Source organism: Scyliorhinus torazame, chromosome 1, assembly GCF_047496885.1.
Source record: "Scyliorhinus torazame isolate Kashiwa2021f chromosome 1, sScyTor2.1, whole genome shotgun sequence".
NCBI classification, from domain to species: Eukaryota; Metazoa; Chordata; class Chondrichthyes; order Carcharhiniformes; family Scyliorhinidae; genus Scyliorhinus; species Scyliorhinus torazame.
Window position 1 is genome coordinate 119,256,841 of NC_092707.1, and position 576,716 is coordinate 119,833,556.

The 576,716-nt window shown below is 48.6% G+C and overlaps 1 protein-coding gene across 8 annotated transcripts; it reads left to right on the forward strand.

Annotated features, from left to right (window-relative positions):
- Positions 1-3,934: 3,934 nt before the first annotated feature.
- Positions 3,935-465,316, forward strand: LOC140411434 (tyrosine-protein kinase Fyn-like). 8 transcript variants are annotated; one of them, XM_072500549.1, is made up of 14 exons: positions 3,935-4,314; positions 111,210-111,285; positions 200,150-200,208; positions 371,823-372,083; positions 384,081-384,180; positions 398,450-398,548; positions 398,820-398,923; positions 403,592-403,741; positions 407,337-407,501; positions 412,607-412,786; positions 433,711-433,787; positions 442,484-442,637; positions 460,641-460,772; positions 463,336-465,316. In XM_072500549.1, exons 4-14 carry the CDS (start codon positions 371,834-371,836, stop codon positions 463,542-463,544), a joined length of 1,620 nt encoding a protein of 539 aa, XP_072356650.1. In that variant the 5' UTR covers positions 3,935-4,314; positions 111,210-111,285; positions 200,150-200,208; positions 371,823-371,833; the 3' UTR covers positions 463,545-465,316. The 8 variants fall into 8 exon arrangements, with proteins under 8 accessions (XP_072356650.1, XP_072356659.1, XP_072356653.1 ...); XM_072500558.1 differs by lacking the exon at positions 111,210-111,285; XM_072500552.1 differs by lacking the exons at positions 3,935-4,314; positions 111,210-111,285 and adding an exon at positions 168,814-168,832.
- Positions 465,317-576,716: the final 111,400 nt, after the last annotated feature.

Sequence of the window (576,716 nt, forward strand, 5' to 3'; positions counted from 1 at the left end):
GTCCAGGATCCTCTGCTCAGCCACGGTCAGAGGCTGCCGGTCCGGCGGTCCCCCTCCAGTTTTCTCCCACTCCCAGCGGTTATTGGTGGCCTACTCCTGGAGGAGGGGCGGGGCGGGGAAGGACAATGCCAGTATTAGACAATCTGACACATGTTGCCCAGTGGTTGGGTAGTTGGTGGCCTCAATGGCCATCGCGCCCAGCCAAGGCAGTCGGTATGGGTACCGGCATGCGGTGCAGGGTGGGAGTCCGGCCGCTACCTGGGTTGTTGGGGGGGGGGGCAGATAGGTTTGTGTGGGACGAGGGGTGGTGCCAGGGGCACAGTGCTGCCTACTCACCCTGGCCGCCCTGAGGAGGGTGTGCCGTTGTTTACGACACTGCTGGCCGGAATGGACAGTGTTGCTGGTGGCGATGACCGTATCTGCCACCTGCGCCCAGGCACGACGAATGGCAATGGCTGGCAGCCTCCTTCCCAGGTCGGGTTACAGGGTCAATTGCCTCTCCTCCACCGTGTTCAGGAGGGTCTCCAGCTCGGTGTCTGTGAATCGGGATGCCACTCTCCTCACTGCCATCTAGTTGGCTGGGATGGTGCGTGTGGGGAATGCAGTGTGTATATGCAGCTGCAGCTTGCAGCCTCCTGAGTGTAAATTGCGAATCTGGCGAACCTGGCACCGTTTCCCATTAGAATCGATTGTGGTCCACGTGGCAGCGATGCTAGCCCATTAACAGTAGCGGAATCAGTCCAGGTGTGGCTCCAGTTTTGCTGTCATGGAACTCCACGATTCCTGCACTGGCGTTGATACTTAGTCTCTAAGTGGAGAAACCCACCACTTGTCTTTCAGTTCTTCCAGGGTCTTAATCTCTCTATTTCTGCAATGTTCTCCAATGTGATAACATCTCTGGAACTATATTTCTGATTCCTGTCTCTTGTACACATACCTTCTCTTCATTCAATCCACCATTAATGGCTGTGACTTCAGCAACTTAGGTCACATGTTCATTCTCCTCCGAATCTACTCTCGATTTTCCTCTCATCGTATATGGTCCTTCTTAAAACCTACCCCGTTGACCTGACTTCTTACCTCATGTATTTGTCTCACTATTCGGCTCAGCATTTATGTTTTTCAATGTCTTTTGAGATTAATCTGGACCTTTTCTACACGAAAGGAGTGTTATACATAAATACAAGTGGCCATTGCACTGAACATTTACATCTCGGCCTAAGGCTCTAAATTGTTTGCTATGTTGAACAAATATTTCTGGGATTTTTTTCAATTAAGAAAGGATTGTCATGCAGTGCAAGCTAATAACATCTCAGAAATACCTTAAAATACTTCACATATCTTGAATTGCCTGGAAGTGCATTGACTGCAATAACGTAGGCAGTAATTCAGGGAAATAAAATGAATGACTAATTCATCAGTTATTTTGGTAGTATTGAATGGAGGAAGAAGATTGGCCAGAATAGCTCACTGCTTTATTTCAGATCAATTTCAAATTGTGTCACAGGATCTTCAATCTCCATCCAAATAGTGCCTCAGTTTAAGATTTAATTTGAAGGATTGTTCCTCTCACAATGCAGCATTGGGCCCTTAATTTGCTGTCGCAGAGCAAATAACAGCATCCACCATGAATTAGTCTGATCCGTGCATGTTCTGGTTTTAAATACTTTTACATGGCAAGTTTCTGAAAGTCGGAGCTAATAGCATCATAGAAAGGGAAGCAGGGCACCTGAGGCCTGAGTGAAAGAGACAAGAGATTGTGTATTTCCTTTAAAAAAAATGGATAAACCAGAATCATATATTATTAGACTTGGCCTAGTCATTACTTTTTGATTTTTAATTCAGAAGTTTATGAGTTAGAATCATAGAATCTTACAGAACAGAAAGTGTTCTTTTGTAACACTATGGTTAAAATATTTGTGTCATAGTGGCTCAGTTGGTAGAACACATGTCTGCACATCAGATTTTGGATTCAAAACCAATTCCAGAACACAGCACCTCGACTGATAATCCAAAGCAATGTTGTGATAATGGCCATTAGTTGTTGTCAAAATAACAAGGCAGGAAGCTCTTGTCATTATGTGTACACAAATACCACAGCAACTTCCAGCAAGATCCCAAAGTTGCTAATGCAATGAATCACATAATCTTATAATAATAAATCTTATTATTATTATTGTCACAAGTAGGCTTACGTTAACACTGCAATGAAGTTACTGTGAAAAGCCCCTAGTCGCCACATTCCGGCACCTGTTCGGGTACACTGAGGAAGAATTCAAAATGTCCAATTCACCTAACAGCACGTTTTTCGGGGCTTGTGGGAGGAAACCGGAGCACTCGGAGGAAACCCACGTAGACACAGGGAAAACGTGCAGACTCCGCACAGACAGTGACCCAAGCCGGGAATCGAACTGGGACCCTGGCGCTGTGAAGCAACAGTGCTAACGGTTTGCCTCACTGTTGAACACACTGAATGGCACAAAGTTGCCCTATTTATTCAGTAGATACCAACTAAACTCATCACGTAAAATGAAAATTTCAGGTCTGTTTCCTAGCATATACTTGATTAGCTGATTGGTCTCCCTCTTTCCAAATCATGATTCTGTGCTTTTGTATGTACTGTTAATTATGTAATAATTGTTAATCACTGCCAAACAACTACTTTTGTATTAAAATTAACATTTGTGAAGTTTCATTCCTCCAGGCAATAATTGGTGGATTTTTAAAAAATGTCATTTTTTAAACTGTTAAGTCTTATCGTTTTCTCTCTCTGTCTCTCATAATCACTTCATCCCTCTTTAGTTTGTGGGCAGCACAGTAGCATAGTGGTTAGCACAATTTCTTCACAGCTCCAGGGTCCCAGGTTCGATTCCGGCTTGGGTCACTGTCTGTGTGGAGTCTGCACGTTCTCCCCGTGTCTACGTGGGTTTCCTCCGGGTGCTCCGGTTTCCTCCCACAGTCCAAAGATGCGCAGGGTTAGGCGGATTGGCCATGATAAAGTGCCCTTAGGTTAAGTGGGGTTACTGGATAGGGTGGAGGTGCGGGCTCTTTCCAAGAGCCAGTGCAGACTCAATGGGCCGAGTGGCCTCCTTCTGCACTGTAAATTCTATGATCTAGGAATTTCTCTTTCAGTGTTCTATTTGAGATTGAATTTGCACACTCTAATTCGGCCTCCTTATCTAGCCCTTGCATCATTTCACAATGATTCAATCTGATTATTTAAGGAGATGCTGTTTCTTCCACTGTCCATTCAGATCCCAGATTTCAATGTGACTTTACCGCTCACTTTGTTCTTTGTTCACTTTCAGGAACCCCTACTTGAAAATGTAAATGGCCTAAATGTTAATGCAGGTCAATGCTATCAGCAGATGCAATTAGATGCCCTCCTACTGCGAACGATGGCCCATTACTTTCTTCTGGTCCATGCAAGTGTTTCTTGGGTGTTTTTGATACATGTATTTTAAGGCTACGGAGTGCTGGAAAATTGGATTAGAAGAGATTGTTTGATGTCCAGCACAGACTCGATGGGCCGAAGGACCTCTTTGTGTAGTAAAAATCTACGAGTCTATGTCATCCAGATGCCTTCTCTATTGAAGCTGAAATGTGTGTGTGTAACATGTTGTTCCTCTATCCGTATCAAAATATTACATTTCTAACAAATAGGACATGAAAAAGAATTGAAACAAACCATCCCCATTTAATTCTGTCATTCATTTGTAGGAACTAAATCATATGATTATTAATTTCGCCAAAACATGTTTCGTCACTATCAGGATTTCCTCCCGATACTTTCCTTATCAGCCCAGGTCAATAAGATATTGTTGTTCCTAATACTTTTCAAAGTGCCCAGAGAAATCTCACTCTTCTTTCACACCGAGCGAATGACACTCAAAAAGCATCGACAAAAAAAAATTAACGTCTATTGCATTTCATTGAGAAGTGAAACTTCACCATATTGCCAATTTATTCCAATCTGACCGCAGGATGCTTTTGGTATTGTTGCCCCGGAATGCCTTCTTTAAAAAGAACAAAACAAAAGCACTGTGTATTATTTGGAAATAAATTGCCTCTGTGTCTTCAGCGAGCGAGTGCAGAAGAGTCGATGGTGTGAGCGTGGCGGGGGTGGTGTGATTACAGTTTCCCCTGTGTTGTGGAGTGAGTCAGAGCAATTCACTGAGAGCTGCTGCTTCAGGGCGCCGTGAGCGGGGGCTTCTCCGGAAGATTAATCAGCAGAGAGAGGAAAGAGGGGAACAAGCTGAACCCCAGCAAACCATCGGGATCTCTTGCTGGCCCGGCCAGAGGCGCTGGTCTAAGGTAAGCGAGCTGTTGGTGTGCAAACCTAGGTTTCAGGGATTTGCTGAGATCACAGACAGGAGTTCACATCCAGAGAGACATCGAGTACTTGCGTGAACTGCCTCTGGTCCAAAGCAGCGATCCGGGCACGATTTGTATCTGGCTGTGTGAGTACTGAACCCGGCTCTTGTTTAAGGACAGACCAACCTCCCTCAAACTTGACTGGCTCTCGCCAAGCTAGTAAAACTGACTGTCCATCCCTGACTGCTGCTTTGAGGGACGTTTGAAAAAAAAAATACCGTAAGAGTTTAAATGTAAAACATGAAGTTGTGCACACATTTTGCAGCAACGAAGTGCGTTTTCCTATAACGGGGAGGATGGGTCTTGGTGATGTCTAAATGGTAAAATGACGGTTCCAGACCGTGTTTAACAATCCCCAGTAAGATTGATTCTCTGACGCCGATGCAGATTTGCACGGATTATGGCCGCGAGTCACTACGTTTCCGTACAGAGAGAGAGAGAGAAGGCTGTTTTCCCATTCCTCCCCTCTCTCCCGGTGCCCGGACACCAGGATGTCAGTGTTGTGATGTAGAAGGAGGTATATCCCCTTCACTCAGCCAGTGCTGGTGCTGTTTGAATTAAACATTGTTAATTTCCGCTGTCTGTCAAAGCCTATATTTTGAGTGTACAGAGCAGATTGGATTGGAATGATTACAATACAGAGAATATCTTTCTGGAAGTGTGTATAGCCCAGTCTGCCTCACCAGTCATCTCTGATTGTTTGCTCACCATTGGCAGTATCCAGATACACTAACATGCCAGCAGCTTTTTGGGGGCGCCAAACCGCATTTCGTTGAGCAACCTAGCACCGAACCACAGCAGTTCTGACCCAGCCAGAAAGGCAGCAAAAAGACCGGTTATTGGATGCAGACAGTTTCATGTTACAATGTGCATTGTTACAGTAAAACTGTAACGCTGGCTCTTTCTGTCACATGGTCTACCGAAGCAGAAGATTGTTATGCTCACGCGTGCGGAATAAACCCTGCCACACTTCAAAAAGTCGAGTGTTGGGGCCCCATACCCCTCCTCTCACCCCTTGTGGGTGTATGTTCCATACTGAGGGTTAGTTGGACTGGCGCATTTATTTGGTTCTAATGACTTACAGGAAATGCAAACGCATCCTGTTAAATGTGAGGCAATACATATTTGTTGAAGGCTGTTACACCAAAGGACTGAAGTGAAGGAAAGCTGGACATGGTGTCAATACATTCTGGAATGTGTACAGGTGACAGTCTATTATTTTACAGCTCACACTTACATACACTTATTTGCACACAAGTCAGGGGGAATTGTTTCAACCCATTCTGTCAAGTTTGTTTTTGTTTGCTAGAATTTGTCAATCATAGTAAACAGTGCTAAATGCCAGACACCCTGATATGAAACAAGATTTAAATGGCAGTAAAGTGGGTTTATTTCCCCAGACTTACAGGGGAATAATATATGGGGGAATTGATCATGCTCAGGACTCCTAATACACCAACGCCAAACTCCCCAGAGCAGTGGAAGCAGCTGTGGTAATTTGTGGTGTTTGCCCCTTTAAGGGCAACACAGGGGTCACCTGGACCAATTGGAACTGAGAGTGGGTGATGCCCCAGAGGGTAGCGTCCTTTCTTCAGAAGAAGATAGCTAGAAGTCATATGGGGGCTGGGGCAGCCGGGTGGGCTGCTCTGGGGCAACCGGCTCGGCTGCTAGTCTCTTTTTTATTAATAAATACCTTTCGTGTTTCTAAATCTGTGAAGCCTGCACCACCATTCAATACGATCATGGCTGATTATGCAAATTCAATGTCGCACTCCTGTCTTTTCTCCATACCTCTTGATCCCTTTAGCTGCAAGGGGCACGTTCTCCCTTGTCTGCTCCCTCTTGAATATACCTAACGAACTGGCCCCAACAGCTTTCTGTGGTCAATAATTCCACAAGAGCACAACTCTCTGAGAGAAGAAGTTCTTCCTCATCTCAATCCTTATCCCTTACTCTTGGGCTGTGACCCCTAGCCTGGATATTCCCAATATCGGGAACATTCTTCCTGCATCTAACCTGTCCAGTCCCAACAGGATTTTATACGTTTCTATGAGAGCCCCTCTCATTCTTCTAAATTCCAATAAGTACAAGCCCAATCGATCCAGTCTTTCTTCATATGTCTGTCCTGCCATCCCTGGAATTAATCTGGTGAACCTTTGCTGGACACCCTCAATCGCAAGAATGTCCTTCCTCAAACTAGGGGACCAAAACTGTACAAAATACTCACGGTGGGGCCTCACCAAGGCCCTGTATAACTGCAGCAAGACATCCCTACTCCTATACTCAAATCCTCTCGCTATGAAAGCCAGCATGTCATTAGCTTTCCTCGCCACCTGCTGTGCCTGCATGTCAACCTTCAGCGGCTGTTCCACCATGACATTCCAGTATGACACCCAGGTCTTGTTGCACTTCCCCTTTTCCTGAACTGCCACCATTCGGATAATAATTTGCCTTCCTGTTTTTGCCACCAAAGTGGATAACCTCACACTTACCCACATTATATTGTATTTGCCAAGTATTTGCCCACTCAGCCAGCCTGTCCAACTCATCCTGCAGCCTCTTTGCATCCTCCTCACAGCACACACTGCGACCAAGTTTAGTGTCGTCTGCAAATCTGGAGATATTGCATGCAATTCCTTCGTCCAAATCATTAATTTATATTGTGAACAGCTGGGGTCCCAGCACTGAACCCTATGGTACCGCACTAGTCACTGCCTGTCACTTTGAAAAGGACCCAATATTCCCACTCTCTGCTTCCTGTCTGCCAACCAGTTCTCTATCCAGGTCAATACATTACCCCCAGTATCATGAGGTTTAATTTTGTTTACTAATCTCTTGTGTGGGATCTTCTCAAAAGCCTTTGGAAGTCCAGATACACAACATCCACTGGTTCACCCTTGTTCACTCTACTGGTCACATCCTCACAAAATTCCAGAAGATTTGTCAAGCATGATTTCCCTTTAGTGAATCCATGCTGACTTGGACCGATCCTGTCCCCACATTCCAAATGCCCAGTTATTTCATCCTCAATAATTGACTCCAGCATTTTCCACACCACCGATGTCAGGTAACCGGTGTACAATTCCCGGCCTACATCTCTGGCAGTCCAATCGGTACTTGCTCAGTAGTGCTGCCTTTGACTTTTGGGTTTTTGTCTTAAACCAACAGCCTTCCAACTCATAGTGCTGTCAACTGTGCCAGAGCTAATACTGCAGACTATCGAGAAGGAGAGGGTACGGATTTAAAGTAATTGGCAAAAGAAAGTAAAAGTGACATGAGAAAAAATCTTTATCGCACGCAAGTGGTTAGGGTCTGGAATGCACTCGCTGAGAGTGTGGTGGAGGCAGATTCAAATGAAGCATTCAAAAGAGAATTGGATAATTATTTGAAAAGAAACAATTGGGGAGAAGACAAGAAAATGGCATTAGATGAAATGCTCATTTGGAGAGCTGGTGCAGAGCCGATTGGCTGAATGGACTGCTTCTGCACTGTAATAATTCTGTCATTCTGTAAGTTGCTAACTGTCAATTGGCCAAGAACATAATTTCATAAAAACAGCCTGAAATTTAATATATTAGCATAAAACTAGACTGTGAAATTATCTTTAACATCAAGTTATTTGAAGTTGAATTTTAGGCTTAGGTTGTTCCTGATTCAGAAACAAGATTGCCCTTTAAGGCTTTAAGTGTGTTGTTTTTTTGTGGGGGGACTATTATGTAGCATCAGGGAGCATTTAGATGATTTTAGATTTTGTGTTTGCATTCTTTCAGAGTAAACCAATGGCCCTGTTTGAACGAGATTGTCCAACACTTGTATATTCATTCTTGTACATTTAAAAAACTCCAGCTTAATGCCTCAAATTTAATAACTACTCAGTCAATATCATAAAAAAATCTCTAAAACAGGCACACTGAACTTGAACAAAATTACACATTGACCCCTGTGCACACAACCTGCAATATATAATGTCAGGTTTCAAATTGATTTGTAATTCATTCCAACCACATGTAGTTTACAACTTGATTTTTAAATTTAAATTATCAACATGACTCATCAATATTGGTTAGTCTGTTGCAGGAAACGCAGTAAACAAAATTATTTATTCTGAAGAATTGTAGGTATACAAGTTACGAAGTTGAGTTTTCCTTTTTGAGGAATTTTAGTGGTCTATGATGGTATTGTTTGTTATGTGTTAATACATCCTTTTAGCCTGTTCCCCACTTTATTGGTCTTACACAGCTGTCTGTGTTAGCTCAATAGCAATTAGTAACTGTGGAGCATGATAAAACAGGAAAACAAGTATCAAGGAATCCCTACAGTGTAGAAGGAGACCATTCAGCCTCAAGTCTACACCGAACCTCTGAAAGAGCACCCTGCCTCGGCCCACACCCCCGCCCTATCCCCGTAACCTCACCTAACTTACACATCCCTGGACACTAAGGGGCAATTTAGCGTGGCCAATCCACCTAACAAAGGACAAAGATCAATACAGCACAGGAACAGGCCTTTCGGCCCTCCAAGCCTGTATGGTCATAATACTGCCCTTGGTCAAAACTCTAAAGAACAAAGAACATCTTTGGACTGTGGGAGGAAACTGGAACACCGGGAGGAAACCCACGCATACAAAGTGCAAGCTTCACAAAGACAGTCACCCAAGGCCGGAATTGAATCCTGTTGTGGGGCAGCAGTGCAAACCACTGTGCCACACTGAAGGCTCAAGTTGGCCATACTACTTGTGCCATTCAACTAGGTCATGGCTGATCTGCACCATGACTCCATTTAGCCACCTATACTCCATCGGCTGGGCTCTCCGCTAGCGGGATTCTTCGTTGCGCGACAGCACACCACGCCGGGGATTATCGACGTCATAGGGCTGCCCACAATGGGAAGCCCCATTGGCCGGCTGGCGGGCGGAGAATCCCGTCCCATATTTTTTGCTATCCTTAACCAATAAATTAATCTCAGTCTTGAAAATTTCAATTGACCCCACGTCCTCAGCTTTTAGGGGGACAGGTTTCTAGATTTTCATCAAACAAGAAGAGCGCTTCTCGATTACATTTTTGATATACAGAGAGGTTGGGCGCGATTCTCCGCTCCCATGCCGGTTGGGAGAATCGCCTGGGCCGCCAAAATTTCCGGGGACGCCGGTCCGATGCCCTCCCGCGATTCTCCCAAGTGGCGGGAACGGCCCGGTCGAGTTTCGCGGGCCGCAGGCCGGAGAATCGCCAGAGACACCCAAAATGGCGATTCTCCGGCACCCCCGCTATTCTGAGGCCTGGATGGGCCGAGCAGCCAAGCCAAAACGGCGGATTCCCCTCAGCGCCGTCCACACCTGGTCGCTGCAGTCGTGGGCGGTGCGTGAACGCTGGGGGGGGCGGCCTGTGGGGGGGGCGAGGGGAGATCCTGCACCGGGCTTCACCTTGAATGTGGGGTGGCCCGCGATCGGTGCCCACCGATCGTCGGGCCGTCCTCTCTGAAGGAGGACTTCCTTCCGCGGCCCTGCAAGATCCGTCCCCCATCTTCTTGCGGGGCGGATTTGGACAGGACAGCAACCACGCATGCGCGGTTTGGCGCCGGCCAACCTGCGCATGCGCAGATGACGTCCGTTATGCGGCGCCGGCCGCATCATCTATGTGGCGCCGAATTTACGCGGACGACAAGGCCTGGTGCGGGTAGATGACGCGGCCCTGATCCTGGCCCATTGTCAGGGTCTGAATCGGTCGGGACCGGGGCCGTTCCGCGCCGTCGTGAACCTCGACGGCGTTCACAACGGCGCGGCCACTTCGGCGTGGGAGTGGAGAATCGCGCCCGTTATTTCCTTTTGTGGTGAAGAGCATAACTGGAGGTCATGTCACAATGTAGTTACCAAAAATCCAATAGGGAATTCAGAAGAAATGTCTTTACCCAATGAGTGGTGAGATTGTGGAACTCGCAGGGAGTGGCTGAAGCAAATGGTAAAGATGCATTTAAGGAGAAACTAGACAAGCAGATGGAGAGAAGATAGAAGGTCAGGGTGATAAACATGAAAGAGGAAAGGTGGGAGGAGACTCAAGTGGTGTAAAAACAGCTGTATGATCTGTTTGAACCAAATAGCCTGTTCCATGCCATGTTTCATATGTGAAAACATGTCCATTCCTTTTTTTTCAATGAATTTAAAAAAAAATTACAGTGCCCAATTATTTTTGTCTCCAATTAAGGGGCAATTTAGTGTGGCCAATCCACCTAACCTACACATCTTTGGGCTGTGGGGGTAAAACCCACGCAGACATGGGGAGAATGTGCAAACTCCACACGGACAGTGTGGAGTGTCTGCAGGGATTCGAACCCAGGTCCTCACCATGTACATTCCTAAAGCCTAGTTCTAATTTTAGAATTGTTTCCCTTTTCAAGATTTCCCCAGCAGCCAGAGGGAAATAGGATGAGAACTGGAACTATTTTCATTAGCGTTAAAATAGAACTGAAAAATCTGGGGGTCAATTTTAAGACAAGTCACCAGGTGGGAAACCCATTGGATCACATGGATTGTTTATTATACCACACCCAACGTTAGTTGATAAGAATAAAATCAGCTGGGATATAAGACCAATATTTCACTGAATCCTGTCAGCTCCCCAACTGGCGACATATAGTTAAACTTTCACCCCTTGGTGGCTGTTTGCAGTCAGTCTTGCGAACAGTAAGAATAAGTTTCAGAGAAAGTATTTTGCATTGTTGACTGTGCAATGTATGTGAGACGGTGATAATGAAGTGATGACAGCAGTGTTAGGAGTCAATATCACATTTTTTTCTATGTTCTTGACAAGGTTGCTGTGAGGGCACTGCTGGAAAATATTTGTACAAACTGCTAACTATTTGCAAAGTTGGAGTTAAAAGGCATCCCAAAACAAAGTTTGATAGGGGCTGGTTTAGCACAGTGGGCTAAACAGCTGGCTTGTAATGCAGAACAAGACCAGTAGCACGGGTTCAATTCCCGTACCGGCCTCCCCAAACAGGCGCCGGAATGTGGCGACTAGGGGCTTTTCACAGTAACTTCATTGAAACCTACTTGTGACAATAAGCAATTATTAATTTGAAACAAAAGATTTTGACAAAGGTTATTCGGTGGGATTCTCTGTTTCTGAGACTAAGTGTTGACGCCGGGGCAGGATTTGTGGAGTTCCATGACAGCAAAACTGGCGCTACACCTGGACCGATTCAACGACTGTTAAGGGTCTAACACCGTCCCCACATGGAACACAATAGATTCCAATGAGAAACGGTGCCTCACCTATTTGTGATTGATAATCAGGGTACACTCCTCATTGCCCACACATACTCAACCCATCCAACAAGATGGCACTTGTTACGTTGAAGCGCACCCATCCCGCTGATGGGTCGGCTGGGGCCAGAAGGTATTTGGTGGGGTGGCCTGGGAGGACACCCATTCGACCTGTAGCACTGAGTTCACAGTGGGCAGCTAGCGGCATGCGCAGTTGCAAGGCTGCCTTACAGGCCTCAGCAATGGTGTTCCATGCCTGTCCACCTCGACCCCACGGCCCACCTCCAGCCAGCCCCCCGCTACTCCTTCCGGCTCTGGTAGAAGCCCTCCGGAAGAGGCAAGACTGCCAAAAAACTATGGTCATTTTGGACACTTTCCATACCCCCTTCCTCCCTCAGCAGCCACGGTGCCTGTTCCACGATTTTAAAAAGCACAAGTGAACCTCGCCGCCGGGAATTCGCCTCGGTGGAGGTGGAGAATCGCGGAGGCCCTGGAGAATACTGGGTCAGGCTTGTCAATGATATGCCATGGGTGTTTACTGTACGTGCGGAGTGGAACGCATTGACACCACCGTCGGGGCACCGTAAAATTGCAATTTTGCGTGAAACCGCGCCTGCCACGATTTCGGCATCAAAACCGATTTTCCACCCAATCGCATTTCCCATTCCGGCGTCAGCCAAAGGAGAACCCCGCCCATTATTTTTAGCGAAGAAAACATAACCTTAAAATATTAATACCTCTTTAATGTCAATGGACAATTAAGGTTTGGTGAGTGTGAGAGGAGAGGGAGGCGTTCTGACATCACAAAGGATCAGTAGTAGTGGAAAGCAATGACAAATTAGAGACTGAGTAAAAAATGTCCTGCTATTAGTGCTCAAAAATTTCAAGTATCTGTGCTCCTCAGATAATGAACAGTGAAGAAAAATGCTTCTGGGGGTTGCAAGTGGAAGTTTAAAACCCGGAGCAGATGATGGGGTGAATGGAGCATTGACGCAGAGAGAAAATTGAAGGCGATAAATAAATAAAATGAATAAGGAATCAATCTCAACCAATAAGACTATGTCATCATCTAGTTTTAAGTAATTCAGTTTGCATTTAATTGTGTCTTTCTCAGATGAGAATGCAATTTTACATTAATGGTCTCTGACCAGCTCATGGCTTCAGTTCCATTGAGGCAAATCTAGAAATCTCCTTTGGAACATATATTTTAATCTATTGATTGTCAATTCAACACTAGAGTTAAAAGCTTTGCTGAGAACTAGGTTTTGAAACCACCTCAGCTTTAAAACTTTTATCTCTGTTGTCAAAAACCTCACTATATCTCTATAATCGCCTCCTGCCCTACAACCCTCCTCTCTATGTACCTCTAATCCTAACATCTTCACTGCACCTTTGGCAGCCTACGGCTGCCTTGGTCCTAAGCCCTGGAATTCGCTCCTTAAATCTCATTGTCGTCTCTTCTCTTTTAAAATATTTCTTAAAACCTGCCTCTAGCCCAATATCTTTTTATGAGGCTCAAGGGCAGCACGGTAGCACAGTGGTTATCACAGTTGCTTCACAGCTCCAGAGTCCCAGGTTCGATTCCTGCTCGGGTCACTGTCTGTGCCGAGTTCTGCACGTTCTCCCCGTGTCTGCGGGGTTTCCTCCGGGTGCTCCTGTTTCCTCCCACACTCCAAAGATGTACAGGTTAGGTGGATTGGCCATGCTAAATTGCCCTTAGTGTCAAAAGAAGGTTAAGTGGGGTTACTAGGTTATGGGGATAGAGTGGAGACGTGGGCTTGGGTAGGGTGCTCTTTCCAAGGGCCGGTGCAGACTTGATGGGCCAAATGGCCCCCTTCTGCACTAAATTGTATGATTCAAAGATTGTCAAATTTTGTTTGATAAATACTCCAGTAAAGAACCTTGGAATGTTGTACAAGCTTAAAGGTACTATACAAATGCAATTTGTTGTTGGGAAAAAAATCACACAAAGTGTACCCAGTGGGCACCAGTAAAAGTCTGTTATCATAGACTATGATGAGAAGGAAAACAATTTCGCCAAATTGTCTTGTTCGTGTGCCATATGTTTGAGACCGATTTCCTGAGATACTTCCAATTTGAATCTGTCTTTCACTAGCATCTTCCAAGTATATTTCTATTGGCACTGGACATTTGATTTTGCATTGGAATACCACTAGGCATCTAATCCTGTGACTGAGGACTGGGTAGAAGCAGTTCAGACACGGTTTACTAGACTAATACCAGGAACGGCAGGTTGTCTTATGAGGAAAGGCTGGAGAGGTTAGGTTTGTATCCACCACAGTTTAGAAGAGTAAGAGGCAACTTGATCGAAACCTTTAAGATCCTGAGGGGTATTGACAGGGTGGATGTGGAGAGGATGTTTCCTCTTGTTGGATAATCTAGAACAATGGGCCATTGTTTAAAAATAAGGGGTCATGAATTAAGACAGAGATGAGGAGAATTATTTTTCTCAGAGGGTGGTGAGGTTCCAGAACTCTCTTCCTCAAAAGGCAGTGGAAGCAAAATCTTTGAATATTTTTAAGGCTGAGCTAGTTAGATTCTTGATTAACAAGGTATTTATCAGGCATAGGTGGGAGGTTACAATCAGATCACCCATGATCATATTGAATGTCCGAGCAGGCTCGAGGGACCGAGTGGCCTACTCCTGCTCCTAATTCACATGTTTGTTCAATGTAATCTTCCGTCTCAGTCTGATACATAACCTCTGCACTTCTGTCACACAAATGAGAAAATAAACCCACACAGTTTGTTATAGGATTTGGGTTTCATTCTATAGCCCACATCAAATTCAATAACTGGGGCTGTGTTCCCATGTAGCTTTCCACCGTTTGCTAATGATCATTTGTTATACTTCATTTTCTGAAAATATATTCAAGTAGCAATCCTAACCTGATTAACTTTTTTTAATAAACATTTTATTGAGGTATTGTTTTGGTATTATAACAACAACACGATAAACAATGTACATGAAACTGTAAACATAGTGCAAAAACCATCTCCCTCCCTTACAGGTCCCACCTATTATTAACCCCCTACTCAAAGCTAAACTTGCACCCACCCCCTTCTGCTGACGATTAATTTTCCGCGAAGAAGTCGACGAACGGTTGCCACCTCTGGGCGAACCCTAACAGATGCCCTCTCAAGGCGAACTTGATTTTCTCCAAACAGAGAAAGCTAGCCATGTCCGATAGCCAGGTCTCCAACTTCGGGGCTTTGAGTCCCTCCAAGCTAATAGTATTTGTCTGGGCTACCAGGGAAGCAAAGGCCAGAAACGTCTGCCTCTTTCTCCTCCTGGATTCCCGGGTCTTCCGACACCCTGAAAATCGCCACCTCTGGACTCAGCGCCACCCTTGTTTTGAACACCGTGAACATGACATCTGCAAACCCCTGCCAAAATCCCCTAAGATTCGGACATACCCAGAACATGTGGACATGGTACGCTGGTCCTCCTGCACATTTTGCACACCTGTCTTCCACCCCAAAGAATCTGCTCATCCGGGCCACTGTCATGTGAGCCCGGTGAACGACCTTAAATTGTATCAGGCTGATGGATTTGCACAGAAAAGGTTCTTCCGGATGGAACTTATAAGGCAAAGGCCAGGCTTGTGGCAAGGGGATTTGAAGAAAACTTAGAAGATCAGGATTTAAGGGTAGATTCACCTGCAGCAGGAAAGGTTATTTCAAAGATCTTCTTGGCTCTATTAGCCACGAAGGCATGGGAATGCAAATCTATAGATATAAAAGCTGCCTTTTTGCAGGAGCATCAGCTCCAGAGAGACATTTTTCTCTGTCCTCCTAAAGAAGCAGCTAACACAGAAGGGGTACTCTGGAAGTTGAACAAATGTGTATATGGATTAAATGATGCATCTAGAGTCTGGTATTTTTTGGTAAGATCAGTTTTTTGTTAAAGTTAGGCCGTTGCCAGTTGAAAGCAGATCCTGCAATGTTTTCCTGGCACTATAAAGGAAATCTTTCTGGCATTTTCATGATGCATGTCGATGATTTTTTGTGGGGTGGGACTAGTGATTTTGAAGCTATTGTAATCTCTGGTTTGAGGAAAGAATTCAGGGTTGGAAGTCAGGCTTCCGGTGCATTTAAATATATTGGACTGGAAATTGGACAGACTAAGTTAGGGGCAACTTTACGTCAGCAATCTTATTTGGAAAGCATCAGCCCAATAGCAATTAGTCGTGGCCGAGTTTCACAAAAAGCTGCAATGGTTTCAAAGATAGAAAAAGAGCAACTGCGAAGTTTAATTGGGCAACTGAACTGGTTAGGTAGACAGACTAGACCAGACGTGAGTTTCGATGTCTTAGAGTTGAGTACAAAAATGAATGATCCCAAAGTGGAAGACATAATAAGAGCAAATAAAACGTTGCCAAACTAAACATGCAGGAGTGTGCTTTGAAGTTCCCGGATTTAGGTGATCTTAGGCACTTGAAACTCAAAGTTTATAGCGATGCGTCCTACACAAATTTATGTAATGGGGTTTCAAGCGCAGGAGGTTTTATAATTTTCCTTTTGGGGAACAATGGTAAATGTTGCCCGCTTGTGTGGGAAACAAAGAAAATAAGAAGAATGGTAAAAAGCACGTTGGCTGCTGAGACATTAAGCCTTGTAGAGGCGGTGGATATGGCCTTTTATATAAGTATGATATTGACAGAAATTTGGGGATTTGGGTAATATACCTATTGACTGTCACATTGACAATAAATCCCTGTGGGAAAATGTGCACTCTACAAAACGTGTCAATGAAAAGAGGTTACGGATAGACATCGCAAGTTTGAAGCAGATGTTGGACAGAGGGGAAATAACAAAAATTAAATGGGTCGACAGGAGCTATCAACTGTCAGACTGTTTTACGAAAAGAGGGGCGAGCTCACAGAAACTTTTGGATATTGTTCATGAAGGGCACTTGTTTCTGTGACTTTTTCTTTCTTTCTCGTCCAAACAAAAAAAAAGGGAGGGAAATCATGTGTGTGTTTTTGAGTTTCTTGAAATTTTGTTTCCACCTAATTATTTTTTTTCTCCAAGGGGAAACTGTTGAGTAATGGGTTAAGAGACATTGCAATTAGTTGTCTCATTTATGTTAAGTATCCATTAGTTGATACTGATATGTAAAGGGGCTTCAGGTGGCCTCTGTCAGGCGATGTATAGTTAGAGTTTTGTGCAAAGGCTGTTGGAATGAAATAAATGTGTGTTTGTGAAAAAGGAACAGAACTTTAGACTCTTCATATCACAGCAACTAAAACGTCTAACAATGCCCGCCCAAACAAAGCCAGAGATCACTTTGTTGACCCGTTTAAAAAAAGACCGCAGAATAAAGATGGGGAGACATTGAAACACAAACAGGAATCTCGGGAGGACCGTCATCTTCACCGTCTGCACCCTCCCAGCTAATGGCAATGGGAGCGTGTCCCATCTCCGAAAGTCGTCCTTCATTTGGTCTACTAGCCGGGCCAGATTTAATTTATGCAGCCGGTCCCATTCCCGCGCCACTTGAATGCCTAGGTACCTAAAGCTTCCCCCTCCTAATCTCAACGGCAGCTCCCCCAATCGCCTCTCCTGTCCCCTCGCCTGGATCGCAAACATCTCACTTTTCCCCATATTTAGCTTGTACCCTGAAAACCGGCCAAATTCCCCTAGAATCCTCATAATTTCTTCCATCCCCTCTAATGGGTCCCGATACATACAGAAGCAGGTCGTCTGCATAGAGCAAGACTCTGTGCTCCACCCCCCCCCCCCCCCCCCCCCCCCCCCCCCCCTCTCCGGACCAGCCTCTTCAGCCCCTTGAGGCTCTCAGAGCAATTGCCAATGGCTCTATAGCCAGCGCGAACAACAGTGGGGAGAGGGTGCATCCCTGTCTCGTCCCCCGGTGCAGTCTAAAATAGTTTGATGTTCTATTTGTCCGTACACTTGCCACAGGAGCCTGATACAGCAACCTGACCCAGTCAATAAAGCCTGGTCCAAATCCGAACTGTCCCAGTACCTCCCACAGATAATCCCATTCTACCCGATCAAAAGCCTTTTCTGCATTAATTGTGATTACTACCTGCACCTCCCTACCTTCCGGGGGCATCATGACCCTAACCCTAATTTAACAACCTTCTTACATTGACCACCAACTGCCTACCCTTAACAAACCCCGTCTGGTCCGCCCCAATAATGTCCGGAACACAATCCTCAATCATAGATTATCATAGAATTTACAGTGCAGAAGGAGGCCATTCGGCCCATCGAGTCTGCACCGGCTCTTGGAAAGAGCACCCTACCCAAGGTCAACACCTCTACCCTATCCCCATAACCCAGTAACCCCACCCAACACTAAGGGCAATTTTGGACACTATGGGCAATTTATCATGGCCAATCCACCTAACCTGCACATCTTTGGACCGTGGCAGGAAACCGGAGCACCCGGAGGAAACCCACGCACACACGGGGAGGATGTGCAGACTCCGCACAGACAGTGACCCAAGCCGGAATCGAACCTGCGACCCTGGAGCTGTGAAGCAATTGTGCTATCCACAATGCTACCGTGCTGCCCCTGGAGGACAACATTTTGGCCAGCAGTTTGGCGTCCACATTCAACAGGGATATCGGCCTGTAGGACCTACACACCTCTGGGTTCTTGTCCCACTTCAGAATCAGCGAAGTAGCACTCCTCTTTCCCTTGCCTCATTGAACATCCTCATCAACACCGGCCCCAATATCCCAGAGAACGTTTTATAAAACTCCACTGGGTTCCCGTCCGGCCCCGGGGCTTTACCCACCTGCATGGCCTTCAAGCCCTCCACTATCTCTTCCAACCTGATCGGGGCCCCCATCCCTTCTACCAGCTCCCCGTCCACCTTTGGGAAATTCAGCCCCCCCAAGAAGTGCCTCATCCCTTCCGACCTATACAGCCTACTGTTGAAATCCCTAAACGCCTTATTCACCCCTGCTGAATCTCCAACCAGGTTCCCATCTCCGTCATTTACTTTCCCTATCTCCCTGGCTGCCTCCCTCTTTCTAAGCTGCTGTGCAAGCATTCTGCTGGTCTTCTCTCCGTACTCATAGATCACCCCCCTCGCCTTTCTCAGCTGTTCCACCGCCCTCCCTGTGGTTAACAAGCCAAACTCCAACTGTAGCCTCCGTCGTTCCCTTAAAAACCCTGCCTCTGGGGTCTCCGCATACCTCCTATCGATCTGTAGTATCTCCTTAACCAGTCGGTCCATCTCTGCCCTGTCCACCTTCTCCCTATGGGCCTGTATCGAGATCAGCTCCCCTCTGACCGCCGCCTTCAGTGCTTCCCACACCAACACTGCTGAAATTTCCCCCATGTCGTTGACCTGCAGGTAGTTCATAATACATTTCCTCAGCTGCTCGCACACCCCTTCGTCAACCAAAAGTCCCACATCTAACCTCCACTGCGGGCGCTGGTTACTGTCTTTACTAACCTGCAGGTCAATCCAGTGCGGAGCATGGTCTGAGATTGTGATCGCCGAGTACCCCGTGTCCACCACCCCTGCCAGTAAGGCCCTGCTCAAAATAAAGTAATCGATCCGAGAGTACACTGTATGCACGTGTAAGTAGAAGGAGAACAGCTTCACTCTCAGCTGCCCAAATCTCCATGGATCCACCCTCCCCCCATCTGCTCCATGAACCCTTTCAGTTCCTTTGCCATTGCTGGCACCCTGCCCGTTTTCTAGCTTGACCGGTCCAAGCCAGGGTCAATAACTGTGTTGAAGTCCCCTCCCATGACCAACCTGTGCGAGTCCAGGTCCGGTATCTTCCCCAGCATCCTCTTTATAAACTCCACATCATACACATTTACTAATACCACCTGTACCCCCTCCAGTTTCCCACTGACTATAATGTACCGACCTCCCACATCCGAAACTATTCTACCCGCCTCAAACACCACCCGCTTATTGATCAGGATCGCGACCCCGCTAGTCTTTGAATCCAGTCCCGAGTGAAGGATCTGACTGACCCAGCCTTTCCTCAATCTAATCTGATAAGTTACTCTAAGGTGCGACTCCTGCAATATTACCACGTCCAGCTTCAGTCCCCTCAGATGCGCGAACACACGTGCCCTCTTGACCGGCCGATTTAACCCTCGAACATTCCAGGTGATCGGCCTATTTGGGGGGCTCATTGCTCCCCCACTTCGCCGATCAGCCATCCCCTTTTTTGGGCACGCCTCCAGCCCATGCTCCGCACCTCCACCGGCCCGCCCCCAGGCAGCCTCCGCCCCCAACCTCCCCTCTGTCCCTTGGCCCAATTCTCTCCCTCGTCAGCAGAACATTTCCCCCCCTCCCCCCCCTAGTAACAACACTCTGTAACCCAACCCCTTTGATAAGCCGAACACATGCACCCCCCCCCACTGTGCTTCCGTGAACTAGCCCGCCCAGCTAGCTTGGTGGCCCCCATCCCTGGCGCCAGATAGTCTCCCACCTATTGTTCCCTCCCCACCCTCCGCCCCGCTCATACAAACATACTCCAACATCAAACAATCCCCACACAATTGCCCGACAGAAAAACACCAAAATCTAAACAAGCTCAACTCCATCCCCCAAGAGTGCAAATGAAAACCTTAACTCACTCAGCTCTGCCACTGGTCCCAAATCAATACAGAAGGCATTATAAACAGCTTCCACAAAACAAAGAACAAGAAACTTTTTTTTAAAAGTACAGAGAAACAAAAAGAAAAAAAAACATGAACGTTACAGCAAAGTTTAAAAGTTCTCAGTCCACCACCAGTCGTTCCCTTTTCACGAAGTCCAGCGCGTCCTCAGGCGACTCAAAATAAAGTGCTGTTCCTCGTACGTGACCCAGAGACGGGCCAGATACAACAGTCCGAACTTCACCTTTTTCTTAAAAAGGATCGACCTAATCTGGTTGATGCCTGCTCTTCCCCTGGCCACCTCCACACTCGGGTCTTGGTAGACCCGCAGGATAGTATTGTCCCACCTACAGCTCTGTGTCTGCTTGGCCAACTGTTAAATGCGCTCCTTATCCATGTACCTGTGGAATCTCACCACCATTGCCCTCGGGGGGGGCCTCCCGTTCGCGGCTTCCTCGTGAGTGCTCTGTGAGCCCTGTCCAGCTCCAAGGGTTGGGAGAATTCCCCATCCCCCAACAGCTTCTCAAACATATCTGCGATGTATGCCCCAGCGTCCGCTCCTTCGGACCCCTCCGGGAGCCGACGATTCTCAAGTTCTGCCGGCGGGACCTATTCTCTAGGTCCTCCACCTTCTCCAGGAGCTATTTCTGCTGGTTCCTCAGCATCCCCACCTCCAGCTCCACCGCAGTCTGATGTTCCTCCTGCTCAGCCAGCGCCTTCTCCACCTTCTGGATCGCCCGATCTTGGGCGTCCAATCTAAGCTCCAACCGCTCAATCGACTCTTTTATCGGGTCCAAGCAGTCCCGTTTCTGCTTAGCAAAGCCTTCCTGAATAACTTGCATCAGCTGCTCCGTTGACCGCTGGGTCGACAAGCCAGAGCTCCGGTCGTCCGCCATGCTGTCTCCCAGTGCAGCTTCAGCCCAAGCCTTCTCTGTCTTTCTGCTTCTGCCTTTACGAGCACTTCTAATCCTTCTCTCCATGCACCAATGTGGGAATTCAGTACTCAGTTGCCTCTGTCTTCAGTTTTACAGTTCAAGTCCGGTAGAAAATCGGGGGAAAAGGTCCAAAAGTCCAACCCGAGCGGGAGCCACCAAATGTGTGACTTACTCCTTCATAGCCGCCAACGGAAGTCAACCTGATTAACTTTTACACTGTTGTTGCACATTGCTTTAATGCGCAGTAGCTTTATTTATTCCCTTTATATCATGTTGTTGCAATTTCAATTTTTTGCCTGCTTTCTGAAGCTGGGATCAGTGTTGACATTCAAAAAGTGTTTCGTCATTACCATTTAAATTGTATCTACTAACAAATTTCAAAGAGGACATTTTGGGCTGAATAGTAATATCATTGTAGCCCAGATCCATTGGAGGAGTGATTGAAATGTCCATGCTGATGTGTTATGTACTCTGGGATAACACAGGCTGCAACTGGATGCAGCTTTAACCAAAAGATACTCCAGACCTTGAAGTTAGTTCAATCTGAATTATTGAACCAGTCGCACAGTTAGCACAGTTCTCTATGAGTTCGACTCTCTGCTAACCTAAGTGTGGTTACTCTGTCTGACTGAACCAGACTAGCTCTTAGCCATGTGCTGGAGGTGTGATACTGTACATACACCCTGACTCACTCTGTAGATGTTCATCAGTGGAAAGAGGCGGAGTGTGAGTGCCTCGTGCCTTTTATAGTAAGATACCACCCCTGAGTGTCCTGCCTGCTCATTGGTCATGTCCTCCTGGTTGTTGATTCTTGCATCTTTCACTGACTGCAGTATTTCAATTGCAAGAGTAAATCTGTTAGGCTGAGAAAGTGTGTTACGTGAAAAAATGTGTCTGCCAATGCACATGCTGGCTTTTTTCATAGCTGACTGATTTGGTGTTTGAGGAATATCTGTATACCGCACACAACTGTTCAATATAAAAAGACATCTACAGACGTTGAAAGATGCCCTCGTACGAACGGGATATGGCGCTCGACTCATCGATCGACAGTTCCAACGCGCCACAGCAAAAAACCGCACCAACCTCCTCAGAAGACAAACATGGGACACAACCGACAGAATACCCTTCGTCGTCCAGTACTTTCCCGGAGCGGAGAAACTACGACATCTTCTTCACAGCCTTCAACACGTCATCGATGAAGATGAACATCTTGCCAAGGTCATCCCCACACTCCCACTACTTGCCTTCAAACAACCGCGCAACCTCAAACAAACCATTGTTTGCAGCAAACTACCCAGCCTTCAGAACAGTGACCACGACACCACACAACCCTGCCATGGCAATCTCTGCAAGACGTGCCAGATCATCAACATGGATACCACCATTACACTTGAGAACACCACCCACCAGGTACGCGGTACATACTTGTGCAACTCGGCCAACGTTGTCTACCTCATACGCTGCAGGAAAGGATGTCCCGAAGCGGGGTACATTGGCGAGACCATGCAGACGCTGCGACAACGAATGAACGGACATCGCGCGACAATCACCAGGCAGGAATGTTCCCTTCCAGTCGGGGAACACTTCAGCAGTCAAGGGCATTCAGCCTCTGATCTCCGGGTAAGCGTTCTCCAAGGCGGCCTTCAGGACGCGCGACAACGCAGAATCGCCGAGCAGAAGCTTATAGCCAAGTTCCGCACACATGAGTGCGCCCTCAACCGGGACCTGGGATTCATGTCGCATTACATTCATCCCCCACCATCTGGCCTGCGAAATCCTACCAACTGTCCTGGCTTGACACAATTCACACCTCTTTAACCTGGGGTTACCCCATCTCTGGATCTGTAAGGATTTAATCACCTGCTAATGCTCGCATTCCAAGCATTGTCTGGCATCTTTGAATCTGTCTATATATATGTTTCTGGAACATACCTCTTCATTCACCTGAGGAAGGAGCAGCGCTCTGAAAGCTAGTGACATCGAAACAAACCTGTTGGACTTTAACCTGGTGTTGTAAGACTTCTTACAATATAAAAAGAATTGACAAGGTTAGTGCAAGTCGCTTGTGTGAATCACACTTTCGGTAACATTTCCAAATGTCTATGCAAGTGGATACATACGCAAATTAACAGTAAGGTTTATGAGGGAAATTATGATTACTTTGATGCTCATTTGACTTTGTTAAGTCTTTCTGTGCTGATAGGTGACTTTTCAAGAGCAATTAATTTATAATCGTTAATTTACAAAAGTTTATTTGATATTTGGCCAGTTTCTGCTTTGTTCAACTGCACACAATCCATTCAAGTTAAGGGTAGAATATAGATTTAAAGCAGGAATGGCCATTCAGCCCTTCGAGCCTGCTCCACCATTCAATAAGATCATGGCTGAGTTAGTTGTGGTCACAAGTCCACTTTGCTGTCTGACCCCCCATAACCCTCGACTTCTTTGTCTATCATGGTGTATGAGGATTGATTTCTACACACTTCCCCCACTCAACAGATGCTCCTCTTGGAAATGCCCAAATTTTAAAATTTGACTCATACTGCGGAAAGCCATCCAATTCGGAGAGACTGTCTGCAATAAAGCTGGCAAGAGTTCACTCATTTCTAAACATTTAGGCCAACATTTATTGTCATCCCTAATTGCCCTTGAGAAAGTGGTAGTGAGCTTCCTCATTGAACCGCAGCAGTCCGTGTGGTGTAGATACACCGACTGTGCTGTTAGGGTGGGAGTTCCAGGATTTTGATCCATCAACAGAAACAGCAATATGTTTCCAAGGATGAGTGGCTTGGAGAGGAACTTCCAGTTGGTGGTGTTCCCAGGTATCTGCTACCCTTGTTCTTCTAGATGATAGTGGTCATGAACTTGGAAGATGCTGTCTAAGGAGCCTTGGTGAGTTGCTGCAGTGCATCTTGTAAATCGTGCACACTTATGCCATTCTGCGATTGTAGTGGAGTGAGCAAATGTTTGAGGATGGGGTGCCAATCAAGATGATGTCAGATTTCTTGAGTGTTGTTGGAGCTGCACACATCCAGGCAAGTGGTGAGTATTTCATCACACTTGTGGCTTGTGTCTTGTAATGTTGGACAGGCTTTGCAGAGTCAGGAGGTGAGTTACTCCCCGCAGGATACCTAGTCTTTGACCTGCTCTTGTAGCCACTGTATTTATATGGCTGGTTCAGTTCACTTTCTGGTCAATGGAAACCTCCAGGATGTTGATAGTGGGAGTTCCCATGTTGCGAATGCCATTGAATCTAACCATGGTGAGTTGGTTAGATTCTCTCTTGTTGGAGATGGTCATTGCTTCGCACTTGGGTGACACAAATGTTACTTGCCACTTGTCAGCACAAGCCTAGATATTGTCCAGGTCTTGTTGCATTTGGACATGGACTTCTTCAGTATCCAAGGAGTCACGAATGGTGCTGAACATTGTGCAGTCATCAGCGAACATCCCCAATTCTGACCTTATGTTGGAAGGAAGGTCATTGATGAGGCAGCTGAAGATGGTTTGGTCTAGGACACTACCTTGAGGAACTCCTGAAGTGATGTCCTGGGATTGAGATAATTAACCTCCAATAATCACAATAATCTACCCGGTATGACTCCAACCAGCAGAGAATTTTTCCCCTAATTGCCATTGACTAAAGTTTTGCTGGGGTTCCTTGGTGCCATACTTGACCAAATGCTTCCTTCATGACAAGGGCAGTCACTCTCACCTCACAGTATAACCTCTTATTGAATAAAATAGAATAATATGATAGGTGGCACAGCATAAGGAAATTCAAGGTTCCATCAATATTAATTTACAAAGTTCCAAGTCGGTATGCATTGAGCCCACTTATCTGTGCGGACATTGCACCCACTACGAACATCATGGGGTCTTTATTTGGGTGCCAAGCAATGTAAATATGCAAATTAGGGACCCAGCATCTGTTCGAAGCGACTGCTGAATAACATGTAGCGGTGGTGAGCAAGGATACTGGGCCTTGCTCCACTCCCGGTTCTCCTGTGGGTGCTAATGGAAGTTATGCTTTTGTTAAATGCTCACCTGGAATCTCTAAACCTGGCGATTGCCCTCACCCCAGGAATGTATCTGAGCGTCTGTAATTGTGAGGAAGAACAAACACTAGCAGCTTGGACAAACATTTACCCTTTAGTCTGTCCTTTTTTATGGGGTTGTTAGTAGTTATTGCTGCATATTTCCTCTGGAAAATCATAAGGTGGAATCTTCCCAGATGCTGGGAGGCTGTTTTGAAGGTGTGTGAGTGTGGAGTGGGGGGAGATTTGGGTAGGTACATAAAGGGTTGGTTCCATAACCTTGTGCACTTTTGCTGAGGTGGTCTCCCAGCGACAGTCTCTGCCTGACTATGTTGTCTTGGTTACAAGGGCAATTAGCCATTGCAACAGGTTCATATGAACAGCATAATCCACCCCCGCCTCCAGCTTTGTTCCCCCCTCCCCAACCGGCTCTGTGGTCCAGATCTCTGACCCAAGCTGGAGATGGGACCTAGAAATGGCCCTGATCCTCAATTATTTCTATTTCTGGAGGATTCTGACTATAGTCTGGATGATGTGGTTTTAAAAAAATAGTGATCATACAAGGGAGCAAAATTTCAGATCTCTCAATTTCAGTTTAGTCATTTGCCTTCAGCACAGTAAGTATTTGACATGGTCGAGTTTTGTACTATTGCATCTTCAGAACCTTTCAAAAAGAAGGCAGAGGGGAGTCCGGTGGCAGCCATGCGCTAGACGGCCGTGTATCTGGTGGCTCCCACACGGGGAAACTTCTTTAACTTCTTTTCACCCCATAAATTTGGGGCAGCACGGTAGCACAGTGGTTAGCACTGTAGCTTCACGGCGCCAGGGTCCCAGGTTCGATTCCCCGCTGGGTCACTGTCTGTGCGGAGTCTGCATGTTCCCCCTGTGTCTGCGTGGGTTTCCTCCGGGTGCTCCGATTTCCTCTCACAGTCCAAAGACGTGCAGGTTAGGTGGATTGGACACGCTAAATTGCCCTTATTGTCCGAAAAGGTTAGGAGGGGTTATTGGGTTACGGGGATAGGGTGGAAGTGAGGGCTTAAAGTGGGTCGGTGTAGACTCGATGGTCCGAATGGCCACCTTCTGCACTGTATGTTCTAAGTCCCGTTCGGATCTATAAACGCGGTCCCGAGGTCGCGATTCTTGCAGTTGATGGTGACGACAATATTTCGAGTGAGTTCCGGAATGCAAGTGGCCAAGAGTAATAGTAAAAAAAAGCGGCTGCAGGCAGACCGTGAGGCACTGAAAATTAAAATCGCTTATTGTCACAAGTAGGCTTCAAATGAAGTTACTGTGAAAAGCCCCTAGTCGCCACATTCCGGAGCCTGTTCGGGGAGGCTGGTACAGGAATTGAACCCGCGCTGCTGGCCTGCCTTGGTCTGCTTTAAAAGCCAGCTATTTAGCCCAGTGTGCTAAACCAGCCCCAGCTTTCCACTGGAAAGTGCGGTTGAAAGCGCGATGGCGGCAGGCCCGGAGTTGGTATTCCGGCCCATTGGTCCACAGCTCAGCTCAATTGGTGGACTTTTTAACTGCTCAGTTCCAAAATTAGAGGGTGGAAACCTCTGGAGGTCTGGTAAAGGCCACTGATCCGATTAAGGCGGCAGTGGAGAGAGTTGCACAGCGACAAGAGGCTCAGGGTGCATCGCAACAGAAAATGGAGGAGTCCATCACTGACCATGAGGACCGGCTGGCTTCGATGGAAGCAGAGCTTTCCTTGATGGCTGACGGCTTCAAAAATGCACGTGAGAAGGTTGACGAGGGAGAATTGCGAGTGTCAGCAAAATATCTGAATAGGCGATGTGCGATGGTGGTGCGATTGCACCGTTTCCTGGACAAGGAAAAAAGTCTGAGGTGGGCCAGGCAGGCGAAGAAGAGCTCGCGGGAGGGAAGAGTAATCAGACTACACCCCAATTGGGGTACGGAACTGGCTAATCGGCAACCCGGATTCAACAACGTCAAGGCGATCCTGCACAAGGAAGGTGTGAAATTTGGAATGTTGTATCCGGCCTGATTGTGGATCACCTTTCATAACCAGAAGTACTTTTTAGACACCCCGGAGGAGGCGGACAAGTTTCTTCGGGACCAGGGGATTGGGAATCTGTAATTATGCTGAAATGTGGTTGCTTTCTGCTGTTGATGATATTGTTGATAGTTTGGTTGCTGTGCATTTCCATGTCTTTGTTATGTTCTTCTCGCTATCATTCTTCCTGTTTTCGTTTTATTGAGGTATGTATGATGTTCTGGGTTTGGGGAGTTGTGGATGGTGGGATAGTGGTTATTTTTGATCGGGTTTGGGTGATATGCCGGGTTCAGGATAGTTGTAGGCCTCTTGCTGGGGCCACCATCCTGGTGTGAGAACCAGCAAATGGAAGGGATGTGGTGGTGTGGGGATGGCAGGGTTTTGGATATTTCTACCTTTTGGTTCAGTTTGAGTGGGGGTAGGGCGGGGATAGGATGGGTGTGAGTAATGTTAGGGCACTGAGATGTAGAAGTTGGCGGCAGTGGATGCCTCACGGGGACCCCAAGGGGCACGACTTGACGACCTGGGATGATTGGCTCAAACAAGAATATGGCTGATTATCAGGGGGAAGAGGGTAGATGCCCCCTCACTCGATTGGTAACTTGGAATGTCCTGGGCCTAAATGGACCTGTTAAAAGTTTGCGCCACAATCGGGGGAGGGCCGATCAGCGGGCAGGGGGGACTTTAGCAGGGGCTGGGCGCACTGTGGTGGGGTGGTCCGGGGCGAGCCGACCAAAGCGGGGGCACTATTTCGCGGGCCGGGTCCACGAGCGGCCTCTACCATGTAGCACAGCACAGCCGCTGCAGGCTGCCACCGTGCGCATGCGCGGCCACGGATCCGGCAATGCTCCGGGCCGTATCGCCAGCTAGAGCCGGGTGCTCTATGCTGCCCGCCTGCTAGCCCCCCAGCACAACGGGGAATCGCTGGCCGTTTTACGCCATTTTATCTGTCGCCACCGTTCCCACCCTGGCATGGGGACATAGCCCCAGAATCGGAGAATCTAGCCCTATAGCTTTGCATGATTTAGTAAGTATTGGAATTGTTTCCTCCATTACATCAGCAATAGCTGTAATAAATTTGGAATGTTTTATGTTTGTTCTACTTAAATACAACTTCATCTTGTTTTCATTTTTGTCATTTCTAAAGCACTTCAACTACAGAAATTGAAATGAATTCAGGTTTCAATATCACTAAGGTGGCCTGGAAACGTAACTTTCCACACAGTTCAAACTGTAGAAAGCAGAGACAGAGGGTGCGATTCTCCAGCCTCGTTGCGATCTTGCTCGAGCGAAACGAAGTCGGTGAATAGTGGGAGAGTCCGAAAACGAGAACCGCGCCAGGCGCCAAACAGTTTGCTATGCAACCAGCCCACTCCTGTAGGGGAAATCAGGATCCCACCGTAGCATGGCAAGAAAACAATTATCACTACTTAAGCTCTATTTCCATACGATTAACGGGTGTCACCCCACATCGAATGGCCTCCCATGATTCAACAGCCTCCCCACAAGTGGCCATGCTGGCACCGATTAGTACTCCTTTTTAAAAACATCCACCTGGCAGAAGGGCTGCGGGGAGCCGAGGAGGTGGGTGGCCATCTTTGCTCACAGGCAAAGAGCCTGGGAGCGCTGGGCGGCGGCATGAGGGACCCTCGGCTGTGGCAGGGGGAGACACCTCCACAGGGGTGGGCTGCCATGGGGAGGCGGTAGGGGGGGTCACTGGGGGAGCAACAGTGCGCAACTACACCATGCCAACCCCTGGATCGTGTGTACCCATTTCGGGGGCAACCCCAGCCTCTGCTTGTATGTCCCACCGACCACCCATAACCCCCACCGACTGCCGAGGCCTCTGGCCGTGCGGCCAAAGGCTATTGATAATAGGGAATTGGCAATCGTTTTTTAAATATAAATTTAGAGTACCCAATTCATTTTTTCCAATTAAGGGCAATTTAGCCTGGCCAATCCACCTAGCCTGAACATCTTTGGGTTGTGGGGGAAACCCACCAAATACGGGGAGAATGTGCAAACTCCACACGGACAGTGACTCAGAGCCGGGATCGGGCAATCATAGTTAAGTGAGCACTTCACACTACCCTAGTGGATTCCCGTGGGTGGACGAGCCATGTAGCATGTAGGAGTCATTGCCTGGCATCCCAATCAGAACGTGATGCCTGGACACTGTTCCTGAACACTGTGGGAGGCAACACCACATACACAGCAGCCAACCTTGAATACCCAGGGGATGGGACACAGCTCCGGAGACATGTCAAAGGCTGGGGGGTGGGTGAGTGAAATGAGGAGGGGATCAGCTCCCGGTCCAGGTGAATTTATGTCTGGGTGTCTGGGGTACAGGGTCTGGGGTCCAGTGAGGGGTCCCGTTGTAGCTGGGAGTGTGTGGGCAGGACGTTCCGGCTTGGGGAGAGAAGGGGTGGATCAATGGGGGAATGGAGGGACCCGGGGTGGGAGCCACTGCAGTTTGTCAGTCTAACACCCTCTCCCAATGTCTTACAAATATGGATGGTATTTTGGACCCTGCAGAACAGGCTTTAGTGGTGCTGCTGGTAGGCCAGGCGGCCAGATGCCGGAGACAGCAGCAGCAGGTGCTCGAGGAGGCAGCCCACATGCAGGGACCCGTCTCACATCCTGAGGACTCAGCCGCCCATCAGGCCAGGGAGGTACCCAGAAGGGGAGGCCTGCTACAGCCCAGGGTGTACAGACGTCGCTGGTCATTTGACGGACAGTGTGTGCTGCAGGAGGCACAGCCTCAACAAGGAGATGGTGTGGCACCAGTGCTATGTCCTTGCGAACTCCACATGGAGGAGGATGACACCCGCTCCCAGAGGCCGCCACGGTCACCGCAGCTCTGAACGTTTGCAACTCAGGATCCTTCCAGGGCTCGAGGGGGGAACCTTGTGGCATACTGCAGGCCACAGCCCACAGGTGCATTCGACAGGTCACGGATGCCCTGTTTGCCCGGGCAGAAAACTACATCAGGTTGGACATGGACCAAGCCCAACAGGATGTTTGGGTAGCAGGATTCTCTGCCATCACCGGGATGCCCCAGGTCCAGGGGTGATAGACTGCACGCATGTCACCTTTCGCTCACCGGGCCTTTTGGGAGTGCCCTAAATTAACAAGAGGGATTTCACTCCTTGAACATCCAGCTTGTGTGTGACCACCACATGAGCATCATGCACGTGTGTCACGCTTCCCCGGGACTGTGCACGACAGCTACATCCTGGAACAGTCAGACATCCCCGGCCACTTCGAGGACAATCCCAGGAAGGGTAGCTGGCTCTTGGGGAAAAGGGGTACTCGCTGGTGACCTGGCTAATGACGTCAGTGTGGAGGTTGGGGGCTGAGGGGAAGACCTGATACAACACGGGCCATGTGGCCACCTGGGCTGTCATTGAGCGGTGCATCGGACTGCTTAAAATGTGGTTCCGATGCCTTGACCGCTCCGGTGGTGCCCGCTTCGTGGTGGTTTGCTGTGTCCACCACAACCTGGCTCAGCAGCGGGGCAACGAGCTGGATGTGGAGAATGAGGAACATGTGGCCATCTTTGAGGAGGACGAGGATGATGAAGAGGCACCAGGTCTTCAGCGGGATTTCCCCAAGAGCCAGCTACCCATCCTGGTGTTGTCCTTGAAGTTGCCGGGGATGTCTGACTGTTCCAGGATGTAGCTGTCGTGCACAGTCCCCGGGAAGCGTGACACACGTGCATGATCTTCATGTGGTTGTCACACACAAGCTGGATGTTCAAGAAGTGAAATCCCTCCTGTTAATGTAGGGCACGCCCAGATGGCCCGGCGAGCGAAAGACCGAGAGACAGGGGCAGAGGACAATCCTGGGAATGAGCCGGGCGGCATCCAGAAGCTGCAGAAAAGGCAGCGGTGGTGAGGGTCCGGCAAACCTAGAGGACCAGGGAGGCCCTCATACTCGTCCGCTTCACTCAGGACGTGGCCTGGTCCAACATCGCTACCTTCCCCACCACCGGCCCCACCATTTCCCACCCTCCCAGGGTCTATGTAACTTCATTCCAGGGGGCTGGGACTCTGCCGGCACCGTCAGCGGGTCACTATCGAGGGCAGAGGGTTAATGATAACCTGCAAAGAGCTGACTGCTGGCGCTCCTCATTCTATGTCATAGCCTGACCCTTGCCTGTCTGCTGAGTGCTCGCTCACACCCATCACCTACACGCAGTGTGCTCGGGAAGGGGGGATGCCTGGAGAGATGGGCTAAGGGTTCAGAGGTCGGCCGCAATGCGGAAGAAAGTGACAGCGGCGTCATACTGGTTGTGGCAAAGGGTTTTTAATGTCCAACAATGTGCCACTTCCTGATGGTGCCGCCCCACTTTCCTCACATCCCCTTCACCCCCTTCCTATCACCCTCCACGCTCTCACTGCCCCCCACCCCCCTCCCCCGGTGCCTTCAGTGATCCTCAAAGTGCTTAGCCTTCCTTGCTCTACCACTACATCTCGGTGTGCACATTGGAGGTGGAGGCAGCCAGCTGCTTACCACATCCTGTGGCCTTCGATGCCCCTGGCGGGCATCCTCTGGTGCCAGAGGGCCCTGACGCATGTGCCGGTGGCACAGGCACAGCCGTGCTGCCCTGTACCGTGTGCTGACTTCGAGGCTCGGCCTCATCAGAGGGATGGAACCCGGGGGTGCTCCATCTGATGGGTCTTAGCTCACTGGGCTAAATCGCTGGCTTTTAAAGCAGACCAAGGCAGGCCAGCAGCACGGTTCAATTCCTGTACCAGCCTCCCCGAACAGGCGCCTAGGGGCATTTCACAGTAACTTCATTGAAGCCTACTCGTGACAATAAGCGATTTTCATTTTCATTTTTTTCCAGGTTGGTGCCCATAGGACCCCGGGGTTCACCTAGGGACAGAGGGGCAGCTGGATTGAGCCCCATGTGCCCTGCATCATTTGACTCTGCCAGCCCTGGTGGCTCCCCAATGTCTGCACCATGGCGTTGATGCCCTTGGCGATGCTCCTCAGTGATTGGGACATGCTCTGTCGCACCTCAGCAATGTCCATCTGCGACTGGGGCAAGTTCCTGAGCGCCTTGGCCATTCCCATCTGAGAGTGGGACATGTCCCGCAGAACCTCATCAGGGTCAGCCTGGTACTGGGTCATGTCCCCCACTGCGTCAGATATTCTGCCGAGACCCTCAGCTATGGCCGCCACCGACTGTGTGACGCCTTGGACACGTCCACTAATGCTACTGACGTCATGCACCAGGCTCGCCATTTCGGTCACCACTCCAGCAGTGTTGGCCTCAGCGCCATGTATTGCCAGTGACATGTCCTGAGCCTGTAGCCTCTGGGACTCCTCCAATTGGCTATGGACCTGCTGGAGTGTCGCTGACACCTCTCTCTGCATGATCCGGTTGCCCCCTAACATCTCCATCAGCTCCGGGTAAACCTGTTCAATCAGCTCAGCATCTGACTGGGATCCAGCTGGGTCCTGGGATCCAGCTGGGTCCTGGGATCCAGCAGCCCTCCGACTGCTGTCTTGCCTGGGTGTTCCTGCCTCCACCGGATGTACATTAGCAACTGTGTGGTGCTCACCAGATTGTGCCCCAGAAGCCTGTCCACTGATGTATCCCAAGGTGAATGTATCTGCGTTGGTGGAGTGTGGGGATGACAGCTGTGACACCTCGATCGTGGCATCCTTGGAGCTCCCCTCCGAGGTGGTCCCATGGGAGGCAGGGGAAGGTGCCACCCCAGATGGGCCGGCTGGAGGACCTGCAAGAGAATGGACATGTGGTCAGTGGGAGGAATGGGTCAGTCTGTGGGGCAATAAAAACTCACGTTGGACAGGTCCTCCGAGTGGAACCCGGTGGATACTCAACTTTGCGGCGTATACCAACCTCCACATTGGTGGCCGCTTTGTCCTCGGTCACCTCAGTCACCTCCAGGGCCCATTCCTCGAAGGTCATGAGGATTCTTGGCCGGAATTCTCTGGTAATTGGCGGTGCGGGCTGTACCGGCGCCGAGGAGCGGCGTGAACCACTCCGGCGCCGGGCCGCCTGGAAAGTGCGGAATCCTCCGCATCTTCGGTGCGAGTCAGCGCATGCGCGGGAGCGCCAGCGTGTTCTGGCGCATGCACAGAACCGCTGGCGTGATCCCAGCGCATGCGCAGGTGGTTTCTTCTCTGCGCCGGCCATGGCGGAGCTTTACAGTGGCTGGCGCGGAGGGAAAGTGTGCCGCCACGGCACAGGCCCCCCCGCAGATCGGTGGGCCCTGATCGCATGCCAGGCCACCGTGGGGCCCCCCCTGGGGCCAGATCCCCCCCCCCCTCCCCGAGGTCTCCGCAGGCCGCCCGCAGAGCCAGGTCCCGCCGGCAAGAACCTTGTGTAATTTACACCGGCGGGACTGGTCAAAAACAGACGGCCACTCGGCCCATCGCGGAGTGGCGAATCAGCAGAGGGGGCCGCTGCCAACAGCCCCCGACCGGCGCGTTTCCCGCCCCCGCCAAACTACCGGTGCCGGGGAATTCGGCAGCCGGCATCGGGGCGGGATTCACGTCGCCCCCCCCCCCCCCCGGCGATTCTCCGGCCCGGTGGGGGGCTGGAGAATCCCGCCCCTTATATCTGGCACCCCTCTGCCAGTCTGGGCCCTCTCCTGGCATTTGTGGCGAGCTTCTCCTGCGGAGACACAGAGAGAGCATCATTAGCCACATGTGTAGTTCACAGTGGTGGGAGGGCAGGTGTGAAGGAAGGGAGGGTTTGAGGGCACATGGAGGGTTGGGGGGGTGGATACATGCATGGAGGCGGAAAATTCTAGGGGAGAGGGTGCTTTGGCGTTAACTCACCCGTGCGGTCCTTATGTAGGCCGTTGACCTGGCGATACTGGAGGCTCATGCTTCAAGAGCTGACGGCCGCTGCCACTTAGCCAGCACTGGGTTCATCATCCGGGACCCAATGGGGAACAGGACATCTCTCCTGGTTTCCACCTCATCTGCGCACCACCCCAGGTCCTTGTCACCAAATCGTGGGGCAGGTCTTCTCGGCGCCATTGCTGTGAGCTGAGTGGGGTTGGCTGTTTAAGTGCTGCTCAACCTTGTTAGCAGGGGGCTGGCGAGCGTGGTCCGTTGAATCTGCTAGTGATCATTATTTGTGGCGTGAAGCCTGTGGGGCCTCTCTAAGTGGACCAATCAATGTGAATAGTGTTCCTAGGCTCACTGTGCCGAGCACAGCAGTTCCCGCTCACTACCACACCCATAAATCTTTCCAGAGAATCACGGAAAGAGTCACAATCTGGCAAACATTTGCAATTAGCTTACACTGGCATTTTGAAGGACAACAGAAAAGTTTGAGTGTGGAAATAGGGGATGCAGTTCCCCATTGTGTGGCTGCTGTTTCTGGGAGTTTGTACTGCAGCTCAATTGCTTTCTTAACAAACCTTGCCCTGCTTCATTCAAATACAGTTTGCGCCATTGGAGAATGATGAATGCAAAAAGCAATCTGCCTTGGAAAATGGCTGTGGGAAATAATAGATGAAAACAAATGCCTCGGGAGAGAAAGCATCCAAACGCATATTTATGACTGCAGTACGACAACTCAAATGAAGTCTTTAGGTCACTCAACTCCATTACGTTTGCATTACAGCTGCAGTACTGTGGTATGATTAATCAACCGCAACTCTTATCAGTCCTTTTAGTTTTACAGAATTAAATTAATAATTTATTTCCGAGGCAATTTCTTACTAGACAAAGAGTAATGAAGGATAGATGGGCATCAAGCACAGCTGAAGTAACTTTGCTGGAAAAGATGAGCCCAGGAGGAAATGGTCTCACTCTCTGCGATTATATTTTGATTGCTGATTTTATTTTACCTGTTGAAAGTTGAAATACAGTAAAATAAGAAACATAAGAACTAGGAGCAGGAGTAGGCCATCTGGCCCCTCGAGCCTGCTCCACCATTCAATGAGATCATGGCTGATCTTTTGTGGACTCAGCTCCACTTTACGGCCCGAACACCATGACCCTTAATCCCTTTATTCTTCAAAAAACTGTCTATCTTCATCTTAAAAACATTTAATGAAGGAGCTTCTACTGCTTCACTGGGCAAGGAATTCCATAGATTCACAACCCTTTGGGTGAAGAAGTTCCTCCTAAACTCAGTCCTAAATCTACTTCCCCTTATTTTGAGGCTATGCCCCCTAGTTCTGCTTTCACCCACCAGTGGAAACAACCTGCCTGCATCTATCCTATCTATTCCCTTCATAATCTGATATGTTTCTATAAGATTCCCCCTCATCCTTCTAAATTCCAACGAGTACAGTCCCAGTCTACTCAACCTCTCCTCGTAATCCAACCCCTTCAGTTCTGGGATTAACCAAGTGAATCTCCTCTGCACACCCTCCAGTGCCAGTACGTCCTTTCTCAAGTAAGGAGACCAAAACTGAACGCAATAAACCAAAACTGAACAAAATAAAAGACAAGAATATATTAATGCTACTTGACCATTCCGGTGTCCCATGTGACACTTGTTTTACCTCTTTTCAATGTTTGGTGGTAAGCAGCATTGCTGCTATATAGTCGGTGTTGAACATCTCACACATTTCGAATTACTCCAATCTGACAGTTCAGTACTTGACACAAATGCCATTCTTCAGAATGGCGGCATGGTGACACAGTGGTTAGCACTGCTGTATCATAGCGCCAGGCACCCGGGTTCGATTCCGACCTTGGGTGACTGTCTGTGTGGAGTTTGCACGTTCTCCCCGTGTCTACGTGGGTTTCCTCTGGGTTCCCTGGTTTCCTCCCACAGTCCAAAGATGTGCAGGCTAGGTGGATTGTCCATGCTAAAATTGTCCCCAAGTGACCAAAGGTAAGGTGGGGTTATGGGGATACGGCAGGAGATTGGGCCTAGGTAGGTAACAACTTGATGGGCTGAATGGCCTCCTTCTGCACTGTAGAGATTCTAAGAGCAGGCTGGAATGAGGAAGTTACCATGGGATCCCCCGTTGAAGGTTTAACCCCTGATATTAATTGCCCTCACCTATTGGAAACCAGGCAGAAGCAGTTAAAATAGCTTCAGTCACTTTCCCCCTCTGCCTTCCCAGCCTGTACCCATCTCAACTTGCTCATCCAATACTTGCCTGTGCACATGAGACATGTTGCTAAATATTGATCAGGAGTGTTTATAAAGGAAAAAAATATAGATGGTAGAAGTCTGAAATGTAAACAGAACACTCATGAAATACTCAGAGAAAGGGCAGCACGGTGGCACATTGGGTAGCACTGCAGCTTCACAGCGCTGTGGTCCCAGGTTCGATCCCGGCTCTGGGTCACTGGCCGTGTGGAGTTTGCACATTCTCCCCGTGTTTGCGTGGGTTTCCCCCCCACAACCCAAAGATGTGCAGGGTAAGTGGATTGGCCACGCTAAATTGCCCCTTAATTAGAAAAATGAATTGGGTACTGTAAAATTATTATTTTTTAAATGAAATATTCAGAGAAGTCAGACAGCATCGGTGAAATTTTATCAGGTATTTTGGCCAATTGGACACACTGCCTAGGCAGAAACCAGCTAACTCAGCACTGACTGTGCATTTTTCTATGGAAATGTTAAAGGACCATAATTCTAACTTTCCTTTGATTCAAATCTTTTGCCTTTGAAAAAAAGTAAATAAATTTCTCCTAACTTTTATATCTGTTCCCTTAATAACAATTTTAAATTAGGGACCCTCAGACTGACTCTACAACTAGAGAGGTAGTTTTTTGTTCAGGCTTTTAATATTAATATTAAATGTTAGGCTATTCCAAAACACAGAAGGGAACTTTAGAGTGCCTGCTCTCAACTGTACTTTGCAATTTGGTATATTGTGAGGAAAGGTGTGAAGATCAGTGATGGATGTCCCAGACTTGTTTGTGATGATTTTAAACAAAACAAATGTTTATTAAACAGTAAAACACACAAGAAAGTTAAGTAAAAATACAATTTACTGGGTTAATGGCTATCTGGAATATATTTCCATTTACCCAGTTGCAACCCCTTCTATTTTCCTAACCTCAACGCTAAACCTCCTTAAACAACATCCCAGAGATTTTAAAACTATAAGCAAAATCTGGCAATAGTTACCACAACAGGCACAAGTATATTTTGGGGTCACTTCTAATTTAGAATAGAGGCAACTGGTTTCTCAAAACAGGCACAGCTTGTTTGGAGTGAAGATAGCTTCCTGCTGTGTGGGCTGTGCTCTCAAAACAGCTTCCTTGCATTGGGTGAATTTGCCTCTGATATACTGGGCTGGATTTTCCATTCTGGAGACTAAGTGCTGCTGTTGGTGTAAGTTGCAGCTAGAAGGTGGGTTTCAATGATTTTATGCAGCAATGCAGTCTCAGCCAGGGCACCCCAATCCCATGAGGGCACCCTGAGTCCACGCGCTTGTCACCAAGTCATTGCCCACTACTTCCTGAGGCCCCGGCTCACCCCCCTCCCCCCATAAGGTCTCAAAGGTTTGCTTACCTCCTTGATTCCCCTCAGTGGTCATGGCACTTGAGCCTTGCTTGTAAACACTGCACCAATACACGCCCATATGACTCACGGCTGAGAGGGATGGAGCATCACTGAGAGGGGGTCGGGGGGGGGGGGGGGGGACAGGTAGAGATTTGGGCCGCCAGCCTGTTAATGATATTAAAATGCACGTAATTTGTGGTTTTGCATGGTGCCTCTCATGTGGGGGGTGTAGCTCAGTGCTGCCATCGTTGAGGGGACTGGAGCATTAGAGCAGGATTGGCCTCTGTTGACGATCCTGTTTGTCAGCCAATACTTCATTCTCTGCTGGATCGGGAAACCCGCTACCGGCCTCAGGCACCCCACTATCTTTCCATTTGTTCTCCCTTTTCTGAACTAACCCTCTCATTTATTACATGGGCACACTTTATCGAATATAAGTGTGAAATTCACCCATGTCTTCACTTTTGAACTTTTGACACTCCCTGTCCCATCATTACCGACTTGACTTCAGTAAACATTTGTTCACACTGTTGCGGGGTTGACCAGCATATCAAAGTTCTTATTCCATCAACCCTGCCAATCTGTCTTTTTTTACAATTTTCATTTTAAATCAGTTTGTTTTCCTTTAAACATACAACCATCAGAACACATTCCCATTTCATCACAATGTCCTAACACTTTGTTTATTCTGCCGATTAAAAACTCTATGGGCGGGATTTTCCGCATCCCCCATGGCGTGTTTTGCAGCGGTGGAGGTGAGCCATCATTGGCCGTCGGTTTCAACGTGGTTTCCTGTTCTTTCCCCTCTCCCGCCATCGCTGTCGGCAGGAAGATCCCGCCGGCGAGAATGGCTGGAAAATTGCTGCCTTCATAATTTTGAATTGAATAGTAAATCTCCTCATGGTCTTCATTGTCCCAGCGGAACTAGTGTCAGAGGTTTAATTGTTTCATCCTTGGTATCAGAAAAACTGGTGATTCCTCTTTTTAAAATAAATTTAGAGTACCCAATTCAATTTTTTCCAAATGAGGGGCGATTTAGCATGGCCAATCCATCTAACCTGCACATCTTTGGGTTGTGGGGGTGAGACCCATGCAGACACGGGGAGAATGTGCAAACTGCACACAGACAGTAACCCGGGGTGGGGATTGAACCTGGGACCTTGGCACAATGAGGGCCGTGCTGCCCCAAAACTGATGAATCCATCCTTGAAAGGAGGTAATAGATATATGTCAGGTCATGAACTGTGTTACTGTGGAATACTTTGAACATCACTTTCACCTAAATTACATGATTGGGTGACGGGGAATGCAGATTTAAACTAGGTAAAGGCAAATTTAATACTGGCATAAAATAGAGTGACCCACACTAGGCATAACTTTATGGATAGAGTGGTGGAAGTAGCATTTTATCGAAGGAACAGTTGAAACCTGCAATGATGGGGTAGGGAGGAACCGTAAATTCTTTCTGAATAAATTAAATTGAGCCAAACCATTTTCCTGATCTGCATTTATCTTCTGATGAAACATTGAACAGTATAACAGTAATCTGTTGTCAGACCCAAACAGTAGCAAACCAGTGACACACTGCACAATGGCTTTCTTTGCCACAAAATATATTTTCTGAGACCGTCTTTGGCCAGCTGCCTAAAATTCCAAGAGTGGCAAAGAAGTGATGACTAAGAGGTACCAACAGAATATTTCTTCCTTTACAGAATATAGATATGGTCATATGTGGTTGGATGGAAATTATGATGAATACAACTTATAACAAAGACATGCCTTTCTAATACTTACACTAGCTAACCACAGCTCAAAGGCAGGATTATCTGAAAATAATTCACATTGGCCTGCTTCTGTTGCCGGCATTGCTGGTTCTTGGTCTTAGTTTTCCACTGTTGCTGTATATTTGAATCACTCTGCACTCCAACACAAAACCAATTGCAATGCACTTTTTCCTCAAATTGGATTTTTGTGTTTCCTGATACTTTGAAATGAGCTGAGAATGCAGACGAGCAAAGTTTTTCAGGAGGGTAACATTAATACAAATGAGACAGGCTACTGAAGGGAATTCCCATTGGACCTTTGATCGACTGCATTCCAGTAATTAAGTATTATGCAAATTGTGTCTTTTGCATACATTTTCAGCTTTCTGAGGAAGAATTTGCAACTTGTGGGAACGATGTAATACTTCTGTTTTTTATGAATAGGGTAGCTTTTCAGACCATGTGATAGCGTGCCCGTTGCAAAAGATTTTTTTCGCAAAAAATCACCTTGGGACTTGCTGCTGCAGCAAAACAAATAGCAATAAATACTGACTAATGACTATTATGCAAATAGTACTGAGAGATTGGCGCCTTTACTCTTCTCCCCATTATAGTTCATGTCACTCAATCTTTTACAACAGGAGACTGGGTATTTACCTGTTCAGTTCATGCGCTACATGTGATTGCAAAATATGCCCTCCACTCCATCGCTAAACACAATGGTGTACGAGGGGTCAAGTTGGACGCAGGCGGAATGCAAAATTGTTGGAATTGCATTTGCCAGCCATTATAGAACACACCTGATAGTCGGTATTATTGAAATCAATGGAATTGAATATCAAAGAGATTATAATAGGTGGCTGATACGATATCATCTTCCTCAGCCATGTTCAATTTCACCCTCTCGTCTGTACATTCCAAATACATACAAGATGTGAGACTAAGGACTAGCTGCGATGACAGATTTATTTTTTTAAGCATTCCTATTCATTTACATCCAGAGATATAAGCTGCAAAACATTGCTTCAAGCATTTAATTCTAAACTGAATTTATGTTCAAACCAGTTGAATAACAGATCTTCATTCTATTTTTTTTGCAAAAGCAGAGGCTAAACTATCTTTCATGTGCAGTGTGAATGCCACATGTATTTTCTTTTGATGAAGAAGTTCAATATATTCAGCAGATAGAAAAATAAATTATCTTCAGTCTAATCCCACTCAGCAATGAACTCTGGTGTTATACACTCAATATTAGGATACATTTACTTTGGGAAGTCTCCAGGTTTTTAAATACAAGGTAAATTTGAGGACATGTCAGATTTGATTGTGAGTCTTTAATATGAAGAAGCATTATGCAAGTTTGATCACAGATTGCTTGATCTTTGTAGTCAATACATTCAGCAGATTCATTTATTGTACTGCTGACAATATTATCTCAAAAACATTCAGATGCTGATCTGATGATGTATCAGGAGGCAGTCTGTAAAAACCCATTAAAATCATTTGACCATTCCTGTTGTATAACTATTAAACTGCATAGAATTCAAATGAACCTTTTGGTCTTGACCCTTACCAAAATACTCACTCTGATCTTTGTGGCTAAGAGTGTGCAGTTAATAGAAACCTGGACAGTAATTTCATTAATTTGAATTTCTGTCCATGGTTCATTGTGCTGTTTATTTTCTGTTTGTGATGTCCTGAATGCATTAAACATGGTGACACAATTCCTAGATTGAGCCTCAGCTTTATAGAATTAAGTTGTAACAACAAAAAATAACAACTGTTTTAAGGCCCAGGAATCAATCCATTAGACCGTCATCTTCAACATTCGCAAATCAGCATTGGGCTTGAAGATATTCAGGGTGCAGTAATGATCTTCTGTTTCTGTCTTTCACACAGTTCTTAAATGTTTAGGATGTACTCGGGCAGCATGGTGGTGCAGTGGTTAGCAGTGCTGCCTCACGGTGCCGAGATTCCAGGCTCGATCTCGGCTCTGGGTCACTGTCCGTGTGGAGTTTGCACATTCTCCCCGTATTTGCATGGGTTTCGCTCCACAACCCAAAGATGTGCAGGCTAGGTGAATTGGCCATGCTAAATTGCCCCTTAATTGGAAAAAAATGAATTGGGTACTCTAAACGTATGAAAAAAAGGACGTACTGTTTAAACATAGCAACAACTAGTGGCAGGACCTTTAATTCTGCATATGTGGCCAAGTTGGAATCTTTCTATGGTGTCACAGTGCAGGCCAGTTGCTAGTTAATACTCAGTCCAAAACAGATCATTTCTTCACTTTCAAAATATCACGGGAGATTCATGACCAGATGCAAATCTTCGACACGTCACTCATGCTGTTGAGATGTGGGACATTTTTGCTCCAAATTATGACTGAGTAAATAACAATGCTATTTTAGGCATTTACTCTTTTACTCTAAGTCCACTGAAAATGCATAACAAATGAGCACTTCATCTGTGATTTAAAGAGGTTTTAAAATGCAATGGCAGATTATTGAAATGAGTGTGCCAGTAAATCAGGAGACGTATATAAGTTTGAGAATTGGCAGGGTAGGAATAACTCGGGCCGCCTTGCTGTCAGTTGATGAAGGACAACTGCCTGACAGCAGGTTTGTTTTATGTTTCACAGACACAGCTGCAGGGTAGGAGTAGTTCTCTATGGAGTGTCACAGTCAATGGTTGACTCACCATCCATTGCTTAAAGGCAGAGCATTAGCCAAAGTGGGACTGCTTTCAATGTGTGACAAGCAGTGGATTGTTACTTAGGACGAGTTCCTTCATTTTTTTTTATGTCTTCAGCTTGCCTGCCAATCACCAAATAATTTATTCCATGATATTTAACAATGTTCTCAGTGTCTCAGCAAAAGAGGGGGTTGATCAATGAATTCAATTCAATAAATATGTTAAATTATTTACCATTTACCTGTCGTATACTTTACTAATACTGTATATTCCAATTAGTTTTATTGCCCTTAAATATTTTTGCAGGAATACACACTGAAAAAGAATACATTGAAAGTGCTTTTCAATAAAATAAAGAATTTAGGTTGCAAGATATTTCATATTTACAATAATATGGGTATTTCAAACTATTTTGAAAATTAAGAATGTGACATCCTTATTGCTAAAATTCGGAGGCGAGATGGACAATGGAGAGATAAAGTCATAGGCTGTAAAACTGGACATTTAATGTAATCTCATTTCTATGGAACCAAATCAAAGCCCGACTGTCGGGTTTCAGTGGAACTTCTTGATTTGACTGTGCGGAAGCAGGTTAGAGCTGCCTGGGTTTCGTCTTGTTCCTGCTTTTCAATTCTTTTAGACTCTTGACCTTTCTGGCTGTGTTGAGCTTTGTCTTGATGACATGACAAAAATCAGGAACTTGTGGCAAATCATAGCCTCAAATCCATTCTCTACCACTGATTTGGCATGGCAGAGATTAATACATGTTGCACATTTATCAAAAGTGTGGATTTATGTATTGGTCACAAAGCTTCCAGTGAAATGGTCAAGTGCAATGCTGACCTTCAATAAATCATAGAGATAGCTAGAAAGTTGAATACAATAGATAGCGTTTTGTTCTCCATTTTCACATATTTTTGACTTTTAATACTTTAAAGAGGAACATTTGCGGCAAAGGAAATGGCGAACATCTTTATACATAACATTCCTCAGTTAATTCTCGTAACCACTTCAGGGCGTGAATTTAAAAGTAGCTGATAAATCTACTGCAGCAATTTTCTTTTGCTTTATATTTTTGCCTGTCAGCTTTTTTTCAACACTCGCACCAGTACTCTGAACGATCCATCTTATCCATATCACACTTTTCAGTTATTTTGATGAAGAAACCAAAGACGACAAATGTGTAAATGTTAAAAAGCGCCCTGTGGCTTAATTTGAAATCTTGTTTTAATTTAAAGGGGTGTTTAAAATACTCATTTCGGTCAGTGGCAAAAAAAATAACAGGGTACAGTTGAAGAAAAGACCTAGACAATGTGATACAGAATTAACTTGAATATTTAAAATAATGAATTTAAGTATCTGCAGCACAGGGAAGAGTCCCAGGTGATTGTGCCATGTATAGTATTTCAAAGCAGGAGAAATGATGTGTGAAATTTCATTACTGGTGTTCTATCACGCGTTGTTTTCAAGCAGATTGCGGAAATGTAGCAACTCCAGCATTTGTGTTTGTGGCAAGTAATTGATACCTGGTTTAAACACCAGCAAGCCTTTGCTGTGTAACCTTGATCCTCATAGAGAGGACCAATAACGTGTTCCATATTTCTTTAAACCATCATAGGATGGTAGAACACAGGCCATTCATTTCCATCATGCTTGTGCTGGCTGCCTGAAAGAGTAAGCCAACTAGTCCTACTCCATGCTCTTTCCACATGCTCCTGTAATTTCTTTCCTTTTCAATAAATATCAGTTCCCATTTGTAAGTTACTATTGAATCAGATGCCACCATCCTTTCAGGTAGTGTACTGAAATCATCATAATTTACTGCATGATAAAAATAAACCTTTCTCCTCATCTGCCCCCAACCTTCATTTGCATATTATCTTAAATCTGTACCCACTGGTCTCTGACCCTTCTCCCTTATAAAAGGAACAGTTTAATGTCCATGAATTGTACTACTCTGTGTGACTTTGCATTGTACTGTTAAGGGGTGGGATGACCTGCCCAATTATTTCCACATCCATAACTAAATGAGGCAGATCTATTTTGTGTTGCCGTAATCTCCAGTGCTGGAAAATGTAATTAATTTTCATAGAATTTACAGTGCAGAAGGAGGCCATTCGGCCCATCGAGTCTGCACTGGCTCTTGGAAAGAGCACCCTACCCAAGGTCAACACCTCCACCCCATCCCCATAACCCAGTAACCCCACCCAACACTAAGGGCAATTTTGGACACTAAGGGCAATTTATCATGGCCAATCCACCTAACCTGCACATCTTTGGACTGTGGGAGGAAACCGGAGCACCCGGAGGAAACCCACGCACACACAGGGAGGATGTGCAGACTCTGCACAGACAGTGACCCAAACCAGAATCGAACCTGGGACCCTGGAGCTGTGAAGCAATTGTGCTATCCACAATGCTACCGTGCTGCCCATTTAGTCAGATCTTTGTTGACCAGCATGGACACAATGGACCGAATGGCCTCTTTCTGTGTTGTAAATGTCTCAATCAATGGTTTTGAGAGTAAGATGAGCTTAATGTCAGTTTCATCATGATGCCATCACTTGCCAGAGGATGGTAGTGGGTTTCAACAAAATTACCTGATCCTCCTATGTGCTTGTAAATAAATACTAATACGTAGATTTTGCGGCAGTAGTGACAGAAAACTGTTAGTGTTCGCGATCATTACTCTCCTCAAACAGACAGCGGTTTCGGGAGTTAACTTTATACATAGTTAAATGCAGAAATCCAGAATTTGCTGTCAGTGATTCAACACATCTCCATAGGGTGAACTGTTGAGGAATCCCAGGATTGCAATCGATTAGAAATCACTGAATTGACTGGAATTTCCACTTTCGCACTATTAATCTCACTGTAAAAACTTTGAAAATGTTACATCTTGTTGAATGCAGTGTAGCTGAGTTTTTAATGATGTATTAAGTTTGTAATTATTGCTGAACAATTTTTCTGATCTGATCCTGAAAATCTAGTTTTATAATTGTGAAATATCCAGTTCCTCCATTATGTTAAAAAAATCCATATTTTTTAAAAATTGGAAGTTTGTTTACGTATTTCAGCTTCCATTTTAATCCTGCGTGTATTACTCAATCTTTATTTTACTCTATATAAATAAAATGATGTTAAAAAGCACACAATAATTAGTGTTTTCAATTTCCTGGCTTGCTGTTTGTGAGAATTTGTCAATGTGATTTGCTACTTACCCTGCTCAATGACATTACTGTCGATAGATACCTGGATATCTCCTGCACTTGGCACCAGATTGAGCCTAATGGCAGAAAGTTTGTAGCATAGAGATTGCTAAATTATTATGGACAGATTCCTTCAAGGTCAGCAACAACATCCGCTTCACCAGTGACTATGAAATCAGGGCAATAATCAGAAATTCCCTATCTGATTTCTATCCTTGGGCTCCACCTAGGTGAAACTCAATATCCAGTTTATAAAGAGGAAACCCTACCCGTTTTTAATAACTACTGTTCCTATGAGGTTTTAATATTCCCCTATTCTAATGTGATGTTAACGTACCCCACAGTTCCTATGTGGTGTTAATATACCCCACTGTTCTAATGTGATGTTAATGTACCCCACAGTTCCTATGTGGTGTTAATGTATTCCAGTGTTCCTATGTGGTGTTAATATACCCCACTGTTTCTATATGGTGTTAATGTACCCTACTGTTCCTATGTGGTAATATACCCCACTGTTCCTATATGGTGTTAATGTACCCTACTGTTCCTATGTGGTGTTAATATACCCCACTGTTTCTATATGGTGTTAATGTACCCTACTGTTCCTATGTGGTAATATACCCCACTGTTTCTATGTGGTGTTAATGTACCCCACTGTTTCTATGTGGTGTTAATATACCCCACTGTTCCTATGTGGTGTTAATGTACCCCACTGTTCCGATATGGTGTTAATGTACCCCACTGTTCCTATGTGGTGTTAATGTACTCCAGTGTTCCTATGTGGTGTTAATGTACCCCACTGTTCCTATATGGTGTTAATGTACTCCAGTGTTCCTATGTGGTGTTAATGTACCCCACTGTTTCTATATGGTGTTAATGTACCCTACTGTTCCTATGTGGTAATATACCCCACTGTTTCTATGTGGTGTTAATGTACCCCACTGTTTCTATGTGGTGTTAATGTACCCCATTGTTCCTATGTGGTGTTAATGTACCCTACTGTTCCACTGTGGTGTTAATGTACCCCACTGTACCTATGTGGTGTTAATATACCCCACTGTTCCTATGTGGTGTTAATGTACCCCACTGTTCCTATATGGTGTTAATGTACCCCACTGTTTCTATGTGGTGTTAATGTACCCCACTGTTCCTATGTGGTGTTAATGTACTCCAGTGTTCCTATGTGGTGTTAATGTACCCCACTGTTCCTATATGGTGTTAATGTACTCCAGTGTTCCTATGTGGTGTTAATGTACCCCACTGTTCCTATATGGTGTTAATGTACTCCAGTGTTCCTATGTGGTGTTAATGGGTGGGATGCCCCCAAAGTGGCCTCGCCCGCGATCGGGGCCCACCGATCCGCGGGCGGGCCTGTGCTGTGGGGGCACTCTATTCCACGTCGGCGTCTGTGGACCTCCGCCATGGCCGACGCAGAGATGAACCCCCCCTGTGCATGCGCTGGGATGACGCCAGCTCTGCTGGCGTTCCCGCGCATGCGCCAACTCATGACGGCTGGCGGAGGCTCTGCGGCGCCGGTTGGCATGGCGCCAAGCCCTTTCCCCGCCGGCCGGCATGGTGCAAACCACACCGGCACCGGCCTAGCCCCTGAAGTTGCGGAGGATTCCGCCCCTTTGGGGCGGCCCGACGTCGGAGTGGTCCACGCCACTCCTCGGCGCTGGAGTTGCCCGCCCCTCCGATTCCCGCAGAATCCCGTCCCACATACCCCACTGTTCCTATGTGGTGTTAATGTACCCCACTGTTCCTATGTGGTGTTAATGTATCGCACTTGTTCCTATGTGGTGTTAATGTACCCCACTGTTCCTATGTGGTGTTAATGTACCCCACTGTTCCTATGTGGTGTTAATATATCGCACTTGTTCCTATGTGGTGTTAATGTACCCCACTGTTCCTATGTGGTGTTAATGTATCGCACTTGTTCCTATGTGGTGTTAATGTACCCCACTGTTTCTATGTGGTGTTAATGTACCCCACTGTTCCTATGTGGTGTTAATGTACCCCACTGTTCCTATGTGGTGTTAATGTACCCCACTGTTTCTATGTCGTGTTAATGTACCCCACTGTTCCTATGTGGTGTTAATGTACCCCACTGTTCCTATGTGGTGTTAATGTATTGCACTTGTTCCTATGTGGTGTTAATGTACCCCACTGTTCCTATGTGGTGTTAATGTACCCCACTGTTTCTATGTGGTGTTAATGTACCCCACTGTTCCTATGTGGTGTTAATGTATCGCACTGTTCCTATGTGGTGTTAATGTACCCCACTGTTCCTATGTGGTGTTAATGTACCCCACTGTTTCTATGTGGTGTTAATGTACCCCACTGTTCCTATGTGGTGTTAATGTACCCCACTGTTTCTATGTGGTGTTAATGTACCCCACTGTTCCTATGTGGTGTTAATGTACCCCACTGTTCCTATGTGGTGTTAATGTATCACATTTGTTCCTATGTGGCGTTAATGTACCCCACTGTTCCTATGTGGTGTGAATGTATCGCACTTGTTCCTATGTGGTGTTAATGTACCCTACTGTTCCTATGTGGTGTTAATGTACCCCACTATTCCTATGTGGTGTTAATGAACCCCACTGTTTCTATGTGGTGTAAATGTATCGCACTGTTCCTATGTGGTGTTAATGTACTCCACTGTTCCTATGTGGTGTTAATGTACCCCACTGTTCCTATGTGGTGTTAATGTACCCCACTGTTTCTATGTGGTGTTAATGTACCCCACTGTTCACATGTGGTGTTAATGTATCGCACTGTTCCTATGTGGTGTTAATGTATCGCACTTGTTCCTATGTGGTGTTAATGTACCCCACTGTTCCTATGTGGTGTTAATGTATCGCACTTGTTCCTATGTGGTGTTAATGTACCCCACTGTTCCTATGTGGTGTTAATGTATCGCACTTGTTCCTATGTGGTGTTAATGTACCCCACTGTTCCTATGTGGTGTTAATGTATCGCACTGTTCCTATGTGGTGTTAATGTACCCCACTGTTCCTATGTGGTGTTAATGTACCCCACTGTTTCTATGTGGTGTTAATGTACCCCACTGTTCCTATGTGGTGTTAATGTACCCCACTGTTCCTATGTGGTGTTAATGTATCGCACTTGTTCCTATGTGGTGTTAATGTACCCCACTGTTCCTATGTGGTGTTAATGTATCGCACTGTTCCTATGTGGTGTTAATGTACCCCACTGTTCCTATGTGGTGTTAATGTACCCCACTGTTCCTATGTGGTGTTAATGTACCCCACTGTTTCTATGTGGTGTTAATGTACCCCACTGTTCCTATGTGGTGTTAATGTACCCCACTGTTTCTATGTGGTGTTAATGTACCCCACTGTTCCTATGTGGTGTTAATGTACCCCACTGTTCCTATGTGCTGTTAATGTATCGCACTTGTTCCTATGTGGTGTTAATGTACCCCACTGTTCCTATGTGGTGTTAATGTACCCCACTGTTCGTATGTGGTGTTACTGTACCCCAATTTTCCTATGTGGTGTTTATGTATCGCACTGTTCCAATGTGGTGTTAATGTACTCCACTGTTCCTTTGTGGTGTTAATGTACCCCACTGTTCCTATGTGGTGTTAATGTATCGCACTGTTCCTATGTGGTGTTAATGTACCCCACTGTTCCTATGTGGTGTTAATGTACTCCACTGTTCCTATGTGGTGTCAATGTACCCCACTGTTCCTATGTTGTGTTAATGTACCCCACTAATGTACATTAACACCACATGTGAACAGTGGGGTACATTAACACCACATGTGAACAGTGGAGTACATTGACACCACATGTGAACAGTGGGGTACATTAACACCACATAGGAACAGTGGGGTACATTAACACCACATAGGAACAGTGGGGTACATTAACACCACATAGGAACAGTGGGGTACATTAACAACGCATAGGAACAGTGGGGTACATTAACACCACATGTGAACAGTGGGGTACATTAACACCACATAGGAACAGTGGGGTACATTAACACCACATAGGAACAGTGGGGTACATTAACACCACATAGGAACAGTGGGGTACATTAACAACGCATAGGAACAGTGGGGTACATTGACACCACATGTGAACAGTGGGGTACATTGACACCACAAGTGAACAGTGGAGTACACACATCACATGTGAACAGTGGGGTACATTGACACCACATGTGAACAGTGGGGTCCATTAACACCACATGTGAACAGTGGGGTACATTGACACCACATGTGAACAGTGGGGTCCATTAACACCACATGTGAACAGTGGAGTACATTGACACCACATGTGAACAGTGGGGTACATTAACACAACATAGTAACAGTGGGGTACATTAACACCACATGTGAACAGTGGAGTACATTGACACCACATGTGAACAGTGGGGTACATTAACACCACATGTGAACAGTGGAGTACATTGACACCACATGTGAACAGTGGAGTACATTAACACCACTGTGAACAGTGGGGTACATTAACACCACATAGGAACAGTGGGGTACATTAACACCACATGTGAACAGTGGAGTACATTGACGCCACATGTGAACAGTGGGGTACATTAACACCACATGTGAACAGTGGAGTACATTGACACCACATGTGAACAGTGGAGTACATTAACACCACTGTGAACAGTGGGGTACATTAACACCACATAGGAACAGTGGGGTACATTAACACCACATGTGAACAGTGGAGTACATTGACGCCACATGTGAACAGTGGGGTACATTAACACAACATAGGAACAGTGGGGTACATTAACACCACATGTGAACAGTGGAGTACATTGACACCACATGTGAACAGTGGGGTACATTAACACCACATGTGAACAGTGGAGTACATTGACACCACATGTGAACAGTGGAGTACATTGACACCACATGTAAACAGTGGGGTACATTAACACAACATAGGAACAGTGGGGTACATTAACACCACATGTGAACAGTGGAGTACATTGACACCACATGTGAACAGTGGGGTACATTAACACAACATAGGAACAGTGGGGTACATTGACACCACATAGGAACAGTGGAGTACACTAACACCACATAGGAACAGTGGGGTACATTGACACCACATAGGAACAGTGGAGTACACTAACACCACATAGGAACAGTGGGGTACATTGACACCACATAGGAACAGTGGAGTACATTAACACCACATGTGAACATGTGGTGTCAATGTACTCCACTGTTCACATGTGGTGTTAATGTACCCCACTGTTCACATGTGGTGTCAATGTACCCCACTGTTCCTGTGTGGTGTTAATGTACCCCACTGTTCACATGTGGTGTCAATGTACCCCACTGTTCCTATGTGGTATCAATGTACCTCACTGTTCCTATGTGGTGTCAATGTACCCCACTGTTCCTATGTAGTATCAATGTACCTCACTGTTCCTATGTGGCGTTAATGTAACCCACTGTTCCTATGTGTTGTTAATGTACCCCACTGTTCCTATGTAGACGGTTATTAGGAAACCTGCAATTTCGGCACGTCTGATGTTTCTGTCAGTGACCAATTAAAATCTTGTGGTATTTCTTTCACAAGGTGTGAGTTAAAACCAAGATAACATGGTTAATTATCAGGAATTCTGGGGATTGAGGTACAGGCAGGTAAAGAGATGGGGGGAGGGGCACGTGGTGATCGTCTATTTTCCAAGTAGCCAGGAATCTTAGTTCCTGTTATGGTTTCAGAAAGTTTCACATTTTAAAAGCAAAGAGCATGTAAGTTAAGTCAGCCACACTCCCTCATGTAGATTATGTATGGTTTCAGTGACACAGATTAGTTTAGCCTGTATTATTATCTCATTTGTATGTGGTGTTTGCTTGTGTCAAACGTTTTGTATCCTGGTTGCGTCCTGGTCAAATCTAGTGGTGGGACCTTACTAGGTGTCAAAGTAAGTGGTCGTATCTTATTGGATCTCTACATTTTCCTCACTTCTTGGCCCTGATTCCACAGCACTTCAAGTATTGCCTTTGTTTCTGTGGTTCTTGTGATCCGTGAACACAGTTGTGGCTGAGAGGTCTGAACTTTTTGCATTTCAGTGTGGTAAAAATCGACTTACAGGGGGGTCCACATCCCTGAATTAAAAAAATTAAAACATCTTTTAATAAACATCATTCTCTGAATAAATTGAAACGATTGTAATTCAGTTACATCTGTATTTTGGCTCAGGCGTGTTATAGTTGGCATTCACAGAGCTGATTCCATGAGTTTAAGGTGTCCCAAAGTGCTTTGCAACCCAGTGAAATATTTCAACTGAAGAAAATAGAAATTAAAAACAGAAAATCTGCTTCATCAGTTTTTCTATTTTTTATTAAGAATGGTAAAATTGTGTGGGACAAGCATTTAGTGCTTTATTGTTTCACTGCTAATTGGGCCGTTTCAGTGTCATTTCACGAATGGAATGAAAGTGTTGTCATAGTTGCTGTTGAGGTTTGAGAAAGCATTGTCAGCAATGTATTGTACAACAAAGTAGGTGTACCTGGAAAAAAGGCTGCTGGAGGTTTTTGCTGATGCCATTTTGTTACTTTTACATCTTCAAGAGAAATGCGAGGAGCAACATCAACCACTCATTGATCTGACCAAGGCTTTTGACTCAATCAGGAAGTGCTATGGAAGACCCTGTCAAAGGCCGGCTGTCCAGAGAAATTCGCCAACATCCTCCAACCCCTCCATGACAAGATGTCGCCAACAGTCCGCACAGACGGAAATAAGACAGAAACCTTTGAGGCCAAGACTGGAGGCAAGCAGGGATGTGTCATCGCTCTCACCCTTTTCTCCATCTTCATTGCCACCATCCTTCACCTTTTCTTTTTTTTAAATATATTTTATTAAAGTTTTCAAACACAATTTTTTCCCTTACAAATCAAAAAAAAGGCAACATGATAACTACAAAATAACATTGTTTAACTAACATGGTAAACTAACCAAATAACACGAAGTAATACTCCCCCCCGCCCCCTCTCCCCCTCCAAAAACCCAAACAATTTGCCCCCCCCCCCGGGTTGCTGCTGCTGGCCATCTATCTTCCCCCTAACGTTCCGCTAGGTAGTCGAGGAACGGTTGCCACCGTCTGGTGAACCCTTGAGCCGATCTTCTCAGCGCAAACTTCATCTGCTCTAGTTTTATGAACCCCGCCATATCGTTTATCCAGGCCTCCAGTCCGGGGGGTTTCGCTTCCTTCCACATGAGTAAAATCCTACGCCGGGCTACTAGGGACGCAAAGGCCACGACATCGGCCTCTTTCGCCTCCTGCACTCCCGGCTCATCCGCTACTCCAAATATAGCTAACCTCCAGCCTGGCTTGACCCGGACCTTCACCACCTTCGAGATCACTCCTGTCACTCCCCTCCAATACCCCTCCAGTGCCGGACACACCCAAAACATTTGTGTGTGGTTCGCCGGGCTTCCCCCGCACCTCCCACACTTGTCCTCCACTCCGAAGAACCTGCTCAACCTTTCTCCCGTTATGTGTGCTCTATGCAGCACCTTAAATTGAATCAGGCTAAGCCTGGCACACGAGGAAGAGGAATTTACCCTGCTTAGGGCATCAGCCCACAAACCCTCCTCAATCTCCTCCCCGAGCTCTTCCCATTTTCCCTTCAGTTCGCCCACCAGCTCCTCCCCCTCTTCTCTCATCTCCCGGTATATCTCTGACACTTTGCCCTCTCCGACCCACACGCCCGAAAGCACCCTGTCCTGGATCCCTTGTGTTGGGAGCAGCAGAAATTCCCTCACCAGTTGTTTCGTAAACGCTCTCACCTGCATATATCTAAAGACATTTCCCCGGGGTAGCTCATACTTTTCCTCAAGTGCTCCCAAGCTCGCAAACGTCCCGTCTATAAATAAATCCCCCACTCTCCTGATTCCTACCCGGTGCCAGCTCTGGAATCCTCCGTCCAGCCTCCCTGGGGCAAACCTGTGGTTGTTCCTGATCGGGGACCACACCGAGGCTCCCAGCACACCCCTCTGTCGCCTCCATTGCCCCCAGATACTTAATGTTGCCGCCACCACTGGGTTCGTGGTAAATTTTTTTGGGGAGAGTGGTAGTGGCGCCATCTCCAGCGCTTTTAAACTCGTCCCTTTGCAGGACTTCATCTCCAACCTTTTCAATGCCGCTCCCTCTCCCTCTATCATCCATTTACGAATCATCGCCACGTTGGTGGCCCAGTAGTAGTCGCCCAAATTCAGCAACGCCAGTCCCCCTCTCTCTGCTACGTTGTAGGAACCCCCTCCTTACCCTTGGGGCCTTCCCTGCCCACACGAAGCTCGTGATGCTCCTTTCTATTTTTTTAAAGAAGGCCTTAGTGATCAGTATAGGGAGACATTGGAACACAAATAGGAACCTCGGGAGGACCATCATCTTAATTGCCTGCACTCTGCCCGCCAGTGACAGCGGCTGCATGTCCCACCTTTTAAAATCCTCTTCCATTTGTTCCACCAGCCGTGTCAGATTGAGTCTGTGTAAGGTTCCCCAGCTCCTGGCTATCTGAATCCCCAGGTATCGGAAGTTTCTTTCCATTCTCCTTAGCGGTAGGCCATCTATCCCTCTACTCTGGTCCCCAGGGTGTATCACAAAAAGCTCACTCTTTCCCATGTTAAGCCTATATCCCGAGAAATCTCCAAACTCCCTCAATATCTGCATGACCTCTGTCATCCCCCCCACTGGGTCCGTCACATACAGCAGTAGGTCATCCGCGTAGAGTGACACTCGGTGTTCCTCTCCCCCTCTAATCACCCCTCTCCATTTTCTGGAGTCTCTCAGCGCTATGGCCAGTGGTTCAATTGCCAGCGCGAACAGTAATGGGGACAACGGGCATCCCTGTCTCGTTCCCCTGTGTAGTCGAAAATACTCCGACCTTTGCCGACCTGTGACCACACTTGCCGTTGGGGCCCCATAAAGGAGTTTAACCCAGCTGACAAACCCGTCCCCGAACCCGAACCTCCTCAGCACCTCCCATAGATACTCCCACTCCACCCTATCAAATGCCTTCTCTGCATCCATTGCCGCCACTATCTCTGCCTCCCCCTCTGCTGGGGGCATCATTATCACCCCTAATAGCCGTCGCACGTTGACATTTAGTTGTCTCCCCTTTACGAACCCTGTCTGGTCTTCGTGCACCACCCCCGGGACACAATCCTCTATCCTCGTTGCCAGCACCTTTGCTAGCAACTTGGCGTCCACATTTAGCAGTGAGATAGGCCTATAGGACCCGCACTGCAGCGGATCTTTATCCCGCTTCAAGATTAGCGATATCGTCGCCTCCTACATTGTCGAGGGTAGGGTCCCCCCTTCTCTGGCCTCGTTAAAGGTCCTTACCAGCAGCGGGGCCAACAATCCACATATTTTCTATAGAATTCCACCTGGAACCCATCTGGTCCCGGGGCCTTCCCTGCCTGCATGTTCCCCAGCCCCTTGGTGACCTCGTCCACCCCAATCGGCGCCCCCAGGCCTTCCACCTCCTGCTCCTCCACCCTCGGGAACCTTAATTGGTCCAAAAACTGCCGTATCCCCTCTTTTCCCTCCGGGGGTTGGGACCTGTATAGTCTCTCGTAGATGGTCTTAAACACCTCGTTTATCTTCCCTGCTCTCCGCACCGTGGCTCCCATTTCATCCCTAATTCCCCCTATCTCCCTCGCCGCTGTCCTCTTTCGCAGCTGATGGGCCAACAGGCGACTCGCCTTTTCGCCATATTCATATCTCATCCCCTGTGCCTTCCTCCACTGTGCCTCCGCCCTCCTTGTGGTCAACAGGTCGAACTCCGTCTGGAGTCATCGCCTCTCCCTGTATAGTCCTTCATCCGGGGCCTCCGCATATTTTTTATCTACCCTCAAGATCTCCCCCAGTAGTCTTTCCCTTTCCTTGGCCTCTATTTTTCCCTTGTGGGCCCTGATGGAGATCAGCTCTTCTCTGACCACCGCCTTTAGTGCTTCCCATACTACTCGCACTCGGACCTCCCCGTCGTCATTGGCCTCCAGGTACCTTTCGATACATCCCCGCACCCTTCCGCAGACTCACTCATCCGCCAGTAATCCCACATCCAGTCGCCAGAATGAACGCTGCTCCCTCGCCTCTCCTAATTCCAGGTCCACCCAGTGTGGGGCATGATCTGAAACAGCTATAGCTGAGTACTCAGTTCCTTCCACCCTCGAGATCAGTGACCTTCCCAAAACAAAGAAACCTATCCGGGAGTACACCTTGGGAACATGGGAGAAGAAGGAGAACTCTTTGGCCATTGGCCTAACAAATCGCCACGGATCCACTCCCCCCATTTGGTCCATAAACCCCCGAAGCACCTTGGCCGCTGCCGGCCTTCTTCCGGTCCTAGATCTAGATCTATCTAACCCTGGGTCCAGCACGGTGTTGAAGTCCCCCCCCATTATCAGGTTTCCTACCTCCAGGTCCGGGATACGTCCCAGCAGCCGCATAATAAATCCCGCATCATCCCAATTCGGGGCATATACGTTAACCAACACGACCTCCATTCCCTGCAGTCTGCCACTCACCATCACATATCTGCCTCCGCTGTCTGCTACAATGTTCCTAGCCTCGAATGACACCCGTTTCCTCATCAGTATGGCCACCCCTCTGTTCTTTGCATCCAGCCCTGAGTGGAACACCTGTCCCACCCATCCTTTCCTTAACCTAACTTGGTCCGCCACCTTCAGGTGCGTCGCCTGAAGCATGGCCACGTCTGCCCTCAGTCCTTTCAAGTGCGCGAACACTCGGGCCCTCTTAATCGGCCCATTTAGGCCTCTCACGTGATCAGCCGAACTGGGGGGCTGCCTGCCCCCCTCCCCTGTCGACTAGCCATCACCCTCTCTGGGCCAGTCCCACGTCCCGGTTCCGCGCACCCACCCGTTCCCCAGGCGGCGCACTCCCGCCCCGACCACCTTTTCCATTACCAGTTCCTCTTCGATCTCTGCAGCAGCAACCCAGTTATCCCCCCCCCCGCCCCCGCTAGATCCCCATCTAGCATGATTACTCCCCCCATATTGCTTCCGAACGTCAGCTGACTTCAACTGACCCCGGCTTCTCCCACTCTCTCCTTGACCCCCCCGTGTGGGGAACTCCCATCTACCTTGCGCCTATCTTCCCGCCATCATCTTTCTGGCGCGGGAACAAGAACAATAAGCCCCGTGTTCTCTAGAGCCGTCCCGCCCCTCGTGGCGCAGCTCCCTCTGCCGCCCCACTCCCATTCCCCATTCCCCGCCTATGTCTCTTCTTCCCCCCCCACCGGCGCCCACATTTCTCAGTGTCCCCCCCTCCCCAATTTACATCTCGATATACATAAGCATTGTCGTTTCCCCTCCAACATCAGTCCCTCAGTTCCGATCCAGTTTCTTGTTTTTAATGAAGGTCCATGCTTCTTCCGCCGTTTCGAAGTAGTGATGCCTCTCCTGGTGCGTGACCCACAGCCACGCCGGCTGCAACATCCCGAACTTCACCTTCTTGTGTAGCACCTCCTTGGCTCGATTAAAACTCGCCCTCTTTCTCGCCACCTCCGCACTCCAATCCTGGTACACCCGTACCACCGCATTTTCCCATCTACTACTTTGTACCTTTTTGGCCCATCTCAGAACCACTTCTCTATCATTAAAGCGGTGAAATCGCACGATCGTCGCCCTAGGTGGTTCTCCCGCCTTTGGTCTCCTCACAGGGGCCCGATGGGCCCCTTCCACTTCCAAGGGGCCCGAGGGGGCCTCAGCTCCCATTAGCGAGCGTAGCATCGTGCTCACGTAAGCCCCACCGTCCGCTCCTTCCACTCCCTCGGGGAGACCCAGGATCCGAAGGTTCTTTCTCCGTGATCTGTTTTCTAGGACTTCAATCCTTTCAATGCACTTTTTGTGGAGCGCCTCGTGCGTCTGCGTTTTGACCGCCAGGCCCAGGATCTCGTCCTCGTTGTCCGTCACCTTCTGCTCCACCACGCGGAGCTCCATCTCCTGGGTCTTTTGTGTCTCCTTAAGCCCCTCAATTGCTTGTAGCATCGGGGCCAGCACCTCCTTCTTAAGCAGCTCCACACACCATCTCAAAAATTCGTCTTGGTCCGGCCCCCATGTCGCCTGGGCTCCCTCCGCCGCCATCTTGCTCCTTTTTCCTTCTGCCCCTGTCCTCGAGGATTCTTCGCGATCTGGTCGCCGCCGCCGATATTTTTCTTTTTCGTTGGGGGGGGACTCCCTGTTGTCTCACCCCACACCGGGTTTCGTCCCGGAAAAATTCCCCGTTGGGGCTCTTAAAAGAGCCCGAAGGTCTGTTCGAGCTGGAGCCGCCGAAACGTGCGGCTTAGCTGGGCATCGCCGCAACCGGAAGTCCATCCTTCACCTTTTCAAGAACAAGCTTCCCAGTGGAGTGAACATTGTCTACAGGATGGACAGAAAGCTTTTTGACCTCAACCGGTTGAAATCCAAGAAGAAAACGATACTGACGTCACTCGTTAATCTTCAGGATGCGGATGACATCACAATCTCCAATCCCTCAGAAAGACATTTCCAAGCCATTCTTGACACCTTCGCGGAAGCATAGCAAAGAATCGGCCTCAACCTCAACCTCAAGAAGGCTCAGGTACTTTACCAACCTGTCCCAGGGCAAGATCTGATCTATCTCTCTATCAAGATGAACGGAGAAATACTCCCACAGATGGAACGTTTCCCCTATCTCAGGAACCACTTCTCATCTAAGACTGACATCAGTGCAGAGACCCAACATTGTATCCAATCTGCATGCATTGCCCTCAGATGCCTAAAGATGAGAGTCTTTGACGATGGCGCCATCCGTGCTGATACTAAGATCCTTGTGTACAAGGCAGTCATCCTCCCAACACTTCTATACGGCTCAGAAACTTTGACTAGGTACAGATGCCACCTCAATGTCCTGGAGAGGTACGATCAATGCTGTTTGAGCCGGATTCTCCGCATCAGCTTGGAGAAGAGGCAGACTCACAGCAATGTCCCTGAAGCAACCAAGAGCACCAGCCTCGAGGCTACAATCATCCGAAACCAACTCCATTGGGCTAGCCATGTACTTAGGGTGTCAGAGTCCTTTCTGCCAAAGCAAATCTTCTTCGTCCAGCTCAAGGAAGAATCTTGAACACGAGGAGGACAAAGGAAGCGTTTCAAAGGCAGCTTGAAGACTTATCTCAAGAAATGCAACATAGACGTCAATGCCTGGGAGACCCTTGCTCAGAAGCGACCTACTTGGAGGAACATCCTGATTGAAGGGATACAATTGTTCAAGGGCTTCCAATGCCAAGAGGCGGCCCAGAAAAGGAGCCTGAGAAAGGAATACCAACGATTTTGAGTCTAAGGACAAGTCTCACATTCTGGAAACACCTGCCAAGTGTGCGGCTGAAGATGAGGCTCTAGGATCGGACTCATCAGCCATGCAAGGGCCCACAGAACTCATGGTCAGTAACATGGAATTTCGGACAACCATACTCGTTAGCGAGTGATCGCCGAATAAGAAAACTTTTACCTAGAAAATAAGAGCAGAAGGAGATCATTTGGTCCTTCAAGCCTACTCTGCCATTTAATATGATCATGGCTGATCCTTTATCTCAACACCATACTCACGCATACTCCACATATCTCTTGACACCTTTAAAGTCTAGAAACCTATCTATTTCCTTCTTAAATATATTCAGTGACTTGGCCTCCATAGCCTTCTGTGGTGGAGATTTCAACATACTCATCACCCTCTGAGTGAAGAGGTTTCTCATCTCAGTCCGAAATATCCTGAGAATGTGACCCTTTGTTCTAGACCCCCCCCCCCCCCCCCGTCTGTCCGTCCCCCGCCAGAGGACACAACATGCCTACACCCTGTCTGTCCAGCCCTGTTGCCCAGTACTGGCGGCGGCCACCTCCATGGCTGGTAACGAGGCTTGCTCAAGGGGGTGCACTCCCTGCTCTTGAGGTGGTCCAGGTGTTTCTTGATGACCTTACCCTGAACCTTTACTGTGTTCAACACTGGTCCCGCTTTTTCCATTAAAAAAAATAAATTTAGAGGTACCCGGGGGCGATTCTCCGATATGGAGGCCAAGTGTTTGCGCCGTCGTGAACGCCGTCGCGCTTCACGACGGCGCGAACATGGCCTGGGCACGACCTATTCTGGCCCCCACAGGGTAGGTGGAGGTAGGCCCGGGGGGGAGAGGCCAGCCCACCGATCGGTGGGCCCCGATCGCGGGCCAGATCCCATCGGAGGCCACCCCGGTGAAGGAGCCCCCCTCCCTCCCCCACAGGCCACTCCCCCCCCCCCCCAGCGTTCCCGCAGAATTCCCGCTGGCAGCGACCTGGGGTGGACGGCGGGGGCAGGAACCTGTTGTGTCGTAGCGGCCGCTCGGCCCATCCAGGCCGGAGAATCGCCAGTCGCCGGTTCTCCGAGTGGCCCGGTGCGAATCGCGCGCCGCTGGTTTCCGGGGGGTGGGTGAATTGCGTGCGGGGGTCGGCGCGATCCGCGCGATGCCCCGGCGATTCTCCCACCCGGCGTGGGCGGGGGGAGAATAGCGCCCTGTATTTCTTTTCCAATTAAGGGGCAATTTAACGTGGCCGATCCACCTACCCTGCACATCTTTGGGTTGTGGGGGTGAGACCCACGGGGAGAATTTGCAAACTTCACATGGACAGTGACCCGGGGCCAGGACCGAACCCGGGATCAGTGCTAATCACTGCACCACCGTGCCGCTCTCCACCTTTTCCATTATGGGGCGAAATTCTCCCCCAACGGCGGGATGTCCGCCGACTGGCGCCAAAGCCGGCGCCAATCAGACGGGCATCGCGCCGGCCCAAAGGTGCGGAAGGCTCCGCATCTTTGGCGGCCTAGCCCCAACATTGAGGGGCTAGGCCGACGGCGGAGGGATTGTTTCCCCGCCAGCTGGCGCGGAAATGCGGCGCATGCGCGGGAGCGTCAGCGGCCGCTGTCAGTTTCCCAGCGCATGCGCGGGAGCGTCAGCGGCCGCTGTCAGTTTCCCGCGCATGCGCAGTGGGGAGAGTCTCTTCCGCCTCCGCTATGGTGGAGGCCGTGGCGGAGGCGGAAGGGAAAGAGTGCCCCCACGGCACAGCCCCGCCCGCGGATCGGTGGGCCCCGATCGCGGGCCAGGCCACCGTGGGGGCACCCCCCGGGGTCAGATCGCCCCGCGCCCCCCCCCAGGACCCCAGAGCCCGCCCACGCCGCCTGGTCCCGCCGGTAAATACCAGGTTTGATTTACGTCGGCGGGACAGGCAATTCCTGGGCGGGACTTTGGCCCATCTGGGCCGGAGAATTGAGCGGGGGGTCCCGCCAACCGGCGCGGCCGGATTCCCGCCCAATCTCCGGGAGCGGAGACTTCGGCGGGGGCGGGGGCGGGATTCACGGCGGCCAACGGCCATTCTCCGACTCGGCGGGGGGTCGGAGAATGACGCCCCTGATCTCAGAGATCCAGCTGGGACCATCTCCGAAGTTTCACAGGTAAACCTGATCGAATGATCCTCCTGTTCTTGCAGATTCGTAATTTATTGTCCGAGTCTCCTGTTGAGACTCCACCCTCGTACAAAAGGGCAGCACGGTAGCACAGTGGTTAGCACCGTTGCTTCTCAGCTCCAGGGTCCCAGGTTCGATTCCCGGCTTGGGTCACTGTCTGTGCGGAGTCTGCGCATTCTCCGTGTCTGCGTGGGTTTCCTCCGGGTGCTCCGGTTTCCTCCCACAGTCCAAAGATGTGCAGGTTAAGTGGATTGGCCATTCTAAATTGTCCTTAGTGTCCATAAAAAGGGTGGGTGGGGTTACGGGGATAAAGGGGATAGGGTGAAGGCATGGGGCTTAAGTGGGGTGCTGTTTCCAAGGGCCAGTGCAGACTCGATGGGCCGAATGGCCTCCTTCTACACTGTAAATTCTATGATTCTATGAAAACCGCTGTCCCATTAACAGTTCCGATGGGGCAATTCCTGTTGTTTTGTGAAGAGTGCTCCTATAGGCGAATAAAATCCGTGACAATTTGGTTTCTGTGGATGCTGCAGATTGTTTCTTCGTGCCAGTTTTAAAATTCTGCACCGCCTGATCTGCCAGCCCATTTGATGATGGGTGATAAGGTGCTGTTCTGATGTCTCTGATGTCATTGGATGGCATAGGATAGTCCAAGTAGGTCACTTCATTTGCTTGTAAACCAAAGTGTTCCCTCTTCAGCTGTACCCCACTTCCTGAAAATCTCCGCAAGTCCTCTTCTCGGTGTGCCAGGTGCTATTGTTCTGAAGTACCCATGATCATGACATCACCCAAGAACACCACCACTTTGGGTAACCCTTGGAGTATGTTCTTTATGATCCGTTGGAATATGGTTGATGCATGATCATTAACTACTAAAACGAAGTTGTAGCACAACTGAAGGCTTTCATAGACTAGAACTGTTCCCCAGCAGCTCAGGTACAGAATGAGGGCTGCTGGGACGGCACTGACTCTTATACCCCACCTATCAGTGCGGAGCTACATACTATACAGCCAATGGTAAACCCCCAGGTTTAACCAATGGAACTTCAGCCTCTCGGGTACTGCAATACCTGATAATACCACAATGATGAGACCCCGACGGACAAGCAAGTGTACTCATGTAGGCTCGAGTGCGTGTTGATTGTAATGTGTTTCTGGGAAGGCTCGTCCAATTCAAGTTGAAGATAGGCGTGGCCCATATCCAACTTAACGAACCTCTGGCCATCTGCTAATTTGGTGTTCGAGTCTTTGATTTAAAGCATAGGGTAGCTATCTAGCTTGGAAACCCAACTGACCATTAGCTTATGATCTCCACAGTGGTGGGTTTAAGGACAGGGGCGACAAGCAAGCTGTACAGGCTTTATTATGCCTAGATTTTTCTGGTGCCCAAGTGTGGTCACCTCCTTTTTCAATAGGGAATATGGAATCGCTCTTGCACTAAAATACTTAGGCATTGCATCAGGGCGGACATAAATCTTGGCTTTGGCTCCTCTTAGTTTCTCAAGTCCTTCCTGGAAAACATTAGGGTATTTGCTGATAACTTCATACAGTCCACCCACATCCAACCTAAAGCTCTCAAACCAATTCAGCCTTACCCGCTGGAGTCAATCTCTCCCCATTAGGCTTTGTCGTAGCCCCCGCACAGTGATAAGTGGGATTCTGGCTGATTAATGCCTGTAAGTCTCTGGGATCATTGTGGTGCCCTTTAACCGTAACATTTCCCCCATGTAGGTGGCCAGTCTGGCCTTTGCGGCTTCTAAGCTCAAGAGTTGAATACCAGTTTTGAAGTGATCATATGTCTGCGCCCTGATAACAGAGGGCGCAGCTCCCTTGTCCACCTCCATTTTCAATGGATGATCAGTTACCAGCATTTCCACCATTATTGGGGTGACCTTGGTTGTAATGATGCGGTTTAGTTGCACTGTCCCTGTTTCAGGTAGTGGTTATACCAGCATGGTGTGGGCCAGTACTGGCCTTGGCTTCTTTCCTGAATAGCACGCATTCTGCCTATTCCTATCACTCTGTCTTGGTTGTGCCCTTTGGCAGTGCTTGCAATAGTCCATCATCTGGCATCTGCAACCTTCCAGAACATGTTCCCTCGCATTCGTGGGACTGCCATTGTATTTCCTTGACTGGTGGGTGATGCGAGTTTCGTTCCGATACTATAACGGACTATCTGATATCTTACTTACACAAGTGCCCTCAGTTGAGAAATGGTCAACTGGTTTAATAATCATCTTTATTGGTGTCACAAGTAGGCTTACATTAACACTGCAATGATGTTACTGCGAAAATCCCCTAATCGCCACATTCTGGGGCCTGTTCAGGTACACAGAGGGAGAATTCAGAATGTTCAATTCGCCTAACAACACGTCTTTTGAGACTTGTTGGAGGAAAACGTGCAAACTCCACACAGACAGTGAGCCAAGCCAGGGATCGAACCTGGAACACTGATGCTGTGAAGCAACATTGGTAACCACTATTCTACTATGCATGAGGCTCCCCATCCTAACCGGAGGATATTGCTGTCTGACACCCTTGTAGCGCCTAAGCTACTTTTTCTGCATTTTCTGCTGGTGGAGCTATTTTTACAATTCAGGTTGAGTTCTACCAATAATAATTTTTGGGTTGTCAAGTTGTTTATTCCGCACACCAATCTGTCTTGCAACATTTCATTCAGGGACAGCCTGAATTTACAGTGTTCTGCCAATTTTTGTAACCAAACATTTTATGATAGGTTCCCCTGGGATCCTCTCCGCTGTGTTAAAGCAGTATCTGGAGTATAACAGAGGGCTTTGTATAATAGTGGTGTTTTCTAAAGTCTACTAATTTGTTAAAAGTCTTTGGGCGCGATTCTCCGATGCCGCGCCGTTTGGGAGAATCGCCTGGGGCGCCATTTTCTTCACGCGACGCCAGTCCCCGACGCCCTCCCGCTCAGTCCGGTGAATCGCCCGAGACACCCAAAATGGCGATTCTCCGCCACCCCCGCTATTCTCCGGCCCGGATGGGCTGAAGTCCCGACGCCGTGACCCCAGTTCACGCCGTCGACGTTCACATCTGCTATTTAAAGTCGTCAACCAGTCGTGCTGGCTGACGCTGAGCAGTGAGGAGGTGAGCGGACTGTTCCGCGGGTCCTAGAGATCGGGTCGGTTTCCCCGAGAAGGCTGTGCCCAACGGGGGGGGGGGGGTGAGGGAGCGGAGTGCAGGTGGGAGGTTGGGTGAGGGAGAGTATGCAGGTGGGAGGGGAGGTGAAGGAGCGGAGTGCAGGCGGCAGGGGGAGTGAGGGAGAGTGTGCAGGTGGGAGGGGGGTGAGGGAGAGTGTGCAGGTGGGAGGGGGGTGAGGGAGAGTGTCGATGGTATCGACCACATATCAGCCGCCCTGATATGGTAGGACGGTGACGAGGACACGTGCGTATGTTGTCGTGTGGCTGATTGGCACAGGCGACTGGCGCACTGGTGAGCAGTAAGGTGCGAACTGACCGTTGGACGCAGACAGTGACCATGTGTTAGGCTGGCTGCGTATCTGCAGCACGACCATCCCACCGGGGCACACAGGTATCGCATGCAACCCGGCTGGCGAGGTGTGGGAGAACCTCCGTGTAACATGTCGTTTCTCTGCCCCCCCCACCCTCCTGCAGGTCACCATGTATGCCAACCAGACAGCGATGTTTACTGCCGTGGTTGGAGCCGCAGCTCTGGAGTTTGCCATCCGGCAGCGTAGAGTCGGACGGCCCACAGTGGCTGCAGATGCAGCGGTTGCCGGTGCAGCAGAGGGGATGGCCGCGGAGTGGCCCGTCATCACCGCGCAGGCCGCAGGCGCTCAGGACCCGAATGTACAGGGGGATGCCGAGGGGAACATTGACTCCCTGACGGCGAGGAATGCAGAGGAAGTGCTTGGGGGGAGCAGGAGGAGGAGGAGGAGCAGGTGGAGCAGGAGGATCCACTGATGGTGGTGCCAGGGTGTCACAGCAAGGCCGAGGGTGTACCGCGACAGAATGTCGTTCGAGGCCCTACTGGACATCACATGCAGGAGGAGACTACGGTTCAGCAGGGAGACGGTCGCACATATATACCACCTCGTGGCGCACCTCGCACCACTTGGAACTGGTGGAGGACACACGATACCAGTCTCCGTCAAGGTGACGGTGGCTCTAAACTTTTATGCAACCGGTTCCTTCCAGGCGCCGAGCGGGGACCTATCCGGGATATCACAGGCTTCAGTCCACAGGTGCATCAGGGCCATCACCGACGCCCTGTACGCCATCGCGGACAGGTACATAAAATTCCCCGATGACCGAAGACATCAGGAAGCACGGGCCACGTGGATTCGCCAAGGTGGCCGGGATACCGATGGTCCAGGGTGTCATCGATGATGTGCACGTCCCCATGCGCCCACCTGCAGACAACAGGGAAGTGTTCATGAACAGAAAGGGCGCATACACCATGAACATTCAGGTGGTGTGCGACCCCCACATGAAGATCATGCACGTGTGTGCAAAGTACCCCGGCAGTGTGCATGACACCTACATTCTGGCACAGTCGTTCATCCCCGCAATGTTCGATGGATGCCCCCCCCGGCTGAGGGGCTGGTTGCTGGGCGACAAGGGCTATCCGTTGAGATCATGGCTGATGATGCCAATACGGAGGCCTCACACCAACACAGAGAGCCTATACAACGAGGCCCATGCAGCAACCAGGGGTGTGGTGGAGCGGTGCTTCGGCCTGCTGAAGATGCGATTCAGATGCCTGGACCGCTCCGGAGGGGCCCTGCAGTATCGGCCCGACAGGGTCGGTCGCATAGTTGTGGTCTGCTGTGCGATGCACAACATAGCCATGCAGAGGGGAGATGACCTGGTGGAGGAGTCGGAGGGAGGACCCGACGGCACCGACGCTCACGCAAACGAGGGGGAGGGGGAAGAGGAAGATGCAGAGGAGGAGGATGATGGCGCGCATCAGGGTGGGGGGAGGGGCGCAGGACACAGACACTGCCCGGGTGCTGGTTACGTCCAGGAGGCTGCGCGACTGCACCGCCGCGGACAGTGGGCACGCGACGCGTGGTGGCCGCACGGTTCACGCACCGTGGGGGTGGGATTCACTGAACATTGCCACTTGCACCGTCACTCCTGCACACGGGCACCACACAGCACCCACCACCATCACGCCCCCCCCCCTCACCCCCGCACCGCGTTCACGGCACCAATTCCACATCACCTTACCATTGCGGCACGACGGGATTGCACAACAGTGATGATTGGGTAAGCGGGTGTGATCAGTGCCATGTTGAATGATGACGGCCCGCTCTGCAATGAGCAGTGTGTTCAGATTCGCCAGCCGAGGTCTGACTCATGGCTGTAGCTGAACCATACACTCCAGTGGTCAGAGTCTTCGTGACGGATACTTCACCACATGCCCGTGTGGGGTGGCTGGCGTCGGTGTGCCGAGGACAACGGTGTCCGATTTTGGGAGGCAGGGGGGAAAGGGACAGCACATCCGAAACCGACCTTGAACCGCTCGTATACCACGTTGCCAATCGGGCACCCTCACGAGCCCCCTGGCACCGGACATAGCACACAGTCTTACAAGTCAAATTCAACAGTGAGTTTATTTGTGAGGTTAACATACAGATGCCCTACCCCCTACACCTAAACTGTGCCCTGCACCCGTGCCAACTTCTTATGTGCCTAACTTCTTTGCCTTACGGGCCCTACCACTACGTCTAGGTGTGTTCCCAGATGGTACAGCAGGAGTGGAGGCAGACTGCTGAGAATCATGCCCTTCGACATGGCTCCCCATCGGCACGCGTTTCTTGGGGTGGCCCAGCTTCGATGGGCCAGGCTGCTCGGCAGGCGTACTGGATGGCGTTGTGCCACCCTGCTCTGCCCGCTGCCCACCAGATGCGCCAGGGACGGAACGGGGGGAGGCTGAGTGTTCCGAGACGTCCCTTGCTGGAGCTACCGGGACGGGCCCCAGAACCTCCTCCTCCCTCAGGGAGCCCGGTGGCCCCCGGGTCTCACTGTGGGACGGAGATGCGATCGGAGACGTGCCCCGTTGCACCACCGACACCTGGCGCTGCCAGTCCTGGAGGCTTGCAGCGGTATCGACCACGGTCCCAATGTTCACAGAGACGGAGCCCAGGGAGTGCGACATTCCTGCCAAGGACTGTGCTATCTCAACCTGTGAGTGTGCGATGCCATCCATCACGTGCGCCAGGCGATCAATGCTCTCCGCGACTGACTGCTGGTACTGTGCCATCGCTTGCTGGGACCAGGTCATGGCATGGTGAGACTCGGCCAGGGCCCGGAGAGCGGCGGCAATGGCGTGATGACTCTGGCGCATGGCTACCTGTGAGAGGGGAGCCCTCTCCTGGGCCATGGATGACGCGTGCACGTGAAGCCCAACGACTTGCAGAATCTGACCCATGGCCAAAACCCTTTCACCCATTGCCTCCACCGCGGACACCACCCGTGCGGTGTCGGCCTGGGTGGCTGCGATGAGCGGCACCACTCCCTGCTCCTGAACGCGGATGAACTCCTCCAACTGCGTGTGCAGGTCCTGGAAGATGGCCCTCATCCCGTTATTCAGTCCCTCGGTGTCCTCATGCATTGGTTGTCCGGGTGGATCAAGCTCATCCAGGAACCCGGGAACCGTCTGGGTGGCAGCTGTTTGCTGGGCCTGGGCTGCCCTCCGTCCATCCAGCCCCTCGGCTGCTCCAAACTCCACCTGCTGTACCTGCTCGGCTGTGTGGTGCGCACCAGACCGTGAACCGGGAGCCTCATCACTTATATGCCCAACTGAAGTGAGTGTCTCTGCGATGGGGGATAGTGTGGGAGACAGCAGTGCCGCTAGCTCGAGGTCATCGTCCGTTAGGAAGTCTTGTGTGTACTGCTCCCTTTCATGGCCCGGTGCAAGCTGCATGCGGCCCATGTCATGTTGACCTCCAGGTGAATCCACGGAGTGTGTGGCCGTGATGTGTGCGTCTTCATCACTGTCCGCCCTGTGCCCCTCAGTATTGTCTCTGTCTGTGGTCTGAGCGTCCCCGTCCTGTGTCCCATTCTGAGAGGAAGGCCCTCCTGTCCGACCGACTGCCATCCTCTGGCGTGCGTCCCTGGGTGCAGTTGTGGTTGGCGATGTTCTGCTGTCTCTTGGCCGAGACGTCCCTGGACGTTCGGCGGCTGGCCCTGGGGAACATAAAGATACGGGGTTCGTTAGACATGGTGGGCAGGGTGTATGGTGGTGGTGGGGGCACAATGTGAGGGGGGAGGGGAGCGAGGGTGCAGTAGGCAAAGTGTGAGGGGGGCGATGACGGGTTGGGGGGTGATGAGGACATGCAGGGTTGTCTCACTTGCTTCTGCGCCTCCAACCTGGCATGTCGCGACCTCCCGGGTGGCGGAGGCCCAGCGAGGTCCAGGGCCCTCTGCTCGTGGACATGTAGGGGGTGCAGCACAGGGGAACCCCCTCCGGTTCTCAAGCGTTCGCGTTGGTTGTGAGCTGTCTTGTCCTTGGGGGGGGGGGTTGGATAAAGCATCACAATTAGGCGGGTATCATCAGGGCGTGCAGATATAAACTACATTTATGCTGGTTCAGGAGACAGTTGGAGCCACGCCATGGCATCGCTCCAGGGGGGGGTCCCGGGGCTCATGTGGGTCGAGTAAATCGTTGTGCACCCTGACCCCCCTCCCCCCACCCCCCCAGCCCATCCCACTTCCCCCCCTCGTGCCCGGGGGAGGGGGGGGGGGCACCCTCATGGCACTTACCCTGGCAGCCCGAGTGAGGTCGTGCAGCTTCTGTCGACACTGCTCCCCGGTCCGGGGGGTCTGCCCCAAAGCGGTGCCAACATCACGCCAACCGCGCCTCACCGCGCTGGGTGGCTGGCATTGCCCACGTCTTGGGCAGAGGGTGGCCCTTCTGTTCTCCACCTCATCTAGCAGGGTGTCCAGGTCCGTGTCCCGGAACCTCAGTGCGGCTCGTCGGGGCTCAGCCATCTCTACTCCTTCTCCTACTCTGGGTCCTTCCGTGCGCGGATCGTGCCATTTATGGCGCAGCGCAACATCATTCGGGCGTTGCGCGGTGACGACGCTGCTTTCGCGACACATCCCCCTGAGTTTCTCGCGGCCCCGATCCTAGCCCATTTTCGGGCCCTGAATCGGTCGAGATTGGGGCCGTTTCGCGCCGTCGTGAACCTCAATGGCGTTCACGACGGCGTGGGCACTTAGTCGCGGGAGCGGAGAATCGTGCCCTTTGAGTCAGGGGCACCTGGATAGATCAGACCTTTTATCACTTTTTATCGGGGCCCCACATGTTTCAGTAAGATCACTGTCTGTTTCTCATCTCCCTCAATATTATTAGTCTGGATGAAGTAACGCATACTCCCTGTGTATTGGGCCTAGTTTTCTCCACTTATATCTTGGTTTCAAGTTTACCGAAGAAGGCTATTTTTCTTACCGAAGAATTTGGTGTTCTTGACATTGAAGATTGCTCGGAGGAAAAGCCTTGTTTATTCCTCATTGCCAATGTGATAACCTGCCAAGGCCAGTCTTCCGATACCATTCCCTTTTACATGACAGAAAAGGCCGCAGTCGTGGTTTACAGCACACAAGACCAAGCCCGGGGAACTACTGCTTTTCACAGTAACTACGTTGCAGTGTTAATGTAAGCCAACCTGTGACAATAAAGGTTACTAAAATTAAATTACAGAATACCAGCCCGAGTAGAAGCAGCGGGTTTTTAGCGCTTGCTGCTAGTTTCCCAATGGGCGAGCTCCCGCCCGCTCAATAGGAAGTTCATATTCCACAAAACCCACAGAGAGATCTAATGATAATCCTCTGCGCCCGTCGTGGCCACGATAACATCTTCCTAACTGCATGCCTGCTTTCAGTGACTGGTGCATTAGGACACCCAGGATCCTTCCTATGTCAACATTTCCCAATCTAACACCATTTAAATAATACTCTGCTATGCTGCTTCTTCATCCTAAGTGGATAACTTCACATTTATCCACATAATATTGGACCTGCCAAGTATTTTCCCACACGCTCAACTTGTCTAAATCACCTTGAAGCCTCTTAACATCCTCCTCACCACTCACATTCCCACCAGGTTTTGTGTCAGCAAACTTGGAAATGTTACATTTGGTTCCCTCATCCAAATGATTGATGTATATTGTGAATAGCTCAGGCCCAAGCACTGATCCCCGCGGGACCCCAATAGTCACCACCTACCACTTTGAAAAAGACCCATTTATTTGTTTTCGATTTGCTGTCTGCTAACTGATTTTCAATCCTTGCCAATATACCCCCAATCCCATATGTTTAATTCTGCACACGAACCTCTTATATGGGACTTTATCAAAAGCTTTCAGAAAATCTGAATACATCACATCCACTGGTTCAGCCGTCTATTCTACTAGTTATGTCCTCAGAAAACTCCATTGGGTTTGTCAAGCATAATTTCCGTTTCATAAAGCCATGTTGACTTTAATCCTGTTGATTTTAATGTTTTTTCAGAGTTAAATATTTCACAGAGGCAGAGTCACTGGGTTTTATTGGAAAGCCTGGAAATCCTAAGCATTCTGTTCAAATTCAATATTGTCTTGTCCATAAAACCAAAAGACCATAAGACCCAGGAGCAGAATTAGGCCACTCGGCCCATCGAGTCAGCTCCGCCATTCAATCATGGCTGATAGTTTTCTCATCCCCATTCTCCTGCCTTCTCCCATAACCCCTAATCCTCTGGTTAGGACAGGCATAGGTCTTTAGTTTAATCTAACATCGTGTTAACCCACAGTGAAAGTATGTTCAACAGTTTCTAACTTAATAAAATAGTGTTGTACTATTTTAAGTGTTGGTGGCCTGTATGTGTTCCACGGATCCAGAGCACCCAACACAACACCCTTGTCATGTGAATCTCTTCTACTTGTGCTAGTCACAGTAAACCTGGCACAAAACAATTGCCACATATCCTGGGCTGGATTCTCCACCAGTGGGATGCTCCATTTTGCCGGCAGCCCGTGGGTTTCCCGACGGCATGGGGCTGCCCCACAATGGGAAACCCCATTGACCAGACGGCGTAACGGAGATTCCCTCCACCGTGCTGAAACAGAAATGTGGCGCGGCGGGGCGGACAATCCAGCCCCCTGTACTTTTGGATTGACACCCGTCATTCAGTGCAGCACTTCAGGAGTTAAACAGAAAAGCTTATAATTCTGGTTTGGGTTTAGTTGTGCAGATTGCTGAGGTCCATCCCCAGCCATTGATCATTCGCTTCTGGGTGGACTCTCAGCTTGGCTGACATTACCTGCGGGTTGCATGATTCGACCAGGAAATGGTTAACTGGACCAGAGAACCAGGACCATCCACTCAGGCTTTGGTTAATGTCACGTCACGGTTTCCAGTTGGTTTATGCAGCTGTGCTGTTTCTTGTGAACTTAGCGGAAAGCTTCCAAAGGTATCCAAAACCTTGACCCTGAAAAGATAAAATAAATTTTACTTTCCCCTTCCCCCTCCCAGCTGAGCAGAATAAATCTTACACAGTGAACAACATCAACTGCCATTTCCACTTTAAAGTACTCTTATTAGAAGCGGTTTAAAAAAAAACGAACAGTGGTACATTTTCTGTTTATACAAAAAGCGTTTGTTATTCTAACCTTTTGCCATCCAGCAGTTTTGCCATTATTGGGAAGGTATTCCTTTATGTGCTTTGTCTGAGGAAATGTTTACAAGGAACGGATTTATGATTTCATTGTACTCTGTGTGCAGAGAGAATTGTTTCCCAATCTTGTATGCCGCACATGCATTAGGTATGACGAGGATCTTCATGAATCCTTTGAAAAATTCATTGCAAATTTTGAGTGAGATTTGAAAGAATTCTCCGTTCAGAATTTTTTTAATTAAAAAAAAATCCAATGAAGGGGCAATTTAGTGTGGCCAATCCACCTACCCTTAAAGTTGTGGACATTTTTAAAATTTCAGGTGCAGTTGTCAATCCTAATGAGAGGGGCGATATTGTTGGAGAGGACAGTGTGAAACAGATTGGTAAGCTCGAGGAAATACTTGTTAGGAAGGAAGATGTGTTGGGCATTTTGAAAAACTTGAGGATAGACAAGTCCCCCGGGCCTGACGGGATATATCCAAGGACTCTATGGGAAGCAAGAGATGAAATTGCAGAGCCGTTGGCAATGATCTTTTCGTCCTCACTGTCAACAGGGGTGGTACCAGGGGATTGGAGAGTGGCGAATGTCGTGCCCCTGTTCAAAAAAGGGACTAGGGATAACCCTGGGAATTACAGGCCAGTTGGTCTTACTTCGGTGGTAGGCAAAGTAATGGAAAGGGTACTGAAGGATAGGATTTCTGAGCATCTGGAAAGACACTGCTTGATTAGGGATAGTCAGCACGGATTTGTGAGGGGTAGGCCTTGCCTTACAAATCTTATTGAATTCTTTGAGGAGGTGACCAAGCATGTGGATGAAGGTAAAGCAGTGGATGTAGTGTACATGGATTTTAGTAAGGCATTTGATAAAGTTCCCCATGGTAGGCTTATACAGAAAGTAAGGAGGCATGGGATAGTGGGAAATTTGGCCAGTTGGATAACGAACTGGCTAACCGATAGAAGTCAGAGAGTGGTGGTGGATGGCAAATATTCAGCCTGGATCCCAGTTACCAGTGGCGTACCGCAGGGATCAGTTCTGGGTCCTCTGCTGTTTGTGATTTTCATTAATGACTTGGATGAGGGAGTTGAAGGGTGGGTCAGTAAATTTGCAGACGATACGAAGATTGGTGGAGTTGTGGATAGTAAGGAGGGCTGTTGTCGGCTGCAAAGAGACATAGATAGGATGCAGAGCTGGGCTGAGAAGTGGCAGATGGAGTTTAACCCTGAAAAGTGTGAGGTTGTCCATTTTGGAAGGACAAATATGAATGCGGAATATAGGGTTAACGGTAGAGTTCTTGGCAATGTGGAGGAGCAGAGAGATCTTGGGGTCTATGTTCATACATCTTTGAAAGTTGCCACTCAAGTGGATAGAGCTGTGAAGAAGGCCTATGGTGTGCTCGCGTTCATTAACAGAGGGATTGAATTTAAGAGCCGTGAGGTGATGATGCAGCTGTACAAAACTTTGGTAAGGCCACATTTGGAGTACTGTGTACAGTTTTGGTCGCCTCATTTTAGGAAGGATGTGGAAGCTTTGGAAAAGGTGCAAAGAAGATTTACCAGGATGTTGCCTGGAATGGAGAGTAGGTCTTACGAGGAAAGGTTGAGGGTGCTAGGCCTTTTCTCATTAGAACGGAGAAGGATGAGGGGCGACTTGATAGAGGTTTATAAGATGATCAGGGGAATAGATAGAGTAGACAGTCAGAGACTTTTTCCCCAGGTGGAACAAACCATTACAAGGGGACATAAATTTAAGGTGAAAGGTGGAAGATATAGGAGGGATATCAGAGGTAGGTTCTTTACCCAGAGAGTAGTGGGGGCATGGAATGCACTGCCTGTGGAAGTAGTTGAGTCGGAAACATTAGGGACCTTCAAGCAGCTATTGGATAGGTACATGGATTACGGTAAAATGATATAGTGTAGATTTATTTGTTCTCAAGGGCAGCACGGTAGCATTGTGGATAGCACAATTGCTTCACAGCTCCAGGGTCCCAGGTTCGATTCCGGTTTGGATCACTGTCTGTGCGGAGTCTGCACGTCCTCCCCGTGTCTGCGTGGGTTTCCTCCGGGTGCTCCGGTTTCCTCCCACAGTCCAAAGATGTACGGGTTAGGTGAATTGGCCAATGATAAATTGCCCTTAATGTCCAAATTGCCCTTGGTGTTGGGTGGAGGTGTTGAGTTTGGGTAGGGTGCTCTTTCCAAGAGCCGGTGCAGACTCAAAGGGCCGAATGGCCTCCTTCTGCACTGTAAATTCAATGATAATCTATGATTAATCTAGGACAAAGATTCGGCACAACATCGTGGGCCGAAGGGCCTGTTCTGTGCTGTATTTTCTATGTTCTATGTTCTCATGGTCTCATCCCAAACATCAGCATCCAAAGCACTCTGATACTTGCTCAATTCTCCTCCAATCTGATTGCATTGTTAAGGAACTGCCCCATTTCCTTGTGAGGTCGTACAGAAAGGGAGAAGAATTAATGAACTATCGCTCCCTCCAATGCAGGAAACCCTGAAGGACTCAAAAGCATTTTCCAGCTTAAGACACTTGATAAACAAAATGCACAGTCTGCAGGGATGGATGGATGTTCCAGCTCATCTCACTGATTAAGTATACAAATAAGACATATTCAAATTCATATGCGACTCCATATAACTTACTTTATCCAATAGAATGCAATTACTTCATGGAATAGTGAACTAGAAATATAAAAACAGATGGTAAGAGTTTCTATAGATAATTCAAAAAGAAAATTATCAACAAAGTGAGCGTGAGTCTATAGAAAGTGAGTCTGGGGAATTAATAAGAGAAAGTAAGGAGATAGCAGATAAATTGTACAGGTATTTTGCATCGGTCTTCACTACAGAGGATACATCCTGGAAATAGCTGTAAATCAGGAAATGGAAGAGAGGGAGGACCTCGAGCAAATTCCAATCACCAGGGTAGAGGTATTGAGTAAATTGTTGCAGCTGTGGGTTGCCAAATCCCCAGATCCAGGTAGATTTAATCCCAGGGTCTTAGAAGAAGTGGCTGGTGTGATAATTGATGTATTGGTTTTAATTTTGCAAAATAGCAAATGTAACTGCTTTATTCGTAAAGGGAGGCAGTTAGAAAACAGGAAACTACAGATAAGTTAGCTTAACATTTGTCATAGAGAAAATGCTGGAAACCATTATTAAGGGTGTTATAGCAGGACACTTAGATAAGTTCAAGGTAATCAGACAGAGTCAACATGCTTTTGTGAAAGGGAAATAATGTTTAGCCAGCTTATTGGAGTTCTTTGAGGAAGTCACATGTGCTGTGGATAAAGGAGAACCAGTACATGTAGTGTAACTGGATTTCCAGAAGAAATTAGATAAGGTGCCACATCAAAGGTTATTATGGAAAATAAAAGTTCAAAGTGTTGGGAAGTGAGATATTGGGCATGATTTAACCACCACATTGCGCCCGGCGAGGATCTGGGTGCCGGGTAAATTGCAGGAAAGGCCAAAATCGAGATTTGCGCCGAGTGCAAACCAGTTTGCAATTCATCCGGTCTGCACCCAATTGCATGTTCCAGATCCCACCCAAAAACGGTGAGCATATCAATAAGCCTCATTTGCATTCATTTGAATCTCGTTAGCGGGATTGAAGAATGCAGCAGCCTCCCCGGAATTACCCGACTCCTCAGCTGGAAGTCACGCCAGTGTCGTTTAGTACTCCTTTTCAAAAACGTGAAACTGGTGCAGTGGCTGCTGAGGGGAAGTGAGGAGGTGAGTGACCATTTCCATTTACCGGCATGCAGCGCAAGGGCAGTGGAGCTGCTGCCCCAGTTCCCGTGCAGTTGTCCTTCTCTTTATGCTACCCGCACTGACAGCCGCTACCACTGCGTCCCAGGAGCCACTGCTGACCCTCGCGGACTTCAGTTTCTCAATGTGGCACGTCACAAATCAGTCTGATGATATCGGGCCAAGTCAGCTATGGCTCAGTTTGGAGCACATTTGCCTCAGTATCACTAAGACTCGAGATGCAAGTCTCACTCCAAGACATGAATGGAAATATCCAGTGCATGACTGAGCAAGTGCTGAATGTTGGAAGTGCTGCCTTTTGGATGAGATGCTAAATTTGCCCTCTCGGGTGCATGTAAAAGATCTCATGGTACTATTTTGAAGAAAAACAGGGGCGTTCACTCCAGTGTCCTTGTCAAAAGTTTTCCCTTAATCAGTATCACAAAAAAAATTCCCTAGTCAAGATCCCATTGCTGTTTGTGAGATTACAAGACGTCTTTCGGGACTTGTGGGAGGAAACCGGAGCACCCAGAGGAAATCCACGCAGACACAGGGAGAACGTGTAGACTCCGCACAGACAGTGACCCAAGCCAGGAATCGAACCTGGGACCCTGGAGCTGTGAAGCAGCAGTGCTACCCACTGTGCTACCATGCAGCCGCCAGCATGGTAGTCAGCATTAAGTTTTTTTTAATGGGATTTATGCATCACCAGCTCAGCCAGCATTTATTGCCCATCCCTTATTGACCTTGAGGGGAATTTAAGAGTCAATCAACCACATTGCTGTGAGTCTAGAGTCACATGTAGGCCAGATCCGGTAAGGATGGGAGTTTTCCCAAAGGACATGAATGAATCAGCTGGGATTGTTTTAACAACAACCGACAATGGTTTCACGGTCACCATTAGACTTTTAATTCCAGATTTCACCATGGGGGGGATACGAACCCGGGTTCCCAGAGTGTTACCCTGGGTCTCTGATCCAGTGAAAATATCACTTGGCCACTGCCTCCCCAATATGGAAATCGTGATGTTGTGATCTCACTAGAATTAGCCATTCTCCGGTTAACATGAATGACATCTCACTCTGAACAAAAAAGGCAAAATTATGGGGCAGGCACATATTTTGAACATTCTGCGATTGAAACTGACAGAGAGGATTAATGAACTAGCGCCTGTCAATCAACTTTGCATCATTACTGTAGCGGTTCCCACTATGTAAATATATAGGCTAAAAGCCACTTTATTGTTCATGTGAGAAAAGGGTTAGTTCAAGCTGAGATGAAGATGAGTAGGAAGCATTAAAAATCAAAGCCTTACATTTTTATCATGGACTTACATGGCTGATTGCGTTGCCATGTGTATGCATTACTTTGACTAATGCCTGACTAAAGATTGATATTAAGCCCAGGTGGCTGTTTATTAATAAAAAACGACTTATAATGGTTTTAGCTGATGTGATGTGGCCATCTCCTGCCTTGTTACATATTGATGAGATTGGTTGGAACAGAAGTGTCCTGCTGGTGAAACTCATTATTCTGAAAGGAAGAGCAATTGGTTGATATTAAGTTGCTTTTGGATAATGAGCCCAAAGCTAATCTTTTTAGCCTTGTGGACTCTTGCACTGTGTTGTAATTTTACAGTTAGGATTAGAGTAACACAGTACTTCAAAGACATCATACATCTTATCTGGAGCCTTATCCTAGTACATTAACTGGTGCAAAAACTGTATATCCTTCGTTTGATATTTATTAATGTACAGCTTGTCAAATTACTTCTCCTGGAATTTCACATAACTTACTTATTAAACAAGTAGCAACACACTTCAACAATGAAAAAGGATAGAATGGAAAGAAATTAATGGAAAATATTGTCGTTGTGAACAACCCAGATCTTACAAAGGTGGTAACAGTCCATTTATTTTTGATTTCAATTTTTTTTTAGGATACCTAAACTGTACAGTGGCTGTTTTTTTGAATTGAAAACATTTAATTTTCTTCAGTGATAATGGTGGCAAACACACTTTGTGCAGAGGTTACAGTGCACCATTATGTACTCTTGCTGCTCTTCAGTATTTAACTGAATGCTTCTTTATTGTGAACCAGTTATTGGTAAGTGGAGTTCTATAAAAGTGTAGTTACATAGCAATTCAGTGCAACAAATTGTGACACATTCATTGTACTCTTTAATATTGCTTCATTTCACATGCAATATTCTTTCTTTGTCAGCCAAAAACAAAGCATGGATATTAAGCAGCTGTCAGTTTAGAAAACTTGAGCAATATTTAAATTACTGTTTAATACTGCCATTGAAAGGGAGGAGTTAATCTCACTCCTTGGTTGTAGAACATGGCAGGCCATTCAGCATTTTATTCTGTGTTGATATATTTGTTGAAGTCTGCTGACATCCATCAAATAGATTTTTCACATTGGATTGAGATCAGTCAGTTCAAATACTATTTTCCAAAGAGTCAGGAATACTCAACATTTTTATGCTGCCTCTCTAGCCAGCTGCTGCATTTCAAAGTAGGGATTGAACCTAAACTATCTTGAGGTGTATCCTGCAAGAGACATAGAATATATAAATTGAAATGGAGTTATGAAAAATCTATCTAAAACCTGAGCAAGGCTACATCATCAGTGCTGCTTACAATTTTGGGCTCCTGAATCGCAGCATTGTTACATTACAGGAGGCCTTTTAGTCTATTGTGTCGGCACCATTCCCTCAAATGAACATTTCACATGGTGCCATTCTCCCGCCTTCTCCCTGTAACCCTGCACTTTCTCCCTTTTAAAATAACAGTTCAATTTCCTTTTGAATACCTCGATGAAACCTGCCTCCACCACACTCTCAGACAGTACATTCCAGACACCCTGCGAGAAAAGGCTTTTCCTCGTACCACTTTTGCTTCTTTTGCCAATTACTTCAAAACTTTTGCGACCCTTTCACAAGTGGGAACAGTTTCTCCCTATCTGCTCTGTCCAGATCCCTCATGATCTTGAATAATTCTATCAAATCTTCTCTGCACACTTGCAGATAAGACATTCAGGCAACAGAGAGGATACAACACCGAGGTTTCATGAAGTTTCTGGCTGCGATGAGGAAATACAAATACAAAGAAAGAACAAAAAATTGGGATGAGGAAAAGGAGTAAAAGGATGAGAACAAGATGGTCAAATGGAATTAATAAACGCGTTTGTGTTCAGGATGAACACCAGAATGAACAAGTCAGATGAAATGTTTTGTTTTTGATCTGCGAGGCTATTGTATATTGTAGGTAGGAGACTCTGGGCGGGATTCTCCCATTCGGCGGCAGAGCGTCCACGCTATCGGAACACGACGGCATGAACGGGCCGCTGAGAGTACCGAATCTGGCCCCTACAGGGGGCCAGCACGGTGCTGGAGCAGTTCACGCCGCTCCAGCCTCCTATTCCGGTGCGAACTGTGCGCCGCGCCAACCCACGCATTTGTTGTGGCCTCCCTCAACGTGCCGGCCCTGACGCAACATGGCGTGAGAGTTCAGGGGCCGCCACGTAAGAAAATAGGCCCGGGAGCGAGAGGCCGGCCTGCCGTTTGGTGGGCCCTGATCGCGGGCCAGGCCCCATCGGAGGCACACCCCAGGGTCGGAGACCCCCACTGGCTGCCCCCCGACCCTGCGCGCAAAGTTCCCTTTTTAGATCGGCAGCTCGGCCCATCCGGGCTGGAGAATCGGTGGCCCGGCCGCATAGAGCGGCCCGCGACTGGCGCCGCGCCAAACGCGCCGGCTCGCCACTCCGCGGAGAATCGCATGCCGGCGCCGGGGCGCTGTGGCGCGGTTGCGGGGTTTCTCCGGCACGGCGCGAAGCTGGGAGAATCCCGCCCTCTGTTCTTGGATGTGCAGGTTAGGTGGATTGGCCATTCTAAATTGCCCTTAGTGTCCAAAGAGATTAGGTGAGGTTACAGGGATAAAGGGGATAAAGGGGGTAGGGTGGAGGCATGGGGCTTAAGTAGGGTGCACTTTCCAAGGGCTGGTGTGGTCTCGATGGGCTGAATGGCCTCCTTCTGCACTGTAAATTCTATGAAATCTATGGAGAATTCCTGACTATTGGTATATAGTGGCCTAAATCGATTCTGTGGAGAGCTGATTCTGTCAGAGCGGCACTGAAGTGAGAAAACCTGTTTTGTGCTGCTTGTTTGTTAAAGGCTAGCACACAACCTGGGCTCCCTAAACACCAGGACTCAGCATGTGTGCTGATCATGAAGGTTTGATGATCAGGGCCAGGACACAGAACATGCAAAAAGTTTCAGTAATCTAAATGACATCTCCCTATCCCCCTCATAGTTGCTATCATTTATATCTGGTTCAATCCCAACAGGTCGACAGTATACTCCAGCGATTCGGGTAGTTCTCCTGTAGAACTGCTGCTTAGACTTGTGCAAGAGAACCTGTATATTCGTTAATATTTTCCTTCTTCTTTCTCGATATTAGGAAGTACTTTTGTGATATGAAGCAACAGATACAATAATGTAATCAACAGCTGTCCTACTTAATTTATTTCGTAATTATAATAATATTTTATTTTGCAGTTATACTATGATGCAAGTCTGAGATGGCAAGTGCAAAATGCAATTCAATATCTTGAAGACCTCTGTGACATGGCATGAGTATAAATTGCACTGCCCTGGTCAGCGGGAGCTTATGTTGACATGCACCTGCAAAGCAATGTTGTTTGAGAGTCTGTGTAGGGGAGCTTTGTAATTGTCAAAGCTATGAAATTTATAAAGTAAGGGGTTCCAAATATCCAAGTGTCCAGTTCAAGTGGGATGACATAGCTTCTCCATGGTGAGGGGGGGGGGGGGGGGGGGGGCGGGTCTCACATTTGTGTGACGATATCAGAATTTTGTTTTATCTTTCATTCCCCAGATGTGAACATTGCTGGCAAAGCCCCAAGCCTATTGCAATCCCGTGTTGACCTTGAAAAGCTGGTGATGAGCTATCTTCGTAAATATAATTGAATAGTTTGCTGGGTCATTTCAGAGGACAGTTTAGTACCAGTCAACACATATACTTATTCTCAGTGCTTCAGGAACATATAATGTAAGTTTTTAACAGACCAGGTTTGTCCCCGCTCAGTGTGACTCATACTGGAGTCAGCTGTCTGATGTGTTGGGTGTTCTGGATCACAAACAGGTCACCAACACTTGAAGTGGTGCAACTCTATTTTATTATAAGTTTAACTATATTAACACACTTGAACTGTGGGTAAATGCAATACCAGCTTTAACTGTTGACCCTTGCCTAGTCCTAACCAGGTGATGCACTCAGCACATGGTGAATGTCTGTGTTGCAGGCTATGAGCTCTGTGCGGTCCGAGCTGGCTGCCACTAGATTGAGCGGGAACTCTCCTGTCCCCTGTCTTTATAGTGCGTGTGCTCTCACAGGTGATTGGCTGCGGTGTTGTGTATGCTGATTGGTCCCACTGCATTTCCATCAGTGTGTGTGTGTGTCTGCACCATAATATACTGGTGTATATTATGACACTGTCCACAGAAGTAATTCTGGCCACTGCATGCGGACTTGAGGAGCTGATGTGGGTCCCACCAGGTAATGACAGCTTGGTATGGATCCTGCTCTGCCCAATATCATAGGAAACTACAAAAGGTCGTGAATGTAGCCCAATCCATCACGCAAACCTTCCTCCCATCCATTGACTTTTTGACTTTGTCTACAATTCCCGCTGCCTCGGAATGGCAGCCAGCATAATTAAGGGCCCCATGCACCTGGACATACTCTCTTCCACCTTCTTCCGTCAGGAAAAAGATATAAAAGTTTGAGGTCACGTACCAACCAACTCAAGAACAGCTTCTTTCCTACTGCCATCAGACTTTTATATGAATCTATCTCGTATGAAGTTGATCTTTTCTCTACACCCTAGCTCTGACTAACATTACATTCTGCAGTCTCTCCTTCCTTCCCTATGTACGGTATGCGTTGTCTGTACAGCATGCAAGAAACAATACTTTTCACTGTATGCTAATACATGTGACAATAATAAATCAAATCAAATCAGCAGACTCCCTTTATAAAGCATCTTTATGATAATCTGGTAGCTTTGTGCTCCACAATTATTGATGCTAACTTATTGTTGCAGATTTATTTAATTAATTAAATTTAATTCCACAGCTACTGTGGTGGGATTTGAACTCATGTCTCCAGAGTAGGGATCAAGGCTTCTGGATGCAGATGCTCACTATGAAATCATATCCCTTAGCAGGGGATTGGGAGTTTGTCCTGTAGTTATATGTCAGCTTGGTGACACCAATTTGTAGACAGCTGTAGTGTAAATACATCCTGGTAATATTGTCGTATTGATCACATGAATTCATTTCTACAACAGACAATTAAAAGACTACTAGCAGAAATAACTGATTTGTGTAATCATTGAAAACCAGTCAATCTGTATATTTGTGAAGTGGTTATGATTTGTGATACAGCTGTACTCTCTGTGTTACGAATAACAGCTTGTTAACTGGTACAAGGACTTTCTATTTAATTTGTAGCTGTTCCACACAGGAAGCTTTAATAATCCATTTGAAATTATCCAGAGACTATGAGACACAATTCAAGTCAATTACTCTGAAATCTACCCTGTTGATTTTTCGTATTTGTGTGGGTTTTGACGTTTTTGCATGCATGGACTTATTTTGATGAACAGCCTCTTCTCCTGAAGGAACATATGTGTCACATTGAAGTCCAACATGTTTACATTCCCTTGACAGGAGACCCCACCATAAACTCGACATTACCAGAATTATTTGATTTGATTTATTGTCACATGTGCCGAAGTACAGTGAAAAGTATTTTTCCGCGGCCGAGGGAACGTACACAGTGCGTACATAGTAGACAAAAGAATAATCAACAGAGAACATTGACAAATGGTACATCGACAAACAGTGATTGGTTACAGTGCGGAACAAGGGGCCAAACAAAGCAAATGTATGAGCAAGAGCAGCATAGGGCGTCGTGGATAGTGTTCTTACAGGGAACAGATCAGTCCGAGGGGGAGTCGTTGAGGAGTCTTGTAGCTGTGGGGAACAAGCTATGTCTGGATGTGCGGGTCTTCAGACTTCTGTACCTTCTGCCTGATGGAAGGGTCTGGAAGAAGGCAATGCCTGGGTGGGAGGGGTCTCTGATAATGCTGTTTGCCTTCCTGAGGCAGCAGAAGGTGTATACCGAATCAATGTGGGGGTGGCAAGCTTGTGTGATGCGTTGGGCTGAGTTCACCACACTCTTGCGATCTTGGAACGAGCAGTTGCTATCCCAGGCTGTGATGCAGCCGGATAGGATTCTCTCTATCTTATTTTCCTCAGAGTGGTAGCTCTGGCATCCTCCATCGGTTTGATGCTTCATTTTGCTTTCCCAGCCTTCACCCGCCCTGTACAAGCATACGAATTAGGAGCAGGAATAGGCCATTCGGCCCCTCAAGCCTGTTCTGCCATTCAATAAGATCATGGTCTGTTTGTGGCTTCAACTCCACACTCCCACCTTCCCTCGATAACCTTTGACTTCTTTGTTAATTAAGAGTCTATCTACCTCTGCCTTAAAAATATTCACTGACCCTGGGTGGGATTCTCCCAGCCCCGCGCCAGGCCGGAGAATCCACGGAGCGGAGAATCGCCGCCATTGGCGCCGGCACGTTTGGCATGGCGCCGGTCGTGGGCCGCTCTACGCGGCCAGGCCGCCGATTCTTCGGCCCGGATGGGCCGACGAGCCACTCTAAAAAGGCAGAGTCCCACCGGCGCCACCCACACCTGGGCGCAGCCGGCGGGAACTCTGAACGCAGGGTCGGGGGGGGCGACCTGTGGGAGGGGGAGGGGAGCTCCAACCCCAGGGGGGGGGGGGGTCTCCGATGGGGCCTGGTCCGCGATCGGGGCCCACCGATTGGCGGGTGGGCCTCTCGCTCCCCGGGCCTATTTTCTTACACGCCGGCCCCTGAACTCCTGCGCCATGTTGTGTCGGGGCCGGCGCATTGAGGGAGGTCACTGCACATGCACGTGTTGGCGCCGGCGCCACTGCGCATGTCCTCATTGACGCCGGCGTCATTGCGCATGCGCGGATCCCGTGGTGCACAGTTCGCGCCGGCATGGGAGGTTGGAGTGGAGTGAACCGCTGCTCCAGCGCCATGTAGGGGCCAGAGTCAGTACTCCCAGCGGCCCATTCACGCCGTCGTGAAATGTGACTGCGTTTCCGACGGCATGGACACTCTGCCGCCAAATGGGAGAATCCCGCCCACTGCCTCCACCACTCTCTGGGGGAGAGAGTTCCAAAGATTCATGACGCTCTGAGTGAAACTATTTCTTCTCACCATCAATTCCATTGTGGGATCCTTATTCTTAAACTGTGCCCCCTCGTTCTCGCCTCTCCCACACAGGGAAACATCCCTTCAGCATCCACCTTATTAATCATTTCACTTTATTTTTGTGTTTTTTTTCGATAAAAATTAAAAAAATAATTTTGCAGCAAAAATGCCGAGTGACTGCATATTTAGTTTTCTGACCTTTGAGCTGTAAAGTTAACGTCAATCACAGTGCAAAGAATTTATTTTTTAAAAAAATATAAATTTAGAGTACCCAATTCATTTTTTTCTAATTAAGGGGCAATATAGCGTGGCCAATCCACCTACCCTGCACATCTTTGGGTTGCGGGGGCGAAACCCACACAAACACGGGGAGAATGTGCCTCGGTGCCGTGAGGCTGCAGTGCTACCCACTGCACCACCGTGCTGCCCCACAGTGCAAAGAAGGCCATATGGTACCTATCTATTTCATATCATTGACACTGCAGTTAAAACAGTCTTACACTCCAACATCCAGAATAGATAGGACTGTTTGACAAAGGATTTGTGATCTATGGCACATTATTTCTGTTTGTTTCCTCTTAAAACTATCACCATCAGAACGGGTCCGCCTGCACCATAACCTGTAAGGCCTGGAGAATTGTATTTTCCTGTTGTAAGGCATGAAATTCTGGAGCATGATGCTTGTCAGCATGTCCAGAATAATGGAATTGAAGCATAACATTTGTTCATGTGTTTGAATGATATTGATTTTATTGGAAGATTTACTCCTGTTCCTACAAACTGAAAAGTAAAGCCTATTTGTCTATGTTTAACAAAGGATTATCCAGTAAAGCCTAAAACAAGGGGCCTTCTTTACAGAAGTTGAAGGACAAAACATCTCCTTTCATTGGGCGTAGTGGAAATCTTGTTTAAAATAAAATTGGAAAGGAGAATGTAAAAATCCTAAAAGCTCCGTATCATGTGATAAATTGGGGCAATCTGCTCCTGAGAGTAGAGGTTGCCTTAAAGGTCACACGATTCAAAATGAAAAAGAATCATTGATCTAATCCATTCAGGTTTTTAGACAGACTCAACAAGGGCATTGATGTACTGAAGCACAAGCATAATCCAGCAACCCTATTCATCTATAATGTTATGCAGGAATTCAGGCAATATTCTGAACAGGCAATGTGCAAAGTCTGCAACAAAAAAGGAGAGGTGTTTTAAAGTATTGTGGCATTGTGTTGGTAGAAGTTAAAAGAATAACAATGTGGAAAGTAAAATGTTTGCAAGGTCTTGTGGTGCAGTGGATAGCATCCCTGCCTCTGAGCCAGGAGCTCTGGGTTTGAGCCCCACCCTAGGACTTGAAGGCCAAGGAAGGTGCATTCATAACGTGGCCCCTGTTGACAGGCTAGCGACCTGTGAATTACTAGCTATGAAAACAGGTGAAAGTCTGCCTTAGTGCACCACTACGTGAAGGAAGAGAATTGGAATGGAAAATAAAATGTTTACATTTGTCGAACAAATACATCACATGGAACTAATTTATGGAACCATTCTTGGACATCAGTGAGGATGATCGTCCAGTTCAGTGGATTATTTTTACAAATCTCTAACCAAAATTAAGCAATCCCAGGATGGATAGAACGAAAGACTTTGAAACACCTTTCACAACTTTGGGACATTTCAAAGTGCTTTACAGCGACTGAAGTAATACCTCTGTTGTAATTAAGGAAACAGAGGAGTCAACTTGTGCACAGTAAACTCCTACAAAGAGTAATGTAATACTGATCAGATAAATGATTTTGGTGATATTGACTGAGAGATAAATATTGAGCAGGACACCAGGGAACGCTCCTTCACTCTTATTTGAATTAAATGCCATAGAATCTTTTGCATTCATCTGAGAGGGCAGCACGCCACTGGAGTGTAAAGTCATGGTGTGCGACCAATTTATTTGAGTGCACAGACTTTTTAAATTCCTTGGTGCATCCACATACAAGCAAACAGGACAGACTTATACATGGCCTGAATGGGAGCTCTCATGTTGTTGCGTGGCTTTGAGGGAATCACAGAACCATAGAATTTACACTGCAGAAGCCTGCCATTCGGCCCATCGAGTCTGCACCGGCCCTTACGAAGAGCACCCTACTCAAGCCCACGTATCCACCCTATCCCCGTAACCCAGTAACCCCACTTAACCTTTTTTGCACACTAAGGTCATTATGGCTACCCTACGAAATACAAATTGAAGGTTTTATTTTTAAATTTTTAAAAAATTGCACAATTGGAACTGCCGATGAATGGACTGTCTGAAGTTTTATAGGATTTTTGTGTCGCCCAAGGGAGTAATTAATCCATTTTTAAAAAAATATTTTAATTATAATTTTAAACAATTTTTATACAAATCATAAATACAGAATAACAGCTGAACAGTAAGAACCCCACCACCCACTTCACCCTCCAACAATATAACCTCAACACTAATCCCCCCCCCCCCCCCCCCCCCGTCTCAACAGCTAACAGTGACCAACTATTTAAAGTACATTATAAACGGCCGCCATCTACGGTAAAACCTTCCACCGACGCTCACGGTAAACCTGGCTTCTCGAGGTGCAAAACCTCCATCAAGTCACCCAGCCACGCGTTTGGGGGTGTAGTCGACCTCCAGCCCAAGAGGATCCGCCTCTTGCCACAAGCAAGGCTAGGGCCAGAATGTCTACTCCGCCCCCATCCGGAGCTCCGGCACATTCAATCCCCAAAAATTGCCACCAGGGAGCATGGCTCAAACCCAATGCCCAGGATTGCCGACATATCAAAAAAGGACCCCCAGAGGCCCATACGCTTTGAGCACGACCAGAACATGTGCACGTGGTGTGTCAGCCTCTTCGAACACCGATCGCATCTATCCTCCACCCCATCGAAAAACCAGCTCATTCTGACCTTCGTGAGGTGTGCTCGACACACTACTTTTAGCTGAATGAGACTCAGCCTCGCACCCTCCTCAGTGCGTCGCTCCAAACCTCCTCCACCAAGACCGATCCCAGCTCTTCTGTCCATTTTGCCTTCAAACCCTCAACCAAGCCTGTCTCCTCCCCCACTATCTGCTGGTATATACCTGACGTACTGGCCTCCTCCGACTCCGAGTCGGATAAAATCCACTCGAGCAAGGTAGAAGGCTGCTTCATCGGGAAGGCTGGAAAGTACTTTTTGACCCAGCTACGCAGCTGGAGATACCTGAACCCATCAGCGTCTGTAAGCCCATATTTCTCCTTCAGCTCCCCCAGTCTAGCGAACTGACCATCCAAAAATAAATCTCCCACCTTCTCCAACCCCTTCTCCTTTCACTCCCTAACCCCCGCATCGAGCCCAGCAAGCTCGAAAAACTGGTTTGCACAGAGGGGAGCTAGCCTCGAGGCCACCTTCAAATTGAAATGTTGATGGAGTTGCCTCCAAATTATTTACGTGGCTATACCCTGGTCTGGGCAGCATGGTAGCACAGTGGTTAGCACTGTTGCTTCACAGCGCCAGGGACTCAGGTTCGATTCCCGGCTTGGGTCACTGTCTGTGCGGAGTCTGTTGTTCTCCCCGTGTCTGCGTGGGTTTCCTCCCGGTGCTCTGGTTACCTCCCACAGTCCAAAGATGTGCAGGTTAGGTGGATTTGGTTAGGGGCTGGTTTAGCCCAGGGCTAAATAGCTGGCTTTTAAAGCAGACCAAGGCAGACCAGCAGCATGGTTCAATTCCCGTACCAGCCTCCCCAGACAGGTGCCTGAATGTGGCGACTAGGGGCTTTTCAAAGTAACTTCATTTGAAGCCTACTTGTGACAATAAGCGATTTTCATTTCATTTCATTTTTGATTGGCCATTATAAATTGCCCTTAGTGTTCAAAAATGGTTAGGTGGGGTTACTTGGTTACGGGGATAGGGTGGAGGGTGCTCTTTCCAAGGGCTGGTACAGGCTCAATGGGCCAAATGGCCTCCTTCTGCAATGTAAATTCTACGTTTCTATGAAAATACATGCAGGAAGTCAGTCTCATTGTTCGCATTCAATTACCTGGGAGACATTTGTGGGGCTAAATGGCCTACTTTTGTGCTGTAATTTCTATATCAGTGAATGGCGTCACAACTCACAAAGCCCAGCGAGACTAATATTTGAAAATGAAAATGACTTATTGTCACAAGTAGGCTTCAAATGAAGTTACTGTGAAAAGCCCTTAGTCTCCACATTCCGGCGCCTGTTCGGGGAGGCTGGTACGGGAATTGAATCGTGTTGCTGGTCTGCGTTGGTCTGCTTTAAAAGCCAGCGATTTAGCCCAGTGTTCTAAACCAGCCCCTGATTCAAAGGAGTGCAGTAAACGCAGATCACCTCTCCTGGACTGTAGCTGCAGGAAAAGACAATGCAAAAGCACCCAAAGAATAATAGTGGGTGAATGCTGCACTATTTTCACTTAACATTTTGGCAGCCCTTCACTGGTCACCCCCTCACCTTGCAGTATTCAGTCAGCAAGTTATTGTGGGACACAGGAGAGCTCTAGATCCTGATTTTGAGTAAAACATTCAGAAAATCAGGTTTATATCACATCTCTGTATACTTATGCAGAATGTGATGTGATGTACGGAACTGGCTACCACATGGAATCGGCTGGCATTGACACATTTATGGGAAAGCTAGATATGCACACGATGGAGAAAGGACGTGCAGATTACCCAGGTAGGATTAGGGGAAATAGAGTGGGAGGAGGTTCATGTGGAGCACAATTGGGCTGAATTACTTGTTTCTGCTTTGTACGTTCTGTGTAATTTGTGGACTGAATATCAATGATTTATTATGGAATATTTCTGAAATTTGATAACTATTGTAATATGCATCTGATGATCAGTACCCCTCACTCAATGTTTTATTCAAGTTATTTGAGTTTAATTTAGCCATGAATTTAGTGAAGGCAACAGGTAATATAACTGAATTTCATAAAGTCTAGTACCTGCATGCTGTCACTTTGAATTCCATTTGATCAGCACTCTGTCACATTAAATGCAGCAGCCTCCTTCTGCAATAAAGTTTTTATATTTTTAATTATACGTGATAGGACTTGAGCAGTTTACAGGGAAGAAGAAGTTACCGGTATATAAAGCATGCAAACTGAGCCTGTGTGTTTTTAGAGTGAGGAATGTTCTTGACATTGCTTTTGCATTTTCATTTCATTGAGTATTGTCAGAGACAAAAAGCCCAACACCAGTGTGTTTCCCAATGTACATCAGTGTGTGCAGTCAAGCTTTGATCGGCAATGGAAAGCTGCGGAGGGGGCAATAGCAGATAGACAATTAATTTGCAGATCACTGGATCACATCAAGAGGCTCCATAGGATCCCAGGAGGCCGGCGGCCCATCGAGTCTGCACCAACCCTCTGAAAAACCACCCTGCCTTGGTCCTCTCCCCCCCCCTGCTATCCCCGTAACCCCACCTAACCTGGACATCATTGGACACTAAGGCACAATTTACCATGGCCAATCCACCTAACCTGCACATCTTTGGACTGTGGGAGGAAACTGGAGTACCCGGAGGAAACCCACGCAGACACAAGGGGGAACGTGCAGACTCCACGCAGTGACCCGAGACAGTATCGATCCCAGGTCCCTGAAACTGTGAGGCCGCAGTGCTAACCACTGTGCCACCAATTGTAGAGTAATTGTTGATAAAAACAAAAGAGTTGAATTTGTAGAACCTGTTTGATATTGCTACCCAGACGGATTAGAAAGTAATTAAAAGTTTGAAATAAAAACGGAAATGCAGGAAGTAAAACAGCAGATCTCACAGCATCTGGGGAAAGAGAATCATTTAATGCTTCCAGTCATATTCAATATGAAATATTGAGTGGAATCTTATGAGTGTTGGCTTCAGTGGGAAAACAGGGGCGGGTTTCACCAATAATGGGGCAGTATCCCCACGCCAGCGTAAAAAGGCTGGCGAATCACTCAGGACTTTCTCCTACTTGCAGGGGCTAGAAGGACCCCAGAGTGCTTCTCACAACTCCGGCTGCGGATACGGGCCCTGCACTTCCAGTTGGGAGTCCACGCATGCGCACATGGCGGACTCAGCCCACGGAGCGGCGCCAGGACTGTCGGCCTGCCCGAGGTCGCGCGCGCGAATCGCGGGAGCGGCGTCGAAACGGATTTTGGCGCGGAGGCTCGGAAAATCCAGCCCCAGGTGTGTAGCTGTCCAGCTGCACTGCCGAGTTTTCCAGCTGCACTGCCGAGTTTTCCAGCTGCACTGCCGAGTTTTTTCTCCAGATTCTCTGGCATTCTGAGCACAGAGAATATGGGTGCGTGGTACACGACATCACTCTGACATGGCGGGGTCTGACAAAGAGATTGGGGCGCCACCTTTAAGGCCGCGTTGATCTGTGTTGGAAAGAAATTTCTGTCCACCCCCCTCCACAGACATAGGAAACCCCCCCCCCCCACAACCATTGGGCAACACTGTCCCTCCCCTTCCCAACAAGCATCAGGGCAACCCACCCGCACACAAGCTCTGGGGCAACCTCCCGCAAACATGCCCCCAATGGGGCCCTGCGTTCCCAGAGCCAGAGAGGGAATGTTATAGATTGACAAAAGCCATTTGGGGCCAGAATGTGAGAAGCACTGAGTTTACATGGTTGAGCTGGCAAAGCCTGTCCTTGTGCCAGTTCAGGGAGGGGGAGGGGCATATCAGGTCAGCCTCAGTTGTGCCCAGCATGTTGTCCGCAGGGCATGGTCATTACATCAGATGCCGCAGAACGATAATGGGCTTCAGCTGGAATAACCAGTCAGGGGAGGAATCCGCAGCTTACAGATGGGGACATGTACATTGTGGGGTATTCAAGGGTGTTGAGGATATTTATTTAACTGTGTGAATGACCTCAAGTTGGGGAGGGGTGAGGCCCTCATTGCTGTAAGATTCCACCATGAGGAGGATGGTTTCAGTGAACACCCTCTTTGACATGTGCTTTCCGTCATGGACCAGCATGAAGACTAGCATTGCTATTCCTTGCCTTTCACCTATGCCCTTCCATATGACAGTGAATAATTACACATCAAGCTCACATTGTCCTGATCCTTTGAAGAATGATGAACCTTCAGCAGCATGTGGCCTTGCTGAGGTGAAGTGTTAACTAGAGGAGGGTGTTCCAGAATCTGAAATCAGAAGGTGCTGCCCCTTCAAACATCTCTCCAGCATCCCAGTCACAATGGCACCATGCAAGAGGCAGGAACTGCTGCACGATCCTCATTGTGCTTGTGGCTGTCTGCCTTCAAACTGACAAGGTTCCTCAAGGAGATCCATCTCAATCAGTGGAACGACGCGCCCTGTGTAACATCGATGGAGAATCTGATAATTCACATTTGGGACAAGGCAGCCGATGACATTCCGCTGTTGTGAATCCAGTTCGAGATGACTCAGTCGTCTGGTGCATTCTTCCAAATCATACTAATATCCGGCACACTCAGTTAAGGATCCTCAGCTTAGTATGGATATGGACCAGCAGAGCATGACAATGCCGAACACTTGCCTGTCAGATATTAAAATGCCTCCTCTTTAACACAGACATTGTGCCCTCATGGCCAACCCTGGCTCTTGTAAAGTCCAAAATGCTCAGGCACCCTGAAGCCCTCACGGGCACGGTTACTGCTAATAAAGAGCACACTTCAACTTCAGGACATTCTCACTCCTATCCCATTGATCCCCTCAACATTGTCTAAAGTAATGTTGTGGACTTCCAGAGCATGCTCAATACCTCTATTGCAGCCAGACATCACCATTTGGAATTAGTATAAGTAACCTCGGCGAGTGCTTAACCCTAACCCTAACTTTACCACCATATCTCGTGTTTCCCCAATACCCACAGCGAAGGTGGAACAGCTTGCTGATTGTTACTTCCTCTTGCCTGTAATGACCTTTTCGGCGGTACTGTTCAGAGCACAGCTGAAGGTAAATGCCAGAAGGAAAACTTGAAGCAGCTGCTCTCAACTGTATTTTGCAGTTTGGTAGAATCATAGAATTTACAGTGCAGAAGGAGGCCATTCGGCCCATCAGGTCTGCACCAGCTCTTGAAAAGAGCACCCTATTTAAGCCCATGCCTCCACCCTATCCCCCTAACCAGTAACCCCACCTAACCTTTTGGACCCTAAGGGGCAATTTAACATGACCAATCCACCTAACCTGCACATCTTTAAACTGTGGGAGGAAACTGGAGCACCCAAAGGAAATTCACGCAGTCACGGGAAGGAAGTGTAAACTCCACACAGACAGTCACTGGAGCCAGAATTGAACCCAGGACCCTGGAGCTGTGAGGCAGAAGTGCTAACCACTGTGCCACCATGCTGCCCATAATGTGAGGAAAGATGTGAAAACCAGAGAAGGATTTCCCAGAAGTCTTTGTGATAATTTCAAATAAAATAAACGTTTCCTTAAACACTAAAGTGCACAATAAGAAAGCCAATTAGATCATAGATCATAGGGCAGCACGGTGGCACAGTAGGTTAGCACTGCGGCCTCACGGCGCTGAGGTCCCAGATTTGATCCCGGCTCTGGGTCACTGTCCGTGTGAAGTTTGCACGTTCTCCCCGTGTCTGTGTGCGTTTCGCCCTCACAACCCAAAAGTGTGCAAGCTCGGTGGTTTGGCCATGCTAAATTGCCCCTTAATTGGAAAAAATGAATTGGGTACACCTAATTCATTTTTAATCATAGATCATAGAACTTAACAGTGCCGAAGGTGGCCATTTGGCCCATTTTGGCTCTGGGTCTGTACTCGTTGGAGTTTAGAAGGATGAGGGGGGGATCTTATTGAAACTTACAGGATACTGAGAGGCCTGGATAGAGTGGACATGGAGAGGATGTTTCCACTTGTAGGAAAAACTAGAACTTGAGGCCACAGCCTCAAATTGGAGGGATGATCCTTTAAAACAGATATGAGGAGGAATTTCTTCAGCCAGAGGGTAGTGAATCTGTGGAACTCTTTGCCGCAGAAAGGTGTGGAGGCCAAATCACTGAGTGTCTTTAAGACAGAGATAGATAGATTCTTGATTAATAAGGGGATCAGGGGTTATGGGGAGGAGGGAGAAAAATGGGGATGAGAAAATATCAGCCATGATTGATTGGCGGAGCAGACTCGATGGGCCGAGTGGCATAATTCTGCTCCTATGTCTTACGGTCGAACTCAATGGCCATTCACAGTGTATTTAAATTTACCCAGTTCCAAACCCTGTTATTTCTCTAACTTCAGAGGTAATCCACTGACAATGTAATCCTATAGGTTTAAAAGCTGGAAAAATCCAGCAATATCCTTTCTCTCTCTCAGGTTGCTTCTGACGCAGGGCACAACAACTGATTGTTCAAACAGTCTTCTGCAGACACAGCTGTTGGGAGTTCAAACAGCTTTTCCTGTTGCAGACTCAGCTTTCAACAGCTAACATGGATATGTTGAAATTGCTCCCTTTTGGTCTTCCCTTACCTGAACTAGCCTCCTTAGAACACGCTCTTAATTAACTTCACTTAATGAGTCCACCTTTGAGAATGTACTTGTGACGTTCATACCTCATCTCAGTTCAGCTGCTGGTCCCATTCCTTATCGAGGGCCGGTTAGTTCAGTTGGCTGGTTTGTGTTGCGGAGCAGCGGCAACAACAAGGGTTCCATTCCCGTACCGGCTGCGGTTATTCATGAACCTTTTAAACCTTCTCCCTCGCCTGAGGTGTGGTGACCCTCATGTTAAATCACCACCAGTCAGCTCTCAAAAGGGAGAGCAGCCTATGGTCCTCTGGGACTGTGGCGACATTTACATTCACCTCCTTATGTACCCAAGGGCTCCCAGCTGACTCCTTAAGGAGAAGGGTCAGTTTGAGGAGATCGAGGTGTCCCCCACCCTCTCTCATATGACAACTGATGGATGCCACGAAGGGCTACAGTGATGGAGTGCAGCTTCTGCACTGCTGCAGGAACAATGTCCTGGATCAAGGTCACCATGGCGACTGCCAGCCTATTACTGTAGACATTGGTGCATTCGCATGTCGACACTATCGCCTCAGACCGAAAGTGGACTGACTCCTCCATCGCAATCTGAGGAATGCAGCTAACATTCCCTTTCTGATATTTCCGTGATTGTCGCTGCAGCTTCTGCAACTGATCTAGGATTGGGTCCAGAGGCTCATCCTCAGACCATACTCAGCAGAATTCTGTCCTCCAGCAGTCCCCCAGATGCTAGTGGCCTTGGCTGTCCCAGCCTCTGCCTGTTGTTGACCAGATCATAACCACAAAGCTGTCTAGAACTAGGCCCACTGAGGTTTTACTGCACTGGTGGAGGGTGTGGGTAGGTGTTATGACGGGTTTTCTGCTGTGGCGCCCACTGGTCCTGATCCGGGATGTCGCCCTGGCAGTGCTACTCTGGTGCCAGGCTGGCAGTGTCAAGGTGCACAGGTGCCAGAGGGAGTGCCAGGGTACCACCCTTCCCTGCCCATGACCACCCTCGGGTCTCTAATGACCTGGGAAACCCCCAGGTGCCATTATGACTGTTTCACGTTTTGGAAGCCAGTGCTAAACTGCCCTGGCGAAGTCTCCCACGCACATCCTTTAGGCCCCGGGCACCAGAAGAGTCCCATAAGTGCATATTTAAATTAGCCTAATGGATCATTGAAATATGCATATCTGGACCACGCCCAGATCGCGATGTCTCGCGAGATTTCATTAAATTTCGCAAGGCATTTTGAGTGTCATAAATGGACAGATGTCTCGCGAGATTCAACTGCCTGGTCCCGACACCAAGTCGGGCGCAGCAAGGCCACTGAATTACACCCCAAAGTTTGGTATCATGCTCCCTGTTGACATTGCCATTTCCCACAAGCAAAGCACGTAGTGAGAATTTCCAACGTCACTAATTTCAACAAGTAATTGTTTGTGTGAAGAGGAGTACTTGTAATATTCAAAGAAGAAATTGTACGTTTGTAGCATTTTTCACAAACTTAGGATGGCCCAAAGCACTTCACAGGCAATGAAGTAGTTCTGAAATGTAATTATTGTTTGTAGGCATTCGGCAGGAAGGTTCTTTTGGGTTGAAAAGAGAAAAGGATATAATGGAATGTGAAGGCTGTGGGGAGTTCAATGCACTTTAATGTCACAGGCAATTCGTGGAAATGTTTGAAAGTACTTGGAAGACAGTGTGAAGAGAGGTAATTGTAAATGTCAACTATGATTAGTTGACTGTACTAATTGAAGTCTGTGATGGTTTTTCTGTATTAACTGACCTGGTAAGTTCATCAGGTATTTCTCCATGTGCATGGTGCGGTGGGGGTAACATTAACATAGGTGGCCACCTCCTCCTGTTCACCCTGGTCTGCATCACCAAATCCTGTGGAAGAATCTGCTGTCCTCTCTCTCCTGGCCTCTGGAGGAGTATCCACGGCCTGATCTAAGAGAGGCTTCATCTGTCTCCCTGCAGCCTTTACAGACATACCGAGATTTGTTGTGAGCTTGAAAGAATTCAAAATTCCACATCACAATGTTTGACGCCTTGTGCTGTTTGTGGATTTTAAATCCTGCAGCAATGTTAGATTTCCTCCCAGATAAGCCCAAAATTATAGATGCTTTCCACACCTGCTGCTTACTTAAAAACTATGAGGCCAATGCACCCGTAAATTGGGTTCTCTCACCAAACCACTTTTATATTTGCTTTTGGGCCCAATCAGAAAGCTTGTGAGTCTGTGAGAAAACTGTAGTGTTATTAATCCTGGGGTAACACGGACTGCAACTGGATGCAGTTAGACTGTAAAGCAGACACCAAACTTAGACGTTGGTTCAATAAGATTTATTGAACTTCTGTAACAAGGCACACAGCTTGCTGTGGATTGACACTCTACTACTCTAAGTATACTAACTCTAACTAACTAGACCAGGCTAGCCCTGAGCCACGTGTAGAAGGTGCTAACTAATATATACACCCTGACTGTCACTATAGTTGTAACCAGTAGAAAGGCGGAGTGCTGATGCCTCGTGTGTTTTATAGTGGGAAGCCCCCCTTTAGTGTTCTGTCTAGTGATTGGTTGTGTTCTGTCCTGTGTGTTGATTGGCTAACCTGGGTGTCTATCACTGCCTGTCTTTACCTCATGATCTGTATGAGTGCATATTTTGACAAAAACTGCAATCACCTTTCTCTGAGTTGGTCTCAGGCTGTTTGCAACCCAACACTATCACTCTGCTTTTTTGTGTATCGCGCAAAGACACCGTGAATGTAATGGGATGTGACAGTGTATTGCAACTCCAGAACAATTGCAATTAAGAGATAGTTATGGCTGACAGCTGGAACAGTACACAGACTCCCACAGGACAGCGCTTTGTGTCTCAGCTTTTACTAACATCCACATTTATTTTATTTAATGGTTCAGCTGCGCACAATCTTTTGTGTGATGGGATCATGCCTGCATGGAGTAAAATTCTCAGAAGAGCGGTCTTTGCAGAACGTTTCCTCTTGGTCATGTGCAGAGCAACATTAACTAAGACATTAACTAGGCAACTGTGTCTCGGACTGTCCAACTGTGGGAAGGGAAGTGAAGAGACCCATGTTATCCCCCACACTTGGTATGAATGATGGAGCTGCTAGAGTTTTCACATCAATAAACAAACCATATTGTAGCTTTCAAGAGTAAAGCTGGAAGAGCTCATTCTGGCACACGTATGTAAGATTACCTCAAAAAATTAAGCTCTAGTTGCATCTGCTTCACACTCATTGTACCACAATGTTAGCTTGACAAAATGAACATCTAAAACCATTCTGGTTACACAACCTTGTTTTCAGATCTCTCCAAGGCCTTGCCGCTCACAGCCTGATTCAATTTCACTTTTAGATTTTTAGCGTAAAGGCCGAATGCTCTGTCTACTGTCCACTATCATGACAAAAGTAACTGGGATTTGGATTCACTATATAGAGGTCAGGGAAAGACATTATAATAACCCACAGCAATGTGGTTGAATCTTAAATGCCCTCTAAAATGGCCTAGCAAGCCACTCAGTTGTATTCAACCACTACAAAGAAACAAAAAGGAATGAAACCAGACGGACCACCCAGCTTTGGCCTAGGCACCGGAATCAACAACGACAAACTGAGCCCTGTCAACACTACAAAGTCCTCCTTACTAACATCTGGAGCTTGTGTCAAAATTGGGAGATCTGTCTCACAGAATAGTCAAGTAACAGACTGACATAGTCATACTCACGGAATTATACCTTACAGATAACGGGCGGAATTCTCCGGTATTCGGCGGGTGGGCCGTACCGGCGTCAAAGAGTGGCATGAACCACTCCGGCATCGGGCAGCCCGGAAGGTGCGGAATCCTCTGCACCTTCGGGGGCTAGGCCAGTGCTGGAGTGATTGGCGCTGCGCCAACTGGCGCCGAAGGGCCTCCGCCGGCCGGCGCGAATTGGCACATGCGCAGGAGCGCCAGCGTGTTCCCAGGGAAAGAGAAAAACATACTTGACCTCATCCTCACCAACCTACCTGCTGCAGATGCATCTGTCCATGCATCGTCTCCGTGCCAGCTATGGCAGAGCTTTACAGCGGCCGGCGCAGAGGGAAAGAGTACCCCCACAGCACAGGCCCACCCGCAGATCGGTCCATCGTGGAGCGGAGAATCGTCGGGGGGGGGGGGCGCTGCCAACGACCTGCAACCGGCGCAATGCGATTTCCGCCCCCGCCGACAAACCGGCGCCGGGGAATTCGGCAGCCAGTGTCGGGGCGGGATTCACGCCACCCCCCCGGCGATTCTCCGGCCCAACAGGGGGTCTGAGAATCCTGCCCAACGTCCCAGACACCACTATCACCATCCCTTGGTATGTCTTGTCCCACGGCAGGACAGACCCAGCAGAGGTGGCGACACAGTGGTATACAGTTGGGAGGATGTTGCCCTGGGCGTCCTCAGCATCAATTCTAGACCCCCTGAAGTCTCAAGGCTTCAGGTCAAACATGGGCAAGGAAATCTCCTGCTGATTACCACGTACCGACCATGGTTAGCTGATGAATCCATACTGCTCGATGTTGAACACCACTTGGAGGAAGCACTGAGGATGGTAAGGGTGCAGAATGTACTCTGGGTGGGGAACTTCAATGCTCATCACCAGGAGTGGCTCAGTCATGCCACCACAAACCGAGCTGGCTGGGTCCTAAAGGATATAACTGCCAGACTGGCACTGCAGTAAGTGACGGGGAATCAACAAAAGGGAAAAACATACTTGACCTCATCCTCACCAACCTACCTGCTGCAGATGCATCTGTCCATGACAATGACAATATCAGTAGGAGTGATCACTGCACAGTCCTTGTGGAGACCCATCTTCACATTGAGGATATCCTCCATCGTGTGTGTGGCACTACCAGAGTTAAGTGGGATGGATTTTGAAAAGATCTAGCAACTCAAGACTGGACATCCACGAGGCCCTGTGGACCATCAGCAGCAGTAAAGTTGTACTCAACCACAATCTGCAACCTCATGGCCCAGGATATCCTCCACTGTACCATTGCCACCAAGCCAGGGGATCGACGGTGGTTCAATGAAGAGTTCAGGAGAGCATGCCAGCAGTAAGACCAGGCATACCTAAAAATAAGGTGTCAACCTGATGAAGCTCCAACACAGGACTACTTGCATGCCAAACAGCGTAAGCAGCAAGTAATAGACAGAGATAATAATGATAATCTTTATTAGAGTCACAAGTAGGCTTACATTAACACTGCAATGGTTTATTAAGTGGCTCTTACTCAGCAATAACCTGCTCAAAGATCTTATGAGGAAAGGCTGAGGGACATGAGGCTGTTTTCGTTAGAGAGAAGACGGTTAAGAGGTGACTTAATTGAAGCATACAAGATGATCACAGGATTGGATAGGATGGACAGTGAGAACCTTTTTCCTCGGATGGTGATGTTCTTTACGCAAAGAGTAGTGAGGCCGTGGAATGCCCTACCTGCTACAGTAGTGAACTCGCCAACATTGAGGGCATTTAAAAGTTTATTGGATAAACATATGGATGATAATGGTATAGTGTAGGTTAGATGGCTTTTGTTTCGGTGCAACATCGTGGGCCGAAGGGCCTGTACTGCGCTGTATTGTTCTATGTTCTATGTAAGGGGACATAGCTTTAAATTGAGGGGAGATAGATATAAGACAGATGTCAGAGGTAGGTTCTTTACTCAGAGAGTAGTAAGGGCGTGGAATGCCCTGCCTGCAACAGTAGTGGACTTGCCAACACTAAGGGCATTCAAATGGTCATTGGATAGACATATGGACGATAAGGGAATAGTGTAGATGGGCTTTAGAGTGGTTTCACAGGTCGGCGCAACATCGAGGGCCGAAGGGCCCGTACTGCGCTGTAATGTTCTATGTTCACTGATGCTCAGTTTAGGTTCTGCCAGGGTCACTCAGCTCCTGACCTCATTACAGTCTTGCTTCAAACATGGACAAAAGAGTTGAACAGCAGAGGTGAGGTGAGAGTGACTGCCCTTGACATCAAGGCAGCATTTGACCGAGTATGGCATCAAGGAGCCCAAGCAAAACTGGAGTCAATGGAAATCGGGGAAAACCTGGTTGGAGTCATACCTGGCACAAAGGAAGATGGTTGTGTGGTTGGAGGTTAGTCATCCAGTTCCAGGACATCATTGCAGGAGTTCCTCAGGATAGTGTCCTAGGTCCAACCATCTACAGCTGCTTCATCAATAACCTTTGTTCCATCCTATGTGGGGCTGTTTACTGATTAATTCACAATGTTCAGCGCCATTCATGACTCCTCAGATAATGAAGTAGCCCATGTCCAAATGCAGTGAAACATGAACAATATCCAAGCTCGGGCTGACAAGTGACAAGTAACATTCAACCACATAAGTGCCCATCAATGACCATCTCCAACAAGAGGGGATTTAACCATTACCCCATGACATTCAATGGAATTGACCATCGCTGAATCCCCCAGTATGAACATCCTGGGGGTTACCATTCTACAGCCACTGAACTGGACTAGCCATATTAAGACTGTGGCTACCAGAGCAGGTCAATAACTAATAAATAACTTACCTCCCGACTCCCCAAAGCCTGGCCACCATCTATAAGACACAAGTCAGGAGTGCAATGGAAAACTCTCCACTATCCTGGATGCTTGTGGCTCCAACAACACTGTTGTTGTTTCCTGCGAAGGACAGGACCTCTGACAATGTGGCACTAACTCAATACTGTACTGAAATATCAACCTAAACTTTGAGCACAGACTGTGGTGTAGGGACTGAATTCTCAACCTCATAGTTTGAATAATTAATGTACATGACAAAGTATAATTCCTGCAGACACTGTCATTGTTTATTACCATCTGCAAAACAGATAATGGATCAGTCACCTGGACACAATCAGACAAAGTGTACAACCAGCACCAATCTGCTGCAGCCTGTTTCTCACTCTCTGGGCGCGATCGAATTGTCTCATTGCGGGGGGTGGGGTTCATCTCAGTGAGCTAGTCAGTTGGTTTTGGATGCAGAACAAGGCCAGCAGCGCGGGTTCAATTCCCAACAGGTTATTCATGAAGGCCCGTCTTCTCAACCTTGATCCTCAGGTTAAAGCATCACCAGTCAGCCCTCCCCCTCAGCTCATCTGGGGCTATGGCGGCTTTACCATTAATATCTTTGCTCGTGAGACTGAGGTGCAATTTAATGGTCGCATTGCACTTAAGTGACAAGGTCATTAAATTGCAGAAGAGGTCAAAATCGAGAACTGCAGACTTCCGGGTGTGGCGATGACCAGCTAAGTCGCACGCTTCGGCAGCTCCGGTGGAACGGACTTTTGGGCTCTTAATAGGAGCCCCAACGGCAATTTTAACGACAAAAAACACTGCGGTAATCCAGAAGGGAATCCCCCCTGGACACGGATGGAAAAAAGAGAGGAAAGTGGCCGGATTGCGGTGGATCCTCTAGAGCAGCGGCCAGGAAGGCAGGCACAAAGCAAGTTGGCGTCGGAAGGAGGCAGTTTAATATGGGGCCCTGACCAACAAGAGTTCCTGCGGCGTTGCGTGGAAGAACTCAAAAAGGAGATGAAGAAGGAGCTGTTGGCCCCGATATTACAAGCGATTGAGGGGCTAAAGGAGGAGCAAAAGACCCAGGAACAGGAGCTTCGGGTCGTGAAGGCAAAGGCTGCTGAGAATGAGGACGACATACAGGGCCTGGTGGTGAAAACGGAGATGCACGAGGCACAACACAAAAGGTGTGTGGAAAGGCTGGAGGTGCTGGAGAATAATGCAAGGAGGAAGAATTTAAGAATTCTTGGTCTTCCCGAAGGTGTAGAAGGGGCGGACGTCGGGGCATATGTGAGCACGATGCTGCACTCGTTAATGGGATCGGAGGCCCCGACGGGTCCGCTGGAGGTGGAGGGAGCCTATCGAGTTATGGCGCGAAGACCGAGGGCTGGAGAAATTCCTCGAGCCATAGTGGTGAGATTTCTGCGATATAAGGACAGAGAGATGGTCCTCAGATGGGCAAAAAAAACTCGGAGCAGTAGGTGGGAGAACGCGGTGATCCGCGTATATCAAGATTGGAGTGCGGAGGTGGCGAGAAGGAGGGCAAGCTTTAATCGGGCCAAAGGCGATGCTGCACAAAAGGAAGATTAAATTTGGAATGCTGCAACCGGCAAGACTGTGGGTCACACATCAAGGGAAACACCACTACTTCGAAACGGCAGATGAGGCGTGGACATTTATTGTCGAGGAGAAACTGGAGTGAGCGGGCCAGAAAAAGAATGTTTGGGACAAAGTGGGGGGGGGGGTGAATATGTGGGATGAAGGAGGGGAAAAGAGGGAAGAGATGACTTCCCAAGTTGTTAATCCTGCGACCCTGTAACTTTTCTCTCTTCCCCATGTCGTGGGGGAGGAGGGGTGGGAGGATGAGGAGCTGAGGGCGCCGGCCAATGGGGGCGGGGCCAAAAAGGAAGCGCGGGAACAAAGCCCGCGCTATGGTAATCACGGCGGGAACAGGGAAGCAGGAAGGAGGGGGCCTCGCACAGTGTAAGCCGAGGTCACGGGGGGAAGCTGAGGTCGGCCAGAGTTTGCTGACTTCTGGGAGCAACATGGGGGGTGCAATTACGCTAGTTTGTGATCTAGCGGGGGGGGTGGGGTGGGGGGGGGGTTAACTGGGTTGCTGCTGCTGGGGAGAAGGGGGAGCTGGTATGGGGGGGGGTGGTCGGGGCGGGGGGGGCGCCGCTTGGGGGAGATACGGCTACATGGGAACCGGGTGAGGAGCTGGACTGAAAAAGGAGATGGCTAGTCGTCAAGGGGGGGGGGGGGGGGGGGGGGGGGGTGGTAAAGAGCCCCCCAACCCGGTTGATCACGTGGAATGTGAGAGGGCTGAACGGGCCGATTAAGAGGGCACGGGTACTCGCACACCTAAAGAAACTTAAGGCAGATGTGGTTATGCTTCAGGAGACGCATCTGAAGCTGATAGACCAGGTCAGACTACGCAAAGGATGGGTGGGGCAGGTGTTTCATTCGGGGCTAGACGCAAAAAACAGTGGGGTGGCCATACTAGTGGGGAAGCGGGTAATGTTTGAGGCAAAGACTATAGTGGCGGATAGTGGGGGCAGATACGTGATGGTGAGTGGCAAATTGCAAGGGGAGGCGGTGGTATTAGTGAACGTGTATGCCCCGAACTGGGATGGTGCCAACTTTATGAGGCGTATGTTAGGACGAATCCCGGACCTAGAAGTGGGGAAGTTGGTAATGGGTGGAGATTTTAATATGGTGCTGGACCCAGGGCTGGACAGATCGAGGTCCAGGACCGGAAGGAGGCCGGCTGCAGCTAGGGTGCTTAAGGACTTTATGGAGCAGATGGGAGGAGTAGACCCCTGGAGATTTAGTAGACCTAGGAGTAAGGAGTTTTCGTTTTTCTCCTATGTCCACAAAGTTTATTCACGAATAGATGTTATTGTTTTCGGAAGGGCACTGATCCCAAAGGTGACGGGGACGGAGTACACGGCTATAGCCATTCTGGATCATGCTCCACATTGGGTGGACCTGGAGATAGGGGAAGAAAAACAACAGCGTCCACCCTGGAGAATGGACATGGGATTATTGGCAGATGAGGGGGTGTGTTTAAGGGTGATGGGGTGTATTGAAAGGTACTTGGAACTCAATGATAATGGGGAGGTACAGCTGGGAGTGGTCTGGGAGGCGCTGAAGGCAGTGGTTAGAGGGGAGCTGATATCTATTAGGGCACATAAAGGAAAGCAGGAGGGTAGGGAAAGGGAGCGGTTGTTGAAAGAACTTCTGAGGGTGGACAGACAATATGCGGAGGCACCGGAGGAGGGACTGTACAGGGAAAGGCAAAGGCTACATGTAGAATTTGACTTGTTGACTACGGGTAATGCAGAGGCACAATGGAGGAAGGCACAGGGTGTACAGTACGAATATGGGGAGAAGGCGAGCAGGTTGCTGGCCCACCAACTGAGGAAGAGGGGAGCAGCGAGGGAGATAGGGGGGGGTGAGAGACGAGGAGGGAGAGATGGAGCGGGGAGCGGAGAGAGTGAATGGAGTGTTCAAGACATTTTACGAAAGATTATATGAAGCTCAGCCCCCGGATGGGAAGGAGAGAATGATGTGCTTTCTGGATCAGCTGGAATTTCCTAAGGTGGAGGAGCAGGAGAGGGCAGGACTGGGAGCCCAGATTGAGACGGAGGAAGTAGTGAAAGGGATTGGGAGCATGCAGGCGGGGAAGGTCCCGGGACCAGACGGATTCCCAGTTGAATTCTATAGGAAATATATGGACTTGCTGGCCCCGCTACTGATGAGAACCTTTAATGAGGCTAGGGAAAGGGGGCAGCTGCCCCCGACTATGTCAGAGGCAACGATATCGCTCCTCCTAAAGAAGGAAAAAGACCCGCTGCAATGCGGGTCCTACAGGCCCATTTCCCTCCTGAATGTGGACGCTAAGATTCTGGCCAAGGTAATGGCAATGAGGAGAGAGGATTGTGTCCCGGGGGTGGTTCATGAGGACCAAACTGGGTTTGTGAAGGGGAGACTGCTGAATACAAATATACGGAGGCTGCTAGGGGTAATGATGATGCCCCCACCAGAGGGGGAAGCGGAGATAGTGGTGGCGATGGATGCCGAGAAAGCATTTGATAGAGTGGAGTGGGATTATTTGTGGGAGGTGCTGAGGAGATTTGGCTTTGGGGATGGGTATATCAGGTGGGTACAGTTGCTGTATAGGGCCCCGATGGCGAGCGTGGTCACGAATGGACGGGGGTCTGACTATTTTCAGCTCCATAGAGGGACGAGGCAGAGATGTCCTCTGTCCCCGTTATTGTTTGCACTGGCGATAGAACCCCTGGCCATAGCATTGAGGGGTTCCAGGAAGTGGAGGGGAGTATTCAGGGGGGAGAAGAACACCGGGTATCTCTGTATGCGGATGATTTGTTGCTATATGTGGCGGACCCGGCGGAGGGGATGCCAGAGATAATGCGGATACTTGGGGAGTTTGGGGATTTTTCAGGGTATAAACTGAACATGGGGAAAAGTGAGTTGTTTGTGGTGCATCCAGGGGAGCAGAGCAGAGAGATAGAGGATTTACCGTTGAGGAAGGAAACAAGGGACTTCCGGTACTTGGGGATCCAGATAGCCAAGAATTGGGGTACATTACACAGGCTTAATTTAACGCGGTTGGTGGAACAGATGGAGGAGGACTTGAAGAGATGGGACATGGTGTCCCTGTCATTGGCAGGTAGGGTGCAGACGGTTAAAATGGTGGTCCTCCCGAGATTCCTCTTTGTGTTTCAGTGCCTCCCGGTGGTGATCACGAAGGCTTTTTTCAAAAGAATCGAGAAGAGTATTATGAGTTTTGTATGGGCTGGGAAGACCCTGAGAGTGAGGAGGGGATTCTTGCAGCGTAGTAGGGACAGGGGGGGGCTGGCACTACCGAGCCTAAGTGAGTACTACTGGGCCGCCAATGTTTCAATGGTGTGTAAGTGGATGGGAGAAGGGGAGGGAGCGGCGTGGATGAGATTGGAGAGGGCGTCCTGCAGGGGGACTAGCCTACAAGCAATGGTGACGGCACCATTGCCGTTCTCACCAAAGAAATACACCACAAGCCCGGTGGTGGTGGCTACATTGAAAATTTGGGGGCAGTGGAGACGGCATAGGGGAAGGACGGGAGTTTCGGTGCGGTCCCCGATAAGAAACAATCATAGGTTCGTTCCGGGGAGAATGGATGGGGGATTTGGAGCATGGCAAAGAGCTGGGGTAGTACAACTGAGAGATCTGCTTGTAGATGGGACGCTTGCGAGTCTGGGAGCGCTGACAGAAAAATATGGGTTGCCCCAAGGGAATGCATTTCGGTACATGCAATTGAGGGCTTTTGCGAGGCAACAGGTGATGGAATTCCCGCAGCTCCCGACGCAGGAGGTGCAGGATAGAGTGATCTCAGAGACATGGGTGGGAATTGTAAGGTGTCGGACATATACAGGGAAATGAGGGACGAGGGGGAGATTATGGTAAATGAGCTGAAAGGGAAATGGGAAGAAGAACTGGGGGAGGAGATTGAGGAGGAGCTGTGGGCTGATGCCCTACGTAGGGTAAACCCATCGTCCTCGTGTGCCAGGCTAAGCCTGATACAATTTAAGGTGTTACACAGGGCGCATATGACTGGAGCACGGCTTAGTAAATTTTTGGGGGTAGAGGATAGGTGTGCGAGATGCTCGAGAGGCCCAGCGAATCACACCCACATGTTCTGGTCATGCCCGGCACTACAGGGGTTCTGGGTGTGGGTGGCAAAGGTGCTTTCGAAGGTGGTGGGGGTCCGGGTCGAACCAAGCTGGGGGTTGGCTATATTTGGGGTTGCAGAAGAGCCGGGAGTGCAGGAGGCGAGAGAAGCTGACGTGTTGGCCTTTGCGTCCCTAGTAGCCCGGCGCAGGATATTGTTAATGTGGAAGGAAGCCAAACCCCCGGGTGTGGAGACCTGGATAAACGACATGGCAGGGTTTATAAAGTTAGAGCGGATTAAGTTCGTGTTAAGGGGTTCGGCTCAGGGGTTCACCAGGTGGTGGCAACCGCTCGTCGATTACCTCACAGAAAGATAGAGCGAATGGAAAAGAAGTAGACAACAGCAGCAACCCGGGGGGAGGGGGGGGGGGGGGGGAGTAATCGGACGGACTCTCAGGGATGTTATTGTATATGTATAGGTATTTGGTATAGGTCGGGGTGGACCACCATCGGTCGGTGGGGATGGCCACCCATGGCCTCGGCTTGTGGGGGATGATGGGTGTCTCAGCGCTGCGGCTCCGCCATGCCAACCTCTGGACTGTTACATAACATAAGAACCTAAGAACTAGGAACAGGAGTAGGCCATATGGCCCCTCGAGCCTGCATCGCCATTCAAAGAGATCATGGCTGGTCTTTTGTGGACTCAGCTCCACTTACCCGCCCGCTCTCCGTAACCTTTTATTCCTTTATACCCAAGCTGCGAATCAAATCCGGGTCCCTGGTGCTGTGAAGCAACAGTGCTAACCACTGCTACCGTGCCGGGTATAGATAGTTTAAGTGAGTGGGCAAGGGTCTGGCAGATAGAGTGTAATGTTGGTAAATGTGAGGTCATCCGTTTTGGTCGGAATTACAGCAAAATGGACTATTATTTAAATCGTAAAAAATTGCAGCATGTTGCTGTGCAGAGGTACCTGGGTATCTGTGCGTAAATCGAAAAAAGTTGGTTTTCAGGCACAGCAAGTAACTTAAAAGGCAAATGGAATTTGGTCCTTCATTGCAAGAAGGATGGAGTCTGGTAGCACAATGGTTAGTCACTTTGCGGAGTCTGCACGTTCTCCCCATGTCTGCGTGAGTTTCCTCCGGGTGCTCCAGTTTCCTCCCACAAGTCCCGAAAGACGTGTTGTTAGGTGAATTGGATATTCTGAACTCTCCCTCTGTGTACCCGAACAGGCACCGGAATGTGGCGACTAAGGGCTTTTCACAGTAACTTAATTGCAGTGTTAATGTAAGCCTACTTGTGACAATAAAGATTATTATTATTATCCTTCTGCAGACTTTCAGTGTCCTCCACATACTTGGCTCTGCCACTCAACTTAGTGCCATAAGCGAACTTTGACACGTTACACTTGGCCCCCAACTCCAGATCATATTGTGTAAATTGTAAACAATTACGGACCCAATACTGATCCCTGAGGCACACCACTAGCCACTGAACGCCAGCCAGAAAAACACCCATTTATCCATTTATACCCACTCTTTGCTTTCTGTCAGAGCATCGTAGAATTCACAGTGCAGAAGCAGGCCATTCGGCCCATCGAGTCTGCACTGGCCCCTGAAAGAGCACACTACCTAAGCCCCCACCACCACCCTAACCCGTGACCCAGCAACCCCACCTAATGTTTGGACACTGCTTTGCAATTTAGCGAGACCAATCCACCTAACCCGTGTCATGATATGCAGACATGCAGATAATGATATACAGAAAGGCACAGACAGGGCTAATGAACACAGAGAACAGGACATGATCAATGAGCAGGCAGGACACTCAGGGGTGGTATCTCAGTATAAAAGGCACGAGGCACTCACACTCCGCCTCTTTCCACTGATGAACATCTACAGAGTGAGTCAGGGTGTATTTATAGTATCACACCTCCAGCACGCCGCTAAGAGCTAGTCTGGTTCAGTCAGACAGAGTAACCACACTTAGGTTAGCAGAGAGTCTAACTCATAGAGAACTGTGCTAACTGTGCTATTGGTTCAATAAATCAGATTGAACTAACTTCAAGGTCTGGAGTATCTTTTGGTTAAAGCTTAGTTTATTCAATCCCTCCTCCTAGCTAATGCCCTCCATACCAGGCAACATTCTGGTAAATCTCTTCTTCGCCCTCTCTAAAGCCTCCACATCCTTCTGGTAGTGTGGCGACCAGAATTGAACACTATACTCCAAGTGTGGCCTAACTAAGGTTCTATACAGCTGCAACATGACTTGCCAATTCTTATACTCAATGCCCCGGCCAATGAAGGCAAGCATGCCGTATGCCTTCTTGACTACCTTCTCCACCTGTGTTGCCCCTTTCAGTGACCTGTGGACCTGTACACCTAGATCTCTAGATGTTATGTCCGGCAGACACTGTCAGGATCAAGATACCGTATCATGGATGGTCTGCTCCCGCTGTCGTTGTTCGACAGGCTGCGCCCCGCTCGTATGTTGTACGTATGGCTGATGGTTTTGTTGTGCGACGAAACAGACGAGCACTGCGCAAATTTGCCTGCCCGCAACCGCTTTCTTCTCCGTTTCCGTCCATTGTTTTGCCACCTCCTGACACCTCGAACTACGAGGCTCCCAGTCAGGCTTCCATCCCGCCTGTCAAGGCGCTGTCGTCCCCACCACCACCTCTCCGGCGGTCGACAAGGATCAGACGCAAGCCCCAGAGACTGGACTTATGAACATTTGTTTTGTTTGCTATGTTCTGTTTTCTCACATTAGACAGCTATCTTCACATGTAAATACGTTCACATATGCCACTGCGTGTAAATATGTTAATATATGCCACCACATGTAAGTATTTTCCCATGTGCCAACAAAACATTTTTTAAAAAGGGAGATGTCATGATATGCAGACATGCAGATAATGATATACAGACAGGCAGCTAATGAACACAGAGAACAGGACATGACCAATGAGCAGGCAGGATACTTAGGGGTGGTATCTCACTATAAAAGGCACGAGGCACTCACACTCCGCCTCTTTCCACTGATGAACATCTACAGAGTGAGTCAGGGTGAATGTACAGTATCACACCTCCAGCACGCGGCTAAGAGCTAGTCTGGTTCAGTCAGACAGAGTAACCACACTTAGGTTAGCAGAGAGTCAAACTCATAGAGAACTGTGCTAACTGTGCTACTGGTTCAATAAATCAGACTGAACTAACTTCAAAGTCTGGAGTATTTTTTGATTAAAGCTGCATCCAGTTGCAGCCTGTGTTATCCCAGAGTACATAACACAACAACCCACACTTCTTTGAACTGTGGGAGGAAACCGGAGCAACCGAAGGAATTCCACGCAGACACGGGGAGAAAGTGCAGACCGCGCCCCAAGCCGGGAATTGAACCCGGGTCCCAGGCACTATGAAGCAACAGTGCTAACCACTGTGCTACCATGCCGACCAATCGTCTATCCATACTAATAGATTATCCGTAACGCCGTGCGCCTTTATCTTATACAGCAGCCTTTAGTGCGGCACAGAATTGCACAGAATTTATACCACAGAAGTCTGCCATTCAGCCCACTTGCTCCTGTCAGTGTTTATGCTTCACACAAACCTCCTGCCACCCTGCTTCATCTCACCCGATCAGCAGATCATTCTGATTTCTCCATCAAGCATTTATCTAGATTCCCTTTAAATTCAGCTATTTATTCACCCCAATACAGAAACAAACACTACTTGTACCTTCAACACACAGAACAGTGTGCTGTCCACTTGACAGTTTGCTGCCTAATTGGATTGTTGTTGACAATACAAGAGTGGTCTGTCATCAAAATGACAGCACCCCTGAGCTTCAGGAGGTTTTACTGCTATACCGATGGGCTTATTCTGTAAACTTGATGTTGGTATTCTCAGTTGGACTCAGTTCTCTAAATGTCCAGTGTAAATGAGACTATCGGGTTACTGCATAACACCCAGCCACCACATGGGAACCAATTGGTGGGAAGTAATGGATAAAGTTGTTGAGTGACTCTTTGTTACAGAAATATAAATGTCTGCTGAATGCATATTCACGCCGGCTGTACAAAATTAGCACAGCAACTGGAAGATCCAGAGATCAGGGGAACTGCATCTAACATTTTTGCATTTGAGAATTGTGTGTGGGAGAATCAATACAGCCATTCTTCATTAGAAAGGAATTTGGAAAATTATTTTGGAGTTATTGTATAGGCTTGGAGTTGGTGGAGAGGGATGTAGCAGGATCTGAATGAATAAAAAGATCTTTAAACTTCAGTGGTGGGAAATACAATGAATGCGCCACTGTTTTCTCATTGAGAATGGCTTTGTAATTGAGTTAATTTGTTCACTGTTTGCTCTACTGCAAATTGGTGCCCCGTTCTTATCTGTGTAAATGTATTTTGATATTTAAGGGCGGATTTTAGTCAGAACTTCCCGTTACAAATCCACATTGATTTAGATGTGTCTCCATGGGCGGGTTGCTCTTCTGAACAGGCGGGGGGTGGTGTTGATGGACACCGGCTCACTATAACTTGACTCACAGCAATATGGTTAACACTTAACAGTCTTCTGAAGTGATCCAGCAATGACTCAGTTGTGTTCAGTAGATGACAAACCACCACCTTCTCAAGGACAATTAGGGATGGATGGGCAATGAATGTTGGCTTTGCCAGTGATACTCACATCCATGAATAAATTAACAAATGGTTTTGATTAGGGTATCAGGGTCAGACCTCAGATTTTACTGGAGATTGTGGTTTCTTCAATGGCCAATCAGGTGGCAAGAAGAGCTGGTTTCTGTGGGGAGGCAGTAACGTAGTGGTATTGTTACTCGATTAGTAATCCTGAGATCCAGGGAAAGATCCAGGATCTGGGTTCAAATCCCACCAAGGCGGATGATGAAATTTGAATTCAATTAAAAGTCACGCGATGAGGGCAGCACGGTGGCTCAGTGGGAAGCACTGCTGCCTCACGGCGCTGAGGTCCCAGGTTCGATCCCGGCTCTGGGTCACTGTCCGTGTGGAGTTTGCACATTCTCCCCGTGTTTGCGTGGGTTTCGACCCCACAACCCAAAGATGTGCTGGGAGGATTGGCCTCGCTAAATTGCCCCTTAATTGTAAAAAAAAAAAATTGGGTACTCTAAATTTTAAAAAAATAAAGTCGCGTGATGAAACCATTGCCGATTGTTATAAAAACCCATCTGGTTCATTAATGTCCTTTAGTGAAGGAATTCTGCCATCCTTACCTGGTCTGGCCTACATGTGAATCCAGATACACAGCAATGTGGTTACTCTCAAATGCCCTCTGGAGGGGCAGTTAAGGATGGACAATAAATGCAGGTTCAGCCAATGGCGTCCACATCCTGTAAATTAATTTTAAAAAGAGCCAGAAAAGAGTACTGCTCCCTGAGTGATGGGGTCCATTCATTTCAGTCTCCAAATGGCCTAATTGCCATCCAGATCCCTCTTAGGCCGGTTAGTCAGCAGCTGGGTTGGGGGCGGTGGCCTATGCAGATGTGGCCCAGAAGTTTAAATCTCCCAAGGGCTTCCACTCATTTCTCTCCTGGTCTGGTGTGAAAATCAGGCCTCTGCAATTAATTTTGTAACCACAGTAGTAGAGCCAGGAAACATAAGTTAACAAAAAACAAATATAGGAACCATTACACAGAGTTCGGATTATTTTGTCCATTGGTTGAAAAAGTGTAGGACAGTTCACAGGAATTTGGAAGGGCTTTTAAATGAGAAGTTTACCGCTCCAACCACTGCTTGAACTCACAGAGAATCTTCAACTGGTTTAATTATGAAGTAAAGATTGAAATTGAAAGATTGAAGCATTGAGTGATGGGGTCTTGGGTTAATGTCTTTTCAGCTTGCTCCTTAACTGCATCAGCCCAAAAGTGCTGGAAAGGTTCAGAAGGCCAGTCAGCAGCTGCAGAGAGAACCAGGTGAGTTAACCTTTCAGGTGTAAACCTATTAACAGTTCATGATGATGCTATGATCTATTAATGCTGAGAGAATAAATGGATGCAACCATAAGGAGATGTTCTCCTGAATATCTATCGCAAGCATCAGTAGGAGTGGTGAATGAAATAGATGTTGAAATAGTGCATCTTATTGCATTTAGTTCTTTGTGAAATCAGGAAATGTCCTGGAAAAATAGACGTCTTTGGGATCATTAAAGAAAACGTTTGTTATGAAAAAATAAAATCATCTACTCACCAACCCTTGCAAAATTTTGCCCCTGGTATTTTTAAAAGACCAAAGTTTTGAAGTCTCCTGCATGTGAAACAGATTTGGATGTTCTGATTTTTTAACAGAGAAATCTTTTGTGTGAATTGCTGGTCTTCAGTCTGAAGCGATCTTTACTGTTTAATATCGGCAGTGACATTGCAGTGAAGTCACTCTTACAATGAGAAATAAATACCTGAAGCATTTATTTTCACCTAATTAAAACACAAAACTTCATACTTTAACACCCTTTGTTTCATATTTGTCACTGGGAAGGTTTTGCTGTTGGACCATCAGCTGCTTAAACTGTGGATCTGTGGAAATGTCTCAAAATGGAGGAAATCTCTAGAATGACTGACACAGTGGACTGAAAGGAAGATGGATGGCTAATGTCTTGAGATAAATGAATGTGACATTAAGAGCTTCTTTTGGATATTGGCACTGCCATAGCTTCTCAGCACTGGTTCAGTATTTAAACTCGGAATTCAATCTTAGCTGTGTTTCAGTTTCTGAAATTGATGTTTGAAACCCTCATGGTGATTGTCTCATTCAAAATACAAGTTCATCAGGAGGCCTCAGTATAAAAGCTCAGGAGATTCAAGAAGGTGATTCAAACGGAGGTTTACTTATATTCAAGAGAAGAGGCCGCAATGCGACGTATGGCACACAGGTCGCAACCAGCACTGCCGATCATGCCGGTCCCAATCCGGATCATGCCGGTCCTAATCCAGGCCAGCTTTTAAAGGGTTGATTCTATGAATGCAATTCTATGAATGAAGGGCTGATAGGCCTCCACCCATCAGTGGGGGAGCTTGCATTCCGCGAGCCCCACAGGGAGATAAATCAGGTCATCCCTATGGGTCTTGTGAGGATTATTACACTCAGAAGGTTTGTTTTTCCAAAAGACTTGTGTATAATTGAGCAGTAAAACATAAAAAAAGGTTTGACGGAAAATATTTTCAATTCCTGTGGACTGATTACTGGTATTTTAAAAAAATATTTATACCAATGACATCTTGAAAATATTGCCCCCAATTAATTTACTTATAAATAAAGCAATCTTTTAACTTGGATGTTATGATCTGGTAATTATAATTAGTTGCTGTGTTTGGAAATGAAAAGGAGAATGAGCTGGGCAATGCATGTGACTTCTGAGCAGTGAAAAGGCATTTTATTAGTGATTGGCAGTGTTATCCCATTCATGACACACACAATGGGCAGCTTTCAGTTGCTGTGTTTCTATGTCTGCCAATTAACTGTCTTCTTTGCTGCCACATTTTGTCAAGTGAATTGCGAATCATAACAGGAAGAGAAGTTGATCAGTGCCCGTATTAGCTGGAAGAAGGCATGGTGAGCAGCCCGCTGGCTTGCCCAGCTTTCAGACATGAATCCCAAGGCCATTTTGACACCTGGGCCACATTTCAATAAAACAGACCCGAATCCAGCACTATTCTGCTCCTTCTAACCCTTAAGAAAACCTAAACACAATTTAACTGACGTTAGCAACCCACTTCCACCTCTGTTCCTGCATCCGGTTTTTCCACCATTTATTTTCTATTCATTGGGCATCGGCGTCACAGGCTGTGCCAGCATTTTCTGCCCATCCCTAATTGTCCTTGAGGGGCAATTAAGAGTCAACCACATTACTGTGGGTCTGGAGCCACATGTAGGCCAGACCAGGTAAGGACAGCAGATTTCTTTCACCAAAGGACATTAGTGAACCAGATGAGTTTTTACGACAATTGATAATGGTTTCATGGTCATCATTAGACATTTAATTCCAGATATTTTATTGAGTTTAAATTCTATCACCTATCGATGTGGGATTCGAACCCAGGTCCCTAAATCATTATACTGGGTCACTGGTTTACTAGTCCAGCGACAATACCACTATCCCACCACTACCTCTCCATGACTTGTACAGATGTAAAACATGTGGCAGCATGTCAAAAACTAGCTGGTGAGATTGAGCCACCAGTCGCTCAGTCTTCTGCCACAATATGTTACCCACCACATTCTCATTGGGCCTACGGATGCTAAATTGACCATGATGTTTTCACATCCGTGCACCAATTTATTCTTAAAATGAAGTAGAATTGTATTTCTTTATTGGACTTGTTTGGCTCTTCAGAAGCAACTTTGTAACTTTTGACTGTATTGTTGGGATTTTTTTTCCTGTTGTTCTTATCCAACCATTTCTTTCTTTTTAACTCTTATTATTGGCATTTTCAATATTTATAAACAGTTATATACATTGTTAGCCATGTTTATTTACTGTATTATACAGAAAGGTTTGTCTTGTCCTTCGCTTCATTTGTCCTATTCACATTCTGCCGTCCTCTGGCGCAGCTTGTGGTCCCTTCCTGCCCCCCTCACCTGCCCTTGTGTCCCAACTCCTTTTTCTGCCCTTCCTCTCCCCCCCCTTTCTTTTCTTCCCCCGTCAACTTCGGCTGTGTTTCCCCGATGATTGGTGGGGAGGTTTGCCCCCATTCTCCCATGTTGTCCCTTTTGTGTCTTTCCAGTCTTTTCTCCTCTCCCTCCCTCCCCCACCCCCCGGTTGCACATTCCTATGGTTCCCCCTGTCTTTATTTCCCCTTTTCTTTTCTCTTTTCTTTCTGTCTTTCCCATTTCCCCATCTTACTTGTTGTTGTTGGCCTCGAACAAGTTTTGGAACAGGCCGACGACCTGTGTTTAGGAAACCTTCCTCCGACCCTCGGATGGTGTACTTAATCTTCTCCAGGTGGAGAAATTCTGAAAGGTCAGCGAGCCAGTCTGCAGCTGTGGGTGGTGCTGCCGATCGCCAGCCGAGCAGGATTCTCCGGTGTGCGATTAGGAAAGCGAAAGCAAGGGCGTTGGCTCCCTTCCCCATGTGTAACTCTGGCTGCTCTGATACCCCGAAGATTGCCACTATTGGGCATGGCTTCACCCTCACCCCCACAATCTTGGACATTGCCTCGGAGAAGGCTGTCCAGAACCCAGCAAGTTTGGGACAAGCCCAGAACATGTGGATGTGGTTGGCCGGGCCCCTCTGGCACCGCTCACATTTGTCCTCCACCTCCGGGAAGAACATGGTTATTCAGGTTCTGGCCAGGTGTGCTCTGTGCACCATTTAGAACGGCATGAGGCTAAACCTTGCGCAGGAGGAGGTGGAGTTGGCCCTGCTCAGTGCTTCGTTCCAGAATCCACACGCCTCTTCTGTCCCCAGTTTGTCCTCCCATTTCCGTCTGGTCTCATCCAATGGTGTTCGGGCTCTGTCCAGTAGCTATCCATACATTTTCCCACATAGTCCCCCTTCTTTACTATCTGTGTTTATCAGGTCCTCTAATAGTGTAGTTTCTGGGTCCCCTGGGCAACCTACTGTCTCTTTGCGGAGGAAGTGCTTTATTTGCAGGTGTCTCATTTCCTGTCCTGTCAGCAGTTCCCACTCCTCCGTCAGTTCATCCAGTGTCGCCAGTCTGTGCCCTACGTAGAAGTCCCTAACTGTCAGTGTGCCCCCGTCCCGTCTCCATTTCCTAAAGGTAGTGTCTAGCATGGCTGGGGGGAATTTGTGATTGCCGCAGATGGGAGCCATGTGGGACATCTTAGTTAGCCCGAAGTGTTGTCTCAGTCGGGCCCACGTTTTCATTGTGGCCTTTCCAACCATTTCAAGGCGGTTGCAAGTTACTAAGATACTAAGTGCTGGGCAGAAAATATTCCAGTGTCAGGATGTTTGTCCAAATAATCCCTGCAGTGCAGAAGGAGGCCATCAAGTCATGGGGCTGGATTCTCCATTTTTGGGACTAAGTCCCCATGCCATCAGGAAAACTGGCGTCAAAAGGCCACAGATTTCCCGTTTTGCTGGGGGCTAGCAGGCAGCCATCATAGTGTTCGCAGCTCTAGCTGCTAAAACGGCCCTCAGCACTTCCGGGTCAGAGACCACACATGCGGACAGTGTCGACCTGCAGCGGCCGCGCCATGCTCCATGGTGGACTCAGCCCAAGGACCTGGACCGGCAAAATAGTGCCCCGCATCGACTGCTCGCGCACCCGGGGCCGTCCACACACATTGCTCCCAGCGCGAATGAAGCCCCCCTGCCCGCCAATCGGCCCCTGCTGAGTCCACAGCTGCCACGCAAGGATCCCGGACGGTGGGACCGTGAGAGGTCCACGCTTTCAGGAATTCGGCCAGTCGGGGACGGAGCATCGCGGGGCAGGCCTTGGCAGCAAAATGGATTCTCTGATCGGGGGGGGGGGGGGGGGGGGGGAGAGAATTTAAAAACCGCCGCCACTCCCGATTTCGCCGCAAAAACAGATTCTCCATCCCATCGTCGAACGCGATTTCAGCGTCGGGGAGCAGAGAATCCAGCCCATGTTTCTTGGTTTGAAATGTTGAACCTGGATTAAGTATGGCCAAGTTATTTTATTGCAGGAGAGTATATGTTTTATAAATGTTGACATCACGTTTTAAACAAGTGGATTGACTTTAGTTGAACCTTGTGTGGATTACCATCACAACATTTCCAATTGTGGTTTTTGCCTTTTGTGAGTTTCATTTCTTCACCTACAACACGTATACAATTGGTATCTGTGAAGATAGAATACGTCACACGCAACACTCAAAGAGTCAGTAAAAACTCTTGTGCATTGTGTCTTTAACCATATTTCACACTTCCCAAACCTCAGCGTTTTGGAGCAGCAGATTAAATGAGCTGATTTTCTGAGCACAAATGTTTCAATGTCCGTTTTGGTCTCAAAGTTGATAGGTGTGATGTTTTGATATAATTGTACATTTAGGGGATTTTAATCTCCAATTGGCTGGGAAAGAGTTGGTTAGATTTTAATAAATGGGAACCCCAACCCCAATCTGTGTGAACACACATCCTTCCTGTATAACTGCAGCAGATTTGCTGAGCAACACACTCTCCAGAGGTGAATTAATGTCTATAATATTGAGACGAGGTTGTCTACCTCATTTAATCATCAACTTGATTTTAATGGCTGTGGGCCAAGTTTCCAGCCTCGGGAAATACCCACCACAAGGTGGCAGTAGCTGCCAGATCCAGCAGGTTAGTACTTTTCCAGCACAGCGTATAGACCGGGTGGAGCATGAACCCCTCCCCCACTTCACCCCAGTACCTTCCCCCCACCAAACTAACCTGTTGTGATCACTTTTCTCTCCCAGTCAGCTCCATTTTCCAATGCCGTGTGATCTACTTTCGCCTATCCATGATCTTCTCACTTCCCTTCAGTGAAATTTCTTCTCTTGCCCATCCACCATGAAAACTCTTGTTGTCCTCCAGCCCCCTCTGACCTCAAATCTTCTTTGCTGCCAAGGATCATCCCCAGTGATCCCTAGTTGCGGCATACCACTGGCTTTCCAGCCCAACACTCAAGCCCTAAATCTGAATGCCAGTTCATTCTAAACCTATCATTCCATGGCCACTGATTCTTGGTGCTCCACAGCTTCCATTTTCTTTACATATGGTAATTTATGAATATTAGTTCAAGATGAAGAACCATTGTTCCTCTTGTGGTTTCACCTACACACTGAGTCATTAATTAGTCTTGCATTATATTTATCCACACTGACGCTAAACTTCTTGGGGTTGTCCAATTTGTATTTGGTTCATTTGATATCTCCTTTTAAAATAATTGTTGTGTTCTTACATTCATGTTATCTCTTCATATATGTCAAAACATTTTCCCTTCTATATCGATTTGATGACCTCTCCAGCATTTATGTGTGAGCACCTCATTGTAGATTTGCCTGCTTTCCTTTCCTTCAGTGTCTGCTTTTTCCTGGTCTCTGGTTTATCTAAGTGTTTCTGTAGACACACGCCTTCTATCCTGCCAGATGTTTCTCTGGGATCAGTTTCCCCCATGGTCTTTGCATCACTTGTCTTGTATAAATATCTTGTGATTGCTGTCTCAATATTCCGTGCAAGCCTCTTTGTTCCTTTTCAATTTTGGTGCAATCTGTCTCACCAATTTTTTTTATTCAGAAAAATTCTGAATATTATTATTATTATTGAGAATTTTTCGGAATACAAAATTGGTGATACAGATTGCTTATAATATAATACCTCGTCATTTTCACAACAGGTTGTCACTTAGTTACATCTTTAATTTTATTGATAAACCCCTGCACTTTCCAAACACTGGAGTTAAAACAGAAAACCCGACTTTATACCTCTTTCATTGTCATGTTGTTTCAGGCACCTATATTATTTTTCCGCATGATCTCTATCAAAACTTTGTTTTTGTTTCTTATTTATATCCAAGATTTACCCTTATTACCCAAGTGTTGAGCTAAATCAATAACCCTTCAGGTGAAATTTGTCAAATGCCTTCTGGACATTTAGATTTGGGAGAAGGCCCAACTGGTTACATGCAGTCAGATGCATCAAGAAAGCAAAGACATGAATCTGAGTTAATGGCGATGAAGGAACTGCACTGCTAACTGCGGGGAGAATTTAATGTTCTCTTCAGGAGTGCATTCATTGCCAGGTGGGCATTTAATCTGGTGGGGACCCTGGGACCCCACTGCCTTTCCGTCTCCACCCTGATTAAGTCGGTGGTGGGAATGTTCATGGACAGCCTCCCCACCACATCACCAATTGAGGCAGTTTGTAGTGCAATTCCTTCATGGCCATGATGCACCGGACTGCTTGTAGCCTGTTGAGCAATGAATGCTTAATAAAGGATCTCATGGCAGCACGGTGGCGGAGTGCTGCCTCACGTCACCGGGGTCCCAGGTTCGACCCCGGCCCTGGGTCATTGCCCATGTGGAGTTTGCACATTCTCCCCGTGTTTGCATGAGTTTCAACCCCACAACCCAAAAATGTGCAGCATAGGTGGATTGTGCCTAGACAGCCTCGGGAAATACCCACCACAAGGTGGCAGTAGCTGTCAGATCCAGCAGGTTAGTGCTTTTCCAGCACAGCGTATAGACCGGGTGGAGCATGAACCCCTCCCCCACTTCACCCCAGTACCTTCCCCCCACCAAACTTGGCCCACAGCCATTAAAATTAAGTGAGTTTCCCCCTCACTTAACTACGCTAAGTTGCCCCTTAATTGGAAAAAATGAATTGGGTACTCTAAATTTATTTTAAAAAAATTAAAGGATCTCGTCTTGCAACCGCTGGTATTCACCAATCAAACTCTTTTGGGGGAGTCTCTCGTTGGAAGGCCTTGGATGGATGTCATACCGGCAGCAACCAGTTTTCCTGGTGGCATTACTGAGCACAGAAGAGATGCCAGTCTTAGATTGACCAGCAGTTCTCAGTGGGATAGGCTTATGCCCCCAGGGCCAATAATCCTGCGACTGCCCTCTGAAGTGCCTGATTGACACTTAATACACCGTAATTTAATATGGCAGGAACATAGGTGGTGGGGGCATCACAACAGCTCCAAGCCTTCAGCAGAGATCCCTGTCGCCTCCACCAAATTCTGCCTGCTGGTTGCTATAGTGCTTTGTTCATCAGCTCGCTAGGCCCCAATAGTAACTTGCCCTTTGCCTTCTGGTAAATGGAATTTTCCAGCCCTGTGTAAATGAAGTAAAGGCATAACTCACTGAACATTCAAAGCAGTGGAACACCCTTCCTTTTGTTTGTTCTAAGCCTTCCATAGTCCTGGTAGAGCATTCATTTTCCGATTCCTAATTAACCTCCCTTACGATAAAACCAGCAGTTTAAAAGTGGTGACCAGCGCCTTTAATACATTATGGCATCTTAGGCTAACAATTTTTTCAAAAGTACTTGCTGTGAAGCTCTTTGAATTTTCTGAAGTTATCAAAGGCATTGTTACCAATGCATGATGTAGCAAGCCAATCTAAATGTAGCTGCCTTGAAGGATGAAAATTGACATGTGCTGGCCATGTATATAGTGTACATTCTTAGTGCAACTTGAGATGGTGATCGGGTCAACTAGCAGAATTCTGGTTAGGTCAAACCAGAATAGGACAGTGCATCATTATGAAAAGGCTTAACTCTATTTCTAACCGTAATAAGAGTGAAACCTATATCTTGTTGCCTCTGGATTTGACTATTCCAATGCTCCGGTTAGCCTCCCATTTCCGACCATCTGTAAACTTGAGGTCACCCAGAAGTCTGTAGTCCATATCTTAACTTGCATCAAATCCCATTCAGTCAGTATTCCTCTGTTCGCTGGATTATATTGAGTATTGCCTTGATTTTAAAAATCTCACACTTGTTTTCAAATGCCTCTGTGACCATGCACGCTCCCTATCTCTATAACCTCCTCCAGCCCCTACATCCCTCCATATCTCTGTAACTTCCTCCAGCCCCTACATCCAGTGACCTGGGGCCGGAATTGAACCCAGGTCCTCGGCTGCGTGAGGCAGCAGTGCTAACCACTGCACCACTGTGCTGCCCCCTTCCTGAACATTTTGGTCTGCTCTAAGACTCTGTGGTTTATCCAGCAGGTGAGACTTCGGGGATGGCCACATGTTTTCTGGATGCTTATTTGGTGCAGTTAAATAATACCCGACCCAAACAATGAGGGGGGTGGAGACTGGAAATTTCCCCCTCATTTACTTGCTTCTGTCTAGGCACAAGCCTACTGTGGATGGAGACCACCTGAAGGACAGCCCTTCAGGACCAATTGTAAAGGAGTGATAATTTTGTGAGCTCGGCAGCATGCTTCTCCTGTCCTGTGCACCTTGGAAACCAGGTGCTCCCAGCAACATAATAATAAAAGCAAATACTGTGAATGCTGGAACCGGAAATAAAAATAGAAAATGCTGAAAAATCTCAGCAGGTCTGGCAGTGCTTGTGGGAGTTCAAATGCTTTGAGTCCATATGACTCACCTTCAGAGCCAAGGAGAGAATCAAGGATTTCTCCCTTTCTTCAGCTCTGAAAAAGAGTCTTTCGGATTCAAAGCATTAACTCAGCTTCTCTCATCGCCGACGCTACCAAGCCTGCTGAGCTTTTCCCGCATTTACTGCTTTTACTCCCAGCAACAAATGGAAGAAAAAAAATCAACCCTCTTGTTTGCGCTAAATGAGCTTTATTTGCCTATAAGTAAATTATAACTGAATGCTTTTGCAGTGTCTTAAGGGGTTGCAGTTTTTTTCCCCCCAAATGTTTTCCAAGTTTGTTTTCTTAATTTGCTTGGATGCATTGATCTAATCTATGTTAAAATGAGTCATTGAGTGACAAGAACATTAGGTTCCTTGACATGTGATATTTTCCGACGACAGACGGTGCCTGTTTAACTGATTTCACTACCATAGGTAGCAGCGCATTAATTGTATCCTCGATAAAGAATGTGGAGGAAATTTCTGAATGCAGATTGGCATGACAGATCCTAACTTTTGTTTTAAAGAAACCATGGAGGCAAGTTACTGAACACATGCACATGAGTCTGCTGATGAACTTTTAATACAAAAAATAATATATTTATTTCAACACGAAATGTGAACTATATTACACCAGACAAGATGTTGGGAAGATCTAAATATAAACCCAAGAAGACAATTAAAATTCCCACTATTCCTTTACCCCAGCAGTATATTTACAGACACATAAACCAGTGAAGAGTTACCATTGGCTTGACATGAAGGGTTTTTGCTTGGGACTGGCACAGTTGCAGTTTCCTTCCAGCAAATTCCTGAGCATTCACTTGATGCTTCTCACTTAACTTGTATCTCTTCCCATGATACCTCTAAACTTACAGTTTCTTCTGTTACGATCCCAGTTGATGGATGGGAAGATCCAGTTTGGAACGCTGGCTCAAAAGACCATAAAATTTACTTTTTAAAAAGATGGAGGAACAGAGTCACGGGACTGCTAGTTAGTTTTAATAACATTTATTAAACATGAACAAATTGTATTCTAATGTAATATTGCTTTACCCCCCCCCCCTTAGCTTAACAAATACTCACAGAATTAAAGGTTAACATGAATCACAAAATAATGGTGTCATTAGCACAAAAAGTCTCTTTTAAGCACACAAGGTGACTGTGGTCAAGTACACACTCCCTTCTGATCCAAAGTTAGTGTATGCGGTTTTCTCCACAGGACAGTATGATGGCACAATGGTTAATGCTGTCTCATAGTGCATTGGATCCAGGTTAAATTCTGATCTTGGGTGATTGTCTGTGTGGAGTTTTCACATTCTCCCCATGCCTTCGTGGGTTGTCTCCGGGTGCTCCAGTTTCCTCCCACTGTCCAAATGTGTGCAGGTTAGGTGGATTGGCCATGCTAAAGGTTAGGTGTCGTTACAGGGCTAGGGCAGGGGATTGAGCCTAGGTAGGATGCTCTTTTGGAGGAATGGTGCAGACTCGATGGGACAAATAGTCTGTAGAGATTCTATGATTCTATGAATCCCCCAGGTAATTGTCACATGAGAGTTTCAAAACTCCACTCCCAACAAACACGCTTTAAAATCTTCTCTAATAATATTGCTTCCCCTTTGAGGCTTGCGTTCCGAAATCCAGTCCAGGTTTTACATATGAATCACTCAAACAAAGCTTCTGCTCCACTTTAACAACGAATCCAGTCTAGGATTGCATACCAACCCCATTAGGATTTCCTGGTCTTGACTGCTGTGCAAACTGTTCACAATTACTTTAACTCTCGATTCCCAAACTGTATGGGGCTGGTTTAGCACAGGGCTAAAGAGCTGGCTTTTAAAGCAGACCAAGGCAGGCCAGCAGCATGGTTTAATTCCCGTACCAGCCTCCCCGAACAGGCACTGGAATGTGGCGACTAGGGGCTTTTCACAGTAACTTCATTTCAAGCCTACTTGTGACAATAAGCGATTTTCATTTCATTTCAAATGACATCCAACGTTTTATCTGCCTCTGAAGTATGCTGTCCCACTTTAAACCTAGTTACTACAATTGTTTCTTTAATTCAAAACACTTTGTTTACTCCTCCTTGAATTATTGTGAACAATACCTTTGTCTCTGTTTGCTTAACTCCAGACTTTTTTAGACAGTCATTGTATTCCAATTCCACGGTTATCTGGATTGTATCTTGTTCCTCAGAAAGCCTGCATCTTTGCAACTCTCTTGTCCTGTCCAGCTTTTCCTGGCAGAGTTAAGAGCTGTTAACCCCTCACTGACCTCGCCCCAACTGCTCTGGCTTCCAGTTAAAACTAAGAACAAAGGAAGGTAGACTCCTATTGCCAAGCACTGGCCCTGCTACTACTATTTATTCTTCACGCCAATCAGCCCAATAAAAACACAGTTGGAATTTGACCATCCCTACACAAACATCTTTGTCCAGCATGAATCTAACTACAAGTTTTACCCTTCCAGGCATAGAAACATGAAATTAAACCCACGTAAAACTATACCTTATGTCGTGTTGCAGATGGTACAACTCTGTTTTATTACTATCAATAACAACATCTGTAAACTTATGACTGTGGTTCGTTCTTTACCCTTTAACCTGTGGACCCAGCCCTTACACTATCTTAGAGAGTCACTCAGCACATGGTGTATGTCTGAGTGGCTTGCTGTGAGCTCTGTGCCCTGAGCTGTCTCCTGCTGGAATGAGCAGGAACTCTGGTGTTCCCCGTTTTATAGTGTGTGTGCTCTTGCTTGTGATTGACTGTGATGTTGCGTGTGTGTTGATTGGTCCGTTGATCTGTCCATCAGTGTGTATGTGTGTTTGCACCATGATGTTTATCTGAATATCATGACACCTTATTTCTAACGTTTACCAATACAAATATGAATCCTTTGAAACTACCTGTATCTTCCTAAAACCTTAACTGTAGAGCAAACAAATATATTCCCTAAACTCAGTCTTCCAGCAGCACCTTTGCAAAACTGTTCACTTTGCCGAGTCCTATAACTGATTATTCAGTTAACTATTGTTCCACTAGTCTTGCAGTTTTACTTCTTAGATGGCTTCAAATCCCTGTCTTCTTTCTCTGACACACACTGAACTCCTTCTGTCTCAACTCCTGTCTTTTCTTTCCTTGTGTCCCTGGATCACTGTCACGAGGCAACAGTAAAGCTTTTCTACTTGGTTTTGTTTCCAAAATCACCAAATGTACAATCCTTTTTAACCCATCTCTTTCACTTCAGGGGCGAAATTCTCCCCAAACGGCGCAATGTCTGCCGACTGGCGCCCAAAACGGCGCCAATCAGACGGGCATCGAGCCGCCCCAAAGGTGCGGAATGTTCCGCATCTTTGGGGGCCGAGCCCCAACATTGAGGGGCTAGGCCGACGCCGGAGGGATTTCCACCCCGCCAGCTGGCGGAAACGGCCTTTGTTGCCCCGCCAGCTGGCGCGGAAATGACATATCGGGGCGGTGCATGCGCGGGAGCGTCAGCGGCCGCTGACAGTTTCCCACGCATGCGCAGTGGAGGGAGTCTCTTCCGCCTCTGCCATGGTGGAGACCGTGGGGGAAGCGGAAGGGAAAGAGTGCCCCCACGGCACAGGCCCGCCCGCGGATCGGTGGGCCCCGATCGCGGGCCAGGCCACCGTGGGGGCACCCCCCGGGGCCAGATCGCCCCGCGCCCCCCCCAGGACCCCGGAGCCCGCCCACGCCGCCTTGTCCCGCCGTTCAAAAGGTGGTTTAATCCACGCCGGCGGGACAGGCAATTTATCGGCGGGACTTCGGCCCATTCGGGCCGGAGAATTGAGCGGGGGGGCCCGCCAACCGGCGCGGCCTGATTCCCGCCCCCGCCGAATATCCGGTACCGGAGACTTTGGCAACCGGCGGGGGGCGGGATTCACGGCAGCCCCCCGGCGATTCTCCAACCCGGCGGGGGACGGAGAATGACGCCCAAGGTGTTGTAAGATCTCATAAAAAATGTATACATACAAAAAAGGCCAAAAGACCCAAAACCTCTTGGTGACAAGTCTATCCAGACTCCCAGGCACCAAGGTTCATAAACAAAACGCAAATGAAACCGAAACCATTTTTAACTTTCTTATCATGCAAATATATATAAATTTAACTTAAAATTATACATTGTTCATGACACTATTGATTGAGGGAGGAATGTTAGAGATCCTTGATCATGGGACCTTAATTTCAAGAGGCAGATGACGAATATGCAGCACTCTTGCAAAATAATTCCGTTTCAAGTATTTATCTAATTCACTGTTGAAGGTTAAAATTGAATCTGTTTATTTCTCTCTCTCAGGCAGCACATTCCAAACTACAACAGCTCGCTGTGTATAAAACAAAATTCTTTTTGACTCTGCATTTTTTAATTTATTCATTCAAGGGGATGAGAACATCGCTGGCTGAGCCAGCATTTATTGCCGATCCATCATTGCTCTTGAGAAGGTGGATGAGCTGCCTTCTTGAAAAGTTGCAGTTGATATGCTATAAGTGTCGTTAGGGAGGAAATTGCAGAATTTGGACCCAGTGACAGTGAAGGAACGGCGATATATTTCCAAGTCAAATGGCACGTGACTTACATAAGAACATAAGAACTAGGAGCAGGAGTAGGCCATCTGGCCCCTCGAGCCTGCTCCGCCATTCAATAAGATCATGACTGATCTTTTGTGGACTCAGCTCCACTTTCCAGCCTGAACACCATAACCCTTACTCCCTTTGTTCTTCAAAAAACTATCTAATTTTATCTTAAAAACATTTAATGAACAAAGAACAAAGAAATGTACAGCACAGGAACAGGCCCTTCGGCCCTCCAAGCCCGTGCCGACCATGCTGCCCGACTAAACTACAATCTTCTACACTTCCTGGGTCCGTATCCTTCTATTCCCATCCTATTCATATATTTGTCAAGATGCCCCTTAAATGTCCCTATCGTCCCTGCTTCCACTACCTCCTCCGGTAGCGAGTTCCAGGCACCCACTACCCTCTGCGTAAAAAACTTGCCTCGTACATCTACTCTAAACCTTGCCCCTCTCACCTTAAACCTATGCCCCCTAGTAATTGACCCCTCTACCCTGGGGAAAAGCCTCTGACTATCCACTCTGTCTATGCCCCTCATAATTTTGTATACCTCTATCAGGTCTCCCCTCAACCTCCTTCGTTCCAGTGAGAACAAACCGAGTTTATTCAATCGCTCCTCATAGCTAATGCCCTCCATACCAGGCAACATTCTGGTAAATCTCTTCTGCACCCTCTCTAAAGCCTCCACATCCTTCTGGTAGTGTGGCGACCAGAATTGAACACTATACTCCAAGTGTGGCCTAACTAAGGTTCTATACAGCTGCAACATGACTTGCCAATTCTTATACTCAATGCCCCGGCCAATGAAGGCAAGCATGCCGTATGCCTTCTTGACTACCTTCTCCACCTGTGTTGCCCCTTTCAATGACCTGTGGACCTGTACTCCTAGATCTCTTTGACTTTCAATACTCTTGAGGGTTCTACCATTCACTGTATATTCCCTACCTGCATTAGACCTTCCAAAATGCATTACCTCACATTTGTCCGGATTAAACTCCATCTGCCATCTCTCCGCCCAAGTCTCCAGACAATCTAAATCCTGCTGTATCCTCCGACAGTCCTCATCGCTATCCGCAATTCCACCAACCTTTGTGTCATCTGCAAACTTACTAATCAGACCAGTTACATTTTCCTCCAAATCATTTATATATACTACAAAGAGCAAAGGTCCCAGCACTGATCCCTGTGGAACACCACTGGTCACAGCCCTCCAATTAGAAAAGCATCCCTCCATTGCTACTCTCTGCCTTCTATGGCCTAGCCAGTTCTGTATCCACCTTGCCAGCTCACTCCTGATCCCGTGTGACTTCACCTTTTGTACTAGTCTACCATGAGGGACCTTGTCAAAGGCCTTACTGAAGTCCATATAGACAACATCTACTGCCCTACCTGCATCAATCATCTTAGTGACCTCCTCGAAAAACTCTATCAAGTTAGTGAGACACGACCTCCCCTTCACAAAACCGTGCTGCCTCTCACTAATACGTCCATTTGCTTCCAAATGGGAGTAGATCCTGTCTCGAAGAATTCTCTCCAGTAATTTCCCTACCACTGAAGTAAGGCTCACCGGTCTGTAGTTCCGGGATTATCCTTGCTACCCTTCTTAAACAGAGGAACAACATTGGCTATTCTCCAGTCCTCCTGGACATCCCCTGAAGACAGTGAGGATCCAAAGATTTCTGTCAAGGCCTCAGCAATTTCCTCTCCAGCCTCCTTCAGTATTCTAGGGTAGATCCCATCAGGCCCTGGGGACTTATCTACCTTAATATTTTTTAAGACACCCAACACCTCGTCTTTTTGGATCACAATGTGACCCAGGCTATCTACACCCCCTTCTCCAGACTCAACATCTACCAATTCCTTCTCTTTGGTGAATACTGATGCAAAGTATTCATTTAGTACCTCGCCCATTTCCTCTGGCTCCACACATAGATTCCCTTGCCTATCCTTCAATGGGCCAACCCTTTCCCTGGCTACCCTCTTGCTTTTTATGTACGTGTAAAAAGCCTTGGGATTTTCCTTAACCCTATTTGCCAATGACTTTTCGTGACCCCTTCTAGCCCTCCTGACTCCTTGCTTAAGTTCCTTCCTACTTTCCTTATATTCCACGCAGGCTTTGTCTGTTCCCAGCCTTTTAGCCCTGACAAATGCCTCCTTTTTCTTTTTGACGAGGCCTACAATATCACTCGTCATCCAAGGTTCCCGAAAATTGCCGTATTTATCTTTCTTCCTCACAGGAACATGCCGGTCCTGTATTCCTTTCAACTGCCACTTGAAGGCCTCCCACATGTCAAATGTTGATTTGCCCTCAAACATCCGCCCCCAATCTATGTTCTTCAGTTCCCGCCTAATATTGTTATAATTAGCCTTCCCCCAATTTAGCACATTCATCCTCGGACCACTCTTATCCTTGTCCACCAGTACTTTAAAACTTACTGAATTGTGGTCACTGTTACCGAAATGCTCCCCTACTGAAACATCTACCACCTGGCCGGGCTCATTCCCCAATACCAGGTCCAGTACCGCCCCTTCCCTAGTTGGACTGTCTACATATTGTTTTAAGAAGCCCTCCTGGATGCTCCTTACAAACTCCGCCCCGTCTAAGCCCCTGGCACTAAGTGAGTCCCAGTCAATATTGGGGAAGTTGAAGTCTCCCATCACCACAACCCTGTTGTTTTTACTCTTTTCCAAAATCTGTCTACCTATCTGCTCCTCTATCTCCCGCTGGCTGTTGGGAGGCCTGTAGTATACCCCCAACATTGTGACTGCACCCTTCTTATTCCTGATCTCTACCCATATAGCCTCACTGCCCTCTGAGGTGTCCTCTCGCAGTACAGCTGTGATATTCTCCCGAACAAGTAGCGCAACTCCGCCTCCCCTTTTACATCCCCCTCTATCCCGCCTGAAACATCTAAATCCTGGAACGTTTAGCTGCCAATCCTGCCCTTCCCTCAACCAGGTCTCTGTAATGGCAACAACATCATAGTTCCAAGTACTAATCCAAGCTCTAAGTTCATCTGCCTTACCCGTAATGCTCCTTGCATTAAAACATATGCACTTCAGGCCACCAGACCCGCTGTGTTCAGCAACTTCTCCCTGTCTGCTCTGCCTCAGAGCCACACTGTCCCTATTCCCTAGTTCTCCCTCAATGCTCTCACCTTCTGACCTATTGCTCCCGTGCCCACCCCCCTGCCATACTAGTTTAAACCCTCCCAGGAAAATTAAATGTTGACTTGAAGGGGAACTTGCAGGTAGAGGTGTTCCTTTGCATCTGCTGCCCTTTTCCTTCTATGTGTAGAGGTTGTGGGTTTGGAAGGTGCTGTTGAAGGAGCCTTGGTGAGTTGTTGAAGTGCATCTTGTAGATGCTACACATGGCTGCCACTGTGCGTCGGTGGTGGAGGGAGTGAATGTTTGTAGAAGGGGTGCCGATCAAGCGGGCTGCTTTGTCCTGGATGGTGTTGAGCTTCTTGAATGTTGTTGGAGCTGCACTCATCCAGGCAAGTGGAGAGTATTCCATTACACTCCTGACTTGTGCCTTATAGATGATGGACAGGCCTTGGGCAGTTAAGAGTGAGATACTCGCTGCAGAATTCTCAGCCTCTGAGAGCATGATTATCATGCTGAGAGTATCACTAGATGCACACATTTGAGCATATAGTTATATATTTGCAAACGGAAGACAATTCGTCAGTTTACAGTAAGTAATATTCCGAGCAGGGGACTGGAGATAGTTCAAAGCAAGCCTCCAGTAGACAAGGGATCAAGAAGAAAGTGGGAAAGAGTGTGGAACAAAATGGAAGGGGACAAAGAACTAGTGGACAAGATAATTACACATACAGAAAAACATTTTTGTTTTTGTTAGCCCTCTCCCTCACTTGGTAAATTTACGGACGGAAGAGCGTGAATGTAATTTAGTGATGTTGGAAATAATATCAAAGATGCTTTATATTCCTGTGTATGGTTCCCTGGCACTACTCCTAATGACATGACCAGAAGACAGGCACTTCCCAACACAAATCAACAGGAAGACGAGAAAAGTTACTCTGGACTCATCTGCTGATTGAAGAATAACAATAAACTGAGATGATGCAATTAGGGGATTGTGCTTGGAGGAAAGATCCTGAACCAATGATGTGCGGAAACTGAAATCTCACAATTTGCCTGATAAAATTCCCTGAATAAATTATTATAACCTCAATTGATACTTGAACTCCTTCAAGCTCTGGCAGTGAGTAACTGCTCCTGGCTGTCTCGGTGCTAATAACATTGCTTGGTCTTTAACGAAAAATATTCATTGAAACCAAGAAGTGACTGCCAATTTTCAGCTAAGTAACCTTTAAAAGGGTTGTTCATTGAGATCGTCTTCAAACCATTCCCCCCCCCCCCTCTCCCAAATATTGTGAAGCACTAATCATCATGCATGTAAGAAAATCAAGATCTGTCAAATCAATGGACTAATTGATTTTTAGAATGAATCTGGTATTTCTATTGCTTGTGTTAAAGACTTACATAAATTGCGGACGCCCACAGTGCCTATGCGTCATGAGCCTTTGAAATGGACAAACAATCCCTGTAACTGTCTTGCAACAGTGAATTATCCAAAGAATCCAAACTCATGATAATCTTGTCGTCTGCATTTTCTTACTGTGTTTATCAGAAAACTCAACTTAAATAATTGTAACAGTCCTATCTTTGTCAACATCAAAAATAAACTGAGGCAGAGCTTTCCCTAAATTCGGCAAAGGCCAATAGTGGGTGGGAAAAGCAGCATTGCAGCTGCCGATACCAAAGGCGGCTTTCTCTGCCGCATCATTCAGGACATAGAAAAAAGCACAGCAAGGGGCGGATCCCATGACCTCAAAGCCCACCCTGCCCCGCCAACCACTTTGTTTTTCGAAAATCAGCGCACCGTTGTTAAAGGCCCGCCCCAGTGCACAAAGGTTAACTTGGAACACCACCCACCCACACAAATCCCCCAGCACTGCCTGCACTACTCTGCCCTGGCAGTGCGAGAGGCACTGCCAGGGGGTAGTGCTTGGGGCCAGGGGCAGTGCCTGCAGCAGTGCCTGGGGGCTGTGCCATGGGGCAGTGTCTCAGGCAGTGCCTGGGAGCGGTGCCTGGGGTCAGTGCCTGGGGTCAGTGCCAGGGCTGTGACATGGAATGATACCGGGGCTGTGCCATGGAGCAGTGCCTGGGATCAGTGCCAGGGCTGTGCCATGGAACGGTACCAATGCTGTGCCATGGAGCCTTGCCTGGGGACAGTGCCTGGGATCAGTGCCAGGGCTGTGCCATGGGGCTGTGCCTGGGGCAGTGCCAGGGCTCTGCCATGGGGCAGTGTCTGTGGAAGTGCCTGGGGCAGTGCCTGAAGTCAGAACCAGGGCTCTTGCCATGGGGCAGTGCCTTGGCCAGTGCCGGGGGGTCAGTTCCAGGGCTGTGCCATGGGGCAGTGTCTGGGGGAGTGCCTGGGGGCAGTGCCTGAGGTCAGAACCAGGGCTGTGCCATGGGGCTGTGCCTTGGCCAGTGCCGTGGGGTCAGAACCAGGGCTGTGCCATGGGGCAGTGTCTGGGGAAGTGCCTGGGGCAGTGCCTGAGGTCAGAACCAGGGCTGTGCCATGGGGCAGTGCCTGGGGCTGTGCATGTGGTCAGTGCCAGGGCTGTGCTCGGGGGTTGTGCCTGGGCAGAACATTTGAGAGTAGACACTTCCAGACCCTCTCACCTGGAACTGCCAGGAAATATAACCAATAAAACTAACGTCCATCATTTTCTGCAGCAACAGATGGACATCTGGTAATTTAACATGTATCACAATAGGAGATGATTGACAGCAAATATACAAACCAACAGAGCCTGGCTCTCCTCTCTGTGTCCTATATTTGATCCTGTAATAGCCGGAGTTTCATTTGTTTACATTACAGCTTATCAAGCCTTTGTGGGCTCAGGAAACTATTTCAGAATGTCTCAAGTTCTTTTATGCTCCATTTCCCATTTCCTTCATCGCAGGAATCCTCACTGACCGGTCAGCTTTTGAGGTTTTAGGATTGAGCTTCCTTTTGTTTCCTTCCCATTCATCCTGTGATATTCCTCCTCGCCCCCCCCCCCCCACTCCCCCGCCATTGAGTACAGTTACCAAATGTATTGAATTTATAAAATGCCCCTTCAATCTCAGATTGCATTTGTCTGTCTACCCAAAAAGATTCTCTGTTGCACTTCCTGTCCCCCAGTTTAATGCTCAGACTTGTTTCTGCAAAAACGTATCATCATTTCAACAAAAGCGATACTCCATGAATGGAATCATTGGAAACTAAGCCAGCTGTCTGGAATCAGCTTTTTAGCAGCAAACTCAGGAGCCAATGCTCTTAGCAGGCTTTGGTGTCCTTCCAACCTGCTTCTTGGATATTGCTGCAACCACAGGCCAACCTATAGAGGGTAGTCCCTCCATGGTGCCGGCCTGGCAGTATGGCCATTTTTTATTTTAAAAGTTCTAAAAGTTGCTGAAAGGGTATCTCCTCTTTGCAGCTCCTTCCCAGTTTGAGGGATCCAAATTGGTTCCCTAGGTTCGAGGCCTTGTCACGCCCATTCTCTGACCACTAGTTGCTAATTCATGGAGAGCCATTGCCATGTGGCTGTTTCCCTCACAATGGATGGAATCTTGTTGAGGTCTCAGGGACCTCACCTGTCGCTGGAGAGCAGACGAGAGAGCTGCATTGCTTCTTTTCGGGAAGGTCTGTTGAACCACAAGCAAATCAGGCAGTGGCAAGGCAGGCCTTCCCCTGGAATCAAGACCCCAGGGGTGGAAGTCTCGCCAAGCAAGATATGCCGCCAAATCAGAGGCCAGCAGCTCTTGTAGTCAGCAGCATCCCAGGGGAGGCCTGGCTGCTATTGGAAGGACAGGATTGGAGTGCCAAGATCTCAGAGTGACCCAGGCCACAGCTAAGTCTTATGGGCGGGAGGCCCCATTTGACCCCGACATTGGGGTCCAAACCTAAAACCCTTGTCAAGTGTGGTGCCTGTCGATTCATACCCAGAATGATTTCCTCATGTGTTCTTGAAATGTGTAGGTCACTGTGGGGAAGTCGCAAGCTTTTGCTGTTTCCCTGACGATCCTTAATTCACTCGTGCTCACTATCTCACAACCGTTATTCAACACAATTACTGGAGACCTGGACGTGCAGTCTCAGGGAGACACCGCTGAAGAAAGAAAAAAAAGTGCCAAGATAAAGCCGCTGTCATTCATTGAAAAACATCCCTAGAATGTTCAAATGAAGAGTTGAGGAAGACCTGTAACCACCCATCCAAATTTATCCCATGTTAATTCTTCATTACTCATGGACATGCACAAATGGAAATGTGGAAATGAGTAAATTGTGAGGACTATCAAGGCTAATAGTAAAAGTCTTAATAAATATATCAAGAGCAAGAGAGCATCTAAGGGGGAATGTGACCCCTTGAGAACAATTTTTAGTTGTATTGCTTTAAATTGGTTCCCTTGTCCGCAACAAGTTCTGACCCATGGCACATGAGTATAATGAAAACAGTCATTGATCTTTCTCTGAGACGAGGGATTTGAAAGCTGCTTCTATGTTGCAGGTCATGACTTCGGAGAAGGAGCTAAGTGTGCCCTTCTCTCATTTAAGTGTGCTAAGTGCGGCTGATGTTGCTGTAAATTGACTGCACAGGAACCCTTGCTGTTCTGTGACTGGGCAGTCTGGCCAGGACATTTTGACCTAAGTGAGTGTGTGATCTGCCATCATCAGGAATCCTCCTTGCTGCTGTTAGTGGCCACAAGAAGATCGGTAATCATCAGGAATAGTTAGTTAAAAAACAGTTTCCGAAGTTCCTGATTTCTAAAAATCTGGCAATTAGCTTTAGGCATTGAAACTTGTGTCAGCAACATGTCTCTCAGGGGCTGGAGGCTATTGAATGGGTCTCAATTTTTAATTATGGAAAAAACAGGTGACTTGATGGATCATATCGGTTCAGCATCGGTTGAAACTAAAATTTGGATTTGGGCATTTTACTGTTTTGCTGACTTGAGGGAGGAGACAGAAATTTCTTCCTCCAATTACTTCCTGTTTTTGAAGATTTCTAAATATAATTTAAGAGGAAATGACTGCAGTATAATTCGTAAAAATCATCTCCAGTTAAACCAGTCAAAAAAACAAAAATGGAATAAAGGGGAAGTTGCATTCCATTTTCAACAATAAATGATTTTAAAAACCCTGATGTGTTGCAGGATGTCAACTTAGCTGTAAACGGGGTGAGAAATTGTACGTTTAATGCACTGATTACAGCCCAGCCTTTAGGGGATAGAAATTTTGTGAGCTGCAATGTATTATAGTCTTCACTAAATGCAATTGCTTGACCTCCGGGATCATCTTTATCTGCATTCATATGGAAAATCCGGGGCCGGATTCTCCGGTCAGCCGGCCACAATTTCCGGCATGGCGCGCCCCGACTAAAGGTTGGACTGCTTATATGACATTAGGATAAATCTACAGATGCTCTTAACATCTTGTACTTTAATTGACAAAGAGACATGAACAACATGGCAGTGAATAATTTGGTGTTGCACTGTTTAATCCACACACAATAGAATTTTAAACAGTCACTTGGTAGTACAGGACTTGAAGATTGGGAATGAATATGGTGAAACATAGCTACTATCAACTAATTATCGCCTCATCAAATTCCTGTATATTGCAGTTTCAAAACATATGTATGGCGCGATTTAATGGAAATGTTTCTAGTGGTTGTGAGTGGCAAATGCCGTGAGCTCCCCGATGCTCCGACCCGCGAGGCCGTACCCTCTATGAAAAGTTAATTGGCCCACTTAACGAGGCCCCACGGGATTCATGTTGCTAATCATGGTTTGCCGGCTGATTCGTCTGGGATCGCACTTGCTTGGGATCCCCGCTACCAAGTGACAGCAGCACTGAAACTGCTCCTGCGCAGCCAACCCCACTCTGCCCGCAGCCATGCCGCCACGGAGACCAGCCCCACACTTTGGTGACAGCTGACCTGGGATGACTGCCAGATGCGGTGGAGGCCAGATCAGATGCCCTGTTCCCCCAGGGGTCACGGAGGGTCAGCCACAGGGCAGCCACCGCAGCCTGGGAGGAGGTGGCAGTGGCCGTCAGCTCGGGAACCGTGACCAGGAAGCCCGGCATCCAATGCCGCAAGAAGGTCAACGACCTTCAATGGGCCACCGACCACCCCCTCCCCTCCCCACAAACCTCAGGCCGCTCCTCCCCCCAACCCCCACGAGTAACTAGAGAACACCTCAAAAAAAGAGCTCCAAGGATACAACGATAATAGTCGCGGCACATCTGACAGCCCCACCCCCCAACAGCGCAGAGACAAACACCTTGGTGGGCGAAGGTAGTGGTTAGGCTTCTGGGCCAAAATCTGGTGAGTGCGCATAGCTGCTGATGCACATCAGGTGGAGGCAGGAACGCACAGGCAGACAGCAGTCGGAGGTCTGCTGGGTCCCAGGACCCAGATGGGTCCCAGTCAATTGATGAGCCTCTGGACCAGGTTTACCCAGAGCTGATGCAGCTAATAGGATGCGGCCATGAGATTCATAGGGGATGTCAGAGACCCTCCAGCAGGTCCAAAGCTGATTGGAAGAGCCCAGAGGCTACGCGTGCAGGAGATAGCGGCGGCAATGCGAGGCACCAAGGCCAATACTGCTCGGACGGCGACTGCAGTGGAGAGCCTGGTGTACGACGCCAGCAGCATGAGTGGAGATGTCCAAGGCATGGCTTAGAGGCCCCAGAGGACGCCCGCCAGTGGCATCGAAGGCCACTAGATGCAGTACGCAGCAGGCTGCCTCCACCTCTGGTCATAGAATCATAGAACTTTAGAATCCCTACAGTACAGAAGGAGACCATTCAGCCCATCAAGTCTGCACCGACGCTCCGCAAGGGGACCCTATCCATGTCTACTCCCCTGTCCAATCCGCCCTATCCGCGTAACCTAACCTGGACACTAAGGGGCAATTTAGAATGGCCAGTCCACCTAATCTGCCCATCTTTGGACTGTGCGAGGAAACCAGAGAACCCGGAGGAAACCCCCACGCAGACACGGGGAGAACGTGCAGACTCCGCACAGACAGACATCCGAGGCCGGAATTGAACCCAGGTCTCTGATGCTGTATGCAGCATTGCTAACCACTGTGCTGATGAGCCACCATGCATCTTGGGGACACACCTAGACTCTGCGGGAGAACACGGAAGACTAATCACATTGAGAATCACTGATGGGTACTGGGGGATTAGGGGGTAGGGGCAAGGGGGTAAGTGAGGGTAGGGAGCGAGTGGGGTGCATGGGAAAGGGTAGAGCTGTATGGGAGGGTTGGGGTGAGTGGGCAGCACCATCGGGAGAGTGGGGCAGTTGAGGACTCTTCCGTACAGCATTAAAGACTGTTGGCTTTGTTCAGTATGATGCCTCTGGCACTTTCTTCTGCATTGCGGGTCGAGCACCAATTCCATGCTCCATCTCCCCGGTCATGGGGGTCCTGGGCACAGCAGACAACCTCAAAGTGACCGACCCTCCAAGGGGTGTACTGCAGTGCACCACCAGAACGGTCGAGGCATCGGAACCCCATTTTGAGGAGTCAGGTGTACTGCTCAATGACAGCCGGTTGGCCGCATGGGGCTCGTTATACTGGGTCTTTGCATCGGTGACTGGCCTCCGTACTGGTATCATCAGCCAGGTCCTCAGCAGGTATCCCTTATCCCTCAAGAGCCAACCGGCCATCCTGGCGTGGGCCTTGAAGGCCAGGGATGTCCGCCTGCCCCAGGACGAGCTGTCATGCACAACCCCTGGGAAGCATGCACACACATGCATGATCCTCATGTGGTAGTCGCACATGAGCTGGATGTTCATGGAGTGGAACTCCTTCCTGTTGATGTAGGGCACCCCTAGACGGCCCGGTGAGCGCAAGGCGACATGCGTGCAGTCTATGCCCCCTGGACCTGGGGCATCCCGGCGATGGCGGAGAATCCTGCTGCCTGGCCATCTTGTTGGGCTTGGTCTGTGTCAAAGTTTATATAGTTTTCTGCCCGGGCAAACAGGGCACTTGTGGGCTGTAGCTTGCGAGATGCCACACAAATTCCCACTCGATCCCTGGAATGATCCTGAGGTGTCACGCCCACACTGGGAGCAGGCATCCTCTTCCACGTGGTGCCAAGTCCGCAAGGATATGGCACAGGTGCCCCACCATCCCCTTGTTGAGGCAGAGCCTCCTGCGGCACACGCTGTCCGTTATTTGTTTGAAAGACCAGTGATGCCTGTACACCTTGAGCTGCACTCCCCCTCTGGGTCCTTCCCTGGCCTCATGGGCGGCCGGGTCCTCAGGGAGTGGGGCGAGGCCCTCGACATGGGCCTCAGGTTTCTCTCGACGCTGCTGCCGCTGTCTTCTCCGGCGTCTGGCCACCTGTCCTGCCAGCAGCACCACAAGTGCAAGTTCTGCGGGGACCAAGAAATTGTCCATACCGTGTAATATCTATAAGGGATTAGAGAGGAGGTGAGACTGGCAACCAGCGGTGTCTTCCACCCCGGGACGCTCCATTCCCCCATCACCCCCCCCACCCCACAACCCCCATCGGCACACCCTGCTCACGCACCCTCGGCAGCAACTGATCACTGCACCCCAGACCCTGTACCCCAGACAGCCGCATGCACCATTACCTGGACCGGGCGCTGATCCTCTCCCCGGTGTACATACCCACCCTTTGGTGGGCGGAATGTCCCCAATGCTGGAGCCCAGCCTCTGGATGCTCGGATGTTGGCCGCTGTGTCCTAGATGTTGCCTCCCGCTGTGTTCAGCTACAGTGCCCAGGCCTCTTGGTCTGATTGCGATGCTGGGCAATAACTCCCACATACGACATGGCAAACCTACCCACGGGGATCCACTGTGGATGTGTGAAGTGCTCACTTAACTATGACTGCCAATTCCCAATTAGCTGTAGCCTTCAGCCGCACGGCCAGAGGCCTCTGCGGTGAGTGGGAGCCATGTGTGGTAGGGGCAGGCCGGGAGGGGCTGGAGTTGTCCCCGGAATGGACCAGGTGCTGGCATGGTGGGGCAGCAGGGGACGAATCCCCCCATCCCCCACCGCAGCCCAGCCCTGGCCATAGGTAGCCAACCCCCTGCTCCGCAACCACATTCATAATAATAAGAATATTTATTATTGTAGGCTTACATTAATACTGCAATGAAGTTACTGTGAAAAGCCCTTAGTTGCCACATTCCGGCGTCTGTACGGGACTGAGGGAGTACACACTGCTCTTTTAAATTTACTTGCAGGTCTAGAGATCCTCCGTCCTCTGAAGGAAGACCGCGATCTGGAAAGGACCCTGCGGACCCCAACACATGGACCCGGCCATCGCCTCATCCGCAACCGCGATCCCAGAGACGTCAAGCACTTACCGGCCTTCGACCCATCCATGCCGGAGCATGGTCTGGACATCCACCGACCTGTGAAGCCAAACCGCAGCCCGACAGCGACCCGGAACGCGCGACCACGCAGACCCACCTACCAACGCAGGAACCGCAAGCAAGGCAACAAATCCTAACATCCATACACCGACCAGAGTGAATAATCTCATTGGACACAACTATTCCCTTAACACTGCATACTCTCACCGTCTCCCAGGCTCAAAAAGAAGCAGTCACTTCCAGGAAGCGTGGACAACGTGCAAGCCTGCAGGTGAGAGTGAAACAACGCGGCCCCAAAGCTCCTCTGCCGAGCTTACTCCTAGCTAATGTCCAATCTCTAGAAAACAAACTAGACGAACTTAGAACCAGACTCACTTTTCAAAGACAACTAAGGGACTGCTGTATGCTCTGTTTCACAGAGACACGGCTCACTCCTGCTTCACCGGACTGTGCCCTACAACCAGAGGACTTCTCAATCCACCGAATGGACCGTACAGCTGCCTCAGGCAAGGCTAGGGGAGGTGGGGTCTGCCTCCGAATCAACACCTCCTGGTGCCAAGATGTAGCAACACTGGCGAGTTTCTGCTCGCCGGTCCTAGAATACCTGACGCTAAAATGCCGCCCGTACTACCTTCCGCGAGAGTTCAGCTCTGTTATCCTGACGGCAGTTTACATCCCACCCCATGCGAACGTGAAAATCGCACTGGACGAAATATTCACCACCACAAATAGCCTTGGAACGAAACATCCCGAGGCCTTGTTCATTGTAGCTGGGGACTTCAATCAGGCCAAGCTCAAGAGAGTACTACCAAGTTACCACCAAAACGTCACCTGTTTCACCAGAGGCCCAAACATCCTAGACCACTGCTACACAAATATCAAACATGCCTACCGCTCTATCGCCCGCCCACACTTTGGCAAATCTGACCACAAGGCTGTGCTGCTGCTCCCGGCTTATAAGCAAAAACTGAAGCGGGAGAATCCGTCAAAGAAAGTCGTGCATTGTTGGTCGGAGGAATCGGATGATCTCCTACGGACTGTTTAGAGTCAGTGGACTGGTCAGTATTTAAAAACTTGCGACCACCCTGAACGAGTACGGCACTACAGGAACTGACTTCAATAGTAAGTGTGTAGAAGACTGTGTGCCAAAGAAGCAAATCCGTGCGTTTCCCAACCGGAAACCCTGGTTGAACAGGGATATTCACTGCTTGCTGAAGTCTAGGTCTGAGGTGTTCAGATCAGTTGACCCTGATCTCTACAATAAAGCCAGATATGATCTAAAGAAATCCATCCAAGATGCCAAAAGACAGTACCGGACCAAGCTCGAGTCCCAGGCTAGCCACATGGATCCCCGCCGACTATGGCAAGGTCTGCAAGACATAACGGGCTACAAGATGAAGGCATGTAAAATCGCCGGCTCCAACGCACCCCTCCCTGATGAGCTCAATGCATTCTTTGCACACTTTGAGCAAGAGGTCAGCGAGAGCGAGCCCTCCACCCCAGAAGCCGTGGATGAACTTGTATCTCAGATCACCACTGCAGACGTCAGAGCAGCCTTCTCGAAGGTCAACCCACGGAAAGCCACTGGCCCGGATGGGATACCCGGACGAGCCCTCACATCTTGCGTGGATCAGCTGGCGGGGGTATTCGCAGACATCTTCAACTTCTCTTTACAACAATCTGAGGTCCCTATCTGCTTCAAGAAGATGACCATCATCCCTGTACCAAACAAAAGCCAAGCAGCGTGCCTGAATGACTATCGTCCAGTGGCTCTGACATCCATCATCATGAAGTGCTTCGAGAGGTTAGTCACGCCATGAATCAACTCCAGCCTCCCGGATTGCCTTGATCCACTACAGTTCACCTACCACTGCAACAGGTCCACAGCAGACGCCATCTCCATGGCCCTGCACTCTACCCTGGAACATCTAGATAACAAAGACACCTATGTCAGACTCCTATTTATCGACTACAGCTCAGCCTTCAACACCATCATTCTGACGAAACTCATCTCAAACTCCGTGGCCTTGGCCTTGGCTCCTCCCTCTGCGACTGGATCCTGAACTTTCTAACCCACCGACCACAATCAGTAAAGATAGGCAACAACACCTCCTCCACGATCATCCTCAACACCGGTGCCCCACAAGGCTGTGTCCTCAGCCCCCTACTATACTCCTTATACACCTATGGCTGCATGGCCAAATTCCCCTCCAACTCGATTCTCAAATTTGCTGGTGACACCACAGTAATGGGTCGGATTTCAAACAATGACGAGACAGAGTACAGAAATGAGACAGAGAATCTGGTGAACTGGTGCGACGACAATAATCTCTCCCTCAATGTCAACAAAACGAAGGAGATTGTCATCGACTTCAGGAAACGTAGTGGAGAACATGCTCCTGTCTACATCAATGGGAACGAAGTAGAAAGGGTCGAGAGCTTCATGTTTTTAGGTGTACAGATCACCAACAGCCTGTCCTGGTCCCCCCATGCTGACACTATAGTTAAGAAAGCCCACCCATGCTGACATTATAGTTACGAAAGCCCACCAACGACTCTACTTGCTCAGAAAACTAAGGAAATTTGGCATGTCAGCTACGACTCTCACCAACTTCTTCAGATGCACCATAGAAAGCATTCTTTCTGGTTGTAGCACAGCTTGGTAGGATCCTGCTCTGCCCAAGACCACAGGAAACTACAAACGGTCGTGAATGTAGCCCAGTCCATCACGCAAACCAGCCTCCCATCCATTGACTCTATCTATAATTGCCACTGCCTCGGAAAGGCAGTGTCAGGAAAAAGATACCAAACTTTGAAGTCACGTACCAACCGACTCAAGAACCGCTTCTTCCCTGCTGCCATCAGACTTTTGAATGGACCTACCTCGTATGAAGTTGATCTTTTCTCTACACCCTAGCTCTGACTGTAACATTATATTCTGCAGTCTCTCCTTCCTTCCCGATGTACGGTATTCATTGTTTGTACAGCATGCAAGAAACAATACTTTTCACTGCATACTAATACATGTGACAATAATAAATCAAATCAAATCAAATCAAATCAAAGAATTCAGAATGTCCAAATTACCTAACAAGCACGTCTTTTGGGACTTGTGGGAGGAAATCGGGGCACCCGGAGGAAACCCAGGTAGACACAGGGAGAACGTGCAGCCTCCGCACATTCAGTGACCCAAGCCGGGAATCGAACCTGGGACTCTGGCGCTGTGAAGCAACAGTGCTAACCACTGTGCTACTGTGCCGCCCATGTCTACCCCTCCCTTGTCTATTGCGGGCCACATACACTCAGGCTTCCTCCCCCTCCCTGCTCCCCCCCGGTGGTTCCCCCCGCCCCCTTCTGAGCACCAGTGCCCCCAGGCTCCGTGCCTGTGAGCGAAGATGGCTACTCACCTCCTCGGGTCCCCGCAGCAGCCCTTCCGCAGCTTCACGTTTTGAAAAAGGAGTACTAATCGGCATCCGCCTGACCATGTTGAGGAGGCAGTTAGATCACAGGGCGCTGTTAGATAGGGGTCAGTAAAGCGTTTGATAAGGTTCCCCACGGTAGGCTATTGCAGAAAATACGGAGGCTGGGGATTGAGGGTGATTTAGAGATGTGGATCAGAAATTGGCTAGCTGAAAGAAGACAGAGGGTGGTGGTTGATGGGAAATGTTCAGAATGGAGTTCAGTTACAAGTGGCGTACCACAAGGATCTGTTCTGGGGCCGTTGCTGTTTGTCATTTTTATCAATGACCTAGAGGAGGGCGCAGAAGGGTGGATGAGTAAATTTGCAGACAACACTAAAGTTGGTGGTGTTGTCGGCAGTGAGGAAGGATGGAGCAGGTTACAGAGGGACATAGATAAGCTGCAGAGCTGGGCTGAGAGGTGGCAAATGGTGTTTAATGTAGAGAAGTGTGAGGTGATTCACTTTGGAAGGAATAACAGGCATGCGGAATATTTGGCTAATGGTAAAGTTCTTGGAAGAGTGGATGAGCAGAGGGATCTAGGTGTCCATGTACATAGATCCCTGAAAGTTGCCACCCAGGTTGATAGGGTTGTGAAGAAGGCCTATGGAGTGTTGGCCTTTATTGGTAGAGGGATTGAGTTCCGGAGTCAGGAGGTCATGTTGCAGCTGTACAAAACTCTGGTACGGCCGCATTTGGAGTATTGCGTACAGTTCTGGTCACTGCATTATAGGAAGGACGTGGAGGCTTTGGAGTGGGTGCAGAGGAGATTTACCAGGATGTTGCCTGGTATGGAGGGAAAATCTTATGAGGAAAGGCTGATGGACTTGAGGTTGTTTTCGTTGGAGAGAAGAAGGTTAAGAGGAGACTTAATAGAGGCATACAAAATGACCAGGGGGTTAGATAGGGTGGACAGTGAGAGCCTTCTCCCGCGGATGGAAATGGCTGGCACGAGGGGACATAGCTTTAAACTGAGGGGTAATAGATATAGGACAGAGGTCAGAGGTAGGTTCTTTACGCAAAGAGTGGTGAGGCCGTGGAATGCCCTACCTGCAACAGTAGTGAACTCGCCAACATTGAGGGCATTTAAAAGTTTATTGGATAAACATATGGATGATAATGGCATAGTGTAGGTTGGATGGCTTTTGTTTCAGTGCAACATCGTGGGCCGAAGGGCCTGTACTGCGCTGTATCATTCTATGTTCTATAGGGGTCACTCCCTTTAATTGTATGGAAATTGGGCTTTAGTGGTGATTATTGGTTTCTCGCCACACCAAGACGAGATCCTGATTACGCCAACAGGAGCGGCCGGTTCGATTGCAACCAGATCGCCACCTAGCACGGTTCTCGATTCTGGCCTCTCCCACGTTTTAACGGCCTTGTCGCACTCTCGCTTAAGTGTAATGTGGCCATTAATTTGCGCCCAAAATTCTGCATCCTAAGTGAATCTCTCGCTAATGCCTTGACACACTGTTTAGCACAGGGCTAAATCGCTGGCTTTGAAAGCAGACCAAGGCAGACCAGCAGCATGGTTCAATTCCCGTAACAGCCTCCCCGAACAGGCGCCGGAATGTGGCGACTAGGGGCTTTTCACAGTAACTTCATTGAAGCCTACTTGTGACAATAAGCGATTTTCATTTCACTGCATCTTTAAAGATTGGAACAGATACCAGTATGTTCATTTTGACAACGTCCATACTCAGAGTTTCCTGTAATTTTGTATTAAATACCAACCACACGATAGAAAGATCTGGGACCGGGATTCTCCGAGCCTGCGCCGGGTAGGAGAATCGCCGGGGTGGCGCGAGAATCCCGCCACGCCGCTCCGACGACGGGCTGCCGATTCTCTGGTTGCCGGAGAATCGGCGCCAATCGCCCCTGCGTGGTTGCCACAGCGCCAGTTGGGGGTCGCTGAAATAGGCCCCCGCAGCGATTCTCCGCGGGCAACGGGCCGAACTCCCCCGGGTTCCACCGAGTCCCACCGGCGTGGTTTAAACCTGGTACCACCCGGTGGGAGCCCGGACCCGCGGCCGATGTGGACGTCCTGGTGGGGAGGCGGGGGCATCTGACTCCGGGGGGGCCTCCACGGGGTCCAGGCCCGCGATCGGAAGCTTTCGATCGGTGGGCGGCCGCGATCTGGAGGGGGACTAATTCCTTCTGCGCGAGTCCGCTGTTCAGTCGCTGACATGTTGCTCCGCGCCGGCGTGGAGACGGCAACCACGTGCATGCACGGACCTGCGCCGGCCATGCAGAGCCGGCTTTCGGCACCGGAGCAGCACACAGCACTCCGGTGCCGTTCTAGCCCTGAAGAACAGGAGAATTGCTGGGCCTGGAGGCCCATTGATACCGGCATCGCTCACGCCGGTTTTGACGCCGGCGTCAACACTTGGCCGCGATATCGGAGAATCCCGGCCCTTGTAAATCATAAATTTCCGAATATGAAGATGTCATTCAGCCCATACTGGTGTTTCATGCCAGAATCGCTCAAATGCATTTCTCTGCAATTTCTTCATACATCCCGCCCCACCCCCACTCCCACACCATCCCAAGCTCTGACCCATTCCAAAAACAGAGTTTGGTTTCCTATCAGAATTTGCATGTGAATTCACTGAACAGCTGGAATAGTTTTGACCCAATGGGGTATTTTCAGACCCTGAGTGATAAACCAGCAATTAGTTAGGCCCAACGTGCCATTAATATCACTCCAGAGACTGCAGCTGTTGAGCAGTAAATCTAAAATTTTACCTTGGTGATCAGGGCCTTGAGACGGAATTAAATTGCTGTATGGGCTGAGGAGGGGCTCTTCCTGTTAATGGTCACAAAACTGTGGGAAGTTTATTAATGGCGAGTCTAATGTGGTCTGGTCAAAGCTAAAGTCCCACCATTTCCAGTTTAAAACAAGATGGATTGAATCTTATGCATTATTTGTTATTTATCTAGTTGCTTATCGTTTTTCATTGCATATCAGAAACAGGCACTCTCAGTAATGGAAATAGCAATTCAGCAGGTTAATTGTTCCTTTCTCTCAATTTTTCCTATTTCACGAAGTATGGAGCATGTGAGGAATGAGTCATTTCCTGAATGTACTTTCAATAAATGACCTTGTCAGCATTTGTGGCCGTCAAATGTCAAATTTGGACTGACAGATATGAATAAATATTAAAAGCGTAACAGGCTAGTTTGGGGCCACTTTAATGCACCTTTTGGATAGTGGGTAGAGTTTTCTTGGCATTATAGACTGTGCATCAGAATTTAAAAAAGCTGATTTCATGGAGATTGGAAAACATGCTCACAAGGAATTGACCCAGTGACTTTGATCACATGAAAATGCCACAATTGGATCACTTGCATATGAAATGGTTACAAGTTAATTTCACACGTCTTCAATTTACTTCTTTCTAAACCACAAGAATATTTGTTAACTTTGTTTCCATGAAAGCGATACCTCATTTAACCAGTGGAAACCAGTTAGGACACATTAGTGTCATGACATATGATGGGCAGGGGGGCGGAGAATCGCCGGGGGGGGAGGTGTGAATCCCACCCCCGCCGGCTGCCAAATTCTCCGGCGCCGGGGATTTGGCGGGGGCAGAAATCGCACTGCGCTGGTTGGCGGCCGTGGCAGTGCCCCCCGACCCCCAGCGATTCTCCGGCCCGCGATGGGCCGAGTGGCTGCCTGTTTTCGGCCAGTCCCGCCGTCGTATATTACACCAGGTATTTGCCGGCGGGACCTGGCTGCGCGGGCGGCCTCGGCGGGGGGGGGGGGGGGGGGGGGGGGGCGCGGGGGGATCTGGCCCCGGGAGATGCCCCCACGGTGGCCTGGCCCATGATCAGGGCCCACCGATCCGCGGGCGGGCCTGTGCCGTGGGGGCACTCTATTCCACGTCGGCCTCTGCGGTCCTCCGCGATGGCCGATGCGGAGATGACCCCCCCCCCCCCGTGCATGCGCTAGGATGACGCCAGCACACGCTGGCGCTCCTGCGCATGCGGCAACTCGCGACGGCCGGCGGAGGCCCTTCGGCGCCAGTTGGCGTGGCACCAAGCCCCTTCCCTGGAAAGGCGCAAACCACTCTGGCGCCGGCCTAGCCCCTGAAGATGCGGAGGATTCCGCACCTTTGGAGCGGCCCTACGCCAGAGTGGTTCATGCCACTCCTCGGCGCCGGAGTTGCCCGTCCCACCGATTCCCGCAGAATCCTGCCCTTTTCCATGTGAGAGGAGAAAATGTTTACTTGCAAGTTTGCTTCACATCCATATTTTCTATTTTCTTTTCATTGAGACATTGGGTGGGATTTTCCATTCCGGGATGCCCGGATAGCATTCCCCGATGGCACGGAGATTCGGGCCGAGGGGGAAAATTGGGATTGACGCTGGGCGCCATCCCGAACGCAATGCTCTGACTCCTGGAATTGAGGTTCACGCAACATGCCAGCGGGTGTATGTAAATGAATGCAAATGGGTCATAATAACCTATTTGCATCCATTTAGCAGACCCGGCACTCCATGCTCCGGCCCTCGGTGATTCCCCAGCCCCCGTGACCGGGAATCACGGGGGCGCAGATCATTTGTGGTCTCTACCAGCGTGGCTCAGGCGTGAGGAATCTTGCGGTGGTCCAAGGGGGAAATTCCACCAAGGAGTTACCCCTTGGCCTACTGTGAGGTCTACCATGCCAGGGCCACGCTGGTAGGGACATCCAAGTTCATTTGAGGGCCACTCCCCCACAATGCACTGCCCCCCCCCCCCTCTATAGACTCACCCTCCACACACACGGTGCCCCCCTCCCAGAAAATAGAACCCTGTCTGGAAGCTTGAGCTGTCTGGAAGCATGGTAGCACAGTGGTTAGCACAGTTGCTTCACAGCTCTCGGGTCCTGGGTTCGATTTCCGGTTTGGGTCACTGTGTGGAGTCTGCATGTTCTCCCCGTGTCTGCGTGGGTTTCCTCCGGGTGCTCCGGTTTCCTCCCACAGTCCAAAGATGTGCGGGTTAGGTGGATCCACCATGCTAAATTGCCCTCAGTGTCCCAAAAAAAGGTAGGGTTACTGGGTTACGGGGATTGGGTGGGGTGCTCTTTCCAAGGGCCGGTGCAGACTCGATTGGCTGAATGGCCTCTATCTGCACTGTAAATTCTATGATTCAGTCCAGTAACACTTACCTTGCAGATGTGTCCATTCCTCCAAGGAGAACAGCTGTGACCTAAGCCTGGTGGGCACTCACCAGTGAATTCACATGCTTGAGTGATTGGAATGCACTTAGTTCTTCTAATGCACTCACCTCTCTTTGATGTTTGTAAACATTGGGGTTTCACCACTTAGGCCACTGAACCGTGAAGGGAGATGAATTAATCAAGGTTTGTAAAAGCTTTCAATCACAGACCACTACTGGAAAGCTATGAATGGTTTGCAGCTAATGGATCTGTGGGAATCAGACTCAGGTCACAGCTGTTCTCTTTGGAGGAATGGACAGCTGAGGCTGTAAGGTAAGTGTTACAGCTGTAATTCCTCTCACTGCCCTGGTCTAGGCTGCTCTCAAGCTTCCAGACAGGGGTCTATTTTATGTGTGGGAGTCTCCCTTTAGGCAGAGTGTCATGTGGGGGGTCCCCCTATTACAGGGGGGCCCTGTAGGTGGTCCATTTTGTCAGGGGATCCATATCGGGGGGGTTTCCCTATTATAGGAGTCACTGGGGCGTCCCCCTATTGCAGGGGTCCCTGGGGGGGCTGGGCTGTTTGCCTATTACAGGGTTTACTGGGAGGGATGGGTGTCCCCCTATTACAGGGGTTCCTGGTGGGGTTCTGCTTTCACAGGGTCTTGGGGGGGTTCCCTATTACAGGGGTCCTTGGGGGGAACTCCCTATTACATGGTCCCAGGGGGAGGGTCAGGTTGGGTCACCCTGTACTTTGGGGGGGGGGAGCATTCAGATATTATGGGTGTGGGGGGCTGCTGCGTGGGGGGTGGATGGGGGGCTTTGATGCTACTTTTCGGTGCGGAGGGGGGACGGCTGCGGGATCTTGCTACCCCAGGGAATCCCTCGTACTCCGCACCATGCATAAATTTGCATGGCAAGGAACACCAAACTACTAACTGGTTTGCACTTCCAGGGGGATCGTAAACTGTTTGCAATTCACCTCCGGCAGGTGAACAGTCTCCCAAACGGAGAATCCTGCCCAAGTTGATTGATAATAATAGACAATTCCTCTTCCAGTTTTTCATTCATTGCTCACCCATTTTTGAAATCCCTCCATAACCTCAACCCCTCCTTATCTCTTATCTCCTCCAGCCCTCCAGCCCTTTGATATAAAGACAGGAAAATCTGGACATTCTCAGCAGATCAGGCAGCATCTGTGGAGAGTGAAACAGAGTTAGGCCATGATCTTCCATCAGAATTCTCTGAGATACCTGTGCTCATCGCATTTTGGTCCAATTTTAATTGGTCCATCATTCGCAGCTGTGCTTTCAGCTGCTCAGGCGCTAAGAACTGAAATTCCTTCCCTATTGCATTCACACAGCCAGCCACATAGGAAGCGGTGGGAATGAAAGGTTTATTACAGAGGTACGAAACAACAATGTGCACAGGTCCCGGGTGGGATGACCGCGCCGGCTCACACTCAGGCGTGGTTTATATCCTCTGATTTCCTCTCCCGCTGGTCAGGGGGCTCTGCCCCTCAGCAGGGAAGCTGGTTCTCCACGAGACCCGTGGGTCAAGTGTGGGTTACAACACACCCTTAACCTCTCCTCCTTTCTGTCTCTTCTTCTTAAAGTCCACCTCTTTGACCAAGCTTTTGAGCCAGCCCAAATATCAACTTATGTGGCTTGGTGTCAACTTTTGTTTTCTAATGCTCCTGTGATGCAGCTTGGGACATTTTATAATGTCAAGTTAGCAGCAGACAGCATGGTTTTGTACGAGAGAGGGCGGGGGCGGGATTCTCCCATTCGGCGGCAGAGTGTCCACGCCGTCGGAAATGCCGTCGCGTTTCACGACGGCGTGAACGGGCCGCTGGGAGTACCGATTCTGGCCCTTACAGGGGGCCAGCACGCTCCAGTGGTTCACGCCGCTCCAGCCTCCCATCCCGGTGCGAACTGTGCGCCGCGCCAACCCGCGCATGCGCAGTGGCCTCCCTCAACGTGCCGGCCCCGACACAACATGGCGCGGGTGTCCAGGGGCCGGCGCGTAAGAAAATAGGCCCGGGGAGCAAGAGGCCGGCCCGCTGATCGGTAGGCCCCGATCGCGGGCCAGGCCTCATCGGAGGCCCCCCCTGGGGTCGGAGGCTCCTCCCTCCACCACAGGCCGCCCCCCCCCCCCCCCCCCCCCCCGACCCTGCGCGCAGAGTTCACGCCGGCTGCGACCAGATGTGGATGGGACTCTGCCTTTGTAGAGCGGCCGCTCGGCCCAACCAGGCCGGAGAATCAGAGGCCCGGCTGTGTGGAGTGGCCCGCGACTGCGCGGAGAATCGCGTGCCGGCGTCGGGGCGGCGTGACACGGTTGCAGGGATTCTCCAGTCCAGCGCGGGGCTGAGAGAATCCGCCCCATGTCTCAGTAATTTAATTGAGTTTTATGAGGAGCTGACAAAAATGGTTGAAGAGGGAATGGCTGTGAATGTTGTGTACATGGACTTTAGTGAAGCATTTGATAAGGTCTCTCATGGCAGGCTGGTGCAAAAGGTTAAATCACATGGGGTCAAGGGTGAACTAGCTGGATGGATTCAGAACTGTCTTGGCCTCAAAAGACAGAGGGTAGCAGTGGAAGGGTGTTTTTCAGAATGGATGTCTTTAACTAGTAATGTTCTGCAGTACTGGGACCTCTGCTGTTTGTAATATATATAAATTACTTGGAAGAAACCATAACTGGTCTGATTAGCAAGTTTGTGTATAATACTAACATTGCAGGAGTTCGGATAGTGATGAAGATTGACAGAGAATACAACAGGATATTGATAGGCTGCAAAATTTGGCGGAGAAATGGCAGATGGAATTTAACCCGGACAAATGCGAGGCGATGCATTTTGGTTGATCCTATTCAGGTGAGAGCTATAAAATAAATGGCAGACCATCAGGAACATAGAGTCACAGAGAGATCTGAGCGTGCAGGCTCACAGATCCTTAAAAGTGGCAGCACAGGTGGAAATGGTGGTAAAGAAAGCAAATGACATGCTTGCCTTCATAGGACGGGGTATCGAGTATAAAAGCTTGAAAATTATGTTGCAGTTATATAGAACATCATTTAGGCCACATTTGGAATTCTGTGTCCAATTCTGGTCACCGCACTACCAGAAGGATGTGGAGGCTTTGGAGAGAGTACAGAAAAGGTTTACCAGGATGTTGCCTGGTATGGAGGAAATTAGCTATGAGGAGAGATTGAATAAACTGGGATTGTTCTCCCTCGAGAGACGGAGGCTGAGGGGCAACCTGATAGAAGTTTATAAAATTATTAGGGGTATAGATAGGGTGAACAGTTGGAGGCTTTTTCCCAGGGCGGAATTGAAAATTACAAGGGGGCACAAGTTCAAGGTGAAAGGGGATAGGTTCAGTGGCGATGTGCGTGGGGACGTTTTTTTTACACAGAGGATGGTGGTGGCCTGGAATGCACTGCCAAGTGAGGTGGTTGCGGCAGATCGGTTCACGACCTTTAAGACTTATCTGGATAGGCACATGAACAGACTGGGCATAGAAGGATACAGGCAGTGGGTCTGGATAGGACACGTGATCGGCGCAGGCTTGGAGGGCCGAAGTGTCTGTTCATGTGCTGTATTGTTCTTTGTTCTTTGTTGGAGGTGCGATGTTGTTATGTTATTGTTGTTGTTCGTATTAATCATCTTATCCATTTTTCAAAATGCAGATTCTAATCACAAGGAAGGTGCTTGGTGCTTGCCTAATAGTTAACCAAGGTCAAATCCTAATGATACGAACAAATAACCTTTCCTCTGGGGAAATTAAATTTAGCAGGAATGGAACGTATTGTTCCTGCTACAAGGTGCTGCAAATCACGTCGCTTCTGTTTTTTCTCAGCCATGTTAATCACCCAATGTAATAACTGCGCAATAACCAGAACAATGGAAAAACCTACATTGTTCTGTAAAAGAAACAAATCAAGATCAGCAACTTAAACCCTTTAAAAAGCGAACAATACAGAATTAAAGCAGAGTTAAAACATTCATTTTATGAGCATTGACAAATTAAATACATTTCCACATACTTAGTGGATTTTTATGCCGTCCTCTGGGGTAAGATTGGAGGGAGGGTCTTTTAATCGAGCTAGAAGGTGTGGAATAAGGATGCTGGTGTGTGGGGAGGTTGGGGTTTGATGCTGCTTTGCAGTGAGGGAGGCAGGGTGGCCGTGAGACCTTGCTAACCCCCCGCCCCCCCCCTGGGAATCCCTTGTATTCCACACTGTAGTGATCTGTATATCTGCGTATATATACAAGGGGTCAATGTAGATGCAATAGAACTGAGCAAGCACTAGAGGGAGCACGGGAGAGGTATAAATAGAGACAGACAGGAAGTTAGAGGGCACTTCACAGGAACGGCAGCTGGGAGCAGAACACAGACAGGCAGCTCAGATGTAACATAGTTTAAGCGCTGGAGAGAGAACAAACTCACAATAAAGCATCTACTTCAACTTTAAGGCTACGAGCTTTATTCAGAGACAAAGAATAACACACACACTATGCATAAATTTGCATGGCAAGGAACACTGAATTACTTATCGATTTGTCTTCCCAGGGGGATCGAAAACTGGTTGTAATTCACCTCCGGCGGGAGACCAGTCTCCCAAACGGAGAATCCTGCCCAAGTTGTTTGATAATAATAGATAATTCATCTTCCAGTTTTCCATTCATTGTTCACCCTTTTTCAAATCCGTCCATAGCCTCATTCTTAGTGATTACATCTGGGGAGGGAATACATATGGACAGCTTTCCTGCCCCAATAAAAATTAGTGTCCTTAATTGGGCAAAGAATGCTCACTAAGAGCCGCATGTCAACACTGTGGTATTCACCTGCTGGCAGATAGAGCAGTTGAAATGCAGAGCGCTCGAAAAGCAAAGCCTTGTAGGGTTTACTTACGGGCTCCTTGATGGCGTCCCTGAGATACTGATCGTCCCCTGATCGAAGGACCTGACATCGGGAACGAAGGTTGGGGAGGTTCAGTGCTCTGTCCATCCTTCCCCTGCCGTCTCTTTCTTCTTACCCCTTTGCCTCATCCAGCCAGCAACTCCTCGCTGTAACTTGCATTCCACCCTTACTCATCAGTGGCCTGGGTCCCTTGGGGATCCTAGGCCTCTTGTGAATGTACTGCCGTGTTGCTTCGGGTCAGCAGCAAACTTTTAAAAAATAATAATCTTTATTGTCACAGGTAGGCTTACATTAACACTGCAATGAAGTTATTGTGAAAAGCCCCTAGTCGTCACATTCCAGTGCCTGTTCGGGTACACAGAGGGAGAATTCAGAATGTCCAAATTACCTAACAGCACGTCTTTCGGGGCTTTTGGGAGGAAACCGGAGCACCTGGAGGAAACCCACGCAGACACGGGTAGAACATACAGACTCCACACAGACAGTGTCCCAAGCTGGAATCAAACCTGGGACCCTGGAGCTCTGAAGCAACAGTGCTACCCACTGTGCTACTGTGCTGCCCTTGTTAACTCTAAAGAGGTGCTAATGCTCCTGTGACTGCAGAGATCAGATCCACAGGACTTGTACAAAGACCTTCGGGGCTGGTTTAGCACAGGGCTAAATCGCTGGCTTTGGAAGCAGACCAAGGCAGGCCAGCAGCAGGGTTCAATTCCCGTACCAGCCTCCCCGAACGGGTGCCGGAATGTGGCGACTAGGGGCTTTTCACAGTAACTTCATTTGAAGCCTACTTGTGACAATAAGCGATTTTCATTTCATTTTCATTTCATTATAAGGCAGGCCCCTGGCCAACAGAGATGATCCATCTGCGAGGACAAAAAGACTCTGGAATCTGTGGAGCACATTAATAGTTGAAAGATTAATCATCTCAAGAATCCAGAAAGGATATATTTTGTCCAAACCAAGATGGAGAAGTGGGAGTCATGTCACATGAACCCCCCCCCCCACCACCACCCCAAAACTGTTAGAACCTGTTACATTGTCTTGTGCAGATGAAAGAGGCAGCCTGTCATTTATCTCCTAGCAGTTGTAAATGGCTGTCTGGGTTTTTGAATTCCTGGCTCCCAAACCACACTGTTTTCTATTGGAACTTCTGTACCTGCGCCTGAAGACTAATTCATCTTGATCTGTCTACCCACCCTGGAAATCACCACCACTAGAAAAGTGGAATTACCCAGCATCTGTCTTAAGCTTGTTGTCTCTGTGAATGAATACACCATTGGACTTCGACTCTGGAATCACGTTAAACAATAATTCTTATTTCCTCTGTGGCTCTATACCTCCTTCTTCCCTTATCCCTTTTTTATTGTATGAATGTACCGGGGCTACAAAGCGACACCCCATCCCACACTTTGTGTGTAAAATAAACAAACCTTTTATTTTACCCGAGTTTGAGTTTGCTATGGGGTTGTTAATGGAGAATTGGATCACGGCAAAACCGAGGAGTGGGAAAATATACCACAACATATAAAGAAGGAAATCAAAAACACCTTTCTGTTTATGAATGGGTGGCGAGAGAAGAAATCAAGCCTGTTTAAATTAAACCCCCTCCTATCCGCGACAGGTCTAAGGCAAAGCTCCATATTCAAGGGTATCTTCAATCCACTTTGACAATCTCACCCCACGCCCAACCTTTTTCAATTGCTCCTGATTCTGCATGGGAGATGCCGTTGCTTTCCATTGATTTTTCCTGGAAATTGCTAGTGCATGGACACTGGGTGGGAACAGAATCAGGGGTACTCACTGTGCGTTTCTGCTCCCTTTGGCTCTCAACCTTGGCTGCTGACTGGAGAACAAACATGAGGCTGAGATATGAGGCTTGTCTGTGCACACAGTATAGACACTGTCAAGAGTCTAATCCTTTGAGTTCATAAAAAGCTCACAACTGCTCGGCCTCATATAACAGAATCAGTTAAATTGTATTCAGGATTTTGAGAGCATGCAAAATTGTTTGCTGATTATTTTTGGTTCATTCAAGGTCAGTATTTACTGCCCACTCCCAATTCTCCTTGAGAAGATGGTCCTTTTTCGTTGCAATTAAATGGCTTTTCAGAAGGGTATTACAAATTAGCCACGTGGCTGTGGATCTGGAGCCACGTATTGGATAAGAAGGAAGATTTCCCTCCCTATAGGACATTAGTAAACCAAATTGATTTTTAGAACAATCCAGTAGTTACACCGTTGCCATTACTGAATCATCCGCTCCTGCCACTAGACCTCCAGAACAGAATATTCCACCCGAGATATTTATTCCAGGTTTGAATTAATTAATTGAATTAAAATTTCACAATTGCCATGGTCGGATTTGAACTTTACCAGATTTGAATTACAGAATCAAAGAATTGTTATAGTGTAGAGGACGCCATTTGGCCCATCATGTCTGCACTAACTCTCTGAATCAGCATATTATAACTTAGTGCCATTTCCCTGCCTTTTCCCCATACCCCCTGCACATTGTTTCAATTCAAGTAATCATCTAATGCCCTCTTGTATGTCTCAATTGAACCTACCTCCACCACACTTCTAGGCCGTGCATTCCAGACTCCAACCACTTATTGTGTGAAAAAGTATTTTTTCACATCACATTTGTTTCTTTTATAAATCACTTTAAATCTGTGTCCTCTTGTTCTTGACCCTTTTACAAATGGGAACAGTTTCTCCCTATCTACTCTGTCGAGCCCTCTCATGATTTTGAACCTCACTATCAAATCTCTTAGCTTTCCTCTCTCCAAGGAGAACAATCCCAATTTCTCCAATCTATCTTCATTATTCTAAACCTCTTCGACACTCTCTTAATACATTCATCTTCCTTCTGAAAGCGTGGCACCCTGAACTGTACTCAATACAAGTTCAGTATTACCTCCTTGCTCTTGTGCTCCATGCCATTGTGAATAAAGCCTTGGATACTGTCTGCTTTCGTGACTGCTCTCTCCACCTGTTCTGCTATCTTTAATGACATGCACATATGCACCCAGGTCTCTCTGCTTCTGCACCCCCTTCGGATTTTACCCCTCATTTTATATTGTTTCTCCATGTTCTTCCAAGTCAAAATGAATCACCCCATACTTCTGTGCATTGAACTTAATCTGCCACTTATCTGCCCACACCACCAACGTGTTCATGTCCTTTTGAAGTTCTACACTGTCCTCACAGTTACAATACTTCCAAGTTTTGGATCATCCACAAACTTTGAAATTGTCTTTTGTTCGCCTCAACCTAGATCATTCATACATATCAGGAAAAGCAAGGGTCCCAATACCAACCCCTAGAGAACACCACTACAAACCTTTCTTCAGCCAAAAAAATACCTGTTAACCATTACTTGCTCTTTCCTATCACTCAGCCAATATTGTACCCATGTTGCTGCTGTCCCTTTTATTCCACGGACGATAACCTTTCCCACAAGTCTGTTACGTGGCACTGTACTGAATGTCCTTTGGAAGTCCATGTACACCACATCAACAGCATTACATCACTTACTGTGGTCTGGTAAGATAACCGTGATGCTACCGTATCCTAGAATACATGCTGTTTTTAATCTGACAGCACAACTCGTTTGAGCAGTAAGTTATCAGAGGTTGTAGTTTAGTAAAATCTGATGGGAGTAATCATTACTGCTGGCAATTGTAAAAACAACAAACATATCGGTCAAAGTAACTGACCAGTAAAAATACTTCAAATGGATGTGATGAACTGCATTACAAAGAATTGGAATTGGGGATTATGGAAAATTTTGACCTTGCAGTCAAAGTAAAAGATGGTCATCGTCAAAACATGTCACTGTATGACGGCATGGTGGTGCAGTAGTTAGCACTGCTGCTTCACGGAGCCGAGGACCCGGGTTCGATCCCTTCCTCGGGACACTATCCATGTGGAGTTTGCACATTCTCCCCGTGTCTGCGTGGGCCTCACCCCCACATCCCAAAGATGTGCACGGTAAATTGCCCCTTAATAAGAAAAAAACATTTCACTGTGCTGGGTAAAGGTTATTCTGCTGCTCTGGATTCTTATTCCCACCGTTGCAAAAGTGACTATTCATTATGCTGCAGTCAGATCCAGTTGGACTTCAAAGATACCAAAAATAACTGAAACAAATGTTTTTTTTAAAAAGTTGATAAATCTCAGACTGTCACTTATACTCTCACAACACTTAATAATGCATGGACGAGAAGCTGAGCTGTGAGTATATTTGTAAGCTCACATCTGCAGCATAGTCTCCTGCTGGTTGGAGTGTGAATTCACAGCCCATAATATAAACTTAATGTTGACAATATGAATGCTTTCACTGGTCTCAGCACTTTCCACACAGTTTTGCAGCATAGGCACAATCTTACTGTTGGGTGTTGTCATTGCAAGTGCATTGGTGTATCAGGGAGCGAGGATTCTGTGACCTGAAGTGTCATAGACAGAGAACTACTCTGTCGCGAACAAAAATGGTGGTGGAGGCCCGAATTCCGAAGGCAGGTCATTGAACATGGCACCCACCATTTTTACAGGGGAGGACAATGGGGGCAGATTCTAAGTTGCACACCTGTGGTTCTTGGAGGCACATGTTAAAATGCAGTGGCCTGAGACTAATTTGAGTTTCACTAGTAGGATATCCAAATCATGACTTGTGTACTTTAGACCTGACGGAGCAGGTCTACAGCAACTGGATGGAGTTCCTTGGAGAGGATATGGTCCCGGGACACCTTTTGGAGACCTAAGGTGCCCTTTGGTATTGTTAAAAGTAGACCCGAATGTGCATAAAAAGTACTTAAATTCATTGGAATTGTCAAGCTCACTGGAACTCATTTTCACACTTGTGTGTCTGTCATTTCAAAGTTTAATTGAAAGCCCCAAATAGTCGTAAATTCTTTGAAGAGTTACAATGGGTGGGAATTCACCGGCCTTCCAGTATGTTTACTGGCGGAGGGATTCTCTGCTCCTGCCGCTGTCAATGAGAATTCTCATTTGAAGTCATCCTTGCTGCCGGGAAACTCGGGAGTGCACTATCGCGGGAACAGAGAATCCTGCCATCAGCGAATGGACCTAGAACGGCGGCTTTGAATTCCAATGCTTGCTTTCGTAAAGGATTAAAGGAAGTTAAATGCAGCGGATGGGTTTTTATCGATGAGAGTATTTTTTTTCAAATAGTAGATTCATCAATAGACATTTTAGAACTTTTAAAAATCTTATCTCATCATGGGTCCGGAGATCTGCCCATGGTGAATACTGGTGACTTGGCATGCAAGATGTAAGGGCAAACTGAGGGGTTTACCATTTGGCACTAAGCTGGCATAGGTGCTATGAAGAGTTGTAGGAGTGCATGGGGGAAGAGGTTAGCATAGAGGATATGAGGAGCCATGGAGGTGGGTGGGGGCATGAGGTGACAAGGGCTGGCATGGATGGGGCACGGTAAGAGGGTGAAGGGTTTGGGCTGGAGTGCCATTTCATGGGGTTTTTTTTTTCAAACTTCGAAACAGTGCCGGTTCACCAAGGCCAACCCTCCTCCCAGTCCGCCTCCACGCCCGCACCCCCCAGACCGAAAACCTGGCCCCCAGGTCACTTTCTCCCCAAGGTTTGCAGAGCCGAGAATTGTCCCAACTTTGGAAGTGCGAACTCAGGCCTGTATTTTCCACCTATCAGACTCTAGATCTGAATGTCGCCCAGACTGGCAGATAACTCTGAATTTTCAAACACCTGTAAGGGCGGGACAGGTGCAGTCATGCTTAGAAAATTTTGTTCCTGGAATGTGTGTCAGTCATCCGCCTCTTGCAGAACAACTTGCAATTTTGAAAGTGGAGGTGGGGGGAATCAGCAACCTGCTCCCCTCCAACTAACTAGCCAACAAGCTGATTGAAAAGCTAGCTAATGATCTGGAGAGGGCTAGAAGGGAATTTTCAAAGTGTTGAATTGGAAGAGTGATGGGTCTGGTGCAGGTTGATGCCCAGGTCTCAGAGTACTGCAGGGAGTCAAAATGTGATCTTGCTGCCGAATAAAAATCTGGAAAAGAAAATTGTATTGAAACCGAGGAGGAGCTCAGGCAGTGACGCAAAGCCACCATTGTTTGAGGAGAGTGCACCAAGTACCTTGTGATTAACTTTTTGGCCACTTGGCTGCACATGAGGCTGCAGGCCCACTCCTGTTCGTTCCAATCTCCAAGGCCAGAGCAAACCCAGTCATGAGTGCTGCCTGTCTTTGAGCACTACCTCCATCCCCGAGGCAACACCCAGCGCCACTAATTGGGTGCTGAGTGTTGCATACAACTTGTTGACATCAATCAGCTCCTAAGCACACATCCATGACAGTAAAACAGTTATTCATATTCACTGGCTCAATGAACTTAAATATTTATCACTTGACTATCAAGTAGCAGTTAATTTATGGGAGATGGTGACGTAGTGGTAATGGCACTGAATTAATAATCCAATAGGCCAAGGCTAATGGTCTGGGGACAGGAGTTCAAATCCCATCACAGCAACTGATGGAACTTAAATTCAATTAATAAATCTGGAATATTTTAGTAGTCACCAAGAAGTCCGGAAAGGAAAGTACAAAAAAATGGTTTGTTACTAAAGTAAAGTATTTACAAGTAACAGTCCCAGTCCCAGCCAGGAATACTCTGTCGCTCTGCTCCTACCTGGACTGGCTTTTAATGTCCTGAGTTAACTGTCCCGCTGGCGGGCCTCCGCCCCTCACCGGGGGAGCTAATACTCCATGACGCTCAATTGGGTCATCCCCGTGGATCTCGCAGGGGTTATAACAAATATAAAGCTAGTCTCATAAATAGTGACCATGAAATTATCATTGATTGTCATAAAAGTCCATCTGGAGATTTTGGACCTGGTCTGGTCTGCATGTGACTCCAGATCTACTGCTCTCTGAAATTACATAGCACTTCAGCGGCAATTAGGGATGGGCAACAAGTGCCGGCCTTGCAAGCGATGCCCATATCCTATAAAAGAATAAATAAATAATTTCCTACTGTAGTGTGTCTTGGGAAAAACTAACAACTTTACTAAGAAAAAAGAAGTCAACATTTTATTCCAAGCTATTTATGGAACATTCAGTCTATTGTGTCCGTGCTGGTGCTTTCAAAAGGCAATTATTCCCACTCCTCAACCTTGTTCCCTTTAAGTATTGATCCAAATTCCCCTTTAAAAGTTAATGTTGAATCTGATTCCACAGCCCTTTCAGTCAACGCCTTCCAGCTCACAGCTCAGTGTCGATGAAAACCTCGGGCGTCATTCTCCGACCCCCCGCCGGGTCGGAGAATGGCTGTAGGCCGCTGTGAATCCCGCCCCTGCCCCCGCCGAAGTCTCCGGTACCGGAGATTGGGCAGGGGCGGGAATCGGGCCGCGCCGGTTGGCGGGACCCCCCGCTGGATTCTCCAGCCCGGATGGGCCGAAGTCCCGTCCAGAAATTGCCTGTCCCGCCGGCGTAAATCAAACCTGGTATTTACCGGCGGGACCAGGCGGCGTGGGCGTGCTCCGGGGTCCTGGGGGGGGGGCGCGGGGCGATCTGACCCCGGGGGGTGCCCCCACGGTGGCCTGGCCCGCGATCGGGGCCCACCGATCCGCGGGCGGGCCTGTGCCGTGGGGGCACTCTTTCCCTTCCGCCTCCGCTACGGCCTCCTCCATGGCGGAGGCGGAAGAGACTCTCCCCACTGCGCATGCGCGGGAAACTGTCGGCGGCCGCTGACGCACCCGTGCATGCGCCGGGAAACTGTCATCGGCCGCTGACGCTCCCGCGCATGCGCCGCATTTCCGCGCCAGCTGGCGGGGCAACAAACGCCATTTCCACCAGCTGGCGGGGCGGATATCCCTCCGGCGTCGGCCTAGCCCCTCAATGTTGGGGCTAGGCCACCAAAGATGGGGAGCATTCCGCACCTTTGGGCCGGCGCGATGTCCGTCTGATTGGCGCCGTGTTTGGCGCCAGTCGGCGGACATCGCGCCATTGGGGGAGAATTTCGCCCCTGATCTTGTCTCGATTCTTTTGCAAAATGTCTTAAAACTTCTGAAGCGAGATTCTCCGACCTCCCGCCGGGTTGGAGAATCGCCGGGGGCTGGCGTGAATTCCGCCCCCGCCGGTTGCCGAATTCTCCAGCACCGGATACTCGGCGGGGGTGGGAATCGCGCAGCGCGGGTTGGCGGGCCACCCCCCTGCGATTCTCCGGCCCGGATGGGCCGAAGTCCCGCTGCTAAAATGCCTGTCCCGCTGGCATTGATTACACCAGCTACCTTACCGGCGGGACAACGTGGCGCGGGCGGGCTCCGGGGTCCTGGGGGGGCGATTTGGCCCCGGGGGGTGCCCCCACGGTAGCCTGACCCGCAATCGGGGCCCACCGATCCGCAGGCGGGCCTGTGCTGTGGGGACACTCTTTCCTTTCCGCTTTCGCCACGGTCTCCACCATGGTGGAGGCGGAAGAGACTCCCTCCACTGTGCATGCGCGGGAATGCCGTCAGCGGCCGCTAATGCTCCCGCGCATGCGCCGCCCGGAGATGTCATTTCCACGCCAGCAGGCGGGGCAGCAAAGGCCTTTTCCACCAGCTGGCGGGGTGGAAATTGGTCCGGCACGATGCCCGACTGATTTGCGCCGTTTTGGGCGCCAGTCGGCGGACATCGCGCCGATGCCGGAGAATTTCGCCCCTGGTTTCTATCATTCTGCTACTAGAAGCGGTTTCCTCTTATTTGTTCCGCCAATACCCGGCAATGCAGTGTAAGTATTATTAAATATTTAAATTACTGGAGATGGAAAGCATAAATATCTATAGGAACACAGCGCCCAAAGGTGATGGGCGGGATTCTCCGCCCCGCCGCGCGCCGCATTTCTGCCCTGACTGACCGGCGGGAGTCTCCGTTACGCCAGCCGGTCAACAGGGTTTCCCATTGTGGGGCAGCCCTACGCCGTCGGTAATCCCCCGGGCGCCGGCATAACGGAGAATCACGCCGGCGGAGAATCCCGGCCGATGTGTATACTCTGATGCAAGAGCAAAATTTTGTTGATGCTGGGAAGCTGAATTAAAATTTAAAAATGCTGGAAATACTCAGCAGATCTGGCAACCTCTGTGGAGAGGGTCACAGTTTAAAAACAAAATTTAAAGTACCCAATTATTTTTCCAAATTAAGGGGCAATTTAGCCTGGCCAACCCACCTACCCTGCACACCTTTGGGTTGTGGGGGTGAGACCCACACAGACACTGGGAGAATGTGCAAACTCCACACAGACAGAGTCCAGGTTCCGGGATCGAGCCCAGGTCCTCAGCACCGTTAGGTAGCAGTGCTAACCACTGTGCCACCGCGCCGCCTGAAAGAGTTAACATTTCAAATTGATGACCTTTCATCAGAACATAATTTGATGTTGGGCTCTCTTGTACTCGGCTTTTACAATATTTTAATGCAATTTCTTGACTCACTGAATACTGTGAAACTTTGACATTCATTCCAACTCTTTAATTTTTCTGTATTTGAAGAATTCACATTTAGTATTCTGATTTAGTATTTGATGAGGCTGAACTAAAGTTCAAGTTGCATGCCTCGCTGTAGGACTTGAAGACCAAGAAGAATCACAGAAGTGTTATTTTTAATTCAAAGTAAATGAACAATGCAGCACTTTGTGCTGTTGTTGAAGAGATCATTTAACATATTGTGAGCTTTCATTTGTTTAAGCTTGGCTTTGATGCAGAGGATTTCTGTTTTCCCATGTGTAAATAACATTAGTGTGTACAAAAAAGGGGACAATTAATTTGAATGCTATGGCATGAGCAATGATTCAGTTGATAGTCCTTTGCCTCTGAGTCACATTCTAAGTTCAAGTCCCACTCCATGATCTGAGCATAAAAGTCCGCACCAATGCAGTACGAAGGGAGTGCTGCACTGTCAGAGGTGCCGTGTTTCAAATGAGACATCAAATCATGGTGCCATCTGCCTTTTCAGGTAGATGTAATAGATTCCAGGGCGCTATGTTGCACGAGAGTTATCCCTGGTGCCTTTAGGTCAATATTTATCCCTCAATCAACATTACTAAAACAGATTATCTTGCCATAATTACATTCCCATTGTTTATTGGGGGTTTCTGTGTACAAATTGGCTGCTATTCTTCCAACTTGTCAACTGTGAGTATAAGCCAAAAGTACTTCATTAACTATAAAGCTATGGACTGTGAAAGGTTCCACAGAAATGCGAATATATTTTTACAAACCACATAATAACATCTATGGGAGGCAGTGGCTAAAGTGTCACTGGACTAGTAATGCAGAGAACCAGGGTAATCCTCTGCGGACCCGGGTTCGAATTCCACTATGGCAGATGGTGAAATTTGAATTCAATAAAAATCTGGAATTGAATGTCTAATGATGATCATGAATCGATTGTCATAAAAACCCAACTGGTTCACTAATGTCCCTGAGGGAAGAAAGTCTGCCGTCCTTACCTGGCCTGGCCTACATGTGACCGCAGATGCACAGTAATGCAGTTGACTCTCAAATGCCTTCTGAAATGGGCGATAAATGTTGCCCCAGTCAGTGACGCCTACATTCCATATCACACAAAGTGTTTTGTTTGTTCACAGTATATTACATCAAGAATTCTTCCACTGCCACTGTCTTTAAAATCTCATCTCTCCAAAGGGAAGGAGCAATTGAATTGGAGGAAACACTTTTTTTTTAATTAAAATTTTTTTTAGAGTACCCAATTAATTTTTTCCAATTAAGGGGCAATTTAGCGTGGCCAATCCACCTACCCAGCACATCTTTGGGTTGTGGGGGCGAAACCCACGCAAACACGGGGAGAATGTGCAAACTCCACACGGACAGTGACCCAGAGCCGGGATCGAACCTGGGACCTCGGCGCCGTGAGGCAACAGGGCTAACCCACTGCGCCACCATGCTGCCACTAATTGGAGGAAACACTGAGCTACGTTTCAGCTTTGGCCTTCTTTCCATATGTGAAGAAATCTCATTAATGTTCCACAAGAACAAAGAACAAAGAAAAGTACAGCACAGGAACAGGCCCTTCGGCCCTCCAAGCCCGTGCAGACCATGCTGCCCGACTAAACTACAATCTTCTACACTTCCTGGGTCCATATCCCTCTATTCCCATCCTATTCATGTATTTGTCAAGATGCCCCTTAAATGTCACTATCGTCCCTGCTTCCACCACCTCCTCCGGCAGCGAGTTCCAGGCACCCACTACCCTCTGTGTAGAAACTTGCCTCGTACATCTCTAAATCTTGCCCCTCGCACCTTAAACCTATGCCCTCTAATAATTGACCCCTCTACCCTGGGGAAAAGCCTCTGACTATCCACTCTGTCTATGCCCCTCATAATTTTGTAGACCTCATAATAATATGAGGTAGATTAAAGAGGTCACTGTAAACACAGCTGATTGAATACTGATTATTGCTGTATCGCTGACTCAGATTGTTGTGTCCTGCTATGAATCTATTTGTGTGACATTGGGCATGATTTGACCAGAAACAAAATCTATGCCTGGCTTTGGGCACGGTTAGCGGGGCGTTTCTCGACAGCTGCAGTGCTGAGAATCATCCCGCTGTTCAATGGCAATTTGCCGATTTTGGTTTTGGCCTTGGGGAGTTTCTCTCCGCCAAGGCCGCACTTGGGTCATTTCTGCCTGGCAAGCCCAGCAGGAAAGGCAGCTCGCCATTTTGTCGGGCTTCCCTGATCTTCCCGTCGCCCCCTTTCAGCACCTACTCCCACTGTTTTCCATCCTCCTCCCCCCCCCCCCCCCCAAATATCGGGGAGGCCCCTGGGGACGCCCCTCATCCCCTCCACCTGGTAAGGCCCCCAGGCCCGATCCCAGGGTGGCACTGCCAGGATGCCCAAGTGGCACTGCCAGAGTGCCGGGCTGGTAGTGCCTGGGTACCAACCTGCCATGTCCCCGACCACCCGGAGGTCTCCATTGACCTGGGAGACCCCCTCCACGGTGCCATTATGAGTGGTCCACATTTGTGCGAGCCAGTAATAAACCGCGCCTTGGCGAGGACTCCTCGTCGCAGCCATTAGGTCCCAAGCCCCAGGGGAATCCCGCGAAAGCATATTTGGCTCATTTGAATATGCTAATCTGGATCATGCCCAGTGAGGGCGCGATCCAGATCGCCTTGTTTCGTGAGACTCCATTAAATCTTGCGAGGCGTTTTGAGTATCACATATCTCGCAAGAAGCCTCTCGCGAGATTGAATGGCCTCGTCCCGCCACCAAGTCAGACGCAACGAGGACAGCAAATCTTGCCCATGGTCTTTACTAGATGTAACTCCAGTGTTTATTTGCTACTCTATTTGTGTGCACCTATCTTTTAATTGTAAGTAGAAAGAGCATAAGCAACTCTTTCATGTTCAGTTCAGAAGCCAAAAGGAAAGGTGCGTGTGACGTAAACATTTTCAAACAGTAACAATTGATGATGCTTCAGCAATCAAAAGAGAATTTCACCTTTTGTCTCAGTTTTTAATGACTAAATTGAATGTACACTGTACATGGTGCAGGCATCCTATAAACATCAAGGGACAGTTACGTATCATTTTTCCGTTATATGCCTGGGAGATTTGTAGCTGCAATACTTCTTGGAAGCAATATATTAATGAATTATGCATCTTCTTATCAGCACAGCCTGCCCTGCTCTCTCATACTCTGCTATTGAATTTTATGCTTTACTAGTTTAACACCAGGTGCAGTAACCTCTCCCGATGTCAGATGGAGGACATGATCAAAGTTATTTTCACCGAGTCAGGTTGATTTAGGAGCCCTTGAGAAATGGCGGGCAGGTTCCGATTTTGGGACTCCCAAAGCCATTCCTGGGCTGTCTAATTTTTGGAGTGCCTTTAAAGGGTGCTGCTGGTTCCTGTCAGCAGCCCACATCTGGCATTCCTGACCTGGCCGGCTCCATTGTGGAGATTGGTTTTTCGTACTCTCGCAACTTTCATGGAGCCAAGACAGGTTTTTAAAGAGTTGTGGCTCACAGCCCCTCAGAGAAATCCTGAACCCGAGTCTACATGAGGGGATCTTTAATTGGGTAAGTTCAAAAGGTATCTCTCATGCCCCCTATGCCAAACTACAACCCCCACCGACCCCTTCAAGCCCCTCATGATTCCTATGCCACATTCTGCCCTTCTATCTGCCACTATGGCCCCTCATGCCCCGTAGTCAAGCTCTTGCACCTCCCTGCCCATTGACCCACTGTACAATTTCTGGAACCAATGAAAACCATAGCGTGAAGTATATTTGCAAACAATAGCTTTGAAAGATGTAATCCTTTGATCAATTTTTTCTATCCTTTAAAAAATGTTTGGGCCAGCTAATGAATACTCAGACATCTATTCAAGTACAAGAACATCTGTACTCCAGAGGAAACCTTGTTTGATTGAAAGTTCAGTTTCTCTGAGCTATGTGGTTAATTTCACAATGTTTATTGACACCTGTAAGTAGTTTTAAGTATTTGTAGGTTGTTTTTTTTAGAGACTTCAAATGGCCTCGATGATTGGCACTTTTTTTTAGCTTGTCCAACCTTTTCTTCGAGCACAGGGGAAAGTGATCGAAGGATTAGATTTTTCAAAGCTTTTTTTCCACTTCCCACTTTACACCTTGGTGTTTATTTGTTCTAGTGGATCATTGCGTATGGAAATGCCAGAGCTTGACATCGGAGGCACGATGGGACATAGGAGGTATCGGGACCCAGAGGGCCGCTGCCAATGGCCCCCGAGCGGCATGGTGTGAATCCCGCCCCGACGCCGGCTGCCGTATTCTCCGGCGCTGGTTTTCGGGCTTGGGTGGGGTTCACACCATGCCGCTCGGGAGCCATTGGCAGCGGCCCTCCGGGTCCCGATGGGCCGAGTGGCCGTCCGTTTTTGGCCCGCCGACTTACCTGCCAGGTCCCGCCGGTACGTGAGTTGAGTGATTCACGCCGGCGGGACCTGGCAGGTAAGTCGGCGGGGGCGGTCCTCGGGGGGGATGCGGGGGGATACGGGCTTGTTCTATGGGGGCACTTCTTCCTTCCACGCCGGCCCCTGTAGGGCTCCACCATGGCTGGCGCGGAGAATAGAACCCCCGCGCATGTGCCAAAATATGCAGGCCAGTCTGCGCATGTGCGGAACCACGGCGGCAGTTCCGCGCATGCGCGAGATTACGCAGACCCTTCGGCGCATGCGCGAATTGGGAAGCCTTTGTCAGTTGTCGCACATACAGTGGGTAGACCTTCAGTGTCTTCTTGTCGGTTAGGCGAACTGGGTAGACTGTCAGAGTCTTCTTCTGGTGGCTCAAATAATGTGGGTAGACTGTCATAGTCTTTTTGTTGTTCACGTGAGCGTGGTAGACTGTTATAGTCGTCTTTCTGTGCACTTGAGCGTGGCAGACTTGCACCGTCTGCTGCTGGTTGCTCAGATAAGGTTGCTAGACCTTCATGCTCTTGTTCATGCAAGGACTGCGTTCTGGAGTCTTGCGAGCTCGCTGTGGAGTCATGCAGTGGTCTCGCTGTGGAGTTGATCTGTGCGCTCTCAACGAAGTCGTGCAGATGTCTCGCTGTGGAGTCTGTCATCGCTTTCAGTGCAGAGTCGGGAACTCTTCGTGGTGCGTGGACCACTCTCTGTGTGGAGTCGGGGACTCTTTGTGGTGCATGGACCACTCTCTTGGCGTCAGGCCGCTCGCTGTGGGCTTGTACCGCTCTCTGTCTCTTGGCGTCAGACCGCAGCAAATTCCTGTACTCATGGGTCGGGATGTCGTCTATACTGGGCTGAGGATCCTCAAATCCGAAGAACTCGTCCATGACTGTGTCGGATGCTTCAATGTAAAACACATCGCGTTGCGGTTCGGATTTGGTGCTGAGGTCGCCACGTCCAATGATGAAATCATAGTCTGAATCATAGTCTTCAAGGACTAAATCATCTCTTAGGACGGCGCTAACTGCTTGTTGCAGGGTTCTGCGGAGGTTACTTTCAGCTACTGGGCGAAGTTCAGGCATTGTGCTGTTGTTCCAGGTGAAAGAATTGTGTTTTCTGGCTTAAAAAAATTTTTCCGCTATTTTCGGACATTTTCCCTTTAAGTGGGCATGGTCCGGGGCCTCTGACATCATTACGCTTGTGACGTAGAATGTAGGAATGGATTGCGCATGCGCAGATCGCTTTTCCTTCACTGTGCGCTCTTTTCGCAACTGCGCATGCGCGTCTTCTCGTGCATGCGCAAAACACTGTTTCGTCGGTTCGCGTCTTCTCGGGAACTGCGCATGTGCGGCCCCTTGCGCAAGATGGCTGCCAGTCAAAATTGCTGTTTGCTTCTGTTGCAAGCCTACCTTTGCCTCGTGGTGAGTATAGGCGCCAGTTTTACCGATTCCTGTTGTGTTCATCTCACAGTAGTTTTCAAACTTGTCCAGGACTATCTGGCAGTTTCTCTTGTCCTGCCCTTTGGAGTACTTGAAGGAGTTGAAGATTTCTCTTGCACTTTCACCCGCAGTGGTGAGTAGAAGATCTATCTTCTCAGCATCTAGGTCGGATGCTACCATGTAAATCTCAAATCACTGCTTGAATGCATGCCATTTGGCACTGAGATTTCTGTGGTACCTGAGCTGCTGAGGAACCGGAATCTAGATCATCTTGCCTGGGTGCTGTTGCTGGTAGTCACGGATCTTGCTGAGTTGAACTATATAGATTCAACAGGCACTTCTGGTACCATGATGTGTTATGTACTCTGGGATAACACAGGCTGCAACTTGATGCAGCTTTGACCAAAAGATACTCCAGACTTTGACGTCAGTTCAATGTGATTTATTGAACCATTAACACAGTTCTCTATGAGTTTGACTCTCCTGCTAATCTTGCTATAGTAACTCAGTATAACTAACCAGTCTGCTGTAAGCCATGTGGTGGGTGTGATGCTGCTGATCTGCCCCTGTCCTACTCTCTAAGTGTCGCCTATGGAAAGAGACAGAGGATGTGTGCCCTGTCCTTATATATGGGTGGTGTAATGCCCCCTTGTGGTAGTGTCACCTCTGGGTGTCTTGACTGCCCATTGGTCGTGTCCTATTCTATGCGTTCATTAGCTGTATGTCTGCATGTCATGACATCTCTGGTGCTCCCTCTAGTGTTTACTTAGTCGTAGTGTATTTACATTAACCCCTTGTGTATTTACAGTGATGCATATCACCACACTCCCCTTAACAAAACCATTCTGACTGTTCTTGATTAATCCCTGTCTCTCCAAATGCAGATTAATTCTGTCTCTCAGAATTGCTTCCAATAGTTTCCCCACCACTGAGTTTGGACTGACTGGCTTGTAGTTTCCTGTTTATCCCTTCCTCCCTTCTTGAATAATGGTACCACATTGGCTATCCTCCAGTCCTCCGCCACCTCTCCTGAGGCCAGAGAGGAGTTGAAAATTATTGCCAGCACCCCTGCTATTTCTTCCTTTGCCTCACTCCACTACCTGGGATACATTTCATCTGCCTCTGGATATTTGTCTACTTTTAAGCCTGCCAGACCACTCAGAACCTCCTCCCTGTCTATCTTAATCCCTTTAATTCATCATTGTCCTTCTCCCTGATTTCTATACCCACATCATCCCTCTCACTAATGAACACCGACACAAAGTATTCATTTAGAACCTTACCTACATCCTCTGGCTCCACACACAAATTACCTCTGTGGTCCTAAATGGGCCCTATTCTTTCCCTAGTTATTCTTTTACCCTTCATGCACTTGTAAAACAATTTAAGATTTTCCTTTATTTTACCTGCCAGTATCCTTTCATGTCCTCTTTTTGTTCTCCTAATTCCCTTTTAAAGTTCCCTCTTGTACATTCTATACCCCTGTCGGGCTTCTGTTGTTTTGAGCCCTTGATAGCTGCCATAAGCCTCCCTTTTTCTCCTTATCCAATGTTGTATATCCCTCGATATCCAGGGTTCACTGGATTTGTTGCCCCACCTCTTTACTCTATTTGAACATGTTGCCCTTGTACTCTCCCTGTTTCCTTCTTGAATGCGTCCCACTCTTCTGTCACAGATTTACCTGAACGTGTCTGCTCCCAGTCCACTGTGGCCAAATCACTCCAGACCTTATTAAAATTGGCCTTACCCCAGTTTAGAACCATCCTTGTTGTTTTCCACAGCAGTCTTACATCTCATGGAGTTATGATTGCTGTCTGCAAAATGCTCTCCCAAAGATATTTCAACTACTTGCCCGGCTTTGTTACCTAAAATTAAGTCCAGGACCTGGCGGATCCCGGACGAGCCCCCAGTTTTGTTAGGGTCCCGAATGAGAATTTTCAATTTATAAAACTGTAAGGAAATGTACCACAAGAGTGATAACACTGAGCAATAGGTATCTTTTATGGTAAAACAAACTTTAATTTAAACATAGAATTAACCACCTTAGTGACAAAGAAATACCTTTACGTTAACAGTTACAACAGTTCTTAATAAAATAAGAAATCTTAACTTACTTTCTAAACCTGCCACTATATTCCAATTAAGCAAACAAAATATAGTAATTACAACTCTTGAATAAAGGTAACAACCAGAAATTTATTGCTTTTCTTTGTGTAGAATGTTTGGAGAAGAACCTTTCAGGACCAAACTGAAACACCTCTGTTCAGATTAGAATTCTAGGACCCACTGACTCTCCAGACAGACATGGATTCTCCCATTAACTACATCATCCATACCCAAAGCATAAGACATTCTTTCGTCTCTCCTTACAAGATGTCCCTTGACCTGTGTAGCTAGGAGCAAACACAATACCCTTCATAAACAATCTTTTTTTTCTTTGTTCATTCATGGAATGTGGGCATCGTTGGCCGGGCCAGAATTTGTTGCCCATCCCTGAGGGCATTTAAGAGTCAACCACGTTGCTGTGGATCTGGAGTCACATATAGGCCAGACCAGGTAAGGAAGACAGATTTCCTTCCCTAATGGGCATTAGTGAACCAAGGTTTTTATAACAATCGACAATGGTTTCATGGTCATTATCAGACTTTTAATTCCAGATTTTTATGGAATTCAAATTCCACCATCTGCCCTGGCGGGATTCGAATCCATGTCTCCAGAGCATTACCCTGGGTCGCTGGATTACTAGTCCAGTGACAGTACCACTATGCCACTGCCTCCCCACAATCTATACCCCAGGTGTCCTTCAAATCTAAACAATATTCCATGAGCTAGTTATCTGTAAATAAGATCTGTTAGCAGAACACGTCCTGCAAATCAATGATTACCTAGTTTTTATGGCATATTGGTCACCGTTCTAGCAGTCAAAGTCACTGTATGTATCTTAACCCAAATTTTAAAAACGTTACTGCAAAAAAATATAAGGTATAAAATATGACAATTTCTTATATTCATTTCACACCACCCTCTCTTGTAGGACCTTCTATGTACCTACTGAAAATGTTCTCCCAGATGCAGTTTAAGAATTCCACTCCCTTTAAACCTTTAACACTGTGACTACCCCAGTTAATATTGGGAAAGTTGAAATCCCCTACCATCTCTACCCCAATACTTTTATACTTCTCTGAAATTTGCCAACAAATCTGCCAACATAATTCTCTTCCAGTATGTGTATTCAGGTCCACAATTAGAAAGCAGTAATGTTATACTGAAATAAATGATTTGCAAATATATTTTCTGACTCACATCTATAGAACACAACAGTACAAATCAGGCAAGGCTGGATCATTAATAGGCCAGGGTAGCTGTGGATGACCTTAATTAATTAGTAATGCCTGAGCAGTGAATCTGCACTCTGAGGATTGATTCAGTTTGAAGCAGTTTTAACGTTCTCTGCTTTAAAAAGCCTGTCGAACGGCCTGTCACTTCCATTGGAATTTAGATTTTGTTTGTTACTCAAATTAGATTTTTTTTCAGCCACTGCTTACTCATAATGGGGAAAGACAGATTTCTATTTAGTGCAATGATGCAGAATTGCTGGTGAAACGTGTATCATTGCTGGATGTTGAAAGTATAATTTAGACATTCCATACATAAATATTTAATATTATCATTGATTCTGTTCAGCAAAACTGAAGCAAATATTGGGAGGAAACTTTGATGCCTAATGTTAAAATCGCTTAATATATCTTCCACTAACCACGTAATACACAGAGGCAGAGACACACAAATTTCCCCATTTAAATGAATGAATGAGATGTGGGACATTTTTACTTCATTGTGTGAAAGCACAAAATTGAAATTTTTTAAAGATAGAAAAAGTTCAGTGTGCTAACAATTTGAACAGTAATATCAACAAGAGCAATAACCCATGTGAATCCATGATCAGTAGTTGGAGATAACAAACTGGCGGAATAGGAGCACTGCTAATTCACTTCATAAGATCGTCTTCCTGGTAAGAGAGCACAGCAAACATATTAAAATACTTCAGTCGCATCTTATTAATTCATTCAGACGGGGAGATTTATGTATCCTCCACCCGAATGGATGATGACTTCACCATAACACCTCGCATTGGGGACCATGGGCGTCATTCTCCGACCTTCCGCTGGGTTGGAGAATCGCCGGGGGCTGCCGTGAATCCTGCCCCCGCCGGTTGCTGAAGTCTCCGGCGGGGACCGGATATTCGGCGGGGGCGGGAATCAGGCCGCGCCGGTTGGCGGGCCCCCCCGCTGGATTCTCCGGCGTGGATTAAACCACCTTTTGGACGGCGGGACAAGGCGGCGCGGGCGGGCTCCGGGGTCCTGGGGGGGGGCGCGGGGCGATCTGACCCCGGGGGGGTGCCCCCAAGGTGGCCTGGCCCGCGATCGGGGCCCACCGATCAGCGGGCGGGCCTGTGCCGTGGGGGCACTCTTTTCCTTCCGCCTCCGCCACGGTCTCCACCATGGCGGAGGCGGAAGAGACTCCCTCCACTGCGCATGCGCGGGAAACTTTCAGCGGCCGCTGACGCTCCCGCGCATGCGCCGCCCCAAAATGTCATTTCCACGCCAGCTGGCGGGGCAACAAAGGCCGTTTCCGCCAGCTGGTGGGGCGGAAATCCCTCCGGCGTCGGCCTAGCCCCTCAATGTTGGGGCTCGGCCCCCAAAGATGCGGAGCATTCCGCACCTTTGGGGCTCCGCGATGCCCTTCTGATTGGCGCCGTTTTGGGCGCCAGTCGGCGGACATCGCGCCGTTTGGGGAGAATTTCGCCCCATATCTGTGTCACCTCTGTGTTATGGAGATGTTATTATTCTTGGAGGCTAGATTTCCCTGTTATGACCCGGTGAATTCATCTGCTCCCAACCACTTTCCAGCTGCCACTCTGGAAGGGTAATCTCTCAGCGGTGATACCACCACAAGCCCAGCAAGGAGGCCATGTGAAGCGCTGCCTGCAAACCAGCCACCCGATCCCTTTAACCTTAGTGGCTCACAACCATGAAGGGCCGCTAAGGCCTGTGAGCAGCTCCATCCCCCCAGGATGCCAAGACAGAACATTTCAACATTTTCCCATTGAAAGATGTTAAACTAACTGCCTGTAGTTTCCTAGTTTCTACAGGTATTTAAAAAGGAAAAGAGTGAGTAAAGTGAGTGTTGGTCCTCTAGTCAAGTGAATTAACAATGGAAGGTAAGGAAATGGCAGACGAATTGGACAGATATTTTGCATCTGTAGAGAATACACTTAACATCTCTGAAATAACTGTGAATCAGGAGGTGAAAGGGAGGGAGGAACTTAAAGCAATCAAAATCGCCAGGGAAAGGATACTGAGAAATTTACTGAGGCTCTTCAATGAATTTGTTGCTCAGATAGTAGATGCATTTACTTCAGCAGAATTGTTTTGTGAGCTCCTGACATCAGTTGCAGTTCTACAACCATTCAAAAAACATGCATTTTGGGCACGGTGCTCTGCTGACAGTTGAATTCTCCCAGGGACAGTAGAGACCTAATCCAATATTGTCTGGGACATTGGTTCCTGAAATCACACCAGTTATGACCACAGCAGATGTTAATTGCTGAGCAAACAACTCCCAGTGGGAAACTTATGGGCCATACCCTTTTTCTGTGTATTCTGAAAATGAGAAGAACACATACTGATCTCAGCAACAAGAAGTCCAGTAACACTTCTGGGATTTTATAAAGAAATAGTAAAAAATTTATTAACAAGAAGAAAAGAAAAAATAAGCACACAAGAATACAGTTGCACAGTTAAAAATAGTCTCACAAAATATTCCCACTTGGTCAGACCCACAAGTAACCATCTTCCAAGAAACACTCCCTTATAGATGTTTACCAATAGAAATCCAGTAATATTACCAAAGGCAAAACTGCTGTTGCTTTATTAAAGAAATGCAACACAACGTCAAACTTCTTCTACTCTGCTGTGGCAATTCAAGAAACTTCAGACCAACACTTTTCCGATTTGACTGGATGCCTGATTCAAACATCACTTCACCCAGCCCAGAGCTGTTTCCAGAAGTTCTTCCTCACACAGCCAATTATGAATCTGTTCAATATTTCTCCTCGCATATCCTTTTGCGCTTCATTTTTAATTCTGCTGTTCTCAGCACTTCTTTGAAGCTAACTTTTCCAAAATATGAAATCTTTCATGTCTCTCTTATCACCCCCAGTTTTGGGATCAAATGTGATTTAACAACTTTCCCTTGTTCACTTATGAAACCTTTACTTATGAAAGCTATAAAATCATTTTACTACCCTTTGAAATGTAACAACTGAAAAACAAGGACTCTCTCTATCTCCTAATGCAAATATCTGAACATCATTTATAAAACCACTTCATTACAAATGCTCATTTAGCACCTTTACTCATCTCATTGCTTAATGCTTCCATATAATCTATACTCGGCTTAATTAACTCTTTTTTACACACACATACACACACATAGACACACCCTGCTTTACAGACTGACACAATATTTCCCAAAAATATTTAAAAAAAACATTCATTCTCACACCTATAAAAGAGGCATGATGAGCTCTCAATTTCTACTCATTACCTGCATTGTAATATTTATTTCCTTTTGCCATTTTGTGATTAAAAGAAGTTGCAGTGTTTTTTCAAAAAGTGGGTAAAGAGAACCACATTATTACAGTTTTAAGAATAGAATCCACGGGCGGGATTCTCCGCCCCCCCCGGCCAGGTCAGAGAATCGCCGGGGGTCGGCGTGAATCCCGCCCCCGCTGTATTCCAAATTCTCCGGGCCCCCAAAAATCGGCCCGGTGTCAGTCGCGCTGCCTGCCTCGGAGAATGGCGGAGTCCGGCGCGATTCAATGGGCCCCGGGGCTGCCCGAATTCTCCGGCCCGTGATGGGCCGAAGTCCTGCCCGTCTTTTGCCGGTCCCGCCGGCGTAAATTGGAGTAGGTCACTTACTGGCGGGACCTGGCCTCCGGGGTTCTCGGGGGCGCGCGAGGGGATTTGGCCCCGGGAGGTGCCCCCACGGTGGCCTGGCCCGTGATCGGGGCCCACCGATCAGTGGGCGGGCCTGTGCCGTGAGGGCACTCTATTCTTCCGCACCGGAGGCTGTACTGGTCCACCATTCCCGGTGTGGAAGCAAAGCCATCTGCGCATGCACGGGGATGACGCCAGCACGCGCTGGCGCTCCCGCGCATGTGTCAACTCGCGCCGGCTGGCGGAGGGCCTTTGGCGCCAGTTGGGGTGGTGCCAAGCCCCTTTCCCGCCGCCTGGCGGGGCGCAAACCACTCCGGGGCGGGCCTAGCCCCTGAAACTGCGGAGGATTCCGCATCTTTGGGGCGGCCCGACGCCGGAGTGGTTCACGCCACTCCGTCCCGCCAGGACCCCCCCGCCCCGTCGGGTAGGGGTGAATCCCGCCCCACTTCCCTATATCCCACAATGAACCATGAAAGCCTACGAAGAGTTGCGTTTTTTGTAATTCTCCACCCCAGAGGATTGTGGATGCTCAGTCATTGAGCATGGTCAAGTCAGAGATCAATAGATTCTTGGTGAATAAGGGAATCTAAGCAAATGATTATCATAGAATTTACAGTGCAGAAGGAGGCCATTCAGCCCATCGAGTCTGCACCGGCTCTTTGGAAAGAGCACCCTACCCAAAGTCAACACCTCCACCCTATCCCCATAACCCAGTAACCCCACCCAACACTAAGGGCAATTTTGGACACTAAGGGCAATTTATCATGGCCAATCCACCTAACCTGCACATCTTTGGACTGTGGGAGGAAACCGGAGCACCCGGAGGAAACCCACGCACACACGGGGAGGATGTGCAGACTCCGCACAGACAGTGACCCAAGCCGGAATCGAACCTGCGACCCTGGAGCTGTGAAGCAATTATGCTATCCACAATGCTACCGTGCTGCCCCCTGGGGATAAAGAACAAAGAACAATACAGCACAGGAACAGGCCCTTCGGCCCTCCAAGTCTGCGCCGATCACGTGTCCTATCTAGACCAACCTCCTGTATCCTTCTATACCCCGTCTGTTCATGTGTCTATCCAGGTAAGTTTTAAAGGCCGCTAACATATCTGCCTCAACCACCTCACTTGGCAGTGCGTTCCAGGCTACCACCATCCTCTGTGTAAAAAACTTCCCCCACACATCTCCACTGAACCTTTCTCTCCTCACGTTGAACTTGTGCCCCCTTGTAATTGTCATTTCCGCCCTGGGAAAAAGCCTCCAATTGTTCAGCCTATCTATACCCCTACTAATTTTATAAACATCTATCAGGTCGCCTCTCAGCCTCTGTCTTTCTAGGGAGAACAATCCCAGTTTATTCAATCTCGCCACATAGCTAATACCCTCCATACCAGGCAACATCCTGATAAATCTTTTCTGTACTCTCTCAAAAGCCTCCACGTCCTTCTGGTAGTGCAGTTAGGTGGAGTTGAAGTCAAAGGTCAGTCTCGAAGAAATAGCCTCTGCCAGCTCTTATTTCTAGTGTTCCTATGTTCTCAGAATGGACTTGGAAAAGACAAATGTATTTCTCTTGACATCTTTGGCCCCCCCAGCTTCAGTTCCACCCAAGACCAAATTCCCACTTAATTTTCATGTGTGTGCTCAGGGTTTGCTGTCTTTCATATGCATTCAATTTACCTTGAAAAACCACCAGCCACATTTCAGACTGAAAGTAGATGCGGGTGAGTATTTTGTACATATAACTCAAAATAGCAGACATAAAGAAACACTCATTGGTTTTAAGCTTTTGCATGCATGTTTGGAGGGTCCTGGATGCACACATGCTGGTGGCTCGTTAATGAAATCTGTTAGGTTATTTATGATAAGAACACAGGTCCAGACTGAGTTGCACTGGGTTAAGGATTCTTTTCATGAGAACTTCAAATAAATGTTTGTACATGACCTGAACTTTTATTCAGAATTTGATTTTGTGTGTGGAATTACTTCCTGTAAATGTTGGCTGATCAGTATAGATACAGCTGCAGTCATTTGCTTTTTACCTCTCGATAAAGGGGACATTTTGTTGAATCATATTGTGAGTTTGCTCCCCCCCCCCATTAATTTCTAGTTCTGGGGAAGTGCTGCAAGATGAGTTGCCCAAATGACCTGCCTCACGGTTTAGTGGAACAATCACCAGAAGGTGACTAAACAGAGAATGCAGCACAGCCAGTGTTTGAACAGGGGCGGGCAAAACCTGTGGCGGAGTTGGGATCAGTGGGGATCTGGGGTGGGAAGGCCAGGGTGCAGCAACCTGTCCTGCTAACCGTCAACATCACCTGTACTCTATCCAGATTCCCCAAGAGGACAACTGACACCTACCTAAATGTTGCTTTACTGATGCTAGGATTAACAACACAAGCCACAGCCTGTCTACACCATTCACCTCCATGTACTGCTTTGTAAGAACTCACCCTTTTCAAAAATTGTGCTGATAACCCTCAACCCCTGCTTACTTTCCAGTGACCTTAATGTATTGTATTGCATACCATGAGGTTTTCCTGCTTTGAGAATGGATGCTGTTATATTTTGTTAGGATTTGAAAAAGTATTATTTTTCTGACACATTGGCGACCCTCTTTAAATCTTCTCACAGACCCTCGTTGAGGAACCCTGCTTTGAGTAATTGATGGTGTTTGTTGTTTCTTGCTTCAGTTATAGCAAGGCAGGAGGGCTACTGGGAGGAGGAATATGATAGCACAAATGACATGGGTAAAGTGCATTAATCTGGAAGACTGCATTAATCATAGTTGTACTTCAATATTTCCAATTTATATCAATGTGTATTTTTTGATGACTTTACAAGGAACACAAGATAACAATCAAGCAAATTTGTTTTAAAGAACTTTTATCCCAGTAAGCTCTCAGTAATTGCCTCAGGAGCTGGCAGAGGGGAGTGTGTGATTGCAAGGTCCTACCACTCCTAAATTTATTGAGTGAACATTCAGAGTGCTTATAATTTTTAATTTGGTCAAAAGTTGTGTTAGTTTGGGGAGAAAGCAGGAAAATGGGATTGTGTAAATTCAGTTGCTGAGGGGTCACTTCCTGCTAAAATGTGTATTTTTCTATGTAAAGTAACTTTTCCCTGTGTAAATTCAATTAACTGACTGGGTGTTTGGCACACAGGCCTAAATTAATAGATTAAAAGTGTGTGTTATTTGCAATCAAGGCTCTTAATCTTTCATCTCGTAATTTCTTTAACTGATCAGTTCTAACAAGTTTTACTGATTTTTGACTCAGAATTAACAGAGCTACTAATTGATCTAGTTTGTTAAAATCTTGTGGGTTCTTCCAGTTGATCACAAGATTCCTTCAGCTGCAAGCGAAGGTATCATTTGGTCTGGTTTGTAACCCTGCCTCTCTCAGTCCGTCTCGTGCTGTTCCTCTCCAGAACACCAGCCAATAATATCATGATGTTTTTATAACCTTTTCATAGAGTAAGTAAATTAAAGAAAATAACGTGTGGATAACTGCAAGCCTGAAAGTGAAGCTGTCGTTTTCCATATTCGCAACTTACATTTTATAAATGAAAACCCACTGAAAAGTTGAATCGAGATATTAAAAATTGAAAGAAGGGCAAAAAGACAAGACATACTGGGCATAGAACATAGACACATGTTAACCGAGTCAGATCGAGGAGCAAGAATTTTGAAAATTGCGGTTCCTAATTTTGAAATGCTTGTTTTGAATGCTGAGGGCTACAGGTTTCTGTAAATGTTTCTTTGTAAGAATTCACAAATGCAGCCATTTGGAACTGAACAAATTCTAATGGGTTCAATTTCTGTAGTAATTAATTTCATTTTAAATTGACTCAAACCTCACAGCTGCTCTAATCTGAAGGAAATTATTAACAAAGCATTGAAATGGTGCATAATGTATTTCAGGCTGGCTGTGATTGGGTGCTTTTTAACTAGGTCAAAAGTCGTGTTGAATAGCTGTCCTTTGATTTGACAGGGTTGAGAATTCCTTTCTGCCTCCACATCGACAGCACGCAGGGAATGCCATTGTCCCTCGACAGCTGTGAGCGGCTCTGCAGAGAGACTGGATGTGGCTTTCTGAAAACAAGGAACAAAAAGGATGATCGGTGTATTAGGACAGCATTAGAAGACTTTGCCCAGTACAATAATAAGGCAGTCAGATGAGTAGAAACCCATGCTCAGTTACTCAGTTTCGGCAGGAGTTATGGTGGAGATGGTTTCAATATGTTATGCTAGGGAGGAGCAGCAGCCAGAATTCCTTCTCCTGATCATTATCTAATGGCTTTTTCCTCAAATAAACACACATGAACATTGAGCAGGAACAAAACATTCCGGTGCTCTTCAATGTGAAACAATACATCACCTATATTTCCATGTTGTGTTTTAGGATACAGGCATGTCAGTATTTATTAATTATACCTGCTTCATTGAGGACAGAAATAGTTGACAGTGTACTGTGAAACTGTGAACTGTTGTATGCAAACCAGATCATGTACAGTGATAGTTCCCTTCCCTGTGAGCCAATTGAATCTTATACTTCTTATGATTCAGCCTTCAATTTTGTCAAATTTGAAGAATTAATTTTCATGATGGAATTTGAACTCGTGCCCCCTGGGATGCTAGTCCAGGACTATAGCCACCAGGTTTCTGTCCCATTCATATCCTTCAAACCCTGAAAAAGAACTGAAAACAGGCAAATAGCTGATTTCTTTCTAAAGCTTGAAGTAAAGACTGGACAGAACGACTCCAATTAATTGAAATAAGGTAATTAAATATCAACAAGAATTAATTTGTTAGATTATTGTCATACTGATTATCTTATCTTTGGGCAACTTAATAATCAAGTAATTATGAACAATTAATGTGTTGACCTGATCGTCTTTGATGTCTTTCTGGCAGCTTGTACCATTTAGTGCATTTCTAAGCTGATTTTATTTTGTGTCTTTTTTAACCATGAGAGTATGATTTAGATAAGTCATTTTACTCCAATTTCAAGACTAATTGCAAATGCGAGTATCCCCCCATAACATCCTGCCTGTTACCTTGAACTTGTGTTGCCACGTGACTGACCCTTCAACTAAGGGGAACAGCTGCTCCCTATCCACCCTGTCCATGCCCCTCATAATCTTGTAAACCTCGATCACATCGCCCCTCAGTCTTCTCTGCTCCAGTGAAAACAACCCAAGCCTATCCAACCTCTCTTCATGACCTCAATGTTCCATCCCAGGCAACATCCAGATGAAGCACGTCTGCACTCCCTCCAGTGCAATTACATCGTTTCTATAATTTGGCGACTAGAATTGCACACCGTACTCCAGGTGTGGCCTCACAAGAGTTCTGTACAACTCTAACATGATCTCCTTGCTTTTGTAATCTATGACTTGATTAATAAAGGCAAGTGTCTCTTATGCCTTTTTCACCCCTTATTTACCTGCCCTTCTGCATCCAGATATCTATGGACAAACACGCCACGGTCCCATTGTTCCTCAGAACTTCCCAGTGTCAGGCCATTCATGGAATACTTCCTTGTAAAATTACTCCTTCCAAAGTGTATCACCTCAGACTTTTCATGGTTAAATTCCATCTGTCTCTTTTTTGCCCATTTGACCATCTATCCATATCTTCCTGTGACCCAAGACACTCAACCTCACTGTTATCCACCCATCCAATCTTTGTGTCATCTGCAAACTTACTGATCCTACCCCTCACATCTATGTTGTTTACATAAATGGCAAATAATAGTACGGATCCCTGTGGTATGCCACTGGACAATGACTTCCAGTCACTAAAGCAGCCATCTGTCATCACCATCTCTCTCCTACAGCTGAGCCAATTTTGAATCCCCCTTATCCCATGTGCATTTACCTTCTTTATAAGTTTCCCATGTGGGGCCCTGTCAAAGGCTTTGTTGAAATCCATGTAATCTACATCAACTGCACTACTCTCATCTGCACACCTGGTCACATGCTCAAAACATTCAGTCAAATTTGTTAGGCATGACCTCCCTCTGACAAAGCCATGTTGACTATTCCTGATCAAACCTTGCCTCACAAAGTGGAGATAGATTCTCTCCTTCAGAATTTTCTCCACTAGTTTCCTACGACTGACATGAGACTCACTGGTCTGTAGTTCCGTGGCTTATCTCTACAACCTTTCTGAAATAGTGGGACCACATTAGTTGTTCTCCAGTCCTTTGGTAATTCCCCGTGGCCAGAGAGGAATTCAAAAATTGGGTCATGATCTCCTCCCTCACCTCCTACAGCATCCTGGGACTCAATTCATCCGGACCTGGGGATTTGTCCACTTTTAAGCCTGACAACACAACCAATATCTTGTCACTCCCTATGACAAATTTCTCAAGAACCTCACAGTCTCTCTTCCTGAGATCTACCTCCTCATTCTCTTGAGTTAAGACAAATGTGAAGTATTCATTCAACACCCTACCAATGTCCTCTGGCACCATCCACAGATTTCCTCCTTTGTCCCTAATAGGCCCTACTCTTTCCCTGGTTATCCTCTTCCCAGTGATATACTTATAGAATATCTTGGACTTTTCTCTACTTTCACCGGCCAGAGCTTTCTCATATCCCCCCCTTTGCTCTCTTAATTGATTTCTTAAGCTCCATCCTGCACTTTCTGTACTCCACTAATGCCTCCATTGATTTGCTCCCCTTGTACTTGCTAAAGCCTCTCTTTTTCTTCCCGTCGTTTCCTGAATATCTCTGGCCATCCGTGGTTCTCTGGGCTTGTTACTCCTTACTATTACCCTAGAGGGAACATGTTGAGCCTGTACCCTCTCCATTTCCTTTTTGAATGCCCCCCACTGCACTTCTGTAGATTTCCCCACAAGTAACTTTTTACAGTCTACCTTGGCCAAGGTAGAATTTACAGTGCAGAAGGAGGGCATTCGGCCCATCGAGTCTGCACCGGCCCTTGGAAAGAGCATCCTACTTAAGGCCACACTTTCACCCTATCCCCATAATGCAGGAACCCCACCTAACCTTTTTTTCGACACTAAGGGCAATTTAGCATGGCCAATCCACCTAACCGGCATGGCTTTGGACTGTGGGAGGAAACCGGAGCACCCGGAGGAAACCCAAGCAGACACGGGGAAAACTTGCAGACTACGCACAGACAGTGGCCCAAGTCGGTAATCGAACCTGGGACCCTGGAGCTATGAAGCAACAGTGGTAACCACCGTACTACCATGCCGTCCACGCCTTATTTTACTAAAATCCACTCTCTTCCAATCCAAAACCCTTTTTTGTAACTTGTCTATTTCTTTGTAAAATTAGAAGGTCGATAAAAGTAGTCCAGTTGACATGGTGTAAGAGGATTTGCAAAAGGCATCAAGTGCCTGACAATAGGATTGTGAACAAAATGAATGCTCATGGAATAAAAGGGACAGTAATAACATGGGTACAAAATTGGCTGATCGACAGGAAAGAGACAGTAGTGGTGAATGGTTGTTTTTTGAATTGGAGGAAGGTATACAGTAGGGTTCTCCATCAAACCGGTAGCGTAACAGGATTCCTGACATTCAATGTCGGGATGCCATTAGAATAAATTTAAATCGAACGGTCAAATCTTACGGCTGATAATTACCCCCGCCCCTATACGTTATCCATTCAAGTTGGTGTGAGGTCATGCCACCGTCAGTTATGATTGGTCTCCCATGGTGTGCATCTGGTGGGCAGACCCACTGGAAGATCTCAGGTGAGTGCATTGCTCAGAGGGGGGAGGGGGGGGGGGGGGGGGATATGTTCGGGCAGTAACCAGAGTTGTTGCGTGGGGAGGGGTTGCAGAGGCGGGAGGTGTTCCATCTTTAAAAATGGCATCCCAATCTGTAAAAAAACTAATTCAGCATGCATCGATAGACTAATGTTGTGGGAACCACCCCTTGGTTTTCATTTCTCTAAATTGCTAACGACACGGCGGGAAAGCCTCAAAACGGGAAAATTCTGTCCTTAGACTTTGGTGGGCAGGGTACAATCTCAAGATTTGTGGCTGGAACAAAAATTGGAAATATCATGAACTGCCAAGAGGATAGAGCAGAGATGTACTTCTGAGGCTGTATAAGGCTCTAGTCAGACCCCATTTGGAGTATTGAGCGCAGTTTTGGGTCCCACATCTAAGGAAGGATGTGCTGGCCTTGGAGAGGGTCCAGAGGAGGTTCACAAGAATGATCCCTGGAATGAAGAACTTGTCGTATGAGGAACGTTTGAGGACTCTGGATCTGTACTCATTGGTGTTTAGAAGAATGAGAGGGGTTCTTATTGAAACTTACAAGCTACTGCGAGGCCTGGATAGAGAGGACGTGGAGAGGATGTTTCCACTTGTAGGAAAAACTAGAACCAGAGGACACATTTTAGACTAAAGGGACGATCCTTTAAAACAGAGATGAGGAGAAAGTTCTTCAGTCAGAGGGTGGTGAATCTGTGGAACCCTTTACCGCAGAAGGCTGTGGAGGACAATTCACTGAGTGTCTTTAAGACAGAGATAGATAGGTTCTTGATTAATAAGGGAATCAAGGTTTATGGGGAGAAGGCAGAAGAATGGGGTTGAGAAAATATCAGCCATGCTTGAATGGTGGAGCAGACCCGATGGGCCGAGTGGCCTAATTCTGCTATGTCTTATGGTTTATGGTCTTATGATAGCAATAAACTTGAATCATAGAATACTTACAGAGCAGAAGGAGGCTATTCAGCCCATCGAGTCTGCACTGACCCTCTGAAAGAGTACACCACCCTAGTCTACTTCCAATAACCCCTTAGCCTAACCCACACATCCCTGGACACTAATGGGTAATTTATCATGGCCAATCCGCCTAATCACACATCTTTGGACTTGTGGGAGGAAACCGGAGCACCCGGAGGAAACCCACACAGACACAGGGAGAACGTGTTACCTCCACACAGAGAGTCACCCAAGGCCAGTATTGAACCAGGGTCCCAGGCGCTGTGAGGCAGGGCTGGTGGAATGGATGGGCCTGTGGCAGATGAAATTTAATGTAGATAAGTGAGAATTGATTAATTTTGGAAGAAAGGACACAAAGAGCCAAAATTAAATAAAGTGTGCAAATCCAAAAGAGAAACTGGAGAAGAGGGACAAATACATATGCACAAATCATTGAAGGTAGCAGGGCAGGCTACGAAAATGGTTAATAAAGTATACAGCAAACCGGGTGAGCTCGGAATATTTCAGGCTGCTCCGGGGGTCGAAGCAGGGATGTTCACTCTCCCCATTGCTCTTTGCCTTGGCTATAGAGCCATTGGCAATGGCGCTGAGAGCGTCAAGGGATTGGCAGGGGATAATATGGGGGGTGGAGCATAGGGTCTCGCAATATGCGAATGATTTGCTGCTGTATATTTCGGACACGTTTGAAGATATTGGGGGGATTATGAGGATTTTGGAGGAATTCGGCTGGTTCTCGGGGTCTAAATTGAATATGAGGAAGAGCGAGGTCTTTCGATCCAGGCGAGGCAGCAGGAGAAGAGGCTTGGGGAGATGCCGTTTAGAGTGATGGTGTGGGGGGCGGGGGGGGGGGGGGGGGGGGGGATTTTCAGTACTTGGGCATTCAGATGGCACAGGGGTGGGAGCAGCTGCACAAGCTGAATTTTGCTCAGTTGGTGGAACAGATGAAAGGGGGACTTTAGGAGGTGGGATGTGCTCCCGCTGTCATTGGTTGGACTGGTACAATCGATGAAAATAACGGTCCTTGCCAGGTTCTTGTTTGTGTTCCAGAATCTCCTGATTTTTATTTCTAAGGCTTTTTTTAAGAGGGTGAATGCGATGATTTCAGGATTTATTTGGGCGGATAAAGCCCCGCGGGGGAAGAAGGTGTTGCTGGAGCTGTGTCAAAGGCGGGGGCGGGGTTGGCTCTCCCAAACTTCATGCATTATTACTGGGCAGCGAACATAGCTATGGTTCGGTAGTGAATAGTAGGGGAGGGGTCGGTGTGGCAGCGGATGGAGGCAGCCTCTTGCAAGGATACGAGTTTGGGGGCATTGTTGACTGCGCCTCTGCCATTCCCGCCAGCCAGGCACCCCACAGGCCCTGTGGTGGAGGGCGGTCCTTACAGTGTGGGGACAGTGCCGGCAGCATCAGGAGCTGGAGGGGACCTCGGTTTGGACACTGATTTGTGGAAATAATCGGTTTGTTCCGGGGGGGTGGCTGTGTGGGGTTTTGGGGTTGCATCGGGCAGGGATTGAGCGGTTTGGGGACCTGTTCATTGATGGCAGCTTGGCGGAGTTTGAGGAAGAATTTGAGCTGCCGTCGGGAATGGGTTCCGGTATTTACAGGTGAGGGACTTTGTTCAGAGGCAGGTACCTTCCTTTCCTCACCTGCTGCCCAGGGGCTACAGGACAAGGTGGTGCGAAGAACAGGGGTAGGGAAGTGTAAAGTGTCGGAAATGTACAAGGAGCTGATGGATTGGGAGGAAACACGATAGGGGGAGTGAAGCACAAGTGGGAGGAAGAGCTGGGTAGGGAGTTGGAGGCTGGGCAGTGTGAGGAGGCCCTGAGGAAGGTGAATCCTTGTCGTGCGCTAGGCTTAGCCTGATCCAGTTTAAATTGGTCCACAGGGCGTATATGACTGGGGCCAGGATGAGTAGATTTTTTGAAGTGGTGGAGGATAGGTGTGGGCGCTGTGCAGGTGAGCCTGCGAATCATGTCCACATGTTTTGGGCATGTCCGAAGCTTGGGGGATTCTGGCTGGGGTTTGCCAATGTTATGTCGGAGGTCCTGAAGATGAAGGTGGTCCTGAGTCCAGAAGAAGCGATCTTCGGAATGTCAGAAGACCTGGAAGTCCAAGGGGCGAGAGAGGCAGATGTCTTGGCCTTTGCCTCCCTGGTAGCCCGGAGACGGATATTGTTGGACTGGAGGAACTCGGGGCCGCCAAAACCAGGGGTGTGGGTAAGCGACCTGGCAGAGTTTCTCAGGTTAGAAAATATAAAGTTCACCTTGAAGGGTTCTGTGGAGGGGTTTGTCCGGAGGTGGCAGCCGTTTATCGACTTCTTCGAGAAAAATTAAGATGTCAGCAGTGAGGAGGGGTTTAAATGGGGAGGCGGGGGATTGTGAAGTGGGGGGCGAAATGGTGGGGTATTTTGTTGAGTTTTTTAATAGCAGCTCTGTTGGTTTGTTTTGACTTTTGATTATGTTTGTTGTGTGAAAAGATAAATGCCACAATAAAATATTTTAAAAAAATATATATATACAGGATCCTGGGAATTATAAATACAGGTAGAAGGTACCAAAACAAGGAAATTACGTTAAAACTGTACAAAACAAAAATTTGGGCGGAATTCTCCGACCCCCCGACGCCGGGATGCAGTTCTCCGCAGTGCGGAGAATTGCCGCCATCGGCGGTGGCATGGTCGGCGCGGCGCCGGTCGGGGTATGCGCCGAGGGCCGGCGCGCCGATTCTCTGTGCCGGATGGGCCAAGCGGCCGTCAACAAAAAGCCGAGTCCCGCCGGTGGCGTTCTAACATCCTGTGGGCCATCGGGACCTCGGCGTTGAAGGGTCCCGGGCAGCCTGGGCGGGGGGGGGGGGGGGTCCGGCCTCCCTGGCCCGCGATCGAGGCTCATCGATCCATGGGCCGGCCTCTCTGCCCCCCAGCCTCCTTTCCTCTGCGCCGGGTTCTGTAGCCCTGTGCCATTTGGCGTTGGGGCTGCCGCGGGGAAGAATGCCACTGTGCATGCGCTTGTTGGCGGCGTCCCAACTGCGCATGCACGGACCCTGCGGCGCTGGGTTCAGGACGGGATAGGCAGCTGGAGAACCGTCCTAGCCTCCTGTGCGCCACAGAATGGGGTCCCGGAACGGGCACCGACGCCTGAGTAAAACAGTCTCGTTTTTACTCTGGCGTCGGCACTTAGCCGCCCGTTGGGAGAGTCCCGCCCAAATAGTTTGGCCTCAACTGGAGTACAGTGCCCTTTTCCGGGCACCATACTTTAGGAAGGACATGAAGCTTTTGGAGAAGTGGATAAAAGATTCACAAGAATGGTTTTAGGATTGAGGAACTTCAGTTTTTGGATAGTTTGGAGAAACCGGGTTGTTCTCATTGGATCTGAGAAGAGTAAAAGAGATTTGACAGACACGGAGGGAACCTTTCCTTTGTGTGCTTTGTAATGGAACTGTACAACCATTTCTCATACAAAACAGCAGGAATCTTTTGCAATGTTATTTCTTTATTTTAAACTGAATAAAGTTCATTTGGCAGACACACACCTCATCAAAAAAACAGTTCAGTTGACTTGGCTGAGTTCACCATTGCTTTTGTTCTTGAATATTGATCTATATATATATATATATATATATATATATATATATATAGTGTATGTATACATATCTATATCCAAATATCTGTATCTATTCATTTGCATATCCGCAGTCCGATACTGGAAAACTGAGCTACATATTTTCTTTGAATTTTGAATTGCCCGGAAAATGGCCACATGTCACGCAGCCACATGACTGTCACAAAGTTATTCGGGTGCACATGCTCCTGTGACCTCTGTGAAGCAAGCAGTTATTCACCATCAGCATTACAGAACTCAATCTTCATGGCTCGTTATCTGTGGATTCCCACCTTGAACGGTTATTGTTTTCAAGCACATCTGTTTCAACCCAATCCCAAAGTGAAATGATCCAATATTGGGTGGAATTTGGGGTGAAGGAGACTGAAGCCTGTAATAAAAACAGAAACTACTGGAAATACACAACAGTTCTGGAGGAATGTGCAGAGAGAGAGCGTTTTGAGCTGAAGGAACTGGAGGAAGGTAGAAATGTGATGGGTTTTATGCAGCTGGAAGTGGGGAGGGGGAAGGAAGGACTGAAGGGAAGGTCTGGGATAGGGTAGACAGCAGGAAGATTAAATAGCAAAGATCTCATGGAAACACAAAGGGAAGAGTTGCATAAAGGAACCGTTGTCTGCAGTGAGTGTGAATGGCAGAAGATTGAACAGCTCTGTTTCAAAGCAAATACATGAAAAACAAGATTCAACAGGCAGGCCACATGACAAAAGACATCTCAAAATGGGGGACAGTGTTCATGGATTGAAATTGTTGACCTCAATTTTGAGTCCAGAAGGTTGTAAAGCCTAGAGGGCACTGTTCTGATGGACTTGCAGTAAGTTTCACCAGAGAACACGGCAGCATGGCTAAAAACAGAAATGTGAGCCAGAGAGCAAGACTGTGAATTAAAATGGCAAGCGTCTGGAACCTCAAGGACATGCTCACGGGATAAGTGGAGGCATTCTGCAGGACCCAATCTGCTGTTTCGTCTCCCAGTGGAGAGGAGAATGCATTGCGACCAGCAAATGCAGCAGACTAAATTGGAAGGAGTACAAGTAAATGACTGATTCACCTGGCAGGAATATTTTGGGCCTTGGCCGTATAGGAGAGAGGAGATATAAGGGCAGAGTTTTTAAAATTCTTTCATGGGATGTGGGCCTCGCTGACGAGGTGGCAATTTTTGTAGAACCCAAATTGCCCTTCAATTGAATAGTTTGCTACTTTTCTCATGTAAGTCAAACCAGGGAAGACAAGCAGATTTCCTTCCTCAAGAACATTAATGAACCAGATGGGTTTTCTCATGGTCTTCATTATTGAGACTGGCGTTTGAATTCCAGATTATTAATTGAATTTAAATTCTACCAGCTGCTAATGTCCCCAGAACATTAGCCTGGACTTCTGGATTGCTAGTCCAGTGACATTACTGCTACACCACCGTCCTGTGATTGCATGGGAAGGTGCCATGGGAAAGGGATGGAGTTTTGGGGTCATTGAGGAGTGGACCATGATTTTGCAGAAGGAACAGTCTCTTTGGAATGTTGACAGCGGAGGGGAGGGGAAGATATATTTGGCAGTGGCATCATGTTGGTGGTAGCAGAAATGGTGGAGTATGATCCTTTGTATGGGGAGGTTGACAGGATGGAAAGTGAGGACAATAGAGATCCTAACATGGTTTTGGGAGGGAGGGGAAGGGGTGAGAGCAGTAATGGGTCAGACATGGTTGTGGGCCGTGTCAGCCCTGGGTGTATCCTCGGGGAATAAGGATGATACGTCAGCAGAGCTGTTGTGGAAGATGCGACGAAGTTGGAGAGCTTATCATGAATATTTGTAGGCAACATATCCCCAGAAATAGAGACAGAGAAGTCAAAGGTGGGAAGGGAAGTATCTTTTTTATTCATTTGTGGAATGTGGGTGTCGCTGAGTAGGTCGGCATTCGTTGCCCATTTCTTCTTGCCCTTGAGAAGGTAGTGGTTAGTTGATTTCTTAAACTGCTGCAGGTTTTATGGTGTAGGTACACCCACAGTGCTGTTAAGGAGGGATTTCCAGGATTTTGACCCAGCAATAGCAAAGGAACGATGATATATTTCTAAGTCAGGATGGTGAGTAGTTTGGATGGAAAACTCCAGGTGGTGGTGTTCCCATGTATCTACTGCCCTTGTTCTTCTAGATGCTAGTGATTATGTGCTTGGAAGGTGCTAGCTAATGAACCTTGGTGAGTTCTTGCATTGCATCTTGTAGATGGTACACACGGTTGCTCCTGTGCGTTGGTGGTGGAGGGAGTGAATGGTTGTGGATGGGGTGCCAATCAAATGGTCTGCTTTGTTATGGATGGTGTCAAGCTTCTTGAATGTTGTTGGAGCTGCACTCATCCAGACAAGTGGAGAGTATCCCATCACACTCCTGACTCGTGCCGTGTAGATGGTGGACAGGATTTGGGGGGTCAGGAGGTTAGTTACTCACTGCAGGATTTCTAGTCTCTGATCTGCTCTTGTAGCCACAGTATTTATATCATAGAATCATAGAACTTACAGTACAGAAGGAGGCCATTCGGCCCATCGCGTCTGCACCGGCTCTTGAAATCCCAATCATATATCCCAAGCTTGGATAAATGGCCAGTCCAGTTCAGTTTCTGGTCAATGGTAATCCCCAGGATGTTGATTATGGGGGATTCAGCATTGGTAATGCCATTGAATGTCAAGGGAAGATGTTTATATCCTCTCTTGTTGGCGATGGCCATTGCTTGGCACTTGTGTGGTGTGAATGTTATTTGTAACTTATAAGCCCAAGCCTGGATATTATCCAGGTCTTGCTGCATTTGAACATGGACTGCTTCAGTATCTGAGGAGTCGCAAATTGTGCTGGCCATTGTGCAATCATTAGCAAACATCCTCACTTCCTGGAGCTGAGATGACTGACCTCCAAAGCCCATAGTTACCTAACTTTCTGCAAGATGACTCCAACTGTTGGAAAGTTTTCCCCTAATTCCCATTGACTCCAGTTTTGCTCGGGCTCCTTCATTCCACATGTGACCAAATGAGTAGCCCTGGTGGAACCCAAACTGAGCATCAGTGAATAGGTTATCGCTATGCAGTGTGGCTTGAAAGCACTGTTGATGATCCCTTCTATCACTTTACTGGTGATTTGTCCTGATTTTGTGTAGAGGACATATCTGGGAAATTTTCCACATTGCTAGCTCGATGCCAATGTTGTAGCTGTAATGGAACAGCTTGACTAGGAGCATAGCAAGTCCTGGAGCACGAGTCTTCAGTACTATTGCTGGAATATTGTCAGGGCCCAGAGCCTTTGCAGTATCCAGAGCCTTCAGCCGTTTCTTGATATCATGTATGGTGAATCGATTTGGCTGAAGACTGACATCTGTGATGCTGGGGACCTCCGGAGGAGACTGAGATGGCCCGTCCACTCGGCACTTCTGGCTGAAGACTGTACAAAATGCTTCAGCTTTATCTATTGCACTGATGTACTGGGCTCACCCGTCTCATTGATGATGTAGATATTTATGGGACCTCCTCCTCCAGTGAGTTGATTAATTGTCAATTGTGAAGGTGAGAGAGGGCTGGAAATTTCTTTCAAGGAAGTGAGACAAGTTAAAGGAGAAATTCATAGAATTTACAGTGCGGAAGGAGGCCGTTGGGCCCATCAAGTCTGCAGCGGCCCTTGGAAAGAGCACCCTACCCAAGCCCACACCTCCACCCTATCCCCGTAACCCTGTAACCCCACTCCATCTTTTTGGAAACTAAGGGCAATTTAACATGGCCAATCCACCTAACCTGAACATCTTCCGACTGTGGGAGGAAACCGGAGCATCTGGTGGAAACCCACACAGACACGGAGAGAACGTGCAGACTCCACACAGACAGTGACCCAAGCCGGGAATCGAACCTGGGACCCTGGAGCTGTGAATCAACTGTGCTAACCACTGTGTTACCGTGCTGCCCGATTGTTCAATGAGGGAACAGGTTCTGCCAGGTGGAGGGGATGGTGGTGGACGGGAACTGTTTAGGCCTCTGGGCGTGGACGAAGCAGAGAGTCGCCAGACTGTCCTCGTTAGGGAATTGAAGATTTGTTTATTAAAAGCTTAGCGAGATAATCAGAATAAATGTTTCAGGAAAAGATCTGTTACTGATTCTTATTTTTCTCTTGGCTTGACTTCAAACAGTTAGTATGTGGTTTTGATAAACAATTTATTTTTGTAATTATGTATAATTTTATATTGCAAACCCAGATGCCAGTCATAGATCAGATTACTGTGGTACATTGCACATGGTTTCTAAATTCCCAATGGAAGAAAGACCACAGTTCGTCATAAAATATTTTAAAAACTGATTACTGAATTTTGAATTCATGACCTCTACATTTGTGAATCGGAACTGGAAATATATACAGGTCTGCAGACCTGTTCTCAAACACCAGTTAATGCTGGGAGTCTAGTCAAAGCGACTAAGCAGCATTGCGTTCTCAGTTTTCCTCACAGTTCATTTATATATTGGTGCAGAAAGTGCATTCTGGCCCTGTAATGAATACGGCATCATGGCATAAACCGCAGCCTGGCACCTAATTCCTATTCCACATTGTAGATAGGGACATTTGTTGATAGAAGAAACCTAAGGACTTTCGATGCGATCTACCGGCCACGTCCTGCCAGAATCGGAATGTACAAGACATCGGTGAGACTGCACCTGGAGTACTGTGTACAGTTTTGGTCACCTTATTTGAGAAGGGATGTCATTGCACTAGAGGCAGTTCAGAGGTTCACTAGATTGATTCCAGAGATGAAGGGTTTGTTTTATGAAGAGAGATTGTGCAGTTTAGGTCTATACTCTCTCGAGTTTAGAAGAATGAAAAAAGATCTAATTGAGGTAAGGTGATAAAAGGTTTTCACAAAGTCGACATAGAGCGGATGCGTCCTGTTATGGGACAATCTCGAACAAGAGGTCAGAGTTTTAGGATAACGGGTAGCAGATTTAAAACAGGGATGAGGAGAAATTACTTCACTCGAAGGGTATGAATCTGTGGCATTCACTACCCAGAGTGCAGTGGATGCCGGGACATTGAGTAAATCTAAGGAGGAGATAGACAGATTTTTATTTAGAAATGGGTTGAAGGGTTATAGAGAATGGGCAGGACAGTGGAGTTGAGGCCAAGAGGAGGTCAGCCATGATTGAATTGAATGGTGAAGCTGGCTCAAGGGGCTGAATTGCCGACTTCTGCTCCTCGTTCTTAATGTATAGTACCTCAACAGCTTTCAAGGAACTTCAAAGTAATATACCATTCTGTAAGCTTGAAATAAAAGTTAATATCAAATATAAGTCAATGCTAACAAGGACAATCTATCTTCCTTCACTTGAGCTCTCTTTCTGTTACACACCAAATCCACTATTAGATTTAGTAGAGGACTTTAACCCAGAAATTCGATTAGATATATTTAATCTTTCATTTCCTGTGCCCTTTCTCAACACTTTGTTTACATAGATAATGTTCATGGAAATTGAATTGAGTGGGTCCACTTTCCTATTTTTACCAAGGATGCATTTTTGGTGAAATATTGTACAAGAACAGCTATTATTTATATAATTATTTATTATATATTATTTATTTTATACATATATTTTGTGTCTATTAAATTATTTACACATGGAGTTCGCTCTTCCTGCAAGATCCTGCACATTCTATAGCACTGCTTCTTCACACTTCTAACAGACTTCTGTGTTGCACCCTCCTGGAATCCTTTTGCTAATTGAGGCTGAAATACACAACATTGCCATTTGTAAGGTGTGACCAACTGCAGTTAATTAAGATGCATTTAGGCATAACGGGGACGATAGTGACATTTAAGGGGCATCTTGACAAATACATGAATAGGATGGGAATAGAGGGATACGGACCCAGGAAGTGTAGAAGATTGTAGTTTAGTCGGGCAGCATGGTCGGCACGGGCTTGGAGGGCCGAAGGGCCTGTTCCTGCGCTGTCCATTTCTTTGTTCTTTGTTCTATAACAGTATAAGAGTCCAAACCTTGTTAAAATGGTATTGGGTTGGAATGAAGAATGTTTCTGGTTTCCCTTTGAGGTTGGAGAGCCCACACTGAATCGTGATTTCCATATCAAACTGCGCATTATCCAAAATGTATCTTCCTGTTCCATACTAAATGCTGATTACACATCACCCCTACTTTGCTGACTTTCACTGACTCCATGTCCATATTCTGGTTCCTCATCTTCCAAACCCCTATACCCATCCCTATCTCGGCAAGGTGCTTTGGCTTTACATCTCGCTCTGCAGTATTTGATCCTCTTACTCTGACATTTTGTGCACCCCCGTTCACTCTGCCCTACCAATGTTAGGAGAGCTTCCAGGTGCCTCAGAGCCACACATTCTCTCTCCCCCCCCCTCCACTAAACCCCTCGAGTCTTTACACATCGGGCTGGATTCTCTGCCATGCGCCACTAATAATGGAATTCCCGATGCTGCAGAGAATCTAGCGTCAGAGGGAGCTCCCAGCGGGAGCGCAAATCAGGTGCAATTGAGTTCCAGTGGGAGAACATAGGGCTGGATTCTCCGATTTTGAGGCTATATCCGTAGGAATTGTCTAGTTTTACGATGAATAAGTCAGTGCCGCTCCCACACTGATGCTCCGTCCGGTAGGGGGCTAGCAGCCGCGCCACATAAAATTCCTTGCATTCCTGACATAAATGGCTGGAGAATTGCCGGGTTCATGGCCGCGCACAACGACGACCTGCTGCGGTCGTGCCGTGCAACATGGCGCCAGCCGCACGCGAACCTGGCCTGCCATATTGTGCCCCCTGTACCCCCCTTGCCACCCCTGGACTACTTCCCACCAATCCCCCCAGACCTCGCCCAAGCCCCCCTTGGCCAGCAGAACAGCTCCCCCCCCCCCCCCCCCCGGCTGTGGCGGCGTTGGACACAGTCTGCAGCCGCCACGCGAGGTTGACAAAAACTCTCGGCCCATCGAGGGCAGAGCATCGGGGGAGGGCCTTCAGGTGACGTCCTGTGGCCGTCCCAACAGCGTGCGTTGTACTCCCCAATTATGCCGTTTTGAGGGGGCGGAGCATCCAAAAACAGCCGCCCCTGATTTCGGCGTCAAAAGGGATTCTCCGCCCGATCGCCGATTACGATATCGGCGTCGGGCAATGAAGAATCCGCCCAAAGTCGCCCAAAAGGAGAATCTTGCCTATCTTCTTAAAACCCATTTTTTAAACCAAACATTTGGCCATTACTCCAAATCTCCACTCTTGGTTAATTGGCAGTTATTTTCCCTATCAATCTCCATTTATGAAGCACTTTGGGACAGTTTTTATATTAATTTTACTGTAAATTGCAGCTATGGTAGTAGAACGTCGGCTGTATTCATTGAGAATGGTGTTGGAATCGTTGACAAAATTCTGTCTGCAGACCCTCAGGTACCAAATGTTTCAACTATTGATCTGACATTCAGATTAAAGTTGTATTGCATTGTAAAATGTATTGGTTTATAATCTCAAAGGAATCTGACACTATTAGTTTGTAAATCAGCTTTATTGAAATGTTTGGTTTCAGCCCAGTTTTATTAATGCCCTCAAACCATGTAAAAGGAACCAATAAATGATTTACGCACATCCCTATATTCCTGCAGTTTTAATGTTGTCTCTGCCTTAGAAATGTTTATTGTTTTTGCTTTAATCGAAATGATGTAATGGCGTCTGAGCATTACATGCAAGATAGATAAGAAAAACAATTAGAACCAAACCAGGATTCCTGCATTCTCCTATCACGTGATTGTGATAAAGTTTACGATCTATATTTACTTTCATACAGATGAACCTTGGTTAGCTCATACGTTTCTGGTATCCATATTCCAATAAGGATATAGGAGAACAAGTAAAAACACAACAAGATTCACAAACTGACAGTAGAATTGAGAGCATCAGGAAAGGCTGAGCAGACTGTACCTCCTTTCTGGAGAAAATGGACGCAATCTTACCAAAAAATTGTAAGCGTCAGGCCTGTTGAGAAAAACGGTGCAAATTCAGCAAATGGAATTTTGAACCTCTTAAACAAAAGCTTTTGTCTCCACGAGAATCATGCCACGTTCTTGGTCCCCTCAGACTGATTTGCTTGCTCTGGGGAAACATAATCACTGGAGAGCTCCATTTAAACACCTCCATCATATTTGCACCCAAGTCAAATAAGTGCTCGGTCTGATTCTAATTGTGAACTGATCAACGAAAACGTTGGAAACACTCAGCAGTTCAGGCAGAACCGATGGAGAGAACTTTTTCAGGTCAATAAATAATCTTGCCTCAGGTCATCAACCTGAAACAATGGCTGGATTCTCCAGCTGTTGCAGTTCACTTTTCCCGCTGGCAACGGGAAACCTACAGGTTTCCTGGCAGCGTGGGGTGGTTTTGATGGAAAATCCCATTGACAAGCAGCGGGAAGATAGAATCCCACCGCCAGTGAACGGCGCACGGCCGAGAAACATGTGGCTGGGGGACCGGCAAATCTAGTCCATGAACTGTTTCTGTCTCTACAAATGCCGCTTGAACAACAAAGTGTTTCCAGCATTTTCTGTCTTTATTTCAAATTTTTGAGGTGGAGGCAGTGGCATAATGGTATTGTCACTGGACTAGTAATCCGGGGACCTGGGTTAGAATCCCACTATAGCAGATGCTGAGATTGGAATTCAGTATGAATCTGTGATTAGAAGTCTAATCATGATTGCTGTAAAAGCCTATCTGGTTCATTAATATCCTTTTGGGAAGGAAATGTACATGTGACTCAATGGCTGAGAAAACCACTAAGTTCAAGGGAAATTAGGGATGGGCAATAAATGCTGGAATAAAAATAGCAGGTCTTACCACATCTGTGAAGAGATAAACAGAATTAACTTTTAAGGGTGGCATTGTGCTTAGCACTGTTGCCTCACTGTGTCAAGGACCTGGGTTCAATTCCGGCCTTGGGTCACTGTCTGTATGGAGTTTGTACATTCTCCCCGTGTTTGCATGGGTTTCGTCCCGGTGCTCAAGTTTCCTCTCACAGTCCAAAGATGTGCCGGTTAGGTGGATTGGCCGTGACAAATTGCCCCTTAGTGTCCAGGGATGTGCAGGTTAGGTTACGGGGTTCTGAGGATAGGGCAGGGTATACATGGGTAGAGAGCTCATTCGAATTGTAGGTGAATTGTCGATGGGCAGAATGGCCTTCTGCATGTAGGAATTCTATGATTTCAGATTTCTAGCATTGGCAGTATTTTGCTTTTCTGTTTGTAGATAAACTTTGATCTTTGGACAGTTTTTTGTGACATTTTCAAAACCACATATTTTTAGTGCATTTTTTAAAATGTGTTACAGATTTAAAGTCTGCTGCAGACACCTTTTTTAATTAATTGGCATCAGCCAGTCCTTCAGGCGCCTTCATTTTATGGGAGTTGATTCGCACAGTTTTGCAACAACTTGCATGGTAGAATTTGAATGTTTTAAAATTTAAATAAGTGGCTGGGATATTGCAACATTTCTAATTGTCAAACTAGTTCCGGTAACCAAGGTATTCTTAAAGATATTGTTGCAATGTAACAATTTAACAATTTAATTTGCAATTTAACTTATGATACATCAAAAGTTAAACTTTAAAAACAAAAATAAACTAATATTTGATGAACTAATATTTAATGTGTGTATTGCAGTAGTAACACATACACTAAAAAAAAGCGTCATTCTCAAATTATTTATTACAGCTATGATGAATACACAAGTAGGATTTGACAATGGGTGAAAATGTTTTAGATCATAGATCATAGAATTTACAGTGCAGAAGGAGGCCATTCGGCCCATCGAGTCTGCACCGGCTCTTGGAAAGAGCACCCTACCCAAGGTCAACACCTCCACCCTATCCCCATAACCCAGTAACCCCACCCAACACTAAGGGCAATTTATCATGGCCAATCCACCTAATCTGCACATCTTTGGGCTGTGGGAGGAAACCGGAGCACCCGGAGGAAGCCCACGCACACACGGGGAGAATGTGCAGACTCCGCACAGACAGTGACCCAAACCAGGAATCGAACCTGGGACCCTGGAGCTGTGAAGCAATTGTGCTAACCACTGTGCCACCGTGCTGCCCACAACTTTTGTTTGAAGCAAGCAGACAATAGAGTCCCAGTGAACAGATGGGTTAAAGTGGAACTGGTTGTGTAGATTTTATAAATTTGGTGAGTCATTAACTGATTCTTGAGCGTTGTAAAGTATTTCATTCCAGATGACTATTTTTCAGCAAAACAACTCAAAAGCAATGCTTCCCAAACTATTTTCCAATGTGACCCCATTTTAACACTCGAAAATTAATGTGACCCCAGATATTAACAGAACCAAACAGCCATAAATAAAACAGCCCCCCCCCCCCCCCCGGTTGTAAAGCAGTTTATGTAGACTATTAAATAAGTTTGCACATGATGAATGACCTATTGGAAAAAAATTATTGTTGTTCTAAATAGGCCTATGTACCAAGGCAATTTAGGACTTCCAAGAGAGAGGAGAAAAAAACATTGGGCTTTTTTTCACAAATGAGCATGTTCACATGAGAATTCCTGATTCCAAAAATATTTAAGGGAAAATAGTAAAAATGCTCTTAGCTCTAATGCTCTGGAGCAAATTAACAGAACTGTGATTGCAGAACCAGCATCAAGGGTAACACCATGATGAGCTCTTTGCTAACTTGTAACCAGCTTCATGCCATCCCAAAGGAATCGTATCAGAGGTAGCTTGCATTACTGATACCATTGGCTCCTTGGCTCTGTTAATTGGTTGAGTTTACATAAATCTCTCTGGTACAAGTTATATACACATTATGGGGTCAGGTGATGAATTCTCCTTTAATTTATTTGTTGTTTGACTCTAAATATGACTAAGTCTCTAACCCCGTATCCAAGGAACAGTTTTTTTCTCAGTAATGTGCTGATTAGAGTGAGACCCCAGACTGGAATCGAACCCGGGTCCTCGGCGCTGCGAGGCAGCAGTGCTAATCACTGCACCACCATGCTGCTAAGAGGTCCTTGAATTACTCAATAAAATGTAGACTTAGAACTGGTTCACATTCTGACACATATGTCAGTAGGTAGGATGTAGAATTGGGTTTTATCGACAAATTATACCAATCTACATTTTGATGAGCTTCTGGATCAAAGAAGCCATACTCAGTCGTGTGAACTCTAACATCCCTCTTACTGATCAAGACTGGCAGAAGTGAACTGGCTGCTCAATGGACTAAAAGCACTAAAAGCACTAGAGGATTTGAACAGCATTGCCTAATACTAATGTTGGGTTGCAACTCACTTTTGCAGAAGTGGACGGGAGAAGAAAATGCAATTCATTCCTGCACTGGCTTTAAATGACACTGCATCATCCACGGTAGGGAAAGTAAAAAGATAGCAGCTGGGATCACCAAGGAACAGCAATAAAAATTGCCAGATCGATGCTAGGTTAAATATTTCAGATGCAGTTACTCATGACCAAATTTATTTGTTATTTTTTTGGTAATTCAGACATTAATGGCTATTCCATTTAATTCTCAGTACTTTCTGTACCCCCAATTTTTTTTGAGTTGGTGACCATTTAAAATCTTCTAGCATTTATAAGAAAGGTATGTGTTTGACTTAATAATGACATCATAGGGCAGCACGGTGGCGCAGTGGTAGCACTGCAGTCTCACGGCGCCGAGATCCCAGGTTCGATCCCGGCTCTGGGTCACTGTCCGCGTGGAGTTTGCACATTCTCCCCGTGTTTGCGTGGGTTTCGCCCCCACAACCCAAAGATGTGCAAGGTAGGTGGATTGAACACGCTAAATTGCCCCTTAATTGGAAAAATGAATTGGGTACTCTAAATTTATTTTAAAAAAAGAAATAATGACATCCTTCCAAATGTTTTCTTCCATTCACCATTCTAAACACCAACTGATCTCCTGTGATGTTGCTCAGAGAATGCCTGGGATCATGTGAATTGCAGTGATATTTAACAATGTTTAAGTTGGCCTGTGTTAACTGCACAAGTTTTCTTTGTAGGGACACGGTCCAGATAAATACATACTGGACTTAATTTTCAGAGAACTTTCTGTAGGTTGGTGTTGTTCGTTGGAAGAGACTCAGGCCAGGATTTTTCAGCCCCCCCCCCCCCCCCCCCCCCCCATCCCCCGGGGGGGGGGCGTGTTTGCCAGAGGGCAGGCAGTTTGCCATTGAACACCGACGGATCTTCCAGTTCCACCGATGTCTGTGGCATTTTGTGTGGCTGATCCAACCCTCTGCCAGGGTACCTGCCATGGGAGGTTACCTTCGGCAGGAGCGAAAGGTCCCGCCGGTGGGAAGGGACGGGAAATCCAGCCCTGATAGCTCAGAAAAAAAATCTTCAGTGACTGTTTTCAAAAAGCCTATCTATTTGACACCTTGACATACATTGGGCTGGATTCTCTGATTTCCAGACAATCCGGCATGGGAACAGTAGCGTTTTACACCAGAAAAAACTGGGCAACAGCTGCACCGATTCCGGGACTGTTGGGGGGGCTAGCAGCTGTGCCGGGTAAAGCTCCCGGCTCCCACGCCAAAAACGGTAGAAGAATGACAGGGTTCGTGGCCGCGCATGTGCAAGACACCGGCCTGCGGCGGCAGTGCCGTGGAACATGGAGCCAGCCACGCCTGGACCCGGCCTGCCAAATAATGACCCCCAAATAATGACCCAGCCTGCCAAATAACCACCCCGATTTCGGCACCAACGGGGATTCTCCGGCCGATCGCCGAACGCGATTTCGGAGTCGGAGGTTGGGGAATCCCGCCCATTGTCTGCTAGGGTTGCCGAGATAAACACATACAAATCCACTGTCACATCTTGGACTCTGGTGATCGATTGTGATGTCTAACTGCATATTTGACCTCTTCGTTTGAAGTCAATCCTTCAATAGTTCCTGCGGAAATCCAGATAATTTTAGCTACTTGTAATTTTTTTTAAGGTCAATTAGAGGTTAGCAATTTATTTGTAATTTTTAGGCTCCAGGTCAGAATGACCTTTTAAATGAAAAAGAATCTAGGATAAAATGCCTGGATTTCTTTCTTCATTTTCCACTGTCAGCTTGTTCCAGATATAAAGCAAAGTGTGATGTTTGGGTGGATGCACGAGTCTGTCGTTAGATTATTTTAAAATTCATTTCCAGCAGATTTCCTGTGGCATTGCTCATAAGTCACATGATGTACTTTTTCACAATGACAGAAATATTCTGCCATATATAGAATAGCAGAATCCTTACAGGGCAGAAGGAAGCCATTCGGCCCAAGGAGTCTGCACTGACTCTCTGAAAGAGCAACCTGTTATATTACCATTCGTGGTAATATGTTATATTCTTTGTCCTTTCTTCCAGAATGAATCCATGTGCTGTTGACAAAGAATTCACCAATCAAAGGATTGAAACAAAACTGATTTATTATAACACTATTAATTAAATGAAGTTCGAACACTCTACTGAGCTATAGAAAATAATAAAGTAATATTGAATCTGTCTTACAGTACCCAATAATCTAAATAGTCACTAATTACACTATGATCTAACTTTGTGTTAACTCAACCTACTCTAATCTTCTTCTAATGCTATCGCCATGCTTTCTCCTTCTGCTTCTCCCAGAATTCCCTCAGGGTCTGACTTAAATACAGAGAAGTGGTGGTGCCCTCTAATGTTTGATTTACGTAGAGATGTAATTATTAACCCTTCACTAAAATGACTAAATGCATATCATTACATTACATAGGCCCAATCCCCTGCCCCATCCCCATAACCCCATCTAATGTTTGGATACTTAGGGGCAATTTAGCTTGGCCAATCCACCTAACCTGCAGATCTGTTGCTGGTAATAAAGTACAACATGCAGGCGCTCAAAATTTAGTTGCTTATAGATTATAATGTGTTTATCTGTTTCAAGCTACAACCCAGAAGAAAGCTTTACGATTGTTTTGCATCTGTAATAATGTGTGACATCTGTGCACTCATTGGCACTGTTCAGTGTCTGTGTATATTTGGACCAGAAAGGTGCCTGTGATCAACTCGAGAAAATTACATGTGAAGAAGAAAATGGCAGCAGAGTGATGCCCGGGAGTTTTCGAAACCTAGTTTGCAGAGCTACCTGGTGGCCAGAGTCTCTGATTACATTTTGACATTAACAGTGGAAAATTGAATAGAAAATACAGACATAAAAACTAGTGTTGGGAAAAGCTGATACACAAATGTGACAAAATAGTGCAAAACCAGGGAGTAAAGTATTGAGACAAGAAATGTGTATATTCTCGATCTCTTGTGACATTGCCTTGATAAATTAGAGGATACGCCACCGTTTTATAACAAGGGTTGCGGAGACAGGAAATGCATGTTATATATTTAGTGTTGGTTTTATGGTCCGCTTTTCTGAAAGGCCTTTATAGTTGTGAGACTATAAATATATATCTTTATTTTTAAGCTCTTGTGCGCATGTAGTCCAAGTATGAACTGCAGATGTTAAAGTTTTTGTTTCATTATGTTTTTGCTCCAGGTTTCCATGTCGGATGAAAAAACGTTGGAACAGATGATTTGAATGTTGGTGTATCTTTGGTAAGTTAAAGTGAAGGATTGCATCTAAATAAGTTTGTGCACCCAGAATAATGAGCAGTATTTTCTTTTTGTCCTGGAGAATTATTGTAATCAGTCCACACCTTCAACATGTCTTCTAATTTAACTGATACCGTTACTCAGACTCTACCATTTATCATTGTCAATTGAACATGAGCATTTTGTAAAGTTATACATGTATACATTTTTATGAGCTAACTGTGAAGGTGACTGCATGCTTTCAGCCAAAGGCTAGCTGGATTTTCTACTGGCACAGAATGAAAGGACATATACAATGTGCATTTTCATAAATGCTGATTTATTTTGTTCATATTCTGGGAGTCAGAAATGAAAAACAGAAAATGTTGATAAATCATTTGGAACAAACAATACTGTAGGATCTTTTATTTATCTTCCAAATAATGGTCAACAGTCCGGCTGATTGGAGGTGTCCAAAATATGACTTTATTGCTAAACATTCACTGGTACGCTTACATAAGAACTGAATCAAAACAGATCAAAATAATACATAAACATGTCAGGATATTAATTAATAAGGGGATCAGGAGTTGTGAGGAGAAAGTAGGAGAATGGGGATAAGAAAAATATCAGCCATGATTGAATGGCGGAGCAGGCTCGATGGGCCGAGTGGCCTAATTCTGCTCCTATGTCTTATGGACATAGTGAAAAGCGTTAAAACATAAACATAAGAAAAATATAAAGAAATTACCTTAAAGCAAAAATAATTTAACAGATGCTTCAAGAATTCCGGAAAGCAAGAATTAGAACAGATCATATGACCTTACTCTTAAGGAAATCCCTATCTATAGTTTAGTCCCTTGTTTATTTTTCATTGTTTCTAATTCTCAGCGGAGGCTTCCTGATTTGTTCAAAAAGGTATCAATCACTTGAAAGATGATTAGTTAATTAATCATTTTCTCAAGATTAATTAATGTCCCCCTGGCAAAATCTAATATCTTCATGCACTTTCTCACGGCTAGAGTCATTGAATCATGGCTAGCCATCAATCTTGCTATAGCTACTTGTTTGTTGCAATTTTGTTAAATGTCTTTTCAATACAATGGCTTATTCATATTATGTTTCTTTAGGTAGAATTTACATGGAACAGTCATTGAAACAATGTCTGTATCTTGCCGCCATGACCTTAAAGTTCAACAGTTCACTCATTATCTAGAACAGTGACAATATTTTTGCAGACTAGGTATTTTCTTTCAAAATCATTCTATTTCCTAGTCATATACTCAGTTAATTTCTTAAAGACACCAAACAATTAATGAATCTACCAGATACAAAAGTCTTACTTAGGATTACACCCAGCATGTTGAAGAAACCATGAATAGAAAAAGTGACAATGGCCATTCCTGCCTCAATCCTAGTTCAGGAGATTTGGGTTCATTGGGTCATTTTGAACTTGGGCGATCATGTGATACCAGCTTAGTTACCTGTTAAATACCTTCCCCTGACTTGACTTAAACAGGAACAAAGATTGGGGAAGTGCTTAATGGATGGTTAATTTTTAAGCTATTGACTCAAGACTAAACATTGCCCCATTGAGCCTCCCTTCACTGTTAAACACCTCTTGGAGTGATTGCAGAACTGCCCGATACAATCTTCCAGCTTCATGAGAGTTGAATGAAACACCTGGTTAAAAGTCTTAGAAAAGTTTATAAAAACAAAGTAAGTGACTTTTCCTGTGCCGTATGGTCTGCATCTGATATAAACTCATGACCCGCTCCTTGCATTCTTCATGAGAACACATTACACATTCAAAATGCAAGCTCCGCTCATCAAAAATGATTTCAAAGCCATTTATGACAATGATATTTCTTTAAATGAATTGTGGCACTTCTTTTTGTGGATAGTGTATTGGTTATGTTTCCTGTGTAACTTAGTCCGCTCCATCTCAAAGGATAAACTAACCAGGAAGATTTACTCTCTCTATAGGGTGCTGAGTCATTAAAAAAATAATAATAATCTTTATTATTGTGACAAGTAGGCTTACATTAACATTGCAATGAAGGTATTGTGAAAATCCCTTCGTCGCCACACTCCGGCACCTGTTCGGGTACGCAGAGGGAGAATTCAGAATGTCCAATTCACCTAACAGCATGTCTTTTGGGACTTGTGGGAGGAAACTGGAGCACCCAGAGGAAACCCACACAGACACGGGGAGAACATGCAGACTCCTCACAGACAGTAACCCAAGCGGGAATTGAACCTGTGACCCTGGAGCTGTGAAGCAACATTGCTAACTACTGTTACTCAATAAACTTTCAATAGTTCGGACTGCCCAGGCGTATGCCTTAGCAATCCATGGCTGAATTGTGGGAGGATGGTTAAAGCGAGCATAGCTCCCACTTATATGCATATATTGCTGAGCGCTATCTAGGAACATTCAGCCTAACAGCGAGCACTGATTTTGTCATAATCCCATACTTAAGGATCTGGATAAAATGATTCCCAATGTATAAGGTTAATAAATAACATGAGATTCAGACATCAACAACATCAAATGAGCTGTTGGGCGTGATTCTCCCCAAAGATTTCTAAGTTAATCTGTGGCGGGTTTTTCAGGGAGTTTCCCGTCGGCTCTGCCGGCAAGTTCCCCACCGCTATTCAATGACACTTAGTCACTTTATTGGGCCCCGGGGAGTTTCTCACCAGTCTAGCCCACACCATGGGCGCGATCTTCCCAAAAGGGAACAAAGTTCCCTAGCGAGCGCGTTTAGCCATGTGTTTCCCGGCACTCACAGTGCCGAGAAAAACATGGCTATTTAACGCTAGTCGTGTTGAATAAGTAGCCTAAATGAAAAGCGTGCAGTCAAGGCCGCACACAACCCTGTTTTTTACACCGGGGAGCTCTGCTCGCCAAAACTCCCCATTTTAACAAGCGATCGGGACGCCATTTTTAAATGGCATCCCAACCTCCGAGGCCCACAAAAAAATCCTCGACCTTCCCCGAGCTCAAACACAACATGAGAGGGTCCCCCAGCCCCTCCCTCCAGCCCTCCAACACCCACAGTGGCCAATCCCAGCCCAATCACACAAATTCCAGCTTGACACTTGGCAGTGCCCCTGCCAGCTGGTACTGCCACCTGAGCACCTTGCCCAAAGGGCATGCAGCTGTAGGCCTCCAATCCCCTTGGGCACTTTATGGTGACCAGCACCGAACAGTGCTCGCCCAAAGTCCCCAAGGCAAAGGGATTGAATCCCAAATCCTCGGGTACCTTGGAAATCTGCACATTAGAGTAAGGCTTACTGCCTCGCTCTCATATGCAAATTTGCCAAAAAGTGTTCCCGCCCATTGTGGGCGGGGTTCTTCTTGCAACGTCTTGCGAGATTGCATTGAATCTCGCGATTCGTTGTTAGCCAGGTGGATCCCAGGAGCGGGTTCTCCTGGCTTTCACCGGCCATGCTGCATCACAGCGAGATGCCTTTCCGGTGCAGCGTAGCCGGAAGGTCGCGCCCATAGAATTGTTTTTAGCAGTGCGGAGCTGAACTCAGAGATTGGGGTGCCATTTTGAACGGGTGCCCAATCTCTAAGTGAGCTGGTGGGTCCCCCACACCCCCCACCATGGGAAGTGTCACACCCCCCTCACACTTGGACACTATCCACACCCCACTATGGGGTCCTTGGGGGGGGGTCCCCCCTCTTCAGGCCACTCCAAGCCCTCTTACAGCATCCCCTCTTTCTAGTACCCCCACCCAGCACCTCCCAACCTCCCAGAGGCCCTACTTATCTGACCTGCACTCTCCAACCATTCAAACACCTCCTCCATCCTCATTTCATGGGTATGGCCCCCCTCCACCCCTGACCCTTGGCAGTGCCACCCTGGCATCCAGGCACATTTGCACTGCCATCCTGGCACCCAGGCAGTGCTCCTGACAGCTTGGCAGTTCAATCTGGGCACCTTGACAGTGCCATAGTGGCAGGGCCAAGGTGCCAGCTGGGCAGTGCCAGGATTCCCACGTTCCAGAGGAGGACCAAGGAGCCTCCCTGCACTTACCCTGACCATTCTGGGGTCTCTGGTGGCCCGGGAGACTCCCTGGGTGCCATTCCGCCTGGTCCACGTTTGTGTGGACCAGCACTGATCGGCGCCCGGCTGCAGCCTCCCTGGGGAGGCCGAAGAATTGAGGGAGGCCGCTGGATCCCTCGTGAGTATGTCATAAGTCGGTTTGCGACCTACTTCCGTGAGTGTCTTTCAGTCCCAGCCATTTGGGGCAGGGTTCCGACTCTGACGTTTTGCGGGAATAGGAGAATTCCGGGAGGCCTGGAGCCTATCGGGAAGCTCGCTACAGGTCTCTCCCGGCATTCTCTGGCCATGTTGCGCTCAAGCGAGAGCACAACGCGGCCGGAGAATTACGCCCGTTGTCTTACTTTCAATGTTGATTCATTGGTTAGCTGCTGAAGAAACTCTTAAGGTTTGGGATGCCGGAACTCTTTGCTTAAAGGCGACGGATGCTGACATGAACTAATCCCGGGTTGGCTGCTTATCTTGAGTGGTGCGCTGGTGAGCAGCAGGTCGGTGGCAATGGATTGCTGGATGTTACAGTATATTTTTTTGGTTACCAAGTCACTTGGAAGGAATTATGGTATCAACTGATCATCCTTCATGCAAGATGTTTTTGAGGATCTCCATTTTATGGCTCTGATGACCAACCAGAAATAATTTAACTTCTAACTGAAGTGTTCTGTAGATCAAACACTGCAATTTAACTTCAGATTTGCCCAAATCAGGAACTGTCCACACTTAAAATATTTTGGACGCCTGGGGGTCTGAGTGTAGATTTAACAACTGTATTGATAATACTGTGAAATGGACAATATCGGATTCCCCACTCATTATATAAATCCCCAATTCACCTATTCATTGATAACATTACGAAGAGTTTAAGTTAACCCTCGGTCTCGGCATCTTAATAAAGGGCCCATTAACTGTTTGGGCAACAGTTAACGTTTGTCTTTCCATTCCAGGACAAGGAATGACCGAAAAATAGCCAGCTGTCCCACTGTTAATACCAATGAGAGCTGTCGATTAATGCATGCACATGGAGTTGGGTTGAGGAAACATTAGATTTGACCGTAACATTACTCTTGGTCAAGTTGTCTTTTAACACACACTGTCTACATTGTAAATAAAAATGAGAAAATTTGTGAGGCAGTGGAAGCTGACTTAATGAAATTGTCAATCAACCTGAATGAATGTCGTCAAAAGAGGAGTGGAAAATTATTTTGGTCTTTGATGCTTTGTATTACTTTAGCACTGAGTGCCATGTTTCACTGTTTGATGTCACTTGTGCAGCTTTGATGGTTACCTATTACTTCATTCGAAATTAACAGGACAGCTAGTGAAGTTATTGAGCAGGATTAGATAATTTTGAAATGACAGTGTTACTTTAAAATAGATTTTGAAGTGGCAGTAAAGTACTTGAGGCAAAATGAGGTGGAATAGGATTGAAATAATTAAAATCCATTAATGGACTGTTATCTTAAAAATGCCAGAAAGTCAATTGGCTGCCTTCTTTAGGGCCACTGTGGATTTCAAATGTAGGGCAACAATTCCGAACATATGAACGTGGAGCAGGAGGAGACCATTCTGCCCATCGAGCCTGCTTTGCATTTAATGTGACCAGGGCTGATCTGATAGTAACCTGAAATCTACATCCCATCTACCCCTGGTAACCTATCACCCCCACCCCCCCCTGCTCCCATGACACTAACATCACACTGGGTAACTACACCTCAAGGACTGCAGCGATTCAAGAAGGCAACTCACCACCACCTTCTGAAGGGCAACTAGGGATGAGCAATAAATGCTGGCCTAACCAGCGATGCCCACACCCTGTAAATGAATTTTTAAAAAAGACTATCCAGCTCTGTCTTAAAAATATTCAAAGATTCTGCTTCAACCACCTTTTCAGGAAGAGTTCTGAAGGCTCATGACTCACAAAACTTTGCCTTGTTTCCATTTTAAATGGGCGATCCCTTATTCTAGATTCTCTCACAAGAGGAAATATCCTCCCCACATTCAACCTGTCAATATCTCTCAGGACATTATATATTTCAATCAAGTCGCCTTTTACTCTTCCTAATTCCAGCGGATACAAACTTGACCTGACCAACCTTTCCTCAGAAGACAACCCACCAATTCCAGATATTAGTTTGGTAAACCTTCTTTGAACTGCTTCCAATACATTTACATCCTTCCTTAAGTAAGGTGACCAATACTGGACACAACACTCCAGATATGGTCTCCTCATGCCCTGTACAACTGAAGCATAAACTCCCTACTTTGTATTCAATTCCCCTTGCAATTAATTATAACATTTTATTAGCTTTCCTAATTACTTGCTGTACCTGTAATGTAACCTTTTGTGATTCATGCAGTAGGTTACCCAGATCCCTCTGCAACTCAGAGCTCTATAATTTCTTACCATTTAGATAATAAGCTGCTTTGTTACTTCCTGCCAAAATGTACAATTTCACATTTTCCCACTTTTTATTCCTTTTGCCAGATCTTTGCCCGCCCACTTAACCTATTGTTAAGTTACCGAACCAGACCCCAACTTTTGTTAGAAAACCGGATGAAAACCTCAAACTATTTTTCAATTTGTAAATCTGTGAGGAAAGGATACTTGAAACAACCTTTAATTTATACACAAAATTAACCACATTGACATCAAAGAAATAATTATCAGTTCAATAGTTCTTAAATAAAAGGAAAAACTTGAACTTAGCTGCCACTAATTCCAATTAAGCAACCCAATACAGTTGAAATGCCACTTATAGATAATATAGATAGCATAACAGGTTACTTGCTCAGCTGTGCAGACCTTTGGAGAGAGTTCCTTTCAAGAGAAGCCCCAGTGCATTTCTGCTCAACCTAACAGCATTTGGCAAAACTGCTGTTCAACTTAAAATCCTATAACAGGCTGAAAAACTACAGGCAGACCTGGCTCCTCCTATTAATTACACCATCTGTACCACACTAAGTTCCATGATCTACTTAGCTAGGACTAAATACAATCGCTCAAAAATTATCTACACTCTGGGGAATCACCAGCAATCATAACAATATCCCATTCGCCCTTTATCAGTACCCAAGTAAGTGTTTGGAATGAATGGTTACCTCACCATTTATGACTCTTTAATTACACCTTTAGTAGACACACGATTTCTACATTCATCACACTGTTTATATATTTTTTGTAGCCTCCTTTCCTCCTCTTCACAATTTACTTTCCTACCTATCTTTATGTCATCGGTAAATTTGGCAACCATCTCTTCAATCCCTTCATCCAAGTTATTTATATAAATTGTAAACTGTTGAAGTCCCAGAACTGATCCCTGTGGCACACCACTCGTTACATCTTGCCATCCTGAAAAAGACCCATTTATGCCTACTCTCTGCTTCCTGTTTGCTAGCTAATCTTCTATCCATGCCAATATGTTACCCCCTATAACATGAGATTTTATTTTCCGCAATGACCTTTGATGTGGCACCTTATCAAATGCCTTTTGGAAACCTAAGTATAGGACTGCAGTCTATGCTCACCCGTTGCCTGTGGCTATGTATTTACATTGTGTATTTATGTATGTCCTATTTTTTTCATGTATGGAATGATATGTCTGGACTGTACACAGTACCTCGGTACACATGACAATAAAACAAATCCAAATCCAACATCCACTGGTTCCCCTTTATCTACAGCACACGTGACTTCCTCAAAGAATTGCAATATGTTGGTTAAACATGATTTCCCTTACACAAAACCATGTTGACTCTATCTGATTACCTTGAGCCTATCCAAGTGCCCTGCTATAGCTTCATTCACAATTTTTTTTTGTAGTTTGGGATCTGCACAGAAGTCATTTCAGCCAAAAATAGGACACAACATTTATGTAGATAGGAGCAGAATTAGGTCATTTGGCCCTTTGCCTACTCTGTCATTTAATATGATCATGGTTGATCCTCTATCTCAATGCCACATTCCCCCACTCTCCCCATACCCCTTGACACCTTTATAATCTAAAAATCTACCTATTTCCTTCAGTGACTTGGCCTCCACAGCCTTCTGCAGCAGAGAATTCCACAGGTTCATCATTCTCTGAGTGAAGACGTTTCTCCTAATCTCAGTCCTAAAAGACTTACCCCGTATCCTAGGATGTAACCTATTTTTCACGACTCCCCAGCCGGCGGAAACAACATCCTGCATCCAGTTTGTCCAGCCCTGTCAGAATTGTATGCATTTCAATAAGGCCCCCTCTCATTCTTCTAAACTCCAGTGAATACAGGCTAAGTTGAAGCAATCTCTCCTCATACGACAATCCTGCCAATCCAGGGCCGCACGGTAACACAGTGGTTAGCACAATTGCTTCACAGCTCCAGGGTCCCAGGTTCAATTCCCGGCTTGGGTCACTGTCTGTGCGGAGTCTGCACGTTCTCCCCGTGTCTGCGTGGATTTCCTCCGGGTGCTCCGGTTTCCTCCCACAGTCCAAAGATATGCAGGTTAGGTGGATTGGCTATGCTAAATTGCCCTTAATGTCCAAAAAAAGGTTAGATGGAGTAACGGGGATAGGGTGGAGGTGTGGGGATAGGGTGGAGGTGTGGGCCTAGGTAGAGTGCTCTTTCCAAGGGCCAGTACACACTTGATGGGCAGAATCGCCTCCTTCTGCACTGCAAATTCTATGATTTGATGCCATCCCAAGACTCACTCTTGTGAACGTTCACTGCACTCCCTCTTATGGCAACTAACAACCATCTTCAGTTGCTTCATAAAGACCTTCCCTCCACAAGGTTAGAAGTCGAGATGTTTGCTAATGATGTGCAATGTTTCGCCCCATTTGCGACTCCTCAGATACTGAAGCAGTCTGTGTCCATATACCGGAAGAACTTGATAACGTTCACACTTGGGCTGGGAAGTAGCAAGTAACATTTGTGCCACACAAGTGCAGGTGCCTGGCCATCTTCAACACTGTGAATCAGTGGTGGAGAGAATCTAATCTTCTCCTCTTGACATTCAAAGACATTACCATCGCTGAATTCCCCACTATCAGCATCCTGGCGGTTACTATTGATCAGCACAGTGGGCTAAACAGCTGGCTTGTAATGCAGAACAGGCAAGCAGCACGGTTCAATTCCCGTACCGGCCTCCCCGAACAGGCGCCGGAATGTGGCGACAAGGGGCTTTTCACAGTAACTTCATTGAAGCCTACTTGTGACAATAAGCGATTATTATTAATATTATTATAGAAACTGAACTGGACTAGTCATGTAAGTAGTCACTCAAGCACATCAGAAGCTGGAAATTCTAGGCAAGTAACTCGCCTCCTGACTTCCCAAAGCCACCTATAAGGCACAAGTCAGGAGTGTTATGGACTACTCTCCATGTGCCTGGATGAGTGCCACTCCAACAACACTCAAGAAGTTCAACATCATCCAGGACTGTACAGCCTGCTTGATTGACATCCATTCACCACCTTAAATATTCACAGTGGAAACTGTGTCTACCACCTCCAAGATGCACTGTTGGAACTCACCAAGGCTCATTCGACAGCACCTCCCAAACCCAGGGTGTCAACCGCCTAAAAGGACAAAGGGCAGCAGATGCATGGAAATACCGCCACCTGCAGTTTCCTCTCCCAAGTGGCACACCACCCTGACTTAGAATTGCAGGGAAACAGCCCCACCATGTTAATAGACTCCACATGTAAATTCTTGCTGCGTGCTCTGTGGAAAGTGTTCTCCTTGCTTCGAGGGTCTCCGAGAGAGAGAGATACCAGCATCATAGGTTTCACTGTTAATGACAGGTGCTAATAGAGTTGTCCCCATGGACGGCTCATGTCATTCAACCTCAGTTTAGATTCAAACCTTCATTGACTTTCAGGGAATGGCTTTTGGTCAGATTAGAAACCCGGTTTCAGATGAATGATGGTTTTATTCAGTTACTGCGCTGTCTGCATGTACAGTACACCATGATTACACGAAATAACTGTTTGCAGCAGTTATGTAGCCCGTTTCAAGGTAAAATAAGGTGGAAGCTTAGCAATTTATATTATAGATATGATGAAGAGAATTGTGTGGATGTTATTTTGGAAAATGCTTGAACAATAATATTACCAACGTCTCATGAACTTTTTCAATACTGCTTGAGCAAACAAAATCTTCAAGATAATCTTACTTCAATTTGCTGTTTTAATACCTCAGGCTCTAATAATTCTGTAATGACACTTTATTTTTTGATGAATGTGACATGCAGTGCTGAAATGAACAGATTAAACTCTGTTGTGCTTTTCAGTGAAGTCCTAACCACTGGTGGTTCTTATCTGTCACAGCCAACTTTAAAATCAGCGGTATGGTTTCAGCAAGTTCAGAAAATCAAGTTCTAACTCAAATATGTGATTTTGTCAGTCAATAAAGAAATCATTGCAATGAATTTAGGGTGGCATGGTGGCCCAGTTAGCACTGCTGCCTCACAACCAGGGACCCTGGTTCAATTCCAGTCTTCTGTTAGGCAGATTTGCCATGCTAAGTTGACCCTTAGTGAGCAGGTTAGGTTATGGGGTTACAGGGATAGGGTAGGGTGGACGGGGGAGTAGACATGGGTAGAGTGTTCCTTCGAAGGGTTGAATGGCCTCCCACTATGCTGTAGGGATTCTATGAAGAGAAGTAGTAAACAAGAATACTGGTGCAAATGATAAATATATACTGTATAGCTGTTCAATATTTATGTGCCCAGTGATCCAGCAACTGATTCTCCTAGTTGATACCAACAAATTCCCTTGTACATGGCAATAGATGTGACAGTTCCTTATGTTGCCTGCATACGGCCTCATTTATGACTATTCACTCATTGATTAAACTGTATTTTACTTCTGACCCACATTGAGCATCTCCAAATCCAGGACAAGTACCCCTGTATACATTTCAAGGACAGTGATATGAAGGATGGAAAGAAGCTGGTTCATCTGTGCACTCTGTGTTTACTCAGTCCCAATGAAGCTATGTTAAGGATAAACTCAATGTTCGGAGACTGTTAATAGGAGGAGAAATTGTCAAAAGGCAGTAGATTACATAGATTACACAGAGCAGAAGGAGGCCATTTCGCCCATCGAGTCTGCACCGGCTCTTGGAAAGAGCCCCCTACCCAAGTCCGCACCTCCACCCTATCCCCATAACCCAGTAACCCCACCCAGCACTAAGGGCAATTTTGGGCACTAAGGGCAATTTAGCATGGCCAATCCACCTAACCTGCACATCTTTGGACAGTGGGAGGAAATCGGAGCACCCGGAGGAAACCCACGCAGACACGGGGAGAACGTGCAAACTCTGCACAGACAGTGACCCAGCGGGGAATCGAACCTGGGACCCTGGAGCTGTGAAGCAATTGTGCTAACCACCATGCTACCGTGCTGCCCCCTACTATATTTGTTACCACAGAACAGCCATTCTGATGGATCAAAACTTAAAGTGTTTTGATATTTGTCTCTTAGCCACTTAGTATGTCCATTGTCCTTTGTGGAGTTCATGTTAATGACCCCTATTCCAACAAAACCACATACAACAGTAATTTAAACTGTCTCGGGTACAAAATGAAGAAGGCAAGATTTAACTTTTGTGCACATCACAGTGTACAAGACCATTACAAGGAATGTTTATCAGTGTTCTATCAATATTACTCAGTAAAATTTCTATTAAGTTATTTAAACATATGGATGTTTAGAGAGACAGGATAACTTAATAGTATGATATAGAGTTAATATTTCCATATTGATGAGCCTAATTGATATGGGTTTATGAAACTGTGTAAATGGCACTGGTTTTCAATTGCTTGTCATTATTACTATGCTGTTTAATCTTTTTGACATGATCAGCAGAATAATAATAACACCATAAACCTTTGAAAGATACAACTTAACTATTGCAAACATGAAACTACTGAATGGCCAATTATATCTGATTGTATGCTTTGCTGAATTAATTACCAGACACGTTTTAACCAATCAAAATGATTATATGTCTTATTCATGTAGCAGTTTTGAGAATACTTGAGATAAAAAATGGAGCGTTCAGATGACCAGAACATTTCCCACAAAGTATCTATGTTGCACATGGAATGCTTGTGGTTGAGATCCTCCAGGCATTAGTTCCAACTCCACAGCATTTACACAGCCGCCTCTGATGAGAAACCAAAAGCTGTTTCTACATCTGCCATACATAAACTTAAAATCATCCAAACTCTACTGCCCATAGCATAACATACTGAGTTCCATTCACCCATTACCCCTGTGCTCAGTGACCTACACTGGCTCGTAGTTAAGCAACACCTTAATGTTAAAGTTCTAATTTTTGTTTGCAAATCCTTCCATGGCCTCCCCCCTCTCTTTCCCTGCAACCTCGTCCAGCTGCACAACCCTTAGAGATATCTGCCCTCATCCATTTCTGGTCTATTGTGCATCCCCAGTTTTAATCATTCCACCATTAATGACCAGACCTTCAGCTGCCTGGATCCGAAACTGGGGAATTTCTTCCCTACATCTCTCATCTTTCCTCCTTTCAGATCCACTTGCTAAAACCTACCTCTATGAACAAACCTTTGGCCATTTGCCCATATATCTCCTTATGTGGCTTGGTGTCAAATTTTGATTTGTACTACTCCTGTAAAGCAACTCAAGACATCTTATTATTTTAAAGGTGCTAATAAATACAGGTTATGCTTATTATTTACATTACTGCGGTACTGATAATAACCCCACAAAGAGAGAGGTGAAACATTTGCACGGTAATGGGGACGGATTGGTGAGGAGTACACTGCTATGTTTGCTGTACCTTGAGCCATTTGCTGATGCCATAGAGGTAAAGTACCTCAAATTCGGCTACCCGAAAACTGGTGGTGTCTGAAAACCAGACATTTTTTTCCTGGGCTCATCGAACCTTGACCACCACCCGACCCAGCTTGGCAAAGTTTAGGGAATTGCCAAGTACTACTTGGCTTTGTGAGTTTGATGTTTTCCATACTCAAGTGAACCTTGACCCCATTTCACCCAGTGCAGATGTGGCAGAGACGGTTAAACTCACCCTGGAAGAACAAAATACTCTGAAAGAGTCCAATGAGGTAGAATATTCAGCTATTTATTGTAATTAGGATCACGACATATGCCCATGCTTGCTACAGCACAGGGTACCTGCATTGAGTTTTCATGACGTTAAGGCCACCTTAATAGAAGCCCACAGGCTTAAATTCATAGGGGGGGATTCTCTCACCCCGGGGCCGGGCCGGAGAATTGCTGTGAATCACACCACGCCGCCCCGATGCCGGGACGCGATTCTCTGGAGAGCAGACCCGCGCAGTCAGCACGGCGGCGGTCGAGAGCTGCTCGACAGGGCCCCCCTGACGATTCTCTGCTCGGGATGGGCTGAGCAGCCGTAGAAAAAAACTCAAGATCTGCTGGCCGCCGTTCTAACCTGGTCTTATCCGGCGGGACCTCGGCGTGGAAGGATCCGGGGGCGGTCTGTGGGGGGGGTGGGGGGGGGGGTGTAGAGAGAGGGGGGGTCCAAGGGAGACACCACGCAGGCACGGAAATCGCGCCGGTCCCACTGCGCATGCACAGACCCGCGGCGCCCATCTGACACCGGGATCGGCAGCTGGAGCGCCATGGGTTGCTCCAGTGCCATGCTGGCCCCCTGTCGGGGTCAGAATTGCTGCTCCTGAGGCCATGTTGACGCCGTGACGGCGTTTACGACGGCGACAACACTTAGCCTCAGGATCAGAGAATCCCGCCCATAGATTTCACTTGGTCCTCCCAAACCTTTAAATTCCATGAGGACTGCTTGCCTTCTTGCAGCTTCGTCCAAGTCAGTTCAGGGAGAGTTACTGTAGAATCTTACATGAATAAAAAGCGAATAATTCTCAGTTTACAAGGTATTTGAATGAATGAAATGAATATCGCTTATTGTCACAAGTAGGCTTCAAATGAAGTTACTGTGAAAAGCCCCTAGTCGCCACATTCCAGCGCCTGCTCGGGGAGACTGGTACGGGAATTGAACCGTGCTGCTGGCCTGCCTTGGTCTGCTTTCAAAGCCAGCGATTAAGCCCTGTTTCAGTTTGATTGATCTTTTCTCATTTCTCATGGAAGAGTTCTTAAAGAGTGTGTGAGAAGTGAATTACTACAGTTACGTGGCCATTAACTTGGCCATTAACTTAAAGTGCTTTGCAAATGTATCATTTGGTTTCCTCGTGAACTTACCTATTTACTGAATTAAGGCGTTCCAATTGTTTTTTCTGAAAACCAACAAGCTCCGAAATCTGGCACAGGCCGATAACCTGAGTTTGCCATTTTGATTTATTTTTAAAAAATTTGTTCCTGGGACGTGGGCGTCGCTGGCTGTGCCAGCATTTATTGCCCATCCCTAATTGCCCTTGCCCTCGAGGGGCAGTTAAGAGTCAACCACATTGCTGTGGGTCAGGAGTCACCAGACCAAGTAAAGATTTCCTTCCCTAAAGGACTTTAGTGAACCAACAATGATCAACATTAGATTTTCAATTCCCAATATTTTATTGAGTTTAAATTCCATCACATGCCGTTGTGGGATTTGAACCCGGGTCCCCAGATCATCACCTCTGGGTCTCAGGATTACTAGTCCAGCGACCATTATGTCACCACCTCCCCATCAGTTTGAGCTCCTCCATCTGTTTTACAGACTTCATAGTGAAACAAGGGTGTGGCGGAAAACTGTGGATTTCCTGCTCCTGTGATGTAATATTTAACTGCTTCCAGGCAACATGCTTTTATTCTGAGGGCAGAATTTAACAGTATCTCACTGGCGTCTTCACAGGCAGGTGGTCGGTTAAATTCCTCAGGTGGCCTTCCTGCCGCCGACCTGTCTATAATTTTATGGGAGGGGCAGTACGGTAGTCAGGAGGGGCCTATGCCCACTTAAAGGCTATTTCATTCCTGGCCACTATTTTGAGGCTGGAAGGAAGAGGTGCGGGCAGAGCAGGGAGAAGATTTGGTAGGTGAGCCTGCTTGGGATTTAGGAAGGAAAGAGGAGAGGGGTACCCCACTCACTGGCTCCCTTTCCACATTGGCTCCACCTCTCATGGTCTACCCCCGCCTCCCCAGGGTGCTCCCTCCCCCCGTTCCTTTGCATTCAGAGCTTCACCCCATTCTCACCCCACCATTTGGGTTTTCCCTTCAAAGAATCCCCAATACTTATACCTGTATTCTGACTCCAAATGATTCCAGGGACTGCTCGGAGTCCCAGCTGTAGCTACTGCTCTCAATTAGATTGGCAGTCGCTCGCTGAGGCAGGACTTTCTCCCAAGAGGCGAAAATCACACTTCTAACCAATAAATGCCCCTTGGAGTGTTAAATGATATGAGGGTCAGCTGGGGTCAGTGGGGAAAGTATCCTGCCAACCCTTCAGATGACAGGGTGGGAATCCCCACCATCATTAACTTCTGTCCTTAGAAACTGTTCAGGAATGTTTTTCTGAAGTTATTTCCAAAGACGAAGGCACGGGGGCACAGTGGTTAGCACTGCTACCTCACAGTGCCAGAGACCTGCGTTCAATTCCAGCCTTGGGTGGAAGTGGACCTGGGTGGAGTGCTCTATCAGAGGGTCGCTGTAGATGCAAATGGCCTCCTGCATTGTGATGATTCCCTGAAATGACCCCCTTTACAATCTGGGTGAATTTACTGCGTGAGAAACCTTTTTCACATGTTGCAATTGTTGCAATTTGCAACTGTATTTCTGGCATTTTTGCAAATGACTATGTGGCTACTTCCTACTTGAATCCCTTTACTATCAAGATAGTTCCCTCTTGAGGTGCCAATGGAGACTAATTCTTTTGATTTCCCTCCGAAATACCACTTACTTTGTTTTACAGCATTGCTTCTGAAGCCAAGCTACAGTGGTCAGCTGTGAAATCGGTTTGCTATCTGAATGTCAAATCTGACAATTCTCGGAAGCTGAAAATGTCAGAATGACGAGCTGTGAAGCCTCCTTGCTGCTTAAGCAGCTGAGTGTGCACTGTTTATTCTGTTGGTCTCAGTAAGTTATGATCCCTGTTGATGCGACCGTCAATTCACTCGAAGACACGTGGAGAAGTAAACCGTGGTTTCAATCAGCTTAGAACGGAGCCTGTCTGTGACCGGTACAACACTGAAGGCCAGCAGCTCTTGTAAAGGGGGTGGAGCCATGGGCCGAGCCCGTACATGCCCCGACATATCCCCTGTGGGTGAAGCCATACAATGGCCCATAGGTAGAGCCCACAGGGTTAATAACATAACACAGTGCACTGGTGAATTATCAGTAATTATACATTCACCACATTCACCCCCTGATTAAAAAATGAAGTCCGGTGGGGGCGGGCTCATAGATTCAATCGGTCCGGTGCCCGGATCGTACGTTGCGACCACCGAAGCACTGGTGTTGTAGTCGCTTCGGGTGGCTGTGGAAGTGGGTCCGGAGCAGGCACAGACGTGGACTCCGGGAGCGGCTCTTCCGGAGCTTCATTCCTGTGGACCGGTGCGGCGGGTGTGAGGGAGCGCGGAACCATATAGGGGTGGGGGCGCTGAACATGGTAGGTTGGACGGGACATAGTGTGGGGGATGCAGTAGTGGGAGTGGTGTTGGAGCCTGCGGGCGCCAGGTCCCAGAGGGAGACGGTATCTTGCCGGCCATCGGGGTGTTCGACGTACGTATAGTGTGGGTTGGAGTGCAGGAGCTGGACCCTCTCTACCAGGGGGTCGGTCTTATGGCTCCGAACATGTTTTTGGAGGAGGACTGGACCCGGTGTCATCAGCCAGGGTGGAAGCGAGGCCCCTGAGGTAGCTCCCCTAGGGAAAACAAACAAACGGTCATGAGGAGTCTGGTTTGTGGCCGTGCAAAGGAGGGATCTAATAGAGTGGAGCGCATCGGGGAGGACCTCCTGCCAGTGAGAAACTGGGAGATTCCTGGACCGCAGGGTCAGTAGGATGGTCTTCCAGACCGTCGCGTTCTCCCTCTCCACCTGCCCGTTTCCACTGGGGTTATAACTGGTAGTCCTGCTCGAGGCGATGCCCTTACTGAGCAGGTACTGACGCAGTTTGTCGCTCATGAACGACGAGCCCCTGTCGCTGTGGACATAACTGGGGAAACGAAACAGGGTGAAGACACTATGCAGGGCTTTAATGACAGTAGGGGTGGTCATATCAGGGCAGGGGATGGCAAACGGGAAGCGGGAGAACTCATCTATGATGTTAAGGAAGTACGTGTTGCGGTTATTGGAGAGGCGTTCAAAGGGCCGGGATGCCTTTACCAGGTGGGCCTTATCTGGTCGATAGAAGTGCAGTTTACACTCCGCACAGATTTGGCAGTCTCTGGTTATAGCTCTGACCTCCTCGGTGGAGTAGTGCAGGTTGCGGGCCTTGATGTATTGGGCGAGCTGGGTGGCAGAGGTCATCGTGGATAGCCCGTAGTCACTCATCTTGCGCGCTGGGGCATGTGCCGCGAGACAGGGCATCTGGGGGCTCGTTGAGCTTCCCAGGACGATATACTATATTGTAGTTATAGGTGGAGAGTTCGATTCTCCACCTCAAGATCTTATCATTCTTGATCTTGCCCCGCTGCGTATTGTCAAACATGAAGGCAACCGATCGCTGGTCGGTGATGAGGGTAAACCTCCTACCAGCGAGGTAGTGCCTCCAGTGCCGCACGGCTTCCACGATGGCTTGGGCTTCTTTTTCGACCGAGGAGTGTCGAATTTCGGAGGTGGTGAGGGTGCGTGAAAAAAACGCTACCGGTCTGCCTGCTTGGTTGAGGTTGGCGGTGAGAGCGACCTCTGAGGCGTCGCTCTCCACCTGGAGGGGGACGGACTCGTCCACCGCGTGCATTGCAGCTTTGGCGATGTCTGCCTTGGTGCAGTTGAAGGCCTGGCGGGCCTCGGCTGCCAGTGGAAAGAGGGTGGCCTTAAATAGTGGGCGGGCTTTGTCCGCATACTGGGGGACACACTGGGCATAATAGGAGAACAATCCACGGCACCTCTTCAGGGCCTTGGGACAGTGAGGGAGCGGGAGTTGTAGGAGGGGCGCATACGTTCAGGGCCGGGCCCTAGGACCCCGTTTTCCACGACGTAGCCGAGGATGGATAGCCTGGTTGTGCGGAAAACGCATTTCTCCTTGTTGTAGGTGAGGTTGAGTTTTTGGGCGGTTTGGAGAAGTCGGTGGAGGTTGGTGTCGTGGTCCTGCTGATCATGGCCGCAGATGGTGACATTGTCCAAATACGGAAATGTGGCCCGCAGCCCGTACTGGTCCACCATTCGGTCCATCGCTCGTTGGAACTCCGAAACCCCGTTTGTGATGCCAAAGGGGACCCGGAGGAAATGGAAAAGGCGACCGTCTGCCTCAAACGCCGTGTAGTGGCGGTCCTCCAGGCGGATTGGGAGCTGGTGGTATGCAGACTTCAGATCCACCGTGGAGAACACGCGGTAGTGCGCGATCTGATTTACCAAGTTTGCAATCCGGGGAAGGAAGTACGCATCGAGTTGCGTAAACCGGTTAATGGTCTGGCTGTAATCAACCACCATCTGGAACTTTTCCCCGGTCTTGACGACCACCACCTGAGCTCTCCAGGGTCTATTGCTGTCCTCTATGACCCCCTCCCGCAAGAGACGCTGGACCTCGGACCTAATGAACGTCCTGTCCTGCATGTTATACCGCCTGCTTCTGGTGGCTACTGGCTTGCAATCGGCAGTGAGGTTTGCGAAGAGGGGGGGGGGGGGGCGATTTTTAGGGTCGCGAGGCTGCATGTGGTGAACGGGGGCAGGGGCCCCCCGAACTTAAGAGTTAGGCTCCTGAGTTTGCACTGGAAGTCGAGTCCCAAAAGGAAAGGAGCGCAGAGGTCTGGGAGCACATATAGTTGAAAATTAGCATACTCAGTGCCCTGTATCGCTGGGGTTGCAGTAGTGCACCCTTGGATTTGCACCTAGTGCGACGCAGAGGCAAGGGATATGGTTTGTTGCGTCGGGAATATTGGGAGCGAGCAGCGTCTTCCCATGTCCGGGTGAATGAAGCTCTCTGTGCTCCCGGAGTCGAAAAGGCAAGGTGTCTCGTACCCGTTAACCTGGACGGCCATCATGGAGCTCCGGAGGTGCTTAGGTCGCGACTGGTCCAGGGTGACCACGCTGAGGTGTGGGTAGCCGGCGGCGTGATCGGAGGTGCTGGGGCGGCCCCGCGATGGCTGTCCGTGTAGGTCGTATGCATCGAGCGGCGTAGCAGATGGCGGCCCCCGTTGGTCGAGCGTGGCGGGCGGTGAGGAAGATGGCATCCAAGATGGCGGCCCCCATGGATCGCACGTGGCCGGCCGCGTGGCGGAGGATGGCCAAGATGGCGGCCCCCATGAGTCGCACATGTTATGCGGAGGCGGAGTCGGCAGACACGCTGCCACCTTGCGGGGTCTGCGGGCCTGTGAGTCTGTGGATCGGGTCTGTGAGTTCGAGTTCTTAGGCCTGGCCAGGCAGACCTTGGCGAAGTGTCCTTTTCACCCGCAGCTGCTGCAGTTCACGTTGCGGGCCGGGCAGTGTAGTCGGGGGTGTTGGGACTGGCCGCAAAAGTAGCAGGGAAGCCCCCCATGATGGGCCGGCGGCTGCGCGGCACAGGCCTGGGGTAGTCTTGGGTCGGAGGCCCACGAGGCAATCGCGTCATCGGCCGGGAACGCAGTAAGGCTCTGAAAAGCGGCCTCCAGAGAGGTAGCCAGTTTTACCCTGTCGTCCAGGTCCTGGGCCCCTTTTTCGAGCAGGCGTTGTCTCACATAGTTCGATCGGACCCCCGCCACGTAAACGTCTCGGACGGTGAGCTCCATGTGCTGAGTGGCCGTAATGGCCTGGTAATTACAGTTGCGCGCGAGGGCTTTGAGGTCGCGTAGGTAGTCATCTAGCGACTCCCCGGGGCGCTGGCGGCGAGTGGTGAAGACGTGTCGCGCGTAGACCTCGTTCACAGGCCACACATAGAGGCGTTCGAGTAGTGCGATGGTCTCTGTATAGGAAGAGGCTTCGTCGAGCTGGACAGAAATGCGATGGCTGACCCTTGCGTGGAGAAGGCTCAGCTTCTGTTCGTCAGTGACGGATGGCGTAGGCGATGCGGCGAGATAGGCCTTGAAGCATCGAAGCCAATGTGAAAAAATGTATTTCGCTTCCGCGGCCTGTTCATCGAGTTCCAGCCTGTCAGGTTTGAGGGCTGATTCCATAGTCGGATTTTAAGCTGATTAAATTGATGTGACCATCAATTAACTCAAAGACACGTGGAGAAGTAAACCGTGCTTTTAATCAGCTTAGAACTGAGCCTGTCTGTGACCGGTACAACACTGAAGGCGGCCCCGCAGGTCAGCAGCTCTTATACTTCCTGTAAAGGGGGTGGAGCCATGGGTGGAGCCCGTACATGCCCCAACATATCCCCTGTGGGTGAAGCCACACAATGGCCCATAGGTAGAGCCCACAGGGTTAATAACATAACACAGTGCACTGGTGAATTATCAGTAATTATACATTCACCACACCTGTCAAGCATATTTTAACTGGCCACACATAGAATTAAATATTCTTTATTGATTGGATTTTCGTTTTGATGTTATTTATCTGTGTTATCTACCCTAAGCCACTGCGGCATTTGTGGAACTCAAATTAGCATCAGAGTCAGAGTTAAGTTTCCTGTTTCTAGTTTCTAGACTAAAGGTTTCTGCTGGAAAATGCATGTGAGAGCGGTTTCAAACTTGCCAATCCCTCCAGGATTCAGCAGGCTGCTGATATACATTGGGACATATCTAAAGAATGAACATTTGACAAGTGTCCTGAGGTCCAACAGCAGCACTGGAAATGCATCCCAGCTTGAATTAACAACTTTAGGTCAGGAGCAAGGGAAATTGGAATAATTCTAATCTTAAAACTCTTGCAATATTATCTGAGCTATTTTCCCGATGCAAGGAATGGATGGACACGTGACAGATAAAACTTAATGTGGAGAAGTGTGAAGCGATGCATTTTGGTAGGAAAAATTAGGAGAGGCAATAAAGACTAAAAGGAAACAATTCTAAAGAGGACATAGGTGCAGAGGCACCTAGGGGTATATGTGCACAATCCTTGTCGGTGGTAGGATAGGTTGAAAAATTGGTTAATAAGGCACAGGGTATTAATAAATATGATGAACTTTTGTCGAAGATTGGTTCAGCCCCATGTGGAGTATTGTGTCCAGTTCTGGGTATCGCACTTTACGAAGGATGTGAGGACATTAGAGTGGATGCAGAAACGATCTTCAAGAATGGTTCCAGGCATGTAATACAACAGATTGACAAACTGGGATTGTTCGCTTCCGAGAAGAGCAGGCTGAGAGGAGATTTGATAGATTTGTTCAAAGTTTTGAAGATTTTTGGACAGATTGGATAGGAACACACTGTTCTCAATGGTGGAAGAATCGAGAACCAGAAGATGATGATTTAAGGTAATTGGCAAAAGAAGCAACAGCGATATGAGGAGAAATTTTTTTGTGCAGCAAGTGGCAAGGACCTGGAATGGGCGGCCTGAGAGTGAGGTGGGGCAGATTCACCACGGTGAGTGTTTAGGACCTGGAATGGGCTGCCTGAGAGTGAGGTGGGGGAAGATTCACACAGCAAGTGGTTTGAATCTTCACTGCCTGAGGGTGAGGTGGGGGCAGATTCAATCAAAGCTTTCAAAGGGGAATTGGATAATTATTTGATGGAAAAAAATGAAGGCTGTGAGGAAAAGGCCTGGTAGTGAGCCCGCTGTGTAGATCTTATAGAGAGACAGCATGGATATGACAGGTTGAATAGCCTTCTTTGCTGTAAACATTTATGATTCAATGGGCTGGATTCTCCGGCCCCCCAGCCATGGGTTTCACGACGATGTGCGGTGACTTCAATGAGAAATTCCCTTGACATGTGGCGGGAGTAGAGAATCCCGCCATCAGCAAATGGCGCAGCGCTGCCGAGAAACACGTGGCTGGGTCGCCGGGGAATCCAGCCCCAATACCTTCGCTCATATTTATTGCATTGTCACCAGATTATTTTCCAATGCCTAATTGCTATACAGTTGGTGTTGGTTTTCTGCAGTCCATGCTTTTTAATTTCCCTACTGAGCAATCAACTGAGGATGAGGTGCCATAAAAGGGAATTAAATCTTATCTGGGAAAATTGAGCAGGGAAGGCAAATTGGGGGGAAAATTGCAGCACTGATGTACTTTAATTAGACTCCGTGCTACTAATATCATTACAAATTTGGGTGAAATCATTTCAGTCCTGCTGTATTGAAACCAGAAAATTACACCCCCAGTCTTTCTAAAGTATTTTGTAACCAAAATGTGCACAGCGCTGCCCATCAAAATCCTGACTAATTTACCGATAGAAAGTTACATTTGCGTTTCTATGCTCTTTGCACGAGGCTCCCTGAGCTCTCTCGGGGCAACACAAAGTTCCTAAGGTATTACCTTGAAGGGGACAGAGGGGGAACATTTCCCTCAATCGATACTACAGGAACAAGTGATGCAATCATCATCATACTGCTGTTTGTGGGATTTTGGTGTGCATAAATTAGCTGGAAATTTCCCTGTATTACAACAATCACCACACATCAAAAAGTACTTCATTGGCCATAAAGCACTTGGGGATGTTTTGAGGTTGTGACTGGTGCTATATAAATGCAAGTCTTTTATTAGAAAATCAAAAGGCTGCATTCAGGCAGAATAGAATGCAAGGCATTTTCAACTCAGATGTAGAATGATTAGACTGTTGCCTGAGGCTATCTTTATCTTTCACTGATGTAGTGTGTTAATTAGAAATGTTCGATTTCTTTATCTCATTCAGTCTCGTTTGTGGTGCAATTGTAACTGAAGCCTCATTTGTGACTTGTCTAAATTCACAAGGTGCTCAGCACAGACAATCGAGTTGCTCATTTGAGATGCGTAAAATAAAAACCCACGCTAAATGCCTGTGAGATAACTATTTAACCAATATCCTGAATACTGGAATAAGTCGATTTGCACCTCTGTTGGTGTTTACAGGGGTCAGGGCAGCATGACCAAGTTACTGGATACAAAACAACAGAATACTTGAAAAACAATTACTGAACATCGCTGATTGGTTATGCACATAGTGTATCTAACTTAGCATCAGTCTTGTCGATCAGTATTGACTTAACAAGTACCAACAAGCTTGCACGTAAGTAGCACCATTAATGACCTCACAATGCCACAAAGCACTTCACAGTCAATGAGATACTTTTGAAGTGTAGTCAGTGTTGCAGTGTAGGACAAAAAGGTAACTTATATGTGCACAGGGCGGCACGGTGGTGCAGTGGTTAGCACTGCTGCCTACAGCGCAGAGGATCCAGGTTCGATCCCAGCCCCGGGTCACTGTCTGTGTGGAGTTTGCACATTTTCCCCGTGTCTGCGAGGGTTTCACCCCCACAACCCAAAGATTCTGAATTCTCCCTCAGTGAACCCGAACAGGCGCCGAAGTGTAGAGACTAGGGGATTTTCACAGTAACTTCATTGCAGTGTTAATGTAAGCCTACTTTTGACAATAAAGATTATTATTATTATGACACAGGTTAGGTGGTTTGACCACGCTAATTTGCTCCTTAATTAGAAAAAAAGTGATTGGGTACTCTAAATTTAAAAAAAAAATCTTTCATGCACAGCAGGCTCCCATTGATAGCAATGAGATAAATGACCAGATAGTCTGTTTTTGGTGAAGTTTTTGGAGGGATGTGTGTTGCCAGGATGCCAGGAGAATTCACCTTTGAAAAGTGTCATGGAGTATTTAACATCCCCCAAGACGGTTCGACAAGGGCTCAGTTTATCACTCATCTGAATAAGAACTCCATCAAAAGTACATCCATAATTGCACTTAATGTTTGGTGGGGTTACTGGGTTATGGGGTTATGGGGATAGGGTGGGGGTGTGGGCTTTGGTAGGGTGCTCTTTCCAAGAGCCGGTGCAGACTCGATGGGCCGAATAGCCTCCTTCTGCACTGTAACTTCTATGTACTTCTATGTACATCGTTCCCTCAATGCAGCACCGATGTATGAGCCTGGATTACATTCTCAAATCTCTGGAGTGGGGCTTGAAATGATGGCTATTAGACTCAGAGGCCTGGGTGCTATCATTGAACTGAGGCTGATGTAAAAAGAATTGGCAATCTGGGTTAGAACCTTAGTGATATAATTTGAAAAGAAGGACTTGTGAATAGCAAGTTTTGAAATGAAAAGATGGAGGATCGATTTGATGCTTGCGGAGTGTTTTAGACTGTTGAGTATTAAATTTGTCTGTCAGATTGCTGAATTTCTTTCCTGCCTTGGATCTTTTAAAAGAATGGGCGTTGAAATTTGGCAATGCGGGTAGTGATTCGCAAGGGGGCACCAATCTTGTCTCAGGTGTCGATGCTGGCCCTAAGGATGATGAGGGTTTAGAGTCTGGGATGAAGGAGATTGGGGGTTGGTGTGAGTTCTGGCCGGCACACAGTTTTAGTGTGAAACATGATATCAATGAAGAACACCATGTGGGCTACGCTGTTAGTTGCCAACCACTGTCATCACTCCTGCCCCAGCTCTGCCCTCTTCCCCTTCACCTCAGGGAATCCATCACATAATGTTGTTAGACAAAGAAATGCTCCTCCTACTATTTTAAATATCAGCAGATTTGTGTTAGGGTTCTGACACACGTAGCTTTGCCAAGATGTGCCTCTTACAGTTTTGGGTAGCATTGAGGATTGACGTTTGGTGCTGACTAGAAGATTGTTCCATCTTGTGAAATCGAAGCCAATGTGTTGACACAGTTGGTGACAGTTACTTGTAATGTATCCTCCGGAGGCCAGAGGTGAGTGAGGGTAGGATGGAGGTCAAGGGGTGCAGAGTAGAGTGAGGGATGGGTGGAAGGGGGTCAAAGGGAAGGGCAGGGGATGGCTTTCAGTGCACCCTTCACCCCTGACGATGCCCGGCTCCCCAATCATGCATTGTGTCTTTCATTAAGGGACATCCCCCCCGCCCCCACCACCACCACCAATCCTGCCACCCATAAATCATCAAAGGAACATAACAGAGTTTTACATTTCAGACTTCCCATGTGGCAACTCTTCTAGCGGTGCTGGTTGAATACCAGAAGAGGCAGGATGAGACCTTTATGTGGACATTAATCGTCCAATTAAGGGTACAGATGGGAAGACCCCCGGGGGCCTTCCTGCCCCAGACTTGATTGGTCAGAGGCGGGAAGGCAACATGGTCCTCACCTGCACCCTCCTGCCCAATTAACTGTTTCCCACCTCAAAACCTGCCTCGGGGAGAGGACATTAAATTCTGCCCTTTGTTCCTGTTTGGTATTTACTACTTATCTACAACTGGCTTCTTGGGAAATCCCAGTGTCAAGGTTCCCACAGTCAGTGCAAAGATTCAAAATCCTGGGAATATTGTAGCGCGGAAACTGTAGCGGAGATACGGTTCCAGTTCCAGAAGGTGAGTTAAAGAGGACAGGAAATATCCCACTGAGCATCTCAACTATGACTAGATGGTTCAACTCAATTCCGCAGGGAATGGTTGAGGCGAATAAAATAGATTTATTTAAGGGAAAGCTAGATAAGCAGATTAGAGCGAAGGGAATAGAGGGTCACAATGGTGGATTTGGGAGAGGAAAGATGTGAGGCCCGAGTGTAGCATGAATGCCAGGATGGCCTATTTTTGTGGCATAGGCACTTCCGAACAGGTAGGTGTTGAGAATGGAATGAGAAGACGCCAATCTCTATTACTGCTGCTTTCTAGGTTTTACCATTACCTTCCCCATGGAAACTTCAGAAAGCAGCAATAAAACAGTTGGAAATTTGAACAGTCCGCTGTGAAACTGGGCCTACCTATCACCAATTGCATGTGACCGACTGGAAAGGAAGAAGTGGTGAATTGGATGAGAACTGTGAAGAACTGTTCATTTATCAGGAGGTGGCAGGTCTCACATCACCACACAAAAACTGGCAGCTGTGTCCTAGCTCTGTTTTGGCGACTTATTGGGTCGTGTTTTTATTTACTACATCATAAAAATGGCCATGCTCAATATTGCACATTATAAATTACTGAGGATTTTATATTGGATCAGTACTTTTCCTAAAAAGGAATAATATTAATCTGTACTCATTGTGAACAAGAAGTTATAAGAGGATTTTTACACAAGTTGGTCAGATGTGGAATGTAATTCCAGAAACTGTGGCAGCCACAGGGTCCTTAATGGTTCTTATAAGAGAATAGAATAAATATTTGCGAAAGGCAATACTGGAAAACGTATGGCTAATGGAACTAACTCAGAGCCAGCACTGGGCAGTATGGCATATTTCCATATTCAGAATTGATGATTCTATCCATAAATTACCCATCTTGAGTATTTCTGAAAAAAGACATGTGCTGTCAAAGCTTTTTATCTTGCACTCATCAGGACAGAATTGCGAGAAAACTAAATTTCAAGGGAACAACAATTTATAGCACATGGGAAAAGGTGCTGATTGGTTGGCAAGTGGACTCAAATTGGGAAAAATGTTGCAATGGAGAATTCACCAGTGAACAATTGACCCAAAGCTTTAGCTTAAATTCAAACCCAGCAAATGAATTGTGATTGGTCAAGGCATTGCCATGGAGAATGCATTGAGGAACAGTTCTCCCCACGCTTCTGTTTAGTTGAAAAAGTTGCACTGTCTGGACATGTCATTTATATGTAGCTTCTAACACGCTAAAGTGAGCCACATTGTCAGCCCAACTGATAATCCCAAATTAGTTGTGAGTGTAATTCTTAGCTCAATCAAAGTTGTTCAGTACAATCGCAGAAACACATCTGATGTTGGGCACTGTGTTCTGGATTTTGCAGAATGGGCATATCCCTTTGGCTGTTTGCAAGAGGGAGAGTATTGATGGTACTGAACTCAATGGTGAATGTCAGATCCTCAAACCCCCACCACCACCCACCCAAAGTGTCCATCAAACCCCATCCATGGCCCTTCTTGTCTCCTCCATGCTCTCCATGCATCGTAAATACCTACTCCCTCAGTATTCACAATGTACAGAACCAACGAGACAATGGCAAGCCTGCCAATTCTTTGAAATAATCCTGAAGCTGACACAATAAGATGACACTGAAAAGATAACTTGAAGTAAATGGCTCAGGCTACAACCTCTTAAAAATGTCAATCAACCATTCATTCATAGTCATTCATAGTATCAATGTCAGAAGTTTTTTTATCTACTTCAGACTTGTTGGGAGGGATTTTCCGATGGCGAGTCAGAGTGTCCGCGCCGTCGTGAATGCCGTTGCGTTTCATGACGGCGCAACGGGCCACAGGCAGCATCGATTCAGGCCCCGAAAAGGGGACAGCAGGGGGGGCCGCAAGAAACGCGGTGGGCGTGGCGCCAGAGCAGCGCCGTCATCGAGCGATGCCCGGATGACACCGCGTCATGTCATTTAATGTGCGCAATCTGCGCACAGGCCCCGACAGAGAGAGGTGGCTGAGCTCCGGCGTGCTGCTCCCAGGTTCCCGGACAGTGACCTGGAGGCATTGCTGGACGCAGTTGAAGAGTGCAGGGCGATCCTGTGCCCAAGACATGGCCACTGGTACCGGCCAGCACAGTCAAGCGCAGCTGACGTGACGTGGGCATCGCCGTCAGCGCTATGGGACACACCCCTGCTCTGGAGACCAGTGCCGCAAGAAGCTCCACGACCTCACGAGGGCTGCCAGGGTAAGTACCCCGAGGGTGCCCAGGGTCCCCACCCAGTCATAATGTTGCCAACATCTGCGCGTCTTGCTGCTGACCGCCTAACTCTGATGCTTTCCCCCCCCCCTGCAGGACAAGACAGCCCACAACCATCGTGAATGTGCAAGAACCGGAGGGGGATCACCTGTGCTGAACCCCCTCACTGTCCATGAGCAGAGGGCTCTGGACCTCGTGGGGGGAGCCGCCACCTGGGAGGTAGCGCCATGCCAGGTCGGAGGCGCAGGACCAAGTGAGACTCCCCTGCCTGGCTACACCCCCTCAGCCCCTCACCTCCCCGCCCCCCTCACACTGCCCCATCCACCCCTTAACACCCCCCTCACACTCCACCCCCTCACACTGCCCCCTCCACCCCCTCACTCTCCACCCCCTCACACTGCCCCCTCCACCCCCTCACTCTCCACCCCCTCACACTGCCCACTCCACCCCCCTCACTCTCCACCCCCTCACACTGCCCCCTTTACCCCCTGACACCCGACTCCGCGTGTCTAACGATACATGCTTTATTGTGTATTCCAGGGCCAGCAGCCGATCGTCCAGGAACGTCTCGGAGAAGCCCCCGCCGTCCAGGTCCAAGTTCATCCGCCCATAGGGACGCATGCCAGGGAGGGGAAGGAAGGCGGACAGGGGGGTCCTCTTCCGAGGCCGGGGCACAGGAAGCAGATGCACAGAGGACCGACAGAAACGACACTGACGAACACAGGATGGACAATCAGGACACTGACGGCCATGAGACGGACGGAGAGCCAGGCAATGACGGGAAGGGGACAGGGACTCTGGACAGTGACGCACCAAACAGATGGCCAAACAGATGATGGACAGACCAGACACGGCACCTCACAAGGGCCGGGGACAACGTCCATCGATCCAAGGCTTGACCCAGGAGACCCCAGACCTGGGGTCCGATCAAGACATGGACCTTGCGCCACTGCTGTCACCCACACCCTCCACCATCGCAGATACACTCACCTCGGTTGGGCACATTAGTGATGAGGCTTCTGGGACACTGACTGGTGCGCACCACACAGCCGAACCAGGACAGCAGGTGGAGGTAGGAGCAGCCGAGGGGCTGGACGGTCGGAGGGCAGCCCGGGCCCAGCACCCAGCTGCCGCCCAGATGGTTCCCGGGTTCCTGGACTTACCAGACCCACCCACAGACCCGATGCGTTTGGAAACCCAGGGAGTGGACAACAGGATGACGGCCGCCTTCCAGCAACTGCGGGTCCATCCGCGTCCAGGAGCAGGGAGTGGTGCCGGTCATGGCTGCCACCCAGGCCGACACGCATGGGTGGCGTCTGCGGTGGAGGCAATGGGGGCAACGGTGTTGGCCATGGGTCAGGTTCTGCAAGGCATGGGGCTTGACGTGCACGCATCATCCATGGCCATGGACAGGGCTGCCTTCTCACAGGCAGCCATGTCCCAGAGCCAGCTGGACATTGCCGCCGCGCTCCGGCGTCTGGCCGAGTCTCAGCAGGCCATGGCCCAGTCCCAGCAGGCCATCGCTGAGAGCATCGGCTGCCTTGCGCATGTGCTGGTTGGCGCCGCACAAGCCCAGCGGGAGGTTGCACAGTCCCTGACAGGGATGGCGCACTCCCTGAGCTCCATCGCTGCGAACGTTCAGACCCTGGTCGATGACACAGCGGGCCTCCAGGTGTCGGTGTCGGTGGTGCCATGGCGCTTGTCTCCGCTCGCACCACCGTCCCATAGTGAGGCCCGGAGAGAGGAGGAGGTTCTGGGGCCCGTCCCGGTGACTCCAGCAAGGGAGGTCCCGGAACACTCGGACTCCCCCCGTTCCGTCCCTGGTGCATCTGGTGGGCAGCGGGCAGAACAGGGTGGCACCACGCCATCCAGCACGCCCGCCGAGCAGCCTGGCCCATTCAAGCCGGGCCGCCCCAGGAAACGCGCGCAGACAGGGAGCCAAGTCGCAGGGCAGGAGTCTCAGCAGTCCGCCTCCACTCCTGCTGTACCGTCTGGGGAAACACCAAGGCGTAGTGGTAGGCCCGTAAGGCAAAGAAGTTCGACATGTAGAAAGTTGGCACAAGTGCAGGGGCTACGGCACGTGTAAGTGAATGTCACGATTAAAGTCACTGTTACACCAAACCTAGATGCCTCTGTGCTATGTCCGGTGCCTGAGGGGTCGTGAAGAGGACCGAGTGGCGCTGGGGCCGAAGTTCGGTACAACGGTGAAGCCGGTGTGTGTTACCCCCCCTCAACACCCCGTCATCCTCGGCACACCGACGCCAGCTACCCCACATGGCCATGTGATGGCGTGTCCGTGATGCATACAGGGACCACCCAGGTGGAGGGTGCAGCTGTGGCCATGAGTCAGACATTGTCTAACGATCCAGAGCTCACAGCTCATCGCAGAGCGGGTTGTCAGCATTCAACATGGCACTGATCACACCCGCTTACACAAGCAATTGTGTGAGACCATCCCGTTGTGCCGCAGGTGTAACGTGCTGTGAAAGTGGTGGTGTGGGAGCTAGGGTTGTCGGATGGTGCGGGAGGTGGAGGGTGCTGGGTGGTGCGTTTGGGCGGAACGGTGGTGCAAGTGCCTTGCTCAGCGATGCCCTCCCTCTAGTTGGTGAAACGTGCGGCGATCACGCCTCGCGTGCTCGCTCGCCAAGCTGGTGGCATTGTGCAGCCTCCCGGCCATATCCAGCCCCCATGTCGTGTCTGTGCCCCCCCCCGCCCCCCCCCCCTCCCCATCCTCCTCCTCCTCCTCATGTGCAGATGCGTGCCCTCATCGGGCTCCCCCTGTGCCTCCTCCTCCAGGACATCTCCTCTCTGCTGAGCTATGTTGTGCAACACGCAGCAGATAACAACGATGCGGCCGACCCTCTCTGAATGGTACTGGAGGGCCCCTCCAGAGCGGTCCAGGCACCTGAAGCACATCTTCAAGAGGCCAAAGCACCTCTCCACAACACCCCTGGTTGCTATATGGGCCTCATTGTAGCGGGTCTCCGCGTTGGTCTGTGGCCTCCGTATAGGCGTCATCATCCACGACCGCAACGGGTGACCCCTGTCGCCCAGCAACCAGCCCCTCAACCTGTGGGGGGAGGGAGGTGGTGTCTCTCGAACATGGCGGGGATGTAAGATTGCACCAGGATAAAGGCATCATGCACACTGCTGGGGTATTGGGCGCACACGTGCATGATCTGCATGCGGTGGTCGCAGACCACCTGAATGTTCATGGAGTAGGTCCCTTTTCTGTTCATCAACACGTCCCTGTTCTCTGATAGGGACGCATGGCGATATGCACCCCATCAATATCCCCCTGGACCATCGGTATCCTGGCCACGGAGGCAAATCCCGCTGCCCGGGCATCCTGGTGTGCGCGGTCCTCTGGAAACTGGATGTACCGGTCGGCGATGGCGTACAGGGCATTGGTTACTGCTCAGATGCACCGGTGCACTGATGCCTGTGAGATACCGGACAGGTGCCCACTCGGCGCCTGGAACGGCCCCATCGCGTAGAAGTTGAGGGATACCGTCACCTTGACGGTCACCGGGATAGCATGTCCTCCCCCCGTTCCACGTGGTGCCAGGTGTGCCATGAGGTGGCATATGTGTGCGACGGTCTCCCTACTCATCCGGAGTCTCCTCCTGCATGCCCTCTCCGGCAGGTCCTCGAACGATCTGCGGTGACGGTGCACTCGAGGCCTCATGGGGTGCCTCCGGCACCTTGGCACCACCACCTGCTCCTCCTCCCCCCCTGCGCCGCATCAAGATCGGTATCCTTGTCCTGTGCATCCCCAACGATGTGGTGGTCATCGTCCCACTCTGCCTCCTCCTGCACCTGTCGGGCGGGCAGGCCTGCAGCCTGAGCGGGTGGCACGGTGCCCTCTGCAGCCAGTCCCTCTGCTGCAGCAGCTGTTGCTGCAGTTGCTCTGAGCCGCCTACGTCGACGCTGCCGAAGGGCCACCTGCAGGACAGCGGCCCCCGCCACGGCGGCAAACATCGCTGGCTGGTGCGCAAACATGACGATCTGCAGGACGGGGGGTGGAGGAGATACAACATGTTTAACGATGGCGCTTTGACACCTCGGCAGCCAGGCGCCATGGGATACATGTGTTCCCCGGTTGCTTGGTCTCGCTACAGATACGCAGGCACCCTGACCCCTGCCCACTGTCTCCGTCCATCACCCAGTTTACCCCGTCCCTCCTCATTGCGCCACCGTGGGCTGGACATGCCCTCAAGGGGGCTGGATGTTGCGGATTCTGTGTGTGGGGGGGCTGGGCGCACCCAAGGTCATTGCGTGTGGCCGCGCGGGATGTCGGTGCCTGTGGCCTTTGCCCATCAGCATGACCTCAAGTTGCAAGCGTGTCTTCGCCACCGTCCTGCCATGGCAGGCCGGCTGGCATGTCGCTCCCGTGGAAAACCCTCCCCACGCCCCCCCCCCCCCCCCTCCTCCCCGGAACATGGAGGACTCCTGCCTCGACCCCCCCCCCCCCTGCCCCCCCCCCCCCCGGACATGACTGCACCCTTCCCCCCCTCCTCCCCCATCTCCTCCTCCTCCCTCCTCCTTCCCCCTCCTCCCCCCTCCTCCCCCCCTCTCCTCCTGCCCCCTCCCTCCTCCCATCCAGGCCGCTGAATAGCGGGGTGCCCGAGGAATCGCCATACTTAGCAGCTCGGGCGATTCTCCGGCAGGTGCAGCGCCGACCTCGATGACACCGTTCTTGCCATTTGGGAGAATGGCGGGACGGCTTCGGACCGGCGTCGCGCAAAAAACCATCCTGAACGGCGATTCTCCCAAATGTCGTGGCGTGGGAAAATCCCGCCCATTAATTTTGTGTAAATAAACCGACCGACAGTGGAAAAATCTCTTCAAAGAAACAAACTAATAGAGATGTCTCTGAAACAATGCTTTCCGTCCCCTCTGCAGCTGGATAAACATTGCTCGGTGAGATCTAAATGCATTCGCCCCACTTCGAGCTCAGCCAGACATTCCTACTGAGACCATTCAGCAGTTGTATCAACAAAAGGCTGAATGTTACCGTTAAAGAATCTTTTCACTGCCTGTGTTTAGTTACACAAGATTAAGAGGTCTGAAGTGAATAAAAACTTCTAACATTGATACTATGAATGACTGCGATTGATTGACATCATTTTGCAAAGGTAAAAGGGAAAGTCACTGGGAAATCAAAAGGCACTTTTTATTTGGTTGATGATTTGACAGGGGGTTTCCCCATTGTTTGCATCTCCCTTGTACTATAACTATGTCTACTTATAGAAGTGGCCCAACTTAACCAAAACTGTTTGGAGTTTTAAATTCTTAAATCCAGCAATGGTGGGAGTTCTGCATGTGGGCTGACTACTCACACCCTTATTCCTTGCCAGCTAAAATTGCTTAAAATGGGAATGGATAGCAGGAATCCTGGAATCAAATCCCACCCACCAATTCTAAAGGGCACCCATGTTGTCTCAATCAGGTCAAAATCTGGGACATTGTTTTATGTAGTTCCTGTATTGGAGAAGCCTGTATCGCATGTGTCAGGTAGCACTCTCATTTCTGAGTTACACTGTTGTGGGATCAAAGTCTTACTCCAGAGACCTGAGCACAAAAACTAGGCAAACACAAATGCATTACCGAGGGAGTGCAGCATTGTTGAAGCTGCCGTGCTTCAGAGGAGATGTGAAACCAAGGCCCAGTGTGCTCTTTAAGGTGGATGTAAAAAATCTGAGGTTCGTACATTACAACAGTGAACACGTGTCAAAAGTATTTAATTGATGACAAAGGGTTTTGGAATGTCCTGATGTGGTGAAGGTGCTATATAAATGCAAGTCTTATTTTTATAAAAGGCATGCGACATGACAGTGCACACTCTTATAACTCAGCAATACTTTCTTCAGACCTACAACACTGTGTGCTGAATTCACTCCATGAATTCAATCACCAGACATCCTATGCTGTTTGCTTTGTAAGAAGCTTTAGATGAAGAGTATGTTTTGCTTGCCACAGGACTCTTCCTATTAAAAAGCTTCTGCTGCTTTAGCTTCCAGATGACATGAAAGGCATTAATCTGCGTGCATGTGAAATAAAATTGGAAAGCATTATGTCAAGATTCTGCTGTCAAAGTGTTTGAAGTATTTAATTGTGGACGACACTGCATATTTTTGCTGTACTGAGTGCTAACTGCAATGTTTGCGATTTCTGTTCCCATTAATTCCTGTTCACCCATTTCTGTGTTTACTGATTTACATTGACTGACATTGTAAAACCTTGATTTTTAAAAATTCTTATCACTGTGTTCAAATCTCTGCATGGCCCAGCTATGCCCTACTTTGTAACCACCCCAGCCATTGCAACCCTCGGAGAACTTTGAACTTTTCAAATTTGTTATCTTGAGCATCCCCTGATTTTCCTCATGTTGGTGGTTGTTCCTTCAGCAGCTGAGGCCCCATAAGCCCTGGAATTCCCTCCTAAAACTCTCTTCCTCTATACCTCTCTCATCCTTTCAGTCATTTCTTGATGCTTCCATCCTTGATCAAGCTTTTGGCCATTTGTTAAAATCTCTTTTCACGTGGCTCAGGGTAAAATCTTATTTGACAATGCTTCCGTGAAAGAACACTTGAGGGCACTTTGACTATGGCATAAGGTGCTATTGTCATGTGAATGTTACTTTGAGAAATGTTTCTCTTCTCAAGTGGCTGCAGTGATGTCATTGCGTGGGTGGAGTTGAGATCTGTCTCTGCTTTTTACTTTTGTTTTGAGCTGGAAGCTGTTTTGGGCTCTGTGTTTTAGTTTCGTTTTCAGTTGGAGAGCTGCATTCAAACCAAGCAGATGTATGTTTGGTCTCTCTCTCTGCATGATAAAGAATGTTTCCAGATCACTTGATGATTTCCAAGTATTACCTGTTTATGTAAGGAATGCAAACCTACTGTCTTTGTTAAAAAGTGCTTTAGCTTATGGATGTTGTTAGGGAAGTTACTAAGGGTTACCTATAGAGTACTGTATCTTTTTGGGGGGTTATCAGGGTTGGCCATTGATATGATGTTTACTGTGTGTTTATAAAATGTTAACTGGATTCAAAGAATAAACATTGTTTTTTGTTTTAAAATACTTTTAGTTCTCTGTTGCATCACACCTGTTAAGTGGGCCCTTGTGCTCCCAATAACCAAAATCTATTAAAAGTTGTGCGTCAGGTGAACTCCATGATATACTTTGGTGTTCTCTAAACCCCGGCCCATAATACTATGTAATACGGATTTTTGTTGTCAACATATGACCTGTGCAAAAAGTGCAGCAGTAAAACCCCAAATGTCATGTGTTTGTAGTACAGTTCCTTTGAAAAATACCTTGAAGGGAAAAGTTTTGTATGTATTGCTGCGGGGTTAAGTGGTAGGCATGTGAATCAGCCCAGATTGCTACTGGGGAGACACTTTCGGTTGGTAGTATAGAATCCCGACAGCGCAGAAGGAGGCCATTTTGCCCATAAAGTCTGCACCGACCCTCTGAAAAAACACCCTGCCGAGGCTCACTTCACCACTCTAACCCCGTAACCCCACATAACCTTTGGACACTAAGGGGCAATTTAGCATGGCCAATCCACCGAACCTGCAAATCTTTGGACTATGGGAGGAAACTGGAGGAAACCCATGCAGACACGAGGAGTGCAGCAAACTCCACACAGTCACCCAAGGTCGGAATCAAACCTGGGTCCCTGGAACTGTGAGGCAGAAGTGCTAACCACTGTGTCACTATGCTGCCCCAAAAGTAAGCATTGTAATTACTGATTTGTATGATTTCCTCAGAATAATTAGGGACAAGTTGTTTTCCCTGCTGAAAGTGTCCTTCCTCAGCTATTTCCTTCACTAATACCACAGAAAAGAGAAACCATTCTTTTTTAAAAAAATATATTTTATTCAAGTTTTTTGGCCAAACATAACAATACGTAGTATTTCTTTTACACAACAATAAAGCAATATAAATAACCATGGCCAGTTTTAAACAAATAAATAAATAATATATATAAACAAAAACAAAAAAACCAAAACTAAACTAAATGGCAACTGCCTTGTCCAAAATAAATACTCTCCAAAAATACAGTCCAACAATCCAATATACAATTACATATACCAAATACCTATACATATACAATAACATCCCTGAGAGTCCGTCCGATTCCTCCCCCCCCCCCCTCCCCTCCGCCCCCCCCCTCCCCCCTGGGTTGCTGCTGTTATCTACTTCTTTTCCATTCCCTCTATCTTTCTGTGAGGTAGTCGACGAACGGTTGCCACCGCCTGGTGAACCCCTGAGCCGAACCCCTTAACACAAACTCAATCTGTTCTAACTTTATGAACCCTGCCATATCGTTTATCCAGGTCTCCACCCCCGGGGGTTTGGCTTCCTTCCACATTAACAATATCCTGCGCCGGACTACAAGGGACGCAAAGGCCAACACGTCAGCCTCTCTCGCCTCCTGCACTCCCGGCTCTTCTGCAACCCCAAATATAGCCAACCCCCAGCTTGGTTCGACCCGGACCAACACCACCTTCGAAAGCACCCTTGCCACCCCCACCCAGAACCCCTGTAGTACCGGGCATGACCAGAACATGTGGGTGTGATTCGCTGGTCCTCTCGAGCATCTCGCACACCTATCCTCTACCCCCAAAAATTTACTAAGCCGTGCTCCAGTCATATGCGCCCTGTGTAGCACCTTAAATTGTATCAGGCTTAGCCTGGCACACGAGGACGATGAGTTTATCCTACGTAGGGCATCCGCCCACAGCCCCTCCTCAATCTCCTCCCCCAGTTCTTCTTCCCATTTCCCTTTCAGCTCATCTACTATGATCTCCCTACTCGTCCCTCATCTCCCTGTATATGTCCGCCACCTTACCGTCCCCCACCCATGTCTCTGAGATCACTCTATCCTGCACTTCCTGCGTCGGGAGCTGCGGGAATTCCCTCACCTGTTGCCTCGCAAAAGCCCTCAATTGCATGTACCGAAATGCATTCCCTTGGGGCAACCCATATTTCTCCGTCAGCGCTCCCAAACTCGCAAACGTCCCATCTACAAATAGATCTCTTAATTGTACTACCCCAGCTCTTTGCCATGCTCCAAATCCCCCATCCATTCTCCCCGGAACGAACCTATGATTGTTTCTTATCGGGGACCGCACCGAAGCTCCCGTTCCTCCCCTATGCCGTCTCCACTGCCCCCAAATTTTCAATGTAGCCACCACCACCGGGCTTGTGGTGTATTTCTTTGGTGAGAACGGCAACGGCGCCGTCACCATTGCTTGCAGGCTAGTCCCCTTGCAGGACGCCCTCTCCATTCTCTTCCACGCCGCTCCCTCCCCTTCTCCCATCCACTTACACACCATTGAAACATTGGCGGCCCAGTAGTACTCACTTAGGCTCGGTAGTGCCAGCCCCCCCCTGTCCCTACTACGCTGCAAGAATCCCCGCCTCACTCGCGGGGTCTTCCCAGCCCACACAAAACTCATAATGCTCTTCTCAATTCTTTTGAAAAAAGCCCTCGTGATCACCACCGGGAGGCACTGGAACACAAAAAGGAATCTCGGGAGGACCACCATTTTAACCGCCTGCACCCTACCTGCCAATGACAGGGACACCATGTCCCATCTCTTGAAATCCTCCTCCATCTGTTCCACCAACCGTGTTAAATTAAGCCTATGTAATGTACCCCAATTCTTGGCTATCTGGATCCCCAGGTACCGGAAGTCCCTTGTTACCTTCCTCAATGGTAAATCCTCTATCTCTCTCTGCTCTGCTCCCCCGGGTGCACCATAAATAACTCACTTTTCCCCATGTTCAGTTTATACCCTGAAAAATCCCCAAACTCCCCAAGTATCCGCATTATCTCTGGCATCCCCTCCGCCGGGTCCGCCACATATAGCAACAAATCGTCCGCATATAGAGATACCCGGTGTTCTTCTCCCCCCCCTAAGTACTCCCCTCCACTTCCTGGAACCCCTCAGTGCCATGGCCAGGGGTTCAATCGCCAGTGCAAACAATAACGGGGACAGAGGACATCCCTGCCTCGTCCCTCTATGGAGCCGAAAATAGTCAGACCCCCGTCCATTCGTGACCACGCTCGCCATCGGGGCCCTATACAGCAACTGTACCCACCTGATATACCCGTCCCCAAAGCCAAATCTCCTCAACACCTCCCACAAATAATCCCACTCCACTCTATCAAATGCTTTCTCGGCATCCATCGCCACCACTATCTCCGCTTCCCCCTCTTGTGGGGGCATCATCATTACCCCTAGCAGCCTCCGTATATTTGTATTTAGCTGTCTCCCCTTCACAAACCCAGTTTGGTCCTCATGGACCACCCCCGGGACACAATCCTCTATCCTCATTGCCATTACCTTGGCCAGGATCTTAGCATCCACATTCAGGAGGGAAATAGGCCTGTATGACCCGCATTGCAGCGGGTCTTTTTCCTTCTTTAGGAGGAACGATATCGTTGCCTCTGACATAGTCGGTGGCAGCTGCCCCCTTTCCCTCGCCTCATTAAAGGTTCTCATCAGTAGCGGGACCAGCAAGTCCAAATATTTCTTATAGAATTCAACTGGGAATCCGTCTGGTCCCGGGGCCTACCCCGCCTGCATGCTTCCAATCCCTTTCACTACTTCCTCCGTCTCAATCTGTGCTCCCAGCCCCACTCTCTCCTGTTCCTCCACCTTAGGAAATTCCAGCTGATCCAGAAAGCACATCATTCTCTCCTTCCCGTCCGGGGGCTGCGCTTCATATAATCTTTCATAAAATGCCTTGAACACTCCATTCACTCTCTCCGCTCCCCGCTCCATCTCCCCCTCCTCATCTCTCACCTCCTCTATCTCCCTCACTGCTCCCCTTTTCCTCAGTTGGTGGGCCAACAACCTACTCGCCTTCTCCCCATATTCGTACTGTACACCCTATGCCTTCCTCCACTGTGCCTCTGCTTTACTCGTAGTCAACAAGTCGAACTCTATATGTAGCCTTTGCCTTTCCCTGTATAGTCCCTCCTCCGGTGCCTCCGCGTATTGTCTGTCCACCCTCAGCAGTTCATTCGACAACCGCTCCCTTTCCCTCCCCTCCTGCTTTCCTTTATATGCCCTAATAGATATCAGCTCCCCTCTAACCACTGCCTTCAGTGCCTCCCAGACCACTCCCACCTGTACCTCCCCATTATCATTAATTTCCAAGTACCTTTCAATACACCCCCTCACCCTTAAACACACCCCCTCATCTGCCAATAATCCCATGTCCATTCTCCAGGGTGGAAGCTGTTGTTTTTCTTCCCCTATCTCCAGGTCCACCCAGTTTGGAGTATGATCCGAGATGGCTATAGCCGTGTACTCCGTCCCCGTCACCTTTGGGATCAGTGCCCTTCCCAAAACAAAAAAATCTATTCGTGAAAATACCTTATGTACATAGGAGAAAAACGAAAACTCCTTACTCCTAGGTCTACTAAATCTCCAGGGATCTACTCCCCCATCTGCACCATAAAATCCTTAAGCACCCTAGCTGCAGCCGGTCTCCTTCCGGTCCTGGACCTCGATCTGTCCAGCCCTGGGTCCAGCACCGTATTAAAGTCTCCACCCATTACCAACTTTCCCGCCTCTAGGTCCGGGATGCGTCCTAACAATACGCCTCATAAAATTGGCATCACCCCAGTTCGGGGCATACACGTTCACCAATACCACCGCCTCCCCTTGCAGTTTGCCACTCACCAGCACGTATCTGCCCCCACTATCTGCCACTATAGTCTTTGCCTCAAACATTACCCACTTCCCCACTAGTATGGCCACCCCCCTGGTTTTTGCATCTAGCCCCGAATGAAACACCTGCCCCACCTATCCTTTGCGAAGTCTAACCTGGTCTGTCAGCTTCAGATGCGTCTCCTGAAGCATAACCACATCTGCCTTAAGTTTCCTTAGGTGTGCGAGTACCCGTGCCCTATTAATTGGCCCGTTCAGCCCTCTCACATTCCACGTGATCAACCGGGTTGGGGGGCTCTTTAACCCCCCCCCCCCCCCTTGACGACTAGCCATTTCCTTTTTCAATCCAGCTCCTCACCCGGTTCCCACGTAGCTGTATCCCCCCCAGGCGGCGCCCCCCCCACCCCGACCCCCCCCCATACCAGCTCCCCCTTCTCCCCAGCAGCAGCAACCCAGTTAACCTCCCCCCCCCCGCTAGATCCCAAGCTAGCGTAATTGCACCCCCCATGTTACTCCCAGAAGTCAGCAAACCCTGGCCGACCTCGGCTTCCCCCCGTGACCTCGGCTCACACTGTGCGGGGCCCCCTCCTTCCTGCTTCCCTGTTCCCGCCGTGATTACCATAGCGCGGGAACAAAGCTTTTGGCCCCTTTTGGCCCCGCCCCCAATGGCCGGCGCCCACAGCTCATCCTCTCTCACCCCCTCCACCACGACATGGGGAAGAGAGAGAAGTTACAGGGTCGCAGGTTTAACAATCTGGGAAGTCTTCTCTTCCCCCTTTTCCCCCCTTCATCCCACAAATTCACCCCCCCACTTTTGTCCCAAACGTTCTTTTTCTTCTGGCCCGCTCACTCCAGCTTCTCCTCGACAATAAATGTCCACGCTTCGTCTGCCGTTTCGAAGTAGTGGTGTTTCCCTAGATGTGTGACCCACAGTCTCGCCGGCTGCAACATTCCGAATTTGACCTTCCTTTTATGCAACACCGCCTTGGCCCGATTAAAGCTTGCCCTCCTTCTCGCCACCTCCGCACTCCAATCCTGATACACGCGGATCACCGCATTCTCCCACCTACTGTTCTGAGTTTTCTTGGCCCATCTGAGGACCATCTCTCTGTCCTTGTATCGGAGAAATCTCAGAACTATTGCTCGAGGAATTTCTCCAGCCCTCGGTCTTCGTGCCATAACTCGATAGGCTCCCTCCACCTCCAGCAGACCGGTCGGGGCCTTCGATCCCATTAACGAATGCAGCATCGTGCTCACATATGCCCCGACGTCCGCCCCCTCTGCACCTTCGGGAAGACCAAGAATCCTTAAGTTCTTCCTCCTCGCATTGTTCTCCAGCACCTCCAGCCTTTCCACACATCTTTTGTGTTGTGCCTCGTGGATCTCCGTTTTCACCACCAGGCCCTGTATGTCGTCCTCATTCTCAGCAGCCTTTGCCTTCACGACCCGAAGCTCCTGTTCCTGGGTCTTTTGCTCCTCCTTTAGCCCCTCAATCGCTTGTAATATCGGGGCCAACAGCTCCTTCGTCATCTCCTTTTTGAGTTCATCTACGCAACGCCGCAGGAACTCTTGTTGGTCAGGGCCCCATATTAAACTGCCTTCTTCCGACGCCATCTTGCTTTGTGCCTGCCTTCCTGGCCGCTGCTCTTGAGGATCCACCGCAATCCGGCTACTTTCCTCTCTTTTTTCCATCCGTGTCCGGGGGGGATTCCCTCTGGATTACCGCACAGTGCTATTTGCCGTTAAAATTGCCGATGGGGCTCCTATTAAGAGCCCAAAAGTCCGTTCCACCGGGAGCTGCCGAAACGTGCGACTTAGCTGGTCATCGCCGCACCCGGAAGTCAAGAGAAACCATTCTAAACAGTGGTTTGCAAAAAGGGTTTGCTAGTGGGGCCATGGATTTTGCAGAGTGGTCAGCTCCCAGATCACGATATTATTGAGCTGGTTTTTGGAGATTTGTGACAAAGGATCATAATGCCTTCTTGGGGACTGTAGATCTTGAGGAACATTCACAGCATCGCTTCTACACAGAGGAGCTTGAAAATGTGCCTGTTATTTGGCTGATCCTTAACTGGTGTAAAAATGCTATCTCCTTAAAATAATAATTTCCTATTTAACCCATTGTTTTGGAGAAATGAAGCCCTTGAATAAGCTGTGCAAATACAATGCAAAAACCAAAAGTACTGGGAATACTCAAGCATCTGGCAGCATCTGTGGAGAAAGAAATGTTTTGAGTCCAGTATGATTTTCTTCAGAACTTGTGTTACACACCCCAGAAGAAGTAATCTGATTTGTTGGGTATTCATAATAAGTTTTAGCTTTAAATTTAATTTATATTCTTTATTTGCGGCCTAATGGGTCTGGAGCATTTCTAATGATATTTTGCGACTTTGAAAGAAAGTTTTAAAAAAACAGGGTTTAAAAACTAGTCTGATGCCTAACAACAGAGACAGGGCAGAGGAACAAAAAGCAGTTTGAGGTTCAGTTGGTGATTATGCTTTTTAAAAATAAATTTAGAGTACCCAATTCATTTTTTCCAATTAAGGGGCAATTTTTTAACGTGGCCAATCCACCTAACCTGTACATCTTTTGGGTTGTGGGGGCGAAACCCACACAAACATGGGGAGAATGTGCAAACTCCACACGGACAGTCACCCAGAACCGGGATTGAACCTGGGACCTTGGCGCCGTGAGGCAGCAATGCTAACCACTGCCCCACCATGCTGCCCCTCATGATTATGCTTTAAGATGAAGTGAGCAGTTTATGTCTTTCCCAAAGTAGAAGATTGCTGAGGAAAATAAGTCTGAGAATCTTAGATGAGTTTCTGTAAAGTTAAAGTAACAGCGAATGCAGAGTAAGTTCTGGATCGCAAGGGAGAAACAAAGTTGTCAGCAGTTTGCCAGGAGAGGGAACCGCAGGGAGCAGCTCCTAAAAGAAAAGGAGAAAGGTCCCAAGAAGACCTTTAAGTTAAGACAAAGGAAAAGAACAGGAATCTGGAAATTGTCCCGTTAAGTGAAACCAAGAGGAGGAGTAGAAAAAGGCTCCAAATTTAATGAGAGGATGCTGCCTAAAGCACAAAATGGGCTTGTGCGAAGCCAGGAAATTCAAGGAGACAGCCAAAGTTGGGTGACTCCTTACGATAGGTCTGTGAAACTGTGGTGTTCTGTTGGTACGTCTGAGTATCTGAGAGAGTGTGTGGAAGGTGAAGCTTGAATGCATGCAATGATCTGGGGAGAGGAATTGCAGTCCCACAGCGCCGGGTTTGATTCTGACCTCGGGTGACTGTGTGGAGTTTTCACATTCTCCCCGTATCTGCGTGGGTTTCCTCCAGGTGCTCCGGTTTCTGCCCACAGTCCCCACAGTCCAAAGATGTGCAGGTTAGGTGGATTGGCCATGCTAACTTGCCTCTAAGTGTCCAACGGTTAGGTGGGGTTACAGGGATGGGGTGGGTAGTTGAACTATCTAGGGCGGTCTTTAAAATGGTTGGTGCAGACATGATGGGCCAAATGGCCTCCTTCTGCTCTGTATGGATTCTATGATTCTATGTGAAGGAGAGACTGAAACCCTGGAGGCAGACCCTTGTCAAAGTTGTCCAAGTGAAAGCAGAGTTTGGAAGGACATTCCAAGGCGAGTTCTTCGAGCGAAGAAATTAGAACCCAAATTAAAAGACAGAGCTTCTGTGATACCATACACAGTATGACAAGCGTCTGAGGGGAGTTGATCAGAAACCTCTAGAAGTTTCTTTGCCTGGCATCTGTCACTTGGTTTCGGAGTGTGGTGTGTCTGACCACAGTTTGCCCAGTAGTTTATATAGAATATGCTTACTTTGAACAAAAGAGTATAAGGTAGATTTTGTACCTCCTTCCAAATCTGAACATATCTGTAAAGGTATCATTGGGGTGAAGGAGTGGTATATTATAGGTAATATTTTCTTGTTTAATAAATGCTTTATTTTTTTTGTTAAAATTTGATCAGCTGACTCCTGTGACTGTTGAGGAGCCACCCTCCACATTTCTATACAAAAAATAAAAGTTAGGATCTATCAAGCTATTCCACCCTGCAATCTTGCCCAGTGTTAACTTTAGCTGAGATCGCCATAATGGTTAATTATCTTGTAAGATAAATCTAGCCAATTTGTTAAATACCAGGGGCGCGATTCTCCACTCCCACGCCGGTTGGGAGAATCGCCTGGGCCGCCAAAATTTCCAGGGACGCCGGTCCGACGTCCTCCCGCGATCCTCCCAAGCGGTGGGAACGGCCCGGTCGAGTTTTGCAGGCCGGAGAATCGCCGGAGACACCGAAAATGGCGATTCTCCGGCACCCCCGCTATTCTGAGGCCTGGATGGGCCGAGCGGCCAGGCCAAAACGGCGGGTTCCCCCCGGCGCCGTCCACACCTGGTTGCTGCAGTCGTGGGCGGTGCGTGAACGCTGTGGGGGCGGCCTGTGGGGGGGGGCGAGGGGGGATCCTGCACCGGGGGGTACCTCAAATGTGGGGTGGCCCGCGATCGGTACCCACCGATTGTCGGGCCGTCCTCTCTGAAGGAGGACCTCCTTCCTTCCGCGGCCCCGCAAGATCCGTCCGCCATCTTCTTGCGGGGCGGACTTAGAGAGGACGGCAACCACGCATGCGCGGGTTGGCGCCGGCCAACCCACGCATGCGCGGATGACGTCCGTTATGCGGCGCCAGCCACGTCATCTATGCGGCGCCGCTTTTACGCGGGCGACAAGGCCTGGCGCGGGTAGATGACGCGGCCCCGATACTGGCCCATTGTCAGGGCCTGAATCGGTCGGGACCGGGGCCGTTCCGCGCCATCGTGAACCTCAACGGCGTTCACGACGGCACGGCCACTTCGGCGTGGGAGTGGAGAATCCCGCCCTAGATATAGTTTGGTTGGGAAATTATGTCACCCATACATAATCTGATTAAATGCAAACTATTGAAAGGTATGTTTAATGTAGGCTTCTGGGATATAGGACCATTTGTCCAGTTCCAGTTGCTGTCATTGGCATTTGTACAGCATACAGATGAACTTCCAGCTGTTCTCAACAGTTGGTGAATACTTAAGTTGGCGTTTGGCATTATATGAATGGCAAACTTTGTTTTAGCCCTGCCGCATGTTTTTTTTCATTTATATTACAAACTGTCTTTATTAGAGCATATTGCAGAATAGATATTATTCCGATTTCTGCTGATTTGCTTGTCCCTCATCTATACTTCTTCCTCAATAAGGCACTCCGTTTCTCAGGCTGGGTCTCAGATTTTCCATATGATATTAGGCATTCTGTCAATAGTGGACTGTAAATATATTTCTGCAAGTCTGGAGTGATGCTCTCAGTCTCTTACCCCTCCATCTCCCTTGCCAAGATGTGAGTTTATTTCAAGAGATCTTATGATAATGTGCAACCTGAAAGCTTGTTGAGGCTGGAATTCTGACTTTATTCTTCCGGACTGAGGACAAATCACTCGGTCACCGCTTTTCCAGCAGACTCCAGAGTATTTTTTTAAAATAAGTTACTATAAATTAGGCTTGATTGTACAGATAGTGGCCTGATCATTGGTGCTCACTGCTGACCCTGAAGGAATCTGCCCACAAAGATGGAGTGACTTCTGTGGTGTGGACTTCCCCTTTCCTGACAACAGTTCAAATCTGGCGCCAAGTCCAGGGGAATCTCCAGGTGGGCAGCATGCAGATAATCAGCCAATCACATTGAAGAATTCGCACACAACAAATATTGCTTCTAATTTAAATTTTCAGGAAGCAAAATAATTTATTATAATCATATTAAGATAGAAGCTAAAACAAAACTGATGAAAAATATATGACATTATGTAATGTCAAGGCTTTATCAGATCAGTGTGACCGTTTAGCAGTGATATGAAGTTAGTAACTGGTTAGAAACCAAACTTTTCAAGGGTTTTATTTTACACCAAGTCTAACAACACAAGAGTGTCTGTAAGGTGGAATTTTCCATCCCAGGACTAAGTCCTGTGGCAGGGATTGATGGGAGTGTTTGCTGTTGTGGAGGCTGGTTGGAATTAACAATCCTGGCCTCATTAGATATGCATTTTGGATTTGGCGCAGTTGGCGGATTGGATATATTATTTCAGATGTAACTAATCTACCGGTGAAAAAAGAAAAGGATCTCCCTGAAACACTCTGAAACTGGAAGATGAACCTCCTGGAAGACATTGATGGTAGAAGACCCACCTAATACATGTCTCCCCCCTGCGTGTTCCAGGGTCCAAGATTGGTGGAGACCTCCAACCCGATCTCTGAAGGCAGCCCCATGCCTTCTTAAGGTCAGTGTCCATGATGGCAAATGCTGGCAGTTTCAGACAGCTTTGAATGTAGTCACCAGACAGATCTGCAACATATAATTTACAAAGCATGTTCTCAAATTACGATGTGCGTGATTTAATGGAAACATTTCTACGTGTAATTTTGGGTGTGTTTCTCAACGGCCACACTGCAGAAATCGCAGACCGTACTTAATGGAACTTAGTGCTGGAAATGAGCCCCCATGAGCTGCTCGCCTTTAGTGGCTGTCTCGCCGTCTGATTCGCTCTTCAGCCACTAACAAGAGGGTGCTGCTTTTGAAAGCTCCATCACACTCACTCAGTCAACACACAAGAGGGGCAGCACGCAGATCTGCTCCTCGTTTTGGGGATGCCGACCTCACAAGGTTGTCGATGCGAGACGGGACATCCTGGGTGGGATTTTCCCTTACCCGGCAGGGCGGGCGGTCCCGGCGCCGAGGGGTGGCGTGAACCACTCTGGCATCGGGCCGCCCGGAAGGTGCAGAATCCTCCGCACCTTCAGGGGCTCTGCCGGCGGGGTTGGCGCTGCGCCAACTCGCGCCAAAGGGCCTCTGCCGGCCGGTGCGAGTTGGCGCATCCGCGGGAGCGCCACCGTGTGCTGGCATCATCCCAGCGCATGAGCAGGGGGGTTCGTCTCCGCACCGGCCATGGCGGAGGTCCACAGCAGCCAGTGCAGAGGGAAAGAGTGCCCCACGGCACCGGCCCGCCCACGGATCGGTGGGCCCCGATTGCGGGCCAGGCCACAGTGGGGGCACCCCCCGGGGCCAGATCCCCCACGCCCCCCCGAGGACCCTGGAGGCCGCCCGCAGAGCCAGGTCCCGCCGGTAAGTACCTGGTCTAATTTACGCCGGTCTAATTTACGTCGGTGGGACCGGCCTAAAACAGGCGGCCGCTCGGCCCATGGCGGGCCGCAGAATCGCCGGGGGGGGCCGCTGCCAGCCCCCGCCCCCACCAAATCCGCGGCGCCGGAGAATTCGGCAGCCGGCGGGGGCGGGTTTCACGCCGCCCCCCGACGATTCTCCGGCCCAGTGGGGGGTCGGAGAATCCCGCCCCCCTATCCCTAAGGGGGTTGGAGGACCAGCAGCAGGGTCACCAATACTGCCTGGGAGGCAGTGGTAGCTGCTGTCAGTGTGGACAACATAAACCAGAAGGACAACCATACAATGTCAGAAGTAGACCAACAATCTCCACCGAGCTGCAAGAGCAAGTTACCACCACTCTCCTAGCATCCGTTCTGCCTGCCATCCGTCAAATTCCCAAACTACCCACCCCCAACATATTACTTGCTGACACATTCGCACCGTCTCCTCATCCGATCATTGTGTTTGCTCCTCAGTGCCCACTGACACCCACCAGCACAACCCCTTCATGTCCAGGTGCAGTGCCCACACATGCCATCTGCTATAGAAGCCCCCGACCCATCAAGCTTGCAACTCACAACACCTTCTCTTTATTCCCGCAGGGGAAGATACCCCACAATAAGTATGAAAGGGCCAAGAAAGGGGGCAGACTGCCAGAGATTCAAGTTCTCATCCTTTATGATGGACGGTCCCTGGAAATTGCAGGGTTGACCGAGGAGAGAATAGTAACCGACAGCGAGGTTGACCTGCGCTGCAGAGCGAGGATCCACTGCCCCTTCACCCAGATGACCTGTCTCATGTCAGACAAAATGATCCTTCTCTCGCAATGACCACATGCCCATTGGCTTGCAGGATCTCCATCTGATTGGGCCAGATCATCTGGAGGTTTTTCTCTCTCTCTCTCTCTCTCTCTCTCTCTCTCTCTCTTCCCCCCCCCCCCACCCCCCCCCCCCCCCCCCCCCCACCCAAGAGACCACCATCAATGCTTCACTGATTTCACAGGCACCTCCCACCAGCGCGGAGACACACACCTCGGTGGGCAACATTTAGTGGACAGGCTCCTGGGGCACAATCTGGCAAGTACCACACAGTTGCTGATGCACATCAGGTGGAGGCAGGAACATCCCAGCGAGTCAGCGGCCTGCTGGATCCCAGGACTCCGCTGGGTGCCTTTGAATACTGAGCTTTCATTAACAGGGTGCAGGTCGCCATCGCACCCACTTTCTGTGATCAATCAGGAAGCAGAGACTGGATTGGCCCCATCAAAACTCTGCCCAATAACACGGAATTTAAACAGTGGAATTGTTTCACAGTCTGTCTGACGTGTTTTCCCACATTCCAACAGTAATAGCACGTCACAAACACTTCACTGATGGTGAAGCAGTTTGCAATGTCCAGAGGTTATAAAAGCTGCTACGTGGATGCAAATTCTTTCTTTCTGTGAAAAACACGTTGCGTATTTGCCTGAAATTCATTCCCTACTATTTTACTGCTGATATTCATTCAATAAACCAAATAGTTTAACATCTCCCCTAAAATAATAGAGGAAGGGATGGCAGGCAGATGGCAAGGTGCTTGTTAACTATAACCATGCGGCATAAATTGAGGGGCTATGCATTTTAAAAGATAGTTTCCCACAACTTCGGATAAAAGTAAATGACTAAATAATGCATGCTTAACAAAGCTGTTTCCCCACAATTTTTATGAGCGTGGGATAATTCAGAAATATGTTGTGACCCAACCCTCCGCATTTTTTTATTGATCAACGCTGGAAGCACAGAGCCAGAAAATGAACCTTGCAGGGTGGGTTTCACAGAGGCACTCACTCACTTCAATTCAGGAAAGTACTGATGCAAAACCAGCCACTGACTTTATCACACGATCAATAGGATTTCCCAGACAATATTTTTCTCTGATTCCTGGAAAAAAAATTACAGATGACTCTCCTTGTGCAAAAAGCTTTGTTGTCAATAGTGTCTGACCAAGATGCCCACTGTTTCTGACAGATTGTCCTTTACTCTTGCTCCATGTTTTTAATGTAGTCAACAAACTGGTTCGGCTGTGCACAAGTTATTTGCATGAGAGAAATCCTGTTTTGGACATTATCAAAAGTAGGACCAATTAAGATGGTTTCATTTCCAGGCATGACATTTACACTGGCAGCATTTCAGTAAGTATTGAGCTATTAAATTGGCCCAATTAAAATGGCTGTGCCCCAACGTGAACTTTGCTGAAAACATTGCATTTATTTCAGAAGATTCAAATGTAATCTCATTTGACCAGTTTTAAAGTGTCCTATTTGTAATGAGGTTATTTGTAAATTACATGCAGATGATTATTCCTGCGAGGATGGCAGTGGAGACATCACAATTGACCTTGATATAAGATCCCATTACTATTCAGTGACTCCTGTTGGGAAGTCTGAATGTGTGAAGGATGAAACAGCACGAAACTGGGCTCAGCTGTGATGCACTATTCCTTCTTCTCTCCCTTCTAGTTGTTGGACTGCCTGCCAAGACTCATTGTTTAGGCTCACACATCAAGGATGAGTTCTCAGATGATATACCTCTGCCAGCATGAGACAGCTCCGTCAGAAAGATTGGAGAGGGATTCAAATTTTACCGAATGCCACTTTAATGTTTGTTGCAAGAAAGTGCATCAAATTTTAATTTCATTTTCTTTTAAATATTTGAGAATTTGATAACATCATTAAAATGAGTGTCCTGCTATGTGGGAATGTCACAGATGGTTGACAGAGTGAGCAATGCTCAGTATTAACTGCTGAGAAATTACCCAATATCAGAGCCTATTCAGTAAGTAATTGAATCACACAGACCTTGAAGATCTACGTTTGATGCGGTACCCAGGCTTGGTGGAGCTGTACTACAATTGGCCTCAGTACCACTGGGCAAGGGAAGGGAATGCTGGCCAGAGTTTGTGCCCCTGACTATGATCCATTTTCTCCCACAGGAAATTTGGATATAGGGTGAAGACCTGTTTTGGCACTGCAATTATGTCATATGATTTACTAGCCTTATCAGCACACATGAAGCGATCTCATACCCATAGAACAACTTCACATTTAACCAAGAGGAGAAGAAAGTGGTGAAAAAAGAACATAAAGTTGGAAACAAATAAAAACAGGGTAAATATTTCCAAAACTGGAGTGATATTACCCTAGACAGCTATTGCATGGCTGTGTGCTCCTGAAGTGTTTTACTATATTGAAGAATCTTGTTGATAAAGGTGGCATGGTGACTCAGTGGTTAGCACTGCTGCCTCACAACGCCAGGAACACGGGTTTGATTCCGATTTCGGGTGATTGTCTGTATGGATTTGCAATTTCTCCCCGTGTGTGCGTGGGTTTCCTCCGGGTGCTCCGGTTTCCTCCCACAGTCCAAAGATGGGCAAGTTAGGTGGATTGGCCATGATAAATTGTGCCATAATGTCCAAAGTGTTAGGTGAGGTTACGGGGTTACAGGGATATGGTGGGAAGTGGGCCTAGGTAGGATGCTCTTTCAGAGGGTCGTTGCAGACTTGATGGGCCGAATGGCTTCTTTCTGCACTGTAGGGATTCTATGATTCTATGATTAGTGGCTGTTCAATTGCTTCTTCAGAACATCATATATCGAGGATCATGATTGAGTTCCATTCCTTTATGGAAATGCGCATGGTAGGTTGTGAAAAGAATTGAACTTCTATAGTGCCTTTCTTATTGTCAGGATGTTCCACAGCACTGCACAGCCAATCAAACACTTTTTGAAGTGGAGTCATGATTGTAATTCAAGCTGCCTTTAATCAAAAATGTGGCTTTGTTCAAGATCACAAATCTATAATAATGCAAAAGAAAAGGTTTTCTGGCAGTGCTGGTATTCTCTAAAGCTTTGGTGATAGAGAGAGAAAGCAGCGTTTCAAAGTTATCAAAGCTGGAGCAGTGAATTCACTGGTCGCGAGCTCCCATTATGCAGTTGTATTCAAATGGAGGTTAAGTCAGAAACTCCATGCAGCATCTTTTTCGCCCAGTTCCATTGAGTGGGGTCCCCGCTGAGAGTGGGTGATTTGTGAATTTACCCTGTTATACTAGATAGTAAAAATTTAAAGCAAATTTAAAAGCAAACATTTGCTTTAAAAATTTTGGAGCGGCACAGTGGTTAGCATTGCTGCCTTACAGTGCCAGGGACCTGGGTTCAATTCCGGCCTTGGGCGACTGTGTGGAGTTTGTTCGTTCTCCCCATGTCTGTGAGGGTTTCTCTCCGGTTTCCTCCCCCAGTCCAAAGATAATATAATAATCATCATCTTTATTGTCACAAGCAGGCTTACATTAACACTGCAATGAAGTTACTGGGAAAATCCCCTAGTCGCCACACTCCGGCGCCTGTTCGGAAACACGGAGGGAGAATTCAGAATGTCCAAATTACCTAACAGTACATCTTTTGGAACTTGTGGGAGGAAACCGGAGCTACCGGAGGAAACCCACGCAGACACATGGAGAACGTGCAGACTCCGCACAGATAGTGACCCAAGCCGGGAATCGAACCTGGGACCCTGGCGCTGTGAAGCAACAGTGCTAACCACTGTGCTATCGTGTCGCCCTATATACAGATTAGGTGGATTGCCATGCTCAAATTGCCCCTTAGTGTCCAATGCTATGCAGGTTAGGTGGGGTGTAGGGTCACTAGGACAGAGTAATGGGCCGAGGTAGGGAGCTCTTTCAGAGGGCCGGTGCAGACTCGATGGGCCAAATGGCCTCCTTCTGCACAGTAGGGATTCTATGGAATCAATGGGGCAGAAATATTATTTGAAATGCTCTCACTCTGGCTTTCCTTCTTTAAAGGTATCCTTCCCTTAAAGGTTAAATCTAAAGTAGCACATCCTCCATCTCCGCCAACTCTGACATCTGTCAGTGAACGATACAGGTTTACATTGAAGTAGGAACTGATTTCAGAAAGGTTTTGCACAATAAGCAACCCTCCCATAAAAACACAAAATTTCCATTTAGAGTTTGTGGTCATACAAAATGGCATAATGTGAAAAAGCTTGAGTATGATTCTAGAGAGCAGAAAATCCCCTTTGATCCTTTACTCCGTGCATTCTTTGCTGAATTTAAGATGTAAATCCGTTTGAGGAAGTTGACTGGAGTCACTGGAGGATAGTTGAAAAAAGTGTGGATTCTCAGGGAGAAGCATGATGCTTTTACCACTTTAGTCATTTTTATTATTTTCACAATGTACAACAACTTCATTGAAACATTCCTGTCCTGTAGAATGTTTGTCGAAGGGTTGAGTTAAAAGTCAGAAGCCAGAGGATGTATGCTAACGATGCAAAGAGAAACAGCTGAGTTGGAACTTATTTTCCATTTTTGATAAAATGTCTTTCGGCTTGATTAAATATTTTCCCCTCAAATCATTGAGGAAGTTGGTTTTGTTATTTTGTGTTGCTGAATCCACACTGTTGTTACAGCTTGCAGTTTCACAGCTTGAGGCTTTCCTGAAAGCTACTGTACATTAACCCTTTTGGAATATTAAATCAACAACAAAATTAAAGATTGTGAGGCTAATAGGCAGTAAAATGCGGGTGACGGGGCATTAACTGTGTGTAAGGGTCAGTCCCAGTTGCAACTGAAACCTACCTCCAATGACCAGGCTGATGCCTGCAAAATGCACCAATTAGTCAGTTTTGCCTATTGTATTGGTGGACCGCAGGAAAATGTTTGCTTTTTCCCAAAGCAGTCCCTAAATTCCACAAAAGCAATCCAGTTTATCTTTAGCTACATAACTGCACCTGAAAAGTCATGCTCTCCTCTATCATGCTCTCCTCTGCACTTTCATGCTCTCCTCTATCCCACTTGGAAACTTTTCCTGTTGTCTTTTATGTGCTGGGAGCAAAGTTACAAATCTTCAACTAACCTGATCTGGGGCACGATTCAGCGGCCTGGTCGTGCCTGACTTGGTGTTGGGACGAGGCCGTTGAACCTCACGGGATATGCAACACTCGAAACGTCTTGTGAGATTCAACGGAATCTCACAAGACATCGCGATTTGGATCTCGCCTTCATTGAGGGTGGTCCAGATCATCATATTTAAATATATGTTCGCCGGATTCACCCGCCGCATGAGACTCAATGGCCGCGCCTGGAAAACCTCACTAGGGCGCCATTTAGTACTGGTCCACGCAAATATGGACCAGGCATAACCCACCTGTGGGGTTCTCTCAAACCATTGAAGACCCCTGGGTGTCGGGGACAGGGTAGGGTGGCATCCTGGCTCTCCCTCTAGCACCTGAACATCTTGACCCTGCCAGCCTGGCACTTTGGCAGTGCCACTAGGCACACTGGCAGTGCCAACCTGGCACCTAGGCACCCTGGCAGTGCCACCTTGGCTGGCAAGGGCACTGTCAGAGTGCCAGGCTGGCAGTGCCAGGTATCATGCCTGAGGGATGACTTACCAGGTAGCCGTGGGATGAGGGGGGGGTTCCAGGGGACGTTAGGTTGGAGAGATACGGGGGCTTCAGAAATGGAGCAGGGGGGGGGGGGGGGGGGGGCTTGAAAACGTGGGAGGGGGGGGGGCGCAGAAAGATAAACACAGTTTCCAAAATGGTGCCCCGATCTGTGAGGAGACTCTCCTGTTGCCGAGCTCCATCCTAGATCTCAGTTCCCAACATTTCAAGGTTTCCAAACATATACCTGAGTATATAGAGAAGGGGGTTTGTCTTGCTGGTTCTGTTCACTTTCCCATGGCCTTTGCAATTGTTCCTCCTTTTCACATGGACTGCAGTCAGTGCTGACGTGGGCACTGTAGTTCTCTGATTAGAGACATGAAAATGTACATCACAGAAGGAGGCTATGTGGCCCATCATGTGTCTGCAAACCCAAAAAGAGCTGAATCCCACATCCGTAGCCATGTTGTGATTCTGGTAGATTTTAGGTTTAATCTGGAGATGACAAAGTCAGCAAATCTGGAAGGGAAAATAAAATCACAAGAAAACTGAAGATAATTAAATATTCCACAGGCATCGAGGATTCTTTGTTGCTTGATCTGATGGAGGATTAAATGGTACAGATGTGCAGAAGAAGCTCCCGTTTGAGCCTTTGTTCAGAATCAAATTTAAGGAGGTGAAACAAGCTGAGTAGAGTCCTTTCATTCTGCTAGTGTCAGTTGGTAGAATTTAAATTTAGTGAATGAAAAATCTAGAATTGCAAGCTAGTCTCAGTAATGGCGATCGTGAAATTATCATTGATTTGTCATAAAAACTGGTTCACTGATGCCTTTTGGGGAAGGCAATCAGCCATCTTTAACTGGTCTGGCCTACATGTGACATCAGACCGGACTACCATGTGGCAATAAGTCCACAAGACTTAGGAGCAGAAGTAGGGCACTCGGTCCATTGAGTCTTCTCCGCCATTCCATCACATCATGGCTAATCCACTTTCCCCCGATTTCTTTACTGACTAAAAATGTATTTATCTCAGCCTTAAACATACTTAACGGCCCAGACTTTACAGCCCTCAGTGGTAAAGAATTCAGTAGATTCCCCACCCTCTGAGAGAAGAAACGTTTCCTCATCTCTGACACTCGGCTAAATCACTGGCTTTGAAAGCAGACCAAGGCAGGCCAGCAGCACGGTTCAATTCCCGTACCAGCCTCCCTGAACAGGCGCCGGAATGTGGCGACTAGGGGCTTTTCACAGTAACTTCATTTGAAGCCTACTTGTGACAATAAGCGATTTCATTCATTTCTTTAATGTGCAATTATGTCCTCTGGCTCTAGACTCTCCCACAAGAGGACGGGCTGGATTCTCCGCCCCACTGCACCATTTTTCTGCCTCAACCCGCCGGTGGGATTCTCCGTTACGCCGGCCGATCAATGTGGTTTCCCATTGTGGGGCAGCCTCACGCCATCGGGAAACCCCCTGGGCGCTGGCAAAATGGAGAATCCCGCCCTCTCTTCTCAGCATCTATCCAGACAAACACCCTGAGAATCTTACATGTCTCAATAAGATCATCTCTCATTCTCCTAAACTCCAGTGAGTAATTGTCCAATCTACTCAACCTCTCCTCATAAGAAAATCTTCCAATCCCGGTATCAACCTAGTGAACCTTCTCTGGACTGCTTCCAATGCCAGTATATCTTTCCTTAGATAAGGGAAGAAAGCCCACCGACAGGTGTGGTCTAACTAGTGCCTTATAGAATTTTAGCAAGACTTCCCTATTTTTATACTCCATTCCTTTTGAATTAAAGGCCAACATTCCATTTATCTTCCCTATTACCTGCTGAATTGCATGCCTGCTTTTTGTGATTTATGCATGAGGACCCCCAAATCCCTCTGTGCCGCAGTTTTCTGCAGTCTGTCTCCATTTAAATATATCTGTGACACCAGACTCTTAACTGCCGTCTGAAATGACCGAGCAATCCTTTGGCCGGTGTTTTACCGCCGCTGTTGTACGCAGGACGGGAACATTTGGAAAGCTGCTGACTTTTCCCATCCCACTCATGACGATGCCTGTGGATATCAGGGCAAGAAAATCTTGGCCATTCAGTTCAAGGGCTATTCGGGATGCACAACAAATGCTGGCCTTGTCCTCAATGGCCACATCCTGTGGAAGAATAAAACACACTGTCACAAGTGATTCATGGTTTTTAAAGTTCATTTAATCATTTCAAGGATATATATAAATTCAAGAATTTTACAGAGCAGGTCTGTGAGAGAAGATTACTTGTGTCAAATTACCTTTTCCAATATTTGTATTTTTCCTGTTACCATCACTCAATGAGGAAAGAATTGTTGGAAGCAATAGGCCAACCGTAGCTGATTAAATATAAAAACAGCAGTAACAGAGGCCGCGGGTTCATCAGGTGTGGGTTTGGATTTTGGGACGGACCAACACCGTGGGTGCAATTCAGCACCCCCATTGCAGCCAGTATGGATCCGGGCGCAACGCGCGAGATCCACAAATCGGGATGCACGCAGGGCCGATCGCGAGTCACCTGACTCACTCGTCCAGCAGGATCTGGATTTCACCCTCGCTGGGTGATATCCAGATCTGCATATTTAAATGAGCCTAATGGCTCATTTAAATAACTGGACGCTAGATTCACCCGACACCCGGGACTCAACGGCCGGGAGACCTCGCCAGGGAGCTGTTCAGTACTGGCCCGCACAAACGTGGGCCAGGCATAAAGACACTTTGGGGTGTCTCCCAGGTGGTTGGAGACTCCCAGGTGGTCGGCGACAGGCAGTGTGGTACCCTCGTTCTCCCCCTAGCACCTGGACACTTTGACAGTGCCACCCACCGCTGCACGGGTGCGGTGGCACTGCCAGGGTGCCATGCTGGCATTGTCTGGGTGCACAGATGTCAGGTTGGCATTGCCAGGGGTCTGGTCGTGGGGGGGGGGGGTGCATACCAACTGGAGGGGGGCGGTGGGGGGTTCCCAGAGGCCTCAACAATATTGGAGGGTGAGGGGTGTCCTTTGGCGGGCAGAAACTCCCTGAGGCCAAAACAACCAGTAAAGTGCGGTTAACTAGCAGGGTTATTCTCGCCGGTACAGCACCGAGAAACACCCCGCCAAACAAACTCGAAAGTGGACTTACTTTTAATTCCGCCAAACACACCCTGTGTTTTATTGAAACTAATTGATCCAAGATTACTATAATTCAACTGCAGGATCCATACTCGGTCAGGTATGACTCAACTGAGAGCAGTGTTAGAAAATATTGTAAGACAAGAGAAACGAAGGCTCACCCAATGGTGTTAGAGCTGTATACTGGTTGATTTAATGGTGCTTTAACGTGATTTATCAGAAGATGATGGGAGTAGCATTGAGATCCAGGCTGAGTTCATAATCACTCGCAAGCTTCCTCTAGGTAACAAGTTGCCGATCTCAGTTCAATCATTGCAAACAGCGCCAGGAAAATGGAAGGATTCCCACTAGCGGGAGGAAGGAGTGAATATTGCCTCTCGATTTGTACACACTACTGACTGGGCAAATTCAACATGAGCAACCCAAAAGGTTAGAATAGTGACACAAGTGAGATGGACATTGACAAAAATTGTGCTTTTAAAAGTGAAAAAAAAAATCACAACGTTGAGAGCCTTCCTGCAGCGAATGCTCCTATGTTTACCTGATGGTGGAGTCAACTCATTGGAACTTTTCTCATCTCTGTGCAGTATTTTTAATGCTGACTATACCATGTTACTGGCACTGTGGTCACACAATGTCAAGAATAGCAAGAGTGGCTTTCATGAAGGAAGGGGAACAAAGTTAGTGTGAAATAGTGTGGGGACGGTCGGAGGAGAATATGTCTAAAATATGGAAATAAACGCAATGCTTAGCTGAGTCTTTATTACAACATTCTGTTTTGTGTTTTACTTTGAGTCTTGTCACAGACTAGCCAATGTTGCTCAATATATTTACTCTGGAATGTTTTTGAAAGATGCAAACTAACCCAGTTCGTGAAGTAACACATAGCGCAGTGATAATTATTTACTGTTAGACCGGTTTCCAGTTGACTCAGAAAAGGCAGCCAGGTACGTTGGTTGGCAATTGTTCCCTATTAAGCTAGAAACAAAAAATTATATTTTATTAACATGCCATCTAGGGTCAAGCCCCTTACAATATATTTTTTATTGTCACAAGTAGGCTTGCATTAACACTGCAATGAAGTTACTGTGAAAAGCCCCTAGTCGCCACATTCCGGCGCCTGTTCGGGTACACAGAGGGAGAATTCAGAATGTCCAATTCACCAACAGCACGTCTTTTGGGACTTGTGGTAGGAAACAGGAGCACCCGGAGGAAACCCACGCAGACACGAGAAGAACGTGCAGACTCTGTGTAGACAGTGACCCAAGCCGGGAATCGAACCTGGGACCCTGGAGCTGTGAAGCAGCAGTGCTAACCAGTGTGTTACCGTGCTGCCCATATTAAATGACTCAAGTAACTGATGATATGCACCAGGATTTGAATACTTTTAATTGGATCAAGACTTTCTCACTGGAACCCAAACAACAATATTTGAATCATTTAATCATTTAATTCAATTCTTATCTTGACGAGATGTCATGTTGCTTTTTTTTGTCGTGTATGTATTTGCAGAAAGTCTTCAGAAAACTAATCGTTAAAAGCAACAAATTAAACATCAGGGACGGGATTCTCCGACCCCCCGCGATTCTCCAGCCCAGATGGGCCGAAGTCCCGCTGCTAAAATGCCTGTCCCGCCGGCATGGATTAAACCACCTCTCTTACCGGCGGGACAAGGCGGCGTGGGCGGGCTCCGGGGCCCTGGGGGGGTGCGGGGCGATCTGGCCCCGGGGGGTGCCCCCACGGTGACCTGGCCCGCGATCGGGGCCCACTGATCCGCGGGCAGGCCTGTGCCATGGGGGCACTCTTTTCCTTCCGCCTTTGTCACGGTCTCCACCATGGCGGAGGCGGAAGAGACTCCATCCACTGCGCATGCGCGGGAATGCCGTGAGCGGCCGCTAACGCTCCTGTGCATGCGCTGCCCGGAGATGTCATTTCCGTGCCAGCTGGCGGGGCACCAAAGGCCTTTTCCGCCAGCTGGCGGAGCGGAAATTAGTCCGGCGCGGGCCTAGCCCCTCAAGGTTGGGGCTGGGCCCCCCAAGATGCGGAGGATTCTGCACCTTTGGGGCGGCGCAGTGCCCGACTGATTTGCGCCGTTTTTGGCGCCGGTCGGCTGACATCGCGCCATACCGGAGAATTTCGCCCCAGCTGAGCACTCTGGGTTGATGTTGGGAAGCATGAGGGTGCAATGCTCCAGCCACGTTGCACTCAAAGGAGTGCACAACGTGGCTGGAGAATGCTGGAGAGGCCTGCAGCGAGCCGTCCAACAGGCTCCACGCCTCGTGGGATTCACCAAAGTCCCACGAGACGTTGGAGTCGGAACTCCGTCTCAAATGGGTCTGATCAAACGGCACTCCTGGAAACCGTAAACCGACTTACGACCTACTCACCCTGGATCAACAGGCCTCCATTGATTTACCGGCCTCCTCAGGAAGGCTGCAGCCGGGCATTGATCAATGCTGAAGCACAGAAACGTGGAACGGCACCCAGGGGTGTCTCCCGGGCCACCAGAGATGTCTGGGTGTTCAGGGTAAGTGCAGGATGGCTCCTTGGCACTGCCACCCTGGCACTGCCAAGGCGCTAGGATGGCACAGCCAAGACAGCAGGAACACTGCCTGGGTGCCAGTGTGCCATTGCAAGGGTACCCAGGTGCCCAGGTGGCACTGCCAAGGGTCAGGGGGGCCATGTCCATGAAATGAGGGCGGAGGGCGGTTTTGTAGGGCGGGGAAGTGCAGGGCAGTTATGTAGGAGCCTCCGGAAGGTTGGGGGGTGGTGGGTGCGAGTCCTGGAAGGGAGCGGGTGCTGTAAGGGGGCTTGGGGGGGCCTGAAGTGGTGGGACCCCCAGGGACCCCATAGTGGGGTGTCGTCATTTGGGGGTGTATGGGGTACTGTCCATGTGTGTGGGGGGGGGGTGACATTGCCCATGGGTGGGGGATGTGGGGGCCGGTCACTGAGAGATCGGGGCACCCTTTCAAAATGGTGGCCCGATCTTTGAGTTCAGCTACCCAGTGCACGGTAGCACAGTGGTTAGCACTGTTGCTTCACAGTTACGTGCTGGCTAAATATGACAGCATCTTTGACATTTAAATCAATAAAAACGGTCCCTCAGTATACACGACCCACAGAAAGCTTCTAATAAATGAGGTGGTTGTCCAGGTAATAGGACATTCAGACCTCACCTGCAGTGTCACTGCAAAACATAGACCCAGCTGTTGTAATTTTGCCAGGAAGAGGAGCAGCCATATGCAAAGATAAACACAATTGGAGAAAAACACCAACAAAATTTGAGAAGTAACACCTTTAGGTAGAGAAATAGGAGCTGCAATTTTGCATGCCATACACACATGTGGAGTGTAGCTTCTCTCAAATCGCATATGAGATATAGAGCCAGGACATCAAAATGGTGAAAGTGGGTATTCAGTGCACTGCGCAGTGTTTCCACGCAAGGGTGTAGAATGATTCCTGAATATAGAGTTGTGTTAGTTTTAAGCTGTAAGAATGTGTATAAATGTCTACCTCTATTGTTAGTGGCTGCTGCTTCATGCATCGGAATGGCCCAGAATCAGTTGTAAATCTAACAGTAGCAGGTGGACATGCAGCTATGGGTTAACTGTAAGTGAAGAGATATTTATTCCAGTTAACTTTTACAGTGTGCATTCCTGATGCAGTTAGAATTCAGAGCTGCTGGTGACTGTGTGTCGGGAGATCCGCGGCAGGAGGTGTAAACTGCTAATGCAAATCACCTGCTGTTTCCTGCCTAGTGGAGAAAAAAAAATCATTTGCTACCTCCCTGTGCATGAACTGGAGCATGAGAACCCCACAGCCCCTGGTGCATTCAGCTTGGATTATTTTGATCGATTGGTTTGCAGTCTCCACAGGGGTGAAACTATAAGTGGGCTTCCCCTTGTGCCATGGCTCAGTGGGTCAGACGCTCATCTCCAGATCCGAATGTTCTGCGTTCGGACCCCATTACAGGGACTTGAGTGCTCCATTGCAGTGCTGAAGTGGTCTTCTTTTCCTTCGGCGATCACTCGCTAATGAGTACGATTGTCAACCGAAGAAATTCCGTGTCACTGGCCATGGGTTCTGTGGGTCCTTTCGTGGCTGATGAGCTTGATCCTAAAGCCGTATCTTTGACCGCATACTTGCTGGTGTTTCCGGGAGGTGGGATCGGTCGTTGGATTCTAGATTACTGGCCTCCCTTTCTCAGGCTCCTATTCTGGGTCTCCTCTTGCCATCAGCTGTTCTCCAAAATTTTGATCAGGAATTTCCTCCAAATTGGTCTCCTTTGACCAAGGGTCCCCAATGCGTTGACATCTAACGTTGATCTTCGCAGGGCTTGTCCGTGGGGCTGGTGGTGTTGGTGTTAGTGTTGGTTTCCTCTAGGTAGACCCATTTTTTTAACATGGGTTTGCAGTTGCACATCAGCAGGCACACGATACTTGACAGAGGGTAGGTCCAGTGCCAGTGGCAAGGGAACCTCGAAGACTGGTGATCTCCCAACTGCTGCAGACTTCATCCGCCATCACAGCCATTGATACCATGAGAGTATCTTCCCCCAGATCCGTTGTTGAGGACTTGTTTAGGACTGTGCTTTGTCTGGTCCCTTCCGACCTTACCGTCATGGGTGCCCCTGCTAGGAGTTTGAAACCCCCAATGTCATTGCTCTCGGGGTCAACAGAATGCTCAAGCTTCTCTTTTGTGAGGGCCACAAAGAATCCAGCACGGGTTTGTACAGTCCAACAGAAATTAACGTTATTTACAACAATCTGTAAACAGCAGCAGTAGTTCACCACCGCTTCTTTCTCCAGCAGTACCACACTGGCCAACTCGATTATACAGCTGCAACAACTAGTGATTGCCCCACCCCCTCATTGGAGGAGCACATACTCCTCAAGAGTCATGGGATAACCAATTATCCCCATCCAATATGATCCAGACAGGTTATAACACTCCAACATGGCAAGGTGGCAATCCGCAGAAAAGACTGAAGTAGTGCTGTACTATCAGAGGTGTCATCATTTGGATGAGACATCAAATGTAGGCCATGTCTGCCCTCACAGGTGGAGATATAATATTCTTTGGCATTTATCGAAGATGCACAGCGGTCTTCTCCCTGGTGTCAGTCTCTAAGTGCATTCCAATCACTCATTCATCTGATTGCAATGCCTTTACCACTCTTTGATGTGGTTGATGTTTGTAAACATTGGGGTTTCACTCACTCACCCATGAAGGGAGATGAATGAATCAAGGCTGCAGCTGTTTCATGGAAGCTGTCAATCACAGCCCACTACTAGAAATGAATGAATGGCTTGCAGCTATGGGATCTGAGGGGTTGAAACACAGGTCACAGCTGCTCTCTTTCCAGGAATGGCCACTTGGAGCCTCCAGGTAAGTGTTACAGCTATAATTTATTTCACTGCCCCTGTCTGGACTGCGCTCTAGCTTCCAGACAAGGGTCTCTTTACTCGGGGTGCGGGAGGGTCCTTTTAGTTGAATGTCTTTGTGGGGGGGCCCCTTTAGTAAGGGTGTCCCTGGAGGTCACCCTATTAAGGGATTCCTGGGGGTTTTTCCCTATTAAGAAGGTCCCTGTGCGGTCTCTGTATTAAGAAGTTCCTGGAGGGTGGGGGGTGCTCCCTATTAAGAGGGTCCCTGGGCGGAGTCTCCCTTTAAAGGAGGCCTGGGGGGGGGGTCTCCCTATCAAGGGGTCCCTGAGAGGATCCTATTAAGGGGGTCCCGGGGGGATGGGTCTCCCTAGTTTGGGATTTTGTTATTGGGCCGCCCGCTCAAAATGGCGGCACAATAGAAAAATTCCCTCTTATTCCTCACCATGCATAAATTTGCATGGCAAGGGTACGGAATTGCTTTCTGATTTGCGCTCCCAGGGGGAATATAGGGCGGGTTTCCCTCAGCCCGGGGCCGGGCCGGAGAATCCCCGCGACCGGCGCGAATCGCGCCACGCCGCCCCGATGCCGCAGAGTGGAAAATCAGCACCATTGGCACCGGCGTGGTTGGCGTGGCGCCGGTCGGGGGCCGCTCTACGCAGCTGGCCCACTGATTCTTGGACCGGGATGGGCCGAGCGGCCGCCGTAAAAACGGCGAGTCCCGCTGGCGCCGTCCACACCCGCTCTCAGCCGGCGGGACCTCGGCGTGGAAGGGTTGGGGGGCAGCCTGTGGGGGGGGGGGGGCCTGGGGGGGCCTCCGATGTGGCCTGGCGTGCCGGGTCTCCTTTCCTCCGCGCCGGCCCCTGTAGTCCTGTGCCATGTTGCGTCGGGGCCGGCGCGTTGAAGGAAACCACTGCGCATGCGCGCGTTGCCGTCGGTGCCACTGCGCATGTCCGCGTTGCCGCCGCTGCCACTGCGCATGTCCGCGTTGCCGTTGGTGCCACTGCGCATGTCCGCGTTGCCGCCGGTGCCACTGCTCATGTCCGCGTTGCCGCCGGTGCCACTGCGCATGTCCGCGTTGCCGTTGGTGCCACTGCGCATGTCCGCGTTGGTGCCGGTGCCACTGCGCATGCGCGGATCCCGCAACGCCCAGTTTGCGCCAGGATCAGCAGCTGGAGCAGCGTGAACTGCTCCAGTGCCGTGCTGGCCCCTTTTGCAGGCCAGAATTAGTCGTCGGGTCGACCCGTTCACGCCGTCGTAAAACGTGACGGCTTTAACGACGGCGTGGACACTCTGCTGCAGGATTAGAGAATCCCGCCCATAAATCATTGCAATTCACCTCCAGAGGGAGATCATAGGGCTGGATTCTCTGATATCCTGGCTATGTCCCTGATTCCATCGTAAAAAGGGATTCTCCGCCCGATCACCGATTACGAAATCGGCATCTGGAAATGGAGAATCCCGCCCATAGTCTCCCAGACGGTGAATCCCGCCCTGTATATTTTCACGAAGCAGTTAGATATAGCACTTGGGGCGAAGGGGATCAAAGTATATGATGTGAAGATGGGATCAGGCTATTGAGCTGGATGATTAGCCATGATCATAATGAATAGCGGAGCAGGCTAAAAGGGCCGAATGGCCTCCTCCTGTTCCTATTTTCTCTGTTTCCCCATGATGCCATATTTCCGATAGTTACAACATAATCTTCCCTTGTCCAACTATCAGGAATTTGTGCATTTAATCTGTTGAAGTTTTGAAGGATTGAAAATTGGCTTTGAGTCAATAGCTTATGTCAAGTTCTTCAGAGAGGAGAGCTATTGTTGGAAGTGATGCTGCTTTTCTCAACTCAGGAACAGTGAAGTTAGATATTACTATTGCTGATGATAGCAGGCTACTAATGGCCATTGTATATATATCACAATCTGTGGTACCTCATGATTGCTTTGAAAATAAAGAAAAAGAAAGACCTTACACAGCTACCAGACTTCCCAAAGGCTGGCAACTTGTCGTTATCATCCACGGAGATAGTGGCTGCTGACAGCGCAGCAACCAGCAAAGGCTCAGAATCATTGTGAGAGTTCGGGCTAAAAGTGAGGGAGGGCGGATAGGGGTCACTGGGTGGGGGTTTGCAGGAGGGGTTGGTGTCGGACAATGAGAGCTTTCTTAATCACCTTAAAAGGAAGAGAGAAGGTGGAGGGTAGCAGCAGGGAGGGTGGATGGTGGGGTGTTAGATATTTATTTGCTATGTGGATTCCTGTTTGCTCTCTTTTTGGTTGTGTTTGATGTATATATACAAATGCCTTAATAAAAACATTTTTTTAAAGAGGGAAGTAAAAGAAAACATTGGCCTCTTAGAGAATGAAAATGGGGATGTAATTTTGGGGAACAACGAGGCGGCAGACGAGATAAATAGATATTTTGCATCGGTCTTTAATGTGAAGGACACTGCAAACATCCCAGAAATAGTGAAAAATACAGGAGTAATAATCTGGTCAGTCTTCCCACACCATACTATTTTATTTACATAACGGAAAAGGCCGCAGTTGTTGTTTACAGTGCACAAGTCCAAACTCAGGGATCTACAGAATACCCACCCACTCCCGCTGCTTGTGAGCTCCCATCTGCTCAATAGGTAAGTTCATGTTCCACAAAGCCCACGGAGACGTCTATTGATGATACCCCCTGGATGACCAGAGACATTCAGGGTACGATGAGCAGGAAAAGAGAGGCTTTTAGCAGGTACAAAGGGAGCAAATCACGGAGGCATTAGTGGAGTACAGAAAGTGCAGGATGGAGCTTAAGAAAGCGAGATGGGATATGAGAAAGCTCTGGCTGGTAAAAGTAGGGAATATCCCACAATATTCTATCAGTATATCAATGGGAAGAGGATAATCAGGGAAAGAGTAGGACCCATTCAGGACCAAGGGGGAAATCTGTGGGTGGAGCCAGAGGACACTGATGGACGAATACTTCATATCTGTCTTCACCAAAGAGAATGAGGAGGTAAAGAGACTGTGACGTCTTGAGCAAATTATCATAGGGAGTCACAAGGTATTGGATGTGTTGGCAGGCTTAAAAGTGGACAAGTCTCCAGGTCGGATGAATTGTGTCCCAGGATGCTGTGGGAGGTGAGGGAGGAGATTGAAGGGACTCTGACCCAAATTTTTAATTCCTCTCTGGCCACGGTGGAGGTGCCAGAGGACTGGAGAATGGCTAATGTGGTCCCACTATTTAAGATAGGTTGTATTTGCCGAGCAGAAACTTATAGCCAAGTTGCGCACACATCTGTACAGCCTCAACCGGGACCTTGGATTCATGTCGCATTACATTTAACCCCCACCCTCTGGCCTGGGCTTGCGAAATCCTACCAATGGTCCTGGCTTGAGACAATCCACACCTCTTAACCCGTGATTATCCCTCTCTCCAGTTGCTCCGTCTGGACCTGTAAAGACTTAATTACCTGCAAAGACTCGCATTCTAAGTATTGTCTTGCATCGTTGACTTTGTCTATATATATGTTTCTGGAACCCACCTCTTCATTCACCTGAGGAACGAGCAGTGCTCCGAAAGCTAGTGATTCGAATCAAACCTGTTGAACTTTAACCTGGTATTGTAAGATTTCTTACTGTGCTCACCCCAGTCCAACGCCGCCATCTCCACATCATTAAAGTTATGAAGAGAGGTTGGATAGGCTTGAGTTGTTTTCACATGAGCAGAGAAGACTGAGGGGCAACCTGATCGAGCTGTATAAGATTACGAGAGATATGGACAGGGTGAATAAGGAGCAGCTGTTCCCCTTAGTTGAAGGGTCAGTTAGGAGGGCACACAGATTCAGTGTGAGAGGCAGGAGGCTCAGGGGGGATTTGAGGGAAAACGCTTCTACCCATAGGGTGGTGTCAGTCTTGAATGCACTGTCTGGGAGGGTGTTAGAGGCGGGTTATCTCACATCCTTTAAAAAGTACCTGGATGAGCACTTGTCAGAACATTCAAGGCTATTGGCCCAGTGCTGGTAAATGGAATTAGGTAGAATTTACAGTGCAGTAGGAGGCCATTCAGCCCATCAGGCCTGCACCGGCCCTTGGAAAGAGCACCCTACTTAATCCCACGTCTCCATCCTATTCCCGTAAACCCAGTAGCCCCACCTAACCTTTTGAACACTAAGGGGCAATTTAGCATGACCAATCCAGCTAAACTACACCTCTTTGGACTGTGGGAGGAAACCCACACAGACACTGGGAGAAAGTGCAAACTCCACACAGACAGTCGTCCGAGGCCGGAATTGAACCTGGATCCCTGGAGCTGTGAGGCAGCAGTGCTAACCACTGTGCCACCGTGCCGCCCAGGCAGGTCAGGTGTCTTTCATGCATCGGTGCAGACTCGATGGGCCCTCAGGCTTCTTCTGCACAGTATTTTTCTGTGATTCTGAGTCCTTCATGGCCAACATAACATTGCTTCCCCTTAAGTACATTTCCCACCCAGTACCCCACTGCAAGAAAGTCCCTTCCTCCGCTTGGCGATCAGCCTGAGGTCAGTCGAGGGTGGGCTGAATCTGGTGATGTAAAACGAATTGGGGACCTTCAATTCCGGATTGACCACCGGAGATTTACTGATACGGATTCCTCTTCGAGGTCTGCTTCATCAGGGAATCAGCTTCTTCTACTTCCATCTCAGAATCTGAGTCCCCATAAACCGGAGGGATGGGCGCTGGGTTCTCCCCCTTTTCCTTCCCTTTCCTCCCCTTTTCCTTCCCTTTCCTTCCCTTTTCCTCCCCTTCTGCCCCATTTCTCATTTTACCTCTCTCCCACCCATGTCCCCCCTCCCCCCACATCTACATCTGTCACAGCTTACCCTCTGATTTTTGTTTCTCTGCTGTTTGACCTTTCACACCTTTTATTCTCTCTGGGGACTGCCATTAGCACTCTTTTCCCTTCGTTTCTGTGGTTATGACCCATCTTTTATTCCCTCATCCTACAGTATAAATATCTCCCACTTTCTAAGCCTTTTAGAGTTGACAAAGGGTAATCTGGAACCAAAACGTTAGCTCTTTTCTCTCCCTACAGATGCTGCCAGACCTGCTGAAATTTTTCAGCATTTTCTCTTTTGGGTTCAGTAATTTGCTTTTATTTAGAATACGGTATACAGTTTTGGTCCCTTATTTAAGGGAAGGTATATTACCATTGGAGGCAGTGCAAGGATATTTGCTAGGATGATCTCGGATATGGAGGGACTGCTATGTGAGGAAAGGTTAAATAGGTTGGGTTTGTGCCCCTTGGAGTTCAGAAGAATGAGAGGTGCTATGACAAAAACAGGAGGTCAGACTGGGTAAATGTTGGGAGGATGTTTCCACTCATTGGAGAGTGCAGGATCAGAGGACAGAGTCAGGGGGTGCTCATTTAAGACGGATTTTAGGAAGAATTACTTCCCACAGTGTGGTGAATCTTTGGAAACTGTGGAGGCCAAGTCCTTGAACATTTTCAAGGCTGAGTTCGATAGGTTTTTAATCAGTAGGAGAATTAAGGGTTATGGAGATAAGGCATGAAGTGGACTTAGTGTTCGATCAGTCATGATCTTATTGAATGGCAGAGCAGGCTCAAAGGGCTGAATGGCCTACTGTTTCTATTCCTTATGGTCTTACAATGAGCTATATGAGATGTGACATATTTTAATTGTGAACATTTCACTGTGACAGATTTCCTTTCCCCCGAGCTCCAGGTAGTTACCCCCCCCTTCCTACAGTGCCCACTCAATATTCCTCACTCTTCTTGATCTTGTGTGGCACAGTGCTACATCTGTGTGTGCCCCAGGATGCACATCAGAGGTGCAGGCAACCGGCTGCTTTCCGTGCCCTATAGACTTTGATGCCCTAGGCAACCATCCTCTGGAGGGCCTGGAGCCGCGGGGGGGGGGGGGGGGGGACTTCTTAGTGTCACAGATTTTCCAGTGTCAGGAGTGGGGGCTTCGGAAGAAATGGAGATTGCCATAGCCTTCTTGGTGGCAGGCCCGGTTGGCCTCCGCGCTTCCTCCTCCCTGATGGTGCCTATAGGGCGCTGGGGTCTCCCTGGGACTGAGGAAAAGTTGGAGTGAGCCCCAGAGACCTCTAAATCATCTGGCACTGCCAGTCCTGGTGGCTCCCCATTGTCTGCACCATAGTGTTGAGCCCTCAGTGATGCTGCTCAGTGACTGAGTCATGTCCACCTGTGTCTGGGACACGAATCCTCAGCAAATGTGACATGATATCGAGGCCCATAGTCATGGTCATCACAGGCTGAGCCATGCCTTGGACATCACCATTCAAGACACAAATGCCATGCTCCAGCTTTTCCAAGCAGTCGCCACTCAAGCGGTGTTGGGCTCTGTGCCACGCATTGTCAGCACCATCTCCTGTGCCTGCAGCCTTTGGTACTCCTCCAAACGGCCTTGCAGTTGCTGGGATGTCGCTGGCACCCCCTCCTCAATCTCACGGCTCTGTCCTATCATCTGCATCAGTTCCGGGAGAATCTTGTCCAGAGGCCCGGCATCTGGCTGGGACCCAGATGAGTCCTGGGATCCAGCAGATCTTCGATTCCATCTCTTGGATGTTCCTGCCTCCACCTGATTGTTGTGCATCAGCAAATGTGTGGTGCTCACCAGACTGTGCCCCGGAAGCTTGTCCACTAATGTTGCCCACTGACGTGTGTGTCTCTCCGCTGGTAGAAGTTGGGGATGATAGCTGTGATGCCTTGATTGTGGTCTCATAGAATCATAGAATATACAGTGCAGAAGGACGCCATTCGGCCCATCGAGTCTGCACCTGCCCTTGGAAAGAGCACATTCCCAAGCCCATGCCTCCACCCTATCCCTGTAACCCAGGAGCACCAAACCTTTTGGACACTAAGGGGCAATTAGGCATGGCCAATCCACCTAACCTGCACATCTTTGGATTGTGGAAGGAAATCAGAGCACCCGGAGCTAACCCATGCAGACACGGGGAGAAAATGCAAACTTCACAGTCACCCGAGGACGGAAATTAAGCTGGGACCCTTGAGCTGTGAGGCAACAGTGCTAACCACTGTGCCACCACTGTGCTATCGCCTCCTTGGAGCGCTCCTCTGAGATATTCTCTTGGGTGGTGGGGGTGGGTGGGGAACGACTCCGAATGGCCTGGCCACAACAGATGGTGATCCTGCGAGATAATGGACATTGAGAGGAAAGGATCATTTTGTCTGACATGAACAACTCACTTGAGACAGATGAAGGGAGCAGTGGATCCTCAGCTCTCTGGTGCAGGCCAACCCTGCTGTTGGTGACTGCTCTCTCCTCGGGAAACTCCGAGGTTTCCAGGGCCCGACCCTGCTACGGGGTGAGGACTTGAATCTCAGGGATTCCTACACCTTTTCCAGGGCTATCTTCTCCTGCAGGGATGAAGAGAGGGCATTATGAGCTGCAAGCTTGATGGCTCAGAGGGTCTATAGCAGGTGGCATTGTGGGCACTGCTCCTGGACATGAAGGGGTACGCTGGTGGGTACCGGGGGGTTCTGAGGACAAGCATGAAGATCGGATGTGGGGAGGGTGCAAGATGTCAGCCAGTTGACTGGGAGGGAGAAGGGAATCTTTTGTGAATTTGGTGGATGTCAGGCAGAACTGATGCCTGGAGAGAGATGGTAATGTGCCCTTACAGCTCGTTGGAGGTCGTTAGTCTTTGTCTGACATTGGGCTGCGGTCCTTCTTGTCACGCTGACAGCCGCTGCCACTGCCTCCCAGGTGGCATTGCTGAGCCTGCTGTTAATCCTCCAGCGATCTGCTGGAGTCTGGCAAATCAGATGGCAAAGGAGCCAATAATTTCAAGTATCTCGTGGGGGCTCAGTTTTGGTTGAATACGGGCCACGATCTCACCAACGTGGGCATCACGAGATTCCCTGCCAAATGCACCCAAAACCAGAGGTTGGATGTGTTTGAACCCAATGGAAACGATGTTGCATAGCGAGCGTGTTTAGCTGCATCTTTCCCGGCGCTCGCAGCGCCAATAAACACAACCCTATGTAATGTGACTCATAGAATCATATCATAGAATTTACAGTGCTGAAGGAGACTCCTGTTGGATACGGGCCTCAGCACTGAGGAGCATCAGCTTTGACAAAGAGTTATCCAGACTCAAAAGGTTAGCTTCCTTTTCTCTCCACAGATGCTGTCAGACATGCTGAGATTGTCCAGTATTTTCTGTTTTCATATCCGTGCAGGGAGAGATTGGGATGCCATTTTTAAATGGTGTCACAATCTCTCAAGCCCCCGGCATGACCCCCGAATCCCCAACTCACTGTGAGGGGGTCCTCTGGCCCTTTCCGCATGCCCCCACACCTGACCAGGGCACGCCCCGCCCAATCACCACTGCGCAAAATATGCTAGCTTGTCACCTTGACTGTGCAAGCCTGGCACCCTGGCAGTTCCCCTGCCAGCGCCACCTGGGCACCTTGGCAGTACCAGGCTGGCTCCAAGGTAGCATTGCCAGGGTGCCAGGCTGGCACTGACTGGGTGCAAAGCAGACAGTGCCACAGTGGTACCAGCCACGCCAGGGTGCCATCTTACCCAGAGGCATACACCTGGAGGCCTTCAATCCCTTGGAGATCGAGTGCATTCTGTCTAGTTCCCACTTGTGCAGTCCAGCACTGAACAGTGCTCGCCTTAGGTCTCCAAGGCGAAGGGGATCGATCTAGGGAACTGCATCTTAGAGTGATACTATCTTTCTTGCTCAAATCTGCAGATTTGACAAAAAGAGATCCCCCCCCCACAATGGGCAGCCTTCACATCGCGATGCCTCGCGAGATCACTTTAGATCTCCTGATCGTGGCAAGCCAGGTAGAAACTGGGAGCCGGGTATCCCTTCATTTACCAGCCATGTTGCGCCACGGTTCACTGCTATTCGGGCGCAGCGAGGCCAGTAGATTGTGCCCTTTAACTTAGGTACACTGAAATGGTGCCAAAAATCTATCTAGGAGGAGAATGAGGAAAAGTTAAATACTTCCAAACCATTTACATTTTAAGACATTTGCGGTGGAGCAAATTATTTTTGGCATGTTTCCCAGAAAGTCTTTGAGCGCAAATTCAGAATTTGTGGGAGCTATAATTATCGATTGGACGAATTTCATCCCTATTTTTCCCATTCAATCAATGCTGTAAATGTAGTTAAAGACACTTTTCTTTGTCTTGTCCACTGACCTTTGCCCATCTGTTTTGTCCTTCCCCGTATGCTTGCCCATCTCTGCAGAAGCATTATGTTTCTCACCCAACTAATCATTATTTCTGTGAGAACCCCGACAGTAAATACTGGTGAATTATTCAGCTGCAAAGGAACATCATAGCAGAGCTCTCTCTTAAGCTCACTTAATGTCTTGTCTTATGCAATGTTGCCCATGCCAGCTTCATGATCATGCTCATGCTCCCTAAACCCTCAGCCATATAAAACCACACTACTCTCTTCCTGTGATATGTTAATCTGGACTCAACTATTTATCTTTGCAATCAACATTAACTCTCTGTTCCCCAATGGATTGAATACAAATCAGTTCTACAAATCAGTTCATAGATTTTCCCCATGCTTCCTCCAGAATCTTCTAAAGCTTCACATCCTCTCCTTTGTCCCTTAATCCTCTACCTAGGTACTCATCACATTCACTGTACTCTTTTGGGAATCCTGTGCAGAAATGGCTGCATCTCTTTAAAATAATCCCCCAAAAATCATCATCATTCCTGCATATATTTGTGAAGAAAGGATAAAAGATCCAGTGAGGGTTGTGTTGCTGTGCGAGCATGCCACAGTCTGCAGCTAAATAAAGAAATATTGGGACACTCCAGGAGGTAGAAATTCGAATTTCACCCCATGTTGCAGCTTCCAGTGAAGGTCACATGGTCAAGCTATTTTACTGAAGTGGTCTAAAAAGACAGAATGATTGGTGGTTCGCTGAACCTGATTTAAAACATTGGTTGGAAAGAGGACATTGTCTCCAATGTAGAATGTTTGGCATCTGAATAATTACCAGCAAGAGACATTGCCAGACTTTGCAGTTTGACATATGTTACTGCATTTGTATCTTGCTCACATTCTGCCCTGCAGGCTATTTTCTTTTAGATGGTTAATGCAGCAAAGCCTCGTTTTTGTGCTGAAAACATTGCTAGCCTTTAAACTTACACTCATGTACAGTGTCTATGACTAAAGCGAGAAATTGCTAAAGGTTTACCACTAGCACACCACAAAATCGTTTTCCTGGTGAGAGTAGAGCACTGAATTGTACACATGATTCATTCTTTCACTTGGTTTAAAATCATTTTAATTGGAGTACAATGACATTAACTTTGCTTTCATTAGGTTGTAGGCTTTGAATTATACACACTACAGGAATGAGAATGCTTTTTGAATAACGTGTGAGATATTTTGGCAGGTCACTTTATTTAAAGTACATAAAGATTCTCAGTGTTTTAAATTTATTGTGAGATTATATCATTCTCAGACTGATTGTTGTATATGAATATGCAAACGTTTTCTTTGAAGTGGCAGGTTAGATTATTGATGGTTTCCCATTTGATTACATATCGCAGCTATGTTTGTTCCTGAAATTGTGTAGTCCCCTTCATGTTGTGAAGAGACAGTCATGTTTGCTGCTTTTTACTGTTCATGATGGAATAAAACTGTCTGAAAGCGTTTCTGGAAACCATGAAACTGATCAAGAAACTACAGCTATTTTGGTATGGCTGAGGTTTCATGTACACATTCCTGTCTAACAATGTCAAGCAGTCACAATTCTGTAGATAGCTGCAGTTTTTATTGCCCCCCAAAAAGTCAAGATAAATAACTTTTCCCTTTGATTGGTGTGAAAGTAATTTGAACATTTTTACTGCAGCCAGCTCCATGGAAATTCCAGGCACCTCATCAGCAAGTTGCTTGCTAACATAACTTCTAACAGAAACTGAAATGGCTGGCTAGATGTTGGCAGACAGGGGGATGACTGGCAGACAATGTCACCCGGTTGCTCAATAGTTTTGAGTGCCCAATTTCAGGCATTCGAAGGCTGGTTCAGCCTGGAGAATAGTTAGGTTGAGGAGGAGGATGGTGGATTTGCAGGAGGGCTGGACACTGAATACGCCAGTGCCCCAGGTCACTTTGTACAGCCTTGTGCCTGTTACCCCCATAAAAATGTATAGAAGCCTAATTTGAGGCTTTTCCCTGGTTGGGCTGCAGCTGAGATTGGACGGAGCAGGTGCAGTTCCACCCATTTCTGCCCTTGAATGGGCAGCACGGTGGCGCAGTGGTTAGCATCGCTGCCTCACGGCGCCGAGGTCCCAGGTTCGATCCCGGCTCTGGGACACTGTCCGTGTGGAGTTTGCACATTCTCCCCGTGTTTGCGTGGGTTTCACCCCCACAACAAAAAATGTGCAGGGTAGGTGGATTGGCCTCGCTAAATTGCCCCTTAAAAGGAAAAAATGAATTGGGTACTCTAAATTTATAAAAAACAGAAGAAAAAAAAAATTCTGCCCTTGAATGCCAATTGAAGATTTGCATATTTAAAGGGCCGATTACCTGAAACAAGAGGAAATTACAGCTGCCAAGCAGTCGACCCTCTGAAAGTGATGGCTGCAGGAAACCTGATAGAACCGTGAGGGTGAAATGTTTTCCAGTCTGTTTCCGCTCGCCAGACTCCATTGAAATCTAACTCTACATACTCAGTTAGTGCAGAGTAGCATTAATAAAGTCAAATGGTACATGCTGATCCAAAACGTCAGAGGGAAAATGTACAGTGCTGTTTGTGTTTGGTTCTGATCACCAGGATAAAAGAGAAACATTTGGAGGCAGTTCAGAGTAGAACTGACACTCATTCCTAATGTCGGAAGGACTGAACTATAAGAACGGACTGGAGAAATCTGGGCTGTGCAGTCATGAAAGGAGCCAGTCGCTGAGTGACCTTCCAGGGTGTGAAAGATAGTAAACCAGAGAGACAAGATAAATCCTGAAAACTATTTCAAATTAAACCATGAGAATAAGACCAGGGGCGAAATTCTCCTACCCGCCCCGCCACATTTCTGCCCCGACCGGCCGGCGGGAGTCTCCGTAACGCCGGCCGGTCAATGGGGTTTCCCATTGTGGGGCAGCCCCACGCTGTCGGGAACCCCCCGGGCGCCGGCAAAACGGAGACTCCCGCCGGCGGAGAATGACGCCCCAGGTTCAAGCTCATAAATAGAACATAGAACGATACAGCGCAGTACAGGCCCTTCGGCCCACGATGTTGCACCGAAACAAAAGCCATCCAACCTACACTATGCCATTATCATCCATATGTTTATCCAATAAACTTTTAAATGCCCTCAATGTTGGCAAGTTCACTACTGTAGCAGGTAGGGCATTCCACGGCCTCACTACTCTTTGCGTAAAGAACCTACCTCTGACCTCTGTCCTATATCTATTACCCCTCAGTTTAAAGTTATGTCCCCTCGTGCCAGCCATATCCATCCGCGGGAGAAGGCTCTCACTGTCCACCCTATCCAACCCCCTGATCATTTTGTATGCCTCTATTAAGTCTCCTCTTAACCTTCTTCTCTCCAACGAAAACAACCTCAAGTCCATCAGCCTTTCCTCGTAAGATTTTCCCTCCATACCAGGCAACATCCTGGTAAATCTCCTCTGCACCCGCTCCAAAGCCTCCACGTCCTTCCTATAATGCGGTGACCAGAACTGTACGCAATACTCCAAATGCGGCCGTACCAGAGTTCTGTACAGCTGCAACATGACCTCCCGGCTCCGGAACTCAATCCCTCTACCAATAAAGGCCAACACTCCATAGGCCTTCTTCACAACCCTATCAACCTGGGTGGCAACTTTCAGGGATCTATGTACATGGACACCTAGATCCCTCTGCTCATCCACACTTTCAAGAACTTTACCATTAGCCAAATATTCCGCATTCCTGTTATTCCTTCCAAAGTGAATCACCTCACACTTCTCTACATTAAACTCCATTTGCCACCTCTCGGCCCAGCTCTGCAGCTTATCTATATCCCTCTGTAATCTGCTACATCCTTCCACACTATCGACAACACCACCGACTTTAGTATCGTCTGCAAATTTACTCACCCACCCTTCTGCGCCTTCCTCTAGGTCATTGATAAAAATGACAAACAGCAACGGCCCCAGAACAGATCCTTGTGGTACTCCACTTGTGACTGTACTCCATTCTGAACATTTCCCATCAACCACCACCCTCTGTCTTCTTTCAGCTAGCCAATTTCTGATCCACATCTCTAAATCACCCTCAATCCCCAGCCTCCGTATTTTTTGCAATAGCCTACCGTGGGGAACCTTATCAAACGCTTTGCTGAAATCCATATACACCACATCAACTGCTCTACCCTCGTCTACCTGTTCAGTCACCTTCTCAAAGAACTCAATAAGGTTTGTGAGGCATGACCTACCCTTCACAAAGCCATGCTGACTATCCCTGATCATATTATTCCTATCTAGATGATTATAAATCTTGTCTCTTATAATCCCCTCCAAGACTTTACCCACTACAGACGTGAGGCTCACCGGCCTATAGTTGCCGGGGTTGTCTCTGCTCCCCTTTTTGTACAAAGGGACCACATTTGCTGTCCTCCAGTCCTCTGGCACTATTCCTGTAGCCAATGATGACATAAAAATCAAAGCCAAAGGTCCAGCAATCTCTTCCCTGGCCTCCCATAGAATCCTAGGATAAATCCCATCAGGTCCCGGGGATTTATCTATTTTCAGCCTGTCCAGAATTGCCAACACCTCTTCCCTACGTACCTCAATGCCATCTATTCTATTAGCCTGGGGCTCAGCATTCTCATCCACAACATTATCTTTTTCCTGAGTGAATACTGACGAAAAATATTCATTTAGTATCTCGCCTATCTCTTCAGACTCCACACACAATTTCCCATCCCTGTCCTTGACTGGTCCTACTCTTTCCCTAGTCATTCGCTTATTCCTGACATACCTATAGAAAGCTTTTCGGTTTTCCTTGATCCTTCCTGCCAAATACTTCTCATGTCCCCTCCTTGCTCGTCTTAGCTCTCTCTTTAGATCCTTCCTCGCTACCTTGTAACTATCCATCGCCCCAACCGAAACTTCACACTTCATCTTCACATAGGCCTCCTTCTTCCTCTTAACAAGAGATTCCACTTCCTTGGTAAACCACGGTTCCCTCGCTCGACGCCTTCCTCCCTGTCTGACCGGTACATACTTATCAAGAACACGCAGTAGCTGATCCTTGAACAAGCCCCACTTATCCAGTGTGCCCAACACTTGCAGCCTACTTCTCCACCTTATCCCCCCCAAGTCACGTCTAATGGCATCATAATTGCCCTTCCCCCAGCTATAACTCTTGCCCTGCGGTGTATACTTATCCCTTTCCATCATTAACGTAAACGTCACCGAATTGTGGTCACTGTCCCCAAAGTGCTCTCCTACCTCCAAGTCCAACACCTGGCCTGGTTCATTACCCAAAACCAAATCCAACGTGGCCTCGCCTCTTGTTGGCCTGTCAACATATTGTTTCAGGAAACCCTCCTGCACACACTGTACAAAAAACGACCCATCTATTGTACTCGAACTATATCTTTTCCAGTCAATATTTGGAAAGTTAAAGTCTCCCATAATAACTACCCTGTTACTTTCGCTCATATCCAGAATCATCTTCGCCATCCTTTCCTCTACATCCCTAGAACTATTAGGAGGCCTATAAAAAACTCCCAACAGGGTGACCTCTCCTTTCCTGTTTCTAACTTCAGCCCATACTACCTCGGAAGAAGAGTCCCCATCTAGCATCCTCTCCGCCACCGTAATACTGCTCTTGACTAGCAGCGCCACACCTCCCCCTCTTTTGCCTCCTTCTCTGAGCTTACTAAAACACCTAAACCCCGGAACCTGCAACATCCATTCCTGTCCCTGCTCTATCCATGTCTCCGAAATGGCCACAACATCGAAGTCCCAGGTACCAACCCACGCTGCCAGTTCCCCTACCTTGTTTCGTATACTCCTGGCATTGAAGTAGACACACTTCAAACCACCTACCTGAACACTGGCCCCCTCCTGCGATGTCAAATCTGTGCTCCTGACCTCTATACTCTCATTCTCCCTTACCCTAAAACTACAATCCAGGTTCCCATGCCCCTGCTGCATTAGTTTAAACCCCCCCAAAGAGCACTAACAAATCTCCCCCCCAGGATATTTGTGCCCCTCAGGTTCAGATGTAGACCATCCTGTCTGTAGAGGTCCCACCTTCCCCAGAAAGAGCCCCAAATGACTAATTAAAACTCACTTCACGATATTTTTCACTCCGTGAGATCAATACACGGAATGGATTGCTGGGGAGAGCGGTGGCGATGCAATAAGTGTTGTGGAATCAGATTGAATTCAATTTCGACAAGTGTAACATAGGAAGAAAAAGATAGAAGGAATTTTAGTGGACTCTACAGTAAACAGATAAAACTAATGCAGGGGAGCTATCTACAAAACCAATCTAATGTTGGTCTGCACTGCTAGAACAGTATAGAAGAACAGTGATTAAACTTTATATGCTCTGGTCAGGCAGCACCAATACTGTACCAATTATAGCCTCCAAAACCCAGAACGATTTCAGTGCTGAAGGCAGTGGGGAGAAGGGCTTTGAGACTGGTGTCAAGGATCTGGGTTTGGAGCACTGAAGGAACTTGGGCATTTTAGCTATTTTAGGAGGAAAATAGTTAAAAAAATAATTGACTTCTCTATTGGTTTAGGGCATTTAGATTTAATTCAATTCTTAATTATCTCACGCTTTCAGACAAAGTTGGGACTTTAGGATCTTTCTAGTTAGCTGAACTAAGATAGATTGTTTACTGAATGTTAGATTGTTTAATGAATGAATGAAATCCTAAAATCTCAGCGGTGCCTTCCGGTCAAAGCAGCTAGATTGAGAGGAAATGCTCCCATTTTTTATGGGCGGCGTGGTAGCACAGTTGTTAGCACTGTTCCTTCACAGCTCCAAGCTCGCAGGTTCGATTCCAGCTTGGGTCATGGTCTGTGTGGAGTCTGCACGTTCTCCCTGTGTCTGCGTGGGTTTCCTCCGGGTGCTCTGGTTTCCTCCCACAAGTCCTGAAAGATGAGCTTGTTAGGTGAATTGGACATCTTGAATTCTCCCTCTGTGAACTCGAACAAAATGTGGCAAATAGGGGCTTTTCACAGTAACTTCATTGCAGTGTTAATGTAAGCCTACTTGTGACAATAAAGATTATTATTATGGATTTTTTTTAATTAAAAAAAAAAATGTTTATTCAAAGTTTTTCCAACAAAAATTTTCAACCAATTAAACTCCCCCCCCCCCCCCCCATAACAGAAAAGAGAAAGAGAAAAGAACAGAACATAGACATATCAATCAAACATACTACAGAACTTATACAATGGGTTTCTCCCGCACATAATAACCCTCCCATATGCTTTTTTACAAGTACCCCTAGGGAAAACCCCCTCCCCCGCCCGCCCAAATTACCCCCCCCCCCGAAAGAAACACCCCCCTCCTCCTCCGCCCCCCCCCCTTCCTCCCTGGGTTGCTGCTGCTGTTGACCGACCTCATTCTAACGCTCCGCGAGATAGTCTAGGAACGGTTGCCACCGCCTGAAAAACCCCTGCGCAGACCCTCTCAAGGCAAACTTTATCCTCTCCAGCTTAATGAACCCTGCCATGTCATTTATCCTGGCTTCCTCACTGGGGGGCTTCACGTCCTTCCACATGAGCAAGATCCTCCGCCGGGCTACCAGGGACGCAAAGGCCAGAATACCGGCCTCTTTCGCCTCCTGCACTCCCGGCTCATCCGCCACCCCAAATAGTGCCAGCCCCCAACTTGGCTTGACCTGGACTTTCACCACCTTGGACATAGTCTTCGCGAAACCCCTCCAGAACCCATCTAGTGCCGGGCACGACCAGAACATGTGGGCATGATTCGCCGGGCTTCCCGAGCACCTCCCACATCTGTCCTCCATCCCAAAGAACCTACTCAGCCTTGCCCCTGTCATATGCGCTCTGTGAATGACCTTAAACTGTATCAGGCTGAGCCTGGCACATGAGGAAGAGGAATTAACCCTACTCAGGGCATCAGCCCACATACACTCTTCAATCTCCTCCCCCAACTCCTCCTCCCACTTGCCCGTCAACTCCTCTACCGAAGCCTCCCCCTCTTCTTTCATCTCCTGATATATCGCCGAAACCTTGCCTTCTCCGACCCATACACCCAAAATCACCCTGTCCTGAATCCCCTGTGTCGGGAGCAACGGGAATCCCCTAACCTGCCGCCTCACAAACGCCCTCACTTGCATATACCTGAACGCATTTCCCGGGGGGTAACGCAAACTTCTCCTCCAGCGACCCTAGACTCGCAAACGTCCCGTCTATAAACAGGTCGCCCATCCTTCTGATCCTTGCCTGATGCCAGCTCCGAAACCACCCGTCCATCCTTCCTGGGATGAACCGATGGTTCTCCCGGATCGGGGACCACACCGAGGCTCCCATCTCACCCCTATGTCGTCTCCACTGCCCCCAGATCTTTAGCGTTGCCGCCACCACCAGAGTCGTGGTGTACATTGTCGGCGAGAGCGGCAGCGGTGCCGTCACCAGCGCCCTCAGGCTCGTTCCTTTGCAGGACACCACCTCCAACCTCTTCCATGCCGCCTCCTCTCCCTCTATTACCCACTTACGGATCATCGCCACGTTGGCTGCCCAATAATAGTCACCCAGATTCGGCAAAGCCAACCCTCCCTGTCCAACTACGCTCCAGAAACCCCCTCCTTACCCTCGGGGTCTTGTTTGCCCACACAAAACCCATGATGCTCCTACCTACCCGCTTAAAAAAGGCCTTGGGGCCGGCATTCTGGCCTTTGCATCCCTAGTAGCCCGGCGAAGGATCTTGCTAATGTGGAAGGAGGCGAAGCCCCCCAGCCTGGTGGCCTGGATAAATGATATGGCTGGGTTCATAAAGTTGGAGAGGATTAAGTTCGCCTTGAGAGAGTCTGCGCAGGGGTTCTACAGGCGGTGGCAACCGTTCCTAGACTATCTCGCGGAGCGTTAGAGGAAGGTCGGTCAGCAGCAGCAGCAACCTTGGGGGGGGGGGGGGGGGGGTTGTGGAGGGGACGTCCTGGGAGGGGGGGAGGGGAAAGGGGGGACTGCCTGGGAGGGTGGATGAACAAGAGATAACATGAAGGGTTGGGGAAACTGGCACGTATGGGTGAGGGCCAGTGTACAAAGCTGTGTAAATATATCATTTTGCCATGTATATATCTTGCTCTGCGCAATTTCTCGTTTTTTTTTTTGTTACGGGGGGGGGGTTATTGTTTGTAAGGGAGAAAATTGTGTTAAAAAACTTTAATAAATATATTTGTTTTTTAAAAAGGCCTTTGTAATCATAATAGGAAGGCACTGGAACACAAAAAGAAACCTCGGGAGGACCACCATTTTAATCGACTGTACCCTGCCCGCTAGCGAGAGTGGCAACACATCCCATCGTTTGAAGTCCTCCTCCATCTGCTCCACCCAGCCGCGTCAAATTAAGTTTGTGCCGGGCCCCCCAGCTCCTAGCTACCTGGATCCCCAAGTACCGAAAGCTCCTTTCCGCCATCCTCAATGGTAGGTCATCAGTCCCTCTTCCCTGGTCCCCTGGATGCACCACAAAGAGCTCACTTTTTCCTACATTGAGCTGAAAGCCCGAGAAGTCCCCAAACTCCCTTAGGATCCGCATGACCTCCACCATCCCCTCCACTGGATCTGCCACGTACAGCAACAGGTCGTCCGCATACAGCGACACCCGATGCTCCTCTCCCCTCCCCCTCGGACCACCCCTCTCCATTTCCTGGACTCCCTTAATGCCATGGCCAAAGGCTCAATTGCTAATGCAAACAACAGGGGGGAGAGGGGGCACCCCTGCCTCGTCCCTCGATACAGCCGAAAATAGTCCGACCTCCGCCGATTCGTAGCCACACTCGGAGCCTAACCCACCTGATAAACCCCTCCCCAAAACCAAACCCCTCCCGGACATTGTCGGGGGCAGGGCCCCCCCCTCCCTTGCCTCATTGAAAGTCCTCACTAGCAACGGGGCTAACAGGTCCGCATACTTCCTGTAAAACTCAACCAGGAACCCATCTGGCCCCGGGGTCTTCCCCGCCTGCTTGCTCCCCAGTCCTTTAACCAGCTCCTCCAACCCAATTGGCGCCCCCAAAACAGCCACCTCCTGCTCCTCCACTTGGGAACCTCAGTTGATCTAGAAATTGTCGCATCCCCTGTTCCCCCGCTGGGGGCTGAGATCTGTACAGCTCCTCATAAAAGTCCTTAAATGCCTCATTTACCTTCACCGCACTCCGCTCCGTAGTTCCCCTGCTATCCTTAACTCCACCTATCTCCCTCGCTGCCATCCTCTTACGGAGCTGATGTGCCAGCATCCGACTCGCCTTCTCCCCATACTCGTACGTCGCCCTCTGTGCTTTCCTCCACTGTGCCTCTGCCTTCCCTGTGGTCAACAGGTCGAATTCCGTCTGGAGACTTCGCCGCTCCCTAAGTAGACCCTCCTCGGGGGCCTCCGCATATCTCCTGTCTACCCTTAGGATCTCCCCCACTAACCTCTCCCTTTCCCTGCCCTCTCTCTTCTCCCTGTGAGCCCTGATGGAGATTAACTCTCCCCTGACCGCCGCCTTCAGCACCTCCCATACTACCCCCACCTGCACCTCCCCGTTGTCGTTGGCCTCCAAATACGTTTCAATGCACCCCCGCACCCTCTCGCACACCTCCTCATCCGCCAGTAATCCCACATCCAGACGCCACAGCGGGCATTGGTCCCTCTCCTCTCCCAACTCCAGCTCCACCCAGTGCGGGGCGTGGTCTGAGAAAACTATGGCCGAGTACTCCGTTCCCTCCACTTTCGGGATCAGCGCCCTACTCAAAACAAAAAAACCTATCCGGGAGTAGGCTCTGTGTACGTGAGAAAAAAAAGAAAATTCCCTGGCCAGGCGCCTAGCAAATCTCCACGGATCTACTCCCCCCATCTGGTCCATAAACCCCCTGAGCACCTTGGCCGCAGCCAGCCTCTTCCCCGTCCTAGATCTGGAGCGATCTAATGCTGGGTCCAACACCGTGTTGAAATCCACCCCCCCCCCCACTATCAGGCTTCCTGCCTCCAGATCCGGAATCCGCCCCAACATGCGCTTCATGAATCCGGCATCATCCCAGTTCGGGGCGTATACATTTACCAGTACCACCCACGCCCCCTGCAACCTACCGCTCACCATCACGTATCGACCTCCATTGTCCACTACAATATTCTTGGCCTCAAACGACACCCGCTTCCCCACCAGTATTGCCACCCCTCTGTTCTTCGCATCCAGCCCCGAATGGAATACCTGTCCTACCCATCCCTTTCTTAACCTGACTTGGTCTGCCACCTTCAAATGTGACTCCTGAAGCATGACCACGTCTGCCTTCAGTCCCTTTAAGTGCGCGAACACTCGGGCCCTCTTAACCGGCCCATTCAGGCCCCTCACATTCCAAGTTATCAGCCGGATTGGGGGGCTTCCCACCACCACCCCCCTGCCGACTAGCCATCTCCTTTTCTAGGCCAGTCCCGTGCCCGTGCCTCCCGCACTCTCCAGTCCCCCAGACGGGGGCCCCCCGCCCCGACCACCTCTTCTGTTTCCAGTTCCCCATCGGCCAATGCAGCAGCAACCCTATTTCCCCCCTCCCCCCGCTAGATCCGTATCTAACTCTTTTGCTCCCCCCATAACACTCCCGTAAGTCGGCTGACTCCTGCTGACCCCGGCCTCCCCCGCCGTCCCATTGACCCCCCCCCCCCGTGTGGGAATCCCCCCTCCCCAGCAATCAGTGTGCGCTCCTCCAGCCCCCCCCCCCCTCCGTCCTTCCCTAGTACGCGAAAAAGCCCGCGCTTTCCTGAGCCGGCCCCGCCCCCTCTGGCACTGCTCCTGTTGCGGCCTTATCCAAATTCCCCCATCCCCGGGCCTCCCCTCCCTCCAGCACCGGCGCCTACACTCTCTCACAGTCTCCCCATGAGATCTCTTCCCCCATCCCATCCATCAAGCCAACCCGTGGAACATTCCCTACGCATAGTTAAAACCCTGTATACAACCGACATCCCCCCCACAACCACAAACCCTCAGTTTGAGTCCAACTTTTCAGTTTGTATAAAGGTCCTCAGGCGTTTCAAAGTAGTGGTGTCGATCCTGAAATGTGACCCACAATCGCGCTGGCTGCAGCATTTTGAACCTCACCCCCTTCCGATGCAGCACCGTCTTGGCCCGATTAAAACCAGCTCTCTTCTTTGCCACCTCTGCACTCCAGTCCTGATAGATTCGGATCTCCGTATTCTCCCACCTGCTGCTCCGCTCTTTCTTGGCCCATCTCAAGACACACTCTCTATCCACGAAACGGTGAAACCTCACCACTACCGCCCTTGGCAGCTCGTTGGCCTTGGGTCTCCTCGCCAGGACCCGATGAGCCCCTTCTAGCTCCAGGGGACTTGGAGGGGCCCCCGTGCCCATCAGCGAGTTGAGCATTGTGTTCACATATGCTCCGGCATCGGCCCCCTCCACTCCTTCAGGGAGACCCAGAATCCGAAGATTCTTCCTCCTCGACCTGTTCTCCAGGTCCTCGAATCTTTCTGTCCACCTCTTGTGCAGCGCCTCGTGTGCCTCCATCTTCACCGCCAGGCCCAAGATCTTATCCTCGTTCTCCGTGGCTTTTTCCCACATCTCCCGGATCGCCGCCCCTTGGGCCTTCTGGGTCTCCACTAACCCCTCGATCGCCGTCAGCATTGGCGCCAGCACCTCTTTCTTCAGCTCCTCAAAGCAGCGCTTGAGAAGCTCCTGCTGCTCCTGCACCCATGCCGCTTGATCTCCGCCCGCCGCCATCTTGTTTTTTCTCCCTCGCACTTTTCGCTGCTCCAAAAACGCTTTTTTGACCGCTCCGCTCCTGGTCCAATCCATATACTATGGAGGTGGACCTTGCTATCACCTTCCCACACTGGAAGTCGTCGAAAAATTGCCGTTGGGGCTCCTCTGGAGAGCCCAAAAGTCAGTTTTAGTGGGAGCCGCCGAATGTGCGGCTCAGCTCCGCATAGCCGCAACCGGAAGTATATTATTATGGATTGAATAGTGTTCCATATCTACTTTGTGATACAGACCAAAAGACTAATATTACAGAATTAAAGACACAAAATCCGAGTATTTTTTATGATGATAACATTAACCCTACATAGCAAAAGCAAACACTTAAAAATATCTAAATACAAACAAAAACATGACAATTTTCATTTGCTCCTCCCCATATTTTCTCTTTGATTCATATTTTCATCATTTTAACATTCATTAAACTAATCTATTATATTTTTGTTTTTAGAAAATAACCCATTGCTCCACTGTTGACGTCCACTGTTGATTTTAGATATACTAATTTAACCAGATATTGCTAAAAATTGATGCCAACCATTTCTATTTTGACTGCATGAAGGTCAGAGTAGAGAATTAAATACCACTAACTCTGTCATATGAAAATGATGAATGCGGATCCATGCATAAGTGCAGCTATTAGCAGCCTCCAGAACAACTACACTTGGACAGATACATTCATCCAAAGTACATCAAGGGTTAAAAAATGTAAATAGGTTTTAGGAAGGAAAAATGCAGAGAACCTCTAAGAACACTGGGTAAGACTGCAGTTATTCTCAGACAGTGCAGATCCCCATGTATCTTTAAAACTTCTTTAAGCTTCAACAGAATTAAACTCTCCAAGAGGTTTGTAGAACTTTATAATTAAGTGGTATGGGTTTTAAATTCTGTTAGGCAGATGGTGAAGAATGAAACCAGAGCCAATCTTTACTCCATTTAGAGTGATACACCCCAGTGTCAGTAAGTATCTTTTTATACTATTTTGGGTAGAACAATCAACTAAACAAATTAACTTTTCACTAGCCTCTTAAACGGGCAAATATGTGCAAGTGTCATGTGAGTGTCCCTTTAAGAAACGTTTTTGTCTTATCACATGGCTTCAGTGATGTCACTGTGTGGGTGGAGCTGGGCTGGGGCTCTGTGAGTTTACTTTCGCTTTTGACTTTTACTTTTGCTTTGAGTTTGGTCTGCTTTGTACTGCACAGGTTGAAAGAGGGGTTTCTCTATCTTCATTTTCAAAACTGTTTTACAGACTGCTTGGTAGCTTACAATAAATGATTGTTTTCTGGAAGGAATTCAAACCTGCTGTTTGGAAAGTAAACAAGAGCATCAGTAGCAAGTCTTATACCAGTAAGGGTGCTGTATGTTGGGCCACACCTTTGAAAAGAGGGTTCTGGTTTTTACTTGGATCTTGTTATTAAATTGGAACAGTAAAGAGGGGATTCATTAAGGGTTCTACATAGATTACTGTAGCTGTGTGGGGCATTTATGTTTGTAGTTGATAAAAATTCTTGCATATGTGTGTTTATATAAATGTTAACTAAATTCGTTGAATAAAGCCTGGTTTTTTTGATTAACAGCGTCTAGGAACTCTGTTGAATACCACCTGAAAGGCAGGTTCATGTGCTCATCGTAACAAAAATCAATAAACAGTTGTACGTCAGATGAACTGCATGATATACTTTGGAGTTTTCTAAACCCTGGCCCGTAACATAAGACAAACTGGTCTCTTTGAGGCATGAACTCAAACTGGCCTCTTTCAGATAACGAGACTGACACATTATGCTAACAAGAGACACAAGTTCAACTTGAGGGGCAGGAGGTTTCAGGGGAATTTGAAGAAAAACATTTTTATTCAGAGGGTGGTGACGGTATGGAATGCACTGCCTGTGAGGGTGGTATAGGCGGGCTGCCTCACATCCTTTAAAAAGAACCTGGATGAGCACCTGGCCCGTCATAACATTCAACGCTATGGGCCAGGTGCTGGTAAATGGGATTAGGTGGGCAGGTGTTTTTCATGCGTTGGTGTAGATTCAAATGGCCAAAGGGCCTCTTCTGTACTGTATTATTCTGTGATACTGTGATCTCTTTATATTTGCTCAAATAACAACCCAATCAATGCCTTGCACCTGCATAAGGTTAACCACAATTGATACAGATTCTGGGAAAACAGTGGCGTAATGGTAGTTTCACTGGATGAATAATCCAGAGACCCAGAGCAAGATCCCATCAAACCCCATCACGTAAGATGGTGAAATTTGAATTCAATAAAAACAAAATCTGGAATTAAAATTGACCGTGAAACCATTGTCGATTGTCATGAAAACCCATCTGGATCACTAAAGGAAATCTGCCATCCTTACCTGGTCTGGTCTACATGTGATTTCAGACCCACAGCAATGTGGTTGACTCTTAAATGCTCTCTGAAATGCATCCTGTAAATTAATTTTTAAAATATACAATAAACAATGGTGAATAATACAAGAAGTGGAGTTGAGATCGAAGATCACAATGATATTATTGAATTGTGGATTGGGACAAAATGCCTACTTCTGCTTCTATTTATTTCATTGTGTTCATCTGAAAATGGATCACTCTTGAATTTGAGTCCTGGGTGTATAGACACCAGTAGCAGTGTATTTCACAATAGCCAATTAATATTTACAGTTCATTCGAAATGAGAAGCATGACCACAAAATGATTGAAACTTTAGCAACAGTAGAGATCAGAAAGAATGGCGTAATCAAGGTGTGCAAATAGTGCACGAAATCCAAAGAAATATGTATAAATGGGAGCCGGGAAATGGGAATGATTGCTTAAATGGTGCAATGCAGAGCTCTCAAATCAAACTTCTATATAAAAGTGTTTGCTTCAAATATTTGATCTCAGCATCGATGCTCTACCATAAGAAGTACTGGTGCTCATTATTATTCTTGCGAGAAATGGATTTCAAAGTAAACAATGCATATGTTAGTGCACCTGAATCGTATTGACCCATTATACTGAACCAGGTAATACAATGACAGGGGCTCTTTTAATAGCGACGTGAGCAAGCAAGTGCGGTTGTTCTTGGCTTCAGTTGCTGTTGACGAAGGGAAAGTGAAACTCTGTACGTATCCTGACATGAAACAGAATTCCGTTGACTGGTCCCCAAATGTCAGTAAAAGTTCCAAACATCAAAACAGAAGTCAGCACTTTCCGATCTTAAGAAGTGAAAAAATCTGTGCAATGAACTGCACAAGATTTGTCTTTGAATAAACATTAAAACAAATCTGCTGCTTCATTATCACAGCTGGTGTACAGAAGCAGCTGCATGTGTGGGCCCACCTCTTCCAAACACTGAGTCAGCCAGCTCTTAGACATCTGATGCACCTACTCTGCTGCTCTCCTGTGGAGTGGTGAGAATCCATAGAATCCCTACAGTGCAGAAGGAGGCCACTCGGTCCATCAAGTCTGCACCGACCGTCCAAAAGAGCACTCTACCTAGGCCCACCCTCCCGCCCTACCCCCGTAACCTGCGCATTGATCATTGCCAATCCGCCTAACTGGCACAACCCAGGCGGAAAGACCACAGTGCACCAGCGCAAGATCTGCGAGAAGATGGAATCATTCCTGAATTAATTCCAAAGTTTGCAGCAGAATTCCTACAATTTAAAATCCATTTTTTAAAAGAGAAAATGTGAAGTCGGTACTAACTGATTGCAATTCCCCAGCTTAGCACATTAACACTTAGCATCGAGTTGAAACTTCATGGGTCATTAGCAAACCTAAAGTAAGTCTTTTCATTATGGATTACAATACTAAAGAATGATAGAATGGTTTCAGCACAAAAGTGGACATTCAGCCCACCCCGACCATGCTGCCTCTCTGCAAGAGCAGTTTATTTAGTCGCACTTCTCCACTCTTTCTCTGTGCCCATAGAATATTTTTCTTTCAATGCTTATCCAAGTTTTTGAAAGCCACAATTGACTGCTTCCATCACACTTCAGGCAGTGCATTCAGATCATAACCACTTGCTGCGTGAAAATGTTTTACTCATGTCACCATTAGTTCTTTAGCCAATCACCGTCAATCAGTGTCCTCCGATCCTCAATCCTTCCATCAATGTCCAAACCCCTCATGATTTTGAGCCCCACTTTCAAATCCCCTCTCAAACTTCTCTTCTCTAAAGGAAAACAACCCCAGCTTCACCATTCTATCCACGTAACTGATGCCCCTCAATTCTAGAAATAGCTTCAATATATTTAGTAAAGAACAAGACTAAAGCCCAATACTGTTATGTATTGTAAATCAATGCTTCTTTGTGCAGTGTGTCATGGTGATTACATGGTGACATCACCAGAGGCACTCGAGAGATTTTTCTGCTCTTTCACCTTAGATTGTGAGTAATCAACACCTCTCGAACAAAGTCTGACTCACTGGTTACATAACCTATGGTGTGGCAACAATCTCATACTTTGTTTCTACTGTAAAGAAGAGCAGAACAACTAAAAACATAACAAATACTAATTAAATACAAGGTTGAAGGCATTGTTTACACTTAACTTTGCAATTTATAAAACCATGTCCTCTTCTCCTTCCACCAATCCCACATTTACCAGTCGGAAGATGAGTCACTTTGGGTTGCTGTGTTGGACTTGCTGCACTTTGTTAGTATGGCATAGCAGGATGATCTGCTTCTTTATAACACGGACCCAGTCTCCGCCATGGATGAGATAGCGAGACTACTTAGGAGCGTTGGCACCTTCTCAGGGTATAAGTTGAATTTGAGCAAGAGCAAATACTTTCCAGTGACAGTGAATCCCACAGGGAGGGGAGCCTGTCTGGAGGTGTTGCCTTTTTGCCTTACCAGATCTAGCTTTCATTATCAGAGAATCTGGGTGGCCCACGATTGCGCCTCACTTCATAAATTAAATTAAACTAGTCTGGTGAATGCGGTTAAATCTGACTTGCAAAAGTGGGATAACTTCCCCCTGTCCTTGCCAGGCAGGGTTCAGACTGTTTTAAAAAAATATATATATTTATTAAAGTTTTTTAACACAATTTTTCTCCCTTACAAACAATAACCCCTCGTAACAAAAAAACAAGAACAAATCGCGCAGAGCAAGATATATACATGGCAAAATGATATATTTACACAGCTTTGTACACTGGCCCTCACCCGTACGTGCCAGTTTCCCCAACCCTTCATGTTATCTCTTGCTCATCCACCCTCCCAGGCAGTCCCCCCCTTTCCCCCCCCCCCCGCGCCCCCCCCTCCCAGGACGTCCCCTCCACCCCCCCCCCACCCCCCCAAAGTTGCTGCTGCTGCTGACCGACCTTCCTCTAACGCTCCGCGAGATAGTCTAGGAACGGTTGCCACCGCCTGTAGAATCCCTGCGCAGACCCTCTCAAGGCGAACTTAATCCTCTCCAACTTTATGAACCCAGCCATATCATTTATCCAGGCCTCCAGGCTGGGGGGGCTTCGCCTCCTTCCACATTAGCAAGATCCTTCGCCGGGCTACTAGGGACGCAAAGGCCAGAATGCCGGCCTCTTTCGCCTCCTGCACTCCCGGTTCGTCCACTACTCCAAATATTGCTAGCCCCCAGCTTGGCTTGACCCGGACTTTCACCACCTGAGATATTGCTCCCGACACTCCTCTCCAGAACCCCTTCAGTGCCGGGCATGACCAAAACATATGGACATGGTTCGCCGGGCTCCCTGAGCATCTTCCACACCTGTCCTCTACCCCAAAGAACCTACTCAACCTCGCCCCCGTCAAGTGCGCTCTGTGGACCACCTTAAATTGTATCAGGCTGAGCCTGGCACACGAGGAGGAGGAATTAACCCTACCTAGGGCATCAGCCCAAAGACCTTCCTCGATCTCCTCCCCCAGCTCCTCCTCCCATTTACCCTTCAACTCTTCTACCAGCGCTTCCCCCTCTTCTTTCAACTCCTGGTGTATTTCCGACACCTTGCCCTCCCCGACCCATACACCCGAGATCACCCTATCTTGAACTTCTTGTGCCGGGAGCAACAGGAATTCCTTCTCCTGTCGCCTCACAAAAGCCCTCACCTGCATATATCTAAAGGCATTTCCCGGGGGTAACTCAAACCTCTCCTCCAGTGCCCCTAGGCTCGCAAACGTCCCGTCGATGAACAGGTCCCCCATTCTTCCAATCCCCGCCCAATGCCAGCTCTGGAACCCCCCGTCCATCTTCCCCGGGACAAACCGGTGGTTACCCCTTATTGGGGACCACACCGATGCTCCCATTGCACCCTGGTGCCGTCCCCACTGGCTCCAGATCCTTAGCGTTGCCGCCACCACCGGGCTCGTGGTATACTTTGTCGGCGAGAGTAGCAGCGGTGCCGTCACCAACGCCCCCAGGCTCGTTCCTTTACAGGACGCCATCTCCATCCTCTTCCATGCCGCCCCCTCTCCCTCCATAACCCACTTGCGGATCATCGCCACGTTTGTGGCTCAGTAGTAGCTCCCCAGGTTTGGCAGTGCCAACCCTCCTCGGTCCCTACTGCGTTCCAGGAACCCTCTCCTTACTCTCGGGGTCTTATTCGCCCACACAAACCCCATAATACTCCTGCCTACTCTCTTAAAAGCGGCCTTAGTGATCACGATGGGAAGGCACTGAAACACAAACAGAAACCTCGGAAGGACCACCATTTTGACCGACTGCACTCTACCTGCCAGCGAGAGCGGTAACATGTCCCATCTTTTGAAATCCTCCTCCATTTGCTCCACCAACTTCGTCAGATTCAGTTTATGTAGGGTCCCCCAACTCCTGGCTATCTGGATCCCCAGATACCGAAAGCTCCCCTCCGCCCTCCTCAGCGGAAGGTCCCCTATCTCTCTTTCTTGGTCCCCCGCCTGTAATACAAAGAGCTCACTCTTCCCTACATTGAGCTTATAGCCCAAAAACTCCCCAAACTCCCATCGAGTCTGCATGACCTCCACCATCCCCTCCATTGGATCCGCCACGTACAGCAACAGGTCATCCGCATATAGCGACACCCGATGCTCTTCTCCCCCTCGGACCACCCCCCTCCATTTATTAGACTCCCTCAATGACATGGCCAATGGTTCGATCGCCAATGCGAACAACAGGGGGGACAGGGGGCACCCCTGCCTCGTCCCTCGGTACAGTTGAAAGTACTCCGACCTCCGCCGGTTCGTCACTACACTCGCCATCGGGGCTCTGTAAAGGAGCTTAACCCAATTGATAAACCCTACCCCGAACCCAAACCTACGCAGCACCTCCCAGAGGTACTCCCAATCTACTCGGTCAAAGGCCTTCTCCGCGTCCATAGCTGCCACTATCTCCGCCTCTCCCTCCTCCGATGGCATCATTATCACGTTTAAGAGCCGCCGCACATTGGTGTTTAGTTGCCTGCCCTTTACAAATCCCGTCTGGTCCTCATGGATTACCCCCGGGACACAGTCCTCGATCCTCGTGGCCAGCACTTTTGCCAGCAACTTTGCATCCACATTGAGGAGCGAGATCGGCCTGTACGATCCACATTGCAGTGGGTCCTTGTCCCGCTTTAGGATCAAAGAAATTGTCGCTTCCGACATTGTCAGGGGGCAGGGTCCCCTCCTCTCTTGCCTCATTAAAGGTCCTCACCAGTAGAGGGGCCAACAGGTCTGCGTACTTCCTGTAGAACTCCACCGGGAATCCGTCCGGTCCCGGGGCCTTCCCCGCCTGCATGCTCCCCAAACCCTTGCTCAGCTCCTCCGACCCAATTGGTGCCCCCAAACCAGCCACCTCTTGCTCCTCCACCGTCGGGAATCTCAGCTGATCTAAGAATCGTCTCATCCCCTCTTCCCCCGCTGGGGGCTGGGATCTGTACAGCTCTTCATAAAAGGCCTTGAATACCTCGTTTATTTTCGTCGCACTCCGAACCGTGGCTCCCCTTCCATCTTTGACTCCCCCTATTTCCCTCGCTGCCATCTTCTTACGGAGCTGGTGTGCCAGCATCCGACTAGCCTTTTCCCCATACTCGTAGGTCGCCCCCTGCGCTTTCCTCCACTGTGCCTCCGCCTTCCCTGTGGTCAACAGGTCAAACTCCGTCTGGAGCCGTCGTCTTTCCCCAAGTAATCTTTCCTCCGGGGCCTCTGCGTATCTCCTGTCCACTCTCAAAATCTCCCCCACTAACCTCTCCCTTTCCATACCCTCTGTCTTCTCCCTATGAGCCCTAATGGAAATTAGCTCTCCCCTGATCACTGCCTTCTACGCCTCCCATACCACCCCCACCCGCACCTCCCCGTTGTCGTTGGCCTCCAAGTACCTTTCGATACACCCTCTCATCTTCCCACACACCACCTCGTCCGCCAGCAGTCCCACATCCAGCCGCCACAGCGGGCGTTGGTCCCTCTCCTCTCCCAGCTCCAGTTCCACCCAGTGTGGGGCATGGTCCGAAATGGCTATAGCCGAATACTCCGCCCCCTCCACCCTCGGGATGAGCGCCCTACCCAGAACAAAGAAATCTATCCGGGAGTAGGCTTTGTGCACATGGGAGAAGAAAGAAAATTCCCTGGCCTGTGGCCTTGCAAACCACCATTGGTCCACTCCCCCCATCTGATCCATAAACCCCCTAAGTACCTTGGCCGCCGCCGGCCTCTTTCCAGTCCTTGATTTGGAGCGGTCTAGTGCTGGATCCAACACTGTATTGAAGTCCCCTCCCATTATCAGGCCTCCTATCTCCAGGTCCGGAATGCGCCCCAACATGCGCTTCATGAATCCTGCATCATCCCAGTTCGGGGCGTATACGTTTACCAACACCACCCACGTCCCTTGCAGCCTACCACTCACCATTACATATCGCCCTCCATTTTCTGCTACAATAGTCTTGGCCTCAAATGACACCCGCTTTCCCACCAATATTGCCACCCCTCTATTCTTCGCGTCCAGTCCCGAGTGGAATACCTGTCCTACCCATCCCTTTCTTAACCTGACCTGGTCCGCCACCTTCAGATGTGTCTCTTGGAGCATGGCCACGTCCGCCTTCAGTCCCTTTAAATGCGCGAACACTCGAGCCCTCTTCACCGGCCCATTCAGGCCCCTCACATTCCACGTTATCAGCCGGATTGGAGGGGCTCTCACCCCCCCCACGCCCCGCCGACTAGCCATTTCCTTTTCTGGGCCAGTCCCGTGTCCACGCCTCCCTCACCGTCCAGTCCCCCACCTCTTCTGTGTCCCATTCCCTTTCGGCCAGTGCAGCAGCAACCCTTTCCACCCCCCCTCCTCCCCCCCCCCCCTCCTTCCCCCCCCTCCCCTCCCCCCCGCTAGACCTCTGTCTAGCTTTTTTGCTCCCCCCATGTCACTCCCGTAAGTCAGCTGACGCCTGCTGACCCCGGCTTCCCCCGCCGTCCCATTGACCTGCCCGCGTGGGAGTCTCCCAATCCATATGCATTCCTTCGTTCCCCTTCCCGCCTTTCTTCCCGCGCGCGGGAAAAAACCTCGCGCCTTCCAAAGCCCGCTCCGCCCCCTCTGGCGCAGCTCCTGTCGCGGCCTGGTCTCTCTCCCCCAGCCTATGTAACATTTCCTGCACGTGATTGACCCCCTATATACAACAACCATCACACATCAAACCCCAAAACATCCCCCCCACCCTCACAAACCCTCAGTTAGAGTCCAACTTTTCGGCTTGTACAAAGGTCCACGCCTTTTCAGGCGTTTAGAAGTAATAGTGTTGGTCCTTGTATGTGACCCACAGTCGCGCTGGCTGCAGCATTCAGAATTTCACTTCTTTCCGGTACAACGCCGCTTTGGCCCGGTTGAAATCCGCTCTTCGTTTTGCAACCTCCGTGCTCCAGTCCGGGTATATTCGGATCTCTGCATTGTCCCACTTGCTGCCCCGCTCCTTCTTGGCCCATCTCAGGACCCACTCTCTGTCCGTGAACCGGTGGAACCTCACCACCATCGCCCTTGGCGGTTAATTTGCCTGGGGCTTCTTCACCAGCACCCGATGTGACCCGTCCAACTCCAGCGGCCTCGAAGGGGCCTTCGTGCCCATCATCGCCTCGAGCATCGTGCTCGCGTATGCCCCGGCATCAGCCCCCTCCACTCCCTCGGGGAGACCCAGGATTCGCAGATTCTTTCTCCTCGACCTATTCTCCAGGTCTTCGAATCTTCCCACCCACCTCTTGTGTAGCGCCTCGTTCTGCTCCACTCTCACCGCCAGGCCCACGAGCTCGTCCTCGTTCTGACTGACTCTTTTCTGTACCTCCTGGATCTTAGCTTCGTGGGCCTTTTGCGTGATCCCGAGTCCTTCAATTGCCGAAAGCATAGGCGCCAACATCTCTTTGCGCATCTCCTCGCGCTGCTCCTCGAAGCAGCGCTTGATGAACTCCTGCAGCTCCCCTTTGTCCCTGGCTGCCGCCATTTTGTTTTCTTTCCCTCGCTTCTCCCGTTGCTCCAATGCCGCTCCTTTGGCCGTTACACGTCTGGTCCGTTTCATAGAAGTTGGCAGTGTTTGCTTCACCAGTCTGCCCCAAAAAGTCTATGGAAACTCCTAAAAAAGATCTGAGAGTCGGTTCCAGACGGGAGCTGCCGAATGCGCGACCTACTCCTCCATGGCCGCCACCAGAAGCCTCGTCCCTGCTTCTTCAATGGCCTTGGTAGATCTTTTCACAGTTGTTCCTTCTGCTGCTAGAATTCACCTTTGATAGAGTCAAGCCAGATTGCAGCTTTAAGCTTGCCCTTCCCCCGCCTGCATGCTGGAAGAGGCTCTGTTTATCCTGCAGTTAAAGCCAAATCTTTTACTGTTTCTGCCGGGTCTGGTATCCAAAAGACACAACGTTCCTGGGGGACACTGTCAGGGGAATGCTGCAGTCTTCTTCCCACACCGGGAAATGTCAAACAAATGCCGTGGGGGCCCTGTAAAAGAGCCCAAAAGTCCGTTCCAAGCGGGAGCTGCCGAATATGCGACCTAGCTCTGCATAGCCGCACCCGGAAGTCAGGGGTTCAGACTGTTAAAATGAATGTCATCCCAAGGTTTTTATTCCTTTTCAATGTCTCCCCATTTTTCTCCCCAAATCGTTCTTTGCTGGTGTCAACAAAGTGATAGCTTCCTTCATTTGGGCGGGAAAAGCCCAAGAACCCCTGGGGCATTTCTTCAGAGAGAACGGCAGTCGGTGGGCTTAGCTTTCCCTAATTTGCTGTTTTATTACTGGGCAGCCGGTATTGAAAAGATAATAGGGTGACTCGAGGATCCGAATTCCAAATGAGGACAAATGGAGGCGAGCTCTTGTAGTGGGTCTAGTTTGGGGTCCTTGGCAACTGCCTTGCTTCCTTTTCCCTGCAAAAGTTACCTGGAGTCCGGTAGTGGTGTCCACTCTGAGGATTTGGAGGCAGTTTAGACAACATTTTAAGCTTGGCTCCTTGACGTTGTTCGGCCCTATTTGTAGTAATAATCTCTTTGTGCCAGCAGGTTTGGATTTGAGGTTCAAGTCATGGGGGGGAATAGCGTCAGGAGAGGTTTGTGGCGGGTTGGTTTGCCGGTTTTAAGGAGCTGTAGGACAGATTCCACCTCCTGAGGACTAATCTATTCAGGTATTTCCAGGTTCACAATTTCTTGCGTAAGAAGTTTTCTTAATTTCCTTTGGCACCTTCTCTCTTGAATAGGATCCTACCTGCGGCACGGTAGCACAGTGGTTAGCACTATTGCTTCACAGCGTCAAGGTCCCAGGTTCGATTCCGGCTTGGGATAGGTATATACCGCAGGGCAAGAGTTATATCTGGGGAAAAGGCAATTATGATGCAATGAGGCAAGACTTAGGATGCATCGGATGGAGAGGAAGAATGCAGGGGATGGGTACAATGGAAATGTGGCGCTTGTTCAAGGAACAGCTACTGCGTGTCCTTGATAAGTATGTACCTGTCAGGCAGGGAGGAAGTGGTCGAGCAAGGGAACCGTGGTTTACTAAAGCAGTTGAAATACTTGTCAAGAGGAAGAAGGAGGCTTATGTAAAGATGAGACATGAAGGTTCAGTTAGGGCGCTCGAGAGTTACAAGTTAGCTAGGAAGGACCTAAAGAGAGAGCTAAGAAGAGCCAGGAGGGGACATGAGAAGTCTTTGGCAGGTAGGATCAAGGATAACCCTAAAGCTTTCTATAGATATGTCAGGAATAAACAAATGACTAGGGTAAGAGTAGGGCCAGTCAAGGACAGTAGTGGGAAGTTGTGCTTGGAGTCCGAGGAGATGGGAGAGGTGCTAAATGAATATTTTTCGTCAGTATTCACACAGGAAAAAGACAATGTTGTCGAGGAGAATACTGCGATTCAGGCTACTAGACTAGAAGGCTTGAGGTTCATAAGGAGGAGGTGTTAGCAGTTCTGCAAAGTGTGAAAATAGATAAGTCCCCTGGGCTGGATGGGATTTATCCTAGGATTCTCTGGAGATTGCTGAGCCTTTGGCTTTGATCTTTAAGCAATCTTTGTCTACAGGAATAGTGCCAGAAGACTGGAGGATAGCAAATGTTGTCCCATTGTTCAAGAAGGGGAGTAGAGACAACCCCGGTAACTATAGACCAGTGAGCCTTACTTCTGTTGTGGGCAAAATCTTGGAAAGGTTTATAAGAGATAGGATGTATAATCACCTGGAAAGGAATAATTTGATTAGAGATAGTCAACACGGTTTTGTGAAGGGTAGGTCGTGCCTCACAAACCTCATTGAGTTCTTTGAGAAGGTGACCAAACAGGTGGATGAGGGTAAAGCTGTTGAAGTGGTGTATATGGATTTCAGTAAAGCGTTTGATAAGGTTCCCCACGGTAGGCTACTGCAGAAAATACGGAGGCATGGGATTCAGGGTGATTTAGCAGTTTGGATCAAAAATTGGCTAGCTGGAAGAAGACAAAGGGTGGTGTTTGATGGGAAATGTTCAGACTGGAGTCCAGTTGCTAGTGGTGTACCACAAGGATCTGTTTTGGGGCCACTGCTGTTTGTCATTTTTATAAATGACCTGGAGGAGGGCGTAGAAGGATGAGTGAGTAAATTTGCAGATGATACTAAAGTCGGTGGAGTTGTGGACAGTGCAGAAGGATGTTACAAGTTACAGAGGGACATAGATAAGCTGCAGCGCTGGGCTGAGAGGTGGCAAATGCAGAAAAGTGTGAGGTGATTCATTTTGGAAGGAATAACGGGAAGACAGAGTACTGGGCTAATGGTAAGATTCTTGGCAGTGTGGATGAGCAGAGAGATCTCGGTGTCCATGTACATAGATCCCTGAAAGTTGCCACCCAGGTTGTGAGCGTTGTTAAGAAGGCGTACGGTGTGTTAGCATTTATTGGTAGAGGGATTGAGTTTCGGAGCCATGATGTCATGTTGCAGCTGTACAAAACTCTGAGTGCGGCCGCATTTGGAGTATTGCGTGCAATTCTGGTCGCCGCATTATAGGAAGGATGTGGAAGCATTGGAAAGGGTGCAGAGGAGATTTACCAGAATGTTGCCTGGTATGGAGGGAGGATCTTATGAGGAAAGGCCGAGGGACTTGAGGCTGTTTTCGTTAGAGAGAAGAAGGTTAAGAGGTGACTTAATTGAGGCATACAAGGTGATCAGAGGATTGGATAGGGTGGACAGTGAGAGCCTTTTTCCTCAGATGGTGATGTCTAGCACGAGGGGACATAGCTTTAAATTGAGGGGAGATGGATATAAGACAGATGTCGGAGGTAGGTTCTTTACTCAGAGAGTAGTAAGGGCGTGGAATGCCCTGCCTGCAACAGTAGTGGACTCGCCAACACTAAGGGCATTCAAATGGTCATTGGATAGACATATGGACGATAAGGGAATAGTGTAGATGGGCTTTAGAGTGGTTTCACAGGTCGGCCGAAGGGCCTGTACTGTGCTGTAATGTTCTATGTCTGTGCGAAGTCTGCATGTTCTCCGTGTCTGTGTGGGCTTCCTCCGGGTGCTCTGGTTTCCTCCCACAAGTCCTGAAAGACATGCTGTTAGGTAATTTGGACCTTTAGGTAATTTTTGAATTCTCCCTCTGTGTACCCGAACAGGCACCGGAATGTGGCGACGGGGGGGTTGTCACATTTAATTGCAGTGTTAATGTAAGCCTACTTGTGACAACAAAGATAATTTTAAAAATAAAATAAAATCTCTGGCCGATGCAGGTGAGAGGAGGATTTTGGACATTTATGGCCAGATCTTGTCGGCGGAGCAAGCTTCGTTGGATGAGGTGAGGAGAAAGCAGGAGGGCAAACTGGGTCTGGTTTTCGATGGGGGGGATTTGGAGTGAGGTTCTTCACAGGGTGAACTCTACCTCCTCATGTGCTAGGCTCAGCTTGATTCAGTGGTTCACAGGGCGCATTTAATGAAGACGAGGATGAGGTTTTTTTTCCCGGGGGTGGAGGATAGGTGTGTTCCCGGGGGTCAGCGAATCATAGGACATGTTCTGGTCATGTCCTAAAGTTGAAAGCTTCTGGGTCTCCTTCTTTGACACCATGTCAGAGATTCTTGATACTTAGCTGGAGCCATTTTGGGGGTTTTAGACTCGTCGGTACTGCAGACGGGGGGGGGGGGGGGGGGGGGGGGGTGGAGGGGGGGGGGGGGGGCGGCGGCGGTGGTGAAGGCGGATGTCCTCACCTTTGCCTTGTTTATAACCTGGAGGCGAGTTCTGCTTTGGTGGAGATCTCCTACTCCGCCCCATGCCTCGGCCTAGTTGGGTGACCTAATGGAGTTATTATAGCTGGAGAAGGTCAAGTGCATCATTAGGGGGTCAGTAGAAGGATCCTACTCATGGTGGTGGCCGTTCATTTCCTTTCCCAAGAGTTAGTCACTGTTAGCAGTTGGAGGAGGAGGGTTAGTTTGATGTTTGAAGTGTTGGGTTCAGTGGGATTGATGAGCATTGATTGTGCTATTTTTGCATTGTACCTTTATGTATTGGTGTGTAGTGTTGTATTATTTTGTTATAATGAAACATTTTTTCTTGAATAAAAATATTTTTTAAAAAGAGAGACACTGCAGAACTGGGAGGAACCTATTTGCTCACCTTTCTGCTTATGGTTTGGAATGTGTTACAGAGGAATTTGGAGACAATAGAAGAAAGAAAACAAGTTCCAAATATTAAGAGTGAGGTTAATGAGATATTCAGTGCTCATTGTTACTGTTCATTTCAAAATATTAAGTATGATAAAAAGATTGGTCCAGAGAAAAGCTAGGTCACGTCAGTTAAATGAGACCTCACTTCTGCCAAATGGAAAATATGGTATTAAGCTGAAGTCAATGGTACTTCACTTGGTTGTGGCCATCATCTATATTGCTTTTTGTGAAAGTGGGAGGGACCAGAAGATGAAATGAGTATTCAGTTTCGAAACAGCCTGGGAGGAGAGCTCTCAGAATAAAATTGCAAAAAAGACAGGTGGGATCACCAATGGGGGGACAAAATAAACAAAACAAGCAGACATCAGGCAAGAGCTTAGGGGGCCTGTGCACTGTGGCGAGACTATGGAAACGTCAGCTTGTATTAAGTCGAACATCCAGTGCACTTGTCAAACGGCCAATGACCAAAAATAATTTTATCCTGATGGAAGTACCATTGTTCTACAAATACAGTTAGTAATTTACCCTTACAGACAATGTCAACAAACTGCATGACAACAGGATGAGACTGACGGCAAAAAGAAATGGAACCCACATTGGGAGATTTATGATCAATGCCTGTCCTAAAGAATGGCTCAAAACAGTCCATTCAAACCTTGATGAACATTTATATTTTAACAATGTTCTTTTCAAATGCAAAGTATCACAGCATTGACAACACGTTACAGCCCGCCCGGATCGTGAAAGATACATAATCAGCAAGTGAAAAAAAACGCGAACACACTGTCGATTGTGTGAGTAGAATGCATTGCACTGGAAGCTGTCGTTTTGGTGCAGGTTTTAGAACATCAGGCGTTATTTTTGCATGAAGCAAAGCCAAGTCCTAAAATACTCCCGCTTGTGGTGAGGTGCGACCTTACTGCGACCTTACATTAGGCAGCTCTTGGGTTAAAGGAAATTTACTGAATTCAGCTCAGTGCTGTGGCTGAGCTCAAGAATATCTTTAGTTGTATAGGTGAATTGACATTAGTTTCACATCGCGATGAGCTGGATTTATGTTTAAATCGTCATGAAAATCCTTTATTTCATATGTGATCAGTGAATTAATTGCAAGTGTTTATTTCATATGTGATCAAGTGAAAAAAAGTATTGTGAATTTTCTTTCAGAAAGCATTTTACGTTATTTGTGGGGATAAACATAATACAGTGAACAAAGAACAAACAAAAGTGCAGCATAGGAACAGGCCCTTCGGCCCTCCAAGCCCCTGCCGACCATGCTGCCTGTCTAAACTACAATATTCTACACTTCCTGGGTCCGTATCCCTCTATTCCCATCCTATTCATGTATTTGTCAAGATGCCCCTTAAACGTCACTATCGTCCCTGCTTCCACCATCTCCTCCGGCAGCGAGTTCCAGGCACCCTAACCTCTGTGTAAAAAACTTGCCTTGTACATCTACATCTACTCTAAACCTTGTCCCTCGCACCTTAAACCTATGCTCCATAGTGCTACTGAGTGATTTTACAGAACTAAGTGTTCACATTTTAACATTGTAATTTCCATATTTATATAACAGAGTTCAGTGCATACCCTTTAGAAAATATATTTTATTCTGATATATATTGTAGATAAATAGTGCAAGATGGATATCTCCTTAGGTGCTATTTAAAAATGCCCTGAAGTATATTTGAAGTCGCCATGATGGGACATGGCTTATTAATAGCTGACGCAACAGCACCCAAAGGCAGTTAAACTTTTAATGGATTTATTTTTTAAAATGCATTTAACATGCTTGAGTTATGGAGATATCCACTGTCTAGACATGCAATCTATATGTGCTCCAGAACCTATGAAAATGTAAACCAGACACACATTCTGGCTTGTTAAGTGGAAATCTGTCTTTTATTCACATTTATTTCCATTTTGTATGAGGTGTAATGGCTAATATTTTCAATACATTTTCATCTCCAAAGATGTAACAAGCAAAGGAGATAATGGGGATCCAGTAGATGTCGTATATCTGGACTTGCGGCAGGCGTTTGATAAGGTGCCGGACTAAAGGTTAATTCACAAGGGTTAGATCACATGAGATTAAGGGTAATTTATCATCTTGGTAGAAGACTGGCTAACCAACAAAAAGCAGAGTCGGGATAAATGGGTCTTTTTCTAGATAGCAAGATGTAACTAGTGGGGTGCCACAGGGTTCGGACTTTGGGCCCCAGCTATTTACTCCATATTAATGACTTGGATACAGGGATAGAAGGTTATATAACCAAATTTGCAGACAAAACAAAAACAGGTGAGACAGTAAATTGCAATGAGGAAATAAGGTGCAGGATTCTCCGACCCCCCGCCGGTTCGGAGAATCGCCGGGGGGCGGCGTGAATCCTGCCCCCACTGGCTGCTGAATTCTCCGGCGCCGGGGATTTGGCGGGGGCGGGAATAGCGGCGAGCTGTCGGCGGCCGCTAGCAACTGCCCTCCTGCCGATCTCCGGCCCGCGATGGGGCGAGTGGCCGCCCGTTTTTTTTTGCCGGTCCCGCCGGCGTAAATTAGAGTAGGTCCTTACCGGCGGGACCTGGCGGCGGGGGTGGCCTCGGGGGAGCGCAGGGGGATCTAGCCCTGGTAGCTGCCCCCACGGAGGCCTGGCCCGCGATCGGGGCCCACTGATCCGCGGGCGGGCCTGTGCTGTGGGGGCACTCTATTGTTCCGTGTCGGCCGCTGTCATCCTCCGCGATGGCCGAAGCTGAGATGAACCCCCCTTGCGCATGCGCTGGGATGACGCCAGCACACGCTGGGGCTCCTGCTCATGTGCCAACTCGCGCCAGCCTGCGGAGGCCCTTCGGCGCTGGTTAGCGTGGCGCCAAGCCCCTTCTCCGCCGGCCGGCGCAGCGCAAAGCACTCCGGTGCCGGCCTAGTCCCTGAAGGTGCGGAGGATTCCGCACCTTTAGGGCGGCCTGACGCTGGAGTGGTTCACGCCACACCCCGGCGCCGGGACCCCCGCGCCGTCGGGTAGGGGTGAATCCCACCCAAGAACTTTACAAATGGATATAGATAGTTAGGAGAATGGGCCAAAATGTGGCAAGGTGGAGTTTCATGTAGATAAGTGTGAGGTCATGCATTTTGGTCGGAAAAATGGGAAGGCAACTTATTATCTAAATGGGGAGAGACTTCAAGGTGCTCCAGTGCAGAGGGATCTGGGTGTCATTGTTCATGGGTCACAGAAAAGTAGCTTGTATGTACAGCAGATAATAAAGAAAGCAAATGGAATGCTGGCATTTATAGCTAAAGGAATACAGTATAAAGGTAAGGAAGTGTTGTTGCATCTATACAAGGCATTGGTGAGACCGCACCTGGAGTATTGTGCACAGTTTTGGTCCCCTCATTTTAGGGAAGATGTAGTGGCATTGGAGGCAGTTCAGAGGAGGTTCACTAGGTTGATTCCAGAGATGAGGGGTTTGTCATATGAAGAGAGATTGAACAGTTTAGGCCTATACTCGTAGAGTTTAGAAGAATGAGGGGAGATCAAATTGAGGTATACAAGGAAGCTTCCTTTTGTGGGGCATTCTACAACGAGAGGTCATAATCATAGGATAAGAGGTAGCGAATTTAAACAGATTTGAAGCAAAACTACTTCTCACAAAGGGTTGTGAATTCACTACCCCAGAGTGTGGTGGATGCTGAGTAAACTTAAGGAGGAGTTAGAAAGATTAAAAAATATTTTTTTTTAAGAGTACCCAATTAATTTTTTCCAATTAAGGGGCAATTTAGCGTGGCCAATCCACATACCCTGCACATCTTTGGGTTGTGGGGGCAAAACCCACGCAAACACGGGGAGAATGTGCAAACACCACACGGACAGTGACCTGGCGCCGGGATCGATCCTGGGACCTTGGCTCTGTGAGGCAGCAATGCTAACCATGGCACCACCGTGCTGCTCTAAGTTAGAATGATTTGTAATTGGTAATGGGTTAAAGAGTTATGGAGACTAGGCAGGACGGTGGAGTTAAGGTCAGGATGATATCAGCCATGGTCATACTGAATGGAGCAGGCTCGAGAGGTTAAATTGCCTACTCCTGCTCCATGTGTTCTAAGAAAGAATTATTCTGACTGATTTCACCTTCCAGCTCTTGGTCTGTAGCCCTATAGGTAACAGCACCTCAACACAAATATGGGGCGAAATTCTCCCCCAACGGCGGGATGCCCGCTGACTGGCGCCAAAGCCGGCGCAAATCAGACGGGCATCGCGCCGGCAAAAAGGTGCGGAAGTCTCCGCATCTTTGGCGGCCTAGCCCCAACATTGAGGGGCTAGGCCGACGCCGGAGGGATTTCCGCCCCGCCAGCTGGCGGAAATGGCGTTTGTTGCCCCGCCAGCTGGCGCGGAAATGCGGCGCATGCGCGGGAGCGTCAGCGGCCGCTGTCAGTTTCCCCGCGCATGCGCGGGAGCGTCAGCGGCCGCCGAAAGTTTCCCGCGCATGCGCAGTGGGGAGAGTCTCTTCCGCCTCCGCCATGGTGGAGGCCGTAGCGGAGGCGGAAGGGAAAGAGTGCCCCCACGGCACAGGCCCGCCCGCGGATCGGTGGGCCCCGATCGCGGGCCAGGCCACCGTGGGGGCACCCCCCGGGGTCAGATCGCCCCGCGCCCCCCCCCAGGACCCCGGAGCCCGCCCACGCTGCCTGGTCCCGCCGGTAAATACCAGGTTTGATTTACGTCGGCGGGACAGGCAGTTTCTGGGCGGGACTTCGGCCCATCCGGGCCGGAGAATTCAGCGGGGGGTCCCGCCAACCGGCGCGGCTGGATTCCCGCCCCCGCCCAATCTCCGGGAGCGGAGACTTCGGCGGGGGCGGGGGCGGGATTCACGGCGGCCAACGGCCATTCTCCGACCCGGCGGGGGGTCGGAGAATGACGCCCATGGTTTCATGATCAATAAGGGGATTTTTTGATTGATATGAAGATGAGGGGGTACCGGGAGAAGACAGGAGAATGGGAATGAGGAACACATCAGCCATGATCAAATGGCAGAGCAGACCCGATGGACCAAATGGTCTAATTCTGTTCCAATATCTTATGAACTTATCCGTGAAGAAAATATCTGAAAACATCAGAACCCATTCATTGGGCCTAATTTTAACTCTCTCTCTCAGTGAAAGGATTTTGAATTGGTTAAAATGGGGCCCAATTTTTTAATATTCATTTGCGGGTTGTGGGCATCACTGGCTAGACCAGCATTTATTGCCCATCCCTAATTGTCCTTGAGAAGGTGATGGTGAACTGCATTCTTGAACTGCTGCCGTCCATGTGGTGTAGGTACTCCCTCTCAGTCCTTGCTGGCCCAACAGCCCCAAGGTAAGCATATATCCAATTGTTTCCAATTTAGTATGGGCATGTGACACTTCTGTCCAATTAAGAATCTGGTTTTAACTTTGAAGATGCAAAGTTCAAATAAACTGGATATATTTATTTGGAGAAAAATATTCAGAGGACATTTTGTTCAGAATCCAGAGTGCAGGCCATATAACTTTTCTATATGAATGAATTGACATAGAGTTATTACTATTAATTGGTGTAATGCAGGAGTTATCACAGAGCCAAGATAAGGAGTAGAATTAACATAATTGCATAAGCCACAATTGGGCAGAACAAATGGGACATGACGCTTTATGTAAGGGAAATACACAACTGGCTTTCTCCCCCATTTTTGTTTTCCTTGCAAAGCGAGAAATAAACTTTTATACTTCTTTATTAGGAGTGATTGCCTAGTTAGTATTTGTTCAGTTCATATCCCTGATACACAAACATCTTAACAATAAAAGGTCAATGAGGAAATTGGGTGCATCATTTTACATGATCACAAATGGTTGTGTCATTTGTAAAATAAGGAAATTGGCTTGCATTATAGACAATGGGGTTGCTGCAGGCATCCTTGTGTCCCTGACCCCAAGCAGATTGTGCTGTGGCTGAACTCTTCCTGTGTGTTCAGTTGGGACTGGGAGCCAGTTAAATTCAACAAGCAAGCCCCAGTGTAAAGCCAGCCTTCTCTTCCTGCTTTGAATGCGCTGAACAGCAGGATTCAACAAACCAGAAAGTGCAGCTGTTTCCTGGTTCCAACTCAGCGTCACTTACAATTCTTCGAATCGTGTGGAAGGGCTCTTACCATATGGATCATGATCTCATAATCAGCAATACATCATCTTCCTTCCTAACATTTTTCAAAGTGTTGGAATTCACAGACGTGGATTAAAAATTGAAAAGAGCATTTTAGCTTTGATGAATATAGGATGTATAGAACCTTCCTAATGGCCCACATAGACCTCGGGTTCCAATAACCAGTTAGCAACCTGTCCGGGACAGACAGAAATGTACTGGGAGTCCTACGGAATAATTGTTAGCTGTTCGTTAGGTAAGTAAATGAACTTTTAACTTCCTTGTCGCTGTCAACTTCCAGCAGAATCTGCAGTGAAATGGTTGTAGTTACAGAGGTTTCTGGCTTGCTAAACTGCCAAAACAGCATAAAGCTATCCTGGTCTTAATATTAATCTTGTACTTGAGTTACTGATCATTTCAGTGATTATAGTTTTGCAATAAAATTCAATTTGATAGTAATATTTTTACCCAATGGTTTCAGCAAAAGACATTTTGAAACCATCTAAAATCACTTACGTAAAGTTACAAAGATATCCATGATTTTCTGTCATTCTAATAGACTGAGTTATGTCAGGTTTTGAGAATGAAATGAGAGTATTTGTGATCTGTGCTGAAATCTAAACCACTTTTAGATACATTTTAAAAAACATATCCTGTTAATTTTACTGTTATACAGAATATATGCTTTTCCTGTAATTAGAGTGTAATGTTTTCCTTACACTAACAGTGAGAGGATGTGTGTGTTAGTCACCATTTATACACTGTCTTAACATTACTGCTGCCATATCCTCATAAGAGGAATCTATATTTTCATTGTTTTTCCTATAAACACCCAATTTCCATGAGGAAATGAAAAGAGATCAAGAGAATCAATTAACCTGTTTCCATATTTCCGTTATGTATATATTAACTTATGTCTCTCTTTCTATTCCGTTTTTCTTTATTCCTGTAAACTTTTCCTGACCTGTTGCTTCTTCCACAATTCACTTAATTCCCTCTATTCTTGGTCATATTTCTTCATTTTCACCACCCAGGTCGCAGTTGTTCTAAACAGAATGAAACAATTCCTAAATACACACAGAATTCTCTGAGCAAGGGGTGGCACGCTGGCGCACCGCTGCCCCACGGCGCTGAGGACCCACATTTGATCCCGGCCCTGGGTCACTGTCCGTGTGGAGTTTTCACATTCTCCCCGTGTTTGCATGGGTCTCACCCCCACAACGCAAAGATATGCAGGGTAAGGGCGGCACTGTGATGCAGTGGTTAGCACTGCTGCCTCACGGCGCCGAGGTCCCAGGTTCGATCCCGGCCCTGGGTCACTGTCATAGAACATAGAACATAGAAAATACAGCACAGAACAGGCCCTTCGGCCCACGATGTTGTGCCGAACCTTTATCCTAGATTAATCATAGATTATCATTGAATTTACAGTGCAGAAGGAGGCCATTCGGCCCCCTGAGTCTGCACTGGCTCTTGGAAAGAGCACCCTACCCAAACTCAACACCTCCACCCAACACCAAGGGCAATTTTGGACACTAAGGGCAATTTATCATGGCCAATCCACCTACCCTGCACATCTTTGGACTGTGGGAGGAAACCGGAGCACCCGGAGGAAACCCACGCAGACACGGGGAGGACTTGCAGACTCCGCACAGACAGTGACCCAAGCCGGAATCGAACCTGGGACCCTGGAGCTGTAAAGCAATTGTGCTATCCACAATGCTACTGTGCTGCCCTTAAGAACAAATAAATCTACACTCATGTGGAGTTTGCACAGTCTCCCCGTGTCTACGTGGGTTTTGCCCCCAAAGATGTGCAGGGTAGGTGGATTGGCCACGCTATATTGCCCGTTACTTGGTATTCCCACATTTTAAAAAAGGGTCGGGATTCTCCGCAATCGGCGCGATGTCCGCCGACTGGCACCAAAAACAACGCGAATCAGTCCGGCATCGCGCCACCCCAAAGGTGCGGAATCCTCCGCATCTTGAGGGGCCGAGCCCTAACCTTGATGGGCTAGGCCCGCGCCGGACTGATTTCCGCCCCGCCAGCTGGCGGGAAAGGCCTTTGGTGACCCGCCAGCTGGCGCGAAACTGACTTTGCCGTGCAGCGCATGCGCGGGAGCGCAGCGGCCGCTCACGGCATCCCCGCGCATGCGCAGTGGAGGGGGTCTCTTCCGCCTCCACCATGGTGGAGACCATGGCGAAGGCGGAAGGAAAAGAGTGCCCCCACGGCACAGGATTGGTGGGCTCCGATCGCGGGCCAGGCCACCGCAGGCTAGGCCCCCCCCAGGACCCCGGAGCCCGCACGCGCAGCCTTGTCCCGCCGGTAAGAGAGGTGGTTTGATTCTCGCCGGCGGGACAGGCATTCCAGCAGCGGGACTTCGGGCCATCGCGGGCCGGAGAATCGGCGGGGGGGGGGGGGACCCGCCAACCGGCGCGGCGCGATTCCCACCCCCGCCGAATATCCGGTGCCGGAGAATTCAGCAACCGGCGGGGGCGGGATTCACGCCAGCCCCCGGCGATTCTCCGACCCGGGGGGGGGTCGGAGAATCCCGCCCAAGATGTGCAGGGTAGGTGGATTGGCCACACTTATTTGGAAAAATTAAAACAAAAATTCTATGAGCAAATATGTAGTTTTGTAAAGGCCCAGAAATTGCTGGATAAGTAAGTAAGTTCATGGCCCCCGTCCTTACTAGCATTAAAGAAAAAACAGCAATCTGTGGTGGATGAAAGCTATGCCATGAGTTCTGTCTGATTCAACAAAAATTACTGTCTAATTACCTGTTCCACTGTTAACCTCGTCAAACCTGAAAAAGGTTACCGGCTTGCCGTGAGCCTTCCACGTGTGTCATGAAATTGGTGGATTTACGGCATTAAGACAATTGATTTTGCTGCAACCGTTTAGGGCTGGTAATTTCTGTTTGTAAGGACAACATATGTAATGTATGGTCCTGACATACCGTTCAGTCTTGGACAGCCAGAAAGAGAAACAAAGAAACTCTGAAGCCTCACTTCCCCAAGTAGTAAATTCTACTTCGAGGTTTTAAAATAGTTCTAATTTAAATTAAAATAATGTTTTAAAAAATATACTTCCTGTCACTTCTCTCTCTCTCCCTCTCCCTTTCCATCTCTCTCAATCTACTCTCTTTCTTCCCCTCTCCTTATTTCTCTCTTTATTTCTCTCTGTGTCTCATTTGAGGCTAATTCACTTTTCCTTCTCCACCTGTTTATTTTTCTCTGCTGGAATCTAATTGTTTAAGGAGATAGACCTTCACATCAATCGTTAATGAGATTCCAGGTGACCCGTTGACCTCACTGTCCCATTATCAATTTAAATTTCCAGTAATTTGGGGTGAAAAAAATAAGATTTGAAGGGTGACTTCACAGGACTTGGCAATAATGTAATCTGAAGGGTGAAGGAAAATATCCAATTGATGGGAATTGGTGTGAGTTTCACTGCTGCAACAATTTCTGGGCCGTTGTGATGTTTTCTTTCAAAATTCTCGCCGAACAGCTCCAAAACTCATAAATTTCATTGCTTATTGAAATACAAATAATAATAATCTTTATTAATGTCACAAGTGGGCTTACGTTAACACTGCAATGACGTTACTGTGAAAATCCCCTAGTCACCACACTCCGGCGCCTGTTCGGGTACACTGCGGGAGAATTCAAATGTCCAATTCACCTAACAAGCACGTCTTTCGGGACTTGTGGGAGGAAACTGGAGACCCGGAGGAAACCCACGCAGACACGGGGAGAATGTGCAGACTCTGCACAGACAGCGATCCAAGCAGGAATCGAACTTGGGACCCTGGCGCTGTGAAGGAACAGTGCTAACCACTGTGCTACAGTGCCACCATAATTGAGCCTTTCATGACCTCACAACATCCAAAATTGTGTTTAATGGAATACTTTAAAAGTGTAATTTCTGTTGCAATGTGGGGAATGCAGCAGCCAGTTTGTCTATAATGTTCCACAAACTGCAATGAGATAAGTAGTCAGATAATCTGTTTATAGTGCTGTGAGTTGAGGGCTAAATTATGGCCGTGACACTATGAGAACTCACTTGCTTTTCTTCAAATAGTGCCTATGAGGGCAGATGGGGCCTTACACTTATTGAAATGTATTTTCAAAGGATTTCAAAATTGATATTACAAAGAGATATGTTCAGTGCTGAGGAAGCTTCTGGAGGTTTTGTCATTCTCATCTGACAAGCCAAACCGTGTGTTTGTGAGGAGTTTATTAAATTCCTGGCAATGTATCCTGGAATTTCCCTACCATGCTTCCTCCCACCCTTTAACTTTCCATGTTTTCCCTATCGAGCCACTCAAGAAGGATATTGGGATGTTTTTCCCTGTCTATCCAAACATCGGGCAAGCAAAACTTTAGAATATTTGTCCGACCTTGCATCATACATTATACACTTAATTTTACATTTAGAGGACAGCTAGAGCAATCTATGCCGATAGCATGAGAAGTAGACATACTCTTTACTGGCAGGCCCGTCCCTATTTTGAATACAGGAATGTAGTGGTTTATTTCTCACCTGCAACCATTTACATGTAAGGTCCAATTAGTGGCCTAGTACCTCATAGAACTTAGCCTTCTGTATTGTGAAGTCATTTTCACCAGTTCAGGAACTGTATTATTCCACACTGCGTTTGTTTTTCTTTCTACATACTTACACTTAGAATCTTCAGTCCTGTTCCTAACTAGACGTTCTTTTAATCATTTTTTTTAAACATGTTAAATCACACAACATTAATTGGATATTTGTTATCATTATCTACAAATCTGGGGGAAGAAAAGGATTCATTTTAATAAGCGTTTATAAAAGTTTACAGCATTTCTCCATAGTTTCCATGGGTCTTTGGCTAAGGTTACTGCAGATCTTCGGGAAAACCTTGGCAGGACTGCAACCTTGTTACTTTTATGTTTAGTGGCATGGGAGCACAGTGGTTAGCACCGTTGCTTCACAGCACCAGGGACCCGGGTTCGATTCCCGCTTGGGTCACTGTCTGTGTGGAGTCTGCACTTTCTCCCCATGTCTGTGTGCGTATCCCCCGGGTGCTCCAGTTTCCTCCCGCAAGTCCTGAAAGACGTGGGGCTAGATTCTCTGCCGGCGGGATGTTCCATTTTGCCGGCAGCCGGGGGTTTCCCGACAGCGTGGGGCTTCCCTATAATGGGAAACCCCATTGACCGGCCGGCATAACGGAGCATCCCGCCAGCGGGGCGAAATAGAAATGTGGCGCAGTGGGGCAGAGAATCCAGCCCGTGCTGTCAGATAAATTGGACATTCTGAATTCTCCCTCAGTGTACCCGTAATGGCGCTGGAATGTGGCGACTAGGGGATTTTCACGGTAACTTCATTGCAGTGTTAATGTAAGTCTACTTGTGACACTAATAAAGACTATTATTGTTATTAAAGTTTTTTAGTTCCTGCACTATCAGTCCAAGTGATTTGACAGTCTTGCAAGCGCATTATTCATTTAATTTTTTTTTTAAATCCTGGAACTTGTCTCTTTTCTCCTCTAATAAAGTAAATTTAATTCTGTCAGTCTCAAAGAACAAAGAAATGTACAGCACAGGAACAGGCCCTTCGGCCCTCCAAGCCCGTGCCGACCATACTGCCCGACTAAACTACAATCTTCTACACTTCCTGGGTCCGTATCCTTCTATTCCCATCCTATTCATATATTTGTCAAGATGCCCCTTAAATGTCCCTATCGTCCCTGCTTCCACTACCTCCTCCGGTAGCGAGTTCCAGGTACCCACTACCCTCTGCGTAAAAAACTTGCCTCGTACATCTACTCTAAACCTTGCCCCTCTCACCTTAAACCTATGCCCCCTAGTAATTGACCCCTCTACCCTGGGGAAAAGCCTCTGACTATCCACTCTGTCTATGCCCCTCATAATTTTGTATACCTCTATCAGGTCGCCCCTCAACCTCCTTCGTTCCAGTGAGAACAAACCGAGTTTATTCAATCGCTCCTCATAGCTTATGCCCTCCATTATAGGCAACATTCTGGTAATGTTTCTCTCTTTCTGTGTCTCTCAGATTTTTAAGTTCCAGTACAGTCGGTTCCTGATTTAAGCTTGAGTTGTCTGGGGCAGACATGTGGATCCAAAGCATTTCTCCCCTGGACGGTTAATCAACGTGCAATAACTTTGTCCATCTTGTGGAAAATAGAGCAAGAGGAGCAGGAGCAGGAACTCCTGGGTCATTTCCCTCAGTTTGGTCTTGTTGTACATCCTGGATGAAAGTGGGGAAAACCAACATGACAAAAATCAGTTTTAACACCATCCATTTGAATGGTTCCTTTTAAGTTGGTCATCCGGTGGAAAATTACAGAGTGCAAATTGCAGTAAACCCTATGCCGGCTGTGGTCACCCAGCAAACAGTTCTTTAGATTGCAAAGAAAAATAACTCATCTGAATCTCTGACGTGTAAATAAGGTAAAGTGCAGTAGCACAGGTGCAGCTGGCACAGAGTGGAATTACTGCAGGTTTGGTCAGTAAGAGAGTTCAGTGAGAATGGGAGGGAGGTGCTCTTTTCTTTTTCCTTTATTATCTCTCTCAGCCTCCAGGAGACCAGGAGTTGCAGGGAGGGCTGAGTTTGAAAAATTCAAAGCGAGATATTACAGGAGAAACAAAGGGCACAATTTAATGGCCACATTGGGCCTGGCGCGGATCTTGCGCGCCGGTTAAATTGCAGGAGATGCCGAAATTGGGATCTACACTGGGCGCCAATCGGTTCGTGATCTAACCAGACTAGTCCCATTAGAGTTTTCCGTGGCGATTGGCACTAATTGAGGGCAATCTCAGTAGGTAAGTGTAAAGTCACCATAGTTCCAGATGACCATAGGCTCTTTAGAGGGGGAGAGCTGACTGGTGGTGATATGACCCGAGGAGCACCACATCTCGGGTGAGGAGCAAGGTTGAGAAGGCGGGCCTTGATGAATAACCTCAGCCAGAAAGAGAATTGAACCCGTGCTGCTCAGTTCGCTCTGCGTCAGAACCAGCTGGCTCGCCAACTGAGCTAAACCACCCCTAGATGGATGCATTATCTGACAGCCTCCTGGGAATGAACCACCACCTCAGTGAGAGGTTATGCGGGCGCCATTTAGCACTCCAATTTAGAAACAGAAACCTATCATGATGATTATTGAGGGGATCGGAGGAGGTGAGTACCCAACCCATGTCAGGTTGTGTGAGGGGCTCAAAGCCTGTGGGGTCCCACAGGCCATTCCCCAAATTGTGTATACCCATAACAGGGGAAACTACAGCTGTTGCTTGTCTGCCCCACCAAACACTTCCAGGACAGAGCCCTGTTGGTGGGTATATGCTGAAGGTCGCTTTAACTCCCTTTGATTGTGAGCAGCCTTTGGCTGCACAGCTGAAGGCTATTGTTCAAAAGGAATTGGCATTGTTAGCGCTGCTGCCTACGACGCTGAGGACCCGGGTTCTATCCCGGCCCCGGGTCACTGTCTGTGTGGACATTCTCCCCGTGTCTGCGTGGGCTTCATCCCCACAACCCAAAGATGTGCAAGTTAGGTGGATTGACCACACTAAATTGCCTCTGAACTGGAAAAAAATAATTGTGTACTCTAAATTTTGTTTTTTTTAAAGGAATTGGCATTGTTAGTTATGTGAGCGCTGCACAGCTCTGAAGTGCATTCTCATGGGTACACGTGCCATCAGCCCAGTCAGAATTTTGTATGTTTCAATGAGGTCCCCATTCATAAATGCCAGTGAATATGGGCCTAGTCAACCCAATCTCTCCTCGTATGACCATCCTGCCATCCCAGGAATCAGCCTGATGAACCTTCGCTGCACTATCTCTGTAACAAATATGTGGGCGGCACGGTGGCACAGTGGTTAGCATTGCTTTCTCACAGCTCCACGGTCCTGGGTTCAATTCCGGCCTCAGGTGACTGTATGGAATTTGCACTTTCTCCTTGTGTCTTCGTGGGTTTCCTCCGGGTGCTCTGGTTTCCTCCCACAGTCCAAAGATGTGCAGGTTAGGTGGATTGGCCTTGCTAAATTGCACCATGGTTTCCAAAAGTTTAGGTGCGGTTACTGGGATACGGGGATAGGGTGGAGGTGTGGGCCTAAGTAGGGTGCTCTTTCCAGGAGCTGGTGTAGACTCGATGGGCCAAATGGCCTCCTTCTGCACTGTACATTTTATGATTCTATGTATCAGATTAGTTTTATTGCATCGCATTCTAATCAAACTGTGAGACCCAGACACTTTGTCTGAACCCTGGGGATGTCAACACCACAGAGGCAGCAGCCAACAATCAAAGACCCAGGAACTGGACTTCAGCACTGGGGACATCACTGCAACCAGAGGGTGTGCATGTGGATCAGTGGAGGATACCTGAGCTTGGTTCCCCTAATGTTCCTGGCAGGGGTCTTGGCTCTAGGGGTTCCTGACGTGGCTGGGGATAAGTGTACAGGGCGAGATGCCTCAGCACAACAGACTCAGTGGATGGTACTCTGAGAGATGGCGAGAAACGTAAGGGTGGGGAGGCTTGGGGGATTCGAGGGTCCCGGGTTGGAGGCACTAACTCATCTTCAGTCTCTCACATTCTCCAATTCTTTACAGATATAACAAAATAGACAGTGTTATTGACCCCACAGCAGCAGCCCTCACAATGCTGGGCTGTTGCCGAGGCAGCCAGACGCTGGATAAAGCGGCTGCAACGTCGGCACAGGCTCAAGGCGGCACTCCATGTGCAGGAGGCTGCCGCATACTGTGCAGACTCGGCTGCCCATCAGGCCAGGAAGAGACCCAGAGGGGGATGCCAGTGACGGTCCAAGGAGTACCGGTGCCGTTGATCGTTCGAGAAGATGATAGCCAGCATGTGCCACAGGAAGCTCCATCTCAACAAGGAGACAGTGGGGCACCTGTGCCATGTCCTTGTGGACTTGGCACCCCGTGTAGGAGGAGGACTCCCACTCCTGGTCACCATGAAGGTCACCACAGCCCTGAACTTTTATTCCACCGTTCATTCCAGGGCTTGAGCGGGGATTTGTGCGGCATCTCACAACCTACAGCCCATAAGTGCATCTGTGAGATCACGGATACCCTCTTTGTCCGGGCAGCTGATGATATAAAATCTGAGCTGGACATAACCCATCAAGGTGACCGGGAAGCAGGATTCTCCGCCATCGCCAGGATTCCCCAGGTCCAGGGGGTAATTGATGGCACGCATGTCGCCTTGTGCGCACTGGGGCATCAGGGAGTGCCCTTCATTAATAGGAAGGGGTTCCACTCCCTGAATGTTTAACTCATGTGTGACCATCACCTCCAGATCATGCACGTGTGTGCATTTTTCCCTGACATCCTGGGACACTCCAAGATCCCCGGCATCTTCTAAGACCACTCTAGGATGACTGGTTGACTCTTGGGGGATAAGGGGTACCCCCTGAAATCCTGTCTGATGACGCCAGTGCGGATGCCAGGGACCAATGCGGAGACCCGATATAATGTGGCCCATGCTACCACCTGAGCTGCGGTGCATCGGACACATCCCGTCTCCCTTCCCCCCCATTCCCCCCTAACTCCCCAATCCCTCCTTTCCTCCTCCTCCCAACTCCTCCCCCAATCACCTACTCCCCCCATTGACAATCCCACCCATTGTCCCCCTTCCCCTCCCAAATCCTCACACACACCCCTCTCCTCGACTACCCTGTTCCACCCTCCCAGGTTCTGTGTAACATGACTCCAGGGTGATGGGCCTGTGTTGGCACTGTCAGCGGGTCAATATACAAGGTAGGAGAGTGATGATAACCCACTGTGAGGAAAGCTCTGGTGTTCCTCAGTCTATGCCATAGTCTGACTATTGTCTTTATGCTGACAACACGCTCACACACATCACCTGCACGTGGTGTGCATCTGGGCTCCAGATCTATGACTACTGTGTCGGGGAGGGGTGGGGGGAACAGAGGGCAGAAGGGGTGGGGTACAGGTTAGCCCACTGTGGGGAGAAACAAGAGAGGCTTTGCACATATCAGGTGTGCCTGGGGCTGGTTTAGCTCACTTGGCTAAACAGCTAATTCGTGATGCAGAGCAAGGCCAACAGTGCGGGTTCAATTCGCGTACAGGCTGATTTTATTCATGAAGGCCTCGCCTTCTCAATCGTGCCACTCGCCTCAAGTTAAATCACCACCAGTCAGCTCTCCCCCTCAAAGGGGAAAGCAGCCGATGGTCATAAGACCATAAGACCATAAGACATAGGAGCGGAAGTAAGGCCATTCGGCCCATCGAGTCCACTCCACCATTCAATCATGGCTGATTTCAACTCCATTTACCCGCTCTCTCTCCATAGCCCTTAATTCCTCGAGAAATCAAGAATAATCATCTGGGACTATGGCGATATAATCTTTTATCAGGTGTAAGATGCTTTAATTGTGAACTTTCAAAACCTCATTGTCCATAGCTACAGATGGTGCCCCCCCCCCCCCCCCCCCTCCCCTAGTGCCCACTCAGTGATCCTCAATCTTCTCCCGTTAAATCGCAACCAAAAGTTAATTGATTTGTGAGAAACTGCTGTTTGGGAGGGTCATGAAGTAGCTGAAAATTAGAAAAATGCATCATTTTTAAATGAAGTAATACCTCGATTTAAGTAAGAATCACAAGCAATAGAGAAGTAAAGTTAATTCAAGACTACGTAAAATAAAGTTTTAAAACCAAAACAAAATATGGTTAGCATAAGGTAAGTAAATTGAAGCCATGGTAGGACAGTTCCGTCGTGTGGCATGCGTGTCTTGTAATATGAGGGAAGTTGTGGATGCTATGCAGACAACAGTCGGAATTCTCCAGCCCTTTGTTGATGGCGGGATTATCTGGTCCCGCAGTTAGCACACCCACATCAATTGATTTCCCGGCGGCATGTGGTGGCTTCAATGGGAATTCCCATTAACAACGGCGGGAACAGAGAACCCCGCCAACAGCAAACCGCACGCTGCCAAGAAACACGCAGCTAGGATGCCGGAGAATCCTGCCTGATCACTTGTGCAGCAAATGTCGCTGACTGCAGAAATGTGAGCTCTGTGTTTCAGAGCATGAGTTGTGGCTGAAGTCACCGTGGTGTATCCGCATGACTGAGAGCTACGTGGGAAGCACATTCAGAGAGGTGGTCACACTGTAGCTTCAGAACCTAGAAGCAGAAAATGAATAGGTGACCACAACGCAGTAATGCGACGTTACATTCACCACCCACCATTTTCCCTGGGCTTGCAAAATCCTACCAACTGTCCTGGCTTGAGACAATTCACACCTCTTTAACCTATGATTATCTCTATCTCCAGTTGTTCCGTTTGAACTCGCAATCAAAGTATCGTCTTGCATCTTTGACTTTGTCTATATATATGTTTCTGGATCCCACCTGAGGAAGGAGCAGTGCTCCGAAAGCTAGTGATTCGAAACAAACTTGTTGGACTTTAACCTGGTGTTGTAAGACTTCTTACTGTGCTCACCGCAGTCCAACATCAGTATCTCCACAGCCTGAAGATGTGGGCAGGGTTCTCAATGAGTATTTTGTCTCTGTCTTCACTAAAGAGAGGGATGATACAAACATTCTAGTTAAAGAGGAGATACAATAAACATAGTAAGAGAGGATGTACTGGAGGGACTGCATCCTTGACAGTAAGTAAATGATTGGGGCCAGATGGATTAAACCCAGGCTGTTAAAGGAAGCCAGGGAGGAAATAACAGATGCTCTGAGGATCATATTCCAATCCTCACTAGATGCAAGTGAGGTACCAGAGGACTGGAGGTCAGTGAACATTGTATCTTTATTTTAAAAGATCAAAGGCTTGAGCCAGAAAATTATAGACTGGCTAGACTGATTTCAGTGGTGGGCTAATTATTGGAATCAAATCTGAGGAACAGGATAAACCGTCACTTAGAAAGGCACAGAATGGTCAGATAGTTAGCATAGTTTTGTCAGGGGAAGAGCGTGTCTTACTAACTCAATCAAAATTATTTTGGAAGTAACTAGAAGGATTGATGAGGGTAATGTGGTCGATGTTGTCTACATGGATTAAAGTAAATAATATGACAAGGTCCCATGTTGCAGACTGCCCAAAAAAGCAAAATTCTATGAGATACAAGGGACGGTGGCGAGTTGGCTCAGTGACAGGAAAAAGAGGGTAAATGGCAAATGGATGTTTTTGCGAATAGAAAGCTGTTTCCAGTGGTGTTCCAATGGGCTCAGTGTTAGGGCTCGTGTTGTTTGCTATATATATTAATATTTGGACTTAAATGTGGGGGGAATGATTGGGAAATTTGGCAAAAATTGGTTGTGTAATTATTAATGAAGATGATTACTATTGACTCCACAATGGTATCAATGTGTGGGATTTTCCCGTTGCGCTTGCCCCGAGACTGGAAATTCCTGCCCAAATCAGCGGCCCTTTAAATGGTCCATCGAACTTTCCGTCGTACCCACAATAATTCCTGCAGTGGACGGGACAAGGAAATTTACCCGAATGGTTTCATTGAGTGGGTGGAGAAATGGCAAATGGAATTTAATCCGTAAAAGTGTGAGGTAAAGCATTTGGGAAGGGCAAACAAAGCAAGAGAATACTTACTAAATGGGAAACTATTGAGGGGTTGAGGAAGTGAGGGACCTTGCGATGCATCTCCTCAGGTCCCTCAAAGTGACAGGACAGGTGAATAAGGTGGTAAAGAAAGGGTATGAAATGCATTCCTCTATGGACGAGGTATTGAATATAAAAGCAGGGATGTAATGATGGAACTGTATAAAACACTGGTTAGACCAAACTGGTATCTTGCAAACAGTTCTGGGGCGGGATTCTCCGACCCCCCGGCGGGTCGGAGAATCGCCGGAGGGCGGCGTGAATCCCGCCCCGCAGGCCGACGAATTCTCCGGCACCAAAAATTTGGCGGGGGCGAGAATTGCACCGCGCCGGTCGGCGGGTCCCCCCCCTCCAGTGATTCTCCGGCCCGCGATGGGCTGAAGTCCCGCTGCTGTCATGCCAGTCCCGCCGACGTGAATCAAACCACCTACCTTATCGGCGGGACTGGCAGCGCGGGCGGGCTCCGGGGTCCTGGGGGGGGGGGGCGCGGGGCGATCTGGCCCCTGGGGGTGCCCCCACGGTGGCCTGGCCTACGACCGAGGCCCACCGATCCGCGGGCGGGCCTCTGCCGTGGGGGCACTCTTTTCCTTCCGCTTTGGCCACAGCCTCTGCGATGGCCGATGCGTAAATAACCCTCCCCGTGCATGTGCGGGGATGATGTCCGCAGCCGCTGACGCACCCTCGCATGAGCGGATTTCCGCCGACCGTCAAAGTCCTTTTGGCCCCGGCTGGCGTGGTGCCAAAGGACTTTCCCGCCGACTGGCGGCGCGCCAACCACTCCAGCGTGGGGCTAGCCCCTCAAGGTGAGGGCTTGGCCCCGGGGCAGCCCGACGCCGGAGTGGTTCACGCCACTCCATCCCGCCAGGACGCCCCGCCCCGCCGGGTAGGGGAGAATCCCGCTCAATGTCACCACATTATAGGAAGGACATAATTGCTCTGGAGAGAGTGCAGAGAGATTGCAGGGACCTGTCTTCTGCAGACAAAAGTACATGCCCTGGCATTGTACCTTTTCCGAATTAAGAAGAACCCTGAGGGATCATAGTTCACTGGTGCATTCTCTATCCAATGCCTTGACCAACATGAGTCAACTTCCCAATGCCAGCACCCTTTTCTCGCACAGTAGATTATCCGTTTGAAATTTGGCATTCTTGTGTCTGTCCTGATGCATGCAAGATGAAAGCTTTGACAGCCTGTGTCTTTTTTCAGCAATACTCAAAGTTCTGAACTACCAAGAGACTATTTCTAACACATGTGACATGATCACTTGCTTATCATCAGCCAAGTAGCTAGTTGTGTAGAAAGGATACCAAACACATTAGCTGCCCACTGTGAATCAGCTAAAGCATGGCAGTGAAAAGGCTGCTGTCTTGCTCGCAAAAGAACAATCACTAAGCCTTTGCAGCGATGCTAAAAAGGCAAATTCATGAAAGATTTTCTGGAACGTTAACTTTGCTAATTAAGCAAATGTTTTTGTGGATCTGAGCTACAGTAATTTAGTGGATGCAACTAATTAGACTGTGTACAAAAGATATTTAGAATCCCAAGAAAATGAATCAGAGAATGCCACAGAATTGGAACAACCCGTTCTGGCCATCATATCGGTTATGTTCTCCACATAGGCCACTAGATTTAATCTCATTCCCCTGATTGCACCCCAGACCTTTTACAAAAATGTTTTAAGAAACAAATTCTATCGTAGACTATTTTATGGTAGGGGACTCTCTGCAACATTTGTGCTAGAGAATTTCACATTCTATTGAATTCCTGTGTAAAAATATTTTCTAACCTTCTCCTTTATTCTTTCTGTGATTATCTCTCGGCCCATTCACCCCGCAGTAAATTCACTCGGGTTTTGACAGCCAGGTTACACTTCCTGGATTTAAATTGCTTTTAAAGCAGTTGCTTTTATTGCTTCATGACATGTCCAGCACGCATATATGACAAATTATTGAATTTATGAGCAATTAAAAATATATCTTGCACATAGGGAAACTATTTATTCAAAATTGTTGCTTTAATTTCCATTTTTACCTGCTTTGCTAACAAACCTATGACCTCACTTTCCCTGAAGTGCAGAGGTCTATAATTGTGCGGCATTCTGAAATCTGTTGAAGCCCACGCTGTTGCCTGGGCTCTAAACCCTGGAATTCCCTCCCTAAAGCTCTCCGTCTCTCAACCTTTCATTCCTCTTTTGAGATACTCCCTAAAACCTACCTCTTTGACCAATCTTTTAGTCACCTGGCCTAATATCTCATAAAGGGCCCGGTGTCAAATTTAGTTTTACAATGCTCCTGTGAATTTCGTTAAAGGTGCTACATAAATATAAGTTGTTATTGTTTCTTCACTTCAGCACCATTTCGTGAGATTATCGGCCTCAGTTTGCTGGGTCATCGAAGTAGGTGATCTCTTACTGCCCTTACTTGTTGTATCATAGTTTTATATTCTTCCCTGATACCAGGCTCCACATGCCTTAGAAATACCGTTGTAATACATAGCCAGGTCAGTAACAAAATTGTTTCCAATAGTTTAAAAGTCAGTAACAAGATAGTACAGCTCCAAGAGATACCCAGCAAAATGGTAAATGGCAAAAGCATCAGAGGTGACATGAGAAGAAACTTTTTTATGCTATGAGTGGCTGGGACTTGGCATGAAAGGGTGATGGATACAGATTCACCACAGAATTGAATAAATATTTGAAAGAGATAAACATTTGAAGGATTTGGTGATAAAATCAGGGCGTGAGATTAACTGCTTTGGCTTTTGAAAGAGCCAGTGTAGACTCGATGGGCCAAATGGTGATTCTATAGGGGGAGGGGGGGATATGGGGGAGGGGGGGGATATGGGGGAGGGGGATTCTATGTGGCTTATTCTATAAATGTGGGGCAAAATTCTCCATTATCGGCGCAAAATCCGCCGATCGGCGCAAAAAACGGCGCAAATCCGACTTGCGTAACGTCGGAAAAATGGGTCAAAAGTCTCCGGCCCGAAATGGGCTAGCAGCGACGTAACGGGATCCGCGCTTGCGCACGTGGTTGACGCCGTGCAGCGTCATACGCACCGCACGGCGTGACGGTTCATAAGCCGCGCTGCTCCCCCCCACCCGACCGGAACACCCGACCGGAACACCCGACTGGATGACTGGCCGCCGCTCAGCCCCGAGGTTCGAGTCACGGGATGTGGAGGTGCTCCTGGACGCAGTGGAGCAGAGGAGGGACGCCCTGTACCCGGGCACGGCCGCAGAGTTGCCCCACGCCACAGCCGGCGTCTGTGGAGGGAAGTGGCAGAGGCCGTCACCGCTGTGGCCCTGACACCACGGACAGGCACCCTGTGCCACAAGAAGGTGAACGACCTCGTCAGAGCAGGCAGAGTGAGCCTCCCCATATCGCCCCTTCCCCCATATCACCCCCTCCCCCATATCCCCCCTCCCCCATATCCCCTCTCCCCCATATCCCCCCTCCCCATATCCCCCTCCCCCATATCCCCCTCCCCATATCCCCCTCCCCCATATCCCCCCTCCCCCATATCCCCCCCTCCCCCATATCCCCCCTCCCCATATCCCCCTCCCCATATCCCCCCTCCCCCATATCCCCCTCCCCCATATCCCCCATATCCCTCCCTCCCCCATATCCCCCCTCCCCCATGTCCCCCCTCCCCATATCCCCCCTCCCCCATATCCCCATATCCCCCCTCCCCCATATCCCCCCTCCCTCATATCCCCCCTCCCCCATATCCCCACTCCCCCATATAAACCACTCCCCCATATCCCCACTCCCCCATATCCCCCCTCCCCCATATCCCCACTCCCCCATATCCCCCCTCCCCATATCCCCCCTCCCCCATATCCCCCATATCCCCAAGTGAATCCAACCCTAAACTTAACCTCTGCAATGCACGCGCAACCGATGGCGTGCATTCATATACCTGCCTAACAATGTTGCCTTTTACCCCTGCCACCACCCCCACCCACCACCCCCCCCCACAGGAGATGCGCGCACACAACAATAGGGAGCATGTGAGGACTGGAGGAGGCCCCGCTGATGAGAGGCCACTGACCGAACACAAGGAAAGGGCCCTGGAACTGGCTGGCGGACCTGACGACCGGGAGGTTGCTGATGCAGAGGTCGGGGGCGTACTAGCAAGTGAGCCACCGACAGCCCGTCCCCATATCCCCCCTCCCCTATATCCCCATATCACCTGATCATTGCCTGCGTGTCTAACCATGCATGCTTCATTGTGTATCGCAGGACCAAACGTCCAGGCACCCATCCCCGCAGATGCAGACCGCCCGCAGGATGCCCCTCGGAGGCCACGGGAGACAGAGAGACCCGGACCCTCCAGCATGCGACGCCCGCAGGATGCCCCTCGGAGGCCACGGGAGACAGAGAGACCCGGACCCTCCAGCATGCGACGCCCGCAGGATGCCCCTCGGAGGCCACGGGAGACAGAGAGACCCGGACCCTCCAGCATGCGACGCCCGCAGGATGCCCCTCGCACACCATGGGTGACGGAGAGACCTGGAGCAACACGGAGACGACACCCCCGTCACGTGCGGGAGCGACCACCCAGCGACGAGGGAGGCAGCCACAGGCCCCCGTCACATCCGAGCCAGGACACCACTACCAGGACACCACTACCCAGGACACCACTACCCAGGACACCACTACCCGGGACAGCACTACCCAGGACACCCCTACCTGGGACAGCACTACCCAGGAAGACGAAATACCGGACAGTGACTCAGAGTGGATGGGTGGAGACGAACCCCCACCCCAAAGTGCCATGGACTCGGAGTGGGACGAAGAGCACGACACAACGCCACTGCTATCACCAACACCCTCCACCATCGCAGAAACACTCACCACGGTTGGGCACTTTAGTGATGAGGCGTCTGGTACACTCACTGGTGCGCAAAACACAGCCGTCCCGGTACAGCAGGTGGAGGTAGGAGCAGCAGAGGGGCCGGGCGGTCGGAGGGCAGCCCAGCCCAAGCGAACATCTGCCGCCCAGATGGATCCCGGGTTCCTGGAATTTCCACACCCACACATAGATCCGATGCAACCACCGACCCGGAGACGAGCGAAGAGGGTGACGGCCGGCTTGCGGCGGCTGCAGTCGCAGGTGGAGGAGTCCACCCTCGTCCAGGAGCTGGGAGTGGTGCCGGTCATGCGTGCCACCCAGGCCGACACCGCACGGGTGGCGTCCGCGGTGGAGGCAATGGGTGCGACGGTGTCAGACATGGGGAACGGTTTGCAAGGCCTGGGGCTTTCTGTGCAGGCGGCGTCTGTGGCCCAGGACATGGCTGCCCTCTCACAGGAGGCCATGAGCCAGTGCCAGCGCCAGATGGCAGAGGCGCTCAACACCATAGCCCAGTCTCAGCAGGTTATGGCCCAGTCTCTGCAGGCCATGGCCCAGTCTCTGCAGGCCATCGCTGAGGGCATCGGCGCCAGTGGCCATGTGCGAGCCGGCGTCGCACTGTCACAGACAGGGTTTGCCAACCCCCTGGGCTCCATGGCTGCAAACCTGCAGACCCCTGTCGATACCAGCACGGGCCTCCAGGACTGGCAGCGCCAGATGTCGGGGGGCCGTCGGATGGCCAGTCCGTTCGCATCCCCCACCCATGTAGAGGCCTGGGGGCCATCGGGCACCCCGAGGGAGGAGGAGGTGGCGTGGTCCGTCCCGGCTCCCCCTGTAGGGGAGGTCCGGGAACACCGCGACACCTCGGACTCCCCCCCTTCCGTCCCAGGTGCATCGGGTGGGCAACGGGCAGGACAGGCTGGCAGCTCGCCATCCCAGTCGCCCGGGCCGCAGCCTGGCCCATCTAGGCCAGGACGCCCCAGGAAACGGCCGCCAAAGGGATCCAGTGTAAGAGGGCAGGAATCACAGGAGTCCACCTCCAGTTCTGCTGTACCGTCTGGGGAACCACATAGACGTAGTCAAAGGGCCCGTAAGGCCAAACAATTAGACACTGAGTAAGTTGGCACGGGTGCAGGGCACAGATGAGTTTTAGGGGCTAGGGCACGTGCATGAACTCGTTTGGTTATTAAAGTCAATGTTACACCTACAGAAGCTGCCTTTGTGCTCTGTCCAAAGCGTGTGGGGGTGTCATGTACGTTGAGCGCAAGTGTGTGTGTGAGGGGTGGTCTTACCTCAGCCCCAGGTGAGTCTGCCCCGTTCCCCTGGGCCGCCATCGACATCCCCCCGGGCAGAGGACGGGACCGTGCGCTGCAGTGTCACAGCCGCATGCAGGGCTGGTCCGGGTGGATGGTGGTACTGTGGCCATGGGTCAGACATAGTCCAACGATGTGGAGCCAGGAGCTCATCGCAGGGCGGGTTGTCATCATCCTCCATGGCCTGCAATAGACACGCGTCCACCCACAACTGTGTGAGCTCGGCCCGTTGTGCCGCAGGTGGATCGGCAATGGTGGGGGGTGGTGTGCATGCGGGTGGGGTGGGTGGGGTTGGGGAGGGAGTGAGGGTGCTGGGTGGGTGGATGGGTGGGGGGTGTGGGTGGTCGGCTGTTGCCACGGTGTGCGGTCTGTGGCCATACTACCCGATTCCCACACCCATCTAGTCAGTGAAGCGGGCGGCTATCAGTCTGTCCCGTGCCCGCTGGGCCAGCCGGTAACGGTGGACAGCCACCCGCCTGTGTCTACCCCGCCTGCCCTGACCATTACCCCCATCCCCCTCATCTGGGGAGGACTGCGCCTCTTCCTGCTGCTCCTCCACTCCGCCCTCCTCTGCCCGCGGCACATCGCCCCTCTGCTGGGCTATGTTGTGCAGGACGCAGCATACCACAATGATGCGGCCGACCCTATCTGACCGATACTGGAGGGTGCCCCCAGAGAGGTCCAGGCACCTGAAACGCATCTTCAGCACGCCAAAGCACCTCTCTATCACTCCCCTTTTCGCTACATGGGCATCATTGTAGCGGTTCTCCGCCTCATTGCGTGGCCTCCGTATAGGCGTCATCAGCCACGATCGCAATGGGTAGCCCCTGTCGCCCAGCAACCAGCCCCTCAGCCGGGGATGGCGCCCCTCGTACATGCTGGGGATGGATGACCATGACAACACGTATGAGTCGTGTACACTGCCTGGGTAACGGGCGCAGACTTGCAGGATCATCATGCGGTGGTCGCAGACCACCTGTATGTTCATCGAATAGGTCCCCTTCCTATTGGTGAACACGGCCCTGTTATCTGCAGGTGGCCGCATGGCGACGTGCATCCCATCAATCGCGCCCTGGACCATGGGGAACCCGGCCACGGCAGAGAAGCCCACGGCCCAGGCATCTTGGCTGGCCCGGTCCACAGGGAAGCGGATGTAGCGGTGCGCCATGGCATATAGGGCATCTGTCACTGCCCGGATGCACCGATGCACCGATGTCTGCGATATGCCGGACAGGTCCCCACTCGGTGCCTGGAATGACCCCGTTGCATAAAAGTTCAGGGCCACCGTAACCTTGACGGACACGGGGAGAGGGTGTCCCCCGCCAGTGCCACGCGGTGACAGGTGTGCCAGCAGGTGGCAGATGTCTGCCACGGTTTCCCGCCTCATCCGGAGTCGTCTCCTGCATTCCCGGTCCGTGAGGTCCTGGTATGACTGCCGGGGCTGGTACACACGGGGCGCCCTCGGGTGCCTCCATTGCTGTGGGGCCGCGACGTCCTCCTCCCCCTCTTCGACCTGTCGGTCAGGTGTCCCTCCAGCCTGGGCGGCTGCCACCTGCCACTCTGCGGCAGCCTGCGCCGCCTCTCTGGCACGCTCCTCATCCGGGGCAACATGGACATTAGCGGCTGCCGCCACGCCGGCCAACATCGCTGGATGATCGGAAAACATGACGGCCTGGGGGGGTGGGGGGGGGACGACGACGACATGTCATCATTGCCCATATCCCCTCCTTCCCCCCAGCCAGGTGGCATGGACCGCATGGGTCCAACTGTTGGAGGCTGGCACCTGGCCAGGTGGACCAACTCACTTGCCCTCGCTCCCCCCCTCCCCGGCACGGCACCCCCCCCATCCCCCTCCCCGGCACGGACCCGCCATCCCCCTCCCCGGCACGGACACCCCCAAGCTCCTCCCCGGCACGGACCCCCCCATCCTCCTCCCTGGCACGGACCCCCCCATCCCCCTCCCCGGCACGGACCCCCCCAACCTCTCCCCCGGCACGGACCCCCCAACCTCCTCCCCGGCACGGACCCCCCCATCCCCCCGCCCCGGCACGGACCCCAACCTCCTCGCCGGCACGGACCTCCCCATCCCCCTCCCCGGCACGGACCCCAACCTCCTCCCCGGCACGGACCCCCCATCCCCCTCCCCGGCACGGACCCCAACCTCCTCCCTGGCACGGACCCCCCATCCCCCTCCCCGGCACGGACCCCCCCCATCCTCCTCCCCGGCACGGACCCCCCCATCCCCCTCCCCGGCACGGACCCCCCCAACCTCCTCCCCGGCACGGACCCCAACCTGCTCCCGGCACGGACCCCCCAACCTCCTCCCCGGCACGGACCCCCCCCATCCCCCTCCCCGGCACGGACCCCCCCAACCTCCTCCCCGGCACGGACCCCCCCATCCCCCTCCCCGGCATGGACCCCCCTCCCGGCACTCCCCCGGAGCCCAGCCCACTCTAACCACCCCCCCCCGCCGCACATACACACACACAACCCGAGACACACCTCTCCCCACACATTCAGACTGCGGCCACGCCATCGCCTGCCCAGCGGCCAACCCCCCAGGCCGTCACTCACCTCCACGCTGGTCAGCGTGAACCTGGAGCACATGTTCACGCCGATGAAAAGGAGGTTTGATTTAGGTCAACGTGAACGGTCATCACGTCGACGGGACTGCGGCCAATCCGGAAGGGAGAATATCGGCAGGCCGAAAATCGGCTGCCTTGCGCAGACCCATGCCATTCTCCGACGTCAGCGGCGCCATTAACGGCCCGCCGACTTTTCTCCCTTCGGAGACTTCGGCAACCGGCGAGGGCGGGATTCACGGCGGCCAACGGCCATTCTCCGACCCGCTGGGGGGTCGGAGAATGACGCCCGTGTTGTCTAGTTGCTAATTCTCCAATATTTCGTATTGGAGTCAAAAAGCTTGATGCAGGATGCTACATATCAACCTCGGTCTCTCTGAGCAGATGGTCCTGTCTTCACATTGAGGGTACCGTCCATCGTGCTGTGTGGCACGACCATCGTCCAGAATAGGATAGATTCGGAATAGATGTAGCAACTCGAGACTGGACACCTATTAGGTGCTGTGGGCCATCAGCAGCAGCAGAATTGTACTCAGCCACAATCTGTACCTCATGGCCTGGAATATTCCTCCACTCTACCATTACCACCAAGTCAGGGGATCAAGCCTGGTTCAATTAAGTGTGCAGAAGGGCATGCCAGGGGCAGCACCAGGCATACTGGAAAATGAGGTGTCAACCTGGTGAAGCTACAACACACTTGTGGCCAAACAGCACAAGCAGCAAGTAGCAGACAGCTAAGCGATTCCACAACAAACGCATCAGATCTAAGCTCTGTAGTCCTGCCACATCCAGCCATGAATGGTGGTGGACAATTAAACAACTCACTGGAGGAGGAGGCTCTACAAATATCCCCATCCTCCATATTGGAGGACTCCAGCACATCAATGCAAAAGACAAGGCTGAAGCATTCGCAATAATCTTCTGCCAAGAGTGCCGATGATCCATCTCGGTCTCCTCCAGGTCCCCAGCATCACAGATGCCAGTGTTCAGTTAATTCAATTCACCTTCAACTGTTGAAGGCACTGGATACTGCAAAGGCTATGGGCCCTGACAATATTCTGGCAATAATACTGAAGACATGTGCTTCAGAACTTGCCACACCCCTAGTCAAGCTGTTCCAGTACAGTTACACCACTGGCATTTATCTGGAAATGTGGAAAATTGCCCAGGCATGTCCTGTACATAAAAAGCAAGACAAAACCAACCTGGTCAATTACCACCAAGCAGTCCACATGCAAATGCAATAAAATCTGGACAATATCCAGGCTTGGGCTGACAAATGGCAAGTAACATTCACGCCACACAAGTGCCAGGCAATGACCACCTCCAGTAAGGGAGAATCAAACCATCATTCCTTGACATTCAATGGCATTACCATCACTGAATCCCCCACTACCAACACCCTGGGGGTTAACATTGATCAGAAACTGAACTGGACTAGCCATATAAATACTGTGGCTACAAGAGCTGGTTAGAGGTTTGGAATCCTGTGGCGATTAACTCACCTCCTGACTTCCCAAAGCCTGTCCACCACCTTCAAGGTACAAGACAGAGTATAATGGAATACTCTCCACTTGCATGGATGGGGTCAGCTCCAACAACACAAGAAACGTGACATCATCCAAGAAAAATCAGCTTGCTTCTTTGGCACCCCTTCCACAAACATTCACTCTCTCAACCACTGATGTACAGTAGCAGCCGTGTGTACCATCTACAAGATGCATTGCAGGAACTCATCAAGTACCCTTTGGCAGCACCTTCCAAACCCACACCCACTACCATCTAGAAGGGCAAGGTCAGTAGAAATATGGGAACACCATCATCTGGAAGTTCCCTTCTATAATAACCAGCACGGGACAATTGTGGTTGGATTCTCCGTTTCTGGGGCTATGTCCCACGCCAGCGTGGGAACGGTGGCGTTTTATGCCAGAATAAATGGTGCAAAATGGCCACCGATTCCCCGTTGTGCTGGGGGCTAGCAGGATGGCAGCGTAGAGCACCCGGCTCTAGCTGCCAATATGCCCCGGAGAATTGCTGGGTCCATGGCTGCACATGAGCACGGCGGCGGCCTGCAGTGGCCGCACCATTCTACATGGCGGACGCAGCCCATAGACCCGGTCCGTGAAATAGTGCCCCCCCCCTTAGCCAGCTCGCGTGCCTCGGACCACCCCCCCACACTTCCTCCAACCCAAATAATGTCCCCCCTGCATGTGGATCATCGGTCCCCCGACTGTGGCGGCGCTGGACTAAATATGTAGCCGCCACGCTGAGTTCCCGACGGATGAGACCATGAAAGACCTACACCGTCGGGAACTCGGCCGGTGGGGGCGGAGCGTCGGAAGGTGGGCCTCAGGCAATGTCCGATATGTGCTGCGGCGTACTCCTAGAGTACACCTCTTTGGAAGGGGCGGAGCAGCGCAAAAGCACCGCCAACTCTGATTCTGTCATAAACTTGGATTCTCCGGCCGATCGCCGAACGCGATTTTGGCATCGGCGACCGGAGAATCTCGCCCCCAGTGTGGGGATGATTGCTTTCCCCTTGCTCCTTGAGGAGTATGGCCTCCCTCACTAGGGGAGGAGTAGCTTACCCGTACTTCTATAAAATGTCGGCCAGTCTGGAACCGACCGACAGGAAAGAGAGTAACTAGTGAGGTTTACCAGTACTTCTGTATATAATTGTTGTAAAATAAATGTTTACTTTTACTTACTTTGGACTCCTCGAGCCTTATTAAAAATTCCAAGTCACTCAGTCCTGATTTGGAAATATATCACTGTTCTTCACCGTCGCTGGGTCAAAATTCTGGAACTCCCCCCCCCCATAAAAGTCACTCAGTCCTGATTTGGAAATATATCACTGTTCTTCACTGTTGCTGGGTCAAAATTTTGGAACTCCCCCCCCATAACAGCATGTGGGTGTACCTATACCATATGGACTGCAGTGATTCAAGAAGGCAGCTCACCACTACCTTCTCAAGTGCAGTTTGGATGGGCAACAAATGCTGGCCTAGCCAGCGAAGCCTACATCCTGTTAAAATGAATTAAAAAAACACCCAGAAATGCATACAGAAGGGCGGTGAAGTGCAGTGAGTAGATCGAGTTGATGAACTCCTCTGTTATAAAGTTTTTAACAGTGTTTGTATTTTTAAAGGCTTTGCATGAGAAATCAAGTATATTTAGACACTTGTCCAATTTTGTCTCATTGGCGTTGAGTTTCTGTCTTAGCCGTTCCATTAAATGATAAGCGATATTTCATTTTTGATTGAGGTGACATTTTTCTCGTCTATGTTTCTGAAGCCTCTTGTCTTTCTTGCTGTCCTCTTGACACAAGGCTGGGCAATCATCCACCATATTGTTTCCAAATCTGCATCCAACTGACCAAAAGCAGTTGTGGAAAATGTTTCCTCCATGATAATCTACACTCAGCATCTAAATGCAGCTAAGGTCAACAGTACAGGGTATCTTACATCCTCCAATTGTCTGATATTGTAGAGTGGGAAGGGCCGCAGGGGCTTTGAGTGTCCTTTACATTTGCATTTCCAATTTGTCTACAAACTCAAGGACCCTGATGTTTACAGGGAGGGAGCATGGACATTTTCCAGCATCTGAAAAATACTGACAAGCCGGGCAGGCAAAGGACCTGCTGAATTTAGCAGAAAGATCTCAGTACAATAACTTTAATCCTGCTGCTCGCCTGGGATCCTGCCAGGCTGAGAGGCTTCTGGCTGGCTGATGAGCAAAAACATCTGTTTTTTTTTTAATTTTTTTTTGTTTTTTTTTAAATAATATTTTATTGAAAATTTTTGGTCAACCAACACATTACATTGTGCATCCTTTACACAACATTATAACAATACAGATAATAATGACCTTTTTTATTTAAACAAGAACAAAAGAAAACAACAACAAATAAATAAATATTAAATAACAAAAATAAAAAAAAACTAGCCCTAATTGGCAACTGCCTTGTCTCAGGCCACACCCCCCCCCCCCCCCCCACCCCCCCCCCCCAAGTTCTGGGCCGCTGCTGCTGCCTTCTTTGTTCTCCCCTATCTATCTTTCCGCAAGATATTCGACGAACGGTTGCCACCGCCTTGTAAACCCTTGAGCCGACCCCCTTAGGACGAACTTAATCCGCTCTAACTTTATGAACCCCGCCATATCATTTATCCAGGTCTCCACCCCCGGGGGCTTGGCTTCTTTCCACATTAGCAATATTCTGCGCCGGGCTACTAGGGACGCAAAGGCCAAAACATCGGCCTCTTTCGCCTCCTGCACTCCCGGCTCTTGTGCAACCCCAAATATAGCCAACCCCCAGCTTGGTTCGACCCGGACTCCTACTACTTTCGAAAGCACCTTTGTCACCCCCATCCAAAACCCCTGTAGTGCCGGGCATGACCAAAACATATGGGTATGATTCGCTGGGCTTCTCGAGCACCTCGCACACCTATCCTCCACCCCAAAAAATTTACTGAGCCGTGTTCCAGTCATATGTGCCCTGTGTAATACCTTAAACTGAATCAGGCTTAGCCTGGCGCACGAGGACGACGAGTTTACCCTGTTTAGGGCATCTGCCCACATCCCCTCCTCAATCTCCTCCCCTAGCTCTTCTTCCCATTTCCCTTTTAGTTCGTCCATCATAGTCTCCCCTTCGTCTCTCATTTCCCTATATATATCCGACACCTTACCGTCCCCCACCCATTTCTTTGAGATGACTCTGTCCTGCACCTCTTGTGTCGGGAGCTGCGGGAATTCCCTCACCTGCTGCCTCGCAAAAGCCCTCAATTGCATGTACCTGAATGCATTCCCTTGGGGCAACCCATATTTCTCGGTCAGCGCTCCCAGACTCGCAAACTTCCCATCCACAAATAGATCTTTCAATTGCGTTATACCTGCTCTTTGCCACATTCCATATCCCCCATCCATTCCCCCCGGGGCAAACCTATGGTTGTTTCTTATCGGGGACCCCCCCAGTGCTCCGGTCTTTCCCCTATGTCGTCTCCACTGTCCCCAAATCTTCAGTGTAGCTACCACCACCGGACTCGTGGTATAGTTCCTTGGTGAGAACGGCAATGGGGCTGTCACCATAGCCTGCAGGCTGGTCCCCTTACAGGACGCCCTCTCTAATCTCTTCCACGCCGCTCCTTCCTCCTCTCCCATCCACTTACTCACCATTGAAATATTAGCGGCCCAATAATACTCACTTAGGCTCGGTAGTGCCAGCCCCCCCCCTATCCCTACTACGCTGTAAGAATCCCTTCCTCACTCTCGGAGTCTTCCCGGCCCAAACAAAACCCATAATACTCTTTTCTATCCTTTTGAAAAAAGCCTTCGTGATCACCACCGGGAGACACTGAAACACAAAAAGGAATCTCGGGAGGACCACCATCTTAACTGCCTGCACCCTCCCTGCCATTGACAATGCTACCATGTCCCATCTCTTGAAATCTTCCTCCATCTGTTCCACCAACCGCGTCAAATTTAGCCTGTGCAATGTGCCCCAATTCTTAGCTATCTGGATCCCCAGGTAACGAAAGTCTCTTGTTACCTTCCTCAATGGTAGGTCTTCTATTTCTCTACTCTGCTCCCCTGGATGCACCACAAACAGCTCACTCTTTCCCATGTTCAATTTATACCCTGAAAAATCCCCAAACTCCCCAAGTATCCGCATTATTTCTGGCATCCCCTCCGCTGGATCCGCCACATATAGTAGCAGATCATCCGCATATAAAGATACCCGGTGTTCTTCTCCTCCCCTAAGTATTCCCCTCCATCCCTTGGAACCTCTCAGCGCTATCGCCAGGGGCTCAATCGCCAGTGCAAACAGTAATGGGGACAGAGGACATCCCTGCCTTGTCCCTCTGTGGAGCCGAAAATATGCCGATCCCCGTCCATTCGTGACCACACTCGCCACTGGGGCCCTATACAACAGCTGCAACCATCTAACATACCCCTCTCCGAACCCAAATCTCCTCAACACCTCCCACAGATAATCCCACTCCACTCTATCAAATGCTTTCTCGGCATCCATCGCCACTACTATCTCCGTTTCACCCTCTGGTGGGGCCATCATCATTACGCCTAACAACCTCCGTATGTTCGTGTTCAGCTGTCTCCCCTTCACAAACCCAGTTTGGTCCTCATGAACCACCCCCGGGACACATTCCTCTATTCTCATTGCCATTACCTTGGCCAAGACCTTGGCATCTACATTGAGGAGGGAGATTGGTCTGTAGGACCCGCATTGTAGCGGATCCTTTTCCTTCTTTAAAAGAAGCGATATCGTTGCTTCTGACATAGTCGGGGGCAGTTGTCCCCTTTCCTTTGCCTCGTTGAAGGTCCTCGTCAGTAGCGGGGCGAGCAAGTCCAAATATTTTCTGTAAAATTCAACTGGGAATCCGTCCGGTCCCGGGGCCTTTCCCGTCTGCATGTTCCTAATTCCTTTCACCACTTCTTCTACCGTGATCTGTGCTCCCAATCCCATCCTTTCCTGCTCTTCCACCTTGGGAATTTCCAGCCGATCCAAAAACTCCATCATTCTCTCCCTCCCATCCGGGGGTTGAGCTTCATACAATTTTTTATAAAATGTCTTGAACACTTCATTCACTCTCTCCGCTCCCCGCTCCGTCTCTCCATCTTCGTCTCTCACCCCCCCTATTTCCCTCGCTGCTCCCCTTTTCCTCAATTGGTGTGCCAGCAATCTGCTCGCCTTCTCTCCATATTCATACTGTACACCCTGCGCCTTCCTCCATTGTGCCTCTGCAGTGCCTGTGGTCAGCAAGTCAAATTCCACATGCAGCCTTTGCCTTTCCCTATACAGTCCCTCCTCCGGTGCTTCCGCATACTGTCTGTCCACCCTCAAAAGTTCTTGCAACAACCGCTCCCGTTCCTTACTCTCCTGCTTCCCTTTATGTGTCCTTATTGATATCAGCTCCCCCCTAACCACCGCCTTCAACGCCTCCCAGACCACTCCCACCTGAACCTCCCCATTGTCATTGAGTTCCAAGTACTTTTCAATGCATCCCCTCACCCTTAAGCACACCCCCTCATCCGCCATTAGTCCCATATCCATTCTCCAGGGTGGACGCCCTCTTGTTTCCTCCCCTATCTCCAAGTCTACCCAGTGTGGGGCATGATCCGAAATGGCTATAGCCGTATATTCCGTTCCCCTCACCCTCGGGATCAATGCCCTACCCAACACAAAAAAGTCTATGCGTGAATAGACTTTATGGACATAGGAGAAAAACGAGAACTCCTTACTCCTAGGTCTACTGAATCTCCACGGGTCCACCCCTCCCATCTGCTCCATAAAATCCTTAAGCACCTTGGCTGCTGCCGGCCTCCTACCAGTCCTGGACTTCGACCTATCCAGCCTTGGTTCCAACACCGTGTTAAAGTCTCCCCCCATTATCAGCTTTCCGGTCTCTAGGTCTGGGATGCGTCCTAGCATTCGCCTCATAAAATTGGCATCGTCCCAATTCGGGGCATACACGTTTACCAACACCACCATCTCTCCCTGTAATTTGCCACTCACCATCACGTATCTGCCCCCGTTATCCGCCACTATAGTCTTTGCCTCGAACATTACCCGCTTCCCCACTAATATAGCCACCCCCCTGTTTTTCGCATCCAGCCCCGAATGGAACACCTGCCCTACCCATCCTTTGCGCAACCTAACCTGATCTATCAGTTTCAGGTGCGTTTCCTGTAACATGACCACATCTGCTTTAAGTTTCTTAAGGTGTGCGAGTACTCGTGCCCTCTTTATCGGCCCGTTAAGCCCCCTCACGTTCCACGTGATCAGCCGAGTTGGGGGGCTTCCCACCCCCCCCCCTTGCCGGTTAGCCATCATCTTTTTCCAGCTTCTCGCCCAGTTCCCACGCGGCTGTATTTCTCCCAGACGGTGCCCCCCCGCCCATCCTTTCCCGCACCCACTCCCCCCTTTCCCCAGCAGCAGCAACCCAGTAATTCCCCCCTCCCCCCCCCCGCTAGACCCCCCGCTAGCGTAATTACTCCCCCCATGTTGCTCCCAGAAGTCAGCAAACTCTGGCTGACCTCGGCTTCCCCCCGTGATCACGGCTCGCCCCGTGCGGTGCCCCCTCCTTCCTGCTTCTCTATTCCCGCCATAATTATCATAGCGCGGGAACCAAGCCCGCGCCTCTCCCTCGGCCCCGCCTCCCATGGCCAACGCCCCATCTCCTCTCCCTCCCCACCTCCCCCCATCACCACCTGTGGGAGAAAGAAAAGTTACCATACCGCAGGATTAATCATACAATCCCTCTTCGCCCCCCCCCCCCCCACTCGTCCCACCACTTTGTCCAAACGTTCATTTTCGTAGTCCAATCATTCCAATTTTTCTTCTACAATAAAAGTCCACGCTTCATCCGCCGTCTCAAAGTAGTGGTGCCTCCCTTGATATGTGACCCACAGTCTTGCCGGTTGCAGCATTCCAAACTTTATCTTTTTTTTGTGAAGTACCGCTTTGGCCCGATTAAAGCTCGCCCTCCTTCTCGCCACCTCCGCACTCCAATCTTGATAGACGCGGATCACCGCGTTCTCCCATTTACTACACCGAGTTTTCTTCGCCCATCTAAGGACCATTTCTCTATCCTTAAAACGGAGAAATCTCACCACTATGGCTCTGGGAGCTTCTCCTGCTCTCGGTCCTCGCACCATAACTCGGTATGCTCCCTCCACCTCCAACGGACCCGTCGGGGCCTCCACTCCCATTAACGAGTGCAGCATCGTGCTCACATATGCCCCGACGTCCGCCCCCTCCACACCTTCAGGAAGGCCAAGAATCCTCAAGTTGTTCCTCCTTGCGTTATTTTCCAGTGCCTCCAACCTCTCCACAGATCGTTTCTGGTGTGCCTCCTGTATCTCCGACTTCACCACCAGGCCCTGTATGTCGTTTTCATTCTCTGCTGCTTTCGCCTTCACGACCCGAAGCTCCTGCTCCTGGGTCTTTTGTTCCTCTTTCAGCCCTTCAATCGCCTGTAATATCGGGGCCAACAACTCTTTCTTCATTTCCTTTTTTATCTCCTCCACGCAGCGTTTCAAAAACTCTTGTTGTTCAGGGCCCCATATGAAACTGCCACCTTCCGACGCCATCTTGGTTTCTGCTTGCCTTCCTTGCCGTTGTTCCAAAGGATCCGCTGCAATCCGGCCACTTTCCTCTCCTTTTTCCATCCGTGTCCAGGGGGAACACCCTTCTGGTTTACCGCACGGTGTTTTCAGCCGTTAAAATTGCCGTTGGGGCTCCTATCAAGAGCCCAAAAGTCCGTTTCACAGGGAGCTGCCGAAACGTGCGACTCAGCTGGTCATCGCCGCACCCGGAAGCGCAAAAACATCTGTTGCACGAGGTCGCAGCCAACCTCTCCTCTAGTGATTCCAGCCATGAACAGGATGGTTGGTGGGGGGGATGAAGCGCTAGTAACACATCAGGATGGGGTGGAGAAATTGCTCTGAGGGAATATGGGAAGATCGTGAGGGGGGAAGATACAGATTGCAGGGTCACAGAGGTCACAGGTAAGGAAACCATGGGGATGACGATTATGGGAGGTGAGAGATTATGGAAGTTTGAGAGATTGTACGTGGAGAGAGATTGCTGGGACTGTGGAGAAAAGAGATTGTGAGCAGTTTGATTTAAGGAGGTGGTGATTGATGCACTCTTGTGCCTCCAGGACCACAAGCAGTGCCGGAAAAGCACCTACCTGTTGGATCTTACAAGTCCCACCTCCGTTCAAATACCGGGCTGGAAAATCTGAGGAATACAGCCTCAAAATCATTGAGGAGAGTGAGTTACTTTGCTACAGAAAACTCCATGGTTAAACTGAAATCGCTTTGAGACAAACATCATTTAAAAATTAGGGATGATATTTGTAGTATTTATATCAAAAAATTCAGCACAAAATCGGATTAAATGTACTTCAAATTTCTCACATTTTAGTGGATGGCAATCTATAGTTTAAATGAAGTGCGAATAATACTCTTTGAAGCCAAATTCAGGTATTAAATAATTTGATGAGTTTTCATGAGCCAGTAGAAATGGGTTTAATTCAGGCAGTAAATGAACAGGAAATCTTCCAATAAAGTCATTGATCAATCATACGCATTCTGTTTATAATATGTAATTCGATCAGTGCTGTCTCAGGTCATCAGAGGTGACACATTAATGTGGCAGTAAATTTATTTGGAAAGAGTTGTGTTCCTGTGGTGCTCCAAGCTGACAGATTGCGGCCACTGTTCTACCTTCACAGAGCGTGACCAAGTGGTTAATTTGGCTCCTATTGTGGTCGGCTGGATTGTCTCTGTCATGGAACCTCTTGTTTCCTGAAATGGAGGAATCCTGAGAGGAAGCAAGTGTTCTGTTGTGGGGGTTGGAACAGGAAGAAGAGAAAGAGGAATAGCTTGCGACAGAAGCAGCTACTGCTTGCTGGAGCAGAACTGCGTGCCTTTCAAATCTGACAGTCTTTCTGTGCACTGAAGGAAAATGCAAGGCACTGCAATTCTCTGCACAATTTATTTGAGTCCGCCAGCTGACCTGGGGTGATATCAACAGTAAGCTAGCCCCAGCAGACCATTTGCTCTCTGCGGAGCAGGTGCTGCTACAGTAATGGAATGCATCTTACACCTTGCTGAACAATCGTGCTTCTATGTGTCAAAGCAAGAGGGCACTGAATAGTCGCTGTGTGTCTTTATAAAAATTCAAAATCCAAACCTTTCAAAAAAGGAGCACGGTACAACAAAAATACATCTCCCTGCAATAACATATATAGAACTGGATATTCTCCTGATAATGAAACAGTAGGATGACTGACAAGCTGAATTGGGAAGGATGATTGATGTATACTCCAAAAATATCAATGCATTTGCGTCAACTGCAACTTTTCAGATGTGAAGTAATTCTAATTAAGGATATTTGATGTAAGCTGCACTTTTGTTTCCAATAGAGAAAGCTGTGCATAAACCTACACAGATTTTCAGATAGCATCATTGATGGTGCACTCAATTGCTGAAGGGAATATTCTCTGCTATAAAATGTCGATGTTGAGGCCCTGACACAAGTATACAATCATTTGTTTAATCGGAAATTGCACTCTCTTTGTAATGGCAACATTAACCCATTATTTTAATACCTCTGATGAAATAGAAGATTGAAGAATTTCCGATGAAAATATTAACATTTGTAAGCTGGTGTCCCACAATGCTCTTCCATAGCCTGAGGAAGCCTGAAAATTATTAACATCCTAATGATATTGTTTTTCTCTTTCCTGCAAGATATCGGTACATGTTCGTGGATTTAATTAATTGTGGCACAGCATTTTCATGGGTCCTGAATTCTGAAGGATAAATCAAAGTTGGCATGGCTTGTGAAAATTGATTTGTTCCACAGAACAATTGCTTATTTATTTTTAGTTGTCAGATTTTTGTTCAGACCAACATATGGGCAAATTTAAACTGTTTCTGGATAAAATGCAAAATGGAACAGTGGAAAGCTCCACATTGCAATAGGAAAATAAACAAGACTAAGGAAGCACCATCTTCACCCTGAAACACACTTCCCATCAACTGATCACAAAGTACATACAGTACTAAATACTCTGGCTATGCTGCTGGCCTTATTATCCCACTCTTTTGACCAAAGGAGAACATGCATTAGTGGGGATGATGGGTGGTTGCAGAACATTTTAGAAAAGTGCTGGTCTTTCTTGAGAGTTAAGTGAAATGCCGCTTTCCTTTAACATTTAGTGGCAATGTGACCCTTTGAAGTGAGGTAATTACTCCATAATCATAGACATTAATTCCCAAATATGTTAACCAAGCAAAATGGAGTGAATTGGCAGAATGATCTGAAAGGGCGGGGTGGGGTGGGGGCTCTCACAGTAAATGCGGAAGGGGAGAGTGGGAGATGGAGGATTTACAGATCATCGCAAGAGGATCCCAACATATTCAAAATTGCTTTTGCATTTTTACAGCAAAATCAGGATAGGCAGCTGACAAGGTGAAGGAATTATTTGAAAGATTCTTTACATTTTATATAACTTTATATAATAGCAGCTTGGCAAATGAACAGAACATTGGATTTCAGGCTGTTTAAAGAATTCGGAAAATCTCATACCTAGAATCTATTTTTATGCGTTGAATGGCAAGACAGCATGGTACAAACAGCAACAACTGTATTGAGAGCACATGTTGATTTCACGTGCCCGCTAGGATTTTAGGAAGATTTTGAAGAATTCTGCTAAGAAATAATGCGTATTCCGTAAGTGACCTTGTGCACCAGTGACGTTGTGCACCTATGACCTTGACTCAAAAGCTGATGGGTAATTCATGAGAAGATATTAGCAATGGAATAAATATCTCCTTAGCGTTGAAGCTCTCCTCAGTGCTTCTCCTGGTCCACTAAAGCAGGCACAATGGAAATCCCCATGCATAGAGTCAGAGATGTTTATAGCATGGAAACAGACCCTTCAGCCCAGCTAGTCCATGCCATCCAGTTTCAATCACTAAGGTAGTCTCACTTGCCTGCATTGGCCAATATCCCTCTATACCCACCCTGCCTATGTAACTGTCTAACTGCTTTTTAAAAGACAAAATTGTACCCACCTCTGCCATTGCCTCTGGCTGCCCATTCCAGATGGTCACCACCCTCTGTGTGAAGAAATTTCCCCTCTGGTCTCTTTTGTATCGCAATCAAAACATGTGAAGTCTCTGCCACATTAATATTCACAGTGGCCTGCCTGCATCCTCACCTCCTGTTGCCCTCCACTTCCTGCAACCCCACCCCCCGGGCAGAGTGGTCCAAGATCAAATGCCCCTGATGCAGACCCCATTCAGAGGATGTGTGTGAGCGCGCTGTCAGCAGAAAGACAGGAGTCAGCCTTTTTTGCATAAACTGAGGAGCAACAGAGCTTTCTTCACAGCAAGTTATTATCACTCTCTTGCCTTGTCTAGTGACCCCCTGGGGTCATGTTACACAGATCCTTGGAGGGTGGAACAGTATAGTTGCAAGAGGGAGGTGGGTGGGAAGGAGGGAAATTGGTGTAAAAGAGGGCAATTGGGGAGGAGGAGGGGAATGGGGGATTTGGGCGAGGGAGGGATTGGGGGAAGGAGGTATTGAGGGGAAGGCGGGGTTGGGGAATGGGGCATTGGAAGGACACGGGGATTGAGGGGAGGGGGGATTGGAGGGGAGGGGAGAAATTAGGTGAAGGAGTGATTGAAGGGGTTTGGCGGAATTGGGGGAAAGAAGATATTGAGCGGGCAGAGGGGCTGACGGATAAAGCCTCGTCCTATAAGGATCAGTTGAGAATGAGGGCCTCCCTGGTCCTCCGGGCATGCCGGACCTTGCCCACCGTCATCCGATACTTCTTGCTGCTTCTCCCTGGGCTCATCAACCAGTCCCCCCTGGTCCGACTCCACCTCCTCAGAATGGTCCTGGCATCGGAACCACATTTTGAGCAGTTTAATGCACCTCTCAATGACAGCACATGTGGCAACATGGGCCTTGTTATATCGCACCTCCCACTCTGCACTGGCGTGATCAGCTAGGACTTCGCCAGGAACCCCTTAGCCCCCAAGAGCCAACCCGTCACTCTGGGGTGGTCCTCAAAAATACCAGAGAACTTTGAGTGCCCCAGGATGTAGTTGTCATGTGCATGCGCAGACATATGTGATCTGGAGATGGTGTGTCCACACGAGTTGAACATTCAGGGAGTGGAACCCCATCCTGTCAATGACGGGCATTATGTGTAGCTTGGGAAATGCTGCACACGTGCCTGCTCGAACCGTGGAATTAACTGGTTGCATAGAGGTTTGGGGCTGCGCCCATCGGGAGTGGGTGTCCTCCTCCACGGGATGCCATGTCCACAGGACATGGCACAAGTGCATCATTGTCTCTTTGTTGAGACGGAGCCTCCTACGACACATGCGTCCACCATCTGCTCGAAAGACCAACAACGCCTGTACACCTTGGGCCGTCACTGCTGCCCCCCTCTGGGTTCCTCCTTGGCCTGGTAGGTGACTGGGTCTTCAGGGTTTGCGGCGGCCCCCTGCACAGGGGGTACCACCTCAAGCCTGCGTCGACGCAGCTTCTCTGGTGTCTGGTTGCCTGGGCTGCCACCAGCAGCAGGAGGGCAGCCTCGGCAGGACCGACATAACCAGCCATATATTGCATGTCTGTAAGGAATTGGAGAAGGAGAGAGACTGACAATCAGTAAGGGTTTCCTCCCCGTGTCCCTCAAACCTCCCCCACCCTCACATGCCCCGTCTTCTCTCAGAGTTGCATCCACCGAGCCAGTTGCACAGGAAAACTTCGCTCTGCACACTCGCCCCCGGCCACATCAGGAGCCCCTCGACCACAGACCCTTGCTATGGAACATTAGGGAAACCGTGCTCAGATACCCTCCCCTGATCCACACACTCACCCTTTGGTCACAAGGATATCTCCAGTGCTGAAGCCCAGTGATTGAGTGTTTGATTGTCGGCTGCTGCCTCTATGGTGCTGACTCTTCTCGAGGTCAGGCAAACTGTTCAGGTTAAAAGGTTGATTGAAATGCGATGCAATAATCATCATCTGAGACATGACCCTTGTACCCATGAGCAGCCACTTGAGAATATTTTGTTTATTAAACGGTCAACAGTAACAAAAGTTTGAAAATTAACTCCAACACAACATTCCACATATCACACTCACCATTAAACAACAAGAAAATGTCACCGCTCCGTATTGGTATTTGATAAAGCCAAATCAGCTCATTTCACAAAGAAAAACAAACACCACTCGCAAGTTCCTCAACAGAATCGGAGGATGAGCCAGAGAATGTGTTATCATGGGCGAAATTCTCCGGAAATGGCGCGATGTCCGCCGACTGGCGCCCAAAACGGCGCCAATCAGATGGGCATCGCGCCGCCCCAAAGGTGCGTAATGCTCTGCATCTTTGGGGGCCGAGCCCCAACATTGAGGGGCTAGGCCGACGCCGGAGGAATTTCCGCCCCGCCAGCTGGCAGAAACGGCCTTTGTTGCCCCGCCAGCTGGCGCAGAAATGACATCTCCGGGCGGCGCATGCGTGGGAAACTGTCAGCGGCCGCTGACAGTTTCCCACGCATGTGCAGTGGAGGGAGTCTCTTCCACCTCCGCCATGGTGGAGACCGTGGCGGAGGCGGAAGGGAAAGAGTGCCCCCACGGCACAGGCCCGCCCGCGGATCGGTGGGCCCCGATCGCGGGCCAGGCCACCGTGAGGGCACCCCCCGGGGCCAGATCGCCCCGCGTCCCCCCCCGGAGCCCGCCCACGCCGCCTTGTCCCGCCAGTAAGGTAGGTGATTTAATTTACGCCGGCGGGACAGGCAATTTATCGGCGGGACTTCGGCCCATCCGGGCCGGAGAATCGAGCGGGGGGGCCCGCCAACTGGCGTGGCACGATTCCCACCCCCGCCGAATATCCGGTGCCGGAGAGTTCGGAGGGATTTCCGCCCCGCCAGCTGGCGGAAATGGCGTTTGTTGCCCTGCCAGCTGGCGCGGAAATGACATTCGGGGCAGCGCATGCGCGGGAGCGTCATGTGCCGCTGACAGTTTCCCGCGCATGCGCAGTGGGGAGAGTCTCGTCCGCCTCCGCCATGGTGGAGACCGTGGCGGAGGCGGAAGGGAAAGAGTGCCCCCATGGCACAGGCCCGCCTGCGGATCGGTGGGCCCCGATCGCGGGCCAGGCCACCGTGGGGGCATCCCCGGGGTCAGATCGCCCCCCCCCCCCCAGGACCCCGGAGCCCACCCACGCCGCCTTGTCCCGCCGGTAAATACCTACTTTAATTTACGCCGGCGGGACAGGCAATTTCTTGGCGGGACTTCGGCCCATCCGGGCCGGAGAATTGAGCGGGGGGGCCCGCCAACAGGCGCGGCCCGATTCCCGCCACCGCCCAATCTCCGGTACCGGAGACTTTCGCGGGGTGGGATTCACGACGGCCAACGGCCATTCTCCGACCCAGCAGGGGGTCGGAGAATGACGCCCCTGTTCATTGAAAAAGGTCTGGATTCTCCGCTGTTGGGATTCTCCGTTGCGCTGGCAGACTGCGGATTTCCCGACGGCGTGGGACTGCCCACAATGGGAAACCCTGTTGGCTGGCTGACGGCAGACGGCGAATCTGGTGCGGCGGGACGGAGAATCCCGCCCATGATCTGTTCGTCAATGTGTTACTTGTTCCACGTATCAGTGCCATTCTCTGTCCAGGAGCCGCTGCTGTACAGCCCCCCCCCCCCCCCCCCCCCCCCCCCCCCCCCCCCCCACCCCCCCACCCCACATGGCCCCATCTCACCAGAACCAAATCCTGGCATCCACATATTCCACTGGTCTCAAGGTGCAGTTGAACATCCATGACTACCAGCGTGTTTAACCCACGGTGATGTGCCAGTTACATGCAGCACTCACCACACCAGCAACAAAAGCATCAGCAATTGGCAAAAGCATTTCTTCAACAGCATTTCTTCAACAGCATAATCCGGTGGCCCATTTGGGTCAGTGTCGCACACCAGGTCCCACAGCATATTCTTGCTTCAAACCGGATTGCCTTCTGGACTCATATATCCCCCTGAGCTCGGTGTTCCAGGATCCAGGTATCTGAGAAAAAATTGTCCTTCTTTCCGTCTACAGAAAAGGAAGGAAACAGCAACAGCAATCTCCAGGCAGGAACAAGCAGCAAACACAACCTGCAGGTGTGAAGTGCTCTCACAACTAACAAGGTCAATTCCTCATTGGCAATAGCCTTCACTTGTGAAACTAGAGGCTGCTCACAGTCAAAGGAAGTTAAAGTGACCTTCAGCATAGAATCAGAAGCAAGCCTCTGTCCTGGAAGTGTTTGGTAGGACAGACAAGCAGCAACTATAGTTGCCTCTGCTATGGGTATCCATAATATTTAAAGATAGCTAAAAGGCTTCACTGACTAAACCAACCCCCCCACCCTCCCCGACCCAGGGGCGACCCACGACTTGGAACTCTTCTGCTCCCTGACCAAGCCCAGCCCCCAAACACAGGGCAGCAGCTCCAGTGCCCTTGAGCTGCATGCCAGAAATCAGAAATGTCTACTCACCTTCTCAGTTTCCCTCTGCTGCCATTGCACCTTCACGTTTTTCAAAAGGAATACTAAATGACGCCCACGTGATTTCTCGCTTGGGAGCCGGTTAATTCCCGGGACCCCATTGCATCCGACTTCAAGCTCGCTAATGAGATGGAAATTAATGCAAAAGAGAGTTAATGATATGCTCGCCATATTTGCGTGTGATCTGGAACTCGCCATCAGGAGTGGACCGGTTAGATAGCAAACTCCCAGCATGGATCTCGAATTTGCCCTTTCCCGCTATTTAACTGGTGCGTCCAGATCCATGCTGGGTGTAACACAATGGTTAAATCATGCCCATACTACTTAATTAATTCCCTTTTTTACCAGTCATGATTTTCCACTCGTGCAAGTGATTGGCCAGAAAATCGCAGGTCAGTGATTCGAGAAACAGAGAGCCCTGGTTTTGGTCTGAACATTCATTTTACAGTTTGAAGCACTCATTACAATTAATAATTTGCAAGCACCATGGGAAAGTGTAGTATAACATTTGAAAAGCATCCAAAGGAATACAGGCTTTGACTTCAAGCATTCATCTCGAATCTCGAAGCTCACATCAACAGTTCAATATTGCACCTTAACTCGGCTGTACAGTATCAAAGCATTGTGCATTGTATCATATTCATTCTCAGTATATTCTTAAATCAAGCAGTTAATCTGGAGTCAACACGCTTCCCCATTGTGACTTTGTGTGAGATCTAACTAAGACAATGGGGCGATTTTGCGCTCGCGTTCACCTTGAGTGCAAAGGCTGACGTGAGTGAAAGTTCTCACAAGAATCAGAAACGAGATTTCGCTGGTGAGATCTTATTTTCTATTTTTCCAGGACCCTCCCTGTTGAGCCTAACTTCGGAAGTAGGGAAGTTGTCATTATCAAGGATTTCATAGCACAGCATTTGGAAAGCAGTGGTATAATCAGATAAAGTCAGCATGGATTTACGAAAGGGAAATCATGCTTAACAAATCTACTGGAATTCTTTGAGATGTAACTAGTGGAGTTGACCAGGGAGAACTGGTGGATGTGATTTATTGAGACTTTCATCAGGCTTTCAACAAGGTCTCACATAGCAGATTATAATGTAAAATTAAAGTGCATGGGATTGCGGGTCGTGTCTTGAGATAGATAGAAAGCTGGTTAGCAGACAGGAAGCAAAAAGCTGAAACAAATGGGTATTTTTCCGATTGGCAGTGTCACATGAGAGTACCTTTAAGAAATGGGTGTTTAAGAAATGTACCTTTAAGAATTGGGTGTTTATAAATGGGTGTGTATATAAGTATTTGTAGTGAGAGTACCTTTAAGAAATGGATGTTTATTACTGCAGTGATGTCAGAGAGTGGGTGGAGCTGGGCTGTCTGTCAGCTTATTACTTTCGTTTTAGGCTGTTTGCTGCAGGGTGTGTTTTAGTTTCGTTTTCAGAGCTGGATAGCTGCAGTCACAGCCAGAAGGTGTATTAGAGTCTCTCTCTGTAATCTAAAGACTATAAATCGATCCTGGTGATTTAAAACTAATAACAGTAGTGACATTAACCTGATGAGCTTCTGGTAAAAGGTATTTTAAGTCTTATGGACGTTAAAAGGAAAGCTTAAAGGATTACTTAGTGTTGTATTCTTTGGGGGTTGTATTTGAATTAATGGTTGCTAAGATGTTCACTGTATGTTTTAAAAAGGTCAACTTGAGTTCATAGAATAAACATTGTTTTGCTTTCAAAAATACTTTTCCATTTCTGCTGTACCACACCTGTAGAGTGGGCCGTGTGCTCCCCATACCACGATCTAGTAAAAGTTGTGGGTCAGGTGAACTCCATGATACACTTTGGGGTTCTCTAAACCCTGGCCCATAACAGCAGGCAGTGACTACTGGGGTACCGCAGGGATCTGTGCTTGGGCCATAACTGTTCACATTATATATTAATGATTTGGAAGAGGGAACTAAATGTATTATCTCCAAATTTGCAGATACAAAGTTGGTTGGGAGGGTGAGCTGTGAGGAGGATGCCGAGATGCTTCAGCAGGATTTGGACAGGCTGAGTGAGTGGGCAGATGCAGTATCCTGTGGATAAAATGAGGGTACCCACTTTGGTAGCAAAAATAGAAAGGCAGGTTATCATACAAAAAGTAATTGAGGCCAAAACATGTAATTTCAAAAAGGAATGAGATATAGCTCTTGGGGCTAAAGGAATCAAGGGATATGGGAGGAAGGCGGGATCAGAGTATTGAGCTTGATGATCAGCCATGATCATAATGAATGGCGGAGTAGACTCGAAGGGCCAAATGGCCTCCTCCTGCTTCTATTTTCTATGTATGTTTCAATGTAAAATAAATCCTGACTAGTATTTCACAACTAATTCAATTCTGAATGAAGCAGATGAGAATCGGGCTTTGCTCAAACTGCCTCACCCGCTCTTTGCATCTAGAACAGGGAGGAGAATCAACATGTTGTCGAGACTGTAGTGATGTGATACTGTTCATGTCAGAATGAAGAATGCTTTTTCACAAACAGAGTAGGTTACCTGTGAATTAAAGGTTCAGTTTCTCCTTGTGAGCACTTATATATATATAATGCCCATGGACAATAAGTTTAATCAAAACTGACCTATCGCTCTCAATTACTTTCTCTTCGCATACGTTAAGTATTGTCATTATAAATTATATCTTCCAACGAACTGTATAATTATGTCATGGTAAATCATAACTTTGTTTCAACTTGCTGATTGCAAATTATTGGTGGATTTGAGGAGAATGTTCAGCATGTTTGGACAAATGTGACTTTAGTAGTTCTGCAGCAGATTGTTGTTACATTCAAGTCCTGAATTACATAATCCACTCCAGCCTTGGCAGCATTGAAGAATGCAAAGGTGAGAGGCTGGCTTCATCAGTGAAGAAGGTTTGTCTAAAAAAAACCTTAACCATAATAATTAAAGCTTCCATACGGTCCCATAGAAATGGGAAACAAAAATATTTATTCCTTAGAAATTCTGAGCTTCTTGTATTCAAGAACCAGCCATCCAGTTCAAAAAGCAATACGTGGCAACATTATAATAATAATCGCTTATTGTCACAAGTAGGCTTCAATGAAGTTACGGTGAAAAGCCCCCCTAGTCGCCACATTCTGGCGCCTGTTCGGGGAGGCCGGTACGGGAATTGAACCCGCGCTGCTGGTCTTGTTCTGCATTACAAGCCAGCTGTTTAGCCCACTGTGCTAAACCAGCCTCTATCCATTCTCCATGTACCAAAAAATTTTTTCTGTCTTCTGAATGTTACTGGGTCTAACAGTGAGGATGCAGTGAAATAATCTCATCAACTGAATGCTACTCTGGACGACTTCATGTAAAATAATTCCAGACTTTTACCAAACCAGCAATGTTCTCCAGATTCTTGTATGTTGGGCAAGGGACAGCTGGCGGCTAATGCATAAATGGCGGCAATCTATCTCAACTTTTAAAAACTCTCCCACAGAAAATAGAACTGGCAAGAAAATGGACTGAGAATTACGGAGATATTTAATCGATCTCTTTGATTCACATGTGGATCTTGCATGGGAGAGAGTTGTGTGCGTGGGTTTTCTCCGGGTGCTCCGGTTTCCTCCCACAGTCCAAAGATGTGCAGGTTAGGTGGAATGGCCATGATAAATTGCCCTTAGTGTCCAAAATTGCCCTTAATGTTGGGTGGGGTTACTGGGTTATGGGGATAGGGTGGAGGTGTTAACCTTGGGTAGGGTGCTCTTTCCAAGAGCCGTTGCAGACTCGATGGGCTGAATGGTCTTCTTCTGCACTGTAAATTCTATGATAAAACTTTCTATGATATTATTTGACTAGTCATGAATGGGTTGCTACAGGAGTGAGCTTGATCGGCACAACAGCTCATTCAAATATTCCTGGTGACAGAATTCTGTGTCAGTGGTGAATTGCCAGCAAAATCAAATGATCAAACCCAATAATTATTCTTCATATTTCACAATGAATTTTCTCTCTGAGCTTTCAGCATAATAAAGTCTAAGATTTGAAAAAAAAACCCCGATGTATTTCTAAAAAAAAAGGTAAAATAAATGCGAGGCACAGATGGAAGATTTCTCCATTTGTTGAGAATATGTTCCAAAATGGCGGCTTCAAAGCTTTCACTGCTGCATGAAAAAAACCTCAGTGGTATGTTGGGACAGTGGTTAGCACTGCTGCCCCACAGGGCCAAGGACTTGGGTTCAATTCTAGCCTTGGGTAACTGTGTGGAGTTTTGCACTTTCTCCCCGTGTCTGTGTGGGTTTCCTCCGGGTGCTCCAGTTTCCTCCCACAGTCCAAAGTTGTGCAGGGTAGGTGGCATGGCCACATTAAATTGCCCCTTAGTGTCCGGGAATGTGCAGGTTAAGTTACGGGATTAGGATGGGGGAGTGGGCCTAGGTAGGGTGCTTTATCAGAGGATCAATGCAGACTCGATAAGCTGAATGGCCTCCTTCTGCACTGTAGGAATTCTATGTTACTATACTACGATTCTAAATAGCCCCGTGTTCTAGCCAGAGGAAACAGCCTCTCAGTGTCTACTCTGTCAAGTTCCTTCAAAATGTCCTTAATTATTATTATTATTTAAAAAAAAATTTAATTTAGTTGTTAGCCAGATCTTGGTAGAAAGTTAGAGGGATGGCAGGGAATGGAGTGCAATGTTCCTCCTGCAGGATGTTTGAGGTGAGGGATGCCGTTAGTGTCCCTGCTGATTTTACCTGCAGGAAGTGCTGCCATCTCCAGCTCCTCCAAGACTGAGTTAGTGAACTGGAGCTGGAGTTGGAAGAACTTCGGATCATTCGGGAGGCAGAGGGGGTCATAGATAGCAGCTTCAGGGAATTAGTTACACCAAAGATTGGAGATAGATGGGTAACTGTAAGAGGGACGGGGAAAAAGCAGTCAGTGCAGGGATCCCCTGCGGTCGTTCCCCTGAGAAACAAGTATACCGCTTTGGATACTTGTGGGGGGGGGGGGACTTACCAGTGGTAAGCCATGGGGTACGGGCCTCTGGCACGGAGTCTGTCCCTGTTGCTCAGAAGGGAAGGGGGGAGAGGAGCAGAGCATTAGTAATTGGGGACTCGATAGTCAGGGGCACAGTTAGGAGATTTTGTGGGAGCGTGAGAGACTCACGTTTGGTATGTTGCCTCCCAGGTGCAAGGGTACGTGATGTCTCGGATCGTGTTTTCCGGGTCCTTAGGGGGGAGGGGGAGCAGCCCCAAGTCGTGGTCCACATTGGCACTAACGACATAGGTAGGAAAGGGGACAAGGATGTCAGGCAGGCTTTCAGGGAGCTAGGATGGAAGCTCAGAACTAGAACAAACAGAGTTGTTATCTCTGGGTTGTTGCCCGTGCCACGTGATAGTGAGATGAGGAATAGGGAGAGAGAGCAATTAAACACGTGGCTACAGGGATGGTGCAGGCGGGAGGGATTCAGATTTCTGGATAACTGGGGCTCTTTCTGGGGAAGGTGGGACCTCTACAGACAGGATGGTCTACATCTGAACCTGAGGGGCACAACTATCCTGGGGGGGAGATTTGTTAGTGCTCTTTGGGGGGGGGTTTAAACTAATGCAGCAGGGGCATGGGAACCTGGATTGTAGTTTTAGGGTAAGGGAGAATGAGAGTATGGAGGTCAGGAGCACAGATTTGACGTCGCAGGAGGGGGCCAGTGTTCAGGTAGGTGGTTTGAAGTGTGTCTACTTCAATGCCAGGAGTATACGAAATAAGGTAGGGGAACTGGCAGCATGGGTTGGTACCTGGGACTTCGATGTTGTGGCCATTTCAGAGACATGAATAGAGCAGGGACAGGAATGGATGTTGCAGGTTCCGGGGTTTAGGTGTTTTAGTAAGCTCAGAGAAGGAGGCAAAAGAGGGGGAGGTGTGGCGCTGCTAGTCAAGAGCAGTATTACGGTGGCGGAGAGGATGCTAGATGGGGACTCATCTTCCGAGGTAGTATGGGCTGAGGTTAGAAACATGAAAGGAGAGGTCACCCTGTTGGGAGTCTTCTATAGGCCTCCAAATAGTTCTAGGGATGTAGAGGAAAGGATGGCGAGGATGATCCTGGATAAGAGCGAAAGTAACAAGGTAGTTATTATGGGAAACTTTAACTTTCCAAATATTGACTGGAAAAGATATAGTTCGAGTACATTAGATGGGTCATTTTTTGTACAGTGGGTGCAGGAGGGTTTCCTGACACAATATGTTGACAGGCCAACAAGAGGCGAGGCCACGTTGGATTTGGTTTTGGGTAATGAACCAGGCCAGGTGTTGGATTTGGAGGTAGGAGAGCAGTTTGGGGACAGTGACCACAATTCGGTGACGTTTACGTTAGTGATGGAAAGGGATAAGTATACACCGCAGGGCAAGAGTTATAGCTGGGGGAAGGGCAATTATGATGCCATTAGACGTGACTTGGGGGGGATAAGGTGGAGAAGTAGGCTGCAAGTGTTGGGCACACTGGATAAGTGGAGCTTGTTCAAGGATCAGCTACTGCGTGTTCTTGATAAGTATGTACCGGTCAGGCAGGGAGGAACGCATCGAGCGAGGGAACCGTGGTTTACCAAAGAAGTGGAATCTCTTGTTAAGAGGAAGAAGGAGGCCTATGTGAAGATGAGGTGTGAAGTTTCAGTTGGGGCGATGGATAGTTACAAGGTAGCGAGGAAGGATCTAAAGAGAGAGCTAAGACGAGCAAGGAGGGGACATGAGTAGTATTTGGCAGGTAGGATCAAGGAAAACCCAAAAGCTTTCTATAGGTATGTCAGGAATAAGCGAATGACTAGGGAAATAGTAGGACCAGTCAAGGACAGGGATGGGAAGTTGTGTGTGGAGTCTGAAGAGATAGGCGAGATACTAAATGAATATTTTTCGTCAGTGTTCACTCAGGAAAAAGATAATGTTGTGGAGGAGAATGCGGAGACCCAGGCGAATAGAATAGATGGCATTGAGGTACGTAGGGAAGAGGTGTTGGCAATTCTGGACAGGCTGAAAATAGATAAGTCCCCGGGTCCTGATGGGATTTATCCTAGGATTCTCTGGGAGGCCAGGGAAGAGATTGCTGGACCTTTGGCTTTGATTTTTATGTCATCATTGGCTACAGGAATAGTGCCAGAGGACTGGAGGATAGCAAATGTGGCCCCTTTGTTCAAAAAGGGGAGCAGAGACAACCCCGGCAACTATAGACCGGTGAGCCTCACGTCTGTAGTGGGTAAAGTCTTGGAGGGGATTATAAGAGACAAGATTTATAATCATCTCGATAGGAATAATATGATCAGGGATAGTCAACATGGCTTTGTGAAGGGTAGGTCATGCCTCACAAACCTTATCGAGTTCTTTGAGAAGGTGACTGAACAGGTAGACGAGGGTAGAGCAGTTGATGTGGTGTATATGGATTTCAGCAAAGCGTTTGATAAGGTGGTAGGCTATTGCAGAAAATACGGAGGCTGGGGATTGAGGGTGATTTGGAGATGTGGATCAGAAATTGGCTAGCTGAAAGAAGACAGAGGGTGGTGGTTGATGGGAAATGTTCAGAATGGAGTACAGTCACAAGTGGAGTACCACAAGGATCTGTTCTGGGGCCGTTGCTGTTTGTCATTTTTATCAATGACCTAGAGGAAGGCGCAGAAGGGTGGGTGAGTAAATTTGTAGACGATACTAAAGTCGGTGGTGTTGTCGATAGTGTGGAAGGATGTAGCAGGTTACAGAGGGATATAGATAAGCTGCAGAGCTGGGCTGAGAGGTGGCAAATGGAGTTTAATGTAGAGAAGTGTGAGGTGATTAACTTTGGAAGGAATAACAGGAATGCGGAATATTTGGCTAATGGTAAAGTTCTTGGAAGTGTGGATGAGCAGAGGGATCTAGGTGTCCATGTACATAGATCCCTGAAAGTTGCCACCCAGGTTGATAGGGTTGTGAAGAAGGCCTATGGCGTGTTGGCCTTTATTGGTAGAGGGATTGAGTTCCGGAGTCAGGAGGTCATGTTGCAGCTGTACAGAACTCTGGTATTTGGAGTATTGCGTACAGTTCTGGTCACCGCATTATAGGAAGGACGTGGAGGCTTTGGAGCGGGTGCAGAGGAGATTTACCAGGATGTTGCCTGGTATGGAGGGAAAATCTTATGAGGAAAGGCTGATGGACTTGAGGTTGTTTTCGTTGGAGAGAAGAAGGTTAAGAGGAGACTTAATAGAGGCATACAAAATGATCAGGGGGTTAGATAGGGTGGACAGTGAGAGCCTTCTCCCGCGGATGGAAATGGCTGGCACGAGGAGACACAGCTTTAAACTGAGGGGTAATAGATATAGGACAGAGGTCAGAGGTAGGTTCTTTACGCAAAGAGTAGTGAGGCCGTGGAATGCCCTACCTGCTACAGTAGTGAACTCGCCAACATTGAGGGCATTTAAAAGTTTATTGGATAAACATGTGGATGATAATGGCATAGTGTAGGTTAGATGGCTTTTGTTTCGGTGCAACATCGTGGGCCGAAGGGCCTGTACTGCGCTGTATCGTTCTATGTTAACATGTGGCAATTTTAAAAAAATCATTCCTGGGATGTGGGTGTTGCTGGCAAGGCCAACATTTATTGCTCATGCCTAAGAGAAGGTGGCGATGAGCATCACCTTGAACCAGTGGAGTTGTCGGGTGTTCCCGGATTTTGACCCAGTGACAATGAAGGAACAGCGATTTAATTACAAGTCAGGATGGTGTGTGATTTGTTGGGAAACTTGCAGGTAAGTGATGGTGTTCCTATGCATCTGCTTCCCTTGTCCTTCTAAGTGATCAAGGTCACTGGTTTGGAAGGTGCTTTATATGTAAATATATTATATCTGTATTGTACCAGTAATCTTTAAAATCCAGCTTGGAAATTGAGCTGAATATCTGTGCTCTCATTCAGGCCAACATAAATGGCCGGATTTTGAATATGGATGGGAAATGTACATTTAATTGAAGGATTTGTAACTGATGTACAAAACCTTACAACTTGTATTCATGTCATGCTTTAATGTAACAAAATATTCCAAGGTGCTTTGCAGTTAGCTTTGCTTTTCTTCAAACAAAAGCGGCATTATTTTTCTCTCTCCATTTAGGTGTTCCTGGTGGAGCAGGTGGCAGACAGTTCTCACTCCTCCACCAATGATGAGCTTGAGCTAGCCCCGTGTTAATATTGGCATCATCTTGTCAACATACGCAGAGAATAAAAATCCTATTTTGGTGCCTTGTATTTTGAGGCCTTTTTAAAATAAAGTTAGTGTAAGAATATAGTTGTAGGAATGGGGATTTTCTAAAATAGGAATGGAATGGAAGTTTATAGAGATAAATGTAAATTAAGGTGATCTGTTACTCCATTGAACACAATCGTCTTTATGCTTTAGGGATCTTGGGGGATATATCTGTGGAAAGGTTGGAAGGTTGTTCTGATTTCTCCAGTTTTGTTTGATTACCTTTGGGGTTAGGGAGTATTTATTCAGACCTTTCTCCCCAATAGGTTAAATGGGTTGGGTAGAGTGCTTGTTAGGGCAGATCTTTCGTGATTTGTGCAAGAGAGTGAACTTGTATCTGCTAACAAGTTTGTTTTAACATTGTGAACTTGTGTCTTTCTCACGTAAACAATATTTTTATTATTGGAAGGACTTTGCATTTTAGCTGTTGGTTTTCCATTCACCCCGTGTAAACTGTTTTCCTGGCAGGTAATGAATTGAAATGAAAATGAAATGAAAATCGCTTATTGTCACAAGTAGGCTTCAAATGAAGTTACTGTGAAAAGCCCTTAGTCGCCACATCTCCGGCGCCTGTACGGGGAGGCTGGTACGGGAATTGAACCGTGCTGCTGGCCTGTCTGGTCTGCTTTAAAAGCCAGCGATTTAGCCCTGTGCTAAATCAGCCCCATAATCATAACAGAAACAGGAAACTTTGATGTTACATTAATCAGAGATAACAAAAAATAAGTTCCAATTCTTGATTGTTATTAGATTTTGTTATCACTGGTCTTTATGGAGATTAGTAGAAACATTTGAATCTCGCTCTGATTTAGGTTTTGCAGGGATTGATGAAAGCACTTCTGCCTGTCCAAATTTTATTAGGCCTTTCTGGAAAGCAGTTTGTCAGAAATATTTTGTTTGATTAGAAATGATACTGGATTAACCATTTGTTGGACAAATCAACTCTCAATATGATTTTATAAGCCAGGCACACTTTTTAAGTGGCTGATTTATAAAATCAACTATCCAGATTTAAGTGTGTGCAGTTTTGACTAATCTGTCAAATCTCTTCATCATCTCTCGCAAACTAATTCTTGTATCGCACAATGAATCTTGTAGCTGGGTGTAAGTAGCTGGAAGCTGCGGTGGTTGTATTGCAATGTTTACTGCTGGCATTCGTTAAAGTCAAAATACAGTGGATGATGGAAACCTGCAACAAAAACAGAAAATACGAGAAAAAGTCAGCAGGTCTGGCAGCATCTGTGGAGAGAGAAACAGAGTTTAGATTTTGAGTCTGTACGATTGCCTGAGCTCCGAGTAAGAGTCATACGGGCTCGAAACATTGGGGAGATTTTCTGTGCACCTCTGTGGCGTGTTTCTTGGTGGCGGCAGGCGGGCCTTCGTTGAGTCTGAGGGCCCTACCGTTGTCAATGGGATTTCTCATTGACTCCACCCCACACTGCCGGGAAACTCTTAGTGGGGTTTGTTGTCGGTGGGACTGGAAGATCCCACCCATTAACTCTGTTTCTTCCTCCGCAGATGCTGTCTGACCTGCTGGGTTTTTGCAGCATTTTCTGCTTTTATTACATAGTTTGTTATCGTTGCATGGTCTTCCTTTCCTATTTGCTTGAAGAAATCTTTCAGTCAGACATTTACGATTTACGTACCGTGGGGGCACAGGCCCCGAACTGCTACTGTGAACTTCAGTTGAACATACTTGTGACAATGAAAGATTATTATTATTAATAACATTGGAATGGCTACAAATCCTACAAGGCCTGGCATTAGACCATGGCAGGGACAGAGCTTCCTCCTCTTCCTACAAGCCCATCAGCAACAACAACAATAACAATTTACATTTATACAGCACCTTTAGCACAATGAAACATCCCAAGGTGTTTCACAGAGGCCATTCTATAACAATGTAGGACTCTGAGGCACAAAGATATTAGGCCAGGTGATCAAAATCTTGGTGAAAGGGATGGATTTCACAAAGTGTTTTAAAGGAGGAAGGTGAGCTGGAGAGATGGATTGGGATAAGGAGGGGAGTCCATCGGTTGGGACCGAGGTAGCTGAAAGCACAACCACCAAATTTGGAAATTATGGTTGGGAATGCACAAGAGGTCAAAATTAGAGGGGCACAAATACTTCAGAGAGTTGTGGGGTTGGAGGAAATTATGGACTTCAGGAGGGGCAAGCTATCGTGAGGTTTGAAAAACAAGGATGGAAATTTTAAAATCAAGACATTATTGACCAGGAGCCAAAGTAGGTCAATGAGCACAGGGGTGATAGGGGAAAGGGACTTGGTGCTAGTTAAGACAAGGGCAGCAGAGTTTTGGATGAACTCAAGTTTATGGAGGGTACACTGTGGGAGAGCTTTTGAATAGTTAATTCTCAAGATAACAAAGACAAGAATGAGCAGCAGCAACAGATGAACTGAAACTGGTGGAGTCGACGAATGTGATGGAGGTGGAAATAGGCGATCTTAGAGGTAGCGCGAATATGAGTTCGGAAGCTCATCTCAGGATCAAATGTGAAATCAAGGTTGTGGACAGTTTGGCTTCATCTCGGTCTAATGCCAGGCAGAGAGATGGAATTGGTAGATAGGGATTGGAGTTTGAAGCTAACACTGAAAGCAGTGGCTTCAGTCTTCCCAATATTTGAGTGGAGAAAATTTCTGCTTATCCGGTGCTGGCTGTCAGATGAACATCCTGATAATTCAGCAGCAGTATAAGAGTCAAGAGAGGTGGTGATGAGGTAGAGCTGGGTGTCAGCAGCATCCATATGAAAACTAACACCATCACTGAGAGGGTGGACTACAACATCAACTTTAATGTAATAGGGCCTTTAACGCCGGAGTGGATACTCCCTATGGTTGAGACTTAGTAAAGCATAGGCAGAGATACATTGGTCTCACTCGGGATACCTCACTGAGAAAAGGCTGAAACACTTGCAACCTGTTCCAGCCTCTCTGGTGGGGTGAGTGGGAAGGGTGGGGTGAGCGCTGAAGACCACAGGTACATTCATCCACTACCAAAGCCAGAATTATCCCATTTATAGATTTCCTGTTCCTCCATTTCTACAGGTATACACATTCTTCCAATATTAGGCATGTGTGTACTTTCTGGGGGGGGGCGCGGGGCGATCTGACTCAGTGTGGATTTTGACATTAAAGTTGACGTGCTACAGTTTTAAAATGTATTGTTATTTAAAGCCAGTAAATGGAAGACAGATTAATTCACCTTGATTGATCCTGATAAGTTCAATCATGAGACGAAACATCACATTTAGTCCATAAATCCTGTCCATAAATTAGCTGAGGTTCAGAAGTAATGACTTTTGTTTTGCAATGAACACAGTCAGCTGAGCCTCAAGTACTGAGTCTGTGATCTGTGCCTACCTTGTGTGAGTCCCTATCCTAGCCACTGATTTCAAATCCATATCTGGTGTTATAGGAAACTGTCTGATATAAATTAAATTTTTACTGAAGTAAAAAAAAATGGAGGCTGCATGCAGCACAATCTATAGCAAAGTTTTTTTTTTCTCATTTACTAGTTTGAAGGAGATGGTTTTGTATTCTACAACTGATTTTTAAAAAGGTATCTGAATGTACCATTTCGGGCATTTGGATTTTGGGAGGGTGGGTAATACTAAATGTACTGCTTTCAGATAACGGAGATGTATTGCTTAGTGCATGGTCCTGATTGTGACCTTTTAACAATTATCCCAATGGCTAAAACTGAGCCCCTTCAGTTTGTAATGTCATTTGAGAAAATGTATTCTATTATCGCGTAAATAATGAAATACTGGTTCACCACTCACCCAGCAAGTTGAGGTGTCATGATGTACTTTCCTTTGCACCAGCAATATTGGATGCCTTCATTATTGCTGGGACATCACTTTTGAACACTGATTGTTCCCCAGTGGTCCCAGACTGTAACTGTACTGCTTGCAGATGGCTGGAATGAATACGTCAAAAGAAAACAGGATGTTAGAGTAGTGTTTCGTGAACTAGATATAGTATGTGGAGAATTTGCACTCTTAGTCCAGATAAACACATAATTTTGTTCACCTTTAGCACTGTGCAAAATGACTTTTTTGACTGGAAACATTTTAGTGAAGGCTATTACATTTCACCATTGAGCTTTGTTAAGTGACTGGAAAAAAATATTGTTTGACATGGTCAGCTGCTTGAAGTGTCCGCTCAGGTAAAGAAATCCAGTACAATATAGATTTTCAAATGGAGGGCTATTAAGGACATCAAATACTTAATTTGTTGCATTTAACTTACTGATGTATTGCTTTGATAAAATAAGACATATTTCTCGCAATATTAGGGAAGCAGTCATTTAGAAGTTGTGAGAGGATATATATTAATAAGTTTGGTTAAAAAAAGATTTCTGAGGGAGCAATATTTAACCAAACTAGCTGGCAAACTCTTCCAGATCAGAGAGAATAGACAATAAATTCTCCATTCTTCAGCAAAGATATCTAACTATCCAGGTATTGATATAACTGGAAGTGTGCGATTGGGTGCCTTCATAGTGAAATCCACAGTCTTTGAGGAATGTTTAGATCCAACATCAAGGGGTTAATTCCAGTTCACTAGTTCCTACTAACTTAACTATTCCTTACACATGCGCGCAATTTTAAAATCCATTTCTTTCGTTATTCCTGCTTTTTGAAAATGACTTGCATTTTATAAAATTCATTTTTAACTGACTTCATTGTGTTTACATTAAAGATTCTTGGGTATGTAAAACGTTAGAATTTTAGAGGGTTAAAATTCAGAGCTTTCTTTACACTGAGTCCAATAGGAAATGATGTTCTCGGGCTGCAGGGTGATACAGTGGTTAGCACTGCAACCTCACAGTGCCAAGGAACCGGGTTCAATTCCGGCCTTGGGTGAATGTGCGGAGTCTGCACATTCTTCCCGTGTCTGCATGGGTTTCCTCCGGGTGCTCAGGTTTCCCCCCACAATCCAAAGATGTGCAGGTTAGGTGGATTGGCCATGCTAAAATGCCTCTTAGTTTCTAAATACCTACGTCCTTCCCAACGGGACCGGGACCGAAGGGGACACAGACCCTTCACCATCCCACCAACGCGACCCAAAGCCCGGGCCTTAAGTGTCATGATATGCAAACATGCAGTTAATGAACACATAGAATAGGACACGACCAATGGGCAGTCAGGACACTCAGGGGTGGTATCTCACTATAAAAGGGATGAAGCACTCACAACCCGCTTCTTTCCACAGACCAACATCTACAGAGTAAGACAGGGTGTATCCTCAACATCACACCCCAGCACATGGCTTAGAGCAAGGCTGGTTCAGTTAGACTGAGTTATTACATTTAGATTAGCAGAGAGTCGAACTCATTGAGAACTGTGATAATAGTTCAATAAAACACATTGAACTCACTTCAAAGTCTGGAGCATCTTTTACTCAAAACTGCATCAAGTGGCAGCTTGTGTTATTTCAAATTACATAACACAACATGATACCAGGGGTGTGTTCAATCTAGTTAGTTCAACTCAGCAAGATCCGTGACGACCAGCGAATGTATACCGGCACAATGGAAAAGATTCAGGCTCCTCACCAGTTCAGGACCTCCGGCAATCTCTTTTTTTTTTTTAATTTAGATTAACCAATTATTTTTTCCAATTAAGGGGCAATTTAGCGTGGCCAATCCACCTACTCTGCACATTTTTGGGTTGTGGGGGCGAAACCCACGCAGACACGGGGAAAATGTGCAAACTCCACACGGACAGTGACCCAGAGCCGGGATCGAACCTGGGACCTCAGCGCCGTGAGGCAGCTGTGCTAACCACTAGGCCAGCATGCTGCCCCAACCTCCGGCAATCTCAATGCCAACTTGCAGACATTCAAGCAGAAATTTCAGCTTTACATCAAACCATCAGACCTCAATGGTGCGTCTGATGCACGGAAGATAGCTCTTTTCCTCACCTCAGCGGGTGATCATGCCTTGGAAATATTCAACTCCTTTCACTTCGCCGAAGACCAGGACAAAACAAAGTTTCAGACCAAAGTTTCGGACAAGTTTGACAGCCACTGTGAGGTGGACACCAACAAAATCTTCGAGAGCTACATATTCAAGCAGCGATTGCAAGGCAAAGACCAATCCTTCAACTCATATTTAACGAACCTTAGACTGCTAGCGCAATCCTGCAACTTCGGTGATCACTGACTCCATGATCAGAGACCAAATCATCTTTGGAGTTCACTCTGATCCTCTGAGAGAGCAGTTACTGAAGATCAAGCATATGACCCTGCCAGTCGTGATTGGAACATGCACAGTGCATGAGCACGCTGAAAATCGCTATTCCCAGTACAAAACGGCAGAAAATGATAAACTAGCCTCCCACGAGGTGGAGAGTGTGCAGGCCATTTCCCGGATGCAGCGCCTCAACATTGACGAAAGCGGCCATTTTGTGTGCTCTTCCCGGGGCCCGACGTATGCGCGATGCGAACGGGATATCGAAGCGGTCAAAACCCGCACTGCGCCGGTGCAGATGTCTGAGAACCGCACTGCGCATGTGCAACGACGCACGGAGCGTCAGGACGCCTACGTCATGACGTGTTCGAACAGTGGCACTGCCCATTTAAAGAAACACTGCCCTGTAAGAGGCAGATGCTGTTTAAACTGCAGGAAGCCAGGCCACTATGCAGCCCTGTGCAGATCTGCAGCACCAGTCAGGAGCCAGTGCTCCCAATTCCGACGACGGCGCATCCGGAATGTGCAACAATGCCGACAGGATTCTGATCCGGGCAGTGCAACGGATCCAGATGATGAATGCTTGGACAACGCCTCCCGTGTGGGCATTATTACAACGTGTGAATATGCCACACCAGACTCATCGCAAGTCCAGTCAATCCTAGCTGTTGATTCCAGGGACAAATGGCGAGCAGTGATGAAGGTGAACCACTGCCCCATCCAGGTCAAGCTGGACACAGGTGCCTCTGCCAACCTCCTCTCACAGGCAGACTTCAGACGCATTAAGATGCCCCCCACGTCCTTCCAGCTGCCTGCAAGATCCTGGATTACAACGGGAATGCCATCACTGCACTGGGATCCTGCCATCTGCACGTATCCAACCGACACACATCAAGATCCAGTATCAAGATGTGTTCCACGGGATGGGCATACTGCCGTATCACTACAAGATTCTGCTACGACCTGATGCCAAGCCAGTAGTCCATGCACCACGACGTGTCCCTGCTCCACTGAGAGAGCGCCTGAAGGCACAGCTCAAGGATTTTCAGCAAAAAGGCATCATATCCAAGGTCACCGAACCGACTGACTGGGTCAGCTCGATGGTGTGCGTAAAGAAGCCTTCGGGGGACCTGCACATCTGCATTGATCCCAAGGATCTCAATAAGAATATCATGTGGGAACACTACCCCATCCCGAAGCGGGAGGAACTCACGAGTGAGATGGCACACGCGCGCGTCTTCACCAAATTGGATGTATCACAGGGATTTTGGCAAATCCAGCTGCAAGAGTCCAGCAGAAGGCTCTGCATCTTCAACACGCCTTCTGGCAGATAATGCTACAATCGCATGCCATTTAGCATCATCTCGACATCGGAGATATTCCATCGCATCATGGAGCAGATGATGGAAGGCATTGAAGGGGTTTGTGTGTACGTGGACGACACCATCATATGGTCCACGACCCCTGAAGAACATGTGTCCCGTCTCCAGAAGGTATTCCGCCGTGTACATGCCAATGGCCTAAAGTTAAACAGGTCCAAATGTTGTTTTGGCACATCGACGCTCAAGTTCCTAGGCGACCAGATCTCACAGAATGGTGTGCGCCCGGAGACAGACAAAATCAGGGCCATCGAGGCGATGAAGTTCCCTGAGGACAAAAAGGCGGTGCTGCGCTTCTTGGGTATGGTCAATTTTCTGGGCAAGTTCATTCCAAACATGGCCACACACACCACGGCCCTACGCAACCTGGTTATAAAGTCAACTGCCTTTGAGTGGAGGCGACACACCAGACAGAGTGGCTGGAGCTGAAAGCCAAGCTCACCACTGCACCAGTCCTGGCATTCGTCGACCCGGACCGGGAGACAAAGATATCCACAGATGCGAGTCAGGATGGCATCGGTGCGGTGTTGCTTCAACGAGATGACACATCATCCTGGGCACCAGTAGCCTACGCATCAAGGGCGATGATGCCCACTGAAACCAGATAAGCTCAGATCGAGAAGGAGTGCTTGGGTCTTCTACCGGCATCCTCAAATTTCATGATTATGTCTACGGCCTGCCGACATTCACTGTCGAGACGGATCATAGGCCTCTGGTCCACATTATCCACAAGGACCTGATCGACATGACGCCTCGGTTGCAGAGAATCCTGCTTAAACTTAGGAGGTATGACTTCAACTTGGTGTATACACCTGGCAAGGAGCTCATCATCGCTGATGCATTGTCCCACTCCGTCACCTCGCCCAGTCCGTCGCTGGAGATCATCAAGCACATCGAATCGCAGGTGCAGCTGTGTGCTAGCACTCTCCCGGCGACAGATGAGAAGGTAGTTCTCATCCGTGATGAGACAGCCAAGGACCCCCTCTTGCAGCGCGTCATCCACAACCTCACCAATGGCTGGCAGAAAAGGCAGTGCCCACAATTTTACAATGTGAAGGATGACCGGACGGTGATTGATGATATCCTCCTCAAGCTGAACAGGATTGTCATTCCGCTCAGTCTCCAGAGCTTGGTGCTGCGCCAGATTCATGAGGGACACCTAGGCGTCGAGAAGTGCAGATGCAGAGCCCGGCAAACTGTCTACTGGCCCGGCATCAGCCAAGACATCACGAACGTGGTCCTGAACTGTGCTACCTGTCAGCGGTTCCAGCCAGCACAGAGCAAGGAGATGCTCCAACAGGATGACATAGTGACCTCTCCGTGGTCCAAGGTTGGCATCGACCTCTTTCATGCGAATGGTCGCGACTACGTATTGGTCATCGACTATTTCTCGAATTACCCTGAGGTGCTGAAGCTCCCGGACCTCACCTCTCGGACCGAGATCAAAGCCTGTAAGGAGACGTTCTCAAGGCATAGCATCCCAATCACCGTCATGAGCGACAATGGCCCGTGCTTTACCAATCGAGAATGGTCCACGTTTGCCAGGTCATACAATTTCCAGCATGTCACCTCCAGTCCGCACTGTCTACAGGCCAATGGAAAAGTCGAGAAAGGTGTGCACATTGTGAAACAGCTCATCTGCAAGGCCGCGGACTCTGCTTCCGACATACACCTTGCCCTGCTCGCGTACAGGGCGACTCCATTGTCCACTGGCATGTCGCCGGCTCAACTCCTGATGAACAGGGATCTGCGGACGACGCTTCCAGCCATACACCTGCTCAACCTGGATCACCTCCTGGTGCTGCAGAAGATGCAGCAGCTCAGAGACCGTCAGAAGCAGGGCTATGATGCCCATGCCACCGATCTGGCCGTGCTATCCCCGGCAGACACTATCAGGATCCAGATACCGGATGGTGGGTGGTCTGCCCCAACTGTCGTTGTTCGATAGGCCGCGCCCCGCTCTTACGTATGGCTGATGGCTCCATCGTGCGAAGGAATCGACGGGCACTGCGCAAAGTTGCCTGCCCGCAACCACTTTCTCCTCCATTTCCATATGTTGAGTTGCCACCTCCTGATACATCGCGCCACGAGGCCACCAGTCAGGCTTCCATCACGCCTGTCAAGGCGCCGTCGTCCCCTCCGCCACCTCTCCGGCGGTCGACCAGGATCAGACGCAAGCCTCAGAGACTGGACTTGTGAACGTTTGTTTTGTTTGCTCTGTTCTGTTGTCCACCGTCAGTCACGTTAGACAGACTCATTCACATGTAAATACATTCACATATGCCAACAAAACATAAAAAGAGGGGAGATGTCATGATATGCAAACATGCAGCTAATGAACACATAGAATAGAACACGACCAATGAGCTGTCAGGACATTCAGGGGTGGTATCTCACTATAAAAGGGATGAGGCACTCACACCCCACCTCTTTCCACAGATCAACATCTACAGAGTGAGACAAGGTGTATCCTCAGCATCACATCCCAGCATGTGGCTTAGAACAAGGCTGGTTCAGTTAGACTGAGTTACTACATTTAGATTAGCAGAGAGTCAAACTCATTGAGAACTGTGCTAATAGTTCAATAAAACACATTGAACTCACTTCAATGTCTGGAGCATCTTTTACTCAAAACTGCATCAAGTGACAGCTTGTGTTATTCCAAATTACATAACACAACACAAAAATGTGCAGGTTGGGTGGATTGGCAATGCTAAAATTGCCTCTTAGCGTCCAAAGATGTGCGGGTTTGGTGGATTGGCCATACTAAATTGCCTCTTAGTGTCCAAAGATGTGCAGGTTAGGTGGCTTGGCAATGCTAAAATTGCCTCTTGGCGCCCGAAGATGTGCATGTTAGGTGGATTGGCCATGCTAAAATTATCTCTTAGTGTCCAAAGATATGCAGGTTAGGTGGATTGGACATGCTAAATTGCCTCTTAGTGTCCAAAGATGTGCAGGTTAGGTGAGGTTACTGGGGAGGGTGGGGGAGTGGGCCTGAGTGGGGTGCTCCTTCAGATCATTGGCGCAGACTCGCTGGGCTACATGGCCTCCTTCTCCACTGTAGGAATTCTATGGTTCTATGAGGTTTGGTCCCAAGAATTGAATCCATCCCGCCATACAAGTGAGCTTTGTATATCATCGATATTCCAATGGATCACTAGCGAAGAGGAATAGCAACAGAAAAGAAAGACTCTCATTTAAATAGAGCCTTTCATGACCTCAGGGTTGTCCAAACTACTTTGCAGCCAATGAAATACTTTTAAAGTGTAGTCATTGTTACACGTGGGAAATGTGACAGCCAATTTGCGCACAGCAAGCTCACAGAAATACAGGTCCACAGACCCCTAAAGCACAGAAACTCGCAGAAACCACGCTGTTAATATGACCAGATCAGCTGTTTTGCAATATTGGTTGAGAGAAATATAGAGCCATGGACAAAAAGCAGGGATGTGTGACTGAGCATAACTACTCTTTCAAAGAGCAAGCATGACATGTGAGACCTAATGGCCTCATTTTCTGTTGTAACTTTCTCCTGTGATTCCGTGCTTAAGCGATAGAAATTGGTCAGGACACCAGGGATAGCTTCTCTACACAGTGTACTGACAGGAGTTAGAGTGCCGAGATGGACACAACATCATGCCCCCTAAGGTTGTAATGGGCCGTGACTTCCCCTCATGGGCAGGTTTGGCAGACTCAGGACTGTGAACAACTGAACCACCCCTAATCCACAGAAGCATATATCCTGCCAGCAGCAACACAGACAGCAGCTGAGGCGATGTCTGCAGTCCTGTCTTCCAGTTGAATGGGGTTGTGGTGAGACGTGGAAACTGCGAGTGGCTAAAATGAACCATAAACTTTGTAGAAATTAACCATTTTGAGCTCCTGAAGAGCAGGGAGTAGTGCAATGCTTATAGATTGTAGAAGACTTTCAGATGATATGCCCAAGAAAGAAAGAGGTGGAGAACAGGTAGAGGCTGGGAGTTCAGAGCTAATAGGTAGAAAAAGACAGCTAATGGATTTGATAGTCTATTAGATTTGAAAATATTGCCGAGGGTGTGAAATATATGCTGCACAGAGGTCACCTCCAACTATAAGGACATGAACATTGGTGTATTTTCTTCATACGCTGACCAAAATGTTGAACTTGAAGGAATGCAGATAAATAGATCATGAAGTTATAAATTAAGCTCCATAAAAAGCAACTGATTCAAAACAAAATGCCTCAAAAACTGAGCTATCAGAGAATGTTTCAGGCCTCTACCTTTTCATCATTTGGACAACAGCTTCTGGTAACAACTATGATTTCATCATTTCCAGCTTCTCTAGATCCAACATTTGTTTCTTTACTTGTCTCATTACCACCCATTTCTTTGTGCCAGTAGCTCTTTTGTGTTAGAGGGCGCAATGGAACAGGCTCGTCACGCCCGACTCAACGAGGCCGTGAGATTTGCGATGCTTGGAGATCTAGTGAGATTTTGCGAGGCATCGTGATCTGTATCCCGTCTTCACTTGGCAGGGTGGAAGCGGAGACTGCTGACTGGCCTGGGCGGGATTCTCCGACCCCCCATCCGGACCGGAGAATCGCCGGGGGGCGGCGTGAATCCCACCCCGCCACCAGCTGCCAGATTCCCCGGCGCCGGTTTTGCGGCGGGGGCGGGAATCATGTGGCGCCGATCGGGGGCCGTTGGCAGTGCCCCCCCCCGGCGATCCTCCGCTCCGCGATGGGCCGAGTGGCCACCCATTTTCGGCCAGTCCCGCCGGCATAAATCAAACAAGGTCCTTACCGGCACTGGCTCTGCGGGCGGCCTGCGGAGTCCTCGGGGGGGGGTGACCTAGCCCCGGGGGGGTGCCCCCACGATGGCTTGGCCCACGATTGGGGCCCACCGATCTGCGGGCAGGCCTGTGCCATGGGGGCAAGCTTTCCCGCCGCGCCGGTCACTGTAAATGTCCACCATGGCCGGCATGGAGAAGAACCCCCCTGCACATGCGCTGGGATCACGCCAGCACACGCTGGCACTCCCGCACATGCACCAACTCGCGCCAGCCGGTGGAGGCCCTTCAGCGCCGGTTGCACGGCACCAAGCCCTTCGCCGCCGGTTGGCGCGGCACCAACTCCACCGGCGCCGGCCTAGCCCCGAAACTGCGGAGGATTCCGCACCTTCCGGGCGGCCCGACGCCGGAATGGTTCACACCACTCCGCGGCGCCGGTACGGCCCGCCCCGCCGGTTAGGGGAGAATCCCGCCCCGCCTAGCGCCCATCCAGTTGTTGAGCCGATGCGAGATTCCCCGACAATCAGGATTCCTGATCATGGCGGCGGAGAGCAGAGAATCCCGGTCTACAAACTCAAACAGCATGATTTAGGAGAATAGACAATCCATAAATCCCCCATCTAGACGGCGACTGCACAGCAAAACACTGCCATTACCCCAATGCCCTGAAATGGATTTTTTTCTTCAGATAATTCTCCAATTCCTCTTTAATAGCTTCACTTGAATCTATCTGCACCACAATCTCAGGCCGTGCATTCCAGATCCTAACCACCCTCTACATAAAATGTTTTTCAGCATTTTGGGCGGGATTCTCCCCTACCCGGCAGGGCGGGCTGTACCGGTGCCGAGGAGTGGCGTGAGCCACTCAGGCGTCGGGCTGCCCGGAATGTGCGGAATCCTCCGCACCTTCAGGGGCTAGGCCGGCGGCAGCGGGGTTGGCACCGCGCCAGCCGGTGCGGAAGGGCTTGGCGCCACGCCAACTGGCGGCGAAGGGCCTCCGCCTGCCGGCGCGAGTTGGCGCATGCACAGGAGTGCCAGCGTGTGCTGGCGTGATCCCAGCGCATGCGCAGGGGGGCACCCCCCTGTGCCAGATGCCCCCGCGCCCCCCCCCCCCCCTTGAGGACTCCACAAGCCGCCCGCAGAGCCAGGTCCCACCGGTACATACCTGGTTTGATTTACGCCAGCAGGACCGGCCGAAAACGGGCGGCCGCTCCGCCAATCGCAGACCGGTAAATCGCCGGGGGGGAGGGGGGGGCGCTGCCAGTAGCCGCTGACCGCGTGGCGCGATCCCCCCCCCGCCAAAACCCCGCCGCCGGAGAATTCGGCAGCCGGTGTCGGGGCGGCAGGGCAGGATTCACGCCGCCCCCCCCGGCGATTCTCCGGCCCGGCGGTGGGTCGGCGAATCCCGCCCTTTATTTCTGATTCTTTTGCCTTCTGTCTTATGCTCATCAGTGGGCACAGAGCCTCCCTATCTACTATGTTCATTATGTTTAATCATGACTAGAATGCATATGTGTGTGGGCATCAGGAGGAGAAACTTTGGCACTTTCTTTATATGTTCAGAAAGTAAAAGCAATCATTTGCAACATGTCCCATTGCCAGTGTCAGTGTCTTCTGGAAAGAATGGAAGAAAAATGTCAAATAAATATGAAAAGATGCAGTTGATATCTGACATTACAAACACAACAGAGAGTTCAATTTTGATGTGACTTTTAACAAAGGGATTACAGCAGCTTTCTACCTAAATCCTATATATTCCGCAAGTCCATGTTGGAAGTAACGTGAAGCCACTCAAGTAATTTTATTTTACGTTTTTAAATAAGACAATTCATTTTTAATTTAATCTATTTGTGTTGATGTAAATCTGGAGAGGTTTGCACCTCAGTAAAGTCATGTGATATGCCTGTCGCTTTTCGCTGGTGTGAATCATCTCGAAATGGGAGATGAAAGAATTTAAACTCAAAGAGATGGCATCGTCCAAAGCCCAATGTCACCGCAGCGTTGAGTCATAGTGCGAGGAAAATCTGAGCTCTGCGACATGTTGTATAGGAAGAAGAATGTCAATACTTTCTAAAAATCAAAGTTAATTTACTGCACTGTAGAGGACAATAGTGCAAAAACGACAGAACGCTGAAGAAACAGCAGCGTGTATTAAAAAGCACTTAATGTGCATTTTACCATTCCATCAAAAGGAGCAAAATCTACAACCTTGACTTAGATTTATGCTACGTTCTGTTTTAGACTGAAATGTTCTCTGAGTTCATTTTTTCATTCCTTCTTAGAGCTTTTTCAAGAGATTGATCAATGAACTGCTTGTGGTTTAAAATTTGATCAGTGGAGGTCCTGCGTTTTCAAAGTAATAACTATATTTTAACTTGAAATGTTCGTATAAGTGTTGATAGTGGATGATTCATTTTCAGAACAAATGTGAATTTCAATCTTCCAAAGTTTGGATGAATAGGACTATTTACTCACCTCTTTGCACCGTTTACTACAGTGGTGGGAGCGATTGGAAGTTTTCTTCAAAGTGAAGGTGGACAATAGTGAAACAGCCAGTGGCAGCACAATTATCAATTAACACAATGTAGCAGTTCAAAATATTCTGTAAAGGTGTGCATATTGCAACCTGACTAATGGCAACAAAAATGAGACCATTGCGTTAAAGTGCTATTGCATTCTGGTTGAAGTGTTATGGTGTTCTGTTGATATCTTTTTTATTTTCCATTCGAGTCAGTTTTCTCCCATCCTCTCCCATAACCGCCTCACCCAATGAGCCATTCATAAATTCTTCATTTACGAATCTCAATCAGAAATTGTTGTATTGCAAGGCAAGTGACGAGGCGGTGTTAAATCACAATGGTGATTTATTTAACTAAGAAGAACTTGGGGCTGGATTCTCCTGCCCTGCCCGCCGCAGGGCGAGCCGCAGAGAATGGAGAACTCCATTGACCTCGGGCGGGATTCTCCAGTCGCCGGGCAGACACAACCAGAGCATCCTACCCTTTATGTACAGAACAGTACAACTACTACACAAGTCCCGTCCCCTCGACTCCCAGGCCAACTCTGCCCAAACCCCAACAAGAAGGTCCACGCCAAAACACTTGGGGCGCGATTTAACTAAATGGGAACAAAATCCCATAGCGAGCGCATTTAGCCACATGTTTCCTGGCGATCGCAGTGCAGAGAAACATAACGCTATCGAACGGCACTCGGGTTAGATAGGGGGCCTCAACGGGGAATGCGCTGCCAAGGTCACACATAGCCCCATTTTCAGCACTGAGGAGGTCTGCTTGCCAGATGGCGTCTCGATCTCTGGAGCCCCCAATGCGACCCCCCACCACCCCACAAGCCCCAATCAATTATGAGGTCCACGGGCCCCTCCCCCCATACCTCCCCAACAACTGGGCAGGGCATCCCAAGCTCGATCGTCACTGCACGAAAAATGCCAACTTACCCTGGCAGTGGCCCTGCCAGCTGGCAGAGCCACCTGGGCACCTTGATATTCTGGCCGGGGGTGCCTTGCATGGGTGTTGGGGGGGGGGGGGTGCGGGGGTCTGGGGACCCTCCCATTGTACGTTGTGGCTTGTGGGGGCTGGGGGGTCACGTCGGGTGGCCACGGAGATTGGGGTGCCATTTAAAAATGACATCCCGATCTCTCACTATGCTGAAGAGTTCTGCCGAATGGAGCTGCTCAGTGCAGAAAACAGGGCAATGTGCGGCCTCGGCTGTGTGTTCTCTGCTGAGGCCCCTTATCTAATGTGAGTGACCTTTTATAGCCATGTGTTTCTTGGCTCTGTGAGCGCCGGGAAACATGCGGCTAAACCCGCTGACTATGAGACTTTGTTCCCTTTTGGTAAAATCGTGCCCACTATCATACATTACTGTGTAGTGCAGTGAACAGTGACCGAGGGAAAACTCTAAACAAGCTCTGTGCAGCATACGCAGCGTTATCAGTAGAATTGTAGAATCTCACAGTATAGATGTAGGCCATTTAACCAGTCACACATCAAGCCTCCTTTCATATTTTTCTCCACATATACCACCTAGTCTCATCTCACACCCGTACTTGCTCCCTTTTCTTAAGCACTCTTTTCAAGTAATTTTCCAACTCCTTTTGAAAGTCTTACAAATTCTGCTTCAGCAATGGTTTGTGACAGAGATCTCCACATTCTAACCCTCCCCTGTGAGAAGGTTTTCTTTATTAACCTCCCCATTACTTCTGCATTGAATGATCCTCCTTGTTACTATCTCGCTGGCCAACAGAAACAACCTCATCACTACCTGATCGTACTTGTGAAAACCTTGATCAGGTCACCTCTCAATTATCTCGACTCCTGTGGAGTACAGGCCTAATTTCCAAAGTCTCGTAATACCCATACAACCTCCTATTCCAGAGATCTGCTCATTGATCTGAGATGCGCTATTTCCATTGTTTTTATATATTTTTTAAATGGGGTCCCCAAAATTGTACACAATACTTTGACTGCCACCCGAGGTTTTTGAACAGGTTTGACAATATCGTCTTGATTTTGTGTTTTATGGCTCTAGATACAATAGCAAGAATTAGAAAAAGAAAGACTTGGATTTATATAGCTCCCCAGGACATGGAAAAGCACTTGACTGGCAATAAAATATTTTTAAAGTGTAGTTATTGCTGTAATGTAGGAATTCCTGCAGCCAATTTGTGCACAGCAAGCTCCCATGAACAGTAATGTGATAAAGACCCAGTAATCTGGCATTAGTTGATTGTTGATTGAAGAATCAATATTGGCCAGAACACCAAGAAGACTTCCCCTTGCCTTCTTTGAAATAATTTTCACCTGATAAAGCTTGTCTCGCCCACAGGACAGCACCAGAGCTGACAGTGAAGCACTCCCTGAGTGCGACACTTGGAGCAACACGCTCTGAGTTAGTCGGTAAGGGTGATTCCGATAGACTTATTTTTATCATTTACTCTTCATACAATGATTGATTTGGATCGCCAGCTCTCATACATTGTGAACCCTGCCCCACTCTCGCTGCCCACTCCCAACAATTCACTCTTGACCAGTTTGTCTGGTACAAACCGGTTTCTTGTTAGGTTTGGGTGGCATCGTTTAGGTACCATTTGCCCTGCCGTGCTGGAAGTACAATCGCTTTACTCATGAAGAAATTACCAGGAAGGTCACACACTTCCTGTAAATGAGAAGAAATGCAAGGTGGCCGGAAAGCTTGAAGTGGAGGGAAGAAAATCCAAGACAAAGTGGTGACTTTGCATTTTTATTTTCAACCATGTGTGCACAGCATTACGATTCCTTCAGAACATTTCTGTCACAGTCACTGCACCGAAGGATATCGGCAAGTTTCTCATTCTGCATTTGTTTCCTCAATGTTGTAAATACATTAGTGCAATCTCCCTCCTCAGCCACACACATTATCACTTCAATTTCAGACAAAGCTATAACTTCTGCTTAATCAAATGAAAATAGTTCACTGACTTTGAGAAACTCACTTCTATGTTTCACAGTTGCAGGTTGTAAATTGTTCTCCATGGTAGATTCATACAAGGTGCTTATTTGTAGCTTTTTTTGTATTTAATGATTCTCAAAATGCAAAATAAATGTATATGAAAGGAAGAAGGTGCTGAAACCATTATCCCCGAAATTACAGTGAGCATGGAAACACTGTCTGGTGCAATGTAAATCAGCAACCTGTTTCAATAAAGCAGCTGGCCAAGAGACTTCAATAACATGTGAACATCAAAATTCACACAGAATGATCCTGGGTCATTATGATTTGAATTTTGAATTGATTTGGAATCAGTGGTTGAAAGCAGATTATAAGATCCATCGTATCAGTTCTTCTGCTTCCTGTCTCCCTGAGCCCTACTGTTTCGGGGGAAGTGAAGTTGATAACCTTATCCCTCCCTCAGTTTTTAATCTCCTCTGGTGTCACAAACCTCTGAGACATCTGCACTTCCCCAGTCGGAGCATTGAACCATCCACTAAACCGTCCATAGCTAACCTCTGCCACGGCCTGCAAACCGCAAGGAGCCTCTTCACTCTCAGCAGGAAGAAACCGGCACGGTAGGTAGGGCAGCACGGTAGGGCAGCACGGTAGCATTGTGCATAGCACAATTGCTTCACAGCTCCAGGGTCCCAGGTTCGATTCCGGCTTGGGTCACTGTCTGTGCGGAGTCTGCACATCCTCCCCGTGTGCGCGTGGGTTTCCTCCGGGTGCTCTGGTTTCCTCCCACAGTCCAAAGATGTGCAGGTTAGGTGAATTGGCCATGATAAATTGCCCTTAGTGCAAAATTGCCCTTAGTGTTGGGTGGGGTTACTGGGTTATGGGGATAGGGTGGAGGTGCTCTTTCCAAGAGCCGGTGCAGACTCGATGGGTCGAATGGCGTCCTTCTGCACTGTAAATTCTATGATAATCTATGAAACCACCAGATATTCAGTGACTCATGTCCAAATCAATCCCTTTGCATCAGATATGTTCCCAAGCAAGGGCAGGTAAATAAAGTGACTGACATACTGGTCCGAGGGCCAGCTGAAGCCCAAACTAAACTGTAAATAGACACTAGTAAATACGTGCTCTGGCCACACTGAGGACTCTGTCAGATGTATGCTGATTAAATGGGGGGGGGGGGGCGCATGGTCTCAGCGGGAGGGAAGGCAATTGCCGGTGAAGATATGTGCTGATTTCTATTTGTCTTTTTAAAACTTTTTTGCACGGTTTTGTAATATGTAACTTATGAGTCGTGAGATATAAGATGTGAAAACATTTTTAAAAAATTGGCTGACATGTCAGATTCCGATATCTAATATTAATGACCTTTCTCCGTGCTTACAGATTTCCAGATAATGGGCTGCGTGCATTGTAAGGAGAAGGCATCGACCAAACCCCAGGCAGAAGATGGGGATGGGTTCTTTAATCAAAACACGAACCCACGCTATGGACCGGACCCCACCAATCAGCCCCAACCTGCAGTCTTTACAAGGATCCCTGACTTTAACAGCTTCCACGACACCACTAATACAGTGCTGACTCCTTTTGGTGGATCTGTTGGCTACCCAACCGGGTCACTTCCGACAAGAAGTGGAGGGTTGCCAGGTTAGATACCTTGCTCATAAATTTCATTCTGCATAATAATGTTGTAGACGGGACCTTCAAAAGGGCTGAGAAGTTAAACGTTGGAATGCCATTTACGCACTCCCAATACCAATTGTACAGGAAGTACAAATACCTCAGTAGTTAAAATATTTTAAAAATAAATTGAGAGTACCCAATTCATTTTTTCCAATTAAGGGGCAATTTAGCATGGCCAATCCATCTACGCTGCACATCTTTGGGTTGTGGGGGAGAAACCCAAGCAAACCCAAGCCAGAATTTCTTGCTGAACTTGCATGGGGACTTCCTGCCTGATCTTGTCTTCCTCTCTTCTCAAATACTACGGGACAATCTCTAAACTAATACTCACACGACTAGGCCACTAACCCCCATACCTCCATCAGCTTGATGCCCCAATCAGGAGGTGAGGGGGGATGACGCAGCTCAGTCTGGCCAAACAAGAAGCACCCGGAAGAAACCCACGCACACATGGGGAGAATGTGCAAACTCCACATGGACAGTGACCCAGAGCCAGGATTGAACCTGGGACCTTGGCTCCGTGAGGCAGCTGTGTTAACCACTGCGCCACCGTGCTGCCCAGTTAAAATAATGATGATAAAGTGATGGTGGGAGACTGTTGGAGAGAGAAAGAATATTCTTGGGTGGTGTAAGAATTGTCATTGTTCTGTTTTCTCAGAATTCACAATGCAATGTCCTGATTCTGAGTTGTTTTGGCGGAGGTATACTTAAATTGAACAAAAGATAGTCTCAACTATTAAATCACTCTCTTTCATGGGCCTTAATAACTTTTTTCTGATAATTGTGCCCAGCTTCCAATTTCCCTCTTCTTAGTCCTATCAGTTTCAATCTAATGAACGGATGATTGTTTCTTCCTTTAGCTGGTTCTAACTGAAGATTGTGGATCAACAATTCCTTTGGATCAGTAGCTTCCAGAGCGTATATCTGTAAAAGAATTGAGGCCAGAATTTCTTGCTGAACTTGCATGGGGACTTGCCTGCCTGATCTTGTCTTCTTCTCTTCCCAAATACTACGGGACAATCTCTAAACTAATACTCACACGACTAGGTCACAAACCCCCATACATCCATCAGCTTGATGCCCCAATCAGGAGGTGAGGGGGGATGACGCAGCTCAGTCTGGCCAAACAAGAAGCAGCCAATTCAAGATCAAATCTAGGATTAACAGTAAGGCTCAGGGCGGGGGATCATAGAATTCATAGAACTTACAGTACAGAAGGAGGCCATTCGGCCCATCGAGTCTGCACCAGCTCTTGGAAAGGGCACCCTACCCAAGCCCACACTTCCAATCTATTCCCATAACCCAGTAACACCACCCAACACTAAGGGCAATTTTGGACACTGAGGGCAATTTAGCATGACCAATCCACCTAACCTGCACATCTTTGGATTGTGGGAGGAAACCGGAGCACCCGGAGGAAACCCACGCACACACGGGGAAAATGTGCAGACTCCGCACAGACAGTGACCCAAGCCGGAATCGAACCTGGGACCCTGGAGCTGTGAAGCAATTATGCTAACCACTATGCTACCGTGCTGCAGGAACATAGGAATTAGGAGCAGAAGTAGGCAATTCAGCCCTTCGAGCCTGCTCCGCCATTCAATCACGTCATGGCTGATCTCTTCCTGGTCTCAAATCCACCTCCCTGCCTGTTCCCCATATCCCTTTTTAACCGATTTTTATATCAGAAATATATCCATCTCCTTCTTAAAACCATTTTAATGGCTCAGATTCCACTGCACTATGGAGCAGCGAGTTCTACAAATTCAGCACCCTCTGCTCATCTCAGCTTTAAATCTCCGCCTCTCCACCTATATCTGAGACCTCTTGTTCTAGATTGCCCCACAAGGGGGAACATTTGGAGCTGGATTCTCTGCTGGCGAGATTCTCCGTTGCACTCACGCCCGGGCATTCCCCACAATGGGCAACCCCATTGGCCGGCTGGCGGGGTGGAGAATCCCGCCCTTGGTCTGCATTTACTTTATCAATCTCTTTTAGTATTTTATATACCTCGATCCGATTCCCTCCCATTCTTCGAAACTCCAGTCTTGTTTGGCCAGACTGAGCTGTGTCATCCCCCCTCACCCCCTTTACTGGCAGCCCAAATTGTTCAATGATTCCCCATTGCTGAAGCTGACCTGGTTATCATAGGATGAACAACAATAAAAGCATTAAAGTGAAAGCACTAGTAGGTAAATGGAGGAATGGAGTTGGACAAGCTTGGTCTCGTTGATTGTGCAATAGGTGTTAGTACCTTCTCACTGGCATACCCCATAGTAAAATGTCAATTGATCTTTCAATGGTATTTTCAGTTCTGCTTCTGACTTATGTGAGGCAAGTGTACCTTCCTCATTGATGTACCATTAATAATGACAGAAAATGAGTTGAGAGTGAAACTGTGGCTTTAATTAGCTTAAAGATACCTGCTGGCAACCGGCCCCAGACTGAAGGCAGGGCCGGAGGTTGGCCACCTCTATACCTGAGCCGAGGGGAGGAGCCACAGGCGGAGCCAGCAGGGGCAAGCCAGGGCATGTTACATACAGCAGGTATACAATACAGTGGTTTACCACATTCCACCCCTGTTAAAAAGGAGTCCGCCAGGGGTGAAATGGACGGTTGATTTAAATATCGAGTCTGTCAGGGGCTTTGACTTTCCGCTGTGACCGCTGCAGTCCCGGCTGTGGTGTGGGTACTGGTGTCGGATGAAGTGTTGAGGCCTGTGTCTCGTCTTCTGCGTCACCAAGTAGTTGAGTGCCTGGCGCCGGACCCTGAGGCTCTGGCGTGCCATGCATTGGGACTAGCGGAGTATGCCGTGGCCCTGGTGCACCATGGGTAGCAATGAAGGGAGAAGGTGTAGGGTCGGGGGTAGTGGTGATGGTTGCTAGGGAACCTGCGGGTGCCAAATCCCGAAGGGAGACTGTGTCCTCCCGCCCGTCATTGTGTGCCACGTAGGCATATTGGGGGTTAGCATGGAGGAGACGGACCCTTTCGACCAAGGGATCCGACTTATGACTCCTCGCATGCTTCCGGAGGAGGATGGACCCTGGGACCTTCAGCCAGGACGGGAACGAGACCCCTGAGGTGGACTTCCTGGGGAAGATAAATATTCTCTCATGAGGGGTCACATTGGTGGCGGTACACAAGAGCGACCAGATGGAGTGGAGTGCATCGGGAAGGACCTCCTGCCAGTGGGAGACAGGGAGATTTCTAGACCGTAGGGCCAGAAGGACAGCCTTCCAGACCGTCGCGTTCTCCCTCTCCATCTGTCCGTTCCCCCGGGGGTTGTAGCTGGTAGTCCTGCTTGAGGCGATGCCCTTGGGAAGCAGGTACTGACGCAGCTCATCACTCGTGAAGGAGGAACCCCGGTCACTATGGATGGAGTTGGGGAAACCGAACAAGGTGAAGAGGCCGTGCAGGGCCTTGATGACTGTGGCAGAGGTCATGTCAGGGCATGGGATGGCAAAAGGGAAACGTGAGTACTCATCAATGATGTTGAGGACGTACACGTTACGGTCAGTGGAGGGGAGGGGCCCTTTGAAATCGACGCTGAGGCGCTCAAAGGGCCGGAAGGCCTTTACCAGGTGTGCTCTGGCCGATAGAAGTGTGGTTTGCACTCCGCGCAGACCTGGCAGTCCCTGGTCATGGTCCTGACCTCCTCGATGGAATAAGGCAGGTTACTGGCCTTGTGAAAGTGGAAAAACCGGGTGACCCCCGGGTGACAGAGGTCATTGTGGAGGGCCCGAAGTCGGTCTACTTGTGCGCTGGCACATGTACCGTGGGATAGGGCATCTGGGGGTTCATTGAGCTTCCCAGGTCGATTCAAGATATCATAATTATAGGTGGAGAGTTCGATCCTCCACCTTAGGATCTTGTCATTCTTGATCTTGCCCCGCTGTGTATTATTAAACATGAAGGCAACCGACCGTTGGTCAGTGAGGAGAGTGAATCACCTGCCGGCCAGGTAATGCCTCCAATGTCGCACAGCTTCCACAATGGCTTGGGCTTCCTTTTCGACGGATGAGTGTCGAATTTCGGAGCTCTGGAGGGTTTGGGAGAAAAAAGCCACGGGTCTGCCCGCCTGGTTGAGGACAGCGGCCAGGGCAAAGTCAGACACATCGCTCTCCACCTGGAATGGGATGGACTCGTCTACTGCGTGCATTATGGCCTTGGCAATATCCGCTTTGATGCAGTTGAAGACCAGGTGGGCCTCAGCCGTCAGGGGGAAAAGGGTGGATTTAATGAGTGGACGGGCCTTGTCCGCATAATTGGGGACCCACTGGGCAGAACCCCAGGCATGTCTTCAGGGCCTTGGGGCAGTGGGGGAGGGGGAGTTCCAGGAGGGGGCGCATGCGGTCGGGGTCGGGCCCTAGGACTCCGTTTTCCACAACGTAGCCAAGGATGGCTAGGCGGGTTGTGCGGAAAATGCATTTCTCCTAATCGTACGTGAGGTTAAGGAGCTTGGCGGTGTGGAGGAATTTTTGGAGGTTAGCGTCATGGTCCTGCTGGTCATAGCCGCAGATGGTGACATTATCCAGATACGGAAACGTGGCCCGCAGCTCGTACTAGTCAACCATTCGGTCCATCTCTCGTTGGAAGACCGAGACCCCATTGGTGATGCCGAAGGGGACCCTGAGGAAGTGATAGAGGTGCATCTGCCTCGAAGACCGTGTATTGGCGGTCCTCCGGGCGGAAGACTCGGTACTGCGCAATCTGATTGACCATGTCAGATATGCGGGGGGGGGGGGGGGGGGGAGGGTACGCATCGAGCTGCGAGTACCGGTTGATAGTCTGACTGCAGTCGATGACCAACCGGTGCTTCTCCCCAGTCTTGATGACCACCATTTGGGCTCTCCAGGGGCTAGTACTGGGCATCTATGATCCCTTCCCGCAGGAGTCGCTGGACCTCCGACCTGATAAAGGCCTTGTCCCGAGCACTGTATCGTCTGCTCCTAGTGGCGACGGGCTTACAGTCCGGTGTGAGGTTAGCGAAGAGCGGGGGTGGGGCGATCTTAAGGGACGAGAGGCTACGGACGGTGAGGGGGGGCAGGAGTCCATTGAACTCCAAGGTAACACTTTTGAGATGGCACTGGAAATCGAGCCCCAGTAGCATGGCAGCGCAGAGTTGTGGGAGGCTATAGAATTTGAAGTTTTTGTACTCAACGTCCCATACTGTAAGGGTTGCAACACAGTACCCACGGAGTGCCACGGTATGCAATTCGGAAGCCAGGGAGATTTTCTGGGTCGCGGGTAAGATTGGGAGGGAGCGGCGCCGTACCGTATCTGGATGAATGAAACTCTCTGTGCTCCCGAAGTCGAAAAGGCAGGTCGTTTCGTGGCCATTGAACCGGACGGCCATCATGGAGTTGGCGAGGTGATGCGATCGAGACTGGTCGAAGGTGATGGAGGCGAGCTGCAGAAGGTGGGCGGGCTGATCGAGGATAGCGGAGGCCAGCTTACGATCGGGTGAGCAGGGGTTCGGGAGGTGGCGGGGTGATTCAAAGATGGCGGCCCCCAGGGGTCGCACGTGGCAAGTGGCGGTGAAGATGGCCGCCTCCACGGGCTACACGCAGTGCTGCTGGGTTTAAAAACAGGACGGGCCTGGCAGACTTTAGCGAAATGGCCCTTCTTTCCGCACCCGTTGCAGGTCGCGCTCCTCGCTGGGCAGCGTTGTCTGGGGTGCTTACCCTGGCCACAGAAGTAGCACTTTGGGGCTCCGGAATTGGCGGGTTTCTGCGCGGCACAGGCTTGCAGCGCCCCCTGGGTCGGGTGATGGCGGCGCCCACGACGTCCACGAGGGTGCTGCCTGATCGGAGGTGTAGGCATCCATGTTGTGGAGGGCCACTTCTAACAAGTCCGAAACCTGTACTGTCTCTTGGAGGTCGAGTGTACCCCTTTCTAGTAGGCGCTGGCGGGTGTAATTTAACTTTATGCCTGCGACATTGGCGTCCCGGATCAACAACTCCGTGTGCTCGACAACCGATACCGCCGTACAATTGCAGTTCCAACGAGTACCCGCAATGCGCGCAGAAATTCAGCTTGCGATTCTCCAGGGTGCTGCCGCCTCATGGCAAGGAGATGCCTAGCGTACACCTCGTTGACTTTCCTGACATACTGTCCTTTCAACAGTGTTATCGCATCCGCGTACGAGGCAGCGTCCCTGATAATAAGGTTTACTTGCGGGCTCACCCGGGAGTTGAGAATTCGCAGCTTGTGGGTCTCGGCGACGTTGATGGCGGAGGATTCGATGTAGGATTCGAAGCAGCGTAGCCAGTGTTCGAACGTGATAGTGGCGTCGGCTGCTTGGGGGTTCAGCTCCAGGCGATCAGGTTTGAGTGATTGGTCCATCTTAAAACTTTAAGCTAATTAAATTGATGTACCATCAATAACAACAGAAGATGAGTTGAGAGTGAAACTGTGGCTTTAATTAGCTTAAAGGTATCTGCTAGCAGCCAGCCCCAGAATGAAGGCAGGGCCGGAGGTTGGCCACCTTTATACCTGAGCCCGAGGGGAGGAGCCACAGGTGGAGCCAGCAGGGGCAAGCCCGGGCATGTTACATCCAGCAGGTATAATACAATACAGTGGTTTACCACAATCATACAGGCATGATTTACCAGACCAGGTGCAACTAGATCCCGCCAGACAAACCTTTAGAAATGAAATGGTCTCGTGTCCACAGAGTTCTCAAGCAGGCTGTTGACACCTTCTCGAGGACAATGTGGGATGGGCAATAAATGCTGATCTTCCCATCAACACTCACATCCCACAAATTAATAAGTAGAAGTTCAAGCTTTTTTCCTCTTGTATTGGATCCATTCAGCTGCTCTGTACCCACCTGAACTGTCGCTTTCATCAGGACTAAACATTTTCTGAGTTTCAACAGTGCGAGGTTTTACTCGTTCAGTTAAAAGCTACAATTGTTACAGAGCGTGCTTTGTGTAGAAGAAAATAATCAGGTGGCCTATTCCAGACAGCAGCTATCGACACTGGGCCCGATATTGAAGAATTGTACTGATTGGAACTGGCCTGGGTTCCTGTCCAGTGACTTTGCTTTGCTCCCAAATGCTTAGCTTTTTAAATTTCAAGGTAACATTTTCTCCATGCACAGGCCTTACAGAGAATGGCTAACCTTCACCTAACCTTCATAGAATCCCTACAGTGCAGAAGACCATTCAGCCCATCGAGTCTGCACCGGCCCTCGGAAAAGCACCCTACCGAAGCACAAGCCTCCATCCTATCCCCATCACCCAGCAAACCCACAAAACATTTGGACATTAAAGGGCAGTTCAGCATGTCCAATCCACCTAACCTGCAGCTCTCCAGACGGTGGTAGGAAACCAGAGCACTCGAAGAAAACCCAAGCAGACAAGGGACGAAAGTGCAAATCCACACAGACAGTCACCTGAGGCCAGAATTGAACCAGGGTCCCTGGGGCCTGTGGCTGTGCGATTTGTTTTCTGGCAGTTTCTGTTACCTGAATTAGTTGCAATGTCTGTTTGCAGGATCATTGGGCAACACCATTGAGGATTGATATTTGCAACGTGAATTCAAAACCTTTCCATTATCTATATCTGAGTAAATGAGCTATGGGACAAGATGGGAATATATGCAAATTCATTCATGTCTCATTATGCTCTTGGCAGTGGTTATATGAGTTCTTGAGGCTTTTCCTACTTAGTATAGTGGTTAACCATTATTTTTGGGTGTTTTAATCCCAGGAATATTTGTTTTGTTGCAGACAGTGAGTATGTGGACCATTTCCCATCACTAAACAGGATTTAAAAGTTTGTTAATCACTGATAACCTAAATAAGCAGCTGGATAAACAGGAATGTGGCAACAATTAAAAAATAAAAATATGTCAGGCAAAGATAGAAAATAATCTAATTCATCACTGCCCTGATCACACTGTTTCCACTTTTACAGATTTTATTAATTATTAATTTTCCCAATTAATCCACTTCTGTAGTCGATTCCAGCAGAGAAATATTCAAAGATCTGTGGTTGGACAAGCAAAATCCATTGCTGTGTGATTTGGGGCAAGAGCCTTTTTATAAACACATTTCCCTTTAACAAAAAATCTTACACAGGATGTAGTTTCTGGCCACAACCCTAACTTCCTGTTTCATGCTTTTGTGTCAACTTTCTTCAATCAGTTTTTCTCTTTTGGCTGTTCTGCTTGTTGTTGAGTGGCCTGGCCCCTAATGTGGAGCATCTTGCTGAAGTGTGTCACCCCCAACTTTCTTTCTACCTTGCAAAGAAAATCACCCATTGGAAAAAATAGATCTCCAACTTAAAAAAACACTTAGAAACGATAGCCACTACCAGCCTCACAACAATCTTTCCCCTCTTGGTGGTGACAAAATAATCTCCCTCAACTTACTAACCAACCTCAGTTTTAACAAAAAAGGCAAAATAAGATATCTCTGAATAGAATTAATCATCGATTGGGGGCTGGTGGTGTGTCCTCACTATCAAGAATACAGTGCCAACAGCCCAAATCTTCCTGTCTTTGGATGGTCATACTCCAGACGTACCCCTGGAAGATGCACTGGGGGACCCCTGGGAAGTTCCAATGCAAGGCCTCCAGAATTGACCAGGACATTTCAGTTTCTGATGGTCAATCGCTGTGTCCAGAACCCTCTGAAAAAGTTCTGAGTTCGTCAGAGACTCCTGGTTTACTCACCTGGATAGGTACCCAGGAAATGTTAGGCAGAAAAATAAATTGTATCTATCAATTGGCTAACTACGCAACTGATGGCACCACCCCGACTCTCCCTGACACTCTGAGACCCCTGACCGTCATCTCCCTCCTGACCTGATCTGACCCAACGTCACCACCCTACCCACCCTACAACCCCACCCACTTTGCCAGCCTACCATTCTGCCACCCTATCCCACTGGCACCTTTTCCACCCAATGGTGATTGTGACTCCCCAGAAGATTTGACCAAATAAAGAGTATAACTTCTTGATAGATAAACACCCTGATGATTGTAAAGGTCAGTGCATGACAAATGTTGTCCCCCACAAACATCGTATAACTATATTCCTGGGTGGATGAGATGCCTCTGTGATTCTCTGATATTGTCAATCCTTCTATCTCTCACGTCTTGCCTCTTCACTGACATGGCACTATAACTCAAAACCTTTCTCACCTTCCATTCTTCATTTCACTACTTGTGCCTGTCAGTGGCCAGAGTTTCAATGACCATGCTGCATTCTTTCATAGGAACAGCAGGAGGCCATTCAGCCCCTTGTGCCGTTCTGCTTCTCAGTTACTTCATGGCTGACCACCATCTACCCAACTTGGTTCCATAACCATTAATCCCCTCACACAACAAAAGTCGAACAACCTGAATTCTGAAAATTGACCCCAACCTCAACAGTTTTGGGGGGAGAGAGTTCCAGATTTCCATGACTCATTCCGTGAAAAATTGCTTCCTGAAATCAGCCCAAAGCAACCTCACTCAGCTTTTAGTATATTGTCCCTTTCTTCCGGATTCTTTCACCGGAGGACACGATTCTATCTCCATGTGCGTTTCAAATCCTGTATTCATCTTGAACAATTCAATTAGGACATCTCCTAATCTCTGTTCACGGGAATACATGCCTTGTCGATACAACCATGTCTTCATAATTAAAACCTTTAGCACCATGAATCATCAAGTGATTCTTCAGTGTCCTTGTTATCTGACCTGCCATTTTCAGCCATTCGCTTGATTTGATGTCCAATCTAAGGAGAATGAGCAATGATCATTGTGATGATCAACAACACCAAACTATATTTATATTGTGTTGTTAATTTGGGAAAATATCCCAAGGTGCTTCACAGGAGTGTGAGCAAACAAACATTGACACCAAGCAGGTAACCATAAGGAGCAACTTAACCCCCCCCCTCTCAGTATAGGAGCTCAGGCTCCTGTCAATGGTGGAGAGATGGAAATCAGAGGCTGTTAGGAGATGAGAAATAGAGGAGTGTAGAGATTTTGGTATGGATGGGTTAGAAAGAAGAGTCTCTTTAGATGATATAAAGTTGGGTGGGAGGGTGAGCTGTGAGGTGGATGCAGAGATACTTCAGCGGGATCTGGACAGGCTGAGTGAATGGGCACATGAATGGCAGATGCAGTATAATGGGGATAAATGTGAGGTTATCTGCTTCGGTAGCCAAAATAGGAAGGCAGATTATTATTTGAATGGGTGTAAATTGAGAGAGGTGGACGCTCAGCGAGACCTTGGTGTCCTCGTGCATCAGTCTCTGAAAGTAAGTGTACAGGTACAGCTGGCAGTAAAGAAGGCAAATGGTATGTTGGCCTTCATAGCGAGAGGATTTGAGTATAGGAATAGGGATGTTTTACTGCAATTGTAAAGGGCATTGGTGATGCCACACCTGGAGTATTGTGTGCAGTTTTGGTGTCCTTATCTGTGGAAGGATGTTCTTGCTGTGGAGCGAGTGTGTCGAAGGTTCACCAGGCGGATTCCTGGGATGGCGGGACTGTCATATGAGGAGAGTCAGTTAGGATTATATTCATGAGTTTAGAACAGTGAGAGGGAATCTCATAGAAACTTATGAAATTCTAACAGAATTAAACTGGGGAGATTTGTTCTCGATGGTGGGGGCATCCAGAACTAGCAGTCATAGTTTGAGGATAAGGGGCGAGATTCTCCGACCCCCCGCCGGGTCGGAGAATCTCCGGGGGCTGGCGTGAATCCTGCCCCTGCCGGTTGCCGAAGTCTCCGGCACCGGAGATTCGGCGGGGGCGGGAATCGCGCCGCGCCGGTTGGTGGGCCCCCCCGCTCGATTCTCTGGCCCGGATGGGCCGAAGTCCCGCCGCTAAAATGCCTGTCCCGCCGGCGTAAATTAAACCACCTACCTTACTGACGGGACAAGGCGGCGCGGGCGGGCTCCGGGGTCCTGGGGGGGGGCGCGGGGCGATCTGGCCCCGGGGGGTGCCCCCACAGTGGCCTGGCCCGCGATCAGGGTCCACCGATCCGCGGGCGGACCTGTGCCGTGGGGGCACTCTTTCCCTTCCGCCTCCGCCATGGTGGAGGCAGAAGAGACTCCCTCCACTGCGCATGCGTGGGAAGCTGTCAGCGGCCGCTGACACTCCCGCGCATGCGCCGCCCGGAGATGTCATTTCCGTGCCAGCTGGCAGGGCACCAAAGGCCTTTTCCGCCAGCTGGCGGGGCAGAAATTCGTCCGGCGCGGGCCTAGCCCCTCAAGGTTGGGGCTCGGCCCCCAAAGATGTGGAGGATTCCGCACCTTTGGGGCAGCGCGATGCCCGTCTGATTTGTGCCGTTTTGGGCGCCAGTCGGCGGACATCGCGCCGTTTCCGGATAATTTCGCCCCAGGAGTAGACCTTTTAGGACTGAGGTGAGGAGAAATTTCTTCACCCAGAGAGTGGTGAACCTGTGGAATTCATTGCAGAAAATAGTTGAGGCCAAAACATTGTGTAATTTCCAGAAGGAATTAGATATAACTCGTGGGGCCAAAGGGATCAAAGTTATAATGGGGGTAAGGCAGGATCAGGGTATAGAATTTGATGATCAAACACAACAAAACAAAGAACAAAGAAATGTACAGCACAGGAACAGGCCCTTCGGCCCTCCAAGCCCGTGCCGACCATAATGAATGGCGGAGCAGGCTCGAAGGGCCGAATGGCCTCCTGCTTCTATTTCTATGTTAACTGGAGGGTCATTTTGAGCAATTTACCCTGCATTCTAACACCTGTAAACAAGATTCACAACAGCCATTGCTACTGGAACAAGGGCGAGATTTCAACTAAGCAAAATTGTAAATCTGTTTATGAAGGAAATGTGCCTTGCAGCTCGGCACACAAAAATAATTTTCCCACAGGTTCTTTTCTCACAGAATATGGAGGTGTTAAAGTACAATGAAATCTCTAGGAATTTGCTTGTTTCCTAGTTTGCTGCTGTTGACTCTCTTTTGTGTTTGATTGATACAGGAGGTGTGACCCTGTTTATCGCTCTGTATGATTACGATGCCAGGACAGAGGATGACCTCACCTTCAGGAAAGGAGAGAAGTTCCACGTAATCAATAGCTCGTAAGTAGTGGAGACAAAGTTGGTTGTCAATGGGGACAAGTGCTCAAATCACAAAGGGTAAATGTCTCCCCATGTGTGCAGAATTCCCGCTGTCCTTTCTTGATTAATAAGAAGATCGGGGGTTATGCGGAGAAGGCAGGAGAATGGGAATGAGAAACATATCATCCATGATTGAATGGCGGAGCAGACTCAATGGGCCGAATGGCCTAATTCTGCTCCTATGTCTTATGGTCTTATCCAACCACAAAGCAGAGAACCTGCAGTAACATGTCACTGACTAACTAAGAGCAGACAGTGCGGAAAGGCAGTTGTCATGAGAATTAATCACTGACGTTGACACAGAAATTCGGGTGACTGACGGGTACAAGATTTTTGGCCTTGACTTCATGTTTTGGCTTTGTATTTTGGCAGGAGGAATGCAGCAATCTGTAGGGTTGAGGTTCTCTGATTGTAACACCATGGACGTTCTGTTGGATTCTAATATTAACATTGTATGAAACGTTTTAATTTCATTAAATTTGTGCTGTTTTGGAATCCCAAAAGCAGCGGGTTTTGCTGGAACGGGCTAAAGCCGATTACTTTTGCTGCTGTTTCTTTTGTATTTCATTGAATCTCAATTCCAGACAATTCTTGCAGCTCAAATTTAAAATCAGGATTCACAATGACACTGTGTTTGCCACGAGTCGATTTGTGGATCCTGGCACCTTGGAACAGACCAGTAACAGCCAAAGTGAGGAGGAAATTCTTTTATTACATTCCTGTATCATCTTTTATTACGCTTCTCTGTGTGTTTTGATATACTACGGAGTGTAATATGTGTTACTCAAACCTTGGATACTGATGAGGTCTTCTGAATCTCGATGAAGAAGACTCGAACTCGTCCAGTAGTAACAAAAGGTTTATTGAGTAACTATAACTATAATTGCATGAGTTCTTCACTTTAACATTGATACTAGTGATAAGGTTAACAAGATCTAACTACAGTAACTATGCTTGACTACACTAACCATCTGAGCTAATCTGATACTCCTGTCCTGGTCACCGTATATCCAAAAGAGAGAGAGAGACACACAATGTGGTCTGAGTCCTCTAGTGATCATCTGGTGCTACTGATTACCCATGAACCCCTTAGGTACATCCACATACAGAGATCACTACAGAAATAGCAAACACACTTGTGCTTGCATTGTTTGGTTGCTTTCCCTCCACATTGTATTGTTATTTGCATCAGCTTCTGCAGCACTCTGTCAAATAAATTGAACTTTCCTTCTGATTTTCACATTGAATCCACTTTCTAGACATCAATGATATTACATTTAGCAATGTCACCATTTACCAGAATCATTAAGGCTGCATAATCAACCAATTTAAAAAAGTGTGGGCTTTTGCTGCCCCCTGGTGGCTTCACTTTGCACTCTTCCACGATAGGACAGAAGTATCTTGTAGCCCAGATTCTGCTGGGAAAATGACAGCATGTGAACAGCACAAAATGTACAAATTGGCTAGAAATATGTTGCAAGGAAGTGATAACCGATAAATTGCAAATCGCTGGAAGTTGCAGGGCAACTTGCTCTGCCGTCTTGTTAGCCTTTTAAAAATAAATACACCTTGCCCTTAACCTCACTGCAAGTTTCACGGGCTTGCTGTATTTATACATTAGTTACATATTAAACTCACCACGAAAGTGAAGTCATCAAATGTGCAAGTACCCTTTTCATGATAAGTGTTGGTGCCTGACAGTCAACCCCTCTGGCCCCATTCTCACTGGAACGACGGTGGTTGAGAGGTGACCTGATAGAGGTCTAGGTTATGAGTGGCTTGAACAGAGTGGATAGTCAGATGCTCTTTCCTAGGATAGGGGAGTCAAGTACTAGGGGACATAGGTTTAAAGTGCATGGGGAAAAGTTTAGAACAGATGTGCGAGGCAGGTTTTTTACACAGAAGATGGTAAATATATGGACGCGCTGCCTGGGGAGGTGGTGGGAGCAGGTACAATAGCGGCATTTAAGGGGCATCTAGACAAATATATGAATAGGGGGGAATGGAAGGATATAGACTCCGTAAGTGCATTCTTTTTTAGTTTAGGCAGGTACCATGGCCAGTGCAGGCTTGGAGGGCCGAAGGGCCTGTTCCTGTGCTGTATTGTTCTTTTTTCTTTTTTCTTTGTGGCTGTGAATTGAATTGACTTCAATTCACCTGTCTTCTCTCTCATTCCTCAGTCTTCCTCAGTCATTCAGTCTCATTGATTACGGGAATTAGCTGTTGGTCATGTTGTTCACCAAGGCCCCAGATGCTCCATTGTCCTCAGTCTGCTTTAACCTAGTTTCTGATTTTCTTAACATTGCGATAGTTGAGTTCTCTTTGGGTGTAATCTAATTCTGAGATTTATATCCTGGAGTTCGATTAATCCTGAAGGGAATGATAATAATAATCACTTATTGTCACAAGTAGGCTTCAATGAAGTCACTGTGAAAAGCCCCTAGTCGCCACATTCCAGCGCCTGTTCGGGGAGGCCGGTATGGGATCATTCCTAAGCGGACAGTGAGCAGGACAGAAAATCTCAATGGTGGAATCCAGTCCAGAATCCTACCGACTGTTTTGTTGCTCAGTGAGTTTCTGTTGGCTCACAATGGCTTTCCCGATATTTTTTATTGTCAGTGGTGTAACACTGATGTTCCTTGGATATTCCACCCTGTACTGGAGATCTATCTTCTTTTTATTCAGACAGTTTCATCAAGGATGGGCATTTCTTTGATTTTCACCTGTCATTTTCCTGTCCATCTGGACATTTTGGAGCTCCCATCAGCTGCTTCTCTTAACCCCAGAGTTAAAATTCACTGCTGCTTTTCCTCCACCATCTCACCTGATTGACATGAAGAAACTGGGGTGTGCTCTTGGATCTGGTCTGTGAGTAGTTGCCGCTCGTGCAGACTCCGTGTGGGGTCCATTCTGTACAGTGCCCACACAGGCCTGGAGATTTCTGCCAGTGTAATTTAGATGGTGTGAATGGTTGACAGCGACATCCACAATTAACACCATAAAAAAGACAAGGGAAAAGAGTTAACAAACCTCTGGTATAGACTGATAAGTATATTCATTCCTGAGCTTTCCAACCCCATCATGTACTCACAAATCCAATTGTTGTTAAAAACATAGGAACAGGAGGAGGCCCTCTAGCCTGTTCCACCACTCGAGGATCGTGTGACCTAACCCCACAGGTCTGCTTTTGCCCCATTACCCTTAATAGATTTGGATAATAAAAATCTATCAATTGCAGTTTTAAAATTAACAATTGATCGAGCACCAATTGACATTTGCAGAAGAAAGATAATTGTGAAGGAGCGTTTCTTAACGTCGCTCCTGAACGTCTGGCTCAAATATTTAACTCTGGTCCAGCTCCAGGGGCGAAATTCTCCCCCAACGGCGCGATGTCCGCCGACTGGCGCCAAAAACGGCGCCAATCAGACGGGCATCGCGCCGGCCCAAAGGTGCGGAATGCTCCGCATCTTTGGGGGCCGAGCCCCAACATTGAGGGGCTAGGCCGGCGTCGGAGGGATTTCCGCCCCGCCAGCTGGCGGAAATGGCGTTTGTTGCCCCGCCAGCTGGCGCGGAAATGCGGCGCATGCGCGGGAGCGTCAGCGGCCGCCGACAGTTTCCCGCGCATGCGCAGTGGGGTGAGTCACTTCCTCCTCCCCCATGGTGGAGGCCGTGGCGGAGGCGGAAGGGAAAGAGTGCCCCCATGGCACAGGCCCGTCCACGGATCGGTGGGCCCCGATCGCGGGCCAGGCCACCGTGGGGGCACCCCCCGGGGTCAGATCGCCCCGCGCCCCCCCCAGGACCCCGGAGTCCGCCCACGCCGCCTGGTCCCGCCGGTAAATACCAGCTTTGATTTACGCCGGCGGGACAGGCAATTTCTAGCCGGGACTTCGGCCCATCCGGGCCGGTGAATTGAGCGGCCGGCGCGGCCCGATTCCCGCCCCTGCCCAATCTCCGGTACCGGAGACTTCGGCGGGGGCGGGATTCACGGCGGCCAACGGCCATTCTCTGACCCGGCGGGGGGTCGGAGAATGACGCCCCAGATTCCTGAACTAGTGGAAATAGTGGGTGGAATTCTCCCATCTGGGACTAAGTCCTGTGGCGGGGGTGAGGATGGGTGTGTTTCCCATTGCCGAGGCTGACAGGACACCATGTCATATCTTCCGGCCCAACTTCATTAATTATGCACCCAGGGGTTTAGCACCGTATTCTGTGGTGGGGCAGTGTGATAGCACATGTCCCGCCATCATATCTGGGCGCCATATTGAAAAGGCACCCAAAATCCTGGTCCCACATTTGAAGAAAGAAAATGGATGTCCTGAAAAGGAAGATCGATCTCCAGGTATACTCCAAGGCTGGAAGATGGACCTCTGCGATGACACTCCGATAGATGCTCCTCCCACCTGTTGCTGTAGTGTTCTGGGGTCTAACGGCGCTGGTGGCCTCCATCCCAAACTCTGGAAGCAACCCCAGGCATTCTACAGCAAAGTCCCAACATCTGCGCACAACATTGTTCCAGATGTGTTCTAGACATGGCGTGTTTTCCCACTGGCATCGCAGAGAATCGGGATTGGGGAAAGATCCCAGTTGGGTCTTCATTTGCATCCCACCAACAGGACGCAAATCAGCTTCACTCCAGCCACCAGCGGGTATCCTGTTCTGCCACGGTGGGCAGCAGCGGAAGATTCCGTGGGGAATTCATGCCAGCGTAAAATTGATTTTTGGGCTCACACTGAATTCCACCCAATGGGTGGAATTTTCCCATAACTTGTCAGAGTGTTAGGCCCTGACTGAAAACCGACATGTTGTTCTCCAAATGTACAGCTGAGTTTTCAGATCCGGTCTTGAGCCGCTCAGGCAAAAAAAATCTGGATGCGCAGTTTACGCCATCACTCTGGTAAGACCGGCTCTACCGAGATCGGGGCGCCATCTTTAAATGGGTGCCCTGATCAGCATTGAGGTTACACCCCAGAATGCCGACCCTGGCACTGCCGGGACCGTGCTAACCTGTGCCAGGACAGTGCCAGGAGACGGTGTCCGGGCACTTCCTGGGCATGTCCCTCTCCCCCGAGAGCTATACTTACCTTGGCGCCCCCGGTAGCACCCCTTTGGCTGAATCCCGTTCTTCTGAAGCTATTGTAAATCTCACCAACATGACGTCACACGGCGAGTTTTGGACATTTAGTGAGGGGATTCATGTGGCGAGGAGGCCCGTTAATAATATTCAAATTTATTGAAAGTCATTTAAATAAAAGGGCGTTTTGTCACCGACGGGGGACGGGGAAATCAGGAAACAAGATCTCGCCTGTGAGAATCTCAATTCTCGACTCTTGTGGGACTTTGTACCCATGGCACCACTTAAACTCCTATAGAATCGCTACAGTGCAAGAGAAGGCCATTCGGCCTCTTGAGTCTGCACCAACCCTCCGAGAAAGCACCCTACCTAGCCGCTCTATCCCCATCTAACCTGCATGTTTTTGGACACTGAGGGGCAGTTTAGCATGGCAAATCCACCTAACCTGAACATCTTTGGGTGTGGGAGGAAGCCGGAACACCCGGAGGAAACCCACCCAGACACTGGGAGAATGTGCAGACTCCGCACAGATAGTCACCCGAGACCGAATTGAACCCGGGCCCCTTATGCTGTGAGACAGCAATGCTAACCACTATGCTGCTGCGAAAGCAGGCGCAAGATCACCCCCATAATATTCTTCCTAAGGTGTTGAGTCCAGAGCTGCCCACAATGCCTGCAAATGTCTTGTTATCTGGTCACTCGTGTACCATGTCCATTGTTTAATTCTGGTGCTTTGCAGTGTATTACCAACTCTGCACAGTTGATCATCGCTAACTAATATTATTTATATCTGTTATTTATTGCCACCTTACAACCACTGACTCAAGTTCCACAGTAGGCAGTAGATGGCAGTGCTGTTCCAATTAGTATTCAGCACAAATTTCAGCACATCTCAATTTTGCTGTTGAGAATCTGTCCATCGACATTTCATTAAATGTGGTAGATCAGTAGGAATTCTTGCCTTTCTCTCCAGCACCTTAAAACACTTCAAGATTCTGATATGAACCAAATAGATTGTGACTTAAAAAAAGCTACTTTTGCTGAGGAGATTTTATATAATAATTTTTTTTTAACTGGCAAGATAAATTAAAGGAAAATGAAGTCACCTTCACATAGATAAATAGATAATTGGTTTACTGAAAAATCATTATGTGCCAAATTGTGATGACGAAACAAATAAAATAAATAATCATAATTCTTAACCTTGTTATATCATTCATTAAAGTACAAAATAATAGAAGAATTGCATAATTCTGAACATTTAAGAATACAAATAATCACAGTAAGATGCAAAATGCTGGTTTCCTTAATTTGCAGAATAAAAATGAAAGGTCTGTTGCACTCTTTTTTTTATTAAAGCACTCTTCACATCCTCAGAATGTCACAGACCGCTTCACAGCCAATGTATTATTTTTGAACCACCATCATTCTTATACAGTAGAGAGAAACGACAGCTGATTTCCTCAGGAATCTCTCACTCAAAGCAATGAGATAAAAGACGTTAATCTTGGCTAACAACTAAGACACTGGGAGAATTCTCTGCTTTTCCTGGAATAATGCAGTGTTATGAAAGACTTTGGAAAGAGGTTGATATTAAGCTTCTGAGGTAAACCTTCAAATCATGGGCTCCACATTGACTGTTGCTGTGCCATACACATCTTCTTGTTTTTTAAAGTTTGCTATTATTATTCAGCACGAACGTGTTTTTGGAACGTTTGAGTAAGTGTCAGTTAAACTGTCAGCGAACGCACGCAGTGGGGGTCTGGTGTTTGTCGAATGAAGAGATGAAAAGCTCGTCACCCCAGCACTATTCTTTGTGTCTGATTCAGGGCGACACTGGTAGAGATGGGCTGCAACACAGGAGGGGAACCTAATGATGGCGTTTCTAATTGGAAAGATGCTTCAAATTTAGATTCAAGACAGATAACAGTCTTGCACTTGGCATCACTCAGCGCACTGAGATTTGGCCTCTACTTTTTGTTTCTAGTTCCTGCCTCAGCAGTTGACAAGAATCATTAGCTCACAGAAGTGTATAGCACAGAAGGAGACCATTCGCCCCATTGTGTCTGTGCCAGCCCCAAAAAGAGCGATCCAGTTGAATCTCATTTCTCAGCTCTCGTCCTGTTGGCCTGTAGCTTACATGCTTCAAAGTGCATATTTTTAAAAATGCAATGAGGGTTTTAGCCTCCACCTCCCCTTTCAGGCAGTCAGGGTGGGATTTTCCATTGCCCGACACCGATATTGTAATTGGCGATCGGGCGGAGAATCGATTCCGACGCCGGAATCGGGGCCAGCGACGGTTTGACGCCGGTTTACGAGTCTCCGCCCCTTCTGAAATGGCGTCATGGTGATGTGCGCCGCGCGCAGTTGCAATGCCGTTGGCGCCTCATCGGCCGGTGCTCTCGCGATGCTCCCAATGGGCCGAGTTCCGACGGCGCGGGACACGTGTCCTCACAGAAATCATGAATCCGGCGTGGCAGCTGCGGACTATGTCCAGTGCCACCGTGCTGTTGGCTGGGGTGGCTTTAGCGAGGGCTGGGGGACAGGTTGGGGCTGGCCAGGGGGTGGGCTGTGGGGTCGCAGTTTGCGAGTCGGGTCAGCGCACAGCTGGCACCATGGGCGAGATTCTCCGACCCCCCACCGGTTGCCGAATTCTCTGGCACCGGATATTCGGCGGGGGCGGGAATCGTGCTGCGCCGGTTGGCGGGCCCCCTCCGCGATTCTCCGGCCCGGATGGGCCGAAGTCCCGCTGCTAGAATGCCTGTCCCGCCGGCGTAGATTAAACCACCTACCTTACCGGTGGGACAAGGCGGCGCGGGCGGGCTCCGGGGTCCTCGGGGGGGCGCGGGGCGATCTGGCCCCGGGGGGTGCCCCCACGGTGGCCTGGCCCGCGATCGGGGCCCACCGATCCGCGGGCAGACCTGTGCCGTGGGGGCACTCTTTTCCTTCCGCCTTCGCCATGGTCTCCACCATGGCGGAGGCGGAAGAGACTCCTTCCACAGCGCATGTGCGGGGATGCCGTGAGCAGCCGCTAACGCTCCCGCGCATGCGCCGCCCGGAGATGTCATTTCTGCGCCAGCTGGCGGGGCACCAAAGGCCTTTTCCGCCAGCTGGCGGGGTGGAAATTAGTCTGGCGTGGGCCTAGCCCCTCAAGGTTGGGGCTCGGCCCCCCCAAGATGCGGAGGGTTCAGCACCTTTGGGGCGGCACGATGCTCGACTGATTTGCGCCGTTTTGGGCGCCGGTCGGCGGACATCGCGGCGATACCGGAGAATTTTGCCCCATGTTTGTACTGCGCAACCGCTGCAGGTCGTCAGCCGTGAGCATGCGCGGCCCGGCACCCGGCCATTCTCCGCCCGTTTTCGGCGCGGGAGGTGGGAGTTTTGGTCGGTGCCAGTGTTAGCCCTTCACCGGTACCAGAATCGGCGAGGGGTTTGCGCCGATTTTTTTCACATAGACCTCCCGCGGATTCTCCGTTCGAGCCAGCACTTAACCACAGGAACGGAGAATCCTGCCCTGAGAGCTGGTCTCCTACCACCCTCTGGGTGAAAAGGATTCCCCACTCCCGTCTGATTAATTATTTTACTCAATATTTGTGTCAATTTATTTACATCTCTAAATGCATTCCTGCATGAAACCTGTATCCTGGTTAAATCTCAGTGTAGTATTGCCGGAAGTGTTCCACCCTTATGTGCTCCAGGTCATAGTATGTTTGCAAGGATTGGGCTCAGTGGAGGTAGAGAGTAGGCATCAGTACCTGCTGGTTAAGCAAAATCCCTCTTCACAAAACAAAATCTCTCATAGATACGGCTCTTTGCACTAGTTGGAGTTCTATTCAACTGCTTATTGCTGGGACTGAGAGGGAGTGTTGGCTGTGGGTGGGTGGAGCACAGATTTTACTGAATCACGGGATTGCAGAACTGTTAGAGCTCAGAAGGAGGCCATTTGGCTCATTGTGTTTGTATCAGCTCTCCAGACACCCTGTGTGTTGGGTGAAGGTGCTCAGTTTAAAAGTTAATGCTTTCTTTCTGTTTGAGTGATATCGCAACACATTCACCGCATGCAAACAAGTCATTGGGCCTAACAGGTTAATTCCAGTGTTAATGCCACACACAAGCCCCCTTGCACCCTCATTTAATCCCACAAAACATAAGGGACTGGATTCTCCGCAGCCCCGCGCCAAAATCGCATTTGGCGCGGGGGAGGAGAATCAACTTTCACGCCGAAATCGGGCCCGGCGTCGGTCCGGCGATTCTCCGGGACCTGAGATTCAGCGTGTTCGTGGAGTACTCCACGCGACTAGGGGGCCATTGCCAGAGGCCCGTCCAACGAACCTCCACTCCTGACCAGCCAGGTTCCCGATGGCGTGGTTCTAACCACCTATTGCCATTCGGGAACCTCGCGTGGCGGCTGCGGACTCAGTCTGCGGCCGCCCTGGTGGGGGGCAGGGGGATCGGGCACCGGGGGGGGGAGGGGCTTTATGGGCAGCCGGGGCGCAGATCGGTCCGGTCGGATCTGCGGGCGCTCAGCTGATCGGGGGGGCCTACATTTCGCGGTCCGAGTCGGCCAAGGAGCTCGGTGCACCGCTGGAGACCGCCGCCGTGCACAGGCGCAGACTCAAAACTGAAAGTGCAGGGGTCCCTATCCACAGCTAAAGCTGTGAGAATCATTCTGGGTCCCTGCTAGCCCCCTGAAGGTGGGTGAATTAGCTTAATTTTTTTTGAGGAGACTCCGGAGTGAAACGCCAGCGTTTTTACACTGGCGTGGGGACATAGTCCCATTTTGGGAGAATCCAGCCCCTTTAAGGAATAGGAGCTGGAATCGGCCATTTTGGTCCTTCAAACCTACTGCAGCATTCATAGAATCCCTACAGTGCAGAAGGAGGCCATTCGATCCATCCGGTCTGCGCCAACCCTCCGAAAGAGCACCCTACCCAGGCCCCCTCCACTGCCCTATCCCCATAGCCCCACCTAACCTTTGGACATTAAGGGACGATTTAGCAGGGCCAATCCAACTAACCTGCACATCTTTGGATTGTGGGAGGAAACCGAAGCACCCGGAGGAAACCCACAAATACAGGCACCCAAGGTCGGAATCGAACCTGAGTCCCTGACGCTGTGAGGCAGCAGTGCTAAACACTGTGCCATCGTGCAGCCCAGTCAATCAGATCATGACCTCAGCTCATTCCTGCACTCTCCCCATGTCACTTAATTTCCTTAGTGCCCAAACCGCAATGCATTTCTGTCATGAATAAACTCAGCAATTCAGCATCCATAGAACATAGAACATAGAATAATACAGCGCAGTACAGGCCCTTCAACCCACAATGTTGCACCGAAACAATAGCTTCCTGGGCGAGAGAATTCGAAAGATTTACAACCCTAAGAGTAAAGACATTTCTCCACTTCTCAGTCGTAAATGATCATCCCTCTATCTATCTATTCTCTGCTCCCCCGTATGCTTATCTAAATTCAATAGTTTATTCTGACTCAAAGCATTTAGTGTATTAAATTCACGCAAGCATGTTTTTTGAGAAAAAGAAACACCAGCATTTATAAAGCACTTGGCACAACCATTGGATCTCTCAAAGCGCTTAATATCCAATGAAGCTCTTTTGAAGCATATTCACTGTTGTGATGTAGGTGAATTTACACAGGGCAAGATCCCACAAACAGCAATGCCGATTGAGGGATAACTCCATTGCTCTACTTTGGGAAACAAAGGTAGTTTTAAGGGATTTTTATTTGTATTGGAAAACATTAGAAATAGAGTATAGTTTTAAGTGGGTTTAATTTAATGTTTCTGAGCCTGGGCAAGTAAACCCCATAGTTAGATTCATGCTGGTCAAAGGTATTTGTATGTTTTTTTTTTTGAAGTTCCAATTGTGTTTCTGTTGTGCTTAGAGAGGACTGCGGCTTGAAGAACAAACAGAACTAGCAGGGGTTGCTTAGCAACTGGAGGTCCTTGTAAGGATAAAACAATAATTTAAGTTTTAGTTGTAACTGAATTTGTTGGCAGTTGGAGACAGGGGGCGAGATTCTCTGACCCCCCGCCGGGTCGGAGAATCGCCGGGGGCTGGCGTGAATCCCGCCCCCGCCGGTTGCCAAATTCTCCGGCACCGGAGATTCAGCGGGGGCGGGAATCGCGCCGCGCCGGTTGGCGGGCCCCCCCCCCGCGATTCTCCGGCCCGAATGGGCCGAAGTCCCGCTGCTAGGATGCCTGTCCCGCCGGCGTGGATTAAACCACCTCTCTTACCGGTGGGACAAGGCGGCGCGGGCGGGCTCCGGGGTCCTGGGGAGGGCACGGGGCGATTTGGCCCCGGGGGTGCCCCCACGGTGGCCTGGCCCGCGATCGGGGCCCACCGATCCGCGGGCGGGCCTGTGCCGTGCGGGGCACTCTTTTTCTTCTGCCTTTGCCACAGTCTCCACCATGGCGGAGGTGGACGAGACCCCCTCCACTGCGCATGCGCGGGGATGCCGTGAGCGGCTGCTAACGCTCCCGCGCATGCGCCGCCCGGCAATGTAATTTCCGCTGGCGGGGCACCAAAGGCCTTTTCCGCCAGCTGGCGGGGCGGAAATCAGTCCGGCGCGGGCCTAGCCCCTCAAGGTTAGGGCTGGGCCCCCCAAGATGCGGAGGATTCCGCACCTTTGGGGCGGCGTGATGCCCGACTGATTTGCGCCGTTTTGGGCGCCGGTCGGCGGACATCGCGCCGATACCGGAGAATTTCGCCCAGGACCTCAGGGCGTGAATGTGTCTTAATTCTGCCAGAAGAAAGACTGGACAGGGCTGGAACTGTAAAGAGGCAAGCTTCTTCAAGTATAGGTTAGAGTCCAGATAACAGAAATAATTTTTAAGATGACTGCAGCAAAGTGAACAGAGACCAAGGTATTGTTCAGAAAAATTCAAGGAGGAGTAAATAAAGTGTTCTGAGTTAAAGAGACAATTGTAGTAACCGGATTTAAAGTGGAACAGCAGCCTTCAAACATTTGGGGCGAAATTCTCCAGTATCGGCGTGATGTCCGCCGACTGGCGCCCAAAACGGCGAAAATCAGTCGGGCATCGCACCGCCCCAAAGGTGCGGAATGCTCCGCATCTTGGGGGGCCGAGCCCCAACCTTAAGCGGCTAGGCCCGCGCCGGACGAATTTCTGCCCCGCCAGCTGGCGGAAAAGGCCTTTGGTGCCCCGCCAGCTGGCGCGGAAATTACATCTCCGGGCGGCGAATGCGCGGGACCGTTAGCGGCCGCTGACGGCATTCCCGCGCATGCGCAGTGGAGGGAGTCTCTTCCGCCTCCGCCATGGTGGAGACCGTGGCGAAGGCGGAAGGAAAAGAGTGCCCCCACGGCACAGGCCCGCCCGAGGATCGGTGAGCCCCGATCGCGGGCCAGTCCACCGTGGGGGCACCCCCCGGGGCTGGATCGCCCCGCGCTCCCCCCAGGACCCCGGAGCCCGCCTGCGCCGCCTTGTCCCGCCGGTAAGGTAGGTGCTTTAATCCAAGCCGGCGGGACAGGCATTTTAGCGGCGGGACTTCGGCCCATGCGGGCCGGAGAATCGCGGGGGGGGGGGGGGGGCTGCCAACCGGCACGGCGCGATTCCCGGCCCCGCCGAATATCCAGTGCCTGAGAATTCGGCAACCGGCAGGGGCGGGATTCACGCCAGCCCCTGGCAATTCTCCGACCCGGCAGGGGGTTGGAGAATCTCGCCCAAGATGTACTTTGTAATCTGTGTTAAACCTAAAACCCTATGTGTAATTGTTAACATACAGGAGGGGCAAAGGTATACCGTATCATAATCCAATTTTTTCATGTTTAATCAATATTTTTTTTGTGGTCAAAACAAATTGGCGGTCCTGTGGCTCGGTTCATAGATCATAGAATTTACAGTGCAGAAGGAGGCCATTCGGCCCATCAGGTCTGCACCAGACCTTGGAAAGAGCACTCTACTTAAGCCCACACCTCCACACTATTCCCATAACCCACTAACCCCCCTAACCTTTTTGGACAGTAAGGGCAATTTAGCATGGCCAATCCACCTAACCTGCACGTCTTTGGACTGAGAGGAAACCGGAGCACCCGGAGGAAACCAACGCAGACACGGGGAGAACGTGCAGACTCTGCACAGACAATGACCCAAACCTGGAATCGAACATGGCTCTCTGGAGCTGTGAAGCAACAGTGCTAACCACTGTGCTACCGAGTCGCCCATTGTCAATGTCAGGAGTGGGTTCCTCCACATTTTATTTAAAAAATAAAAGTTACTGGGCGGGATTCTCCAATAATGGGGCTATGTCCCCACTCCAGCGTGAAAACGCGGGTGAATCACTGGACTTTCCTGAAGAAAATCCAGAGTGATTCTCCTTCCTGGAAGGGGCTAGCAGGGCCCCGGAGTAGTCCTCGCAGCTCCAGCTGCCGATCCAGGGCCCTGCACTTCTGGTCAGGGGTCCGCACACAGCGGCAGCCTGCATCGGCCGTCCTGGGCGCCGTCACCAAAAACATAGAACCCCCCCCCCCCGCCCCCGAGATCGCGCGTGCCCACGGATCGGTGGCCCCCGAGCGATAGCCTGCCCGCCTGTGAGGCCCCCCCGCCGGTGAAGGATTCCCCCGCCCTCCCCACCAGGGCAACTGCCATGCCGAGTTCTCAACGGGTGGGACCATGAGAGACCCACGCCATCGGAAACTCAGCCAGTTACACTTGGAGAATCGCTGTGTGGGCCTCTGTCAATGGCCCCCTACCCGCGCTGTGTAGACCGCGCATGTGCGATTCGCGGTGATGACCGGAGAATCGCTTGAGCGGCGTCGTGCCGGAATTTGGCATCAACATCCATTCTCCGCACCCGCGCCGATCGCGATTTTGGCACGGAGGCTCGGAGAATTCCCACCCACTATCTTTTGAGCCAGGATTCCATTCTGGGTTCTTCCTGTCCAGTTATAATATCATGGGATCGTAATAATAGCACCATGGGACCTTTTACATTCAGCTGTGCATACTGATGGACCTCCAGCTTAACTAATTCTGAAAAATGGCGCCTCTGACAGTGCAGCACTTCCTCAGTGCTCTGCTGGAGTGTCAGCCTTGATTTCTGGGTTCTGTGGGACTTGAATCATGTTCATGCTTTAGTAAAAAAAATACATTCACCTCATATGTGCTATTTTTCTTATTTTCAGAGAAGGAGATTGGTGGGAGGCTCGATCATTGACAACTGGGAAAACGGGATATGTCCCCAGTAACTACGTGGCTCCTGTCGACTCCATTCAAGCAGAGGAGTAGGTTACCAAACTATGTTCTGACATTTGAGAGAATGACCACAACAGATGGCAATAAATGTTTACAACATGTTTACAATGTTTGAATGCGGTTTGCACAGCCAGTCGAACTTTGTCTTTTACTTAATTTCTGCCTCTTTACCTGATAACGGAAGTGGTTCTCATCATATACTTGCCATTAAAAATTGCTTGCAGAACAGTAAATTCTTCGTGGCCCCAGCATGAGGAGAATTTGATGTTATTATTTTTTCTATTTGCATTCGTTGTGCAGATGGTACTTTGGAAAGATGGGTCGAAAAGATGCAGAGAGGATGTTGCTGTGTCCTGGGAACCCGCGGGGTACCTTCCTCATTCGGGAGAGTGAAACAACAAAAGGTAGGTCAAGCACCTCACCAGGGGGCTTCACAGATCAGTGTCATCTACATTTAGAAAGACTTCCAAACCAAAGTCTGCAATCCAGTCAGTTGACTCAACATCAAAATACTGCAGACGCTGGAAATCTGAAACAAAAGTGCTAAAAATGCTCAGCTGGTCAGATAACCTCTGTGGAGAGAGAAACAGAGGGTGGGAATTTCAAACTCCACCCTTTGGTAGGACCTTCCAGTCCTGCCGATGTCAATGGGCTTTAGGCTGGTTCGCTACATCCGCCGCAGTTGGGCCAGAAACTCCCGGCCAGAGTTAACGTTTCAGGTAAATGATCCTTCAGCAGTTTTGACAAAAGGTCATCAGCCTGCAATGTTGGGCTCAATTCAGTGGACAAATGTTAAAGTACACTTTTCGGCACTTTTAGCGGGGTGTTTCTCGGTGGCTGCAGCACTGACAGACACCCTGCTATTCAATGGCACTTTGGCCTTTCACAGACCGGGGTGCCATTTTGACTGGCAGCCCCGATTTTTCCTCCCCCCTCCTTCAGGCCCCCCTGCTTTATCCCATCATCCTCCAACTTTCCTGAGGCCCCTGGAACCCCTCCCCCTTCAAATGGGCAAGGCCACATCAGGCCTAAACCCTGGCAGTGCCAACCCTGCACCCTGTAACTGCCAGGCTGGCAGTGCCAAGGTGCCCAAGTGCAAGGTGCGCAAGGTTGCTAACTTGCCCTGTCACCGTCCAACCAGGGGTCTCTGACTCCCCCAGATGGCGTTATGCCTAGTTCACGTTTTTGTGGACCAGCACTAAACGGCGGCCTGGCGAGCTCTCGCAGGCGCGGCTTTTCATTCCGGGGCGCTAGGCAAATCCCGCATCCGGTATTTAAATGATGGTGCCAGGCGGATCGAGTCAGGTGGCTCGTGATTGGCCCGGGCCCCGATTTGGGGCACTCACGCAATTCACCCTTGCGCCTGGATCTGCGCTGGGCGCCATAGGATCGCAGAATCATGTTCGCTAACTCTGTTTCTCCACAGGCACTGACTGACCTGCTGAGTGTTTGAGAATTTTTTGTTTTTATTTCAGTCACCTGGCTTTATTAAATTCACCTTCCAGGTGGGGTTGCAACGCTGAAGTCTCGCGGGACTATGGTGCATTTGCATTGCATTTACCAAACCAACTTGCTATTATGTAGATCCTTTAAAATGGGAAAACAATTCTACAGACGCTTCATGTGAGTGATATCAAGCAACAGGTAACACTGAACCCAATAATAAGGCAATATCAGGGCTAATGACATACAAACATATGAATTAGGAGTAGGAGGAGGCCTACGGGGCCTCAGGCTTGTTCCGCCAATCAATAAGATCATGGCTGACCTGACAGTAACCTTAACCCCCCCCACTCCTGACTACCCCCCATAACCTTTCGGCCCTTTGTTAATCAAGAATCTATCTAGCTCAGCCGTAAAAAATTTCAAAGTCTGTGCTTCCACCGCCTCTTGATGAAGAGAGTTTCAGAGACTCAGCCACCCTCTAAGAGAAAACAATTCACCTCATATCTGTCTTAAATGAGCGATCCCGCAACGTAGCACACAGGCTAGTCCCAATCCAGGTAGGCTTTTAAGGATTGATTCTATTAGCCCCACCGGGGAAGCTCATATTCCAGGAGCCCCAAGGGAGATCAATTAGGTTGTCCCCATGGGTCACATGAGAGTTATAATATTCCAGGTGTGGACTCACCAAGGCCCCATACAATTGCAGCCAGACAACCCTGCTCCAGTACTCGGATTCCCTCGCTGAGAAGGACAACACATCCTTTGCCTTCTTTACCACCTGCTGAACCTGCATGCTTACCTTCAGCGACTGGTATATGAGGACAGCCAGGTCTCGTTGCCCATTCCCCTCTCCTAAATTATAGCCATACATTCGATTGCCTGCCTTCGTGTTTTTGCTACCAAAGTGGATAACCTCACATTATCCAAATGATACTGCATCTGCCATTCATTTGCCCACTCCCTCAACTTGTCCAAATCTCACTGAAGGATGTCTGCATCCTCCTCACAGCTCACTCTCCTAGTTTTGTGTCATCTGCAAATTTGGAGATATTGGGCGTGATCCTCTGGCTGTGTTATGCTCTCACTTGAGCGCAACGCATCCGGTAAATGTCGGGAAATCCCTCAAGCGAGCCTCCCGACAGCTTCCGCACCCCCCTGGATTCTCCGTAGTCCAGCGAGACTTCAGCGTGGAACCCCACCCCAAATGGGCGGGACTGAATGACGCTCGCGGAACTAGATTGTAAACCTACTTACGACCTACCTGCACGGGATTCAATGGCCTCCTTCGATTCACCAACCTCCCCAGGGAGGCTGCAGCCGGGCGCAGATCAGTGCTGGTCCACACAAACGTGGACCAGGCGGAATGGCACCCAGGGATCTCTCCGGCCATAGAAGACCCCTAGGTGGCCAAGGAAAGTGCAGGGTCGCTCCCTGGTCATCCCCCTGGAACGTGGGCACCTTGGCACTGCCCAGCTGGCACTGTGGCACTGCCACTCTGACACTGCCAAGGTGCCCAGGTCGCACTGCCAAGCCAGCAGGAGCACTGCCTGGTGTCGAAGTGGCAGTGCATGGGTGCCCAGGTGCCAAAGTGGCACTGCCAACGGCTAGGAGGTGAGGAGGGCCATGCCCATGAAATGAGGGTGGAGGGGGTCTGAAGGGTGGACGAGTGCAGGGCAGGTAAGTAGGTGCCTTCGGGTGGTTGGGTGGTGATGGGTGGGGGTTCTAGAAGGGAGAATGTGCTGTAAGAGAGCTTGGGAGGGCCTGAAGAGGGGGGACCCCCAGGGATCCCATAGCGGGGTGTCCACACTTGAGGGGGTATGGGGTAGTGTCCATTTGTGTGGGGGGTGACATTGCCCATGGGTAGGGGGTGTTGGTGGCCCACAAGCTCACTTGGAGATCGGGGCATCCTATCACAAAGGTGGCCTAATCTCTGAGTTCAGCTCCCCAGTGCTAAAAGAAATTCTAAGTGTGGGCTAAACCGATGAGAAACTCCCCAGGGCCCCCAGAAGTGACTCAGTGTCATTGAATAGCGGTGGGGAATCTGCCGGCAGAAAACTCCCTGTTAGACCCGCCACAAACTAACTTAGAAATATTTGGGGAGAATCGTGGCCATTACATTTAGTACCCTCATCTAAACCTTTAATAATATAGTGAATATCTGGGGTCCTAGCGCAGATCTCTGCTGTACCCCACTAGTCACTAACTGCCATTCGGAAAAAGACCTGTTTATTCCTGTCTGCCAAGCAGTTTTGGAGGGCGTGGAGCATCGTAAAAGCGGCACCCTCCCCGATTTCGGTGCCAACGTGGATTCTCCGGCCGATCACCAAACGCGATTTCGGCATCAGAGACCAGAGAATCCTGATCCCGGTCTCGAAAGTTGTTGGGTCAATAACCAGAGGGCATAGATTTAAGGTAAGGGGCTGGTTTAGCACAATGGGCTAAATAGCTGGTTTGCAATGCAGAAGAATACCAGCAGCGCAGGTTCAATTCCCTTACCGGCCTCCCCGAACAGGCGCCGGAATGTAGCGACTAGGGGCTTTTCACAATAACTTCATAGAAGCCTACTTGTGACAATAAGCGATTATTAGTAGGAGGTTTAGAAGAGGTTTGAGGAAAAACGTTTCCACCCAGAAGGTGGTGGAAATCTGGACTGACTGCCTGAAAGGAGGGTAGAGGTAGGAACCCTCCCAACATTTAAGATTAGAATAGATAGGTGCTTGATGGCCAGTGTCGACACAATTGGCTGAAGGACCCATGACTCTATGATTCTAACAGCCAGACCTACCACGGAACCCCTGGATTAATCCCACAGAACCGCAGGGCTCCGTGGAAAACAGTTTGGGCAACAGATGATAAAAGGAGACGGTAGTCAACTGATTAATATCTGTCTTTGTGACCGGAACCAAATGTATTCCATCAATGAGATGGAAATGTCCTTCCGATGGCCTTCCGATGGATTTAGGTTATTTAAATCCAATTCCTAATGGACATCAGTCAGCAGCACAAAACCACACCTTCAGTACCTTTGGGACATCTTCCTATGTTCAGGGTGTTATACAAATGCAAGCTGTTGCTTCTGTCCATTTTTCAGGAACAATTAGAGCTAAATTAGTAATCTCAGTCAAAGAGAAGATAGTGGAAAATCTGGGTGTTATTGAGACTGCTTAAGGGAATTTAAAGGGAACTTTCTACACCTGACCCTGTCATCTTTGGACTCGCATTGTTGATAATGGTTCCAAGGGCCAGAGTTGGGAAGTGTTTCCCCTGGGATTGCTATCCCACATCTTAACAAACATGGAAAAGAATGACTTATGATGGTCAGCGGGGGACGGTGGGGAGGAAGATGGGAAGCATGCCTCAAACATGTTTTTTTTAACCTGCTGTATAAACAGCCCTTGGACAGAAATAATTAATGGAGATTGCGCGGGTTACAAGTCAAAAGTTCCCATACTGAATCTTTCCTGTCACTCTCGCAGCTCTGTTGGTTTAATTGAATTCTGTAATGAAAGACTGGTGTCACTGTGAGAATATCATCCATTGTCTCTCACTGAGGTGGAGCAATGGTAATTAATAATGGTGCCACACATAGAGATACCAAGTCACAGTGAGTTCTTCTGTGTACCTAGGTGCCTACTCCTTGTCCATTCGGGATTGGGATGAGGTGAAAGGCGACCATGTGAAACATTATAAGATTCGGAAACTGGATAATGGTGGGTATTATATCACGACGAGGGCCCAGTTTGAAACTGTACCGCAGCTGGTCCATCATTACACAGGTATGAGCAATGTATGAATGAGATTATTGAAAAAATACATGCAGCATTTGAAAAGATCCAGTGATTATGATTAAAGATAAGTTGGCATAATTCAGCAGACCAGCATGCTGGGAACCTAGGGCTGGATTTTCACTGAGCCGGGATGACAAGACGGTGAAAATGGCAGATGGGTCCGAATCCAGGATTCCTGACTTCCGTCCCAGGGTTTCTGATTTTTGGGAGTGCCTTTAAAAGGTGCGGCTGGTTCCTATCAAACACACCCACAACTGGCACTCCTAACCTGGCCGGCTCCATTGTCGGAATAGGCATCAGCACTGGGGCGAGTTTGTTGTGATTTGCCCAGTGGCTGCCTCGGATATTTTCACGGGTTGACTGGCTTAACCCTAGCCAACTTATGAAGATCCTGCCTTTGCGGCCGCTTGCTCCCAAGTAATATATCTGTAATATATTTGTAATATATTGTAATTATGTATCTGTAAGATTTAAGGCACTAAAAAATATGTTGTTGAATAACTTAGGAGTGCAATTAAATTACATCCTGATATTAAGAGTTGAGCTGGGAATGTTTGGCCAGAAGTAACTCCGATAAACTGCCTAATTTTGTAGAGTTAATGTGTTTGTGTTGTGATTGAATTTTCGTGCTAGCTTCTTAAGTATTTCCTGTCTAAAGAAAATTTGGCAATCAATTTTCTGCTTCACATGATCTTATACTTACATGAGTTCTGAGTAAACAGCATTTGGCTAAATGTTAAATACACCTGGTTCAGCTGTTCAGAGAGCGATTTATTCTGAGATTGAAGGGTATTTGCCTGACCCAGCACCTGGGACTAGTGTATCAGGGTTCGTGCAGTGAGTACAGGAAATCAGGGTTGTGGGGGGGGTGGGGGGGGGGGTTAGAATAAATCAAGGTGGGAGTAGAGGAAATCAGGGTGGGAGGTCTGGGGGCAGGTGGGTGGGAGAGCCAACCAAATTTATATTCATTCATTCAAATGCTAGGAAAGACAGCAAGGTCCCCGGTTGGACCACCATTGCTCTATACCAAATTTTGCATTCAATACACCCAACAGATCAGTAGCCCCAGAGACAGGTGCAAGAGAGTATACCCTTGAAGATCTAATGTGTTACACCTCCAATCTGGCCAAACATATTAAAGTGGGTCTTGTATGTTACTTGTTATTACTTAGTTGTGTACTTTGAGTTTTGTTCAATACATTTCCACTGGATGGGCTCGTCTGTAATATTTCCAAAAATGGGAATTAATACAACATCCGATAACATCGAACAAAGAAAATTTAATGCTGTCCACTAAAATTAATAATGTTAGGACCTAAGGTAATTCAGCAAAAACGTGCAAGGGTCATGAAATACATCCCTTCCCCACTTGTGTTTTCATTGCTGGGTTATTCATGTACTTAAAACCACTTTAATAAACAAAATATGAAAGAAGGTGAAATATATGCAAATAAAATTTTAACCGTATCTTGTAACCTTCTAAAATCAAAAACTGGCCTCGTGAGATAGTGAGACCCACTTCAACTCCAGCCAGTGAGTAATCTGCATCCAAAGAGCAGAATGAAGGTGGGTGTGGAGTGATTAATGTCTTTTTGACTTGTTCAACGAATGACTGCCTTCCATTCACTAGCTCCTCGACAGGCACAAGTTCTTATCCAAACTCTCAGTGGCACAATAAGCAGAGTGCCACATTGCTATGCCACCTATATTATAATGCAAAATATTATTAGTGAATTGCATCATTGAGTGATCATGTAAAGAGAGCATTGAGTCATTCTTAATGTACTCAACAGGAGGGGGAACATTGTGACATCCTGCTATTCAATCTGTCTTCTATCACTTACAGCTTCCACCAAATCAGCATTAACTCCTCCATTGAAATAACAAAGAGTAAATTTGTATTTGTACACTCAGATTGGAAGCCGTCATTTCAGGGTAGCGATGAATTAAAGCTGGTTGTTAAATGGAATCTGACTTTATAGCATGTTTAGTGGAGATGCATTGACATGATTCTCGAGTATTATAATGATTTCAAAGGCCATTTCACTGCAATTTATTTCCAAACTGATAAAATGTTCTACTCTGAAATATTCATGTTTGCTTCTAAAAGCTGTTTAATGTGTGAATCATTTTGCTCTGCAGAATGGCACAGTGCTGATATTTACACTGCTAGCAATAGTCAGAGTTACAGATCAAAACCATTAATATAAGTGGATAAACCTGAAAAAAATCTGTGATGTTTCTATAAAGTGAACTTGTGCTATTTTAATTACCATTTTCATTGAATGCTCATGTTTTCTTGAATGTCTATTGGATGTTTATGTATATTGATGATAAACAGAGGTGCTTGTCAATGTACCAATATATATAAGAAACTGAAACATGATTTAGCATTTAACTTTTAGAAGTTCAGACACTGTAGCACTCTGCATGGATTTTTTAAAAAAAATGATTATCTTTGCTTATTGCCTTTTGCAAGTTACCTCAGTCTGTGTCTCTGCGTTGTTGCTATTGGAGTGGGTCACTAGTGTCACTAATGTTATAATCAGATTGAATCCAGACAAAACCATCTGAAAACGTTTAGAAAATTTACGAGAGCTTCAGTGAGCTTGAGTTTTACTCCTCAATTAAAAACAACCTATGCGGGGCAGATTGTTGTGTGTAAATATCTGCCTCCTGACACTCAGCAGGATGGGAGATACCCGGAAAACCTTTTCCCAATTGAGAAAATGAGAGTTGTTCATTAATTATCCTGTTCTCTTAACCAATTCTGCAGTTTACTTCATTTGAAACATTACAGAGATTTTTTGAACTTTTGGATTGGTAGAAGGTGTACATTAGACAACATTAAACCCAAGACTATTTAAAGGTTCACATTAAAAGTTACCATTAGTGCACTATAGGAGATGGTTTCACTTGACAATTCAGATATTTTGTGGAACCTGGTAGTCACTGTTCTAAAGGGCAGCATGGTAGCATTGTGGATAGCACAATTGCTTCACAGCTCCAGGGTCCCAGGTTCGATTCCGGCTTGGGTCTCTGTCTGTGCGGAGTCTGCAAATCCTCCCCGTGTGTGCGTGGGTTTCCTCCGGGTGCTCCGGTTTCCTCCCACAGTCCAAAAGATGTGCAGGTTAGGTGAATTGGCCATGATAAATTGCCCTTAGTGTCCAAAATTGCCCTTAGTGTTGGGTGGGGTTAATGGGTTATGGGGATAGGGTGGAAGTTTTGACCTTGAGTAGGGTGCTCTTTCCAAGAGCCGGTGCAGACTCGATGGGCCGAATGGCCTCCTGCACTGTAAATTCTATGTAAAAAAAATCAAGTTGATATTTTTGAGTTTTTAAACCTAACAATTTCAAGAAATCAGAGTACTTCTAACTAAAACATCAGAATTTGGGAGATTGGTATGAGCAAGAGTCTTGCAAAGAAGGTAGTATTATCTTTTCTGCTTTTGGTAAAGCTCTGTAATTGTGCCTTAATGTAATTATGTATGTGTTTGGTGTTGGTTATTGGTGTATCACCATTAACTCTCTTGTCTGCTTTTCTTGCTTTTCCCTCCTGTGCCTCTGGTGTGTCCTGGTCACAGAACGAGCTGCGGGCCTGTGCTGTCGCTTGGTGGTGTCATGTCACAAAGGGATGCCAAAGCTGGCAGACCTTTCAGTCAAAACCAAAGACGTGTGGGAAATACCTCGGGAGTCCTTGCAGCTGATCAAGAAGCTGGGCAATGGGCAGTTTGGGGAAGTGTGGATGGGTAGGAACTGTCAAGGCAGAGTTGGGACTTGCATCAGATATTCAGTGACATGTGGTCCCTAAATGGGCATTTATAATTAGCCAACACACAGATGTGATTTACATGGAAGCATTGGTTATCTTATGGAAGTAACACATTATTCTCTGAAATTGGATAAAACTGTCAATTTGAGCATTTGGAATTGCAGAGGTGATTTGGCCTTTGATAGAATAACACAAATTAAAACAAAGGAGGAGATAATTCCAGCAAATCATTTGCGGTGATGTAACTCCTTAATTTGGATTTATCTACTCGAATCAAATCCATTTCCATGCCCAATATGCCACATCTTTTTTTCATGATATTTTTTCAAATATTTATCCAACTCCCATTTAAAAAAAAAAATTATATCTTCTCTGATTTGATAGACATTCGTGGTCATCTATTTTGGGGGAGGCTTTGGCATTGTGGTCATGTTACTGAACTAGTAATCCAGAGGCCCAGGCTAATGCTTGAGGCACATGGATTCAAATTGCACCTTGGCAACTGATGGAATTTGAATTCAATTAATAAAAACATGGAATTGAAAAGCTAGTCCCAGTCATGATGATCATGAAATCATTGTCGAATGTTATAATCCCATCTGGTTCACTAATCCCCTTTTTGGAAACAAAACCTGCCATCCTTAGCTGGTCTGGCCAACAAGTGGCTCCAAACCCACCAAAATGAAAATGAAAAAATAAAATGAAATGAAAATCGCTTATTGTCACAAGGAGGCTTCAAATGAAGTTACTGTGAAAAGCCCCTAGTCGCCACATTCCGGCGCCTGTTCGGGGAGGCTGGTCCGGGAATTGAACTGTGCTGCTGGCCTGCCTTGGTCTGCTTTAAAAGCCAGCGATTTAGCCCTTTGCTAAACCATGTGTTTGACTCTTAACTGTGCTGTGAAGTGGTCTATTGACATGATCTTCTGATGAAGCTTGTTTATTGTGCCTTTTCTCGTCCATCAATACTGAAAATTGAAGCACAGAAATCATAATATTGACTGTGAATTTTTCATAGCACTTTCAAATTCCTGAGAAGTGTTTTGCTCATTTAATTGCTGTGCCTCTCTACAGTTAACCCAGTACCCTGTACAATCTATAGCATGAGGCCTGAAAATGAACTTCTCCTTATACACAGATGGATCATTTTAGCCTCAAACCCATTACCACTTGCTCACACTTACACTGGAGTGAGTAAACCGAGAATAATTTGTCGACCAAAAGATGCTAATGGCAGCTGCAACTGTTGCAAGTCCCGTAGGCAGTAATGCATGTGAACTTGTTTACAACCTCCCTCCATTACATCCATTCCCTACAGATCATACTGACGGCTTGTGCCATGTGTTGACCAAGGCCTGTCCGGGTGAGACACCACAGACTCTGGGATTGGGTAAAGATGCATGGGAAATTGAACGGCAATCCCTGACTTTGGACAAAAAACTTGGTCAGGGGTGTTTCGGCGATGTGTTTATGGGTAAGGTGAAGAATCATTTTCCTGCTATTTTCTTTAAGCAAAGACCCAGGAAGTGGCAGGAGCCAAGCAACAGTCGGTGATACAATTTATAGGTCACAAATGAATATTGTTGCCAAGCCGTCAGTAATACTGGTACATTAATCTGTTAAACATCTCTTTCCTGCTATTTCCATCATTTTGTTAACATTGACCTTTGTATAATAAGCCATTGGATTAATCCTCTCCTACGTCAGGGAGTTGTGTGTAGATATACATACAGACAGCAATCTACCCTTTGGGCATTTATTACACTTAGCCCACCTTACATTTAATAATAATAATAATAATAATTTATTGTCACAAGTAGGCTTCACTGAAGTTACTGTGAAAAGCCCCTAGTCGCCACATTCCGGCGCCTGTCTGGGGAGGCCGGGGGGACCAGAGTTTTGAAGTTGCATTTTGGTCTATAATACAGAAACTTAAAGTAGCCAAAACATGATCAAATTAATCATTTATAAAATCATAATGAACAGACTGTGACCGCAATTTTGCTGGGCAGTTCAGCGTGGACGCAAATCTTGTTATGGGCTGCTAACTCTCGCGAGAGGCTGAAAATGGGATCTGTGCTGACGAGATCTCAGAACGCAATGTTCCTGGGCCCTACCCACTGAAGTAATCAGGTTCATGCCCAATGAGGGCGTGAACCTGATCACCATAAATTTAAAGTTATTTAAATGTGCTTAAATGGCTTGCAACGATGTCAGATATCTCTTAACTTCAGGATTGAGGCTCCCTTTAAAAACAACGCCCCGATCTCCGTGGAGCCGGGCTTGCTGCTGTCTTTAGGCCCCGCCCCTCAAGAATGATGGTGTAAAACACGTCCCCCTGTTTTTTATTTGGCAAAGTGTCAGAAGATCTGGAGAGAAAACCTGGTTATTTTGCTGGTTTTCAGTCAGAACCTGACACTGCCATTTTGGGGGAAAATGTCATCCAGTACAGCAATTCCTTGAAGCTAATAACCAATGAGCCTGAGGTAATGTAAATATTCTGAGACGATTCATTTTAACCAACAGTACGTGACTTTTAATTAGATGCAAAGGTTTGAACTTAAAATATTTAACCTTTAGAACTTTTAAATAAAAAATAATTCTGGTTTGGTTAAATGTTTGTTTCCCCCTAAAATTGCTTATAATTGCAACTTCACAAAGCAACATCAATTACAAGAGATTTAAACATTTCTTGGTGTATAGAGATGTAGAATACAAGGTCATTCTTTATTCATAAACTGATTTTTAAAGTTTCTGTTTTTTAATAGTCTAAATTGAACAGTGATCGGGAGTCCTAGCCAAATTTTCTCCTTCCTAATCTGGGGCAGTGAGACCAATGCTGCACCTCAATCATCTTTCCTGCTGAGATTTGTAAACTCAACACAGACTTTAACACACACTGGTCTGTTATGTCTTAACATCAAACCATACGGAATGATGGATTTATCCTGAAAACTATCAAGGACTCCTCACGCCCTGGAGATTAATAAATAGATTTCTGTGGGATTCAATGTAAAATAAGTTAGTCCTGATCCAGCTTCCAGCCACAAAAATTTTAACTTAGGTGAGCATCCCAAGCCATTTTGTGGGAGCATTATCAAAACAAAATCAACACCAAACCACCGTTTGGAGATATTAGGGTAGATGCTCAAAAAACCTAGCCAAAGCGTTTGACTTTAAGTAACATTTTCAAGTGCATTCCAGGATTGTGACAGTTTTTATCTGCACTGAAGAGAATAACTAATTTTTTACAGTGCCAATTCCACAGTAAAGGTTCCTCTAGTTTCACAGTGACATTGCAAGATGTCGCTAATATGAAAAAAATCAACACAGGTGCTTTTGAAAAGTTTTTAAAAAAAAGTTTTTTCCACTGGCCATTATGTTGGAAGTTGCTGGTAGTTTGAGGATTATATGAAATGTATTCCTTCCCAACCATCTCAACGTTGAAGATTGAGCAAAAGGAAAGCAACACCTTGTTAATTATTTATAAAATTTGTAATCTAACTCCACGAAAACCTCTTTATAACAGATGTGTCGGACGGCAAGGTGGCGCAGTGGTTAGCACTGCTGCCTCAAGGCACCGAGGACCCGGGTTTGATGTCGACCCCGGGTCACTGTCCGTGTGGATTGGCCACGCTAAATTGCCACTTAATTGGCAATTTAAAAATAAAAATAACAGATGAAAATGAAATGAAATGAAAATCGCTTATTGTCACGAGTAGGCTTCAATGAAGTTACTGTGAAAAGCCCCTAGTCGCCACATTCCGGCGCCTGGTACGGGAATTGAACCGTGCTGCTGGCCTGCCTTGGTCTGCTTTAAAAGCCAGCAATTTAGCCCAGTGAGCTAAACCAGCCCCTGGAAGATGTGTCTTCCTTTTAACTTTGTTATCTGCAACTCCTTAAAGCCTATTTTTATCCAGTTCACGTTTTACAGTTACTACAGCAATTTCTCAGCAAGATGAGCTTCAAAAAAAAAATTTCACACATTCAGATTAATTCCACTTTCCGATTTCCCCCAAATTAATTTTCTGTAAAGTAACCACAGCAACGGAAACCAAGTCCTAAAACAGCCAGGGTGGGATTTTCCAGACCCCCCCACATAGTAAATTTTTTAAAAAATAAAATAAATAAAAGGGGAGTAAAACAGTGACAAAAATAATGGCCAGCGATGGTATCTTCCAGTCCCGTCATGGATCTTGCGTGCCCCATACCCTCTGCCACAGGGGAAGGTGCCACACGGGGGTCGCCACCAGCGGGAATGGCCGAAAAATGTCAACCTGAGACATTCAGGTTTAAAAAAAGTAAATTCCTCTGATTTGAAAACCTTGGACCTGGAGTGGCGAGCAGCGGATCATTCACAACAACAACTTTCATTTATATAGCACCATTAATGCAGTTAAAGATCCCAACTGCTTCAGGGAAAGCAGTGCTGGAAAACGGGATTAGAATAGATCAGTGCTTGATGGCTGGCACAGACATGATGGGCCGAAGGGTCTCTTTCTGAGCTGTAAATCTCTGACTCTAATTTTGAAATTGTGCCTAACTGAGAGCCAGTGTAGATCCGCGAGCACAGGGGGTGATGGATGAACAGGACCTCGTGCAAATTGCATGCAGACTGCAGAGTTTCAATTTCATGTAGAGTGGGAGATGGAGGCCTGTCAAGAGAGTGTTTTAACAGTGAAATCTAGAGATAAAAAGGAAAGCATTCAGGGACATTCTAATAATACCCAGTTTACAGGACTTTAAAACTGGCTGGGCTTTGTGTTGCCAAGCTCTGCTCTCTCTCCATTATTTCAGTGGAGACAGTAGCCGTTTGTTTTAATCACTATCCCGTGTGTCAATTCAGCGCTTTAATTAATAAGATTTGTGAGATCTAACTGAGCAAAATTGGACAACACAAGGAATATTTTCAGTAGGAGAGGGTTAATGCTTTTCCAGTCTCACATTCTAGTTGTAGGTGCATGACAGATCATTCCTTCACATTAATGTTCTCATGCCTTCCCATCATTTCACATTGTGTCTAAGTCAGCGGTTCCTTGTGGAGAATTTGCTTTTATCGGTGTTATTGCCACTGGCTGGCTTTAGGTACATGGAACGGCACCACGAAGGTTGCAGTGAAGACTCTGAAACCTGGCACCATGTCACCCGAGGCATTTCTGGAGGAAGCTCAAATAATGAAGAGACTCAGACATGACAAATTGGTTCAGCTGTACGCAGTGGTGTCTGAGGAACCCATCTACATTGTCACAGAATTCATGACTCAAGGTAAAGTAGCCTTTCTAACTGCCGAGTTTTTAATCTTTAATGTCATCATCTATTTTAAATATAACATTTGCAGGAAATGCTTCTTGAGATTCCTGTCCTCCCCAGCAGCATCTCTAATGGAGAACACATAAAGTTAGCATCACACTTACATCGGATTCTGTCTGGCTTGTGTATCTTTCAGTGTGAATTATATGTCATATTCAGTGCGTGCATAATGTGAAGATAGCGGCATGGTGGCACAGTGGTTAGCACTGCTGCCTCACAGCACCAGGGATCCGGGTTCAATTCCAGCCTTGGGTGACTGTGTGGAGTTCGTATGTTCCCCCTGTGTCTGCGTGGGTTTCCTCCGGGTGCTCCGATTTCCTCTCACTGTCCAAAGATGTGCAGGTTAGGTGGATTGGCCATGATCAATGTGCAGGGTTAAGGAGTGGGCCCACATAGATCGCTCCTTAGGAGGGTTGGTGCCAGATCGATGGGCCAAATGGCCTCCTTCTGCACTGTTGATATTCTATGGATTCAGCACAGGAGAAGCATTAGGCTGGATTACAGGATAAGAACTAATCAATTTACTTTCATGATGTCTGTAAGTAAGAGCGAGGGGTGTAGCTGGTAATTGTCTGGTATATTATTGGTCATCCTCGTTATGTCAAGGACTGATATCCTGAACAACATCTTGCTCAAGTGTTGTCAGTAATTGTCTAATATGTTTTTTCACAGAGTGAAGTTTGATTGGCAAGCTCCCTTACAAAGAAAACAAAATATAGTTCTATTATAATCAACCTTCACTTGTTCTCTAAATACTGGAACAGTCAGACCTCCCGATAGGGCTCTTTTGTCCTTTCTTACTGATGTCTCAGTTAACAATAGGTAACAACACACAAGTACCAAATTTACCCAGAGCTCCAGGTTGAAGTCAGACAGATTACAACTTTCACCCTGGGCCAGTGTCTCATGAAATTACATCAGCCATATAAATGGGAAATTTGTCTCTCAAACATCACATGTAATGTAATGATCCTGTATAACTCACATGATCTCAATGTTAATAGTCCCACCGCACCACTCACTGGGATTTATCTTTGCTCGATTATATTAGATAGAATTCCTTACAAATTGACATGCATTCAAAATGTATTCCTCATTTCATCAAATGGTTGCAAAACTGAATTGTATCTAGACGATTTAACGGAAATGATACAGAGCCCATGTCAGACGCGTTTAGTTGGGTGTTTCTCGGCACTTGCAGCGTTGAGAATGGTGCCACTATTAAATGGAACTCTGATTCACTCCTGGGCCTCAGTGATGAATGGCCCGCTGAGGCCGCACTTAGTCCCATTTCCTGCACTAATGAGCTCTGCTCGCCAATGCAGGAAGAGATAATGATGCCCTAATCTCGAGACCCCCCCCCCCCACCATGGCCTCCGGACATCAACTCCCGCCCCACCGCGGTCAAACTTACCAATGAGGCGGTTATCAAACCCCTCACACCCCACCTCATAAAGGCAGGGCACCCCAGGGCCTGATCCTTGGCGCAGGCAAGATGCCACATGGGCACCTTGGCACTGCCAGCCTGGCACCTTGGCAGTGCCACTACCAACCTGGCAGTTCCACCTGAGCACCCTGGCAGTGTCTGGGTGGCATCGGGGGGTCCAGGGTATCACCCCGCATTTTGCCCCAGTACCCCACCGCTTCCCCCTCCCTCTCAACCCCAACAGCTCCCCATCCACATATCCGCCATCCCAAGAGTTCAGTGGGACCGAGTGATGGACTGGACAGCTCACATGTCGGGATCACCCAGGTGGAAAATGGTATCGTGGGCAGGAGCCACGATGTCAAATGATGTGGAGCACCAGAGCTCGTCGCAGAGCAGGTCGGCATGCAGGGGCAGCACGGTAGCATTGTGGATAGCACAATTGCTTCACAGCTCCAGGGTCCCAAGTTCGATTCCGGCTTGGGTCACTGTCTGTGTGGAGTCTGCACATCCTCCCCGTGTGTGCGTGGGTTTCCTCTGGGTGCTCCGGTTTCCTCCCACAGTCCAAAGATGTGCAGGTTAGGTGGATTGGCCATGATAAATTGCCCTTAGTGTCCAAAATTGCCCTTAGTGTTGGGTGGGGTTACTGGGTTATGGGGATCGGGTGGAGGTGTTGACCTTGGGTAGGGTGCTCTTTCCAAGAGCCGGTGCAATCTCGATGGGCCGAATGGCCTCCTACTGCGCTGTAAATTCTATGTTTTTCTATGTTAATCCTCCATCCCATGGTCCAGACCAGCTGTTACGGCCAACCCAGGGCCTGCACCCCATATTGAGGCAGGTAGTAATCATAGAAAGCGTTGCGGGGAGGGGGATGGTGGTGCAGAAAGGGTGGTCATCCAGGGGTGGCAGGTGTGGGGATGGGATGGGGTGTTCGTACTGTCGGCCAGGCTCCCTAGACAGTGAACGTGGAGACGATTAGAGTATCCCGTGTGCACCGGCCCTGGCGCACACGTTGTGCAGCCTCCTGTACCTGTCCAGGCTTCATGCCCTCCGATCATGGCCCTCCTCTGCACCTCCTCGTCGGACGAGGCCTTGCATTCCTCCTTCTCCTTCAGCACATCGTCCCTCTGTTGCGCAGGTTTTTGGAGGACGCAAAAGGCCACCACGTTGTGGGAGACTCTTCTAGCGCTTTACTGGAGGGCCTTCCAGAGTGGTCCAGACACCTGAATCTGCTGATGCACCACTTGATCATGCCCCTGGTCGCAAGGGCTTCATTGTAGCGGGTCTCCACATTGGCCTGTGGCCTCCGGATAGCCACGACTGCAGTGGATAACCCCTGTCACCCAGGAGCCAAATCCTCGCCCGGGTGTTTGCTTCGAAAGTGTCAGGAACCGTCGCGTGTGCCAGGATGAAGGCGTTGTGCATACTGCTCGGGTAGCAGGTGCAGACGTGCAGGATGTGCAGCTCATGGTCACACACCAGCTGCACGTTCATCGAGTGGCACCCCTTTCGTTTGTGAAGACCGGCCCGTCACGGACTGGTGCTCGTAGTGGCGACATGCATCCCGTCGTTCACCCCTGGAACTGGGGCATCCTTGGGATGACGGTGAAACCCGCTGTCCAGGCATCCTGGTGGGCTCGGTCCATATGGAATTTGATATATTGTGCTGAACAGGCACATAGGGGCTCCGTGACGTCGTGATGCACCTGTGCACTGAGTTCTCTGAGTTGCAGACAATCCCCACTTGCCACCTGGAAGCATCACGTGGCGGTAAAGTTCAGGGACACCATCACCTTGATAGCCACCGGGAGCAGGTATCCTCCCCCATACCCCCACAGTGCCAAGTGCACCATGATCCGGCAGATGTGCTGTACGGTCTCCCTGCTCAGCTGGAGTCTTCAATGGTACACCCAGTCCGACAGGTCCTTGAATGACAGGCGCTGCCGGTACACACCAGGTCAGATGTGGAGCCTCCTTCCTTCCCATCTCCTCCTCTGCCTGTTGGGTGGCTGGCTGTCAATCTTCACTAGCTAGTTCCTGTTCCTCTTGGGCAGATCTGCTGCTGCTGCAGGGTGCTTCCTGAACAGCTTGTACAGCCTGAGCTGAGCTAACCCCCAGGGTTGCAGCGGCTAGGATAAAGACCACAATTCCTGGTTGAATTCCGAAGTCCATTGTCCACAGGAGGTGAAAGGCAGACATGTTAGCATGGTGCGTATCCCTGTGCTCAACCAGGTCCAACGGGCTACATGCTGGCCGCAGCCTGCACTGCAGCCCCTGAACCCGTATGTCCCCCTCCACCATCCCCTGCCTGCTCGCCCATCCCCCCACCGGCTGTTCCCCCGGCAGGATGGTCGACCCCACCCATTGCCAGAGGTACGCTCTGCGGCCCCCATCCGGCGCCCTCCTGTAGGGGCTCCTGTGGGCATTGCCCTTGGTTGGGTACGTAATGCCCTGTCAACGGGTGTCGCCTGGTTGTGGGAGGGAAGGGGTTATGGGGCGAGGGTGAGGTGGAGGCACCCATATGGCTGTTGTCACTCTGCTCAACCATGGGCCACGGTGGGCGGTCAGTAGGGTGCGCTGCAAGGTTGCTGCCTTGCAGACTGCAGCAATGGTGGTCTGTGCCTTGACACCCCGGTCCCTGGGGGGGGGGGGGGGTGGGGGGAGGATCTTCCCAGCCCCGTGGCCCATCCCCTGGTCGCCTCCTGCTGTTTTCCCCCCTCATAAAGCCCTGGCTGACCCTCCACTTCGCCCCCCACTTCCAGCCAGCTCTGTCAGTGGCAGGACGGGCAGCCTGCGGTCACACCTCTGGGAGCACGTCCTACCTTCCTGCTCTGCCTCAGCAGCCACAGCTTCTGTTTCCTCATTTGTTAGAACCACACCGTCGGTAATTCTTCTTGGCAGAGGCGTAGCCTCGCGGGAGCCCCAGAGAATACAAGGTCAGGCCCATTAATGATATGCTAATGCGTTTACTGTATGTACGGAGTAGATTATATTGACGCCAATGTTGAGGCATCGGAGCATGGCATACCATTCGGCGCCCGGTGCCGGCCACGATTACCGCTTCACGCCCTGTTCTCCGTCCAATCGCGTTTCGCCATTCCAGCGTCACTGGACGGAGAATCCCCCCCTTTGACTTTTACCTTTGTTGGGGAGTCATCCTGCTAGCATTGAAGGAGGAAACAGAAAATGCACAGTGTTAGACAGTCCGATGCATGCAAACCAGGGGGTGGGTAGCTGGTGGCATCAGTGACCAGGGCAGCCAGCCATGGCAGCTATATGGGTGCCAGCATGTGGTGCAGGGTGGAGGATCAACCGCCCACTGAGTGGGGGAGGCTGGGGTTACGGGTGTGTGGCACAGGGTTTAGTAACACAGTGCTGCCAACTCACCCTGGCCACCCTGAGGAGGTCATGCAGTTTCATTCGGCACTGCTGGCCGGTCCGGCCGGTGTTTCCCACTGCTGGCAGCCTCCTTCCCACCCCGGGGTACAGGGTCGCCTGCCTCTACATGGAACATAGAACATTACAGCGCAGTACAGGCCCTTCGGCCCTCGATGTTGCGCCGACCTGTGAAACCAATCTAAAGCCCATCTACACTATTCCCTTATCATCCATATGTCTATCCAATGACCATTTAAATGCCCTTAGTGTTGGCGAGTCCACTACTGTTGCAGGCAGGGCGTTCCACGCCCTTACTACTCTCTGAGTAAAGAACCTACCTCTGACATCTGTCTTATATCTATCTCCCCTCAATTTAAAGCTATGTCCCCTCGTGCTAGACATCACCATCTGAGGAAAAAGGCTCTCACTGTCCACCCTATCCAATCCTCTGATCATCTTGTATGCCTCAATTAAGTCACCTCTTAACCTTCTTCTCTCTAACGAAAACAGCCTCAAGTCCCTCAGCCTTTCCTCATAAGATGTTCCCTCCATACCAGGCAACATTCTGGTAAATCTCCTCTGCTCCACAGCGTCCAGCAGCATCGCCAGTTCAGTCCCGCGAATCTCGGTGCCGCTCTCCTTGCTTTCCTCCTGTCAGCTGAGATGGTGTGTGTGGGGAGTGCAGTGTGTATATGCAGCTGTAGCTTGTCGGACCCCTGAGTGTCAATCCTGGACTTGGCAAATCAAACACATTTTTACAATGGAATTGATTGTTTTCCATGTGGCACCAATGCTAGCCCCTTAACGGTTGGTAAATCGGTCCAGGTGCCACGCCAGTTTTGCTGTTGTAGAACTCCACTAATCCTGGGCGTCATTCTCCGACCCCCCGCTGGGTTGGAGAATCGCCGGGGGCTGCCGTGAGTCCCGCCCCCGCCGGTTGCCGAAGTCTCCGGTACCGGATATTCGGCGGGGGCTGGGATTGGGCTGCGCCGGTTGGCGGGCCCCCCCGCTGGATTCTCCGGCCCGGATGGGCTGAAGTCCCGCCGATAAATTGCCTGTCCTGCCGGCGTGGATTAAACCACCTTTTGGACGGTGGGACAAGGCAGCGTGGGCGGGCTCCGGGGTCCTGGGGGGGCGCGGGGCGATCTGGCCCCGGGGGGTGCCCCCACGGTGGCCTGGCCCGCGATCGGGGCCCACCGATCCGCGGGCTGGCCTGTGCCATGGGGGCAATCTTTCCCTTCCGCCTCCGCCACGGTCTCCACCATGGCGGAGGCGGAAGAGACTCCCTCCACTGCGCATGCGCGGGAAACTGTCAGCGGCCGCTGACGCTCCCGCACATGCGCCGCTCCGACATGTCATTTCCGCGCCAGCTGGCGGGGCAACAAAGGCCGTTTCCGCCAGCTGGCGGGGCGGAAATCCCTCCGGCGTCAGCCTAGCCCCTCAATGTTGGGGCTCGGCCCCCAAAGATGCGGAGCATTCCGCACCTTTGGGGCGGCGCGATGCCCGTCTGATTGGCACCGTTTTGGGCGCCAGTCGGCGGACATCGCGCCGTTTGGGGGGAATTCCGCCCCACGTCCTGGTGTCAACACTAAGGGCTGGAATCTCGGATCGCCAACGCCAAAATCGTGTACAGTGATCGGCCAGGGAATCCACTTTTTCTCTGGAATCGGGGCGCCGCTGCTTTTGGGATGCTCCGCCCCCTCCAAATGGCTTACTTGAGGAGTACACCGCATGCCGTCGGGACAGCCTCAGGACGTCACCTGAGGTCCTCCCCCGATGCGCCACCCCGATCGGCCGAGTACCCGACGGCGTCGCTCGTCTGTGCTCACACCATTCGAGGACCTCGCGTGGCGGCTGCGGACGGTGTCCAGCGCCGCCACAGTCGGGGATTAGCCGTTCTGCTGGCAGGGGGGAGGTCGGGGCTGGCGAGAGGGGTTACAGGGGGATGGTTTTGCCGGACATAGCCGCAGGACCGGAGAATCCAGACCTTGGTCACAGGAATGGAGAATCCGGCTGCATATGTTTGTGCTGACTGGTCTAGATTCAACATTTAGGGCATGGGAGAGGGAGGGGTTGGAGAGGTTTAGGGGTATGTTTCTGGAGGGTAGGTTTGCTGGTCTGGATGTGATTTTAGAGAAATTCCAGCTTCCGAGAGGCAATGTGTTCAGATAGTTTCAGGTGCGTGATTTTGTATGTAAGGGGCTTCCTTCGTTTCCCCTGGTGCTGGCACCCTTGGTCATGGATAGGGTCCTGTCCATTGGCAAGCTAGGGGAGGGAAGGATCTCAGACATTTATAGGTTGATGCTGGCGGCGGAGCAGGCATCGTTGGAAGAAGTAATGAGGAAGTGGGAGGACGAGCTGGCTTTGGTCTTCAAGGGGGTGTGTGGCAGCGGTTCATTGCCTTTCTCAGGGAGCTGGTTGCCATCAACTGTTTAGGGGGGGGGGGGGATGAGGTGGGGGGGAGGGTGATGGCAGTTTCCATTGAAAGGGGAATAGTGGTCTCGTGGTAATGTCACTGGATCAGGAGTCCAGGGATCCAGCTGATGATCTGTGGAACATGGGTACAAATCCCACCACAGCAGCTGGTGGAATCTGAATTCAGTCAATAGCGTATTTGGAATATAAAGCTAGTCTCAGTAATGGTGACCCTCAAATCTATCATCAATTGTTGTAAAAACCCATCTGGTTCACTAATGTCTTTGAGGGAAGGAAATCTGTCATCCTCACCTGGATTGCCCTACATGTGACTCCAGACCCACAGCAATGTGGTTGACTCTTTAATGCCCTCTGAAATGTCGGAATAAACCACTCAGTTCAAGGCCAATTAGGGATGGGAAACAAATACTGGCCTTCCCAGCGACATCCACATCCCACAAAATAATGCATTTTTTAAAAATTTAAAAGGGAATTCAACTGGTAGTTGAGGATGAGAAACTTGGAGGATTATGAACAAAAAGCAGGAATGTGGGACAATGCACTGACTGCTCTTGTAACGAGTCAGTACAGACAAGATTGGCACAATGGACTCCTTCTGTGCTTTAAATGTCAGTGATTCGATGAAATATGTTTTTGCCTACAGATTAACATTTACTGCACATAACTTTTATAAATCTAAACGTGCAGAACACTTGGAAATGGTTCAACTTTAGAAAACACTATAAATATATAGATCATTCAGAGAAAGAGGTTATATAGGCTGAGTGAAGGATCCCATTACATTAGTTCTGGAAAAATGTCAGACAACAATAGGTCTGTGTCATGCATCTCTTCAATCCCATGGAATCTAATGAGTAGAGTATTAGATTTACAAACAAAAGGCAGAGTAGACATGGTAGACTGACAATCAGATTACAGTTTAAAACAAAGGCTAAAGAGGAACAAACACAAAGGAAAGTGAATGCCACTCTGTGTTGTATCAATGGGAGTAGTAAATGTTTAATTTTGTAAATGTCATTAATCTCTGTGTATGACTTATAATTGGGAGCTAAGGTCGCTTTTCCTGTAATACATGTTCCATGAGACTTGTAAAATGGAAAAGAAATGTGGATTCCTATCCAATAATGCATTTTATATTCTGCGATGATCTCCATCTTCTTCATCTGTTTTATTTTTCTATTCATTCATGGAATGTGGGCAAGGCTAGCATTTATTGTCCATTCCTAATTGCCCTTGAGAACAAGATGGTGAGCCACTTTCTTACATATAGAACATAGAACATTACAGCGCAGTACAGGCTCTTCGACCCTCGATGTTGCGCCGACCTGTGAAACCACTCTAAAGCCCATCTACACGATTCCCTTCACGTCCATATGTCTATCCAATGACCATTTGAATGCCCTTAGTGTTGGCGAGTCCACTACTGTTGCAGGCAGGGCATTCCACGCCCTTACTACTCTCTGAGTAAAGAACCTACCTCTGACATCTGTCCTATATCTATCTCCCCTCAATTTAAAGCTATGTCCCCTCGTGCTAGACATCACCATCCGAGGAAAAAGGCTCTCACTGTCCACCCTATCTAATCCTCTGATCATCTTGTATGCCTTAATTAAGTCACCTCTTAACCTTCTTCTCTCTAACGAAAACAGCCTCAAGTCCCTCAGCCTTCCCTCATAAGATTTACCTTCCATACCAGGCAACATTCTGGTAAATCTCCTCTGCACCCTTTCCAATGCTTCCACATCCTTCCTATAATGCGGCGACCAGAATTGCATGCAATACTCCAAATGCGGCCGCACCAGAGTTTTGTACAGCTGCAACATGACCTCATGGCTCCGAAACTCAATCCCTCTACCAATAAAAGCTAACACACCGTACACCTTCTTAACAACCCTTTCAACCTGGGTGGCAACTTTCAGGGATCTATGTACATGGACACCGAGATCTCTCTGCTCATCCACACTACCAAGAATCTTACCATTAGCCCAGTACTCTGTCTTCCTGTTATTCCTTCCAAAATGAATCACCTCACACTGTTCTGCATTAAACTCCATTTGTCACCTCTCAGCCCAGCGCTGCAGCTTATCTATGTCTCTCTGTAACTTGTAACATCCTTCCGCACTGTCCACAACTCCACCGACTTTAGTTTCATCTGCAAATTTTCTCACCCATTCTTCTACGCCATCCTCCAGGTCATTTATAAAAATGACAAACAGCAGTGGCCCCAAAACAGATCCTTGTGGTACACCACTAGTAACTGGACTCCAGTCTGAACATTTCCCATCAACCACCACCCTTTGTCTTCTTCCAGCGAGCCAATTTCTGATCCAAACTGCTAAATCACCCTGAATCCCATGCCTCCGTATTTTCTGCAGTAGCCTAACGTGGGGAACCTTATCAAACGCTTTACTGAAATCCATATACACCACATCAACTGCTTTACCCTCATCCACCTGTTTGGTCACCTTCTCAAAGAACTCAATAAGGTTTGTGAGGCACGACCTACCCTTCACAAAACCGTGTTGACTATCTCTAATCAAATTATTCCTTTCCAGATGATTAAACATCCTATCTCTTATAACCTTTCCAAGACTTTGCCCACAGCAGAAGTAAGGCTCACTGGTCTATAGTTACCGGGGTTGTCTCTACTCCCCTTCTTGAACGAGGGGACAACATTTGCTATCCTCCAGTCTTCTGGCACTATTCCTGTAGACAAAGATGACTTAAAGATCAAAGCCAAAGGCTCAGCAATCTCTTCCCTAACTTCCCAGAGAATCCTAGGATAAATCCCATCCGGCCCAGGGGACTTATCTATTTTCACACTTTCCAGAATTGCTGACACCTCCTCCTTATGAACCTCAAGTCCTTCTAGTCTAGTAGCCTGAATCTCAGTATTCTCCTCAACAACATTTTCATTTTCCTGTGTGAATACTGATTAAAAATATTCATTTAGCACCTCTCCTATCTCCTCGGACTCCACGCACAACTTCCCACTACTGTCCTTGACTGGCACTACTCTTACCCTAGTCATGCTTTTATTCCTGACATATCTATAGAAAGCTTTATCCTTGATCCTACCTGCCAAAGACTTCTGATGTCCCCTCCTGGCTCTTCTTAGCTCTCTCTTTTGGTCCTAGCTAACTTGTAACTCTCGAGCGCCCTAACTTAACCTTCATGTCTCATCTTTACATAAGCCTCCTTCTTCCTCTTGACAAGTGTTTTGACTGCTTTAGTAGACCACAGTTCCCTCGCTCGACCACTTCCTCCCTGCCTGACAGCTACACGCAGTAGCTGTTCCTTGAACAAGCTCCACATTTCCATTGTGCCCATCCCCTACAGTTTTACTCTCCATCCGATGCATCCTAAGTCTTGCCTCATCGCATCATAATTGCCTTTCCCCCAGATATAACTCTTGCCCTGCTGTATATACCTATCCCTTTCCATCACTAAAGTAAACGTAATCGAATTGTGGTCACTATCACCAAAGTGCTCACCTACCTCCTAATCAAACACCTGTCCTGGTTCATTACCCAGTACCAAATTCAATTCGGCCTCGCTTCTCGTTGGCCTATCTACATACTGTGTCAGGAAACCCTCCTGCACACATTGGACAAAAATGGACCCATCTAAAGTACTAGAACTATTGCGTTTCCAGTCAATATTTGGAAAGTTAAAGTCCCCCATAACAACTACCCTGTTGCTTTCGCTCCTATCCAGAATCATCTTTGCAATCCTTTCCTCTACATCTCTGGAACGTTTCGGAGGCCTATAGAAAACCCCTAACAGGGTGACCGCTCCTTTCCTGTTTCTAACCTCAGCCCAAACTACCTCAGTAGACGAGTCCTCATCAAACGCCCTTTCTGCCACCGTAATACTGTCCTTGACTAACAATGCCACCCCTCCCCCTCTTTTAACACCTTCCCTGAGCTTACTGAAATATCTAAAACCCGGCACCTGCAACAATTATTCCTGTCCCTGCTCTATCCATGTCTCCGAAATGGCCACAACATCGAAGTCCCAGGTACCAACCCATGCCGCAGGTTCACCCACCTTATTCCAGATGCTCCTGGCATTGAAGAAGACACACTTTAAACCACCTTCCTGCCTGCTGGTACACTCCTGCAACTTTGAAACCTTACTCATGACCTCACCACTCTCAACCTCTTGTATACTGGAGCTACAATTCAGGTTCCTAATCCCCTGCTGAACTAGTTTAAATCCTCCCGAGGAGCATTAGCAAATTTCTCCCCCAGGATATTGGTACCCCTTTGGTCCAGGTGTAGACCATCCCATTTGTAGAGGTCCCACCGACCCCAGAATGAGCCCCAATTATCCAGAAATCTGAAACCCTCCCTCCTGCACCATCCCTGTAGCCACGTGTTCAACTCCTCTCTCCCCCTATTCCTCGACTCGCTAGCACGTGGCACGGGTAACAACCCAGAGATAATAACTCTGTTTGTCCTAGATCTAAGTTTCCACCCTAGCTCACTGAATTACTGCCTTACATCCCTATCCCTACCTATGTCGTTGGTACCTATGTGGACCACAACTTGGGGCTGCTCCCCCTCCCCCTTAAGGATCCCGAAAACACGATCCGAGACATCACGGACCCTGGCATCTGGGAGGCAACACACCAACCGCGGGTCTCTCTCGTTCCCACAGAATCTCCTATCTATCCCCCTAACTATGGACTCTCCAATGACTAATGCTCTACTCCTCTCCCCCCTTCCCTTCTGAGCAACAGGGACAGACTCTGTGCAAGAGACCTGTACGAAATGGCTTGCTTAGAGAGTGGTAATGAGTTAGCCACATTGCTATTGACTCACATAGAAGCTAGGCTAGGTAAGGAACGCAATTATTTTTCCCCCGTGAAGAACATTTTTGAACCAGAAGGGTTTTAATGAAAAGCCAACAGCTTTGCAGTCATCGTTACTTACACATCTTTTATTTGGCGACACTAAGGAGCAATTTATCATGGCCAATCCACATAATTCCACATCTTTGGACTGTGGGAGGAAACCAGAGCACCCAGAGGAAACCCATGCAGACACGGGGAGAACATGTAAACACCACACAGACAGTGACCCAAGGTCCCTGGCGCTGTGAGGCAGCAATGCTAACCACTGAGCCATATTGTTTAATTCCAGATTTATTCAACTGGATTCAGCTACCTTGGTGGGATTTGAACTCATGTCTCTGGCTCACTGGTTCTGTAACATAACCGATCTGTTACCATCTCCACTAAGATATTGAAAGGAGAAAAATCCTCTATTTTAATCATTGAGGACTCCATGAACAATTTGCAACCTGATGGTATCAAAACTGGTTCTCGTGGGAACTGAATAATTTCCCCCAAAGTAGATAGGCCGTACAGATCCTCTATACAATATGACTTTAAAAACTGCATTTGAAAAAATGTTTAGTAATATTTCCAGAAAATAAATATCGCTGGAAACAGACCATGGGCGGGATTCTGCGAAAACCGGCAGGGCGGGCAACTCCGGCGGGAAGGAGTGGCGTGAACCACTCCGGCGTCGGGCCGCCCCAAAGGGGAGGAATCACCCGCACCTTCAGGGGCTAGGCCGGCGGTGGAGTGGTTTGCGCCGCGCCGGCCGGCGTGGAAGAGGATTGGCGCCACGCTGATGGGCCTCCGGTGGCCAGCGCGAGTTGGCGCATGCACGGGAGCGCCAGCATGTGCTGGCGTCATCCCAGTGCATGCGCAGTTCATCTCCGCGTCGGCCATCGCGGACTGTTACAGCGGCTGACGTGGAGGAATAGAGTGCCCCAACGGCACAGGCCCGCCCACGGATCGGTGGTCTCCGATCGCGGGCCAGGCCACCATGGGGGCACTCCCCGGGATTCACACCGTCCCCCGGCGATTCTCCGACCCGGTGGGGGTCGAAGAATCCCACCCCATAAGTCACCTCGTTCAGTAAGAGTTCTCAATTTCTCAAACTATTCAATCCTGCCCTCATGGAGATGCTGCAGCTCTTGCAGAGCTGATTAGTTTACTCTGCATAAAATATTGTGCATGGAAGCAAAATACAGAACTGTCTCTGCATTTATCTTTAGAATTGGTTTATTCTAACTGGCACAGGATGAAAAATGCTTTAAATAAATAGATTCATAAGAGGTCATTTTATCTTTTGGTGTCGGCGTCGAACAAGAGGCATTTAAGATAATTGGTTAAAAAAAGGCAGGGGAAGTTGCGGTATCTTGCATGATGAGTTTTCGGAGCTGGAGTGCACTGCTTGTAAGGAGAGTGGAAACAGATTCAGCCGTAACTTCCAAAGACAAATTAATTAAGTACTTGAAGGAGAAAATGCACAAGGCCCTAAGGAAAGGAATAGAATAGTGAGATCTATTGAACTGTGGCAGTTTTCTTCTACATAAGGTTGGCCATTCATTATGCACCCTGCAGAAATTCCTTTCCATCAACTGCAATGGACAGAAAAACAGGCAAATCTTTATCCCTCAAACAACATTTTCAGATTACCTGATAACTAGCACATTGTTTTTTGTCGGATCTTGCTGTGTGCGAATTGGATGCTGTGTTTCCTACAGTTTGATAGTGACTGCGGGCAGTGAGGTTCACCGGCCGCATCCCGCCGGAATCGGGATGGGATGCAGCCGGTCGATCCAGTGAGGGGCATCTTCTGGGTTTCCCGATGGTCCTTACACCTCATGAGATCTAATGAGATCTAAAATCATAGAATTAACTGGAGAATGAGGTCATTTGGTCCATTGAGTCCACAGCAGCACTTGGAATGAGCACCCAAATTAAGCCCACGCCACCACCCTATCCCTGTAACTCAGTAACCCCATCTAACCTTTAGGACATTCAGGGGCAATTTAGCATGGCTTATCCACCTAACCTACACATCTTTAGACTTTGGGAGGAAACCGGAGCACCCGAAGGAAACCATGCAGACACCGGGAGAAATTGCAAACGCCACAGTCACCCGAGGCTGGAATCTAGTCCCTGGAGCTATGAGGCAGCAGTGCTAACCACTGTGCCACCGTGCTGCCCCATGAGACATCACAATGTGGATCCAGCCCACATTGGGATGGACCCAGACTTGCAGAGTAAAGTGAACTGTAAAGTTCTGCCGATGCCAGATCTAACTGCCCCTGGGATGTATCGGTCTCGCCGAGGAGACCCCAGACAGGCGCCGTTCAGCACTGGTCCTGACAACTGGGGACCAGGCGGAATGGCACTTGGGGGGTTCTCCCGGGTGATCAAAGGCCCCGGGGTGGTTGGTATCTGGGTAGGGTGGCACTCTGGCAGGTGAGTTGGGGCTTTGGGTGATCTGTGGGTCACATTGGGAAGTTGGGAGAGCGGGGCAAGGAATTGAGAAATCAGGGGAAGGGGGATGTTCCTCAGTTCAGAAAATGTAACTGAGTGCGGCCTCGGTCGAGCGTTCCCCATTGAGGCCCGAAAAAGACCCAGGGGAACGACCCCTCTAATCCTGCCCAGAACAGACTTTTTTTCGTTAGACTTCAAAAGTACTTAATTGGCTTTGTGACATCCTGTCGCCATGAAGAGAGCTATATAAACGCAAGTTTTTCTTTCATAGAATCCCTACAGTGCAGAAGGAGGCCATTTGTCCCATCGAGTCTGCACCGGCCCTTGCTACGATAGAGCACCCTATCTAGGCCCAAACCTTCACTCCTAGCCCGTAACCACATCTAACTATTGGGCAATTAAGCATGGCCATATCAACTAACCTGCACATCTTTGGTCTGTGGGAGGAAACTCGGAGCACCTGGAGGAAACCCAGGCAAACACGGGGAGAATGTACAGACCCCACAGTCACCCGAGGTCAGAATCGAACCTGGGATCCTGATGCTGTGAGACAATAGTGCTAACCACTGTCCCATCCTGCCTTCTTTTTAAAATTACCTGATCGTCCCTGAAAAATACAGTCCTAAGGCAAGGAATGAATGATGTTTTACAAAGAAACTGACATCTTTGCAGTCTGTGTTGAAGAACTTGCCAAATCCTGATGCTTCTCACCTACTTGTGCAACCATGGAGTCATTTGTGTGAGTTTCTGCATTAAGGTGCAAGACTTCCCCACGCCTGGCATTCATCTGTATGAAAACTATTGCAAAACTCTTACTGCACAATATCTCTTTCACAGATCTTGTGACGGACATTACATCTGTTGAAAATTAAAATGCTGCGTTCTGTTTAATGTTCTGTATTTTATTATGTTTTTCTTGCAATATTACATTTGGAATTGACTCATAAATTCTGGTTGTGAAACCTGGGTAGGTCCGTAAATCATAAACCTATTGACCTGATATAACACAGGCAATTACTGGAAACTGGATAAAGCACGCAGCAGTTTTGCAGATGGAGAATGAATGTGAGATGTAGTGTATATGTATAATATATACATTTATATTTTATTGTAGGTAACGACAAATATCTAATTTTACATGACAAATGTAGCCCATCTAATTATAAACTATGATTTGAGAATTGTTAGAATTCATTCTATTATAGATAAGATGAGACTGATAGGCTGGATCTTTCCGACCGTTCACACTGGCGGAATCTTCCACTCATGCTGACGGCGTAACCCCACTGCCAGTTTCCCAGCGGTAAGGGGTGCATTAAACTGGAAACCCCATTGACAACGGCGCGCCAGACGATCCCGCTGCCGGCCGATGGCGGGCTGGCTCCGCTGCCATGAAATACGCAGTGGACGGTGTGGAAAATCCCACCCATTGAATTCAATATGGAAGGACGCCTTCAAATGGAGTGTTAGCATATCTGACTTAACTAGGATGTTATTTTAAATTGCTTTTGCAAATCATACAAGGAACACGTTGTAATGAGGGGTGTTTTCAACCTGTTCTTTTTTTTAATAAACAATTTTATTGAGGTATTTTTGGCATATCAAACAGCAACATGATACCATAGTGTACAAAAAGCAAATAAGACATAATGCAAGCATCGGCTCCCCTCTCGCAAGAACCTGCCTAAGCAACCCCCTACTCTACGCTACCCTAACCCCCCTCCCCTGCTGACGATTAATTCTCTGCGAAGAAGTCAACGAATGGCTGCCACCTCCAGGCGAACCCTGGCATCCCATGTCCGGAACTCGTCCCTCACTTGCTCCACCAACCGGGACAAGTTTAGCTCATGCAACTTACCCCAGTCTTGCGCTACTTGTATCCCTAAATAGCTGAAGCTTTTCCCTACCAGCCTGAACGGCAGCCCCCTCAGCCTACTCTCCTGACCTCTTCGCCATGTTCAATTTATATCCTGAGAACCGACCAAATTCCCTCAGGGTTTCCATGATTCCGTCCATCCCCGTCATTGGGTCTGACACGTATAACAGCAGGTCATCCGCATATAACTAGACTTTATGTTCCACTCCCCCCCCGGACCAGCCCTTTCCAGTCCTTTGAAGCTCTCAGAGCAATTGCCCGCGGCTCTATAGCCAGCACAAACAGCAGTGGGGAGAGGGGCATCCCTGTCTAGTCCCGCGGTGCAGTCTGAAGTAGTCAGATGTCGTCCTGTTCAGCCTCACACTAGCCTCTGGGGCCTGATATAGCAGCCTAACCCAGTCAATGATTCCCACCCCGAACCCAAAACGTCCCAGCACCTCCCATAAATAGTCCCACTCAACCCGGTCGAAAGCCTTTTCGGCATCCATAGCTACCACTACCTCTGCCTCCCTGCTCTCCGGGGGCATCATAATCATATTAAGCAGCCTCCTTAGATTGGCCACCAGTTGCCTGCCCTTTACGCACCTGATTTGGTCCTCCGCAATCACGTCCAGTATACAGTCCTCAATTCTAGACGCCAAGATCTTGGCCAGTAACTTAGCGTCTGCGTTAATCAAAGAGATCGGCCCATAGGACCCACATGCCTCCAGGTCTTTATCCCGTTTCAGTATAAGCGAGATAGTGGCCTGCGACATCGTCGGGGGTAAGACCCCTCTGCTTCTTGCCTTGTTGAACACCCTGACCAGCACCGGCCCCACTATCTCGGAGAACCTTTTATAAAACTCCATCGGGTATCCGTCTGGTCCCGGGGCTTTGCCCGACTGCATGACCTTCAGGCCCCCCAGTACTTCTTCGGTCCTGATCGGGGCCCCCAGCCCGTCTACCAACCCCCTACCTACTCTTGGGAAGGTCAGTCCGTCCAAAAAGCACCTCATCCCCTCCGGTCCCATGGGGGGTTCCGAGGTGTACAGCTTGCTATAGAAGTCCCTAAACACCTTGTTCAGCCCTACCGTCCCCCACCAGGTTTCCCTCCCCGTCGACTACCTTTCCTATTTCACTAGCCGCTTCTCTCTTTCTTAGTTGTTGTACAAGCATTCTGCTGGCCTTCTCCCCATGCTCGTATATTGCGCCCTTTGCCCTTCTCAGCTGCTCTATGGCCTTCCCTGTAGCCAACACCCCAAACTCGGTCTGCAGCCTCTGTCGTTTCCTAAGTAACTCTGGCCTCGGGGACTCCGCATAGCTCCTGTCCGTCCGTACAATTTCCTTAACCAGTTGGTCTGTTTCTGCTCTGTCTGTCCTGTCCCTATGAGCCTGGATTGAGATCAGCTCCCCTCTCACTACTGCCTTCAACGCCTCCCAGAGCACCGCTGCTGAGACTTCTCCAATATTATTTACCTGCAGGTAATTCTGCATGCATTTCCTCAGCCTCTCACACACCGCCTCGTCCGCCAGCAGCCCAACTTCCAGCCTCCATTGTGGGCGCTGAAAGCTATCTTTGTAAATCTGCAGATCAACCCAGTGCGGAGCATGGTCCGAGATGGTAATTGCCGAATATTCTGCACTCGTCATCCCTGTCAGCAGGTCCCTGCTCATGTTAAAGAAATCGATTCGGGAATACACCTTGTGGACGTGAGAATAGAACGAAAACGCCTTCACCGACGGCCGACTAAATCTCCATGGATCAGCTCCCCCCATTTGCTTCATGAACCCTCTCAGTTCCTTTGCCATCGCTGGCACCCGACCCATTTTTGAACACGACCGGTCCAGGCCAGGATCAAGAACTGTTAAAGTCCCCACCCATGATCAGTTTGCGTGAGTCCAAGTCAGGGATCTTCCTCAGCAACCTCTTAACAAAATCTACGTCATCCCAATTAGGGGCATATTCGTTGACCAGAACTATTCTCACCCCCTCGAGCTTACCCCTAACCATAACAAATCTGCCGCCCCTGTCTGCAACTGTGCCCTCCACCTCAAATTGGACCCGCTTGTTGATCAAGATCGCAACCCCCCTGGTCTTAGTGTCGAGCCCTGAATGGAAGACCTAACTAATCCAGCCCTTCCTTAATCTGACCTGGTCAGCCACTTTCAGATGAGTCTCCTGTAACATGACGACATCCGCCTTCAAAACCCGTAAATGCGCGAACACACGCACTTGACTGGCCCGTTAAGCCCTCTAACATTCCATGTGATCAGCCTGGTCGGGGGGGGGCACCTCTCCCCCCCCCCCCCCCCCCTCCCCCTGCCGATCAGCCATCTCCTTTCTTTGGCCAGACCCAAGCCATGTGTTGCGCTTCCTCCACCCCTGACCTCTTCACTGTTACCATGCCCAATTTCCAACATCGTCAGCAGATCTACTCCCCCCCCCCCCCCCCTCCCACCCCTAGCAACACCACCCTATAACCTAACCCCTGACATAAACTAGCGAAAAAGAGACATGTAGAGAAAAAAGACAAAAAACACATAAAAACCAAAATACAAAAGCATGAAAAAACATGCAGGCATCTCTCATAAACAAGAGAGAAAGAATTAAAAGTTCCAACACGAGTCCAAGGGTCCTCAGCTCGGGACCAGCCCGTGCCTCTTTGCAAAGTCCATCGCCTCCTCGGGTTCCTCAAAATAATGGTGCTGGCCCGCGTGCGTAACCCACCGTCGCGCCGGATAGAGCAGCCCAAATTTCACCTTCTTATAGAAAATCTCTTTAACTTGCCTGTAGCCTGCCTTCCTTCTGGCCATCTCTGCGCTCAGGTCTTGGTAAACGCGCAGGGTGCTATTGCCCCAGTTGCAGCTCCGTGTGCTCTTGGCCCATTGAAGAACCCGCTCCTTATCCAGGAACCTGTGGAACCGGACCACCATCCCTCGTGAGGGACCCCCTCACCGCGGCTGCCTCACCTGCGCTCTATGTGCCCTGTCCACCTCCGGCGGGCAAGGGAACACCTCGCTTCCCAGCCGCTTCTGGAACATGTCTGCCACATACGCGGCAGCATCCAGCCCCTCGGCCCCCTCCGGGAGGCCAACGATTCTTAAATTCTGTCGGTGAGACCTGTTCTCCAGGTCTTCCAGCTTTTCCAGGAGCATTTTTTGTTGGTCTCTCAACCTTCGAATCTCCATGTCCGCCACCGTTTGAAAGTCCGCCTGCTCCTCCACCACCTTCTCCAGCTTCTGAATCTTCTCAACCTGGGCATCCAGCTTTTTCTCCATTCGGTCAAACGGTTTCTGGAGCGGTTCCAAATGATCACTTTTCAGTGCTAGGAAGTTCTCCTGCATAACCTGCAGGTGCTCCATTGTTGGCTGAGCTGGCGGTGCCCGGGTCTGGACATCGGCCATATTGGTTTCACTCACAGCCTCCCCCTTGCTTGTCCACTTCTTCAGCTGTTTGCGATCCTTCCTACTTCTTAGTTCCATACACATCTGTATGGATTCAGTGCCTGAGTGCTATTACTTTCCAATCCAGCACTTTAAAGCGCAAAAATGTCAGGGGAAAAGGTCCAAAAGTCCGACCGGAGCGGGAGCCACCAAATGTGCGACTTACTCCCTCGTAGCCGCCACCGGAAGTCTTCAACCTGTTTGTTTTAATAGATTAATTAAGAAAAAGATGAATAAAGCATAAAATCCAAAAAATATGTACTCTATGGAATAACGGGCTTGGTTTTAGGGGGTCCCATAATCCCCATTTCCTGGCTAAAAAGCCAAGGGGAGCCTGCCACGATCCCAATGGCAGCCCTGCAGCAATTTAACACTGGGAGCTGTGTTAATCGCTTTACGGCAAACATTTTGCTCCTATTTTGGCCGTACGTCCTGCATTAGAGAGTTGCAGACCAATGGCCACTGCTGGAACTATATGCAGTCTGTCTCACCATACTGAGATCTCAGGTAAGTTCAGGGTCAGGGGGCTCAGCGAGCGGGTTGAGAGGCTGGGTTCAAGAAACAAGATGGTGGGTTGAAGAGGAGGACAATCTTGATGCCTGTTCCTCCCTCCGCACACCAACCCATACAGCTAAAGCTACTGGGATTCTATCTGGCTCGGCCCTCCCCCATCCCAGTAAAATACCAGTCAGTGGGGGGTGGGCTTCTTAAGGGTCTCAATGAGCCCAAGTGTGGGCAAGCGCATGTACCTCCCCCATTCTAGTAAAATTTCAGAAAGTGCCGGGTGGGAAGGGTGTGGGGGGCTGGATGGCAGGAAGGCCACCAGCTGGATTTTACAGGCCCCCTCTGCCTTTGAATCCACTGAGAGGACAGCATAATATCCAGCCCAGTGTTTCCACTTGCTGATGTATCAGAAAGTGACCAAATGATGATCTCGCAAAATCGTACAAGAGAGACACACGTAAAAAAAATGAAGTCTCGATCAACATCATCCAGCTGCAAGTTATTAAAAATGTTTCTAATTTCTTTCTCAGGAAGTTTACTTGATTTCCTAAAGGATGGTGATGGAAGGATATTAAAACTACCCCAGCTGGTCGACATGTCGGCACAGGTACTGCAAATGGATTTCCTATTCTTTGATGATCAGCATTTTGGGTGTGAACTAACGAAAAAACAGAGCCCCATTCTGGGTGGGATTAGCAGGGTTGTTCCCAGCGCTTGTGATTAGCGAATTTTTCAGGCCTCAGCGGAGAACATCCCCACCCGAGGCCATACTCCAGTTGCATTTCCTGCACTGAGGATCTCCACTCATCAGTGCAGGAAGATGGTCCCTCAACCCCCCCCACACCCCCGATGCCCCAACATACCTGTTGGGGGGTCTTTAACCCCCGACACCCCACCTCATATAGGTAGGGCACTGCTGGGCCCGATTCCCAGCAGGGGAAAAATGCCACCTGTGCACCTTGGCACTGCCAGACTGGCACCTTGGCGGTACTGCCACCACACAGGTGGTACTGCCAGGGTGCTTAGGTGGCACTGCTATGGTTTCCAGGTGGCATCAGCAGTGCTAGGATGCCACCCTGCCCACAGGCCAACCATCTGGGGGCTCCGATCACCCTGGAGGATCCCCCCTCCCCTACCGAGTGCCGTTCCGCCTGGTCCCCGTTTGTGGGGACCAGTGCGAAACGGCACCTGGCTGGCATCTCCTCAGCGAGGCCAGGATTCTCCAGATGCTGGTTAGGTCTGGCATTGGCATAGTTAAGTGAACGGTTAAACTCACTTAACTAGGCAAGTCTGGATCCCACCTATCTCGTTAGATCTCACTGGGCGTAATGACTATTGGAAATCCCGGAAAAGGCCTCGCATGGAATCTACCGGCCGCGTCCCATCCCACAAACGGTAAATCGTGCTTTTTATCCCATTGATTTATTTTTCTCTGGCATTTTTAGATCTTGCATGGCTTCGTTCTTTGGCAACATGAAAAGGCCGAATGTTCTTGTGGTAGTCTGTGTTAGAAGGATTATGATACCTGGTAATGCCGGAATACCATTGGTGGAGAATGGACTTGATCCCATTGGTTAAGCCAGTATGTTAGCTCCACCCTGCAAGGCGGGGTATAAGAGCCCATGCCCCCCCCCCCGTATCAATTTAATACGTAGTTTTTAAAGAATGGAGCTCTGAATCAAGCCGGTGTGTCTGCAACTCAGCCCCCACGCGGGAGAACAGAAACTACAACTTCTGCACTCGAGGGTAAGCCCAGAAATCTACACCCTCATCGAGGACGCTGACGATTTTGATGCCACAATGGAGCTGCTGAAAGGACATTATATTCGCCTGTAAACCAGATCTACGTCGGACATCTACTAGCGACGAGGCGACAAATCCCTGGAGAATCACTGGCAGAATTCTACCATACGCTCCTGGTGTTGGGGAGAAACTGCAGCTGCCCGCAGGTTTCGGCAAGCGACCACACAGAACATTTGATCCGGGACGCTTTCGTCGCAGGTATGCTGTCCTCCCAAATCTGCCAGTGATTGCTGGAGAAAGAGACACTAGGCCTCAAGGAGGCATGGGCGCTTGCCGGCTCCCTGGATGTGGCCTCCCGAAACCACTGCGCTTATGTCCTCGACCGTGCGGCAGCCCCCTGGGCAGCGTGGAACCCCCCCCGCGGCCGACCCCGAGGCATCTCCCATCCCCCCACAAGCTTGTGCTGCGAGACGGCCTCGAAACCCAGGGGGGCCCTGCTGCTATTTTTGTGGGCAGGCCAATCACCCCTGGTAGCGCTGTTCGGCCCGTTCATCCATCTGCAAGGGATGCGGCAAAAAGGGCCACTTCGTGGCCGTATGCCAAGCCCGGGCGGTCGCTGCGGTCTCCGGAGGCGAATACAGATCGCCACCACAACCCTCTCCACGGACCCCGTGCGGCCAGCGGGCGCCGCCATCTTCCTTCTCCAGGGCCTCCGGGCACCGCCATCTTGTCCCGCGGACGCCACGTGCGATGGATGGGCGCCGCCATTTTGTGCACCCCCAGCCATGTGCGACCAGTGGGTGCCGCCATCTTGGATGGACTCCCAGGACTCCAGTTCGGCTGACCACACACCGCCCGAAGAGAACATCCAACTGCTGCCACGATTAGCCTCGGTGACCCTGGACCAGTCTCGGCCCCGAACACTCTCGACTGCTACGACGACGGTGCTTATCAATGGGCATGAAACGCCCTGCCTAATCAACTCTGGGAGCACGGAGAGCTTCATACACCCCGACACGGCAAGGCGCTGTTCTCTCCCCGTCCACCCCGTTAATCAAAAAATCTCCCTGGCCTCCAGATCTCACTCAGTAGAGATCAAGGGGTTTTGTGTAGCTAACCTCACGGTCCAGGGAAGGGAGTTCAAAAACTACCGAAAACTCCGTCATTCCTCACCTCTGCGCAGCCACACTCCTAGGGTTGGACTTTCAGTGCAACCTCCAAAGTCTAACTTTCAAATTCGACAGCCCTATACCCCCCTCACTGTCTGCAGCCTCGCAACCCTCAAGGTCGATCCGCCTTCCCCGAATTGCAAACCAGTCGCCACTAGGAGCAGACGGTACAGTGCCCAGGACCGGATCTTCATTAGGTCAGAGGTCCAACGGTTACTGAGGGAAGGTGTTATTGAGGCTAGCAACATCCCCTGGAGAGCTCAAGTAGTGGTTGTAAAGACTGGGGAGAAGCATAGGATGGTCATCGACTACAGTCAGCCCATCAACAGGTTTATGCAGCTGGACGCGTTCCCTCTCCCCCGCATATCCGACCTGGTCAACAGGATCTCACAATACAAGGTCTTTTCCACGGTGGATCTTAGGTCCGCCTACCACCAGCTCCCCATCCGCACTAGTGACCGCAAATACACTGCCTTCAAAGCATATGGGCGGCTCTACCTCTTCTTAAGGGTTCCCTTCGGTGTCACTAATGGGGTCTCGGTCTTCCAACGAGAGATGGACCGAATAGTTGACCGGTACGGTTTACGGGCCACATTCCCATACCTCGATAATGTCACCATCTGCGGCCACGACCAGCAGGACCATGATACCAACCTCCGAAAATTCCTCCAGACCGCAAAAATCCTTAACCTCACGTATAACAAGGATAAATGCGTGTTCATCACCGACCACCTAGCCATCCTTGGCTACGTAGTGCGTAATGGAGTTATAGGCCCCGAGCCTGAACGCATGCGCCCCCTTATGGAGTTCCTCCTACCGCATTGCTCCAAGGCCCTGAAGCGCTGCCTAGATTTTTTTTCCTACTATGCCCAATGGGTCCTCAACTATGCGGACAAGGCCCATTCACTGATCCAATCCACAGTTTTTCCCCTGTCGATAGAGGCCCGCCAGGCCTTCAGCCGCATCAAAGCAGACATTGCAAAGTCCACGATGCACGCCATCGACGAGTCCCTCCTCTTCCAGGTCGAGAGCGACTCGTCCGACGTAGCTCTGGCGGCCACCCTCAACCAAGCGGGCAGACCCGTGGCCTTCGTCTTACGCACCCTCCACGCCTCCGAAATCCGCTATTCCTCTGTGGAAAAGGAGGCCCAAGCCATAGTAGAAGCTGTGCGACATTGGAGGCATTACCTGGCCGGCAGGAGATTCTCTCTCCTCACTGACCAACGGTCGGTTGCTTTCATGTTCGATAATGCACAGCGGGGCAAGATAAAAAATGACAAGATCTTACGGTGGAGGATCGAACTCTCCACCTCCAACTATGAGATCTTGTATCGTCCTGGGAAGCTAAATGAGCCTCCTGATGCCCTATCCCGCGGCACATGTGCCAACGCATAAGTGGACCGCCTCCGAGCCCTCCACGAGGACCTCTGCCACCCGGGGGGGGGTCACTCGACTTTTCCACTTCATCAAGACCCACAACCTGCCCTACTCCATCGAGGAGGACAGGACAGCCACCAGGAATTGCCAAATCTGTGCAGAGTGCAAGCCGCACTTCTACCGACCAGAGAAAGCGCACCTGATAAAGGCTTCCCATTCCTTTGAACGCCTCAGTATGGATTTCAAAGGCCCCCTCCCTTCCACCGACCACAACACGTACTTCCTGAACGTGATTGACGAGTACTCCGGTTCCCATTCGCCATCCCCTGCTCCGACATGACCGTAACCACCATCATAAAAGCCCTCTATTGTATCCTTACGCTGTTCGGTTTCCCCGCCTGCATACACAGTGATAGGGGGTCCTCCTTTATGAGCGACGAACTGCGTCAATTCCTGCTCAGCAAGGGCATAGCTTCGAACAGGACGACCAGTTACAACCCCCGGAGTAACGGACAGGTAAAGAGGGAGAACGGAACGGTCTGGAAGACAGTCCTGCGGTCCAGGAATGTCCCAGTCTCCCGCTGGCAGGAAGTCCTCCCGGATGCCCTCCACTCCATCCGGTCACTGCTCTGTACCACGACCAACCAAACACCTCACGAACGTCTCCTTGTCTTTCCCAGGAAGTCCTCCTCTGGTACTTTGCTCCTGACCTGGCTGGCAGCTCCCGGACCCATCCTGCTCTGAAAACACGTGCGGGCGCACAAATCGGACCCATTGCTCGAGAGGGTCCATCTCCTCCACGCTACCCCTCAGAACGCCTACGTGGCGCACCTGGACGGCCGACAGGATACCGTCTCCCTACGGGACCTGGCGCCCGCTGGATCCCCACACACACCCCAGGCACCAGTCCCACATTCCCTTCACAAACTCCCGAAACTTGCGGGCAGCCGAAACCACGCTCCCGGAGTCACAGACGCACGAACCTCCACCGGCACCACCACCAAAGCTACGACAATCGCAGTGGACGACCAGGGCCCCCGATCGACTAATTGCTTCATTTTGAAATGTACATTACTGTTGTAAATAGTTAAGATGTAATACGGCAAAATGTTGTGCGGAGGTATTACGGTACCTTCATAACTGTAACTTCTACCACATTACCACGTTGTAATATGAAGCCACCACCTCTGCCGGACTCTTTTTTAACAGGGGGTGAATGTCGTCGTCTGTGTTAGAAGGATACGGTACCTGGTAATGCTGGAATACCATTGATGGAGAATGTACTTGTTCCCATTGATTAAGCCTGTTTGTTAGCTCCACCCTGCAAGGCGGGGTATAAGAGCCCGTGCCGCCCCAGCAGCTTTCTTCTGTACCTGCGCTGCTGGGGGGAAACAGCTAGCATATTAAAGCCTTCAATTGTCTCCAATCTCGCTTCTGGAGTTATTGATTGCGCATCAGTCCTTACTTCAGCCAAATGGATTTATCAGCAACAATAATGCATGTGACTAGACACATTCAGAGCAATACTGCATGCAAAATGTTACAGTATTCATGAAGCGAATAAACGTTGAGTAGCATAAGGAATAGCTGTATACTTTTATGGAAAGCTCAAGAAACCTAACAGTGAATATCTCCTGAAAACATATTATCCTATAGATTATGAATACTTAAGCTATGTATTATTTCAAATATGAGCAGAAGAGTTCTCTCCACTGTCCTGGCCAATATTTATTCCTCACCCAACATGTAAAGACAAATTAACTGGTCACTAAACATTGTTTGTGGGAAGTGCAAATTGGACTGCTGTATTTCCCATATTGCAACAGTGACTACATTTCAAAAGTATTTCATTGCCTGAAATTTTTAGATGTTCTGATGTCATGACAGACGCTATCAAGAGTTGAATTCTTTCACAATATGCATTTCAAGAAAGGCTGAGGGATGTTGTAATCAGTAGCTTTGGGCAACTTTAATATTTATTCAACACAACCTTTGCTGAGGCTGGTCCTTATTAGTGAATTTACAGTGTGATGTTATACTGATGAATGTCCTGACTTCTATGACAGCCTGGAGCCAAAATGATGATTCTGCCTCCGGAGTGTCTGAGAACCACCAAAGGAGATGGATGATTCCTTCCTCAAGCAATGATCCTCTTCTGCTATTACCCCAACTAAACAGCAGAGGACAGATGTGTTATCTGGAATATTTGATTGTCTCAATCTGAACTTGTTCTGTTTTGCTGAATATTTATCCAACTGCTTTTGGAAAGAGCTAAGCAACACAAACTCAGCTTTCCTGTTACCTGTATTGATCTTCTGCCTGGTGGGGAAAGTTTATTTTAATCAGTAGACGCACTTGACGTTTGTTAATTTTAAATCATTCGTCCACTTCTATCAGCATCAGTGTGTATCTCTCGGCATTGTAAAGAGCTGAGTCATGCCTTCCTGCAGTCTTTCATCCAGTGGTTTCTTGGCCAGTTTAGACTATAAAGCTGACAGGCAGCTTGTTGTAATTAGTATTGAAAGGTAATGAAGCCCAAACAGGAATATGGGAGAAAGGGGTTCCCTTCAGCTGCAACCTGTCTGCGATTGTGTGACAGTTTGTGGATGAAGCCAGATGGATTCAATTTTTGATCAATTGTAATGTATTCACTTTGAATAAGCAGTGGGCAGGCTATTTATGTCAGAATCATTCCCTGATGTGAAATTGTTGCACAGTACTCAGGATAAGATAGTGCAATTTGAATTGTTTTTTGCTTGGCATCTACAGTATGTAACATTTCATAAAATCACCTAACAACAGAACCCATTGGATAATTTTTATTGCAGAGTAACCTACGATCATCACCACATCCTAAATATATTGCAGGAGGAATTAGTAACGCCTTTTTGGAGTAGGTTATTTTCCAAAGAACTAAAGTTAAGTGCTTGATTGCCGTGCCATTAAACCTTACTGGGAACAGAACGTATCAGTGAACTCTTTCAATCAATATTTTTAAATGGAGTGGAACTCTGACCGATTGTTGCCTTTTTGTGGTTGAATTTGGATGCTGGGACTTCTGGGCAAGTAAAATTCCAAGCATTGTCTGGCATCTTTGAATCTGTCTATATATATATGGGGCGAGATTCTCCACTCCCGCGCCGGTTGGGAGAATCGCCTGGGCCGCCAAAATTTCCCGGGACGCCGGTCCGACGCCCTCCCGTGATTCTCCCAAGCGGCGGGAACGGCCCCATCGAGTTCCGCGGGCCGGAGAGTTGCCGGAGACACCCAAAATGGCGATTTTCCGGCACCCCCGCTATTCTCAGGCCCGGATGGGCCGAGCGGCCAGGCCAAAACGGCGGGTTCCCCCCGGCACCGTCCACACCTGGTTGCTGCCGTCGGGAACAGCGCGCAAACGCTGGGGGGGCGGCCTGCGGGGTGGCGAGGGGGGATCCTGCACCGGGGGGGTACCTCAAATGTGGGGTGGCCCGCGATCGGTGCCCACCGATCGTCGGGCCGTCCTCTCTGAAGGAGGACCTCCTTCCTTCCGCGGCCCCGCAAGATCCGTCCGCCATCTTCTTGCGGGGCAGACTTAGAGAGGATGGCAACCATGCGCGGGTGACGCCAGTTATGCGGCGCCGGCAGCGTCATCTATGCGGCGCCGCCTTTACGCGGCGACAAGGCCTGGCGCGTGTAGATGACGTGGCTCCGATCCTAGCCCTTTGTCGGGGCCTCAATCGTTCGGGATTGGGGCCGTTTCGCGCCGTCGTGAACCTCGACGGCGTTCGCGATGGCATGGGCATTTCGGCGCGGGAATGGAGAATCCCGCCCAGGTTTCTGGAACATACCTCTTCATTCACCTGAGGAAGGAGCAGCGCTCCGAAAGCTAGTGACATCAAAACAAACCTGTTGGACCTTAACCTGGTGTTGTAAAACTTCATAACTGTAGTTGTAATGGAGATGTTTGACGCGATTCAGTGGAAACATTTCTAAGTCTGGTTACGGGGGCGTTTAGCGGGGTGTTTCTCGGCGGCTGCAGTGCCAAGATTGACTCCCCTATTCAATCACGTTTTGCCATTTTCTTGGGCCTCGGGGAGTTTATGCCCGTTGAAGCCATACATTAGCAGATTTCCTGCACAGGGGAGCTGAGCTCGACAGCAGGACCGGCTCCTCGCAGATTAGAGCGCCACAACCTCTGGCGGTGCCGGCCTGGCACCCAGGCACCTTGTCACTGCCAGCCTGGCACCCTGGAAGTGCCATATTGGCACTGACATTGTGCCTGGGTGACATTGCCAGGGCGCCAGACTGGCAGTGCCAAGGTACCCAGGTGCCAGGCGGTGTGCCAGGGTACTACCCTACCATGTTGGTGGAAACCAGTGCTAAATAGCACCCGGTTGCGGTCTCGCAGGCATGGCCATTGACTCCCGGGCACAGGGTGCATACGGCGTCTGGGTATTTAAATAAGCCTAATGGTTCATTTAAAGCTCATTATCCGGATCATGCCCAGTGAGGGCGTATCCAGATTGTGCCGGCCATATCAAGTTGGGTGACGAGCGATCGGCCTGGCACAGAGCCCGATTTGCGGCTTTCGCGGGATTCACCCATTGCACCTGGCTCTGCACCGCGTGCAACATGGTGGCTGAATGGCGGCCATTATACCAGGTGATAGGAGGCTGTAAAGGAACACCTACTGATTAGTGCATTTATGTAGATGAAAGGTGCGGTTTTGCCCTGATATCCAGAAACACTTCGAGAGTGAGATGTCTTGTTTGGCGAGCAATCTTTATTACAAACTGCCTCCAAAGGTGAATGTACTTAGCATGTCAGATTACCTTGCTCAAGTTCCAGTTTAAACCTAGAGTGGATTGTGTGCAGCACTGTTCATTCCATTACTAAATTATCACAATAGTAACTGACCTTTCAATCCACCTCCTGTCATCATTTTGATTCATTTGCTCCTTAAAGGCATAAATGGTTTTCCACTAAATGCTATCTCTTTAATGAATTGCTGTGGTTCTTCTCTCATTTCATATAGATTGCAGCAGGAATGGCCTATATCGAGCGAATGAATTACATTCACCGAGATTTAAGGGCTGCTAATATACTTGTAGGAGAAAACCTTGTGTGCAAGATAGCAGATTTCGGACTGGCAAGACTTATTGAAGACAATGAATACACAGCACGACAAGGTACAATGTTCTGGTGGTTCTCCAGCTGTAGATCTACTAGAATTTTTTGAAGTTGAATATATATTTACATCAATAGTGCATTCATTTATTTTCAATCTACTTTACTTAAAATTTTACAGATGTTGTTTGCCTTATAGTGACTTATATCTTATCTCGTTGAGCAAATATTGAACATCTAAAGATAGATGGTTTTTTGAAGAATAAAGGGATTGAGGGTTATGGGGCGCGATTCTCCACTCCCACACCGGTTGGGAGAATCGCCTGGGCCGCCAACATTTCCGGGGACGCCGGTCCGACGCCCTCCCGCGATTCTCCCAAGCGGCGGGAATGGCCTGGTCGAGTTTCGCGGGCCGCAGGCCGGAGAATCGCCGGAGGCACCCAAAATGGCGATTCTCCGGCACCCCCGCTATTCTGAGGCCCGGATGGGCCGAGCGGCCAGGCCAAAACAGCGGGTTCCCCCCGGCGCCATCCACACCTGTTCGCTGCAGTCGTGGGCGGTGCGTGAACGCTGGGGGGGGGGCGGCCTGTGGGGGGGCGAGGGGGGATCCTGCACCGGGCTTCACCTGGAATGTGGGGTGGCCCGCGATCGGTGCACACCGATCGTCGGGCCATCCTCTCTGAAGGAGGACCTCCTTCCTTCCACGGCCCCGCAAGATCCGTCCCCCATCTTCTTGCGGGGCGGATTTAGAGAGGACGACAACCACGCATGCGCGGATGACGCCCGTTATGCGGCGCCGGCCGCATCATCTATGCGGCGCCGCTTTTACGCGGGCGACAAGGCCTGGCGCATGTAGATGAAGCGGCCCCGATCCTGGCCCATTGTCAGGGCCTGAATCGGTCGGGACCGGGGCCGTTCCGCGCCGTCGTGAACCTCGACGGCATTCACGACGGCGCGGCCACTTCGGCGTGGGAGTGGAGAGTCCGGCCCATGGTGTTGGGGCCGGAAAGTGGAGCTGAGTCAACAAAAGATCAGCCATGATCTCATTGAATGGCGGAGCAGGCTCGAGGGGCCAGATGGCCTATTACTGCTCCTAGTTCTTATGTTCTTTTTTTTCACCCTTAAAATCTCCCCCACCAACCTCTCCCTCTCTCTCTTCTCCCTGTGGGCCCTAATGGAGATTAGCTCTCCCCTGACCACCGCCTTCAACGCCTCCCAGACTACCCCCACCTACACCTCCCCGTTTTCGTTGGCCTACAAGTATCTTTCAATACACCCCCGCACACCCCCTCATCCGCCAACAGTCCCACATCAAGGCGCCACAGCGGGCGCTGGTCCCTCTCCTCCCCAACTCCAGCTCCACCCAATGCGGGGCTTGGTCCGAGATGGCTATGGCCAAGTATTCCGTTCCCCCCACTTTCGGGATTAGCGCCCTACTCAAAATGAAAAAATCTATCCGGGAGTAGGCTCTATGGGCGTGGGAAAAGAAGGAAAATTCCCTGGCCTGCGGCCTGGCAAACCTCCATGGATCCACTCCCCCCATCTGGTCCATAAACCCCCTGAGCACCTTGGCCGCAGTCGGCCTCTTACCCGTCTTGGACCTAGAACGGTCCAGTGCTGGGTCCAGCACCGTGTTGAAGTCCCCCCCCCCCCGATTATCAAGCTTCCTAGCTCCAAATCCGGAATCCGACCCAACATGCATTTCATAAATCCGGCATAATCCTAATTCGGGGCATATACGTTCACCAGTACCACCCGCACCCCCTGAAACCTAACACTCAGAATCACATTTCGACCTCCATTATCCGCTACAATATTCAGTGCCTCGAACGACACCCGCTTCCCCAGCAGTATTGCAACCCCTCTGTTCTTCGCATCCAGCCCTGAATGAAAGACCTGCCCTACCCATCCCTTTCTCAGCCTAACCTGATCTGCCACCTTTATGTGTGTCTCCTGGAGCATAACCACGTCTGCCTTCAGTCCCTTTAAGAGCGCGAACACCAGGGACCCCTTGACCGGCCCGTTCAGGCCCCTCACATTCCAAGTTAGCAGCCGGATCAGGGGGCTACTCGCCTCGCACCCCCCCCCCTGCCGACTAGCCATCTCCTTTTCTAGGTCAACCACGTGCCCGCGCCTCCCGCACCCTCCAGTCCCCCAGGCGGCGGACCCCCGTCCCGACCACCTCTCCTACTTCCAGCTCCCCTTTGGCCAATGCAGCAGCAACCCAATTCCCCCCTCCCCCCCACTAGATCCTCATCTAGCCATTTTGCTCCCCCCATGACACTCCCGTAAGTCAGCTGACTCCTGCTGACCCCGGTCTCTCCCGCCATTCCATCGACCCCCCAGTGTGAGAATCCCCCCATCCCTTGGCAATCAGTGTGCACTCCTCTCCAGCACTGCCCTTCCCCCCCAGCCCCGCCCCCATCCTTCCCTAGCACGGGAAAAAGCCCGCGCTTTCCGTCTGAGCCGGCCCCGCCCCCTCTGCCGCAGCTCCTTTTTGCGGCCTTACCCCAACTCCCCATCCCCGGGCCTCCACCCCCCCTTCCTCTGTGGGGCCCTGCCCCTCCAACACCGATGCCCACGCTCTCCCACAGCCCCCACATCAAATCCATTCACCCATCCCCACCCAGCACCGAAACAAAAGGAACATTCCCCAAACGCGGTAAACACAGTAAACATCCCCCCACGGCAATACCTCAGTTTGAGTCCAACTTTTCAGCCTGTACAAAGTTCCATGCCTCATCAGGCGTTTCAAAATAGTGGTGCCGATCTTGGAGCGTGACCCACAATCGCGCTGGCTGCAGCATCCCAAACTTCACCCCCTTCCGACGGAGAACCGCCTTAGCCCGGTTAAAACCAGCTCTCTTCTTAGCCACCTCCGCACTCCAGTCCTGGTAAATTCGGATCTCCGTGTTCTCCCACCTGCTGCTCTGTTCTTTTTTGGCCCATCTCAGGACACACTCCCTGTCCATAAAGTGGTGGAACCTCACCACTACAGCCCTTGGCGGCTCGTTGGCTTTGGGTCTCCTTGCCAGGATCCGATGAGCCCCATCCAGCTTTAGGAGCCTCGGGAAAGCTCCCGCGCCCATCAGCGAATTGAGCATCGTGCTCATATATGCCCCGGCATCGGGCCCCGCCACTCCTTCAGGGAGACCCAGAATCCGAAGATTCTTCCTCCTCGACCTATTCTCCAGGTCCTCAAATTTTTCCTGCCACCTCTTGTGCAGCGCCTCATGCGCCTCCACCTTCACCGCCAGGCCCAAGATCTTGTCCTCGTTCTCCAAGGCTTTTTGCCGCACCTCCTGGATCGCCGCCTCTTGGGCCTTCTGGGTCTCCACAAGCTTCTCAATCGCCGCCTTCATTGGCGCCAACATTTCTGTCTCCAGCTCCGCAAAGCAGAGTTTAAGGAATTCCTGTTGCTCCTGCGACCACTGCGCCCATGCTGTTTGGTCTCCACCCGCCGCCATCTTGCTTCTCCTCCCTCGCACTTTCCGATGCACCAGGAACGCTTTTTTAACCGCTCCACTCCTGGTCCAATCTATGTAATGTTGGGGGAACCTTGCTGTCACCTTCCCACACTGGGAGCCATGGAACAATTGCCACTGGGGCCCCTATGAAGAGCCCAAAAGTCCGTTCCCGGCGGGAGCTGCCGAACGTGCGACCTACCTAGGCATAGCCGCAACCGGAAGTCTGTTCTTATGTTCATATCCATTAATGGGATAGCAGTGTGACCAATTCTTATGAAATAAAATAAAGAAACACTGACTGTGGGCCGGGAGTGGTGATGAGGGTTTGTTGGGGGGGGGGCGGGGGGGTTTGCCGGAGACCATTACAGCAGTTAGTGTAAGGAGTGGAGTCACAACATTATCCTCTCACGGTTGGGCAATCATAGACTTGGAATCCTGTTTAAATCACTCAGTAGAGGCTCCCAAGCTCAGTCTCGTGCATGCTGCTGTAGGAATATGAGACAAAAGACTTAATGTAAAGAACCTGGGACAAACAGTCAAAATAAAGGGCAACCCTTAAAATACAAGACAGTTGGTCACAAATGCAAGATAGTAAGAAGTCTTACAACACCAGGTTAAAATCCAACAGATTTGTTTTGAATCACTACCTTTCGGAGCACTGCTCCTTCCTCAGGTGCAGGAGCAGTGCTCCGAAAGCTAGTGATTCAAAACAAACCTGTTGGGCTATAACTTGCTGTTGTAAGACTTCTTACTGTGCTCACCCCAGTCCAATGCCAGCACCTCCACAACATTGCAAGTTAGACAGAGCGTAGGGTTTCATTGGTCTCCTAATTTTAGGATCAGTACAGGTTGTTCCACAGCTCCCCTCATGTACCAAAAAGTCAAAGTTCTGGGTCGATATCCCAACGATCCTGTATTTGAGGTAGTTATCCCATATCCAAGGTGTTTGTTGCTGGGACAACTTTGTTACGTATTTCAGATCTGTGCCTCTTGTGCATGTGCAAAGTGTTCCGCTGCCAGTTCCCCAGACGACACCCTCCCCAGGCGAGCTTCCAATTTTTACAGAAGCCTGTGTGTCCCTTGTGAATGTGTTCCTTAATCTTTTCCCCTAATTACACTGAGCATGAGTATGGGGAGGAATAAAGAATCCTGTAGGCCCCGTTTCGGCTCATTTACAACCAGTTATTGCGGGAGCCAGTGCATGGCTGCCTGCAAAGTCGCCAATGACAGGGGAAGTTTGGGCAGTGGATGTTGTATCCCAAAATTGATCCTTCTTGATCCTGTTTTATGCCCAGAAAAATCCCAACAAGCAAAAGAAATGGTTAGATGTGAAATAAGTCATGATTAGAGCATAATTAATATAGAAATGGTGTTCCCAAACCTACAGAAACTTACTGCAGCTCAAAAACACCATCTCTGATCTTTAATTCTATGTGCTAAATATCTCCACAGCCCAAAATCACAGGCAACTAGGATCCATATCTTTTTTTTTTTAATTTATTTTTTGAAAAGTATTTTTATTGAGGTTTTGCAGAATTTTTCATAATAAAACAATAGTAACAATAATAACAAAACAAACTAGAGTGAACATTAACATAGTGCAAAAAGAGAATATAAAATAACAATTAAATAGACATTACCCCACGCGACTCAATCTTCCCACACCATCCCAATGAATCACTCCCCCCCACCCCCCACGGATTGCTGCTGTTGCTGACATTTTAATTTTCCCCGAGAATGTCGACGAATGGCTGCCACCTCCGACTGAACCCTAGCGAGACCCTCTTAAGGCAAACTTTATTTTCTCGAGGCTGAGAAACAGAGCCATGTCGTTAACCCAAGTCTCTACACTCGGGGGCTTCGAGTCCCTCCACATTAATAAAATCTGTCTCCGGGCTACTAGGGAGGCAAAGGTCAAGACGTTGGCCTCTTTCGCCCCCTGAACTCCCGGGTCTTCTGACACTCCAAAGATTGCTATGTCTGGACTCGGCACCACCCGTGTGTTAAGCACCTTGGACATTGCCCTCGCGAACCCTTGCCAGAACTCTCTAAGCTCCGGGCATGCCCAAAACATGTGGACATGGTTTGCAGGGCTGCCCTTGCACGTCATAGTAACAATAATAACAAAACAAAACAAAACGTAGTGTCTTCTACCCCAAAAATCTTGCTCATTCTCGCTGCCGTCATGTGTGCCCGGTGGACCACCTTAAATTGAATTAGACTGAGCCTGGTACATGATGAGGAGTGAATTGTTGGGTACGCTGAGACACAGACGAACCAACACAGTTGCGAATGGTACAATGCAGTTTTATTTCATTTAACTATTGACATAATAAACACTGGTACTCAGCACATGGTGACTGTCTGAGTGGCTGGCAATGAGGTCTTGTGCCCTGAGCCGTCTCCTGCTGGACTCCCCAGGAAGTGTCGTGTTCCTTGTTTTGTACTGTGTATGCCCGTGTCTGTGATTGGCTGTCGTGTTGTGTGTGCTAATTGGTCCGTTGATCTGTCCATCATTATGTGTGTATGTATGTGCTGTGATGTTCACTTGAATATCATGACATCCCCCTTTTTTTACAAGATTATGCGCCTACGTGGTTATAAATAGAGATGTGTACTGAGTGCAGCTAAATGTGTGTGTGAATAATATTTACAGCATGTACATGGGGCTTAACTATATACAAGGGGCGATGTCGGGTGTGACATAATAACAAGGTTGTACCATAACAAAGAACGGGGAAATGTGGAACGATAAAACAAATTCCTGTAATGATAAGAACATAAACATGTTAACACAGTGGTTGCATGAGTTCAACGTGTAAACAGTCTCATAAGTCCAGTCTAGTAGGTGGGCGACGAATTCGGGTTGACCGCCTCAAGGGTAGGTCTGGAACCACCAGCTGAGGTGTGGGCCTGGCCACGGGCGACGACGGAAGGGGCATGGTAGCAGGCAGCTCCACAAAGTCGCTATCAGGAACAACAGGAGGACACGGTGTCAGTGTAAGGTCTCATAGCGAGCGTGGAAGTAGGCGAAGAGCCTGGCGCCTACGAACGGATCCATCAGGCATGCGAACCAGGAACGAGCGGGGAGCCACGCGTCGGAGAACTTCGGCAGGTGCTGACCAGCCACCTTCTGGTAGGTGGATGCGGACTTCGTCTCCAGGGGCCAGGGCAGGAAGATCAGTTGCCCATGTGTCATATGACCTCTTCTGGCGACCGCACTGCATCCTGTGCAGTACCGGAGCATGGTCGATTGTGGGCATCAGAATGGAAGGCACAGTGGTCCTGAGGGCGCAACCCATCAGCAGCTGGGCTGGTGAGAGACCAGTGGTTAGTGGGGCCGAGCGATAGGCCAGCAGGGTGAGGCAGAAATCCGATCCGGCAGCAGCAGCCTTGCAGAGGAGCCGCTTGACAATGTGAACGCCCTTCTCTGCCTTTCCATTGGACTGGGGGTGCAGAGGGCTGGACATCGCGTGTGTAAAGCCATATGAGGCAGCAAACGATGACCATTCCTGGCTGGTGAAACAGGACCCATTGTCCGACATGACAGTCATCGGAATGCCGTGGCGAGCGAAGTGTCTTTGCAAGCCCTTATGACAGCAGACAACGTCAAATCGTGCAGGCGTATGACTTCTGGGTAGTTGGAAAAGTAGTCAACGATGATGACATAGTCCGTGCCAAGCACGTGAAATAGGTCCACACCCACCTTCGCCCAGGGGGACGTCACCAGCTCATGGGGCAGAAGCATTTCAGGAGGTTGCACCGGCTGAAACCTTTGGCAGGTGGGACAGTTGAGCACCATGTTGGCAATATCGTCACTGATGCTCGGCCAGTATACCGCCTCTCGGGCCTTCCGTCTGGACTTCTCGACCCCCAGGTGGCCTTCGTGTAGTTGGTCGAGAACCAGCTTGTGCATGCTGTGCGGAATCACAATCCGGTCCAGCTTCAGAAGGACACCATCAATGACGGCCAGGTCATCTCGGACATTGTAGAACTGCGGGCACTGCCCTTTGAGCCACCCTCCCGTCATGTGGCGCATCACACGCTGTAGAAGGGGGTCGGCCGCAGTCTCTCGGCGAATACGGGCCAGACTGGAGTCGTCAGCTGGCAGATTTGCCGATGTGAAGGCCACCTGTGCCTCGACCTGACATACGAACCCCTCCGAATCTGGCGGCATGCTCACTGCTCTGGATAGGGCATCTGCAATGATAAGGTCCTTCCCTGGGGTGTAGACCAGTTGGAAGTCGTACCTCCTGAGTTTAAGTAGAATGCGCTGGAGGCGAGGGGTCATCTCGTTCAGGTCCTTGTTTATGATGCTGACCAGGGGGCGGTGGTCAGTTTCAACAGTGAACCGGGGAAGACGATATACATAATCATGGAACTTGCCTAAACTGGTTAGCAAGCCCAGGCACTCCTTTTCGATCTGCGCGTAGCGCTACTCTGTGGGGGTCATGGCTCGCGATGCATAGGCAACTGGGGCCCATGACGCCGTGTCATCCCGCTGCAGGAGCACTGCTCCAATGCCGGATTGGCTGGCATCAGTCGAGATTTTGGTGGCTCGAGACGTGTCAAAAAACGCCAATACCGGTGCAGTGGTGAGTTTGAGTTTGAGCTCCCTCCCATTCCAGCTGGTGTGTGTGTTGCCACTGGAACTCTGTGGACTTTTTGACGAGGTGGCGCCGAGCTGTCGTGTGGGAGGCAAGGTTGGGAATGAACTTCCCCAGGAAGCTGACCATGCCAAGGAAGCGTAGCACTGCTTTCTTGTCTGCCGGCTGTGGCATGGCTGTGATGGCGCTCACCTTGTCTGCATCTGGACGGACCCCTGACCGGGAAATATGGTCCCCCAGGAACTTCAGCTCAGTCTGGCCAAAGGAGCACTTGGCTCGGTTGAGGCGCAGGCCGTTTTCCCGTATGCAGGCAAAAACGCGTTGGAGACGATATATGTGCTCCTGTGGTGTGGTGGACCAGATGATGACGTCGTCCACGTATACGCGCACCCCTTCGATGCCTTCCATCATCTGCTCCATGATCCTATGAAAGACCTCGGATGCCAAGATGATGCCAAATGGCATCCAGTTGTAGCAGAACCTGCCGAAAGGGGTATTGAAGGTGCATAGCTTTCGGTTGGACGGATCGAGTTGGATCTGCCAAAACCCCTTAGAGGCATCCAGTTTCGTAAATATTTTCGCCCGGGCCATTTCGCTCGTGATCTCCTCCCGTTTGGGTATGGGATAATGTTCCCTCATGATATTGATTTGAGATCTTTTGGGTCAATACATATCCGGAGCTCACCGGAGGGCTTCTTGACACACACCATGGAGCTGACCCATGGCGTGGGCTCCGTGACCCTTGGTCCTGGAGATCCTGCAGCTTCTGCTTGAGGCTGTCTTTGAGTGGTGCAGGAACACTGCGAGGTGCGTGAATGACCGGGATGGCGTCTGGTTTGAGGTGAATTCGGTATGTGTATGGCAATGTTCCCATGCCCTCGAATGCCTCCTGGTTGTGGGCGAGGAGCGATTAGAGCTGTGCGTTGAACTCTGCATCCGGGAAGTCAGACGTGCTGTCTGGAGAGAGAGAGAGTCGACTCGTTGCACGAGGTGGAGAGCCTTGCATGCCTGTGCGCCCAGCAGGGAGTCCTTCGATGAGCCGACTACCTCGAACGAGAATGTGGCCGTGTGTGTGTTGTGTGTCACCTGGAGCTGGCAGGATCCCATAGCCGGGATAACGTTCCCATTGTAGTTGACCATCCTGCACCGGAATGGCCGGATTGGTGGTCTGACCTTCATGGCGTAGAAGGCTGACCATGCTATGAGGTTGTCGGAGGCGCCAGTGTCCAGGCAGAAAGTGATCGGCGATCGGTTGACCGTCAGGGTGGCACACCATTCATCACCCGGATTGATCGTGTTGACCCGGTTCCCATCAATGACTGCAACCCGGAAGGCGTCTCGGTCATCTGTGTCACCGGTCTGGATGTTGTCTGGGCAAGATTCGTAATGGGGAGGCTGAATGGTCCGCACGTCCCTGCTAGGTTGTCGGAGTTGTGGAAGACCGACAGGTTGAGCTGCTCGACAGTAAGCAGCGTAGTGGCTCACCTTGCCACAGCGTAGGCATTGTCGGGTTCTTGCGGGACATTGCCCTTTTAAATGTGCAGCTCCACAGTTGTCGCACGTCGTGACGTCATGCCGTTCGTTGCGCCACTGCGCATGCGCAGTTCGGTCTTGCGTCGAGCGCGCCTGCGCATCACGTCCCTCAGTGTTGCCGTAGGTTTTGGCGCGCACAAGCGCGGGAGGCCTCGAAAAACGCGCGAAACGGCTGCCCTTGTCCGGGCCGCGGGCCGGCAGGAACCCGATCGCCTGGACCCGTTCGGCCTCGTGGGGCACCTGGCTCGCCGATCCGGTCGCGTAGGACCCCCTCCGCGCCGATTCGGTCGCCTGAAATTGGGCATAGCGGCTAGTCGCGTTCTCGTGCAGGACACAGGCTTCAATTACAGAAGCTAAGGTTAGGCCTTTTATTTTTAAAAGCTGCTGGTGTAGGGTGCCCGAGGCGACCCCAAAAACGATCTGGTCCCGGATCATGGACTCTGAGGTGGTGTCGTAACCGCAGGACTGAGCGAGTATGCGGAGATGCGTCAGGAATGACTGAAAGAGCTCATTCCTTACCTTGCAGGCGCTGCTGGAAGACATACCTCTCAAAGCTCTCGTTGACCTCGACGTTGAAGTGTTGGTCTTGTATTTAGATTTGTCCTCTCCTTCTGGGAACACCAGGGAGTTGTAGACATGGATGGCGTGCTGACCTGCGGTGGTGAGGAGGATGGCGATCTTTCTTTTGTCCGAGGCGCTCTCTTTTTCGTTGGCTTCCAGAAAGAGTTCGAAACGCTGTTTGAACAACATCCAATTTACGCCAAGGTTCCCAGCGACTTGCAACGGCTGCGGTGTGTTGACGGTGTCCATGGCGCAGGATGGCAGATTTGTGGGTAGGTATTAATTCACTTCTGGTACCAGGAAGTGTTAGGTACTCTGAGACACAGACGAACCAACACAGTTGTGAATGGTACAACGCAGTTTTATTTCATTTAACTATTGACATAGTAAACTCTGGTACTCAGCACATGGTGACTTTCTGAGTGGCTGGCAATGAGGTCTTGTGCCCTGAGCCATCTCCTGCTGGACTCCCCAGGAAGTGTCGTGTTCCTTGTTTTGTACTGTGTATGCTCTTGTCTGTGATTGGCTGTCGTGTTGTGTGTGCTAATTGGTCCGTTGATCCGTCCATCATTATGTATGTATGTATGTGCTGTGATGTTCACTTGAATATCATGACAAGGAGGAATTAACCCTGCCCAGGACCGCTTCCAACTCCTCACCTAGCTCCTCCTCCCACTTGCCCTCCTCCGGGGTTTCCTCCACCTCCTGTTGTTCCTGGTAGATATCCAACACCTTCCCCTCCCCCACCTAGGTGCTGGAGACCACCCTGTCCTGTATCCTCAGTGGTGGCAGCGTCGGAAAGGCTAGGGATCCACACCTTAGGAATACCTACAGTGTAGAAGGAAGCCATTTGGCCCATCGAGTTTGCTATGACCCTTTGAATGAGCACTCTACCATGCCCACTCCCTCCTATCCCCATAACTCCATAACCTAACCTGCACATCCTTGGTCAATAAGGGGCAATTTAGCATGGCCAATACACTTAACCTGCACATCTTTGGACTGTGGGAGAAACCCAGAGCACTTGGAGGACACCCACACAAACACAGGGAGAATGTACAAGCTCCACACAGACAGTGACTCGAGGTCGGCATTGAACCCGGGTCCCTGGTGCTGTGAGGCAGTAATTCTAACCACTGTGCCATTGTGCCACCCTTATATGGGTTAGATTGATGTGAATGTTCTGAAAGAATACTTTTTAGTGAATAAAATGCACAGAAATAACAATCAAGCTTAATCTGGATTTGCATAATTATTCATGCAGAAATACTGTTCTAATTGTCAAAATGTTGTTGTGAATCTGTTTTCCTGTCCTAATGTGGAGCTTGCTGCTGAATTGCTTCATTAATATCTGCATAGTAAAGATGATGAGCTTTAGCGAATCGCTTGCTTGGTACACAGCACCTGCACTGTTTCAGTGTGAAGTTCTCCACTGAGTACCTTTATCGGGATGCTCTCAGTAAACCTTTTAACAATCAAACAAGAATAATGAGTGGAATTTAATGCCTTCCCCCACACCAAGGTTGGCGGCACGGGTCATATAATCGAGCTAAGATGATGGGAGGGAACCCTGTCACCTTCCTGTCTCTATCCCATTAAAGGCCCATAGATCACTTGCTGCCTGGTCTCTGATTGGCCAGGTGCTCTCTGTTAGTCGGAATCTGCCCACATGGTCCTTGGTCCAGTGGAAGGCCTGCCGCCGCCCAGTTATAAGCAGCAGGCCTCCCCGATAAGTGGTGACAGAGCCAGCTGTCCAGCAAGCGGGCGAGACACTTATCACTTCCATTAAATACTGCTCAATGTGTAGAAAGAGCACGTTAGAAGCAAGCAGCAATGTTTTTGATTGAATATTTAAGAAAATATTTTTTTCCTTATAAACAATTTTATACTTGACTTATCTATAGGCAATTAGCATCATACTAAACGTATTCAGAGCTATCCTGTGGGACAATGGCTACCCTGATCAGATCATTCAGCATATCCATAGAATCCCTACAGTGCAAAAGGAGGCTATTCAGCCCAATGGGTGTGCACCAACCCTCTTAAAAGAGCACACTACCACTCTACTTCCTCGCACTACCCCCGTAACCCCATGCATTGATCATGCCCAATCTACCTAATCTCCACATCTTTGGACTGTGGGAGGAAACCCAGTAAGACATGGGAAAACAGGAAAACGGCACGCAGACAGTCATCCAAGGTCACAATCGAACTTGGGTCCCTGTTGCTGTGAGGTAGCAGTGCTAACCATTGTGCCACTGTGCCACCCACTGCAGATTGCGCAAACTCATGTTTGGGCCTAAAGCTGCCATGTTTAGCACTTAAAAATGTCCAGTCTACCTCAGATTACTCTGGAAGGAAAAGGTGTCTCAAAAATTGGAGGAACAGGTGATGCTAGCCATTTCACGCTGCTATTCGCCACTAACAGGATGCTGCCGTTAAGCCAAAATTGTGTTTTGCCTATCACGCAAATGGGACATGATTTAGCTGCCTCATTGCATCCGACTTGGTGTTGGTACGAGGCCATTGAATCTCATGAGAGGCCTCACTGGGCATGATCCAGATCTACATCTTTAAGTGAGCTATTCAGCTCATTTAAATGTGCATTTGCGGGATTCTCCAGTGCCCCTGGGACCTAACAGCCTTGCCTGGGAGATCTTGCCAGGGCATCATTTAATACTGGATGTAACAAATGTGGACCAGTCGGAATGGCAGTTGAGAGGGACAGGGCAGGGTGGCATCCTGGCACTCCTGGGCTCTTTGGCACAGTTAGGACCTATGGTCCAAGGTCAGCATTGACCTATTTCATGCAAACGGTCGCGACTACATACTGCTCATTGATTACTACTCAAACTATCCTGAGGTGCTGAAGCTGTCCGACCTCACCTCAAAGACCATTATCAAAGCGTGCAAAGAGACATTTCTCGGCATGGTATCCCGAATGCTGTCATGTTTCCACAGTCGAGAATGGATCACGTTTGCTAAAGGCTACAACTTCAAGCACGTAACCTCCAGTCCGCACTACCCGCAGTCCAATGGCAAAGTTGAAAAGGGGGTGCACATCATCAAACAATTTATCCACAAAGCCTCGGACTTCGCCTCTGACATACACCTCGCACGACTATCGTACCTCACCTACTGGTACTACAAAAGATGCAATAGCTCCGTGACAGTCAGAAACATCACTATGACGCACATGCCACCGATCTGGATGCTCTATCCCCAGCAAACACTGTCAGGATCAAAATACCTGATGGCGGGTGGTCTGCCCCAGCTGTCATCATTCGGCAGGCCACGCCAAGATCCTACGTGATAAAAACGGCTGACGGCGCTATCATTCAAAGAAATCGAAGGGCACTTCGGAAAACCACACGCCCATGACCAATTGCCCCTCCACTGCCGTCTGTTGAAGCTCCACCTCAAGACACCACGAACCACGATTCCACCAGTCATGACTCCCACACGACTATCAAGACACCGGCATCTCCTCCTCCACCTCTCAGAAGGTCATCAAGGACGAGATGGAGACCCCAAAAACTGGTCTTATAAATATTTTCCTTCTCATGTCTACTCTATATCCAAGTCATGCATATCATGTTATTGTCTTTAGCACTGTCAACCATAGACAAAAAAAAGGGGAGATGTAATGATATGCATACATGTAACCAATGGGCAATCAGAACAAGACACAACCAATGGAACACCCAGAACACCCAGCGGTGGCATCACCACAAGAGGGCATCACACGACCACTATAAAAGACAAGACACACAGGCCCTCGGCCCCCCTTCCACTGGCAGAAACCTAGAGAGCAAGACATGTGTAGTAAGCAGCACCGTCACACCACCACATGTGGGCTAGAGTAATTTCATATAGTTAGTAGAGTGTACTGTTTTACTAGGGTCAGATCAATAGAGTGTAGAACTCATTTAGGAGCTTTACTAATTGCTCAATAAATATGTTCAACTTACCTCGAAATCTGGAGTATTCTTCAACAGCGCCTACACCAAGTAGCGGCTTATGTTATTCAAACAACACAAAGACCCGCCCCTTTATGTTTTTCTGTCTAAGTCCCGAACATTAGGACAGAGAAAGCTGCTGTTGCTGCTGGCAGATTCAACGCCACTTTTCCCATTCGCTATTGGACTTCCCCAATATCCAGGAAAATTTTGGCCAACGTTTCAAGTCCGTGAATTCTTCAGAGCTGAAGAGGGGTAGAAATGTGATTGATTATATAGCAGAATAAAAGGTAGGGTAGATTCACAAATGGACGCAATGGAGTGTTAATGATCGTGTGAAGGTGATAATAATGGCATAAAGTGATTCTTTATTTTTTCTTTACTTATTCGTGGGATGTGGGCGTCGCTGGCTGTGTCAGCATTTATTGCCTATCCCTAAATGCCCTTGAGGGGCAGTTAAGAGTCAACTACATCATGGGGAGGCATGGTGGCGCAGTGGTTAGCACTGCTATCTCACGGGGCCGAGGTCCCAAGTTCGATCCCGGCTCTAGGTCACTGTCCGTGTGGAGTTTTCACATTCTCCCCGTGTTTGTGTGGGTTTCGCCCCCACAACTCAAAGATGTGCAAGGTAGGTGGATTGGCCACACTAAATTGCCCTATAATTGGAAAAAATGAATTGGGTGCTCTAAATTTATATTTAAAAAAAGAGTCAATTGCATTGCTGTGGGTCTGGAGTCACATGTAGGCCAGACCAGGTAAGGACGGCAGATTTCCTTCCCTAAAGGTGGGCTTTTCCGACAATCGACGTTGGTTTCATGGTCATCATTAGACATTTAATTTCAGATTTTTATTGAATTGATATTTCACCATCTGCAGTGGCGAGATTTGAACCTGGGTCCCCAGAACATTACTCTGGGTCTCTGGTTTACTAGTCCAGTGACAAACACACTACACCACTGCCTCCCCTGTGAAGAGCAAACTTCTTTTCAATGAGTGAACTAGGATCCAAAATCAATTGTTGAACAAAGCATGCTGATTTCAAAAATCAATCTGACTCTCTGGCCATACAGTTCTGTCACTGTCAGGACAAGGGGCAGCACTGTGCGAAAGCAAAACAGGTTACACACGGCCCTCTGGCCGAGGGTTGGGAAAAAAGATCAAACTGGGGGGGAGAGAGTTCATGGTCTGAAATTGTTGAACTCAATGTTAAGGCTAAAAGTCTGTAAAATGCCTAATTGGAAGGTGAGAACTGTTCCTACAGTTTGGGCTTGGGTTTCACTGGAATACTGTAGCAGGCCATGGGCAGACATGTGGGCACGAGAGCAAGTTGCTGAGTTGAAGCAACAGGAAGGCTGGGATCATGCTAATGGACTGAGTGAAGGTGTTCCACAAAACAGTCACCTAGTCTGTGTTCAGTCTCCCCAATATAGAGTAGACCACATTAGGCGCAGCAAATACAGTCGATCAAATTGAAGGAGGTGCAGACAAAATACTTGTTTCACCTGAAAGGAATGTTTGGGGCCTTGGACAGGGAGGAGATAAAAGGGGCAGTTTTACACTTTCTGCGATTGCAAGGGAAGGTGCCAGGGAAAGGGATGCAGTGTTGGAGCTGATGGGATGGACCAGCATGTAATGGAGGGATTGGTCCTTCAGGAACGCTGACGGGTAGAGGGATGGGTTACATAGAAAATAGAAAATACAGCACAGAACAGGCCCTTCGGCCCACGATGTTGTGCGGAACCTTTGTCCTAGATTAATCATAGATTATCATTGAATTTACAGTGCAGAAGGAGGCCATTCGGCCCTTTGAGTCTGCACCGGCTCTTGGAAAGAGCACCCTACCCAAACTCAACACCTCCACCCAACACCAAGGGCAATTTTGGACATCAAGGGCAATTTATCATTGGCCAATTCACCTAACCTGCACATCTTTGGACTGTGGGAGGAAACCGGAGCACCCGGAGGAAACCCACACAGACACGGGGAGGACGTGCAGACTCCGCACAGACAGTGACCCAAGCCAGAATCGAACCTGGGACCCTGGAGCTGTGAAGCAATTGTGCTATCCACAATGCTACCGTGCTGCCCTTAAGAACAAATAAATCTACACTATATCATTTTACCGTAATCCATGTACCTATCCAATAGCTGCTTGAAGGTCCCTAATGTTTCCGACTCAACTACTTCCACAGGCAGTGCATTCCATGCCCCCACTACTCTCTGGGTAAAGAACCTACCTCTGATATCCCTCCTATATCTTCCACCTTTCACCTTAAATTTATGTCCCCTTGTAATGGTTTGTTCCACCCGGGGAAAAAGTCTCTGACTGTCTACCCTATCTATTCCCCTGCTCATCTTATAAACCTCTATCAAGTCGCCCCTCATCCTTCTCCGTTCTAATGAGAAAAGGCCGAGCACCCTCAACCTTTCCTCGTAAGACCTACTCTCCATTCCAGGCAACATCCTGGTAAATCTTCTTTGCACCATTTCCAAAGCTTCCACATCTTTCCTAAAATGAGGCGACCAGAACTGTACACAATACTCCAAATGTGGCCTTACCAAAGTTTTGTACAGCTGCATCATCACCTCACGGCTCTTAAATTCAATCCCTCTGTTAATGAACGCAAGCACACCATAGGCCTTCTTCACAGCTCTATCCACTTGAGTGGCAACTTTCAAAGATGTATGAACATAGACCCCAAGATCTCTCTGCTCCTCCACAAAGTTGTGCTTCATGGTGGCATCATGCTGGAGTTGGCAGAACTGGCCAAGGATGATCTTTTATATGAAGAGGCTGGTGGGGTGAAAAGTGAGGGCAAGGGGAACCCTATCATGGTTCTGAGAGGGACAGGATGGGGTGAGGGCAGAGGTGTGGGAAATGGGTTGGACACAACTGAGTGCCCTGTCAACCACAGGTGCTGGGGAAACCTTGGTTCAGGATAAATGAAGAAATGTTTTGGAAAGTAGCTGTTTCGGAAAATAGCATCATTAGAACAGATGTGACAGGACTTCACAGACCCAGGTCAATCGGATCCCATCATTTACATTGGTCTCCAAAGGTTTTTGATGGCCTATTGGACAGAGCATCTGCATGGACCATGAGTAGGGCCTAGAGCAAAATCAGGAGTCTTTCTTTCGACTGCACCAAAGAGGTTCAGTTGCTACTCTCTCAGACCACCCTCCCTCTGCATTCAAAAACCCTCCCCTCCTCCTGTGTGCCACCTAGATAGCCTTGAGAACACCTCTAATATTCATCAGATGGAACCCATTGAGGCTGAGTCCTTAACATCTTCCCTTTCATGTGCAATATTACAGGAGAGCAATCCATTTTTGCAGTAGCTGGATCCTTGCGTATTGGACTAAATTGTTTTCAATTGCTATGCTAAACTTTACTGAGATTAATCTTTCTCTGCAGTAGCCTTTTCACTTTTACTCAACAACCACAGACATTAGACTGTTTGAGACAGACTCTCTTCAGTGACTCAAGCTAGACTCATTGATTTGAAATACTTCTGAAACAGTTGCAAAACATTTGTGAACTGCTCAGTAGAAAAAAACAAACCTGGCAATCAAAGTCATATTTGAACAGATCACATAGCACGTTTGTATTTGAATTGAATGGCTTGACCCTTTCCTCAGGCATGTTTGTGGACAAATGTATTATGTGCAACCGAATGACATGGGATATTATTCTATGTGAGGCTAAATGACCTACTCCTGTTTTTAACAAGCGAAAATAACTTTTAACCCCTTATGTGGCATGGCAGAGTCAAAGAGGCCAATCCCACCCTAAATTCTCTTCAGTTTTTTTCTATCTCTGGTTTCTGTCTAACCAAAGTGTTCCCTTTTGTTTTTTGTTCCTCGCATTTTGTATTCAGAAACAATTTAATTTAGAGGGCAAAGCAAAATTATATGTACAATCTTTCCTTTCTTTTCAGGTGCCAAGTTTCCAATTAAATGGACAGCACCTGAAGCTGCGCTCTATGGAAAATTCACAATCAAATCTGACGTGTGGTCGTTTGGTATCCTCTTGACAGAGCTAGTTACCAAGGGGAGAGTTCCATACCCGGGTAAGCATCATGGTTTACATGAAGCAAGAACCATCTGATAGACTGAAAATTGCACTGTGCAATATTATTGTTTTAAATTTTTCAAATCACATTCCTCTGTCCTGTGCAAGTGTTTGTACGATGATATTGTACAGCCTTATTACTGAGATATTGTGTTCAAGCTCCCTGAGGAAAGCGTGTACAGCCAGCCGATAGCAACTGGAGTTCAGTCTCTTCCACCTTGGAAAACCTGAAGAGCTGGGTTAAATAACTAAAATAAAAACAGAAAATGCCAGAAACACTCAGCAAGTCAGGCAGCACCTGTGGAGAGAAATAGAGTTGTGTGACAGTTCGGTGACCACCATTCACCAAGAACAGATACGTACATTAATTATTGAAGGTCGCAAGACAGGTGATTAAAATGGCATCTAGGAAGCTGGCTTTATAAGCAGAGGAATGGAGAACAAGGAAGTTACGATCAGCCTTTGGAAGACACTGCTTTAACCTCAACTGGAACATTGTGCCCAATTCTGGGCACCAGATTTCAGGAAGGGTGTGAAAGGGGAAAGGGTGCCAGAAAGATTTATGACGATGGTTGCAAGGTTGAGGGACCAAAGTTATACAATTAAGTAGGAGGAGGAGTAGTTGCTCTCCTTAAAGAAGAGAAGCTGAGAGGAGATTTGATAAAAGTGTCCAGGGTCTAGGAGAAACCTTTCCCATTTGCAGAATGATCGAGAACCCAAGGACACCGGTTTAAGGTGATCGGCAAATGAACCAATGGCAACATGAAGAAAACCTTTTTACCCAGCAAATGGTTAGGGTATAATGCCTGAGAGTGTGGTAGAGGGAAATATAATCAGACTTTCAAAAAGAATTAGATAAACATCTGAAGATAAACATTTGAGGGTTATGGGGAAAGAGCAGTGGGGTGAAACTAGCTGACTTGTTCTTACAGAGAGCTGGCATGGACATGAGGGGCTGAATGGCCTCCTTCTGTGCTGTAACCATTGAATAATTCTAAGAATGCTGTGAGTTTCTTCTATCCAAGAGGGTGAGCTGTGACAACAGCCTTTTCAACAATAGAAAATGCACATGAGTGAGATTGTATGGCTTGGCCATTCAGCCCCTCACAGTTTCATAATAGCTCAGTTGAGATCAGGAGCTTATAAATACAATCCCATTTCCCTAATTTCCAAAGTGCCTTTTGTATTATGCAATTGAGGTGTCAATAATGAGCTGTGAACTGACAATTAAATTAACCCTTTCAAATCATTAATTACAGAGCTGTCGTTGACCTGATGTGTAACATTTTCTTTGGAAATCGTCACAAACCTGCACAGTAAATGGACTCTGTTTAGAGTGACACTTTTTGTTGATTTTTCTATTGAACAGAGAGGAAAAAATAATGTACATTTGTGCCAGATTATTGGATGTGAAGGAAAGAAATACTTGCATTTATTTTATTTTTTTTTAAATATTTTTATTCTCCTTTTTCACATTTTCTCCCAAATTTACACCCACCAGCAATAAACAATATATCAGTAACAAATATGTCAATCCCCATATCAAAAACAACAATCCCATCCTCCCACCAAACCCCAAACATTAGCCTGCATGTTCACACAAACAAATGGCAAAAGGAATCACCCATAGTCACCATTAACACACACAATCCCCCTCCCCCCAACCATCCCAAACCACCCCTCCCAACTAATGTTCAATGTTAACCTGTCCTTGAAAGTGCATAATGAAAAATGCCCATGAGTTGAAGAACCCCTCCATCCTTCCCCTCAGTTCAAACTTAACCTTCTCAAGAGTCAAGAATTCCAACAGCCCCCCCCCCCCATTCCAACAGCCCCCCCCCCCCCCCAGGGCACAGGGTGGGTGGAGAGGTTGCTCTCCATCCCATCAGGATCCACTTTCGGGCGATCAACGAGGCGAAAGCTACAACATCTGCCTCCGCACCCGTTTCCAACCCCGGCTGGTCCGACACCCCAAATATGGCCTCTCGAGGGTCCGGGTCCAGTTTCATGTGCACCACTTTAGAAATTACCCTAAAAACCTCCTCCCAGTAACCCTTCAGCTTTGGGAAATACTTGCATTTATAAAGCACCTTTCACAATCACAGGATGTCCCAAAGCACCTTATTATGAAGGAAGTATTTCTGAAGTATTGTGACTGTTGCAATGAAGAAAATGCAGCAGCCAATTACAAACAGCAAGTTCTCAGAAACAGCAATGTGATAATAACCAGGAATCTGTTTTTATAATATTGACTGGGAAACAAATATTGACCAGAGGGAATTCCTCCTCCTCTTCTTCAAGAATAGTGCCTCGGGATCTTTCACATCCACCTGAGATGGCAGTCGGGGCCTCAATGTAAAGGCAGAACCTACACCTTTGAAATACTCTCTCGGTTTTGGAATATCAGCCTTGATTTTGATGCTCAAGTCCTGAAGTGGGACTTGAACCCATAACCTTATAACTCAGAGGCAAGAATGCTACCAACAAAGCATGGCGCACTCATTAGAGAGTGAGCCACATGGGACCAGTTATTAACTTGATTGTCTGTTTGTGTCTATCAGGAATGAACAATCGTGAAGTACTGGAGCAGGTGGAGAGAGGTTATCGAATGCCATGTCCAAACGCCTGTCCGGCGTCTCTTCATGACCTCATGATCCAATGTTGGAAGAAAGATCCAGAGGAAAGGCCAACCTTTGAATACTTACAGTCCTTCCTAGAGGACTACTTCACAGCAACAGAACCCCAGTACCAACCTGGGGAAAACCTGTAGATCCCTAGGCAATTGGAAAATTCCTTAGCCAATAACAAACTGTATTTCTGACCATATTGTCAACCTGTTCTAAGGCCGCTGAACCTGGAGTCTGAGCTCTAATGTGACTGTAGCTTAAAACATGAAGGAACTCGACAAATATGAGAGCAATTAGCACCCTTCCAATTAACACAACACCCAATTAGTTTTGGGTTACTGACGGCCAATTCTTTGCCGCAATTATTTTTCATTTTTAAATACAGAACACTGCAAAATGGTTCCACCATGAGGGTTGGTATGATGGAGATATAACAGAAATGTTATTCAGCAGTGTTGGGCTCCAGACACTGGATTTTAGATCTACTTGACAGAGTCTATAAAGAGAACCCAGAGCACAGCCATTGCCTGTGGTTTGTACCCATTTATTTGGCATGTCGCTCTCAAATGCACTGTATAATAAGAGAACTGATCTGCTATGCTTATTTAACAATGTTGCATAGGACCATGCTAAAATGGCTAATTCTTCTTCTTCTTAATTAATATTTCACTGAGCTTTTATATTTGATTTGCCATATTCCAAAAGTATTTTATTCTGTTATTTGTACAATTTTGTAGGCCTAACAGACAAGGAAATGCATTTAAAAATGCCTAATTTTATACAGTGGTGTAAAGCCAGCAAAGGTGGTCGAGTTTAGTCACTGAATGACATATAGTTAGGCTGTAAATACAATCTATTTAGTACCAGTGTTTTACGAGTTCAAATCATGGTTATGGAGAAGGAACATGATTAATTTACAGAGCAAGGTATAGGATAATGTGATGCTACTAACTTTGAGTCACTGAGTATAATGAATATACTCATTATTTATGAACAAGGTAACAGTTTTATATGTGAGTATCTGGAAAGATAACGGTTTACTGGGCTGGGCTGAAATATTGGAATGGTGTGATGTGGAGAATCTACATTAGGATGGGAAAGTGCATCACAACAAGCCCGAGGACTACAGTCGTCCCTTTGTGTTGATCACTATGGGCCATGGAGTAGCTTGGTAATGTCACGTGAGACGTTAAGGGGACCACAGCTGCCATTGTGGTCGCAGATCATGGCTGGGAGCAGGCTGACAATCTTTCAATCAGTACCTGCCGAAAATTCTCTTTAAGTGCCCCATTGAGATGTGCAATCTCATTGGTACTGTGCCACACCCATTGCCTTCCAGGAAAGGCTTGCATTACGGACATTAGGGAACCAAACCACCAGCAGGACTGGCCAACTTCAATCTATCCTGAGGTGAAAGAATGTGACCATTTGGAGAACTGAAATATGTCTCCCAATTTCATCAGTGATAACTCATTTGAAATAATTAAGAAGCTTCAGGTTCAGAGTCAAATCATTGAATTTCAGCAACTCTTTGAAATAAAAAGGAACTAGATTTAACGTTTTTAACAAAATAAAATTGTATATTATTTCAATGTTTTTTTTCACCTTCCTAACATGAGCCGGATTGTAAATCCGATAATTATTTTCTCATCGTTATTTGTGCTGAAAATTAAATTTTTGCTTGCTCTAAAACCTGCATTATTTCTTAACGTGTCTTAGAATAGAGACTGTTTTAGTGAATTTTCTTACCAAAAGAGCATTGTACAGCTTTTGTTGCGCATTATGTAAATTTGTTACTTTGGTGTGTTCACAAGTGATTCAATTACAACAGAATATGATTGAATTAAAATTACTTTTACAATCAATCTTTGTAACCAGGCTCCAATAAAATGTGGACATTTTTTTTTACCTTCAATTTTTAATCTTTCCTGTGCTGAAAGTTTTGACTGTTACAGGAATACAGTTCCACTTGCACAACCACTACTCCTCTACTGCACCAAGTGTTAATTCTTCATCTGGAGACTGAGATGGGAAGGGCCTACAATCAATGTGGTGTCACCAGCAAGAGACCTGACTAGCTTTCATGTTTGGATCTCATTACCATTTGGAATTCTCTACCCCAGAGGGCTGTGGAAGCTCAATCATTGAGTGTGTTCAAGACAGAAATCAATAGATTTCTGGATACTAATGACATAAAGGGATATGGAGATAGTGCAAGAAAGTGGCATTGATCAACCATAATCTAATTGAACGGCAGAACAAGTTCATTGGGTTAAACGGCATACTCCTGCTCCTATGTTCCGTTTTCCAAGTGATTTGCTCACTCAGTTTAAGAAGAAGATCGCTGACCAGAGAAACCCAAAAATCTGGGGGCTCCATCACAACCAAACTAAGTAAGTAAAGAGAAGAGGGAGGTGATACTGGAAGAGATCTGGAGACAGTTGGACATCAAGGGGTGAATTTTTCTGGGGCCTAGAGAAGCGTCAATGGTCCTCCTGACCCCATAAGAATCGGGGCAGCACGGTAGCATTGTGGATAGCACAATTGCTTCACAGCTCCAGGGTCCCAGGTTCGATTCCGGCTTGGGTGACTGTCTGTGCGGAGTCTGCACATCCTCCCCGTGTGTGCGTGGGTTTCCTCCGGGTGCTCCGGTTTCCTCCCACAGTCCAAAGATGTGCAGGTTAGGTGGATTGGCCATGATAAATTGCCCTTAGTGTCCAAAATTGCCCTTAGTGTTGGGTGGGATTGCTGTGGTGTGGGGATAGGGTGGAGGTGTTGACCTTGGATAGGGTGCTCTTTCCAAGAGCCGGTGCAGACTCGATGGGCCGAATGGCCTCCTTCTGCACTGTAAATTCTATTTCAAAATCTTTCCTCATTTCTGGAGGATTTTGCAGCTGTCTCTTTAATTGTTGACCACAAAACACAAGCAGAGTGTGTGCATTGAATGCTCTGCCCATTGGTACCTGAAGATATAATGGCATCATATTGATGTCATAGGACCCCAATTTGTATGGACAAATGAGGAGTCTGATTGCCTTCAGCCTTTTTTCCGGGCGCTATCAAATGGCAGAGGTCTGAATGGTGACAGAAACGATTTTCATCATGTGACCATGTCACTCTCATTAGGTGTAAAACCAAATGTTGGGGCATCAGCATCAACAGACTATTTACTGTGGCGGGCAAGGCCACTAGAGCATGGGAAAATCTCCAGATTGATATTATCCACATGAATAGCAAAGCCTCAGGTATTGTAATGCTTGACATCTGCGACTGGTCAGTTGTGACCCTCATTATTCTTTTATTAAATTGACTTAATTAATTAATACAGTGGCATTTTACAGTGAGACTTCTCATGCAAACTATAAATATCCCATTTATATGGTTATTTGAGGCGCGATTCAATGGACTTGTGTTAAAGTCTGCAGAACGGCACGGTTAGCGGGGTGTTTCTTGGCTCCTGCAGAGCCGAGCAGGGGCTCTCAAACATCTTAATCCATTTATTTCATCAGAATATTCTGCAGTTTGTTAAGAATGCTTATAAGATGACATGATGGTGCAAAAACAGTTTAATAATGCTCTCCAAAAATACACAGCCCAAAATATTGCTTGCATAATTCTCTCTAAAGAACTCCAATTTTAAAAATATTTATTGTACATAGGTTGAAATTGCATTATAAAAGTATCATTCACAAGTAATTGTTTCTCTATTTGACAGTGGGGGGGGGGGAGGGGGGCAACTGGCCATGCATTTTACAATTTTCAGATCTCCCTTTCCACATGTTGATTTGCATGGATTCATTGACGTGATTTATTTGGATGGCCTGGACAGACCAACCAACAGTGCAAAGCGATGATATGGTAAGGGGTCATAAACATAAAATAGTCCTAATAAATCCACAAAGGAATTTAGGAGAAACTTCTTCATCCAGAAAGTGGTTGTTATGGGCAGCATGGTACCACAGAGAGTATCTGAGACAAAAAAAAACATTGATGCATTTAAGGGAAGCTAGATAAATACCAGTAGAAGAAGAGAATAGAAGGATTTGTTGATCGGGTGCGAGGAAGCTTACGTGGAGCATAAAGACTGGCAGGGATCAGGTAGACCAACTGGTCTGTTTCTGTGCTGGAAACACTTATGGGTGGAATTTCCCAGCCATTCCCGCCGGCAGGATCTTCCAGTCCCACTTACAGCGACCCGGCAGTGGAGGGTGTGAATAACGGGAAACCCTACAACGGGACTGGAAGATCCCGTCGCTAGCCAACAGCGGGCTGCGTCCGCTACCGCCAAACACACCGGGTGGGGGGGTTGGTGGAAGATCCCGCCATATAATTATCTACTATAATCTTCAGACAAAGAGAAAAATACGTAATTTTAATTACTACAGTGCACATTCACATGTTCTGTGTATTTTGATATTCTGGACCACTCCGATTTGCATTAAACTAAATTCATTAAATTGATATTTGAAAATGTATATAATTGATAAACGTGATTGTACTGTTTCCCACTTACTATCTGACATCACTGCACCTGAAGCAGTCAATACGACAATCTCAATTCTGTGATTAAAATGTTGCTTACATCCTTGATTAAACTAAATTAAATAAAGCAATTATCAATAGATTGGAATACAATTAGCTGAGAAATGAATCTTTGCATTTCCTGCCTCTCATTAAGTCTCTGGGACGAAGAAAGCATTGTTTGGAAGCAGTAATTAACTAACTTGATGGATTCTCAATGTTTCAAATCAGTACTTTTGAAGATTTATTTCAATTTTCAGAATTCTGTTTATCCCTCAGGAATGAGTCTGTGGACACTGCCGCTTAAATTATTTTTTGTTATCAAACCAGTTTGTTTTAGATACGACAGACTGTGTTCCTCTTTAACATTCTTTGTGTGTTAACTGTTGGGTTAGAACATAGAACATTGAACATACAGTGCAGAAGGAGGCCATTCGGCCCATCGGGTCTGCACCAACCCACTTCCACACTATCCCCGTAACCCATTAACCCCTCCTCACCTTTTTTGTTCACTAAGGGCAATTTATCATGGCCAATCCACCTAACCTGCGTTGGACTGTGGGAGGAAACTGGAGCACCTGGAGGAAACCCACGCAGACACGGGAGAATGTGCAGACTCCACACAGACAGTGACCCAGCGGGGAATCGAACCTGGGACCCTGGCGCTGTGAAGTCACAGTGCTATCCACTTGTGCTACCATGCTGCCCCCACGGTAATGGCTGCTTGCAATGATTTTCTAGGCATTTGCAGAAAATTATCGGTGCAGCTTCTTAAAGTGGCAATGACACACCCTGTTGGCAAGAAAACTTGAAATTAGAGATTTCTTTGCTATGTTGTGTGCTGAGGTGAAGTAAGAGACCATTTTCATGTTACTTTGTGTGTGTTTATTTTCTTCCTACGTTTAAAAATCCAGAGCACATTGGGGTCAATTTTCCAGTCTCGCATGCCACAGGGATCGTTGCGGATGGGTCAGAAAATCAGGTGGACCATTGAAAGGTCAGTTGGCCTCGGGTTGGGAATTTCCGGTCTCGGGATGGCTGGACCGAGAAATGCCGCTAAACGGGCACATTTTGCATTTTCTGAAAATGTGTATAAAAAATGGCTGAATCGCGATCACTCATTTTACACATTACCCATAGTCAATTTTACCCTACATTGCAAAGAATCTCTTAGAATGCAGTGTTGACATCTGTTTGGATTTGGTCTTTTGCTAATTGATATCCATTGTACTGAATTAAATCTCTTTGTCTCACATCTCCCACCAGGCCGTGTCATGTTATAATAATAGAATACCTTGAGCTTCCTGGTATCTGCTGGTACACCTAGATCTTGACATGGTAACCTTGCCTGGAGATTTCTTTAATTGCTGATGATGATCTGTGAGATTGTCCTTCTCGGATTTTGTTCCTTGTTCAATTTGGGATCTTGTCCTCGATGCAATAGGACTGCATAATGGTTGAGGAGCTGGAATGGATCTGATTTGTCCTCGGTTACACCTCACCAGTACACATTTGTGTGCGAGGTCTTCACAGGATCTTGGTTTAGAACAAATCCTTGCCACCTCAGATGGTTGCTGGTTATCTCCTGTGGGACCTTGGGTAGGAACCTGTTGTCCTAACTGTAAATTTTGCATTTCTGTACCTGCATTTTTAATCATGCAGGTTATTCATCTTCTCTTCTAGTTTTAAAGGTTGCTCTCTAAAATGGTAAGAGTAGGTAAATTGGAACGCACTGATCTGCGAAACATGAGCTCTGTTGGTGATGGGGCCTCACCGTTCAGTTACACTGAAAAGTCTCGCTGTCAGATGTAACATTGCAATGTGTAGGTATTGCTTGGTCTGTCTTTGAGAATTTGGGAATTAGGTATTTCAATGTAGGAATCATCCATTCAGGTAGGCGGTTAGATCTAGACTCAGGAGGAGAAGAAGTAGTATGACCTATTTTCCACTTCACACAAATATCCTGAAAGGGCTCATCAAAAAATTGTGGGCTGTTATCCATAATGATTTCATCAAATAAACTGAAAGTAACACTTAATGTGTGCTGTATTCTGTAATTATCGAATAATGGGTACTTGGTAAAGTAGTCGATGACAAAATCAGTGCCATGGACATGAAAAAAGTTGGATGTGATTTTGGATCAAGGATGGGTAAGAACTTTTTGTGGAATTAATGGTTCTCTGTGCTGATTTGACAAATGCTTTTGACATGCTTTGCACATCTTGATGATGACTTCATTGTCATTGTTCATAACTGGCCAATAGACTGTCTCTCTTGTAAGTCTTCTCATCTAATCTGTGCCCCTGTCTAAGTGACAAAATTGTTGAAGGTTATCAGGTTGCAAAGATTCCGGTGTGATGACTGGCCCCCTAAAAAATGAATCATTGGAAAATGCTTGGTTCCTCCCGATAAGTTGAAAATTGTCTCATATGTTCGTGGGCATGCTGGATTGAATCAGACCATCCTTCAATGATGGTCTTCCATATCTGTGGAGTGTAGAATCTTTCACCATTTCTTTTTGTATCTGCTGATATTTGAGTTGTGCAAAATGTACCAGATCAATTTGGAAAATATCTTCAATTTTGATGTCAATGAAGCCTACTTCAGGGTCCGAGGTTCGATTCCCTGCTGGGTCACCATCTGTGCAGAATCTGCACTTTCCCCCCGTGTCTGTGTGGGTTTCCTCCGCGTGCTCCGGTTTCCTCCCACTAGTCCCGAAAGACATGCTGTTAGGTAATTTGGGCATTCTGAAGTCTCCCTCTGTGTACCCGAACAGGCGCCAGAATGTGGAAACTAGGGGCTTTTCACAGTAACTTCATTGCAATGTAACCCTACTTGTGACAATAAAGATTATTATTATTAAAGGATATATCTTCTGCTTTCACTGCATTGGGCAATTTGCTAAGTGTATCCAATGTGCCCATCAGCTTACCTGGTTTGTACCTAATCTCACAGTCATAACCTTGAATCTTTATCAAGAGACGTTGCAATCTTGACAGTGCGCTGGTTAATGGTTTTCATCAAATCATCTCCAGTGGCTTGTGATGGGTCTCTGCCACAAATGCTTTGCCAAACAGATGGATAAGCTTGGGACAGAGATTTTGAAGCAAATACAATGTTTGCCTTTTTGTAGTAAGCATGCTCCCAAGCCTTTCATTGAAACGTCGACCTCCAGGATACCTATCTCCCACGGATGATAAAATTGCAATTTGGATATTCTGATAATGACTGTTTCAGTGCTTCGGAGAGATATTGGTGCTCTTCCTGCCACAGGAAAAGCTAATCCTTTCTCAACAATTCCCTTAGCAATAAAGTTTTTTGAGCGAAATTGGGACTGTATAGAGAATAAAAGTAGAGACGTAGACATATTTGAAGATCATCTTTATCTCGGGGAGTTGGCATGGCTTTAATTTTAAAAAAATATTTTTATTCTCCTCATTTTTCACATTTTCATCAAATATACACCCACCAACAAATAATCAACAATAACAAATACAATGGCAATCCCCTGGCCAACAATCTCTTTATCCCACTCATCCCCAAAGAGCCCCTAACATTTTAAATACGAAACACAAAAGGAAAAGATTCAGGAATCCACCATCAACCCATACATAGTCGCGAATAACCTATACATTCCAACCTCCCGACCCTAATGTTCCATTCTTGAAAATGCATGTTAAACACAACCCATGAGTTGTAGAACCCTTCCATCCTTCCACTCAGCTCCAACTTCACTTTCTCGAGCGTTAAGAACTCCACTCCGAGGCACAGGGTGGGGAAGCTGACCTCCACCCCATCAGGACCCACCTTCGGGTGATCAGCAAGGCGAAGACTAAGACATCTACCTCCACACCCGCTTCCAACCCCGGCTGATCCGACACCCCGAATTTGGCTTCTAGGGGACCTGGTTCAAGTCTCACGTGCACCACCTTCGAGATTATCCTGAAGCCCTCCCTCCAATACCCCTCCAGTTTTGGACAGGACCAAAACATATGAACAAGATTTGCGAGGCCCACGCCACAACTTTCACAAACATCCTCCACCCCCTCAAAGAATCGACTCATCATCATCCTTGTGAGGTGCGCCCTATAAACCATCTTCAACCGTATCAGTCCCAACCTCGTGCACAAAATTGAGGCATTCACCCTCCAGAGCATCTCACACCACAACCCCTCCTCCATACCCTCCCCCAACTCTTCCTCCCACTTTGCCCTCCAGTGATACCTTATCCTCCCCCAGGATCACCCCATAAATCGCCGACACCACCCCCTTCTCCATTCCCCCTGTCGTCAGTGCCTCTTCCAACAGTGTGGGGGCCGGCGCCATCAGAAAGCTCTGTACCTTCTTCCTAGCTAAATCTCGGACCTGCATATTTCTAAACATTTGCCCCTGCCCCAACCCATATTTTACCCCCAGCTCCACCAGCCTCGCAAGCCGGCCCCTCAGAAACAAATCCTTTTGTACCCTAACCCCTCTCCTCCCACCTCCGAAAACTCGCATCCCACCTCCCTGGCTCAAACCTATGGTTCCCTCAAATCTGCATTTCCCTCGACCCCGCCCACAACCTAATGTGCTGACGCAACTGCCTCCAAATTCTCAACATTACTACTACCACTGGACTCCCCGATTATTTCCCCGGGCCCATCGGGAGCTGCATTGTTGCCGATGTCCTCAACCCCGACCCCCTGCACAGACTCTCCTCCATTCTAACCCACTGGGAGTCCCCCCCTCTAACCCAGCTCCTCACCCCCTCAGCATTTGCTGCCCAGTAATAATACAGTAAATGGTAAATTTGCCCCCCCACGCCAAATAAACAAGGCAATCATCTTTTCCACTTTTGCAAAAAGATCAGCAGGCATTGAAACATTCATCTTAATTGCCTGTACCCAACCTGCTAGTGACAGAAGAGGACCATCACACCTTGCCAAGTCTGCTTTTACCCTCCCCACCAAACTAGTAATATTATACCTATGGAGCCCCCCTCCACCAATACCGTGCCACCTGCACCCCCAGGTAGCTAAAGTGGGTCACTGCCCTACGGAAATTAGCCCCCCCCACCTCTGACCCCCCACCACAAAATATTCACATTTATCCAAATTTAGCTCATACCCTGAAAAGGATCCAAACACCCGAAGCAGCTCCAATATACCACCCATCGATGCACTAGGTTCTGACCTATACAATAGCAAATCGTCTGCGTACAAAGATACCCTATGCTCCACTCCCCCCGCACTATCCGCCTCCACACCCCGAACTCTTCAACGCAACGCAAAGGCTCAATCTCAAGCGCAAACAACAGGGGGGGAAATAGGACACCCCTGTCAGGTCCCTTGATGCAGAGCAAAATATTCCGAATTCATACTATTCATGCGGACACTCGCCCTCAGCTCCCTGTATAGTAATCTTACCCACTCCACAAATCGCAGCCCAACCCAAATTGCACCAAAACCGCTATCAAATACACCCACTCTATCTGGTCCAAAAGCCTTCTTGACATCCGATGCGACCATCACCTCTGCTTCCGCCCCTCTGCCAGTGCCATAACTACATTCAAAACCCTCTTAATGGTCGAAAAGAGCTGCCTCCCTTTCACAATCCCCGTCTCATCTTCCCCTAACACATTCGGGAGGCACTCTTCCAACTTACCGCCAACACCTTCACCAACACCTTTGCATCCACATTCTAGAGTGATATGGGCCTATACGACCCACAGTCTGTCAGATCCTTATCCTCCTTGAACAACAAGGAGATCGATGCTCACCCCAAAGTCTGTGGCAACACCCCCTTCCCTATCACCTTCTCAAACTTACCCACCATCAGCGATGCCAACGTATCCCTAAATTTCTTATAGTATTCCAGAAGAAACCCATCTGGTCCTGCTACCTTTCCCGACTGCATCCTCCCAATCATGCCCTTTATCTCCTGCTCCCCTTTCGCCCTCTCCAATATGGCTCTATCCTCCTCCCCCAACCTCGGATATTCCAAACCATCCAGGAATTCCTGCATCCCCCAATCCTCCCCAGGTGGTTCCGACCTATACAACCTCTCATAAAACTCCTCAAATACCCTATTAATCTGGTCTGGAGCCCCACCAACTTCCCTGCCCTCTCCCGCACCTGAACAATTTCCCTCACCGTCGCCTCCCTCCGAAGCTGGTCTGCCAACATGCGCCCTTCTCCCCATGCTCGTAGACTGCTCCCCTCGCCTGCCTCAATTGGTGCACCACCTGCCTTTTGGACAACCGATCAAAGCGCGGCTGCAACTCCTTCCCCTTTTCCAACAGTGCTGGATCCACATTCTCTGCATACCTCTACCTCCAACATCTCGTCTATTAACCTATACCACTCCTCCCTGTCCACCTTTGCCTTAAACAATATCACCTCCCCCTCACCACCGCCTTCAAAGCTTCCCATACCACCGCGTGCGAAACCTCCCCATCCAAAGAAACCCTATGTGCTCCTCAATTACTTTCCCAATCTTATCACAAAACCTTTGGTCCCCCAACAGCCCCACATCTAATCTCCACCCCGTCCTCTATACTGCCCCTTTCTCCAACAATTTCCGAATATTCCGATCTCTTGAACCCGGCCAACAGCACCTTCCCCACCACAAAAAAAATCTAACCGCGAATAGACCTTATGAACCAAAGAGAAAAATGAATACTCCCACCCCTCGGGTGCAGAAATCTCCAAGTGACCACTTCTCCCCTTTCCACCATGAGCCCAGACAATGCCTTCCCTCGCCCTGACTGGGTCAGCGATCGCGGTTGTGACCTGTAAAATCTTGGTTCCTGCACCATATTCCAGTCTCTACCCACTATCAATTCATGTGAATCCAGGTTGGGGATGGCCCCACACACCTTCTTTACAAACCCTACGTCATCCCAGTTGGGACCATACACGCTTACCAGCGCCACCAGCCTCCCCTCCAATGCCCCTGTCACTATCACATACCTGCCTCTCTGATCCGCCACCACTTTCTCCATTTGGAACAGCACTCTTTTACTAACCAGGACCACAACCCCCTGCACCCTGCCGCCAAATCCCAAGTGAAAAAGCTGACTAACCCAGCCCTTCTTAAGCCTCACCTGATTCTTCACCTTCAAGTGGGTCCCTGCAGCATCGACACATCAGTCTTCAAACTTTTCAGGTGCACAAGCATCCTCGACCTCTTCACTGGACCTCCAACCCCCTCACGTTCCACGTAACTATCCTAACAGGGGGTCTCTTCCCCCTCACCGCCCCCTTCTTATCCACCATCATCATACTCCGCGCCCTGCCCCATGAGCCTGACCCGCCCCTATCCATTATTAACATCAAACCCCATCCCGCCCTCCCAGAATCCCCCCTACACTTCCTCTCGAAAAAGCTTCATCCATGTATCAATACCCTCCCCCCCTTTTCACACCTCCAGGACCATTGAAACCTGCTCGCCAGGCTCCAATGTCCGGAGCTCCTACCCCCACCACACCTCCGTTCACTCGCCAACTTAAGTTTGCTAGTGATAGGGCCCCTGCCCAGGCCTTCCCTCCCCTCCTCTCCCCTCCCCTCCCTCCTAGTCCCAGGAAAAACAATCAAACATACACATCTCAGAAAAGAACATCGCTACAAAGAACAACAATAAAAAACTTAACCTCTGATGCACGATCAATTAGTCTCGAAGATGAGGTTATATCATAACTGAAGGCTTTAATAGACTAGATCTGTTCCCCAGCAGCTTCGGTACAGAATGAGGGCTGCTGGGACGGCACCTGTTCTTATACCCCACCTGTCAGGGCGGAGCCACATACCAACATCCAATGGCAAGCTGCTAGGCTGACCCAATGGTCTACAGCCTCTCGGGTACCGCAATACCTGATACTACTATATTCATCCCCTGTTAAAAAAGAATCCGGCAGGGGTGGTGGCCAATGGTTGCAATTGCATTTAGAACATAGAACATAGAAAATACAGCACAGAACAGGCCCTTCGGCCCACGATGTTGTGCCGAACCTTTGTCCTAGATTAATCATAGATTATCATTGAATTTACAGTGCAGAAGGAGGCCATTCGGCCCCCCGAGTCTGCACCGGCCCCCGGAAAGAGCACCCCACCCAAACTCAACACCTCCACCCAACACCAAGGGCAATTTGGACATTAAGGGCAATTTATCATTGGCCAATTCACCTAACCCGCACATCTTTGGATTGTGGGAGGAAACCGGAGGAAACCCGGTTTAACATGGTATGATCAGATATGGAGGTACCGTGAGTATTTACAAGTGTGGCAGATGTATATAATCAGTGTTCATGTACAGATACAGTTACAGTGTAGCAATCAGTCGGTCGGGTGGTCTGGTCGTCCTCCTGGATTGTCTGAGCCTCTGTGGTGGTTCTGGTGGGTGTCCGGGCGTCTGCGACTCCGGGAGCGTGGCTTCGTCGTCCATGGCAGCTTCGTCACCCCTAGGTGGCGCTGGTGGGGCAAATGGAGAACCCGAGAGGGGGGGGGGTCGCCTGTAGGGGGCGTCAGTGGGTGGGATGGCCTAGGCAGGGGCGGCGGGAGGACCGATCCCCCAGTGAGGTGCTGTGGGGGGGAGGGGGTGGGGGTAATGGTTCGGGTGCGCGTGGGGTTCCGGCGGGCGCCAGGTCCCGGAGGGAGACTGTATCTTGCCGGCCGTCAGGGAACGCCACGTAGGCGTACTGGGGGTTAGCATGCAGCAGGTGGACCCTCTTGACCAACGGGTCTGACTTGTGCGCCCGCACGTGCTTCCGAAGCAGGATGGGTCAGGGTGTCGCTAGCCAGGTTGGGAGCGAGGTCCCAGAGGAGGACTTCCTGGGGAAGGCAAGGAGACGTTCATGAGGTGTCTGATTGGTAGTTGTACAGAGCAGCGACCGGATGGCGTGGAGGGCCTCCGGGAGGACCTCCTGCCAGCGGGAGACTGGGAAATTCCTGGACCGCAGGGCCAGTTGGACGGCCTTCCAGACCGTTCCGTTCTCCCTCTCTACCTGCCCGTTTTCCCGGGGGTTGTAACTGGTCGTCCTGCTCGAGGCAATGCTCCTGTTGAGCAGGAATTGACGCAGTTCGTCGCTCGTAAAGGAGGACCCCCTATCACTGTGTATGTACGCGGGGAACCCGAACAGTGTAAAGATACCCTGGAGGGCCTTGATGACAGTGGTAGTGGTCACGTCAGGGCAGGGGATGGCGAACGGGAACCGGGAGTACTCGTCAATCACGTTCAGGAAACACGTCTTGCGGTCGGTGGAGGGGAGGGGGCCTTTGAAGTCCATACTGAGGCGTTCAAAGGGACGGGAAGCCTTTATCAGGTGCGCCCTCTCTGGCCGGTAGAAGTGCGGTTTGAACTCTGCGCAGATTTGGCAGTCCCTGGTGACTGTCCTGACCTTCTCGATGGAGGAGGGAAGGTTGCGGGCCTTAATAAAGTGAAAAAAAGCGAGTGACCCCCGGGTGGCAGAGGTCCTCGTGGAGGGCTCGGAGCTGGTCCGCTTGTGCGGTGGCACACGTGCCGCGGGACAGGGCATCGGGAGGCTCGTCTAGCTTCCCAGGACGGTACAAGATCTCGTAGTTGTAGGTGGTGAGTTCTATCCTCCACCGCAAGATCTTGTCGTTCTTAATCTTGCCCCGCTGTGCGTTATCAAACATGAACGCTTTGATGCGGCAGAAGGCCTGGCAGGCCTCCATCAACAGGGGGAAGGTTGTGGACTGGATCAGGGGTCTGGCTTTGTCCGCGTAGTTGGGGACCCACTGGGTGTAATAACTGAAAAACTCGAGGCAGCGCTTCAGGGCCTTGGGGCAGTGAGGGATGGGGAACTCCATAAGGGGGCGCATGCATTCAGGGTCGGGGCCTATAACTCCATTTCATACTACGTAGCCGAGAATGGCTAGGTGGTCAGTGCTAAAGACACATTTATCCTTATTGTACGTTAAATTAAGGATTTTCGCGGTCTGGAGAAATTTTCGGAGGTTGGTGTCGTGGTCCTGCTGGTCATGGCCGCAGATGGTGACGTTATCAAGATACGGGAATGTTGCGTGTAAGCCGTACCGTTCAACTATTCGGTCCATCTCGCGTTGGAAGACCGAGACCCCATTAGTGACACCAAAGGGAACCCTTAAAAATTGGTAGAGCCGCCCATCTGCTTCGAAGGCAGTGTACTTGCGGTCACTAGTGCGGAGGGGTAGCTGATGGTAGGCGGACTTGAGATCCACCGCGGAGAAGACCTTGTATTGTGCGATCCAGTTCACCAGGTCGGATATGCGGGGGAGAGGGTACGCATCCAGCTGCGTAAACCTGTTGATGGTCTGACTGTAGTCAATTACCATCCTACGCTTCTCCCCAGTCTTTACCACCACTACTTGAGCTCTCCAGGAACTGTTGCTAGCTTCAATGACCCCTTCCCTCAGTAGCCTTTGGACCTCTGACCTGATGAAGGTCCGGTCCTGGGCACTGTACCGTCTGCCCCTGGTGGCGACGGGTTTGCAATCCGGGGTGAGGTTCTCAAACAGGGAAGGCGGGTCGACCTTGAGGGTCGCGAGGCCGCAGACAGTAAGGGGGGGCTATAGGGCCGCCGAATTTAAAAGTGAGGCTTTGCAAGTTACATTGGAAGTCTAACCCCAGGAGTGTGGCCGCACAGAGGTGCAGCAGGACATAAAGGCGGAAATTGTTGAATTTCCTGCCTTGGACAGTGAGGTTTGCTAGGCAAAACCCCTTTATCTCCACCGAGTGTGACCCGGAGGCCAGGGAGAGTCTTTGGTTTACAGGGTGGGTAACAAGTGAACAGCGCCTTACCGTGTCGGGGTGTATAAAACTCTCCGTGCTCCCAGAGTCGATCAGGCAAGACGTCTCGTGGCCATTGATGAAGATCGTCATCGTTGCTGTTGCGCGTGTCCGAGGTCGATTCTGGTCCAGCGTCACCGAGGCCAGATGGAGCAGTTGTGGGTTGCGATCGGGCAGCATGTAGGCGGCTGCGCTGGGGGCCTGGGGCCCCATCCAAGATGGCGTTTCCCATGGATCGCACATGGAGGTCGGCGATGTACAAAATGGCGGCGGGGATGGACAAAATGGCGGCACTCATCTGTCCAGCGTGGTGTCCGAGGGGCAAGATGGCCACGGCCGTGGGTCGGGCGTGGTCCTCGGAGAGTGGGCTTGGCGGTGAGTGCTGGCCGCCTGGGGCCCGAAGAGAAGGTTGCCGCGGCGGTCTGGAGACTTTGGAGACCGCGGCCACGGCTCGTGCTTGGCAGACCCCCACAAAATGGCCCTTCTTGCCGCACCCTTTGCAGGTGGAGGTGCGGGCTGGGCAGCACTAGCGGGGGTGTTTTGCCTACCCGCAGAAGAAGCAATGGGGCCCAACGGAGCTAGTGGGCCATCTAACAGCGCAGGCCTGCGGGGACACGGGGAAGGTCCGTGGGGCTGCCGTTGCGGGATGCCACGCAGCCCAGGGGGCTGCCGCGCGGTTGGGCGCATAGGACTGCGCGTTTTGGGAGGCCACATCCATGGACCCTGCCAGGGCCCGTGCCTCTCTCAGTCCCAGGGTGTCCTTTTCAAAAAGTCTTTGTCGGATCTCTGAAGAGCTCATACATGCTACGAAGGCATCCCGGATAAGAAGTTCCGTGTGCTCGCTGCCCGAAACTGGCGGGCAGCCACAGTTTTGGCCTAGCACTAGTAGCGCACGGTAGAAGTCCCCCAGCGATTCTCCTGGACTTTGCCGTCTAGTTGCAAGCAGGTGACGTGCATAGACCTGGTTCACCGGGCGTATATAATGTCCCTTTAACAGTTCGATCGCATCATCGTAGTCCTCCGCCTCCTCAATGAGGCAGAAGATTCCAGGGCTTACTCTCGAGTGCAGAAGATGCAGTTTCTGTTCTCCTGAGGGGGTGCCTCCGGCCGTATCGAGGTAGCCTTTAAAACACGCCATCCAGTGTTTAAATATCGCAGCCGAGTTCTCCGCGTGGGAGCTGAGTTGTAGACACTCGGGCTTGATTCGGAGATCCATTCTTTCAGCTCAAGAGTAGTCTATTAAATTGATGCACGATCAATTAGTCTCGAAGATGAGGGTATATCATAACTGAAGGCTTTAATAGACTAGATCTGTTCCCCAGCAGCTTCGGTACAGAATGAGGGCTGCTGGGACGGCACCTGTTCTTATACCCCGCCTGTCAGGGCGGAGCCACATACCAACATCCAATGGCAAGCTGCTAGGCTTACCCAATGGTCTACAGCCTCTCAGGTACCGCAATACCAGATACTACCACAACCTCTATAACAGCATGAAGTAAAAACATAAGTCAAAACTGTATATATCCACTCTCCCAACTCCACTTCCATAGCCACAACACCTCTTCAGTCCCATTCTTCACTTCTGCCCCAAGCCTTCTGCCTTCATAGACGCCTCCGCCGCCTCCACTGTCTCGAAATAGAAATCTCTGGTGTTGTAGGTCACCCTCAGCTTCGCTGGATACACCACTCCAAACTGCACCCCACTGTTGTACAATACCGTCTTCACTCGGCCAAAAGCCGCTCGCCTCCTTGCCAGTTCCACCATCAAGTCCTGTTAAATGCGACCACCAGCATCAGCCCACTGCACCTCCTGCTTCTGCTTTGTCCAGTTCAAAACCCCCTTCATGTGGTACCTGTGAAAGCAGATCATCACTGCCTTTGGCGGCTCGTTCAACTTCAGCTTAGGCCTCAGTAACCGATGGGCCGGTCCAGTTCATACCGAGAGGGTTCCTTTCCCTCTCTCATCACTTCCGCCAACATCTTGGCAAAGTATTCCGTCGGCCTCGAGGCCTCCACCCCCTCGGACAGGCTCACAATCCTCAAATCTTGTCACCTCAAGTGGTTCTCCAACTCCTCCAATTTTGCTCACAGCCCCTTGTTGGTCTCGACCACCCTCCGCAGTTCATCCCCCCTCGAGGTGAGCTGATCACTGTGCTGCCACACGGCCTCCACCACTCCTTTCATCTTTTCGCTCTGCTCCCTCACCTCGGCCGATGTCTTCGCCACAGCCAGCCTCAGCGGGGCAATTGCCTCCTCCACCAACGCCTTCAATCTCACCACCATCTCCTTTCTCAGCACCTCCATATGCTTCGCAAACTGCTTCTCCAACCCCACAATGGAAGTGAAGAAATTGATCTACTGCAAGATCATGCCACATTTCAGGCGGTTGAACACCAATCCTGCTTTACATGCCACTTACATCTGTCATGTGAGAGTACCTTTAAGAAATGGGTGTTTAAGAAATGTACCTTTAAGAAATGGGTGTATATCAGTGATGTCAGAGTGTGGGTGGAGCTGGACTATCTGTCAGCTTTTTACTTTCGGTTTAGGCTGTTTGCTGCAGGGTTTGTTTTAGTTTTGTTTTCAGTGGTGGAGCTGAAGCCAGACAGAGCAGGTGCACTGTTGATCTCTCTGCCATGAAAAGACTATTTCTTGATCATTTGGTAAATTCAGAATTATAAATGTTTTCAGTAGTGAATGGAAAGCTAATGTGCTTCTGGTAAAAGGTGTTTAAAGTCTTATGGATGTTAAAAGGAAAGCTTAAAGGATTACTTAGTGTTGTATTCATTGGGGGTTGTATTCAAATTAATGGTTGCTAAGATGTTCACTGTATGTTTTAAAAAAGGTTAATTTGAGTTCATAGAATAAACATTGTTTTGCTTTAAAAAATACTTTTCCATTTCTGCTCTACCACACCTGTATAGTGGGCCGTGTGCTCCCCATACCACAATCTATTAAAAGTTGTGGGTCAGGTGACCTCCATGATACACTTTGGGGTTCTCTAAACCCTGGCCCATAACACATCAATGAGTGCTGTTAATAGTCGTGTTCTTTCTGTGTTCTTGCCACAACAGCAACTGTTGATGATACAGATGCATCCTGACACGGTGCATGGAATGCAGTCCAAATGAGCTTGGAAGGGATCCTGGCTAACCGATAGCTGAAAGTCATTGAAAACAGTCTCAAACAAATAACAAAGAAATGTACAGCACAGGAACAGGCCCTTCGGCCCTCCAAGCCCGTGCCGACCATACTGCCCGACTAAGCTACAATCTTCTACACTTCCTGGGTCCGTATCCTTCTATTCCCATCCTATTCATATATTTGTCAAGATGCCCCTTAAATGTCCCTATCGTCCCTGCTTCCACTACCTCCTCCGGTAGTGAGTTCCAGGCACCCACTACCCTCTGCGTAAAAAACTTGCCTCGTACATCTACTCTAAACCTTGCCCCTCTCACCTTAAACCTATGCCCCCTAGTAATTGACCCCTCTACCCTGGGGAAAAGCCTCTGACTATCCACTCTTTCTATGCCCCTCATAATTTTGTATACCTCTATCAGGTCGCCCCTCAACCTCCTTCGTTCCAGTGAGAACAAACCGAGTTTATTCAATCGCTCCTCATAGCTTATGCCCTCCATACCAGGCAACATTCTGGTAAATCTCTTCTGCACCCTCTCTAAAGCCTCCACATCCTTCTGGTAGTGTGGCGACCAGAATTGAACACTATACTCCAAGTGTGGCCTAACTAAGGTTCTATACAGCTGCAACATGACTTGCCAATTCTTATACTCAATGCCCCGGCCAATGAAGGCAAGCATGCCGTATGCCTTCTTGACTACCTTCTCCACCTGTGTTGCCCCTTTCAATGACTTGTGGACCTGTACTCCTAGTCTCGTTGGAATGAGGTACAAAATGTTGTAAGCTCTTGGGCTCCTCTGTGAGATGTACTGACCATTAACCATGTTTGACATCAAGCTTTGAGAAGAATTTTCCACCTACAAATCTCAGACTTAACAATTCCAATGTGGCCTTTTTCAAAGACAATGGGTCAAAGCTGCATTTATATCTTGTGGATCATGGCGTACTCTCAATGACCCATCCTGCCTTTTGACACGTGTTTGAGTTGCATCAATCAATGTGCTTCTATACACGTCTGGGGCGAAATTCTCCATAATCGGCACGATGTCCGCCGACCGGCGCCAAAAACGGCGCGGAATCCTCCGCATCTTGAGGGGCCGAGCCCTAACCTTGAGGGGCTAAGCCCGCGCCGGACTGATTTCCGCCCCGCCAGCTGGCGGGAAAGGCCTTTGGTGCCCCGCCAGCTGGCACGGAAATGACATTGCCGGGCAGCGCATGCGCGGGAGCGTCAGCGGCCGCTCACGGCATCCCCGCGCATGCGCAGTGGAGGGAGTCTCTTCTGCCTCCGCCATGGTGGAGACCATGGCGAAGGCGGAAGGAAAAGAGTGCCCCCACGGCACAGGCCCGCCCGCGGATCGGTGGGCCCCGATCGCGGGCCAGGCCACCGTAGGGGCATCCCCGGTGCCAGATCGCCCCGCGCCCCCCCCCCCCAGGACCCCGGAGCCCGCCCTCGCTGTCTTGTCCCGCCGGTAAGAGAGGTGGTTTAATCCACGCCGGCGGGACAGGCATTCTAGCAGCGGGACTTCGGCCCATCCGGGCCGGAGAATCGCCGGGGGTTGGGGCCCACCAACCGGCGCGGTGCGATTCCCACCCCCGCCGAACATCCGGTGCCGGAGAATTCGGCAACCGGCGGGGGCGGGATTCACGCCAGCCCCCGGCGATTCTCCGACCCGGCGGGGGGTCGGAGAATCTCGCCCCAGATTCTTCAGCTTGTTTGGATGAGAGTGAGGGCTGCGGGTTAATGCGATAACTGACAATGGCAGCATGGTACAGAAGCCGTTCAAGTTGGGGGAGGTAAAGGGATGTAGTGGTAATCGGGGGCAGTGCAGTCAGAGGGATTGACCCCATTTTCTGCAGCAAAGAGCATGAGTCCAGACAGTTGAGTTGCCTGCTCAGTGCCAGTGTCCAGGACATCAGCTCGGGGCTGGAGAGGAACTTGCAGCGGGAGGTGTAGGACCCAGTCATCATGGTCCACGTTGGTGCCAATGACATAGGCAGGACAATGCAGGAGATTCTGCATAGTCAGTATGAGGACTTCGGCACCAAATCAAGCAGCAGAACTTCAAAGGTCATGATCTCTGGATTATTACCTGAGCCATGTGCAAATTGGCAGAGTCCAAATTAGTTCAGAGAGATGAATGTGTGGCTCAAAGGCTGGCGTGGGAGAAGTTGGTCCAGTTCTTGGGGCATTGGCACCAGTACTGGAGAAAGTGGGATTTGCACCATTGGGACGGTCTACACATGAACCATGCTGGGACCGGGTGTGTTTTTGCAAATCGCAAAACTAGGGAGGTAGGGAGAGTTTTAAATTAAATAGCAGTCGCAAGGGATCAAATTTGGAAAGATGTGGTAAATCAAAGAGCCAGGAAAACCAAAAGAGAAAGGTATTATTATATAAGGGAATGAAAAACAGGTTGTGATAGGCAAGGATAGAGAGAACAAATCTAACAGTAAATCAACAGATAAAAGGAAAAAATATGATAAATCTAAAAGCTATTCATCTGAATGCACTCAGCATTCGAAACAAAGGGCGTCATTTTTTTTTTAGTTTAAAAAAAAACATTTTATTGAGACATTTCTATATATACATCTCCAGGCGAACTTTATCTTCTCCAGCCTGAAGAACTCTGCCAGGTCACTCACCCAAACCCCCAGTTTCGGTGGCCCTGAGTCCCGCCATTCCAATAAGATCCGTCTTCGGGCTACCAGGCAGGCAAAGGCCAGTACATCGGCTTCTCTCGCTCCCTGGGCTCCCAGGTCTTCTGACACTCCAAAGATCAGGGCTCGGGACCACCTTCAATCCCAAGACCTCTGACATGACATCGGCGAACCCCCACCAGAATCACCCAAGCTTCGGCCCTTTGAACCACTTTAAACTAAATCAGGCTAAACCTAGCCCACGCCGAGGATGCATTCACCCTCCTCACAGCCTCCTCTCACAGCCCAGCCTCCACAAAGGGCGTAAGTTAACGGAAAAAATTTGAAGTGTCATTTCGGGTCCGATTGGCTGGGTGTTTCCCGACGGCTTCGCTCGCGGGATCTCGACCCGTATTGAACAGCACTGAGTGTCGATTATGAGCCCCCACAAGCTTCACGGCAATACTGGCTGTCATGCCATCTGATACCACAGAAGCGCATCTTGGCTACTCTCTGCTAACAAGGTTGAAGCTGCTTTTAAATGTTCCCTCACATCGCACTCCCAGTCAGCACACAAGCATGGCACCACACAGACCTGCTCCTCACTTGGGCAATACCGACCTGGCCAGGTTACTGGATGCCGTGGATTCGAGACTGGGCATCCTGCTCCCCACGAGGGGGGTCGGAGGACCAGCAGTGTGTGCCAAAGCCACCTGGGAGGCAGTGGCCGTGGCTGGCAGTGCAGGCGGCATGACCAGGAGGACCACTGTACAGTGCAGGAAGAAGACCAATGACCTCCACCGAGTCTCAGGCATCAGTTCCACCTGCCACTCCCCAGACCTCCAACCCCGCCCCCAACAAACCAGCGGCCGGCACCTCAACGCCCCCCCCCCCCTCCCCCCCCACCGCCCCCCCCCCCCACATCTGATCACGTTCTTGTGCCCCACCACATCCTGTACCATCCAGACATGCCACCTGCCATAGTCCCCCCACCCCCACCCCCTCCCCACCAAGCATGTGTCTCACAATGCCCTCTCTCTTTCCCTGCAGGGTAAGTTAGCCTGTAATAGGTTTGAAGGGGCCCAGACTGGTGGAGGAATTCCAGAGATCTGAATCCTCATCCCCTATGAGGAAGGGGCCCTGGAGATCGCAGGGTTGACCAAGGAGAAAAGTCCCAATGACACTATTAACACTCCTCATTGTGTTATGTCCATGACACCTTTGACAATCTCTCCTTTGCCCTGACCTATCCCTTCTTCTATTATGTCCTGTCTCCTCCACCCACCTCTCCTGCTATATCATTCAATGCATTTCTATTTTTCTTCAGCTCTGTGGAAAGGTCATTTGGTCTCAAAATGTTAACTATGTTTCTCTCTACAGATGCTGCCAGGCCTGCTGAGTTTACTCAGCATTTTCTGTTTTTATTCCAGATTTCCAGCATCCACAGTATTTTGCTTTTATTAAAGAAAAAGCATATAATGGTGCAAATGCAGCCAGCAAATTGGACAGAATATAAGGAACAGCAAAGGATGATGAAAAAATTAATAAGCAGGGAAAATTTAGAGTACAAGCGAAAGCTAGCCAGAAATACAAAGAAAAGATAGTAAGAGTTTTTATAAATATTTAAAAAGAAAGGAGTTAACAAAGTGAGTGTTGGTCCGATAGAAAGTGAGTCTGCAAAATTGATCATGGGAAAAAAGTACGAAGTCTTGCAACACAAGGTTAAAGTCCAACAGGTTTGTTTCGATGTCACTAGCTTTCAGAGCGCTGCTCCTTCCTCAGGTGAATGAAGAGGTATGTTCCAGAAATACATATATAGACAAATTCAAAGACGCCAAACAATGCTTGGAATGCGACCATTAGCAGGTGATTAAATCTTTACAGATCCAGAGATGGGCTAACCCCAGGTTAAAGAGGTGTGAATTGTATCAAGCCAGGACAGTTGGTAGGAATTTGCAGGCCAGATGGTGGGGGATGAATGTAATGCGACATGAATCCCAGGTCCCGGTTGAGGCCGCACTCATGTGTGCGGAACTTGGCTATAAGTTTCTGCTCCTCCGGTAGCGAGTTCCAGGCACCCACTACCCTCTGCGTAAAAAACTTGCCTCGTACATCCACTCTAAACCTTGCCCCTCTCACCTTAAACCTATGCCCCCTAGTAATTGACCCCTCTACCCTGGGGAAAAGCCTCAGACTATCCACTCTGTCTATGCCCCTCATAATTTTGTATACCTCTATCAGGTCTCCCCTCAACCTCCTTCGTTCCAGTGAGAACAAACCGAGTTTATTCAACCGCTCCTCATAGCTAATGCCCTCCATAACCAGGCAACATTCTGGTAAATCTCTTCTGCACCCTCTCTAAAGCCTCCACATCCTTCTGGTAGTGTGGCGACCAGAATTGAACACTATACTCCAAGTGTGGCCTAACTAATGTTCTATACAGCTGCAACATGACTTGCCAATTCTTATACTCAATGCCCCGGCCAATGAAGGCAAGCATGCCGTATGCCTTATTGACTACCTTCTCCACCTGTGTTGCCCCTTTCAATGACCTGTGGACCTGTACTCCTAGATCTCTTTGACTTTCAATACTCTTGAGGGTTCTACCATTCACTGTATATTCCCTACCTGCATTAGACCTTCCAAAATGCATTACCTCACATTTGTCCGGATTAAACTCCATCTGCCATCTCTCCGCCCAAGTCTCCAAACAATCTAAATCCTGCTGTATCCTCCGACAGACCTCATCGCTATCCGCAATTCTACCAACCTTTGTGTCGTCTGCAAACTTACTAATCAGACCAGTTACATTTTCCTCCAAATCATTTATATATACTACAAAGAGCAAAGGTCCCAGCACTGATCCCTGTGGAACACCACTGGTCACAGCCCTCCAATTAGAAAAGCATCCTTCCATTGCTACTCTCTGCCTTCTATGGCCTAACCAGTTCTGTATCCACCTTGCCAGCTCACCCCTGATCCCATGTGACTTCACCTTTTGTACTAGTCTACCATGAGGGACCTTGTCAAAGGCCTTACTGAAGTCCATATAGACAACATCCACTGCCCTACCTGCATCAATCATCTTAGTGACCTCCTCGAAAAACTCTATCAAGTTAGTGAGACACGACCTCCCCTTCACAAAACCGTGCTGCCTCTCACTAATACGTCCATTTGCTTCCAAATGGGAGTAGATCCTGTCTCGAAGAATTCTCTCCAGTAATTTCCCTACCACTGAAGTAAGGCTCACCGGCCTGTAGTTCCCGGGATTATCCTTGCTACCCTTCTTAAACAGAGGAACAACATTGGCTATTCTCCAGTCCTCCGGGACATCCCCTGAAGACAGCGAGGATCCAAAGATTTCTGTCAAGGCCTCAGCAATTTCCTCTCCAGCCTCCTTCAGTATTCTGGGGTAGATCCCATCAGGCCCTGGGGACTTATCTACCTTAATATTTTTTAAGACACCCAACACCTCGTCTTTTTGGATCTCAATGTGACCCAGGCTATCTACACACCCTTCTCCAGACTCAACATCTACCAATTTCTTCTCTTTGGTGAATACTGATGCAAAGTATTCATTTAGTACCTCACCCATTTCCTCTGGCTCCACACATAGATTCCCTTGCCTATCCTTCAGTGGGCCAACCCTTTCCCTGGCTACCCTCTTGCTTTTTATGTACGTGTAAAAAGCCTTGGGATTTTCCTTAACCCTATTTGCCAATTACTTTTCATGACCCCTTCTAGCCCTCCTGACTCCTTGCTTAAGTTCCTTCCTACTTTCCTTATATTCCACGCAGGCTTCGTCTGTTCCCAGCCTTTTAGCCCTGACAAATGCCTCCTTGTTCTTTTTGACGAGGCCTACAATATCTCTCGTCATCCAAGGTTCCCGAAAATTGCCGTATTTATCCTTCTTCCTCACAGGAACATGCCGGTCCTGAATTCCTTTCAACTGCCACTTGAAAGCCTCCCACATGTCAGATGTTGATTTGCCCTCAAACATCCGCCCCCAATCTATGTTCTTCAGTTCCCGCCTAATATTGTTATAATTAGCCTTCCCCCAATTTAGCACATTCATCCTAGGACCACTCTTATCCTTGTCCACCAGTACTTTAAAACTTACTGAATTGTGGTCACTGTTACCGAAATGCTCCCCTACTGAAACATCTACCACCTGGCCGGGCTAATTCCCCAATACCAGGTCCAGTACCGCCCCTTCCCTAGTTGGACTGTCTACATATTGTTTTAAGAAGCCCTCCTGGATGCTCCTTACAAACTCCGCCCCGTCTAAGCCCCTGGCACTAAGTGAGTCCCAGTCAATATTGGGGAAGTTGAAGTCTCCCATCACCACAACCCTGTTGTTTTTACTCTTTTCCAAAATCTGTCTACCTATCTGCTCCTCTATCTCCCGCTGGCTGTTGGGAGGCCTGTAGTAAACCCCCAACATTGTGACTGCACCCTTCTTATTCCTGATCTCTACCCATATAGCCTCACTGCCCTCTGAGGTGTCCTCCCGCAGTACAGCTGTGATATTCTCCCGAACCAGTAGCGCAACTCCGCATCCCCTTTTACCTCCCCCTCTATCCCGCCTGAAACATCTAAATCCTGGAACGTTTAGCTGCCAATCCTGCCCTTCCCTCAACCAGGTCTCTGTAATGGCAACAACATCATAGTTCCAAGTACTAATCCAAGCTCTAAGTTCATCTGCCTTACCCGTAATATTTCTTGCATTAAAACATATGCACTTCAGGCCACCAGACCCGCTGTGTTCAGCAACTTCTCCCTGCCTGCTCTGCCTCAGAGCCACACTGTCCCTATTCCCTAGTTCTCCCTCAATGCTCTCACCTTCTGACCTATTGCTCCCGTGCCCACCCCCCTGCCATACTAGTTTAAACCCTCCCGTGTGACACTAGCAAACCTCGCGGCCAGGATATTTATGCCTCTCCGGTTTAAATGCAACCCGTCCTTCTTATACAGGTCACACCTGCCCCGGAAGAGCTCCCAGTAGTCCAGATAATGGAAACCCTCCCTCCTACACCAGCTGTTTAGCCACGTGTTTAGCTGCTCTATCTTCCTATTTCTAGCCTCACTGGCACGTGGCACAGGGAGTAATCCCGAGATTACAACCCTCGAGGTCCTGTCTTTTAACTTTCTGCCTAGCTCCCTGAACTCCTGCTGCAGGACCTCATGCCCCTTCCTGCCTATGTCGTTAGTACCAATATGTACAACGACCTCTGCCTGTTTGCCCTCCCCCTTCAGGATGCCCTCTACCCATTCGGAGACATCCTGGACCCTGGCACCAGGGAGGCAACATACCATCCTGGAGTCTCTTTCACGTCCACAGAAGCGCTTATCTGTGCCCCTGACTATAGAGTCCCCTATTACTATTACTCTTCTGCGCTTTGACCCTCCCTTCTGAACATCAGAGCCAGCCGTGGTGCCACTGCTCTGGCTGCTGCGGTTTTCCCCTGATAGGCTATCCCCCCCGACAGTATCCAAAGGGGTATACCTGTTCGAGAGGGGGACAACCACAGGGGATTCCTGCACTGACTGCCTGCCCTTTCTGGTGGTCACCCATTTCTCTGCCTGCACCTTGGGTGTGACCACATTTACATAACTGCAATCTATGACGCTTTCCGCCACCTGCATGCTCCTAAGTGCATCCAATTGCTGCTCCAACCAAACCATGCGGTCTGTGAGGAGCTCCAGTTGGGTGCACTTTCTGCAGATGAAGCCATCCGGTACGCTGGAAGCCTCCCGGACCTTCCACATCTCACAGTCAGAGCACTGCACCCCTCTAACTGACATTGCATCAATTAATTAAAATTAAAATTAAAAATTTTTAAAAATATATATATTTTTTTAAATTTCAAAGTTACTGTTAACTATCTGTTTCCTAGCACTAGATTTCTAATAGAAATGCGAAAGCTAAATATAGTACTCTCCGATCTCTGGCTCAGATATGCCTCTAAATTATAATTAAGTAATTATGTTTAATTAGTTACCAATGCTTAATTTTTTAAATTTAGTGTAGATTCCCAACCAGCCACTCAGGCCACAGCTTTTCTGTGATGTCACTTCAGTTTCTCCCCGACACACACAATTTGAAAAAGGTATAAAAGTAAAAATGAGTAAAAATCACTTACTTACCTTCGTACCCTCTGAGTGTCTTAGATATTCTCAGGTTCTCTCCCTGACAGAGACTGCTCCTCCTCCTCCGAACGCGTTTGGGGAGGCTGGTACAGGAATTGAACCCGCACTGCTGGCGTGCCATGGTCTGCTTTAAAAGCCAGCTATTTAGCCCTGTGCTAAACCAGTCCCTGAGGAGGAAGGGATTGAAGGGATGGTTGCCAAATTTGTTGGTGACACAAAGAAAGATAGGAAATTAAATTGTGAAGAGGACATAAGGAGACTACAAAAACATTTGGATAGGTTAAGGGAGTGGGCACAGATCTCGGAAATGAAGCATAATGTGGGAAAATGCGAAATTGCCCACTTTGGCAGGAAGAATAAAAAGAAGCCTGTTATGATATGTATAATGTGAGTATAGTAAAGGGCTAATATCTGAATCTATGTGGAAATCAAATACTAGAGAGCATTATTAATTCACTGTATATAAGACAGCACCTTTAGGAATTCTGGGATAAGCTGAAGAGAACATGAAGAAAGCAGAGTGAAAGTTGAATAGAGAAATATAGCACGAGAGCAAGTCATAGTGTAGTTAGACAGAATATTGAATACTGTAGTACAGATTCAGTATCATTAGTTGATTATCTGTAACTCAGTAGAGTGTGTGAACTTCATTTTAGTTAGTAGTGTAAAATAAATTTGTTTTGATTCAATCTTCTTATTTGTATATTCTTTGTCAACACGACATTTCTGGTTATCTTGGAGGAAAAGGCAAGGAATATAACATGGTACCAGGATACTGCTTAAGTTATTTAGATAGATTAGTTAGAATCTAGCTAACAAAAACAAGCACACGACACAGACTTCGAAGAACAGACTGCTTACAGACCTGTTGCTGCAAAACACTGAAGAATCCCAAACTCTTGGAGAAAGTTCAACCTCTACGACAGCTCAAGATATCTGATAAACTAGATGTTAACTGGAAAGTTTTTAAACAACAGTTTCAGCTATATCTGTCTGCATCTGATTTAGACAATGCGAGTGATAATCGGAAACTAGCATTATTCCTAAAGGTGGCTGGTCCACAAGCCATAGAACTGTATGGCTCCTTTCAATTCGCAACGGACGAAGATAAAACTAAATGTAATGTTGTCATCGAGAAACCTGGGGCGAAATTCTCCTAAAACGGCACGATGTCCGCCGACTGGCGCCCAAAACGGCGCCAATCAGACGGGCATCGTGCCGCCCCAAAGGTCCGGAATGCTCCGCATCTTTGGGGGCCGAGCCCCAACATTGAGGGGCTAGGCCGACGCCGGAGGAATTTCCGCCCCGCTAGCTGGCGGAAACGGCCTTTGTTGCCCCGCCAGCTGGCGTGGAAATGACATCTCCGGAGACTTCGGCAACCGGCGGGGGCGGGATTCACGCTAGCCCCCGGCGATTCTCCGACCCGGTGGGGGGTCGGAGAATGACGCCCCTGATCTGCACTGAAAGACTCAAATTAATGGAACATATGAAAGATTTATCTTTCAGAAAAGGATGCAAAAAGATGAGGAATCTATTGATTGCTTCATAACAGATTTAAAACTCAAAGCTCAAACATTTAATTTCTCCTTATTATCTGATTCTATGATCAGAGACCAGATTGTCTTTGGAATCGTAGATGAAAAGCTCAGGGAACGTTTGCTGAGGCAAAAAGATCTTAAGCTAGCAAACGCTATTGAAATGTGACACGTGCATGAATTGTCTAAAAGTCAGTATTTTGAGATTCTGAAAAAAGAAAAGGAGTCTCAAGACCGACTGCATTGGAGCTGTGGCACAGTTCAGAAAAATGTGTGTTTTGGATGGCAGCTGTATTGCACACACACATTCCCGACCTACACATGCGCACTTCACCAAAAGACATGAGACGGAAGAAGACTGTCCTGTGCATGCGCAAAGATTCTGTGTGCGTGGTGAAATTAACGTCATGACGCGTGGATGCTGTGGACATACCCACCCACATAAAAAATGTCCTGCACTTGGAAAAACCTGCTCAAAATGTTGCAAACCCAACCACTTTGCTGTGCAATGCAGAACTTCACGTAAAGCAACACAATTTAAATCTGCATATCAATCGAAGACACACATAAACGTAAGAAGTGGAGACACAATAGAAGAAACCTATCACGACACCATCATCTCATTGAGATTTGAGATTATTGAATCTGACAGATATTCTCTCTTAGGTGCACAAGCCTGTCAAGATCTTCACCTAGTTCAAAGAATTTAAAACACAAGTTCACCTCTTCTGCCTGTTCAGGAAGATATTCAAGGAATTCTTGGTTGATTTCCTCACGTCTTTGAAGGCATGGGTACTCATCCATTTCAATATAAAATACAATTGAAACCAAATGCCAAACCAGTAGTACACCCTCCTGGAAGAGTTCCTGCCCCGCTTCGTGAGAGATTAAAGCAAGAACTTTCACGTATGCAAAAACCTAGCATAATCTCCAAGATTACAACACCGACTGATTGGGTCAGTTCAATGGTGTGTGTAAAGACACCATCTAAGGAATTAAGAATCTGCAAAAATAGACATTGGACCACTAGAAAATGTGGCTGAAGAAGTAATAACAGGAAACAAAGAAATGGCAGACGAACTGAACTTTGCATCAGTCTTCACGATGGAAGACACCAGGTGCCCGAGCTCCAGGAGAACCAGAGGGCAGAGGCGACTGCAGTGACCATTACTAAGGAGAAGGTTCTGGGGAAACTGAAAGGTCTGAAGGTGGATAAGTCACCTGGACCGGATGAACTACACCCCAGGGTTCTAAAAGAGATAGCTGAGGAAATTGTGGAGGCATTAGTGATGATCTTTCAGGGATCACTGGAGGTAGGAAGGGTCCCAGAGGACTGGAAGGTGGCTAATGTAACACCACTGTTTAGAAGGGAGGGAGGCAGAAGACGGGAAATTATAGGCTGGTTAGCCTGACTTCGGTCATTGGAAAGATTTTAGAGTCTGTTATTAAAGATGAGATCGCGAAGCACTTGGAAGTGCATGGTAAAATAGGACTGAGTCAGCGCGGCTTTGTCAAAGGGAGGTCGTGTCTGACAAATCTATTAGAATTCTTTGAGGAGGTAACAAGCAAGTTAGACAAAGGAGAACCAGTGGACGTGATTTATTTAGATTTCCAGAAGGCCTTTGACAAGGTGCTGCATAGGAGACTGTTAAATAGGTTAAGAACTCATGTCCAGGGTAGGATCCTGGCATGGATAGAGGATTGGCTGACTGGCAGAAGGCAAAGAGTGGGGATAAAGGGGTCTTTTTCAGGATGGCAGCTGGTGACTAGTGGTGTGCCTCAGGGGTCTGTGCTGGGACAACAACGTTTTACAATATTCATTAATGATCTGGAAGAATGTACTGAAGGCACTGTTGCTAAGTTTGCAGATGATACAAAGATCTGTAGAGGGACATGTAGTATTGAGGAAGCAAGGGGCTGCAGAAGGACTTGGACAAGCTGGGAGAGTGGGCAATGAAGTGGCAAATGAAATACAATGTGGAAAAGTGTGAGGTTATGCACTTTGGAAGAAGGAATCTAGGCATAGACTATTTTCTAAATGGGGAAATGCTTCGGAAAGCAGAAGCACAAAGGGACTTGGGAGTCCTTGTTCACGATTCTCTTAAGGTTAATCTGCAGGTTCAGTCGGCAGTTAAGAAGACAAATGCAATGTTAGCATTCATGTCAAGAGGGCTAGAATATAAGACCGGGGATGTACCTCTGAGGCTGTATAAGGCTCTGGTCAGACCCCATTTGGAGTAATGTGAGCAGTTTTGGGCCCCATATCTAAGGAAGGATGTGCTGGCCTTGGAAAAGGTCCAGAGGAGGTTCACAAGAATGATCCCTAGAATGAAGAACTTGTCGTATGAGGAACGTTTGAGGACTCTGGGTCTGTACTCATTGGAGTTTAGAAGGATGAGAGGGGATCTTATTGAAAAGTACAAGATACTGCGAGGCCTGGATAGAGTGGACGTGGAGAGGATGTTTCCACTGGTAGGAAAAAGTAGAACCAGAGGACACCATCTCAGATAAATGGGACAATCCCTTAAAACAGAGATGAGGAGGAATTTCTTCAGCCAGTGAGTGGTGAATCTGTGGAACTTTTTTGCCGCAGATGGCTGTGGAGGCCAATTCACTGAGCGTCTTTAAGACAGAGATAGATAGATTCTTGATTAATAAGGGGATCAGGAGTTATGGGGAGAAGGCAGGAGAGTGGGGATGAGAAAATATCAGCCATGATTGAATGGCGGAGCAGACTCGATGGGCCAAGTGGCCTAATTGTGCTCCTACATCGTATGGTCTTATGGTCTTATGCATAGATCCAAAAGATCTTGATAAAAATATAAAACGTGAAAACTATCCAATACCCAAGCATGAAGAGATCACCAGCGAAATAGTGAATGCAAAAATTCTTTCTAAATGGGATGCCTCCAGAGGATTTTGGCAAATCAGTTAGATGACACAAGCAAGAAATTGTGTACATTCAACACACCGTTTGGTCGATACTGTTTCAACAGAATGCCATTTGGTATTATTTCAGCATCGGAGATATTTCATTGAGTGATGGAACAAATGACTGAAGGTAGTGAGGGAGTACGAGTTTACATGGATAATATCATTGTCTGGTCATCTACACGTGACGAGCATAATGCAAAGCTATTGCAATTCTTCCAACGGATACACAAATTTGGTTTAAAACTAAACAGAGCCAAATGCAATTTTAATATCTCAACTTTAAAGTTCCTGGGAGATCAAATTTTGGAACCAGGGGCGACATTCTCCGACCCTCGCCGGGTCGGAGAATCGCCGGGGGCTGGCGTGAATCCCGCCCCCGCCGGTTGCCGAAGTCTCCGGCACCGGATATTCGGCGGGGGCGGGAATCGCGGCGCGCCGGTTGGCGGGCCCCCCCCCGCTCGATTCTCCGGCCCGGATGGGCCGAAGTCCCGCCGATAAATTGCCTGTCCCGCTGGCGTAAATTAAATCACCTACCTTACCGGCGGGACAAGGCGGCGTGGGCGGGCTCCGGGGTCCTGGGGGGGGGCGCGGCGCGATCTGGCCCCGGGGGGTGCCCCCACGGTGGCCTGGCCCCCGATCGGGGCCCACCGATCCGCGGGCGGGCCAATGCCGTGGGGGCACTCTTTCCCTTCCGCCTCCGCCACAGTCTCCACCATGGCGGAGGCGGAAGAGACTCCCTCCACTGCGCATGCGCGGGAAACTGTCAGCGGCCGCTGACGCTCCCGCGCATGCGCTGCCCGGAGATGTCATTTCCGCGCCAGCTGGCGGGGCAACAAAGGCCGTTTCCGCCAGCTGGCCGTTTCCGCCAGCTGGCGGGGCGGAAATCCCTCCGGCGCCGACCTAGCCCCTCAATGTTGGGGCTCGGCCCCCAAAGATGCGGAGCATTCCGCACCTTTGGGGCGGCGCGATGCCCGTCTGATTGGCGCCGGTTTGGGCGCCAGTCGGCGGACATCGCGCCGTTTCCGGAGAATTTCGCCCATGGTGTGCGATCTGACGATGACAAGATTGCTGCCATACAGAAGATGACAGTCTGAGAGGACAAGAAAGCTGTGTTAAGATTCCTAGGCATTGTAAATTTCCTTGGAAAATTCATTCCAAAAGCTCTCTTCCAGAACTACAGCTTTGCGAAATCTCATCAAGAAGTCTACTATCTTCTTGTGGACTGATGCTCATCAAACAGAATGGATGGATCTAAAGCCACGATTGACGACTGCACCTGTTCTTTCCTTCTTTGACCCTGACAGAAAAACTAAAATCTCAACGGATGCAAGTTAAAGTGGAATTGGAGCAGTTCTTCTACAAAGAGATGATGATTCTTTCTGGTCACCAGTTGCTTATGCACCTTGACCAATGAATGAAATGAAAATCGCTTATTGTCACATGTAGGCTTCAAATGAAGTTACTGTGAAAAGCCCCTAGTCACCACATTCCAGCGCCTGTTCGGGGAGGCTGGTACGGGAATTGAACCATGCTGCTGGCCTGCTTGCAAAGCCAGCAACTTAGCCCTGTGCTAAACAGCCCCTACTGAAAGTATGCCCACATAGAAAAAGAATGTTTCGGCTTACTTACTGGAATTCTCAAGTTTCACGAATATGTATATGGCCTACCTCCATTCACGGTCGAGATTAATCATCAACTACTTGTTCACATTATTCACAAAGGTTTGAATGACATGACTCCTAGGTTACAGCGTTTTCTTATGAAGTTGCATCGATATGATTTTCAACTTGTCTATACTGCAAGCAAAGATTTGATAATTGCTAATGCATTATCTTGTTCTGTCAATTCAGAAGAATGACCACCAGAGTTCATTCAGCACATTGAAGCTCAAGTGCAGCTTCGAGTTGAAACCTTACCTGCCTCAGACAACAAACTGAAACTCATCAGAGATGAGACCAACAAAGACCCAATGTTGCAACTTGTCATGAACCATTTGAACAATGGTTGGCCTAAAGGACACTATTCCAAATATAGAAACATTCATGCTGAACTCACTGTTGTTGATGCTATTTTACTCCGTCTCGATCGCATCGTGATTCCTATGACATTTAGACCCATGATACTACAAAAAATACATGAAGGTCATCTAGGCATAGAGAAATGCAAAAGAGGAGCAAGACAGGCAGTATATTGGCCAGGCATCAACAAGGACATCACAAACCTGTATTCTTGAGTGTGAAACATGTCAATGAAACCAATCTACTCAATGCAAAGAAAAGCCACTACCGCATGATCTGGAAAAGACACTATGGTCAAAAATGGGAATCGATTTATTTCATTTATATGGTCGTGATTCCGTTCTAATTATAGATTATTTCTAAAACTATCCTGAAGTTATCAAGTTGTCTGACTTGACTGCTAAATCTGTGATCAAGGCTACAAAAGAAATTTTTGCTAGACATTAGGGCAGCATGGTACCACAGTGGCTAGTAAAGTTGCTTCACAGCTCCAGTGTCTCAGGTTCGATTCCCGGCTTGGGTCACTGTCTGTGCGGAGTCTGCAAGTTCTCTCTGTATCTGTGTGGGTTTCCTCCGGGTACTCCGGTTTCCTCCCACAGTCCAAAGATGTGCAGGTTAGGTGGATTGGCCATGATAAATTGCCCTCAGTGTCCAAAAAGGCTAGGTGGAGTTACTGGGTTATGGGGATAAGGTGGAGGTGTGGGCTTAAGTGGGGTGCTCTTTCCAAGGGCTGGTGCAGACTTGATGGGCCGAATGGCCTCCTTCTGCACTGTAACTTCTATGGGATACCGAGCAATGTCATGACAGATAACAAACCGTGTATTGATAGTTATGAATGGACAGAATTTGCTAAAGCATATAATTTTGCTCACATAACTTCAAGTCTTCTCTATCCACAATCAAATGAGAAAGTTGAAAAAGGGGTTCACATCGTGAAACAACTTTTCAAAGAATCTCTTGATTTTGATTCTGACACGAACCTAGCTTTACTCAATTACAGAGCTACTCCTCTTGCAACGGGTTTATCTCCTGCTCAACTATTGATGAACAGAGCATTAAGAACAACTCTTCCATGCATTAGACTTCCCGATCCAGATCTTCAGCCAGTCATCAAGAAAATGCGACATCAACAAAGCTTTCAGGAGGAATACTACAATCAACATGCGACCCCACTGGAACCACTGAATCCAGGTGATCAAGTGAGGATTCGTATTCCTGCTGGAGGATGGTCAACTATTGCTAAGGTAATTCGTTAAGCAGCACCACGCTCATATATCATTCACACAAGTGAAGGTTCAATTGTTCGATGAAATCGACGAGCACTTTTGAAGATTCAATCGTTTAAGAAGATATTTTCTGATCTTCAGATGCATGAAAGTCTATTTCATAACATATTGACATCTTCCAAGATACCAGAAGACTCACAGAAGACATTCCAGACTTCTGACACTCCTCTTACTGGATTGAGATAATCCAGGATAAGAAGGAAGCCGGGCAGACTTAACTTGTGAATCATCATAAATGAACTGTTTGCTAATTTTTTTTTCTTACTCACCTGTTAATTTAATATCATATCATGTATTCTGTAATGATCTTATACATTTTTTCCCTTTAGTCATATAGAAAAGAAATGTCTAAACAAAAAGGGGAATGTAATGATATGTATAATTTCAGTATAGTAAAGGGTTAATATCTGAATCTATGTGTAAATCAAACATTAGAGGGCGTTATTAATTCACTGTATATAAGACAGCATCTCTGGGAATTCTGGGAGAAGCTGAAGAGAACATGAAGAGAGCAGGGTGAAAGTTGAATAGAGAAATATAGCACGAGGTCAAGTCATAGCGTAGTTTAATAGTTAGATAGAATGTTGAATACTGTAGTACAGATTCAGTATCATTAGTTTATTATCTGTAACTCAGTAGAGTGTGCAAACCTCATTTTAGTTAGTAGTGTAAATAAATTAGAGTTTTGATTCAATCCTCTTATTTGAATATTCTTTGTCAACACTACATATCTGGCTATCTTGGAGGAAAAGGCAAGGAATATAACAAAGACTATTATTTAAATGATGAGAAATACTCTCAGATACAGTGGGATCTGGGTGTCCAGTTCATGAACCACAAAAGTCGAGTATGCAGGTGCACCAAGTAATTAGTTAAGCTAATAGAATGTTATCATTCATTGCAAGGGGAATTTCTTAATAAATGTTTTATTAAAGTTTTTCCAATGAGCGTTTTTACATAACAAAAATAGGAATACAAATAACAATAAACAAAACCCAAAGCTTACAATGAAACTACTTACACATCAGAATTATTTTAAAAAAACAGAACAAGGTGGGGTTTGTCTCCATGCCCGACTCACATTATATCAACAGTATCCCCCCCCCTGCACTTGAACCCCCCCTCCCCCCCAGTATGCTGTTGCGCTGACACTTACTGCTCCCCTAGAAAGTCAAGGAAAGGTTGCCACCACCGGGAGAACCCCATCAAGGATCCTCTCAAGGCGAACTTTATTCGCTCCAGGCTGAGGAACCCCGCCATGTCGCTAACCCAGGTCTCCACGCTCGGGGGTTTCGAGTCCCTCCACATTAACAGAATCCGTCTCCAGGCTACCAGGGAGGCAAAGGCCAGTACCTCACCCTCTTTCGCTTCCTGCACTCCCGGACCCTCCGCCACCCCAAATATCGCTACTGTTGGACTCGCCTTCACCCAAGTGTCCAAAATCCTAGACATCACCCTCGCAAACCCCTGCCAGAATCCTTTAAGAGCCGGGCATGCCCAAAACACATGGGCATGATTTGCCGGACTCCCCGCACACCTCGGGCACCTGTCTTCCACCCCAAAAAACCTACTCATTCTTGCCGTCGTTATATGCGCCCAATGCACCACCTTAAACTGGATTAATCCGAGCCTGGCACATGATGAGGAGGAGTTCACCCTGCCCAGAGCTTCGGCCCACAGGCCCCCATCCAGCTCCTCGCCCAGCTCTTCCTCCCACTTGCCCTTCAACTCCCCCACTGAGGCTTCCTCTACCTCCTGAAGCTCCTGATATATGTCCGACACCTTCCCCTCCCCTACCCAGACGCCAGACACCACCCTATCCTGGATCCTACGTGGGGGCAGCCGCGGGAATGTCCCCACCTGTTTTCTAAGGAAGTCCCGAACCTGAAGGTACCTGAACGCATTCCCCGGGGGCAGGCCGAACTTCTCCTCCAGTGCCTGCATGCTGGGGAAAGCCCTGTCTATAAACAGGTCCCCCATCCTCCTAATACCTGCCCTATACCAGTCTTAGTATACCCCATCCAACCTACCCAGAGCAAATCTGTGGTTATTCCGTATCGGGGTCCACACCGAGGCCCCCCCCTCTCCCCTGTGTCTCCTCCACTGCCCCAGATCCTCAGTGCCGCCGTCACCACCGGACTAGTGGTGTATTGCGCCGGCGTGAACGGCAGCGGAGCCGTAACAAGTGCCCCTAGACTGATGTCTCTACACGATGCCGCCTCCAACTGCCCCCACTCCGCCCCCTCCTCCATCATCCATTTCCTGATCTTGGCCACATTGGCCGCCCAGTAATAACTGCAAATGTTCGGCAGAGCCAGTTCTCCCCCTCCCACCCCCCCGGCTGCGCTCCAAGAATACCCTTTTGACTCGCGGGGTTTTATTCGCCCACCCAAATCCCGTAACAATCCTATTCACCCGCTTAAAAATGGACTTGGGGATGAAAATGGGGAGGCACTGAAATACGAAGAGGAACCTGGGGAGAACCGTCATCTTCACAGTCTGCACCCGTCCCGCCTAGGAAAGCGGGAGCATATCCCACCATTTAAACTCTCCCTCCATCTGCCGGGTTAAGTTGAGCCTGTGCAGGGCATCTCAGTTCCTGGCCACTTGTATCCCCAAGTACCGAAAGCTCCTCTCCACTATCCTGAGCGGGAGCTCCCTCAGTCTCTCCTCCTGGCCCCTACCGTGGACCACGAACAGCTCACTCTTCCCCACGTTCAACTTATACCCTGAGAACCTCCCAAAGTCCCGCAAGATCCGCATGACCTCCCCCATCCCCTCTAACGGGTCTGAAATATACAACAGCAGGTCATCCGCGTAGAGGGAGACCCGGTGCTCCCCCCTCCGCGCACCAGCCCTCTCCAATCCCCCGAAGTCCTGAGCGCAATGGCCAATGGCTCAATTGCCAGGGCAAACAGCAACGGGGACAGGGGACTCCCCTGTCTCGTCCCCCGGTGCAGCCTGAAATATTCCGACCTTAGCCGGTTTGTGGACACACTCGCTACAGGGGCCTGATACGCAAGGGGAATTTCATACAAAATAGGGAATTTCTGCTTCAGTTGTACAAGTCAGCATGGTGGCACAGTGGTTAGCACTGCTGCCTCATGTGCCAAGGACCCAGGTTCAATTCCAGCCTTGGGTGACTGTGTGGAGTTTGCACTTTCTCCCCGTGTCTGCGTGGGTTTCCTTCAGGTGCTCTGGTTTCCCCCCACAGTCAAAATATGTGCAGGTTAGGTGGGGTTACAGGGATAGGGTGAGGAAATGGTCCTACGTTGGGTGCTCTGTCAGAGGGTCGGTGCAGACTCGATGGGCCAAATGGCCTCCTTCTCCACTGTAGGAATTCTATGACTCGATGGCACTAGTGATACAATATTTGGAGTACTGTGTACCGCAGTAGTCACCTTGTTTAAGGAAGGATGTGAATGCATTGGATACAGTTCAGAGAAGGTTTACTAGACTAATACCTGGAATGGTGGCGTGTCTTATGAGGACAGATTAGACAGGCTCAGCTTGTTTCTGCAGGCATTTAGAAGAGTAAGAGCCGACTGGATTGAAGGATATATTTTCCTGAGAGTTCTTAACAGGGTGGACGTGGAGTGTCCTCTTGTGGGAGAATCTAGAACCAAGGATCACTATTTAAAAATAAGGGGTCGCCCATTTAAAACAGAGATAAAGCAAAAACAAGAGGGGGGATATTGGGGGAGGCGGGGTGCATTTTTGAGATTATCAGATCAGCCACCATCACCTAAATGGTGGAGCAGGCTCAAGGGGTAGAATACCTATTCCTGCTCACTTCAATGTTAGGTCATGAACTGAGGTAATAGGAGTAGTTTTGGAGGTTGATCTTCCATTTGATGTCAGGCTGATTTCATAGACTGTGAATTATGTGAAGTCACAACATGCACCTGGAAGTCTTATAATCACTGGGCCTTTAGTTTCCACGATGCAGAACATCTGTGAGACCCAAAAGGATCAATTTTACTTGTTGTCCAACACAGCGCATGGCATTAGTGAACTGTACTACATTGGATGTTTCACAGTGGCAACTTTCACCATGGCCTTCCACATCTGTGGATATGTACCTTTTAGAATTCCCAGTGTTGCCACTTGCCTCCATGTTAATTCTGGACAATAATAATTAGTTACCAACTTTCTTAAGTCTTACAACACCAGGTTAATGTCCAACAGGTTTATTTGGGAATCACTTGCTTTCGGAGCGCAGCTCACCTGATGAAGGAGCTGCGCTCCGAAAGCTAGTGATTCCAAATAAACCTGTTGGACTTTAACCTGGGATTGTAAGACTTCTTACTGTGCCCACCCCAGTACAACACCGGCATCTCTACATCATGGCTTCCAACTTTCTGAGGACAGATAATTTGAATCTCGGCAAACACTTTGGGTGATGTGATGGTATCTATTTTTTCCACAAGATTGGCAGTGTGGAACATGTGTTCACTGCTCTTGTCTTCTTGTGTACATCATTGTCATGTTTATGTTTGTCACTCACTTATTGTTTGAAGGTATTCGTTGTGTATTGTTTGTTTGGATCAGTGTGTGGCTTTTTGTAGCTACCTCAGCCTTTGCTTGAGTGCACTGCCGCTGCCAATGGCCCTTTTACCACATGCTTTGAAGAATTAATGGGAAGTTGGGTATTTCCTTAGTACATTCAGAAAGCCACCTTCCACATGTCTTGCCACGTTTGGGTGGCTAGTGAGTCTGGTAAAAATAGGAATTGTACTTAGGACCTGTAAACTTTGTTGACCTGTGAGTATTGCCTCATTCATACATCCATCTTTTAGTATCTCTTTGATTCTGTATGTTTTGGGCTTGCCTAGCAGATCTTTTTGGAATGCTTCCATGGGAGTGGATGTGATCCCCAACTCAGCAATTCCGTCCTCTAGCTCTGCATTTGAAAAATCACAGTATGTAATCTTTTCACTGTATTTGCTAACAAAGTAATCTATAGGCGGCACGGTAGCACAGTGGTTCGCACTGTTCCTTCACTGCACCAGGGTCCCAGGTTTGATTTTGGCTTGGGTCACTGTATGTGCGGAGTCTGCACGTTCTCCCCGTGTCTGCGTGAGTTTCTTCCGGGTGATCCGGTTTCCTCCCACAAGTCCCGAAAGATGTGCTTGTTAGGCAAATTGGACATTCTGAATTCTCCCTCCGTGTATCCGAACAGGCGCCTGAGTGTGTCGACTAGGGGCTTATCACAGTGGGTTCATTGCAGTGTTAATGTAAGCATATTTTTGACAATAATAAAGATTATTATTGACTCTGCAGGTTGTTATCAAAATGACATGAATTCTAGTTAATAAACACAAAAGTTTAAGTTCATTCTGAACTGGTTTTCCAATGTAGTCCGAGATCTTTTAGCTCTTCTGTTAATCTTGACGTGTTCAGCCTGTGTAGACTTTCATTCCTAATTGAATTCTTATGTCTTGCTTGACTGGTTCAGACACATGCGAATCAAGAAGCCATAGCTCTGTACGCTGCTTAAATGTTTTGAATTCGGACAGTAGTCAGCTGCCTCCCAATTCAAACTGGGCAATTTTGTGGATATTCTGACAATAATCCTTTGACCTTCCTTCTCCTTTAGTACCTGGGATGTGTCGCTTTTGCTGCTTTTGCACACTTGCCCGAAGTTCCACCCATGAAGACGAGCTGTGGCGGGAACACAACATGGGGTAATGGCATCTTTCCTTTTTATCCAATTCACAGTTCAGCAATTCCCGAAGCCGCCCATAATAATTGCAAACTTTCGTGGCATAATTTTTTCACTTTTTTCTGATTGACTTTGTCTCACTCGCTATCGATCCGGCCCATGCCCTGGTCACTTGCCTTTCCTGACTTAGCTAACCTGGTGCTGGTCCTCTCGAAGTCCTGCCCTACTCACTGAACCGACAGGTGAGGTGCTGCAATCTTACCATGAGCCATCTAGCTGCTTACCAGCTGTTTAGTCAGCATTAGCTCAGCATTTGTCTCGCCAGAGCTTTTCTTCACAGTCAGCATGCTGCATGTTGAACAGTTTCTAATGCTGCGACCTTGTTGCAGTCTGACCAAAATGTCGAGGGTACTCTCACATCGAAGGCTGTTCATCATGTCGTACATGTACTTAATCTTCTGCCACCTGTTTCACCACCGCTGGTCACCATGCTATGTTATTATAATGATATAATACCTTGGATTTATTTGCTATACAAGACACAAAGAAACAATCTCTCATAAGATAAGCACAATGTGAGGCGTTCATTTATGAAGATTAGGTGATGAGAACAGTTATACAGATATATAAAACTTGAAGACATCAGAATTGTGCGCATGTGCTCTGCTCAAAGTAAAAGTGAAACTAAGACTGGATCACATGATACATTTTACTTCCAGTGATGTCATGCTGATATCCCTTAAAGGAATAATACAACAAACCTCTACTCTCCATTAACATTCAGATGAAATATTAAAGATACTGCCACGGTCAAGACATGACAGAAAAGTTATTTATATTTATTCATCAATCGAACAATTTTATAAAGTCAATTTTTTTCCCTGTGCTATTAACATTGGAGAAACACTGAACTAACAAATATTTCACCCAGTCACTTGATGCCTTGAAGTAATTGCAAGATAACAATGACCATAACGATGAGGAATCTAGGCCAGCTGCCTCCACAAAAAGGAAAACCCTCACAAGATGCAAACCCCCATAATGGTGCTAATGGTCAAAACATTATCAGACCTAACACCTGGGTTAAACAAAAGGAGTCCAAACTCCAATTAAGCACCTGGGGTGGGATTTAGCAGCTGTGTTAGCCATGGGTGCAAATCCCACCATGGCCTTTAAATCTTGCAAGAGGCCAAAAATATGATTTGCGCTGGCAAGATTTCTGTTAGTGATCTTCCAAGTCCCTCCATGATGATGCAATAAGGTTCATGCCCAGTAAGGCCACGAACCTGATTTGCATGAATTTTAATTTAGCACAGGGCTAAATAGCTGGCTTTTAAAGCAGACCAAGGGAGGCCAGCAGCGCGGGTTCAATTCCCGTACCGGCCTCCCCAAACAGGTGTCGGAATGTGGCAACTAGGGGTTTTTCACAGTAACCTCATTTGAAGTCTACTTGTGACAATAAGCGATTTTCATTTCATTTTCATCTTCCCACCTACTAGGAGATTTGGAGGGGAGCTTGGGGGTTTAAAAGGGGGCTTCGGGGTTTGGAGAGGGGGTTCAGGGGTTTCGGGGGAATATGGGGGAGGTGCGAAAAAGAGGAGAACAGCTGTCAGGGGCATATGTCTGCAGGGTTGGGAGGGGTCACGGTTGTTGTGGGTGGTCCTGAGATTTGCTATCTGTGTTCTTTAAGTGAGCTATTAGGGTTGTATAAGTCGACAGTCTGTGGCATGGGAGCATGGGAGCATGGGGCAGGGGTGGCTGCAGGGCACATAGGGTAGGGGCTGGGGAGTGGTGAGTGTCAAGGAGCTGGGCCTAATGGGTAATGGGCTGGGTGGATGTGACCCCGAAAGAAAAGGCAACAGAGTGCCCAACTTGGGGGGAAGATTTGTTCCGCTGCCTTGACAGGTCTGTTGGGGCCCTCCAATGCAGCCGCAGTGGGTCTCCTGTATTGCCGTGATCTGCTGGGCACTTCAAAACCTGACTTTGCAGTAGGGCGATGATATTCCTGAGGATGACCTCAAGGATCAGAATGTGATGTCTGACAAGGAGGGTGTGTAGGAGGGCATTGGGGAAGAGCCTGATGAGGATCCAGAGGATGGGGCCAGAAGGGTGGGCATGGGCAGGTGAAATAGAGACGCCCTCATTGCCTCCCACTTTATGGAGGAGGACTAGCTTCCTGTCCAACAGCATGCCCCCCTCATGCCACACCCCCTCAGGACATTGCGACCCGCCTGCCACCAGGGGATGAAGTTAACCAGGATACCAAATATCAGGGTGTTGGGCAGGGGAGTCATTGAGTGCCTGCTGCCCGGTCAGTGCAGGAGGGTGATGATGATTCACAGTGAGGAATGGTCTGTGATGCCCCTGAGCTACTGCTTATGTCTGACTTCTGCCTGGCTGCTGCCAGCACGCTGACTCCCTGGCTCGTGTTTGAGTGAGGTTCTGCCCTACATTCCTTTGTCCCTTAGCTCTAGAAGGGGATAAGGGACGAAGGTCTGGAGTTCACTGAATCATGCCTAAGTCCTATCACTGCGAATGGAACATTTGTGATGAGTGGGCCAGACCATCTGCTTAACATTGAGGGCCAATGGGAACAACTGTGTCCTGATGTGGAGATGTGCAATGTCATTGGGAGGAGGGTTAAAGATTCTGAATCATTAAAGTGGTGATGAACAGTAATATTTAATTCAGTAACATTTCCAAATTCAACAACTGACAATGCCCCCCAACTACCTTTGCCTAACTTCACTCATGCCCATGCTGTACCCCAACTATTCTTTAGACTTGTAGACCAGGACGGCTCCAGTGTCCTAGGGTTGATTCCCGGCTTGGGTCACTGTCTACGTGGGTTTTCTCCGGGTGCTCCGGTTTCCTCCCACAGTCCAAAGGTGTCCAGGTTAGGTGGATTGGCCATGCTAAATTGCCCTTAGTGCCCAAAAAGGTTAGGTGGGGTTACTGGGTTACGGGGATAGGGTGGAGGGGTTAGGTGGGTATGGTGGTATGTATTAGGGGTAATACGGTACACCACGTGTCGACAGGCTATTGGTGGAGGGATGCCAGGTCCTGATAGGATCTGCCACCTACTGGACTCCACCCAGAAATGCCGGTATAAGAACCCAGTTTTTCCCCTCCATTTCCCTCAGCAGTTGTATTCTGTAACCACGCTGCTGGGGATAAAGTTCTGCTTAATAAAGCCTTCAATTGACATTACCTCAACCTGCCTCGCGTCATATTGACAGTGCTACAGTGGGGTTACTGGCTTACGGGGATATGGTGGAGGTATGGGCTTAAGTAGGGTGCTCATTCGAAGGGCTGGTGCAGACTCGATAGGCCAAATGGCCTCCTTCTGAACTGTAAATTCTATGATCTGTGATCTATGATTTAGACTTGTGAACCCTCCCATTATGTCTTGGTATGTTCCCAGATTAGTGTTGGAGGTGGCATATTGCCTTCCATGACCCATTGCCTGCGATGACCTTGGCAGGCGTCCTCTGGATGAAACGGAATTCGAGGGCCCCAGCCTACTTTCAGATGACACTGGTGCTGTCATATCATGCTGTTCTGCCTGCTGCACCTGAGTGATGGTCTCAGGAATGGGGGATTCAGATTTTCAGATCACTCCCAGGGTCTCCTGGGTGGAAGGCCCCGGGATCCAGCGGATCCTCCTCCCTCTGGGTGATCATGGGCTCCTTGGCTACTCCAATGGAAGGACCGGGCAGCTGGAGTGAGCTTCAGAACCCTTTGCATCATCTGGCACTGCCAGTCCTGAGGGCACGTCATTGAGTGCACAATGCAGTTGAAGCCTTCAGCCATGGTCTTCAGGGACTGAGCCATGCTTCGAAGTTCTCCTGTTATGGATCTGACCTCCTGCCCCAGGATTTCCATTACAGATGCCACCCGTGCAGTCTTGGCCTAGGTGCCATGCATTGCTGGCACCATCTCCTGTCACATAAGGCTTTGGGACTCCTGCATTTGACTTTGCAGTCGCAGGAGTGTCGCTGACAACCCTTTCTGATATTCCCGGCTCTGCCTTTCCATCTACAGCAGCTGGCGGATGAACACACCCAGAGGCACGGCACCTGGCTGGGGCATAGCTGGATCCTAGGATCCAGCAGACATCTGACTGAACCTAAGACTGCTGTCCTTATACAAGAAACAGTGTCCGTGCAGTGACCACCAGAATGTGTGACCGATTCTAAACTAGAACTAACACCCTTTGAGGTATGTGTCTCTGGGGTGGTGGAGGGTGCAGGTTTCTGCTGTGCCTCCTCTACAGGTGCATTTTCTTCATCAGCAATGTTCTCACTCCTTTCTGGGCTTGTGTCCATGCTGGGCAGGATTCTTCCAGTTTCGGACCTTGCCCTCTTCCTGATGGCACCTAAAAGTGAGAGAGGAGAGCGTGAGTGATTGCATGAGCTGCCTCCAACATGGAGGCCAGCCTTAACCCTAAGGTTTCTATGACATGCCTGGATCCATGCAGGGTGGAGATTCGCAGGTCAATTCTTACAACTGCAGTGGAATTGTCCTGCTTCACCCCTGTCACCCATTCCTCATGGTCAATCAGTTGTTTTAACAGTGGCCAGCCACTCCCGTCTTCTCCCTGTCTTCTATTATGGCTCATTTTCTCCAACACATAGAGAGATGGGGTTGAGAGATTACTTTGACTGCCCTCCCTCCTCCCACATCACCCCTCCCCGACAGCATTTGAGATGTCTGTGTGCAAGGATGAGGGAGCCATAGTTGGCCTCTCCACCTGCAGAGTGGATGGCCTGCAGTGGGGCTCTGAGAAATGATCTTATCAGGTTGCCACTGAGGCCCATTCTGTCAGGTGAATGTGAGCGTTCACGTTCACTTACCCTCGTGCACTGATGAGGTCATTCATCCTTTTATGGCATCGCAGGACATTCCTCTGCTGCGGACTCTGGGCACCGATTGCCCTGAAGACTCGATCCGATGCTGGGTTTATCTCTCTGCTCAGCCTGCTCCTCCCATCTGGCATATAGAGGATATCCCTCCTGACCTCCACATGGCCAAGCAGGACGCCAAGGGAGATGCTGTTGAATTTGGGTACTTTACCTCCCTGACCTCTTCAGACTATCTCCTCGTTCAACGTTCCGTAGGTTTAAATTTGGCATCTGGATATGATAGCAGAGAACGCACCATCCAGCCCACCCCACTAGACAAAATGTCAGGAAAACCCTGACTGTGTAATTATTGACATTGAGGTCCCAGCGGCCTCATCATTCCTGCTCCTGAGGCTTAGTCACCAAATGGACAATTCCATCCTGTGTCACCATCCAAGACGGAAATCGGCTCAGGCAAATGGTCTGTTTACCTGTTCTAACATCTAAAGCTTACACTGCACCAAAACAAATCTGAAATAATGTGTAATCCAGGTGGTTTAGGCTAGGCCTTTGCGGATTGAGACTTGGGTTTATTATACTAGTAACTGGGAATTAATGAGCATTGCATACATTTAGATAATCATTAAAGTCAGGAAAAGTTTTAAAAAGCTGATATCAGCCAAGGTCTGTATTGTTTTATCACCAATAGTAAAAATCTCTCTGAAGGAGGACCTCCTTTCTTCCGCAGCCCCGCAAGATCCGTCTGACATCTTCTTGCGGGGCGGACTCAGAGAGGACGGCAACCACGCATGCGCGGGTGACACCAGTTATGCGGTGCCGGCCGTGTCATGTATGCGGCGCCACCTTTACGCGGCGCCAAGGCCTGGCGCTCGTAAATTACGCGGCGCCGCTCCTAGCCCATTATCGGGCCCTGAATCGGTCGGGATAGGGGCCGTTTCACGCCGCTGTGAACCTCGTGGGCATTCACGACGGCGCGAACACTCAGCCTCCCTTTCGGAGAATCCCGCCCAGGAGGTCCTCCTTCAGAGAGGACGGCCCGACGATCGGTGGGCACCGATCGCGGGCCACACCCCATTTGAGGCCCCCCCCGGTGCAGGATCCCCCCTCCCCTCGCCGCAGGTCACCCCCCCCCAACGTTCCCACGCTGTTCCCGCCGGCAGCGACCAGGTGTGGACGGCGCCGGGGGGGAACCCGCCGTTTTGGGCTGGCCGCTCGGCCCATCCGGGCCTGGGAATAGCAGGGGTGCCGGAGAATCGCCATTTTGGGTGTCTCGGGCGATTCTCCGGCCTGCGCCATGTGGAACTCGACGGGGCCGTTCTCGCCGCTTGGGAGAATCGCGGGAGGGCGTCGGACCGGCGTCACGGGAAAATTTGGCGACCCAGGAGATTCTCCTAACCGACGCGGGAGCAGAGAATCGCGCCCTATGTCTTAGTTACTGCTGGAGATATCAATCTATCTTAAGAATATTCTCCTGCGCTGTAACTTTCTATTAATTCTATACCGAGCAGACTGGGATTTTTACTATTGGTGATAAAATGTTTCCTACCTGACTGGCTGTTTCTGCTAAAGGATGTGATCGCCCTGAAATTTCTCATTGTGACTGTTGTGATGCTCTGTCCCTGTGATATCTCCAGACTACCACCACACTGGGGAATTTTGATGGTGGCAGATTTGAATACTATGAGGAAATTATGATAATCATTCATCATCACAAAATTCAGCTGTATAATTGAAGTAATAATTGAATCAGAATTTTGGGGTTCAAAATGTTTTTACAAATTACAAACCTCACTTTTGCCAAACAAATTATTTGGCTTAAATCTGAAACAGAAAAAGAAAACTCTGGGAATATTTAACTGGTCAGGCAGCATCTGTGGAGGAAACAGATAAGCCATTTTGGGAAGAACGTTTGTGATATCACTTGACTCCTTTAATTGGGATGCAGTTTTGTAACACGCTGTAACTGAATTGATAATATGTAAGTTAGTTGTATTTCGCTTCATATAGACGCCACAATTCCGTGAATGCAAGAGGCTGACATTTGTTGAATCCCCATTCATTTTACAGGTTGTCCGCATTTCGCTTTTAGTTATCCATTCACAGGATATGAGCATCGCTGGCAAGAGCTTATTTGTTGCCGTCTATAATTGCCCTTGAGAAGGTGGCAGCGAGCCACCTTCTTGAACCACTGCAGTCCCTGTGGCGTGGCTGCACCCAAGGTTTTGACCCAACAGTGTAGAAATGGTAATTTATTTCCAAGTCAGAATGGTGAGTGACTTGGAGGAGAACTTGCAGGTGGTGCTGTTTCCATGTGTCTGCTATCTTATGTCTCTGGGTGGGAGAGGTCATGGGTTTGGAAGGTGATGGCAAAAGAGGCAATTGGCAAAATGCTACATCTTTTAGATGATGCATACCCTTACCAATGTGTGCTGGTAGTGGAAAGAGTGAATGTTTTCGGTGGTCGATGGGAAGCTGAAGCTGAATGAAGCGGGCTGCTTTGTCCTGGATGGTGTCAAGCTTCTTGAGTGTTGTTGGAGTTGCACTCATCCAGTCAAGTGGGGAGGTTTTTATTGCACTCCTAACCTGTAGATGGTGGACAGGCTTAGAGTAGTCAGGAGGTGAGTTACTTGCTGCAGAATGTCCAGCCCTGCTTGTAGCCAAGGTATTTATATGGTTGGTCCAGTTAAGTTTGATTGGCCGGCAGCTCTCTGAGGCGTGACTTGCTCCCCAGATGGGGGTCGAAGTTTCAGCTTAAAGCAATTAACATCCCTCCCAGCATTACACACCTGTGGGGAAAGCTGCCAGAGCAGGGTTGTGTCCACGCCTGACTTTTCTGCCTGGGGGTGTGGGGACCTCGATGTAAAATCCAGCCTGTGGAGAAATCTCTTCAGTAAGAGTGTTATGAATCTTAGAATTCTCTACCTCAGAGAGCTGTGGCGGTTCAGTCATTGAGTATATTAGGCAGACATCGATAGATCTTTGGGCACTCAGGGAATCGAGGGACAGTGCAGGAAAGTGGATTTGATGTAAAGGTTCAGCCAGGAGTTTAGCGAATGACAAAGCTACATGACTACTCCTGCTTTTGTACCAGGGGTGTCATTCTCCGACCCCCGCCGGGTTGGAGAATCGCCGGGGGCTGCCGTGAATCCCGCCCCCGCCGGTTGCCGAAGTCTCCGGTACCGGATATTGGCGGTTGGCGGGCCCCCCCGCTGGATTCTCCGGCCCGGATGGGCCGAAGTCCCGCCGATAAATTGCCTGTCCCGCCTGCGTGGATTAAACCACCTTTTGAACGGCGGGACAAGGCGGCATGGGCGGGCTCCGGGGTCCTGGGGGGGGGCGTGGGGCGATCTGGCCCCGGGGGGGTGCCCCCACGGTGGTCTGGCCCGCGATCGGGGCCCACCGATCCGCAGGCGGGCCTGTGCCGTGGGTCACTCTTTCCTTTCCGCCTCCGCCACGGTCTCCACCATGGCGGAGGCGGAAGAGACTCCCTCCACTGCGCATGCGTGGGCAACTGTCAGCGGCCGCTGACGCTCCCGCGCATGCGCCGCCCGGGGAAGTCGTTTCCGCGCCAGCTGGCGGGACAACAAAGGCTGTTTCCGCCAGCTGGCGGGGCAGAAATTCCTCCGGCGTCGGCCTAGCCCCTCAATGTTGGGGCTCGGCCCCCAAAGATGCAGAGCATTCCGCACCTTTGGGCCGGCGCGATGCCCGTCTGATTGGCGCCATTTTGGGCGCCAGTCGGCGGACATCGCACCGTTTCGGGAGAATTTCACCCCTGATGTCAATTTTGAAATCTCTACAATCTGTCCTGTGACCTACTTGATTTAAGAAAGCGCAACGTTTTGAAGTTCCTATGAGATGCCATAGAGATTATAATTCTGGTTTATTCCTAAACAAAATACATCACCACTGTTGATGAGGAAACAGTATTTTCAAAGGGAGTGAAAATAACCTTATATCATGCAAATTATAAAGAAACATCACCTCCATAATGTGTTTTTACCTCTGCATTGTCAATTGTCCACAAGGATATGCTGTCATGATATAAATCCGATTACAGTGAAGAAAGTGATATTGTTCAGAAACAAACAGAATATTGTCAAATACCTTTTTCATGAACACAATGTCCCTTTAAATAACCAACAACTATAATAATTTCAGGAAGCCCTCTTAGAACAAAAAATATTTCTTTATTATGTGAATGTTTCATAATTTAAAATTTTCGGCCATTGGCGTAAAATCTCAACAGCTGTCAGGAATGGATTTTTGGAAATATCTCAGGACACAGCCAATGAGACATGAAATGTGTGCGCATCACTCAATTTCTGAAGCCAAAATTCCTCCCAAAAAGTGCACTGCCTCTGAACTCTAATCTGTTGCTCTTGCACAAGCAGCAGATGGCACTATGCTGTATATCAGAGAGATAATAAATTCTGTCACACACAGTATTGAGTTAAAAAAAATTCAGGCATAGGGAAGATTACCGTTTTCCGCAATAGCTTCTCAAGCAGATGGCACCTGAGGTTATCTGTTATTATAAATCCAACTGCCAGGGTTGAGTCTTATCATTTCTTCACTGGGCTGCTTGCTGATAACTTTGTAGCACCAGCTCCATTAAAATGAAGGAGATCAACTGTGCTGTTACATGTAAACCTCCTGCATATCAACTGCACAGAATGCCTGTGGTGGTAATTGAGAAGCTTGCAGTCTTGACCACTCGCCTTAGAAGATCACATATTACTTAGGAATTTCTGTTGGAAAAGGTAGTGGAAAGAGATCGTAGAAAATCACCAGAATGCAATTATTAACCTCGACAAAGGCACGATGAACAGAACACCTCTGAATCTTGAAAACGCTGCCGAAGTAAGAGAAACATTTAAAAATTCCTTGTAGCATTCAATGGCAGTAATTTTGTTTTTGGCTGTGCAACGTCAGGTAACTGGATTTAAAAAGATATCTGCATTTTCAGCTGGAATGGTGGCAGACCTAAATTATAGTGCCAGTGGTGCTCGGCAACAAAGGAGCTCTGTGCTTACAAGCTTAAGACACTTGTGTAGATCTCCTTCCAATGGCCAATTGTTAATGTTATCAGAGAATTTGCAGCAGTATCACTTGCACAATAACATCTAAAAAATATTCAGTGTGATTTTGTCTCATGTCCAACCTGTTCAACAAACAACCTGGCATTCTGAAAATATAATAGTTTTAAAAGAAAAAAGGATTTGCATTTATGGAGCATGTTTCATGACCTCAGCACCCCAAATCATTTAACAGCCACTAAAGTACTTTGGGAGTATAGTCACTGTTATATCATCGGAAAGATGGCAACCATTTTTTACATTTCAAGCTTCCACAACCTTCAATATTAATTTTTTTAAATGACCATTTTTACAGGTTGTGGGCTTCGCTGGCTAGGCCAGCATTTGTTGCCTATCCTTAAAAAAAAAAGACTAGGTAATCTATTTTTTTGTGAGGAGGGATAAATATTGTCCAGCATACCAGAGATAACTCTCCAACACTTCCTCAAACAGAGCATTGGGATAAGTTACATCTCCTTGATAAGAGTAGAGAAGATCAATGTCTAAAATTTGATCTGAAAGGTGGCATCGCCGACAGTGCAGTCCTCCCTCAGTACCGCACTGGAGTGTTAGTCTTGATTTTTGTGCTCAAGTCACTTGGAGTGGGACTCAAACCTTCAACTGTCTGACTCAAAGATGACTAATTAATAATAATCTTTATTATTGTCACAAGTCGGCTTACATTAACACTGCAATGAAGTTACTGTGAAAATCCCCTCGTCGCCACACTCTGGCACCTTTTCGGGTACACTGAGGAAGAATTCAGAATGGCCAATTCACCTAACAAGCACATCTTTCGGTACTTGTGGGAGGAAACCGGAGAAAACCCACACAGACACGGGGAGACTCCGTGCAGACAGTGACCCAAGCCGGGAATCGAACCTGGGATCCTGGTGCTGTGACGCACCAGTGCTAACTGTGCTAACCATTATGCTACCGTGCCGTCCACATCTGACATTTACATGGGTTGAAGTTTGACTAACTACTAAAGCTTGGAGTGAACGTCGGCCTGTAATTCTTGGACATAAATAATTGCCGAGGTTAAGCACCTGGGGGAAAATCAGGTGTAGGGAATTACCACCATAAATCACCTCTGTGCTTTAAGCCCATGTGATAATTCCAACCCCAGCTCATCAAAGGAAAATCTGGCCACTGCTTAATCTCTCAGCGACAGAGGATGTTAAAGTCCTGATAGGCAGATGGTGAACGGTGAAACCAAAGACAATCTTTACTTAGTTTAGATCTATTCATGGAGTGAAACATCACAAATAAAAACCTCCTAACTCAATCCTCACTCTCATGTCAGTAAATGTTCCTTTATATGTCTTCAAATAACAACCCAATCAATGTAAACCACAATTGATATATAATTAGTGCAGGAACCTGATAGGGACTAATTGGTCCAGTTACACTGCCACTTTCACATCAGTGATTATTGGAAACTGTTTCACAGAAATCTGAAAGTGAGAGTGTAACAGCAACTTTTGGGTTGTTCAAAAATTGCTTTCATTGGTTTGGATTGCATTTGTACTTGGCCTCTGAGCATTAATAATATGAGTTTTCTTACATAATATACCTCTAATCATATCCTCTGAATAATGTTGTGCTAAAACCATCTTTTTAATACACAATCAAACCAGTAGAACAAACACATGGAAGAGGAATTACTCTATGTGCAAACAAATTGTAACGGAATCCTTTTCTATATATTTATGATTCATTGCAACCAAAACAAATCTTCCACCACAGATGTTAAATTAATTGCTGCTGCTGATGTTGAGCGAAAGATGACAGACCCAGTATAGTAAACACCAAGCAGTATATTGTGTTGTCAATACTGAAACACATTCTCCAGTAAAGTATATCAATTAACCCATTAGTTAGTCAATAAAATCACAGGCAATAATCTACAGATATTTTTAATAACAAGCTTCTGACTAAAAAAATGTGTGTTGTTTTATTTAGTGAATAGATTCCACTGCAGGCAATGACTACCTTTTTGTCCCCTTGAGTTCTCTGTCTGAAGACAGGTCCGACCCACAGTAATTGCGATCTCCACTACTGGTAAGACAAGGAGGCAGGTCTTGAATTCATCCCAGTCAGAACAAGGATTGATGTTGGCACCAATCTGATCCACACTGGCCATCAAGCCAACTGAGCTAACCACCCCACAAAGAGTCCAAGTTGCTGTGGCAACACACACTTCTATATGCGTGTTGTAGCCGGGAGCTATGGACAGTGACGGCAGAGACTCCAACTTCTTTTCATCACATTGCTGACCAGGAATCTCTCCCACTCTTACCGTCTGTCGTTGGCCTATGTAGTAAGGATTTGCAAGTTAATACTCAACCTGTTTGTTTGCATTATGCATGTACCTTCCTTGGCCATCAAGTCCTGTGGTGTGGGAGTTGAACCCAGTGTTTCTGGCAGGGATGCTACTCCCTGCACCACAAGACCTCCCACCTAATATCTATGACATAACAAATATATTATAGCTGATAAAATACATTGTTATCTTATTTTTATACCATCATTGTCATCTCTCACATTATATTTACAGAGTTGTTAGCCCTATTCTCCAGTGCCCTTTGTTGCATATGAGACAACCCACTCTTCTGCTGCTGTCTTGACATTAAACAGATCACCGATTCCACCACTGATGTTTATATTTGTAAGTCTGTAGACTTGTCTAGTCTCTGGATTGTTTCAATAACAGCAGACATTTTTATATGGACAAGTTGTTAGACTGGATCTACCAGGGTGATGAGTGGCTGCTTTAAATCTGGCTTGGGGAGCCTTGTCATAAGTTATACTGCTGTTAGTGTACTCTCAGGGTCATAGGAGACAGCAAGCCATCCATTGAACAAGATAATGGTCAGTGTTATGTATGTATTTTGCATTGATGATACTCATGTTGTAGGCTTTGAGTTGCATTTCAACTGAATGTGGAATCCTTGCTACAGAACTGTGGCGACCGTGGTTAAGTGCTCTTTCCTTTCTTGTGTCTGACCCATTATCCAAGGATACTTGCTTTCACAGTCCTTTGACGGTCTCTGACTTCTACATGTGGCATCTCACTGAAATTCCACCCTTTGTGTTTTGGATCCATCCACGATTACAGATAACTCGTAGACTTAACACTGAGTTCAACAATTCTAGATTGTAATATCTGCCCCTATTTTGTTCCGTTACCCGTTGCTCGTTTGTTTTTTACTTTCTTTACACTTTTATTTCCTGTCTATGCTTTCAGACTGAAGCTGTGCATCATTTTGCCATTCACATCTCCTCTGGACACATCTTTCGTTTCTTTCCTTGTTCCATAATTATTCCTTTTGGTGACGCACCATGAACACTTTTGTCATAATCTCCCCTGCCCTCTACACTGTCACAGACTTTCCCTGTTATTCTTCTTCCTACCCTTTCCCCGGCTTGTTTCTAAATGCAAGTTCTGAAATGCAAACTCTGTTTGTCTTTCCACAAGTGATGCCGGACTTGTTGAGTATTTCTGACATTTTCTCTTTTTGTTTCAGCTTTCCACAATCTGCACTGTATTAGTGTTTAAGGACAGTTTTAAAAAGCAGAAACTCCTTCTTTACTAGACACTACCAGACTGCCAAAATGTTCTAAATAGCAGATTCAAATCAATTCAATTCAACTTTTATGATTTATTTGGAAATTTATTGTGGGTACATTGCTTGTTCACCAAAAATCAACATAAATGAACAGTCAACAATGAAAATACACAAGAAATACTAATAACTGATGAAAAGCATGGAAAAAGCAAACTGAAACGAAAAACAATGTAAAATACAATTGCCGCGATTTACTGGCCATGTACCATCGGAATCGGGCCAGGATGTGACGGGTAGATCCTGCGAGAGGCCTCTCCTAGGCTTCCCGACAGTCACTATGCTTCGCAGGATCTAACGAGGTCTCATGAGACGGTGCGATCTGGATCTCGCCCACAATAGGCAAGGCCCAGACTCACAGAGTTAAGTGAGTTTTAAAAACTCGGTGAACTCTGCCTTTGCCAGATTTAACCGGCTCCCAGTATCTACTGGCCTTGTCGTGGAGACCCCAGCCGGGCACCGATTAGCACTGGTCCCCACAAAGGGGAACCAGGCAGAACGGCACTTGGGGGCATCTCCCAGGCAATTGGAGGTCTCCGGGTGGCTGGTATCTGGGCAGGGTGGCACCCTGGCACTGTTGATGTCACCCAGGCACCTTGGCACTGCCAGCCTGGTACCACCACATTGGCACTCTGGCAGTGTCACCTGGATGCCAGCCTGACACTGCTGAGGTGCCTAGGTGACACTGCTAGGTTGGAAGGAGCAGTGCCAGGATACCAGGCTGGACCTGCCAAAGTTCCTGGGTGGCATTTTGCCCACAATGAGGATCAGGCCCGGGGCTTCCCTATTGTGAGGTGTGCTCTTGGACCTTACAACAGGTGAGTTGGGGTGTCCGGGGGTTGTGTTGGGGGACTTGAGATCGGGGGCCATTTCAAAATGGCACTCCGATCTCTCCCTGCACTGAGGGACTCTGCTCACCAGTGCAGGAAATGCAGTCTCGGTGGGGCGTTCCCATCGAGACTGCATTGACCCCAGTTTATGTCACGACTAGATGGTAAGATACCAGAAAGTAACTTTTACTTTTTTTTATGAAATGTGGAGGAACAGAGTTACAGGACTGCCAATTAGTTTTTAACAACAAAAAAAATATTAAACATGAAAAGTTTGATTATAATTCAATACTCCTTCACTCCCCCTTATCTTCAGAAATATACACAGATTTCAATGATAACACTCACTTCGAAACCAAATGGCTGCTGCCACTCAAACCAGCTTCCATGATTGTCTGCTCAAATACTTCCAGATAGTTGTCACATAAGTGTTTCCAAACACACTTTAAAATCTACGTTCCCGCGATGCATTCCATCAGCTGTTTTCATCAAGCATCCACCTCCAGGTTTTCCAACTATTCTTTCAAACAAAATTCACCAATGTTTTAACAAGGATACACCCACAGGCTTTCCAATACCCCTTTCAGGATCCCATTGTCTTAAATGCTTTTACACAATTCTGAGATCTAGCCACTCTTTGTTCCACAATTATTTCAGTTAATGTCTCATAAACTGCAATTCGATTTCAGGAACCCGAGAACCACTTCAGATATCTTTGTGGCTTCTGACTAACCAACTCTTTTTCAGCCATCTGTCATTACGGAACAGTATCTTGTTCTAGGCCTCATTTCCTCTGTTCCTTTAACTTCGGGCTTTCTGGAAAGTCATCTTCATTTCTATAGTTTCCTCAACAAGCTGTCCTTTAAATTTCTGGCACAGGCTTTCTTAACCTTTACTCCATTGTATGACTTTTATTCCAGCAAAGGTAGGAGAGATGTTTCCTCTTTAGCTGCCTGTCACCATCATCTGTGAATTGAGTTAAAAACAATCAGAAAAAGTCTTCCTACTCTGAAGATGCCCAGGTTGCTAAGCAACCACTCTTTCCTTGTTCAAGCTTTTATTTACTTATCGAGTAAGGCCCAGTTTGAAACTTACCAAAAACCCCATACATGCAAACACATTTGTCTAACATGAATCTAACTAGTGTTTTACTCGTCTTACACAGAACCACTAAATTAAGCCTACTTAAACTTATAGAGTAACAATACAAATATAGAGGACTTAAAATCACCACTATTTTCCTGACAAAGGACACACCCATTGAGCGAGCCAATTGAACTACAATTTTTAATGAATGATTGGTACTAATCAAGTTGAGGCTTGTTAGTGTTGAAGAATAGAACAGGTGCAATACTAACCATACCTGGTCATGGAGAACAGTTCGAGACAGAGTAAAATTTCCTCTATTCTTAAATAGGGGCTTTTCTCAGTAACTTCATTGCAGTGTTAATGTAAGCCTACTTGTGACAATAAAGATTATAAAAAACTTTTTTATTTAAAAAAAAATCTGTTTCAACTTCACTCTCAATGGAGTATCCCATAAAACTTCAGTGTGACATTTAAGCGTTTTCCACATCAGCATCTGTGAAAGAAGGTGGGCTGGATTCTCCGATCCCCGAAGGCGAAATCACGTTTGGCGACGGGGTGGAGAATCCCTGATGATGACCAAATCAGGGGCGGCGTCCCTTTCGCGATGATCTGTCCCCTGAAAAGCGGACTATTTTTGCGGTCCAGGTCCACGGGCTGCGTTCGCTATGAAGCACGGCGCGACCGCTGCAGGCCGCTATCGTGTGCATGCGCAGCCATGGATGCAAGCTAGAGCTGGGAGCTCCATGCTGCCTGGCTGCTAGCACCCCCCCCCCCCCCCCCCCCCCCCCAGAACAGGGAATCAGTGGCCATTTTTTCTACACCATTTTCACACCGGCGTGGGGACTTAGTCACCAAAACAGAAAATCCAGCCCTGTGTCTTTTTAGTTCCAAATTTAGGTTATTTGTGTGCTCAAAGCTTTGCCCAGAGGAACTGGATTAAAAGTGGCACAACTCATTTCATGCAGCACATTTACAGCTAATGGACAAAGAAGATATTGTTTCCATCTGTACTTTGATCCCAAAGATGAAAGGCCATGAGTTAACCCACGGCAGCATCCAATTCAAATAAATTTACTTTTAAATTTCTATATTGAGAGGAGTTCTAGCAGGGGTTGACGGACATAGGGCACGATTCTCCCAAAACATTTCTACGTTAATTTGTGGCGGGATTTTCAGGGAGTTGCCAGAGAGTTCCCCACCGCTATTCAATGACACCTAGTTACTTTTTTGGGCCCTGCAGAGTTTCTCACTGGTTTAGCCCACACTTAGAATTTATTTTAGCACTGGGGAAATGAACTCAGAGATCGGGCTGCCATTTTGTAAGGGTGCCCCGATCTCTAAGTGAGCTTGTGGGTCCCCCACACCCCCACCCACGGGCAATGTCACTCCGCACACACATGGACACTACACCACACCACACCCCAAGTGTGGACACCCCGCTATGGGGTCCTCTTCAAGCCCCTCCAAGCACCCTTGAAGCATCCCTTCCCTTCTAGGACCCCCACCCATCACCCCTCCAACCTCCCTGTGGCCCCTACTGCACTCTCCCAACCTTCAAACACACCGTCCACCCTCATTTCACGGGCATGGCCCCTTCGCCCCTGGCCCTTGGCAGTGTCACCCTGGCACTCGGGCACTATTACACTGCCACCATGGCACCCAAACAAAATAATTTTGACACTATCCATGAATGCAATGGACTACAAATAGGCATTTGTGATTGTGAGGATGGTATACCATTCAATGAAACTGTCCTTGTAAATAGGGCAGCATGGTAGCACAGTGGTTAGCACAGTTGCTTCAGAGCTCCAGGGTCCCTGGTTCAATTCCCGGCTTGGGTCACTGTCTGTGCAGAGTCTGCACATTCTCCCCGTGTCTGCGTGGGTTTCCTCCGGGTGCTCCGGTTTCCTTTCACAGTCCAAAGATGTGCAGGTTAGGCGGATTGGCCATGATAAATTGTCCTTAGTGTCCAAAAAAGATTGGGTGGGGTTACTGAGTTACGGGGATGGTATAGGCTTAAGTGGGGTGCTCTTTCCGAGGGCCAGTGCAGACGCAATGGGCCAAAGGGCCTGCTGCACTGTAAATTCTATGATTCTATTATTCTCCTGCCAGCTTGGCAGTGGCATCCGGGCATGTTAGCAGTGCCGGGTGGCAGTGCCAATGTGCCCGTGGTCCATGGAGAGGGACAGGGGGCCACCCTGCATTTACCCTGACCCCGTCAAGGGGTCTCCAAAGGCCTGGAAGACCCCCCGGGTGCCCTTCTGCCTGATCCAGCTGCAGCCTGCTTGGAGAGAATCGAGGGAGGCCAGTAGATGTTGACAGGTAGGTTGTAAGTAGGCTTCAGACGCACTCTGGGAGTGGCATTTGGCCAGGCCCATTTGGGACGGAGGTTTGACTCCAACATTTTGTGGGACTGCGTTGAATCCCACGAGGCACGGAGGCTGTAGGGAGGCTCACTGGTGACCTCTCCCAATATTTTCCACCGCGTTGTGCTCTCACTTGAGCGCAACACGGCAAGAGAATCATGCCCTAAGTGAGCTTGTGGATCTCCCACACTCCCCACTCCCCGTACAGATGGACACTACCCCACACCCCCCCAAGGAGGACACTCTGCTATGGGGTCCCTGGGGGTCCCCCTCTTCAGGCCCACCCAAGTCCCCTTACAGCACCCCCTCCCTTCCAGGACCCCAACCCATAACCCCCCAACCTCCCGGAGGTCCCTACTTATTTGCCCTGCACTCTCCCACCCTTCAAATCCCCCTCCACCCCCATTTCATGGGCATGGCCACCCTCGGCCCCTAACCCTTGACAGTGCCACCCTGGCACTCGGGTACCCATGCACTACCACACTGGCACTCAGGCAGTGCTCCTTCCCGTTTGGCAGTGCCATCTGGGCACCTTGGCAGTGCCAGAGTGGCAGTACCAAAGTGCCAGCTGGGCAGTGCCAAGGTACCTGCATTCCAGGGGGAGGGACAGGGAGCTACCCTGCATTTACCCTAATCACCCAAGGGTCTCCGATGGCCCGGGAGACATCTCAGGTGCCTTTCCGTCAAATCCACGTTTGTGTGGTCCAGCACTGATTGGCCCCTGGCTGCAGCCTCCCTGGGGAGGCCGGAAAATTGATGGAGGCCGCTGGATCCCGAGCAAGTAGATTGTAAGTAGGTTTACGACCTACATCCGCGAGCGCCATTCGGTCCTGCCCATTTTGGGCAGAGTTGCGACTCCAACGTCTCACGGGAAATGGTGAATCCCACGAGGCATGGAGTCTGTTGGAAGTCCGCTGGGGGCCTCTCCCGAGATTCTCTGGCCACGTTGGGCTTCATTCGAGCGCAACGCAGCAAGAGAATCTTGCCCGTAATGTCTGAGGGGTTGGGGTTAGTGATGGCCCCATGCCCAGAGGTAGCGATCTTTGGGGTGTTAAAAGAGAGGCGATGTCTTGGCCTTTGCCTCCCTGATAGCCTGGAGATGGAGTTTGCTTGGATGGGGGGACTCGAAGCCACCAAAAGTGGGGGGGAGGGGGGGGCGGGGGTCAAGCCTGTCTTGAGAGGGTCAGTTGATAGGTTCGCCCAGATGTGGAGGGTCAGTTGATGGGTTCATCCGGAGACGTCATTGACGCCTTTAGGATTGAGGTGACAGCAGAGGGGGAGGAGGGGTGGAATTAGGTGGTTAAAATGGGGAAGGCAGGGCGGGAGGAGGGGAAGGGCAGGGAGGTTGTATGTGTTGGGTGCTGTACAATTTAGCTTCTGCTCTTATTTGTGTGTTTGTTGTTTATATAAATGCCTTAATAAAATATATTTTAAAAAATCCTATATTGAGCACGATATATAAATTATATAACCAACAATTCAAAGATTGCATCCTACTTCAAATCAAATGCCATTCATACAAATTGCAAATCAAAGTGTCTCTCTCTGTCACATGAAGGAGGGAACATTACTCAAAAAAACTCAGGTCTTGTGCTCTTCTGATGATAACTTTCAGTTCCTGGTAATGTGTTCATTCGGTACAACAGGAATTATTTCTGAACACTGTCTTTAAGGTATCAACAGGTACAGTTGCTACAGTCTTCGAAGTCTGTTTCTTACAAACATGACTGGTGAAAATAGCCACACACTCTTGACGAAAGGCAGATGATGCAGAGCTAAAGAGCCAAAAGTTTATCGCGGAATTGAACCATTGGAACATAAACAAGATGTCCGGTATTATATTTGTAACCGTGTTATAATCAAAATAATTCACACCGCCTAAGTCATTTGGCAGACATTCTGAAATGAACCTGGGGAGGCCGAGAGCAACAGCCGTAAACGAGACAACAAGCAGAATCTGAAGAGATTTCTTAATTTTTATCCTGGTGATCTTGAAAGTTGTATTCTCAAATTCTGAATGAATCTTGGTTTTTGTGTGTAACCGATAGGCAATCAGAACACTGAAGATGAGGATCAATAGATAAGGAACACCACCAGATATAACTGTTTGCAGCCATATAGTTGTTGGGAAGTATGTACTGTTCAGCAGGGTACATTCTCCATGCCAGTGACTGGTGTAATTTTCTAAAATGGATCTGCTTTCAGTCGGTCTTCTTACAAATTTATTCATCAAGAAAGCAAGGAAAGCCGATATGTAAGAAAGGATCACAACTGCTGCCACTGCCCACAGAGCATTCTTCGGTTTGCTTATGTGGTACTTCAATCTTTTATTGGTCAAAACAATATACCTTTCGATAGTGAACGCCATGATAATCCACACTGAACAGAGAATGGTGCCATATTCTAAAATGATGGATATGCACCACCAAGGGGTATAGACCCAGCGGGCATTTGGGCCCAGCCATAACTTTGTTAGATTCAAAATAGCTGCCCAGATTAGGCAGACGGTGTCGGAAACAGCCAGTGCAGTCAAGTAAATGTTTGTCGTTTTTGAGAAACTGCATGCTCGACAACAGATTATATAAATCGCAAACAAATTTCCTTCAAACATACGAGAAAGACAATAGGTTAATATCAGTTGAAAAGCATTGTGATAAAACTAATTATCATTCTATAAGGAAAAGTAAACCAGTATTGCAGAACAGCAAACTCAAAATCCCATGTTTTTGAATTCTAAATGAGCGAATTCCTCTCAGTTTTATCAAGCTACTGATCTGGTGATTCACAACAACTCAAACTTTCAACATGATTCTTAAAAAACAATACTCTTGTGCTGACTTGAAACGCTGGGCTCTTTATTTACAGAACCCACTCCTCTTTCTGCTAGCCTACAAGCCCTGATGTTGTAAATCCTCCTGAACAGATGGTCTCAGATTGTCTGGCGCGCAATCTCACTGACACTTATTGGAGTGAACTTTATCAGTGCAAAGCTGAGCTGCTATAAATGGAACACTTTTCACATCATGACATCCCTATCTTTGAATCAGGTAAAATGGATTGTGGTCATCGTTCCTTGCCACAAATCCACCTCCAAATACCATCTCAGCAGTACTGGAGTTCATGATAGTCCCCACTGAAGGAAACAGGGACTGACACTGCGGAGGGAAGAGATTTGAGATAAGATAAAGTTTAAAGTATCATTAGGCTGTGAATTCTCAGAATAACCAGCATTGTAAGCAGGTGATACTTTGTTTAATTTAAATTTATAAGCAAGGTGGTTCACATCAGATTACATTTTCATAAATGCTGAAGTGCCCACAATTTTCAGAATAAAATTCCGAGGATAAAGTTTCCAATTGTATTTCACCAGATTAATTGGATTGGAGATTGTCATTCAGCACATTTGATCACATCCTTCCAGGATATTAACCTGAGCTGTCTCCTTAACACCTGTGAGAAAGCAGGCATGTTTTCAGCCTAATAGCTCATCAAAAAGCTACAGTTCTTTCAGAACGCATTAGGCTATTGGTCAAAATTACATTTTCAAATCCTGCCATAGCCTTCCCATCCAAAGTGAAGAATGCTACCAATAGAGTCCAGGTGACCGCTAGCCTTTACAGCCTTTGTTTCTGTGCGCAAAGCCATCATTGCTCATCCAGCATGGTTTGGTTTTCTGTTGATCTCACTGTGCCATACTGCTTAATTAAAAGGGATACGGGCATCCTGATCTTGGGTATCTGCCAATCCTGATTTTTAACTAGTTGAAAGTTGTAATAACCCTCACGAGACCATGGGGGATGACCTGATTGATCTCCCTGTGGGGCGCGTGGAAGACGAGCACCTGCGCTGATGGGCAGAGGCCTAAGCAGCTGGGACTCATGAAATCAACCCTTAAAAGCCAGCCCGGATTGGGACAGGCAGGATCGGTAATCCCGGTTGTGACCTATCTGCTGTACGCCGCTTTGCGGCCTGTTCTTTTGTTTATCAATAAATCTTCATTTGAATCATCTTCTCGGTTCTCCTGAAGGTTTTATGCAAGTAGAGATAAGGGACCATCTCAAGTGACTCTCCCAGAGCTTTGTCTCTCCTGTCTTTTGAGGAAGAATCGAGCCTCAGAATATTGCTCTATGGATGCTTTACTCAGGTAACTAATGTAAATAGCATGAATTGAATTTCAAGCACTCTGCTACAACCCTTCACTCCTCTGTGTGACAATCAATTTGCATTTCACCTTATTAGCCAAATTTCTACAGCATAAGACAGTTTCAAACATACCAGTTCTAGCTCACTGCATGAATTTTTTTCATAACAAAGCTTGTCGGTTTGTTCAAAGTAATTTAAAGATTTACCAGTATGCAGTTTTAGTGAAACAGCAGAATGACTGGGACTTGTTACAAATGTCTGCCAGGGTAGCATGGCGTTGCAGTGGTTAGCACTGCTGCCTCACAGTGCTGAGGTTCCGGGTTCGATCCCGGCCCCGGCACACTCTCCATGTGGAGTTTGCACATTCTCCCCGTGTCTGAGTGGGTCTCACCCCCAAAACCCAAAGATGTGCAGGGTAGGTGGATTGGCCATGCTAAATTGCCCCTTAACTGGAAAAAAAAATTGGGCAGTCTAAATTTATTTTAAAAAAAACAAATGTCTGCCTATTGTTCTTTTCCGGGTGAACAGTCAATTTCACAAATTCCTGAGTCCTAACAAGAGCACAAGTGCACGGAGAAAAGAAAAACCTGCATTTATATCGTGCTTTTCACAACTACAGAACATCCCAAAGTGCTTTACAACCAAGGAAATACATTTTGAAGCATAGACACTGTTGTGGTTTAGAAACCGTCACAGCCAATTTGTGCACAGCTAATTCCCACAAACAGCAATATAACAATAACCGGATAGTCTGTTTCAACGATGTTGAATGATGGCTAAATATTGACCAGGACACCAGGGAGAACTCCCCTGGTCTTCTGGAAATAGTGCGATGCGGTCTGCTACATCTAAAAGACCACAACTGCAACAGTGCAGCATTCCCTCAAGCATCAGCCCAGGTTTCTGCACTCAGGTCTCAGGGTAGGACTTGAACCCACAACATCTGATTCTGAAGTGAGAGCGCTACCAGCTGCAGCATGTTGGCACTTTTGCTATTATTATCTATGCTTTCTTTTCTTTTCAGACATTCAGGAGCTGAGGCTTTTTCTTCAAATTTATTTTTATATTCATTTGACTGCTTCATATTTTTTTTAAAGTTTCAAAATATAGCCAGATAAAATAATAATTGTTTTAAGATTTGAAACGTTTTTAAATATATCAGCTATCTTGTTAGAAAACAATAATATTTTCAGTAACATTTTGGTGTCCTAGATGCATCACTAGTGCCACATCCACTGATCACTTACCTTAAGCTCAAATATAATTGTCCAACACTTCAAAACACAAACAGTTGGAATTTAAACTGTACATTACGGTAAAAAGATAAAAGAAAAGATTTATACCTGGAATTCCAAGAGCACATAAAGCTATGTAATATACTTTTTGAAGGTCAATGAATGATTTTCCAAATGTAATATTCATCTTTTATAGAGATATCTCTCTTTGATATATTCCACTGCAGCTTTTGGCTTGCTGTTGATTAACCTATCATGTGTAAGTCTCTTTCGTAGCAATGACACAGTGCATGTAGCTGTTAACACTTTGATAAAACCAGGACTGTTAATGGATTTCTTGTCAGATGAAAACTCCCCGCCTACTGATTTTTTATTGGTGAATACTGTTTGTTTTTATGCTACGTATGAAATGATTACATCGTTGCAAGTGACAGCATGATCAGTTCTGGCAGCCAGGATTAGGATTTATCCTTTATTGGTTGTGACAGACCAGTGCAGATGTAAAATCCCACTTGTTTGTAAAAGGAAGACTTTTCCACAGTGCCTTTCACAACCTCGGGGACAGACTTGAACTCGTAATCTCTGTTTCAACGAGGAAATTAGTACCGTTGAGCTAACCTAAAAATAAAAATCAAATGTTAAAATGTTGACATTTACTTTTAACACAACTTGGATTTTGTAATGAGTGCAATTATAACAATGTTCATTGTAAGATTCTTGGGCGAGCAACATTGCAGGCTCCTGTGGGCTTTGATTGCATGTGTGGGTCATTAGATTCTATGAGGTGCTTAAACAATGAGCATTTTGGGTGTTGACAAGAACATGAGGGTCTTGTTTGGTACTCAGGCAGATGGGAGTGCCAAGGGCTGAATTTCAGGCAATGCCAGCATCAGAAATGCAGACGGGTGGAGCCTGAAAATTGAGGCCGGCCAGCATGCCTTTTTCCTAACCCGATTCCCACCCCCAGCCATTTTAGCCTAGGCAAATTCAGAACCCCTGGCCGGGCAGGGATGCAATTAGGCTCATTAAAAGCCTCGATAACGATAAGTTTTGGAGGCTGACTGGGATTCTACAATCAGCTTCCTATTTTCCCAATGCATCAGATTAATAATATAATAATAATCTTTATTGTCACAAGTAGGCTTACATTAACACTGCAATGAAGATACTGTGAAAAGCCCCTAGTCGCCAAACCCCGGCGCTTGCTCGGGTACACTGAGGGAGAATACAGAATGTCCAATTCACCTAACAAGCACGTATTTTGGGACTTGTGGGAGAAAACCGGAGCACCCGGAGGAAACGCACGCAGACACGGGGAGAACGTGCAGACTCCACACAGATAGTGACCCAAGCCAAGAATCGAACCTGGGACTCTGGTGTTGTGAAGCAACAGTGCTAACCACTGTGCTACCTTTACGCCCACTGCCTGGAGGTGTGGTGTGTTCATCAGTTTGCTATATGTGTTATTGATCTCAAGGCAATATGGAGTTGACTCTAGTTCTAAATCCAAATACGTTATTTACATTATTTATAGAACTTTAAAATACATCAGGATTTGCAGGATTTCAACTCACTTGGATGGTCTTTACAGAGAGCCCCAGTCTTTTCTGGAAGATTCCCTGTGTGGTGCCAATATGTAATTCACTAGCCCCAACCGCAGGCTCAAGTAATCGAGGTAGCTTACAAAGATAAGTGAACAGACCAACAATAAAACACAAGTGAAACAAACCATTGAACAACGCAGCCTCGATTTTCTTCCACGCTTCGGATATAGAGTCAGAATTCCCAGCTCCGCAAACCTGACTTCTAAAAATGGCAGACTGAGCATTAGATTTTGATTCTAGAGGAGTGACATTTCCTGGGAATCGGGCCAGGCGACCCTGGAACAAGTGCACAGGATGCTGGATATGGAGATGAGCTGGGCAGAAGGACTGCCTCAGTGCTCTGGCATGGTGTTGAAGTTTAATTTAAAAAACAGAAAAACATAAAACAGCCCTCATCCCTCTCACACTCTTATGCCCCCCTATGCCAACTCATGTCCTCTGCCCAATCCCCATGGCCTCTCATACCCCCCATGCCAATCTATGCCTCTCTGCCCAATTCACATTTTCCAAGGTTAGATCATCATCCTCCATCTTCAACACACATGGGTCTTTACAGGGTGCCCCTTTCTTTTCTGGAACATTCCCTGTGTGGTATCAATACTTAACACACTAGCTTCAACCATAGGCTTAAGCAATCAAGCAAGTGTACAAGGATAAATGAAGGGACCAATATAATCAAACAGAGAAAAAAAAACATTAAACACTACAGAGGGCAAGTACCCGGGTAGACTGGGGTTTAGAGCTCCAGGTAGGCCTGTGGCCTTCCTTCCCTGTCTGGGTGGGGATACAGCCAAACACAGCCCTGTAGAACTGCCTCCCTTCCCACCTGTCCCCACTCCCCCTCCCTAGATAGCTTGGCTGTTTTTCTTTTAAATAATTAACATTTTTAGAAAGTGGCTAAGAGGACATCGTCTTGTTGAAGCAACCTTCCAGTTATCTTACACTGCAATTCGAAAGATTGAAGACCTCTGACTGGCTTGCCAGCTTCAAGAGTCTGCTCAACACTTAGAATTGATTGGGGAATTTTTCTCCATGGCAATTTAGGGGAAGCCCCAGTCAAATTCCAACTCAGTGTGTGTTTCCCCCACATGGGTTCGGAACCCAGAAACAGTCTTGTCTTAACATTCAGCCGATGGAGTGTTCATGTTGCTCTGTGTTGTGAGATTTTTGAACATTCGTGGGGATGTGAGTCTGGTGGGTTATTCAGGAAGATGAGACATCCCTCGGAATACTCATTGGAGTAAAGTGATGGCTTTGTTTCCACATTCCTATGGTTCTGAGTGAGTGAAAGGTCCTGTTGACATTTTTGTTTTGTTGTGAGTCATGGGTCTCTCAGGGAGCGAAGGGAGATGATATTAGAATTATATACAATTATAATGCCATCTAAAACTCATCATTATTGTTATAATAATTGTTCCTGCTTAATATTATGACAATTATACTCAGGATAAAGCAAGTTCTTGACATTTTAAAGGTATTGTTATAGGATTATGCAATTCGTAGGAGTCCAAGCAGGAGTGTTTCATTCAATTCTAAACCTCAGTTTCGCTGTGGTTTCAGATTATTTATGTAGCTTCCCTTGAATAATTGAAGATTTTTTCATGCTTCTGCAAGTATACTCAGCAAAACAGTGAAGCATGAATCACAGGATAATCTATTTGACCCACAAATAACCAGAGTTCAAATGGCTAATTCTTTGATCAATGTACCACAAAATGGGATTTCCAGGTTTAGTATGGTTTAAACAATAATATTGCTTGATAGGTCATTGGACATCGTAAAAGTGATTTATTGCTACATATTAACTTCTGAGTCTTTAACAGGAGAAGATTGCCATACAGAGATATAAATTAAAATTAACAGCAAGTACTTTTGTGGAAATTTCAGCTGCTTTTAAAAGGACTTGCCAACATTCCTTAATAAGGCAAATGCTTTGTTACTACCAAACACTCAGAAGTCATAATTTGCACTGTTTCAAGGTGTTTTCATGGAAAATGGGATATTCCATTTTCCAAAATGAGGGCAGCACGGTAGCATAGTGGATAGCACAATTGCTTCACAGCTCCAGGGTCCCAGGTTCGATTCCGGCTTGGGTCACTGTCTGTGCGGAGTCTGCACATCCTCCCCGTGTGTGCATGGGTTTCCTCCGGGTGCTCCGGTTTCCTCCCACAGTCCAAAGATGTGCAGGTTAGGTGGATTGGCCATGATAAATTGCCCTTAGTGTCCAAAATTCCCCTTAGTGTTGGGTGGGGTTACTGGGTTATGGCGAATCGCCGTGGGCCATCGTGAATCCCGCCCCTGCCGCCCGCCGAATTCTCCGACGGGAAAAAAATCGGCGGGGCGTCAATCGCGCCGCACACCTCGGAGAATGGCACAGGTGGGCGCAAGGCAATGGATTTCAGGGCTGCCGATATTCTCCCGTCCGGGTGGGCCGAAGTCCCGCCGACATGATCACGGGTCACGTCGGCGTAAATCAAACCACCTATTAATTGGCGTCAACCAGTGCTCATGGTTGACGCCGACCAGCGTGGAGGTGGGTGACGGCCTGGGGGGTTGGCCGCTGGAGAAGCGATGGCGTGGCCGCAGTCTGTATGTGTGGGGGAGAGGTGTGTGTAGGGTTGTGTGTGTGTGTGTGTGTGCGGCGGGGTGGGGTGGTTAGAGTGGGCTGGGCTCCGGGGGAGTGCCGGGAGGGGGGGCGAGTGCCGGGGACGGGAGGATGACTGCCGGGGAGGGGGATTGCGGGGGGGTCCGTGCCGGGGAGGGGGACGGGGGTCCGTGCCGGGGAGGGGGACGGGGGGTCCGTGCCGGGGAGGGGGACGGGGGTCCGTGCCGGGGAGGGGGACGGGGGCTCCGTGCCGGGGAGGGGGACGGGGGGTCCGTGCCGGGGAGGGGTCGGGGGACGGGCTCCATGCCAAGGAGGGGGACGGGGGGGGGCACTGACTAGATGGGCATGGGAATCGGGTAGTATGGCCACAGACCGCACACCATGGCAACACCCGACCACCCACACCCCCCACCCATCCACCCACCCAGCACCCTCACCCCCCTCCCCACCCCACCCCACCCCACCCCACCCCACCCCACCCACCCCACCCACCCCACCCGCATGCACACCCCCCCCCCCATTGCCAATCCACCTGCGGCAAAACGGCCGGGCTCACACAGTTGCCGGTGGACGTGTGTCTATTGCAGGCCATGGAGGATGATGACAACCCGCCCTTCGATGAGCTCCTGGCTCCACATCGTTGGGCTAAGTCTGACCCATGGCCACAGTACCACCATCCACCCGGCCCATTCCTGCATGCGGCTGTGACACTGCAGCGCACGGTCCCGTCCTCTGCCCGGGGGATGTTGATGGCGGCCCAGGGGGAAGGGGGCAGACTCACCTGGGGCTGAGGTAAGACCACCCCTCACACACACACTTGCGCTCAACGTACATGACACCCCCGAACACTTTGGACAGAGCACAAAGGCAGCTTCTGTAGGTGTAACATTGACTTTAATAACCAAAGGAGTTCATGCACGTGACCTAGCCCCTAAAACATATCTGAGCCCTGCACCCGTGCCAACTTACTCAGTGTCTAATTGTTTGGCCTTACGGGCCCTTTGACTACGCCTAGGTGGTTCCCCAGACGGTACAGCAGAACTGGAGGTGGACTCCTGTGATTCCTGCCCTCTGACACGGGATCCATTTGGCGGACGTTTCCTGGTGCGTCCTGGCCTAGATGGGCCAGGCTGTGGCCCGGGCGACTGGGTTGGCGAGCTGCCAGCCTGTCCTGCCCGTTGCCCACCCGATGCACCTGGGACGGAAGGGGGGGGCCCGAGGTGTTGAGGTGTTCCGGGACCTCCCCTACAAGAGGACCCGGAGAGGGCCCCAGCACCTCCTCCTCCCTCGGGGTGCCCGATGGCCCCCAGGCCTCTACATGGGTGGGGGATGCAAACAGACTGGCCTTCCGACGCCCCTCCGACATCTGGCGCTGCCAGTCCTGGAGGCCTGTGCTGGTATCGACAGAGGTCTGCAGGTTTGCAGCCATGGAGCTCAGGGGGTTGGCAATCCCTGTCTGTGACTGTGCGATGCCGGCTCGCACATGGGCAATGGCGCCGATGCCCTCAGCGATGGCCTGCTGAGACTGGGCCATGGCCTGCAGAGATTGGGCTATGGACTGCTGAGACTGGGCCATGGCCTGCAGAGATTGGGCTATGGACTGCTGAGACTGGGCCATGGCCTGCTGAGACTGGGCCATGGCCTTCAGAGACTGTGCCACAGAGTTGAGCCCCTCTGCCATCTGCCGCTGGCGCTGGCTCATGGCCTCCTGTGAGAGGGTAGCCATGTCCTGGGCCACAGACGCCGCCTGCACGGAAAGCCCCAGGCCTCGCAAACCTCTCCCCATGTCTGACACCGTCGCACCCATTGCCTCCACCGCGGACGCCACCCGTGCGGTGTCGGCCTGGGTGGCACGCATGACCGGCACCACTGCCAGCTCCTGGACGCGGGTGGACTCCTCCACCTGCGACTGCAGCCGCCGCAAGCTGGCCGTCACCCTCTTCGCTCGTCTCAGGTTCGGTGGTTGCATCGGACCTATGGGTGGGTGTGGTAACTCCAAGAACCCGGGATCCATCTGGGCGGCTGATGTTCATATGCGCCGGGCTGCCCTCCGACCGCCCGGCCCCTCTGCTGCTCCTACCTCCACCTGCTGTACCGGGACGGCTGTGTTGTGCGCACCAGTGAGTGTACCAGACGCCTCATCACTAAAGTGCCCAACCGAGGTGAGCGTCTCTGCGATGGTGGAGGGTGTTGGTGACAGCAGTGGCGTTGTGTCGTGCGCATCGTGTGACTCTGAGTCCATATCACTTTGGGGTGGCGGTTCGTCTCCGCCCATCCAATCTGTGTCACTGTCCTCTATTTCAGTTTCCTGGGTAGGGGTGTCCTGGGTAGGGGTGTCCTGGGTTGTAGTTTCGTGGTTCAGCTGTGACGGGGGCCTGTGCCTGCCCCTCTTGTCGCTGGGTGGCACACGCCTGCGTCGCCGCACCCGCATGAGACGGGGGCGCCGTCTCCCTGTTGCTCCAGGTCTCTTCGTCTCCCGTGGTCTCCGAGGGGCACCGTGCGGGCGTCGCATGCCAGAGGGTCCGGGTCTCTCCGTCTCCCGTGGTCTCCGAGGGGCATCGTGCGGGCGTCGCATGCCGGAGGGTCCGAGTCTCTCCGTCTCCCGTGGTCTCCCAGGGGCATCGTGCGGGCGTCGCATGCTGGAGGGTCCGGGTCTCTCCGTCTCCCGTGGTCTCCGAGGGGCATCGTGCGGGCGTCGCATGCCAGGGGGTCCGGGTCTCTCCGTCTCCCGTGGTCTCCGAGTGGCATCATGCGGGCGGTCTGCATCTGCGGGGATGGGTGCCTCGACGTTTGCTCCTGCGATACACAATGAAGCATGCATGGTTAGACACGCAGGCAGTGATCAGGTGATATGGGGGAGGGGGGATATGGGGGATGGGGGATATGGGGACGGGCTGTTGGTGACTGACTTGCTGGTGGGCCCCCGATCTCTGCATCAGCAACCTCCTGGTCCTCAGGTCCGCCAGCCAGTTCCTGGGCCGTTCCCTCATGTTCGGTCAGTGGCCTCTCATCAGCTGGGCCTCTTCCGGTCCTCACATGCTCCCTGGTGTTGTGTGCGCGCTTCTCCTGTGGGGGGTGGTGGCAGGGGTAAATGGCAACAGTGTTAGACAGGTATATGAATGCACGCCATCGGTTGCACGTGTATTGCAGAGGTTAAGGTTAGGGCTGGATACACTTGGGGAAATGAGGGAGGGCGGATATGGGGGATATGGGGAGGGGGGATATGGGGAGGGGGGATATGGGGGAGGGGGATATGGGGGAGGGGGATATGGGGAGGGGGATATGGGGAGGGGGGATATGGGAAGGGGGATATGGGGGATATGGGGAGGGGGATATGGGGGAAGGGGGATATGGGGAGGGGGATATGGGGGAGGGGGATATGGGGGAGGGAGGATATGGGGAGGGGGAGGGGGGATATGGGGGAGGGCGATATGGGGGATGGGGGATATGGGGAGGGGGATATGGGGAGGGGAAATATGTGGGAGGGGGATATGGGGGAGGGGGATATGTGGAGGGGGTATGGGGGATATGGGGGAGGGGAGATATGGGGAGGGGGATATGGGGAGGGGGATATGGGGAAGGGGATATGGGGAGGGGGGAAATGGGTGAGGGGGATATGGGGACATGGGAGGGGTGATATAGGGGATATGGGGAGGGGGGATATGGGGGAGGGGGGATATGAGGGAGGGGGGTTATGGGGGATATCGGAGAGGGCGATATGGGGGATATGGGGAGGGGAGGGGGATATGGGGAGGGGGATATGGGAGAGGGGGGATATGGGGAGGGGGGATATGGGGAGGGGGATATGGGGCGGGGGATATGGGGAGGGGGGATATGGGGGAGGGGGGATATGGGGAGGGGGGATACGGGGAGGGGGATATGGGGGATATGGGGGAGGGGGGATATGGGGGAGGGGGTATATGGGGGAGGGGGATATGGGGAAGGGGGTTATGGGGAGGGGGGATATGGGGGAGGGGTAGATGGGGAGGGGGGCTATGGGGGATATGGAGAACGGAGGATATGGGGGAGGGGGATATGGGGGATGGGGGATATGGGGGATGGGGGATATGGGGGAGGGGGTATATGGGGGAGGGGGGATATGGGGAAAAAGGGGAGGGGGGATATGGGGGATATGGATATCGGGCGGGGGGGGGCTCACCCTGGCTGCCCTGACGAGGTTGTTCACCTTCTTGTGGCACTGGGTGCCTGTCCGTGGTGTCAGGGCCACAGCAATGACGGCCTCTGCCACCTCCCTCCACAGACGGCGGCTGTGGCGTGGGGCGTCTCTGCGGTCGTGTCCGGGATACAGGGCCTCCCTCCTCTCCTCCACTACATCCAGGAGCACCTCAATGTCGCGGGACTGGAACCTCGGGGCTGAGCGGCGGGCGGCCATCCGTTCGGGTCTTCTGGTTGGGTGGGGGGAGCAGCGCGTCTTATGCGCCGTCACGCCGTGCGGCGTGCATGACGCCGCATGGCATGAACCACGTGAGCCAGCGCGGATAGCGTCACATCGCTGCTCGCCCTTTCCGGGCCGGAGACTTTGCGATGTTTGGGGCAGTGTGATGCAGGTGGGATTTGCGCCGTTTTTGGCGCCGGTCGGTGGACATCGCGCCGATAACGGAGAATTTCGCCCCAGGATTCAGTTCCACCTACATGGGCAACATCCATATCATCTCATTGTGCATGTTGTTTGGACCAGTCACAGTTATCGCACATTTTCTGTTATCTAAATTGGAGTATCAATTGGAGCATTGGAGTATCCATTCAGAGTTTACAAGGAAATAGTAGAATGTAGGTTTACTCCACATACTGCTGAGTTTCCACCCTAGCTGCATCATTGCTGAGACTAAGCAGTGACCAGCAGCACTTCTCTTTTGAAAGAAACCCATCAGGCGCGATTTAACCAAAACATTTGTAAGTGTCATTTTGGGCAGGTTTGGCAGGGTGTTTCCCTCCGGCTTTTTGAGAGAGATCCACGCCGGTATTCACCCACATTTAGGGCCTTGTCATGAGTTATATCGCGGGAGAGGCAGAAATCAGGAAATGTGGCGGGCGCCGATCGTTTTCTGATCTAACCGGCACGCTCCTGTTGGTGAGATCCGGTTCCCGCTGTGACGTGGCGAGAAAACATTAATTATCAATTAAGGCCAATTTCCATCCAATTAACGGGAAGGACCCCCGAATCGAATGACCTCCCATGATCTGACCGGCTGTCCAGCCAGCGGTCATGCGGGTGTCCTTTAGCACACCTATTTAAAACTGTGAAGCTAGCGCAATGGCAGCTGTGGGAATCAGAGGTGGTGAGAAGCTATCCTGGAAATTGGGCAATCAGCTTAGGGGCACCAGGGCTGCTGCCCCAGTGCTCAGGGCAGCTGGGGGAGTCTCCATGGGGGGGATGGGCATGGTCGGGGGGGGGAGAGTCGGCCACCATCGGTGGGGGTTCGCCCCTGGGCTGGAGGTGGTGATGGGGTCAGTGCCCACGGATCCAATATTCCAACCCCCCAGATCATATATACCCATACCAGAGGAAATGTCAGCTGCTGCCTTTCAGTCCTCCAAAATACCCCAGGACAGAACCCCATCTGTGGAATATTGTGCAGGTCACTTTAACCTTCGGTGACCGTGGAAGCCTCTGGCTGCAGGGCTGATGGCTATTGCTCATAGGGAATTGTGAGCACTCCACAGGTCCCAAGTGGATTCCTGTGGGTAGACATGCCATGCCATGTTTATCGTCTCAAACAGACCCTGAGGCTCAGACACTTTGCCTGAACACTGGAGGTGTCAACACCGTAGAGGCAGCAGCCAACAATCAAACACCCAAGAGCTGTGCCTCAGCACTGGGGACAACCCTGTGGCCAGAGGGTGGGTGTGTGGTTTGGGAAGGGAACCTGTGCCCAGTCCAGATAATGTTCCCGGCAGGGGTCTGGAATCCGAGGTGTGGGATGTGGTGCCCAGGGGATCCTGCTGTGACCAAGGGTGCACGTGCAAGGTGCACAACTGGATCATTGGATGGCACACTGAGAGATGGCAAGGAATGTAAGGGTGGGGACTCCTGGGGGACTCGAGGGTACCAGGATGGAAGCCGTAACTGATTGTCGGTCTCTCACCCTCTCTAATTCCTTACCGATATCACATGATAGATGATATTGTGGACCACGCAGCAGCTGTCCTTGTGGGGGTGGTGGCAGTCCAGGCGGGCAGACGCCAGAGAAAGCGTAGGCAGCAGCGCCAAAAGCAGCTCGAGGCTGCAGCCATGGGGCTCGCCCCACAGCCTGAAGACCCGACCGTCCATCAGGCCAGGGAGGGACCCAGATGAGGAGGCCAGCGATGGCCCAAGGCATACAGCCATCACTGGTCGTTTGAGGAGATGTCGGGCAGCATGGTCCGCAGGCAGCTCCACCTCAACAAGAGGACAGTATGGGCCCTGTGCCACGTCTTTGCGGACTTGGCACCTCATGGAGGAGGAGGATACCCACTCCCAGTGGCTATCATGTTCACCGCAGCCCTGAACCTTTACACCTCGGGTTCATTCCAGGGCTCGAGTGGGGTCGTGTGCAGCATTTTCAATCTACAGCGCACAAATATATCCGTGAAGTCATGGTTGCCCTGTTTGCCTGGGCAGCTGACTATATAAACTTTGACCTGGACCAGGCCCATCAAGATAGCCGGGCAGCAGGATTCTCCGCCATCGCTAGGATGCCTCAGGTCCAGGGGATAATAGATAGCAGGCATGTCGCCTTGTGTGCACCGGGCGGTCCACAAGCGCCCTTCATTAATAGGAGGTGGTTTCACTCTCTGAACGTTCAACTTTTGTGCGACCGCCACCTCAAGACCATGCATGTGTGTGCATGTTCCCATGATACTGTGCATGACAGCTACATCCCGGGTAGTTGCAGATGCCCACCTTCTTCGAGGGACACCCTAGGATGACCAATTGGCTCTCGGGGATAAGGGACACCCGTTGAGATCCTGGCTAATGATGCTATTGCGGAGGCCGGTGACCGAAGCGGAGGCCCATGTGACCACCTGCGCTCTCATTGAGTGGTGCACCAGTCTGCAGAAATTGCGGTTCCGATGCCTCGACCCCTCTGGTGGTGCTCTGCAGTACACCCCCCGAAGGGTCTCCTGCTTTGTAGTGGTCTGCTGTGTTCTCCACAACCTGGTTTGCTCTGTACGATCATTTTAAGATCTGTTCCTCCTTGTTAGCGGGGAGCAGTTGGGTGTTGTCCAGGCGAATCAGCTGGCAGGACAGTAATTTCTGACGTGAAGCCCTTGGGGCATCATTATCAGTCCTAAATGGCATTGGATACCAGTGGTGGTCTCGCCGGGTCAGCCCTCAGGAAGCACCCAGCAATTCTCGCTCAATACCACACTGATGCACGATCAATAACCTCAGAAACTATATTGGAGACAATTGAAGGCTTTAATACGCTAGATGTTTCCCCTAGCAGTGCAGGTACAGAAGAAAGCTGCTGGGGCGACACGGGCTCTTATACCCCACCTTGCAGGGCGGAGCTAACATACAGGCTTAATCAATGGGAACAAGTACATTCTCCACCAATAGTATTCCGGCATTACCAGGTATCGTAATCCTTCTAACACAGAAGAACGCATTCAGCCCCTGTTAAAAAAATGTCCGGCGGGGTGGTGGCTTCATATTACAATGTGGTATAAGTGGTAGAAGTTACAGTTATGAAGGTACCGTAATACCTCCGTACAGCGTTTTGCCTCACTACATCTTAACTATTTACAACAGTAATGTACATTTCAAAATGAAGCAATTAGTCGATCGGGGGCCCTGGTCGTCCTCTGCGATCGTCGTAGCATTGGTTGTGATGCCGGTCGAGGTTCGGGCGTCTGTGACTCCGGGAGCGTGGTTTTGGCTTCTGTGGCAGCTTCATCACCCCTAGACGTGGCCGGTGGAAGGACCGACCGACCTAGGAAGGGGGCAGCTGTGGGGTGCGCCGGTGGGCAGGGCCGAGACGGGGCCGGTGGAAGAACCGATCCACCTGGGAAGGGGGCAGCTGTGGGATGCATCGGTGGGAGGGAGGGTGGGGCTGGTGGCGGGGGTGTGTATGGGGATCCAGCGGGCGCCAGGTCCCGTAGGGAGACCGTATCCTGTCGGCCATCGGGGTACGCCACGTAGGCATACTGAGGGTTAGCGTGGAGGAGATGGACCCTCTCGACCAATGGGTCCGATTTGTGCGCCTGCACGTGTTTTCGGAGCAGGATGGGTCCGGGAGCTGCCAGCCAGGTCGGGAGCGAGGTTCCAGAGGAGAACTTCCTGGGAAAGACAAGGAGACGTTCGTGAGGTGATTGGTTGGTCGTGGTACAGAGCAGTGACCGGATGGAGTGGAGGGCATCCTAGTCGCCACATTCCGGCGCCTGTTCGGGGAGGCTGTTACGGGAATAAAGATACTATGGAGGGCTTTTATGATGGTGGTTGCGGTCATGTCATGGCAGGGGATGGCGAAAGGGAACCGGGAGTACTCGTCAATCACGTTCAGGAAGTACGTTGCGGTCGGTGGAGGGGAGGCGGCCTTTGAAATCCATACTGAGGGGTTCAAAGGGACGGGAAGCCTTTATCAGGTGCACTTTCTCTGGCAGGTAGAAGTGCGGTTTGCACTCCGCGCAGATTTGGCAATTCCTGGTGGCTGTCCTGACCTCCTCGATGGAGTAGGGCAGGTTGCGGGTCTTGATGAAGAGGAAAAATTGAGTGACCCCCGGGTGGCAGAGGTCCTCGTGGAGGGCTCGGAGGCGGTGCACTTGTGAGTTGGCACATGTGCCGCGGGATAGGGCATCAGGAGGCTCGTTTATCTTCCCGGGACGATACAGGATCTCATAGTTGTAGGTGGAGAGTTCGATCCTCCACCGTAAGATCTTGTCATTTTTTTATCTTGCCCCGCTGTGCATTATCATTATTGGTCAGTGAGGAGAGTGAATCTCCTGCCGGCCAGGTAATGCCTCCAATGTCGCACCGCTTCTACTATGGCCTGGGCCTCCTTTTCGACCGAGGAATGGCGGATTTCGGAGGCGTGGAGGGTGCGTGAGAAGAAGGCCACGGGTCTGCCCATTTGGTTGAGGGTGGCCGCCAGAGCTACGTCGGATGCGTCGCTCTCGACCTGGAAGGGGAGGGACTCATCGATGGCGTGCATCGTGGCCTTTGTAATGTCTGCTTTGATGCGGCTGAAGGCCTGGTGGGCCTCTATCGACAGGGGAAAAACTGTGGATTGGATCAGTGGACGGGCCTTGTCCGTATAGCTGGGGACCCACTGGGCATAGTAGGAAAAAAAACCTAGGCAGCGCTTCAGGGCCTTGGAGCAGTGAGGGACGGGGAACTCCATAAGGGGGCGCATGTGTTCAGGGTCGGGGCTTCTATCACTCCATTATGCACTACGTAGCCGAGTATGGCTAGGCGGTCGGTGCTGAACACGCATTGATCTTTGTTATACGTGAGGTTAAGGATTTTTGCGGTTTGGAGGAATTTTCGGAGTTTGGTGTCGTGCTCCTGCTGGTCGTGGACACAGATGGTGACATTATCGAAGTACAGGAATGTGGCCGGTAAACCGTACCGGTCAACCATTCGGTCCATCTCTCGTTGGAAGACCGAGACCCCATTAGTGACACCGAAGGGAACCCTTAAGAAGTGGTAGAGCCGCCCATCTGCTTCGAAGGCAGTGTATTTGCGGTTACTAGTGCGGATGGGGAGCTGGTTGTAGGCGGACTTAAAATCTACCGTGGAGAAGACCTTGTAATGCGCGATCCTGTTGACCAGGTCGGATATGCAGGGGAGAGGGTACGCATCGAGTAATGCATACACCTGTTGATGGTCTGACTGTAGTCGATGACCATCCTATCCTTCACCCCGGTCTTTACAACCACTACTTGAGCTCTCTAGGGGCTGTTGCTAGCCTCAATGACACCTTCCTTCAGTAACCGTTGGTCCTCTGACCTAATAAAGATCCGGTCCTGGGCATTATACCATCTGCTCCTGATGGTGACAGGTTTGCAATCCAGGGTGAGGTTCGCAAACAGGGAAGGCGGATCGACCTTGAGGGTCGCGAGGCTGCAGACAGTGAGGGAGGGTATAGGGCCGTCGAATTTGAAAGTTAGATTTTGGAGGTTGCACTGAAAATCCAACCGTGGGAGTGTGGCCGTGCAGATGTGGGGAAGGACGTCTAGTCGGTAGTTTTTGAACTCCCTTCCTTGGACTGTGAGGTTAGCTACACAAAACCCCTTGATCTCTACTGAGTGAGATCCAGAGGCCAGGGAAATTTTTTGATTAACGGGGTGGACGGGGAGAGAACAATGTCTTACCGTGTCGGGGTGTATGAAGCTCTCCGTGCTCCCAGAGACGATTAGGCAGGACGTTTCATGCCCGTTGATAAGCACCGTCGTCGTAGCAGTCAATTTTAAAGAAATAACTGATGCATGTAGAAATGGTACAGCAGTTATCATGGGGGATTTTAATCGACATGTTGATTGGTTAACCAGGTCGGTCAAAGCAGCCTTGAGGGTGAGTTTATAGAATGTATCCGCGATAGTTTCCTAGAACAGTATGTAATGGAACCTACGAGGGAACAAGCGGTCCTAGATCTGGTCCTGTATAATGAGACAGGATTGATTCAGGATCTCATAGTTAGGGATCCTCTCAGAAGGAGCGATCACAATATGGTGGAATTTAAAATACAGATGGAGGGTGAGAAGGTAAAATCAAGCACTAGTGTTTTGTGCTTAAACAAAGGAGATTACAATGGGATGAGAGAAGAACTAGCTAAGGTAGACTGGGAACAAAGACTTTATGGTGAAACAGTTGAGGAACAGTGGAGAACCTTCCAAGTGATTTTTCACAGTGCTCAGCAAAGGTTTATACCAACAAAAAGGAAGAACGGTAAAAAGAGGGAAAATCGACCGTGGATATCTAAGGAAATAAGGGAGAATATCAAATTGAAGGAAAAAACATACAAAGTAGCAAAGATCAGTGGGAGACTAGAGGACTGGGAAATCTTTAGGGGGCAACAGAAAGCTACTAAAAAAGCTATAAAGAAGAGTAAGATAGATTATGAGAGTAAACTTGCTCAGAATATAAAAACAGATAGTAAAAGTTTGTACAAATACATAAAACAAAAAAGAGTGGCAAAGGTAAATATTGGTCCTTTAGAGGATGAGAAGGGAGATTTAATAATGGGAGATGAGGAAATGGCTGAGGAACTGAACAGGTTTTTTGGCTCGGTCTTCACAGTGGAAGACACAAATAACATGCCAGTGACTGATGGAAATGAGGCTATGACAGGTGAGGACCTTGAGAGGATTGTTATCACCAAGGAGGTAGTGATGGGCAAGCTAATGGGGCTAAAGGTAGACAAGTCTCCTGGACCTGATGGAATGCATCCCAGAGTGCTAAAAGAGATGGCTAGGGAAATTGCAAATGCACGAGTGATAATTTACCAAAATTCACTAGTCTCTGGGGTGGTCCCGGCGGATTGGAAATTAGCAAACGTGACACCACTGTTTAAAAAAGGAGGTAGGCAGAAAGCGTGTAATTATAGGCCAGTGAGCTTAACTTCAGTAGTAGGGAAGATGCTGGAATCTATCATCAAGGAAGAAATAGCGAGGCATCTGGATGGAAATTGTCCCATTGGGCAGATGCAGTATGGGTTCATAAAGGGCAGGTCGTGCCTAACTAATTTAGTGGAATTTTTTGAGGACATTAACAGTGCGGTAGATAACGGGGAGCCAATGGATGTGGTATATCTGGATTTCCAGAAAGCCTTTGACAAGGTGCCACACAAAAGGTTGCTGCATAAGATAAAGATGCATGGCATTAAGGGGAAAGTAGTAGAGGATTGGTTAATTAATAGAAAGCAAAGAGTGGGGATTAATGGGTGTTTCTCTGGTTGGCAATCAGTAGCTAGTGGTGTCCCTCAGGGATCAGTGTTGGGCCCACAACTGTTCACAATTTACATAGATGATTTGGAGTTGGGGACCAAGGGCAATGTGTCCAAATTTGCAGACGACACTAAGGTAAGTGGTAAAACAAAAAGTGCAGAGGATACTGGAAGTCTGCAGAGGGATTTGGATAGGCTAAGTGAATGGGCTAGGGTCTGGCAGATAGAATACAATGTTGACAAATGTGAGGTTATCCATTTTGGTAGGAATAACAGCAAAAGGGATTCTTATTTAAATGATAAAATATTAAAACATGCTGCTGTGCAGAGAGACCTGGGTGTGCTAGTGCATGAGTCGCAAAAAGTTGGTTTACAGGTGCAACAGGTGATTAAGAAGGCAAATGGAATTTGTCCTTCATTGCGAGAGGGATGGAGTTTAAGACTAGGGAGGTTCTGCTGCAATTGTATAAGGTGTTAGTGAGGCCACACCTGGAGTATTGTGTTCAGTTTTGGTCTCCTTACTTGAGAAAGGACGTACTGGCACTGGTGGGTGTGCAGAGGAGATTCACTAGGTTAATACCAGAGCTGAAGGGGTTGGATTACGAGGAGAGGTTGAGTAGACTGGGACTGTACTTGTTGGAATTTAGAAGGATGAGGGGGGATCTTATAGGAACATATAAGATTATGAAGGGAATAGATAGGATAGATGCGGGCAGGTTGTTTCCACTGGCGGGTGAAAGCAGAACTAGGGGGCATAGCCTCAAAATAAGGGGAAGTAGATTTAGGAATGAGTTTCGGAGGAACTTCTTCACCCAAAGGGTTGTGAATCTATGGAATTCCTTGCCCAGTGAAGCAGTAGAGGCTCCTTCATTAAATGTTTTTAAGATAAAGATAGATAGTTTTTTGAAGAATAAAGGGATTAAGGGTTATGGTGTTCGGGCCGGAAAGTGGAGCTGAGTCCACAAAAGATCAGCCATGATCTCATTGAATGGTGGAGCAGGCTCGAGGGGCCAGTTGGCCTACTCCTGCTCTTAGTTCTTATGTTCTTATGTAATAGTGTTCGGGGCCGAGACTGGTCCAGGGTCACCGAGGCTACTCGTGGCAGCAGTTGAATCTTTTCTTCAGGCGGTGTGTGATCAGCCGAGCTGGGGTCCTGGGAGTCCATCCAAGATGGCGGCGCCCATTGGTCGCACATGGCTAGGGGTGCACAAAATGGCGCCGCCCATCCATTGCACGTGGCGTCCGCGGGACAAGATGGCAGCGCCCGGAGGCCGCACGTGGCCCTGGAGGAGAAAGGTGGCGGCGCCCCCTTGCCACACGGGGACAATGGAGAGTGTTGTGGTGGCAGGAGGACGCAGCGACCGCCCGGGCCTGGCATACCGCCATGAAGTGGCCCTTTTTACCTCATCCCTTGCAGGTGGATGCGCGGGCCGGGCAGCGCTGTCGCGGTTGCTTGGCTTGCCCGCAAAAATAGCAGCGGGGCACCCCCCCGGCTTGCCAGGCCGTCTTGCAGCACAAGCTTGTGGGGGGATGGGAGATGCCTCGGGGTCGGCCGCGGGGGGGTTCCACGCTACCCAGGGGGCTGCCGCGTGGTCGGGTACGTAAGTGCGGGCGTTTCGGGAGGCCACATCCAGGGAGCCGGCAAGGGCCCGTGCCTACTTGAGGCCTAGTGTCTCTTTCTCCAGCAATCGCTGGCGGATTTGGGAGGACAGCATACCTGCAGCAAAAGCTTCCCGGATCAAAAGTTCTGTGTGGTCGCTCGCCAAAACTTGCAGGCAGCTGCAGTTTCTCCCCAACACCAGGAGTGCACGGTAGAATTCTTCCAGTGATTCCCCAGGGATTTGTCGCCTCAACACTAGCAGATGTCAGGCGTAGACCTGGTTTACAGGGCGAATATAATGTCCTTTCAGCAGCTCCATTGCTGCATCGAAATCGTCCGCGCCCCAACATTGAGGGGCTAGGCCGGCGCCGGAGGGATTTCCGCCCCGCCAGCTGGCGGAAATGGCGTTTGGTGCCCCGCCAGCTGGCGCGGAAATGCGGCGCATGCACGGGAGCGTCAGCGGCCGCCGACAGTTTCCCGCGCATGCGCAGTGGGGAGAGTCACTTCCACCTCCGCCATGGTGGAGGCCGTGGCGGAGGCAGAAGGGAAAGAGTGCCCTCATGGCACAGGCCCGCCCGCGGATCGGTGGGCCCCGATCGCGGGCCAGGCCACCGTGGGGGCATCCCCCGGGGTCAGATCGCCCCGCGCCCCCCCAGGACCCCGGAGCCCGCCCACGCCGCCTGGTCCCGCCAGTAAATACCAGCTTTGATTTACGCCGGCGGGACAGGCAATTTCTGGGCGGGACTTCGGCCCATCGCCGGAGAATTGAGCGGGGGTCCCGCCAACCGGCGCGGCCCGATTCCCGCTCCCGCCGAAGTCTCCGGTACCAGAGACTTCGGCGGGGGCGGGATTCACGGCGGCCAACGGCCATTCTCCGACCCGGCGGGGGGTAAGAGAATGACGCCCAAAGTTCCTTTCAGTTTTCAATTTTAGGGAATAAAGTTTTATTTGTGGAAGCCTACATTAGCAATAAAAATCTGTCACCTGACAGCTTCCTCTGAGGCAATGATTTCTGGCACAAAACAATATGACATACTTATAAATTATCCTAAGTGACATATTTTTATTCATAACACAAAGGGAATGGAAAGAGATGGCAATTTAAACCAAAGCTTATTATATGCTTAGCGCCCTCTTTTGGTCTTCAGCAGTTATTATATTCATAGCGAGTATTAGTTGACAAGAATAATATTATTCAGCAGGATGCTGATTAAACTTTAAAACATGCGATCAAATATACTGTTTCATCCCAAAGTGGATGGTTTACTCAAAAATAGGAGAGCGGAATTACCATTGATGATGTTTTATGAACTATTCCCTCTTCACTCTTTTAAGACACACCCTGCCATTAATAAGTTTTCAGTTAGAGTATTGTCATGCCAGTTAAGGTAGCAAATTTTCTACAAGTAAGTTGGATGTTCATATAATAAATTTCTTTAGGATACATTTCTATCTTTACTCACTTGTGGGCTTATTGAGACGCGATGAGCATGTGTTTTAGTATATGTTGCCTAAAACAGTTCTAGATGTCTTTTAAAAAAGTAATATTTTCTGAAATAAAGTAATAAAGCTTTTAATGCTTGCGAAACCTTTGGACAACCAGGGTGAGTCATTTTGCATCAATTTAAAGTACCATTTTAATTGAACCTAACTCATCTTCTGCTGATAAAGCACAGTTTAATGGCATTGGCGTAACTGATGATCATTCTTCATAAGTGGCCTTTGTACACGATTCCCAAGGCCAGGAGTAATTTGAACATGTTTGGGCTGTTTGTCCAAATGCTTTGATCATTATGAAATACTCCAAGCCTTGGAGTATTTTGTTCTCAAGTTTTATTAAATCTATATATAAGTCAAGCAGTACAGCTGTTCTGTGTGTGATGGCTTGTTCCATGGATGATCATTGTGAGGTGCTATTTTGTTTCTACATGTGACTAGACTGATCAGATGCACCATCTGTGGCATCTGGTTTTGAAATTGAGTGTCAGGCACAAAGCTAGTAAAGGCAAGAAAGTGTAAGAAGTTTAAACTTATTGATCTGCCTCCTCATCTGCTGTTCCGCTGCAAGCAAACAGTTACATTTATTATTCAAACCTTTGCTGCAGCTACAGCATGTAAAGCTAGTTTCTAAGTTGTCACTGACTGATGTACTGGAATAACACTGGCGTTTCAAGACCTATATAATCATTTGATTACATTTACCCTGTATTGTCTATTGTTTAACATCTCACCCGAAAGACAGTGGCGGGATTCTCCAATAATGGGGCGAATAATAAGTGTGAAAACCGGCGCCAACGGCTCCGGCGTCAACGGCCCCTGAAAGTGAGGAATTCCCCCTTTCCTAGGGGGCTAGGTTGGCGGCAGGGTGGTCCCCGCAGCTCCAGCCGGCGCGGAACGGCCCGTGCAAGATCACGCATGCGCAGAATGGCCGGCGTAGTTCCGTGCATGCGCGGAACAGCCAGCGTATTACCGCGCATGAACGGAACAGCCGCCGTATTTCCGCGCATGTGCTGGGGTTCCCTTCTCCACGCCGGCCCCCGGATAATATGGCGGAGCTATACAGGGGCCCGGCGCGGAGTAAAGTAGGCCCCAATGGAACCAGCCCGCCTGCCGATCGGTAGGCCCTGATCACGGGCCAGGCCACCGTGGGGGCTCCCCCCCCCCCCGCGCCCCCCCCCCCCTACAGACGGCCCCCGCACACTCACCTTCCAGGTCCTGCCGTGTGGGAGGTGAGTAATCCACGCCGGCAGGACTTGGCCAAACCGGTCGGCCCATCGGGGTTCGGAGAATCGCCGGGGGGGGTCGCTGTCAACGGCCCCTGACTGGCGTGGCGGTGATCCCGCGGGCGCCCGAAAAACGATGGCGGAGAATGGGGAGGCCGGCGACGCGGCGGCGGGGCGTGAGAATCCCGGCCCACAGATTTGAGAGCCGAAATCTCGGTTGTGTGTGCATAACTGGGGGAATGCTATAGTGATGGAGATGTTGGGCTGGATTCTCCATTTGGGAAACTATGGGCGCAATTCCCCAGAACATTTCCAAGTGCTCTAGTGAGCAGGAATTACCGTGGGTTTCCCGGCGCACGGCCCGACGAGGCAGGCAACGCCATTCAACGTTAATTAGTCCACTAAACAAGGCCTCAAGGGCTTCCCGGCCCAAATGCCGGCTCGCTAGCTGATTCGCTGGGACCGCGCTCGCCATCCCCCCCCCCCACTAACAGCACCGAGCAACACTTTGGCTGCACTTGCTCAGCCGACCCCAGCTAACTCATAACAATGGCGCCAAGGAGACCGGCTCCAAGATTCGGCGATGTTGACCTGGGGATGTTCCTGGATGCAGTGGAGGCCGGGAGAGGTCCTGTTCTTCCGATGGTCCTGGAGGGTGAGCCACAAGACAGCCAGTGCTCGGGCAGTGTGACCAGGAGGACTGGCCTCCAGTGTCGGAAGAAGGCCAACGACCTACACGGAGCAGCACGAGTGAGTAGACACCAACATCCCAACCCCAACCCCCAAAGGAGCATCCCCCCAGCCAACCCCCAACCCTCCCTCCATCCCCCACTCCCTCTTCGGCACTCCCTCCACCCCAACCCTCCCTTCACACCACCCGCACCCCCCCCCCCCCCCCCCCACAACTGTGAACCACGCCTGTGGCTAACGATGCCTCTCTGTATCGCCTCAAGAAATGCTCTCCCATAATCGGCGGGGGAAGTTGGTGGTCAGGCTTCAGGGGCACAATCTGGTGAGCACCACACCGCTAATGATGCACATCAGGTGGAGGCAGGAACTCTCGGGCAAGACAGCAGTCAGAGGTCTGTTGGATCCCAGGACCCAGCTGAGTCCCAGCCTGATGCTAAGCCTGTGGTACAGGGTTACCGGGACTGATGGAAATGATAAGGAGAGGCCGGGACATTTAGAGGGAGATGTCAGCGTCACTTCAGCAGGTCCATAGCTGATTGGAGGAGTCCCAGAGGCTATGGGCGCAGGAGATGGCGCTGGCAATGAGTAGCACCAAGGCCAGCACTGCTAGGGTGGTGACCACTGTAGAGATGCCGGCAACACGAGTGAAGTTGCCCAAGGTGGAGTCGGTGACGGCCATGGCCGAGGGTCTCGGTAGAATGTCCGACTCAGTGACCCAGCACCAGGCCGACCTTGATGAGATTCTGCAGGACGTATCCCGCTCTCAGATAGGAATGGCCGAGGCGCTGTGGAGCTTGTCCCAGTCACAGTTGGGCATTGCTGAGGCGCTGCAGAGCATGGCCCAGTCACTGGGGGATGTTTCCAGTCGCTGAGGAGCATTGCCAAGGGCGTCGACATGATGGTGAGGACTATGGGGAACCACCAGTGCTGGCAAAGCCAGATGATGCAGGGCAGCGATTGCCAATTCCCTTTTAGGGATTGTCTTCAACCGCGTGCCCAGAGGTGTCAGCAGTTGGTGGGGGTTATGGATGATCAGTGGGGCAGATGGGCAGGGACAGGGGTTACCCCCGGAGTAGGGCTGGGATCCAAGGGTTGACATGAGCGATTGCCCTCCCCCAGCACTCCCCCCCCCCCCCCCCCCCTCCACCACCCTCCCATGGTGGCCCACCCCTGCGGAGGGTCCCCCAAGCACTGGGGTGGCAAGACACTCGGTCTTTTTGCATGTGAGCAAAGATGGCTACACCCCACTCGGCTCCCCATGGAAGCCCTTCCGTCAGGTTCACGTTTTTAAAAAGGAGTACTAATCGGCCAGGCGTGACCACTTGCTGGGGAGGTCGAAGAATGACAGGAGACCGTTAGATGACGAGTGGCTCTTGTTAAATGTATGGAAATGGGGTTTAAGTGGTGATAATTGGTTTCTTGCCAGGCTACGACGAGATTCCGAATTCGCTTATGGGGGCAGACCAGTTGCATCGCAAACTGTTTGGTGCCTGGCACGGTTCCTGTTTTTGACCTTTCCTGCTATTCACCGGCCTCGTTACACTTGTGCGCAAGTGTAACGAGGCCGGAAGATTGCGTTCTATGTTCTGAATTGCACCAGTTTTACAAACCCCTTGCGGTGTTCCACTCCATGCAAATGTATACATGGCATGGAATATGAGGGGTTCCTATTACATTAGTCCCTGTGGGGGGTCCCCATATTACAAGAGTCCCTGGGAGGGATTCACCTATTACAGAGGTCTCTGCGGGTCTCCATATTACCGGGGTCCTTGGGAGGCATTTCCCTATTACAGAGGTCCCTGGGCCATTCCCCCTATTATAGTGGTCCCTGTTTAGGGGGCGGGGGGTGGGGGGGTCCTGCTAGAGGAGGCTTCGGCAGGTAGTGCATTGTTGTGGGGGGCGTGGCCCTCAGATGGGCTCGGTTGGTCTCTACCAGCATGGCCCTGGCGTGGGTGACCTCGTGGTGGGCTAGGGACGTAATCATTGCCCCCTTGGCCCACCGTAAGGTCCACCATATCAGGGTCATGATTGCTGAGACCACAAGTGCTCCACGCCCAAGTGATTCCCGGCCGCAGGACCGGAGAATCATGAGAGGCTGGCCCGCTAAATAGATGCACTGTGTGCATGGGTCATTAAGACCCACTGTCATTTATTTATATCCCTCCAGCGTGGGCCTCATTCACGCCACCAGCGGGGGTGGGGTGGGAGGGGCGGGGAGGGGGGGGGGGAGTATCTCGTTCGGATCTGCGCCGATCCCAGTTTTCCTCGGACGCCCGATTCTCCGTCCCATCTATTATATGGGGTGGGATTCTCCATCCCGCCGCACCCGTTTTCTGGTGCAGGAGACCCTCGCCAGCAGCAGGCTTCTCCATCCCGGCAGTCGGCCAATGGAGTTTCCCATTGTGGGAACCCCCACACCATCGGGAAATCCGCGGGCGTGAGTGCGCTGCTGGCGAAACAGAGGATCCCATCGAGGGAGAATCCCACAGATGATGTTTGACGTGTCCAATTCCCATCCAGTGGTTTTGGTTTACAAAGAGTTTTAAGTAACCACCTCACCTGCTGAGCAATATTTGGGGTTTAAACTGTGCTGCGTGATACCACAATCAAATGTATTTATGTTAAAAGAACATTTTATGTAAATGGGTTAACATTTTTGTTGAAATAGTGGACAGGCATTCTTTAACGCTTCTGTCATGAATGTCACATAGTGCGATTTCAACAGATTTAAATTCACTTTCCACTCTCTAGCATGTAGCCATCCTAATGATTAATAATAATGAGCCTTGGTGAATTGATTGCATTTTGCAGTGGGAGGCTCGGAGCTGAAAGCTTAGAAAAAAGTTCATGGTCTGCTGAATCATGGCCATCTGAAAAAAATTAAAAACATTATCGTCTCTGCAAGTTTGTTAGATTGCTGGAAGTGGGATGGAACTGGTTTGGTTTAGCATGTGACTGTACATAAATAATGGTAAGGAAAATTGACACGGGCAAGAGATTTCACAAAAAAGGCTGGAGCCATCAGCTTGATGCAGCTACAGGCACACACGCATTTTGTATGGTTTTATTGATGCAATTTGCACTGATGTTGCATTTCTGATGTGATGTTAAGACGCATTTGTAAATGCAGGTTTGCTCTGAGATAATATTAATTATATTATGCTTGTCACAGTTCTTTCTGATTAACTTCGAAGGCAATATTGTTGTAACTGGTCACACTCTGACTTCCCTAGTGGCACTGACTAATGCTCATACTTTCCTTAGCGTGCATGGGTCATTAACCATTTTCTTCCTGAGCAATCCATTGCTCTGGTTACTAAGCAATATTAAGAAAGAACGTCATGGTCAAGTACCGCTCCTTCAGTCTCTTTTTTGTGGTGTTTTAAAGGAGAGGTACACAGAGTGATGGTTTCCTCTCATCATGTCCTGTTTCCTCTGTTAGGGTTACCCATATCTCTGGAACACCTTCTTTAGTGAACCACCACTACGTCTACCCAGAGTCCAAACATGGAAGATTCAGTGGCAATATAGGAACAAAATGTTTAATTTTTTTGTTTTCTAGGCTCCCTGGACAGCCTTAATCTGCATTGACATGGCCACTTGGACATCTACATACAGTTAAGCTGTACCAGTAGAGTCTTTACCATGGACAGGCCTTTCTTCAAGCAGCAGGTCGGTGTAGCTCCCCTCTGCACATTTCTCCAGCCAGTGGATATCCTTCTAGTTTCTCCTGGTATTGGTGCTGTGGAGCCATCGGCGCCTGGTCCTTCCTCCCTCGGTGCTGTTCTTGCTCCCCACAGGGCTCCACAAAGACAGGATGGATTGGACCCATTTTAGTTGGTCTCTCCCACTCTCTTGTGCTAGTCTTGGAGTCCACCTCCCTCAAAACCTTCCCCTTGTCCGGGAGCATGTGCTATTTCCCAGTTTGCCAATTTTGAGTAAATATATCCCTGGAAGTTTCATCACATGACTCGCCCCCATGCTCTTGTCATTTGTCAGCCAACATATCATCCCTTGTGATGCACTGCCTGCCTATACCAATTAAAAGCAAAAAGCCTCATTACCCTATTGGATGATACTTTAGCCGAGCAGCCTCTCTTTCCTCTGTTTCCAACATTTTTATATCTGATCAACAGAAATATTCAAAGAATATTACATAAAAAGACAATCTTTTTTTAATGGTCCTATTACCGGAATTTAACGTTCCGCTACTGGTGGGCTTTTAGGCTGGGGGTGCACAAGATGGAAGGAATGAGATTGCCTCCACGTTCCTGCCTGCCCCAACCATGTGGCAATTTTACATTGGAGTGGGAAAGGACTTGGACAGGAAGCACAAAATGGAGCCCTAAATGGCCAACTAATGGCTGCTTAAGGGCGGTTTTTCCCCCAACTTCAATTGTTAGGCTGGCGGGGGATTTACCTGGTGTGACGGAAGTTGACAAAAGAATGGGCCTAGATCTCGAGCAGGAAGGGGGAGGTGGGCCCATATCAGACGTTCCCCTCACTACATCGCATTCTACCTTCACCTCCGTCCTTTTCCCCGAAGCCCCGGCCGCCCCCTATGCGACCCCTGGCCTTCACTACCCTCCTTGTCCTGGGACCTCTGCTACTTACCTTGTCCTCCATTCCATGGACTTAGGCTCAAGCACTTCTTCTTCAGTCCACTTGTTGCTGCAGGGACTGGAGAGCTGCTGGCCAATCAGATTGATCGGTAGCCTTCTCCGTCCAGACTTCTTCCCAAGTGAGGGGCGGAAGTCCAACCTGTAGATAATTCAAGTGTAAAATGGTTGTGGGTACTCGGATCTCTCTGACTCTTTAGATGGTGGGAAGAAAGACTCCCCCCTCTGAAAAATTCAGACCTATGACTTTTCTCAAGGATTGCACACAGCAATTGATCTTCAATTCCTAGAGACTCCAGGCCAATCCTAACTACTGCCCCTCTGTGTCCTTTGCCAAGTCCCCCATCTACTCACTCTAGGTAATGCCACCCTTACACAACCAGCATCTGCTACAGCTCCCACCCTTAGAGACTTCTACTGTTGAGCAATAATGGCCTCCATTCCTCACTGTTTTCCTTCAAACCAATGTTGTATTCAAATTGTCTGATTGTCAGTGGGAGCGCTGAAGCCTCACCTCATTGCCATCACCTTTAGCCTGTCGGGATTTTGAAGCCTAAATATTGTCATCATTCATGAAATGCAAAACAAATGAAAAATCCTATCCAATTACATTTAAATGCAGATTAATATTGTTCTAAATTACTTTAAATTAATTACTTCTGTGTTGTAGTGAAAACTCTGCCCTCCGCCGTCACCACTGATTGTCACATTGGATTTGTTTATTGTCACGTGTACCGAGGTGCAATGAAAAGCAGTTTTCTTCAAGCAGCTCAAACAGATCATTTAGTGCATGAAAATAAAATAAAATAAAAATAAAATACATAATAGGGCAACACAAGGTACACAATGTATTTACATAAAATATATAGACACCGGCATCGGGTGAAGTGTTGAATCCCAAATTTCTTTATCCGTCAGTCTGGCCTCAATAAAAGTCGAGATGGATTTGCAAGTATAACAATAGTTATTTTATTCAGCTTGCAAGCTACCTAGTCCACAGTGATACAGATAACATGTTGCTCTCTGCAGCCCCGGGACTAAGTGAATGTCCCAGACAAAGAGATCAGTACTGATACATTCAAATGGCATCACGTTTCACATACTCGACACCCATAGGTCATCCTATGTCCCTCCTGACTTGTTTGATCTATTCTGATTGGCTCACTTCCAATCCCTTTCTCCAGCCCCTATCAATTCAGCATCACTCTCATAGACACACCTCTTCCTGCTTTTTTCCATGCGGTCTAAAATCCTTTGTCTCTACTTGCCAGAATCAAAGTGGCTTATTTCTACATTACATTAACTAATATCTCTAAAGTAACTATTTTATATCACATTCGTCAGAAGCATACAGGAGTGTAGTATTAATCAGGTCAGTCCATAAGAGTTGTTTAGCAGTCTGGTAACAGCGGGGAAGAAGCTGTTTCTGAATCTGTTCGTGCGTGTTCTCAGACTTCTGTATCTCCTGCCCGATGGAAGAAGTTGGAAGAGTGAGTAAGCCGGGTGGGAGGGATCTTTGATTATGCTGCCCGTTTTCTCTAGGCAGCGGGAGGTGTAGATAGAATCAATGGATGGGAGGCAGGTTCGTGTGATGGAATGGGCTGTGCTCACGACTCTCTGAAGTTTCTTGTGGTCCTGGGCCAAGCAGTTGCTATACCAGGCTGTGATGCAGCCAGATAGGATGTTTTCTATGGTGCATCTGTAAAAGGTGCTAAGAGTCAGTGTGGACATGCTGAATTTCCTTAATTTCCTGGAGAAGTATAGGCGCTTTCTTGGTGGTAGCGTTGACTTGGGTGGACGAGGACAGACGTTTGGTGATGTGCATACTTAGGAATTTGAAGCTGTCAACTATTTTCACATCGGCCCCGTTGATGCAGACAGGGGTGTGTATAGTACTTTGATTCGTGAAGTCAATGACCAGCTCTTTAGTTTTGCTGGCATTGAGGGATAGATTGTTGTCGTTGCACCACTCCACTAGGTTCTCTATCTGACTCGTCATTGTTCGAGATCCGACCCACAATGGTCGCGTTGTCAGCAAACCTGAAGATGGAGTTGGAATCAAATTTTGCCATGCAGTCGTGTGTGTACAAGGAGTATAGTAGGGGGCTAAGTGAGCAGCCTTGTGGGGTCCTGGTATTGAGTACTATTGTGGAGGAGGTGTTGTTGTTTATTCTTACTGATTGTGGTCCGTGGGTCAGAAAGTCAAGGATCCAGTTGCAGAGTGAGGAGCCAAGTCCTAGGTTTTGGAACTTTGATATGAGCTTGGCTGGGATTATGGTGTTGAAGGCAGAGCTGTAATCAATAAATAGGAGTCTGATGTAGGAGTCCTTGTTGTCGAGATGCTCTTGGGATGAGTGTAAGGCCACGAAGATGGCGTCTTTTGTGGACCGGTTGTGGCGGTATGCGAATTGCAGTGATCTAGACGTTCTGGGAGTATGGAGTTGGTGCACTTCATGACCAACCTCTCGAAGCACTTCATTACGACTGATGTCAGGGCCACCGGTGAGGCATATTGCCTGGTTCTTCTTTGGCACCGGTATCATGGTGCCAAATGATGGAAATAACGTCATGACATTGAGTTTCTGTGTGAATGCAGTTTCCACATTTAGAAATGAAGTTGTTGTGGGAGGTGTTGAGGAGATTTGGTTTTGGAGAGGGGTATGTTAGATGGGTGCAGCTGTTGTATAGGGCCCCGATGGCGAGCGTGGTCACGAATGGACGGGGATCTGCATATTTTCGGCTCCATAGAGGGACAAGGCAGGGATGCCCTCTGTCCCCATTATTGTTTGCACTGGCGATTGAGCCCCTGGCGATAGCGTTGAGGGGTTCCAAGAAGTGGAGGGGAGTACTTAGAGGAGGAGAAGAACACCGGGTATCTTTGTATGCGGACGATTTGTTACTATATGTGGCAGACCCGGTGGAGGGGATGCCAGAAATAATGCGGATACTTGGGGAGTTTGGGGATTTTTCAGGGTATAAATTGAACATGGGGAAAAGTGAGTTGTTTGTGGTGCATCCAGGGGAGCAGAGTAGAGAAATAGAGGACCTACCGTTGAGGAAGGTAACAAGGGACTTTCGTTACCTGGGGATCCAGATAGCCAAGAATTGGGGCACATTGCATAGGTTAAATTTAACACGGTTGGTGGAACAAATGGAGGAGGATTTCAAGAGATGGGATATGGTATCCCTGTCACTGGCAGGGAGGGTGCAGGCGGTTAAGGTGGTGGTCCTCCCGAGATTCCTCTTTGTGTTTCAGTGCCTCCCGGTGGTGATCACGAAGGCTTTTTTAAAAAGGATTGAAAAGAGCATCATGGGTTTTGTGTGGGCCGGGAAGACCCCGAGAGTGAGGAAGGGATTCTTACAGCGTGGCAGGGATAGGGGGGGGCTGCCACTACCGAGCCTAAGTGAATATTATTGGGCCGCTAATATTTCAATGGTGAGTAAGTGGATGGGAGAGGAGGAGGGAGCGGCGTGGAAGAGATTGGAGAGGGCGTCATGTAGGGGGACTAGCCTACAGGCTATGGTGACAGCCCCATTGCCGTTCTCACCGAGGAACTACACCACAAGCCCGGTGGTGGTGGCTACACTGAAGATTTGGGGACAGTGGAGACGGCATGGGGAAAGACTGGAGCCTTGGGGGGGTCCCCGATAAGAAACAACCATAGGTTTGCCCCGGGGGGAATGGACGGGGGATATGGAATGTGGCAAAGAGCAGGAATAACGCAACTGAAAGATCTGTTTGTGGGTGGGAAGTTCGCGAGTCTGGGAGCGCTGACCGAGAAATATGGGTTGCCCCAAGGGAATGCATTCAGGTATATGCAACTGAGGGCTTTTGCGAGGCAACAGGTGAGGGAATTCCCGCAGCTCCCGACACAAGAGGTGCAGGACAGAGTGATCTCAAAGACATGGGTGGGGGATGGTAAGGTGTCAGATATATATAGGGAAATGAGGGACGAAGGGGAGACTATGGTAGACGAACTAAAAGGGAAATGGGAAGAAGAGCTGGGGGAGGAGATCGAGGAGGGGCTGTGGGCAGATGCCCTAAGCAGGGTAAACTTGTCATCCTCGTGTGCCAGGCTAAGCCTGATTCAGTTTAAGGTATTACGCAGGGCGCATATGACTGGAGCACGGCTCAGTAAATTTTTCGGGGTGGAGGATAGGTGTGCGAGGTGCTCGAGAAGCCCAGCGAATCATACCCATATGTTTTGGTCATGCCCGGCACGACAGGGGTTTTGGATGGGGGTGACAAAGGTGCTTTCAAAAGTAGTGGGGGTCCGGGTCGAATCAAGCTGGGGGTTGGCTATATTTGGGGTTGCACAAGAGCCGGGGGTGCAGGAGGCGAGAGAGGCCGATGTTTTGGCCTTTGCGTCCCTAGTAGCCCGGCGCAGGATATTGCTAATGTGGAAAGAAGCCAAGCCCCCGGGGGTGGAGACCTGGATAAATGACATGGCAGGGTTTATAAAGCTAGAGCGGATTAAGTTCGTTCTAAGGGGGTCGGCTCAAGGGTTCACCAGGCGGTGGCAACCGTTCGTCGAATACCTCGCAGAAAGATAGATGGAATGGAAAAAATAAGGCAGCAGCAGCAGCCCAGGATCGGGGGGGGGCGGAGGGGGGGGTGGTGGGGGGGGGGGAGGGGCGGGAGGAGGAACCAGAAGGACTCTCAGGGTTGTTAATATATACTGTATAATATGTATAGGTCGTTGCTACAGATAATTATATTTTGGACTGTTAAATTATATTTTTGGAGAGTGTTACTTGTGATAAGGCAGTTGCCAATTAGGGTTAGTTTTCATTTTTGTTATTTATTATTTATTCATTTTCTGTTTATAAAATAGGTCATTGTTATTTGTGTTGTTATAATATTGTGTAAAGGATGCACAATGTACTGTGTTGGTTGACCAAAAATTTTCAATAAAATATTTTTTAAAAAAAGAAAGAAATTAAGTTGTCAAGTGGATGAAGTAGCAGTCAGGGACCATTTTGTAAATAGTAACCATAATTAGATTTAGCATTATGGAAAAGGATAATGATAGAACAGGATTAAGTGCTCTAAATTTTGTGAAGAACATTTAACGAAGGTGAGAGTTGAACTGGTGAACGTGGACTTGTTACATCAGGTTCAGATCAGTGGGAGACATTCGAAAGCAAGATTTTACGGACATAGCGTGAGAAACATTAATTCTTTACCCGTCAGTCTGGCCTCAATAAAACTCGAGATGGATTTGCAGGCATAGCATTAGTTAATTTTATTTGACTTGCAAGTCTGACTCGTTTCACACAACACAGGAGACAAGCTGCCTCCTGAGTCCCCGAATCGAGTGAGTCTGTAGAACAAAGAAATCTCTACCAATACATTCAAATGGCATCAAGTTTCACATACACGATTCCTATAGGTCATCCTATACCCCTCCTGACCTGGCCATACATCCTAATTGGCTCACTTCTCATCCCTTCCTTTGGCCTCCTATTACCCAGCATCCTTTTCTCCTCCTTCGCTGGACACCCCTCCTCCTTGCTTGCCATGCGTTCTGAAATCCTTTGTCTGTGGACTAACAGAATTAGACCGGCCTATATCTACATTACAGTAACTAATATCTCTAAAGTAACTACTTTATATCACATTCATCATTCCCTCCTTTTATCATTTCATGATAACCAAACTATTCAATCCATAGCTACAGTCCCTCATCTAAAACGATTCGTCGCTGCATTTCCAATTCCTGTAGTAGCGCCCCCCCCCCATCCGCTGCACCCTCGTGGATTTTAACAGCCAAGATTCTAGGGGCATTGATCTGGTCCAGTGCACCCCACATTCTACCCATCACGCATTTAAGGATGGCCAGGCCCACAAAGATGCAGCCAATAGCCACCGCTAAATACATGACCATATTTATCAACCAGTCCTTCCAACCTCCAAACCCCCAGTTACCCCAAGAGCCAGGAGCCTGCATTCCGTCCAGGTGATCCCGTATGCGATCCATAAATTTAGTGATGTTAGCGGTTAAGTCTTGAACTCCCATGATACACTTGCCCTGTACTATGGCGCATACCCCACCCTCACGGGCCAGAAGATAGTCAAGAGCATACCGGTTCTGCATTGCAAACAACCGCAGCTGAGACAATTCCTTGGTTATTGCCCCAAGGGCTCCCAAGGTTTCATTTCCCAAGATGGTAAGGCCACAAATAAAATAATTCCTATCGCTGACCGCCAAGGAACCCCCCCCACCTCCCAGTGTCAAGATGCTCAGAATTCCCCACCCGGCTGAGTGGCCCCGGTTGGGTGCGAGAACCTGAGGTTTGTTCCAGTTCTCGCAGAATTCAGCTCAGACTGCCCGGCGTGCTAACTGATTATGCCGCATCCACGCCGAGGGGCACGGGACTGTGGTATGGACTAGAGTCCCAATAGCAATTTGGCGGGGAAATGGGGGTGTCAAAACATTGGTCGCTGTGCCATTAAATAAAAAGTAGTATCCTTGCTCCGTGTACAGGCTAGCATCACAATCAGTATATCGGTTGCGTAGGGATCCCCCAGTAGCCCAGTTTATCTGGCTTTGAAACGCCCATTCGGGCAGCCTAGCAATGCGGAAAGCCCTAGTCCCAACAGTGATATGAGAGACATTCGCCCAGCCACAAAGGAGCAGGAGGCCGGCGTTCAATGGAACGCAGGTGGTGTTGTAACAAACGCATTGGCCAGACGTCTGGGTGATATGACACCTCCTGTCCGTACAGGTGGGGAACAGACATGTTATATTAGTTTCCACCTCTACCAGCAAACTGCCGTATCCTTCACTGCTGAAACAATTCTCGTACGACCAGGAGTCCCTATTGGGAGTGAAGTGGCTAGATATGTATGCCCTCCACCGTTGCAGCCTATCATATTGTGAGTGGGAATTATCCCGAGGCAGGGGAAGGCAAATAGCCGGTGGTGCTGAACCTGGATCGTAAGGAAGAGTGACTTGCTCAGGCGATGGCTCGGAACGCTGACAATGAACCACCGTTTGGGGAGTGCCCCAAAGCGGTGAAACAGAAAATAACCTAGACACCGCTGCGGGGTTCGGGTAGCAGACAACCCGTCCCTGGCCATACAAGCGGTGGTAAATCTGGTAGAAGAGATTCATACTACCCGGGTTTTCCTCAGTTTGGCCTCTAAATGAATTAAGTGTATCTCCTGATAACCTACGTTCTAGTTGTACTCCCCTCCTTACACACCCCGTCCTCTCTCTAGTCCCCCTCTCTCTTTCACTACCTCTTCCTACTCTCTCCTGACGGTCTGATTTTACCTTTATCGCACCAATCTTAACACATCCAAAATCAAATTAAATTTACATGTACTCCAAAATCAAGGCAATGTCCATGTAATGTTCCCTTCCCATCGCCGGGACCGGTGCAATTGCTTCATGAGTCCTGCATTGTCCGTTAATTTGATGACCTTCCATGAGTCGATACCATGTCCTCGTATATGGAGGCAGCGAAGAACATCACCTCTGCATAAACAAAATGTCCTTGTAGTTTGGTTGGGGTTACAAATGTAGATAATATTTCCCTTTTCCATGTCCGTCGCCGATGACACTCCAAGCGAGGTGAGGCCGAAGATCACACAGGCGGTGCGTAGCCACCCCATCATGTTCCACACCTGTAAAATAGCACTGGGGAAGGGAGGCAGGTTAGTAACCGACCTTTTTACAGTGGTGGAGGTGGACCCAATTTACAGTGGTGGAGGTGGACCCAAGCACTCCGCCCCTCCACTTTAACTGCAGTGGGGGTGGTAAGGAGAACTTGGAAGGGCCCCTCCCATCGCGGCTCTGACCCTTTCCGAGTCCAATTTTTGACCATGACATAACTACCGGGCTGCACTGAAAGTGAGCTAGGTAATGGGGGCGGTGGCTGGTGAGCCGCGCGGACCTGGCCATGGAGCTCCTTGAGGACCTGAGTGAGGGCTAGAACATAGGTGGTCATCTCTTCAGTCATATGGTGAAACTGAACCAGTCTGGGAACATGCAGGCTCCAGGGAGTTCTAAGAGGCCTGCCATAAAGAATCTCGGCAGGAGAGAGCCGGGCCGGTCCCGCAGGTGTAACCCGCAGCTGGAAGAGGGCAACGGGGAGCAACTTAAGCCATGTCAGTTCCGTGTCTGCTCTTAATTTAGCCAATTTAGTTTTGAGGGTTGTGTCTCTCAACCAACCCGGCCGCCTGCGGTCTGTACGCATAGTGTAACTGCTGGCGTATGCCCAACTGGGAGCAGAACTCCTTGTTAATCTGTCCAATAAAATGAGGCCCGCTATCAGAACTTAACTGAGCTGGTATGCCGTACCGGGGAATGATTTCCCGCATCAGAACTTTAACCACAGTAGCAGCTTTATTATCGATAGTCGGATACGCCTCAACCCATCTGCTGAACACATCCACTATAACCAAAACATATTTATAACATTGACACCTTTCCAACTCAATGTAATCCATTTGGAGCGTCTCAAAGGGACCACTGGGCAACGGGGTTTGCCCCATACCACAAGGGATACCTTTGCCGGTGTTATATTACTGACAGATTAAACACCGATTACTGGTGCTCTGGGCCAACCCCTGCATTTTAGGGTGCCACCAAGTGTCCAGCAACAAATCACGAGTCCCCCGAGCCCCACAATGAGTTGCAAAGTGTACACATTCAACGACCCATAAAGCCAGCACATCAGACATACAAGTCTGATGTGCTGGCGTGGTCCATAAAGAGGAAACAGAATCATATGTACAACCTAACCGTTTCCACATTTGTTTATCACTCTCAGGAGCGTCCTCCTGTAACCTTATGACGTCTTGGATGGTTGGCATTGGCTTGTCAGAAGCAAACATATTTATAGTAGATCGTTTAGTTTGACTTAACATTTTAGGCACCATCACTTGCTGAATTTGCGCGGCTGTCCGCGCTGCACAATCTGCTTGTTTATTACCAACATCAACTGGGATCTTACTGTTTGTATGGGCAGCGCATTTAATAACGGAAATCTGCGCGGGCATAAGGAGGGCCTGCAGTAGGTCATTAACTAAACCCTGGTGGGATATTTCCGTGCCTGCCGAGGTAAGGAATCCCCTATTCTTCTAGAGCTGTCCGAAGTCATGAACTACCCCGAAAGCGTATCGGGAGTCAGTGTAAATATTTACCCGTCGATCTACCCCAAGTATACATGCACGGGTAAGGGCGAAAAGTTTGGCTTGTTGGGCTGAATAAGGGGTCTGGAAAGCTGCCGCTTCTAGGATCAGACCATCCTGATCTATGGATTGTGTAACCGGACAGTCTCCGGCCAGTGGGGCTTACTAATGCACTGCCATCAACATACATAATCATGTCAGGTTGTTCTAACGGAATATCACTCAGATCGTCCCTTATTGTGGTAGTTTCCTGAATCAAGGCTAAATAGTCGTGGCCAGGTGGGTCTTCATGGACAGGGGGACCGCTAAGAAAACAGGCTGGATTGATAGTGGTACAGTATTTAAATGTCAGACGTGAATTGCTCAAAAGGTATATTTCATACCTATTCTGACGAGCTGCGGTAAGATGCTGAGTCTGCAGTTGCCCCAGTAGGGCGATGACCGAGTGGGAGCTATATACCATAATATCCTATTGGAGAGTTATATTGGCAGCAGCCTGCAAACTATTGTATATCGCTGCCAAGATCTGGGTGCAAACAGAGTGGCCCAACGCCACTGGGTTGGGTTTGGAAGAGTAATATGCTACGGGCCGGTGCTTGTCCCCAAGTTGCTAGGTGAGTACCGCTGTTGAACATCCTTCCAGAACAGTACAGTATATCTGGAACGGTCGGTCATACAAGGGCCTCCCGAGGGCCAGTGCTTGTAACAAGGCCTGCTTCAGGCAACAGAAAGCTTCAAGTGCCTCGGTGGTGAGAGTAAAATTCCCCCCTTTACTAGTGTAAGGCGTCAGCAGCTTTGTATAGACAGTGATGTTTGGTATCCACTGCCGACAATAATTCACCATACCCAGCCAATGTCGACCACCTTGGCTATGGTAGGGGCGGGGAATTGGCATATTGGTTCAATCCTACTGGGTTCAAGACTTTTTTCTGTGGCTGTAAGTAAAACTCCTAAGAACTTGACCTTTGTCTGAGCCACCAAGACCTTTGATTGTGAAACAACATAACCCAACGAGGATAGGTGGTTTAATAGCTGGATCACATCATCCCTGTTACAGGGCTCGTCAGGACTCGCTACCAATATGTCATCTACATACTGCATAGAGTGGAACCATGCTCCAATGCCAAAGCCTGGAGTTGGGTCTGCAGACATCTGGAGAAGAGCGTAGGTGAGTTGATGAACCCCTGTGACAGTCGGGTCCAGGTATACTGCTGTCCATTGTAAGTGAAGGCAAACAAATATTGGCTTTCAGATGTGAGTGGAAGGGCAAAGAAGGCGTGCTGAAGGCCTATTATGGCGAAGACCCGGGCTTGAGCTGGAATTTGAACCAGTATGTGGGCAGGGTTAGGGACGAGAGCATGTAACGGCTGTGCGATGGCATTGATTGAACGTAAATCCTGTACTAATCGGTACTGGTCTGGTTTGACTGGTTTAGGCACAGCAAGTATGGGGGTGTTACATTCTGATTGGCAAGGGACCAAAATACCCTGTTGCAACAGCTCTTGAATTAATTTGTCTATTGATGGGGCAGCTTGGGATTTCAGGGGGTATTGCCGAATGGAAGGCAGCTTTACATGGTCCTTAATCGTTACCTTAATAGGTGTGATGTGGAGATGCCGGCGTTGGACTGGGCTGAGCACAGTATGAAGTTTTACAACACCAGGTTAAAGTCCAACAGGTTTGTTTCGATGTCACTAGCTTTCGGAGCGCTGCTCCTTCCTCAGGTGAATACCTCTTCTTTTTAAAAAAAATATTTTATTGAAAATTTTTGGTCAACCATCACAGTACATTGTGTATCCTTTACACAATAATATAACAGTATAAGTAACAATGACCTGTTTTATAAACAAAGAATAAATAATATATAACAAAAACGAAAACTAAAACTAAATGGCAACTGCCTTGTCTCAGATAAACACTCTCCAAAAATATGATTTAACAGTCCAATATACAATTATTTATAGCAACGACCTATACATATTATACATATATATTAACAACCCTGAGAGTCCTTCTGGTTCCTCTTCCCCCGCCCCCCCCCCCCCCCCCCCCCCCCCCCCCGGGCTGCTGCTGCTGCCTTCTTCTTTTCCATTCCCTCTATCTTTCTGTGAGGTATTCGACGAACAGTTGCCACCGCCTGGTGAACCCTTGAGCCGATCCCCTTAGGACGAACTTAATCTGTTCCAGCTTTATAAACCCTGCCATGTCATTTATCCAGGTCTCCACCCCCGGGGGCTTGGCTTCCTTCCACATTAACAGTATCCTGCGCCGGGCTACTAGGGACGCAAAGTCCAAAACATCGGCCTCTCTCGCCTCCTGCACTCCCGGCTCTTGTGCAACCCCAAATATAGCCAACCCCCAGCTTGGTTCGACCTGGACCCCCACTACTTTCGAAAGCACCTTTGTCACCCCCACCCAGAACCCCTGTAGTGCTGGACATGACCAGAACATGTGGGTGTGATTCGCTGGGCTTCTCGAGCATCTCGCACACCTATCCTCTACCCCCAAAAATTTACTGAGCCGTGCTCCAGTCATATGCGCCCTGTGTAACAACTTAAATTGAATCAGGCTTAGCCTGGCACACGAGGACGATGAGTTTACCCTACTTAGGGCATCCGCCCACAGCCCCTCCTCAATCTCCTCCCCCAGCTCTTCTTCCCATTTCCCTTTCAGCTCATCTACCATAATCTCCCCCTCGTCCCTCATTTCCCTATATATATCTGACGCCTTACCGTCCCCCACCCATGTCTTTGAGATCACTCTGTCCTGCACCTCGTGCGTCGGGAGCTGCGGGAATTCCCTCACCTGTTGCCTCGCAAAAGCCCTCAGTTGCATATACCGGAATGCATTCCCTTGGGGCAACCCATATTTCTCGGTCAGCGCTCCCAGACTTGCGAACTTCCCATCCACAAACAGATCTTTCAGTTGCGTTACTCCTGCTCTTTGCCATATTCCAAATCCCCCATCCATTCTCCCCGGGGCAAACCTATGGTTATTTCTTATCGGGGACCCCACCAAGGCTCCCGTCTTTCCCCTATGCCGTCTCCACTGTCCCCAAATTTTCAAAGTCGCCACCACCACCGAGCTTGTGGTGTATTTCTTCGGTGAGAACGGCAATGGGGCCGTCACCATAGCTTGTAGGCTAGTCCCCCTACAGGACGCCCTCTCCAATCTCTTCCACGCCGCTCCCTCCTCTTCTCCCATCCACTTACTCACCATTGAGATATTGGCGGCCCAGTAGTACTCACTTAGGCTCGGTAGTGCCAGCCCCCCGCTATCCCTACTACGCTGTAAGAATCCCTTCCTCACTCTCGGGGTCTTCCCGGCCCACACAAAACTCATGATACTCTTTTCGATCCTTTTGAAAAAAGCCTTCGTGATCACCACCGGGAGGCACTGAAACACAAAGAGGAATCTCGGGAGGACTACCATTTTAACCGCCTGCACCCTCCCTGCCAGTGACAGGGATACCATGTCCCATCTCTTGAAGTCCTCCTCCAATTGTTCCACCAATCGCGTTAAATTTAACCTATGCAATGTACCCCAATTCTTGGCTATCTGGATCCCCAAGTAACGAAAGTCCCTCGTTACCTTCCTCAGCGGAAAGTCCTCTATTTCTCTGCTCTGCTCCCCTGGATGCACCACAAACAACTCACTTTTCCCCATGTTCAGTTTATATCCTGAGAATTCTCCAAACTCCCGAAGTGTCCGCATTATCTCTGGCATCCCCTCCGCCGGGTCCGCTACATATAACAACAAGTCATCCGCATACAGAGATACCCGGTGTTCTTCTCCTCCTCTAAGTACTCCCCTCCACTTCTTGGAACCCCTCAGTGCTATTGCCAGGGGCTCAATCGCCAGTGCAAACAATAATGGGGACAGAGGGCATCCCTGCCTTGTCCCCCTATGGAGCCGAAAATATGCAGATCCCCGTCCATTCGTGACCACACTCGCCACTGGGGCCCTATACAACAGCTGTACCCATCCAACATACTCATCTCCAAAACCAAATCTCCTCAGCACCTCCAACAAATAATCCCACTCCACTCTATCAAATGCTTTCTCAACATCCATCGCCACCACTACCTCCGCTTCCCCCTCTGGTGGGGGCATCATCATTACCCCTAGCAGCCTCCGTATATTCGTATTCAGCTGTCTCCCCTTCACAAACCCAGTTTGGTCCTCATGGACCACCCTCGGGACACAATCCTCTATCCTCATTGCCATTACCTTGGCCAGAATCTTAGCGTCTACATTTAGGAGGGAAATAGGTCTATAGGACCCGCATTGCAGCGGGTCCTTTTCCTTCTTTAGGAGAAGCGATATCGTTGCCTCAGACATAGTCGGGGGCAGCTGTCCCCTTTCCTTTGCCTCATTAAAGGTCCTCATCAGTAGCGGGGCGAGCAAGTCCACATATTTTCTGTAAAATTCAACTGGGAATCCATCTGGTCCCGGAGCCTTTCCCGCCTGCATGCTCCTAATTCCTTTCACTACTTCCTCTATTTCAATCTGTGCTCCCAGTCCCACCCTTTCCTGCTCCTCCACCTTGGGAAATTCCAGCCGGTCCAGAAAGCCCATCATTCTCTCCCTCCCATCCGGGGGTTGAGCTTCGTATAATTTTTTATAAAATGCCTTGAACACTCCATTCACTCTCTCCGCTCCCCGCTCCATCTCTCCTTCCTCATCCCACACTCCCCCTATTTCCCTCGCTGCTCCCCTTTTCCTCAATTGGTGGGCCAGCAACCTGCTCGCCTTCTCCCCATATTCGTACTGTACACCCTGTGCCTTCCTCCACTGTGCCTCTGCAGTACCCGTTGTCAGCAAGTCAAATTCTACGTGTAGCCTTTGCCTTTCCCTGTACAGTCCCTCCTCCGGTGCCTCCGCATATTGCCTGTCCACCCTCAGAAGTTCTTGCAGCAACCGCTCCCGTTCCCTACTCTCCTGCTTTCCTTTATGTGCCCTTATTGATATCAGCTCCCCTCTAACCACTGCCTTCAGCGCCTCCCAGACCACTCCCACCTGGACCTCCCCATTATCATTGAGTTCCAAGTACTTTTCAATGCACCCCCTCACCCTTAGACACACCCCCTCATCTGCCATTAGTCCCATGTCCATTCTCCAGGGTGGGCGCCCTTCTGTTTCCTCCCCTATCTCCAAGTCCACCCAATGTGGAGCGTGATCCGAAATGGCTATAGCCGTATACTCCGTTCCCCTCACCTTCGGGATCAACGCCCTTCCCAAAACAAAAAAGTCTATTCGCGAATAGACTTTGTGGACATAGGAGAAAAACGAAAACTCCTTACTTCTAGGTCTGCTAAATCTCCACGGGTCTACTCCTCCCATCTGCTCCATAAAATCTTTAAGCACCTTGGCTGCTGCCGGCCTCCTTCCAGTCCTGGACCTCGACCTGTCCAGCCCTGGTTCCAACACCGTATTGAAATCTCCCCCCATTACCAACTTTCCCACCTCTAGGTCCGGGATGCGTCCTAGCATACGCCTCATAAAATTGGCATCATCCCAGTTCGGGGCATATACGTTTACCAAAACCACCGTCTCCCCCTGTAGTTTGCCACTCACCATCACGTATCTGCCCCCGCTATCCGCCACTATAGTCTTTGCCTCAAACATTACCCGCTTCCCCACTAATATAGCCACCCCCCTGTTTTTCGCATCTAGCCCCGAATGGAACACCTGCCCCACCCAACCTTTGCGTAGTCTCACCTGGTCTATCAGTTTCAAGTGCGTTTCCTGTAACATAACCACGTCTGCCTTAAGTTTCTTAAGGCGTGCGAGTACCCGTGCCCTCTTTATCGGCCCGTTCAGCCCTCTCACGTTCCACGTGATCAGCCAGGCTGGGGGACTTTTTACCCCCCCTTGTCGATTAGCCATCCCCTTTTTCCAGCTCCTCACCCGGTTCCCACGCAGCTGTGTCCCCCCCAGGCGGTGCCCCCCCGCCCATCCCACCCCATACCAGCTCCCCCCTCTCCCCAGCAGCAGCAGCCCAATAATTCCCCCCTCCCACCACCCCCGCTAGATCCCCCACTAGCGTAGTTACACCCCCCATGTTGCTCCCAGAAGTCAGCAAACTCTGGCCGACCTCAGCTTCCCCCCGTGACCTCGGCTCGCACCGTGCGACGCCCCCTCCTTCCTGCTTCCCTATTCCCGCCATGATTAACATAGCCCGGGAACCGAGCCCGCGCTTCCACCTTGGCCCCGCCCCCAATGGCCAACGCCCCATCTCCTCCACCTCCTTTCCTCCCCCCACCACCTCCTGTGGAAGAGAGAAAAGTTACCACATCGCAGGATTAATAACATAAAACTCCTCTTTCCCCCCTTTTTACCCCGCTCTTCGCCCCCCATACTCGTCCCACCATTTTGTTTCAAACGTTCTTTTTTTAAAATTATTATTAAATAACCCGCTCATTCCAATTTTTCTTCCACGATAAAAGTCCACGCCTCATCCGCCGTCTCAAAGTAGTGGTGCCTCCCTTGATATGTGACCCACAGTCTTGCCGGTTGCAGCATTCCAAATTTTATCTTCTTTTTGTGAAGCACGGCCTTGGCCCGATTCAAGCTCGCCCTCCTTCTCGCCACCTCCGCACTCCAGTCTTGATATACGTGGATCACCGCGTTCTCCCACTTACTGCTCCGAGTTTTCTTTGCCCATCTCTCTATCCTTAAAACGGAGGAATCTCACCACTATGGCTCTAGGAATTTCTCCTGCTCTCGGTCCTCGCGCCATCACTCGGTATGCTCCCTCCACCTCCAGCGGACCCGCCGGGGCCTCCGCTCCCATTAACGAGTGCAGCATCGTGCTCACATATGCCCCGACGTCCGCTCCCTCCGCACCTTCAGGAAGACCAAGAATCCTTAGGTTGTTCCTCCTCGCGTTGTTCTCCAGCGCCTCCAGCCTTTCCACACATCGTTTATGGTGTGCCTCCTGCATCTCCGTCTTCACCACCAGGCCCTGTATGTCGTCCTCATTCTCGGCAGCCTTTGCCTTCACGACCCGAAGCTCCCGCTCCTGGGTCTTTTGCTCCTCCTTTCGCCCTTCGATCGCCTGTAATATCGGGGCCAACAGCTCCTTCTTCATTTCCTTTTTGAGTTCTTCCACGCAGCGTTTCAAGAACCCGTGCTGTTCAGGGCCCCATATTAAACTGCCACCTTCCGACGTCATCTTGGTTTTTGCTTGCCTTCCTTGCCGCTGCTCTAAAGGATCCACCGCAATCCGGCCACCTTCCTCTCCTTTTTTCATCCGTATCCAGGGGGGATTCCCTTCTGGTTCGCCGCACAGTACTTTTAGCCGTTAAAATTGCCGTTGGGGCTCTTATTAAGAGCCCAAAAGTCCGTTCCACCGGGAGCTGCCGAAACGTGCGACTCAGCTGGTCATCGCCGCACCCGGAAGTCCAGGTGAATACCTCTTCATTCACCTGAGGAAGGAGCAGCGCTCCGAAAGCTAGTGACATCGAAACAAACCTGTTGGACTTTAACCTGGTGTTGTAAGACTTCTTACTGTTAATAGGTGTAACATTTGTCTTTCCCACTTGTGATGGGTATTCCGCCAAGACCTGTGGATTGACATATTCCAAAACATCACCTCCCGGTGATGCTGCAGTCGAATGTTAATCGTTTCAGGCACCTCAAAATATTTTATGGCAGTGCTGTCTGGCGTGACTTGAAGTGCATACCCTGTTGGATCCGAATGATCCACTGCCCTCCTTACCATAGGTCCCAGATCCCTGGCATGGTACTGGTCGTGGACCTGACATGTAATATGAGGGCATACCGAAGCTGACTGTGGCCATAAATGTGGTGGTATTGTAACAAAATCGGCTATACCTTCTTTTCCCGTGACTGTGGCTGTAACCTTGACTGGCCATTCGGTCCCAATTAACGGCCGATATTTGTCCTCCAACTCCCTGTTTTGTCCGTTTCTGTCATAGGCCAGGGTAACGTGATGCAGTGAATGTTCAATGTCTAACGTCCACCACTGGGCGGTGATAGAAATATAGCACTATTGTCTCATCCTCCATGATTGAACCGTTACCCCTTCATCTCCGCACTCTAGCTGTAGCTGGAAGATACACAGTAAATCTCGGGCCAACAAGTTACAGTCCAATCCAGTAGTCACTACAAACTGATGATCTGCAGACTTATTTTCGTAAGTGACTGCCACAGGTTCAGAAATAGGATACTCACACACCTGTCCTTGGAACCCCGACAAATGCTGCGTGTGGTCAGATAGTGGTAGTCAAAGTTCTGATTGCACTGAAGACATGGCTGCTCCAGTCTCGATTACAAATGGGTGATGTTGATCTCCTATCTGCAGAGAAATAATAGGTTCCCTGTCCGATTGGAGAGTCCTTGTGACTAAATTAGCTAGTCAATCTTGTGTTGGGAAAGGGTTTGCCTGGGAGAAGTCAGTGTATCTCGTCTGTCCTCCCCTTGGTGGGTACCCCCTCCTTTGGGTCGGGTAGTCTCCTTCTGCTGCCTGTCTTTTAAAGGGGCATTCCTGTTGCCAGTGATCTGCACGGCCACAATTAAAACATGCATTGTTCCCTCTATATCTGCCCCGTCCTCTTCTCCCAGTAGACCAATGGCCCCTCAGAGGGGGCGGCGGTTGTAAAGCTGTTGGTACATACGGTGGGCCATAAAGAGGAGCTGAGGGTCCATTTGGGTGGGTTTGATATCCTCCCCCTTGCTGATCCACCCACCCAAAGTCACAATATTGGGGTTCCAGCTGGTAAGCCACCGTTTCTGCCGCTGGTTGGGGTCTCAGATCATCCTTTTTCATTACATACTCAGTCTTAATCTTTGTAACTGAGCCTCCATCCTGGCCTACACCCTCCTTCCAATAAAATCTGACTGCCCTGGCCATTCGGGAAGGGTCGTTCTCTGTCCAATTCATGTTATTACATTTCACGGCAGTAGCCACAGAAGGTGATAGGCAATGCATTAACATAGCACAATATTGAGGGGAATTCTGACCATTTTGATATGGCAAGTCGCCTGACTGCCCACGGTAGATTTCATTAAAACGTTCCAGAAATTCCTCTGGCTCTTCAGTCTTTTTAGGTTTGAGGTCTAAGATAGCAGAAATGTTTATGGGCTTTTGAAATGTGTTATTCAACGCATTCAGGATTTGTGTCCGTCTATCATCGTCCAACGCATGGGCCTGCTGGAGTGCGTCGTGGCTAGCATAATTCAAGTGATTGAGATGATTGCGGTACTCTGCTGGGGTTAAAGCCTGCTGGACTAGGGCCCAGAGGTCCCTAGGATCAGCTTGATAAACTGAGATGGTAGTTCTCAGATGAGCCACGAAAGCAGCAGGAGATTTTTTTCTGTCTGGGATTGCAGCCATAATAGCCATCATCTCACTGGGTCTCCATGGGAAATAAACATCTATCGTGGGCTGGGCTGCCGCCATCACAGCGTCAGGGTTTGGTAATTTCCTAATCGGCAACTGTCTCCGAGTCTCACCAGGGGGCACTCTAGCTGTTTTCTCTGGCTCTTCCAAGACTTTGACGTGCCTCCCTGTCACTAGAGGGAGCTCCAGCTCCTCAGAGTCATCCCTATCCTCTCCCTTTGTTCTCGGACTTATCTGTCCCTCCTTATCGGTCTGAAGGGATTTAGGTGGTATGCATGATTGTTTCTGGATAGGATCAGGCCCTTCTCTCGCTGTCCGAGATCGGGTCCTAGAGCTAATTGGGCTTGTGGAACAGAGGCCCCTTCTCTCTCAGACAGTGAAGATGGTACCGAAGGGGCTGGAGGGGCTGGCATGATTTGAACCTGGGGAGCAGTGACTGGATATAAATTATGATACTCTGGTGGTTCCGGAATTAGTGCAGACAATGCTACTGGTGCAGTCGGAACCCTAGCCGACCTTGTCAAATTGTCTAATTCTTCATCTTCTGTCAATGCAAGGCCAGCCATTGAACTACGTAGCCCATTTTTTGTTTGACCCGAGCCTTCCCTGTCTTTACTTGCGCGTTTTTTGAATGCACACTCCTTTTTCAAGACCTCTAACGTTTTCTGGTTTCCCCCTTCACTAATTGGAATTCCCATTTTAAGGGCATTGTCTTGCCAACTTGATAACATGATCTTATCTCTTTCCTCGTGACAATATTGTCTCCATAATCTAATTAATTCTTTTGCTTTCATACTTTGGCTCTTTTTCCAGATTTGTCCCTGAATTTTCTTAATGATGTCTAGGTCTTTGGTGCCCCCTAGTGGCCATTCATCGCCCAATTTGTTCCTTAAGGTTGCTGACATTTTCCTAAAATCTTTCGCTTTATCTGGATAAATATCACATAATATTTGCAGTGGCATGCCTGGATCATTCGTGTTATCCAAGCAATTCCCCATAATCTCAACTAGTCCTCAAGACTGCGTTTTTCGCCACTTCAGTCCAAGGGTACAATTTTAGCTTAATCAACTATAGATTTAAAACACTCACACATGGAATTAAACCATCTTTTTTAGATGTCCCATCAATCCCAAAACCAAACCCAAAATCGAATCAGTACTCACACATGGAATTAAACCATCTTTTTTTAGATGTCTCATCAATCCCAAAACCTAACCCAAAACCGAATTAACAATTATGAAATCCCATCAATTAAGTTTCTAATCCCCAGACTGACCTTTGATTTCGTCGAGACGATCTTTCCGTACCAACCGCGAGTGACCAGACTAATCAGACGATAAGAAGAGGGGAAAAATCAATGCGCGGTAATTTTCCAGCTATACATTGTGGGCCCTTTTCCACTCTCCTTTGTCCAAAATCAGTCTAATTCTGATTTCGCAGCTGGCCGGTGCTCGTCTGGAGAAATCCCGGGTTTCTGGCACCAAATGAGAAACATTAATTCTTTACCCGTCAGTCTGGCCTCAATAAAACTCGAGATGGATTTGCAGGCATAGCATTAGTTAATTTTATTTGACTTGCAAGTCTGACTCGTTTCACACAACACAGGAGACAAGCTGCCTCCTGAGTCCCCGAATCGAGTGAGTCTGTAGAACAAAGAAATCTCTACCAATACATTCAAATGGCATCAAGTTTCACATACACGATTCCTATAGGTCATCCTATACCCCTCCTGACTTGGCCATACATCCTAATTGGCTCACTTCTCATCCCTTCCTCTGGCCTCCTATTACCTAGCATCCTTTTCTCCTCCTTCGCTGGACACCCCTCCTCCTTGCTTGCCATGCGTTCTGAAATTCTTTGTCTGTGAATTAACAGAATTAGACCGGCCTATGTCTGCAGCATCATATTACAGTAACTAATATCTCGAAAGTAACTATCTTATATCACATTCGTCAAGTGCAGACGTGCCCCCACTAAGAAAAAGGGTGATCTTGCCAACTCTAGAGCTTCCTAGTTATCTCTAAGCACAGAGAATAAGATAAAGCAGAAAAATAAAGCTTATGACAGTGACAAAAAAAATGTCAGAAAGTGGCAAGGAGGATAGAAAATACAGAGGTAAAGTAAAAAATGAAATCAGGAAGCAAAGAGAGGGTATGAAAGAATATTGACAGGTAAAATCTAGGAAAACCCAAAGAGTTTCATCGGTACAATAAAAGCAAGAGAATAACTAAGGAAAGGATAGGGCCCATCAAAGATGGACATGATAACTTTTGCGCTGGTGCAGATGATGTGGGTAGGGTTCTCAATGAGTACTTTTTCTCTGTCTTCACTAAGGAGAGGGGTGATGGAAACATTCTAGCTAAAGAAAAGGAGCGTTGAATATTAGATACAATAAACATAGTGAGAGAAGAAGTACTTCCGAGGGACCGATATCCTTATAGGTGGATATATGACCAGGGACAGATGGATTGTATCGCAGGCTGTTGAAGGAAGCTAGGGAGGAAATTGTAATGTCCTTATTGAATGGCCTGATTTATATTACAAGAACACTTGTAGCTAAAGCTATAAACAATTTATTAACATTAACTGTGGGTCAACTATATACAAAACAGATGAATAACAGTATTAACATGCACTAGTAACCTATTTCCTCCAGATCTCCGGTCAGTCTGAGATTACCTGACTCTAACATTCACTTTTATACTAATGAGACTCCTAGTGGTCATTTGGTGAATTACAACAACCATGATATCACCACAGAAATAACGGATGCTCTGAGGTACCATCATTTAAAAAGGGTGCGAGAGATAGGCCAGAAAAAACTATCGGCCAGTCAGCCTGACTACGGCACTGTGCAAATTATTGGGATCAATTCTAAGAGATGGGATAAATTGTCACAGATTGATCAGGGATCGTCAGCATGCTTTTGTCAATGGAAAGCTGTGTCTTACTAACTTAATTGAATTTTTAGGGTAGTAACAAGGATGATTGATGAGGGTAGTGCCATAGACGTTGTTTGCATGGATTTTGGCAAGGCATTTGACAAGGTCCCACATGGCAGAATGATCAGAAAACTAAAAGCCCATGGGATACAGGGGAATGTGGTGAGCTGGATCCAAAATTAGCTCAATGATAAGAAACAAAGGGCCATTTTAATAGTCGGAGAGGAGTCCAGAGAGGAGAGTCAAAATAAATGATTTATTACCAAAGTAAAATATTTACCAGCAACATCCCAGTCCCAGCCGGGTCTACTCTGCAGCTCGGCTCCTAACTGTGCTGGCTTTTAATGTCCTGAATTAACTATCCCGCTGAGGGAGCTCGTACTCCGCGAGGTTCAGGGGAGATTAATCAGGTCGTCCCCATGAATATAGTAGGGGTCATAACAGTAACGGATAATAATAATGGATGTTTTTCTGAATGGTTTACAATGGTGTTCCACTGGACTCAATGTTTGGGCCCTTGCTGTTTGCTGTATTTATTAATGATTTGGACTTAAATGTGGGAGTATAATTGCAAAATTTGCAGATGACACAAAAAGCGGCCTTGTAGTTGATAGTGAAGAGGATATCTTTGGATTCCAGAATGCTGTAAATGGTTTGGTTAGCTGGGCAGAAAACTGTCAAAAGGAATTCAATCCGGAAAAGTGTGAGGTAAGACACTTTGGGAAGGCAAACAAAGCAACGGACTACTCAATAAATGGAAGGATTTTGAGGGGTTGAGTAAGTGAGGGACCTTGGGCGGTATTCTCCCTTATGGGGGCTAAGTCCCCACGCCCGCCGGCAAACGGGTGGGAATCACTCCGGACTTTTTCCTAGGAAGTCTGGGGTGATTCTCCGTCTTCAAGGGGGCTGGAAGGCGGCTGTCTTTACATCGGTCCCCGGGCAACATGGTGCCGCCATATAGGGGCCGGGCGCGGAGGAACATAGGCACCCTGTGGACGGCTCCCGCAGCCAGAACTCTGAGGTCCCGCCGGGTGGGACCACATGTGAACCACGTCGGTGGGTCTCGGCGAAACTCAGTGGGCACGCGGCCCGTCGAGTGTGGAGAATTGGCGCGGGGACTGCTTTCAACGGCCCTGACCGGCGCCGCGTTGATCGCGCACAACTGGCGGCGATTCTCCGGATGCCGGAGAATCGCGTGCCGGCATGAGAGCCTATTTCAGTTAATTCTCCACTCCCGTGCCAAGAGCGATTTCGGCACGGAGGATCGGAGAATTCCGCCCCTTGTGTGCATGTCTACGGGGCCTTGAAGGTGGTCGGACAGGTCAATAAGGTGGTCAAGAATTTATATAGAATGCTTTTCCTTTCTTGGATGTGGTATTGAATACAAAAGCAAGAATGTAATGATGGAACTGTATAAAATACTGCTTCGACCACAGCTGGAATTTTGTGTGCAGTTCTGGTCCCCATATTACAGGAAAGACATAATTACCCTGGAGTGAGTCCAGAGGAGATTTACAAGAATGTTGCCAGGGCTGAAAAATTGCAGCTATGAGGAGAGATTGGTTGGCTAGGGCTGTTTTTCTGAGACAGAGGAAGCTGTGGGGTGACCTAATTGGGATATGTTTCCCCATAGCTGCGGGGTCAATTACCAGGGGCACATATTTAAGGTGATTGGTAGAAGGATCAAAGGCGATATTCAGAAACAAAGTTTTACGCTGAGGGTGGAAGATGTCTGGAATTCACTTCCCGGATTGGTGGTTGAGGCAGAAACCCTTAACTCATTTAAAAGGTACCTGAATCTGCACCTGAGGTGCTGGAACCTGCAAAGCTACAGACCAGGGGCGAGATTCTCCGACCCCGCCGGGTCAGAGAATCGCTGGGGGCTGGCGTGAATCCCGCCCCCTCCGGTTGCCGAATTCTCCAGCACCGGATATTCGGCGGGGGCAGGAATCGCACCGCGCCGGTTGGCGGGCCCCCCCGGCGATTCTCCGGCCCGAATGGGCCGAAGTCCCGCTGCTAGAATGCAAGTCCCGCCGGCGTGGATTAAACCACCTCTCTTACCGGCGGGACAAGGCGGCGCGGGCGGGCTCCGGGGTCCTGGGGGGGGCGCTGGGCGATCTGGCCCCGGGGGGTGCCCCCACGGTGGCCTGGCCCGCGATCGGGGCCCACTGATCCGCGGGCGGGCCTGTGCCGTGGGGGCACTCTTTTCCTTCCGCCTTCGCCACGGTCTCCACTATGGCGGAGGCGGAAGA

Coding starts and splice junctions, on each gene's coding strand:
- LOC140411434 (XM_072500570.1), top strand. CDS start 305,173: ATGTACTGGGAGTCCTACGGAATAATTGTTAGCTGTTCGTTAG. Junction 407,511..408,839: donor AGTGTGGATGGGTAGGAACT/GTCAAGGCAGAG, acceptor CATTCCCTACAG/ATCATACTGACGGCTTGTGC. Junction 442,638..460,640: donor TGAATACACAGCACGACAAG/GTACAATGTTCT, acceptor CTTTCTTTTCAG/GTGCCAAGTTTCCAATTAAA.